At 45.4% G+C, this 576716-nt stretch overlaps 1 protein-coding gene across 2 annotated transcripts; it reads right to left on the reverse strand.

Annotated features, from left to right (window-relative positions):
- Positions 1–94264: 94264 nt before the first annotated feature.
- CXADR (CXADR Ig-like cell adhesion molecule) lies at positions 94265–425587 on the reverse strand. Of its 2 annotated transcripts, XM_069636406.1 has the most exons (8): positions 425328–425504; positions 304141–304310; positions 293168–293369; positions 260595–260747; positions 208376–208498; positions 199160–199298; positions 178147–178333; positions 94265–94452 (listed from the first exon to the last, which is right to left on the reverse strand). In XM_069636406.1, exons 1-8 carry the CDS (start codon positions 425380–425382, stop codon positions 94399–94401), a joined length of 1083 nt encoding a protein of 360 aa, XP_069492507.1. In that variant the 5' UTR covers positions 425383–425504; the 3' UTR covers positions 94265–94398. The 2 variants fall into 2 exon arrangements, with proteins under 2 accessions (XP_069492507.1, XP_069492505.1); XM_069636404.1 differs by lacking the exon at positions 94265–94452 and having other exon boundaries at positions 174562–178333; positions 425328–425587.
- Positions 425588–576716: the final 151129 nt, after the last annotated feature.

Consider the following 576716-nt stretch of genomic DNA (forward strand, 5'->3'; position numbering starts at 1 on the left):
TCCTTCTTTAGGAGAGAAGTGATGGGAAGAACAATTCCAGAGAAGACAGGGACAAACCTACGGTAAAAGTTAGCAAGACCTAAGAACCGCTGTTCGTCCTTCACAGAAGACGGAGTTAGCCATGTAAGTATAGCCATCACTTTGCGATGGTCCATCTCAATACCCTGATTGGACAATATATAACCTAAATAAATAGGGCACAGTGGTCCCTTCAAATAGACATTTTGCTGATTTCACGAACATTTCTTCCGAAGTCGAAGCAAGACTTCCCGAAGTTGAATCCGATATTCGTGTTGTGAAGATGAGAAAACCACAATATCATTGAGATAAATGATAACTGAGTGGAACAGCATTTCTGAAAAGATCAGGTCCATAAAGCGCTGAAAGATGGCTGGGGCATTGACCAAGACAAATGGCATAACTTGGTACTCATAATGACCAAAAGGAGTCCGAAAGGCGGTCTTCCATTAGTCTCCCGCCTTTTTACGCATGAGATGGTAAGTCCCACGTAGATCTAGCTTGGAAAAAACCACTGCCCCTTGTACAGCCTCCAGAATGTCTATGATGAGAGGCATGGGATATCAATCACAGATTGTAACCCTGTTGAGACCCCTGTAATCGATGCATAGTCTAAGCTTGTGGGTGTGCCTTTTTGGGAAGAAATACAATGAGGCTCCTGCAGGTGAAGGAGAGAGTCGGATAATGTGTTCTGAAGGTTGGAATCCAAATACTCCCCAAGTACTTGCTTTTATGGTAGAGATAGTGGGTACATACGACCAAACAGAACTAATGCCTCTGGGGTGAGATCAATCGCAGAATCCTCTGGGCGATGAGGTGGAAAGTCCTTAGGAATCTTGTCTTGAAACTTATCAGTGAACTCCTTGAGCTCAGCCAGAATACAGTGTATGCCAACCACATTAGTAGGTATAGGAGGACTGGCCTTCACGGGGTCCTTCAGTTAGTCTTCCAGGCACTGTTTCACACAATTCTCTGAATAAAACTGCAGAAGATTCTTGGCCCATTCAATAGTCGGGTTATGCCTCCTTTACCAGGGGATCCCTAAAATGACTGGGAAATGGGCAGCACGGATGATGTCAAAGTGTAATGACTCATGGTGTTGGAACACAGAAACTTCCAGAACCTCGGTGGTCTGTGTAATTGGACCTGAACTGAGAGGTCTCTCATTCACTCCTTTGACCACATGATCTTCCTTTCTGTCGAGCCTGGGGATCCTCTTCTTATCAGCCCAGACTGTGTCCACAAAATTACCTGCGGCTCCACAATCTATGAGAGCCAAAATGTCAATCTTCCTCTGTCCGACTGTGATTTAAATGCTTACGCCCATTAATTGGTTGTTCTCTTGTACAGAAGTAATGGAAAGTGTGTGAGAGGGACTGGAAATGTGACCCCGATAACTTGTCCATTCTAGGACCAAGGTCTGTAATTTTCCGCCCACTGGGGTGGAACTTCAGGACAGTCACGTAAAAGGTATGCATTGGATCCACAATGCATACACAACCCACTCTCCCTTCTCCGCTTTCTTTCTTCTGGGGTTAGAGGTCCTCGTGCTGATCGAATCTGCATCGGTTCATCCCTTGGTGGTCTGCCGAGTGGAGGAGCATAAGTCATGGTCTCCGGGTAAAAAGGGAAAGTCCCTCTGATCTTCTTTCTTTCGGCTCTTCTTTCAGTCAAGTGGTAGTCTATTTGGAGGACAAGGTAGAGCAAGTCGCCAAATGTATTGGGACAGTGAGTGCAGGCTAGTTCATCCTTGATCTCCTCTCGTAAAGCCAGTCTGAAAATGGTTTATTGGTTCGGCTCTGGTTATCCAGCTTCAGCAGCAGTGCATTTGAATGCTGTGATGTAAGACAATAGATCAGAAGCACCTTGTCTAATGTCCAACAGATCTTTGAAGGCAGAGTAGACCACTTCAGGTCTTTCGAAGGTTTGAGTAGATACAGAAATGACCCATAGTCCTGCAGGACGGGACTAGCAGAGGTGACCAGAGGAGTGGCCTTAGTCAGGGCATTGCCAATCATATTCTATACCATGAACCCTACTCAGGCGTGGCCCGAAGCATAGGTTCCAGAATGAAAGGTAAAGTGAACCACGCAAGCCTCAATTAACTCTTTTAGCTTCTTTGGAGATCTGTTGAATTTTCCAGAGGCCAACCCCATAGTAGGGAGATCGGAAGGATGGTGCTCTCTGGCCATAACCAAATGTCTCAGTACAGTGATTTCGATCTTCAGGTTCTGGACCTCAAGGTTGAGTCGTTGGACAGCAGCGACTAACTCCTGTACTTGTTCAGCAGTGCCCATGTCTTCTTCTGGGCATTGCAAACTGTCACAACTGTCAGAATAATCTCCTTGCTCCTCACCTGATCCTTTCTTGCTCGAAGAGGGGGATACTTTCTTCAATTCCTTCTTTCCTTTCTTCTTTCTGGAGGTCGTTCTTTCTTTAAAGAGATTATGGTCTGTCACAGAGGGAATCCACTATGTCAGACTGGTAATACAGGTGAACAAGAGGCCCCTTCTCCGGTACAGCCGTAATGGGGGAATAAGCCTTTGGAGGCAAAAAAAACCTGGAGTGTCATGGCTTAGATCCCAAATGGCACTCCAAGTCTGGTGCAGGTAGCAAGAACAATGCCAAACATCCAAAAGTATTCCAGGAAGGAACTGGCAACATGCCTACACTACAGCAGCAAAGGAAAAAGCTGAACACAAAAGAAGATTGAGGAAGTGAAAGGGGCCCCTAGGGGTCCCTCGTGATATGGAAACAAGGCAATAACCATAAACGAAAAGATGAGCCAGACACGAGGTTCAAATTCCCAATGCTAGGGTTTATTGCAAGCAAAAATAGTCCCAATTGGCCAATTCTGGTCTCACCCCCCGTGACGTGAGTTTCCTAGACCTCGCGGGACACAAGAGAGCGAATTACGTACATCAGTTACATATATACAAAATGCATATCATACAATCAGCCATGTCATGTTTAACACTCTCCTTTATTAAGTTTCTTTGAACTCGGGATGACGATGGACATTTCCGACGGGTATGACAATTATGACACTTTCGAGGTCTATTCTAGTAACAATGTGCAATTTAGAAAGTGCGGAGGCATCTTTTAGTTGTTGAACAGAACACGGTGGTTCTGTTCTTGGAAGCAAGCTGCACACGGGGGAAGAGCCACATTCCATGCTTTGCTATCTATGAGGTGCTATTCGTGTCCTGGGAGCCGACACGCTCTACAGGGTTTTGCGAAGGGGGGCCGTAGGAAGAGCATAATTCAAGCCTTTAGCTGTTTTATTCTAACCTATTCTACCATCGTACGAGACTGGCTGGCAGCTGTGAAGTGATTAAATGCCCTGCAGCTCTCCCTCAAGGCTACAGAGAGGGAGCGTGGGCATTCTTTTCTGGGCTACTCATGAGGAGTTTTCAATGAACTCCTCAGTCCCGCGACCTTGCCCTTTCATATTCAGACAACAATTTTAACAGTTGAGCAGAGTAAGCAGAATCCGCAAGAATTGCAAGCTGCAAAGCAGTTTTAGACAGAATGCAATGAGCAATGGTTAACAAGCAAAATGGCGATTCTTGCTACGTTTAAAATGGCCGCTTGTTGGTCAAGCATAACAGTCTATATTTCTATAATTCAGTGCATAAGACGGTTGGCCTACGGCCATCAAGTTACGTCTGTCATTCAAATGAAGGGTATTCACTTTTCCAGATTGACAAACCCTCCTTTTGGCCGTATGCCAAACGTCTTATTCATTCATTGTATCCTCCTCCGATGAGGATAAGTCTGGGGTATCTATGTCTGAATCTTTCATGCTATCATGAGCATCATGTTCATCATTAATGTCTATAGCCATGAATTGTTTTACTGTTTTTGTTTCATCAGTGTCTCTGTTATTCCGGCCATCCGTTTGTTTTCCTCTCGACACCATGTGCATACATCCCTTAGTACATCCATCAGTTATTTCAGTGCAAACTATTGGTAAGCATTGTATGCAACAGTAACATGTTATGAATATACCAAGTACCACCATTAGTATTGAAATTAGCTTCCATCCCCAAGACCGCAATAATCCCCAAAACCAGGATCCTATCCCCCAACCCCCTTCTTCAGTAGAGAGTGTGGAACTTAGGACATGTAATTTCCAGATTGCTTTAAATATCGTAGGGGAGTAATCATCTATATACACACAGCATGCAGTTTTTACGAGTTTGCAAACTCCCCCACGATCAACTAATATTATATCGAGAGCCATCCTGTTTTGGAGTGCCATTAGTCTTATTCCTTTTTCTTCTAACGTCATATTCAATAAAATATCCGTTGTTGAATCTATTGTATTTTTTAATATTCTAGACAGTTTTCTTATATTGTAGGAATTTTCTATTTGGGACAAGAATGGTATAAATGATTTGGCTATATCTATTGCTATCATTCCATCCTCGCTGCTGCTTTGAGTTTTACCTTTTGTTCGTCTGGCTACTTCTGCTGTTTCCAAGAGGAACACTCCTGGAAACAGTAGACCTAGGTAGCATGTACCTCCCCAGTTCCTAGGTAACCATGGATATGCTTTTTTCCCCACATATAAAGTAAACAGGGTCCCCTACATACACAGGTTCTATTTCGTGCTTTTAAAACCACTGTGTTCAGGCAGTCGCTAAACGTTCCTACTTTATAGGAACCCTTTTTCTGTAAACATAGGGGCGCAGTTTCGGGGTTGTGATCCACTGTATAGGCAGGGGGCACAGCATCTTTATTCTACTCATCCCTCATTCGAAATGTCATTACTGATGTTTCTTCTGCTGGCGGGGTTGGTCTATTCTGCCCATGTAATCTATCTAGTCTTGTTGTCTTTTGTGTATTCTTCCTCATGGGATCTGGTGAAAACACGCAAGCTTTGTGGAATATGGAACACCCCACAGGTCTCATGATCACTTCCTCAAATTCATTCATATTGGTCTCATCTAGCTGAGCCGTATTACTCGGTTACCAGTCAAATGGTCGAAAACATTTGGTCGACAGACAATTTGGTCGACACCATTTGGTCGAATGCCAAATGGTCGAATTTTTTTTTTTTTTTTTACCCATTTTTTGGTTTTTTTGGGGGGGTCCCCCCCCCCACCCTCTTTTTTTTCTTTTTTATTTTTTTCCCCACACGAAAACCCACAAAACACATATATATAATAAAAAAAAAAAATTCGACCATTTGGCATTCGACCAAATGGTGTCGACCAAATTGCAGTCGACTAGTTTGTCGTCGACCAGTTGACTGGACACCGTATTACTCTTGTTCCATTTCCCAAAGAACATTGCACTCAATGATACTTCACATGAATAAACCATACCAGCCTATCCCTTTCCCACCGTGCTGTGGTAAATGGGCACAAACCCAGCAATCTTTTTTCTTTAAAACCACATGGGTCATGTTCATGATGAGCAACAATGTATTGTTGCTGTATCCTTCTCTATGTCTTTCTTCCATTGGGGGCAAAGTACCAGTGATTACATAAACCGGGCTTTCAGTAGCTGCTTTTGGCAAAAGTGTTTCTAATGGGTGCACAGACTCCGGGAACCATAGTGTAATAGCTGTTATTGTTGGTACTACCATACTTAAGAAACACAGGACTAATGTCCAAATCAGTACCTTATTCCTTTTACCATGCTTTTTCCCTAAATTTACAGTCTCTAAATCTATCATCTTTTCAGCAGGGGTGCAGGAGGAGGCTGAAACCGTTCTTGATTTGTTCTTCATCATCCTTCTTCTTGCTGGCAAAGTTCGTCGCAAAAATGTCTCTCGTTCTTGATGCCAGAAAAGTTCAACGAAAATGTCACAGTTCAATTCTGTCAGCCCTTTCACAGCCTAGATCACCTATCCACTCCGAGCAAGATTAGTTGTGTTTTCTTTTTCTCCCACTGCTCAGACGATTTCTGAACAGTTCTTTATTGATAGAGTACTATGTGCATCCAGCTTGTCCTGCTCTAGCTTAGGACAAATGCACTCTATCAGCCTTAGCACTTATGTGCGTCCAGCTTGTCCTGCTCTGGCTCCTGACACATGTACTTTTATAAGCGCACCGAGGAGCCGTGAGTCTTGAATTGTCCGACTTGCACAACTCTCACACTTCTCTCCTCTACGCCCCTGTCTCCTACTCCGTCCGTGAGTGGAACCAAAGGCAAAAGAAAAGCACCAAAGATCTGTGGATTACTTTGCCTGTCGAGGCCGCAAATTATACCGTTTCACTCCTGGTATTGTATGATCCTTGAATAGTGCTGCTGCACTTCCAGTATCAGGCTCAATGTCAGCCTGCGGCACAATGATGGGTAGCGATGAGCGCCGTGGCAATAATGTAGTTTCTTTCTTTGACTTTGGTGCGTTTGCAGAAACTGGTGGGCGCCAAAGGGGCACACGCGTTGTTTCTGCTCGTGTTTGTAATGCAGGGTTTGTGTTGCTCGGCAGTGATGTTGTTTCTGCTGAGCAACGTTGGGGCACTTTTCGCCCTTTCACCTTACTGGCAGCCTCCTCAGGCTCTGTTTCGAGTTTCACTTCTCGCTTGGACTTTGTTTCAACTTTCTCTTCTCGCTCAGGCTGATGCTGTGGCAGTGGACTGGCAACAGTTTCTTTCGTTTCCGAGACCGTTTCCTTTCTCTGGTCGTCAGAAGTTGTCAGCAGTGCTGGGAATCTTTTGGCATGTGTCGCATGGATCCATGCCTTCTGTCCGTCCACTCGAATGGCCGTATGCGTCGCCAAAAGTACTTGGTAGGGGCCGCGCCACCTGGATGCTAATGCTGTCTTCCGCTCAAAGTTCTTTATTAAGACCCAGCTTCCAGGCTCCAGCGAGGGCCCCGGTCCGGTATATCGCACTGGTAACGCGCCCTGCACATGCTGATGAATTAAACGCAACTTCTGCATTAAAAGGCCACAGTACGTGCTTAACATAGGATGCTCGACCTCACATAATCTTTTGGGCTGCGGTGCGCACCACACATTTGCCGGTCTCCCCATTATAATTTCAAAGGGGGAGAGCCCACTTTTAGCCTGCACAGACGTGCGCATGCACAATAGCGCTAGGGGTAATGCATCCACCCAACTCAACTTGCTCCCAGCACAGGTTTTAGCTATCTTTGACTTAAGATACCATTATGTCTCTCAACAAGCCCAGCAGAACTGGGATGCCTGGAACTGTGGAATCATTTCTCTATCTGCAGACCGGCACAGATCTGTAGTACTACTGCGCCCACAAAGTGTGGCCCGTTATCTGACCACAGGACACGGGGCAGCCCGATCCGGGAGAAATACTCCTTCAACATTACTTTTGCCGTTGACATGGCAGTACAGTCTTTTAAAGGATATGCCTCCACCCACTTGCTGAATGCACAAATCACCACTAACACATATTTGTAGTTCTGGCACCTTTCCATTTCTATGAAATCAAAATGGATCACCTCAAATGGCATAGAGGGTGGGCCAAAACTACCTACTGGAGTCACGGTTCCCTTCCCTACATTGTGTTGCAGGCACGTAATACAATTCTGCACTAGCCTTTCTGCATTCTTTTTTATGTGCTCATTTTTCCATACTGTGGATAAATGCTGTACCATCTTCTTCGCGCAAATGTGGGTAGGTTTATGCGCCATTGTATCCATTGCGGTTACGTAACAATTTGGCAACATCCAGTTCTTGGTCTCTTTGTCCACCCAACATCCCTCCAAATCTAACTCAGCAGAGCCCTCAGCCCACCCCTGAATCTCTTCGGTCGTGGCCTCAGCCTGCATTTCTTTGACTGTGGCAACTCCATTCTCTATCATACAAGATACTTCCTCAGTCTGTACTGTCATCATTTTATTTCCCAAATCTGTGGCTGTTTGCTTCGCAATCCTGTCTGCAAATGCATTTCCCTCTCCCACTTTACATGTTACTTTTTTATGCGCCTCGCATTTCACTATAGCTAGGCGCTTTGGAAACGTGAGTGCAGACAACAATCGCACAATCAAAGGGCCATGCTGAATCCTGGCCCAATGTGATGCCAAGACACCACTCTCAGCCCAGAGTCGGCCAAAGTTATGAACCACGCCAGAGGCGTACTGGCTGTCAGTATAAATATTCACGTTCAAATTCTCAGAGAGTTCACAGGCTCGGGTCAGTGCTATTATTTCTGCGGCTTGTGCCGAATTGTAGGGGATTCTTCTGCTTTTTACAACACTCTCTAGGGTAGTAATTGCATATGCGGCCGTTGATGTGCCATCAGGTAATTTAAAACAAGAGCCGTCACAAAATAACTCCCCATCTGGCTCTTTCTGTGGGATGTCGCTCAAGTCAATTCTTCCCTTTGTTTCTTCTTCAGTGACCATTAAACAATCATGGGGTGGTGATTCGTTGTCACAAATTTCTGCTATGGGCAGTGGCATTAATTCTGCAGGATTCAATGCGCTACACCTCATAATTTGGATGTGGGGTGCAAACAAGATGAGCTCATATCTTGTTAGTCTAGCTGAGGTGAGGTGTTGCGTCTGTGTCCTATTTAATAGAACGTCTATAGCATGTGGCACCATCGGAATTAAAGTGTGCCCCAATACCATTCCTTCCGTTTGTTTCACTGACGCAGCAGCCGCTGCGACGGATCGCAAACATCGTGGTAGTGTGCGTGCTACAGGGTCCAGCACGGAATAATAATAGCCGCATGGCCCATTTCTTCCACCTTGTTCCTGTGTCAAAACCACCAGTGCACATCCTTCACTCTCACTCACAAATAGTCTAAAGATCTTTTTATAGTTAGGGGTGCCTAAAACTGGCGCAGCACACAATGCAGCTTTCAATTGCTCAAACGCTTTCTGACATTCCTCATCCTACTGTAAAGGCATCACTGCATCCTTTTTAGTTAACTTTATGATCGCCTTCACAATCAACGCAAAATTACTGATCCACTGCCGACAATAAGAGGCCATGCCTATTACAGCTCTCACTCCTTTTTGAGTTTTTGGAATAGGCATACTAGAAATACTTTCTATGCGTTCTGGTGTTAATCTTCTCCCTTCTTTCGAAAGTAGGTAACCCACATAAGACACCTCCTGATTATACTGGAATTTCTTCAAACTTGCCTTGTGACCATGGGTCGCTAAGTGTGTCAATGGTAATATAGTACTTTCTTTGCAGATCTCTTTTGTGTCAGCAACTAATAGCAAGTCATCTATGTACTGCAAGAGTATGCAACCTTCGGGTAATTCTAGCATGTTTAGCTGCTCTTTTAGCGCTCTGCTGTAAATGCTCGGGCTTTCTGTGTATCCTTGTGGAATGCGTGTGAATGATCGACCTCCTAGAGTGAACGCAAACAGATATCTACTGCTTTTATCCACTGAAATGCTAAAGAACGCGTTCTTCAGATCAACTACACTAAAGTATTCTGCAGTAGCCGGTATCATTGTTAGTATTGTTGTGACATCTGGGACCAAAGGGAATTGTGGGTCCACCACTTTGTTCAATGCGCGCAGATCAATTATGAAACGATAGGGTACTTCATTGCCTCCTTTCTTGTAAACTGGAAGAATTGGGCTGTTGCACGTGCTACCTGCAATTTCTTCAACCTCCCCCAATCTCATCAGGTCAGTAACAATACTTTTTAATCCCTTCTCACCTTCAACAGAAATTTTATACTGGGGAATTCGTGGTAATGTAACACCTTCTTTCAAAGTTATTTTTGCTGGATCTATTTTCAAGCATCCTACATCTTTATCATGCATTGCCCACAGACAGGTTGGTACTCTTCATAGCTCTTCTAGTAACGCTTTTGACATAAATTCCGTCACCGGTGCATCGTGAGGCCACATCGTGAGGAACACCCCATCTGCCGTACAATGTATAACTGCCCCCAATTTTCTCAACAAATTTAATCCTAGCAAGTTCTCCCCACAATTTTCTGTCAGAAGAAATGGACATTGTTCCGTAAATGGTCCTATTGTAATTGGGACAGCTTCGGACATGGGGTTAATTACTGGTGTACCTGCGAACCCTACAGAAACATTCTTTTGCCCCGACAGTGGGATCTCCGGAACCAAGAGGTGGTCTATCGAACACTTCTGTGCCCCTGTATCTACAAGGAAATGGTGCTCCTTATTCCCGACTCTCATTTCTACGCACTCATTTCTACGCAGGGTCCTCTCTGATTCACGGGAATAGACACTGGTTCCGACCCCTGCCGAGGGCTGTCCTATCGTGAAAATAACACATCGTCCGATGTGTAGTCACCACTGCTGCTATAATACGTGTTTGGCTGTGTATCAAATATATTCCCATTTCCCCCTCGGTGTCCTCCACTCTGATCATTTCTCTGTTGGCCCTGCCGGCCCTGATTTTGGTTCGAAACGCTTTGGTTCAGTGCCTGGTTCTGTTGCGCTTGGTTTTGACCATAGGATTGGTTTTGAGTACCTCCATTGGTATATCCCTGCTGCTGCTGCTGCACGCTATTTCTGCTTGGGCCATTTAACCCCTGATGTCCTCTATGAGGCCTTCTCTGACCAAACCCACCTGTGTTTTCTGTAGGTGCGGGCATTGCGCTCACCAGTGTCCTTCCTCCTTACAGTACGCACATTGATTTACTCCCAATGACACCCTGTGCATATTATTCAAATTTCCTCTGCCTTGTGCATTTCCTCTACCTCTATTGTATCCAATGACCTGCTGCAGTAACACTCCTACTATCGTTCGCATTGCTTCTTTTCTCATCTCCAATGGGTACCCATTACATATCTCACTTACTTCCTTCACTGACGTTCTTTTGTTCGACATCCATCGCATTGTTTCCCCCACCCAGACCTACAATCTTTGATTATCACCTATTTGTCCCGGTACCGGCAAATGCTTTGCACCACCTGAAAAAACTCTCGGCTACGATTTTTGCATATACAACCTCGACGCCTCCTTCCTACCTTTCTTAATACACTCACTACTATATTCAGGTGTAGCAAACATTTCAGCATATCTGTCTTCCATTTCATTTTTCAGTTCAATGAGTTTGTACACATGTTTTCTTACATCCTCATCTCTTTGCTCACTTCGTGCTAACTTATTCAAATCTAACAATCGCTGTGGCGGTAAATTCCCAAGTATCTTTTTCCATTCTCCCACCAAAATTTCCCCCATGCATTCCAACACTACCTGTCTCTCATTGCTTCTTCGGTTCCCATACAATGAGGCCAATGCTGCCGTCCCATTGTTTTCTTCTATGTACCTTTCTGCCTCTTGCCGTAATTCAATCTTTCTTTCTTTGCTGATCGCGCTTCGAGTTACCCGTCCAAATCCTGTTCCTTCAGCCCCAACTCTCACCTCCCCGGTCTCAATTTCGACTTCGGGAGGGGCGGATGATGCTGAATCTGTCTCTGGAGCGGGAGGTGCGGATGGGACAAGTGACACAGGTGGCATCTGTGAAGGGCCATCCTGGGTGCTGGGAAATTGTGTGTCTGCGGTCTGCGCTTGTGGGAGGGCTCGAGCTGTGGGTGGGGCTTGGGTTAATGCTTGCGTGAGGCGAAGTGCTTGGGCTACGGGAGGGGGTATGAGAGCTACTGGTTGGGCCTGTGCAGTCACTACTGGCGTGTTTGGTTTCAATTCTGGTTTTGGGCCTCGACCCGTATTAGTTAACAAATGTTCCATTAATGTGTCTGCTATGTGTAGCTCCCGCTGTGGGTATACTCCTATGTTCATTTGCTCATGTCTCCCTTCTCGTTTTAGACTTGCCGTCCACTCCTCCTGCTCCTTTTCTTCTGCTACCTCAAGCTTCGATTCGTGCCTACGCGCAAGCTTCTCTCTACTCCTAAGTCGGAGCATTGCTTCCCTCCCCCAATCTTTGACAGTCTCAAAAGCTGCGGGTCGCGCTTTTTTCCTAATCAGCACCCTTTCTAGGTTATCTATCCTCGCAATCTCAAAGCTACCATTAATCGGCCACTGATGGTCGGGTTGCTTTCTAGTTTGCCTATGCCAAATTTCACAAAATATTATCGCACCCACACCATATTTTGCATACATGTCATAAGCCGGCGTTCCCCCAGGCGGTGGACTTTGGCCATATTCCAAGGACTGTCTACCGCAGCTGAAAAGCCCCGCTAAAGTGGACAGTACTCCAGGCATGTTTTTTACCCTTCCCCTTTGGTTAGCTAACCTTTACCTGGACGTTTGAATTTGCTAAATCAACACTCTACCAAAAATCAGGTTTTTATTTGAATCGGGGAATGACTCTCCTGATAAAACAAGTCGCCTGTCCTAACGCAACCTCTCCCAACGTCGTGTCTGCACTTCTCTGGCTTCTGCCTCGTCTCGGGACCCTCGCCTCCTTTGCCCTCTGGCCCGGTACGTCGATCAGGGATCAGATGTGTGCAGATCTGCGGAAGGAATCTCTCTTCACTTCTACAGGGCTCCCCGTACACCTCTTGATCCCGGCTCGATCGTCCCGTCCTCGCCGTTCTTCTGCCTTTACTCCATTACAACGTATACGATGGGGCAAGTGGGGGAGGGTCCTATTCAGGCACCATCTTGAAAGGGGCCCCTAGGGGTCCCTCGTGATATGGAAACAAGGCAATAACCATACACAAAAAGATGCGCCAGACACGAGGTTCAAATTCCCAATGCTAGGGTTTATTGCAAGCAAAAATAGTCCCAATTGGCCAATTCTGGTCTCACGCCCCGTGACGTGAGTTTCCTAGACCTCGAGGGATGCAAGAGAACGAATTACGTACATCAGTTACATATATACAAAATGCATATCATACAATCAGCCATGTCATGTTTAACACCCTCCTTTATTAAGTTTCTTTGAACTCGGGATGACGATGGACATTTCCGACGGGTATGACAATTATGACACTTTCGATGTCTATTCTAGTAACAATGTGCAATTTAGAAAGTGCGGAGGCATCTTTTAGTTGTTGAACAGAACACGGTGGTTCTGTTCTTGGAAGCAAGCTGCACACGGGGGAAGAGCCACATTCCATGCTTTGCTATCTATGAGGTGCTATTCATGTCCTGGGAGCCGACACGCTCTACAGGGTTTTGCGAAGGGGGGCCATAGGAAGAGCATAATTCAAGCCTTTAGCTGTTTTATTCTAACATATTCTACCATCGTACAAGACTGGCTGGCAGCTGTGAAGTGATTAAATGCCCTGCAGCTCTCCCTCAAGGCTACAGAGGGGGAGCGTGGGCATTCCTTTCTGGGCTACTCATGAGGAGTTTTCAACGAACTCCTCAGTCCCGCAACCTTGCCCTTTCATATTCAGACAACAATGTTAACAGTTGAGCAGAGTAAGCAGAATCCACAGGAATTGCAAGCTGCAAAGCAGTTTTAGACAGAAAGCAATGAGCAATGGTTAACAAGCAAAATGGCGATTCTTCCTACATTTAAAATGGCCGCTTGTTGGTCAAGCATAACAGTCTATATTTCTATAATTCGGTGCATAAGACGGTTGGCCTACGGCCATCAAGTTACGTCTGTCATTCAAATTAAGGGTATCCACTTTTCCAGATTGACAGAAGGAATGGAGCCGGAGCGCAAGGGCTGCACTTCGGAGTGCCAGGATGATGAGAGAAACCACAGAAGAGGAGCGCAGTAGCACAGGAGAGATGGAGGCACAAGGATACACAGTGTAGGCTGGGAAGAGGCTCGAGAAGCTGAGGTGAAAACCTATCAATAGCGCCTTACCCATAGTAGAATGACTGGGGTTGCAACGCACAGAGGTGCCTTAGAAGGCGATGGAAATCCAGTCTGACAGTGGCCATCTTGGAAAAGACTAGAACGCTATTGCACGTTCAGGCAGAAAGTTGACAGCACGCTAATGGCGGAATGTCCATCTCTTCCAAAGGTGCCACAGGTAAAGAGCTGTGACATACACTAACTGGCATTATCCCCAGAAGAATCCTTGCTTCTCTAGACTTGGAGGATTTATATTTCCATGTCCCTGTGAGACTTTTCTACCATAGTTTCGTTCAGGTTTCCACTTTGAAGGGCCAGTCCCAACTCAAGGCTCTTCCTTTCAGCCAAACGTTTGTGCCAGGATTCTCCACCAATGTACTGGAATCTATAGGAGGTACCTTGCACACAGAGAGGATTCCCACTCACCAAATACTCAGAGTATGTGTATGGCTCTGTGAGTTCGGGTAGCTCCTGAATCAGTAGACATTCTCCCTGGTGCCCAGTTAGAGATTGGAGTACTTTTTTAAATGGTTCAGGGGAAGTCTTTCCTGCCCGGACAAAGATTGTTAAAGCTTCTGCCCTCCGTCCATAATGGAAAAATTCCTGTGCCAATCATAAGTCTCCATACTACAGGTACAATGAGAGACGATGCTGTGTGTTCACAGTTCTCTGGGAAAGAGTACGCCTGACAACCTGATAAGACATGTCTCTAATCACTGGTCCCAAGAATCCCAGGACTAATAATCAAGGTTCCTGATTCAGATAAGATGCACAGGAGTGCAAGTGGGTGGATGTGTTCACGCATGCTCCAGAAGGGGCTGCAGTTGCTAGACTATTGCCCAGATCTAGGAGTTACCACTAACATTGGCCAAGTGGGATGAGGTGACATCTAACAGGATTTTCGCACCTTGAAACACTTGTGTAAAGGCGCGTTATAAATTCCATATCATATAATTTACTCGCTTGGAGTCAGACAACTCAAAATAGTTGGTACCTTGGAGCTATAGTGAGCAGTCCAGAATGTATCTCCAATTCTAGAAGGCACTGTGGTGCTGGTGAGGGCAGGCAACCTGGTGTCCATATTTCATGTAAAACAAAAAGCAGAGTAGGACAAGGTCATTCCCACTGGCATTAAATTGCCTTGCATCTATTCAGTTGGGCAGAATTGCACCTGACACTAAATTAAGGTATAAAATATAGGGCTTGAAAGCATCTCATCAGACATCATGAGCAGAGTCTTGCCCTCTTCCAGAGAAATATCCTTGAACCGTAGTTCAAAAAATCTTTATGGCAAGTTTGGGGTTCCAAAAATAGACTTGTTTGCATCACGCCATGATGCCCACCTCTTCATATTTTGTTTGTGAAATCAGGACACTTATGCATGGAAGAAGGATTCTGTTGTTGGTTTGCTGTCTTTGTTTGAAATATTAAATATAAAATGTTGGAGGCAGGAATATTAGGGCGCCGGAATGGGAAAACAGAGCAGCCACTGGAGGGAGTTGTCTGTGGAGAAATTAAGTTAAATTCTCGCAGTTATTAGATACAGTGCTTTAACACTGACAGCAAGGGTTTTTCCAGGGTGACATAAATCATCCATGGCCACACCAGTCAGGGTCGTATTGGGCTGTTGGATATTCAGCCTGTGGCCGGGCCGAAATCATTTGAGGCGGGGGAGGCCCTGGGGGCCGGTTCCTGAAGCGCACACCTGGGCCAGTTTGATTTGATGCAACTTACATTACTTGAAGTAACGCAAGTTACATTGATTTCCGAAGTGTTACCTTTCTTTGATGATTGCAGCATGCCTCTGCCTGCATCAGAGAGGCCCGGGGCGGGCACAGCGCCCCTGAGCCAACTGCCATGACACCATGGCACCAGGCCAGCAGTGTTTCTATTTTACAAAAAACACTGGGAGCAGCCCGGCTGGGCGGGCCTGGGTCTGCCTCAGCCCGGCCCGCTCCCAGTGAATTCTAAGTATTTGGAAACTTGATGTTGACTTTCGGGCCTTCATTTTAATGTATTGGTTGTGGTTTTGAAAGGAGATGAGGGTGTAGTGAAACGCTCTTGGTGATGGAAGTGTAGATCAGCATGCCCATGTTAGTGATAGATGACCATGTCAAAAGGGGCCCAGCACGGTGTGAGGGGAAGCTCAGAAGTAAGGGATCACACGTACAAGGCGGCCTAGAAGAAGTAAGGTACGTGGATCTGTCCTGTATCTGGGGTACCAAGTGGGCATGTGGTAGGTAACGTGGGGGGCGAGAACCAACGGAGGGATAGCACAGGGGTTCATAACAACACTGGGTTGAGGTTGCATACATTTATTGCAGGAAGAGGTATTGTAGTGGGGTCTATGGTGTCGGGAGGAGAGAAACTATTGAGCTGATAGGCCGGTGGTCGGTTAGGGCGGGGGTGATATGATAAATCTTTGTGGGGTCATCAGTAAGGGTGTGTGCACGGGTTTTCATTTCTGCTGGGGGGAGAGGAAGGCAGAAAAAGGCACTGGGGTACTGGGCTTGAGCGGTGTGATGCAGCAATGGAGAAGATGATGGGGTAACAGTTGCGAGGGGGGGGACGCATGCACCGGGCTACCCTGCTTGGGGGGCACGAGGGATTGTATTGCTGGAAGTGGCGGTAAACTGCAAATGCCAGAATGTAAGGCGACATCATGAGATAGCCGTTGGGGAGGGAAGGGTCCAAAATGTGGTTTGTCCACACACAATGTGGAAGTTCTGCTGGGTGCCGGAGCGCGTTCTTGCAGAGGGGTTAGAGCGCAATAGGCAAGTTCTCCTGTGATATCTAGCACTTCCCGGCCGGTACCATAAAAAAAAAAAAAAAGATTGGGTGGGCTTTCGTTCCCCCCGGGTTGGCGCTGCATGTATTGGGTGGCTGTTTGCGGACAGGGGGCTAAGGGGGTGCTAGGAATAAGTGCTCAGCAGAACTCAGTGTGTGAGGATTTACAGATCACGCACACTCACATTATTCACAACAACCGCAGAGTTTGCGTCCGCATGTTGATGCTCCTCATCTATGGATTTAATAATGTTGCCATTTGGGGCCCCACCTCGCTGCACTTCAGTACCGGCAATTGCAACATAGGCTATCCCAATTGCTTCACAATAAATTGTGTAAACTGGCTTGGAATTCAATGTAATCTTGCACTGCAGTGGATCGTTAAGGCTTAGATTCCATTCACCTGGTGTCTGTTGCAAGTTATTAGTGAGAGAATCTGTGAGAGGACCCAGAATTCCAAAGGGGACTAAAACAAGACTTAGACTTCTCACGCATTGCCAGGGGGACATTGAGAACTATGACAAAGGGCGGTGGGTCAGTTGCAGATGTATCCGAGAAAGCCAGGAGATCCCTTGACATCTTGCTTGGACGTTTCGTATTCCAGCAAAGCAGAACGTGAGGGGAGAGTTCTCAACGTCTCAATTCAACTATTCCTGCATGTACATAGTTAATTGAAATGCAAACCATATCCGACTTGTATATTTGCAAAGTGATATGATTTAAAGTTGATAATCGGCAGGGGATATTTTCTCAAATCCTACTTTTTCTGAAAGACGGTTTCTGCGCCCATCTATTACTGCACCACAGTGAAGTCCAGGTATCAACCAAAACCAGTTTTGCTTAAATCATCATATATTTATTGATAGCCCATAAAGATGACACGTGTTTCGGCACCCTAAGTGTGCCTTTTTCAAATCTGGGCATTAAGGGTCACTTGATAAACTATCGTCGGAAATGCGTGCACTGATCTCGTGTTGTTAGAGAGAGTCCCATCAGACTCATAAGCGCTGCAAGCACTTAATCTGGTTTCCTGCTTCACGTGTCGGGTTCCAGACACGTGTTTCGGCACCCTAAGTGTGCCTTTTTCAAATCAGGGCATTAAGGGTCGCTTGATAAACTATATACAAGATATCAGAATTTAAATAAAATTAAAAAGCAATTTGTGTGATGTATAGATAAAACAGATTCCCAGGGGTTCCGAAAAGACCAAATGCATATCAATCATACTATCCAGCATATGACCAGAGCAGTTCAGCATTTTTGTTAATAACAAAAAACAAAATATATCACCCCTTTGTTTCCACAACATTATGATTCTGAGAAAACATTTGTAAATCCATCAAAACATAAAAACATAAACATACCATCATGCCGCCCAAACGTAGTGACGGGATATGAGCAATCACCGTGGGTGAGGAAGGGGAGGGAGGGAAACATCATTGGTAGAACAGGAAAAAAAAACAGAAAAGGACTAAAGATTAGTTTATATTTCACTGTGTTGTTAGAGAGAGTCCCATCAGACTCATAAGCGCTGCAAGCACTTCAACAAGAAAAAGAAAACAGTGGGAGAATATGTTAATTTCTCTTGCTTGATACCGTATTGAAATTTTAATTTTTATGTTAGAGTTTTATTTCTATCAGGATTCGGGTATCTGACAATCCTCCTGTTTTTTATAAGATGTTTAATTAATTGTTCATACTAAAGTGCCCGACCTGGAGATGTTGCATTTAAATCTTAACTAGGTTACGTTTTCTCCAGGTTTCAATTAGGAGCAAGAACTCCAGCATAATGATTAAACTTGGTCATTAAAAGAGACGTTTTCAACACCGAGCGGAAGACGACCTTGACAAAACCCAAACTAAACAACACCTCCAAACTTCACTGCAATCTAATAAACGCAAGATCCATGTCAAAACACTCAACAGAGATCTTCGACCTACTCGACGACAACGGCATTGACATCCTGTTCATCACAGAAATATGGCTGGACGAAAACTACAAAATCATACTCCAAAGCTGCCTTCCGACAGACTTCAAATGCCTGCAAATAAACAGAAAAAACAAAAAAGGAGGAGGCATCGCTATAGCATTCAAAGAACACCTGAAAATAAAAACTGACAAACCACTCAACATCCTCAACTGCGAAACCATAGTAATTCACCTAACAGCGAGCCCAAAAACCAACATCACATTCATCCTGGTATACAGATCACCAACATATGATGCAACATTCGTCGATAACTTCATAGAAGCCATCACCAACTTAGCCATCAACCACGAACACCTAATCATCCTGGGGGACTTCAACATCTGGTTTGAAGACAGCCACGCCAACTCCCAAAACTCACTAATTGAACAACTCAGCACCATGAAACTACGACAACTAGTCAAAGGAGCAACGCACTCGGCAGGTCACACCCTAGACGTAATTTTCGCCAAAGAAAAACTCATCACCACGGCACCTCCGATACAAATACTGTGGAGCGACCATCTCATCATCCCATTCGTGATCACTCTGCCTACCCAAGCCTACATCCAACATCTGAAACTCACAACCACCACCAAAAGAAACTGGAAACGTGTCAAAAAAAGCAACCTATTCGAACAACTGGAATTAACGAAACCCTCAACTACAGAACTGGAACTAGCTGAGCTAGACAGCAAAGCAGAAATACTGCACAAATGGATCGCAGATACAATAGACAAGATCACCCCGGAAAAACTGTCACCCCATCAAAAAAAAGAGCAATGGCAAAATGGTTCACCCCACTATTAAACGACATGAAAAAGGAAAACAGAAAGATGGAATTGGAATGGAGGAAAGAATACAACCCAGGGAAAAAAACACTACCAGAAACAAATCCATGCATACAATAATGAAATTCAAAGAGGCAAAGAAAAGACATTACGATGACAGAATCAACAATGCCACCAACACAAAAAGAAATGTTTAGCATCATTAAAGAAATGAGAAACCCACTAGGCTGTGATAACACCCCAACCCCCTCAGAAAAACTATGCAATGACCTGGCAGATCACTTAAAAAAAAAAATCAACGACATCCGTCAAACCATACAAAAGCGACCAACCAACCACAACATACAACCCAACGAACCCAACTCGGAACCACAACACAAACTCTGAAGCTTTCCTGAAATATCAGCAGTGGCATTCGCAATGCTGGTTAAACGAAGCAAGAAAGCGGGATCACCCATGGACCCATGTCCCCCAGACACCTATAAATCAATCCTCGTGCAAGGATCGCCAGCAGAACACTACAGAAACCTTCTAAATCTATCACTATCAACAGGGACTGTACCGAAGATCTTCAAATCAGCATACATCAAGCCACTCTTAAAAAAGTGGTGATGTAGATGACCTGTCCAACTACAGACCGATCTCTAACATCCCCTACCCAGCGAAACTTCTAGAAACCTACGTATATAAACTAACCCAAGAACACGTAGAAAAACACCACCTGCTGTACCAAGCTCAAATCGGTTTCAGACCAGCGCGATGAACGGAAACAGCACTACTATCCATCTGGGACGACCTCAAAACTAACGCAGACTCAAACACTACTTCAGCCCTTATTCTGCTCGACCTCTCTGCAGCCTTTGACACAGTTAGCCACGAGACCCTGACCAAAAGACTAGAAAACATAGGCATAACAGACAGCACTACGCTGGACCAAATCATTCCTAACAGACAGAACAGAAACCGTATGGATAAAACCTTTCAAATTCACTCCACGAGTTAACGACTGTGGAGTACCGCAAGGATCCCCACCATCTCCACTATATTTCAACATCTACCAGACTCCGGTCATCAGAATCTTTAAAAAATACAACATTACATGTTACAACAATGCAGATAACACTCAGATCTTATACAAAATCAAAGACACTGATGCCGACCATTTAACCCTTACCGACTGTCTAAAAGAAGTCTTCGACTGGATGGATGCCAACAACCTGAAAATCAACCCAGGAAAAACAGAAATCATGATCGTATCCAAAGACCAAGAGAACGAAACCACCATCCCAATGCCTACGGAAATGGGAAACGCACCAACACCATCGGAGGTAGTAACAAATCTGGGAGTCCTAATGGACAACAACCTAACCCTGGAGCCACAAATAAATGCAACAGTGAAGAAATGCTTTTTCCTCCTCCGGACGACAAGAAGAATTATACCTTTCCTCTCCTTCGCGCACAAAACACTCACTATCGTCGCCCTAATCATGTCTAAAATAGACTATGCAAACAGCCTCTACCTCGGAATACCTGAATACCTCCTGAAGAAAATGCAACAGATCCAAAATGCAGCAGCAAGACTACTCCTCAAACTATCCAGAAGAGATTGCATCACTCCAGCCCTAAAAACCCTACACTGGCTCCCAGTTAAACATCGCATCACCTTCAAAACAATGTGCATAACGCACAGGGCAATCAATGGACAAGGAGCAGAATTCCTACAAAAGAAAATAAGTCTACAAACCAACGAGAACCCTCCGACCGAGCAACGAAATCCGCCTGTAACTCAAACCATACCTCAAGAAAAAACTTGGAGGCACCTCCTTCTACCACTTAGCCGCAAAAACCTGGAACATCCCAAAGGAAATAAGAAACACTGAAGATCACCTAAAATTCAGGAAATCACTAAAAACCTGGCCCTACAACACCACAGACTAAACCTGAAAAACGAAACTGGTAAAAAGAATAACTAAACCGAAAAGACACAGACATCCCTGACCGGGGAATGTAAAGCCCACGGCAGCTGGACGGGTGACATCAGATAGACAGGAACACAGGCGGCACACATGGAGACTGAGTCAACTAACCCAGACAATCCCACCAACTGTTTCGCCCGCACCCTAATTTAATTACCGACAGGTACCACGTTGGTGTGGAATTATCGAGACATTGACAATCCCCCCACTACCTGAGAGGTTGTCATTAGCAGATGCACTGGCCACTAGAGTCTAAATGGAGGATAGGGGGAGCCATGAGAGAGCATGCTAGAGGTGGGGGCCAGAGGAGTAAGGAACCTGTAGGCCAGTCAGACCTCAGGACAGAGCCGCAACAGGGGAGACTAAGCAAGCCGAGCGCTTCAATTCTGGATAGAGATGCAAACTAACCAACCCGACTAATAACTTCCCTTCCTGCATACACCTCTCAAACTCCAAACCAAACACAACCAAAACCTACAGCACAACAAACCGCACAAACTTCACTACATTGCAACAACATAACAAAAACACACCTAGCCTTGCACAACAGTACACGACGACTACCGGCCGCAAACACCCCAGGCCCAGCCAACGGACCCACCGGGATGAGGCCGCCAACAGCACATCACTGCTCTCTTGCATTTTTCCTGCTTCCTCCCAATAACTCAACCCCCATCTCCATTTTCAGAGCCACCAGAGCGCCAAAGGACCACTACGGTGGTGATAGTGCGCGGTACAAATGTCCTTTAACATTAACATATTGATCCCTCTCTGCCCACTTTGTCCATTTTCATTTCCCCATCAGATCTTCATCGTCTCCTTTCTATCTCAGCTCAAAACGTGGGTATCTAATTTGATTCCCCCCTCTCCTTCAATCTGCACATCTCTTGAACTATCCACTTCTGTCATTGTCAACTATTTAACGTTCATAAAGTTTGTCAGTTTCTATCGTTTCATGCGATTAAATTACTTATCTCTACTCTTTTCCTTTCCCGCGGAGTTGCTAATTGCCCATGTCCGTTCTCCAACTCCTCCATTCTTATCCTCTGCTTTCTTTCTCCTTGTACCTCTCTCACACCCTCATAACCATCACAGTCCTGGTTTCCCTTTGAATCTCGCCTCCTCTTTCACTTCCTCTGCATTGTATTAAAGTGCATACATGGCCTTGCACCCCTTTATCTTTCCTCCCTCTACTCTCAAAACCAACAGCTGTTTGCAGTTCCTATCCCCCCCCCCCATGTGCTTCCTCCTGCTTTTGCTCTCCTGGCTGCCAAACATTGGAGTTCCCTCCCTCTGCAAATTCAGTCCTCTCCTTCTCGCTTCACTTTCCACTTTAGCTTAGAAAATGTCCTTCTGTCATTTAGCTGTTAATTGATGGCAACTGTATTTCAGAAATAAAGTATTTATTGATTGACTGTATAATCTCTACCATTCCAGTATTGTACAGTTTTTAACCTGTGCAGCCCTTTGGCAAACATGCTTTAGAAGTCAAAATACAAATTGAAGGTCCTGGAGATACAGATAATTCTACCAAAGCATTAACAAAATTGCAAAACCACTTCAGTCCTAGAAACAATACTGTGTTTGAAAGCCCAAATTCTTCCAGAAAACACAAGAGCCAAAAGAACCTGTTGAAAATGACATTGCAGCACTGAGAGGGTTAAGTCACGCTTGTGATTTTGGGGACCTTGCGTCTTCACTCGTTATAGATCAACTGGTCAGATGCATGAACAATCCTAAGATTCAGCAATGATTACTAGCTAAGGATCCCACACTGAAAGAGGCTTTCGCCAAAGCTTGTAGCATTATCCAAGCCACCATGTATATCTAACAAATGAAAGTGGATAAGCGGGACAATGCTACAGTCTGTGCTGGCTAACCTTTGGCAAGTGCTGAATACAAGTGCATTGACTGTGCCCAAAGTTGCAAATGTTTCAGGTGTGGCAGTCCCAAGCAATTTGCCAACCATCAGTTCTGCCCTACAAGGAATGCAAATTGCCTCAACATTTTGCATATCTCTGTAGAGGTTTACAGGTAGTATAACCCCCACAGAGAGAACAGTTAAGTCAATTGAAGAACCAGCTCAGATGGGGGCACAGGCAGAAGACAGATATTTGGAGTAACCTCGTTGGAGGAAAGGAGAAGGCATCAGATATTATCACAGTTGGCCAAAACATGCCTGGGGTTGCTTGTGGTTTTTGGCAGAAGAGGTGTGACCAAGCAGTTTGGGCTTCACCTTTTGGGGTCGAACCAAGCCTGATTTGCAATACACTTTCCCCTTTCTGTAATGGCTTGGCAGGCAAAGAACAATGGTCTGAAAGCTGCCCAGAGCAATGCCAGTGATTAAGATTAGTTCTAAACCTTTTTGTTTTGCAGAAAGGAGCTCATCACAAAGGTCGACAGTTGATCATTATCTCCAAGTCAACCTATTTAAATTATCTCCAAGTCAACCTATTTAAATTGTACCTGTGAGGCAACAGATTTAAAGGGAGGTCGGGCCATACAGCCTTAGCACATATTTTGTATCAGTAAAGATTGGAGGCATGCCTCTCCGTGTATTTTGCAATGGCTGTTTGGGTTGCAGTCGTTTGATTTTATTGTGATGCGTCTTTCAGGTCTCAAGAATGCAGGAGCTAATTGCACGTCATGTCTTCCTATTCGCAAAATGTTAGAGTGGTGGGTAAAGACTCTTGAATGTGATCATGTTGTGGCCAGTATGAGCATCCCTAACTTTTCATAAAAGCTTGGGGCAGGCAGAAGTGAAGGATGAGGTACGCAATTGTATCAAGGTGTGGACAGTCAGCGTGGGGCCAGACAAATCCACCCTTGCAAGGGATTGTTAGACTTTTTTTTAAAGCTTTCTTTATTGTTTTTACAATATTACAAGTTACAAACTTAACTTAATAATCCCTTAAATCCCACGATTCCCTCCCCCCTAGGCAAGGCATTACATGCAGGTTCTTTGCATTCCGCCTGTTCCAAGTGCTCCTTTGGGGCTGTTCTAAACCTTTTTGTTTTGCAGAAAGGAGCTCATCACAAAGGTCGACAGTTGATCATTATCTCCAAGTCAACCTATTCCTTGATGCTAAACCATGACCTTTTGGATCACCTGCCACCAGTTATCAATACTATGGCCTATGGTGAAGTGATATTTAACCTAGTAGGGATGTTCCAAGACATCTTGTACAAGGACAGAAGGTGCAAGGCATGGATGTATGCGGCTGGAAAGAGGTCCTCTGTATCAGGGTGGAAGGATCAGAGTATTCTCAGCATCCACAGTGAGGCATGTGTGGCAAATTCAGTGAGCATATTAGAAGTGGCAATTATTTGGACTCAACAAGATCCAGAGGTCTTTAAAGAGAACATTGGACAGCTAAGAGACTTTGACCATCACATCAATCTGAAGAATGGGCTACGTCCGTGGACAAAAATGTACGCTTCCCAGTCTTAACCTACAGTTCAGAAGCACTCTTGGCATTACATCATACCATCTGGCCCTAACTTGAGGGGCTTTTTTGGAGATAGGTTCTAAGCCTGCCTAATGCCACACCAGTTCAAGCCATAAGTGTAGAATTGGGTCTCAGTTCGATTGCTGTGGCTGTGGTGTGGAAGTCTTTGGCCTGTCTTAGAAAATGCATGAGCGCTGAAGGAGAAGGTGGCCTCGCAACATTGAGAAAGGCCTGCGAAAGTCATACAAAGCCGCCCGTAGAGGAATCGAGTAGGATTTGTATTCTGCATTTTCGAGAGTGTCAACGCTACCATAAACCTCCTGCTGGAAAATTCAACCCTAGTGAAAAAAAACTGGTGGATCTAGATTCGATCACTTCACTGGAAGCAAGGAGGAAATGTAAAGACTACGGAAGGCTCATCCCGGAAACTAGGACAAGAGGCCGACTACCAATATACTTGACCAAATTCCCCAGTGTTTATTTGCGACAATTTTTGCGCTTAGTCTGCTACCTATAAGAACAGTCACAGAAGCCGGGATCCCAATCGCAGAGAAAAAACCTCAAATGCACGCTGCGTGGCATAGGCAATGAAACCCCTTCACCACTTAGTGGTGCTTTGTCAAGCTTTAAGGGACCAGCGCACCCAATGGTTGGGAAAATACCTTATGGACTATAGACTTTGGGATGCTGAAGCCCTGTGTTACACATTAATGACAGGGGCAAAACTAACATTGAAATTGGCCCTACTTGCCTTTCTAAAATCCGTCTTTGAAATCATAGAGGCCCACAAAGTTTGACCAGCGCTCCAGGGGAACCTCCTGAAATAATGGGTGGTTACTTTAGCGAAATTGTGTGATGTGCAACCTACGAGGATTATCACTCTATGCCCCGCCCAGGAAGGTTGGCTTGCTTGTTCTTTCTACTATCTTCAACCGGTGGAATTATTCATCGAACTTTGTTTAGAATTCTTGTTTTGACTTTCTTTTCTTTTGCTGTGTGGATTTTACATATGTCCTAGTGATAGAAGTTTGGTTTCAAACTATATATCTATTAATAGAAAATAGAAAATAAAAATGTCTGCTCTGTCCCACACAGTATAAGGGACAGTTTGTGACAGGAACTGGACAGAATGCTACAGCGATGTGTTTTTTAAAGAGCTACAATTGTCTCGGTTACCAAAGCTAATGGGAAACTATGAATTTGTGTTGATTTGAGAGAGCTCAACTGGAACATTCAGGTAGACAGGCATCCCTTACGGAAACATTGGAGATGTTAACTATTATTGGGGGTATTCAATGTCATGGACTCATCTTCTGCATGCCATTAGGTTAACATGTCAGAGGAATGCCAACACTTACCATCATTCTGTACTCCATTGAGAGCATTGACATTTTGTTGCATGCTGTTTGGTCTGACCTTTAAAATAATTATGGAAAAGGATGATCACACTCTCAGATGCATCTTAGACCATCTGAGAGTGGCACGGCTGACCATACAACGAAGTAAATGTAAACTAGGAGTGAGTGAAATTGAGTATTTGAGCCATAGGTTAATGCTGGGGCTGAACATCCTGTGATATCCTGATTAATGTCATCAAATTGGCTCCTGTTTTCACGTACATGCTCCTTCATGGCGCTGGCTGAATAATATCACACATTTCTGAACGATTCTGCTATTAAGACTGCTCCTCACAGAGCTCTCCTAAAAAAGGGAGTTGAGTTTATTTTTCGGATCAGTGCAATGAGGAATTCCAATGCATCAAATCAGACATCGTCAACACTCCCACCTTGGGATGTTTCAGCCCTGACCTATGAGCCATACTCACTGTGGATGCCAGTGGTATTGGTCTATGCACCACTTTACCACTGTATTCAAAGTCCCTAGGGGAATGCATAGTACCTTTTGCCTGCAGGACTTTCAAAGGCACAGAAGCAAATTACTCACCGAGTGAAAGAAGCATTGGGTTGTTAACCATTTTAAATTGTACCTGTGAGGCAACAGATTTAAAGGGAGGTCGGACCATACAGCCTTAGCACATATTTTGTATCAGTAAAGATTGGAGGCATGCCTCTCCGTGTATTTTGCGATGGCTGTTTGGGTTGCAGTCGTTTGATTTTATTGTGATGCGTCTTTCAGGTCTCAAGAATGCAGGAGCTAATTGCACGTCATGTCTTCCTATTCGCAAAATGTTAGAGTGGTGGGTAAAGACTCTTGAATGTGATCATGTTGTGGCCAGTATGAGCATCCCTAACTTTTCATAAAAGCTTGGGGCAGGCAGAAGTGAAGGATGAGGTACGCAATTGTATCAAGGTGTGGACAGTCAGCGTGGGGCCAGACAAATCCACCCTTGCAAGGGATTGTTAGACTTTTTTTTAAAGCTTTCTTTATTGTTTTTACAATATTACAAGTTACAAACTTAACTTAATAATCCCTTAAATCCCACGATTCCCTCCCCCCTAGGCAAGGCATTACATGCAGGTTCTTTGCATTCCGCCTGTTCCAAGTGCTCCTTTGGGGCTGTTCCCTTTAATTCAAATGGAGTTTATAGTTCATGCTACATTTCTCTGATAAACCATACCAGCTCACACATATCTAGTACCTTTTCCGGTATCTTTTCTGTACCTTCCGTTAATTGCCACCTCTCCCCGGTGAGGCATTTCCCCGCTCACTTGGCCTTGTTTCCATGGTGAGTCCTCCTCGCCCACACCAGTCTAGGTAATACTGTCTGAAAGGTGGCCAGTAATCCAATGGTCGACTACTGAACAGCAGCGTTTTTACATATCAGGTTTCTCTCTGTTCACATGTGTTCATCAATTCCATCCATCAACCCACTGTTGGGATTGTTAGCCTTTGTATTATTGAGCAGTAGTTTAGGAGGAACATTGAAATCATACCTCTGGCTGCTCTCAGGGAGACCATTGTTCAGCTAGATCAAGTCCGGCATGAAAAGAAGGCTCCAACAGACATGTTGGTGGCTGGACACAGATGCCATCGTGATTGGTTACTGAGGGTGTGCCAAGTCAAAGATTACTAGAGATACATCGTCCACCGGGGCAAGCTTCCTGGACAAAGGTGGCAGTGGATGTTTGGGACCAATTCAAGGTATAGATTGGGGAAGCAAATTCATTTTTTCATTGTAACTGAGCTGTCATATATCTCACTCAAAGGAAGAGAGCCAGGGACATCTATGTGTCCCAGTTAGATAGGGTTGGCCAAATCCATTGCAGGAGATAGGTGCAGTATATTGGCGGTGATCCAAAAAAAACCTACAAGGTTGCCTACAAGTGTCACTTTGATGCACAACACAAGGTCAAACTACAACATTGTTAATGTTAATTTTAAAGGATATGTGTACCAGGCACTATGACCACCGGAGTGGTCCCCTGGCGATCTGGCAGATCTGAAACAAAGAGGGGGTAGGTTAGGCGTGTTAGTAGGAGAAAGTTTGGAGAAGAGCAGGGGAGCTGTGAAGTACTGTTGTCAGCTTCAGTTCGGTTAACACCGTTCACCGAGCATATTGGTGTGTTATTCGGTTCCAAGTCCATCCTGTGCTGTTTGGGGGTTGGTGTGGTGAAGTGCGTGCTGGTTGCTGTGGCTTTAAGAGGTGTGGTTGTGTTTGGTTAGAGTGTGAGAGGTGTGTGAGGAGTGGAGAGGTTTTTTAGTAGTTTTTGGGGTTGGTTAGTATCCTTGCTGTTAGGAGAGATGCATATTCCTATTGCGTCTCCTTTGTGATTTCAAGAAGGTTGTTTCCTTTCGGTGATTAAGTTTCAGGGTGATAAGGCTGTCTCATCTCTTTGTCATTATGTTAAGTTAGCTACTTTCGAGTTATCCATCTTTGTATTCGGCTGTCCCTTTTATCCCAGTTTGTCTTTGCTGTAACCTAGATTTTTGGATTGATTTACTTGCGAGCTACACCCGTACCCTACGTTCTTTCTGAGTGGGCAAGTTTGTTGGTAGTTGGTAGTGTTACATTTCTGTCCTCATAGGGTTGTCGCTTGTGTTCTATTCCACCTAGAGTTGTCTCTCTTGTTCTTGTAGGCGTTTCCCTTAGTCGGTCCTGCTTGTTGTCTGTGCCATCATATATTCTGTCAATCTGCTCTTTGTGTTTCCTGTTTGATTGTTTTAGTTGTTTCAGTTTGGTTTCGAGGTGTTGAAGAGCCAGGTTTTTAGAAGTTTTTTAAATTTTAGGTGGTCTTTGATGTTTCTTATTTCTTTCGGGAGGTTGTTCCAGGTTTTTGCGGCCAGGTGGGAGAAAGAGGAGCCACCTAGTTTTTTCTTCATGTATGGTTTTGGTTCCAGGTGAATTTCATTGCTTTATCTGAGGAGACTCGTTGGCTTGTAGATTGTTATTTTCTTTTGTAGGAATTCTTCTCCCTGTCCGCTGATTGTCCTGTGTGTTATGCACATTGTTTTGAACATGATAGAATATTAATTGGGAGCCAATGTAGTCTTTTTAGTGCTGGAGTGATGTGGTCTTTTCTGGATAGTTTGATAAGGAGTCTGGCTGCTGCATTTTGGATGCGTTGTAATTTCTTCACAAGGTATTCTGGCATCCCGAGGTAGAGGCTGCTTGTGTAGTCTATTCTTGACAGGATGAGGGCTACGATTGTCAGTGTTTTGTGGGTGAAGGAGAGGAAAATTAGGATTATTCTTGTTGTGTGAAGGAGGAAGAAGCATTTCTTAATTATTGCGTTTACTTGTGGTTCTAAGGTTAGGGCGTTGTGCATTAGGATTCCTAGGTTTTTTTACTACCTTGGATGGTGTGGGCGTGGTTGGCATTTCCATTGGCCAGCGAATGTAGATGTTGTTCTCTTGGATTTTGGATAAAAATCCTGTGTTGATTTTCCAGTTGTTGGCATTCACCCAATCAGATTTCTTTTGGACATTCTACTAGGGTTCAGTGATCGGCTGGAGTATCTTCGATTTTGTAGATGATTTGAGTGTTGTCTTCATCGTTGTAGCATGTAATGTATTTTTTGAAGATCCCGATTACTGGAGTCTGGTAGATGTCGCAGTATAGTGGTGATAGTGAGTATCCTTGAGGTACTCCACAGTTGTTAACTCATGGAGTGGATTTGAAGGGTTTTATCCATACAGTTTCTGTTCTGGCTGCTAGGAATGATTTAATCCAGAGTAGTGCCATGTCCGTTATACCGATATCTTCCAATATTTTGATTAGGGTGTCATAGCTTACTCTGTCGAAGGCTGCAGAGAGTTCGAGCAGAATCAGAGCTGAGGTTGTATTGGAGTCTGCATTTGTTTTTAGGTTGTCCCAGATGGATAGTAGTGCCGATTCTGTTCCTCTTGTGGGTCTGAAACCGACCTGTGCTTGATCTAGAAAGTGGGGTTTTTCCACATGTTCTTGGGTTAATTTGTATACGTACGTTTGTAGGAGTGTTGCCAGGTAGGGAATGTTTGAAATCGGTTTGTAGTTGGAGGTCTTCCACGTCGCCACTTGTGTTTTTTAAAAGTGGCTTAATATATGCCGATTTGAAGGGTTGTGTTACAGTCCCTGTTGTGAGTGACATATTTAAGAGGGTTCTGTAATATTCTGATGGCATTCCTTGTGCGAGGATTGATTTCTAGAGGTCGGGTGCGCAGGGGTCCATGGGTGATCCTGCTTTCTTGCTGTGTTTTACCAGCTTGACGAATGTCTACTGATATTTCCGGGAAGTGTTGGAGTTTGTGCTGTTGCTCCTCATGAGAGCCGTTTGATGGAGTGTTAGGGTTGGTTGGTCTGTTTTGTAGGATTTGTTGGATGTCGTCGATTTTGTTTTTTAAATGGTGTGCCAAGTTGTTGCATAGTTTCTGTGAGGGTATTGGAGTGTTGGCGCAACCTGGTTGGCTTCTCATTTGGTTTATGATGTTGAACATTTCTTTTTGTGTGTTGGTTGCATTTGTGATTCTGTCATCATAATGCCTTCTCTTTGCCTTTTGAATTTCCTTCTTATATGATCGCATTTGTTTCTGGAACTGGGTTTTCTTGTCTTGGTCGTATTATTTCCTCCATTCCGTTTCCAGCTTCTTCTTGTTCTTTTTCATGGTGCTTAGTGGTGGGGTGAACCATTTTGCCATTGCTTTTTTTCTTGATTGGGTAAATAGTTTTTCCGATTGTATCAGCAATCCGTTTGTGGAGCAGGTCCACTTTCCCATCTAGATCTGTCTTCTCCAGTTCTGCTGTTGAAGGTTTGGTCATATCCAGTTCCATTAGGTAGCTTGCTTTGACGGTTTTCCGGTCTTTTTGTGGTGGTTGGGATCTTGAGGGGCTGGATGCTGACTTGAGTTGGTAGTATGACCACAAATGGAACTTGATCATAGGATGGAAGGTGAGTAGGTTCTAGTCCTTAAACCCAGGCAGGATGAGTGTCAAGGGCCAAGGCTTTTGGGACCCAAGGGATTATGTGCTGTAATGAATGGAGTAGTGATTGTGGAGTGAGATGAACTGATCCGTGGTCATCTGGCCAAGTGCACGGCGGAAGGTGATCCACTCCTGGGTCAAGGGAATAATGGTGAGGGAACTGCAACCCATCTCCCCTGCCCACCAATCAGCATTCCCTATGGAGTGTTAGGTCAGTACTCAATGTGGCATTGGGTCCTAATGGTAATTAAGGGGAGTTGGTTACATCCAGCAACAGAATCAGAAGCAGTTCAAAGCTTGTAGTTTGACTGAGATGTTCGGAAGACAATGTTTGTAAATAATGACTGTGTATATTCTTAATGAGTGCTGGTTACCTTGGGAGGAATATGAGGGAGTTCACTTTGAGGGGAGGCGGGATGTATTGTGGGTGTGCTGTCTTTGTAAGAAGGTTAAATATTGAATGCTGGAGCTGGAATGTTGGGTATTGGAACAGCAGACCAGAGTAGCTATTGGGAGCATGTGGATGATTTGTGGAGAAATAAAGTTAAATTCTCACAGTTACTACATAGAGTGCACAAATAGATGCCTTCTTCATATGGCTGTCCCTGCTTCCGTTAACCTCTCACCCCTCCCCCTTCTATTGAAGGTTCTGAGGAATGGTCTGGTGGAAAAGGAGTGGCTAATGGGGATTTCCACTTGGTGGGAGAAGAAATGTTTCTTCCCCCCTTCTGCTTTCCATGCCCTGCCTTCCTATCTGTACATTGACAGTAGACCCCTTCTCACTCCAACAGCAGACTATCTCCAGTGTCGGCTCAGGCTCCATGTAGCTGCATGGAGTCGCAATGGAGGGGACTGCAGCAGATGGAGACCTATGCCTTCAAGGCACCAGACATATCTTTTAGTGAAATCCTAGCCACGTCACTGGGCCTCCTGCACCAAATAGTCTTCCAGACAGAACTTGGCTCCCTTGGCTTGGTGCCCTTTAAGGGTGTGAGGAATTCTCCATCTGCATGGGGAGAGTGCCCTCGCCTGGGCTTTTAAATAATGAAAATGAATGATGGGAGACCAACCTCTGAGAAATGTGTGTGGATATTCTGCACGCATTTCATATGCTTCTTGCACAAAACGCATAGACACATGTACTCCGGGAAGACAGCCTACAGACGCTGTCTTCCCATATCATATCCACCTGGAATGTGACAGCTCTGGTACATCAAAGCATTCCAGGAAGGGGGAAGGCACACCTTCCTCCAGCCATGAGGAGCCTACTTTAAATATCATCGGCTCTGTGGATCTGCATTCCATTTGTCTACTCCAGCTGGTGGCAGTGCATACTAACGAGATAGTTGAAGCAAGCCTGAAGGAGCTTGGTTGCCAGATAGACAACAGGAAAGGTGGGGGTAACACCCCTTTGGTATGCAATGTGTCAACTTGAAGCTAGTTACCACCTCTCTGTATGAAAGGCAGTGAATGGCCTGTCTGGGTCCACCAGTTACAGCAGGTGTCCCTGCAGAGCAGACCCCTTTCAGAAGGGAGAAGTATGTGATTTGCGAGAGACAAGAAGTCGGTTCTCGCCACATACTTCAAGGGAAACCCTGCGCTTTAATCAAGAGTCACACAGGGCTCAGTTAACCAGAGAGACACTTTGATCTACAACAGACAGGAAGATGGGTGGGACTTAGGTGTGTGTTGTCACCCCTCGTCTGTCCTGTTGCAGAGCACCTTGGTCCTGACCTTATGCATAACAGAAGATTGTTGATGGAGACCCATGATTGGTACATTAAGGTAGGCTTAGCCTGCACCAATCACTGGGGCCCATTTGGCTTTAAAAGAGGGCTGAACCCCTCACTTAGCAGATCATCCGACGACTTCGAAAAGAGTAAGGACTCATATGGACCTGTGCTGAATGCACAGTCTACCTTACATCTTCCACCAGTGAATTAAGGCTAGGTGTTCCAAGAGGGAAGCAAGATCCCTCCCCTAAACATCTCCCAGGCAACAGGGGGAGATACCGGACTCAGAGGACCCATCCAGCTGCTCCAGCACTGGTACGCAGCCAGCACACAGCATGTCCTGCTAGGTTCTACCAGCAAGCTTCCTAGGTGGGAAGCGACAGAGTCTCTGGACAAAAGGACAATGCCAGTGCCTGCAATCTCTCTCCCGAGCTTTGGCCCGTCCGCCTTGAAAAGACATGAGCCCTGCAAAGAAGCTAGGAGTGCTATACAAGCATCATCCAGCATCCATCTTTTAAGGACATTTTCGAGACAGTCGAGTCTTCAAACCTCATCCAGCTGTACCCCTGACTTGTCACGCCACAGTCACCAGAGCCATCCGGGACCCCTCGACCAGAATTCCAGATCCGCCAACCAGCACAGAGACAACGATTCTTGGCCTAGAGCCACCATGTCGGACAGCCTACAGACGTCCATCCAACCTCGCTTGCAAATCTGCCTGCCACCTGGTACTTGCAGCTGTCTCCCACCACTGTCTCAAGGGCTGCGAAGCGCCTTCGAAATGCCCCAATGTTGTCTAGCACCAAAGACTTCTTCAGCACCAGGTACATTGTGGTTCTGCCCCACTGATCCTTCCCCGAAGGCCTCTAGAGACAGTTACGTCCCTTTGCCCCCTTGGTGCTGGAACCAAATAACCTTGAGCAGTAAGACTGATTACTTTACCAGCTACCCTCCTGTCAGTATCCAGAGTGCATCCCTTTTAATTGTGAAACTGTCTGTCCTCTGTGTTCCTTTACAGGGTGGGTTGTATTTTGTAACGTGCTTGAACTGTTTATTGTAGTAATAATAAAGTAAATATTTGTATACAAGCTTAATTGGACAGTCCCTTTTTTTAATATGTTTTATTGGTTAAACAAATTAAACCTTTAACATTTTTCCATCTTCAATTACGTCATATCAAGTAATTTTCCATTGTTTATTGATGTGTAATGGTCACTCCTATGCCAGTTTTAAGCAAGGCAGTGCTGTGGACCCGCTTTGATTTTCTCGCTCTTTAGGTCCTTCTTCCTCCAGACCCAATTTTAGAGATTCCACAAATTTTAGGGCATCTAATGTTCTGCCAACCTTTTCAACTGTCAATAATCTCTCCTAGTATTACTCCTCCGTCACAGGGGAGATGTTGGTAATATAGCTTCCCATAGCTACCTGGCGTTTTGATGCCAGGTTCGGGCAGGCTAGCATCACATGTCTTATGGATTCTAGATGTTTTGTTTTTACAAAACCTACAATGCGCTTTTGACTTTTCCATTAACTTTCTTCTCCATTTGACCTCTCTAGAGTTCCAGATATTAAGTCTGCATCTCAGCAGCAGGTCTCTGTAGTGGCTTGATGGGAATTCCTTCAGGTACGGTGGGAGAATGTTTAAAGCTTTTCACTCCCATATGATGTTGTGGCACTGATTTCTTGTCAGTCTAATCACCTGAGTTTCCTCACACTCCCTTTCCTGGTTGGTTCTTTTAGCCTTCTTTGGATTGAATTTCAGGGTGTCTTCAGAGATGCCGATCTGTTCCAAGATGGCCTTACATTTCATTTTCCAATATTGGAATATCGTATCTCCATTTATTGACCCTGTCTGTGCTAGTATTTCGTACAGTTGAGGTGGTTTATCAAGGATACACTTTCTGTAAAGAGAAGGTTTTCCACCGCACAATTGATACCACGGATTGGAGCCTTAATTCCGTTCTCATGAGCTCAATTGGCAGCGAATTCGGGAGGCGTAATATCTTCCACCAAAAGTAAGACTCACACAGATTCCAGACTTCCCAGCGCAGCAGGCCTAACAGGGCCTCTGCTCCATAAGTAATTACAGCCACCACTTTTTGTTTATAAAAAGTTGTTATGGGCGTCAAGGAGAACTTTCCGAACCTTCGATGTATAACTAGACCTTGGTTAGTCAGGGTCGTTAGATTTTCCTGGATCAATGCGCAGTGTCCATCATCATTGCAGTATTTATTTATTCTTATCCCAAGATATAATGTTGTGTCCACCACCTCCAGTTTTTCCTTCTCTAGCGACCAATTGTGGCGTTTCCCTGCCGGTTTTTTTCCTCGATAGGACTTCACTATTAGTACCATGGACTTGATGTTTATTTTCATGTCATTTTCTATTAGGTACTTGTGAAAGGCCTCTATCCGTCGCTGAAGTCCTATGGGTTTTTGGTCGGCAAATACAGCATCATCAGCATACAACATCCACGCCACTTCAGTCCCATTTATCTTAGGGGGGGAAGGCACGGGTCTTGGCTTGCATGATCTTCATATCTGCAATGTATATGACAAATAGAAAGGGGGCTAAAGGGCATCCTGTTTAATTCCACGGGAGGTTCCGATCTTTCTGGATAGCCCCCCCATTAGCTGTAATTTGGATCTGTATCGTGGTGCCAGTGTACAAGGCTTGAATAACTTCTAAAAGGGCTACCGGGCAACCCCAGGTCTTCATTTTGAGCCACAGGCGCTCCCGGTTTATCCCGTCGAATGCCTGTTTGAGATCAATGAAGGCTAAGTAGGTAGTTTACTTTCCTTCCAGAGCCTTTGCCTTCATCAGATTGATCAGGAACAGAGTTAAGGCAGTTCTGACTCAGCTGTTGAAAGCTGTTTGTCTCTCGTCCAGGATTTTCGCCTGTGCCGCCCATTTTTTCAAGTCCCAAAACAGAATGGACGCAAATTGTTTGACAATTGAATCCAGCAACGCTATCGGCCTATAATTTCTGGGGTTACCTCAGTCCCCTTTTTTATAGATTGGCACGATATATATGCCTCTGTCCATGAAGAGGGAATTTGCCTTGCTTGTTTTATTTGTTGAAACAACGCATATATTAAGTCCGACCAATCTTCGCAGCCATCTTTAAGCATCTTCTTCAAGATGCCATCTGGGCCTGCTGCCCTGGAGGCACTAAGTTTTTAATCAACATTATGATGTTGTCTCTGTCAAATTCCAGAGCGCAGGGAGTTGCATCGGGGATCTTCTCTGTAGCCTTTTTCTTGCTTTTACCCCATCATACAATAGGGTATAATGGTTAAACCAATTTTCCTCTGAAACTTGGTTTACACCTATTGCAGATTAATTAAGGTCTCTGTTGTTAATTATGTCCCACGTGCTTCTTGCGTGGTTTGTTGACACTGCAGCTAGCATTTTCTCTGCATCTCTTTGTGCTCTCAGAAATCGAGTGGAGTATAATCAGTTTTTGTATATTTGCCGACACTTCCTCCGTAGTTCATATTTTTTGTCGGAGTTAGCCTTTTTTACGTGTCAGAGCAGCTCTGTATTGTTTCTTTCTGGCCACTAAAAGTTCATCATACGCATCTTTCTTTTCAATTGTTTTCACTCTCTTAGGATCGTACTTGACCTCGATGCCTTCAAGCAGCCATTTGTATTCGACCACGTCTTCATCATTCCCAATGGCCTTGTTATAGTCTTGCGCCAGCTTTGGTATTGCCCGTTTTTTAAGCCTCAATCGGTTTCTTCCCCAGGACAACTCTGTATCCATCAATCTTTTTCTCCCTGCAATTGATCTTATTTTCCAGGCGAGTTCCGTTTCCAGTAGACTATGGTCGCTGTGTGCTTGCTTCTTTATTGTGAATGAATTTATCCATGCGAGAGTATTACCTCCAACGAAGCAATAGTACAGACATGCTCCCGATTTTCCACAGTGCCATGTTTTGGCACCAGTCAGGACTCCTCTCGTCTGGCTGTTTAGCATCGTCATATCTCGGATTCGCAGGTCCTCAATCCATTTTTGTTCTTTCCTTACTAAATGTTCTATCTTTTTGATTTTACCCTCTGTGTCCAGCAGTTTAATGTTTAAGTCCCCGCTAAGGAGTATCAACTGGTCTTTTTCCTCTATCATTGATTTATCGATGGCTTTCATAATGGCTTTTAGGTAGCTCTCCAGCTTCAGCATATTTTCGCTCCAATAGGTGTTGATCAATAGCATCTTTACTGGCTCTTCTTTCTCCTCGGATTTGAATGATATTTTCAATATTTGCATGCAGGGGTTTGGGATATTGTGTTCCAGCACTTGTAGACGACTGTTCAATTTTTTTAGAATCATCAAGCCTGCAAAAGGTCTCCCTTTAGGCCCCTTTCAGCCCGGGTTTATATACACTTCATATCCCTCACACACTGGTGGTTCACAAAGCCAGGATTCCTGAATAGAGATGAGGTCATATTTGCGCAAGAAGCTACTGTCTTTAGAGAACAGATGTTTAAAGCCTCTGGTGTTCCATGAGGCACAGTAGACAGATCTATGGGACTCCTCATTGATCTATTATTTCTTCTTTGTGTTTAAAGTGCTAGCCAGCCATGTCCAGTCATTGGCTTCTTTTTCACTTCATTATGGATTGTTTTACCCTTACTCAGTTTCCCTGAATTATCCACAATAAAGCTCAGGGTTTTCAATTTCTCTGCATTTTTTATTGTGGATGAGTTTACCCTTTGGATTTTTGGGTTTTCTTTTGCGTTCTCTTTAGTCCTTTTTTGTATCATCCACTGAGATTGATCTGTTTTTTTCACTATACTCCTTGTCGGTGACTCTTTTCATGTTATATACTTTCCTCACCTCCTTGTATTCCTTTAGTTCCTTCTTTGTTTTTTTTATACTGCCAGGCTTCAGATTACCCTCCAGAGTTTCTAATCAGAAACCCTTTTTTTTTTAAGGATGTCACTGGCCGCCAGCAATTTCTGCTTGATCTTATTGGAGGTTAGATGTAATATAACTCGGTCCATCCACTTTTCTCTTGGAAATTCCACTATTTTTATGTCATCTGTTGATATCGTGTGTAGTACTGAAGTTTGATTACAGAGAGTAACCACATAGCTCCTATTTAACACCACCCTTCTTGGGCCTTTTGATGTTTTTAGTTTTAGATAGCAACCTTTAGATGGCCTAGAATTCTAGGACTTTGCAGAGGGGGGTATGACTCTGGTCATCTTCAGTACTAGCCCCTTCTTTTTTGTTACTTTTAGATATTGGGTGGAGCTTTCCTTGTTGTTTTCGTGCATTCTTATCTTTGATATCAAGCGCCTTCCTTTTTTGTTCCAGGGTTTTAAAATGAATGGAGTCTCTTTGATCCTCACAGAGTGGGCCTCTATGTGAAGAGTCTGCCCTTTTCTCTGGCTTTGTTAGTTTCTCTCTTTGGGGTTTCAGCATCTTTCGATCTTTTGGTTGCTCTCCCGGATCGACGGTTTCCCAGTTATCTATGGTTTGCCATTCAGATAAACTGATGCTATCCCATTCTTCCTCTTCCCTGTTTTTGTCCATTATTTCAATGAGGTCACTTAGGTCTGCGGATTGCTCTGGCTCTTCCCATTCTTCCTCATCTGTTACAGCAGTGTTTTTGGATTCCTTCTCCCTGTCATCCTCTAGAGTATCCAGCGCACTCATTATCACTTCTCTTCTGGGCTTCTTTGCACACTGTGTGCTTTCTCTTTTGGGCGGTGTTCTCAAATTCCTCAGGAAAGCTCTCAAACCATTAACTTTCCATTTTAGGACTACATTCTTTGATTTTTTTTATTTTCTAGTTTTTTCTTTGGCGCCCCCTTTCCCTTCTGGAGGCCCTGGCCATTGAAGGTGCCACCGACAAAAATGACAAAATTTGATTGATCCAGTTTGGGTGCAGGCTCTCCACTAACCATCCCCTTTTTCCCTGCAGAGACCAGGTGTACATCTTCAAGAGGTTGGCCTGTTTGTTTTGGGTGAGATTCTCGATCTGTCTAGGGCTTTATCAAGAGACTCCCACAGTACCAATCTTGTTTGGCCCAAGCAACTTCTGGGCTCTTTAAGGAGGGTGGAGCAATCTGTCTGGCCATTTCCTCTGAATCAAAACCATCTTGATCTCCCAAGCTCCCATGGTCCAGTCGAGCTTCAGATGAATGGGATATGCCAGGGTCCATGGCTAGCTGACTTGTAATCTCTGCTAGCGTTGGAATGGTGCAGGCATTATGGGGATCAAGGAGCTTCGAGGCAGGATCTGATTTGTCCTCCGTTTCCAGGGGCAGCAGTGGATTCTTTTCAATTGTCAGATCAGCCCCCACCGAGAGGCTCTTTCGCTTCTTAGTGCTAAAAGTTAAGCGTGTCTGTTTTAACATAGGTAGATCCTTTTGCAACATTCTTAGTGAATGGTCAGGGTTTCCCTCGCCTTCTGGGAGGGAGGTAAATCTTTGTCTTACCTGAAGGCGGGTTCTCAGATCCGCAGTTAACGTTTCCACAGGTGCCGACTTCATTTCGTCGTGCAGCTCCTCTTTAAGCTTCCCTCTTGGTTGAATTCAGCTGTCCACTTCCGGGAGGTAACTTGGCTGGCAAAGCCACAGCAAGCAGCCAAACAGCACAACAGCAGGTAGTCCCTCAATATCACACCCTTTGCGCCGCAGGGGTGCCTGGGGCAATGTTTTATAGGCACACTTCCTGCATAGGCGGGACCCAGAGGAGAGGGGGCGGGGCTACACAGCGCAACAGCGCTTCTCCTCGCTCCTTCGATTCCAGGAGGATTTCTTTCTGTTCTTCCTGATTCAAACAGCTGATAGGACAGCTAGGGGGTGTCGAAGCCACAGCACAACAGCAGGTAGTCCCTCAATATCAAGCCCTTTGCTCGCACGGGCTTAGCGCCAAAGGGTGCCCGGGGGAATGTTTTATAGGGACACTTCCTGCATAGGCGGGACCCGGAGCAAAGGGGACGGGGCTACTCAGCGCGACAGTGCTTCTCCTCGCTCCTTCGATTCTGGGAGCTCTCCTTTTCCGAGTAAATAGCTATCAGCCAGCGTGAGGAGCCCAGGGGCTTTATGCTGGGTGATGACTATTTACTCAGAAACTAAAGGAGGGTTGGGCAGTCCAGCTCTTCTCCCATTTCAGAGTACAGAGCCATCAGGCAGCCCGGACTGCACGGTTGCACCTGCTGCTTGCAGGTGTCCACACTTTGGTTTAGAAAAAAAGAAAAGGAATGCCTTTTCTTTTCTTCTAACCAAAGTGCTGACGCTTGCAGGCAGTGTGTGGAACAATGCAGCCGCTACACAGTCTGCCTCAGGTATCAGCATGGTTGGACTAGTCTGGGGTGGGCCCCGGCTCAGGAGCCTTTCCTGGATATTGCCGGGACTCGGCCCCGGCCCACTTAAAGCACTACATCCCTCCCATGATGCAGGCACCATCCTCAAAGTGGTGCAGGATCCTCCCCTGTGTGGCGTATAGCGGTTGTTGCCTTGCCGGCAGGTGTTGGTTCCCAGGAATCCACTTTCAGCGTGGTAGCACTGAGCACCTACGGTATGTATGGCATGGTTCTGTAGCATTGACATGACATCACTCTGTGGTTCTGCTTCTTCAATAGCGCCTCCTGCTGGTGACGTTTCCTAACCTCCTTGGACAAAGCGGGTGGAGCTACTGATGGGATGCGGTGGCTTGGGGTCTTCATAGGTGTGCAGGCCATGAGTGGATAGGTTATTTATTAAATGCAGCTAACCTGAAAATATAATAAACGGCCTTATGGGGACTGTGTCGAGAAAGATTTGACACTGCGAAGTAAAGACTGCCGGCGATTAATCAGACCATTGTTGCTCTCCCCGATATAATTACACGCGGCTGCCCTCAACTCAGCGAGTGCTCCACAGTCCGGTATGCACGGGCTCTTCAGATATAGTGAACTACCAATCCGTTGGTGTTGCGTTGGATTTCGATGTATGTATATGCGTACTAGAGCACAAAGGTAAAACCTCAACATAAATCGCAACCGCTTATTTGAGGACCCCTAGTTATGGATGTTACGCTTCGCATCGAAGCCGCAGCGCTTAAAGGGGTTATTTGAGACAAATCGCTCTTGAAACCCTGCATAGTACTGTGAACGTAAGCAGCGCTTTGTAACTGCGCCCATCTGCTGGGCTGCAGAGAGGAAACATGACTGAATTCTCAAATGAACCCACAGCAATTACCGCCCCGCGGCCTGGTAATTGATGAAAAGCGTACTCTTTCTAAATGATTCCCTGCGGTTCAAGAAGTGCGCTTTTATTCTCCAACTGTGCCCGTTTTGCAAACTGTTCTGATCTGATTATGTCTTTTAAAGCAATGCAGAGTTGCATTAGTTAGAAGGTTGCTATTGACGGATTAGGCGACACGCGCACTTGGTCTTCCAATACACGCCTCTTCATTGATAGCCAGGGGGCGAGTTTACTAGACGCAGTGTAATGATGAACACCGTTTCGGTCACAGCACAGATGTGAAAAAGTTTGATGAGTGGCAGATGCATGCAATTTAGGTTATCTGTTTATTAAGTTATTTTACAGTAAACAGTACAAACGCTCCCTCTTGTGGTAAACTGCAGAAACACAAATTGCTTGCTGCTCGGGGAAATTGAAAGTTTTGTAGCGTGTGTTTGAATCACTTCAAAACGTGTCGTGTATAAGGTCACACCGTCTGCAAATGGTCCTAGATAGGCAGACATTAATAAGGCATGTCAGTGCGATGACTGGCCTTCAGAAAGACTTATCACAATTACTTCAGAGAGCAGTCAAGTCAATTACATTGGATGACTGACAAACGGGTTTTAAAAAGCCACACAAGACGCACCACAAGTAATAATACAACATACAAAATCCAAAACTTTACAGTAAATTGCAATCGAAATGCCGTATTGTTTTTTCCATAATTTCTGATGCATCCATTTACTCCAATTTGACACCCACTGTTCAACGTTGTCAGACGTATGGTCTCCATAGACTAAGTATTTCTCTAGGCATGGCCAGATCCACCTTCAATGACCAGCGAAGTCTCCGCTACTGCAGCAGCCCATGGGCGGTCAACCGGTTGTATTGAGAGACCACACGAGTGGCCACGTCAAGCCTGCACCCCAGAAAATGGACTTAGACCTTTGGCTGGGGGATCTTGGCTGCGGAGCTCTGGCACCTTCAGGATCGCTGACGCCTTTCGCGGCTCTTCCATGCTCCCGCTCGAAATCTCGTGAGACTACACGGTGAGGTGTAGGTCCCTAACCTTAGACCTTCACATACTTGTTCATGCACTTTTAAAAATGTTGCCCGAATAATCAAACTTTATGTTGTGCACACATGCACGTTGCAATACTCTAAAACAAATATCCGGGTAAATCTGAAGGTCTAAGGTTAGGGACCTCGCGAGATTATGCAACCGCATAGTCTCACGAAATTTCGATCGGGAGCATGGAAGAGCCGCGAAAGGCGTGCGCGATCCTGAAGTCGCCGGAGCTCTGGAGCAGGCCAAGCCCCCGGCACTCCTCTTTCCCAGAAACCCAACACTGCCCCTGTGCCTGAGGGCAGCCCAGGACACTGTTGTGCAGCACCATATAAACTTCCTTGATATGGACATTCAAGGAACCTTGTTCTCAGTTAATTGCAAGTTATTTCCTTGAGAAATAAAGTTATCAGCTACAACTGGCTGATTCCTCATTTGTTATACCACATATTTGGTGACGAGAATCAAGACTAGAACCCGCGCATCATCATGCAAGGAGCGATACTGCCCCCACCCTTTCTGCAAACCCCAGGTAGGCCTGCAATTCTATGGCCACAATGGGATCCCCTGTTCACAACTTACCTGGAAGCACTAGGAGGTGCAGGGTACACAGCGGCTAGGTGCAGAGCTATGTTATTAAATGTGCTGTGTGTGGAAGGTCAAAGAGTGTTTGCAGGCCTTACGCCCGAAGCAGGGATGGATGAGAGCAACGTTTACTCCATCTGGAAAAGGCCATCGAGATTGAGAGGGCTGCGGAAGAAACTGCAGGGCGACGGAAAGAGTATGCCTGAAGCTCCAGCCAAGCAGTGGTCCAGGCGATCGCCTTTAGGAACAAGAGGAGAAATAAGCAACTGAAACAAGAGAAGGGAAGTGAGGACAGAAGGAACGATTAAAGTGTCACAGATCCACCAGCACCAAACACTTAGCCAATGACAGGTAATGTCCAGCGAGAGACGAGGAATACTCCGTGTGCAGGAAAATCGGACATGCAGGTAGCGAAATAAGAAAGTTACGAACATTAATGCTGAGCACAACGTGGAAGGGGAATACTCTTCTGAAGAAGGGAGATCCACAGTGCTAATGGTCAACAGCTCATTAGCCAGGAGGGAAAAGCTCCACTACGCAATCATCGTGAATAGCATGGAGGCGAGAGCCATGGCTGATTCAGGCTCCAATCGGACCATACTGCCTCTACGCACCTACAAAGAAATTATGGGCACTGTAACAGTCCTCAGCACACGCCACAAACCCACCGTATTCAGAGGAGCATCAGAAGACCTACTAGGGTATATCAATGGAACAGTAGAGTTCAAGGGAAGAGAGACCACCACAAGAGTATACTGCACACATGAAGGCCCAGCAGTCCTAGGGTGGGAATACCAAGTCAAGCTCAAGATCAAATTAGATCCCAGCACGGAAGATCAATATTAACAGTCAACACAGGAGGAGTGCCAGTATTGAAAGAAGACTTTCCCAAACTGTTTTCAGAAGGGCCAGGGAAAATCAAGAACTTTGTACACAAGATAATGCAGTCCCAGTTACGCATAAAGTACGGCCGATGCCAGCGACTGCCAGGGACTTACTTAGAACCAAGCTCAACATAATGGTGAAGGAGGGCACCATTGAGGAGGTGGAAGCCTCAGAGTGGCTGAGCCCTATCGCCAAGAAGCAAAACTCACAAGATTTGAGGGTTTGCATAGACCTGCACGGCCTAAACTTGGAGGTAATTTCAGATAGCTACCCCCTCCGCAGCATAAATGAACTAATCCTCATGATGAAGGAAGCCAGAGTGTTTTCCGAGCTGGTTATGAGAGATTCATATCAGATTCATCTTCACAAAGAGTCCAAACCACTCACAGCATTCATCACCCTGTTTGGCATGTACCAGTTCTCAAAGATGCCCTTCGGCTTGTCGTCCGCAGCCTTGGGGTTTCAGTGCATGATGGATTTACTACTGTGCGACATAGGAAATGTGTCCTACTTCCAGGACGATATACTGGTCTATGCTGCAGATGAGCAAACCCATGATGTCTCTCTTAAAATGGTCCCCGGCAAACTACAGGATTCCCGACTCAAGTTGAGATACGAAAAGCACATCCTGAAGGCAAAAGAGGTTGAATATCTGGGGTACAAGATTTCCTCCTGGGGTGTTAGCCCCAAACAAAACTTGGTGTAAGCCACTATCAAGGCTCCAGAGCCAACCAACAAGGAGGAAGTGAGGTCGTTTATAGGACTTGCAGAATATTATGGCCAAGTTCATCCCCAATTTTTCAGAAATCACAACGCCACTGAGAACTGTACTGAATAAAAGCAGAGTTCACTTGGTTGGAGGCTCAGAAGCAGGCAGTAGAGAACATAAAGGGACGGATAGTGGAAGCACTGTGGATACAGCCGTTCAATCCAGGGTGGGACACAGTCATCACCACAGAGGCCAGTGCGTGTGGTTTAGGTGCCATACTCGCCAAGAAGAAAGGAGATACTGAACACCTAATAGCATTCGCCTCTAAAGCACTGTCTGCGGCTGAGAAGAATTACTCCACAGTGGAGAAAGAAATGTTAGCCTGCGCATGGGCTGTTGAGCACTTCAGGACTTACGTATGGGGCACTAAATTCAAACTGGTCACGGACCATAAGCTCCCTCATTCATATGCTCAGTCCAGGGGGGGACAAAGTTGTCAACACCCCCCCCCCGGTTGGCACGCATTGCCAAAATCCAGGAATACACATTTGAAATAACCCACATAGCCGGTTGGAGAAATGCCCAGGCGGACTGCATGTCGAGGTTACCGGGAAACAGATGTCCACCAGGTTTCTGCAAGATGAATGCATAGTAGCGTTCATTCAAGACCTCAGGGATCCTGAATTTCTGCAGTTGAGTGAATGACACTGGAATGAAGAGGATGGTAAAAAAAAAAACACCATGGTGAGATTTAGAGAGTAGGTCAGGAGCAGATGGGCAGAAGAAAGGGCCATACCGGAAGGCATGAGGCCGTATTGGAAAGTGGTGGACGAAATCTCAGAGGTGGAAGGATTGCTCATCAAGGGGGACCAAGTTATACCACCAGTGGTAATGAGAAGAATCCTCCTTTGCAGGACCCAATCAGGGCATTTAGGAAACACCCTAACACAGCGACGCCTAAGGGAGGTGTACTGGTGGCCTGCCATGGACCAGGAAATACGCTCCATGATTGTCACTATTGAGACACTTGTGGCATCTCTCATACGCTTGAAGACCAGACCAGCCCCATGATTCCCACAGAGATCCCAGAAGCAGTGTGGCACAAAGTGGGGTTGGACTTCTTAGGACCATTGGAGGCAATGGCTCTGGAGCATCAGTATGGTATGGTGCTGGTAGATGGTAGACTACCTGTCAAAATGGGTAGAAGCCGAGTTCGTCCCAAACATTACTACAGCCACCGTCATAGAAGTCCTCACATCCATTTTTCTGAGGAAAGGCCTCACCAAAGACTTAGTCATGGACAATGGAGTACAACTATTTTCACGGGAAAGGAGTCATTCCTGCACAAACAAAGCAGAGGAAAGCTGTGCTGTACCATCCCCAGGCAAATGGTCTAGTGGAGAGGGCAAATAGGTTCATTAAAGGGGCCATCCCGTTGGCAACGGCTTCTGGTATGGATCCCCTCAAAACAGTCAAGGAGGCCATCACGGCCCACAGATTAACCCCCAACGGCATCACCCAGGTATTGATATGATATGGCATTTGTAACGTGCCTATACACCATTTATTGCCATTTCGAATGCTGAGGGGGAGGAGAGCAGCATCTACACTGGTACCACCGTGGTTGGCCAGAGTAAAGGATGACAAAGTAGACATGGCAAAAGCAGTGTGGAGGTGGAAAACAGCAAAACATGTATGAAGGGATGGAGTGATCAGAGAAGAATGACCCAAAGTCGTGAAGTCCAAGAAGGCAACCGGATCAAAAAAACACCTAACATGTAAAGACCAAACAGGTTCAAAGTTCAGTCAACCCATAAAAGTCATCCACAAAGGTACGAATCACATTCACACAGAGGATGGCTGCATGTGGAACATGGAGCATGTGGCAATGTTTGAGAAGCATCGCACAACATAAACAACCTAAGAGGAAAGCACCCCTTATAGAGATGCCACTAGAGAGCAAGAACTAGAAAAATCTGCGAGAGAAATCGCAGAAACAGACAGAAAGAGAGGCATTGGAAACATCCCAAGAAGAGAGTCAAGCACAGGACGCTGGTGGTAGGAAGGAAGATCGTCCGAGAAGAGAGCACAGAAGACCAGTGAAGTATGATGACTTTGTAATGGAATAAACTTTGCTGGGTTATCAAAGGGAGGTGTGGAGGGACCTCGCGAGATTACGCAACTGCATAGTCTCATGAGATTTCAAGCGGGAGCCTGGAAGAGGCAAAAGGCGCGAGCGAGGGATCCTGAAGGCACCAGAGCTCCAGAGCAGGTCGAGCTCCCGGCGCTCCACCTTACCAGAGACCCAAGACTGCCCCTGTGCCTGATGGCAGCCCAGGACACTGTTTTCCAGCACCATATAAACCTCCTTGCTTATAGACATTCAAGGAACCTTGTTCTCAGTTAACTGCAAGTTATTTCCTTGACAAATAAAGTTGTCAACTACAGCTGGCTGATTCCTCATTTATTATACCACAGTGAGCATCATCTAGCATTTCTTGGAAAGCTGTCAGGAAAAACTGCTTAACTGTTTTGTAAAAGGTATATATCCATTTCAAAATTTGAAATGCTGAGTGCTGGTAGAGTGCACACTACTACAGTTGTAGCGCGTTGTACGCTGGCTCCTGTGGGATGTGTTGACCCACTCCGCTATGCTGTGCGGCATCATCCTGCCAGTTATGGGGAAAGAAACAGCAACAATCGCGACAAAACCCTTGTGCACACCAAAAACCGTGTGCTTCAGCACACAAAAAGAGGGATGCACAAGCTGCCACCCATGGTGCATGTGCGGTGGAATAGGGCACACCCTGCAGAAATGTGCCATTGGGCTCCATAACCAGCAAACAGTAGAGGGAGAAAAGCAGCACTTTGCAAATGAAACCCAAAATTGCACAACAAATGACATTTGCTTTGTTGTCAAAAAACTCCAAAATACCTATAACAACACTTTTCAACATTCACAATCTTGCCTGGTACTAAAATCCATGTATCAAACGAAACATTGTGAAACATACAAAGTCTGAAAACCGACAACCTCCATGCCAAAATCTGGGTGCAGTACCTGGGGCGACCTGAATGACAGCTGTCCTAGGAGTACTAAGGCAGCTTTAAAATGAACTAAAACTCAAAAAAGTCTGCTGAATTAGCAAACAAACAGGATTGTTGCCAAAAAGGAATACAGATTTTAGTTGTGTTTTTGATTCCACAGATTTTAAGGCCAAGAAAGAAATGTATTTGTATGTGATGCAACAAATGTGGGTTTTGTTAGGTTTAAGTAATTAATTAGCTTGGCTGAAGTTGAAAAAAACTGGGAAAGCAGGTTTTTCCCCAGAAGGACGGCCTTCCTCTCAGCAGAAACTCACGGGGTGGTGTTAATTTCAGGTTGGGACAGAATCTGGTCTACTGAGAGCAAAGGAACAAGGACAAGCCTTTCAGCCCAGGAAGCGGAGGCGTGAAGGTAGTCGTAAACCCTCCTGGAAGGAGCTTCCCCAAGGAGGGGGATGCACCGGACTGCAGGGAGACAAAAAGAGGCAGAGCCAAGCGACCATCTGTTACTAAACATGAACAAAGAACACTTTTTAGAAGACTTATTACTTGCTATTCAAAATGATGAAAAATATAAAAATGACAGTGGTTAATTTAATTTCTGGCTGCATGTGTGAAGAGGCGGCAGAACTGTGTGACATGTTCTGGACAGAAATGGCAAGATATGGGGTTTTATGCAAAATGTATCACTGCAATAATTGTGAAAATGTACATGCATCTACCTATGTTAAACACGCACACTTGTGGAAATTTGCAGAATAATTGGAGATTGTGTTCATAGCGAAAAGGGCAAAATTCTGTAGAACGGGGAGACAAGATCCCACCACTGCGGGGTTTGGAGGAATAGCCACTTTGTAAAATATGGCATCTGTGTGTGTGATTTGTATAAGGGTAACCAATGAAGAAATGTACATTTAATATAAAATCAGATTTTGAGACCAGTGGATTGTAAAGCAAATCATGAAACGTGACATGATCCGGCCTTGAGCCAATCACTCAAACTGCAAGGCGGAGATGAAGTGTTGTCCAATCCCAGCTCACAGGGGCAAGCTTAGCTAACCCGGCACACACACACCCTTTGTGATGTCATTCTAGAGCATAAATAGAGACAGCAAACAACACATAGGGACTCACTCGTAGATCCAGCCACTTTCCTGATTCTGGCGAAGCACTCTGATGCAGCTTCCTACATCCAGCTTTAAGTATTATTCCAGATCCAGATGCCAAATCTCTTGCCAGCAATAGAGACTATAGATTTCCAGCAAGGCCCCAATCCTCAAATGTATTCTCCCCACTCAGTAAAGCGCTGTGTGGTGTGAGAAGGCCTTTTGAACCAGTATCCAGAAATTCTCTGGCTTGCCACCACTAGGCTTGCCTGAGGAACTCGCCATCCAGCTGATCCAAATACCTAAAGACTAGGAGAGCAGATCCTGTGCCATTCCGGTGACCTGCCTAGAGGATCCAGTCCCGTGCCTGATGTGCTGTCTTTCCTAGACCAGACCCAATCCTGACCAGAGCTGACGGTCCCATTTTAAAACTTAACTGGAGTATAAACAGGAAGAACTGTGTCCCTTAGCATATGTACTTTGCATAGTCGTATCCCCATTTCAAACCCATCCTATCTTTCATTCAGAACCAGTATTGTTAGATGCACTTTGCATAGTCTTATCCCTATCTCAGACCCATCCTATCTTTCCTTCAGAACAGGTATTGTTAAAACTATCTTTGCACTGACCCTTTTCTCATCTGGAGAAGTCGTGTTTCCTTATCAGGTGGGTCACCCTGATCCAGTGACTAACATTCCTGTGTGGTATTCACTTCTTCATAGTTATCCCCTAGTGTAAGCAAACCCAATTGTCATTTTTAAAAATGCATTTCTGTTTTCAATTATCGCGCCTATTTTACAAAAACGACCTTTACTAAAACCTCCATAACTCCCTCAGTTTTTGTGATAGAAACGAAATTTCAACTCCTACTTGTACCCAACATCCAGAGCTATCCACAGAAATCAGTGCGATTCTCCCGTTATCGCGAATATCACGCAATTAAGTTTGCCGCGAGTTTACAAATCTGAACGTTTTACACTTGTAAAATAGCGCTAAACTGCTTCGGACTTGGACCTTGAGATTTCCATTGTTTTCTGCTGACCAAATCATTGCTTGTGCTTGTGTGCAACTGTTCAACGTGGCTCCCATAGGAATTTATAACCATTTCAGTATTTTTTACCAGATTTGGCGTTTGCCCAGTCCATTCTAAAGATCTTAAAAGCCATTCTGACAGCTGGACAGTCAATTCCGTTTTCTCTTGTGTTTGAAAGGGGGAAGTGGGACTGATATTCTATTTGATTTGTGCCATTCGTGAATACCTTCTCTCTCCTCCTATCTCTTTACATTGCCTATTGGGGGATTTAGGGATGTTGCAGGGGGAACTGCTAACCACAGTGCCATCTGATCTGAACCAACACGAAAGTATTATTTTCTGTGCTGCATTTGTTTTGCTCATTACTTACTCCTTGTGTATTAAAGATATTAGTGTTCTGTCACCTCATTGGTGATTGTTTATCTATTAAAACATTGTGATTACATTTTAAATACAAAAATAAATATTTACCTTTGCAAGCCAGCCTGATTCCTGGTTCAGTGTGACAATGGGGGTGTTGGGGGTCCAGGAGAAGGGTGTGATACGAGTGGTATATCGTTCAGAATATTGAACTTTTAGACAAAAAAATAAATAAGGATTTCAGTTGTGCACTACATGCTGAGCTTTGACTTGGGTGTGTGCCGGATTAAAATCACTTACAGTCCAACTATGGTCACTATAACCCATTTCAAGTGTGGAGGAAGACAGCTGAGTATCAGTAGTTTGTCATTTGCACTAGCTTAGCCAGTGGACAGTGCTGAGGATGTTGCTTGTAGACCCAAGTACGAGGACCCCCTTGATTGGTCTATTGTTTGATTGACATTGTTGAATTGTTTAAACTCTGCATACTTTTTTGCATAAATTGGTCCAGCGTCCCTAGTGCACATTGACCTTTTCCTTTGCGCACCTTCCCGTGCATGAAGCCTGCCAGATCTTGCTGCAATTTACATAGCATGACACAAGCTCTGCTTGACAGAGCGGCTCCAGCTGACGGGGAGGTGGAAGTCCATGAGAGTTTGCCGGCTCTAATAGCTAAAGGAAAAATAATAAAATACTATCCATCTGGAGGCGCCGCCATGGCCCTACAGAAGCGGCACAATTAGGGACTGCCTCGTGGGCCATGGCGGCAGCTCATTCATTTAGTGGGACTTCTAAGGGGAGTAAGGGTGCGGGGGTGTAGCAAGGGGGGGGCTCCTGGTCCGTCCTTGCCTGCATCCGGTGGGGTGGGGGGTACCAGGTATATAGGTGAATCTCCCTCTTGCTTTCCCGCCATCATCGCCCTGTGCCTTTCCTGTACTGGAGCGATCCCACAAAGTTCCTGTCCCTCACCGGATTGCTGCAGCAACATTGCCTAGGATCTTTTGTTTGCATTTCCTGTCCCTCGCCAGGATCCTGCAGCACCATTGCCTGGGGTCATGCAGTGTTGTGTCTCCGGTAGCGTTGTGCTTATGGTCAGTGTCGTGGTCCCTGCACCGCTGCATAGCAAAAAGTGTGTGGTGTGGGGGCGGTTACTAGGGTTAGGGATCATTAGAAATTGTGTTCATTGATGTCAGGAAGAGGAGATCATGGTGATTGCATGCAAGGGAGGGGAAGAGTGGCAGGGGCGGTCCCTGGAGTTCAGGGACCATCAATAAAGGGGTGACTGTGCTATACCTACATCCTAGGGCGAGTAGACTTGGGGTGCCAGGCCGGTCGGGCTGCAGGGTGATTGAATTTTTGCGACGGTCCCTAACTGGGATCGTCACATTGGAAACCATGAAATGCATTAGCATGAAACTGGGGAGGCGAGACAAGAGGGTGCAAACCACAGGTTGGGCATGCAGGAGATTGGGGGGTACTTTTCCATGTTTTGTGTTTCGCGGGAGAATTAGGGAAAAAAAAAGTCAGCCGGTTTCTGGCTGTGTGCATGAGCCGCTTGGTATTTAGGTGCAGTAAAGCATTCAGGGCCCAAAAAAGCATTGGGGTATTAAGGACGGCATTAGCCGTGTTTTGCAGTTTGTGAGGAAATGGTTTGCTACAATGGAGAGCTCATTGTATGCATGGTTTCCAATGTTTTCATGCACTGAGATGCGTTCGGTATGCAGAAAGCAAAGGCATTTGTGAATGAGGATCACATACTGGACTGTTGTGCTCATTCTCTGGTTGATTGGTTTATCGTTCTCAGTTAATTGTGGGACCTGTGTGAAGCGGTGATGTAAAACAAACTCAGGGGGCGAAGTAGAACAGGGACAACACACTCATTCTGAATGCATTGACAAGGCCCATGCTGCTGAAGGCATGTCCCTTTACGCTCACACCAGAAAGAATACAACCCTCTAGGGAAAAAGGCCAAGAGATTGCTTGCAAGGATAACAAGGTTTAATTGTACAAAAGACAAGGGTGTGAGCAGAGGACTCGGCTGCTTGAGACCGTTCTGCCAGAATGAGCATGAAGAGTACATTATAAGAGTCCACAGCATCGCTAAGGACGTCATCCATAGGGTCTACATATGCACAGCTGATTGGTGAGACCATAAACAGTGTCCTGCTCCATAGGGGATGCCAGGCTACCATTGGCTACGATTGGTTCTTGTCTCCGTCGTCTGTCCGTTTCCTCGCCAGTCCGCTGGGCTCATCTCTCCAGGTAGTGAAGGTTAGGCTCTTCACATGTTGCTGTTCCAAGGCTACTATTGTAAGCTAATGCTACTACTTCATTATTGCATGCACCTGAGAGGCTTGTGGACTGGCACAAGGGGCAGGAATACAATCATGCTCACCTACACATTCTGTGCTCGGTCAATTTCGCACTCCTCACACCCAAGGCTTCTACCCCCGTCTGATCTATTATTTATGCCTCCCTGTACCTCATACTACAAAGGGTGTTTTTATGGGAAGAGGCGAAATGGTCATGCATGTTCAGATCTTTTATGACCATTGGTTTTATCACTGGTGGGCTGGGGTCACTCACTATCGTGGAATGCAGGGGTTCTTGGACTGAGTCAATGGTGGATGCAATTACTCGTGGTGGGCGTCAGAGGTCTGCTGTTGGCCTGGCTGTGATGAATGGGTGCCGCGAGGAGCCTGGTGCTGTCATGTCCTTGCAGGATGCATTCCTCTCTGAAATACTAAATAATTGCAAAAGTTAAGGGACAAGGGAAAGTTTGTGTGAGAACTTGCCTCCCAGGCTTATCCCTCCTTGGGCTTTTCCGTTATGAGCATTTGGGCCTTTTCAGGTTTCCCCGCCGGGCCTACATTTACCGTGCAGCCATGTAGGTCTGCCTGTGTCTTCAAAACTAAAAAATGCTTTCTCTTTATATGTGCGCACTAAGTGTATGCATCTATAATTCCAGCAACATTGTATCTGTGCTGGGTTTCTTAGCACGGTCCTTCCCCCCCTAACCCCCCCTGGCACATCGTACAGCGACCAGTGGGATTCGCCTCACTCTAAAGCACCTAGGGGGGTGGGGCAGACTAATTTCCACCCCAACACTGCTGGTGGGAAACATGTTTGAAAATGAATGAAATTGCCGGGCTACATGGGGTGATGTGTATCATGGAGTACCGGATGGGCAAGTTGGCAGTGAATAAGGTTGCATAGCAGGGGCAACGCACTTGTTTGGAAGCAAGATGGCACAGAGCAGCACACGTGCAAGGCCCGGGCTGTTGTAGAACCATGCTTTAAAATCGATTAGAATGCCAGGTTACATTGGGATATCTATGGGTAACATTGCTGCCATTGGTGGGGTAAGGGCAGTACAATAATGTAGTTGTATATAGCTGTGGAGAGAGGGAATTATAATAGTATCCTCTCCATTATTCTTATAGGTGGAATGGCTCGGCACACTTGGGCAGCGACAACCCAGAGGGTATGGCCCCAAAGAAAAGCAAAGCAGGAGCACCAGTGCGCACGAAAAGCGCAGAGCAGGAATAATTAGCAGTGAGGCTAGTTTTCTTGATAAGGCCAAATATAAGGGCATGCAATGGGTGCATGACATGCTTGACGCCACAGAGGTGGTGGAGGTGCCCAAGCAGCGGCCGCACACAAGAGTGCCTTGTGCGAGAGTGAGCGAGAAAGCCTAGGGTGCAACAGAAAACCCTGCGCACCAGCAGTGAGCCTCCAGCAAAGAGGAGGAAAAGGCCGGGATGAGCAGCTGCAGTCCCAGAATCTCCATAAGCCGGTCCATCAGGAGGGTCGTTGTCAGCTCCACCAGCTAGTGAAGCCCCGGTAGTGAGCCAACCTGTATTACTCCCAGTTAACGAACCAGGACAACTGGCATGAGCGCCAGGAATGGGACAGACTGGGTGAGTCGCCAGACCCCTATGTGGTGGAAGTGGTAGCCCCCAGTGTTGTGCTAGGCAGGATGGCCGTAAGTGCAATTCCTGCATAAAATGTTTGGTTGGAATGGGCCAAATTCCTTTGGGGATCCATGCAGGGTCTCTTTCTCGCCCCCCTAACCAAAGTTCAATGTTGCCCAACTTCAATTGGGGCAGCATGTTTGCAGGTCTGGGGAGTTTCTCAGAGCCAATCAGTGGGGCAGCCTATGGGGGGGGTTGTGCAGCCAGTAGTGGGGTCCAGTATCGAGGGGTCACGCGGTGTGCAGCAGGGGTGGGTTTCTGCAGGGGTGGGGGCTCTGTCCCTTCCCCCCACATTATGCTCACAGTCGCCTCCCGGTGTCAATACTGGTTGCGAGCAGGGAGGCCGGGGTGTCACCCACCCTGGTGTGGGCCAGCAAAGCGGGGTAATAATCAACGGTTACGCAGTCTCAGTCAGGGGGTGAGATGACTGTCTTTATCAGCTACTGCATCGGACAGTGTTGTCCCCGGGGGGTGAGGGGGTAGTTTATGCTGGCATTTAACTAATGAGGTGAAGGAAGAAATATGGAAAGGGGAATATGTGGATGTGTTTGATTTGATTCAGAGGGGGGCAAATCCCAAGAAGATGCAGGAGAGGAATGATGCATCTTTCAAGCCTAAGAAGATATGGGTTTATAAGAGTTTGTCCAATTGGATCACAGGTTTTGCAATATATTCCTGCGGCCTGACAGAAAAAAAAACTGAGCTGGGTGGCAGGCTATTTTATTACCTTAATACCATTGTGTCCGCTCATCGTAAGTACGGTCAGGCAGCTTGGCTCAAGTATGACACCCAATTTCGTCAGATTAAGGCCAATGTGCTTGAGATAAGATGGGATCAGAGGGATGTCAGCAGTTGGTTAGATGAGATCACCCCAACAGGAGTGCATAACAGAGCCCCTTATTACTTTCGTTCAGCAGAATCCAACAAATAGGGCTTTTGACCCAAAATCCACATGCTGGCAGTTCAACAAGTAGTTGCGTGCAAAAGGGGCTGCCTGTAGATTTAAGAACATATGCATATTTTTGGAGGGTCCTCACACACTGAAAGCAAGTGTTTCAAGAAACAAAAGGATAGAGATCAGAAGAAGTGATGGTCGTGTTAGTCTGGGGTGGCAAATTTGGCTGAGTTTGCCATGGCAAAGTCCCCTATCAATTTTCAGGCATTGGCATTCCGGTTGACTACTTACCCCTGTGCAGCAGATGCATGATTTTTGTATGATGGTTTTCAGGAGGGTTTTAGGATCCCTTCCTCTGCCATCAGTGATTTATCAATCCCGAAGAATCAGGAGTCACTGCAATTAGATCAAGGGACAGCCAGGAAAAAGATCTGGAAGGAACCTAGTCTGGGTAGGGGGGCAGGACCATTCAAGGCCCCCCGCTCACAGGTTTCATTTGTTCCACTTTAGGTTTGGTTCCCATAAAAAGGGGAGGGAGAGCTCACACTGATTCACAACCTATCGAACCTGAGGGGTGAATCAGTGAATGATGGAATTGATCAGAATTTGTGTGTGCAGTGCATTTTGAATCGCTCCACTTGGCAATCAGCAAGCTGGTGGCCATGGGGAAAGGCCGACATTCAATAGGCATTTAGGTTATTGCCAGTTCACCCTGCTGATTTTAGGCTCATGGGTTTCCAGTTTGATGGCAAACTATATTTCGTCAAATGTATGCTGATGGGGTGTTCTGTGTCATGCGCCTATTTTGAGAAGTTTAGCAGTTTACTTGAATGGTCCTTTGTCAACAGCGCAGCACCTGAAGGTGTAATTCACCATGTAGATGATTTTTTGTTTTTGGGAGGGCCAGGGAGTGTGTCTTGCGAGGAAGCTGTAGGAGCATTCATTGAGATGGTGACATCTTTGGGCGTACCACTAGCGATGGAAAAGACAGTAGGGCCAGCTACGTGTTTGACATTTCTAGGTATTGAATTGGATTTGGTTGCCAGTGAATCTAGGCTACCCAAAGACAAGGTTGCAGAGTTCTGGGGTTCTTTAGAGAGATGCATGAGAGTGAGGAAAGAGACCCTTAAACTGAGCTGGCCCACCAATACCTGTAACTCATTTGCATTAAGAGTGATCCCTAAGGGTAGGCCTTTTTCTCGCAGAATCGCTAGGACCATGTTGGGTTTACAGGAACACCAACACCATACCAGACTGACTAAAGGGGTGAAGGAAGACAGAAGGTTGTGGTTGACCTTTTTGGAAGACTTTAATGGGAATGTGATGTGGCCTACCCCACCTTGAGTTTTGGGGCTGTGTTTGGTTCACGGTGGTGCATGCAGTTCTGGCTGGCAGTCTGGTCAGAGTCTGGTTTAACCAGGAATGTTAAATTTTTTGAGCTGTTCCCAATACTGGTGGCAGTCTGGGTGTGGAGGGACAAGCTGGCGGCAAAAAGTATTGTTTTCTGGACAGACAGCATGTCAGTGGTTGAGGTAAATAACAAACGGCTAAATGTGAGATGGACCTGAGCTTACTGAAGAAGCTGATAATGTACTGTTTGCAATATAGGATCGTTGGATGTTTCGGAAGTGGTGTCCAATGGCGGATGAACGGAGGGCCGAGTTACCAGCAGATTTATCGAACATTGAGCCCAGTGCTCAGCGCATTAATATTCTCTGCTGTCCATCTAAACACTAAGAAGACACATGAAGCAGCTGTGTGGGCTTATTCCAGGTTTTGCACTGACAACAAATTGAGTGAGATGGGTATCTGGTATAATGTAGCTGCTTACCTGCAATGTTTGAAGGACCAGGGCCGGTCGCTGGCTTCCGCAAAGAAGCAGGACTCGGCCATCACTTTCTGCTCGAAGTTGCAGGGTGGTGCTGGCTTCGGGGCTCATTTCACGATAAAGAAGGCATTCCAGGGTCGGCAGGGCTGCTGGGGAATGAGGTCAGAGTAACCGATGATGCAAGATGTAAAAACTATTGGGTCCCCGTTGTAAGTGCTGTAAAAATTCTGCAATAAAATGTGGGCCGTTTACTTCCAAAAATTGGTGCGTTATCTTTGTTGGTGAATTACTGTATGTTCTGAAGCCAGGGGCATACTACGAGTAGGGCCTGTAGGGCCCCGCAAAGTGCTCTGATCAGCTCCTCCCTGTTAGAAGCTTTAACTAGCAAGCTAATAACACCCTCTTGAGCTGTGAAATAGTCTGCAGAGGGAGGTACTGGCAAATGAAGCACAGGTTTTACTCTTGGGTAATAAGCCTCAGGTGGTGCCCTGGGAGGCAGGGCGGCCCGCCTTGACCACTGCACAGCTGGCAGCCCTTGGGCTGCAATAATCATGCGGACACAGGTGTGAAATTATATGGCATTTATAACGTGCCTGTACACAAGTGTTTCTAGGCACAAGACAAGGGAGGGTAGACATAGGGAGGACAAGGCAGACAATCATACTAGGCCCTGTGTCATTCAGAACATGCAAGTGCAAGGAGAAGTGCAAGGGAGAGGAGAGGGAAGTGTGATCAGGGCAGCATAGCTCTGTGTGCAGTAAGTGCAACGCGGCTCTGGGTAAGTGCAAGGAGGCAGGGGCGTTATAGTGGTTAGATTTACTGCCCCTTAGTGCGAGCTAGGCCAGGAGGCAGAGCAAAGGAAGACTGGTCATGAAGAGCCTGGTACCCATTAAGACTCTGAGGGAACGAAGCAACCAGTCAGTACAGCAGACAGGTAAGTTAGCAAGGGAGCGAGAAGGCAGAGGAGAAAAGGAGGGTCTTGAGCTGTTGCTGGAACTTCAGGTGGTCTGGCTCAAATCTGATAAGTGCTGGGAGGCCGTTCCAGAGGGAGGCACCTGCAGAGGAGAGAGATCTACCCCCCACACTCTCTGCCTGGAGAAATATTTGACCCTCCGAGTTGGAGGTAGCTGAGCAAAGGGCTCTAGAAGAAAGATTTCAGAAGAGAGTTGGAGGTAGTACGGGTCCCAGCCCTGGCCCCAGAAAGCCTTGTGGACGATGCAGAGGGTCTTGAACTTGATCCTTGCAGCCACTGGGAGCTAGTGGAGAGATTTCAGAGCTGGAGAGATGTTCCCTGGGCTTGAGGCCAAGGATAATATAATAATAATTTGTTATTTATAATGCGCTTAATACCGAGAGGTTTCTAAGTGCAGACATAAGTCTTGCAGTCCTGTTCTGAATTAGTAGCAAAGGACAGAGAACCAGGGCTCTGGAGACAGTGAGCTTCTGGGGGAAAGTAAGACAAGATAGAATACCTCTGAGGAGGTGCAGCTGGAAGTGGTCTTTTTGGCAAGGTCTGTGATGTGACGAGAGAGTGGAGTCAACGATGACACCAAGGTTTATTGCCTCACAGGAAGGCGAGGCTAGAGAGCCCAAGGAGGGCAGCCAGAGTGAGAGGGAAAGTGGGAGCAGAGGTCCCAATGAGAAAGATCAACAATCTTTTCCTTAATGCCAGTAAGATGGAGGAGGCGCACCAATCCTGAATTGCAGACAGTCAGGAATGAGCGAGGGAGGAGAGGAGAGGAGGGAAGTTTGAAAGAGAGCCGAGCGTCATTTGCATACCACTGAAAGTTAGAGAAGGTGAAGATCAGGTGGGCCAGAGGGGCCAGATAGACATTGAAGAGCCCTGGTGAGACGATAGAGCCCTGGGGAACAACACATGTGGATAGAGTGGTGGTGGAGAGAAAGAACCCAAGTTGCAACTGGGATGGACGGTCCAGGAGGAAGGAGGTGAGCCACGCCAGGTCCTGATACTTGATGCCCAGGTTCACATGTATTCAGTTGGTCAGGGTGTTGTGATTGACCATGTTGAAAGCAGAGGAAAGGTCAAGGGGGATGAGGAGCTGGAGTCTAGGTTGCAGAGCAGGTTTTCACGGGTGTTCAGGGAAGCAGTTTCTGTAGCTCTGGCTGCTCTGAAGCCAGACAGACTGTCATGGAGGCAACCAACGGATTCAGTGTGGAGGGTAAGCTGGGAGATGGCCAGCTTTTCCAGGAGTTTGCCCAGGAAAGGAGTGATAGAAATTAGGCGATAGTTTGCTGGACAGGTAGGATCTGCAGAACGCTTTTTTAGGAGGGGGTGTACAAGGGAGTGCTTGAGGCCAGAGGGAAAATATCCAGTGGTGAAAGAGTGATTGCAGAAATCAGCCAAAGATGGAGTGAAGGTGGCAATGTGATCCTTGGATATGGACCCTCTTCTTGGAGAGGACAGAGTCTGCAACTTCCACAAACATGAAACTGCCCAGCCCTTTTATTAATGATCTTCACTTGATCATAGCAGTCCCCGTCGGTGACGTGCTGTGATCACTCGAGCCACCACCATGGGACTACACTCACCTTGGTGGTGATGTGTCTAGGCCACAACATCCCATACCAAGAGTATAAATCAAATGAATAACACAATTCATGCATTATTTTCACATAAACTCCCATTGGACTTGTTGGTCCTTTAGGGAATTACCATATACACAATTTACAGGGGGTCCACTGTGTGAGCACAGCTTATTAGCTTGTGAGTGATGGTAATAACTACCTGGCGGACACACACAGTTCTAGCAAACAATGATGACATGCTATCTTGCTAGACCCATTTTAAGCGTAGTACGTTTGCGGGATCACAGCTTCTTAAACAGGCCTCATTGCCATGCTAGGAGCTTAGGAACATATATACATTGGCTTCGCCTACACACATTCAGGACCTTGACACTTCGATCACTATTAGTCCTGAAGAGTAGGGAGCACCCCACTAGCTGGAAAAGATTCCCCCCGGGGGACACCAGGGCCACATCAGCAGTTTGGTCATGAGTATAGTCCCTCTTTATTAGTCCAGAAGTGGTGGAGTGCTCTCCACTGGCCGGCAAAGCCGCACCCTGCGACACAGGTAGGCCACATCAGTTTCTGTCTCACAAGCAAGTCAATGCTGAGTCTGGGATGATCTTGCAGGCCACCTTTTGGGAGCCGTTATAGGGTCTTAGGAGCCACTGTTCCCAAAACAGCTGGATGATGCTCCCAGCGGGGCTTGGGAGGGTTCTTACTTGCGGTGGTCAGTCAAGAATCTTGTCACCCCCTCCAACATGAGGACGGGTGATTCTCTTCTTGCGTCGCCCATCAGGTGTGGATAGGTTGATGGCAGTGGTCACGGTCATGCCATCTTTCCAGGCTCAACTTCTGCCTGACTACACAAGCACTCTCTATGGGGAGAGCCACGGTTAGGCCAACGCTGTTGCGCTTCGTTACCTCCCTGCAGATGGGAGTTCACTGGCGGTGTGATCTACGTCGCACCCTTATCTCCTCCACCAGGCAGGAGTTCACTGGGCTGGGCTCCAGGTCACACCCTTTTGTTTCGCTCCCCCCACGTGGAAGCTCGCTGTGGCTGCGGTCCAGGCACGCCAAGTGCAGACTCCCACCAGGCGGGAGTAATTTGTGGTGCTACGCAGGGCATGGGAGAGGCAGCCATCCAGGTAACACCAACTCCAGCCCCAGGGGTCAACACAATACACCCAATGCGATGGCTGCCCATTTGTCATCTCCCCCAGGTGGAAGCAGTCCAGGTCACACCAACTGCAGGCTCCCACAGGCAAGAGTAGTTTGTGGTAATGGGGGTACAGGAAAGGCAGCAGTCCAAGTCATGCCAACTCCTTGCTTCTCTCCTCACCCTGCGGCAGGGGCACACGGGCCTCACCACTCCAGTGTCTCACCCAGTCTGGAGCTTCCTTCTGTTAGTGGGCTGGCAGCGGCTATGTGCTCTCTTCCCCAGGCAGGAGATTGCTGTAACTCCTTATGGCGCAGTGCGCCACTTCCACTCTCCCTCAGGCAGGAGATTTATGTCACTGCAGCATGGTCCTTGCTGCTCCTCTCCGTTAGGATTGATTTTCTATACTCTGGCCTGCTGGACAGATGTATAGAAGGCCAACCTATACTGTGACGGGGACAATTCGGGGGAGCTGTGGTAGCAAGTCGAGTGGTCTAGGCTAAGTCTCAAGAGGTGGTGAGCTTATAAGGGGTACACAATGAGCCCACTGTGAAGCAGTCAAGGAACGTACTTAGACAAACAGGTATAACAATGCTTAATTTGTACCGCACACTGTCAGCACCAGAGTGGTACCCAAGTGCTCTGACCGATCTGAAAAGAGTGGGGTGTTTAGTAGAGTGTAGTGGGAATAATAAAGGGGGAGTTTTAGTGTCCTGTTGGCAGCTTCAGTTCGGTTTGCACCGATCGCCAAGCTTAATTGTGGTTTTCAGGTCGGTGCGACTTCCCCGTGTGCTGTTGTGCCTGGTTATGTGTTTGTCTGTTGTTGCAATGTGGTGAAGTACATGCGGATTGCTGTACAGAGAAGTGTTTGTGAGAGTTTCTGTATGAGATTTGTATGTGGAAAGTTGAGGTTTTAGAGTTGGGTTAGCGGGTTTGTTCTTACATCTTTAACTTTGTGTTTCTGCATTAAATATCTGTGATTATCCAGTGTGTGGTATTGTATTTGGTCTGCCTACTTGGCAGACATGTTGAGGAGTGGCAGTTTTCCTCTGTGTTACTCTAGTGGTATGTGTATGACTAATGCAGACGTGTTCCTCCACCCTAGGTTGGCGATGTTTGGGTTAGAGGGTTCTGGTCACTCGCTGCCCATTTCTGTGGGGGTCTTTACCTACATTTCCTCAAAGGACTAGCTGTATGTGGACATGGGTTGTTGTGGTGTCCCCCATGCTCTGGTTAGGGAAGATTAAGTTATGTTTCACGGGTTACTCATTAGGATTCTTGTTTCCCATTGGGTGTTCCTATGTATAGGCTGTTGGCATAGTGGACTCGACATGAGCGCCATAATGGTGAATGTTTCGTGGGTGAAAGTGGAATGGTAGGTTCCTTTTTAACACGGGAAGGAGGAAGAAACATTTTTAGATTATAGCGTTTACGTGTGGCTTAAGTGTTAGTTTGTTGTCCATCAAGACTCCCAGGTTTTTTTTACTATTGTTGATGGCCAAATAACAGTGAAAAATGACTACAAACAGGTAATACACACAACACTAAGATTAGATATAAATATGTATTTTGCCCTACACCAGTAATCGAATATCAAACGCCTGAAAGAAAGTTACAGATTAGTATTAGCACTACTAGTCCAGAGATTCAATCCTAATTTCAAAAGTCCATCCCTAAAATGTATGGGGCCTTGTCGCCAAAAGTTCCGTAAAGTTTCCACAGTTTGTGAAGCTGGGGTCCAGTGAAGAGTTCCAACATACAGGGGATGAGCTAAACTAGCTAACAAACATGTTCCCCACTTTCGGAGTGCTTGTGTGAATGAGCAGTGGCAAAGCCAAAGTGTTAGAAACATTTGATAAAAGTTAGCAAACATTTAAAGGGAGTTTAGGGGTGCAGGTAAGTATCGCTAGATCCACCCCCTGTCATACTCCGATTCTTCATGATACTTGGCAGGTCGGTTGAAGAGGATCCAACGTAACTTTTCCTGCTGTCAGCCTTAGCCCTTGATCCCCACGGGTTGCAGGTCTGAGCAGAAGTCCTGTCAGTGTCTGAGGCTGGTGCAAGGACTCTCAGTGGATGAATGCAGCAAACCTTGATGCAGGGCCCCTCTCAGGAAAGGAATGGATGCAGGTAAGCAGTTTTGGATGACAGCCACCAATGCACGGCGACGCAAAGGGATTCACTTGTTGCGGTCTGATTTTCCATCCTATCTCGGGTCCCCTTGATGCTAGGACCACAGAATTCCACAGAGGTAAGTCTTGTTGCACAAACGGAGGATCCCAAGGTCCAGGCCTCAACTCGGAACAGCAACATCTGAAGCAGGGTAGCCCAAATACAGAGCTGGTCAGCCACAGTGCAGTCCTGAGGCACTTCAGAAGGCTTTTCTTCATAGGACTGACTCTGAGCAGATGTCTAGAATGATAAGGTTACTCACCGTAGTGACCACCTTACTCCTAAGTCCATAGTCCCCTTTCCTCCATACTTCTGGGGCATTCCTCCGTCCTGTGGGACGGGACTGGAGCACTTTGTAAAAAGCATCATATTTTTCAAAAATGTGTCCTTCCTCTTTTTACGCGGGATACCGCACACTGACGTAACCCCGCCCTCCTTAGCTCCGCCTAATGCATCGCCCATCAGTCCTTTTCTAGTGCCTTTAAGCAATAACAGAGGAACCTTATTAGAGGGGACAGCAGGCGGGTGTATGGAGGAAAGGGGACTATGGACTAGGAGTAAGTGGTCACTACGGTGAGTAACCTTATTATACTCCTACATCCCGTCCCCTTTCCTCCATACTTATGGGAGATTCCCAAACACTCCTCACAGGAATTACAGGTGGATGGAAAACTCTTACTGGAAAAGGTTTTTAAGCACAGCCTGGCCAAACTGAGCATCAGACCTGGAGCTCAGATCCAAACAGTAGTGTCTACAAAAGGCCGTTGAAGAGGACCAGTTAGCCGCTTTCATGATGGTCTCTCAGGGGACATACTTTTGAAAAGCAACAGCAGCTGCCTTGCCCTGTACCAGACGTGCATGAACCCCTTTTGGAGGTTGAAGACCTTGGACAGCGTAAGACTCAATAATATATGCAGCGATACATCTGGAATAGTCACTTTGGAGGCCGGTTTACTCTGCGGATTACCGAAGGTCACCAAGAGCTGAGAAGAACTCCTAAATTCCGATGTTCTGTCCAGATAGACCTTAAGAGCTCTTCTAACATCCAGGCAATACAAAACCCTCTCAGTCTCTGAGGCTGGGTTTGGAAAGAAGACCGGCAAGGAGATTGACTGATTCAGATGAAAATCAGAGACCACTTTTTGAAGGAAAGGATTCGTCCTCAGGACAACCTTATCCTTATGAAAAACCAGAAAGGAATGCTCCACCGACAAGGCCTGGAGCTCACTCACACGTCTCGCTGAAGTCACAGCAACCAAGAAGGACACTTTCCATGAAAGGTGCTTAAGGTCTACAGTAGCCATTGGCTCAAAAGGCTTATGGCACAAGACCATAAGGACCACGTTCAGATCCCACATCAGATGCGGTTTGCAAACAGGATGGTAAAGACGCATGAGACCCACAAAGTGCCTTTTAACCACTGGGTTTGACAGTGAAAAAGAGCACTGATCCGTGGATAGGTATGCAGCAACAGCCAAAAGATAAATCCTGCATGTCAAGACATGGATGCCCCACTCTGATAGATGAGACAAAGGACAGCACTGTCAATCGTATCCCCCCTGGGGTCCAGCTGTCTGGCTAAGCACCAGTGGCAGAACCAAAGCCATTTGCTCCTGTATTGAGATCTCGTCGAGGGCTTCCTGGCCGCCTGAATAATATGCATGTTATCAGCAGACAAGTTAAGGTGTTCTAAAGATCTGAATGCAGGCACCATGCCGCCAAGCTGAATGATTGTGGGGAGGGGTCCCACAGCTGCCGATCTCTCTGGTGAAGCAGGTCGGGAACCAGCAGAAGCCTGATCGGTGCACACACCGACAGATGCTGAAGCTCTGAAAAACAAAACATGGCTGGCCACCACAGTGCTATGAGCAGAAGAGAACAGTTCACCGTGCTCATCAGTTTGCACAGCGTCCGATCAATCAGAGGCGGGAAAGCAAAGGCTCTCATATTGAGCCAGGGAATTTCCAGGGTATCCCCCAGAGAGGAGGCCCCCAGCCCGTTCCTGGAGGTATACAAGTTAAGCTTCCCTTTTGATGCCGTTGCAAAGAGGTCCACGTCTGGAGTGCCCCAACACCAGAAGATTTGCAAGAGGACCTTGAGTTCAGTTCCCACATGTAGCTGACCATTGTACGTCGGCTGAGGGCATCCGCAGTAACATTCAGCTGACCTGGGATGTGCACTGCCACCATCCAGATGCCATGCTGAACCGCCCCTCCCCATATCTGAATGGCAAGATCCACAAGAGGAGGGGACTTGGTACCCCCTTGCCTGTTGATATAAAACATGAATACCACATTGTGAGTGCAGATACAAACTACTTTCTTGACAATGACAGGCTGGAACGCTTTGAGCGCCAGGAAGATCGCCAGGAGCTCCAAGTGATTTACATGAAGGAGCTTGTCCTGCGGTGACCAGAGATCGGAAACCTGAAGAAAGTCCAACGTCGCACCCCATCCCAGCAGGGAAGAGTCTGTCGTGATTGTCACTAGCGGGCCGGGAACCTGAAAAGCTGCGCCCACCAACAGATTGCTGAGAGAAATGGAACAGGAATCATCTTGAGTCATGGTCCACTGGTTGGCGCCAAGAACTCCGAAGAGCCATCTGTGTTTGCCTCATCTTGAGACGAGGAAGAGCCAGCACACATGAGGCCCCAGAAGCCTCTGGAACCATCAGGCTGACATGCTCTCTGACTGTGCAAACAACAGACACGTGGCCAACTGATCCGCCATTCTGTCCCCGGTCAGATACACTATGCAGTCGATCGTGTTCCACCAAAAACCCAGGGAAATCAGGTTCTGAGAGACCGTCATGGAGGATTTCCACCAGTTCACCGACAGCCTAAGATGGAACAGGAGCTGGAGGAGAGACTGAAGGTCGCTCGAGGCTTCCAATTGACAAGGACTGCGCAGCAGCCAAATCATCCAAATACCGATACACATGGTTACCCTGTAGCTGAAGAAAAGCTGCGATAATGACATCTTCGTAAAGCCACGCGATGCCGAGCTAAGGCCAAGCGGGAGCACTCGGAACTGGAAATGTCCCCCCCCACGGAAAAACGTAGGTATTTCCAATGCGGACTCCAAATCAGAATATGCATATAAGCATCCCGAAGGTCCACCACGCTGAGCCGATCGCCCTTCTGTAAAGAGGAGTTTATCTGACAGGGCGTGATCATCTTGAATTTCTCTTGGTGTAGAGAGCTTGAACTGGGAAAGGTCTAGGATGGTGCGCAGGCCAGCCTGGTTGGGTTTGGGCACCATAAACAGCCGGGAGTAGAAGCCCTCCCCTCGCTCCCCTAGGGGAACGGGTTCCACCGCTCTGAGATCCAGCAACTTCTGTATCTCGGCTCTGAGGGAGGGCGACCCCAACTGCTGGAAGGGAAGATTGAGGGGTGGCGAAGGGGCAAGCGAAAGCCCACCGAGCGACTGACAAGACCCACCGGTCCTCGGTGATGGCCTGCCATGCCTCCCAGTGAGATGCAATGCGCCCTCCCACTGGGATATCCTGCGAGCGCAGAGAAACTTCATTTTGTTGGTTTATCGGTGGCACCGCCACCTGAACCTGAAGAGGAGCCTGCTGAGGAATGGGAGAAAAACCTGCCCCATTGTTGCCGTTGGCGGGAATTTCCTGATGGAGTATTGACCCTACGGGACTTCTGATCCAGACATCCCCTAAAACCAGAGGAAGCCTGAGGCTGCAAAGACGTTCTTTGAGCCCTGAAAGGCAGTTTCACCAAGACAGACAAGGACTTGGCGGTCTGGGTGCTGTCCTTAATCTTAGTTCGACATCTGTCATTGAGTGAAAAATCTCCTTGACATCAAAAGGCAGGTCCAGAACTTTATCCTGCACCTCTTTAAAGAACTTGGTAGTGTGCAGCCAAGCCTGGCGAGATGTGTCCATGCCAAGCATAAGGCCCCGGGGCTGAGGTGTCGACATGATGTGCCGTGGCCTCAGCATATCCTGCACCAGGACCCTGGCATCTGACAATCCCGCTTTAAAATCCTCTAGTTTATTAGCGTGAATAAACTCCTCAAACTCTGACAGACCTTTCCACATTTTCATATTCGCCCCACTAATACCAGTTCCGCGTTAGCTTGACGTAACTGCAGGGCTGAATTAGCAAAAATCTTTCTCCCCAAAGAGCCAAGAAGCTTGTCCTCTTTGGCTAGAACCTGCGTTGCCGCTGTAGAAGATGATGAAACGGGTCTAGATTGCAATATAGCAGCAGCCACCACCGTGGAGGAAGTGGGCGGACACGACGCTTCGGCCACTTCTTCCGAAGAATGGAGCCTATAACGAGCATCAATCTTTTTTATTTACGAACAGTCCAGAGTGTGGTTTCTCCCACACTTTACAGACCTCGGCTAAAACATCCTTTTGCAAGAACAAGCCGGTGCGCTCCAAAGGAGACAAGGTGAATGCCCCCGAAAGCACCCTTTCCTGCGGAACGGGTGCCTCGGCTACTGGAACATCCAGAAGACATGTCCAGCACCCAATCGTGAAAGGCTCTAACAGAGCGGGGCTGATCCTCACTTTCCTGATACCCCTGTTCGTCATCCGACACATCCGGATCAGGCTGCGCATCATCTGGCACTGCTGGAGATTTGTCCAATAGAGGCAAGGGAGGGAGGGCCAGTGGAGGCCCTGCCGGTAGAGGCGGCGCTGGCAGAATCACTGGTGCCACAACCGGGACCGACGGCGCAGGAGGGCATATCTCACTAAAGAAGCCTCATAAACACTCCTTCATGGGGTCGGGGCACATTAACTTTTGAAATTTGCCTAAAAAAGCGTCCTCCGCTGACGATTTAGGGGCGACTGGAGGAGGCCTCTCATGAGGGGAGTAACTCCATGGATGTAAGGGAGAGGGTTGTCAAGAGGGCTCTTCACTGTTATCAACATAGATCAAGGGCGCAGATGCCGCAAGAATCAAGACGTTGTGCGGCAGGGGCACCCAAGCCTTCCAGTCAAAAATTGGACGAAAGGGAGGCGCACAAGGAAAACGATGTTCACCTGAAATGCCACTCCCAACACCTGGCGCCGATGGCGTAGATGTAAGGGAGGTATCCAAAATGGCCACCATAGTCTTGGCGGGAGTAGCTGCCATTTTGTCAGCACCTGAGGAGAACTGCAACACGTGTGAAAGTGAGACAGGGGTCTCCACAGATGGGTCAGGGTTCTTCATCTTAGCCTTGACACAAGGAATCTTGGCCGAGCCGGTACTGCGTGGCCTAGAATGTTTTTGAGACATGCTATCGGCCAGAATAGCCTTCAACGGAAGGACCTTGGCAACGCCGGTAACAGAGGAATTCCGGTCAGAGACCTCACTCCGTGCCCCCTCAACAGAACTGGCATCACCGCTTGAGCGGGAACGATGAGGAGTACACCTCACTGACAAGACTTTAACAGGCCTCTCAGAACTGTCGGTCACCTAAGCCTCCAAACGAGGGACCTCGACCCAGAGTCCAGTAAAAGCCCCTTCACGAAGTGCCTCGAACTTTAGTTCAGTACAGACAGCCTCCAGAGGCCTCAGGGCAAACCCCAGTGTCTTTACGGGAAGCTCCAGTCAAGGAGACCTCGAAGCAAGCTCTGGTACCTGCCGGCTCAGTAGAACTGGGCCCACAAACAGCCCCCACAGGAGGGGCCTCGGATTGTAATCCGGTGTCAATAGGCCCCTTACGGAGGCCCTCAGAGAAAACTCTGGTACACTTTTTAGTCCTGGAAGGCACCTCAGGGAAAGCCCTAGTATCAGAGCTTTTAACGCTCCTCCCGGACAGAGAAGACCCCAGGAAGGAGTCCCCCCGGCCGGGGTGCCCTAAAAAGTAAAGAACTCACCAGGCATTTCTTCTTCTCGTCGATGAAAGTTTGAAAGTGCATAGGGGGAGTGCGCTGAAACACCTCCTCCCACCGTTCTAAACGACGTTGAAGCAACCGGACCGAAAGGGAATCGCAGTAAAAACGCGAGTCCCACCGGTGGTCCAGACCCAAACACTCTAAACAGAGAGGATGGGGATCCAACCCTAGCGAAGCGTCGCTCACAGGAAGAACAAATAGGAAAGTCTAACTGAAACGGCATAGACAGACTCCCACACGACCGCTAATCCAGAGCAGGAGAGGACGACACTGGAAGGAAACAAATCTTCCAAAGATGCAAGTGCGTCCAGTCCCGATCGAGCGGAGAAAAAGGACTGATGGGCGATGCACTGGGTGGCGCTAAGGAGGGCGGGGTTACGGCCGTGTCTGGTACTCCGCATAAAAAGAGAGGTAGGACATTTTTGAAAAATGTGATGCTTTTTACAAAGTGCTCGAGTCCCGTCCCACAGGACAGAGGAATGTCCCATAAGTATGGAGGAAAGGGGACGGGACAGAGGAGTATGTATGTACCCTCTACTCCAAGGGTTGCAGCTCCTTCGTCGGACTGCTCGGGATCTTCCACAGGACAGGGCTCTACTAGGGAAGCAGCAGAAGTTGCTCGCCAAGCCTTCTTCCGACGGGTCCATGGTCTCCTCGCAAGTCTTGGAGCTGGACAGGAGTCTTGGCTCCTTCATTTTCTTCCAGGATCTCTCTACAGTGGGTGCAGGGTCCTCTTTCTATCAAAAAAGCCAGGTAAGAGCAAAGCTCCCACTAGCCAATGACCGATATGCCCCACACACACCCCAGCAGTGGTTCTGTCAAGACCAGTGGTGGCAAAACGCATTCATTCCACCTAGACACACTGGAACCAGTATGTGGATTGTGACCAGACAATCCCAGCCCATTTTCTGGCAGCAACACAGCCCTCCAGCAGCCCGCCAAAAGCCTCTACTTTCCCTGGCACTGTAAGTCCATATAAGAATGTTCCCCAACCTCACAGGCCAGGAAGAAGGCTAAAAGACAAGATGGCCAAAGGACAATTGAAAAATCTCATGGCATTGCCATGTTCGACCACTAGCCATAGTTAGTAGCCAAACGCAGTAAACCTGGTAAGGCAAAAACGTAATGCACCAACAAATGGTAAAAGGTCCCTGCAGCCACCAGCTTGTCCATTTAGCACACCTAGAGTAACCAAAAATCATCTGAGTGTTAGTCTAGGGCAAACCAAAAAGTGCACCCCATTGTGATGCATTGTAAGATGCATTGCACAATGATAAAACGTTACCACAAGTAATAATACGTTACCCAAAGTAGTAATAAAGTATGCAGACTAAGGGAAACAATGTTTGCCAGTACTGACAGCCTGAAGGACATGTCAGTTTCCCCATAACAGATGAGCAAAGGCCAGTGTTGGGAAGCTCAAGGCTTCACTGCACTGGAAAAAGAACAGGTCGGATACAGAAATTAAAGCAAAATGTTTGGGGGTTGATAGAAATGGAAGGAAAGGTGCAGTAAAGAGGAATCTTTCCTAACACTCTCCCCCAGGCAAGAGTACCAAGTTAAGTTACTGCAGCAGCACATGCAACACCTCTCCCCCAAGCAGGAGTACCTTAATTTCATGCAGAGGGGATTGCCGTTCCTTTGTATTGTCTCCAAGTCAGGAGTTTATTAAATTGGTGCAGGAGCAGACATCGCATCACGTAACTTTTTCCCCAAGGTGGGAGTTGCAGGTGCCCAAATGACTGCGGTAGGTGCCACGCTACTTCTTGCCCCTAGGCGGGAGTTTCTTTTTTGTTTCTTCCTCTATGAATGATGTGGTGGGGGCCGCGCATCCTTCTTGCCCATCAGGCGCAGACCATGGCGAGTCAGAAAGGCCAGTGCCACAGGAGGGCCTCAGGGCCCGAGCACCGTGCTCCAGCAGTGGCACACAGACTGTGCCAACCATGACTGCCCCACCCGGAAGCATCATTTGTTTTCTCTAATTATTGTCCTGTGCATGGCTGACCTGGCTCACTCCATACAGGAGCCAACATGAGACTGGCAGCAGAGTCCGCAGACTCTCGTCGCCAATGTTATGGGGCCAGCCGATCCGGCCCCATCATGGTGATGGTGCCCTGAGAGGCAGGGCGGCACGCCTGGGCAATGGCACAGCAGTCGGCCTCTGGGCTGCAATAATCACTCAGACACAGGGATGGCGTGGCGGCAACTGCCGAGCAGGAAACTAGCCGGCCCTTTTGCTGTGATCACTCACACCACCATCATCATCATGTGACTACACTCACCCTGGTGGTGACGTGTCAAGGTCACAATTGACGTGGATTTTTTTTTTAACTCTGCATGCTTTTTTGCATAACCCGGTCCAGTGTCCTACCTTCTTTTCTCCTTTGCGCACTTAATGTTCATGAAGCCTGCCAGATCTTTCTACAATTTACTTCGCATTAAACAAGCTCTGAGACAGTTAACAGGGAGGTGGAAGCCCAGGAGGGCTAAAGGAAACATAATTACTATCCATCTAGTGCCCCACAAAGTGCTCTGACGAGCCCGTTCCTGTTACAAGCTTGAAAAAGTAATATTGAGTAGCAAGCTGATAACACGCTCTTAGAGCTGTGCAATAGTCTGGTGAGAGAGGTAGTGGCTAATGAAGAGGTACCTTTTTTTTTACTCTTGGGTAATTAGCCTCGGGTCAGAATGTAGAAATGACATAAGACTCACAGGCTAAGCATGACAATGAACACAAGATCTCCAGCTGCTTTTTGACAGGATTACTCGAGTTCACTCACCTCAGCACCTACCTCATTGTTGCCCCCAGAACTCCAATGCCTGCTTTGGACTGGACTAGGAAGGCTCTAAAAAACCCTTTTAACAGTATGTATATTGAAATTCGGGAAGAGACCATTATGTGCAAAGTGGAGAAGTTTCTCAAGTTACAGTTTGATAATCATTGGCAGATGAAGTAAATACAGCTAGCACACATTGTATCAGCATTACAACTAAATGAGCCCTCCGTGGACATGGTTGGGAATAATGGATCTGAACCAATTGAAGTTGTGTCTCTGCAGACTGAGGATAATGACATTCTTGTACGAGCTAAAATTGAGGATGAAATATATAACCAACCACAAAAAGGGCCAAAAATAAGACAAGAATGGGGCAATTGGAAAAAGCATAGAGACTGAAGAAGAATAAAAAGTCAAATACATTTAGAACTAATGGATCCGGTTCTCACATCATTGCCAATTAATAATGGGGGAGAATACATTCTTGCACAAAAGCCTCCTACTTGTAAAAACAAGCAGAAACATAATGAAACATCAAAGGGGAACCTACTAGCCCTTGAGAATCGGTTGAGTAAGATTGCCACGAATGAGGACCACCGAGGTTTTGATACGTGCCAGTTAAGTGACAATTGTGAGGACTACCAGGCATCTGATATGCAAAGGTTAGAACCTAGTGAACTCATCGCTACATCCTTATTGGAAAATGATTATACGCTGATCAAAAAGTCTTATCTGAAATGTTGATCATTTTGATGATTTGAGAAATAATTACTTGTCCTTAATTTCTAGGAATCTGGAATGGTTCTAAGAGCGATGACTTAAATGAGGGAGAAAGGCTTGTAGCAATACGTTTCTCATCAGACTGATCTTACCCTTTGTGTTATTTTAAATAGTTCTTTTATCTTGTAATTATTAGTTGCCGGCCCCCGCCTCCCTCCCAACAGCATTGCATATGATATCATCAAATGAGATTGATTCTATTTAATTTTTGGAAGATAGAGACTTTCCAGCACCTCAGGTCAAATTTACCTCTGACCCTGTAATGCACCCAACAGTATCTCATTATGCACAATTGATAAAAATGGGATACGAGATAACACCTGAATTTGGAAAAATAAAGTGCGATTCAGGGCAGGTGTCAGTTTATCATATAAAATTATTAACAACACAAATGGCAAGCGGGTGGAAAAAGTAAAGGCAGTCACCACTGACTAATTGTTTATTCCCTGGAGGGTTGTCTTTACCTGCTATATTACAAGATTTTTCTGCCATACGAGCATGAAGTCTATTGATTTTGACATTGTACACCCAGGGACACAGTCACCTTCTCGGACATTCAATGTGTTTGGAGTAACTCATGCATTCTGATATTTTCTTCATCCAGGAGTGTTGGCTCATTGCACATCTAACTGTCGATGGGTTTACCACTTTCAATAATGTTGTACACAGAGGCAGACCAGGGAAACCATTGGGGTGCAGCTTTTAGTGGGAGTCTGTACTTTAAATCTACATAGATCAAGTTGTTAAAGGAAAATCCTAATATTTGAATTGTAGAGATTCACCTTTCGTTCATAGATTATGACAAGACTACCAATTCCTTATATTTAGGATCGCCCTGGCGGAGTCGACAATGAAGCAATTATGCCCAACATACAGGAGGTTTTACTACTTAGAGTACCACTTTTTGGCAATTTGTCGATAATCATAGGGGGCGTTTTGAACGCTCGCTGTATTAGAGCGCGTCAACAAACCATGTGTTCTGCAGATAACCTCCGTAGATGGCCTGCTATTCAAATGAAACGAAGTTTTGGAAATGTCCAGGGGCAAAATGGACAGATGTGAAAAGCAACTAAAACGTACATGGCTAACGGAAGGGTAAATGGTTATTTTCCTGGAGACTAACACTTGGCATGTGGGCAAACCTTGTTCTACTATTGATTAATATTTTATGCAAGAGACAGATTTTGTGAACATCCATTCGAGATCATATATGGTATAAATAGCAATCATAGCTGAACTTTAAAGGTTTAAATGTGAGTTTTAATTTGCCAATTTCGAAAGATTCTAAACCAGCTCAGGTGTGGAAATCTTTTTAAAATGAATAATTTCGGGAGACCACCAGGGGACGCGGAGGAAGATGGCTGCTTGAGAGGAGAGCTCTGCTCACTGCCGACACAAAAAAAGTATAATTAAGGCCCCCAACAGGTGAAAGGGCGATGCCGGGAAGGTGTCTGATCTCGAGGAGCGCCATACCGCAGGGCCCGATGCGTTGAGGGAAGTGGGATAACCGCAGGACATGGCGCGTCCCAGGCTGAAGCAGGGAGGCGACCGCAGACTAGCTGCTTGCCAAATGTGGTGAATCGCAGGCACAACCCCCGACCAGGTGAGGTAAACTGGGAGCGAGTGGGTGCCCCGGAGAGGCGGGAGCGCACCAGGGGAACAGTGCTCCGCCCCACCCACAACAGGCAGCAGAGAACAAGTGAGGGGCACCAGCACCATTGGACTGCAAGTAAGGGGCAAAGAGGGAGTGAGGCTTGGCAGGGAAGGACACAGCCCCCCTCGGCCCCACTGCCCCAGCACAGCAGAATATACCGGGAAGGCGCCTGGCAAGGAGGAGATCTAAACCACTGATGCGGAGGCTCCTGAAAGAGTGGGACAGCGAGAGACATGGTGTGCCCTGTGCCACAATAGTGAGGTGGCCGAAAACCAGCTGCCAAGAGCAGGCCCATCCCCTGATAAAGAGAGGAAGGCCAGAGGCCAGCGAGGCACACCCCCTACATAAAACTGAAGTGTGATGGGAGTACCGGCACCGTTACATGGCATGCATGAATCAGAGCAGGAGAGAGTTCCTCCCGCCCCGCATAACGCAGCAGAGATCGGAGGAGGCCTGAGGAGTGCCCCGCTGGAGCTAGGAGAGGCAGAGACCCCCAACTCAAGTTAAACAGCAAGGTGGGCTGCCAGTCCCAACAAGGGATCCCCTGAAGGAGCGCAACCCAACAATATCACTGGTGAAGACCCGGATAAAGACACAGGCCTTTCCAGGGCCCAGGAGGTGAGAAGTAGCCCCAGGTGCAGCTTTCCCAGTAGCAAACCCTCAGCCTAGGGGAGGGAGGGGACCCATGAGCCTGCCAGGCCTGCAGCTGAGGGACACAGAGCTACACAGAGGTCCCACCCAAGAAGCCAAGATGGCCGGAGAGGTGGGAACCAAACAAGTATTAAGGGTCCTGGAAGGCCTATACCAGGATATCCACACAGTACTCACAGAACTGTGCGCCTTTAGGGCGGACGTCCAGAGCTCAATGACGGACATCAGAGAAAGAGTAACAAAGGTGGAAGACAGGGTCAAAGCCCTTGAGCACATGCAAAGGGTGGCAGACGTACTGGACGTGGAGGTTGATATGAGATTCAAGGAACTTGATCGCAGGGACATGAGACCAGGCACAAGGTGGATGATATGGAAAACTGGGAAAGGAGGAATACCCTGCGCATCTGGGGGCTCCCAGGAAAGGACACAAACACAAGATCTTGAAAAGTCCCTGCAGCAACTGCTGCACAAGCTATTCAGGGCCACGGAAGAGCAATTTAAAACTTGACAGGGTTCACAGAGGTGTAGGGTCTGGAGCGGGACCGCGCTCAGTGATGGCTAAATGCCACTATTATCGGGACAAGGAGGATATCCTCCAAAAGGCAAGGAAGAAGGGCACAATAGAATGGGAAGGAGCCCAGGTGACAATCTATACAGACCTATCGCTGTACACCCTAGACCATCGCAGGAAATGCAGGCCCTTAGCAAAATGGCTCCAAGAAAAAGGGGTGAGATATCGTTGGCGCTTTCGCTTTGCTCTGGCATTTGAGCTCAAGGGGGAAGATTATGTTTTGCACTGAGAAGAGGTGGCAGACTACCTCCTCAAGGAACTGCAAAGCGAAGAAACAGTTGGAAAGGCAGAGCCAACGTCAATTAATGGAACGTTTCAAGTATGCATTCGCCGAGCCCAAGGAACGCAGGAGAGCAGGAAGCTTGAGACGGACCAGAAAGCCAAGGGTCCAGCATTCACCGCCTCCAAAATGAATAGAAACAAGGGCAAGACAACACTTTTTCTTTCAAAAAAGGGGGCCTTAAACAAATATCTGTTCCCCTGCATGTTTAAGTACCCATCGGGGTAGAGGCGGCGAGGCCTGTCGCAAGCCTCCACATACCCTGGTGACCGGGAGAGATACAGGTGTCTCTACTGGGTTGGGCTATGTGCCCTGAATGTTTATGGTTTCGTTTGTGGTTTTCAGTTGTTGGCTAGGGAGGGCAAACAGGGAGGGGGGGCTACAGGGAAGTGGTGGAGGGAGGGAAACTAGCACACACAGGGGAGGGGCAGCGGGGTTCCAAGACAGGGCGAGAGTCCCAGGCATAAGAAAACACCCCAAAAAAGGGTATGGTTGAGCTCACGGTGGAAACCTTTAATCTTAAAGTACTTAACTCAACAAACAAAAGGTCATGGCATACAACATGTTCTGGAACCTCAGGCTGTCCATTCTGTTTCTACAGGAAACACATTTTAAGCAAGGGAAGGAACGGCCATTGAAGAAGGGTGTGGTGGGACAGATGTTCTGGGCCTCCAAAACAGAACATAAAAAAGAAGGGGTGGGAATCGTGCTGGCGAGATCTTTCCAGATGAAGGAGTTCCAGGTTAACAGGGGATTTAGTGAGATATTTCGGGCACTCAAGGGACAGGTGGACGGGGTCATGTTCACACTGGCCATGGTATATGCACCCAACTCTGGGCAACTCCCCTTCTTGAGAAATAGCTTGGCGCTGCTAGATGAGTGGGGGGGGGAGGGACAGATGCTGGTGGGGGGTGGGACTTCAACCTAGTAGCTGACCCAAGGATGGACTGGTGGTCAGCGAGAGCGGGAGCAGACAAACAAATGGGGAAAGAACAGGGATTTTGCCAGCCTCCTGGACGACCACTTCTGGATAGACGTTTGGAGGGCCTCCACAGCCAGGCCGGGGGCTACACCTTCTCACCCCCCGACTCGACCTACACTAGGATCAACCTCTTGCTGATCCCTAGGGAACAGGCAGTGGGCATGGTAACCCCCAAGGTGGAGACAGTCACATGGTCGGACAATCGGATGGTCACAGCGTTGTTAAGCTCACCTGGTATCCACAGGGATGCCACCCAGCCGGGCTACTCGCTGGTATGCCTCAGCTTTGTCCTGATGTGGTCTGCAGGGAAGGTTCTGCCTGAATATACAGGAGGACTGTGTTGAAGACTGACCGACTGGGGTAAGTATCCACCCTCCACCCCCGTATGATTTCAGTCCCTCTGGCGCCCTCTCCTCACCTTGTGGTAGAATTAGGCATGCTCTCCATCCTGCCTTCTTTGCAGGGGCGCGTTGTCTTTCATGGGCGAGTGTGGTCTAGTTACTTCACTGACGCGGCCCGTTTGATATTGTTGAAGTAGGTCTTATTGCTGTTCTTTAGTTTTGTTGCTATCCTGCATGCCTTCCTTTGTTTAAAATGTCTCTTTTCTCCCTTAGGTATGCAGAGCTTCAGAGTGGTGAACTGGCTTGGTTGAGCCGCGCTGGTAAATGATGGTGCATTAAGAGCGCTATGATGCGGTAAGTAAGCGCTATGTGCAGCGCTGCAAAGTCTTGCCTTTGCTAACCTGTGTTTTCCTTCCTTGTAGGTCGCAGTGGTCTTCAGCGCGAGTGGAATGACTGGAGTGGTGCTAGCCGAGAGACGCCCAGCCAGGTAAGCCTTTTGAGCAGTTCGTAATTTGTAAATGTCTCTACTGCTTTCTTTAATGTTACTTCTATCTTCCTCTTTCAGGTCGCTCTGTCCGGGAGGCATGCAGATTCGAGGAAGCTGTTCTCAGTAGCTGCGAGTGTTTAAAGATGAAGACTGCAGGTAAAATGCTGCTGCTAATGATGTTTTTGTTTCCTTGCAGGTTCTGCTTCTCCGAGGTTCGAGGGAATGGCTGGACACGGTGAGCGTCGCATTGCAAGCTGCAAAGTAACATGCAGTGTGTTGTCTTGCTCGGGTGTGGCTTAAATAGCCCGAACAAAAAAGTCCAGGTAAAGTAGTCCCAGGCTACCACACCCAAAACACTAGACCACATAGCTTGGTTCTTAGGAACCAAGCTATGTGGATGCCTCCATGTTGGCTGACAATACAATAAAGTAGTTCCCAAGCACATTGTTTTTCATGGTGTGTGAGCTTGGCATTAAAGGCGACAGGACTGGCCCCATGAGGGCTTTTGAAGAGGATGCCAGGCTCTAGAGGCCTGCGTCCTGACTCCACATGGCCAATGGGTTTGCCAGAGGGGGTTTTGGGCGAGGGTCGTGACAGCACTCCCCCCCCCCCCCCCCCAAGGCCCCTACCATGGTGTTCCTTCTGTTTGGCCCAGGTTTGGTTGGGAAGTTCTGATGGAATTTCCTGATTAGATGTGGTGCGTGGATATTCTCACTCGGCTCCCAGGATCTATCTTGTGGTCCAAATCCTTTCCAATCGATGAGATAATATAGCTCGGTCCTAGAGTATTTAGAGTCCAAGATATCTTTGACTTCGAATTCTGGTTCTCCGTCAACAAGTATGGGCTTAGGTGGTGTCCCAATCCGTGTCCTGGGTTGCATTGGTTTCAGGAGGGACACATGGAATACCGGGTGGATGTGTAGATTAGGAGGAAAATCCAGTTTCACGGATGCTGGGTTGATAATTGCCTTAATGGTATAGGGTCCAAAGAATCTGGGATGAAAGGTCTGGGTTCCCTTGATGGGTACAGATTTAGCGGCTAACCAAACTTTGTCTCCTACTTGATAATCAAGGGCCTTTTTCCAGTGTTGGTCGGCGAATCTCTTGTTTTTCTTTGGCATGAATAAGGTGTTCCTTTGCCCTTTTGAAAGCCTGAGTAATGGTTGTGTGTAGAGTCTTTACCGCTGGCATTTCCAGGCTGGCTGGAAGGTCTAGTTCAGAGGTATGTGGATGTCTGGCATAAAGGGTATAGAAGGGCGTCTGTCCTGTGCTTGAATGCAAAGAATTGTTATATGCATATTCGGCTATCCATAGTAGGTCTTTCCAATTCCTTTGTTCGTGGTGCAGCATGCACCGTAAATATTGCTCGAGTGTCTGATTGGTTCTCTCGGTTTGGCTGTCCGTTTGGGGATGGTGACTGGTAGATAGCCGAACATCGATCTGCACCATTGCACAACATTTTTTCTAGAAGTTTGAAACAAACTGGCTGCCTCGATCAGCGACCAGAACCGAAGGGAAGCCATGTAGCTTAACCACACCCTCCAGGAACACTTTTGCTAAAGTGGCTGCGTCTGGGAGGCCTTGAGAGGAATAAAATGGGCCATCTTTGAGAATAAGTCCACAACTACAAGGATGGCGTTGAACCCTTGTTTTAGAGGTAGATCAGTGATGAAGTCAAGGGAAAGAGTGTGCCATGGAACTGGAGGAATGTCCAATGGTTGTAGGAAACCAGATGGTTTTTGTTTCTGCGATTTATTTTGTGCGCAGACATCGCATAACTGAATATTCTGAATGATGTCCTTATGCCAGGTAGGCCACCAAAAGTTCTTTCACCTTAGCTAGGGTTTTGGCGATCCCAGGATGGCCTTCGATCAGTGAATCGTGATAGTTTGAAATAGTATGCTGTTGTAATTCCTTCTTGGGTACAAATTGGCGATCCCTAAAAAAGGGTAGATGGTCCTTGATGGTATATTGTTCTCCTCGAGTTTGCCATGGGAGGTAGGCATCAGGATTCATTGTCCGCTAGATTTCTTTTCATAGTTCTGCTTGTCTTAAGGCTGTCGTGATACCCAAGAGTTTGTCTTCAGGTATAATAGGTACTGGGTCTGGAGTTGTATATACTATTACATCTATGCCCATGCGGGATAAGGCATCCTCCTTTCCGTTTCTGACTCCTGGTCGAAATGTGATTACATAATCATATTCGGCGAAGAAAAGAGCCTACCGTAATTGGCACGAGGACTGGGCCTTGGCTGTTTTGAGATATTGCAGGTTTTGGTGGTCTGTGATGACTGAAATGGTGTGCCTGGCTCCCCAGAAGGTAGTGCCTCCAAGCTTTAAAGGTGGATTTGATAGCCAGGAGTTCCTTGTCCGTGATGGCATAATCAATCTCTGGAGGCGAGAACTTTTTCGACCAGAAGGCCACAGGATGTAGCTGGCCGTTTCCGGGTCTCTCTGTTTAATGACAGCCCCCATTGCGAGATTGGACGCATCAGTTTCAACGACATAAGGGAGGTCTGGACGAGGATGTCTCAGGATTGGAGCGGAGGTAAACCTTCATTTAAGTTCCTGAAAGGCTTCATCTGCTTCTTCGGTCCAAGCAAACTTTTTATTGTTTTTTCGTAATAGTACTGTGATTGGGTGCACATCCTGAGAGAAGTCTGGGATGAACCGGCGGTAGAAGTTAGCAAAGCCCAGCATGCTTTGTACCCCTTTCAGAGACGTCGGTGAAGGCCATTTCAGAAAGGCATCTACCTTGTGCACGTCCATTCTGATGCCTCCTGGAGTAAGGATAAAACCAAGAAATTCTACTTCGGTGACGTGAAAAAATCATTTTTCAAGCTTTGCAAACAAGCAATGTTGACAGTGCTCGGGGAGGACTAAATGAACATGCATGACATGATCTTGTTCCGAGGCCGAGTATACTAAGATGTCGTCTATGTACACTAAGGCGAACACATCAATTAACTCCCTTAAGATGTCATTCATGAAATACTGGAATGCTGCAGGAACGTTGCATAACCCGAAGGGCATGACTTGATATTCAAACAAGCCGGTTTTCCATTCATCTGCTTTTCTGACTCGGACCAGGTCGTATGCTCCTTGAAGGTCCAATTTGGTATAAATCTGGGCACCTTTAACTTAGTCTAGCATCTCAGGGATAAGTGGCAAGGGGTAGCGATTCTTCACGGTGATCTGGTTCAATGCGCGGTAGTCAATACAGGTTCTCAAGTCTCCTTCCTTTTTCGGTATGAAGAACAAAGGACTGGCTGTGGGGGACTTCGAAGGATAAATCTGTTTGCAAGGTACTGGTCTTAATAGGATTTCAAATGAAGGTTTTCTGGTTCTGTGAGCGTATATCCTACCGCAAGGGATTTGTGCACCAGGAACAAGGTCAATCTGACTGTCATAGGGCCTGTGCGGCGGCAATTTATTGGCTTGGTCCTTTCAAAAAACATCCTGGCAATCACGGTATCGTCTTGGCAAGGTATTAGTTGCTCCCAGGGTTGATACTGTCACTCCGGGAGTCATGGGTATACAGAGGTCGGGTTTCTCCTCTTGGTAATAGCAGGCAGGGGAGCAGTCACCGGGGAAGGTTCATTTTCGTGCCCGCCAGTCTATCAAAGGGTTGTGAGCAACCAACCATGGCATCCCTAGTATTAGCCTGAACTGAGGTGCCTTGATGAGATCGAATGAAATAGACTCCCGATGTCCGTCCTGGCTGTGCACTGGGTTACTGGTCCGGAAGAGATTTCTGTCCCATCCACATCCCATGTCCTTGTCCATAGTTGGCTTAGAACACAAAGGAAGCCCCATCTCTGCTGCCAGTTGTTGATCAATATAATTTCCAACTTCTCCGCTATCAATGTATGTGTCACAACCCTCACCCAAAACCCCCTCTGGAAAACCCATTGGCCAGGTGGACTCAGGACTCGGGCCTCTAGAGCCTGGCATCCTCTTCAAAAGGCCTCATGGGGCCAGTCCTGGTGCCAATGTCGCCAGGCTCATACACCATGAAAGACAATGTGCTTGGGAACTACTTTATTGTATGGTCAGCCAACATGGAGGCATCCACATAGCTTGGTTCCAAAGAACCAAGCTATGTGGTCTAGTGTTTTGGGTGTTGTAGCCTAGGGACTACTTTACCTGGACTATTTTGTTGGGGCTATTTAAACCACACCCGAGCAAGACAACACGCTTTGCGTTACTTTGCAGCTTGCAATGTGACGTTCACCGTGTCCAGCTATTCCCTCGGAGAAGCAGAACCTGCCATGAAACAAAAGGAACATCATCAGCAGCATCATCTTACCTGCAGTCTTCATCTTTAAACACTCGCAGCTACTGAGAACAGCTTCCTCGAATCTGCATGCCTCCCTGACAGAACGTCCTGAAAGAGGAAGATAGAGGAAACATTATAGAAAGCAGTAGAGACATTTACAAATTACAAACTGTTCAAAAGGCTTACCTGGCTGGTCGCCTCTCGGCTGGCACCACTCCGGACATTCCACTTGCGCTGAAACACTGCGACCTACAAGGAAGGAAAACGCAGGTTAGCAAAGGCAAGACTTCGCAGCGCTGCGCATTGCACTTACTTACCGCATCATAGCGCTCTTAATGCGCCATCATTTACCAGCGGGGCTCAACCAAGCCAGTTTGTCGCGCTGAAGCTCTGCATACCTAAGGGAGAAAAAGAGACATTTTTAAACAAGGAAAGGCATGCAGGATAGCAACAAAACTAAAGAACAGCAATAAGACCTACCTGAACAATATCAAACGGGCCGGCATCATTGAAGTAACTGGACCGCACTCGCCCAAGAAAGACAACGCGCCCCTGCAAAGAAAGCAGGACGGAGAGCACGCCTAATTCTACCACAAGGCAGAACCTTCCCCGCAGACCACATCAGGGCAAAGCTGAGAAGCATACCAGCCAGTAACCCGGCTGGGTGGCGTCCTGTGGATACCAGGTGAGCGTAACAGTATTCTTCAATGGCATGCATTCTTGAAGACTGTTGGTGGTTAATTATTGCAAAGTGCGAGGTCAGCAACTCTTCCTTCTCACTCGACAAACTGACCTCTACGTTTGTCGAGCTTGGTAGTCTTCCGATTCCTTAGCTTCATCCTTCTCTGTTGCCCCAACTGTTCTTCTTGGGGGTTTTACTGGACAGTCCTTCAGGAAATGTCCTGGTTTCCCACATTACAAACAAATCTGTTGTCTTCTTTTGTCCCGCTCTTGTTTTGCTAATGGAGGCAGTATCCCTCCAATCTGCATGGGTTCTACAGCATTTTCAGGTACACAGGGTGTGTTTTCCCTTGGTCGAACATACACGGTCTGAGGGTCCGTCTTAGACTGGTCTGCCTTTCGGTCCTGCAACCGGTGGTCTAGCTGCACGACCAGATTTATGAATTCTGCAGTCTTTGGGTGGATCAACCACCTGGGCTAAGACGTCCTTTAATTTGCCTCGTAAGCCTCGAAGGAATAACATGGTTCTTTTGTTTTCTGGCCACCTAGCTTTGGCAACCAGTCTGTTGAAGGTAGCAATGTACGTTAACAAGTCCTGATTCCCCTGTCGGAGGGACAAGAGTTCATCGTCTACTGCTTGTTCCTGGGTATGGCAAGCAAAAAGTTTTTCCATTTTTCTCTGGAACCCCCAAAGTCATGTCAGAGGATTGTCATGGGTTACCAACGGCACCGACCAATCTGCTGCACTAACACTCAGGTATGATAAGACAAAAGCTACCTGAGCTTGGTCGTTTGGAAATGCTCCAGGCCTACAAAGAAAATGAAGGTGGCACTGATTGATGAATGCCGCATACTTCTGTGGGTCGCCTGAGAACCTTTCTGGTGGTGCCAGGGGCACTGTTCCAGGTAACGTGGTCTGTACCGGAGTGGGTGGTATGGTTGGGTTTTGCATTGTTAGATTGCTTCCAGGTAGAGGCATCTGTCCTGCCTGTGATTGCAAATATTGCCTGCTAATCTCTTCAGTGTGTTCTTTGGTCACTATTAGGTCTCTCCGGAGGGCATTAGTCTCTTGTCGGGCAGAATGAACCTCAGCACGAAGCTCTCCTAGTAATTGGGCCAATTGGTCCATTTCTGATGTCTCCATGGGGCCTAGGTGGATTTTTTATGGTAGGCTTTGCGTTCTGTTATGCTCACCTGGTATCCACAGGACGCCACCCAGCCGGGTTACTCGCTGGTATGCCTCAGCTTTGCCCTGATGTGGTCTGCGGGGAAGGTTCCGCCTGAAAATACAGGAGGACTTTGTTCAAGACTGACCGACTGGAGTAAGTATCCTCCCTCCACCCCCGTATGATTTCAGTCCCTCTGGCGCCCTCTCCTCACCGTGTGGTAGAATTAGGCGTGCTCTCCGTCCTGCCTTCTTTGCAGAGGCACATTGTCTTTCATGGGCGAGTGCGGTCCAGTTACTTCACTGACGCCGGCCCGTTTGATATTGTTCAGGTAGGTCTTATTGCTGTTCTTTAGTTTTGTTGCTATCCTGCATGCCTTTCTTGGTTTAAAATGTCTTTTCTCCCTTAGGTATGCAGAGCTTCAACGCGGCGAACTGGCTTGGTTGAGCCCCGCTGGTAAATGATGGCGCATTAAGAGCGCTATGATGCGGTAAGTAAGCGCTATGCGCAGCGCTGCAAAGTCTTGCCTTTGCTAACCTGCGTTTTCGTTCCTTGTATGTTGCAGTGTTCTTCAGCGCGAGTGGAATGTCCGGAGTGGTGCCAGCCGAGAGGCGCCAAGCAAGGTAAGCCTTTTTAGCAGTTCGTAATTTGTAAATGTCTCTACTGCTTTCTTTAATGTTGCTTCCATCTTCCTCTTTCAGGTCGTTCTGTCCGGGAGGCGTGCAGATTCGAGGAAGCTGTTCTCAGTAGCTGCGAGTGTTTAAAGATGAAGACTGCAGGTAAGATGCTGCTGCTAATGATGTTCCTTTTGTTTCCTTGCAGATTCTGCCTCTCCGAGGTTCGAGGGAATAACTGGACACGGTGAGCGTCACATTTGCAAGCTGCAAAGTAACGCGAAGCTTGTAGTCTTGCTCGGGTGTGGTTTAAATAGCCCCAACAAAGTAGTCCCAGGCTACCACACCAAAAACAGAGCCTACGTGAGGGGCCTCTCCCCATTCAGTTATTTGCAGTTCAAGGGAGCGGTCAATGATACACAATGGGGAAACAACTTGCGCACAGATCTCACGTCTTTTGAATTGGCACTCATACAAAATAGAGACACAAAGGGCTGCATAGCATGCCTCTATAAGGTGCTGCTGAGGATGGAACCTCTCCAAGGCCTGATAGCCAGAGACAATGGAAAAAGACCTGCAAAGGGAAATAACAGACGACGTATGGCTAACCATGTGCAGAAGGGTTACACAATCCTCAGCATCCCTGCAGCATAGGATTCAGTAAATTAACATACACCGCTGGAACCAACCTCTCGCCCTATTGGCTAAAATGAATCCGGGCGCAAACTCACGGTGCTGGAGATGCCGGCACCCTGGCGCCGATTACTACTACATGTGGTGGGGATGTTCCCGCATACAGATCTACTAGGGGGAGGTCCTCTCATGGATCAAGGGGATTGATGGGATTTCAAGAGGACTACCACCATGGGGCATCCTGTTTGGGGTATGGGATACAAATGAAGGGGAAGACCAGGGAAATCACATAACCCATACTATGATGGTGGCAGCCAGGTGCTGTGTGGCACAATTTTGTCAACGAGACAAAGTCACCACAAAAGGCCAATGGCTAAGGAAAGTCAGGGAAATCTATGAAATGGAATACATGACGCATATTCGTAATGAGTCCAGGGTTAAAACTGGAGAAATGTGGTTACTTTTTTTGCAAAATATGAAAAGAAATGACCGACGGTGCAAACAGTAATGTTCGGAACCTGCTCAAACCTCAAATGGTTATAAGTTGTTAAATGTGCTGTGTGCTAGATGGGGGGGTATGGAGAGGGAGAGGGAAGAGGGGTAAACACATATAGGGGATAGTTAGGGGTGTTAATGAGCCATTTAAAACTCTTTATTTTTGCTAATACACTGTCCAATGTTATGTTACGAAATGCCAATAAAAATGTGATTTTCCCCAAAAAATAAATGAATAATTTCCTAAGCAACTTAATCAGCTTTTGAATTATTTGGATTTTCCCCCTGAAGCCATCATCCATTGTATAAGAAAACGTACTATATGGGACCCGAAGATGCCATGTTATATGTATGTGAGAAACCTAGATGCAAAGAATGGTATGTATACAATTGCAAATGAAAAACGTTTACTAAGGCAGTGCTTAAGACATTCAGAGACCGAAAGTCATGTATAAGGAAGAACAAGCTAAATTGTAAAAGGTCACTAAAATTAAAGATCGGAATTGGCAAAAAAAGATAGACTACCTATTAAACATCAATTGGCAGATGGTACCATTGTTTTAATCAGAAATGATAGGAAGGCATTTTGGGAAATGTATTATATACATAGGAAACCTGATTCGCAGGTTCTAGTTAATCCAACAGGTGAAATCACTTTGATCAACTTTATAACGCAGTTATATAGAAAAGTTACTGGTGATAAAGAAATACTGAAAGTCCACTGCCACAATTAGCGTCAGCCTGTCTATAGACGGTATAAGATCTATTATAATTAAGCTGAAAAACTTGTGTGATCCAAGTCCTGATGGATTATCAAATATAGCGCTTTAAGGGCCATCAATATGGGCCACGATATTGAAATATCTGTACAATAAAATTGAGGCTATGGAACGTCTTCCTGGCTTGTGGAAGGAATCACTTGATACCAGTGTACCTAGAACCAGAGAATTACACACAGCTTGCCCTATTAGATGTAAGATCTATTCCACTGCACTATTACAAGTACAATATTGGGCAAACGAGAATTCCATATTGAGTCCATTTAAGACAGGATTTAGTAGTGGGGCGACAATTACACAGTATACTAGTTTTGAATTTTATTCAAAAGAAGGGTTACAGAAAAAAGGTAACCTACCATTATATCGATTTTTACTGATTTCTCAGCTGCCTTTGATGGCGTTGTTCATGAGGTGCTGTGGAACAGACTTTCAGGATGGAATCTTTCTCCAGAGCTATTAAACAGCCTAATTCAATGGCATAGTGGGACAACTGTCCAGGTTAGATTAAATAGCCAGGGATTGCACGCTGCCAAAATCCCAACTCCGAGAAATTTAAAACAAGGTTGCATGCCCATACCCCTATTATTCAATCTGTATATTGCCGACCTTCTGTTAGCTCTTAGTAAAGTGAATAATTGTCCACCAAAGCTTGGCACTACTCATGTGCCATGGCTGGCCTATGCAGCTGTTGTTCTATTGGATCACACTCCCATAGGGCCTGCTAGGTCTCCAGTGATATTACATGGGTATATGAATTCTTTTAAGACCAAAATAATGCGTCTTGGTAGCCACGATCGATTATCAGAAGACGTGGAACCCAATATCGGCTACTATTGGGCAGGATCTGTGCAATTTGTCCGCGGGTAAAGTACCCGCGACGGAAATGTTTGCATGGGAAATGTACGAACATTTTGTATTGCCTACAGTTCCCATGCAAACATTTCCGTCGCAGGTAATTTACCTGCGGACAAATCACACAGATCCAAACAAATATCCACCTGGATGTCAATGCTATTTTAAATTATTTTAAGTCCCTTGTAAAGACTCACACATTTTGCAACCCTTAGCTAAAGGAGGCCCTGTGAAAGGTTGCTGATGGACCGTGCCATTCGCTCAAACCGGGTAGCTGGATTTACATCCGTGTGCACCAGAGGACGACTGAACTTCACCCAAACTGCAGAGGCCTGTGGCTAGTACTCCAGACTACCGAGACAACAGTCAAGTGCCAGGACATTCATCGTGGCTTCACGATGCCTCCTTCAGAAAAGGTCTGCCCCTGCTCCCATTTAAAGCACCAGGACTGCCAAAGGCTTTTTCAGAGATTTCTTCATTGACCATCCATGCTAAAGAGGCTGCTTCATCTGAACAAACCTCGACTGATTTTGCTTCTCTGAATCCTGTTGCATTGACTACCAGGTCTTGGTCAACTGTTGCATTGACTACCAGGTCTCGGTCAACTGTTTTGATAGTGATAGACTCCTAATACAGACTTCATCTTTAATCGATGTTCCTGCCTCATAGCTGGTGAGCACAAATGCTGCTAAAAGAAGCTGGACACCTGCAAGCCCCCTCTACTAAAGGGTGCTTATACTGCCTTCTTGCACAGGGACAATCTCGGACCTTTGCAGAGGATGGTGAAATTGGTATGCTTTTCATGGAAAATATTGATTGCACCCATCAGCAGAACAACACCAGCTAATATGCTCGTTGTGGAAGTGAGAGACCATACATCGAAGATGAAGCTGTACAGAACTCTGCTGCTCCACTTTTAGCTCCCTCTCTACAACATTGTCACAGGGATATTCCTGCTCACTATTGACATATTGATTTTGGTGCACATGTAAGGTTGCATCTTAAAAATGCAGGAAACTAGCGATTGTATCACTCATTACTACTTGCACAACATGATGCTTATTGGACACTTATATTGATCAAATTGCTTGTGGGAATGTACGCTGATCAACTTGTTAGCATTTGACAGAAACGGTCGATTACTGAATTGCACCTGAACTCTGGTGCTGTGCAGAACAGTCATTTAGCATGGCTTTCCTTCACCTCATCATTTTGCTTCCAGTCCTGACTGTAGGTTCTTTCAACACTTCTTGTTGTCCCCCAAAGAACTCTATTGTGAATCCACAGATAGGAAGTATGAATAGCTATCTGGCAGTATGCAGATATTCAGAATATATTCAACTGCAAGGTGTGTGCACACCTTACCCAGGATAGTAACTCCGGCTTTCCAATGGCCCCTGTTCCATTTGATTGGGGGGATATTTACAGAGTTTTGAGACTAGTCTCCAGTACATATGATCCTGAAGTTTGTGTAGGCCACAGATCCTTGCTTGGTGTTCCTGGTCTACCAAGTTTTTTTTATGCAATTAATGGCACATTGATTATGGGTGTTCGCAAATGCATATACTGTGGCTACTGAAAAGAAGATTACTATAAACAAAATGTTTATCTTTTACTAAAACAGGTGATGCCACTTATCATGGCACCTACTTGGTTGAGAGCCAGTGCAGAGTGTGGTGCACTGGGGTGATGCGTTTGGGTCTTAAGTCCAAGTAATAATCTGGTTGCCTTGTTTTTTTTAAAACTTTTTTTAGTCTATTGAGAAGATAGGCTGGAAGTTGAAGGGAAGCGCCCCCAATTCAGCACGATCCTCCCCGCAATGAGAGACAATAAAGGACTCTCCCGTAGTGGGAATAAGGCCAAGACAGAGTGCGGGTGAGCGTAAATGGGAGTTTATCCAAGAATAAGGCATGCAAAGAACTCTGCAACCTCCGAGAGCGCTCTGTCTGACAATAGCAAAGACAGGCGTATTTCTAATACAAAAAACGTCATCAACACCTAAACACTATAGGGGGCACAAGTTAATTGGGATTGGGTGTCGTCGACTAACTATAGGTGTTGCTGCAGCGTGGTTGGTCTTGGCAGGACGACGTCACTGGTCAGCCTCGTGGGTTGGGTTGGGCCTGGCAGGCCGGCTTGAGGTCATCCGTGCGGTGTTGGTATGCTGGGGCAGCCTGTGACAATGACGAATACCTTTCCTGTCTCATTTGCCCTAGGCCATGCACCTTGCAGTTATTCAGAAAATGACATTTACGTTCACTAATAAATCGCTCAGCAGCTTATCTTATAAAAATAAACGCAACACATGAGGAATGCACCTCGTGAGAGGTCTGGTGGTTGTCGGTTGGGGTGAGATTTACCTGTGTCCTATTGACCGGTATTTTAGGTCGCAGGACGGGGCTCTGGGGCCTGGGCCGAATGATACATGTCTGTCTGCTGTGTTAGAAGTTATTATATGGATGGGTCTCTGTGTCTTGTCCCAATGATGGGGATCGTCCTTGCACGGGGTCAGGGTTCTTGGGGGGTCTAGGGGGGTTTGGGGGATTTATGAGAGGGTGCTGGTAGATCAGTGGGTTCAAACGTGGGTTTATTACCGTGCTGTAAATAACACAGGTGGCGGGCTGTGGCCTTGGTTGCGGCGCCGGGGCCTCTGACTCTCTGAAGTAACGCCAGCTTGGCTGGGGGAGGTGAGGGAGCGCGGCACAAGTCTTAGCTTTTTTATCTGGCAGGCTTGGTAGGGTGGGAGAGGGAATGGCCTTGCATATCCACAAAGGTATTTTCCTCGTGCGTTGCTGATCAGTGAATGCAGAAGTTTTATACTGTTCTGCCTTATTTTGACGTTATTTAGACACACATATATATTTCAATTTCGTTACACATTTCTTTAAGACAGTCGGTTCCAGTACCTTTTCATTACCTAACATTACATTCACTACATTGTGTGCGTATTGTATGTACATTAGACGTTATACGAGGGATATCTAGGTTATGGCCTACAGAGATTGATGCTCGCCGCTTTGGGTGATTCAGAAAACATATATGAGTTCAAGTTTCTACATACTATGGAAAAAACACTTTTACAGATAGAGGTTACACGTTTGGTCAACATCTTTCTCCGTGGTTATAGCAGCACTAGTCCAGACCTGGAGGGATATCATATAACGTTACATTTTTATGGCTTATTCACATTTTAAACAGAGGTAGTTCATTAATACCAATACTTGAATTGTTTTCTACCTTCTTCAGATAGTGATGCTTCAGCTTTTTTCCTCGCTACCCCGGCCTTGCGGTCCGGGTCATACGGGGTGCAATATCACATTGTTACTAATATAATGTTGCCGTGTTGGCGTCTCGGGTTTAGCTCATCTCCGACTTTCTCATGGGAACGCGCTCGCAGCGGATCTGCCAGGGCTGCTGAGGCGGCAGAGATGCATGAAAGGCCCTCCAAAGGTGGGGGCCTCGTTACAGTGTGCTGAACTCACGCCATGTTTGCTAGACAAGATGGCGTCTAGGCCTAACTAAATGCAAGGAAAGGATACGTGTGGGCAATGTCGTCGGCGGGTGAATCCTCCTCCACCTGGGCCCGGGTGGCATGAGGGGGCGCCCACCGAGTCATGGTCCTCACCTGGGGAGAAAGCTGTAGGTGAGGAGGGCCTCGCGGCCAGTCCTCCCCTACAAAGTCCAAGGTAGAGCATGTTAGGATAGTTAATAAAGTCTTAATGGAACCTAATAAATAACTGCCAGGGTCTTGTGCGTTAAGGTCAGGGACCGCATGATATGTCAATTTGCTGAGTTGGAAGAAAATCCCTGTATGATGAATTTGATCCATGGTTATAGCACAAGTTCTCCGTCCTTGTGACTCAAATTTCTCACAGTAGTTGAAGGGGATGGACAAGGTCCAGTTACCTTCGATGATGGAATTGGTGAGTAGTTTAGATTTGCTAGCTGAGATCCAGTAGGCCACTGTGAGAAAATGGTATTGCGCTCCTTTTGGTAATTTTTAAGTTTGTATACAATTTAGGTGTTGTCTGCATAGTAGAAGCAAGATACGCCTGCATTGCTGATGAGTTCCAGGATGACGATCATATATGTTTTGAACAGTAGGGTCAAGAGGATGTAGCCTTCGAGTACGTGGTAAGTTGGGTTGCAAGAAGATTATCTGAACGGGGCCAGGAGTGTTGACTTCTCTTTTGTATCTAGGAGGACACCGTTTTACATACAATCCAATCAGCGACATCCTTCATACATTACATGGTGAAAGAAATGTGCTTTTCATTAACGTACCCATAGAGCTAAAATGGTCACTAAAAGAAAAACAACCCACCATTTGATGACAATCTGAAGTACAAAAATAAATACTTGGATTCGTGTAGCATCTGAAACAAGCACGTTATTCTTTGTTTTTTATTGACATAAATCAACGATAAAATGCAGTATTATTCACAGTAACAGCCTTCAATTAATACAACCTAGTTTTGATCAATTCATAGAACATTTATTATAGAGTACGTGTATGCAAATATCACTTCATTGCTCTATTTATGCTGAATAGCTAAACTTGCTGATCCAATTTAAAGTGGCGTAGAAGAATGCATTTGGCACCCTAATGGGCTTTAATATGTCTATGTAATTCGGCTTTTTTTATTGCTGGTGGTAAAAACACCAAGCACAGCATTCCAGATTGTTCCTCATTATTTACAAGAATCTACCTGTTTGTACTACCTGTGCCCGCTCAGTGCTTAATTTGTAATAAAATAAGTGCCAGTCCCAAATATTTTCTAGAACACCTGCGACAAAATGGGAAGGAGATGCCCCATCCACTGTTGACACCACCCACAGCTGCTCCAGACAGTGTCAACATATTTGAGGTTTAAGATGCAACTCCCATTGGTTCATTAAGGGCGTTTGATACACTGTGCGATTCACAGGTATCAATCCACGTAACACATTGTGTCTTGAAATACATGTTTGTGTTTCATCATCGTTAATATTATGCTCTGATCCCATCGGTGGCAGGTAGAACATGTTTCTCTATCCACAGACTACATGAGCAAACCCTCCTATGGTAAATTGATGCACACATGCAGGAAAAATAACTACTAAACTGATGAAGTTGCATGTCAAACACTGCAGCAAGATCTTTCTGTACAGGTGGCCACTCATGACAGGCACTTCTCTTTTATATGGGCCTTTTCACTGACCTTGCCCCTGTGTTGGGGATGCTGGCTGGTGACTGGCACGTTGTCAACCCACCGTGCCAATTACAGTACATGTCATGCAGGCTGAATGGTGCAGTGCAGGGGCATGGCCAGAGTCAGTGGCCAGCATTGTCACCTTCCAACTAAATAGCCCTGCCAACCTGGGTCATCAGGTTCATGAATTACAAAGAGCATGCCCATGAGGAGACCCTGGCCAGTGCACCCTTCGGCTGATTGTTATATTACTAGGACTAACTGACAGTTAAAATAATAAAGTTGCCAAAATACTACAGTATAATCAAGCTGGGATCAGAAATAAGTGCCAGAGCTCAGAAATGAGAGCTGTGGCTGTGCTCTGGCAAACCCCCCACAAATTACGCACTGACTCTGCCACACTGTGCATATTCTTTCTCACTCCTCTATCTCCCCCTATGCAGGGGTTGGAGGGTAAACTGGAATGTCACAGCCAGCATTTCTACCGCCAACATGAAAAAGGCATAAAGACCCAGAATGGTATAACCAGGAACAGTTTATACTGCAGATGAGGTAAACTGGCCTTAACTGCCAATTGGAAAAAAAAGGTTGGCAGAGGAACATTTCCTAACCAGTAAAATCAAGTTTTGTTCTTTAGTGCCCAAGGCTCCAGGCACCAAGAGAGGGTGGAAGTAAGCTTAAAAAAAGAGAATAGTATCCATTAAATACAATGCTTGGAGTCCTTCTAAAGCAAACCATGCAATGCTTCATAAGAGACTACTTAGCACAGAGGGGGTAGCATTATCAGGACACCCACTGATTTCAAGTAAACAGCAGCTCCTCTACAATCCATTCCTCATGGGAAGTCCATGACATGGAAGCGGGTCACTTTACATGGTACAGTGAACTGCAGCCCAGGGTATCAAAAGAAAAGAAAGAATAAAAGAAAAAGGGACAAAAGCCTGCTTCTCTAAGGCAGGAAAAAACCTCCTCTGGAGGGAGTGACACTGTGCACAGAGGCAGGGGGGGAGGGGGCAAATGGGGCCAAAAGGGCGGTGTAGGTGGACTCAGGCTATGGGTGTCTGAGGGCGCCTCTGCAAGAAACCAGATCCCAAAAATGGTCACCCCGATCCATTGTTTGAATGCAATACAAGCATTTATAAGTAACGCTATGTGCAAACTAGAGTACATCTTTTCGTTCTTGCTCCCTTACATGTTCTCATACTCTCTGGTGTTCTATATTTGATGCTGAAATACACTTTTGTAGAGTTTTTTTGCATGCGTAAAATATATAAGACAGAACCATCCATTTTAAGGCTATTTAGCACAATGCAGAGAGAATTAACTCACGATTGCGAGAAGGCAAATTTAGAAGCCATCTAGACCATGCCATGTAGCAATACAGACTCCATAACAGCCATCTGGTGCCCCTGTTTCTCTCCAACCTATGACCTTTTGGGGAGAAAAGAGCAATGTTTAATGGTTGCCAATGTGATTAATGGGTGTATCACAGAGGTTGCAGGTGGATGTGGGAGACCCACTGGCCTCAAGGGGGCAGCTATGCTTTTACTGGTAGGCAATGGCAGACAGAGGGTGAGCAACTGCAGAAAACATAAATGTAGGAATCCTGGAAACATGTGCTTGCAACTAAACAGTAGCCGAGAAGACCCGGTGGCTTCCTGAGCGAAGGATGCTGCATGTGTAGTGAATCAGAAAATATTAAGATTAGCAAGTCCTGACCAGTGGCAAGGAAAATGGCAACATATTGGGGGTGGGGGGGGGGGACATTCTGAACACAGCGCGCCAGTGAGAAATGTCTACTACCATAGCTCTACATGGTGTGCTTTAAGCTCTGTGGATAGCAGGAAAAGGCGAGGGTAACAGATTGCCATTAATCTGGTTTTATGCTAGCAGAAAAGGCAGTAATGGGTATGCAAAAGGCCAAATCCCAAACAACCTGCTGAATGCAGAGCAGCTTATACAAGGGAATAGGACAATGGAAGCACATTGGTTGTTGTATGGGCACGGATAAGAGCATAATTATAGTGGAACCTAAAGCCGGTATTGTGGGGCTTAGAATATAACCAGGGCGAGAACAATGGGAAATACGAGGACAGGTGATAAGGGTTACAAGGCCTACCATTTGGCAGAAACCTCAATATTTGTGAAATAATGGCCTCCTTGATCAGACAAAGTATACATCTATACAGTGTGGCACCCAGGCAAGATGAGTGAGCCTGTGGATGTATGCAAGGTATTGGTCATCCAAAGGAATGGAATCTGTGAGGCAGCAGTTACACAGAATGACAGCCTGTTTTGAGGTTTTGGGTGGTGGCAGAGTGGAGGAGTGTTTATGTTGCTGGTTCTAGACCTCAATAACGAACCATGAAAAAGCAAAGTAACGAAATGCAAGCAATCCATAATTCCTTGGAAATGCAAGTCTTCCTCGGTCAGCTTGATGGGTAACAAATCCTGTAGAGACATTCTCCACAATGAAGCTGCAGAGGCTCAGTCTTTTCTGGACAGAGGAAAAAAAAGGGAGATTGTGAGATGCTGGACTAGGAGTGTCTGGTTTCTCCAGAAACACAATTGAGCTGTGGCCCAATAACCGTACTTCAGTATAGCATTGTAAGTTTATCTTGGTCACAATGCTACGGTCATTGTATCACATCAAGGCAGGCTGAAGGAGTAGCCCCAAAGTACAAGAGTCTGCAGTTTTACCGGACCATCATCTCCATTATGTTCCGATCCTGACTCAGACAACCTTCCTTTGGCTCATTAGGTAACAGGAACAATTAAGGCTACAATGATTATTTCAGTGGTGGAGCGATTAGTCACACTTATGCATGACCTATTTTTACAATAACTTTCTTGTATACATGTTTGTGATTGTGGAGTATGCTCTCATTAATAAGAGGCAGGAATAAGAATAATGTCTTCTGGGGAAATGGAAAGCGCAACAAAGCAACCAAAATCCATGGGTTTTAAATAAACAGTTTAAAAAAGAGCCGAATGAAATCACTTCATTTTGACTTTAAAATCTTCATTCTTGAAAAGTTCATAGAAGAAAATGCTGAATAAGCCGTCTTCATGTTTAGACCACCGTTATGCCGTTGTTCTTGGAGGAGTTGGCGGGTAAACCATTATGCTACAAGGAAAGAAAAATAACAGATTAGTATTGCAAAAGTGTTCCACGATTTCACCTGTCATTTTGTGGTTACCTTTCAAATGTTTTTCAGCTGACCTCCAACCTCCATTCTAATGGGCATTTCATGGATACAGAGTACTGCATTCCATTTTAAGCAGCATTAAAACATTTCCAGTTTAAGATCACCTGTGAGCCATAAATAACGGCATGGTGGGAGTTCTTGAAAAGAGGAAATGACGCGGGAGGATGGAAAAACAGCCTGAAGGCACTGTTTGGCTATGGCCATACAAAATGCACACACGTGCACGTTACAGGCAATGCCTTTTTACACCATTAGCATTCCATCCTCATAAATAACACCACAAAAGTCTCCTTTCACAGCAGACCATGTACAGCGATATGGCTCCATTATTAAGCAGTCTTCTGAAGGGTGATGGCTTAACTGTAGATGTACATAGGCCCCTGGTATAATAAAACGTCTTAAAGTGTGCCTTCACTGATGGTACATGCTGCTTCCTCTCATTTAATGATACACTAATAGGCCTGGCATCCATGGAAGCCATAGTGCAGTGCTAGTCGTCATAGGCCACTGCCAATTGGTCAGCGCATCTCTCTGCATGACTTTCATTCTCGCATCCCTGGCAAATGATTAATGCATCTAGATAATTACTTCCTTAACCTCCAACTGCGAAACCGGTGTTTAACTCAATAAAACAATGCATGCAGAGTTCCGTCAGTGACTGATGTAGCAACTTCAGAACATCAGTGTTAATTGCTTGTGAACTGTGATTCCACACGTATGGATAACGCGGTTTGATTGTTGTATGCAAGTAAATGTTCTGTGCAGGGTTTACTGCCTAATTGAGCAGCGACACACGTCTAGATTTCAGTTTCTTTTCCTTCCTTTTTATACGTTCTAATGCACAGGTACATCTCATTTTGCCGCAAATCAAACCACTTGATTCCGAAGAGAGTAAATACGTCGCAAGTGATGACAGCTGGAAAGTGACTACCCTTGAGGCGGACCTGCATTTTTTCTAACCGACATCATTTTGCGTCCTGGGGTGATCATTTAGTTTCATGATGTGTATGGCCAAAACAAGCGAGGAAAAAACTGTTGGCTATAAAAATCCTGGACTGGCTCAAGGCAACAAATTGCATGAGTGGACTTGCCAGTCATTGCCATTATGAAAAAATGTTTGTTTTGATAATAGTGCTACTCAAAATCATTTAATCGAATTCGGCACAATTGGTTTCAAGTTGTTGATCTCTTTTTGTGTAAACCTTTCCACTTTTGTGCTAGAGGGTAATGCAGTACATTTTTACATTGGTAACCAGACCGTTTTCCCGTTCACAGGGTAACTCACTGAACCACTTTTCAAGGGAAATAAAGTCTTCCATTGTGATGTTGGCATACCCATAGATGTATTCTCCAAACACTTCTGTGGCATCAAATTTTGTTCCTCCTCTTTACATCCTTACCCCTGTTGCCTCTGGACGCCATCATCCAGCCTCTCCCACCGTAACTCCCACCGCCTCCTTTCCCATCAGTCCCAACCCATCTAATGGGGATTGCAACACAGGGTTCTTGCGATTACAAAAATATGTTTCTGGTTGGTAAACCATTTATAATTTTTGTCCCAGTGAACCACTTTTCAAGGGAAATATTCAGCTCCTATAAAATCCTTCATGCAATTGTCAAGCACATACTTTTTTACAAACTCATATGAAGCCTTTTGCGTTTGCCACTCAGCGCTCCTTAATGGCCCAATTCTTCTTTCCAGAATGGTTAAACATTTGTATTCATGTGCTTAGTTCTTTCAAGTTTCAGTATTAGGGTAATGCCACAGAATATTAGTCGAATCTGGCATTCGTACTGTTTTATTACAGTACACCTTTAAAAAACGACATTTCACACTATTGCCGAATCAAAATTCACATTAAGTACCAATTACTTGCAGGGAACATTTAACGAATTTGCTGAAATCAGCCAACAGATGTTATCCCTTAGTTTTCAACTGGGAACCAGGTTTCAGTTCAGTCAAGGATGGCATAAACAACTTAAAATCAGTGTTACCAGCTTATGAAACAATCATCAACCAGTATGTCTACCACTCTGCATGTAGACATCATATAGGAGGTTTGCTTCATAAGTGAGCATTACACTTTTACATATTTCTCGGATTCTTGTCTTGCTGAGTTCTTTGGCACTACACCAAATCAACCAAGTGGGTAGAGGAAATATTAAGAAGTCACTGCCACCCTCAGGGGTTGTTGGGTGGTTGTTACCAGAGTATCGAAGGTTGCTTCCATTCCTTACTGCTAAATTGATTGCCTGCGGTATTTATGAAGTGGTTGGCAAGGTCTCTGCACAGTTTTCAGGTAGGGGTCAGCACTGCTTAAAGATGCAGGATTATTTCATTTATGATTTGGTAGATTTCTTTATCTGGCTGAGGGGCCTTGCTGAATCATTTGGAGCAGTAAAATGTCTGTTTCAAGGATGTCTGCTTTGTAATGGCATATCTGTATTTGGTATGGTGCGTTGTCTTTCCGGTTATAGTGTCTCGTCCATGATTTTTCAGAATGTCCATTTACTTATTCAGTACCCCTCACTTTGTTTCTGCAAAAATGCAAGTGCTAAATTGGGGGCAAAGTATATAGAAGAGGGGTGGGGGTATCAGTCTTTTGCTGCGAAAAAAAGCAGTAAAATGAGCACACACAAAAAAACAGGAACTACTCAGATCAATTGTTTTAGTACTTTTTAGGATTCTGCACCTTTTAATCCCCCTTCCGACCCCATGTGTGGTTGATGCATTTTAGTTGTGGGAGGATGTTGATTGCCTCAGTTATCCTCATCTAAAGGTCGCTAGGATTTCTTTCTGGTAATGGCAGATCTGACAGGGGCTTTCTCCATTTCTTTAATTAGATTTCAGAGTTAGGATTTCAAGCTTAAGTGTCATCCGGCTTCTCCTGGTGGCGGTTGTATTTCGGATGTTTACAGATTGGTGAGTTAATTTTGAAAGGTATCATTAGGTGAACGCTCCATAACACCGGAAAGGGTGTTAGTGGTGATCAGTCCTTTTCAAGAGATTGCCTCAAGGGCATGGTCTGAAGTATGTGTCACTACTTTTACAATTTGTGGAAACCGGCCATGTAGGCGCTTTGATATCTGGGCACTGATTCAGTTTGTTCCTCAAACCAGACACTTTCTACAAGCGCATAACCAGAGGCCTTTCCCAGAAAACCCTCTTGGTATGATCACTGTGACCAGGGTATGGTCACTAGACAATTCTCTATTGGGTTTGGATGCACGCCATGTCCAGAAGGATCTGTTGGTATGTTTGCTGTCCCCCAGTCATGGGCACATGCCATGTCTAGCACATACAGCAGGTAAGGTCACTGTGTCCATGATATGGCTCAGTCATACCCCCGGCAAACGCACATTTGAGGATGGACACATTACAACACTATCATCACAAAAGCACAAACATTCACTATAAACTTTCCTAAATTATGTCATGGTTAACCTGGTTATATACATGTTTGAAATTAATGGATTTTTTGTATAGTTGAGGGGACGTCATGGTTCCAATGCAATCCCTAAAAACCTCTGAAATGTACCAGTTGTGGTTAGTAAAGCAATCATACCTTACCACTCATTCAAGGCTAATAATGTCGCACATCACAGAGAGCATACACATGTGTACAGGTCCCACACAACATGGGACTAGGAAGGGAAAATAGCCCCTAAGAATGCTTAGGTTTAGTTTTCCCTTTGTCAGGAGAGCTAACTCAAAATACAGTTTAAATAAACTATCAATGTTAAGAGACTATCTACCATACGAATAACCTCAATGCTGCCGGTTTACTACTTGAGATTGTAATGATGTGAAATGCCTTAATAAGGATTTCTACATCGAGATAGTAACTAGAGGCATTCTGGGGGTCACCCACTGGAGTCAAGAACCCAAAAAGAACGAGCTAACAAGCCCCAGACCACTGTATCAGAAGCATGTGACTTTGTCAAAGCCAGCCGTTGGGGATCCTGTGGTTCTCCCTCAACCAGGGAAGACCTTGGTCTGTGCCTTCCTCCCATAGACTGATGGGCCTAACTAGTCATATGCCCAGAAATGCCCTGCTGCTTTCTATGGACCTCAGACATGTCCCTGTATTCTCCTTTGGGTGGACCAATTATTGTAGGTACTTCTGCTCCTGCATCAAACACCACCGAGAGTTGGCACTTAGGACTCGACAGATCTCCAAGTTGTGGCCTGGGAACTTCATTGCCTGCATAAGCTGCTCACTACCTTTAAGAGGGGTCTATCTGGAACAACATTTTCACTGAAAAGTACTGAACCAGCTGACCCTTTACCAGGGTTTCTTTGTCACAGCGCCTTTCCTGCCACTTCTGGGGGTCGTCCATTTTAGAAAAAACAGTAATTGTTATGAAAGATCAGGTGTCCTGTCCAGTTGAAGCCTACTGGAACCGCATTCACTTTGGAAATGATAACTGCCTCCTTCCTTGCCAGACCCAAACTGGCACCTATTTCAGCTACTGCCCCTTAACCTCCTGAACCCAGACCAATGGAGTGGGCGATTTACCCCATTGACTAACTTACCTGAGGTGGTTGCTTGATGAATCTGAGCAAAGGGGCCAAGAGTGCACATACCACTCTTGCTGCCCCCCCCCGCCCCTCCTCCATCCTATATGGTTGCATAGGTGTGAAGTTCACTCCCTAAACACTACCCTTACCTGGTGGAGTTCATATTTAGGATTCAACCTTTGGTCACTGCTATGGTGTAGTAATAGTTTTGGAACTTACCTATTGGGGTGGGACAGGTCTTCGATTGCTGTGTTAACATTTGAGACTTCCTAAACCCCTTCCCAGGTACACACTTGCGAACTGAACTTGAAGAACACTAGAACTAATTTAGCTTGTTAGGGAAGGAATCAGTAAGTTAAAGTTAACTGCTATATATTACAGGGCCTGCTGTAGCAGCCCTGTAGTTATGGTCCAGTTGCTCAACTCATAGAAAGAACACTTTTTAGACAGCTTATAACTTCGCTCCCCCTGGATGGATCCTCACAAAACTTTGCAAAAAAAAGTATATGGTCCCCTCCGAATGAGCCTGCTAAGTTTGGTGGAGTTCAGTGAAGTGGCAGGCAAAGTTACAGACAGGGTGCCAACATTTGTGGTAAACCTCAGACGCAATGGAAAAAATGCTTGGTCCCGAAAGTGTGATTTATTAAATTTGTTGTAAATCCGTCCAGTAGTTTTTTTTTTAAAATGGCAAAAAAGTAGGTTAAAAAAATGTGTGATATCTGGGTTCAGTACGGGGACTCACTTCGCTATTCTGTCCACAGACACCCCCTGGAACAATCAGGGGGAGGCATGATGTCCGCAGACATCAAACGCACCCGCTGATTGGATGGTGAAAAGCGTGAGGTGTCATTTTTTTAAACCGTCACCATGTTGTATTTGCGGACCTTGCTGTGGTGGAAAAAGTCTGGAAAACACATTTGGGGTTATTTGGTGGTGAAAAGGGGCTGGAGATGCGGGGGGTGGACAAAAGATGATATGGAGTTATTTTTCTAGGTGCAAAAAAGTTGGTGCGGTGCTGCACCGTCCGGACAACACAGTAGTCTGCGGACAGCACTGTGAATGAACAGTTTGGAAAACACATTTGGGATTATTTGATGGCTGAAAGAGAGCGTGGAAATGGTAGGGGAGAGGAAGAGGATATGAACTTGTTTTTATAGGTAAAGAAGAGTTTGCAGATGCTGCCGTGTCCGAGATCAATATTGGTGTCCGCGGACATAATTTAATTGCAGGGAGGCCAGGGCAAGTTGTTATTTGAAGGAGTATTGTACATACTTGTTATATGTTTTAATTATATTGTGGCCAGATTCTTGGAAGCATGGCCATAGGTCATGCCCCCAAGCAAGAATCTGGCCACAAAGACTATAGTAATGTGTATAGTAATTATAGGTGCTGTAGGGGGGGAGTATACATGATTTGCAATATGGTGGAATGATCTAATTGAAGTGTATATATTTATGATTGTAGTACAATTGAGGATAGTGCTAATGGAATATGTAGGTGTTTAAACTTGGTATGGTTAATTGGTTGCATACAGTAATAAAAGCTGTAATCTCCGGTTCTTTTTCTGTGGAAACAAAATATGTGTTAAGCAGGATAGTTTGAAAGCTTTAATTGCATACTTTTTTATCCTCAAGCTGTACATTCTATGTACTATGTTTGGTACAACAATGTGTGCTACACTGCTGTTGTATTAACATGCAATAATCATTCGGGAAAAGAAATCCATAGAGAATAAAAAAACTATTATAATTATGTGAGTGTAAGTGATAGTATGTTTGAAGTGTGTTGTAATTAAGGGAAAGTTTAAAGTAGTTAAATTCCTGTTGGCGTATTCCAACTACATTAGATTTTACAAGACGTTTTGTAGTAAAAAGTACTTTGATGGCGTATTTGAAGTGTATTGCAATGAAGGGTATTTCTGAATTAGATACCTGTTGGCATATTCTGTTTATTGTTCTACAGTTTAGTGAGTAAATTTGGGTTTGAGGAATATTAAGTAGGCATTTGTTAGATTTCTGGTAACCTATGTTTTGGAGTAACCGAGGTGTCGTTACATTCAAACTAACCACTTATTTTTTGACATGCAGTATATTGCCCTGAAGAGGAGGTGGTATATCATGACTACTGTTGTGAAGGTCGTCTTGCCAAGAGATACTTGGCCTTGTGTAGAGCTAGTGAGTTTACAGTTATGTTTGGTACCATCTGCATTGTATCTTAGAAGCATTAGTATGACATATTGGCTATGTATGCTGGAACGATTGTCTGAATTGCAAAAAGGGCATAATATGCCGGGATTTGCATTCTGCAGAAACTGGTGAAATGGAATGGATTCACAATTTGGTGTGGATACATATACAAGTAGTTCATTAGGGATGTGATCTTGTGAAATATGGTTGCAGAGTGTGCATGTAGTTTTCCACGTGTATGCAATATGGAAGATTTCATTTATAGGGTGGTTCTTAGTTTCCAGTACTTGTAGTAAGTACATTAGGCATTTCTTGCTGCGTGTTTATGGTACATTATAACATTCCTGCGCAGTACTCCAATTCTTGCCTTATACCTGAGACACCAAGTGCTGTCAGGATTATTTGTAGCATTTCTATGAAAGGCGGCCATTTACAAACAAAATTGGTCTGAGACGTTTAAGTAAATATTCTGAACAATTGGTGGCAATTGGAAGAGAAGATGGTTTCATTTACATAACAATTTACTCCAGTTGTGTTGCTGAATTTAAATGGACCAGTGAGTAGTGCTTTTGCATCCTTTGAAGGGCCTCAATTTGTTTTTTGAGAAGAGATATTTGTCTCCGTCTTCTAATGGACGTGTAGTTGAATTTGTACTAGACAATTTTGTGCTTGTATTTTTAAATGGAGTAGCAGGTGGTTGTTTCTTTTAGCAGTATTGTTGGGAGATCCGTTATAGGTTCTGTTTGTATTAGTTTTGTTTTTGAAGGTTTGAGGTACAGAGTACATATCTAGATGGGGTGTACAGTGCACATAGAGTGTTGTATTCCAGGATGCAAGGTATGTAAGCATTGACTTTGTTTGCATCAATGATAACTAGGAATAGACCATTGAGTGCTCTGTAACTCATATCTTTATTAAAGATTGTGCTGCCAATGTCAATCAATGCGTAATATAGGGTTAGACCTTGCGATTTGTGAATAGGGACAGCATATGCAAGAGATACAGAGAATTGTTCTCTGTGTACATGCAGGTCTTTGAAACTTAGGAAACTTGCTATTGTGCGGTTTATTGTTTTTAACTTCTGCAAATTTGTCAAAGTGGATGTTGTAAAACTGAATTTGTCATGTGGATATATTTGGAAGCCAACAACTGTACCAATTGCTCCATTGACTAAACCTTGTTCTACGTCAAGGTTATGTTTTAGAATTACTCTGCAGTTTAGACAAAAAATTAATATTTTCTCCAATCCAGCTGTGTTGGAGATACATTTGTCTAAGCTAGTCGTGCTGTTCTTGACACATAGGTAGTGACATGCCATGCACTTCTAGATTTTCTGTGGAGCAGATATGCAGTATGGGTTGCACTTCTTTTAACATCATCTCATTTAATTGACTACAGCTTGCAAGAGTTGGCATTAAGGACATGCATCTTTTATTTTGTTGAGTTAATTGTTCCATCACATCGGGAGTAGATGTGTTTTTTGCCCATGGATTAGTCTACTATTTAAGCAGACCAGTTTGAATGCGGTTTAAAATGTTAGCATAAGTGAGGTTTGCAGACTGATGCATATTTTGAGTTAGTTCTCTGTAGTGAAAAATGTTGCCAGAGAGTTACATTTCCAATGCTGCCAGGTGTGTTGCAGCATTGTGTGTCCCCAAATGTTTGGGAAATAGGTTAACCTTTTACTGCTGTTAACTGTAGGTCTCCGAAAACAATAACGTCTTTTCCTCCAAACAGTTCACGTAGTCGGTCTTTGGGAGCTCTTGCATTCCAAGATGAATTAAAGCCAACATGAGGTTGGAAACCATGCTTACTTCTTCTATTAGGCGCTCTAATAGATGAAGTATGTGTCAGAATTCTGCGTACTTCAGTAGCAGCCTGTGCTGATACTTTGTAGTATTCTGATTTGTTTTGGTGTTCTACTTGAAGGAGCAGTAGTCGGTGTAAAGTTACACCCCCTAAGTTGTAGGCAGCTAAACCTGTGGTGGCTATTACAACAGCCAAAAGGTGTTTTTGTTAAATCTTGTAGAAGTTTGCTGATTATTTTTAATTAAGAAGGTTTTACCAGAACCAGGTTCACCAGCTGCATACAGAAGCAGAGGTTTATCATTTTTACAGCTACAAGTTTTAGTTTTAGGTTTAAAACCATGTGATAAAATGTGAGTTCATCATTTAACTGCGATTTTAGCTACCACTGACAAGTGTTCAGATTGTTTCAATTGATACATGGCATTTTCTACCCCAGTCATAGCTATTTCTGCTTCATTTAAAATGAGTAGTTCTCCAAGTGGTTCTTGGCTTCCTGCAAGGGAAAGTTGACTGTCCTCAGGAGTTTATCTAGTTGAGCTTCAATTTCTTCCTCTTGTTGGCATTCATTGTCCAACATTTGTTTGTATTGTTCGATTTTACATTGGTCATAGTGCTTTCAATGCAGCTTGAAATGGGTCATAGTGAACTAATAATTCTACTATTCTCCAAGATTTGAAAACTAGGGCCATGTAATAAAGTTCTTTTTGTTGCAAAGATTTAAATAACTTTATATGATTAATTAGGCTGTGTTTGGTAAGTTTCACTAGGTTTCCTTCACAAGTTGAGACTGAATATTTGCCAGTTGTCTCATCTGGTGGGACATTGTTTTAGTAGTAGTAGTTTTGGGCTATGTCGTACAGGCACATGTTTTCCAAAGCAGTACTTGTGTCTGGGTAGTATGTGTCAATTAAATACATTTTTTTTTTTTTAATATCTTGACGGCTGGGATATATTGTGACTATTGTTTTTATCTCTTGGTAGGATTTTAGTACTTTTTTTTTAGATGAAGCTGAACCAAGGTTTGGCCAGACACCGCTCAGATTTGGCATATAAGGCTGTACCTGTTAAACGGTCTGGAGCTCTGTAGTACCCGCATCCTCTATGGGAGAGCATTTTTAAATTGAAGCTGTACAATTTATGGGACAGTGTTTTGGCTGATTATATGTCAACACACAGGTCTTTTAGCTCCGTTTTCTCAGCTTTGGTGATATATGCTGTGACATATCTTGCAACTGCAGTGGAAGTGTCTGCAATGTATTGTATATCTATGTTTGCATTCCACAAGAGGGCAATGACTGCATTTTAATCATTGATGTACTTGGATGCTTCGTCCCTTTTAATGTTGAATGTGGTTTAGGGGATTTGCCTTTTACACGGTTTCTAACAGAAGACATCAAGCTATTTACTTTTCCATTTTAGCAAACTGGTCCAGGGGAGCCAAAGCGACATTTGGTATAGTATTTACCTTTGTTTTTATATCTACGTTGGCAGTATTTGCCCCACTTCTGTTTTTGGAAGCGTAAGGATTGTGTACGTATGTCACTATCTGTGGTTTCTGAAGGGATGTTGCAGGTAATGTATTTTTCAATAAACTGTAAAACAGTGGCATCAAGGCATGGCCACATTTGGGAGCATCTTTTAGCCACAAAAGCATGTGGATGTGTGGTGCTCCTCTGGATTTATATTCTTTTCTCCAAAAGAAGTGTTGCACTTCTTCGAGCGTAAGGGTAGATTTATTTTAGGTGAAGTGCAGCATGGCAATAAAGCCATGGTGAAATTACCTTGATACATTGACAGGGTCAAGAGAACAGTTCTCCTGGTGTTTATATATATATTCTATCTTTATTTTGGTTTGCAGTGCATAGGAAATCATGAGTCATCCCATGCATACTCTACACAATGTAAAGTAACAATCCAGGTGGGTGGGCCTAGGTTCCTTAGCATACAAAGTACATCAGCATGATGTTGGAACCAGTATTCTTTCGTACCACGCATGTTTGCCAAGCGATTTGCGATACTTAACTGCAAAACTTCATCTTTGTTTTATCTTTTGAAGGAGATGGGTAGCGCACGTTTAAAAAAAAAATAGAGCCTGGTTTTAATGTGTGTGCAATTCCATAACAGAGTTTCTAGCACACTTTCGAACGGGAGGTGAAAATGTATTCTACATTTATTTTGTCTGAATCTGGGGTCTTCAGCATACATTCGTAAAGAGATAGTCTGATGCACCAATTTGTGTGGACCTTTCATCATATATTCCTTTTATGCTCATTGGGGATCCTTTGGCTTGATGCATTTGATATGCTTTTAATGCATCTTCAATGGTGTCTTTGGAGTGTAGTGGTAGTGGGTGAATTGTATACTGGTAAACGTTGGCTGCAGTAACAGGATCTAGACTTTCAAACTGGCCAGTTGCTGGTGAATCTAGAATTTGGGTTGTTTTATATCTTTGTAGCATTCATCATTTTCTTTCAGATATTGTAGGGCAGATATTAAGTCGACAAGTTGTTAGCAAATTGTTTTGTCTTTTATTGGCAGACAAATCTAGTATAATCAAAGATTGATCTATTGACCGTTGTACTCCTACAGTTTTTACATTTTCTTTATGGCAAATATACTACTTTTGCCACAGATGCCCTTTAGTAACTCGGATGGAGGCAATGTAGCCGTTTTCGGTTGAAGGCATATTATAAGTTGAAATGGGTGTACTGTTTGAATTATAATGCTCTATAAGTTGCTGGAGAACCGTTGGAATATTTCTACATTTTTAGTGATAGCATGTGATGGAATTTGGTTGTCAAGCCTTGGATCGCAGTACCTGCAAACTGTTGAGGGGTCTGTTATTTTGTATTTATTTTCTTTTAGATATAAAGCTAATTGGAACCATTGGGATTCCACATTGTCCCCTATTTTGAAGACCATATCTACTATTTGTGTTCTTTTTATTAAATGTTCTGCAACAGACACATACTTGGTCTGGTATTTCACCAGATGCATTGTGAAACTTAGCTATTCCGTCTTTGCATGCGTTTGTTAGAAGGTTGGTGTAGTCAGCTTTTCGCTAATGTTTTCTGAAGTTACTGAATTTTCTAAGTCCACTTCAATGCCAAAGTATTTACCTTGGATGTGGTCTATTTCTCAAAGGAGTTCTTTGGCGGTTCCATGTAGGAGAATGTTATTTAAATGTTGCAGTTCTAGAGTAGGACTTTTTGCAAAGTATAGTTTATGCACAAGATTCCATATAGCAGAAGGGTGTGTTGCTAACATTTTGATGTGGTGGAAGGTGCTTTTGCAAGCAGTTCCTAAACTGCAGGCTAATTAATGTACTCGAGTCCAGTGTGGCTTTACTTTTGTCTTTTAGTTTCACATAGTGATTGAGGATTTGTCATAAAAATTTAAAGGATTGTTGGTTTACGTTACACATTGAGCTGCATGTCCATTTGTACACTGGATGTTGGTTTGGGAGAAAGGAACATTTGGTTGTAAGTTTGTTGGGGATGTTTTTTCTATAAGGGTTTCTTTTGCCATAATGGTGTCCCCTACCATTTCATACCCTCGTCCATTACAGTGTATGGCAATTGTTTTTTTCTGTTCCGGTTTATAACCCTCTAAAATAAAACATGGTTCTGTGCTGCTTGTGTGAATCCATTCACCCTAACAGAAGTTTGAAAAGTTATCTATATTGACATTGCACATGTTTAGAAGTACTTTTAGTAATTTATTAGTCTCATTCTATTTAAAAATCAATATAAACAATTTTCTCTTTAGTAGAAATGCGCTGTCAATTAGAGCTTTGAGGATTAGTCTCCTGCGGTAGTCTTAAAGGGTAGATCGGCATTTTCAGCCGTTTTTATAAGATTGTGAAGAACTCTTTTGTAAATATTCTTTTGGATTGCTTTACAGTGGCTACGTTAACATTGGTAGATATAATGTTCGGTTCATTAGTAGGTCTGCTTTTGTTTGGACATCTTTTTATACTTTACATTTTTGCAAGAGGGGCCTTAACTTTTTTAGTGATGGCTTGTTTTGTTGAGTGAGGTTACTAGCTCTTGTTTTAATGTTTTCTATACATTGTTTTAGAGGTGAATGACATGGCTTGCTGTTATTCTTATCTGCACTATTTTTTCTTTCTTCTCTACAGAGTTGCTTTTTAGTCATATTGTTGTGTCGGTTGGGGAAAAAGAAAGTTTGGGTTTGAAAGTTGTGGAATGTATATGCATTTATTTTGCGTGGGTGTGATTGTAGAGATGAATGGAGTGTTGTTTGATTGTGAAGTGGCGTAATAGGTGTGGTTAGGAATCTGTATTGACGAAGGGAGTGGTGGTGTGATTGAATAGGTAGTGACATTATGTTTTTTTGAGGAAAACTGTGGGTGTTCCAATGCTGTTTAGATGGGAATAGAAAGTGTGAATGGTGCAATATAAAGAGTAAATGAAATAAATGTTGATTCGAAAATAGGCTAATATATTGGAAGTATATTGTTACAATTAGATATTCATGGTACATTAATGTGTTTACTTTGTAGGATGTGAAAGATATTCTTTTTTTGTTAGCTGTCTTCGGCAATCTTCTTTCCTGTAATTGTAAAAGAAGGTTAGTGAGTATATGTGGTAATGGTGAAGTACCTTTAATAAGCAATGTTGTTATTTATGAAGGTGGGAGGAGGTCCGTTTCCCACCTTAAAAGGAACATGGCAAACATGGGTATGAGGAAAAGGTGGTGCATATCGAGGTTATTTTTGTGCTGCCGATTTTAAAAGATGTTTTTAAAGAATAAACTGTGGCCTAGTGGTAATGCAATAGTGGATTGTTGTTGCAGCAGTGTTTGGTGTCTTATAGTAGAGGTTGGGAAAGATGAGTACTTTATATGCAGGGTGAGGTGTTCTATACAGATACTTTGGTGGTATACAGATGTGCGAGTAGATTGAGAATGGTGGCAGTGTAAGGGATGTAATGAATGAGGTTGGAATGTTTGACATTTACATTGAATGAAACATGGAAAGTGCGAACCGTTTAAAAAGGTTTTTTTAGTAGCATTTTTATGAAAGTTAATAAATGCATATGTGCTCTGTGTGTAACATTTTTGTAAAACAAAATAAAAGCAGATGGAAAGGATTTGTAGACCATTTTTAAGTGGCACTTGGTGTGTGTAAGTTTAATATGTTGACACTACACGCATACTTGCCAACATGATCCATTCCAATCTGTAGGTGCTGTCAGGGGTTTTGACCCATGTTCAAGTTATTATGCTGCAACATTTGGGGCTGTGGGCTCAGAAAATCCAAGATGGCCGAAAAAGCCCACATTGCGCCAGAATCCAGGAAAACCGTGCAGTTTTTTCGCACACCAAAATGGTCGTCTGACCTACCACCCACCAGTGCGAGTGTGATGGGCCAGAAGCCCCATGAGTGAAACGTGGTGCCAAAGGAAAAACAGCAGTGCCCGTTAGCTCAAAAAGCGCTTTGAAATCACCTTTGTTTCTCTGAAATGCAAGCTAAAAATGCCTATTTTAAACATTGCAAGATATTCAAAAATCTCACTGAACACCAGCAGACATTTGGCAGAATGTAGTCTTGTGTGCATACAAAATCTGGAAAGATGAAGAGCCCAAAACCATGTTTATAACAAAACTGGCTGAACTGTGGATGTCAGCAGCTAAAGTGAAATTGGACTTAAAGCCACTAAAATCGAAATGTTTAAAATAAATGAGTGACCTACTTTGAGTGTCACATAGGTTGCAACTGTTTAAATGTCATAGTTTTGAACTTAGTATCAGCGTTCTAGCTGGATGTGTAGAAATTGTAAGTTTGATTTGAAGTGAAGAAAAACTGGGAACAAAAGTGACATTTGGCTGAAGCCTGGCTTGAAGAGATTGAATTCTGCCCGGCAACTACCCCGGACAGAAGTTGAAACTTGCTCAGCCACTGCATTCGTAGGCCTGGCTGCCTTCTGCTGTTCCCACCAAAACGAGATTGCACCTCTCTGATTGAATCAGGGGAGGAGCACCTGTGAGCAGGGAAACAGAACAATGAGCCTTCCTTGGCTCAGGCAAATGTTAAATTAGGGGGGGGGTCGTAAATGGCTTCCTCTTGGGAGAAACTGGATGGAGCAGTGCCTCTGTGAGCAACCAGAGTTGGAGGAAGTGGATAAACCAGAAATTCCACCATGTGCTTTGGGAAACCACACCCCTCTGGGCCAGAGCATAATTTAAAAAAGATGGACAATTAATAGTATGCACTTGTCAAAATTATATAATTAATATCATTATTCTTGTGATTTTTCTGTGCACATTTTAAGAGGTGTTCGGACTCTGTGGTATGTTCTGGGGGTAGTAGCGGTAAATAAGGTATTACTCCGAATGTCTGTATGTTAAAAATCTGACACTATCATCTGATGCCCATATTCCTTGTGCATGTTTGTGTAAAGTCTGGAAAAGTTTAGAGGTTGTGTTCTTGATGAAAAGGGCAGAATTCTGTCATAGGTGGACACGACATCTTACAAAGACATGGATCGGATGGTTTGGTGCTACAGAAAATATGTTAACTGGACATATAATATTAGAAAAATGGTACATAGATAAATATGTATTTGGATCAAAAATAGATGTGTGCAAATTGTCAAGGGGAGTGTTCTTTCTGTATGCCATAAAATTGATGCCCAGGCACCATTATTGGAATGGCGGTTGATGACTGACATTTCTCCATTGATCTAGGAAATGAACTGTTAGGACCAATCCCCAAGGACTGTTTTGACAGTGACAGTAATGACAATACAACACCAGACAGGATATTTACCCGGCATTGGGGGGGGGGGGGGGACTTCCTGGTGTACACTTCCTGCCCTTTTGGTAAGGAAGATGTGACTTGTGACTTCAGAAGAGATGAGGTGATTTTCAGGTCTATGAGGTCTGCCTTTCCCACTTGAAGCCTCCAGTCCAAATCAGCACTCTGACCGGGGACTTCTCCACCCAGCTGGAGGAGGCCGCTGAGATAGCAAAACCAGAAGTCTTCGCAGGCTTCAGGCAGATGGTGGAAGAGAGTCAACCTAGCTGATTCCTGCGTGACTCTGGAACAGAAGCAAAAGTTGAAACAAGATTTCTTGGATTTCCAAGATCTCTTTGCGGTAGACTCATGACTGTGGTCGCACCGACATCCACACAACAATCACCACGGACCCTGGCATGATGCCAGTGTTTGTGAAGCAATATCGCTTGCCTCTCGCATCCATCGAGTCCCTTACTGAAATAATTAAGAACCTTGAGTCCCGGGGAATAATCCGTCCAGTCCACAGCACCTTCAATAATCCAGTGCTAGGAATATTGAAGCCAACAAACTGGTCCATACTTCCCGATGGCCTCTGCCCTACATTGACCAAGGGCTGGCCCAGATTCAGGGGTCACAGGTATTCACTGCAATAGACCTGACCAATGGATCCTGGACCGTGCCTGTCAGTAGGGAGGACCAATACAAACTGGCTTTTACCTTTGGGGGCCAGCAGTACACATGGACCCGAACTCCCTTCGGATACCTCAACTCAGGCAATTAATTCAACATTTTCCTACATAAGGCCATGCCCAACCTGGGTGCGAGGGTAACCTGGCTTATGTAGATGATGTCCTCATCAAAAGTTCATCTGTGGAAGAACACATAGCGGAGATCCGTTATGTTCGGACACAGTTGAGGGCCGCCGGAGCAAAACTTTCCTTTCAGAAAGCACAGCGGTGTAGAACCTGTGTTAATTTCTTGGGGCATGAGATTACTCCTCTGGGTCTCTGGCCCCAGGAAAAGAAAGTGGAAGCACTCCAGAAACTGAAAGACCCCACAACTCTGAGGGAACTAAGGAGCCTCCTTGGACTGACTAATTACAGCAGAAAGTTCATTGAGGGCTACGCAGAGATCACCAGACCCCCGATTCATCTCTTGAAGGGGGTAGGGAGGCGTCAAGTGGGAATGGGGTCCAGAACAATCTGAGGCAGTAAGACAGCTCAAAAGAAGCCTCTCACAAGCGCCCTGCCTAGCTTACCCTGTCAGAAACAAGGAGTTTTTCTTGGAGAAAGGGTTCTCTAATACGTGCTTGACAGCAGTATTATACCAAGAGCATGACAAGGTCAATAAAGAAATCTCCTATGCAAGCAAAACTTTATCCTCTGTGGAGGAAAAATTCAATGACTGAGAAGGCACTCCGGGGAATGGTGTGGGCATTGAAGAATTACCGCCCGCTTATCCAGGGGGAACACATCATAGTGGAGACTCCACACCAGCCTCTGCAATATCTCCAAAGTGACAGAATCTGGGCCGGAAATGTGAGTAATCCCCGAATGACTTCCTGGATTCTGACAATGCAAGGCTTTCCTGTGGAGGTCAGATATGGCCAAAACAAGACGAGTCCCCTCGCGCAAGGTCTGGCTGACTTGCATGATTGTGCCACAGAAAACTGTCTCGAGGAGGAAAGTCTAAAAATCAAGGACAACATGGAGGCATACCTTAATTCCCCACACAAAGTCTTTGAAGAAGACAAGTGTGAGGGAATGCCCACTGTTTATGTGGATGGATGCTCTTACCATGTTGACAACAGGGAAAAAGAACTTGTGGCCTGCGTAGGGAATGCATGGGTGAATGAGTCCCCAGAACCCTCCGCTGGATAGAAAATTAGTCCCCGAAGTAGTCAGGTGGCAGAATTGACGGCTGTTTATCAAGCCATCCTCACTGCTGTCCAACATCATCTCCACGAACTGGTCATAATCACAGATTCAGATTATGTACGGAACGGGTTCATGGAGCACCTGGTTAATTGGAAAACCAGAGGCATGTTATGTACTAATAACAAACCCTTGAAACATGGGAGGTTAATTCAAGACATTGATGATCTGGTCACCGTGAATGGGATGACCATCTACTGGAAAAAGATCAAGGGTCATTCCAAAGTAGAGGGAGCAGACAAAACTGGAAATGACTTAGCTGATCAGCTGGCCAAAACCGGGGCCATCCAAGGGGATCTAATAGAGATTGAGTCCCTGTTGGGGGAAATCCAGGTCACTGCCATCACTAGGTCCCAGACAAATGCTCACAATGATCTTTCAACTACACAATGGAGTAAGGAGACCCCAGATGCTGATTTGATTAAGGCTCAGAAGGGGGATCCAATAATTGGTAAGTTTTACCAACACATTGAGGACCCTGAGAACTTTCCCCTGACGGATACCGATTACATGGGGAAAGAGGACCTTAGAGTGTTGATGAAATGTCCAAAAATGTTCCGAATCCAAGACGGTTTGTTGGTAAGGAAATCCCAAGATGGCCATGATCAGTGGGTGGTCCCTACCTCATTCCGAAGCCTTATGTTAAGTCACGCCCATGATGCGGCCACCGCCGGTCATAGGGGGTTTCATACAACACTTGAGATCTTAAGAGAGGTTGCTTACTGGCCACACATGGGGCAGGACCTCGACCAATACTTGAAAGGGTGTCTTGTGTGTGCACCATTTCAGCCAACATCCCTCACACACCGTCCGCCTCTCCAAAAGAGGGGGATGACACTGCCATGGTCAGATTTGCAAATCGACTTCATAGGCCCCGTGATTCGCTCCTCTAGGGGGAATAAGTACATGTTGACGGTGACATGCTTATTTACCAAATGGGTGGAATGTCTCTCGCCCCAAACTGCAAGGCAGAAACAGCAGCTGCCCTGATGATCAACCACATCTTTTTGCGTTTTGGTCTACCCCATAGGATTGAGTCAGACAGAGGTAGCCACTTCACCAGCGAAGTAATGACTAAGATGTGGGAGATGCTGGGGGTTAAAAGGAAGCTACATATTGCTTACCGGCCAGCCTCTTCTGGTGCAGTGGAGAGATACAACAGAGCCATTGTGAGCATCTTAAAAAAGTTTGTGGCAGATTCAGGGCCAAGTTGGGATATCCGATTACCGCTTGTCTTAATGGCCATCAGATCTACCCCTTCATCTGCAACTAAAATGTCACCATTTGAGCCGATGACTGGACGCAAGATGGTGCTTCCCCAGCATTTGCTCTACAGGACCCCAAGAGCAAACATTCATAAATGCCTCCACAACTCATGAGTATGTGGGGAATTTAAGGAAACACCTTCAACATGCTTTTGCCTATGCTCAGCAGAATCTAGAAAGATCAGCTGATAGCATGAAGACCCATTACGATTTGAAAACTACCATGAAAGAATACAATGTGGGAGACTGGGTCTATCTATACAATTTCCAGAGGAACCAGGTCAAACAGCGAACATTTCTGCCTACATGGAAGGGACCCTTTGAAATTGTAGACAAGATCTCCCCAGTCGCTTATAAAATATGCATCCCCAAAGGCAGTTTGGCGGAAGAGGAAGACAAGTGGGTCCATATAAATCAGCTAAAGTGTTGCCATCCCAGGCGCACACTGCAGCAACTGGAGGAGTCCTCTGCAATACCAGAGGGGGCCGCTCCAGAGTAATTCAGTTCCAACCCTAAAATAGCTCACATATAGTCTCTAAAATATTATGATTCTTGAATGAAAATGTCTCCTGATTATATCTTGTTTTTTAAAAAAAATAAGAATGTAAATGTCTATTGATTTATAAAATGTATATGCCGCCCCACTATATCAATAGTGGGGGAGAAATGTCTACGAATAGGTATTGCCACTTTGCTTTGTCATCCTAGGAGAAAGAAAACCTGGAGACTGACCACGGAAGACGACCTGGGGACCGGGAGCAAAAATCCGAGGGGCCCGGGGTACCGCCCAATACTCCCATCAGGACCGGCGAGGAGAACCGATCGATCCACCCTGATGGAGGAAAAGATGCTGAACTTTGTCATCTGTGGAATCGGAAGATGATGCAGACATTGCAGCGCGTGGATCAAAACATCCTTTGCACCAGACTCCCCCTCGAGTCGAAATCAAAGCGCAGTCGGGCGGGGGGGGGCTTGTCAGGGGTTTTGACCCATGTTTGAGTTATTATGCTGCAACATTTGGGGCTGTGGGCTCAGAAAATCCAAGATGGCCGAAAAAGCCCACATTGCGGCAGAATACAGGAAAACCGCGCAGTTTTTGCACACACCAAAATGGTCGCCTGACCTACCACTCACCAGTGCGAGCGTGATGGGCCAGAAGGGCCATGAGTGAAACGTGGTGCCAAAGGAAAAACAGCAGTGCCTGTTAGCTCAAAAAGATCTTTGAAATCACCTTTGTTTCTCTGAAATGCAAGCTAAAAATGCCTATTTTAAACATTGCAAGATATTCAAAAATCTCACTGAACACCATCAGACATTTGGCAGAATGTAGTCTTGTGTGCATACAAAACCTGGAAAGATGAAGAGCCCAAAACCATGTTTATAACAAAACTGGCTGAGCTGTGGATGTCAGCAGCGGAAGTGAAATTGGACTTAAAGCCACTAAAATCAAAATGTTTAAAATAAATGAGTGCCCTACTTTGAGTGCCACATAGGTTGCAACTGTTTAAATGTCATAGTTATGAACTTAGAATCAGCGTTCTAGCTGCATGTGTAGAAATTGTAAGTTGGATTTGAATGAAGAAAAACTGGGAACAAGTGACATTTGGCTGAAGAATGGCTTGAAGAGATTGAATTCTGCCCGGCAACTACCCCTGACAGGAGTTGAAACTTGCTCAGCTACTGCATTCGTAGGCCTGGCTGCCTTCTGCTGTTCCCACCAAAACAAGATTGCACCTCTCCGATTGAATCAGGGGAGGAGCACCTGGGAGCAGGGAAACAGAACAATGAGCCTTCCTTGGCTCAGGCAAATGTTAAATTAGGGGGGGGTCGTAAATGGCTTCCTCTTGGGAGAAACTGGGAGGAGCAGTGCCTCTGAGCACAACCTTTGGGAAACCACAACTCTCTGGGCCAGAGCATAATTTTAAAAAGATGGACAATTCATAGTATGCACTTGTCAAAATGATATAATTAATATTATTATTCTTGTGATTTTTCTGTGCACATTTTAAGAGGTGTTAGGACTCTGTGGTATGTTCTGGGGGTAGCAGCGGAAAATAAGGTATTACTCCGAATGTCTGTATGTTAAAAATCTGACACTATCATCTGATGCCCATATTCCTTGTGCATGTTTGTGTAAATTCTGGAAATGTTTAGAGGTTGTGTTCTTGATGAAAAGGGCAGAATTCTGTCATAGGTGGACACGACATCTTACAAAGACAGGGATCGGATGGTTTGGTGCTACAGAAAATATGTTAACTGGACAAATATTAGAAAAATGGTACATAGATAAATAAGTATTTGAATCAAAAATAGTTGTGTGCAAATTGACAAGGGGAGTGTTCTTTCTGTATGCCATAAAATTGATGCCCGATTACACTCCATTCCTTCCCCCAATCAAGGGAGAGAGGAGAGCTTTGCCAATGATAAGTTGTCAGGGGCAGGCTTAGTTATGCCCACGCACACACCCAATTTCAAAACACATAAAAAGAGACTTCTTTGGACAGGCAAGACAAATTTCCATTTTCTTGCAAAGCATTTTGCCGGACCAGACAATATCCAGAAGGACCATCTACAGAACTTAGAATCCAGACTTCAAAACATTTTCAGCAGGCCTCAAAATCTTTTGCAAATTACTCAACAGCCGGGCAAGCTGTTTGATTCTGGCCTAGAACCCTGTGCTAGTACCCAGAAAGCACTGCTGTATCCAGAATCCACTTGATCCAGACCAGCAGAACCAGAGACCCAGACCAGACCGCAGTGCCGCTAGCAGACCCAGACCAGATCACTGTGAGCAGAACCGGTACTAAAGACCATCCGTGGCGAGAGAACCGCAGCCAACCTGACCAGATCTTGACGGCCTTTTTCAAATTGATAGTGCGACTACTCAGCTAGAACTGTGCCAGAACCAATTTCTTAGTCTAAAATAATCTGATTCAAACCATTTTAACCTGTCCAGAACTGCATCATAGAACTGTGTCTTTCTTCTCCGATTTTAATTTAAACCTGTAAAAGTGTCATTTTGCCATTTTGAATCATTAATTTCTGAAAAACTACCTTCACAAAATCGTCCGTATCTTTGGCACCGCGGGTGCTAGGAACGAGATTTAACTTTCTACTCCTTATAGTTTTTCCGTAATCGCGCTTGATGCATTTGGAAAAATTGCCGCGAATTGAAAACTAGCTCAAACTTCTTCACTTGTAAAAAACCTGCTGTCTTTTGCATTGCATTGCTGAAATCAGTTTTCAACTTTTTCAACTTGATAATCCCAATGCATTCTGTTTGTATTCCTGAAAATTGTGTGCTCTCCTTCCATCTCCTTATATAGCATGGGGGGGGGGTGAATTGCCACCAGGGGAAAAGGGAACATATTATCTCTTGTGAAACCCTATCAGTTTATTTCTGTACAGCATTATTTCCATCATTGTTTTTCCTTGAAACCATAAAAGCATTCTCAGTTACCTTTTCCTTCCTATACCAACTCCTAAGTAATTAAATAAGCGTACAATTGTACCATTATCCATTGTTGATCACTGTCATATTTTTAAGTGTGATATCAAATATTAATTTATTATAAATGTGTGATATATATAGTTTAATTTTTCCAATAAATCTTTTAAATTGCAAAACACACCTACTTCTTGGCTCAGTGAGGACAGGGGGATTCAAAGAGGGTCGTTATGTAAGGGTTTATCATCCAGAGTATAACTTGTCATAAAAATATATAAATAAGGGCTTCCCTTGGGCGTCCCAGACGAGGCACTGACTTAGTGGGATTGCTGAATTGAAGTCACTTAACAGTGCTTATGTAGTCGTAGGTTTTGTTTGCATTCTGGGACTTGTAACTCCATTTTTCCCATTGTAAAACATGACATTCAAGTTCCAGATTGCAGAGACTGGACTGGACAAGCACCTACAGATTGGAATGTGTTGTGTTAGCAAGTATGCATGTACTGTCACATCATATACTTCCACATACCAAGTGCTACCTAAACATGTTTTACAAATGTTTTCTATCTGCTTATTCTTTCTTTTAGAAAAACGTTAGTGATATTATACATGCACATATGCATTTTTTTTACTTTAAAAAAAACACAGCATTGTAAGTTTTATGCAGCTTAATATGACCAGGTGCTGAATGCTGCAATGGATGGCATTTGCTTGAGTATTTAGAGAATATGCTTTTTTAGAATATTACAGGGTAAGGAACCCTATATATTTATAAAACTTTAAAAAAATATAAGCATTCCTTTACTATGTCCTGTTAGATGTTGAATCTGCAAATAGAAATCTTGGATAGTTTCACAGTAGTTTGATGCAAATGGCTGTGATTAACAGGAGACATGTACTCAGAGTTCAAGTGTACATCTGTAGTGTTGAACTGAGATTACAGGATTGGGTGTAGAGTTTGTGGATGGATGTGTGACTGTTTGAACGCAGCCAATGAGGGAGTGTTACAAACATGAAAGTGGAAAGGGCCGAAGGGCTGCCTGTCATGATGCCTACCCCCGGGCATCAGGACCAAGCCCATCAGCTCCGGAAGCAGGCATCCAGATACTTACTAAAACCCCGACAGCCCCGGCTGGGGGCTGTTTGGGTTCAAATCTGGCGCCTTAGACGCCAGGCTCATCATGGAAATCATTCCTGGCGCCATAGGCGCCAGGCTCATAGACTTTACTTACCTGATGCAGACTATTCTGCTAGTGAGTCCAAGCCAACATGAGGCCTGGATGGGACTATTTTTCTACAGGGACTATTTTTTACTCGGGCATGGTTCTAGGGAACTTCTTACCTGGAACTACTTTGGAGGCTATTTAAACCACGCCCGAACAACAGCACACGCTTTGCGTTATTCTGCATCCAGCAGCGTAACGCTCACCGTGCCTGCAGTCTGCATCCAGTCTTCTGTCATGCCCGCCTCGAGCCTGGAGCTCCTAAAATCAAGGGGAAAGAAAAGGACAAGATTAGAAAACAAACTATTTCGAATTCCTCACCTGATTTCGGATCCATCTCGCCTCCGGACCTGGAAAGAACATCATTTCAGTGCGCGTCGCATCTCCTGCTGCAGTGCCGCGCCATACTCAACAGTCCTCGCAGCATCTTCCGATTTGGCGCTCCCTCCATCATTTCTTCGCCGAACTCCGGCACCTGAGGGACAAAAGAAAATAACAAGGTGAGCCGAGAAAACCAACAAATAAAACACTTATCATAGACTTACGATTACCACCGGAGGCATTATTCTATAACTCTCCACATCTTCATGTGCCGCACCTGCAAAGAGAGAAAACACGTTAAACACCATCAACATTTACCGGATGGCGTCGGGTAATACAGACTCTTACCTGAGAGCCACCAACTGCCACGAGGGGTATCTTCTCACGATCTTAGTTTCAAGACAAGGAAGGAAGGGGGGGGGACAAGAGTGAATCATCGGACATATTGAACTCTATGAACTTGATTCTTACCGAACCTTGCCAGGAACCTCAGAGTCCATACTCTCCGGAACTCTCACATGCCTTCAAACCAGTGAAGTAACTGGCATCAACACGCCCCTGCAATCCACGCAGGATGTAGAGCTCATGATTTAAAAACATAAGGTGAGGTTCCTAAAAGGGGATATCGGAGGTGACAAGAGAGAATGAGAACAGTGGGAGGGGGCCATCACTCCTATCCACGCGGGTGGCTAAATCCCTTTCTCCACTTGCAGGAGAATACTTCTATGGATCAAGCAGACTAGTTTAGGTGGGCCAGTCCAGATAGTCATCTCGGCACTACGCATCACGTTGGTGGAGACAGCTGCTGTCTGGGTCCGATCGAAGCCCCTGTGGGAACCAGGTGAGCGTAACAGAATGCAAAGCCCATCTACAAATCCCCACCCGGGTGTCATGGAAACCTCAGAGACCGACCAACTAGCCTTATTGTTAGGTGAATTTAGGGCAGAAGTGCACTCTGCGCGCCAAGAAACTAATGCCCTCAGGAGAGAAGTGATTGTGTCAAAGGAGCGCACTGATGATCTTGCTAGACAATTGCTGCAAACCAAGCTGGGCAAACACCATTACCTGGACTCAGGAGGGGTGGGGGGGGGGGGTAATCCAACTCCTGTTTCATCGAGCAATCCTGTGCAAGTGGTTCGACCAGGGAGCATTCCTTTAGCTCCACCCAAAGGTTTTTCAAGGGGGCCCGAAAAGGTTTGCCGTGTTTATGAACCAATGGCGCTTGCACTTTTTATGCAGACCTCAAGCTTTTCCGAACGACCAAACCAAAGTAGCCTTTGTACTATCATACCTTAGTGGCAGCGCAGCGGATTGGTCAATTCCACTAGTCAACCAGGATGACCCTCTTCTTCGGGATTTCGAAGGGTTTCAATTGAGCATGGAGAGACTATTTGCCAGACATTCACAGGGACAGGCCCTGGATAACGAACTCTTATCCTTACGACAAGGTAACCAGGATCTACTAAACTATATCGCAAATTTCAAAAGGTTGGTGGTGGAAACTGGATGGCCAGAGGTAAAACGAACTACATTTCATCGTGGACTTTGGGGTGAACTCAAAGATGTTTTGGCCGAAGTTGTGAACCTACCTCAGGATTGCGCAGAATATATAGACTTAGTGGTCCAGTTAGACCACCGACTTCAGAATAGAAAGGCTGATCGAGCTAAGTTCGAGAATCGGGTATTGGTTAAACCCAATGTTACCCTCAAAGGAACAGATGCACAGGAACCGATGCAGATTGGGGGGGTCAAGGGACGCTTAACACAAAAGGAAAGAGAAAGGAGACGACAGATGCAATTATGTCTGTACTGTGGGGCCTCAGGACATTTTCTACGGGATTGCCCTATAAAACCATCTAAAAAAGTAGTCGGAGTTGCTGATAAAAATCAAACCGAGCCTGATTCGGGAAACGACCACGCCCGACAAGCATAGAGGTCCACTTGCCGAGCTTGAAGGATACTCAGACCTCGCACTTCATCATACCAATGGTCCTTGTGGATCCAAGGCAGCCATCACGTATGTATGCAGTAAGGGCATACATTCATAGCGGGGCCATAGGAAACTTTGTGGACCAGGAATTGGCTACTAGGATGAATCTACCTCTCTGCAAAAAGACCCTTTGGATGTCATCACCACAGTCGATGGAACTGAAATTGCCTCTGGGCCTGTGACTCATTCCACCGCAGAGATGACATTACTGGGTTAAGATGGGCATCGAGAGACTATTGTGTTTGATTTAATCAAAGCCCCGCAGTTCCAAATACTGGGGATACCTTGGTTGGAAACACATAATCCTTGTATTGATTGGCGAGAGAAGAGAATAACCTTCCCGGATTGTGCACATACTTGTTACCCGGAAAAACCCTTGAACCAAGGCCTGGCCACAGTTGCTACTCCAGTTGTGCAGTTACCTCAGGAATATCTAGAATTCCAGGATGTTTTCCAAAAAGAACAGGCCAACACCTTACCACCTCACAGATCTTACGATTGTCAAATCGATCTCATACCCGGTGCACAACCCCCATGTAGTAGGATCTATGCCCTTACGGAACCCGAAAACCTTCACGTGCGACAATACTTGGACCAATGCCTTGCTAATGGCTTCATTCTTCCATCCAAGTCCCCTGCATCTTCAGCTTTGTTCTTCGTGCCTAAAAAGGAAGGAGATCTCAGAATATGCATAGACTACTGCGCATTAAATCAGATCACGATACCCATTGCCCCTGATCCCTGAATTACTAGACCAAGTAAAGGACGCTTGCATCTACACTAAATTAGATCTCCGAGGGGCATATCATCTGGTGCGTGTAAAGAAAGGCGACGAATGGAAGACTGCCTTTCGCACTAAGTACGGGTTATTCGAATACCAGGTGATGCCCTTCGGGTTGTGCAATGCACCAGCAGCCTTCCAGTATTTTATGAACGATGTCCTTCATGAACTCATTGACGTCTGTGTTGTCGTATACCATAGACGATATTCTAGTGTAGTCCTCCTCAGAATCAGACCATGTGAAGCACGTTCGTGCAGTCCTTGAGAAACTACGCCAGCACAAGTTATATGCAAAATTGGAAAAATGCGTTTTTCATGCTACGGAAGTTGAATTCCTTAGATTTATCCTGACTCTAAAAGGAGTCCGAATGGACTCACGAAAGGCGGACGCAATTCGCAAGTGGCTATCACCCAGTTCAGTTAAAGGGGTACAAAGCATGCTCGGATTTGCTAACTTCTACTGCAGATTCATTCCGGATTTCTCACATGTTGTACACCCTATCACAGCACTTTTGCGAAAAAACAAACGCTTCTTGTGGGCCGAAGAAGCTGAAAAGGCCTTCCAAGAGCTGAAAGCGAAATTCACGTCTGCACCTGTCTTAAAGCATCCACGCCTGAACTTCCATACATAGTTGAAACTGATGCATCCAGTTTAGCCATGGGAGCTGTCCTGTCCCAGAAGGATCCTGAAACCGGACAACTTCACCCAGTAGCATTTTGGTCCAGAAAGTTCTCAGCACCCGAATTAAACTATGCGGTTACCGATAAAGAGTTATTAGCCATCAAATCTGCCTTCAAGGCTTGGCGGCATTATCTTCTCGGTGCCAGGCATACCATTACTGTAATTACCGACCACCGAAACCTGCAGCATTTAAAAACAGCCAAGGCCCAATCGTTGCGCCAACTTCGATGGGCATTGTTCTTTGTAGAGTTCGATTTCGTGATCACTTATCGACCAGGCTGTAAAAATGGCAAGGCAGATGCCGTATCCTGAATAGGGATGGGAGAAGCATATGCGAACCCGGAACCGGTGCCTATAATTTCAGAACAAAGAATTCTTGGCATAACTACTCTACAGACACTAGAGGATATTCAGGTAAAGATACAACTCTTCGATCCAACATTCCTGCAGGACTGGGTAAAGAAAGGCCTGGACTACTCAGTCATCAATGACTTACCCTATTATCAAGGGTGACTATTTCTACCACACAAGGAACTAGAAGAACTAGTCGTCTCCAATTATCATGACACCCTTATGGAAGGGCACCAAGGTATCACAAAAACTGAAGCTAAAATTAAGAGAATTCTGGTGGCCTACCTGGCAAAAAGACAGTCATTTGTGATGTCTTGTGGCATTTGCGCCCAAAACAAAAGTCAGAAGAAAAAACCAGCTGGCCTTTTACAACCTTTGGATATTCCACCTACACCATGGCACACCTTATCTTTAGACTTTATTAAAGATCTACCTCCATGTAATGGACTTAACACCATTCTAGTTATTGTGGATCTTTTTTCCAAGATGGCCCACTTTATTCCTTTAAAGGGATTACCTTCTGCTTCAATTCTGGCCAAGGAGTTCCTCGACAACATTGTTCGAATACACAGATTTCCTTCCATATTGGTCTCTGACCGAGGTAGTCCATTCATTTCAAATTTCTGGAAGAAATGTTGTCAATTGGTGCAAATCGACGTGAGGTTATCAACCAGTCACTATCCCCAGACCGATGGTCAGACGGAGAGGACCAACGAGACCCTTGAACTGTACCTACATCATGCTACATCAGACCGAAAGTAATTGGAAAGATATTTTATGGATTTCCGAGTATGCATACAATAACTCTGTACATTCAGGAACCGGACAAAGCCCCTTTTATACCATATATGGACATCACCCTCGAACCTCAGAACTAGATTCGCCTCAGCATTTAGAAATGCCTGCAGTTAGTCATTTGCACTCAACTATTACACAAGCCTTTAAAGAGGCAACAGAACATTTGAAACAAGCAAAACAGAAATATAAGAAAAATGCTGATCAACATAGAAGTGAAACTCCACAATACCAGATTGGGGATCAAGTTTGGCTGGCTACAAAACACATACCTCTAAAGGGAACTCAGACTTTTAACCCTAGATATTTGGGACCTTACACCATTAAGGCCATTATCAACCCGGTGGCCATCAAATTGGAATTACCCTCTAATATGCAAATTCATCCTGTCTTTCATGTTTCACATTTAAAACCAGTTCAACCAGGAACAAGATTAACCAAACCAACCGACCCCATCTTGATAGATGGAGAACCTGAATTCAAGGTAAAAAATATCCTGGACTCCAAGATGGTTAAATCAAAACTTTATTTAATCGATTGGAAGGGCTACAGACCACAAAAAAAAAATGGGAGCCTAGTGACCACGTTCATGCACCTCGGTTAGTGAAAAAATTCCATCGGGACTTCCCAGACAAACCAGGGCCAAGGGGAAGAACAACTTTAGGAGGGGCCTTGGTGGGCGGGGGGAGTGCTGTCATGATGCCTACCCCTGGGCATCAGGACCAAGCTCATCAGCTCTGGAAGCAGGCATCCAGATACTTACTAAAACCCCAACTGCCCCGGGGGCTGTTTGGGTTCAGTCCTGGCACCTTAGGCGCCAGGCTCATCATGGAAATCAGTCCTGGCGCCAGCTCAGACTTTACTTACCTGATGCAGACCATGCTGCTAGTGAGTCCAAGCCAACGTGAGGCCTGGATGGGACTATTTTTCTACAGGGACTATTTTTTACTCTGGCGTGGTTATAGGTAACTTCTTACCTGGAACTACTTTGGAGGCTATTTAAACCATGCCCGAACAACAGCATACGCTCGCGTTATTCTGCATCCAGCACCATAACGCTCACTGTGCCTGCAGTCTGCATCCAGTCTTCTGCGACGCCCGCCTCGAATCTGGAGCGCCTAAAACCAAGGGGAAAGAAAGGGACAAGATTAGAAAAAAACTATTTCGAATTCCTCACCTGATTTCGGATCCATCTTGCCTCCGGACCTGGAAAGAAAATTTCAGTGCACGTCGCATCTCCAGCTGCAGCGCCGCGCCATACTCACCAGTCCTCGCAGCATCTTTCGATTCAGCGCTGCCTCCATCATTTCTTCGCCGAACTCCAGCACCTGAGGGACAAAAGAAAACAAGATGAGCCGAGAAAACCAACAAATAAAACACTTATCATCATAGACTTACCCGATTACCACCGGAGGCATTATTCTATAACTCTCCACATCTTCATGTGCCGCACCTGCAAAGAGAGAAAACACGTTAAACACCGGCAACATTTACCGGACGGCATCGGGTAATACAGACTCTTACCTGAGCGCCACCAACTGCCACGAGGGGTATCGTCTCACGATCTTAGTTGCAAGACAAGGAAGGAAGGGGGTTACAAGAGTGAATCATCGGACATATTGAACTCTATAAACTTGATACTTACCGAACCTTGCCAGGAACCTCAGAGTCAATACTCTCCGGAACTCTCCCACGCCTTCAAACCAGTGAAGTAACTGGCATCAACGTGCCCCTGCAATCCACGCAGGATGGAGAGCTCATTTAAAAACTTAAGGTGAGGTTCCTAAAAGGGGATATCGGAGGTGACAAGAAGAGAGAACGAGAACAGTGGGAGGGGGCTATCACTCATATCCATGGGTGGCTAAGTCCCTTTCTCCACCTGCAGGAGAATACTTCTACGGATCAAGCAGACGAGATTAGGCGGGCCAGTCCAGACAGTCATCTCAGCACTATGCATCACTTTGGTGGAGACCGCAGCTGTCCGGGTCCGATCGACGCCCCTGTGGGAACCAGGTGAGCGTAACACTGCCCTGTGCTATGGGGTCCGCTGTCACCACGGTAGTCCATGGACAGCATGTGCCACATCAACCTCTTTAAAGGATGCCTGGCACGGAAAGGGAACTGTGGGGATTAGCCAATGAGGTGTTGTGGTTTACAGGAAGCGAGGGTAGCAGGTGTTTTGATTGTTTGTAGGGAAGACAGATGTAGCTATTGCTATGAAAATGCTCACTGTGTGGATGTTGGATGAAGAATCTTACAATTTGAAAGGGTACCCTAAATTCTGTGGCATCTCTGGTACAGTTGGATTGGAAGGGATGGAGGTTTGGTGGCAAACCATTTTTTGGGCTAAACTGGGTGAGTTTAGTATCATTTTGTAAGACTATGGCTCACTTTCTATGTCCAGATCTTATTGCTGTGCAATGTGTAGGAAAATAGTTTGGGCTATGTTACTTCATTATGTTTGCAGGTTGCATTAAAGAATATTTTCCGAGGCTTACTTGAACTATTTCCATGTGGAAAGATAATTTTTTTCACAAATACATCCGGAAGTATGGAGATACCCAAATGTGTTTTGTGCACAACTAGAAGGAAGACACCATGTAAATAAAGGTGTATGTGTTTTTTGAATGGCATAGGCATGGCATGTTTTGAAAATGAAAACTATCAAATTGGGTGGTTCAAACTATTTTTCGGAGTGATGGAGTGAATTTTACTGATTTTGGCAATCAGATTTTTCTTGTAGATATTCAAAATGCACTGAGAAAGTTTACGTGAAAACGATGTACAGTGCATATGGCATAAGAAAACATTTCTAAGTAGTTTTAGGAAAGAAAAAAAACCGAACCCCCCCCCCAAAAAAGGCTTTTAGATGTCACCATTGTACAATAAATTGTTTAAATTCAGTGCAAACTTCCCCACCCCCTTCAATTGGATGTTCGGTCTGCAGACACTGTAGTAGTCCATTGACACTGCACGTGCCATCCTGATCCTTTAAGGATGCTTGGCATGGAAAGGGGACTGTGGAGACCGTAGACTGTCATGGATATCCACAGACATCGGTGATCAGCCGATCAGATTTCCTGTCTGTGGTATACAGGAATAGAGGGCAGCAGGAGTTTTGTTTGGTGAGTGCACTGAAGATGGCTATGGCTACATTTTTGAGGAAGTAAAGTGTATGGAGTCTGGGAGTCTCTTGGATCAATTGGCTGAAGGTGTATTCTGAGCACTGGATTGTCTGAATCTTAGATTTGATGAATTTCAAATTTCATGGTATGGAGTTTGAGAAATGAAGTGGTTGGACTTCCTCCCATTTTGTGAGGATATGGTTCACTTAAATCATCCGTACATCATTGTAGTTCACTGTGTAAGCAACAGTTTGGGCTAGGTTACCGGAAAATATTTGCAGTTTGCAATGGAGGATACATTTGGGAAGTTGATTGAGCTATTCAAGAACAAATTATTTTTTCGAATTTCGATGCGTTCGAATTTATTTTGTCCAAAATTGAGAAAGCAAGGCGCAATGTGAACAAAACTGTATGTGCCTTTTTGCAGGATGTTGGCATGACATCTTTTTATAATGAAAAAAATGGAATGTGATATTGTCAAAAAAACTTGGAGATGTAGTGCATGTAACTGATGTAGGCAATCAGATTGTTCTTGAAAACTGTCAAAATGCATTGAGGCAGTTTCTCTAAACACAAAATATGGATTGGAGTATATTCTTTATAATTTGCATAAAAATGAAAACTTGGCAAAAATCTGAAGCACTTTCAGTGAAAGTTACAAAAATAATTAAGTTCTGTAGAATCTTTGTTAGTTTAGTTAAACAAAAGGGAAATAAAAAATATATAATGGTAAAAAAGAAAAAAAAGGTCCGTCACCATTTCTGTGTGAAAAAAATCCAAATGATTCAGTCCCCACCCCACACGGAATTTTCCTGTTGTCTGTGGACTACTGCACTATCTGCGGACTAGTTTTTTTTCTTCTGTTCTATCTTTTAACTGTGAAAGGTTGCTCCTAAAAATAGTTTTAATTTGTGTTTTTTTTATTTTGTATTTTTGGCTTTTTTTTCCAGGAGAGGCAAGGTAAGATGAGGGAGGAAAGGGGCACCAACCACAGATGGAGGAGCAGGTGGAAAGAGGAAGGTATTGGGCAGGCCTTAAATTTAAAGTGGGGGGCAGTGTTTCTCTTGCTCCTTGACCACGGCCTCTAGAGCACTACGAAACTGCTCCCCCCTGCAGATTGGTGTGTCGCAGTACATACATAGTACTGTGAACTTAGAAAGGTAGGGGTGAAGAGCATTCTGTATGGCCTGTGAGGTGGCCGCTGGGATCCTCTGCCCCACAGGAGTAATTTGAGTGGTGACGGGAGCCGTCGAGGAAGATGGCAGTTAATCTACTTCTCCCTGAAAAAGGTACTGCCTTTTTCAGAGCAGCCAGGTGGTTGGATCAGGTGTGGTGGCGCATGGAGGTGGTTGCGTACGAGTACAGCCCCAGTGTTTGATATGACTTAGTACAACTTTGCACTCAGTGCATCTAAACTTGGCTGGCCAAGCCTTTGGTTCAACCTCAACGGTGGTGAAAAACCACCCCAACCAGGCATTACTCAGGGTGCTGGAGGTAGGCACTTCCTCTGCCTCCTCGTCATCTTCCTCCTCTTCCTCTTCTACATGCTCGCACCTGTTCCTCATTCCAGGCACTCGTGGTGGGGGTGGCTGGGGACGAGGAATGGCAATGAGTGATGTCATTTACAGCAAGTTTGCAGTTCTTCCAAATACCTCTCCAAAGCAGGTGCTCTCGCCTAGACTGCCAGATTGAGAATGACAAAGTAATGGATGGGTCCCTTCAGAGTAGCTGTCCGCGCACAAACAAGTCGAAAATAGCCAGTGGAAAATTGTACAAAGTTGCCAGATCAACTAAGAATGGGTCTAGGAGCTCTGGAAGGGTAACTTTCAACTTGAAACACCATAGATTGGCATAAAATGCAGTTTTAAACTACGCTTAGCACGAATACCGCACACGGTCAGGCCGTCAAGCCACACAGAGGTGGTCACCTGACGACCTCCGGGAATGTCCACGCCGATGATGGCCATCTGCAGACAGCCATCGGGCGCAAGACACAAGTGCGTGAGTGGGCCTAGAACAGGCGTGCCGTTTCAGGACTAATTAAAACATGTCCGGACAGAGCGCGCTGTCCGTGGACACCCCCTCCACCATTTTGTGAACAGACACCCCAGACAGTCATGTGGTTTGCAGACTATTAATTAGGGTTTAAAAAAAAAAAATGATGACAGAATATACAAGATATTTATAGTATACAAAATAAAATTTATGGAAGGGATGGGGTATCTGAATGGGAATTTCTGCACAATAATGATTTTGGGGGTGACTGCTCAGGACAAGGGGGCAGGTGCAAGGAGGACAGTGATGAACAGTTTTAATAACTTATTTAAAAGTTCCTTAAAGTTTATCCAATTTTGCAGACATGATTTCCATAATGTACAGCTGGGGATAGGGCTTCTCTGATTCTTGGGATTCTCCATAATTAAATGGGGGTGTTTTTTCATGTAAACTATGTACTATAAGAAAAAAGAAATGATTTCAGTGATGTCTGTACAAATTACATTATTTGTTTATGGATGTATTGTTTACCATTAGACATGCTATCATCACTCACTTCTTCTGTTGGAAAGTTTCTTCCAACCACTCATTTGTTTGCCATTTCTGTGAAAATAAATAAATAGTGTGTTTTGCTTATAAGAAATCTCTACATAATGAATGGAAATAAAGAAAAAGAAATTGTACTTAATGTCTGGTGAGATTGTCTTTCAATAAGCGCTTGAGCGCTTGGTGTATGTGAGTCTATGAAGAGTTGTATTGAAGTGATAATACGAGCTACAGTGTTATGGTTTATGCTTGGTGCATTCCATTATATTGTGTTATAAATACAAATTAATTGTAAATTTTCAAGTAATCATTTGTACAAAAAGGTATATTTGTATGCAATAAATATAAGTAATGTTTTATGTATATCTGTTTGTTGGTTGATGGGTAGAACATTTTCTGTTGTCCCTTGTGCTTCTGGGCTTGGTGAAAGCTACCTTCTGTCCACAGACAACCACACTTGTCCATGGACTCTATAGCTTCTACATTAGGAGTGAGTATAATATAAAGAACTTAATTAAGGGTGCATCTGTAAAAAAGCTATGAAATTCAGTTAAAAAAAAAAATTCAAAAAAGGGACATTATTTTTAAAAGTAAAACCGAAAACCCTCAGAAATTCATCAGTTATGGTAAGCTAAACAACCATAATTCACGCCACCACCATGCACTGCTAGGACCAACACCCAGGACATTAAAAATGTCACTGATATCACATATGAAATTCATTTTGATGAAGTCCTTACAAGGGGTTGCATTTATAATGTTGGTAACAAGATGGCAGGGGTGATTGGGAGACCTACTATGAACTACTTAATGTATTGAAAAATGTACTCATGTAACCATATTATACTGGAATTTTAATACAGACATCTAATGATGCACATAGGGAATTGGCTGCAGTATACACCATAGAAGTACAATATTTTTAATCTGATATTTTTGGATAGTGAAAAAATGAATACTTTAGCAGAGTTCTCAGTAATGTTTAACATGGAATAAATAGCTAACTATTAAATTCTTAAACACTTGTGCTAGTACAAACAATGCATATGAAGACCCAGAATGCCTACAAATTAGAGGCACATACAGGGAAACTAAAGTAAGGAAGAAAAACAAGACCACCAGAAAATGAATCTTCATGTATACAAATGAATTGTGTTTGAGGTCTGCTTATTGCCAGTGTATGTACACCATGAGCTGAGACCAAACCCAAAAGAAAATACTTTAACATAGGAGAAGGTTAACATCTAGATATATAGCACCTTTTGAATCTTCACATTGTGACGATCAGTGAACAGAAACATCTGGACCTAGATATGTCTGAACAAAAACAAGTGGCCTAGATATGTGAGGTTATTAATTACATTTGTGATGTCATCGTTGATGTCCTGGGTGTTACTCTTAGCAGTGCACTGTGGTGAGGCGAGTAATGGTTACTTAGCTTACCATAACTGGTGAATTTCTGGGGGGTTTCAGTTTTACTTGCAACAATGTTCCTTTAACAATGACTTTTCACTGTATTTCTTTTTAGGTATTTATTAGTGAAACTTAACCATATCATATATATATATATATATATATATATATATATATATGGGATACATTACTCACCGTAATCGTATTTCTGATGCTTGTATCTGCTTAGATTCACATGCTGTGCATAGGCCGACATCTAGTGGAAGCTGCGGAGTATTACAGTTTGTTTTTCGAAAGTCGAAAATGGGCGTCGACACAGGCGTGCCAGTAATACTATCCCTAGTGTGACGTCCACTGTACCCAAGATCCCTCACGCGTGTAGGATCCTCAGATTGTATTTTTTCTGACATGAGGAAGCATGAGGAGTAGCGTGAGTACAGATAATCCAAGCAGATAGACAGAAAAGGTAAGACTACAAGCAATCATGCGCCTTCTCTCGGAGGGGAGGAAGGGTGGGTCGCATGTGAATCTAAGCAGATACAAGCATCAGAAATACGATTACGGTGAGTAATGTATCCCTTCTGAGGCTTGTGGAATCTGCTTAGATCACATGCTGTGCATAGATTAGCGAGCAGTACCAGAAGAAGGAGGTGGGATGTGAGAAGGGTCATGAGCAAACAGGTGTCTTAGAACCGCTTGTCCCACTTGTGTATCTGTCTTGGAATGAGTGTCAATGCAGTAATGCTGAGTAAAAGTGTGAATAGAGCTCCAAGTAGCCGCTTTGCAAATGGTGTCGAGGGGAACATTTGCAATGAAAGCCAGAGTGGCACCAATGCCTCTAGTAGAGTGGGCCCTTGGCGTAAAAGGCAGAGTCTTGTCAGAAAGAGAGTAACACAGCTGTATACAGTTGATAATCCACTTCGAGATAGCGCCCTTAGAGACGCGATCCCCCTCTCTGCCTGTAGCTACGGAGACAAACAGTTGATCTGTTTTCCTTAGCGGTCTGGTTTTATTTACATAGTATAGGACCGCCCTACGCACATCTAGGGTGTGTAGTTTCACCTCAGCCGAGCTTTGCGGGTTCTGGAAGAAAGCCGGAAGCTCGATGGACTGGTTTACATGGAACTTGGATATGAATTTAGGTGAGAACCTAGGGTGTGTGCGTAAAACCAGTTTGTCCTTGTGGATAGTAAAGAAAGGATCCTGCACTGACAGAGCCTGAATTTCACTGACCCTTCTTATGGAGGTAATGGCTACTAAGAAGGCCGTTTTATAAGTCAGGTGTTTGAGACTACTTTTATGCATGGGTTCGAATGGGGGTCCCATGAGCTTAGCTAGCACCACGTTGAGGTCCCATCCTGGCGGTGGGTTCGAAATAGGAGGGTGAAGTCTCTTTACTCCTTCCATGAAGGCTTTAACCACTGGTACTTTCCACCACGAGACCTTGTTATGGGATGTGGTGTAAGCCGAGAGGGCTGCCAGGTGTACTTTCAGCGAGTTAAAAACCAACCTTGCATCCAGCAGGTGGAGCATGTATGTCACAACGTTGGAAGGAGTGCAATCAACCGGGTTGATTTGTTTATTCTGGCACCAGATAACGAATCTTTTCCACTTATCAAAGTAACAGTGCCTTGTATTTGGTTTCCTGGACTCCTTTAGAATGTCCATACACCTCTGTGGTAATTTGAGATGTCCAAACTCTATGACTTCAGGAGCCATGCTGCTAGGTTCATAGAGTTGGGTTCCTGATGCACTGTTTGACCCTGTTGCTGGGACAGTAGGTTGTACCAGGCTGGGAGTCTGATGGGTTCGCACACCGCCATCCTGCGTAGGTGTGGAAACCATGGTTGTCTCGCCCACATGGGAGCAACTAGGATGAGCGTCATAGATTCCTTGTTCATCTTGTACACCACCTTCCTGATGAGAGGAGTTGGTGGAAAAGCGTACGCAAACATCCCTGACCAGTTCATCCACAGGGCATTCCCTTGGGAGTCCGGCTGGGGGAACCTGGATGCAAATCCTGGGCATTGTTTGTTTTCGCTTGTGGCGAATAGGTCTATAGTGGGGAAACCCCACAGAGAAGAGATCTTCTACTACGTCTCTGTGAAGGACCCATTCGTGTTCTTCCGGGAGGGAGTTTCTGCTTAGAGCATCCGCTAGGGAATTGAGCTCCCCTGGAACATGTTGCGATGACAGGAAGATGTTCCGTCTGAGTGCCCATATCCATATTTTCTGGGCAAGCTTGGACAGATTTGGCGAACGAGTCCCCCCTTGCTTGTTCAGATAGAACATGGCTGTCGTGCTGTCCGTCCTGATCTGCACCGACAAGTTCAGTAGATGGGGCTCGAACGCCCTTAGCGCTCGGAATACTGCCAGAAGCTCTAGCAGATTGATGTGGTTCTTGGCTACTGAGTGAGACCAGAGACCCTGAGCTGTGTGGTGGAGATGGTGAGCTCCCCACCCAGTCAGGCATGCATCTGTAGTCACCACGGCTTGTACTTCGGGATCGTAAAAGGGTTTCCCCTTTGCGAGATTCTCTCTTGTCCACCAGTGTAGGCTCTGTACGAGTGTTGGCGAAACGACCACTAGATCGTCCCAATGACCACTTGCCTGAGACCACTGTTTCGCCAACCATTCCTGCATGGGACGCATGCGCAGACGCGCGTGGGGGACCAGGTAAATGCATGACGCCATCATGCCCAGTAACCGCATAGCTTTGCGTACTGTTATCTGTTGACCTGACTGATAATGCGGAATTTGCAGAAGTATATTCCGAATTCTCTCTTCCGAAGGGAAGGTCAATCCTTTCTGAGTATCTAGGATAGCTCCTAGAAACTGTTTTGAGGTGCTTGGCACCAGACTTGACTTTTTCTCGTTGATGGAGAAGCCTAATTCGTGGAGGAGGTCGATAGTCCTCTGAATGTTTGACCTGCAAATTCCTGGGGTTTCCCCCGTTATGAGCCAGTCGTCCAGATAAGGGTACACCGGGATTGCTTCCCTGCGTAGGTGTGCAGCCGCCACCGCCAGTACCTTGGTGAATACCCTTGGTGCTGAAGCTATCCCGAAGGGCAGTACCTTGAATTGGTAGTGGCGACTGTCCACCTTGAAGCGCAAGTACTTTTTGTGCGCTGGGAGCATGGAAATATGAAAATAAGCATCTTTCATATCCAAGGTTGCCATGTAATCCCCCTTTTTTAGGAGGGGGATTACCTCTTGTAGCGTGGTCATACGGAATTTTTGGGGCTTGACATATTTGTTGGCAGGCCGTAAGTCCAATACTGGGCGCATTGTCAAATCTTTCTTTGGCACAAGGAAGTAAGTTGAATAGATACCCTTGTTTACCTGGTGTCCTGGGACGAGTTCTATCGCGTCCTTTTCTAGCAGAATGGCGATCTCCTCGAGAAGGATCCTTTGATGTTCTAGGGAGTGCACTCTTTGTCGTGGAGGATGATTCCGGGGACGCTGCAGTAGTTCTATACAATATCCTGCGGATACTGTTGACAGCACCCATCTGTCTGAGGTGATCCCTTCCCAAGCCTGGGTGAAGGTGGAAATGCGTCCCCCTACTGGGGTTGCGTGGCAAGGGACCCTGAACTGAGCGTCACTGTTTTGGTGGAGGCGTGCCCCCGCCCTTGTTGGGGCTGCCTCTGCCTCTTCCACGACCTCTCTTGTTACCCCTGCCGTAACTCTGGGTAGACTGCTGGTTGTTATTCCATTGTGTACCTTGTCCCTGGGCATAGTTGCCTCTTTGTGAATTTTGGCCGCGTGGGCGACGAAAATTATTGTTCCCCCTCTGGTTAGGGGGTTTGTTGGTAAGCTGGCCAAGGGATTTGAGAGTCTCATATTCATCTTTGGCATTTTTAAGTGCGTCTTCGACCGCTTTCCCAAACAATAGGTCGGGTTCCACTGGCTTGTCTATTAAAGAAGCCTGGGTTTCTGTCTTGAATCCCGACTGCCGTAACCACGCATGTCTCTTGATAACAGTACCTTCTGCTATCAATCTCCCTGCGTTGTCAGCGGCGTCGAAAGTTGCTTTTAAAATGCAACCAGACACGGCTCTCCCCTCTGCCGAGATCCGAGCCAGCTGGCCCTTTAGCGGTTCTGGAGCAGAGGCAATGAGCGCCGCGACTTCTTCCCATTGATGGCAATTGTAACTAGCCAACAGGGTGGTGGAATTCGCAATCCTTGCTTGGTAGGCGGACGTTGAGGCTACCTTTCTGCCAAACCCGTAAAGTTTTTTGCTCTCCTTGTCGGGAGGAGCTTCTGATGAAGATAAGGGCGTGCCAGCCCTCTTTCTAGTGTTGGTCACCACTAGGGAATCTGGTTTAAGATGTCCCTTTATATACAGAGGGTCAGACTGGGCTGCCCGGAAAATCTTTTCAATTCTGGGGTTGACAGCTCTGGTGAGGTTAGGATTCACCAGGGAAGGATCTATTCTTCGTTGGATGGATTTGAGGATAGGGATGGTCTGAGCGACCGGTCTTCTCTCTCCTACAAACTCCTCCGCGAAGTCCCTTTCCTCCTGTACACCGTGGGTGTCGATGTGGAAGTGTTCCGCTGCTCGAGCGAGAACCTCGTTAAGGAGGGGCTGGTTATCAACTGGAGAGTCAGTAACTGGGGCTTCGCTTTGTACTGGGGAATCTACTCTGTAAATTTCCTGCTCATCTTCTCCCTCCTCCAGGTCCTCATCCTCTGCATAGTAATCTGTCCCGGTTTGTTCTTCCATAAATGCAAACTCCTGGTCCTCTTCAGGGAAAACTTGTCCCTGATAACTGGGGAGTGGAGTAGAATATGGAGTGGAGTAAGGCTGAACCTTGAAGGGTTCAGGTCTTTTGACCCGGGGCTCTTTACTTAGCGGGATAGGATCGGAGGAGCCTGAGGGTGTGGCCCCTTGAGGGTTATATGAAAGAAAGTGTTCTGGGTTCTTATCATAAAAATCAGCCAAGGAAGACATCCTAGACATAACCCTGTCTATGTCCTCACTGGACCATTCCCTGGAACAGGGTATTACTTTAGCAGGTGATTTATTTTCAAGGGTAGACTTGTGTTTGCTTGTCTGCTTAGGCTTTACAGGGGTGGAAGGCTGTGCTTTCCGCTGTTTCCCCCCTTCTCCGTGCGTGGAAAAATGTTTTCCCTGTCCCTTGGGGGCCCCAGAGACTTTCGACGCCTGGCGTCGAGGGTCTGGAGAGGTATCTGTGTGCTTCGGGCGTGGGGCCTCACTGATGTTAACCGCGGTCTCGGTATCTTGGAGCGCGGCCTGGGGGTGGAAGTCGTCTTCGTCTCCCGACGATCGAACTTCCGTTAGTGTGTGTAGCGAGGCACTCTTGGCAAGAGTGGATGATTGCCTTGCGTCGTGAGGCGATCTCGATCGAGAGCGCCCAGAGGACACCGAGTCGGACCGTTCTTTTTGTGCCTCTTTCCGGGAAGTCGACGTCGTCGAGGTCCGGTTGGTCTTAGTGTGTTTAGTGTGTGTTAGGTGTGTAGCGCTTGCGTCGCCGGGGGTCTTCCCCATAGCCGCCCTGCCGGACGACCTTCCGAGGTCGGGGACCTGCGCTCGTCGGCTGTCTTTCGACGCCGTAATGCCCTCGCCGTCCGAAAGTACGGCGTCGCTGCCATCGCTGAAGGCGCCCTCCGCTGCCATGGCCTCCTGCCTGGCGTGGTGGGCCCAACGCTTTGTCGAACGGTCCTTAAGTGTCTTAGGTTTAAACCTACTACACGCTCTGCAGTTCGCTTCGGGGTGATCCCTCGGCAAGCAGAGATTGCACGTGGCGTGCCTGTCGACCCAAGGGTATTTGCGATTGCACTTGGGGCAGAATTGAAAAGGGGTACCCTCCATACGCACCTTAAGGCAGCGGGCTGCTAAGTGTAGGAATATATATAAATGTAACTATATATCAAGAGTGAAGAGTATGTACCACCCCCCACTCTCCCTACTTGTAAGGGCCGAGGCCAGCGGCCTACTAGGCCCGGGCCGAGGCCAGCGGCCTACCGAGGCCCAGATCCGTCGTGCAGCAGTCGACGGTCGATGACTTCTCCAGCCGTCGTCGAGGTTGAGGGTCGACGTTGGGGTGGGGAAGGGAATGAATAAGAATTAAAATTATAATAACAGCAAAAGTATGGCTAAGGCCAGGGAACTCCGCAAGATGCTTCCGACCAGTATGGCGGAAAAAAACAATCTGAGGATCCTACACGCGTGAGGGATCTTGGGTACAGTGGACGTCACACTAGGGATAGTATTACTGGCACGCCTGTGTCGACGCCCATTTTCGACTTTCGAAAAACAAACTGTAATACTCCGCAGCTTCCACTAGATGTCGGCCTATGCACAGCATGTGATCTAAGCAGATTCCACAAGCCTCAGAAATATATATATATATAATGCATTACTCACCGTAATCATATTTCTGATGCTTGCATCTGCTTAGATTCACATGCTGTGCAGATCCCAGACATCAAACATTTGTAAAGATTTGTTAAAAAAAAATAAAAAACATTAAGCGTCAAAAGCAGTCCACTTCCCATTTATTTTCCCATAGACTGGGTCAATTTTGACCAAAGCGCACAGCCCAAACTGCTGGACAGATTTGGACCAGGTCCGAAACATCTTGGGCAAGATGCGTTGACTCATGATCCATGCGTGGTTTGGGGTTATTCTGTGCAGTCGTTTTTTTAATATTTGATTGAGAAGGCTAGGTCAAAAAACATGGAAATGCTATTAGGCTAGATGCGGGGGTCAGGAAGGGGCCTAGAGGACACCAAGTGAAATTGGGGTTGGAGAGGTTCTAGAGACAGTTTGCAGCACAAAGCTTTACGTGGCCAAGGCTATGTCTGCGAATAGCCGACATCTGAAAGCAAACGGTCACAACAACAGCATGTGTTGTGGGGGGAAAGGGAGAAGAGAACATCTGGGGTGTGGGCGGAGTTGGCACAGTTGAGCGGGGCACTTGGCGAGGTGCTGGGGGCATGACATTTTTTCTGCCGTTTTGCTGATACTCGTGGCTATATACGAGTCTACAAAAGACTACAGATATGATATGATAGTTTATTTATATAGCGCCTATACACAATGTGTTTCAAAGCGCTTCAAGGAGGGAGGGGACATAGGAAAAATACAGTTACATTCAGCAAAAGTCCTTGAAACAATACAGAATGTGAAAATAACTATCATAATAGGCCTGTCGACATTTCTGCAAGTACATAGAACAAGTAAGGCAAGAGGTGATGGAAAGGAAGGAAAACAGAGCAAGCAGTAACATTACTAAGTCTGACGACAATTTACGCAGTGCAGGTGGTAACAAGAGGCGGGGAGGGAGGGGGGGGCAAGTGGACGGAGGGGGGAAGGAGAAGACACGCTACTGATCAAAAAGTCAGTGACAAATTGAAAAGTAGGGGAGGGGGGGAGAACAAAAAGGAGGGGGGACAGACAAGCTGCTATCAAGAGTCACGGAACAGATGATAGGAGTAAGTGCTAGGAGGCGGAAGTCTAAGGGGGGGAGAAAAGGAGGGGGGAGTAGGAGGGAAGTTGAAGAGGATGGAAATGAGGAGGGGGTGGAGCGCAGAGCAAGAGGGGGGGCAAGCAGGGTGAGGGCACACAGATACTCACGGGGGGCAAACAGAATCTCAGGGGGCAGGGGTCACACATACTCACGGGGGCAGGGGGGCACACAGATACTCACGGGGGGCAGGGGGGCACACAGATAGTCACGGGGGCAGGGGGCACACAGATAGTCACGGGGGCAGGGGGCACACAGATAGTCACAGGGGCAGGAGGGGGCACACAGATACTCACGGGGGGCAGGGGGGCACAGATACTCACGGGGGGCAGGGGGGCACAGATACTCACGGGGGGCAGGGGGCACATAGATACTCACGTGGGGCAAGGGGGCAGGAGGGGCACAGTTACTCACGGGGAAGGGGGGCACAGATACTCATGGGGCAGGGGGGCACAGATATTCACGGGGGCAGGGGGGCACACAGATACTCACGGGGGGCAGGGGGGCACACAGATACTCACGGGGGCAGGGGGGCACACAGATACTCACAGGGGGCAGGGGGGCACACAGATACTCACAGGGGGCAGGGGGGCACACACACTCACGCACGGAGGGGCCGGCGATCCGGCGTACCACGGTGGACAGCGGTAGACAGGGCCTTTGTTGTGGGCCTTCGGTAGTGTGGCCGGCTCCCGGCTCCCGCCTCCCGGTTGCTGCCATTGGCTAAAGGGGGCCAAGGCAACCAATGGGAGAGGGAGGCAGGAGCTGGCCCAGAAAAAAAAGCACAAAGACAAATATAGCATCGACAACGTGCAAACTGCCATCTTGGAAAGGCCTTCTGGCAGCAGGCACGAATAGGGCATAGCACATATGAATCCCAAGTGGGATGTGCCCTGAGCGCAACAAGCAGATGGAAGCAGTGTGCACGCACGGCCGAAAAGTGCATTTCCAGTCATTTTAGACTAGACCAGCCAATATCTGCAGGTATGAGTAGTTCTGTTCTCGCAACTATATATTTTGGGGTGTCAGTGTTTCATTTCTTTTTTAAAGTTCTATTTATAGGTCTAGTGGTGTCGGGGCGGGGGGGAATCAATTGCCATAGTCAGTGACCATGTAGGTATTTGGTACTCTTATTTTTGCTGTGTTTTCAGGCGTTAGTATAGGTGAGACTTGAGAAAAAGAGAAGAAATTAGTTTAACAAAATAAATATAAAAAGGATCAATCATTCTATTTTTAGATACCCCGTACAATGTATTTTAGGTTGTGTGTTCTTATGGTATTAGATTATGTGGCTGTGGAATGTTTACCTAGTTTACTGTTATGTATTATTCTCTGCTTGCTTTATTTTTAGCTACTTTATGTAACTACATCAGTAGTGTTGTAATGTATTGATACTTTAAGTTTTATTGTATTATAAAGCTTGACGTGAGGCCCCCTTTTAATCAAATTTTTGTAGCCGGGGTTATGATAAAAGTCAATGAAATCTAACCCTGGGTATAATTAAAAAGAAATCTTTTGTATTCTGAACTGCTGTTTTGATACACTGCATTTCCTTCATAGGTTAGGTGCACTCCATCAGGTTTATAGAAATTTGTCATGTAGTACTGTATGTTCGAAATCCATAATTGGTTGTGGCCTCATGAATGCCGAAACTGCTTTATTAACATTTCTCTGGGATTCCTCAATTTTACTATTAAATCTGGTGGTCCATCTCCATATTTTCCTCCGTGTCAGATTGGAAAATATGAAGCTGGTGTGAGGAAATAGTTCCATTAGTTTTGCCATGTCTTGTTTGATTATTAAAGTAAGGGGCACACCTCATACAATCCCCAAATTGCCTCCACAATGAATTAGTAGGATGTCTGGGTGCTCTGTACTTTTCAGACTGAAGAATTGTGGGGAAACTTGGAACCAACGCATTCCCCGGAATCCAAACCATTCAATTGTAAAATCTCTGAAACCTAGGTCCATGTTAATATTTAGTTTTTCACAAAAAGCCAGTAACCAAAACAGCCAACTGTCTCCCTCCAAGCAGCCACACAGTTTTCAAACCAGCCATGATATCTGCAGTCTTTCTCAGTTTCCAGGAAAATGATTGAATTTCTAGGAGTTTGTATAAGAAGGGTTTGTATGATGTGCGAGTTTTGTGGTTTCTAATTGGTTGATGGTGCTGTTGTAATTACTTGCAGGAGCCACTCGGTGCTCGGCGTCGATATCCGCAGCTAGATGCCACCCCTTGTGCTACTGCAGCTATATGGGGACAAAGGGCACGTTGTGTGTTTGTGGAAATGTGGTAGCCACAGCTATCCAAAAGTTTGGGTGGGGTAGCATTTTAGATGCATTGAGTGTTTTGGGAGATTGTAAGACACTAGGGGAGTGGAGGAGGACCATGAGAAGTGAGAGGAGGCTGGTATGAATGTTGAGGACACTTGTTTGGAGGAGTGCAAATACATTTTTAAATCCGTAGTTTTTGCGAATAGCGGTGGCAAACAGCAAACAGACATGAAGAGCTGTTGTATAATCGAGTCTATAAATAGCACGTGCGTAGGTGCATCAAACGCTTTTCGTCATTTAATTGGTTTTAGCCATAGGCGCAATTATATTTATAGCCACGTCTATAACCATACATTTTATGTGCAATAATCATATTGTTGTGTGGCTGATACAGCACAGAATTGAATTTGTTTATTTGATGCGATTAGGTGTTCTCTTATCTTATTTGAAGTTTTGAAGGCCAGCTTAGTTTGATTTTGGGTTTGCAAAAAATGTACGTGTAGCCGCTTATACAAAGCAAAGTCTGAAGTCGCGTCTTTTAGCCACGGCTATCAAAGATTCTGGCCGGAGGAAAAATAGATTTCAGCGAGTTTCATTGTTTGTTATTGGTTGTTGGTACTTTTCTATTTGTGTAGCGGTCTGTGATAGGTTGTGGGGAAAATGTGTCATCCATTTTCGTAGTTTTATTAGTATATAGTCCTCTTTTGGGTATTCATTTTGGAAAGTATAAAAGCGACAATTTTCTGAAGTTTTATCCTTTTGATTCCAGGACTTTTCCTGTGGACGTGGCTGATTAAGTGCTAATACATTTTCCAACTTTTGAAGGTTTAGCTGCAGTTGTGTGTGTGTTAGATTATATTTACCATTGGTATCAGTTGGTCATTATGATTTTTCTCAGCTGGTTTTATTGTGTGGCAAGTATTTTATATATGTTTAAGTTTTCGAAATATGGACTTATAAAATTACATTCGTGAATTAAATGACATTTACATGCAGAGATAAAGTTACTGTATTTATGTTAGTGGGGATGAAGGTTTGATTGTATTGTAATTTTAATCCACTTTCATGTATGCAGTGCTCTTAGGTCTTTTGAGTGGTTTGTGAGGTATGTGGTTTGTAAGTACATGTTAGTTTTTTTATTTTATTGCAGCTATATCGATCTGATCATCCCAGTGGACTCTTACTAGATGATGTACAGTTAACTCCCGTGAAAGGTCAAACTATGTTCAAAACATAGTGGTACTGTTGGAGATGGGAGCAGCACATCTGTAGAGTGTTCAGGAAAAGCCTCCTCTGACCGTTCTAGTATTTTGGAGGATTCTTTAAATGCAGTGGTGCAGATGTTTTAAGACTCTGGCTGTTGGTGGCAGCATCTTGAATGTGTGGTGGTTGATGTACAACCACTGCTCACAGCTCCAGTGATGAGGAAAGATGACATGTACATTAAAGATGGTGGTGTTGTTGCAGTGGTGATGAGGTGCTGCAGACAGACTATTGCGCATGGTGTAGAGTTTTGTTGCAGAATGTGCAAAGTACCTCATCTGCCGATTTCTGCAACAGTGCTCTTTGACTTTAAAGAAGTGCCAACTGTCAGCAGTGGTTTTCATCCTAGTTGTCTTTCCTTGGCATTGATGGATCCGGAACCAAAATGATGAATGTCATGACTGCCGTTACTACCATGGTTACAGTACTAGTGTTTCTACCGGTGTGATCGTTTTCTATCCATTGTTCTCCAATTTTAATTACCCAACACAATTCTCTATTTGATTCTCCAAGTTTACTTAACCTGCCCATCCCTTGTCCTGCACCCGCCCCCAATAATGTTTTTTAATTTCACCCAGTTCATATATCCGGGTTTATTGTAGTTGTATTTTCTTTTGTATATTCTTGGATGTTGGATTTATTCTTCGATCCCAATGATTACTATGTGCAAAGAGAACAGTGTTTTATGCACAAATGTATCTTATATAGTGCATGTGATGCACTTCAGTTAGGATATTTCTTTTCTTTTTTTAAATAGATGAATAACCGTGGCTACGGTGTAGTCCAATAGGCTGTTGGAGGCACTGGTACCCGCAACAACGACTGGGAGGTTTCCTAGATGCGATTTTGATTAACTATACCTGCGGCTATAGCTGTAATGTGCAAAATGTCCACTATTCATGTACCTTTTTTATTCTTTGTTTTGTATTTAATATTTTACACTAGGTTTATGAAAAGAAATTCTTATATCCGCAGCTACAAGACTTTGGGAGTCATTGAATTTTTCTGTAACCGTGGCTATACACATTTTTGAAATAAAAATTAAATTTGGAAATTTTCTTTAAGGTGTATTAAGTGTGGTGTTTGCAATCAGTTGCAACTTTTTTAAAAACGTTTTATACACTCATACATACAAGTGTACATATTTGAAAAAGGTAAATAAACATTTGTATTTATTAAATTTTATATAGCGCTGTACGCAGCAAAGCACTTTACATTACAACAATAAGAATACATTAGAAGCATGAGTACCAAACTTAAATCAAATAATCAAGAACAGTATGCTGAACAATTTGTTAAGAACTAAGAATGAGATAAAAAAATAGAGTAAGAGTAAGAAGGAAGTAATAAGGAGCCGTCAGGAGGGAGGATGAAGGAGGTAAGATTTTAAGGAGGAGTAAGAGGAAATGGAGCAGATAAGGAAAGGTAGAGAGTTCCAGTGTAGAGGAGTATCGGAAACGGGAAGGGGCGCAAGGCGATGGTGGAACAGTGAGGGGGAAGAGGTCAGCAGAACGGAGGGGACGAGAGGGGGTGTAGAAGGAGATGAGGGAGGAAAGGTAGGGAGGGGCAAGGTGATGAAGAGATTTGAAAATGAGGCAGAGGAAGTTGAATTTGAGTTGTGAATGAAAGGGAAGCTAACCAAGAGAAGAAAGCGAAGAGGAGATGCAGTTATGAGGAGAAAGTAAGCAAAGAGTACAGATGGCAGAATGATAGAGGGATTTGAGGGGGCAAGAAGAGAAGCAGGGAGGCCGGAGAGCAGAGCAGTAGAATAGACAGGAAAAGATAAAGGGTGAGATTAGTTCGGTAGCATGGAAGGTGAGGGAGGATCGGATTTTGCAAACATTGAAGAGGTGATAGCGACAGGATCGGGAGGTAAGAGAAATGTGGTGAGTAAATGAGAGGTTAGAGTCGAGGTGGAGGCCAAGATTGGCCAAATACAAATATAAATATGCCAATAAAGTTTGTTGAAAATAGTTTTATTTGGGGGGGGATGTGGCTGTAGGTCTTTCTTTTAGTTTGAACACATGACATCTTTAGCCCAATTATCTGAATTTCTACTGTCCATGATTTGTCGTAAAATTTTCAATGTCCTTTATCAATATTAATTAATAGTTTTAATTCTGTTAATGAATCCATGATTAGTATTGTGGTTATTGTTCGTGGTGCTTCTTGCTTGGTTCTTGAATTACTTCTGTTCGAAAATATTTGAATATTTTTAAGGAATTGAAGATATAATTCACTTTTAAAAATTTGTGTTGGTTGTATTCACATTTGATAGTAGGTAGATAATGTATACTAGTTTGGTGACCGATATTAGCTCCTTATGATGTTATTTTTAGTCTCATTATATATGAAGAATGTGGTGTATTTTGTTCTGGATCATTTTCTTCAGCATCTTTTTTCAAATATTCCTCTGTAGGATAATTGTCCTCTAGCCGTTGCATGTAGTGTTCCATTTTAGTGTGGTAGAAATAAATACTGCTCGTCACTTCAGATATTAGAATTAGCAATGGAGGAACAGTACATGAGGAAAGAAGGTGGAATGTTTGTATGTACTTTCTGATTGGTTGTTGATTGTGTGGTGGCTGGCTGGCAATAGGATGTAAAGTACCTCAGATGCTGTTGAATTCTTGAACTTATCAGAAATATATTTTGAGTGATGTTTATATGTGCCAACACAACTGTAGATTATATTGTGTCAAGGGTTTTTCTACATAGTACATATTTATTGCTTAAGAGTGAGCTGTAGTTGTAGGAGATTGTGGTATTTTTGGGGTATATTGTTTGATTAGATATTTGAAACATGCAGTCAATTTTAGAAGGAGGGTATTTTCATTGTTCAGAAGACTGGAGAGTTTGAGCATTTTGAGAATGGGATTTACAGTCAGGTTGAGGACATGGGTGAAGTGTTCTGAAAGCATTGCCTTATAAAGTGTTTTTGGTTCTATATTATTTTAGATGGAGTGTTTGAAATTAGAGGTTTATGCTGCAATTGTGGAGACATACTTTTGACGCACTACATGTTATTCTTTTCTGGAAAAAAAAAAGAATCTAAAGAAAGAGCATAGTGAAATGTTCCAAAATCTTTTTGTAATAAGAGGTCAAGAGTATTTCTTTCATTGAAAACATTGTTTGGTTATGTATGATATATTTTATTTGCATCAGAGCGTCACTAGGCAAGGGAGGGGATCAAGGGAGGAACAAAACAATGATCTTACTAGGCCTAGTGACATTGAGAACGCACAAGTGCAGGGGAGAGGTGGAAGTGCTGATCAACAGAGAAAAAACAACTGGTAGTGCAGCCAACAAGGTGGCAAGTGTAAGGTCTAAAGCGCATTGAAGGAGTGTCTGATAAGTGCAGGTAAGGGGACTGTAGGGTTACAGATACAGACCCAAGTGCGAGGGGTCCCTGGGGGCAGTGCGGATGTGTGGCTGGGTGGGTAGGGACCTCGGCCCGAAATCAGAGGGTAGCCAGGTGCATGGAGCCGAAGCAGACAGATCAGCAGCGGAGAGGAAGAGCAAAGGCAGATGCAAAGAGGAAGGTCTTGAGGTGCTTCCGGAACCAGAGATGATTCGCCTTAAGTTTGAGTGGCAGGGAGGCTGTTCCAGAGGGAGGCCCCAACCGAGGAAAGATCTACCTACCAACGTGGTACTTGGAGAAGCGACTGACCCTGAGGGAGGGGGAGGAACGAAGAGCTTGAGTGGGAAGGTACTTAAGGAGGGAGAGTTGAAGGTATTTTGGATCCAGGCCACAGAAAGCCTTGTGGACAATGCAGAGGGTCTTGAATTTAATTCTTGAAGCCACTGGGAGCCAATGAAGAGATTTCAGGGCTGTCGAGATATGATCGCAGGGCTTGAGGCAATGACAAGTCTCACAGTCCTGTTCTGACGAGTTGCAGAGGGCAGAGCGTAGAAGCAGGCAGATTTAGAAAGAGGCTGTTGCAGTAGTCTAGCCTAGAGAGAACCAGAGCCCGTAAACTTCTGGGGGAAGGAGAGGAAGAATACCTCTTAGGAGGTGCAGTTGGTAGTTTGACTTCGAGACATCAGAGATGTGAGGAGATAAGGAGTGTGGAGTCGAAGATGACCCTGAGGTTCTTAGCCTCAATGGTGGGAGCAGGAAGAGGGACAAGGGAGGCTGGTCAGAGTGACGGGGAAGGAGGGTGCAGTTGTGCTGATGAGGAGAATCTATGTCTTAATGGGATTAAGGCAGAGATCATTGACGGCACACCACTCCTGATAGAATATATCACTAAAACACCACAAAGGCTCTTTTAAGAGCCACCCAGAAAACTAAGTATATTGGAAAAAGAAAATATCTTTGATGCCTTTTTAAAAAGAAAATAGCCACAGTTACGACAGCAGCCAATACAACGCTGTGCAGTCAGGCAAATTATAGCCGCGGGTGGCAGTACGCCAATGAGACATGTATTTTTGGCAGGTGTAGCTGCATTTATGACGATCGCATTAGCGGCGGGTATAGCGATTATCATTTCTGTGCATGGACCATGTTGCAGTGATTTCACACTACACAATTTCACATGCGTTTCTGATTCTATGCCCTCATGTGTACCTTTATGTTTCAAATGAGACACCTTGTCAATATGTCTTTTTGAATCTGTAAAGATTTTACGGGTTGCCGCAACTACTGGTGGTTGACTTGATTCGCATCTATGAATGCTTCAATCTTACGCTGTACTTTGTGGCGGGCTTTGGTAGCCAGAGGTATGAACCCATTGGTTGAACCCAGTTATATTAGTCTGTATTTTGGTGCAGTGATCATATTATGGATGCTTCAAGACAGATTAGTACATATGTTTGTTTGGAAGTTTTTACCAGAAGGCTAGTGAGAGTTGATTGTGAAACCTTTGTAATGTGTTTTTCAGCACATTTGAAAAATGTACATGTAACCGCATCTATAGGTGGGTTTCAGTCATGTAACCGGGGTTATAGCTGTGGTTATTTAATTTGGCAAATTAGGGGGGGGAAATGTTTTTTATATATAGTGGATAAATGTTGTATATAGTATTTTTTGGGAGGATTGTGTTGGAGTTTATTGATAGATATGGGTTGTAATAAAAATTTGTTGGCCTTATACTTGTTTGCTTTCTACAGTCCCCTTTTTGTGCTATTGATTTATGAAAGATGAGTGACCTTTTGCTGAACTTGTCACATTCTGGTTCCCGAAGTGAGTGTGTACACATGTTCGGTGTTTGGCTATTGTAAAGATCTATTTATTAATTGGAGCAGCTGAAGGTGAGTGATAGTGTGTTTTCATATATTGTGTACATTTTGAATTGTTTATTTATAGGATAAGTGAAGTAAGTTTAGGTGTCTGATTTAGTCAAATTTATAAGTATTGTTTGGCAAGTAGGGTTGTCCATATTTTACTTCAGTGTCTTTAGGAGAGTGATGAAGCTGTATGATATGTTATGCTTATGTGTGACAAAAAATATATTTCCTAAGAAAAGTTGTTTCTCATCGACATTGGATGAGATATGAATGTGGGTGTATAGGAAGCTCTAGTGTGAACCAAAGAGTAGAACTCTACCCTTGACAGATATGTGGCTGTGTGTGTGATTTTAAGCTGTTTTTCTGTGACCCTATATTGTTGATTTTGTACTGTCTTCAAGTGTTTGAATGTGGCTTTCAAATTGAGAGGTTTTATGAGGCAGTACATCTGGTGAATGCGAACTTGCTAGTCTTTTAGAAATAAATTATATTTGGCAGTTTCACCAGTTGCTTGGAAATGGTGTGCTTTGGAAGGGCAGGATTCTATTTCGGTTTTGCGCAATGCATTGACATAGGGAGATTTAAATGAATGGGGGTGCATAGTGGGATGGGGAAACCGTATTATTGATGAGGTTTGGTAAAATAGCTTTCTGGGACCTCGATAGGGCACTTGGATATTAAAACCCTAGTGGAGTGGGTATGGGCAGTGGAGGGAGGACATATTGCTGATATCTTCTGTTGAGTAGTAGTGATTAGTTTATTGGTGAAATGTAGGATAGTGGGTCAGGCTCTTGGACCTATGATGGTTGAATAAGTAAACTGGTGAGGCGCTTGACTTTACATGTTATTTGATGAGGATGACTAAGAAGAACTGATTAAATGGGTGGTAGGTGGAGGATGGTTGTGACAGGGCAGTTAGGCGACTACCTGTAGGTTAATGTCTGTCTGGAGTTGGTGTTCAGTTCTTAAGGAGAAGCTTGTAATGTGTGAAAACTGGCGCTGGGTGGGGCAAGCAAGTGGCAGTGCATTATCTTGCCGCTCTTTTCAGTTATTACCTTTCTCATGAATTGAGGACAAACTAGACATGCATGAATGGTTGGTATATCAAAGCAAAGGTGTTAGAAATTATCTTGGAACACCTTTATGAATGTCAATGAAGAAATAATGCAAAGGCATATATTGTTTTAAAAGAACATTTCTCCTCTTTAGAAGTTGTTTGGGAATTGTAGTCTGAAGTTATGCTTAGAGTATGTGAGGCATTACTGAAGAAATGTACAATCTTATGCTATATAACAGTATCAGAGTAGATTTGTGGGGCTGCCAATGGACCTTGACCCTAGCCAGAGTGGGGATGGGCAGTGGAGGGAGGATATACATGCCGATATGTTTTGTTTAGTAGTAGTAGTACTTAGTTTGTAGGTGAAAGGCGGATAGTGGGTCATGACATTGGCTTATGAAGCTTAAATAGGTGGAAACAGGTGAGGTGGTTCATTGTGCACGTTTGTTATGAGGATGGCTAAAGAGGACTAATTAAGTGGGTGTTGGAAGAGGCAAGGCTGTGGCAAGGCCCAGTTATGTGACCAGGAGTATGCTTAATGGTGTGTGCGTGGAGGTGGCCTACAGTTCGAGGCTTTTATAAGGTGTGAAAACTGGAGCTGGGTGGAGGTACAAAGTGGCAGTGTGTTATTGAATCATCTTATATGCAAGCTTGAGTAGTAGTAGTAATTAGTTTGTAGGTGAAAGGTGGATAGTGGGTCAGGCCATTGGCTTATGATGCTTAAATAGGCGGAAACCAGTGTGGTGGTTCATTTTGCATGTTTTTTGATGTTGATGGCTAAGGAGGACTGTTTGAATGGGTGCTGGGAGAAGCAAGGGTGTGGCAGGCCTCAGTTATGTACTGGCAGTATACTGAATGGTGTGCGACCAGAGTTGGCCTACAGTTCAGGAGATCCTTCTATGGTATGAAAACTGAAGCTATGTGGCAAGTAAGTGGCAGTCCATTATCTTTGAGCTATGTTCTCTTATGTTGCTTATGAATTGAGGACAGCAGAGATTAATGAATAGTTGGTATATGAAAGTAAAGATGTGTTACATATTATTTTGCAACACCTTTATGAATGAAGAAAAGCTGGTAATATTTGGCATGTTTCCTGTAAACATTTGTCCCATTTAGAAGTTGTTTAGGAATTGTACTCTGAAGTTATGTATATACTATACAAGGGATTATGAAAGTCTTGGTGTTTTAGGGAAAATACTGCCGGTAAATGGATTTTGAGAAATTGTGAAGATGAATTCATAGCGACTAATAGGGTAGGGTAATTTGTATTTCAGCGTTTGTGCAGTAATATATAAAATGTGTCTGAACATTTGTATATAGGTATGAAGTTGCACATGACATGGTCTATGCATATATTTTGTATGCTTCATCATGAATTGCTAGGTTATGTAAGAAATGGGTACTGTGGTGTATAAAATGAGGTCACTTATTTAGGCCTATCATTCAAAAATGTACTGTTCCCAGCACAGATATTACAAGTTTGCAAACTTCATTCTTGGAAATTGTTTGGTTTTGAAGGGCAGTCATCTGTTTGGGTTTCATGGTATGTAATGGAATAGGTTGTTACCCAATGCACTGACATAGGGAGATGAAGAATGAATGTGGCGCATAGTGGGTTGGGGGAAACAGTATTGATGAGGTTTGCTAAGAGTTTTCTGGGGCTGCCCAGGGCACTTGCCATTGAAACCCTAGTGGAGTAGGGATGCGCAGTGAAAGGAGGACATACATGCTGATATCTTTTGGTTAGTAGTAGCCATTCGTTTGTACGTGAAATGTAGGATAGTTGGTCAAGCTGCTGGCCTGATGTTTGAATGGGTAGAAACCGGTGAGGCACTTGACTTTACATGTTCATGAGAATGAGTAAGAAGGACTGATTAAATGACACTTAATGGCGTATACTGACCATTTTGTTTTACAGTTGGTGAAATTGGGAAATGTCCATCTTATGTCTTTGAGGTCAATCTGTTTTATGTTGTTGGTCAGGGAACATACTGAACAGTTTCCAGATCTGAAATTACCTCTGACGGGGGGGGGGGGGGGGGGGCACAAGAGATTCCAAAGGGTAGTTTGGGAGATTTTTTTCTTTTGTTTCATCTTCGTAAGTATGCACCAGGCGGTCTTTCAGGTTTCTGTTCCGTGTAAATGCAAATCTAGGTTTCATGGGTTTGAAATCTTGTGTGGAGTGTATCCCAATGACGAAGAATAGTTTTTTTGGAGGGGATTGCTGATGGAAGTAAATGTGGTTACACATGTCATCTTGGTTTTGTCTTGTTCCTTGGGTGCTGGTGTGAGGCATCTCTGTCGGTATGTTTTGCTCTTCTGCGAGCTTGACGTATGATGTGACTCGGGTATCCACGTTCTTTAAGGCGTGTACTTAGATCATTACTTGTGGTTTTATAGTCTTCGTCTGTACTACAGTTTCTTCTCAGTCTGAGAAACTGGCCGAATGGAAGATTTGTCTTGAGGCCCGCTGGATGAAAGCTGCTATATTCTAGGAGAGTATTTTTGGAGGTAGGTTTCCTGTAGAGGGTAGTAGCCAGACAATTGTTGGAAGCTTTGTAGATGTGCAATCTAATTTACATTGGGAAATGCAAGAGAGATAAAATGCATCTGCGAACATTGCTCCTGCCTTAAAAATCTAGTCGATGACAAGCCCGTAGTGGCTCACTACAAATTGAAAAAACAGCCATAACGATCTTTCCTGGGTAGTGCTCCAATCTGTCAATAATCCATTACGTGGAGGCAACAGAGATCTCGCACTACGTAAACTGGAACAAAAATGGATCTACCGACTTGACTCTGCCAAGAATGGCCTGAATATATCAATTGAATGGAACTTGTTTTTCAACAAATGATCGAACACCCATTTCTCCCTCTCGACTGCTGCTTTAAACACATGTTTTTTAACCACCTATTAGTCAGCAAACATACAAACACAAACATGGGTTCTATCCACAAATTCCCATGATGAATTTATTCCTTCTCTACTCTGTCTTTTGTAACTTATCTTCATTTATTTACACTGAAATATCGCTCTATGTACTACCAACGAAAATGGTTGTTTCTTTCAACAAAATGTGCCTCTATTCCCTTCACCTTGGCTATTTGTGGCCTTTCCAAGGAGCAATGTATTTATATGTTTCTCTGTTTAATTTTTGAGCATTTTTGTATGTTTCCTCATTTTTTGCAAAATGGTTGTATTTTCAAAAAAAACATGTTTTGATGAAATGATAACTCCTTCAGTGTACATTAACATCTAAATGGCTTTTTACGAGACACACTGTTTGGCAGAAGGACAATCCACACGACATTCCATCTTGTGAAAATTAAGTGCATGTATCGAGCCATGATGCACTGACCATTCCCGATGATGCCGCCATTACAGAAATACTACCCATGTTCTATATAGCTATGCTATTAGTTTGCACATGCGCATCGGGTCTCGCTTTACTTAGAAACGATCTCATATATTCCAGACATCATGCATGCGCACCATTCAGACAACAACGCAAGCCATTGATACAGCTCGCTGAGAGGTAAGCACTAGGGCTCCCTGTTCTCTGCGCATTTGTTTGTCCTTATTTGGCTACCGGGACCACAGCCATCTCACTAAGTTACAACATGGCCCCTCACGGTCAAATTACTTTACGTGCACCAGAGAGCCATAAGTGCGACCAGCAATCTTCCAAACCAGCTGCATGCTTTAAGCCCATATAAATTCGGCATTCACCTATATCTCATGCAAATATCACAAGTGATCACTTTAACCATGTGAACTAGCAAATTTAGAAACCAACCTATTTCTTTCCTCGAGTTTTGTCATAAGACTGGACATGTCCCCTTTCTCTGCATGCATGTCCACTTCCACTCGGGCATTACTAAGTCACGCTTACCTCTGCAGCTAGCCATACGTACTCTATTACATACATCTTTGTCCCTTTTCAACAGGACTCCCACAGTCACTAGCCGTAGCCATTAAACACCGGCTCCCGCCACTTTTTTTTACTTGAACTCAAGATCGATCCTGCAAGGTAACACTATCCCTTGTTTTAACCCCCTTTCTCTATATCACATTTAATGTGCCAGTTCCCTTGAACCACAAAATTCTTTGGAATCTCTTCAGCAACCACAGAGATCGCCTGTCCACTTTGCAGACTACAAACACCATGCCAGGCACTCAACCGCCAGCACCTTCAACAACAAACAGTCATGACGCTTGAACTACCTTAGGTAGGCTGTTCTTCATGCAGTGTCCCCTTTTGTGCAATTTTACTTTGCCTTTTTCAATGAACCCCAGATCTAACACCCCATCCTATGTTTTTACCAATTACAGGCGCACGTCATTCTCCTTACGCTCCAATTTCCAATTTCCCCTCAGTCCTGACGACAGTGCGGTGCCATTACTAGTAGGTCACGACCACTCCAACCGCTGTCTTCTCCACCTATCCACCGCACCAGAAACACCTCAATTGTTTGTGTGTCGACCATGCTTGTGTACTGCCTTATTATTAGCAATACATAAAATCACAGTCACTTGAATTGTACTAACCCACTGAAACATGTACAAAGTATTGTGATCTATATACAATACCTTTTTGTGCCCAGGACGGCATGTCATTATTTTAAATACTCTTATCGGATGTTAATTGTAGAACTTAACTGTCTCCACTTTTTCTGGAAGAGCATACTGATATACGGTATCCAAAGCTCCACTGCATTTTTTAAGACAAACCACCTTAGCGTCATTGACAACGGTAGCCTTTGACTCCATGTTCCTCTTTACGATATATTTGCCTAAACCCTCCGGAGTCAGGCCCCCCCATCAAAAAAAGAGTGTTCTTTTGCCCTTACAGCATACTTCCTGAACAGTCAGCAGGCCAATCCCCACAGAGTGCATTTGGGTCTCCTAGGAGACTAAGCACAGGGCGTTTTCGGACACCTCCCTCACTTCCGGTCCCCACCAGACACCCTGGAGCTAAAGGCGGGCTTCACTCGTGAATCCCGCCAAAGTCAAAGCGAACAAAGGGCCCAAATCTGGTTTGGTCCCCAGAGTAAATCTCAAGAAGGCCCTTTCCACAAAGAAATGGCGAAAAAAGAAGATTGGCCATTTCGACAAAAATTGCACTCTTGGATGCTTTACTGCAGCTGCGAACGCAGCCTAACTTTAAATGCACACCACGGTAGTTAAAAGTAAACCAATGCCACCAGCCATTCAGTGCGAAAAGGGTAACAAAATTGTTACATGAGAAGCTAGTCAATGGGGATACTAACTAACCCTGCCTAGAACCCTATTGTAAGATAGATGTGTAACTTTCTAGACCCAGCACACACTAAGTAAAGTCAATTTCACTTACCTTCTCTGGGATAAACTGTTTCCCAGAGCAGTAATTTAAACCTTTGGGAAATCTGGAAGACTTCCCTGTGCCACTGCACTGAAGGTGCTGTGTGACAATGTAAACGATGATGCCTATGGAGTTTGTCAGGCTCCATAACAAAGTTCAAAAATCACATTAAAGTACTTGAGTGGGAGAAAGTGTCTCACTCTCTCCAGGTTAAAAAGAAAATCAAGTCCTCAAAATCCAGAAAAGTTGCTGGGGTCTCTAAGGTGGAGGGAATTAGCACATTTCTGAAAATTCTCCCCAACACTATAAAACGTGAATGGTTTGCGATTGTGTGGTCTCTGAAGTAGTTAAGGCCGTTCTTGTATGGTTCTACTTTCATTATTCAGACAGATCAACAAATCCTTGAGATGGTCAATGCAGATGAAGGGGGGGGGGGGTGGGGGGGGGGGGGGAATCAAAAATTGTTAAAATGGTCAGTCAGCATCGAAGTGTTTCATTTTACCATATAACACAGGTCAGGGTGTAATCACCAAAATGCTGATGCTCTCCAGAAAGGATGACCGACTGAATAGTAGATTCATCCAGAAGTGGATTAAATCCTTCTGTCCCTTAGTCTGAGGGGACGAGTGTTAGGGAGAAGAACAAGTTACTCTCTTACCTGGTAACATTCTTTCGATGGGATGGTCCGACGACGTATTCCATATCTATGACATAATCGCCACAGCTTTGCTGCTTCGGAAAATCTTCGGCGTCTGCGTCGATACGCCGCCCTCGAGGACCTCCTCCGAGGGCCGACGTCACTGGATGTTACAAGTAGGACGCACGACGCCCGTAGCCTCAGTTGTAGTTTTTTCCCCAGAACGTGTGGCACCAGTCTTCTGCCAGTCTGAGACACAAAGCCTTGCGTAAGATGCAATCGCATAAGAAATTCTGTAGCGGGAAAGGCAGGGAGGAAGCGATATGGAATAAGTCATCGGACCATCCCATCGAAAGAACGTTACCAGGTAAGAGAGTAACTTGTTTTTCAAGGGGATTGGGTCCGCCGACGTATTCCATATCTATGACAGACTCCCAAACCAGAACCAATGCAAGGAGGTGGGAAAAGAATTTAGAAAACAAATTTAGAATGCCCAATCAAATTGCGGAGTAAAGGACCGCCTTGCCAAAGGCCAGATCCTGCCCACAGATGGAATCGAGTAGTGACGTACAATAGTATGTATCGAAGCCCAAGTGGCTGCATCACAGATGTTACAAATAGGAACACCCCTCTGTAGGGCAGTAGAGGCAGCCATACCCCCTGGTAGAATGGGCCCACAAGCCGACCGGTGGGTCCTTACCCCGCCAAGCAGTAACACTCAAATAGCCAGAATAATCCAGCGAGACAGTCTGTTTCGTCACAGCCTGTCCCAAACACTTTCCAGCGTAACCAATGAAGAGTTGATTGTCCACTCTGACCGAGGAAATATCTGAAATATAAAAGCTTAACGCTCTCCTAGGATCAAGCCTATGGAGCCTCTCTTCTTCCTTAGCAGGATGTGGAGGAGGATAAAACACCAGAAGAACGACCTTCTGGCCTAAATGAAATTCCGACACCACCTTCGGAAGAAAGGAAGGACAAACTCTAAGGACAACCCTGTCCTTATGAAACACAGTGAAGGGTGGCTTAACTGAAAGTGCCTGTAACTCACTCACTCTGCGAGCGGAAGTGACCGCAACCAAAAATACAGTTTTAAGAGTTAACAGTCTCAAAGGGCATGAATGCAAAGGCTCAAACGGAGCACCCATCAGAAAGATAACAAGGTTCGAATCCCAATCGGGCACCTGGAAAGGTGACGGAGGGAACACATTAGTGAGCTCTTTCAGAAACTGAGAAATTAAAGGAATTTTAAAATAGGAACACTCTTCAGACGAGCGCTTAAACCTTTAATGGTACCCACTTGCAAGCCCCTGTGGGCCAAAGAAAGCAAAAAAAAACAGAACAATGGGAATGTCACATGCAAAAGGATTCACATTCCTAACCCTGCACCAGTCGCAGAACTTACACCAACGGTACAGGGACTTTGTTGCTGGCCGTCTGGCCGAGAGCAACACCTCCATCACGTCATCAGGGAGGTCCCAATCCTTATACCTCAACCTTTCAGAAACCAAGCGTGAAGGTTGAGGGATCTGACCTCTGGATGGAGAACCTAACCCCTCCCCCCTCCCATGAGAGCAGATCGTCTTGGTAGGGAAGACGATGTGGAGGGCAGATGGACAAGATGAGAAGGTCTGGGTGCCACATCCTCCGGTCCCACGCCAGAGCAATGAAGATCATCCGGGAACCGAACCTCCGTAACCTCTGCAGTACTTGCGGGATGACGGGGACTGGAGGAAATGCGTACAGCAGTGGGAATGACTACTCCACCACGAACGAGTCTCCTAAGGCTCCTTTTGGAGGAAATTCCTGCGAGCAGAACCTCTCGCACTTCCGGTTGACACTGGTAGCAAAGAGATCCACTTAAGAGGGGTCCCGCAAAGGGCGAAGATCTCCAGGAGACTCTCCTGAGCCAACTCCCACTCGTGGGAGATCACGCTCTGCCTGCTCAGAGCTTCCGCCGTCTCGTTTTCGCCTTCGGCCAGATGAACCGCTGAGATCAAAACTTCCTGCTGGATTGCCCAGAACCAGAGCTGCATCGCCTTCCTGCACAGAGGAAGTGACCCTGCCTCCCCCCCCCCCTTTTTGTTGAGGTAGTGCATGGCCACCGTGTTGTCCGTCAGGATCAGGACATTCCTCCCTCGCACAGTCGGCAGAAAAGTCTTCAGGACTAGCCCGACGGCCCTCAGCTCCAACAGATTGATATGGAGTCTGGACTTGACGGAGACCAACGACTGCTGACTGTCAACTCATTGGCATGAGCTCCCCATCCCGTGAGGGATGGGTCCGTCACGATCGTCACCTCCGGCCAGGGTAGCCAAAATGGAGCCCCCTTCATCAGATTGTCTTCGAGGGCCCACCACAGAAGGTCCTGGGCGACCGAGGACAGCACCTGAACAGGATCCGACAACCTGCCGGAGGACTGAGACCACTGGAGCTTCAGTGCCCATTGCAAAGATCTCATCCGCAACCTGGCCTCTGGCACCAGAAGAATGCACGATGCCCTGAGGCCGAGCAATCCCAAGAACTCGAACGCTGGGAGACTCTGGGCAAGCTGAAACTTGTGCACCATCTGCTGAATGTGATGAGCCCTCACCTGGGGAGGAAAACACTGCCCCAGGGACGTGTCGAGCACTGCTCCGATGTACTGGAGCCTCTGAGTTGGCATCAAATGGGACTTCTTTAAGTTGAGGGAGAAGCCCAGCTTGCGGGGGGAGTGGCAGGTGACTGACAGATGATCCAGGACTTGCTTGGGAGAGCGCGCCCTGATCAAACAATCGTCCAGGTAGGGGTAGACGTGAATCCCCCTTTTCCTGAGGTGCGCTGCCACCACTACCATGAGCTTGGTGAAGACCCTCGGGGCGGAGGTCGATCCGAACGGCAGGACCCGAAACTGAAAGTGCGAGTCGCCAACCGCGAACCTCAGGTAATTCTTGAAAATGAAAATAAGCGTCCCTGAGGTCGAGAGACACCAACCAGTCCTGAAGTTGAAGGGCCTGGAGGACGAGAGTAACCCATCTTGAACTTGTCCTTCCTGAGGAGTTTGTTCAAACGGCGCAAGTCCATGATGGGTCTCAACCCCCCCCGTCTTTCTTGGAAATCAAAAAATAAGGGGAATACCATCCCTTGTTCCTCTCCGCTACAGGCACCAGTTCTAAGGCGCCTTTCTCCAGCAGGGATTGAATTTCCTGTGCAAGGAGCGGATCCAAACTCTTCAAAGAGATTCCCTGGTGGATTGTCTTGAGGCCTCTGCCAGAAAGGAAGACAGTAGCCGTGGGTTATGATCTCCAGAACCCACACATCTGATGTAATGGCGCGCCACTCTACAAGATGCTGCGCCAGCCTTCCCCCAACCGGCGAACCATGGGACATGGCCTCATGACTGAGCTGAAGCAGCTGCGGCGTTGCCTGAGGGCAAAGAGGCAACAGCCCGAGCGGCCTTAGCACCTCGATACCTTGTTTTCCACCTCTGGCACTCCTACGGTGGCCCCTTTGACTGGCAGCTCCTCTCACCTTAAAGGATGAGTAATAACGGAAGGAACCTCCCCTCCATTGCTGTCCCCTAGCACAAAAAGACTGAGGTTGGCGAACTGCAGCTCCCAACGACTTCGCTGCAACTTTTGAGGTCTGCAACCTCTCAAGGCTCTCGTCAGCCTTGCTGCCAAAAAGATGTTCCCCGTCAAAGGGCATGTTGAGGAGCCGGGCCTGCACATCAGGAGAAAACCACGACTTCCGCAACCACACAAACCTGCATATTACGGTGCTCGCCGCCATGGAGCGGCTGACGCAATCTGCCATGTCCAAACACGACTGAACGGCCTCACACATGGCATCCTTGCCATCCTGAACCATGGCAAGGGAACCATCCCGTTAGTCCCCTTCGGGAATATGTTCAGACGCGAAGGAAACAGTTCCACAGTGTGCATGAAATGTGACAAGGCACATACGGAGTTGGCCACCTGAAGCGCCATACCCCCTGAAGAAAACACTTTCCTCGCCCAGCCGTCAAAATGCTTGTCGTCCCCATCAGGAGGGATGGTAGGATACAACGCCTGCTTTGCCAGGGCCGTAGCCGCCTGCACCACCAAACTCTCCGGAGTGGGGTGCTTGCTCAAGTAGCAGGGGTTGCTACTGGCTGGGCGGTATTTGGTGGCAAAGACTTGCCCACTGCCGGGAGACTCTCCGGAGCAGTCCAAGCCACCACCACCCTCTGTAGAGCCATATGGAACGGTAGTACCGGGTCAGTTGGTGGACCTTGGTCGAGGATATCCGTAAAGTGATCCTGAAAAAATCCCCTGGGGGAGCAGCCCACCCCAAGTACTCGGTGACCCTAGACATAAGCGCCGGTACGAGGAGTCGGCATGAGTGCCAGGCTCAGGCCTACAAAACTCCACCTCCGGAGAGGTGTCCAGCCCACTGCCATCGTGCAGGGACTGCCTCAGTTCCTCAATTTGGCTATGGCCCGAGGGAATCTCGTCTGGCACCGTATCAGGAACCATGCCATCATCAGAGTCCTCATCCACCTCTGAAATAAACTCAAGATGGCGGTACGAAGACACAGAATGTGGATCAAAGCCATGCTTGACCTTGGCCAGAGCCTTTCTAGGGGGTTCCACCCGAAACCCTGGGGTACCCCCATCGAAACAGTCTCGAAAGGCATCGAGTGAAATCGGCGTTGACGCTGAACACGGCGCCGACAGCGTCGACACAGGCCTTGAGGCCAGAGCCCCGAGCGTGTCCCTCTACAGCCTTGGCGCCGATGGCGTTGACCACTTCTTCAGAGGAGGGGCCTCGAAAGAGTCAGTCGTCGACGACCTCGGCGCCACCAGCGTTAATGCCTTCCTCGAAGACACCACAGGTGCACACGGTCTTGAGCGCGTCGAGGACCAGGACCGGGACCTGGAACGGGCATGACGAGAATGATTCCCCTTGTCCGAGTGGGACTTATCCCACGAATCGTGCCGACCACCCGAGCCAAAAGGCGTGCGAGCTGTGTCTCTCGACCGATCACGACCGACCCCACTCGGAGGCACGGACGGAGCAGTGCCCTGCGATTCGAGAATCGCTAACATTTTCTTCCCGAGGGAAGCCCATTCCTCTGGCGTCGCATGCTTGGTGGGATAAGCGAACCGCCGACGGGCAGAGTCCTCGGATGAGGAAGGGGAAGGCAACCAATGACTGTGCTTCTGGGAGTGCCTCGAAGAGGCAGAGCCGACTCCGGGACCGAGACCCACTGGACTTCTGACGACGATGCAGAGAGTCGACCCTCGAATCATCCGTCGAAAGCCCTGCAGACCTCGACTTCCGTGGCTTGGACACCTTACCTACCAACAACTTTTTCTTGCACTCCTGCAAGGCTTTGGACGTGAACGACTGGCAGTCGACAGTCATCTGTGTCTTGGGCCTCCCTGAGGCACCAGAGGCAGGCGTTGTGCGAGTCCGTCACCGACATCTTGGACCCACAGTCCCTGCACTTCTTAAAGCCCGGACGTAGGGTGGAAGACGAGGTAGACATCTTCACGAAGAATATACTTCACAATACGAACAGGTTCGAAGAACCGAGAAAGAACAAACTCCAAAGAGTCGAGGCGTGCCGAGATCTCCGAAGCGAACACGTTCGCGGAAAAAAACGAACTGATGCTACGGGCGTCGTGCACCTACTTATAACATTCAGTGACGTCGGCTGTCGGAGGAGGTCCTCGAGGGCGGCGTATCGACGTCATCGACACAGGACGTAGACGCCGAAGATTTTCCAAAGCAGCACAGCTGTGGTGATTATATGTCATAGATATGGAATATGTCGGAGGACCCAATCCCCTCGAATTCTCATTTCTGTGCCTATTCCCTTCAACCTTCGAGAACCCCAGCCCTTCTGCTGGACTTTAGGACTTTCATTTTAACACTGAAGTGAGTGAAAACTTTTTCTCACTCACAAATGTTTTTATCTGATTTGGATTATGCGTTTCCTCGGTTTTTGTAGTCTGACAAACTCCATAGTCATCTACTTTTCATATGGTGACAGTACCTTCAGTCCAGTGTCACAGAGGTCCTTTGGATTTCTCTTAACGTTGAAAATACCTTTTCTTGTGTGAACTACAGTTCCCAACAATGGTAAAGTGAAATTGACTACTTACCCTTTCTCTCTGAAGGTCCAGCGCACCCCATCTTATGTGGAGTGCTGGGGGGGTTACCTAGTAGCCCCTCATCCTACATTCTCATGTAACATTTGCAGTACCCATTGGTGATCTTTCACCAAAATGGCCCCAGTCTTCTTTTTTCGCCATTTTCTGTTTGTGAGGTCTTTTTTGGGTTTTACTCTGTGCGATGAACCAGGTTCGAGCCCTTTGGTTTTGCTTTTGGCGGGCTTCAGCTCTGAAGCCCGCCTCTGGCTCCAGTCTCCCCTGTCCTTTGTCTCTAGGAATGCCTGAATGCAACCAGTCCAGTTTGGCTGGCTGTCCTTTCAGGGCAGACACCCTACTGTGTGATTGACAGCCATGGCTGTGCCTGTATGGGAGAAACATGCTTAAAAGGAGAGAGTTGGATTGGATCATGCATTGGGGTGGTGGTGGGGTGGGGGGTTACAGGGCCTCCCTGTCCTTGTCCTGTAGTCCTTTTTCATTTTGTGTTCTGTATTGTTTTTTGCCCAGGAGTCCATGTGGGACTCCTGGCAATGCAGCCCTTCCTGTTTTTGGTTTGGTGTTCAGACCCATGGGATACCCTAATGGCACCCATGGGTGGGGGTGTAACCCTGTGTCCCTAGTGTAAGTTTCATTGGGCACCTTTGTGTGGCCCACAGAGCATGGGCTGGGCTGGTGGCAGCTCCATGCTGAATTTGACAGGTGCTCCGAGTGTCCTCCATTTTGTGATACCCAGGCCCTGCCATTGGAATCAGTTGATTCATGATCAGGAACAAGATGGCCCCTGTGGCCTCTTGCTTTCTATTGCATGTTACCTTGTTTTCCCAAAGTCCTGGGAAGCCCCGACTCTGACCCTTCCCCCCCCCTGACTGGCTCTTGGGTGGAAGTTCCATATATGGTGGTGTTCTGAAGTCCAGGCCAGACTGGCTGGAGCCTTCCTGGTGACTGTATGTTGTGGGTAAACCCTGTGGGTGGGACCTGGGTGAATGGAGTGTGTCACCAATATGCACTACTTGTTGTGGAAGTCTGGTTTCTGGTATGAGAGACAAAGACTGAGACAGCCCTGCCCAAAACTGGCATGAATGCAGTGTGTAGTGTTGAATGGCTGGGTACTTGTCCCAATCCACATTCCTTGTGAGTGTCTGAGAGGGAGGAGTATGGCCTGAATGTACTGTATGCCTGATTGGCTGACTGCATGAATGCCCTTCTGTATGATTGGCTGCTGAGTGTGACCCAGCAGTGTGGACAAGAGACAGAATAGTATGTCTGAGGACCTCTCACCACTGGAAACTATTCAGAAGCTGAGTTGACGCTTGAAGAGTAACAGGAACTGCTTATCCTCGATGCCCAGCTGGAAGAAGAACTGCTGCTGCATTTGCTTCGACCCGATCTGAAAGTTGTCGAGTTCGAGGACTGATCCGAGACAGGACCTGGTTAGGCGCTCTCTTTCTGTGCTCCGAGGGACCATCGAGCACCGCTAACCTTCGTCGAAGCTCCCTGAAAGTCAGACCCTCGAAAGGCTGCCGCCCGGAGACGGGGACCGCCAAGGAGAACAAAGTGAAGCACCAGACATTGACGCTGTCGAAGTCCATTGCTGTTGACCAGAGTTCAGAGTATCGCCGTAACCACTCGAGGCCCGTCGAAGCCGTGTTGCCCAGAAGAGGGGACCGCTTGACTTCGTGCCGCCGACGACCGCAGCACCCACTCCTTTGCCCAAGACTGTTGAATCGAAGGACTCCCTTGTCCGCACCGTCAAACGCTTTATCCTGCCTGAGCGAATCGAGGACACTGGCGGATTCTCCTCACCGCATCAGTTGGTTTCCCGCCACCCAAAGACCAGAGACTTTGACGACTCGACACCCTTGTCGGCCCACAGTTCTTCAGAAACTCTTTGCAGTCCTGAACTATCAATCGCCGAGGTGCCCTGCGCACACCTCATCCTCGCAGGACGTCGCCGACGAGCACCGCCTGGATCGACGCCATGGTCTTGGCACCCTCGAACTTTTCATCAACGCCAAGTTCACCTTCTTAGACGCCTCTCGACGATACGTGGCTCCTGCTTTAAAGGGAGTCACTCAAGAAGGATCCATCGACGCTTCTTCAAAGAACTCTACTCTACCAGGTACATTGGGGGTAGAAACATTATAGAAGGGAATAAGACTTTTAGAACAATATATGGACTGTGCTTGTGTTATATCATTATTTTACAGGTTGCCCAGGTGGCCGGGGGGGGGGGGGGGGGGGGTGATCTCCACACAGAACTGTGTCTAGAGGTAGGGGCCCGTGTTCTAACCAACTGCTTTGCTCCTATGTCTATTGTTGGTTGCCTTGATTAAGTGATCTGTGTGACATTTGACCAGAGTATAGCTGATGCACTTTGAGATCTGATAATGGTGGTACCACTTTAGAACTGTATATATTTACCATTGTTGATTTTCTGAGCACAAAGTGAGTTATTTTGATAGTGTACATAACCTTGAATATTAATTATATAAAGACTGTTAAACTAATACAGTATGTGGCCATTCCTTTGTGGGGGCTTGAGGACTACACTGTACTTAAGAACCAGCTTGCATCATCGCCTGAGAAGCTAGGCCTCGATTGCTCGTCCATTGCTACCGTAATAGAGACTCTTGGCTGGGGTCCTCTGTGCCTCTCCTCTAACATATAGAGAGCAGAAGTACAGACACCCTCCAGTCTTTACACAGCCATGGCTGTGCCTGTATGGGAGAAACCTGCTTAAAAAAGGAGAGGGTATTGGGACTAGAGTCAGTCGACCACTGGGAGAAATACCAGATGAAGAAACCATGAACGAAGCTTGCTGCACCCTCCTGGACCTTTAAACTGCTCGGTGAAGCCCTGCTGCTGTGCTGAAACTTTTTCAATTTGACAGAGAAGCTTCGGAAGGGACAACTTCTTCCCTTGGGTTAGTGGGACCGACTAACCCCGAGACAAACTCCACTGGACCATCTTCCCCTGACTGGCTGTACTTCATCCCTGCTGCAAGAACCGACTGGCAGGGGTTGAGAAGTCCGTAGCAGAGTGCAACGTCTAAAAATCCAGCAAGAAGCTCCAGGGATCTCCTAAAGACCCTCCAGAAGCAGGACAAACCGAGCCAGAGTCCCTTCACTAGACTGCAGGACCCAAGGAGCCAAGGAAGGCCAACCGGTATCAGAGATCTGCAACAGTGCCGTTTACCAAGTGCTGAAACCGCACAGTGCTGCTGAACTGAAAAGAGACCATAGTTGCCGACAACCTCACAACTACCACAGCAGGAGCCCTCCAGACGTCCTCTCTCTTGTCCCCACGACTGAGGCTCAGGAACATAGGGTCTGCACCGCTGTAACAGAATCCAGCTGGACCACTTCTTCAAACCAGAGGTATTGTTTAGACCTGGGGTACTTCTCTAATTGTCTTTGAGCTGTGCTTTTCTCAGTCCAGACTTGCAGTGGCTTACCTTTAGAGTTGCTCCGAACTCTGTTTCTCACAAGCATAATAGCTTGTGACCCTACAAGTTATTTTCTTAAACTCTCCAACTGTGTGCAACACTTTGATTCTAAGAAGTGCCTCCGCTCCATAGACTGTCCTCCAATTAATTTTGGCTGTCCGTTCTCCCTGCAGACTCTTCTAGCCCATTGACTTTGATATTGTTTGTCCCTCAGAGGTGGCAACTTGTTTTAGACTGTTACTGCTGGGAAAGGCTTGTGTAGATTTCATTGCAAGTTTTAAGTGTCCTTGCATATACTGAGAACCTGTTTAACATTTTCCTCCCTTAAACCTTTCCTTTCTGCAACATCAGAATCTTCAAAGCATAACTAGTGCGATACATAAATGCCATTACTGTCCTTGTGAATCAAGTCACCACAGGGTGCAGGAATTGTGCAAGAAGCATACCCACAGATTATCCACCAACTTAGTCTGATTCTGGAAAGTGATTTTAAGTGTATTTACATTGCTACAAGAATTTCCTTTTTAAAAGAACGGTTCTTTAAAACTTGATGTTAAGTAACTTTTTATAACTGAAACCTTGAGTGAAGTGAATTTACGAATTTCATTGCTACAGATCTACAGCTCACGTTTACCCCTCTTGAGATAGGCCTATCTGTTCAGTCACACGACCAATTTGTGTAGTACAGACCTATACCAAAAGGTGGGTTCGCGAATACCAAGCAGATAAGTGTTGTCTAGTCACAGTGTTACTACATCAATTCTTACCAAACAACCACGACCAAGGAAAAGGAGACTGGGTCCACTGCTGCTACATTAAGGAATCCAGCTGCATCGCATCTTCAGCCCTCCTCAGGTACTGTGAGACTCTGGTACTTTCCTCAAGCTATTTTGTCGCTCCATGTTGCTTTATGACCATTTTTCACCAACAAAAGCATTCTACTTACTTGAAATGCAGCATTGTGTGGGATTTTACCTTTTCTGATACTTGGTCTTACCTGAATCCCCTCCTAACTTACTTTGAAGAACTAACTAGTTAAGGTTGGACTACTAGAGCTGAAGGCCATTGCCAAGTGTAACAAGTCTTTTAGTGTTGAACTGCTAATGCTCCTGCTGAATAACCCTTTTTATTCCTACAACAGTACATTCTGAGTGGCTTTGACAAGTGATATTACCACGGTGCTCATGATCTGTATTATTTCCTACTATTAGTTTACTCACCTAAAGTATTGCTTACGTTTTCTATTGAGTTGCTTTGTTAATTAGTACTTACTCACCTGAATACAACTTTACCTTGTTTATATAAAATAAATGTATATTTTACTATAACAAGTGTGCAAGAGTTTCTTTGGGCTTATGTATTTACAGAGTTCCTTATACTAAGCCTGGCTGCTCTGCCATTCTACCAACCCTTTGGGGCAGTACAGACTTCGACTAAGAGTGGGGCCTGTATACCAAGAGATAGTTTTATAGCATCTCGCCTGTTGGTAGACTTTAGCAAAACTCTTCTAAAAATGTCGAATCTAAACGATGGGAATGGGTTCTTTTGCACTGGTAACATCCATTTCCAAGGTCTGCTGCATTTTAGACAGTGCTCATCATTTGGAGGTATTCTTAAGTGTTACCCTTGTGTAGCTTTTATTTAGATATGGAGTGGTTTTCTTTAACACTCTACTACTAGAGTTTGAGGTGTACTGGAATGCTTTTTGTGCATCATACGTTCACTTACAATCTTTTTTGCAAAATCATACCACTGATGTTTTTCAGATTCTTGATTTTTTTCAGTTTGGGTTCCTTTTAAGCACAGGCTATTCCAAGTCATGCTGCAGCAAACTATTCCATATGCTAGTCTCAGAGACCCTGGGGGTGGGCTACGCTTTCTGGAATTCGGATATGTACCTCTAGGCTGCTCACACTCCAACCTGCCTGCCTCTTCCTTCCAACCCTGGATTTGGACTTTAGACCTCTGGCTCACCCAAGTGGCGTGCACTTACCTGCGACAGGGAGCCAGTTGCATATTATTCAGCTAATCCGGATAGTGTAGACTGATTGCTGTCTAGCGAGCCATTTGACACATCACAGCCAATCAGCATAGTGAGAGGATGGGGACTATATGCTTTTTCTGTTCTGGACACAAATTGGTTTAGCGTACAGACTACTCTTGTTTTTAGATTGAGATGTTTAAATGCAACCTTGGAATAATTTAAAATACAAAAAAAAAACATGAACCAGCCACTCAACATTGTGATAGAAATATGATCCCGGGGTTAAGTCCTCAGGCTTCCCAGGCACTGTCTTGGGCAGTGCAGGGAAAATTTGGCAAACGTGTGAAGCCACAAAAATGTATACACTACCCCCTCTATTTGAAACCACACCTGATCTCTGCACTCATCATAGCCACTCTGCTCAGCGGACACTTGGTGGTTTAACATTCAATTACAGCATACAACTGAATCTATAGTGGGCCTCTGATGGGAGTCAGTTAACGATTAACTTCTATTACTCATCAACAAAAAAGAACCATTCAAATTCAAAGCCCTCTGCATCGCCCGCAAAGCCTTACACAGAAAAGGAGCCACATTCCTCCAGGCCAAGATCAGCCAATACTAGCCAAGAAGGGACCAAAGATCAAGCAACGACATACAAATCGAGACAAAACATTTTTACAGAAAAAGGAAATTTGCATTCATAGCATTCTCACGCCCAATTGCTAAACTTTGGAACACCATGCCCAAAGAAACTAGAACCACAGACGACCACATCACCTTCAGGAAACTACTCAAAACCTGGTTATTCAACAGACAATGACAAGTGCAAAAGGCAAATAGACAGCAGAAACACTGCGGACCAAAAGAAACACCCTAAGAGACACAGTCACAGTTAACAGTGGAAATACACAAGAGGACCAGAACACTGCACCACCCGCCCTCCCTCCCTCGCTCCTTGTCCCCCACTACACCCCCCATCCATGCCCAACAACTAGAGTGACAAATTAAGAGAAGGCCGCCGAGACAGATTTAGGGATATCTGCCACATGCAATTTATGCACCAAGGAAAACCTGAACACGCAAAGCATTAAAACCTAAACATCAGCCTAACTTGCCCTCCCGCACAACTAGGGACACCCGGTCGAGCACCACTTCCTCTATTTTACCACCACATGCGCACCCATTCAGCAGCCAACCACACAACAGGCCCACACCTGATCCGCAAAGAGTAAGCTGAAACACTAGGTACAACCAACCCTCTGCCACCTAACCCACAGGGGAAGTCAGGCACCATGCCGGGAAAGGAGGCAAGATTGGCTGACTACAACCAGGAAAGTTGGTAGATCCCATTGAGCAGCAACTAAACACTCACGCCAGAGGCATCGTCAAACCAACTGACTTACTAACCCATTCCCCCCTTAATGCTCCAACATAATCAACGCCACTACACATGACCCAGTGGTAGCAACACTACACAAACACAGAATGAATCTGTTCACACCCTAACATACCTCTGAGACACTGAAAACACTAAAGGGAACACCCATGCACATAGTGCATAAATCCATCGACTCTACTATGATGCACACCAACATTATATATTCAACACCTAGCAGCCATCCACGACTCTGGACCCCTTATGGATACAACTAACCAGTGGAACAACCACAAACCCCACCATAACATCACATGACAACCACTAGCACACATCTGCGGCACCAAGTCCAACCAAAATGGTTACAACACAGAGGGCCCCTCAAACTAACTCCTGCATGCAAGGCAACGCTCAGACGCAAGTTACTCCTGGTTCGGAACCTTTCCCTTCATTCTATCCCCACTAACACACCCAACCCTCTTCTCTTTCAGAGCCACGTGAATGCCTGAGACTGCCCTTGGGTGGTATCCGTGCACAGTATAAACATAACATTAGCAGGTGCTAAATCATCCAATCCAGGAGCTAAATCGCTCACCCAGCACCTGAAAAAGTCAAACCCTACAGTAAAGGAAAATAAAAGCAGTATAGTCACCTGCAGATTTCTGCTAAGCTACACTATCTTTAGTCATAGATCCTTCAGCATTTGATCCGAGGGAGATGTTAATCCTGCAATCTTAATTGACACTGAAAAGGCAATCAAAAATTGGGTTAAAGGCAAATCTATCATCCGCAAAGATGATATTCAAAGTGTTTTACATTGGTTACATAATGGAGAACAGTGTGCGTTTATATATACACACACCAGTGGCATTGGTCCTGACTCGGCCGAGCAATTTCTATTGAGTTCACAATTTAAAGCGCAGCCTAAGCCGAAGGGAATATATTCATAAAAAACCCTTGGCTTGGAAGGTTTGGTCTAAACTGGCGACATCCGATAGTGGTAAAAAACTGAATGTCGTAAATGTAAGTAGTCCAATAGGTCCTTAGAGTCGCGTCTCACCAAGTCAGGGGTTTAGCCAAGTACAAGACCCCCTGCTGAATAGTATGAAGTATAGGTGACCTGGAAGGAGACTGCGCCTGATTCTTGCACACAAGACTTATTTTTTTATTTTTTATTTTTTATTTTTCATTTTTCAGAAAAAATTGCCCTTAACGTTGATGACACGTGTTTCGGTCCTCCAAGGACCTTTTTCAAATCAGGGCTATTGATTAGTCTTAATCATAATAAAGTCATAAAAAGACAAAAAATAAACACAAACAATCACAAAGGAAAATATGTGCATGTATCCAAAAAATAAAAACACGGTTTGAGTATTGAAGTTAGATCAGCATAGAAAAATAAACATTTTTAGGTGAGATGCATACACACAAAAGTACATAGATGTAAAAATAATAAAAATAAAAAGCCAGACAATAAATGGATGGGGAAAAAGGGTAGGAGAGAAGGGGTGAGATTCAAAGAAAGATAAGTACAAAATCTCCATTAGTTATTGTACACAATAAATTAATAAATCAAGCTATTTGTAATGGTCATTGTATGTCTCAGAAAAAAAGTGGAAACATGTTACCTTATGGTCATGTAAGAGGCCCCTGTCACATAATGTGAAAGATGAGCTTCCATAGGTCATTGGGATAAATCCCTGAAAAAGCAAAAATAAAAAAATTATAATATAATGAATAAACTCTTATCTTACCCTAATATAAAGCTCAAAAAATGAAAAATGCACTGGGTATTGGGTTACCAAATAGTGTGTGTTCTTGAATATTGAGGATTATTAGTTGAAAACAAAATTACACGTGACAAAATTAGCTTCGCACTCCTAATAACTAATGGTACGCTTTCGCGTGTGAAAATATACGTGGATAGACGTATTTCACGTATGAGTACTTGCAAAGTAATCCCGCGTGAGAAAATATGATACAATGACAGGATCCTAGTGCCTTAAATATTAACCGCGTGAGAATGTCAACCCGTAAAATCGTAATGCTGGCTTGCCACGTATACTGAACTCGAAGCGCACAAACGCGTGCGCGATAATCCATGTTGAAGCGTAAAAGTACATCTATACAGTTATAATCCGCACATTCGCGTGCGCGTGAAAAAATTGCTCTTATCTCATCTGACCGCGTGAAATTGTGATCGCGTGAAATCGTAATTATGGATAGAAACGTATTCTATACTAGATGCGCACGATCGCGTGCGCCTATTACATGATAAAGCGTTAGCGTAGTTTTATACAGGGTGAGTATGCACATTCGCGTGCGCGTGAAATTCCAGAATCTTAGCGTGAAAACGTGGTAGTCGATTCACACGCGTTCGCGTACGCGAAAATCGCATGAGAATGTGGATGCGTGAAAATTCAGACGCTCTCTTACCTGCTGTTCAGATTAAGCGCGTACAATCGCAAAGTTGCTACAAGTCTCAAGGGGGCGCCATTATGCGTCCTCCCTGTTGTTTTATATGTTGCTAAGGGAACAATTCTCATAGAATGTCCTTCCTTCATGTTTAGTCGTATGTTCACTGGTGGCCATATTGTAATGGAGTGAAAATGCCATAAAGGTATATGTTGAGTGGCAAATTGTGAAGTAATATGTATTCAGATAAAGTCTGCACGTCATGAACTTTTGATATTATCAAAAAAGGCAGAATTGCAGAGAAAAAACATGTGTAAGTGTATGAATGGAATAATGTCTTAATAAGAAAGGCAATAATATGGAATAATGTACATAGACTGGTAAGAATGTTACTCTTCATTATAGTTACCACACAGTTGTAACTATAAAAAGGACACCATTTCATTATCAGAATTAAGTCCAAGTACTGTTGAATTGAATTTGCAAATCATTTTCGCCTCAGTTTGTCTGAGTCTCTTTTCTCTGTCACCTCCACGTCTTCCAAGGGTAACTTTTTGAAGGCCAATGAACTTAATGTCAGCTTTGTTATCCAATTGATGTTTCTCTTGCCAATGACAGGCACGAGGCAGTCTAGGGTCCTGGCTTCCAATTTTGGCAAGATGTTCACGTACTCTAGTCCTGAGTTCCCTGATGGTGCTTCCAATGTATATTAATTTGCACACACATACAATCGCATAAACCACATATTTTGTCCTACAGTTTATAGATTGCTTGATTTTTATAGTCTTATTATTGCTGCCCTTGAAACAATCAGTTTTTTCATGTGCATATTTGCAAATGGTGCAAGTTCCACATTTCCTGAAGCCATGGGTAGATTGTAGCCAATTCGATGTTCCCTCTGGTAGGTCTGGTAAGTCTGAAGGGCTTAGTTTGTTTTTTAGTGTCTGCTCTCTTAAAGATGATTCTTGGTTTGTTGTCAATAAAATTAGAAATATGGTCATCCAATTTCAAGAGATTCCAGTGTTTGGCCAATATTTTTCTCACATGTTTGCGGTCGTTACCAAATTTAGTGATGAATCCTATGGTGGATGGCTCCGCAGATCTGTTCTTACTAGCTAGAGTCTGTTCCTGAGTTAGTTGTAGACTTTTATCCAATGCCTTAGCGACACAATTGTTTGAATATCCTCTTGCCAGAAATCTTGATTGTAGAAGCCTACATTCTTTCTCAAAGTATTCTTTGGTCTGACAGTTTCTTCTTGCTCTTATAAATTCACCTGCTGGTATGTTGAGAATCGCTGTTCGATGATGGCAACTAGTAGCATGTAAGGTGGCATTGACCTCCGTAGGTTTACCAGTCAAGAATCACAAGAAAATGTAAACAAAAGGCTTACAAGAGCAACCTCAAGAGAAGTGAACAGAGTGAAATAGGGCCAAACTTAATTCTCAATTTATCATCTAGACCGATTTCAACTGAAGAAAGTATGCTTCTTAACAAAGGACTTTCTTTTGCGCCATCTACAATTCATAATGAGACAGATTTACATATCGATCTTTTCAAGTTTGTTCGAAAATTGAAACTAAAAAAGTTTTTTGCCACTAAGGCACCAGGCATGTACACACATCAACCTAAAGCCATTCATAGTGACCTAAGCATTAAAGAGATTGAAGAGATTTACTTACTAAGATCAATCGCAGAACCTATGGATTACGACATCACTAATGTATTAAGAGACTTCAATGTGCAACCTGATTCCTTATCAATGAAGGAGCTGAAACCCACATCTAAATTTGTACCTCAATTAGCAACTGACAATGTCATTGACACCTTTTACAAGGCAGTATCTCAAGATCTGTATAAAATGGATTTTAGAAATCCTCAATCCAAAACTAAACCCAATCTCACCCTCAGGGAACAAGAAGCTTTACATCAATTGGAAACCGACCGCTCAATAATCATCAAAGAAGCGGACAAAGGAGGGAACATTGTTATTATGGACCGAGATAATTATTTGAAAATGGCCAGCAATCATCTCAACACCCCAGGTTGTTATGAGAAATTACCATTTAACCCTACAAATGAGTTCACACAAAAAGTGGAACTCTACATTTCGGAATGGTATCGAAAAGGTCTTATTTCGGACAATGAAAAGAGCTTTCTTACTATCAAGAACCCAACCATACCTATAATATATTTCTTACCGAAAATCCACAAGCAATATTATTTAATACCAGAGGGCCGTCCGATTGTCAGTGGGATAGGTTGGGCAACAGAGAATATCTCACAGTATTTGGACAATATTCTGAGACCCAGGGCAACTCAACTAAAGGCATACCTTAAGGACACTACAGATGTCATCACTAAGCTACAATCTTGGAACTGGGAACATGATTGTCTTTTAGCAACCATGGATGTGAAAGCACTATATACCTAATTTCAACATACATGGGCTCTGAAAACTATTGATTATACCTTCAGGGAGGAGTCAGCCTCGATGTACCATCAAATTGTCATGATCAAGGAAATGTTAGAGCTTTCCCTACAATGCAACATTTTCAATTTCAACAATGTCTTTTATAGACAAACAAGAGGGGTTGCTATGGGCACCAAATATGCCCCTGCCCTAGCAAACCTCTTCATGGGACTGTTTGAGGATTCAGTCATATACAAGGATAAAGTGTATCAGAAGGATCCTATGTATTGGTTAAGATATATTGATGATGTGTTGATACTATGGAAAGGCACAGAAGTAGAATTCACGGCATTTTTAAACAGAATCAATGTTAATGAAATGGGTATACAATTCACGGGTGCCTGCGATGCGAATAGTATTGATTTTTTGGACCTCACAATATATATTGAACAGAACCAGATAAAAACGCGCACATTTCGTAAACCTACGGAGGTCAATGCCACCTTACATGCTACTAGTTGCCATCATCGAACAACGATTCTCAACATACCAGCAGGTGAATTTATAAGAGCAAGAAGAAACTGTCAGACCAAAGAATACTTTGAGAAAGAATGTAGGCTTCTACAATCAAGATTTCTGGCAAGAGGATATTCAAACAATTGTGTCGCTAAGGCATTGGATAAAAGTCTACAACTAACTCAGGAACAGACTCTAGCTAGTAAGAACAGATCTGCGGAGCCATCCACCATAGGATTCATCACTAAATTTGGTAACGACCACAAACATGTGAGAAAAATATTGGCCAAACACTGGAATCTCTTGAAATTGGATGACCAGATTTCTAATTTTATTGACAACAAACCAAGAATCATCTTTAAGAGAGCAGACACTAAAAAACAAACTAAGCCCTTCAGACTTACCAGACCTACCAGAGGGAACATCGAATTGGCTACAATCTACCCATGGCTTCAGGAAATGTGGAACTTGCACCATTTGCAAATATGCACATGAAAAAACTGATTGTTTCAAGGGCAGCAATAATAAGACTATAAAAATCAAGCAATCTATAAACTGTAGGACAAAATATGTGGTTTATGCGATTGTATGTGTGTGCAAATTAATATACATTGGAAGCACCATCAGGGAACTCAGGACTAGAGTACGTGAACATCTTGCCAAAATTGGAAGCCAGGACCCTAGACTGCCTCTTGCCTGTCATTGGCAAGAGAAACATCAATTGGATAACAAAGCTGACATTAAGTTCATTGGCCTTCAAAAAGTTACCCTTGGAAGACGTGGAGGTGACAGAGAAAAGAGACTCAGACAAACTGAGGCGAAAATGATTTGCAAATTCAATTCAACAGTACTTGGACTTAATTCTGATAATGAAATGGTGTCCTTTTTATAGTTACAACTGTGTGGTAACTATAATGAAGAGTAACATTCTTACCAGTCTATGTACATTATTCCATATTATTGCCTTTCTTATTAAGACATTATTCCATTCATACACTTACACATGTTTTTTCTCTGCAATTCTGCCTTTTTTGATAATAATATCAAAAGTTCATGACGTGCAGACTTTATCTGAATACATATTACTTCACAATTTGCCACTCAACATATACCTTTATGGCATTTTCACTCCATTACAATATGGCCACCAGTGAACATACGACTAAACATGAAGGAAGGACATTCTATGAGAATTGTTCCCTTAGCAACATATAAAACAACAGGGAGGACGCATAATGGCGCCCCCTTGAGACTTGTAGCAACTTTGCGATTGTACGCGCTTAATCTGAACAGCAGGTAAGAGAGCGTCTGAATTTTCACGCATCCACATTCTCATGCGATTTTCGCGTACGCGAACGCGTGTGAATCGACTACCACGTTTTCACGCTAAGATTCTGGAATTTCACGCGCACGCGAATGTGCATACTCACCCTGTATAAAACTACTCTAACGCTTTATCATGTAATAGGCGCACGCGATCGTGCGCATCCAGTATAGAATACGTTTCTATCCATAATTACGATTTCACGCGATCACAATTTCACGCGGTCAGATGAGATAAGAGCAATTTTTTCATGCGCACGCGAATGTGCATATTATAACTGTATAGATGTACTTTTACGCTTCAACATGGATTATCGCGCACGCGTTTGTGCGCTTCGAGTTCAGTATACGTGGCAAGCCAGCATTACGATTTTACGGGTTGACATTCTCACGCGGTTAATATTTAAGGCACTAGGATCCTGTCATTGTATCATATTTTCTCACGCGGGATTACTTTGCAAGTACTCATACGTGAAATACGTCTATCCACGTATATTTTCACACGCGAAAGCGTACCATTAGTTATTAGGAGTGCGAAGCTAATTTTTTCACGTGTAATTTTGTTTTCAACTAATAATCCTCAATATTCAAGAACACACGCTATTTGGTAACCCAATACCCAGTGCATTTTTCATTTTTTGAGCTTTATATTAGGGTAAGATAAGAGTTTATTCATTATATTATAATTTTTTTATTTTTGCTTTTTCAGGGATTTATCCCAATGACATATGGAAGCTCATCTTTCACATTATGTGACAGGGGCCTCTTACATGACCATAAGGTAACATGTTTCCACTTTTTTTCTGAGACATACAATGACCATTACAAATAGCTTGATTTATTAATTTATTGTGTACAATAACTAATGGAGATTTTGTACTTATCTTTCTTTGAATCTCACCCCTTCTCTCCTACCCTTTTTCCCCATCCATTTATTGTCTGGCTTTTTATTTTTATTATTTTTACATCTATGTACTTTTGTGTGTATGCATCTCACCTAAAAATGTTTATTTTTCTATGCTGATCTAACTTCAATACTCAAACCGTGTTTTTATTTTTTGGATACATGCACATATTTTCCTTTGTGATTGTTTATGTGTTTATTTTTTGTCTTTTTATGACTTTATTATGATTAAGACTAATCAATAGCCCCGATTTGAAAAAGGTCCTTGGAGGACCGAAACACGTGTCATCAACGTTAAGGGCAATTTTTTCTGAAAAATAAAAAATAAAAAAATAAGTCTTGTGTGCAAGAATCAGGCGCAGTCTCCTTCCAGGTCACCTATACTTCATACTAAGCCGAAGGGAAGGTTGTTCTGTACAATTAAAAGAAAACTCTAAAAAGACTTCACATACAAGCGTCTTTTGAAGGTATGACATGCATGATGCTATTTGTGAGAACCCTGAAGATAAATATTAAAATACATACTGCAAATCAGTAGTTTCAAACTAAGGTAACTAATGTTTTAAATGCATGTAGACTCTTCCCCAGCTCCGGAGCACCGTAAAATTTCTGAATGAATACCGTCTGCCTACAGAAATATGTGGCTGGGTGAACAATGATTGGCAGTTTAAATTTTACAGGTGGTCATGATGAGGAAAACCAAAAGTATTCTAATCAGAGAAAATAAAAGTGAAATAATTAAGTGTGTGAAGTTTTAATTATAGGAAGAACCCCATTGGAATCAAACACAGCAACCGCAGCCAGAGTTTGCGGACCAACTATAAAAAGGTGGAACCACGAACCTTTCACAGGTTCAATACAAATCGAGAGAAAAAGTGAGTTGTATGACATTTTAAAAGTATGCACATGGTTTAGCAATGAAGACAGATTATTAACACATGATTTGTCAAAATCGGTGTCTAGGGGGAAGATGTGGAGAGATTAATTGAAAAAAAGGCTGGGAAAACAGTAAAAGTGCAGTTTATTAGTGGCAACCATTTGAAAGACAAATGAGACTCCAAACCAAAAAATAAAAGCCAAAGACAGAAATGAACATTTTATTTTAAAAAGTACAGAATTTTCTTACAAAACTTCAGAAATCCTTCGAACTGCACTTACAAATCTCATATACTATGCCAATTCAACAAAACACAGATTAAGTTATGCTTTTTGTACAAGTACTGGGAATTGTTTCACACAACTTCAAACTGGCTTCATTCCCTGTAACCATTCCCGACTTGGTGGATTTATATTAACATGCACTAGTGATAACTCACAGGTCGAAATTATTTGGACCGAAAGGCCTCGGACAACTGGTTACAAGAATCAAGTCAAAACGGAATGTATACATTTGCAGCAGAAACACCACAAAAATCCCCCTCCCCCTCCTCCTCCTCCTCCTCCTCCTCCTCCTCCTTCCCGAACAAGAGATTGAAAATCCACCAAGGGTTGCTTGACAAACAAACCCCAAATGCTGCAATGTCAAATGAACATTGAACAACAATTGAATATTTTGGATAGTGTTGGGACAGAATAGAAAGAGCAAATACTTTACTATAATAGAGTTTGACATGGACTTATTTAATAATACATTTCATATTATAAACTACAGTATTACATCATAATGAAACCGTCCTGCATATCCAAATTAAGGTTTTTCTCTGAATCAAGACAAATTGAATCAAACAAACAAATTGATTTGGTCAAGAAATGCCATCCTTCAGGGTACAGTGTTTAATCTCAGCTCTGTTTGCTGAATTCTTCATACAAAAGTTCAAATGTCAAACTCCTGATAAATCAACTGCATTTTCACACTCCGTTAACTTGTTTTTATGAAGTTAGAAGACTAGCGACGAATGTCAAGTGATCAACAATTTACTGCGATTCCACAGATGACAGTTTCAGCAGAACCACTCGTAGGATCTAAAATGCTCAAACCTACCTAAATAAGTCGAGTTTTATTACAAACTTGAGTGAGACATTGCCAGCAAGTAAATGTCCGAGTTAGGAGAGAGTAAGAAACTGCAGCTTTTTAAAATTTTTACTTATTCTTAGATGGAGGCATTGAAGAGTGTAAAGGAATGCCGACAGAATACTTTACATAATGCTGTAAATGCCCTCTGACAAATCAAGAATCAACTGGGCTTCCCTTCATTTTTCTTAGAAGTTATTACAGTAAGAGTGTGGTGCATATACCAAGAAAATAAGATTCAAAAAGGCAAATCAAGGCAAATGCACAAGCATCATTAACAGCGGCTTAGAAACTTTCACACACAAAAGCTCCAGTTCGACATTAAATATCTTTTAAAAAAGGCGCACATCAGAAAGGTCTAAAGCTAAACCTATGTACATGGTAAAGGAGGAAACGTAGGTACACTTGTTCAGTACAAAGAACCAACTTCTATCTGAGATCATTTAGAGGTATTACATCAGTTTTCAGTGCCTTCTCAGGCACATGCAAGGATTGGAGAAAGGGAACCAGCCTAGTTATAAATGATACCTGTTGAAAAGCATCCACTTGTAAAGATCAACTGAACACTACACCCTAGAAGACTGGCCAAAAAGAAAAAAAAAGAAAAAAAAGTGCTACAGAGCAAAGGTAGCCCATTTTAGTCTTGCGATAAACAAGGGTACAATTATACTACAGCCTGTGCTTACTCTGTCCAACATGAAACTTAGGCCATGAAACTAGAAATAGCCCTTATGCAGAACGTGGTGTAAAGTATAATTACCCTTCATTATTTGTACAGCAAAAAAAAAGTACAGAAAATCGAGCATCATAAGGCACCATATTAACATGAAAACTGCTTCATTTGATTTTCTGGCTGGATGGAAATCATGCCAGTGTTTAACTTTAATGTAATTCACAAACATACTTGCAGTGCAATGTATGTGTTCTCTAAATCAAAATAAAACAATCTTAAATATAAGACCTAATTCAGTGCGTAATTAAAGGCATATCTGGGCAAATGTAACTATTCAGCAACTGTGCTGCGCAAAGTGAAAAAATAAACCCACTGCTCATTTTAACATGTAACATGTACTACTTGGTGACATCGTCGACTACCATTTATTTCTTTAAAAATGCAGCCATTACTCTCGAGATCTTATGTGGCAACTGCTATAATCAATCTTGAAAGTCACACTAGTAACTGCAATGTTCCATTACTTGGGCCACCCCTTGTATGGGCGAGATGGGAGAGGCAGGACACATGAAAGTTCACATGAAGAGTATTGTTTATAAACTAAACAAAACCCAACCATTATAAAAAGAACATGCACACAATTCAGAACCTGCGTCAGCTTGTAAAATAAAACAAAGTTAAATTAACACGAATGATGTAAAAAAAAAAATAAAAAGAAGTACAGCCTGAAAAGATTTATAACAAAGGGCAGGCAACTTGCGCATTTACAATAACTTGTCAGTATGAGCAATTTGAATTGCAAACCACCTGATCTACCTGAGGCAAGCTCTATTAAAGATAGGGGAATTAGGCCAAGTCGTGTTGGAAGAGAGATTAATGCGAACCTATACCAAACAGAGCTACATGCCTTTTAAGTTCGCAGAAGTCAAAACCCATCCATAGTACCAAAAATATCATAGTACAAAGATACTTCAGCATTGGATCAGTTGGGTAATTTGTAGTGTTAACTCAGTGTGTAGGAGACAACAGGCTGAATGTGTATCCCCTCTCTACATTTATTTTTTAAGTTGTCAAAAACTGAAGTAAGAATCTTTCCTGATGCTGGGCGTAAAAACAGGACAAATCGCTGCATTTTCATCCAGTTAGATGAAAAAGGTGGCATGCAGAGGAATGCTCTGTGCAATTAGGGACTGCGAGCGACTTGTTGCAGTTTTAAAATCAAGATTAAGGTTACTAGTGCACTCCGCAAGCTTGCGGTAGAAACATGAATGTGTCACAAATTAAAGTGCACTAAAATTAGAATGTCACAGTTGGAATGGGGATTAGGACATTTATAAAGTCCTATAGAACACAAAACACATGAATACACATATTGTTAACCACTTCATTAAAGTGAAATCATCATAGCAATTCGTCTTAATGAACTCAATGGTAGTTCTGCAAGATTTCACTGAATTGATTGTATACAGTAAACTTCCAATATTAAAAAATCAATTAAGAATTTTTAATTCATTGTGTAGGTCTATGACTGACACTGGAATCTAGAATTTGGATTTTCTTTGAACATTTTGACTGATCAAAACTGTTTTTGCTGCAAATTTCAATGTCCCATGTAATGTGAAATGTTTGATTTTTCTCATTCTAATATCAATGTCTGTGCACACTTGCCATTAGATATGCTACATTGAGATGAACGGAAGGCTTAGTGTCTACGTGCTTCCCAAAACATAAGTTCAGTTTCTTGACAAAGGTTTAACTAAAAAAAAGTCCAAACATGAAAAAAACACATTCAAAACTTGTGCACTTCCAGAACTTACTTTGAAGAACGTGGTTCCTTTGATCCCAGTTGAACACAAAATAGAAAAGGGTTATAAATTAAAATGAAAAAATCTAAACTATTGATCCATCTTTGCTTTGTGCAGGAATCATAACTGGAATAGCTCCCATTCTACTTAGAGTTGGAGCAGATACCTTGGCTGTTGAGTAGTTTGGTGCATTACTTGGTGGCCGTTCAAACTCGTCACTTGGTATGTGGCTATACTGAGCCTTGGCATAGCCATCCATGTTCGAAGGAGACAGTGACCCAAGCGAAGAATGGTTGCTTCCAATGAAACTACGAGCTGTTGAGGTGCGGCTTTTTGGTGGAGCAACATCTTCCCTGTAAAACACAATTGCAATAAAAGCTTTACTCATATACAAAGACATTTTGATTGCATTAAAGTGATGCACAGTAAATATGAATATTTTTCCAATTACTTTAATAAAACAAAACATGCACCATAAATACTTGAACAATCCATGTTTTGGTGAACACCAGAATGAGCCCAGAGGAAGACCGATGACAAGGTAACAGTGCCAAAAAAGGAAAACAAGTAACCAGTCGTTTAAAAACCTTAGGTGGCAGAGGAATCCACTCTGTGCAGACAGACGCACCAAGAGAAGAAACAGAATGAACATGCAAGCAATGATACAGGGACACACTTCATCAAGCAGACAAAAAGGAGTTCAAGATCCTTATGCTTCCCCCATCCCCCAGTTACTTTTCATCAACCAGCAAAGACTCTCAAGCTTCCAGGTCTCACTCGTAGAATTAAGCAGAAGAGCCTAAATGTGAAACAAAAGCTAGACCGCAAATTGCTGGTAGAGACATGAAGCATGGAGATGAGGATTACCAGGGAAAGAAAACCCACCTACCATAAGTAAAATCAAATTTATTATTGTGGCCAGTGTATCAGATTTATGCATAAGATATAAATGACAAATAAGAGGAGACCAGCGTTTCCCATAGCAAACGGGATGCCTGAGCACATGCATAGACTGCCCAGCATAACAGGCAGCCTGGTTCCCCATCCTTCATTTTTGTCTTCCAAGTTGGATCAATAGTAGGGGGCAGAGAGAAGTGTACAGGGATCTTAGAAGTTGCAGTGGTTAGAGGGGCTAAAGCACCACACGTGCAAAAGTCAATATTGTAACAGGCGGGTGGGATGGTGGGCAAAGATGGGAGGATTCTGCGCTCACCAAGCACTAGCCACATTGCCAAAAGCCTTTTTGAAGCAATGCATTTCCGGGCTACGTACTAAAATGCTCATCCAAATCAGAAGTACTGTGAACAGTAAATGACTGTTAGGCAGAATTGCAAGCAGTGCCCACTGGGAACACCACACAATTAGGACTACAGGTGTAAGCAAAAACCAACCTTTGGTATAAGTCTGTACCACACTATTTTTGGTAGCGAGCTGAACAGCCAGGCTTCTCACAAGAGGGAATGTGAGCAGTAAATTAAGTTACACAAAAGTATCACAATCACAGTGGTTCAAGTAGACACTTACACTCAAAGTTTCTTGGTAAAAAATACCAATACATTTATTTAAACGATAATTTAGAAAACATTCACTAGTAGAAAACAACTTAATATGAAACACCAATATACTACAGTAACAAAGTCCAAGTTGTAGGGACAGTTTGCGCTCCCCTGAAAAAGGAGCCAAAAGGTACTTCAGTTACTTTCAATGGGAATAAAAAGACATGTTTGTACAATGGATTAGAAAACACTTCTGTTAGGCAATGCAAAGGTTCAGTGTACCAGGAGGGTCAGATCAATTCAATAGGCCAAGCCAAAGTCAATAGTCTAGTGTTCTTAGATAGGACAGATCAGTTCTGTTAACCAACTGAGAAGTCTTTGTAAAAGTTCTCAGAAGTAGTTTAGACAAAAAAGGATATGCTGGGTCATAAGCCGATTAGTCCTGCAAGTTGGGAAAGTTTCACAAACTTTCACCGCGAGAGTTAGGATCTCTCAACCGGATGGCACAGTACCTTAATGTGAAGCAAAAAATGCAGCTGAAGACGTTGGTTCCTGGCAGTTCCTGCAGATCTCGCTGTTCCTGGGCCTCAGTCGTGGGGACAAGAGGGAGGACGTCGGGGAACTCCTGTACTGCATAGGATCGTCGAAACAAACAAAATTGAGTCACTTCAGTTCAAGTAGCCGTTGCTTGAAGACACAAACTGGTTTCCTTCTCCCTGGTTAAACCGTAACCAGTATTGAGAATGGTATCCAGGTGTTTTCTGAGCTGATTGGTCCCACCAACTCAAAGGAAGAAGCCGTTGTTTAAGGAGCTTCTCTGTCGAATGGAGTTCTGGCAACTTGGATTTGCAGCAGGGCTTCACCGGGCAAACCAACGTTCCAGTGGTTGCAGCAGCCGTCCTCTTCCAGCTCGTTTTTGGCTCTTTTGTTCCAGTGATCGACTGCCTTCCATTCCTGGAGACTCGCCTTTTAAACTCCTATTAATTCCAGCCTGGCTGTCATTCACCCAGCAGGGTGGCTGTCTCTGCCAGCCAGCCAGCCAGCATGCATTTGGGTCTCCTGAAAGACTGAACACAGGGAGTTTCGGGCACCTCCCTCACTTCCTGCCCACCCCAGACACTCAAACGCCAGGGGCGGACTTCAGTCCTGAAGCCCGCCAAAGGCTCACGAACAAAGGGACCAAACCTAGTTTGGCGCGTAGAGTTGAACACCAGAATGACCTTTCCACAAAGAAACAGGGGAAAAACAATGACCACAGTATGTTTTTTTACAGAGGGGCCTGGGGTGCCATATTGAAAAAAATGGCGGCCCCGATTTTTAGCTACCGATGTTCGCAGTCGGGAAAAATCATGGTAGTTCGTTATAAAACCACTGCCACCAGCCATTTCAATAGGAAAGGGTAGCTTTTGACAGCTACAAGAGTGTTTAGACCTAGGGGATACTAAGTAACCCCTCCAGCACTGTATAGGAAGATAGGGCATGCTGGGTATATGAATTTAAAAAGACTAGTAAAGTCAATTTAACTTTACATTCTCTGGGGAACAGTAGTTCATCCCAGAGAAGGTATTTCAAACCTTGGGAAGTCCAAAGGACATCCCTGTGCTACAACAATGAAAAGATGATGCCTATGGAGTTATCTAAAACTTCATAAGAAAGAACACAAGAGTAAAAAAAACACATCAAAATACAAGAGTGGAAAAAAAAAAAAGGCTCACACTATCCAGGCAAGAAAATCAAGTCCGCAAAATCCTGCAAAATTGCTGGGGGTCTCTAAGGTGAAGGGAATACGCTAATTTCTGACAATTCTCCCTAACAAAGACGTTGTACTAAACAGTACATTTAAGAAAGCCACACAAAATTACTAAGGGGCTGACACCCACCAGTTTATGCCTGAGTTACAAAACCTCCCAACCACTAAAAGCCTACTTAAAGCATGAAAATAAGCACACTGAAAGCAAGCGTCCCCAAACAGCACGATCCTCCCCGCAATGAGTGACAATGAAGGACTCTCCCAAAATGGGAATAAGGCCAAGACAGAGTGCGGGTGAACGTAAATGGGAGTTTATCAATCAGAATTGGGCATGCAAAGAACTCTGCAAACTCCGAGAGCGCTCTGTCTGACAATAGCAAAGACAGGCGTATATATTTACAAAAAACGTCATCGAAACCTACATACTATAGGGGGCACAAGTTCATTGGGATTGGGTGGCGACGACTAACTATAGGTGCTGCTGCGGTGTGGTTGGTCTTGGCTGGAGGACGTCACTGGTCACCCTCGTGGGTTGGGCTGGGCCTGGCAGGTCGGCTTGAGTTCATCCGGGCGGTGTTGGTGTCCCGAGGCGGCCTGTGGCAGAGATGAATGCCTTTTCTGACTTACTTGCCCTCTGCCGTGCACACTGCAGTCATTCAGTCATTTACAGTTTTATTCTCTTTAGTAAATCTTTTAATAGGTTAATGCAACACAGGAGGAATGCACCTTGTGAGGGATCTGGAGATAATATATCGTGGCTTGGTTACTTGTGATCTGTTGACCGGGACCATAGGTCGAGGGGCTAAGCTTCGGGGACTGGGGCGGGTGGTACAGGTCTTTCTGTCTTGTTAGAAGTGATTATGGATGTTTCGCTGTGTGTTGTCAAAGTGTTGGGTGTCCGGATTGCACAGGGCCATAAGTCTGAGACAGTCCGGTGGGTTGTGGGGTTTATGAGGGGGCGCTTGAGTTTAAACTGAGGTTTACTGCTGTGCTGTAAATAATGCAGGTGGCTGGCCGCGGCCTTGGGTGCTGGTGTGGGGCTACAAGTCTTTGAAGCGGCTCCAGTCGGGTCGGGGGAGGCGTGATAACACAGAGCGGGGCTCCGTTCTCCTGTCTTGGCAGCCTTCTGATGGAGGGAGGGGGATACATCGAGACCTTGTACACTTTCACAAAGGTATCTCCCTCGTGTGTTGCGGAATATAAGTAAAGACATCGCAAACATTTGAATACTTTCTATAATACTTATTTAAAATCACTTCGAAACATGCATTTAATCTTTGCTGGGTGCATTTCGATTATACCCAGTTTGAGCATCATATTTGTACATTAGACTCTAGCAGCTACAGTGTTTCAGTTACATGCATATACATTCGTAGTAAATGAGGTAGTGGTTAGATAAGTGGAGTACATAGAAAACGACCCGCCACTGTACGTGACGGTGGTGGCATATGAGGGGCTCAGACGTTCACACATGATACGTGCACTCTCGCGCATTCTTTTCATGGGTTCATAGTATAGTTGTATCCGCTTTCTCGTGTACTCTAGCAGCATTAGCTTTAGTTATGGCGCGAAACCACGTGAGGTAGGCTGCCCAGTGATACACACAACGAACAGACCCCTGGAGTGTTCCTTTATCATTGGCATCCACCTGCAATGGTGCGAACTCGCCATAGCTTATATCATGGGAGCATACTCTCTCATTTTAATACATTCTACAGGCATTTGTATTTTGTGGAAGAAAGAAATAATGCAAGAGGTCTTGACATTAATATATACATATATATATATAAAGACTGTCTGCCATCAGAGGACCATTTTACTGTTCTTTCTCATTGTTCAGGCCTGCTGGCCGGGTCATGCTGATAGTGCGGGTACACTGCGGGAGGTGAACTGTTACAATGTTAGCGTATTGCGCTAGCTCATGTCCGTCTTGTTCGTGGGAACGTGCTCGCAGCGGATCTGCCAGGGTGCTGCGGCAACAGGGATGTTCTCCAAGGGTGGGGGCCGCGCTACAGTGCGCTGAGCTCACACCATCCTTACCGGGCAAAGAATGGTTTTTGGGCCTAGCTAAATTTGTGTTGTAATCAATACATGTGGGCATTCGATACGTGTGGGCAATGTCTCCAGTGGATGAGCCCTCCACCACCTGGGCCCGGGTGGCATGAGGGAACGCCCAATGGGCCATAGCCCTCACCTGGGGAAGAAACGCAGGCGAGAGGGGTCTCCTGGACCAGCCCTTCCCTACAACACCAATGACAGCCTGCAGCTCAGTACATTGGGTGTGGTGGATATTTGCATCTGAAAAATCAGAGAAATTTTCCAGAATACAAGGATGGGTATTCTACAGATTGCCACCTGGCGAGGGTATAGAAGCCCTAGCTTTTTACATTTTTATTAAATGAATAAAGTTATATGGGTAAAGTTAGGAAAGGTCTCTTAGCAACTTTCCCTCCATATTCTATGGACCCCCAAACCTTTTGCTTTTCACACTAATCCGACTTTTTACAGTAAAGTGAAGCCTTCCGCTTCATTCGGCTTTTGCTCACAATATTATTGTTAGGGTGGATTTTAACTTCTTATGCACAATTTCCTCCACATGCGAGGGCCCCAGCACCTTTTGCTGGACTACTGGATTTTTGGTATATTCCCATGAGCGAGTGGCATCTTTTTAAAACGTATCCCAATTATAGGGTAAAAGAATAGATTTGTTTATAACTTTTTCTTTGAGTTATATTTCCCTCCAGGTTGTATGGCATCTGTCTTGACTTTTGCATCAAACACTCTGCAGTGTTGCTGGGAGCCCATTGGGCTTCCCTTTATATTTTCTGTAATAAGGGGGATCTTTTATCCTTCCGATCTTGAATATTGACAGATCAGCACACCCCAACCTTATGTGGAGTTTTGAGGGGTTACACTGTAATCCCTTTCTCACTACTCCTGTAACTTTTTTGGTTACAGTGAGAAGCTAATTTCAATGGCTGGTGACAGATTTCATTCTACCAACTTGTGTAAATGTTGCTCCCTGGTTGTCCTCACAGCTGCAGTAATGCACAGACGTTTCTCAATTGACCCAAAATGGAGACTGTTCTTTTTTTGCCAATTCAAGATGGTGGACTCCTCCTTATATCCAGACGCAGGATTCCACACCTTGAAGTCTCCTCAGCAGAGTGCAAATGAGAAATCAACTGGACGGTAATTGTTCTTCACTGGTGTCTTGAAAAGGGCACCAAAATCACAGAACCCTGAAGAATCCTTTGTCTGAATGCATACATCTTATAACAAATGGCGCCCGTAACGCGGGGCTTCACTAATGCTGACTGATAACATGGAACAGAGGGTTTAGTTTGCAAAGTTTTGCAGCTGGCTTGTTGATCCACTTATCGATTTTGCTGAAGTCGAAGTTTGAACATTGTGTGCAGCTGTGTTTTTTGTTGGTTTGTGGGAATAGATTTTTTATGTTTTGTCTTTCTTGGGGATGTTATGAATTAGAGTATGCTTCGTGCACAATGTTGTTCACCGTAGGAAGGGGAACGCAATTGTCTGACTTTGAATTTGGAATTGATCCAGCGCAGTATTTCATGGCTGCCAATTTTTTGGGGGGAATGAATGTACATTTATTTAGCCGAGCTAGAGAAACAGTTTTTTTCTTGAAGACGCTTGTGGTATTTTGTTTGTTTGGAACTCGCAGAGATTGGAAAACTTGGAGACTGGGAAACTGACACTTTTTGGGGAAATCTGACCTTTGTTTTATATTCACATTTTTGGCAATTTGACGACTATCTGCATGTTTAGAGAAGTCTTGGAACTTTTTTTTTTTTTAAACTCACTTGGGTGTCGTGAGGTTTGTTTGGAGAGAAATCCCGGGGGTGAATATTAAAACTGCAGAATGAGATCATTTTTTAATGGCTTGAAAGCAATAAGAAATCGGCTTAGAAATCAGCTTGAGGCCTGGGAGGAAGTTTCGTCGGCACCAACCATATTAAAAGTGAATAGTGAAGTAGCTGGAACAGAGATTACACCATATATTAGTGATTTGCGAGCAATATTATATCGTCTCCGACAAGATTGGGAAGATGTCCCAGTAGCAGACCCATTGACATTTTTGTCAACAGAAGTGATGGGTGGGAACAGAGTTCCTAGAGAAATGAATATTGTTTGTGGGGAGAAAGTTACCTCAGGATAAGGATAAAAATAGTGTGACCCAGAAAGCAGTTTGTTCCACTCATAGGGCAGCAATAAATGAAGAGATTGCAGCAACAGCAGAGCAACAAATGCAACAGATTGAACGAGGGGTTTGTCAGGAAATGGAGGACATGGAGAGTGCATTTTCGACGGACATGAGTACATAGAGGGGTTGCCTATGAAGATTTGCATTGTGAAACTATTATTGGCGAGACCTTTGCATGGAAGCAGTTATGTGCATGGAGGCACTTATGTGAAAATCTTTGATTTGAATAGTAATGGTATTTGTAAGGACATTGTTGGCAGGATTAGTAACACCAGTATTTTGCCTATGTTATTGAGTGAGAACTTTGTCTAATGACATTGAAACTTGGATAGCATTGAAGGAGAACATGAATAGAATGAATCGTGCCAAAGTTGGAGGTTTTGAGACACAGGTTTGCATAGAGAGAAAGGGTGTTTATTTTTTTATAGCAATGCAGCAGAAACATTGCGCGGGACTAGCCGACTTATTTGAGAAGGAATGTTGTTTGAATCTGAATTGTATTGCACATGTGGGAAGCAGTGTTCATTTGAATGAAATCGATGTGTTTTTTCAACATGAAGTGATTCAGCATCATCGTGAATACTTAATGTTGAAAGGGGAATGTGTGGCTAGAAGACATGGAAATGAGAAAGCAATGTAGGACATGGAGTGCAATTGTATGAGAGGAATGCAGTTGTGAAATTGTTTAATGTGCAATTTTTGAAATTGCAATTTCTGGAGTATGTGAAATTGGCGGTTTTTTGCTTTGAAAAAGACAGGGATGGAGGAATGCATCATGAGGCATGAGAGACAGGCATGATTAGACAGATGCACTGATAGACTGATACACTAGAACATACACAGAGAAACTAGCATTGAGGAATTTGAGAGACATGGGGAGTTTAGAACTAGCTATGTGCAACAGTGCACAATGGAGAAATGCTATTTTGTTTTTGTCTTTGAATACATCTGAAACTGATTTGAAAACTGATGCTTGCACTTTTGTTCTCTTTGCATGAAATCTGGAGAAGACACCTTGACCAGACCGATGACTGGCCAGATTGCGTCGCACGAAATGACCAGACCATGATTGTGCAGCATGACGACTGAAAGCAGCATGACCAGAATGATAGACTGACCAGACCAGATTGACCAGACCTTGATGAAACTATGTGACTTTGCATGGCTGTTTTGAAGCAGCACCGAAGAGGGACTGGCCTTTGTCACCTTGTGATGCGACACCATCTGACTTTTGCTATGCTTTGCAGCAGCACTTCTGGGGAATACCGACCGATTTGAGGCCTTATAGGGTGTGGCTTTAACGCTGTGCTCTGAGAATCTACCCAAAATACGTGCTTGCTGTTTGATTTCTGGCATGACAACTATAGCCATGGAAAGGGAAGATCGTGACCAACTTGAAACCGACACCTTGCAGCATTCTGCGCCAAGCGAGAATGAGCAGTGAAAGATGTTCAGCAAAAGGAGAAATTAGTTTCTGAGCTGCTTTGTAATCTGCAGCGAGAAGAGAATCCATTTGGAATGCCTTACCTTGTGAACCAGACAAGTTTGGGCCGGAGGAGAAAAGAGAAATGGGAATGGGAATGAGCAAGAAGACACGCTCTGAAAGTATTTGAATTCATGATGCTAACAACGTTTGAAAAGCAGTGAAGCTTTGTCTCTTGAGTGAAAGAGAGAACATTGATCTGACACCATGGTGCTTTGAAATTTGCACTTGCATTCAACGTTGGCTGGTCCCTCATTTGAAGAGCAGGGACTGGCATGGCATGAACTGGAATACTGGCAACAGCATGACCTAGCAAGGAAGGAGAGAACTGGAAGCTGGAGTTTGGCCTATGGAGAAGGGCCACTGTGCATGGAATTGCCACTGGAGAGTTCCCATCTGCATTGTTTTGCAAACACTCGCCTTTGTTCCCAACATGAATGGAGAAATGGGAATGGAGGCCTAGGGAAAAGTGAGCGTATGAGCTGTATCAATCTGCATCAACTTGAAAGCTCTGACACGCGGTTTTCCCGGTGGTACCATTGAAAAGTGAAGGACCAGTGCGACCCCGTGGGGACAAGCAGGGGGCATATGGTACCGACACAATTGATGCTTGCTCCTGCCATTTTGGAGCTCTGTGCAAAATCTCATTAGCTTGCTGCCATTTAATAAGCAGGCCAGCCTGAACTGGCCTGAAAACCTTTGCTGAACACACAGATATGCTCATTGTGACACATTTGTGAACACTCGCTCGTTGACACGCTTTGTTGACATTCCTTGGCTGAAACTTTTGCATTAGAACTGGATTTGTACTGACCTGGAATACATTCTGTTGGAATACAACTGATTTGATCACAGACTGGCATGCAGTGAGAACGTGGAAATAACTTGGACTGGAATGTAAATGAATTGGCCTGTAAGACCAATACACTGCTATGCATACTCTGGAAATCCATACATCTGAAATGGTCTTTGACACCTGTGAAAGTGACACTGATATTTTGTGCTTGACACATTGAAAATGAAAACACCCGATATCCACAGTAGATATGCAGTGCATTTTCGTTTTTGAATAATCTGCTTTTAGACACTTGGCTTTTGACTTGACTTTCTGCTAATAGAAACTTGAATATGCTATTCTGAATTTTGACATATTTGCAACTATGAATTTGAAATTTTAGGATTGCCACCGATGGAGTGAAATGCTTGCATTTTTAAGGGTTTTTTGCATTTTGAAAAATAATGTTTTCCCTTTGCAATTTTGCCTGGTTTTAGCATGCCACATTGCTATGTCATGTTTTGACAAATAGTAATGATTATGTAATAAGAGGAGAGATTGTAGAACCTGATAGAATGGAGAGGCCTGATGTGTTGTCATTATAGAACCATTACCCATCATTACCCCTTTAGGAATCTAGTTATCTGTTTAGTTATCCATCATACATTCTGATTAGTACCAACTAATCAGATTACACTATCCACATTATTCTGCCACATATATGTAGCCATTTGCATTTGCTTATAGAATGAGGCCTGTTAAGTGCCATTTGGAGACAGATTGTTATATTTGTAGAGACACATGTAGAGATCTGTTATGTAGATCTGTTATGTAGATTTGTTATGTATTATGCATGTATGTAGAGAGACACGTATGCATTGCACTTAGAATATGCTTTGAGCATATGGATAGCGCTTGGGTTTGCGAGAGAGTAAACGCTAGAAAGCATGTAGCTGGCATTCTAAAGCCATTACTGAATGGAGACACACAGAAGCGCCCCTTGGTTCTGTGCAAAGTTGTTATGGTACAGTGTGAAGAAGGAATTCGTAAACAGTTCGGTTGATGAGGTTGCCTTCGGCTTAGTAGAGACACACAAAAGAGGCCTAATCAGCCTTGGGCTGGTGTTCGCAGGGAAAGAAAAGGTGGGGGCCAGGCAGCGCCACAGGCAGGGAGAGCTTTGCACGAGAAGGAGAGCAGGATTTCATGGTTTGTGAATGGAGGAATAGATGGTAAAATGGTGTATTGCAGACAGAAGAAGGCCATGCTAGTAGGTGTGATGACCAATGTCAAATTGACAAAGAACACAACCAGAACACGGACTGAAAGTACATGTAAACACAGACTTTCAGGCATTGCTCATATTCAGAAATGCTGACAGAACAGAAAGAGGCATTTTAGCTTCGAGATCGAATGTAACCTTAGGGATTTGTATACGTCATTGCACTTGCATTGCAGAGGTGAGGAGATTGGAGTTTTTAGATGTAGATGGAGTTCGGAGAGACGTCTGGTTGGCATGAGATCGAGAGGCGTTTGGTGGGGGATTGATGCAGCCTTGGCAGACCAGCTTGGCAGAGATCGTTGAGTTTGGCAGAGGCTTGAGACAGTTCGAGTGACCAGACTTGGCTGAGCTGGCGAGGGGAGAGATGGGACACATTCGAGATGAGACTATGGGAAGCTGAAATGGGAAGTATGGTTCATGGCCTAAACTGATTGATTAGGGCAGACACCCACAAAGAGCTTTAGGTTTCAGAAAAGGGAAATCAGACCGGTATTGTCTTAGAAGTATGGTGTGGAATGGAGAGGAATGCTGAATGTTGGCACTTGCCATATGTATATTGCATTAGACATAGATCCAGTGAAACAGGCTTGCATTAGAAGCCTTTAAGGCTGATAAGTTATTACACTGCATGGTAGATTTGCACCAAAAGTATAAAGGTGCAAATTCGATATTTGCATTACATTATTGTTTGCATCATGCCTTGCTGTGCATGAGTAAATATATTCTATTGTTATAATTGAATCAATTCATATGTTTTCTTTGTGTCTTATGTTATTGTGTCCATAGGAGTAAGATAGGAGTAACAGTGCACGTAGGCCCTGAGATACGAAAGCGGGGGGAAGGAGGGGGACTAGTGATCCACCCCCCCTAGGAGATTGTCTAAGATTATCTAAGACTGATGCATGGTCGCCCACTCGGGACTACACCACAGTAGGACAAGTTTGGGAATAACAGCAAGACCCATTCCGGTGTCCCTTCTTTAGTCTGCCAGACCAAGAATCCGGTGACCGGTATGCTGCATCATGGGTACATCGTGCTGCAACTTCACTTCTAAGCCATTGTGAGACTCTTGGTAGAACTTATCTGGAGTTGCTTTGCTGCTCCTCGGTTACTGAAGTGCAGATTTGTGTATTTGGGAGTTGGCCCATACAAACACGTTCTAAAGTCCAACCTGAGGGCTTCATAAAACCATACATCTGAGACAGTAAGCTCCATTCGTAGTAGAAGGTTATACCACCCGAGAATGGGAAGGCATGGACATAGCAGCCAGGCTCATCTTAGGAGGGAGAGAGGGCTGCAGTTTGGTACAAAGAAATGTTACCATACGTATGGTCCAAAGAAACACTCAAACACTATGTATTGTAAAAATAAAGGTTTTATTTGAATAGAAATAGACGAAGATAATTCCTGGGTATGCAAGTACTAGAACAAACTCAATTACAAAATTTAACTCAATACCTATTGCAAAGGATTTCAATCAGGCGACGCACACCTTCGTCTCAGCCCAGTATGCAGCAAGCAATTGAAATGCTTAGGTTAGATTCAATATTGAGATGATACACCACTCATATCACACCCCCTTTTAAATTATGCTGGGTCACAATGGACCATGAACCATGCTGGTTGATAAAATATATTTATTTTAAAATTCTAAAGAAATCATAACATTTTTAATATGGGGCAGCAATCACCAATGGGGTGATGAGGATAGGAATGTAAGCAATGTACTTAGTTTAACCTTCCATCGACATCTAAAAAATATCAGGGAATAGGAACACTTTTTGATTTTAGGTAAGATAGCACTGAGTAAGACTTTCACCCTGCAAGGTTCCCTCAACCCACAAATAATCAATTTTAAATGGATAAACAGAATCAGCCGGTAATTAGGAATGACAAACAATAGAAATCCGACTTTCCCTCCCTAAACAAGAGAAAAAACGGATTTAAACCCTGGCAATGCTAAAAATGACTCGGAAATGGATGAATAAATGAATGAATGCGTCTAAAACGCTTGAAACAAAAACAATTCTTTAATGGAGCAACACTGGAAAGATACTAGCAATCACAAGCAATGGATTGAGCAAAAGCATACAATTCAAAATTGAATGGAAGATTGAAAAGTTTATAATAAAAATGACACGTGAAAAACACTTTTGCAAATCCCGCCTGAACTTTCCAAAACGGTTTTTAATAAAAAGGTGAAATATTGTAAATCGGGATGCGGTTTTTGGGTTGGGCGTAGATATGGATCATAGGTACATTATGGGATTGAAATTAGGTCTCTAGCTGAGTGATGTCCCTCGGCAGCCTCCGTCGAGCACCAACGTCATCAATTGTATAAAGGCCTTAAGCGCGCCCATTGGCTTCAGTTCTGTTTTTTTGTGCATCAGAGCCTATGACTATGGTTAAAGGCGTGCCTCTTGACCCCAGCCTCAAAAGAAATCGGAGTGTAAAGTACAAACTGTACTGTGGGGTAGGATGGGTCGATGAGGAATACGTGGGAGGAACATCCAATCGAAAGAATGTTACCGTGGGTAAGTAACTTGTTCTTCGAATGGATTGTGTCCTCCCACGTATTCCTCATCTTAGATAGACTCCCAAAGCAGTTTTCTATTGGAGCGAGGGTACAAATATCTTTTTAGTCATGTACTGAACGTAGTACAGATTTGTCAAATAGAGTAGTGGAGTCCAAAGCATAATGTTTTATGAAAATATGCATGGATGACCATGTGGCCGCTGCGCAAATCTCTTGTACAGGAACACCCCTTTTAAGTGCTGTTGAAGTTGCCATGCCCCTAGTTGAATGAGCTCTTAAACCCTCAGGGGAATCTTTTCAGGCTAGCCTATAAAACACTCTTATGGCTAAGATTATCCACCTTGATAATGTTTGCTTAGTTACAGGTAGTCCTAATTTACGGCCAGTGTATCCCAAAAACAGTTGGTCACACTGACATATTTTTGACAATCTTGAGATATAAAAGCTAGAGCCCTTCTAGGATCCAACCTATGTAGTCTTTCCTCTTCCTTACTTGTGTGAGGGTAGAAAGTAGGTAGTATTTTCTGTGACAGGTGAAAGTCAAACTATTTTTGGCAAAAAAGAAGGCTTGACTCTAAGGACAACTTTATCTTTATAAAAGATGGTGTGAGGAGGACCACTAGAAAGTTCCTGCAACTCACTTACTCCGCGGGCTGATGTCAAAGCAATTAGAAGTATAGTTTTCAGAGTAAGAAGCCTTAATGGGCAAGAATGTAAAGGCTCAAAAGGTGCACATGTCAAATTTCAGTACCAAATTTAAATCCCACACAGTAACTTGAAAAGGAATTGGTGGAAAAACATTGTTTAAACCTTTTAGAAATTGTATTATTAAAAAGGTATCTTAAAATAAGATTTTTCTTCTGACGAGCGCTTGAAGATGACAGCGCTGCTACGTATCCTTTTATCCTACTAACCTGGAGCCCCAGATTAGCCAAGTGTAACAGAAAAGATAATACTATTGGAATAGCACATTGAAAAGGGTCCATATTCTTATCCCTGCACCAGATACTGAATTTGTTCCAATGACACTGGTACAGAGATTTTGTTGCTGGCCTTCTGGCCGAAAGCAAGATCTCCATATCATCATCCGGAAGGTCCCAATCCTTGGATCTCAACCTCTCAGAAGCCATGCATGAAGGTTGAGTATGTTGACCTTTGGATGGAGAACGTGACCTCCCTCTTGCGAGAGAAGATCCTCTTTTTGGAACAAGTATTGGAGGGCAGATGGACATGTCGAGAAGGTACGGGTACCACGTTCTCCTGGCCCAATCCGGGGCAATTAGGATCATGGTTTTCCCAAACTTCCTCAACCTCCTGATTACTTCAGGGATCACAGGGCCTGGAGGAAACGCATATAGCAGCGGAAACTCCCAGTCCACTACGAATGCGTCTCCTAGAGCTCCTCTCAGGGGAAATTCCCTTGAACAGTACAGTTCGCACTTCCTGTTGGTACCAGTCGTGAACAGATCCACTTGAGGGGTTGCCCAAAGGGTGTCGATCTCTTGAAGGACTTCCTGAGCTAGTTCCCACTCGTGGGAGACTGTGCTCTGCCTGCTCAGAGCGTCCGCCGCTCTGTTTTGCTCTCCTGCTAGGTGAATGGCAGACAGAGATCCCTTCTTGTATTGCCAAGAACCAGAGCTGCATTGCCTCTGCACAGTGGTAGCCTCTTGTTGAGGTAGTACATGGCCACTGTGTTGTCCGTCATCAGGACATGCTTTCCCCGTACAGCTTGCAGGAAGGCCTTCAGTGCTAGTCTGATTTCCCTCAGCTCCAATAGGTTGATATGTACTTTGGACTCTGATGGAGACCAACGACCACTGATCGTCAACTCGTTGGTGTGAGCTCCCCATCCCGTAAGGGAGGCATCCATCACTACTGTTATTTCCGGCCATGGTTGCCAAAGAGATTCCCCTCTGAGGATGTGCTGCCTGCAAGTCCACCATTGTAGATCCTGTGCCACCCTGGTTGGAACTTCTAAAAGATCTGACATTTCCCCTGAGAATTGTGCCCATTGAGTCCCGAGAGTCCATTGAAGAGATCTCATTCTCAATCTGGCCTCTGGCACCAGAAAAATTCAGGATGCCATGAGACCGAGCAACCTGAGAAAGTCAAAGGCCGGTAGATAGAGGGCATTCTGGAATTTTGTTACACTCTGCAGAATGTGGTGAGGTTTCTTTCGGAAGGCGAGGCTTTGCCCGAACAAGTATCCAAGACTGCTCCTATAAACTGGAGCTTCTGTGATGGTATCCGGTTTGACTTTTAAATTCAGAGAAAACCCTAGTTTGTGAAGGAAGTGGCAAGTCTTGGATAAATGTTCCTGGGCTTGTTCTGGGGCACGTGCCCTGATCATCCAGTCGTCCAAATAGGGGTAGACATGAATCCCCCCCCCTCTTCTGAGACTCACTGCCACTACTGCCATCAACTTGGTGAAAACTCTTAGGGCGGAGGTCAACCCAAATGGCAGAATTCGAAACTGATAGTGAGAATTGCCAATCGTGAACCTCAGGTACTTTCTGTGCTCGAGATGGATTGGCACATGAAAGTAAGCATCCTGAAGGTCCAATGACACCAACCAATCCGGAAGTTGAAGTGCCTGAAGGATCTGAGAAAGAGTAACCATCTTGGACTTGTCCTTCCTGAGGAGCTTGGTAAAACCTCTTAAGTCCAAGATGGATCTCAGTCCTCCGTCCTTTTGGGGAATCAAAGAATATGGGGAGTACCATCCTTTGTTCCTCTCCGCTACAGATATTGGTTCTATAACACCTTTTTCTAGCAGGGTTATACCTTCCTGCTGTAGGAGCGGGTCTGGAAACGTCAAAGAGTGCCTCCCTGGTGGATTGCTTTGAGGTTGCATTAGAAAAGGAAGACCGTAACCTTGGGCTATTATTTCTCTCGCCATTCTAGCAGATGCTGGGACAGCCTGCCTCCTACAGGAGTCTTGTGATGCAAATCCTCAAAGTGGTTTTGTGGCCTTTGCTGCAGCTGCTGATGGTAAAGAAGCTGCAGCTGGGGCTGGCTTAACATGTTTACCTCGTCCACCACGAGTGGTTCTTCTCTGGCCTCTGACTGGCAATTCCTCTCACCTTTCCATATGAGGAGTAATAACGATGGGATCGTCCCCTCCAAGATTGTCCTGATGCACAAAAAGGCTGAGGTTTCCCAATAGCAGCTCCTAAAGATTTGGCAGCCGCTTTTGAGGTCTGCAACCTCTCAAGGCTCTCAGCCTTGTTGCCAAAAAGGTGAGACCCGTCAGAAGGCATGTTCAAAAGACGGTTTTGCACGTCTAGTGCAAAACGCGACTTTCGCAACCACACAAATCTGTGCATCACTGTGCTAGTGGCCATGCATGGCCTCCTTTCCATCTCCAATGATGGTTAGGAATCCTTCCCTTTCTGGTATGTGCTGCGCCGCCATTGCAATGCATGCACAGAGTGTACGAAAATTTAGAGTTGGCTGATTTTAATGCCATATTCCCAACTGAAAATACCTTGCGTGCCCAATCATCCACACGCTTGTTGTCCCTATCCGGAGGGATGGAAGGGTACGCCACCTTATTTGAAGTTGTGGCTGCATGGACTACCAGACTCTCGAGAGTGGGGTGTTTGGACAGATAGTCTGGTCACTACTGGAAGGGTGGTATTTCGACGTGAGGAACTTAATCACAGGAGGAATTTAGTCCGGGTCTCCCAATTTTTGGCCACCCTATTTTGTAAGGCTACATGCAAGGGTAAAATCGGATCTTCGGTGGGGCCATGATCCAAGTCAGGACATCCTGGAGGAACTGATTTGGTGGTTTAGCCCATTCTAAATAATCCACCACCTTGGTCATCAGTTGTCTGTATGAATTGGCATGTTCCCCTGGTTCTGTCCTGCCAAATTCGGTCTCAGGTGATGTGTCAACTCCACTTGCGTTATGCAAATTTTCCACTAAATCCCTCATTATGCTTTCCTCAGAAATTAGACATTCTGGAACATTAGGGGTGCCATAATCTAGGCCAAAAGGAACATCCTCCTCTTCAGACCTTTCTTGATCTTCAAAAATTGAAGTCAAGGATTTAAAATATTCTTTCTTTGGCAGAGGTTTATACATTTATTCTGGAGAAGCTGTTACAGTGGAGGCTGAAGGCATCTTTGCAGATTTTTCTTTTGCTGCTATTTTGTCAGTTCCTGGCTGAACTGGAGCCTTTGAAACCTTTGCCACCGAAGGCTTCAGGGTCGACAAAGGCGTCATTGAAATAGTCATTGACTGAGCTGGCTTCGAGGGCATCGAGACGCTCTTCGAACGCTCGTCCTTCGAGGTGTCTGACGGCGTCGATGACCTTGAGCGATCTTCATCAGTCGGGGTCCTGGAAGGTTCCCTATCTTTACTCCTTCAATCACCCGTGCTCGAGGACACACCAGTGTCAGAACGGTAACGCTCTCCGCAGGCTTCGAGGAAGGCACGGACCAAGGCTTAACCTTTTCAAAAACCTCCATTTTAACCCTAAATGCTTCCCATTCTTCGGAGGAAGAATGTTTTGTGGGGAATTTCATTTTCTTGGGGTTTTGGTCAGAAGACAAGGTGGAAGGGGACTGGTGGCGTCTCTTTAGACGTTTTTCAATGAAGAGTGGTGGGAACCACTTCGGGACCTAGAACTATGTTTTCACCTTTCGCGTCGAAGAGATTTCGACTTATGGGTTCTCAACTCGACGCTTGAGGCTTTTTGGTCTGGTTTTTGACCTACCTGTAGCTTTCCCTTCCTCTCTCGCAAGGCCTTGCCCATCATTGCCTGACACTTCGTACAGGCCTCCATGTCGTGGTTTTCACCGAGGCACCACAGAAATTCTCGGTGCGGATCCGTGATCGACATTTTGGAACCGCAGGTTTTACAATTTCTTGAACCCCTAACGTGGGGTAGTCTGGGTCGACGAGGACATCTCGAATATCTTCTTCACAACAACTGTCACAGAACTATCGAGGCACGCCGAGTCTCCGAAGCAACACGTACTGTGAAAAAATGGCACGGAGGCCAATGAGTGCCACGCATGCTACTTGTATACCCGATGTCACCCTCGATGGAGGCCTTGGAGGGACCTCAACATGTACGCACGCCGCCCTCTGCAGAGAAATGTATTCGTTCTTACGTTACGTTTCATGACACAATCCATTCGAAGCTGCTTTTTTCCTGCAGAATTGTTTCCAGCTCGGCCTTTCACAAGTTTAACAGCATTTGGCCCAAAAATTCTTCTTTCTACAAACTCGCTAACAACATTGTGCAAGATTTTCGGGCCATCTACAGAAGTGCCTCAGCTCCCTAGACATTGTTCACATTGACTGGCTGTCCTAGCTCCCTGCAGACTCTTCTGACCCATTGACTTTGGTTTTAACTGTCCCTCATAGGTGGTGCATAAGTTTAACTTGTATTGCTTGGAAAGGTCTAATCTAGACTTCGTTGGGAGATTGAAAAGTATTCACATTCTCTGAGAACCTGTTAACCTTTTTCCTTCACTAATCTTTTCCTTTTTCACAACCTCAGTATTGCATTAAGTGTAAAAAGTGACAATGTCCAGTTTCCGTGTGTGTGTGTGTGTGTGTCATCCCAAAATGTTATCCATTTGCTGAACTTAAATCTGAGGAAGGGTTGAAGTGATTTTTTTATTGTTGCATATTGCCTTTTCTAAAGCAGGCTTATTTAAAACTGACCATTAAATAATTATTTTACTAGAAAACCTTGAGTATCAGTGTTATTTGGATACTTGTAATTGTGAATCTCAGTGTTACATCTCTACAGCTCACATTTACCCCTTTTGTGACAAGTCTGGCTACTCATTCACTATACCAACTTGTGTAGTACCGACCTATACTGATGGGGGCTTCCCATTACCAAGAGGACAAGGCTGGTGTAGTCTCCCAAAGGATTACTACATACAATGTTGCCCAACACCGGGAATCGTGGATGCGGGCAGCGTTATGCACTCTCCTAATTCAGGACCCACGGGAGCTAGGCCTGCGAAATCTGGCGGGAGAATGCACTAGACCAGAAGCAAGCTATTTTCCTCAAGTCTCTGGTTTGCACTCAAGACGGCACAGTGCTGTGGGTTACCCTGAGGTAGAGCTGCACAGTTCGCTGGATGGCCCAGAACATTTCTGAAGGGCTCCTTTGGTGGGTAAGCAGGGGGCACCGAGAGTAGTAGTTCCCAATACTCCAAAGGGGTGAAGCTCCTTGGAAGGCCTTCTTGATCGAAGAAGAAAGCAGGGGTCTGACGGGACAGCAGAGGGCGAAGGATGCCAAAACCTTGCAAAGCATCTCCAGCGGTTTTAAAAGTCTGTTTCTCTTGGCTCCTTCTGTAGTTCGTGAGAACACAGTTGATAGACCTGGTATGGCTGCAGAGACCCTTCTCTTATCCAAGATTAGCTTTGTGCCAAAATCGAGGACTCCCAATAGAAGATCTGCTCTCGTGCAGGAATCCCAGACGTGGACCAATCACGGCCCACGGTGGTCTCAGTCATTTAAGCACTCTAGATATCCTTGTTAGGGAGAATTCCTACAAATCTGCCAATTCTCTTCACCTTGGAGACCTCCAGCAACTTTGCTGGATTTTAAGGACTTTTCCCCACTCTTGTATTTTTCTCTGTGTTTTACTCAGGTGTTCTTTGATTGTGGAGTTTCTCCGTAGGCATCATCTTTTCATTTGTGTCACACATGGAAGCCTTCTAGGCTGTCCCAATGTTTAAATACCTTCTATGGGATAAAGTGAAATAGACTACTAGTCTTTTCAAATTCCTAGACCCAGAACACTCTATTTTACAATAGAGTGCTGGAGGGGTTACCTAGTATCCACCCCCCACCCCCCATGTCTAGAAACTCATGTAGCAGTCAAATGCTACCCTTTCCTCTCGAAATGGCTGGTGGCAGTTTTACAACGAACTACCATGTGTAGTACAGACCTATATCAAAGGTTGGGTTGCCTATTGCCAAGAGGACAAGGCTGGTTTAGTCTCCCACTGGGTTACTACATACAATCTTGCCTAACAGCCACCTTTAGTGGCCATTTGTGGTAAACGCGAAAGAGCATAAGTAAAAAAAAAAGTATACCTTTTAAACAAAGTAATAAAAAAAATACAGTAAAAGGGTTACTACTGCCACAAGCCGGTCTTAAGCGCACACAAAAAGTGACCGCAAACCCAAAAGATCACAAAAGGTTATGGGGATTCAAAGTATCCCAGATGTAAATACCAAAATACAAGCATTCCAAAAAATATACAAAGTTTCTCAATACTGACAGTCTGAGGGACTAGTCAGTTCCCCATAACAATGAGCAAAAACTAAGGAAGTGAAGCCAAAGGCTTTACTTTCCTTCAAAAAAGTCATGACTGGTTCAAAAATAAGCAAAAGGAATAGAGGGAAATGTGCAAGAGATAAAATCTTCCTAAAACGTCAAAGATTAAAAATTGTCTTCTTGTGTTCAGAATGCACCACAATTGTGGACAAATCCATACATCATTGAAGCTGCAAGAAAACCAGTGATGAAAGATTCAGAAAACCCCAAGTAGGCAATATTTCTGTTTACTGGATTATTCAAAGATTTATATGATGCTCACACCATCATTCTGTTGGTATCCACAAGCCACAAAGATGAAAATAAAATTACCTGATCTCATGTTGTACTTCCTTTTCGTATTTCTTCTCCTTCTGTTTCCTACAGCAGCAAAAGACGATAACTGCCAGCAACACCACACCAAGTAGGGTTCCTATAACAGCTCCTGCAATTGTGCCAGCAACATTGGTAGCTAGCAGAGACATAAGAATAAAGCACTATTAAATAGTATGCTCAGGTGACTTAATTAGCATCCCAAATGAACCAGCAATTGCAAAGACCTTTGAGAATGATTATTTCTTAATTCAGATAAAGTTATTGCAAAATACTTAACAAGTTCAATTTGTCTACATTTGATTGTTAGGCAAGATTGTATGCAGTACCCTTTGGGTCCACTACAATAACTGAGCTCCTGGCAATAGGGACCCAACCTTTGATACAAGTATGAACTACACAGGTTGGTAGTGTGGTCGAGCAGCCAGGATCATCTCAAGAGGGGTCAATGTGAGCAGTAATGTGACACAGTTTCACAAATACAGTTATCCAAATTACTCTCAAGGTTTCTTGATAAAACAATTATTAATCTATTTCACAGTCAGTTTTACAAGCCTTCTTTAGAAAGGGAGCAAAACATGTAACACAAATATATTCCAAACATTTTCAGTTTCTCTAAATCAGATGACACCCATTGGGGATGGCACACAGACAATTCCTACACCCTCAGGTGACTTGAACAGCTAGGACACTGTGGGCATTGATTTATCACTGGGACATTTAGAGCAAAACTGAATTAGGTGTAAAAGATAGGGTAGAGGAATAAAGCAAAGTTCAACAATTCATGAACAGGCAAGTACTGTTAGACACCTTCCAAAGCACAAAGACAGAGGTACAAAGTAGTCTCTCAGGGAGCCAGGACATCCAATGTTAATTGCATAATGTCAAGGGGAGCTGAAAATCTTTGCAGGTGGGTAAACAAGTCTTGCACAATGTTTTTAGAAATGTTTGTAGAAAATAGAACACTTGAAGGGCCACAAGCTGGGAGGCTTGTGAGGGGCAAAGCTTTAGCAACTCTGCAAGGTAACCAAGGAAGGTCTCAACTGAGAGCAAGTAAGGCTACACAACAAGAGGTAAGCTCTTAGACTTTACAGTACGTCTGGTTAGAAGAAATGGTTCCAGCTGGCTTCTGTTCCTGTACAGCTCTGCAGATCCTGTCCCTGAACCTCAGTCGAGGGGGAGGGATCCAATGGGGGGCAAAAGGGAGGACTTCTGGGGACACCTGCTCTGTAATGGTAAGGTCAGCGGCAACAATGGGCAAACTTCAATTCAGCGGTTCTTCTGTGTTTCAGCTCCTCACGTCAGACAGCAAGAGCAACACTGCAGTTCTGGGATCCCACTTTCGACTTTGCTGGAGCCCACATGTGAGGACTCTGTTCAGGTGGCTCAGGTTTGGTCATTCCTGCACCATGGAAGTCCGGAGGATCTTCCTAACGTTCGCTCAGACTTCAAAGCAACGCACACAATCGGATCTTCGGTCCCAGCAGCAACAGCAGTGGAAATGCAACCTGCTTCGAGAGGGTGTCCAGAGAGGCTTACTTTGGAGTTGATTGGTCCCATCAACTCAAAAAGGGAGATGTCATCCTTGCAGGGCTTCTCTAGTCGAGGCAAATTCGGAGCTTCAGCACAGCAGCACAGCAGCACAGCAGCAGGGCTTCACCGGGCAAACCAACAGTCCAGGAGATGCAGCAGGCATCTCTTCCAAGTTCTTCTTCGGATTTCTTCGTCCAGTGGTCTACTCTGCATTCCAAGCCAAAAAGCCTCACCTTTTATGCAAGTTTCCCCCATTCATTCCAGCCTAGCTGTCAATCACACAGCAGGATGGCTGTCCTTGCCGGACAGCCAGCTAGCCAATCACCTAGGAGTGTATTCCTGTCTCCTAGGAGATGAAGCAAAGGTAGTTTTGGGCACCTCCCTCACTTTTTTTAGATGGATTTTGTCATCAGTAGAAAGCCACTTATGTTGGCGTCTAATAGAGGAGATGTGTTCTTTTTTATTTATGCCAAGTGCAGCTCTAGGTGCATTGTTTTGTAGAATTTGGAGCCTTTGGGTGATAGCTTTGTTGGCCCCACTGTAAAGGGTGTTGCAGTAGTCGAGACAGGATAGTATTAAGGCACTCGCCAGGATCATACAGCTAGCGTTGAAAAGGAAGGGTTTACCTGCTCTTATTAGTTTACAGGTATAGGCTGTCGTTGATGCTAGTGAATTAACTTGTTTAGAGAATGACAGTGAAATCAAGGTAAAAACCAAGCGTTTTTACTTCCCTAGAGACCAGTCTATGCTGGATGCAGCGTAGTCTGGGCCTAATTTATTGATATTGGCCTGTGTGCACAAGATGATCAGCTCGGTCTTGTCATTCAGGCATAGACCATGCAATGCCATCCATGCCTGACTGATAAGATACACCCTATTCACCAACTCCCTATCCTTGCCATGATCCCCAGAAAGCAGGAGGAGAATCTGATTTGAACCGACTGGCTCGTCAGCTGTGCTTCAAATGCTTGAAGCGCTTTGAATACTGCTAGGAGTTCCAGCAGGTTGATGTGGTTCTGCAGTGAGACAAGTCCACAGACTGTGTGGTGAAGGTAGTGTGCCGCTCACCCAGAGAGTGATACATCTGTTTTAACGATCGCTTGCGCTTCCGCGTTATGGAAGGGTTTTCCCTTTAACAGGTTCTCCTTTGTCCACCAGCGTAGGTTTTGTACAAGAGAGAGGGGCGCCCGCTACCTTTGTTAAACTATTTTTTAAGGAACCTGGGATTGGTAACCCTAGGTCTCCTGGGGGCAACCAGACGTGGTCTCCCTCTCACTGTGCTTAGAGAGGCATCAGCTTCACCTCACTGATGATCCCCAACAAGGGTGAAACACGTGTATGGGGTTGCTGGTGGTACTCTCGTTCAGATTGGAATTGCCATTGTATTTCGGTGCTGGACTGCCCCCGGGCAGGACAAAGACTGATATGCAAATGGATATTTCCCATCTGTGAAAGGCACAGTGGGTAAAAGCAGTGGCTGCGAACTCTCAAGTGGTTAATAACCACTGAACAGGTTATCATGTCTGTTCTTGCGAGAGAGGGGCGCCCGCTACCTTTGTTAAACAAGGTTTTGTACAAGTATTAGCGAAACAACCACTAGATCATCCCACTGACCGCTTGCCCGAGACCATTGTTTAACCAACCACTCCTTCACCGGGCGCAAAAGTGCGTGTGGGACCAGGTAAATGCACAACGCCATCATGCCTAGTAACCGCATTGCTTTGCCTACGCGTATCTGGCGACCAGCTTGATAGAGGTATTTGCCATAGCAGGTTTTGAACTCTTTCCATAGAAGGAAAGACTAAACATGCTTCTGTGTTAAAGACAGCTCCTAGGAACTGTTTTGTTGTGTTCAACACAAGGCTTGAATTCTTCTTGCTTATTGAGAAGCCCAATTGGAAGAGAAGGTTTATGGTTCTTTGCGCGTTTTGCTTGCAAATATGGGGCGATTCCTCTGTGATCAGCCAGTTGTCCAGGTAGGGATACACTGGGATTGCCTCCCTGCGCGGATGCGCTGCCACCACCGCCAGTACCTTGGTGAATACCCTTGGAGCGGATGCTATTTCGAAGGGCAGCCCCTTGAATTGGTACAGCTGGTTTGCCATCTTGAAACGCAAGAGTTTTCTGTGCGCTGGAACTTTGAAATATGAAAATGGCATCTTTCATATCCAGTGTTGCCATGCAGTCTCCGCGCTTTAGCAGGGGGATTACCTCTTGTAGCATTTTCATGCAGAATTTTTGTGGCTTTAAAGTGTTTACAGGGTGCAAGTCTAACACTGGGCGCATAGATACATATTTTTTGACACAAGAAAGTAGGCTGAATATATACCCTTGTTTACCTCGTTCGTCGGTACGATTTCTATGGCTTCCTTGCGTAGCAGCGCGCCGACTTCAAGGAGTTCCCTCATTGACCTTTGACGCAGGGGATGGTATTTGGATGCATTCCTCACAACCTCCTGCTACTGTCGATAACACCCACCTGTCTGTCGTGATTCCCTCCTACACGTGGGTGAAGTGCGAGATGCGCCCTCCAACTGGAGAGGCATGGGAGGGGACCTGTACTTGGCTGTTATGGCTTAGGAGGTGTACCTCCACCTCTAGATGTGGAAGACCTCCCCCGACCATGAGCGGTGCTGGCCTCTTTGCTATCCCTGTGAGGCTTGGCCCTGGTTGTTATTCCCGGAAGAACCCTGGCCCTGTCCGTAGCCAGAGCCTCTCGGTTGTGTCCACGAAAATTGCTTCTGCCTCTCTGGCCTGGTGGTTTGTTCGTCAGCTGGCCTAGAGATTTTAGGGCTTCATATTCTTCCTTGGCAGACTTTAATGCGTCCTTTGTCTTTGCTGAATAAGACTGTAGGTTCCACTAGCATATTAAGTAGTGTAGCCTGGGTCTCGAGTTTAAAACAGTATTGGCGTAGCCCACGTGGCACTTGATTATTGTCCCTTCGGCAATATTGCTGCCCACTTTGTCTGCGGCTGTCACATCTTGGGGTAACTGGCGGCTTTGGTACAGATGGAAACGGCGCCCTCCATTGCCGTTTCCATCACGTCCTGTAAAGCGCAGAGTGCTGGTCTAGTCTTTTTGCGGCGCGTTCCGATGCTGGTGATCTTTCGCGACTTCCGACGCGTTGCAACGTCCTACTTTCCAGTTAGTCTGCGCTGCCCCTTGCTTCCCGTTGTATTTTGCAGCATTCAGCTGTATTTTTCCTCTTGCATTTTGCCTCTGTCTTCACACCGCTGTTAATCTGTTCTTTCCTCGTCTTTCCACCCTTCGCTGAACCCTTTCCCGCTTTCCTTCCTACCCTCTTCGTCCGCCTTTGTGAGCTCCCTCTTCTCCTGTACGCCTCCCACTTCCTTGTTTTTCCTCCTATATTTTTCCTTCTGACTCCCAGTGTACCGGACCGGCTTGCCTTTTTGAACCTGCTTTGCTTATCCCCATTTTACTGCTGCCTCCTGGTTACTTGACCCTGCCTGCTTGCATTTTTCCTGCACGGAGTTACTTGTACTTCCTGTGTATTCTCCTGCAATCTACCTTTTATGAGGTTCTCTTTCGTGGCCAGAACCACCTCCACTCCTCATTCCGCAACCGGACCCACCATTACAGCTATCCTCGGATTTATTCAAGTTCAACAGGGATCCAGCCACTCGACCAATGTTAAAGGACCATCTTGGGTTTTTTTGTGCCACTGGCTTTTTCCCCACATTTAGGCGGCCGCGGAGGATAGTCATAGCTTACCTTCTAGGTGACACTGTGGCGTCCTTCCACGGTCACCCTTATCTGCATAAAACAAAAGGAGATCCCAACCCAAAAGAAATCCGAAGTCGACACTTCGTTGGAAACACAGGTGAGGTGGGGGAAAGAGATTCTTCCAAAGGGGAGGAAGACATTACGGACCCATCTGACAGCAGCATCTATATTGTTCTTCAGAATGCAGCTTGATGTTGACTTGCCGTCCGCTGCTACCAGTGCTAGTTGTGACTTTAGATGCTCGGGAGCAGATGTGATCAGGGTAGTTAACTCGTCCCATCAGTGGCAATTATAACTCGCCAATAGCATCAAATAATTGGCTATCCTTGTTTGGAAAGCTGCCAAAGTTGCTACCTTTCTGCCAATTGTTGAGTTTTTTTGCTTTCCTTATCTGGTGTCCCTGCCCTTTTACGGGTTGTGGTAACCACAAGGGAATCTGGCCCTTGATGTAGAGTGGGCCGGATGGCGCTGGGCGGAAAAGTTTCTCATCTGCAGGTTGACTGCCCTTGTCTGGTTTGGTGTCTCCAGCGAAGGTTGAATCCTTCTTTGGACAGATTGTAGAATCGGGATGAATTGGGTGGCAGCCTTTTTGTCCCCCAATATATCTTCTACAAGTCCTTGTCTCGCTGAGTTTCTTGGGTTTATATACCAAAGTGCTCAGCTGCCTTGACTAGCATGTCGTTATGGATAGGCTGATAGTCCACTGGCAAATCTGCCACTGGCGAAAACTGCTGAATTGATGAGGCAAGGTTATACAACTCATCGTTATAATGACCAGTCTCTTGATAGGTCCACATTATCGTCCGTGTCTGTGCGATCATCATACAGATCACTTTTTATTGGTTGGGCTGGACTTGGAATAGGGAGAGTATGAGGTCTAGCTTTCTTAACTGTGGGCAAGGAGGTGGAAGTCTCATCTGTAGGTGTGCTTTTGAAAATACTGGTAAGCCTGTGGTTTTGTTTCCGAAGACATTGGCCATAAAGATCATCCTAGTCATGACCCGGTCTGTCTTCTGCAGTCCATGTGACTGAACTGTGAAGGACACCAGTGTACATGAAAGGTAGAGTCCTGTCCTAGGGGTGTAGGATGGGTCTGGGGTGTAGACTGGGCAGGAGTCGGAGGCTGGCCTTTGTTCTTTAAGGCTTCTGCCAAGGAACCTTCCTCCTGTGGGACAGTGTGTTTCTCACTAAGAGTAGGGGTAGTCTTGTCCTTACTAGGTCTATATTTATGATCGGGGCTCTTGGAGCAGTATTTCTTGGAGTTTTCTGATTTTAGCAGGCTCTCTGGGACATGTTTTTTCACTGGGTGTGATAAACTAGTGTTTTTGGAATTTACAGCCGTTTTCAACATGTGATGTCGACTTTCGACCGTGGAGCAGACCGCAGCCTTGTCTCGCAACATTCGGTCAATGTTTTGGGTACGGCGTCTTGCTGGTCTTTAGACTTGTGGGGCCCGTCAGGAGGGGGGGGGGGGGGGAGGTGGGGGGAGGGGGCTGGGGCGCTAAAATCGGGCCTCGGTTGCCCAGAGAACAGGGATTCTGTAGATCTCCCCCCTTGATGACGCTGTGTGTGGGTGTTGGGTCGAGGATGTCGATTCCTTGTTGTGTGTTTAGTGCCGGGGGGGGTTGTGGTAGTGCTTTCGCTGCCGGGTGTCGTCCCCGTAACAGAGCCGCCACCTGTCTCTTGGGGTCGGTGATCTGAACCCAATGGTTCCCCGGCGCCTTCACGGTCTGTGAAGACAGTAACACTGCCATCCCTGGAGGCTCTCCCCACATCCATGGTGGCTTCGGCCTACATGGCGTGATGGGCCCAGCTTTTAGTTCTCCGGTCTCGAAGAGTTTTTGGTTAGATCACGCACTAGCCACAAGTTGCACACCCGGTGCTAGACTATCCACAGGAATTTTTTATTGCATTTGGGGCAGAATTTAAAAGGGGAATTCTCCATGTTTAAGGGGAATGGCAGCCTGGCGAGAATGGAAAAAGAGGGGGAAATGCATTCTACAATAACCACCCCCTGGAACGAGGCCTGGTGCGGCCATCCAAGGCCAAAAGGGTCAGCCGAGTCTGGAATTCGTCCGACGGACGTCTTTTCCAACGCGTCGATTAATTAGTTGAAGTCTGTTTGGAAAAGGACAGAGTATACTAGTCTTAATTTCTCATAAGTAAATGGTGTTAGCCGAAATGAACTCCGCGATAAGCGTCCGATCACGATGGCGGAAAAAAACAATCCGAGGTACCTAGACACATGAAGGACCATGGGTACAGTGGACATCATACTAGGGATAGTATTACTGGCACGCCCGTCAACGTCCCTTTGAGTTACGAAAACAATACTCTGCAGCTTCCACTAGATGTTGATCTATGCATAGCATGTGATCAAAGCAGATTCCAAAAGCCTCAGAAATATATATACACACACTATAAGTGTTTATTTGGATACCTGTATTAACTGATTTCATTGTACAGATCTACAGCTCACATTACCCCTCTTAAGATCAGCCTGGCTGCTTAGTCACACCACCAACTTGTGTAGTAAAGAACTATAAAAAGATGGGTTACTGAATACCAGGAAGTCTTGTAAAGTCCCACATCAGTTGGACTCTACAAATGTACCCAACACAGCCTGCGGTACAAAAATTGCACACTAGTTGGTAAAACACATCCACTGCCACCAACCATAACTAGGATTGTCTTTGTGATTAAAAATTCACTAGGTATCCCTTTGGCACACCACATAAGGTGGTGTGTGCCAATCTCTCAGGCTATAAAGTTTCAGGAGAGACCAAGTACAAGAACTGTAGTTTACTTGAAGATAAGAAAAATCATCTCAAAATGAGCACCCCCAGTGTCTCGCGAGGATAGCTCAGGGGCAACGTGCTCGCCTTGGAAGCAAGACGGCACAAAGCAACACAGGTTCGATCCGCAGGTCAGAGCTTAGAAACCTCTGGGTATTAATAACATATCATGTCAGTAACAGTGCCCATAAGGAGCTTTGTGCTGCAATAGCAAAACACAGATACATTTAAGAGCTATCAAGCAGACAGACTCCATAGTACATGTAGAATACAAAGAATAGAGTCCCAAAATATATTGCACACAAGAATGAATGCATGGAAAAAAGGCTCCACTCATTCAGGATTTAAAGAAAAAGGTCCAGAAGTCCAGCAAAAAGTGCTGGGGGTCTCAGGAGAGGGGATGAAGCATAAAAATAATAAATCCCCCTAACAGATCCTGTGTCAAGTTTCTAAATGTGTGGGAGTGTTCACCTCCCGGTTCCTCGCTGATTCAGAGAACTCCTAACCCATTAAACCATTGCTATCTACTCATTCTTCAAATCCCTTATATAGATTTGGAAACTGAGCAGGTGATTAGGTTTTTTTAATAAGAAAATTCAGGGCATTGGGCGAGGCACTAGATCTCCCAACAGATTCCATGAATGCCTCCCTTTGGTGTAACCAGAATACTATTCAATAGGCTACATAATGTTGAAGTACTGGGATTAATAAAAGGCAAATTGTATGTCAATATCTGGGCCCTGCACATCAAAAAACATTAATAAAAGGAAGTTCTTTCCCAGAAGTAGTGTCCATAACCTAACTCAAATTATGAGTTTCACTAGCAGCAACAGCAGAAATACTACAGACTAGCCCCTGTCCATTGCTGGTCACCGAGAAGAGACGCTGCTCCACGGGCATCGAAAATTGCATTCTACCCAGCAGGTACCCATCCTGTTGATGTCAGACACCTCTACCCACATGACAACTTGTGTATGGGCATGATATAAATTAAATATAATTTCTTATGTTTAGCAGAGGTTGTAAGTAGACCTGTTTCATACTGTAAGAAACTCCTCAGTAAAGAAAACATTTCAATATTTAGCTAAGCATCCCATATCATTCTTTCAGTTAGCCCCTTTCCTAGATTTGAAGAATACTTACGATGGGCAACGTAGAGAACAAGAAGGCAGGAATCTGTGCCAACCCGGTTGTCGGATGTACATTTAAAAGTCCCAGAGTATTCCTCCGACGCATTTTTCACAAAAAATACTCCAGGTTCTATAACTGAACAAAGACAACAGAAGATGTATTAATTAGTAGGATATGATTGGGTGATATGACATTGCATGCATAATGCACAGAGACCCTCTTCCCCATTGCTGGTATGCATTTTAAAATGTTACTGCAAGAAAACAGTACAAAGCCAGTATACAAATAAAAAGCACCTTTTGAAACAAATCATCAATTAAAATAGGCAGGTGTATAGACTATTGTTATCGCATTAAAGAACAAGTCATCTTTAAAACACTGGCAATAACAAAAATGCATCCAGAACACGGCCCCCGTGTACTTGTCTCAGAGAATTACTAAACCAGTCACAGCCAGACCCACCAGAAACGCATGCACCGAGTCAGTCCCCAAAACACTTATGTGCTGCCGGCTCCAGCTTCCCGCTCATTGCCGCTATGCATTGGAACTCGCTACCTCACCGGTAAAGACTCTCACCTAGCCTTCCGTAAACCAATCAAAACAATGCTATTTGACTAAACTAACAACCCCCAGTCCGCCGCGCAGCTCCCTTGTGTGCCATGTGCAAATAGATCAGCTGCAAGCAACTTCCATAAGGCAACCTTTTTATATTTAACTTGCTCACTGCAACCTCGAGCGATGTATGTACCTCCCATGTAACCAAGACACCTTTGTATGTATCAGCCATGTAACAGTAGGTAAGATTTTCATAGTAATGATAAATCTTCCTGACCTGCGCCAACCCCAGAACATTTCGCTTTACTGTGGATTATTTTCCTTATACCTCTGAGTGGGTACCCTTTTCCACACTCTCAGAAACCTTTACACTTTTTATGGGTGTTATTTTTTAGACTCTCCATCGCGTCTTTTTAAAGTAATCCTCTGAAAGCTTTTTGGCAATAAGTGCCTGTTGGGTTGCCTTAGGGGCTCCCCTTTTAACTTTCTCTGGCTAACCTTGAGAGAACTACAGTTCCCAAGGTTAGAAAGGATCTTGGGATCCCTTTACATTTTATTTGGTGAAAACAGCACACCCCTTATGTGGAGTGCTAGGGAGATGCAATGTATCCCCATCCCCACTAAAACTAACAATTCTGTTACAGGGACAAGTTTACCTTCAATGGCTGGTGGCAGTGATAGAGTGGCAGGCTGTGTTCACAGCTGCAGTAAATGCACCCAAGGGTGTTCATTTTACAAAAATGGCCCAGTCTTGTTTTTTTGCCATTAGTGTTTTCCTTTCCCTGACATAGGGCGGAAAATTCCTTTGTGCGATTTTTATCTTCGGTGGGAGTCCTCTGTACTCCCCACCAAGTCTCCAGTCAGTCTGTGAAGGCAGGAAACTAGGAAGTAGTCCGAAACTCCACAGCCCTTCTTGCCTGAATGGGGGACAAATCCCAGTGGGGGCTGGTGGTCCTGATTGGACAACCAGACCGGCCCTTGTAAAATGCAGGGAGAGCATGCAGAAGTTGTGCTGAAATTCCCGTTAAATATTCCGAACCTGGAAGCTGAAGACAAGTCGACCACTGGAACCAAAACTAAAGGACAATTTCCAGAGACCAGAGAGCGTGTTGTGTAACCTGAGCCTGCTGTAGCCCTGCCTTCCAATCGACCTAGGGACTCCTAAAACAACGACCCAGAGCGTGGTGAGACCCACTAGACTCAAGACCACCTGTATTTTGAGCCATCCCACACCGGGCTGCAATACCCGAATACCGTGGGACCTCGAGCTATTGTGTGGTGCACGGTCTTCCGAATCTCGCTGAAACTTTGTCGGCATCCTGGTGGAACTTACGCATCAAGCCTGAAAAGTCCTCACCAGAGTGCTGGACCTTTGTAACGACAAGCATCCGAATAGCGATAGTCTTATGTGCTCCTGAAAAAGGCACCAAATCCACAGAGCCGCATCCAGCTGCAAGGAAAACCTTGCCTACAGCCTTTCCCGTTGATCTCTGCTGCAAAGTCCCATTTTCAGTCACCATGACAAGGAATCAACTGACTGGGTTTTTGGCTGCAGACCTGAAGTTCTCCTGCTGCAAAATCTTCTGTGCTGAGGTACTGTGCCAGCTTGGGTATTTACATACCATAAGTCTCTTGTGATTCCTTTGTAGCTGTGAGGTGTTTTCTGAGATTGGGAGGCCTCTCGTCCAGTTCTTACAGTCCCAACGCTGGAATCCTCCTAGGGAGTCTTATGTGAAGCCCTTGGGCCCTCGACAAACTTTAAAATAAAATACTCATCCATTTTGAACAGTCTTCCTTAGGAACGCTGACTTTGCTACTTAAGAACCTATCCTGATATTGCCTGCTGGACACTAGACCCTAGTGCCCCCCCACCCCCCTTCCGCCACTAAGAAAACTCATGCTCAAAGATTAAAGGGAAAGACTTTAAGGATTGGGCCTTTTGCCTAGAAAAGAGAATAAGTGTTTAAAGTTACTTACTTGTAAAAGAGTTGGTAACTGAGTGAACAGTTACTAAAGTTATTACTTACCTTGAACGTATATTGCACTATTCTGAAAAGTATATGCAACATCTTTCTTTCCTTAGAAACTGCTTCGTCATTGTAACAGAAAGTAGATGTAAAGGTATATTACTCACCTGCAATTTGGTTGTGCCTCTTCCCAAACGTAATGCTGTTGGTTTCACTTTATTATTCCTGTTAGGATAATTGTAGGAGTGTGCCCCAACTGGGTCTCGCTTCCCCTGACTTGCTGTTGGCCTGTCCAGAATAAGTCTGCATTAGGATTTACCTACCTAGAGTCATTCATAAAGGAGTAACATTGGGTTTTGCTTTCCCTGGTCCATTTTAGAAAAGAGTCTTAGGTTTATACCTGCCCCAAGTTGCTGATAGCTCCTTGATAAAGTATATGGGTTTTACTTAACTCTAGTTAGCTGTGTGCCATCCCAAAATAAGTTCCAATAGTTCCTGTTTATCTCAATCTGTGTTTGACTGATCTCAAAAGCACCTGCAATTGAATATTATATCCTTCGGTTTTACTAACCTGGTACAACTTATCACAAAAGTAGTTATAGGTTTTTACCCTACCTAGTTTAAGTGTTCCACTATTCGCAAAACGTATACTGACAAGTTGACAGATTTTGTGATTTGCTGAGCGTCACAGTACAACTGGTAGGGTTTACTATGTTTGCATTACTGAATGGAATCTAAAACTAACCATTGTTTGTACCCCAAGAATAGGTGTGACCTATACTGAAAGTGTATGAAAAGGAGCGACTTCCCTAGAACTACTGTTAGGTGTTCTAAATAAGGTTATATGCTTTGGGCGGTGTACCTTCAAGCATAGTGTTGTATTTTTATACTTGTGGATAGATTAACAAGTTACTTACCAACTGTAACATTCTTTCAACTGGATGTTCCTCCCACGTATGTATTACTTCTCTTTGATAAATTCAATTCCAGCTTTCTGACCTCGGAAAAGGTTTTCCAGGTAGAGGGCGCTGCGTGTCGATGTCCCTCGAGTTGGTTTCCCTCGAAGGTCTCCATATCGGTGCTGACGTCACCATAGGTATAAATAGTCTTGCGCAGTCCGGGGAAGGATGGGAGAGGCGATAAGTAATACGTGGGAGGAACTTCCAATTGAAAGAAGGTTACAGTCTTTGATAGACTCCCAAAGCAGTCATGTGTACAGGAGGCAGGAGTAAAATTTTGAAAAGTAAGAGTGCACAGAGTGCAAAACAGCTTTCCCAAATGTAGTCTCCTGGTTAGTGGAGAAATCTAGCCTGTAGAATTTGGTGAAAGTATGTGCAGACGACAATGTGGCAGACGCACAGATGTCTTATTGGAACTCCTCTTTGGAGAGCGGATGAGGCTGCGAAACCCCTGGTTGAATGAGTCCTGAGGTGTTGAGGGTCATTTCCTACCAATTTATAGCACTCTATGATAGTTAGAATTATCCATCTTGAAATGGCCTGTTTCGTGATGGATAACCATAGTTTATGTCCTGCATACTCCACAAACAGCTGGTCTGCTTGCCTAATCCTTGCAAGTCTGGATGTAAATACTCAAGGCACGCTTTGGATCCAGCCTGTGTAATCTCTTCCTCTTTACCTGGATGAGGAGGGTGGTAAAATGAAGGCAAGGTTATTTTTGAGTGATTTGGCATTCTGAGACAAACTTTTGGGAGGTAATTAGGCTTCACTTGAAGAACTAATTTATCTTTGTGAAAAATAGTATGTGGAGGTTAACAAGATACAGCTTGTAGTTCGCTCACTCTTCTGGCAGAAGTAAAAGCCACTAGGAAAACTGTTTTCAGAGTGAGAAACCTTAATGGACAGGAATGAAGAGGTTCAAAAGGAGTGCCCATTAGAAATGTTTAGATTTAAATCCGACAGGGGAACCTGAAAGGGAGTTTGGGGGGGGGGGGGGGATATTGGTCAACCCTTTCAGAAATTGAAGGACTATAGACATTTTGAAATATGAAGGTTCCTCAGCCGTGCGTTTAAAAATTGAGAGAGCGGCGAGGTAACCCTTGAAGTCCTGAATTTGCCAAGTATAGCAGGAAAGATAACACCATTGGTGTACTGGATGAAAAAGGGTCAATATCCTTATCTCTATACCAGCTGCAGAATTTATTCCAACGGCAGCAGTATAAAGATTAGTTGCTGGTCTTCTAGCCGAAAGCAACACCTCCATTTCGTCATCCGGGATGTCCCAATCTTTGTATCTCAACCTTTCGGAAACCAAACGTTAAGGTTGAGAGTTCTGATATCCAGATGGAGAACCTGACCCTCTTGTGAGAGAAGATCCTCTTTGAGGAAGACGAATCAGAGGACAGATGGACAGGTCTAGAAGATCTGGATACCACGTTCTCCTGGCCCAATCCGGGGCAAATAGAATCATGGGTTTCTGGAATCTTCTCAGCCTCCTTATTATGTGAGGAATGACCGGGACTGGAGGAAACTCGCACAGAAGTGGAAACTCCCAGTCCACCAAGAACGCATCTCCTACAGCTCCTCTCGGGGGAAATTCCCTTGAGCAGTATCATTCGCATTTCTTGTCGACACTCGTTGCAAACAGATCCACCTGAGGGGTTCCCCAAAGGGTGAAGCTCTTGGACTTCCTGAGCTAGTTCCCACTCTTGGGAGACAGAGGTCTGCTTGCTCAGACCGTCCGCCGCCGTGTTACTCTCTCCGGCTAGGTGAAATGCTGATCGAGAGATTCCTTCCTGAAATGCCCAGAACCAGAGCTGCATTGCCTCTCTGCACAGTGGCAGTGACCCTACTCCTTTTGTTGAAGTAGTGCATGGCCACTGTGTTGTCCGTCATTATCAGAACATTTTTTCCCAGTACTGATGGCAGAAAAGTTTTCAAAGCTAGCCTGATTGCTCTTAGCTCCAATAGGTTGATGTGTAGTCAGCACTCCGACGGAGACCAGCGACCGCTGAAGGTTAAGTCGTAGTATGGGCTCCTCACCGCGTGAGTGAGGCATCTGTTACTGTTATGTCCAGCCATGGTTGCCAAAAGACATGCATTACTTACCGTAAAAGAATTTCTGATGATTGCATCTGCTATGGTCCGACATCCAGTGGTAACAGCGGAGTATTGCATCTCGTCTTTCGGGGGACCGAAAGGGGACGTTGGCATAGGCGTGTCTGAAACACTATCCCTATCATGACGTGCGTCGTACCCAAAATCCCTCATGCGCCTAGGTCCCTCCGATTGTATTCTTTCTGCCATGAGGGAGCCCAAGGCTATAGTGAGTGAGTGAGTACATGAAGAGAGAAAGTAGTAAGAGACTATGTTCCTTCCACCCCGAGCGGGGAGGGCGCATAGATACAATCTGCAGAAATGCTTTTACGGTAAGTAATGCATCTCTTCTGATGCTTGTTAATCTGCTTAGAATCACATGCTGTGCATAGACTAGCAAGCAGTACCCGGAGTTGGAGGTGGGTTGTGAGAAGGAGCAGTAGAAAAAAAGATGTCTCACTACTGCTTGTCCCACCTGAGAATCAGACCTAGAATTAGTGTCTAGGCAATAGTGTTTTGTAAAGGTGTGTACAGAACTCCAGGTTGCCGCTTTGCAAATGGACTCAAGGGGAACATTTGCAATGAATGCTATGGATGCCCCAGTGCCTCGAGTAGAATGTGCTCTAGGCTTGAAGGGCAGTTCTCTCTTTGCAAGAGTGTAACATAGTGTAATGCATTTGACAATCCACCTTGATATTGCCGATTTAGAGACAGGGTCCCCTTCTCTACCAGCTGCCACTGAAACAAAGAATTGTTTAGTTTTCCTCAATCGTTTGGTTCTATCCATGTAGAACATGACTGCCCTGCGCACATCTAGTGTGTGAAGGCTTCTATCGGCCATGTTAGTAGGTCTCTGGAAGAACGTGGGTATTTAGATTGACTGATTCACATAGAACTTCTAAATAAATTTCAGCGCAAATCTGGGATGAGTGCGCAGAACTACCTTATCTTTGTGGACTGTAACAAAGGGGACCAAGACCGAGAGGGCCTGTAGTTCGCCAACTCTTCTGGTAGAAGTGATAGCTACTAGAAAGGCTGTCTTGTAAGTCAGGTCTCTCAGACTAGCTTTATGCATAGGCTCAAAAGGGGGGTCCCATGAGCCTAGTTAAAACCACATTTAGATCCCACCCAGGGGCTGGGTGAGTTATGGGGGGGGATACATTCTTTTAACCCCTTCCATAAAGGCTTTAATCACAGGTACTTTCCACCACAACACCTTTTGCTGTGACGTGGTGTAGGCTGGCAACGCCGCTAGGTGAACCTTTAAGGAATTGAAGACTAACCCAGAGTCCAACAGATGGGTTAGATATAACACAATGTGTGAAGGCGAGCAATCGGCAGGATTGACGCCTTTGGAACTGCACCAGATGACAAAACATTTCCATTTGCTGGCATAGCAATAACGTGCGTTAGGCTTTCTTGCCTCCCTCAGTATGTCCATGCATCTTTGAGGGAGTTGCAGATGTCCAAACTCTATGACCTCAGGAGCCAGGCTGCTAAGTTCAGAGTTTGTGGGCATGGGTGCAGAGTCTCCCCACTCTCCTGAGACATGTTGTACAGGCAGGGCAGCTTGACTGGTGGGGAGAGGGACATTTCCATCAGGTGCGCGAACCAGGGTAGGCGGGCCCACATGGAAGCCACCAGAATCATGGTGACTGGTTCCTGGTGCATCTTGTGTACTATCTTGTTCAGAAGGGTAGTCGGTGGGGGCGGGGGTGGCGGGGGAAGCGTAAACAAATTTCCACGACCAAGTTATCCAGAGACCGTTCCCCTTGGATCGGTTCTGGGGGTACCTGGAGGCGTAATCTGGGCATTTGGCGTTCTCCTGAGTAGCGAACAGGTCGATCTCTGGAAACCCCCATTCTGCGAAGACATTGGATACAATGTCTTCGTGCAGACACCATTTGTATTCTTCTGGCAGAGGAAAATCTCTGCCGAGTACGTCTGCCAGAAGATTGAGTTCTCCTGGAACATGTTGGGATATCAGAAACATCTTGTGTTTGAGAGCCCATATCCAGAAGTTTTGGGACAGCTTGGATAGTCCTGGAGAGTGAGTGCCCCCCTGTTTGTTCAGGTAATACATTGCTGTCGGTTAGGACCAGCACTGTCTTCCCTTGCAGTTGCTCCTGAAAGGCTTTCAATGCTTTGAACACTGCCAGTAGCTCCAGTAGGTTTATATGGTTGGACGCTATCTGAGGGGACCACACTCCGTGCGCTGTCTGTTGAAGCAGGTGAGCCCCCCCCCCCCCCACCCTGTGAGAGATGAGTCTGTCGTGAGAGTGGCTTCCACTGCAGGGGTGGTGAAGGTTTTCCCCTTCAAGAGGTTCTCCCTCGACCACCACTGCAGAGAGAACGAGGGCTGGCGAGACAACTAACAGATCTTACCATTGTACGCTGGCCTGACACTACTGGCTGTTGAGCCACTCTTGCATGGGACGCATGCGCAGCCGCGTGTGGGGGACCAAGTATATGCATGACGCCATCATTCCTATCAAACGCATAGCTTTGCGTACCGACTGGCTACATACTGAGGGACTTGAGAGAGCATGTTCTGAACCCTCTCGCTGGAAGGGAAGACTAGACAGTCTTCCGTACGAATTAGAGCCCCCAGGAACTGTTTTACTTGGCTGGGGACTAAGCTGGATTTCTCTTCGTTGATAGAAAATCCCAGGCTGAACAGTAGGTCTACTGTCTTTTGGGTGTTCGAAAAACACACGTCGAACGAGTCCCCCGTGATGAGCCAATCGTCGAGGTAAGGGTAAACTGGAACTGAATGTCTGCGCAGGTGTGCTGCTGCCACTGCCAGAACCTTGGTAAACACCCTTGGCGCCGGGGGAGTACCTTGAACTGGTAGTGTTTGTCCTGAATCACAAACCTTAGGAACTTTCATATTTCAATGCTGCCAGCGCACAGAAAGTATGCATCTTTCATATCCAATGTCATGAAGTCCCCTTGTTTTATCAATGGGATCACCTCTTGCAGTGTTACCATGCAAAACTTCTGGGGCTTTATGAACTTGTTCGCTGGGCGCAGGTCTAGAACAGGATGCATGGTGAGATCCCTTTTGGGGACAAGTATATTGAATAGATATCCTATTCTATGGCGTCCTTTCCCAGCAGCGCCTCGACCTCTTGGACTAGGATCTGCAGATGTTCCGGCAGTCTGAACTGTGGGGGTCGGGCGAATTCCACGCAGTAACCGTGGGCGACCGTCTTTAATACCCACTGGTCTGAAGTTATCCCCTCCCATGCCTTGAGGAAAGATGTTAATCGCCCCCCGACCGGGGAGACTTGGGAGGGGACCTGAACTTGGTGGTCATTTCTGACCAGAGGTTGACGCACCTCTGGAATTGGAGCCTCTGCCTCTATTCTTTCTGCGCTTCTGACCCCTCTGGGGGTAGTAAGTGGGGCTTGCAGTCGGTTGACTGGAGTTGAAGTTGCCGAAATTATTTTGAGCGGCGCGGTCTTGTCCTCGAAAGGACCGCCGAGAATTGCTGCCCCTCTGAAGAGGGTTTTTGGGAAATCTGGTGCAGCGACTTAATAGTCTTGTGCTCCTTCTTGGCTGTCTCCAACGCATCGTCTACCGCCTTCCCGAAGAGGTTGGCCCCTATGGGTTTGTTGATGATGGATGCCTGGGTCTCAGGCCTGAAGCTCGACGTGCGCAGCCACGCGTGTCTCTTTAGGAGAGTACCCTGTGCGAGAGACCTGCCTGCTGTCTCTGCAGAGTCCAGGGTATACTTTACAACATTTTGATTGGCAAGTTTGCCCTCCGAGACAATGGCGAGAAGCTTGGCTCTGGTTGGTTCAGGAACCTCCTGAAGGCCTTCCTGGAGAAGGTTCAATTGGGCGTCGACGTAGCTTGCCAGTAACGTTGTGTTATTGGCAATCCGGACGGTATAAGCCGCCGCCGACATGACCCGTTTGCCTAAGGCATACAACCTTTTGGACTCCTTGTCCGGGGGCGACTCTCCCATGGCAAGGGGAACCCCTGCTCTTGCGAGTTTTGGTCACCACCAGCGAGTCTGGGATTGCGTGCCCATTGATATAAAGCGGGTCGGTGGGGGAGGGGCGGAAAAGTTTTGACACTTGGGTTCACAGCCCTAGTCTGAGCGGGTGTGAGTAAGGAAGGGGCCAGCCGTCTCTTTACAGAGCTCGCGAGGGATCGACTGGCTTGCCGGAGGCTTGTCAATGTTTTCCGCGAGGCTTCAAGCGTGGCAATTTTAAAAAATTCTGCTGCTTTTTTCAACATGTTGTTGAAAGCCATTCGATCATCCACCGGGGGAGCTTGTTGAACCAGTGTGGATGGGGGAGAGTCGAGGCAAACAATATCAGAATTGTGATCATCCTGCTGGGTGTCCTCCCAGTTGTCTGTTGCGGCTTGATCTTTCCCATAATTGTCCAGAAAAGAAGTCTCTTCTTCTGTATAGATTTATCCATACGTGTCTTTCTGGACGTCTTCTTGATAATCAACATAGTGTTGAACATCTAGGTGTTGGGCAACTTGTGTTTGAGGGTTAGGGTCTAACCGAGCTTTTTTCAGGAGAGGTTGATCAGAAACCCTGAAAAACTGCTCCAGCCGATCCATATACCCCTCAAATTGCTCCGTGGTCCAATGGATGACCCAAATGGACCCAGCTGAGCAGGAACCGTGTCCTCCGCCCTAAGGCGTTGAGAGGATCTCCTCAGGGTGCTTGAGAGGGGTACCTGGCTTTCTTTGTAAGAGTCTTCGGGATCCAAATCCGTGGAAAACCTTTCGGCGGATTGGCCCATAACTGTGGGCAAACTCGGTACTAGGCCCACCGCCGTAACAATCCTATTGATGCTCTTACGGAGAGTCACCGCCTCCGATGATGGGTTCCTGGGTAGAGGCCTACTCGTAGTTTTCGGGCCTGCACAGGCCTTGGACACCTTGAAACTCGTCAAAGTTTCTTGTTCAGAAACTTTGGCGTGTGTAGTTTGGGGAGTAGCGCCCTTGTTATTTTTAAGCCCAGTCGTCATGCGCTACTGCGGATGCGGGGAAGGCTTCGGATCAGATCGATCTGATGGCGCTTTCGCTTTCTTCGTCGAAGTCGTCGAGGAGGGGGCTTGGGTTGTGTGCTTTGTGCAGTGCGATTGTACGCCCCTGTCACCGGTGTGGTCCCTGTAGCAAGACTGGAGTCGAGCCTGGAAGGGTCGGGGACGGGCGTGGCGGCTCTAGAATAGTCCGCCTCAAGGTCTATAACGTCCGCATTGGATGTTTGGTCATCTGATGTACCCCTGTCACTCTCGGCTGGTGTCGCAGCAAGGGAGGGAGGCTCCACGCGTGACATTCCGTACGCGGCCCACCACTTCAACCGGCGCTCCTTAAGGGTTTTAGGTTTAGTTTATACGCCCAACACCGCTTTAGTGCTCTAGGGGGAGACCAGCGTTACACGTCGTGTGCACGTCTTTCCACGGATATCTGACCCTTCACACAGGGCAGAATCTTAATGGAGTCCTTTCCATAGCAGAAGGGAAGGGTGACCAGACCAAAAAGGAAAGATCGCAGTATGGCAAACCCTGAGCCCACTCTCCCTACTGTGTAGGCCAGCCAGAAGGCCCGACCACGTGGAGGTCCGAACGCCAGAACTTAGGTGCTGGAACCCACAGCCGTAGACGATTCCCCCGTAGTCTTCGTCGAAGATGCTCTTGATAGGCTAAGTGACTAAACGGGGATTAAACCGACAATTCGGTAAGATAAACAATGTCTCATGAAGAGCTCCGCTATAGGGCGACCAGTTATCTGGGCGGAAAAAAACAATCTGAAGGACCTCGCTACGTGAGGGATTTTGGGTACTACACATGTCACGATAGGGATAGTCTTTCAGACACGCCTATGCCGACATCCCCTTTCGGTCCCCCGAAAGACGAGATGCAATACTCCATGGTTACCACTGGATGTCGGACCATATGCACAGCATGTGATTCTAAGCAGATTAACAAGCATCAGAACTGTTCTTTCAAGAGGTTCTCCAGACAGACCCACCACTGGAGGTCTTGTGCTACTCTGTTCGGGATTTGTAGGAGATCTGACATCCTTGATAATTGAGACCACTGGGTCCTTGGCAGCCACTGGAGAGATCTCATTCTCAGACGAGCCTCTGTCACTAGAAAAATGCAGGAAGCCATGAGCCCGAGCAACCACAAATAAAAAAACAAATAAATAAAAAAAGGCCAGTAGACGCTTGGCATTTTGAAATCTGGCCACCATCTGTAGAATATCCTGAGCCCTCACCTCTGGTGGTGAGGCTTTTCCGAGGGATGTGTCCAGGACTGCTTCAATGAACTGGAGTTTGTGATGGTATATGTGACTTCTTTAAGTTGAGGGAGAAGCCCAGCTTGTGGAGGAAGTGGCGAACATAATCTAGATGGATCTGAGCTTTTTATGGGGACACTGCTCTGATCAACCAGTCGTCCAGGTAGGGGTAGACAGGAATCCTTCCCCTCAGACTTGCTGCCACGACTGCCATTAACTTGAAGATCCTCAGGGCAGAGGTCAGACCAAATGGCAGAACCCGAAATTGATAGTGAGAGCTACCAAAGGCGAACCTCAGGTACTTTGTGCTTAAGATGGATAGGCACATGAAAGTAAGCATCCTGAAGGTCCAGAGATGCAAGCCAATCCTGAAACTGGAGGGCCTGAAGGATCTGAGAAAGGGTTACCATCTTCAACTTGTCCTTCTTGAGGAATTTGTTCAATTCTCTCAAGTCCAAGATGGGTCTCAATCCTCAGTCCTTTTTCGGTATTAGGAAATATAGGGAGTACCAACACTTGCTCCTCTCCGCTACGTGTACCGGTTCTATGGCACCCTTCTCTAGCAGGTCTAAAATCTCCTGCATAAGAAGCGGGTCTGGAAACTTCAAAGAGTTGCTCCCCGGTGGATGACTGAGGAGTGTGTAGGAAAGGCAGGCAGTAACCTTGGCCAATCGTCTCCAATGCCCAAGCATCTGACGCAATAGCCTGCCATTCTGTCAGATGTGGAGTTAACCTGCCTCCTACTGGCAGTGTGTGGAGAGACCCCAGAGGGGTTTTGGAGCGGCTGATGCAGATACTGAGGGTAAGGCAGCACCTGCCGGGACGGACTTGGGAACTTTGACCCGTTCACCACAGGTAAATCTTCTCTGGCCCCTTTGGCTGGTTGCCCTCTGCCTTTTCCAAATGCTGAGTAAAAACTAAAGGGCTTTGTTAGGGAGAATTATCACAAATGTGCCAATTCCTCCCACCTTAGAGCCCTCCAGCTCTTTTGCTAAACTTTGATTTGAAAGGTTCAGAGTCCCAATAGAGTGCTGGAGGGGTCACTTGGTATCCCTGTGTCTAGATACTCATGTAGCAGTCAAATGCTACCCTTTCCTCTTGGAATGGCTGGTGGCAGTGGTTTTACAACGAACTACCATGATTTTTCGTGACCGTGAACTATTCGTAGCTCCGGTAGCATTAAATCGAGAGACTCATTTTTTTCAAGATGGTGTCCGAGCCCCCTCTGTGAAAACAGGTCCCTGTCTTTTTGCCATTTCCTTGTGGAAAGGTCCTTCTAGAATGTCTCTGTGCGCCAAACCAGGTTTGGTGTCTCGGTTCTTTTGCCTTTGCCGGGCTTCAGGCGTTAAGTGTCTGGGGTGGGCAGGAAGTGAGGGAGGGGCCCGAAACCTGCTGTGCTTAGTCTTCTCCTAGGAGACCTACATGCACTCTGTGGTGATTGGTGTTAGGGAGAATTCTCAGAAATGTGCCAATTCCCTTTAGGAGACCCCCAGCAACTTTGCTGGATTTTGGGGACTTTTTTCCCTGGAGAGTCAGCTTTTTTTCCCTCACTCATGTATTTTGATGTGCGTTTTACACTTGTGTTTTCTTATGAAGTTTTAGATAACTCCATAGGCATCGTTTTATTGTTGCATCAGCCAGCACCTTTAGCGCAGTGGCACAGGGATGTCCTTTTGACTGCCCAAGGTTTAAATACCTTCTCTGGGATGAACCACTGTTCCCCAGAGAATGCAACGTTAAATTGACTTTACTAGTCTTTAAATTCATAGACCCAGCACACACAATCTTCCTAGAGTGCTGGAGGGGTTACTTAGTATCCCCTATGTCTAAACACTCTTGTATCTGCCAAAAGCTACCCTTTCCCATTCAAATGGCTGGTGGCAGTGGTTTTATAATGAACTACCATGATTTTTCCCAACCACGAACACAGATAGCTAAAAATCGGGGCTGCCATGTTTTTCAATATGGTGCCCAAGACCCCTCTGTGAAAAGAGACTCTGGTCATCTGTTTTCGCTGTTTTTGTGGAAAGGTCCTTCTGGTGTTTAACTCTGCACCCCGAACCAGGTTTGGTCCCTTTGTTTGTGAGCCTTTGGCAGGCTTCAGGACTGCAGTCCGCCCCTGGCGTCTGAGTGGGGTGGGCAGGAAGTGAGGAGGTGCCTGAAACTCCCTGTGCTTGGTCTCCTAGGAGTCCCAAATGCATTCTGATGCGATTGTCTGGCAAGGACAGCCATCCTGCTGGGTGAGTGACAGATAGGCTGGAATGAATGAGAGAAATCTGTTTAAAAGACAAGTCTCCAGGACTGGAAGGCAGAGTCAACCACTGGAACTAAAGAACCCGAAGACGAGCTGGAAGAGGATGGCTGCAACCACCACTGGACCGTTGGTTTGCTGGTGAAGCCCTGCTGCAACCCCGAATTGCCAGATCTCCATTCAACAGAAGCTCCTTCAAGGACGGCTTCTTCCTTTGAGTTGGTGGGACCAATCTACTCAGCAAATGCCTGGATACCATTCTCGGAGCTGGTTAATGTTTAACCAGAGAGGGGAAACCAGCTTGTGTTTGGAAGCCACAGCTACTTGAGCTGAAGTGACGCGATTTTGTTTGCTCGAACGACGATCCTGAGCAGTGCAGGAGTCCCGACGTCCTCCCTCTTGTCCCCACGGCTGAGGCTCAGGAACAGAGACCTGCAGGAACCAACATCTTAAGCTACATCTTTTTGCTTCACTATAAAGGTACTGTGCCATCCGGTTGAGAGATCCTAACTCTCGCAGTGAAAGTTACTGAAACTTTCCCAACTTGCAGGCCTAATCAGCTTGTGACCCAGCATATCTTTCACTTTCAACTACTTCTAAAAACTTTTACAAAGACTTCTCGTTTTGTACCAGAACTGTGCCGTTCTATCCAAGAACACTAGATTTACTTTGACCTGGCCTATTGAATTGAAAGGACCCTCCTGGTACATTGAACCAGTACATTATTTAAGTGTTTTCTAACCTTTTGTACAAACCTAGGCCTTTTTATCGCAATTTAAAATAAGTGCCATTTGGCTCCTTTTTTCAGTGGCGCTCCAACTGTCCCTACAACTTACGGTTTTGTACTGTAGTATATTGGTGTTTCATATCGAGTTGATTTCGAATAGTGAATGTTTTGTAAATGATTGTGTAAATAAATGTATAAGTATTTTTTACCAAGAAACCTTGAGTGCAAGTGTCTACTTGAACCACTGATTGTGATACATCTGTGTAACAACTTCTACTGCTCACATTCCCTCTTGGGATAAGCCGGGCTGATCTGCTCGCTACCAAAAAGGTTTGGTACCTAATACCAAAGGTTTGTTCTTGCTTACACCTGTAGTCCTAATTGTGTGTGGTGTTCCAGAGGGTACTGCATGCAATTCAGCCTAACAATTGGCTGGCTGACTGTCCAGCAAGGACAGCCACCCTGCTGGGTGGGTAAGAGCTAGGCTGGAATTAAAGGGAGAGAAATGAATAAAAGGAGAGACTCTTGGCTTGGAAGGCAGAGTCGACCACTTGAACAAAAGCACTGGAACAAAAGAACCAAAGACTAGCTTTAAGAGGACGGCTGCAGCAACTCCTGGACCGTTGGTTTTCCCGGTGAAGCCCTGCTGCAGGTCCGAAAAGCCAAGTTCACCTCGAGAGAGAAGCCCCTGCACCTTTGAGTTGGTGGGACCTGTGGGATATTGTCCCACTCGACGGCATTGCCCTACACCACTAAGCTGCATTTGCAGCAAGAAACAGCAACCTGGCTGTGCTGGCTCCTGTGCTCACCGGGAGCTCAAAACTGCATTTTGGCAGCAACAAAAAGATGGCTGCACCATCCTGCCTAGCACACTTCAGGCAAGATGGAACAAGGGGACACAGAAAAAGTATGCCAGTGTGTTCTGAAACAAAGAAATGGAATGAAGTGAAAAGACAGCATTGCTTTGCGAAAAACCCAAAATTGCCCTTTAAAAATGCTGCTTTGACACCAATTCCATCTTTTCATTCTGCAACTGAAACCACTGATTAAAAAGGCCCAGTCATGCACAGGATATTTCACTGTGCTTCACCAAAACCAGGCATAATCCCTGAATGACAGGCCCAGTCAAACCAACTCAAATTAATAAGCAACTTCACTTTCACTCACACGGGAACACACGTTTATTTCTTTCCAAAAGTATCCAGGCTCAACAGTTCAAAGAGACTAACTCTGAGCCAGGTCAGGGTCAATGTATCTATGCCTTAGATAAAACTCCTGTATTCAAGGAAATGACTACACTGCGCTTCCCTACAGATGAAGACTGGGACAGGCCCTTTCTGGGACCATGCATGTGACCCATGATGGCGGCGGGAGGAAAAGAGCAAGAAGTGTGCCAACTTGGTTAAAACTTACATCCGATGATGTCAAAGAACAGATTTTCAAGCTGGCAAAAAGGGCCTGACCCTCATCTCAAATGGGTGCAATTCTGAGGGATTCCCATGGTGTTGCTCAGGTTCGCTTTGTTACTGGCAACAAAATCTTAATACTTAAATCCAAAAGGTCTTGCCCCAGACCTTCCTGAAGATTTGTATTACTTGATCTTGAGGAGAACCATCTCCGGTTCAGGAAGCACCTCAAAACCTTCCTCTTTGCTTCTGCTTTCCCTCTCCCCTGCTAAATTCTCGACTGAATCTGCACCTAATCTGCAACTGGGCCACTCTCGCCGACCTCGGTCCTGGGCCCAGCCACTCTCCTCTTGCACTGCCTCCCTGGCAACCCCTGCACTGAGGGACGGTTTCTGCATCCCTACAGCCTCCCTACAGCCCCAGCACTTGTCTGCACTTACCTTGCAACCAGCTGGCCCTATTTATTTACTTTATTCTACTTACTTGTACTGCACTTCCCCCCCCCCCCCTCTCCTTGCACTTTTCCCCTCCCCCTGCACTTGCGCGGTCTGAATGACACCTGGCCTAGTAGGATCGTTGTCTGTCTTCCCCTTGTTCCCCCCTCCCTGCCTCGTCGCGCCTTAAAACACGTGTATAGGCGTGTTACAAATGCCATATCATCATATCAAGAAGGCTGTTGCTGTTCGCAAACATCTTGAGAGAATCTGCAAGGATAAAGATGCTAAATTCCGTCTCATTCTGATCGAAAGCAGAAAGCAGAATTCACAGGCTGGCTTGCTATTATACGACCAGGAGATTGCTTCCCCCAACCGCTTCAGCTCTGGGGTAGCATAAAACCGGTTTTGAATAAACTTATTTGAACTACACTAAAAATGTTTTAAAAAGAAAATTTAAAAAAATGGAAATGGCTACAGCAGCAAAGAATGTGGGCATCTCAGGGAGTTAACAAACCAAATTGAAAAGGAAGACATGCTAGCAGTTTTCAACACGTGTAAAATGGGCTTTGCTGAATGAAGAAAAAAAAATGGATGAATGAAAGCCTGCTTACTTAGCAATGTAAAGGGATTATGTTAAGACATTAAGGAGTTTAACACATGGGCTGAATGTGTAAGCTCTTGGTTACAGCTGAAAAAGAAAAAAAAAATGGTGCAGTGACAAAGGACTGCCTTTTGTTTCCAAAGACTTTCATGAATAAACTCTCTGCAGCAAGAATTAGTAAAACTAAAAAGATCGTAGTTTCAAATATAATTTTATGGGCTTACTTTTATGACATGGTAGAACTCAATGCCATGTGGGGAACAGAAGTTACAAAATATGACAGATCACAAGAAAAGCATCTATGTTGCAAAAGGGAATTTTTGTACATACAACCCTCATGATAATCCACACCCATGTATAAAGTTCTAGAATGTTGCGTAATATAAATCCCATTGAAAAGCGCAAAAAACTGGTAGAAGGGCGAAACAAAGTCACACAGACTGGAAGATTGGACCGATATGTGCTGCACATTCTATGTAACCTGTGTATATAATTTGCTGAGATTTCAATTATATAAATGTATGTTTTTGGCAAAATCGGATTTTAAGTAAAGTAAATGTGGGAGTTTTTGGATATTGTAAAACACACCTCATAAACCTGACACCATTCCCTTGGGGTTGCAACCAGTTGAGAGCAAGGCAGAGATTAGCACCACTGTCCAATCCAAGTAGTTTAGGGGCGTGCTTATTTAACTCTGCCCAGCCTATACTTTGATGTCACTAGGCATTATAAATAAGGATACCTGACAAGACACTTCCTGATTTCCTGTGCTGCGTTCCTGTACCAGTCATCTTCCAGATCCAGACTCCAATTACAAGGCCAAAACATTGCTGATCCTGCTCCAGGATCCACTGCAAAATCCAAGAATTGCTTGTCCCATTCCCAGTAGGGCCTCAAATCTGAAAACCACTTCAATTCCCAAATAAACAAAAGCTGTGGTGTTTTGGGGAAGCATCCCGATCCCACTCACTGCATGCTGCTGCCACTCTGAGCTTGCTGCAATCCTGCCATCCAGCTAACCTGTAGTTTCCAGTGACCAGAATTGCCAGTCAGAAGTGCTACCCAGTAACCAGAACTATCCTTTGGTATCCAGTCCCTGCCCAGCTGATCCTGTCCCGCTGATTTTGTCCGGCTATCCTTCGTTAGACCAGATCCGTGTGGTGACCAGAATCCCCAAACTAAAAGTGGACGGTGAGTATCAATTGCTACCCCACCTAAACACACAGCCTATCTTGTCTTTGTCCTCATCCCACTCTAAATCATCCTATCCTTACCCTGATAACTTGTAATGCTGTCAGAATCATTCCTGCAACCCTGCTCTTGACTCCTAGGGCTAGCGCCATCTCTTTAGTAGGTTTGCCTTGTGTAAACCAACCCTAAGCCCTTAGCCCCATTTCGAGTTATCGGACTGGTTTCGCCAGGGCGGATGCTGGCGAGCTGCGGTTGAACTCCTGAATTAACCCTGGAGCTTACTGTGTCCCTCTTTGGTGGCCTAGCCTGAATACCCTAGTGTAGAGTAACACTGTTCTTGTCAAAACGGATTTCCTTTCCTATTTCACTGCTCCATTTTACTCAAAATGCCTTTCTAGATCTTGCATAACTCATTCAATTTACCAGCTAGAGACTTAATTTCACGCCCCTATTGTCTCTGTGATCTATAGCTATCCCCCAACATCTAAACTGCACTCTGAATCAGTATATTTCACCCGTTTATATTAAAAACGGTTGGGATAATTTCAGGTGGGAATTGCAAAGTTTCCAATGTGTCATTTGCTGCAATCTGTTTTAAATCTTCCACTCACTTTTCGAACTGTAGGCTCTTGCTAATCCATTGCTTGTGATTGTTAGTACCTTTACATTGTTGCTTTAGTGAAGAACTATTTGTTTAAAGGTTTTTGCACACATTCATTATTTTATTAATCAATTTCGGAGTGTCATTTTTAGCACTGACAAGGTTTAAAATCTGTTTTTTTCTCTTGTTTGGGGAGGGAAGTTCGGATTTCAATTCTCTGTCCCCATTTGTCATTCCTGATTACCTGCTGCTTCTGTTCACCTATTTAGAATGGATTTGTGGGTTGAGGGAACATTGCAGGGGGAAATTCTAACGCAAGTGCCATCTTACCTAAAATCAAAAATCCCTGGTGTTTTGTGGATGTGTCAATAGAAGGTTAAACTAAGTGCATTGCTTACATTCCTATTATCACCCCATTGGTGATTGCTGTCCCATATTAAAAAGTGTATGATTGTTTGAATTTTAAAATAAATTCAACATTTTATCAACCAGCCTGGTTCATGGTCCATTGTGACCCGGGGTATTTGAAAAGGGTGTGTGATATGAGTGGTGTACCATCTCAATATTCAATCGAACATAAAAACATAAGCATTTCAATCGTGCGCTGCATACTAGGTGGAGACCAAGGTGTGCGTCGCCTGATTGAAATCCTTAACAGACCAATCAACTCAACAGTAAGCCACCCGGATACCCATCTCAGTCGGAACTGGTTGCATTTTCCTCAGAGTGCTGCAAGAAAACGAATAACCAGGGAGAGGGACACCAGATTGTGTGCGTTATTTACAGCCACCAGAATTGACGTTTGCCAGTAGGAAGCTTCAAGTGCAGTGCAGGCGTCACCTGACGTCCTCCCTCATCCCTACGACTGAGGCCCAGGAACAGCGAGATCTGCAGGAACTGCCAGGAACAGAAGTCATCACCTGCCTCTTTTTCTTCATCGAAAGGTACTGTAAAACAAGACGGAGTTTACTTACCTCTCACTGCGAACATGCTTGGAACTTTTGCAACTCACAGGCCTAATCAGCTTGTGACACATGTGATTCTTCTTTCTACAAACTACTCCTAAGAACTTGTGCAGAGACTTTTCCGTTTAAATACCAGAACTGCTTTATCCTATCCAAGACTTCAGCCCATTGACTTTGGCCTAGCCTATTGAATTGACTTCTGGTGAAGTCAAAATATCTACACCGTCTAAGAATAATTGTAACCTTTCATGTTCTAATAACCTTGGCCTTACTCCTCTTGAAAGTATTCTGAAATAGTATTGAAGTATATTTGTGTTTTATTATACACTGTCAGATAGCACAGCAGGTAGAGCGCTCGCGTTGACATCCGTGCAGCCTGCAGGTGCCAATCCCGGCAGGGCCAAACTCAGCCTTTCATCCTTACGAGGTTGATAAATGAGCACCACACACCGTCGGTAATAAGCAGCGCTGAGATGCCCGAGGGTTTGCAGCGCTATTTAAATGTGAATTATTAATATTAGTGAGTTATATAATTGAACTGATAAACACATGAACTGTTCTAGAAGAAACCTTGTGTAAGAGTTTATTTGAACATCTGTGATTGTAGACCTCTGTGTAACATAATTACTGCTCATATTTCCCCTCTTGAGATTAACCTGGCTGCTCAGCCCCGCTACCAAAACTGTAGTACAGACTTATACCAAAGGTTGGTTTGCTTACACCTGCAGTCATAGTTGAGTGTAGTGGTCCCAATGGGTACTACATTCAAACATTGCCTAACAGGCTTTCCCCTCCAGGACGTACTTGTGGGGCGGTGTGCAGCTCAAAGGGATTTGGCCGCCGCTTTGGAGGTTTGCAATTTCTCCGAACTCATCAGATTTTTTGCCAAATAGAGAGGTACCGTCAAAGGGCATATTCAGAAGTCTGGCTTGTTTGTACATCAGGAACAAAACCAGACTCCTGTAACCACGCAAATCTGTGGATTGTGGTACTGGCCGCCATGGCTCTTCTGATGCGGTCAGCACAGTAGAGACCTGTTAGAGGGACTCCCACATCACATCCTTGATATTCAAGAATGCATCTCGGTCCTCCCCTTCAGGGAGGCTGTCAGCCGTGGTTGAAGAGCACTCCCTAAGGGTGTGGCTGAATCTCACCAGCGTGCAAGTGGTGTTAGCTGACAGTACCATGCTGCATGCTGAAAATATCTTTTTAGCCATGGCATCAAATTTCTTGTCATACCGATCCTGTGGTATTATTGGGTACACCGATTGCCTGCCTGATAAAGTCGCAGCCTGAACAACTAAGCTCTCTGGCGTCGGGTGCTTTGACAAGTACCAAGGGTCTGCAACCGACATTCTGTATTTAGCAGAGAGCTTTTTGTTTACTGCAGGGATAACCTCTGGTGTTTCCCAATTTGTAGCTATTTTTCTCTGTAATGCTGCATGAAAAGTAACTATAAGGTCTTCTTGAGATCCCTTATTTAAGCGGTCTGTTAAGTCATCCTGGTGAAAAGAGGGTGCAGGTGTTTACCATCCCATGAACTCCATAATTCTAGCCATGAGAGATCTAGAAGACACCTCTGCGTGCTCACCAGGGTCTGGCTTGCCGAAGTCTGCCTCTGGAGAGGTATATGATATGGCATTTATAACGCGCCTATACACAAGTGTTTCAAGGCGCGACAAGGCAAGGGAGGGGGAACAAAGGGAGGACAGACAATCCTATTATGCCAGGTGTCAGTCATATCACGCAAGTGCATGGGATGGGGGGGGGGGGGAGAAACTGCGGTGGGGGGCAGTGCAGTACATGGCATAGAACAATAGGCAACTGTCAGCAGGTGGCAAGTGCTGCTAGTGGAACTGTAGCGATACAGAAACAGTCCAAGAGCGGTGGTTGCCAGGTAGAGTGCGGGCGAGCGCGCATACATGCGGGCGGGCGCGCGGGGATGCGGGCGGACATGTGGGCGGGCGAGCGCACGCGTATACGGGCGGGCGAGCGCACGCGTATACATGCGGGCGAGCGCACGCGTATACATGCGGGGCAGCCTTTCCGGACAGCCAGCCAATCATGCCAGAGTGCATTTGGGTCTCCTAGGAGATCAAGCACAGGGAGTTTCGGGTACCTCTTCCACCTCCTGCCACCCCAGACACTCGGGCGCCAGAGGCAGTCTTCAGTCCTGAAGCCAGACAAAGGCGATGAAACAAGGGGACCAAACCTGTTTTGGCGCACAGGGAAAAACTCTAGAAGAAATTTTCCAAAAAAATGGCAAAAAAAAGACAACCAGAATCTGTTGAAACAAAGGAGGCTCAGACGCCATCTTGAAAAACATGTCTCCCGTGATGTAGCGCTACTGGTGTTAGAGGTCTGGAAAAATCGTAGTTCATTGTAAACCACTGCCACTAGCCATTTCGAGAGGAAAGGGTAGCATTTGACTGCTACATGAGTGTATAGACACAGGGGATACTAGGCAACCCCTCCAGCACTATTGTAAGATAGGGTGTGCCCAGTCTAGGAATTTGTAAAGACTAGTAAAGTCAATTTCACTTTACTTTCTCTGGGAAACAGTAGTTTATCCCAGAGAAGGTATTTAAACCTTGGGAAAGCCTGAAAAGGTTTCCCTGTGTCACTGCATTGAGGGTGCAGTGTGACACTTGAAAAGTTGATGCCTATGGAGTGGTCTAAAACTCCATAATCAAAGAACACAAGAGTAACACATCAAAATACACAAGAGAGTCAGAAAAAAAGGGCTTCACTCTCTCCAGGTAAAAAGAAAAATCAAGTCCTCAAAATCCAGCAAAGTTGCTGGGGGTCTCTAAGGTGAAGGGAATTACCACATTTTTGAGAATTCTTCCCAACAGATGCCTTGGAAGCCTCAGGTGCAGATGGTGCGGTCGGGGCAAGAGGTTTCGATGGCTTCATCGGGTCAACAACGGCGTCGATGACGCAGTCTAGTGCGAAGGGCCCTTGTTTCTACTCGAATGTGACGCTCGAGGGTTTTTATTCGCCGACTCATTCTTTTTCGGGTCTTTCACACAGGTTATCACCTCTAGGCATCTCGAAGGGGGACAAGGCCGCGTTCTCGAACACCCTTAGCATTTTTTTGTGAAATTCCTCCCACTTAGCTGGAGAGCTGCGTTTTGTGGGCCTTTCTGGTGAATTGGAAGAAGAGGAAGGTGATCTATAGCGCCTCTTCTTGGTATGTCGCAATCTGGATGAGTGGTGAGAACCACTAAGATCGAGCTGGAATGTTTTCTCCGATGACTAGGAGACAAATGTCTTGACCTGGCCGAGGACTATTTCGAAGGGGTAGAAGATTTAACGGTCTTACCTTTTTCCAGCTTCCCCCTACGCTCCCCCAAGGCTTTCGCCCTCATGGACATACATTCCTCACACTCCGAGCATGGGTGCTCTGGGCACCACAGGCAGATCCTGTAAGGATCGGTTAACGACATCTTTTTTCTACAATCACGTCCTTTTTTTTAAAACTGGATCGTGGCGTCGAAGCAGACAAAGATGCCATCGTAGATTTGAAGATTTTTTCTAGAAAATCGAAGTTTTGAGAAGATTTACGGAGGAACCGGGCATTGTGTCTCCGAGGCTTACGAAGCACGGAAAAACGGAACTGATCAACGGACGATGCGCAAGACTATTTATACCTATGGTGACATCGGCGCCGATATGGAGGCCTTAGAGGGACGTTGATGCGCAGCGCCCTCTACTGAGAAAAACATTTACGAGGCCAGCAAGCTGGAAGGAATACGTGGGAGGACACAATATATTATATAGGATACATTACTCACCGTAATCATATTTCTGATGCTTGTATCTGCTTAGATTCATATGCTGTGCATAGGCCGACATCTAGTGGAAGCTGCAGAGTATTTCAGTTTTCAAAACGGGACGTTGACAGGGTATGCCAGTAATACTATGCCTAGTGTGACGTCCACTGTACCCATGATCCCTCATGCGTCGAGGTTCCTCAGATTGTAATTTTTCTGACATGAGGTAGCGCGAGTACAGTTGTATCCAACAGATACCAGAGGAACATGAGTGTCGTCTACACGAAGAGGTCATAGAACACCTTCTCGCAATAGGTTCCCCCCCCCTCCCAACTATAGACCTATTTGCCACAAGCGAAAATTGTCAATGCCCAGATTTCACATCCAGGTTCCCCCAGCCAGGCTCCAAGTGGAATGCCCTATGGATGAACTTGTCAGAGGTTTGCTTATCCTTGCCCCCCTTCCCTCCCCACCCCCGACTCCTCATGAGGAAGGTGGTGAACAAGTTGTACAAGGACCCGATGACGCTTATCCTAGTTGCTCCTATGTGGGCAAGACAACCGCGGTATCCACATCTGCGCAAACTGGCCATGTGCGATCCCATCAAGCTCCTGTGCCAGCGCAAGGGACAAACAGTGCACCCACAGCCACACTCAATGAACTTGGCAGCATGGCTCCTGAGGTCGGAGTTCGGACATCTCAATCTACCACAGAGATGCATGGATATCTTGAGAGAATCAAGGCAACCAAACACTAGGTACTGTTACTATGATAAATGGAAACGATTCATAATTTGGTGCCAGACTAAGCAAATCAATCCCATTGATTGTACTCCATCTAACATTCAAACCTATATGCTCCACTTAGTAGGTGCAGGGTTAGTGTTCAACTCCTTAAAGGTACACCTGGCGGCCTTGTCAACCTACACTACTTCCCATAATAGGGTCTCATGGTGGAAGGTACCGGTCATCAAAGCATTTGTGGAAGGGGTCCAAACTCTAACCCACCCGGTTGGGACCTTAATGTGGTACTCGCTAAGCTCATGGGACCACCATTCGAGCCTCTGCACAAGTCTAGTCACAAACACCCGACTTATAAAACTACCTTCGTAGCCACCACTTCCATAAGGGTCAGTGAAATCCAAGCTCCGTTAGTGCAGGATCCTTTCTTTACTATACTTAAGGACAAACTGGTTTTACGCACTCACCCTAGGTCATCTCCTAAATTACTCTCCAAATTTCATGTAACCCAGTCTATTGAGCTACCGGCTTTCTTCCAGGAACCCAAAGGCTCTGCTGAGGTAAAACTCCACACACTACATGTGAGGAGAGCGGTCCTATACTACGTAGACAAGATCAGACCGCTAAGAAAGACAGATCAACTGTTTGTCTCCATAGCGCCAGGCAGAGAAGGTGACTGCATCTCTAAGAATGCCATCTCTAGGTGGATATTCAGATGTATCCAACTGTCATTCTCTAGCTGAGAAGACACTGCCTTTTCTGCCAAGAGGCACTGGAGCCACTCTGGCTTTCATTGCAAATGTCCCCTTAGACAGTATATTTAAAGCAGCTACATGGAGCTCAATACATATTCTCACTCAGCACTACTGCATTGACACTCATTCCAAGACAGATACACAAGTGGGACAAGGAGTTCTAAGACATTTATTCACTCAAGAACCTTCTCACATCCCACCTCCTTCAACTGCTCGCTAATCTATGAACAGCATGTGATGTAAGCAGATTTGACAGGCCTCAGAAGGAAGGGATACATTACTCACCGTAATCGTATTTCTGATGCTTGTATCTGCTTAGATTCACATGTGATCCACCCTTCCTCCCCTCGGAGAGAAGGCACACAGATGCTTATGAGCTTGTCTGATCCGTATCTGCTTAGCTACAACTGTACTCATGCTACCTCATGTCAGAAAAATAATCAGAGGGACCTCGACGCGTGAGAGATCAGGTGTACAGTGGACGTCACACCAGGGATAGTATTACTGGCACGCCCAATCGACGTCCCTTTGAGTTTCGAAAACAACTAATTTGCAGCTTCCACTAGATGTCGGCCTATGCACAGCATGTGATCTAAGCAGATTCCACAAGCCTCAGATATATATTACTTATTCCCCCTCCCCCAAGATATATCTGGTCCTACTTGTATTTAAATAAAACATTTATTCTTACAATACATACGTGTTTGTGTTTCTTTGGACCATTTGTATTACACTGTCATTTGTACTGATTCTACAGTCCTCTCTCCCCTCCTAAGATAAGTCTGGCTGCTCTGTCTACGCTACCTTTAACTCAGGTGGAACAGCCTTATGCTAAGAGTGAAGTCTTGTACTGCTTCAGTTGAATGGTTTTACTAAACCCTTAATTGAACTTCAGAAAAACTCGCCCAACAACTAGGAAATGCAAAAGATCAGATATTTTCTGGTTGCCCTATTGGTTGACAGATGTCTTTACAAGGAGTACCTGAAGGGTTCACTGGCAATATAACTTTGTGTTGGGCTGTCTAGGAGTCCTTACCGCACTCTAATCAGGAGGCCCAAAATGTATCTGTAATATTTGCATCAGCAGGTCTTAAATGTGAATCTGTGGTCAACTGCCGAGTTCTTTTTGTAACTTTGTGCGGTGAGGACCCTGAGATAGTTTGAATAATGCAATGACCGGGTAACAGGAGGGCCTGCTCAAGTATTGTGGGAGGACTTGAGAGCTAAAGACTATTATGAGTCATTTTCCACCGGCCATTCCCAAACCCTCTGGGCACATCGCACCGCCTACCACAGGGGTCCTGCTCAATCCACCAACCAGGCTCCTGTATCCTAGTTCCTGCCAAGCATAGACCTCACAACTTCAAGTTCTTCAAGCAGAGGAGCCCTACCTCTGGATGATGCACCATAGCACACTTTATACAGGGAGACCAGGTCAAGGCCCATGAAGAAGGCTTCTTTGCCGAAACGTCACAGGACCTTCTAACTCTTGGACACACCACCTTTGCCCCGAACCAACACTAGATCTACATCTAGACGTAGACCAGAGACTAGGTTACCTCCCAACACGCAGTGCACCCTAAAACCACCAACAAGGATGTACTCTGATATTATGTGGTGGTTGCCCTATAAAACATGTAAACTATTTGAATGTGATGTGTATAGAGGCCAACCTCAGAGGCATTCATGGCTAAACAATTGTTGCATTTCTGTATGTATATTGCAATGTGAATGCTCCCTCACCAGTAATTTGAACCAACTTGTGATCTGTTTCTTTGCTTTTTCTCATTTCTTTTCCTTGTTTTGTTTAAATAAGTCAGCTAAATACTATGCTGGCTGTGCCAAAAAAACTATAAAACACCCTACGGAATCAAACCCGTTTATGATTGGTTTTGGCTAAATAAATAAGCTAAACCTCATGTGTTTCTTTCGATCTATTTTCAATTGTTGCTAGAGAGCAAAATAATACAGCTCTTTTGATACCAAGCATGTCAAATGTTGGAATCTTTGCAGAAAATATGAATGTAAAGTATCTTAACTGTGTGGTAGGACGCCACCCTCCTGTTCAAATTGAATGCAATGACCATCAGGGATCGCTTGGCCGCTAAAAGTTTGAATTGTGCAATAAACCATTTTGGAATCTCAATTTCATCCAGCCACCAAGATTGCTCAGCGAATAAGGGTTTCTCCACCTTAAGTTTGTCAATCGCAGAGACTCGTTGTGAAGCAACTAAAGAGAACCTCACACAAAGAAGACAATGGAGACTCTGCTGTGCCATTGTCACTAACCCGTAACAGACTGCAAAGTAATGCTGCCCTCTGTACGAATCATGACTTCACTCCAATAGATGGAACCATCCTAGTTTGGCCAAAAGCCAGTGCGACTAGCTGGCTTGCTTACTGTGACAAGGGTTTCCCAGACCATGCTCTTGCAAAAGGTTCTGAGAAGCCAATTGCTAGGGAGAATTCCCATTTCCGTGCTTATTCCCTTCAACCTTAGCAACCCCCAGCTCTTTTTGCTGGTCTTTAGGGTTTTTAATTTCTACCCTGAAGTGAGCAAGACCTTTTTCTCACGCTCATGTATTTTTGATCTGATTTGGACTCAGTTTTCTTTGTTCTTCATAGGCATCTACTTTTTGTATGGAGACACACAGCACCTTCAGTGCAGTGTGACAAAGACATTCTTTAGATTTCTCTTAAGGTTCCTTAAGGTTCCAATATCTTTTCTTGGGTGAACTACAGTTCCCAAGAAATAGTAAAGTGAAATTGACTTTACTCTTGTTTGGGAAGTCTTTCTTTGGTTTTACTCTGCGCGCCAAACCAGGTTTAACCCTTTTGTCAGTACTGAAACCCGCCTCTGGCTCCAGTGCGTCTGGCAGGGCAGGAAGCAAGGGGGTTGTTAGGCAAGATTGTATGCACTACAACAACCCTGAACTCCTGGCAATATGAAGCCAACCTTTGGTATAAGCTTGTACTACACAGGTTGGTAGCATGTTGAGCAGCCAGGCTCCTCTTAAGGGGGCCAATGTGAGCTGTAGGGGAGTTAAGTTTCAACAGCAACAAGTATTCAATAAACCACTTTCACACAAGGTTTCTTAAATTGTTTATTCATCAGTCAGAGTAAGCCTTCTTCAGAAGGGAGCAATATAACTAAATTATACTTCACAAAATACACACTTAATATCTCTAAATCAGGGAGTACCCTTTCAGGATGGCCCACAGACACAAACTACACCCTAAGGTGACTTCAGTAGCTAGGGTGCTGGGGACATTAATATATGTTGTATTTAGGATAATTTAGGAGTATGACAAAAAGGAAAAGGTTATTAGAACATACACGAGACCACAAATATTCTTTAAGCAGGCAATGACTGACTCCCCCCAATAAGAGTCATTCAGTGGAACAGGCTAAGCCAAAGTCAATGGGCAAAAGTCTATATGAGCTGAAGCACTTTTTCACAGGTAAGTAAAAACAGTCTTTGCACACTGTTTTTAGAAGTCTTTGAAAAAGAATAATCAATGTAGGGCCACAAGCTGTTAGACTTGTGAGTAGTAGAAGATGCAAACAACTCTAGAGCAAGAGTTAACTTCAGACTTTTACAGTACCTTTGTATTGAAGACAAAAGTGCAAGTAGATTACTTCTGTTCCCGAGCAGCTTCTGCAGATCTCACTGTTCCTGGGCCTCAATCGTGGGGACAAGAGGGAGGACTTCTGCACTGGGTCGGTCACCGCTCGCAACCGGCAAACTTCAAACCAGTGGCTGTTCAGTGTTTCAGCTCCATGAGTTTACCGCAAATAACACTGCGTTTCCTGGCTGTCGAGATGGGCTTTCCTGGCTTCTGGTGTCCTGCACTCTGTTGAGGGCTCAGGCTCAGTAAATCCTGCTTCCGGGGAGTCACGAGGATCTTAGGAGCTCTTGACCAGTTTAAAAGCAACGCACAATCTGGTGGTTCCTCTCTGTGGCATTTCGGTTTCCAGCAGCAACTCTGGAAAGTCAACCAGCTCCGAGAGAATGTCCATGTGGCTTACTTTGGAGTAGATTGGTCCCACTGTTATGTATTATATATATATAAAATGTCCAAGAAGTTCAGTATATTTAACATAGGTTTATTGAATAAAGAAGAAGTCCCCCACAGCTAACCCGAATAGATCGTCCTCATTCCGTTGTCTTCTCTCTGTGTGACCCCAGCTCAGGGTTCCAGAACCACACGGAATGAACTCCCCCCACAATGGAACATGTACACGAGATGTAATTCACATTATAACATCTCCTTCCCCACAATATTCATGAAGAAGTGCTGTGATAACTATATACAAACTACTTAAAGGTAATACTAATTATATAACCACAAACCAAAGCTTAATAAAGGATACATGGTGGAAAGCTCCAACAATATGAACGACGACATGAAATGAGCAAGGTCGTTCACGGTTGCCTGTAAGATCTCAATGATAAATAAAATCTTTCTTCCTGTTCTGCACAATTCTTCTGGGTCTCACGAGAACTTATCTTCAGATATCCCTTCACATCTCCTCTGGTTGTTACACTTTTCATACAGTTCAACATTAAAAGTAGACATATTGTCCTCATTAACACCTCTTGATGGAAAGTATGCATTTTTCCTTGCTCTTGGTGAAGAGTACACACCAGTACTGTCTGTACACTGGTCTTTTCCTCTCGTCAGTACTACATCACACGACCACTTGTTGCTGTCTTCTAAAATCACTGATTTCTTTGAACATTCCACCACTTTCTGTGAAAACCGGAATTTGGACTCTCCCTTCAAAACCCTCTTAGGTTCCTTACCTCTGATCCAATCTCCAACTTTAATTTTGCTTTCTTTAACCGGTCTCTGACTGTCATAATATTTCTTATACTCTTCTTGTCTCCTCTTAACCCTTCTTAAGATCTCTTCCATATCAATATTTTTACTTCTCTTTAAGGTTAACCAAGCAGGTCTAAGTCTATTGGTGGCAAGCCTTCCTCATTAACGTAAAAGGTTCTATTTCAGTCACCGAATGTGGAGTGACTTTGTACGTATTCAACGCCTCCTTGAGTGTTTCTTTCCATGGTAAACCATTTGCAATGGCTAATTGAATAACATCTTTTATGAAGCAGTTCATTCTCACCACTAGACCATTACTCATGGGATGGTATAGGGCCGTCGTGCTGCTTTTGATGGCACGTTCTTTGAGAAAACCTTGCACTTCTTTTGAAATAAATTGGGCACCATTATCCGATATCACTTCTTGTGGTTCCCCGTCCCTATTAAATATTTCTTCCAAGAATTTTTTTATCTTCGTGGCAGAAACCGACTCTTCAACAATACCGCACTCTACCCACTTGGATGTATAGTCAACCAACACGATGAAGTAGATCTTTTGTGGTTCTAAGACTTCATATGGGCCAGCAATATCTATAGCCAATTTTGTCCACACTGAATCAGGAACAGTTATCGGTTGGAGTGGTGTGACCCTGGTAATCTTCCCTGTCGCTCACTGCACACGCAGAACAATCTTTGACCATTACTTCCAGGTCATTCCACATGTTGGGCCAGCAATATGCTGCTCTCACTCTCCTCTTTGTCAAACTTCTCCCAATGTGTCCTTCATGAGCAATCTCCATAATCTTCTCTCTCAAGGGTACCGGTGGAACAATGCGATCTCCCCTGTAGATGCATACATCACCACAAGAGATTTCATTTTTTATCTTCTCCCAAGATCTTATATTCTCAGTCATATCCTTCCATCCACACTCCACTGCTCTCCTCAATTGTCCTTGTTGCAAATCTAGCTTTGTAGCTCCATCCCACTCCTCTTTACAAAAGCTGGGATGTATCTGTGCTATCACATAATCGGTCTCTTCATCATGTTCCCCGGGATCTTCTTCCTCAGAGGAGCATGGCAGACAAGACAAACAATATGCTACAATATTCATTCTTCCTAGGGTATACTTAATGGTCACATATTGCATGATAATCAGAATCCATCTTCTAATACGCGGGATGTTAAATGTGGATTTTTGGGATTTAAATTATGTACCAGAGGTTTGTGGTCTGTCTTGAGTTCAACAGGAATCCCCCATATAAGTCCCTTGAAATGTTCTAAAATTCATTTGACAGCTAAAGCTTCTTTCTCAACAGTAGAATAGTTATTTTCCACTCCTTTCAATGTCCTAGAAGCAAAAGCAATTGGAACCACATTTCCATTTTGTACTTGTTCCAACACTACTCCTAATCCTGTACTGCTGGCATCCACAGATATCATGGTTTTTGCACTGCGATCGAACATTTTAAGGGCGGGTGCTTTGTTAAACATTTTGATTGTCTCAAGCTCATCTTTGCATCCCCTAGACCATTCAAATGTTGTACCTTTAATCATCAGGCCTCTCATCTGATTTGTTCTGTCAGCATAATGGTCCAAAATTTCAAATAGTATTCTGTGAGACCCAACAAACTCATAAAATGATCTTTGTTGGTGGGTTCAGGAAGCTTGAGGATGGTGTTCACCAGAGTCTTTCGGCTTGATCCCCCTCAGCATCAATACAATGACCTAGGTATGTCACCTCCTTCTTTATCTTGCATTTTTCAATTTTAAGAGTGAGACCTTTCTGTTGTATAACCTGCAACACCCCTCATAACTTGGCATTGTGATCCACTTCAGACATGGTAGAAACCAAAATGTCATCTTGAAAATAGTGTACACCTCGTAGACCATCAAAAAGATGCTGAATCAGTCTTTGAAAAACAGCAGCTGCCGAAGCCAGCCCAAACGGCATTCTCTTATATCTGAACGCACCCAGAGGCGTTATAAAAGACGTGAGATGTCTGGACTCTTCATCTAACACCACTTGATGTGGAGGACTGTCAGGAACCCACGGCCTGCATCACGCCCACATGGTAAGAATAAAGGTAGGGTGGTTACTGGATTGTGGGAACGTTTGAGTCGCTGCCACCTTTGTCCCCAATGCAGATGTACTTGGTGTAGGGGTACAGGGTGTGCAGGACGCAGAAAACCAGGAAGACCGCTTCCCAGCAGCCCCCGCCCTGAAACTACAGCTCCAGCAGCCCAGGAACGCCCAGGACAACGCCCGACAATGCGCATGCGCGAAGAAACTACCGCGCATGCGCGATCCCAGAAAGCTCGTCCGTGCTCGACTCTGCTGCCGAGAGGACGCATCTCACGGAGCTCCGGTGAAACTTCTCGCGGGGCCGCCCTCACCACTGGACACACCTTCAGGCCCCGCGATGTCAAAGATAAGTACATTGCCTGCTTTTTAAGTTAACCGGAGGGAAGTGTGCACTGGAAAGAGACTCCGCTTACCAGTGACTTTTGAGAAAACTTACACACTGCGGGGGAGATACGCGAAAGCTCGCGAACTAACTAACCCACTAACTTTGCATGTGACATGCATTCGCCAGTTGCGGGTGCAAACGTAGCAGTATGCTCGCCTGTTGCGGGCCATTCTATGCAGTATTCGCAGTAGCGAGCATTTGTGAAAGGCCACAAGGCGTGAAAGGGCAAAGCTAATTTACTCCCTTTTTGTCAGGAGTGAGCCGCTATCGACAACGACCAGATCGTTTCGCAACGCACAGTCTGCGGAGCCGGCGGGCGGAAAAAGCGCGCTGGAAGACTCAGAACACTAGAGCTAAGTGCATTATGTGACCAAAGCATTGTATCTGAACATATGTTTACTTGTGGTGTATTTAACAAGGGGCAGACGTGATTTGTAGATAGAAGCCAGCCCGATAGAATATTGTGTTTTACAGAAAAAGCCAAGACTGGGCAAACTTGTGAATGTGGAGAACAAGTGCTGGGTTCCAGTCTGAGGGTAAAGCATGCATGTGGTAAGAATACATGACTGAATGAATGCCCAAGGAGTTACAAAGGCAACTACCAAGGAGAAGGTAGTCCAGACTCAGAAGGTCAGAGTCTGGGAACAACTTGACCCTAAAACCCTCTCCCTATCCATAACATCTCCCTAAACCTCAATCCGGTTATCCTACCATCCCGAAACCTATCCAATCCGTGGACCCTAACCTTCTTTCCCCGTGGGGGTTGCGGTGACCTGTGTTTTAACTAATCCAGGCGCCAAGACCGTCAAGGGGAGGTAGGAGTTCTTGCTACTTCCGCGTTGGGACGGACTTCGCCTTGACAAGGACAAATCTAACAGTGAAAAATTTAGCAGGTTCCATAGTGGTGAGCATCTCTCCAATGTTGGGTAGGGGATGGCGAACTATCCATATGTTATTAAGATCTCTTAAATCAACGCATATCCCAATTGATCCGTCCGGTTTCCTCACAATCACAATGGGAGAAAGCCATTCAGAGCTCTCTATAGGCTCAATGTCGTCTTGTGTGCATAATTTATCCAATTCCTTTTTTAGTGCTTCTCGGGTGCCAATAGGAATGTTCCTTACTTTGTGCACTACAGGCTTTGCTCCTCAAGTATTATGCGGTGTTTAAACCCCTTAAGGAGACCAATGCTATCGTTAAAAACCTTGGGGAAACTTTTGGCCAAATTGGTAGCAGAATCAGAACTATTGTCCGTTACACACAATATGGTTATGTTCACACCTGGATGTATTTTGATTTTTAAAGATGCTTATTCCCACCAACCAACTATTGAGAAACCATCTTGGCCCACATATAACTTGCAATATGTCTTTCTTCCGTCAAAATCAAGGTGTACCCAGGTATACCCTACAACATTGATTGGGGTCTTACCATATCCGGTTGCTTTAACCTTGGTAATGTGTAAATTCTTCATCTTCTTCAACATATGGTAGGTATGCACATACGTCTCCATATCTACCATTGTGTGTGGGGACCCGGTATCGACCATGTCTTGTAGGGCAACACTATCAATGGTCATAGATACCCACGGGCCAACAACAACTCCCGTAGGTGTAAAAGCTAAAATCTGTTTTTCCTCTTCAAATTCGCTTGGGATTGCTACCAAATCACTTGAACAACCAGCTTCCTCAATGGCCCTTATGCCCGTAGATGTACCTCTTCCAATTTGACTATAATTTCTTGTTACATTGTAGCGTGCATTAACTCTGCCTCTTCCTCTGGCATTGCGGCAAACCTTGCCAAAATGGCCGACTTGTCCACATTTGTAACATTCTGCTAATATTGCTGGGCAATCCTTCTCTGGGTTTGCATGTTTGTACCAGCCACATTTAGATCATCTGTTTTGTGATCTGTGGAATGTCTCCTTGTTTTGTCTGGGATGTATGCCAAAATCCGATTTGACAATTCTCTTCACCATAGCAACCAAAGCTTCTTCATCTTTACACAATCCCCATCACTCACATCTTGAACTGCTTTGATATCAACACATTCGGGCTTATTCTGAACCTCCCTCATGCATTTTACTCCTAGCTCAACTGACATGGCAATGTCAAGTATTTGTTCAAACGTCGGATTTTTTGCTTGCCATAGTCGTTGAATCCGAGAATCGGCCACATGTAGTACCAGTTGGTCTCTTAAATACTCATCTGCCACACCTGTAAACTCGCACGTAGAAATGAGACCTCAATGCTGCAATATACGTATCCACTGAATCATTCTTGTATTGTTTTCTTGAAAATAATCTATATCGTTCAAGAACTATATTTGTTTTGTCACCGAAACCCTCACACAGAACACATCATTAACACAGTCAGAGCCAAAGATAATTTGGTGAAGTCCATGGAGTTCTGGGGGAAGCTTCCGCTTTCGGTGGCTGGTAGAGCAGGCCTTCTCAAAATGGTAGCACTCCCCCGTCTATTACACAACTTCACTAATGTCCCCTTTAACGTCCCCACCTCCTTCTTCAGAGACATTAATAAAATATGTAGAGGGTTCCTCTGGCAGGGCGGCAGACAGAGTGGCTCTGGACATACTACAAAGACCCTATGAGAGGGGAGGAATGAAAGTTCCCAACTTCGAACTGTACAACCTCGCAAGCCAACTAAGACACGTGATGCGCTGGATGGCGGACGAGACCACAACCGACACTAGACTCCTCCAACCGGCTTTACCCAACCTGCTACTCAGAGGCCTATTATGGATCAAGGAGGGAGCCCTGCTACATATCCCATACCTAGCTTAGTTGGGCACCCAGCTGTGGAAGAGGGCCTGTAAAGCAGTCGGGTCCGAGGACCCGTATTCCCCACAAATCCCCATAGCAGCTGTCATGGCCCACCAACCATGGGGCCGAAAGGAAACACGTGCCAGGTGGGAACCATGGGGTGTAGCCACCTTAGGAGACCTGGTCCAAGACCAGGAGATCCTGACGTTTTCATACCTCTGTAAATCAGGGGCGCTGCCAACGGGTCAATTCTTGCTTCATGGAGCAGTAATACAAGCTTTGAGGAGCAGATGGCCCACAGATGCTAACCCATACACCGTCAATGAGATCATAGAGACAATGTTGAACACAGCTGAAGGAGGCCATGAAATTTCACGACTCTACGAGGCATTATTGCTGGGCACAACTAACAAGGAGCTTAAAAGTAGGACAAAATGGGAAAGGGAACTGGCCCTAGAATTTGAAGACAGAATGGGAGAAAGTATCCCACCATCATAAAAAAATATCTAGAAACGCCCGTCTACAACTAATCCAATTTTACATCATCAACAGAGCTTACCCAACACCCGAAGTCATTTCAAATTTCAAAGGTGCTGCAATCCAGCTATGCTCCAAATGCAATGAGCCAAAGGCGGGAATGTCACATGTTTTGGATTCGCCCAGCTATTTGCAGTTTCTGGACAGAGATACAAGAAAGGATGGCGAATGCAGACATCGAACTGGAAGTCCACAGCCCAGCTGCCTACATATTGGGCAGATACAAGCGCAACCATAAGAACAAGCCCCTAAATAGACTCAGACTTGGCATATATCACAGCCAAAAGGCGCATAGCTATGGACTGGAAGAACCCCAGAGGCCCAAGCAAAGCGCACTGGTGGGCAGACCTCAAGAGGTGGATAACTGCCGAGACCGGAGCATGGGAATCCGCCATACACGAACAGAGGCTAGACTCCAGCGAAGCGTTGCACCGCTGGGTGGCGCTGACAGTGCCGTTGCTTCACCCGAAAACAGCAGAGGACTCCTCTGACGGGTCGGACAGTGGTTTTGTGAGGGAGGGAACTGGGAGGGGGGTATTAAAAGGTAAGAACTACGGATGTATACAACATAAGCAGTATATGAGGTGGTTTATTTATGGTATATTGTTAAAACCAATAAAGAGTTTAAAAAAAATATATATATTTGTTTTGTTTCCAAAATGTTTCCCCAATTTCAACAACGCAGTTTCATATTTCCTGGAACTATCGAGTCTCCGGATTCTTCTTCTGTATCACCAGGATCGGGCAAAGTTCTAAATATTCTCAGTGCCTCTGTTCCTACACAATTGAGTGCAGCCTCCTTCAAGTCATCATTATACTTCGCCCCTCCAATTGCTCTCAAATAAACTTGGAAATTATCTAACCACTGTTCCCATGAACAGACAGGGTTTCCAGGCTGCACCAAGAATTTCACCAGAGCTACAATGTTTTGCATGTCGAGATTGCGATGTTGCAGTGTTTGCTACACTCCAATGTTTCTCACAATATGATTTGAGACTTCAATGGTTAAACCCCCCTCTTTCTGTGGGTCTGTACTTGTGATAGGATGTGTGCCTTTAACAATGCTTGTAATGCTATTGCATTATATGTCCATCCCTTTTCGTTATTATATCTTGAGTTTTATTTATAATTTACTTGTATTGCTCACTTTGTCAGAGCGTGTGTCCACTTCAACAGCCATTAATGTTCCGTGCCTTTAAATGTCTATTCAGCAATTACACTAACTGTGTTGGCTGCGTCAATTTACAATGTTCATTGCCACACTTATTTTTGTTGGGAAGTTGTCACATACAATGTGTAAAACTGACGTTTTAGCCTTTCATATGCATGGATTACATACGCGTCACTGCAAATTATATTTGTATTGACAGAACAGCTGTTCACACTACGCGCAGCTCGTAGCGTAGGTATGTAGCCATGGTGATCTTCATCAGATTAAAATGGCCACACGCATTAGACGTCGCTGGGTGCCTTACTTAATATATTTCTGTAGTGCTATTGAGTGCACGTCATCTACGTAACCACGTACCGGGTGCTTTGCTTTAATGTCTTTGCCACTGGTCTCGGAAGCTCGCGCATCCTTTGAATGATGCACCGCGATACACAGAGGTGTGGCACTTTTTACACTTCGCAGGCATAGAAACACACGATAATGTATCTTAAATCGTCAGCATTGTATTCCTCTTACTTCCGGTGGTTCCAGCTGTCTTTCGCAATTTCCTCAATCCTGCGAACTGATGATCGCATTAGCACACATCCAGGGACTTCTTTTCATGACAGCTCCTCGTCGCCACTTGTTATGTATTGGATATATAAAATGTCCAAGAAGTTCAGTATAATTAACAGGTTTATTGAATAAAGAAGTCCCCCACAGCTAACCAGAGTAGATCGTCCTCATTCCGTTGTCTTCTCTCTGCGTGACCCCAGCTCAGGGTTCCAGAACCACACGGAAAGAACACCCCACAATGGAACATGTACACGAGATGTAATTCACATTATAACACCCACCAACTCAAGGGGGGGTGGGGGGGAATTAGTCCTGACAGGGGCTTCTCTGTCAATACGAATTTGGGGTTTCAGCACAGCAGCAGGGCTTCACCAGGCAAACCAACGGTCCAGGAGTTGCTGCAGGCGTCCTCTTCAAGTTCTTTGGTTCCTTCGTCGAGTGCTTGACTCTGCCTTCCAAGCAAAAAGCCTCGCCTTTTATTCAGTTCTCTCCCATTCATTTCAGCCTAGCTGTAAATCACCCAACGGGGCAGCTGTCCTTGCCGGACAGTCAGCCAGCCAATCACCAATGAGTGCATTTGGGTCTCCTAGGAGACTAAGTACAGGGCGTTTCGGGCACCTCCCTCACTTCCGGCCCACCCCAGACACCCTGGAGCCACAAGCGCGCTTCACTCGTGAATTCTGCCAAAGGCAAAGCGAACAAAGGGACCAAACCTGGTTTGGCGTGCAGAGTAAATCTCAAGAAGGACCTTTCCACAAAGAAATGGTGGAAAAAAAAAAGTGACATTTTGACAAAAATGGCACCCTTGGGTGCTTTACTCCGGCTTTGGATGCAGCCCGTGGTAAATGAACACCACAGTAGTTAAAAGTAAACCACTGCCACCAGCCAATCAGTGAGGAAAGTAACAAAAAAATGTTACATGAGAAGCTAGACAAAGGGGATACGAAGTAAACCCTCCAGCACCCTATTTTAAGATTGTGTGTGCTGGGTCTAGAAAGTAAAAAATGTAAGTAAAGTCAATTTCACTTTACTGCTGTGGAAAATAGTTTACCCCAGAGAAGGTAGGTAAACCTTTGGGAAACCTGGAAGACTTCCCTGTGTCACTGCACTGAAGGTGCTGTGTGACACAATGTAAAAGTTGATGCCTATGGAATATGTCAGACTCCACAACCAAAAGAAAGTGTTCAAAAAATCACATTATGAGAGAGTGGGAAAGAGTCCCACTCTCCAGGTTAAAAAGATCAAGTCCTCAAAATCAAGCAAAGTTGCTGGGGGTCTCTAAGGTCGAGTGAATTAGCACATGTCTGAGAAGTCTCCCTAACAGAGGTGCCCGAAACTCCCCGTCCTTAGTCTCCTTGGTTACCTGAATGTACCCAGTCCTGATTGGCTGCCTGGCTTTGTGGAACAGCCACCCTGCTGTGGGAGTGACAGCTAGGCTGTGCATGAATGGGAGAAAACTACTCCCATTCATGCACAGCATGCAAAGGAGAGGCTTCTTGAACTGAAGACAGTCGACCACTGGACAACACATCTGACAAAGGAATGGTCAGAAAAGATTTCAATTTCATGTGCAATTTTCCCTCCAGTTGTGTACCCTCTACCCCAACTTTTTGCTGATGTTTAACACCATAGTCTGACTTTACCAGAGGATCCCAGCCTTCTGCTGCACTCCTCTGGGCTTTTCGCTCACTTTTTATGGGGAAACTGACATGCCCTTAAGACAGTCAGTACTGGGAGACTTTGTTTCCATTAGTCCTTTCCAATGTTGCAACTTTTCTGCAACATGTAACGAGTGTACAATTTACCTTTCAGTACAGTACACTTGGGTCTATTAGTCATTTCCAAAGGCCCTAGATACTCTGGAAGGATTATTTAGGAGAAGTGCAGATGTGCCTTGGACAGGGCTGGTGGCAACCATTTCATATATTTTTCAACCCTTCCCTGCCAGGTAAACTGCGTTTGGCACAAATCGGTGGCCTGGCTCCAAAATGGTCATGCCAGGAGGTTCTTTGTCCTGTCCTTTGGCCATCTTGCCCCTTCCCCAGGTCGAGCCGACTCGGTTCAGTCCTCATTTGGGCATGCATTCTCCCGCGAAACGCCAAGCTTTCGCGGGCTTCTGCATGGCTTGTGTGTGCCGCCAGGATGTGGGCTGGAACTTCTAGTTCCAATACATATCCTGGGTGCGAGAGAGAGTTGAGTACTGTGAATGCCTGGGACCACTGTGGTCCGTGATTGGTCCACGTATGGTATGCCTGTATGTGAGCAGATCTCCCATTGGGTCCTCATCGTTTTGGCGCGAAGGAGATTCTGGATAAGAGAAGGCACCAAACACCAATACCATGTTGATCTCTGGAGTTCTGACTGAACTAAGGATAGGATTCTCAAGTATACTAAAACTAAGACGCCAAGTCATTGCACTGCAATGCAGGAGTCCTCCCTCTTGTCCCCATGACGGAGGCCCAGGAACTGCAACATTGCAACCAGAACAGAAACCAGCTGGATCCTCTTCTTCTAACCTAAGGTACCAAGAGGTTGTGAAAAAGGGAAAGGTTAACGAAGGAAAAATGGTTAACCACTTCTCAGAGAATGTGAGCACGTTTCAATCCTCCAATGAAGTCTAGATAAAACATTTCCCTGCAATACTTGTTAAAAACCAATGTACCACCGTTAGGGAAAATTCATTTCTGTGTTATCTCCCTTCCACCTTAGAGAACACCCCCCCCCCCAGCACTTTTGCTGGATTTAGGACCTTAAATTTTTATCTTGGAGTGAGACTTTTTTTCACACTCAAGTATTCTGATTTGGACCTGGTTTCTTGTGGTGTCTGACAAAATCCAAAGGCATCCTCTTTTGTATTGTGAGACACAGCACCCTCAGTGCAGTGTCACAGAGAAGTCCTTTGGATTTCTCTTCAGGTTTAAATGAACAAGTTACTCTTACCTGGTAACGTTCTTTCAATGGGATGGTCCGACGAAGTATTCCATATCTATGACAGTAATCACCACAGCTGTGCTGCTTCGGAAAATCTTTCGGCGTCTGCGTCTATGACCGATACGCCGTCCTCGAGGACCTCCTCTGACGGCAGACGTCACCAGATGTTATAAGTAGGACGCACGACGCCCGTAGCCTCAGTTGTAGTTTTTTCCCAGAACGTTTGGCACCAATCTTCTGCCAGTATGACCACATAAAGCCTTGCGGAAACGTAAGCTGCAATCGCATAAGAAATTCTGTAGCGGGGTAGGCAGAGAGGGAGCGATCTGGAATAAGTCGGACAATCCCATCAAAAGAACGTTACCAGGTAAGAGAGTAACTTGTTCTTCGAGGGGATTGGGTCCTCCGACATATTCCAGATCTATGACAGACTCCCAAAGCAGTACCAAGGTAAGGAGTAGGGAAAAGAATTTAGAATATACACATTTAGAATGCCCAATCAAATTGCAGAGTAAAGGACCACCTTGCCAAAGGCCAGATCCTGCCCCCGGATAGAATTGAGGAGTAGTGACGTACAAAAGTATGGAACGAAGCCCCGGTGGCTGCATCACAGATGTTACGAATGGGAACACCCCTCTGCAGGGCAGTAGAGGCAGCCATACCCCTGGTAGAATGGGCCCATAAGCCTACCGGAGGGTCCTTACCCGCCAAGCGATAACATTCGGAAATTGCCAAGATGATCCATCGAGACAAAGTCTGCTTAGTAACAGCTTGTCCCAAACGCCTTCCAGCGTAACCAATAAAGAGTTGATCGTCCACTCTGACCCGAGACATGCAGGAAATTTGGAAGCTTAAAGCTCCCCGAGTATCCAGCCTATGAAGCCTCTCCTCTTCCTTACCAGGATGTGGAGGAGGATAAAATGCTGGAACAACAACCTGGCTTAAATGAAATTCTGACACCACCTTCGGAAGAAAGGAAGGACTAACTCTAAGGACAACCCTGTCCTTATGAAACAGTGAAGGGTGGCTTAACTGAAAGTGCCTGTAACTCACTCACTCTGCGAGCGGAAGTGACCGCAACTAAAAACACAGTTTTAAGTGTTAACAGTCTGAAAGGACAAGAATGCAAAGGCTCCCATTAGAAACTTGAGACCAAGGATCAGATTCCAACCGGACACCTGGAAAGGTGACGGAGGGAACACATTAATGAGACCTTTCAGAAACTGAGAAATCAAAGGAAAAATAAGAACACTCCTCAGGCGAGCGGTTAAATATAGACCGCGCCGTCAGGTAACCTTTAATGGTAACCGCTTGTAGGCCCTTGTGGGCCAAAGAAAGCAAAAAAATACAGAACGTCAGGAATGTGACATGAAAAAGGATCCACATTCTGAACCCTGCACCAGTCGCAGAACTTCCTCCCAACGGCAACGGAACAGGGACTTTGTTGCCAGCCGTCTGGCCAAAAGCAACACCTCCACCACGTCTTCAGGGAGGTCCCAATCCTTATACCTCAACCTTTCAGAAGCCAAGCGTGAAGGTTGAGGGATCTGACCTCTGGATGGAGAACCCAACCCCCCCCCCACCCCCGTCCCGTGAGAGCAGATCGTCACGGTAGGGAAGACGACGTGAAGGGCAGATGGACAAGTCCAGAAGGTCCGGGTACCACGTCCTCCGGGCCCATGCCGGAGCAATGAGGATCATCAGGGAACCAAACCTCCGTAACCTCCTCATCACTTGCGGAATGACGGGGACTGGAGGAAACGCGTACAGCAGCGGGAAGGACCACTCCACCACGAACACGTCTCCTAAGGCTCTTCTTGGAGGAAATTCCTGCAAGCAGAACCTTTCACACTTCCGGTTGACACTGGAGGCGAAGAGATCCACTTGAGGGGTCCTCCAAAGGGCGAAGATCTCCAGGAGAATCTCTTGAGCTAGCTTCCACTCGTGAGAGATCGTGCTCTGCCCGCTCAGAGCGTCCTCGTCTTGTTTTCGTCTCCGGCCAGATGAACTGCCAAGATCGAAATTTCCTGCTGGATGGCCCAGAACCAGAGCTGCATCGCCTCCCTGCACACAGCAAGTGACCCTACCCCCCCCCCCTTTTTGTTGAGGTAGTGCATGGCCACAGTGTTGTTCATCAGAATCAGGACATTCTTTCCTCGCACAGTCGGCAGAAAAGCCTTCAGGGCAAACCTGACGGCCCTCAGCTCCAACAGATTGATATTGAGTCTGGACTCCGACAGAGACCAACGACCGCCGACTATCAACTCGTTGGCATGAGCTGAGCTCCCGATCCCGTGAGAGATGCGTCAGTCACGATAGTCACCTCCGGCCAGGGTAGCCAAAAAGGAGCTCCCTTCATCAGATTGCCTTCGACGGCCCACCACAAAAGGTCCTGGGCAACCGAGGACAGCACCTGAACAGGGTCCGACATCCTGTCGGAGGACTGAGACCACTGGAGCTTGAGTGCCCATTGCAAAGATCTCATCCGCAACCTGGCCTCTGGCACCAGAAGAATGCAGGATGCCATGAGGCCGATCAATATCAAGAACTCGAAGGCAGGGAGACTCTGGGCATGTTGGAACTTGTGCACCATCTGCTGAATGTGGTGAGCCCTCACCTGGGGGAGGAACACTGCCCCAGGGACATGTCGAGCACTGCTCCGATGTACTGGAGCCGCTGAGTTGGCGTCAAATGGGACTTCAAGTTGAGGGAGAAGCCCAGCTTGTGGAGGGAGTGGCAGGTGACTGACAGATGAGAGCGCGCCCTGATTAACCAATTGTCCAGGTAAGGGTAGACGTGAATCCCCCTTTCCTGAGATACGCTGCCACCACCACCATGAGCTTGGTGAAAACCCTCGAGGCGGAGGTCAATCTGAACGGCAGGATCCGAAACTGAAAATGTGAGTCGCCAACCGCGAACCTCAGGTACTTCTTGTGCTTGGGATGGATCGGCACATGAAAATAAGCGTCTTTGAGGTCGAGAGACAACAACCAGTCCTGAAGTTGAAGGGCCTGGAGGACTTGTGAGCGAGATCTTGAACTTGTCCTTCCTGAGGAGTTTGTTCAAACTGCGCAAGTCCATGATGGGTCTCAATCCCCCCCCCCCCCCCGTCTTTCTTTGAAATCAAAAAATAAGGGGGATACCAACCCTTGTTCCTCTCCACTACAGGCACCAGTTCAGGACTCTTCAAAGAGAGATTCCCTGGGCAGTGTTCCTCCCCCAGGTGAGGGCTCACCACATTCAGTGAGGCCTCTGCCGGAAAGGAAGACTGTAGCCGTGGGCTATGATCTCCAGAACCCACACATCTGAAGTAATGGCACGCCATTCTACAAGATGCTGCGCCAGCCTTCCCCCAACCGGCGAAGCATGGGCCTCATGACTGAGCAGAAGCAGCTGCGGCATTGCATCTCGAGTACCTTGTTTTCCACCTCTGGCACTCCTACGGTTGCCCCTTTGACTTGCAGCTCCTCTCGCTTTACTAAAGGATGAGTAATAACGAAAAGGCATCTCCCCTCCACTGCTGTCCCCTAGGACGAAAAGGCGGAGGTTGGCAGACTGCAGCACCCAATGACTTTGCTGCAGCTTTGGAGGTCTGCAACCTCTCAAGGCTCTCGTCAGCCTCGATGCCAAAAAGATGTTCACCATCAAAGGGCATGTTGAGGAGCCTGGCTTGCACATGAGGAGCAAACCCCGACTTCCTCAACCACGCAAACCTGCATATCACGGTGCTTGCCACCATGGACTGGCTGACAGTCTGCCATGTCCAAACCCGACTAAACAGACTCGCACATGGCATCCTTGCCATCCAGAATAATAGCAAGAAAACCATCCCGTTCGTCCCCTTCGGGAATATGTTCAGTCGCTAATGAAATACAGTTCCACAGAGTGTGCATGAAACGTGACAAGGCACATACGGAATTGGCCGCCTGAAGAGCCATACCCCCTGAAGAAAACACTTTCTTCGCCAAGCCATCAAAAAGCTTGTCGTCCCCATCAGGAGGGATGGTAGGATACGGCGCCTGCTTTAATAGGGACGTAGCCGCCTGCACCACCAAACTTTCCGGAGTGGGGTGCGTGGTCAAGTAGCAGGGGTCACTACTGGCTGGGTGGCATTTTCACGGCAAAGACTTGCACACTGCCAGGAGACTCTCTGGAGCAGTCCAAGCCGCTGCCACCCTTCTTTGCAGAGCCATATGGAATGGCAGTACCAGGTCAGCGGGTGGACCTTGGGCGAGGATATCCGTCAGGTCATCCTGCACAAAATCAACTGGGGGTGCCAACCACCCCAAGTAGTCCATGACCCTCGACATAAGGCGCCGGTGCGATGACTCGGCATGGGTGCCAGGCTCAGGTCTACAGAACTCCACCTCTGGAGGTGTGTCCAGACCACTGGCGTCATGCAGTGACTGACGCAAGTCCTCAATCTGGCTATGACCAGGAAGAATCTCATCTGGCACCGTGTCCGGAACCAACCCATCTTCAGAACCCTCTTCCACCTCGGAAATATACTCCATAAGCTGGAAAGGGGGCAAAGAATACGGGAGAAGGAAAAGTTTTGCCTTGGCCAGAGCCTTTCTAGGGGGTTCCCCCGTGCCACGGGGTACCTCCGACATCACAGCCTCGAAAGACTTAGAGTGAAATGGCGTCGACATCGAGTGAATTGGTGTAGACGTCGAGCACGGCGCCAACAACATTGACGGCTTCCACATAGGCATCGAGGGTGGAGTCCCGAGCGTGTCCTTCAACAGCCTGGACGCCGATGACATCGTCGACTTAGTCCGTGGTGGAGGATCGAGAGAGTCCGATGACATCGGTGCCACCGGCGTTGACCTCTTCTTCGAAGACTTCACAGGTGCACACGGGCACGAGCGCGTCGAGGACCGGGACCTGGAACGGGCATGACTGGAACGATTTCCCTTGTCCGAGCCGGACCTCTCCCGGGAATCATGCCGACCACCCGAGCCCGAAGGAGTACGAGCGGTGTCTCCAGTACGGTCATGACTGACCCCACTCAGAAGTGCAGAAGGACCAGAGGCCTGCGATTCAAGTATCGCCAACATTTTCTTCCTGAAGGAAGCCCATTCCTCCGGAGAGGAATGCTTGGTGGGATAAGAAACCCGCTGACGGGCGGAGTCCTCAGTCGAGGACGGGGAAGGCGAGCGATGACGGCGCTTCCGGGAGTGCCTCGAAGAGGCAGAGGAGTGGCGGGACCCATTCTGGGACCAAGACCCCCTAGACTTACGACTACGATGCAGAGAGTCACCCCTCAAATCGTCCGTCGAAAGCCCAGTGGACCTCGCCTTCCAGGGCTTGGACACCTTACCGACCGACAGCTTCTTCTTACGTTCCTGCAAGGCCTTGGACATAAGCGACTTGCAGTCGACACAATCATCCGTGTCGTGGGCCTCCGTAGGGCACCAGAGGCAGGCGTTGTGCGAGTCCAACACTGACATCTTGGACCCGCAGTCCCCACACTTCTTGAAGCCCGGACGCGGGGTGGAAGAAGAGGAAGACATCCCGACAATACTTCACAAACTAACAGGTTCGAAGAACTGAAAGAACAGAAACTCCATCAAGGCGCGCCGAGATCTCCAAAGCGAACACGTTCGCGGAAAAACCGGAACTGAGGCTACGGGCGTCGTGCGTCCTACTTATAACATCTGGTGACGTCCGCCTTTGGAGGAGGCCCTTGAGGACGGCATATCGGCATCATTGATGCAGGACACAGACGCCGAAATATTTTCTGAAGCAGCACAGCTGTGGTGATTACTGTCATAGATATGGAATACGTCGGAGGATCCAATCCCCTCGATACCTTCTCTTGCATAAACCAAGAGTAGTAAAGTGAAATTGACTTCACTTACCTTGTTCCCTTTGTAGACCCAGCACATGCCATCTAATGTGGAGTGATGGTGGGTTACTTAGTATCCCCTTTGTCTTCCTTCTCATGTAACATTTGATATGTTACCCTTACTACGTTTATGGCTGGTGGCAGTGGTTTAATTTTCCTACCATTGTGCGTTTTCACTGCAGGCTGAATCCTCAGCTGCAGTATTGTAACTTTCACATCTTCAAAGCAAGGACCAAATCACATTTTCATTAACAACTTTAGTTATCTTTATCACACCAAAACAGTTTTAGCATGGTTACATGGGGTGAACCACCCGAGTTGCAGACTCCTCCAAAGCCTTAGGTGCGAATGCGCCTTTAGACAACCTGTCTGTAGCCGTGTACTTTTTTTATGGGGACGCCTTTGTGAAAGGAAAACCCAGTCGCATGCCGAGAAGACTGTTGCGGGGAGGGCCCCCGACAATGAGGTTTGGCAGGCACTGAAGTATTTGGCGGGCCTGTTGGCGTCCGGCACCTTAGACATGTCCGTCAAGGAGGCCTTAGGGTTTGTGTGTTTTGCCTTGGGTGGTGCGTGTGTGCCCCTGTTGCCAGGGTGTGAACTCCCCATAAAAGAAGCAGTGGTCTGATAGAGCCGGGACAGGCATCTGGGAACCAGAGGGTTACGCCAAAAGTTCTATGGCTTCCAGGTCAGAGATATGGCGACCGCTAGAGTCCTCGTCATCAGAGGAGACAGCCAGTGCTCCAGATAAGATTGAGGTGGGAGTATTTTACACATGATTTTTCAAATTAGAGAGTAAATGCAATTTCAAGAGTAAAAATGAGTTTTCTCCTCTGCAAGAGAGTAAAACGTATCCAACATACACCCAATGCATACGTAAATCAGACCCATAAAATCAGACCCAAAGACCAAGAGAGTTGTAGATCAAAGTTGTCTGGCTTGTCTTTAACCATTTTATTAAACTTGTGGAAAATATTCTGCCATAAAATAACTTGTAAGTACGTGCTACATACACACCTTAATTTTCAAAATTCTGGCCCCTAGAAAGGCTGTTAAAAACTACTATAGATAGAGACCAATGTATATCTTGCAGAGGGAGTGTGAGTAAGCAAGTGTTGGCATAGGATTTACTTACAGGAACTTGCACACAATCTCAGCAACAGTCACAACCTGCTAAGCTACCTTCCCGGCTGTCTGCTGCAGGAAATTAATGTGGATCCCCACATTATGTACAAAACCAAAAACATGATTCTGGCAATTACAGTTGGGAGGAAATGCAGACAAGTGCATAAGTTGCAGACTGGTCCCAGATCCCTGCTTCAACACTGAAGTGTGTGATCCTGGGCAACTAATTTTGCCACTGTGCCTTTTAACAAAAACAAATGTTTATAACAAGTGATTTATTGCCAACTAGCTACTACTCAAAAAAGCCTGACTGACCCCTTTTCCACTATTTGCACTATACCATTAATAGTGACCATTTATATAACGCACATGACAAAGGGCCCAATTCATTGAGCGTTTTCCAATGGGCTGTTGCCATTATAAAAGGTTTCTGTGAATTAGGCCCAAAGTGTATACGTCTCGTGGCTTACTCCTTGCTGCTTCAATATAAATTCACATGAACTCCGAGTAGTAATAACTCGCCTGCACCCTCCCCCATCTTCTACTTCCATCATGGGTGAGCAGTCTTGATTGTCCGATAGGTTTCTTCCAAGATAGTCAAGAATCTGCATCTCCGGCATGAAACACATCACAGCCAATTTAGCCCGTAATCGCTAATCACATCAGGGGGATTAAAGAGTGGTGGAAGGGGGAAAAAAAAAAGGAACCACTGGTACTCTTGGCTGCATCCAAAAACGAGGGAGTGGGGTGGCCAGACAGATGGGGCGGGTAGGCAAGGGGGGAGTGTGGGACGGGACCAGGATCACAAACCTTGCCTGAACTGTGAAGCAGGGATTTTAATCCACTCTGCAAATTTGACCACATAGCTTCCAAGGTTTACTTGGTACAAATAGTTTGGATTTCAAGGCCAACAGTAATGTCTTATAGAGTTTACTTACAAAAAACACTCATTGCATAATAACGCCACATGACAACATGTAAATCCTTACAGCTGAGTGTTAAGCCAAAAGAATATCATTGTGGCTTTAATGTTCACGTCCTGAATGGTACACTATAAATCCCAGAATGCAAGATAATCTCAGCCTGAAAGATCTAGTTAACCCCACAGTACTTTCAGTGATTTAAGACTCGTAATAAAAGATGTTATATAATAAACTCAGATATGGAGATTCTTTGCAACAAACCTCCAGCTCATTGTTATTCATGATGTTGTAAAAGTTTTGATTAGTGATTTAAAGCAACTTTATTTTTTTTGCGTGTCAATCTAGCAGACATCATAGATATATAAAGCGTCCGTTTAATGTGTTAATATAAACACATAATTAAATGGGCGCTTTGGGTTGCTCACTTTATCATGCATATGAAAGGCTCTGCCACTGATAAGAAATGTTTGCTGGTGCAGACCCAAGACACCTTTTGCACTCTAGTGCCATCTAGTGGAGGAAAGTAGGCTTTTTAATGAAAATAAAGCGTAAACAGTACGCAGAAGAAAATTAAATGCTCCGTAATGGCCATAATTGCACGCATGAAATGGCCCTATACGCAGCTAATCTGGAGGGCTGGAGACAGCACCAATTGGGAAACTTTCGGCCTGCATCGCGTAGGCCGCCCACCCCTCTGTCTGCCTGTCCTTTAACATCGTGGGATGAAAGTTTGCAGTACTTAAAGGAATGCTCATCATGGTCATGAGGTAAGCACCTATTGTATCTGCAATGGGCATTTTGCATGGCAAGATAGAAAAAATTAAATGGTGTCCTCTCCATATCAGAGATAGAAGGCGGCACCCGGAAAGAGGGGGAAAAGGTAGTGCATTCTGAAAAAGAAACAAAGGGCCCCACTCGCCCTACTGCAAGGGCCTGACCAGTCGCCAAACAGCAGTGGATGTCTTCGGGGTACAAGCCCACGAAGGAGTCGAAAAGAAAGTAGCAAAGACTAGACCATTGGTCGTGGGACTAAGTAAGTAATGAGCAGTATCAACTCTTGCAAGCTCTGCATAAGGCGACCAACTAGTTGGGCAGAAAAATCAATCTAAGGGACCTCGACAAGTGAGGGATTTTGGGTACACAACACGTCATGTTAGGGATAGTGTTACAATCATGCCCATGTAAATGTCCCCTTTCAATCTTTGAAAGAAAGATGCAATACTCTTTATCACTAGATAAGATTAACGAGCATCAGTAATTTATTTAAATATACACAAGCAAAGCTAAAATGCAGACAAGTAGCAATAACATTCAATGTGAAATGTAACAAATTAATATAAGAAACAATGCAGGAGTGTAACTTTATATGCTTCACATATACATCACAAAGTGACGTCAATTCGGGTCAGTATCAGCATTATATACACCACCCTTTGTTAAATTTAGATGGAGGGAATTTTCAGAATTCAGTAAAAATACAACTAGCAACTGTTACTAACAAGTACACGTTCTCGAAGTGATATATGTAGTCTGTTTCCTAGCAATAAAAATGTCACAATTAAAACCTATGGAGGAACAATCTGATCAATAAGATGGACCTTTGGGGCTGCCAAAGACAAGTGGACAGTTCCAGTTCTGATTAACATCTTGAGATAAAATCAGAACCAGTCCGTGGTTCTCGAAGAAACAGGAGCTCAAGGGGTAGCCTACCTGATAGTGGACAAGCTGCAAGGCCTGCACAGGAGTTGAGGTCAACTCTCAATTGAAGAAAAGTGCACTTCCCAAGCCTGGAAGCAACGAAAATGCCACAAGGTAATTCCAACCCAAGCCACACAGTACCTTAAAAGTGCACCTAGAAGTAAGGCAGCTAAAATGTCTTCCTGCTCCTTCGTCGAGGGGACGAAAGAAGGAAGGACGGGGTTCCTCTGGCGGTCTTCTGCACCAGTACCCTGGAGAAGGTGTTGGCAGCAATTGATTCAGCTCACTCCAGCTGCATTGTGGTTTTAGCGCCTTTTTCATGGTGCCAGAAATGCCAAGAAGAAACTAACATCGGTTGGATTCTCTTTGATTACTCGGTCCTGAACTCTGGCGATGGACTACTGATGAAGAATTTCCGCCTCTGGAGGTCCACACGGATGCCGGTAAAGTTTCAGCCAGATTCGATCTTTGGAAAACAATGCACTAGATAGTGGTCCAGGTACCCCAGGTATTGGGATTCTGCAGCTCAGGAAAGAAAGTCAGGGGATGGCCCTAAAGGATGAGGCTAGTTGGTCCCACCAGCCTAACGGAGGAAGTCGTCCTTTGGTGGGTCTTCCTCATTGATGTGAAGACTAGGACATCACAGCTGCAGGGCTCCACTGGTGCCTTCGCGGTCCTGGAAGGTGCGACTTACTAGTATTGTGAACTGTAGTTCTCACAAGGTGTGTTTAAACATAAGGAGAAGTCCAGGGGACTTTTCATTGACACTGCACATAGGGTGATGGGTGTCACAAAGCAAAAATAAAATAAAAATCCCAGTCAGAGAAAGTGAGTGGCAAAATGTTCCACTCACTCAGGAGTTTAAAATCAAAACATTCCAGAGTCCAGAAAAATTGCTGCTGGTCTCAGGTCAAACGGAATTAGCACAGAAAATGAAAATTTGCCCCAACATTAGTTATGTCTTAAGTCAAGTTTTGTTCACTGGATATATTATACACACATTTGGAGAGTAGAATAGGTAATGTTAGCCAGCATGTCACATGCCACAATACCAGCCTGTAGCCATCCCCGAAGGTCCACCTCCAGAAACATGTAAGTGGTTGACTGCATTCTTGTGAGATGCCAGACAGACTTGGATTACTAAAATCTTATGCATGTATAAAATACTACAGACCTAAAAAGGCAGAACATTATCTGGTGCACAAATGCATGCTTACTAGCCAATTTGCACACCTAAATTCATTGCTCATTAGCTCTAAACTTTAAGTGAACTCCCAGAGATGGATACTGGGTGGTGCATTGGTGGTTTTTTCCACGCATATTTAACCCTACCATAATGTTGAAGGTGAGTGTATGCCCAATATTACTTACAAGTAACAGTCTTTCTGTAGCTTGTACCTGCTTAGAATCACATGTTTAACCTCTTGTGGTTGGCGCAGAGTATTCCATATTGTTTTTTCAAAATCCTAATGGGCATCGACAGGGAATATCTGCAACACTATCCCTACTCTATGGGTACCCATGACCCTTGCAGGTTCACAAGCTCCAGAAAGTATACTTCTATTTAGTAGTGTGTTGTCCTTAATAATAGTGTTATTTTGTACATCGTCTTAATAGTCAACCACACACAGCATAAAGCCTACCTCCTACAGGTTCCAAGCCTTACTGCTCCACCACAGAGCTAGGTTAAAACTATGTAAACACGGTCTGGTTTACTAAAATTGCCTACTGAACAGACACTGTCTAGAGTAGGTTCTGAAAACCCCTCAACACTGACATACAGAAATCTACACATTTGAAATAACCAATCACTGTTGGTAACAATTTAGCCACAATTGCGTTGGCTTTGTACAGGCTGCTTGTTAACTGGTCCATTTAATTAGTTCGGTGTTTGTACCAAAATATTTATGTGCAGTGAAAATCTATTTCAAATTTTGCTGACAATTGGAAGAGATAGTGAGCAGGGGTGAGGGGAATACCTTATGGTCGACAGAACTGTCAAATTAGCTCACAAAAAAAGCAATACAATTTAGGAACTGAAAAGTGCAAATATTGATCAGTACCTTTTCCTGTGAGGGGAAGTTTCTTGGTGCCAGTCAGTTTTTCCCATCTGTACTGCAATGGAGGTGTGCCTTCTTTCGCTTCACACTTTAGTTTAAGGTCACTGCCAATCTCCTGAGTTCCATCAACATAGCACTTCATCTTTCCAGGTCTTTCTATGAAAAAAGAAATTTACATGGAAACGGATTAGACACATGTATATAAATTTGAAGCCGTTTATATATATATTACACTGATACCTGCAAAACAAGAGTGAATAAGCATCCTAGTCACCGAGTCTGTGCTTTGCTTTCAGATACCAATAGCCAACTTTGTAAGCAATTGTCCACTTTAACAGTATGCCTAGTATTAATATTAATTGAAGCTGCATCAAATTAAAAAAGTGTACATATAACTAGGTTTCCAAAGAGCATGTTCTCACTCAGACGGCAGCACCTGCTTGTGCCCCACCATCTAGAGACCTGACCCTTGCCATTGATTGGCTGCGGGCAACTCCAACCCGGATACTGGCTAAAAGGAGGACACCTGCAATCGTTCATATCAGAACAAAGACCCTTAAGAAGTAGAGCAGCCCACTAAAGACTAAGACTTGTCATTTGAAGATCAACATCCCTTTTCTTCACTAGTCCGGCAAAGCCAGGTCTCTACAGATCTCCAGAAGTCCTTCATCAGTCCTTTGACACCCGGACCGGTGGAACAAACAGTCCCAACTCGAAGATCCGATTGCTTCCCTGGTTGGAACAGTGCCAGAACCATACTATGGGCTAGTCAGACTTCCTTCTGGTCTCTGGCCATTACACCCTCAAGAGTGCAATGTCCAGAGTTTAGCTTATGGACAAGAAGCATTTACCTAAAGGTGCTGTTCTATGGACTATAAAGGCCTCAGGGCAGTTTTTCTAAAACTGTACCCGAGGCAATACACAAACTCCACTCTTATTAGAGTGCTGTACCACCAGAGAAAGTTGGGTAGCGATAACAGCAGCCAGGCTGAGAGGGTTGTAGATCTGTACAAAAATTGTAGCATACATATGGTCCAAAGAAACCATATGTTTCTTATGTACACTTATGTATTGTAAAAATACAATACAGTAAAAACTAGTTTATTTTATATGCATGTGGGCAATTAAATCTTTGCAAAGTTAAGTAGTATATCGTAACTCCTAAACACAATTATACAAATCAAAACGATACTATAGGGTGTGCAACTCAAAACAGAACCTTATTTAGGAGTGTGCAGTTCCAAGGCGAGTAAAACCTAGTGATAAACATTTAGAATGGCAACATGCTATTTAAGGGGAGTAAAAACCAAATTAGAATTTTAGAAAGACAACTTAATTCAATGGAGGTAGACCTAATGGTAATACCCTGCTATGTTATCACTTACAAGATTACTACAGTTATACCAACATGGTTACAAATATACACACACCCTGAAATATATGCAACCATTCTTCTTGCAGAATGGATACAGTTACACAGATGATTTTCAGAACACAGTTCAAAGATGACATGCACTACTTACTGTAAAATCATTTCTGATGGTTGTATCTGCTTAGATTCACATGCTGTGCATAGTCCGACATCCAGTGGTAACCACAGAGTATTGCATCTGGTCTTTCAAGTATCGAAAGGGGTCATCGACATGGGCGTGCCTGTAACACTATCCCTACGTGATGTATAGTGTATCCAAGAACCCTCACGCGTCGAGGTCCCTGTGATTGTATTTTTCGGCCAAGAGGGAGCCTTATGACTATCGTGAGTGAGTACAGAAAAGAGAGCGAGACAGTAGTAAGACATCTGTGCTCCTTCAATCCGAGCGGGGAGGAAGGGTGGGCGCATGTGAAACTAAGCAGATACAACCATCAGAAATGCTTTTACGGTAAGTAATGCATGTCTTCTCATGTTTGTCAATCTGCTTAGAATCACATGCTGCGCATAGACGAGCGAGCATTAACCGGAGTTGGAGGTGGGTTGTGAGAAGTAACAGTAGTAAAAAGGGGTCTTAGTACTGTCGGTCCCACCCGAGAATCAGACCTAGAATGAGTGTCTAGGCAGAAAATCCATCCAGTAGTTTGGGCTGTAGGCGTAAACAGTTTTTTTCTCCATTCAGTCTATGGGAAAACAATTTTTGGGACCCCCCCCCCCCCCCCCCCTCACCAAACTTTGCACAAAAATTCAGAGTGGGCCATATACTGTTTTTGAAAGTTTGGTGTGGATTCGTCCAGGGGGAGCGAAGTTATAAGCCGCCCAAAAAGTGCTCTTCCTGTGGGAATAGCAACTTAACCATAACTACACAGCCACTACCGTGGCTGTGAAATATATCACACACACAGATAGACAATCTTTAAAAAGCAGCAAATGACAATGCATTACTTACCGTAAAAGCATTTCTGATGGTTGTATCTGCTAAGATTCACATGCTGTGCATAGTCCGACATCCAGTGGTCACTGCAGAGTATTGCATTTTGTTTTTCGTAGTCGAAAAGGGGACGTCGACAAAGCGTATCTGTAACACTATCCCTATAGTATCGTGCCTTGTACCCACAATCCGTCACGCGTTGAGGTCCCTCTGTTTGCATTTTCTCTGCCCCGAGGGATCCTATTAGACGTGAGTAAAGAAAAGAGAGATAAAGAAGGTCTATGTTCCTTCCATCCGAGCGGGGAAGGGTGGGCGCATGTGAATCTAAGCAGATGCAACCATCAGAAATGCTTTTACGGTAAGTAATGCATGGTCTTCTGATGTTTGTTAATCTGCTTAGAATCACATGCTGTGCATAGACTAGTGAGCAGTACCCGGAGTTGGAGGTGGGTTGTGAGAAGAAACAGTAGAAAAAAGGTGTCTTAATACTGCTCGTCCCACCTGGGAATCAGATCTAGAGTGGGCATCTAGACAGTAGTGTTTTGTAAAGGTGTGTACAGAACTCCAGGTTGCCACTTTGCAGATGGACTCTATAGGGACATTTGCAATGAATGCCATGGAAACCCAGTGCCTCGAGTAGAATATGCTCTTCGCAAGTGTGACAGTGATGCATTGGACAATCAATCTTGATATAGTGGATTTTGAAACTGCATCTCCTCTTCCTGCTGCCACCGAGACAAAGAACTGATTAGTCTTTCTCAGAGGTCTAGTTCTTTCCATAGAAAACATGACGGCTCTGCGCACATCCAGTGTATGCAGGCTCCTTTCTCCCAAATTTGAAGGGTTTTGAAAGAACGTTGGTAGTTCTATTGATTGGTTGACATGGAATCAAGAAATACATTTTGGTGCAAACCTAGGATGTGTGCGTAGAACCACCTTATCCTTGTGAACTGTTACAAAGGGGTCTAGTATAGAGAACGCTTGTAGTTCACTCTCTCCTAATGGAAGTAATAGCTATTAAGAAAGCAGTTTTAAGAGGGAGGTTCTTAAGGGATGCTTTGTGCATGGGTTCAAAGGGTGAGCCCATAAGTCTGGTAAGTACCACATTTAGGTCCCATCCAGGAGCTGGGTTAGCTATAGGAGGGTGTATCCTCTTTACTCTATCCATGAAGGCTTTAATACCTGGGACTTTCCACCATGACACTGTGTTGAGAAGTGGTGAATGCGGAAAGTACAGCTAGATGAACTTTAATAGAATTAAAGACCAATCTTGAGTCTAATAAGTGAGTCAGGTAAAGAACAATCTGTGTGGGAGAGCAGTCAATGGGGTTGATGCTCTTACCTTTACACCAGATGACGAACCTCTTCCACTTGCTAGAATAGCAGTAACGAGTGTTATGTTTTCTAGCCTCCCTAAGGATGTCCATGCATCTTTGATGGAGCTGTAAATGTCCAAATTCTATGGACCACAGGAGCCAGGCTGCTAGGTTCATGGTCTGCGGGCATGGGTGTATCGTCTTGCCCCTGTCCTGTGACAGCATTTTGTACGGACAGGGTAGTTTCACCGGTGGAGATAGAGACATCTCCATCAGGTGAGCGATCCATTGCTGTCAGGTCCACATAGGGCCACTAGTATCATGGTGACTGGTTCCTGGTGCATCTTGTGCACTATTTTGTTGAGAAGGGGAGTCGGGGGGGAGAAAGCATGAACCAATTTCCCTGACCATGTTATCCAGAGACCGCTCCCCTTGGATCAGTTCTGGGGTACCTGGAGGCGTAATCTTGGCATTGGGAGTTCTCCAGAGTTGCGAACAGATCTATTTCTGGGAATCCCCATTGTGTGAAAACATCAAAGACGATGTCTTCTCGTAACCGCCATTTGAACTCTGCGGGCAGAGGGAAGTCTCTACTGAGTTTTGTCTGCTAGCAGATTGAGTTCCCCTGGTACATGTTGTGACAACAGGAACATGTGTTTGAGAGCCCACTTCCAGATGTTCTGGGACAGCTTGGACATTCCTGGAGAGTGCATGCCCGTTGCTTGTTCAGGTAGTACATGGCTGTGGTGCCGTCCATGAGGACCATCACTGTCTTCCATTGCAGGTGTGCCTGGAAAGCCTTTAGTGCTTTGAAGACTGCTAGCAGTTCCAGCAAGTTTAAGTGTTTGGATGCTACACTCGGAGTCCAAACTCCATGTGCAGTCCGATGGGATAGACGAGCCCCCCGCCCATCCTGTGAGGGATGAGTCTGTGGTTAGAGTGGCTTCCACTGCGGGGGTGGCAAATGGTTTCCCTAATACAAGGTATTCCTTCGACCACCACTGTAGCGAGAGAACCAAGGCCTGCGAGACCACCACTAGATCGTCCCATTGTCCGCTGGCCTGACACCACTGGCTGTTGAGCCACTCTTGCATTGGGCGCATGCGCAGGCGCGCGTGAGGTACCAAATATATACATGACGCCATCATTCCTAGCAAACGCATTGCTTTGCGTACCGTCACCTCTCGACCGGCCACATATTGAAGGGATCTGAAACAGCATATTTTGGACCCTCTCGGAGGGGAAGACGAGGCCGTCCTTTGTTCGAATTAGAGCCCCTAGGAATTGTTTTATCTGGCTGGGGTCTAGGCTGGACTTCTTCTCGTTGATGGAGAAGCCCAGTTGGAACAAAAGGTCTACAGTCTTTTGGATATTTGAGAAGCATGTCTCGTAAGAATCCCCTGTTATGAGCCAATCGTCGAGGTAAGGGTATACTGGGATGGACAACCTGCACAGGTGGGCCGCTGCCACTGCCAGTAGTTTCATGAATACCCTCAGCGGTGATGCTATGCCGAAGGGTAGCACTCTGAACTGGTAGTGTTTGCCCTCTATCATGAACCAGAGTTATTTTCTGTGCGCTGGCAACATTAAAATATGAAAGCATGCATCTTTCATGTCCAGTGTTGTCATGTAATCTCCCTGTAAAAGCAGGGAGGGATTACTTCCTGTAAGGTCACCATGCAAAATTTGAGGTTTGACAAATTTGTTCACTGGGCGCAGATCTAATACAGGGCGCTTGGTTAAGTCCTTTTTGGGTACAAGGAAGTACACTGACTAAATACCTTTGGTTACTTGTGATAGAGGCACAACCTCTATGGCTCCTTTTAGTAGCAGCAGTTCCACTTCTTGAAGAAGGATGGCGAGGTGCTCCAGTGATAGGCGTCGTCCTCTTGGGGGGTCTCTACGTGGAGGACCGACTGAATTCTATGCAGTAACCGCGGGCTATAGTTGACAATACCCAGCGGTCTGATGTTCTTCCCTACCATGCTGGTAGGAAAGATGTTAACCGGCCCCCGACCGGCAATGCATGGGAGGGGACCCGAACCTTTGGGTCATTTGGTGTTGGTAGCCGGGGAACCTCTGGGAGTCGGGCCCCGACCTCTACCCTTGCCATGGCGTTGTCCTCTTTGCATGTATTGGCCACTGGTTCCCCGAGTAGAGGACCAGTTGCCTGCAGTGTACTGCTGTTGTTGACGTTGGCCTCAAAAAAAGCATTTGTTGCCGAATCCTCGCTTATTGGGCGGCCTTGAGATCTGGTCTAAAGTCTTTAGGGTGTCGAAATCCTTCTTCGCGGTCTACAGTGCGTCGTCCACCGCTTTCCCAAAGAGGTTAGAATCCTCTATTGGTTTGTTAATGAGTGATGCCTGGGTTTCTGGGGCTTAAAAACAGAGTTGCAGAGCCAGATATGACACTTCATAAGTATCCCCTGGACTAAAGAACGGCCAGCCGTTTCTGCAGCATCAAGTGTGTTTTTAATGATGCTCTGGTTAACCAGAGTTCCTTCTGTTAGTGGTTAACAAGCGGGTTCTTAAAGGCTCAGGGACTTCGAGGTCTTGGTGTAACTTTCCTCATTGGGAATCAGCATAACTTGCCAGTAAGGTATTATTGGCAATTCTGGTGGAAAAAGCTGCCGAGGCTGTAATTCTCTTACCCAGGGCATAGAGTTTTTTCTTCCTTGTCTGGGGGTGCTTTGCTAGTTGATAGCGGAACCCCTGCCCTTTTCCTTGTGGTAGTTACCACAAAGGAATCTGGTATTGACTGACCCTGAATGTAGAATGGGCCGAAGGAGAGGGAGTAAATGGTTTTCAATTCTAGGGTTGACCCCTCAAACCAACACAGGTGTAGACAGCGATGGGATGATTTGTCTCTTAACTGAGGCGAGGGGGGGAATGGTCTGGCTAGTGGGAGGTTTTTCCTTAATGATTTTTTCAACAAAATCGGGAGTCATTTCCCCAGTCTCAATTTCAAAGTGGGCTGCTGCTTTCCGTAGTAGCGCGTTGGTAGTTGGTCATCTATAGGTGACGGGTTCCTGAACGGTGTGGTTTAGGGAGAGGAAAGGTTCAGGATCACAGGGTCTGTAGACGCTGTTGGGGACTGCCAAGGCTGTGAGCCACCTGCATCTGGGTCTTCTTCGAAGCCCCCCCCCCCCACCTATGTCGGGGTTTTCCTCAAAACCTTCGAGGTTCTGTTGGTCTTCACTATTTAAGAACTCCTCATCCTCTTGGAAGTGAGAGTCTTCTTCAGTGAGGTCATACGTATTAGTCTCAATTTGAAGGGGGTCAAATAGTCTGGGATAGTTAGCCCTGGGGTCCTCCTGAAGTACCTCCCTTGGCCTCTTGGGTGTTTTATGTTCAGGGGTGGACATACATCTATCCAGCTTGTCCATACATGATTGCAATCTCTCAAATGTCCAATGTGGTAACCCAGAATGGTCTGGAGGTGAAAAAGGAGGCTCCTCTGCCTGTAGCCATCTAGATCTGTCCCATAACGTCAAGGATAAAGTTCCTTCGTCTTCTGAGAAACTTTCTCGTAGGCTAGGGCCTTCCTTCGACGGCGGGATCGGTCCCCGACCTTGTGATCAGGTTTCGGCGTATCACTCGTCGTCCGTCTCTGGCTGTCAGTGGAAACTATACGAGCCAACCTCTCGACTATTAATTTCTCCATCAAGGGTTCGTCTGGTGTCGTGCTGGGTGCTGCTGAGTCTCTCAAAGCTGAGTCTCTCCACAGCGGTCGCACTCTTACGAGGCATGTTGCCTGGCGTTTTGGTGGTAGTGCCCTTGTCTGCTGGTAGCCCAGTGGCTAGTCGCGTCTGTGGTGGCAGGGAGGGCTTGCAACCCTTACGGTCGGTGGAGGACGCCAGTGGGCCCGGCCTCTCCGTTGGCGCTAGGGCTTTCTTCGTCTTTGACAAAGAAGTGCCGTGGGTTGTGCGCTTATGTTTACGTTTTCTGTGTTCGTCAGTGTCGCTGGGGTGTTCACCCCCATAAGTAGGGCGTGAGCCGAACTTGTCGGGGCTGGGGACAGGCGCTGAGAAGCAGGTATGCTCCTTAGAGAGGTCTACAACCTCCGAAACGGAGGTTGGTTATCACTGTCTTCGTCACACTCGGCAGCAGCGGGTGAGGAATTAACTGTAGACATAGCATAGGCTGCCCACCTCTTGACCCTGCGGTCCTTTAAAGTGTTTTGGCGAAGAAGTTTACAGGCCACACAGCCGTCCTCGTTGTGGTAGAGGGTTAAGCAACGGTTGCACCGCTTGTGCTCATCTTTCCATGTGAATTTGCCCTTACAGCATGGGCAAAATCTAAACTGAGTCCTCTCCATAGCTGAGAATACATTTAAAAGTGATGACGACCCCGAAGGAAAGGGGGTGAAAGAGAAGAACAAGTTACTTTCTTACCTGGTAACGTTCTTTCGATGGGATGTTCCGACGACGTATTCCATATCTATGACAGGTAATCACCACAGCTGTGCTGCTTCGGAATTTTTTTTGGCGTCTGCGTCCTGTGTCGATGACGTCAATGCGCCGTCGTCGAGGACCTCCTCCGACGTCATCCGATGTGATAAGTAGGACGCACATAGCCTCAGTTGTAGTTTTTTCCCCCCAGAACGTGTGACATTAGTCAACTGCCAATCAGACACAAAGCCTTGCGGAACGTAAGCTGCAATCGCTAAAGAAATTCTGCAGCGGGGAAGGTAGGGAGGGTGCGATATGGAATACGTCGTCGGACCATCCCATCGAAAGAACGTTACCAGGTAAGAAAGTAACTTGTTCTTCGAGGAGATTGGGTCCTCTATGACAGACTCCCAAAGCAGTACCAGAGCAAGGAGGAGGGAAAGAATTTAGAATCAAAATTTAGAATTGCCAATCAAATAGCAGAGCAAAGGACCGCCTTGCCAAAGGCCAGATCCTGTCCCCGGATGTAATCGAGGGAATAGTGACGTACAAATGTATGTACAGAAGCCCAGGTGGTTGCATCACAGATGTTGCGAATAGGAACACCCCTCTGCAGGGCAGTAGATGTAGCCATACCCCTGGTAGAATGGGCCCGCAAGCCAGCCGGTGGGTCCTTACCCCGCCAAGCGGTAACACTCAGCGATGGCCAAAATAATCCAGCGAGACAAAGTGTTTCGTCACAGCTTGTCCCAAATGCTTTCCAGCGTAACCAATAAAGAGTTGATTGTCCACTCTGACCCGGGACATGCGTGAAACATAAAAGCTTTAAGCTCTCCTAGGATCAAGCCTATGGAGCCTCTCCTCTTCCTTACCAGGATGCGGAGGAGGATAGAATGCCGGAAGAACAACCTTCTGGGCCAAACGAAATTCCGTCACTACCTTCGGAAGAAAAGAAGGACGAACTCCAAGGACAACCCTGTCCTTATGGAAAACAGTGAAGGGTGGCTTAACTGAAAGTGCCTGTAACTCACTCTGCGAGCGGAAGTAGCCGCAACTAAAAACAGTTTTCAGAGTCAACAGCCTCAAAGGGCAAGAATGTAAATGCTCAAACGGAGCACCTATAAGAAACTTAAGAACAAGGTTTAAATCCCAACCGGCCACCAGGAAAGGCGACGGAGGGAACACATTAGTGAGCCCTTTCAGAAACTGCGAAATTAAAGGGATTTTAAAGTAGGAACACTTCACACGAGCACTTAAAGATGGACAGCGCCGACAGGTAAACTTTAATGGTACCCACTTGCAAGCCCGTGGGCCAAAGAAAGTAAAATGGACAGAGCCATCTGGATGTCACATGCAAAAGGATCCACATTCTGAACTCTGCACCAGTCGCAGAATTTACGGCAACGGTACAGAGACTTTGTTGCTGGCCGTCGGGCCGAGAGCAACACCTCCATCACGTATTCAGGGAGGTCCCAATCCTTATACCTCAACCTTTCAGAATCCAAGCGTGAAGGTTGAGGGATCTGACCTCTGGATGGAGAACCTGACCGCCCCCCCCTCCCGTGAGAGCAGATCGTCTCGGTAGGGAAGACGACGTGGAGGGCAGATGGACAAGTCGAGAAGGTCCGGGTACCACGTCCTCCGAGCCCACGCCGGAGCAATGAGGATCATCCGGAAATCGAACTTCTGTAACCTCCGCAGCACTTGCGGGATGACGGGGACTGGAGGAAACCCGTACAGCAGCAGGAATGACCACTCCACCACAAACGCGTCTCCTAAGGCTCCTTTTGGAGGAAATTCCCACGAGCAGGACCTCTCGCACTTCTGGTTGACACTGGAGGCGAAGAGATCCACTTGAGGGGTCCCCCAAAGGGCGAAGATCTCCAGGAGAATCTCCTGAGCCAACTCCCACTCGTGAGAGATCGTACTCTGCCTGCTCAGAGCGTCCGCCGTCACGTTTTCGTCTCCAGCCAGATTAACTGCCGAGATCGAAACTTCCTGCTGGATGGCCCAGAACTTGAGCTGCATCGTCTCCCTGCACAGAGGAAGTGACCCTGCCCCCCCCCCCTTTTTGATGAGGTAGTGCATGGCCACTGTGTTGTCCGTCAGGATCAGGACATTTTTTCCTCGCAGTCGGCAGAAAAGCCTTCAGGGCTAGCCTGACGGCCCTCAGCTCCAACAGATTGATATGGAGTCTGGACTCCGACAGAGACCAACGACCGCTGACTGTCAGCTCGTTGGCATGAGCTCCCCATCCCGTGAGGGATGCATCCGTCACAATCGTCACCTGCGGCCAGCGAAGCCAAAATGGAGCCCCTTTCATCAAGTTGCCTTCGACGGCCCACCACAGAAGGTCCTGGGCGACCGAGGGCGGCACCTGAACCTGGTCCGACATCCTGCCGGAGGACTGCGACCATTGCATCTTGAGTGCCCACTGCAAAGATCTCATCCGCAGGCGAGCCTCTGGCACCAGACGAATGCAGGATGCCATGAGGCCGAGCAACCTCAAGAACCCGAACGCTGGGAGCGTCTGGGCATGTTGAAACTTGTGCACCATCTGCTGGATGTGAAGAGCCCTCACCTGGGGAGGAAAACACTGCCCCAGGGAAGTGTCGAGCACTGCTCCGATGTACTGGAGCCGCTGTGTTGGCGTCAAATGGGACTTCTTTAAATTGAGGGAGAAGCCCAGCCTGTGAAGGGAGTGGCAGGTGACTGATAGATGATCCAGGACTTGGAGAGCTCCCCCCGATCAACCAATCATCCAGGTAGGGGTAGACGTGAATCCTCCCTTGCCTGAGATGCGCTGCCACCACCACCATGAGCTTAGTGAAAACCCTCGGGGCGGAGGTCAATCCGAACGGCAGGTACTTCTTGTGCTTGGGATGGATCGGCACATGGAAGTAAGCATCCTTGAGGTCGAGAGACACCAACCAGTCCTGAAGCTGAAGGGCCTGGAGGACGAGAGAGGGGAACCATCTTGAACTTGTCCTACCTGAGGAGTTTGTTCAAACCGCGCAAGTCCATGATGGGTCTTTCTTTGAAATCAAAAAATAAGGGGAATACCATCCCTTGTTCCTCTCCGCTACAGGCACCAGTTCTATGGCGCCTTTGTCCAGCAGGGCTTGAATTTCCTGCGCAAGGAGCGGATCCGGACTCTGCAAAGGGAGGTTCCCCGGTGGATTGTCGTGAGGCCTCTGCCGAAAGGGAAGACAGTAGCCGTGGCTTATGATCTCCAGAACCTACACATCTGAAGTAATGGCACGCCACTCTACAAGATGCTGCGCCAGCCTTCCCCTAACCGGCGAACCATGGGACATGTCCTCATGACTGAGTGGTAGCGGCTGCGGCGTTACCTGAGGGCAAAGAGGCAACTGCCCGAGCGGCCTTGGCACCACAGGTACCCTGTCGTCCACCTCTGGTACCCCTGCGTTGGCCTCTGACTGCCAGCTCCTCTCGCTTTACTGAAGGAAGAGTAATAGCGAAAGGAACCACCCCTCCATTGCTGTCCCCTAGGACGAAAAGGCGGAGGTTGGCGAACTGCAGCACCCAACGACTTCGCTGCAGCTTTGGAGGTCTGCAACCTCTGAAGGCTCTCGTCAGCCTTGCTGCCAAAAAGGTGTTCACCGTCAAAGGGCATGTTGAGGAGCCAGGACTGCACATCTGGAGCAAACACCGACTTCCGCAACCACGCAAACCTGCGTATCACGGTGCTCGCCGCCATGGACCTGCTGACGCATTCAGCCATGTCCAAACCCGACTGAACGGACTCTCACATGGCATCCTTACCATCCTGGACCATAGCAAGAAAACCATCCAGTTCGTCCCCTTCGGGAATATGTTCAGCCGCTAACGCAACACAGTTCCACAGAGTGTGTGTGAAACGAGACAAGGCACAAATGGAGTTGGCCGCCTGAAGCGTAATACCACCTGAAGAAAACACTTTCTTCGCCCACCCATCAAAACGTTTGTCGTCCCTATCAGGAGGGATGGTAGGGTACGACACCTGCTTTTCCGGGGCTGTCTGCACCACCAAACTCTCCGGAGTGGGGTGCCTGGTCAAGTAGCAGGGGTCGCTACTGGCTGGACGGTATTTTCGTGACAAGGACCTGCCCACCGCCGGGAGACTCTCCACAGCAGTCCAAGCCGCCGCCACCCTCTGTAGAGCCATATGAAACGGCAGTACAGGGTCAGTTGGGGGACCAACATCAAGGATGTCCGTGAGATCATCCTGCACAAACTCCCCTGGGGGAGCAGACCATCCCAAGTACTCAGAGACCCTAGCCATAAGGCGCCGGTACAAGGAATCGGCATGACAGCCAGGCTCAGGCCTACAAAACTCTACCTCCGGAGAGGTGTCCAGTCCACTGGCATCATGCAGGGACTGCCTCAAATTGACTATGGCCCGAGACCATCTCATCTGGAACCAGACTAGGAACCAGGCCATCAGAATCCTCATCCAGCTCCGAAATATATTCCAGGTGGTGAAAAGAAGGCAGCCGAGAGTGCTTGCTCTTAACCAGAGCCTTCCTAGAGGGTTCCCCCATGCCACGGGGTACCTCCGACACCCCAGCCTCAAAAGGCGCCGAGTGAAACGGCGCCGGCGTCGAGAGAACAGGCATCGGCGCCGAGAGAATCGGTGTCGACGTTAGATGCAGCGCCGTCAGCATCGACGGTGTCGACACAGTCCTCGAAGCCAGAGCTCCGAGCGTGTCTTTCGACGACCTGAGCGTCGACGGCTTCCTCGGAGCCGGAGCCTCGAGAAAGCCTGTCGACGCCCTCGATGCCTCCGGCGTCGATGTCTTCCTCGAAGACATCACAGGTGCACACGGTCTTTAACACGTCGAGGACCGGGACCTGGAACAGGTACGTCGAGAACGAGTCCGCTTGTCCGAACGGGACCTTTCCCGTGACTCGTGCCGACCACTCTTGCGAGCGGTGTCTCTCGACCACTCACGGCCGACCGCACTCGTGGGCGCGGACGGCTTAGTACCCTGCGACTCGAGAATCGCCAGCATTTTCTTCCCGAAGGAAGCCCATTCCTCCGGCATCGCACGGCTGGTGGGGTAAGCGACGTGCCGGGCAGAGTCCACAGAAGAGGTCCTGGAAGACGACCGCTGTCGGCGCTTCCGAGAATGCCTCGAAGAGGCCGAGGAGTGGCGAGACCGACTCCTAGAAGGAGACCCACGAGACTTCCGACGACGACGCGGAGAGTCACCTCTCGAATCATCTGTCGAAATCCCCGCAGACTTCGACTTCCGGGGCTTGGACACCCGACCTACCGACAACTTCTTACGTTCCCGTAAGGCTTTGGACGTGAGCGACTGGCAGTCAATAGTCATCCGTGTCGTGGGCCTCCCTGAGGCACCAGAGGCAGGCGTTGTGCGAGTCCGTCACCGACATCTTGGACCCATACTCCCCGCACTTCTTGAAGCCCGACGCGGGGTCGAAGACGAAGTAGAAGACATCTTCACACAAAGGATTTTCTCACAAAAACGAACAGGTTCGAAGAACCGAGAAGAACAGAACTCCAAAGAGTCGAGGCGTAACCGAGATTCACGAAGTAACACGTTCGTGGAAAAAACGGAACTGAGGCTACGGGCGTCGTGCGTCCTAGACATCACATCGGATGACATCCGAGGAGGTCCTCGACGACGGCGCATCGACGCAGGACGCAGAAAAAAGTTTCCGAAGCAGCACAGCCGTGGCGATTACCTGTCAGATATGGAATACGTTGGAGGACCCAATCCCCTCGAAAGGCATTCTTAGAAGTAGAAAGAAATGTCCCACGACCCCCACTCTCCCTACTGTCTTAGGCCGGGCCACGTGTTTGGCAGCGCCGAAGGATCTCCTCCGTCTAATTCACCGCCGAAGTTCTTATTCGGCGGTGAAACAGCTTCACCGTCGCAGGAGGGATCTAATGTAATGTATAATAAATAACGACCAAAGGGTTGAGTAAAAGTTTTGCAATTTCTCTCGAACGAGCTCCGCGTTAAGGCGACCAATATCTGGGCGGAAAAAACAATCTGAGGGACCGACGCGTGAGGGATTGTGGGTACAATGCACATCACTATAGGGACAGTGTTACAGACACGCCTTGTCGACGTCCCCTTTTGGACTACGAAAAACAAAATGCAATACTCTGCAGTGACCACTGGAGGTCGGACTATGCACAGCATGTGATTCTAAGCAGATTAACATCAGAAATTACCATTAGTCCCAAAGTTAGAATTCAATTCAAAAACAGCAATAAAGTAGGCCAGTAAACTTTTCTTATGCTAAACATAATCCAGCACACCGAGTGACGTCATTTGAGGTTAGTATTAGCACTTATTAGTGATCACCAATACAATAGAGTTTCAATGTTAGATCAAACATACTTTGTACGTTCTGAAACAGTTAGATTCTCTCAGAGGGCTGCAGGCAGTCTTATCCCAGCAGAAATGGGATTCAACAAATAAAACCTGTAAGGGAACAAGCACTGCCGAAGCGAATCTGTTCAGAAGGGGGTCTGCAAGGACAGCTAAAATCAATAAGCCAGTTCAAAGTTCTGAGTCACTCTTCTTAGAACAATTAGTTCAATTAGTAGTTCAGTAGCAAAATCACAGAAGCTCAAGAGGAGTCACCTTGAAGCACAAACTGGGAGGCCAGTGCAGGTGAGTTGAGGTCAACTCAAAAGCGTTTAAAATAGTACCCCAAGCTAGAAAGCACCACAATTGGCAAAAGGTAGATTTAACCAAAGCCCAACAGCACCTGTGAATTGAAGAATTGGTTCCAGCTGAATGTGTTCCTGTTGCAGTGTAGCAGACTTGTGTTCCTTGGTCGTAGTGACGAAATTGAGGTTTGGCGGGCTTCTGTGGCAGCACTCGAGAGAGGGACTCTGCAGCAATGGATTCTCCATGATTCAGCTGCCTTTAGTGGTTTTGATGCCTTTTTCGCAGAGAAAAGAAGATCGAACAGCTCCGGTTGGAAGTTACTTGATCCCTCGGTCCTGGACTCTGGAGAGGGGACTCTGAATGAAGATTTCCTGCTTCTGTAGGGTCCTCTGGAAGCCCACAAAGTTTTGGCCGGATGTGCACTTCTGAAGACAATGCACTCGATGGTCAGAGGTCCATGGGCATGGGAATTCTGCAGTCTTGGAAAGTCACAGCAAGTCAGGGGTTGCGCCAGAATTAAGCTGGTCTTAAGGCTGGTTGGTCCCACCAGCCAAAGGGAGGAAGTCGTAATCGAAATGAAAACGCGTCAGCACAGCTTCACCAGGCACTTCGCAGTCCAGGAGGGTGCTGCTGGCGTCTCTTCACATCTACGTCAGATTTTGTACTCCAGTGGTTGGCTGCAGCCAGTCCCCCCCAAAATAAATAAATAAATAAAAAATATATATAAAAAAAAAAAAAAACGCATTTTAAGCAAGTTCCCATTCATTTTCAGCCCTAGGGCTGTCAATCACGCAGCATGGTGGCTCACCTACCAGCCAGCCAGCCAGCCAATTAGAACAGGCACACCTAGAGACAAAGGACGGACGTTTCGGGACCCTCCCTCACTTCTTGTCTTTCTAGACACACCAGATTCAAGCAGAGTAAAAGCCCAGAAGGAACTAACTGACAGGAAATGGTGAAAAAAGAAGACGGGGCCATTTTGGGAAAATAGTCACTCTTGGGTGCTGTCCTGCAGTTGAGGAATCGGCCTGCAGATACATGGCACAAGGTAGTAAAAAAGAAACCACTGCCATCAGCCATTCAAGTTAGTTAATGTAACAAAATGTTACATGAGAAGTGGGATAAGGAGTTACCATGTAACCCCACAGCACTCCACATAGGGTGGGGTGGGCTGGACCCACAAAGAAAAAAAGACCAAAGTCATCTTGCTCTTTTTGGGAACAGTAGTTCACATGAGAAAACGTACTTAAACATTGAGAAGTCCAAGGGACTCCTCAGTGGCACTGCACAAAAGGGGGTGTGTCAATGCAAAAAGCATATGCCTGTGGATAACCACAAAGTCCTAGTCAGAAAAACATGGAGTGGAGGGAAAAAGTCCCACTCGCTCAGGAATTCAAAAGCCCAGAGTCCAGCAAAAGAGCTGGGGGTCCCTAAGGTTATAAGGAATTGGCACAGAAATGAAAATTCTCCCCAACACTTCAGACACTCTGAGCCTGGCCAGGAAACAAAAAGGTTTCCCACCGAAGAGTTAACTTCAACCAGGGCCACCCCCACCTAGGACGGCAGGAGATCCAAGAAAGGATAAGCACACTACGAAAATAGAAAAAAAGCTACCATGCTAGGAGAATGGTGACCCTTCTGTGCATTACCGTGGCTGGTTTGACAGGCTGCCTGTAATATTAACTAAAAAGTCATTAAAGTTTATCCACTGCCATCAGCCATAAGAGTTAGCTTGCCACAGTATCAGAAATGTTTCTAAGTCAGTGAGAAAGGGGATTCCATGCATATCGCCAGCACTCCACATAAGGTGGAGTGTGCTGATCCCACATCTAAAATGTAAACAGGATGTAAATCCATCTCTACCCTTGGCAACAGTAGTTCATCCAAGGTAAACCAAGTGGAAAAAGGGGAAGCCAAAGGGCAATCCAGCAACACTGCACAGAACGTGCTGTGTGCTGCAATGATGCCTAAAAAGTCATAGGAAAGGATATCTTCAAAAATACACTATGGAGACACATAAAAAGGTCAACCATAGAAAGTTAAATAGTGCGTTCAAAAATAGTATTGCCTTAAAAGATGGGCAATAATGCAAAACATACATTAAACATTTTAAATGAAAGCAAACGAGGCTCAAAGCGTTTACATGGGAGCATTCATTTTGACATTTCAGGCAGCCTCCTCAGCTCTGCCCTGGCGGCACTAAACAAGCAGCAAACGCCCCTACTGGCTCAAAGTGAAAGCACCTGCAGGCAAAAATACAATGCGGCTGTATTTAAAAATGCTGCAGTTTTCTTTCTAAGTTTCTCGGGCTCCTCTGGCTCGGAGGAGCGCAAGAAACGAAAACCACAGCGTTTTAAACTACATTGTATTTAGGTTTGCGGTAGCTTCAGCTTGGAGCCCCGGGGACTCCAAGCTGAAGCCACCACAAACATACGTTTTAAAAGCTGCAGTTTTCTTTCTAATGCTCATAAAAAAAAAAAATTAAAAAAAGTAATAAGCACTTACCTAGATGCAGCTTTCCTGCCTGCATTCTCTGGTCGCCAGCACCAATGAAGCAAAAGCCACCCAGTGGTAGCTTTGGTTTATTACAGCTGGCTGTCATTTGCTTCATTAGTGCCGCAAGGGCAGCACAGGAGGCTCATCCATGTCACAAAATGGATGCCTCCTAGTGCTTGAAATTTTTGAGTTTGAGCTTCATTTGCTCAAAACTTTACATAGGGACTTTGTTTAAAAAAAATAAATATATATTTTTGATTATGGGCCGTCTTTTTAGCCAATAACATTTTGAGCACACTATTCCTTTAATAAAAAAAACAGCACAAGGGGGTGGGGTGATTCACATTCACTCAGGAACACAAAGTGTTAGGAAGAATTCTCAGCAATGTGCTAATTCCCCTATACCTTAGAGACCCCCAGCAACGTTGCTGGATTTTGAGGACTTTTTTAACCTGGAGAGTGCGAGACCCTTCTCCACACTGAACCCTGTGTTTCATTTTGGTTGTGAAGTCCGACAAACTCCATAGGCATAATCTTTTACATTGTGTCACACAGCACCCTCAGTGCAGTGAGACAGCGAAGTCTTTCAGATTTTCCAAAGGTTTAAATACCTTCTCTTGCATACACTACTGTTTCCAAGAGCAGTGAAGTGAAATTGACTTAACTTACATTTAACTTTCTAGAACCGGCACCCACTATCTTACAATAGGGTGCTGGAGGGGTTACTTAGTATCCCTTTTTGCCTAGCTTCTCATGTTACAATTTTGGGGCCAATTCATAGAATTCAGCGCAGAAGTAGCGCACGTGCCTAGCACAGAGAGGGAGCGTGCACCAGGCGCAGTGCAAAACAGGATTTAGGCGCACTGCATATTCATGGATTTCCCTAGCCATTTGCAGCCGTGGCGCAGCGAACATCCAGCAGCGCCAGTTATGCCCACAAGAATGCCCCTTGCGCCAGTAAAATCCTCAGAAATTCCCAATACGGCACAATGGACCCCCTACACCCTGGTCCATGCTCCGCAGGCAGCCCATCACCCCTTACCATGCCCTGCAGGCAGCCCACACCACAGGGGACCCCCTACACCCGTCAGCATGCCCCACAGGCAGCCCACATGGCACCATGCACCTGCAAGCCCAGACTCATGTCACCCCCCCACCAGTGACAAGCACATGCCAGCAGCTCTTCGACTCATGGACCCCCACCAGTGACAGGCACCTGCCAGCAGGCCCCAAATCATGTCCTCCCAACCAACACATTGTCACAACATACATGCATGCATGCATGCAGCAAATGTCCCACCCAAATGTCCCACCCACACTCATCCATCCATCCATCCATTGTGCCCACTTCCCAGTACAGGCCCAATGGCATGTCATTCTCAGAAGCACACATGCATGCACCCAAAGACATGCCCCACATGGCCACACAGCAGCGACACATGACAGGCAATGACGACTGACACATGCACCAAACAAATGAGCAGACACCACAAATATCTGAACAGATAATGTATTAAACAGAAATCTTCCAAACTAAAAGCAACCATGACAACAAAAATAAATTAATGTGAAATGAACTGAAATGCAAATTCCCAAAAAATACGTGATTCAAAATAATCCTCAAAGTGGTCCATGTCCAGAGCTCAGAAATCAAAATCCAAAAGGGCAAATAAAATAAAACCTTCCTTCATGGGTGTTAAAAAAAAATAGAAGAAACCCATCTACAGTATCAGAACTATTGACACATTGAGGGTCCATGATCCGAAAACAAAAATAAAATTTACCAAAAACCCTACAAAAACACAACTATATACAAAAAGTGGAGCAATGTCCATGGACTCCAAAAAAAAAAAAAAAAAAAGAATAAAAATGAAAGGAAACCTGACAATAAATGACCATTTACAATGGCGGCGGGCTAGTCCTACGGCTCACCGTTCTTCCCAAGTGTCTTGGCCAGGGCATCATCGAACTCAGTCTATGGCCCGGAGGCGGGAGTGCGCTCTATCCTCGAGGGCTCGCAGGGACGCTGCAATGCTCTCCGCCAACTCCCTGCAAGTCTCCGAGGAACTCTGCCCACCTCAAGGCTCGCCGCACAGAGCTCTCCACCCTGATCATGGTGAGCCGTGCTCTCTGCTCGCCGCCGCTCTGCACCTATCCGCTGGCGCAACCATTGCCACACGGAACACACTTTGTCCAGTGTCCTCATGCCCTTCGGCCGATGCCTGCCCCTTTGATGTAGTCGGCCCGAGTCCTGACGACTCCCACGTCGAGCCTGCTGCCGCCTTGATGCCATCTGCCGGTGACACCACGAATGCATCTGGGGAGATGGCAACACCCAGGGCAGTGGTGCATGTGCCCTGCTTGATGGTGCCTGCACAACCTCTGTTGCCAGGGGTCCAGTTGCTTGGGTGACCACCTCTGCTGGACCTCCGACTCCCGACTGTGGCAGGGATGGAATCTCCACCAGCCTGGTCGTGGTGTCTTGGGTAGGTCCACAGGGGACCCTGGTGGCATGTGAGCCTGAGGACGGCATGGAGTATGACTGGGGCATAGTGTGTAAAGAGGAGAGGAGGGTCCCAAGAGCGTCCAGCACATGGTGGAAACCCCGCCCCCACCCCAACAATGAGCACTAGCCTGTTCATGTTGGCACACCTGTTCGTGATGACGTGCATGCATCCTGGCACAACCATGCACATCATTAATCATGCGTGTGTGCAACGCAATACCGACTAGGACGGGCTCAACCCTGTCACTGATCGCCACGTCCGCAGGTAGAGGAGTGTCAGTTGATGTGGAACTCCCCCCCCCCCCCCCTCCCCTACCCTCCGCCCCTCCCCTGACCACCTGCAGACGTGCCTGGGACAGGGCATCCCTGCCGGTGCATGGCGATGCAGTCTCAGTATCAGGGACAGGACCCTCCGCGGCGACCTGTGCTGCCTCCTGACCCTGGACTGCACCAGTGGAATCACCCCCACCAGGCCCCATGTGTGGGTCTAATGCAGCCGCCTCCTCACCCACCACGAACCTGGAGGCCTCTGCACCATCTTCCGCTCTGTATAGCCCCTACGGGGGCTCACCTGCCCCTACAGAGGAGACCACTTCCGACCTTGGCCTCTTGGGCATCCCCTCAGCAGCTCCGGCCATGGACGCGGCACCAGCCCCCTTGCTCCCAGAAGATGACATGTCCTGGGAGGGTGACCAGGCCATTCGTCTGCACCTGGTGGAGGCATCCCCGCCACTCTGCTCCACAGCGCCATCTCCGCCCTCTTCCTCAGTCGCCGCTGTAGATCGGGAGAGATTGAACACAAGCATCAGGGAACTGAATAGTCTGCTAGACACAAAGCAATTGCACATGAGTGGCACTGTCAAACGCCACTTCCATCATCATCACCCTCCACAACACATAGGTCAGTGCCAACGAGTTATACACAAACAAGCATGGCACGTGCAGGAGACATTGCATCCATGTCCAAGGCGCTGTTGGTACATCGATGGGGGGCTGAACAGACATGCTGATCACATGAGCGCACACACCCCATCGGACAGTCATGCATCTGGTCAGGTCTACCTCCGTCACAGTGGATTCATGGACAACTAGGCCGCATCAGTCAATTCACGCATTGTGGTGGTCATGTGTTGTGCATCCATTCCGTTTCCCAGTCACAAACACTATTCAGACATGCACGTGTAACACCATGCATGACCATGGCATCAGCATCCATGTGTCTCACCCCAAACATGGCCAAGTCCAGACACAGGCATGCAAACATGCGTGTGTCGTCACATGCTGGTGCACATCATGCATTGCAACAGAGACCATTGATGTAGAACAGGCTTGAGTGTACTCACATGCAGCACAGTCATGGCCCTGCACACAGACATACATACATGGGGCATGCTAGACCTGAGGCCAAGGTGCACACTCCTGCCACACCTCAACATTCAGTATGCTGGACAAGAACACATGGACACTTGCCACTTGACTCCAAGTGGGTCTGCAACTCGTGGACCTGGTGGTGAAGCGCTGCGCATGTGCGCTCCAGGACCCGCATCTGGATGTTGGTCAACTGGTCCCGGCGCCCCACTTCTCCACGAGCTGCAATGTGGCGCCGGACCTTGCTGTGGGTCCTCGACCTGAAGTCCTCCCAGCACTTCAGGACGCATTGGTAGTCACAGGATGCCACCCCCTCCGCATTGATGGCATCCACAATGTCCAACCAGATTCTCCTCTGTCCTTCCTTGTCTAGGCGCAATTTTGAGAGGAGGGCATCATAATGCCTCAGGACTTGCTCCACCAGGATGCCAACTTCATTTGCAGTGAAGCGTAGAGCCCTCTGTCTGCCGGGGGGTTGCCACTTGCCCCGGATGGTGTTTGGTCCGACATGGCAACCCCCGAGGCAGGTGTGGGTGGGCAACTGGCTGTGGAGCAATGGTACACCAGTCAGGAGTCTTCTAGGTCAGCAGAGGTGGTCTCAGGAACAGGATCCCTGGCAATGGCTTCTGTGCAGGCACCAAATAGCGGGGCACGTTGGCAGCAGCAGATAGCTCGTATGAGGCTGCTTGGAGGTCTGGGGGCAGGTAAATGGCCTTCTGGGCAGGAGCGTGGTCTTCCGTATGTCCATGCCCCTGACCCCCCCTAGGTATAACAGCCCCCTGGCAGCAGTGATGCTAGAGCCCTTCACACTGGCCCCAAAGGCCTTAAAACTCCATCAGAAACATACATGGAGTCAGTCCTGGCGCCTTTGGCGCCAGGCTCATTATCATGAATAAAGCAATACCAGTTTTGGACCTTAATCCAACATGGAGGCCAATTACACAGCTCAGTTCTTTAGAACCAAGCTATGCGATCTAGTGTTTTGGGTGTGGCTGGGCCTGGAACTACTTGGCCTGGAACTACTTTACCTGGGCTATTTAAACCACACCCAAACAGCAGAATATGCTTCACGTTATTCTGCACTCCTGCAGCCTAATGCTCACCGTGTCCAGCTCCTGCTCAGCTGCTTCTCCGGCGGCCCGATCCTGAAGCCCTAGATCCGGATTCCATTAACAACCTGGAAGAATAAGAACAGCATTAGCGAGCAAGAACACTTACCTGTGAAGCAACCGGCCTTGAATCCATCCTGCGCTTCGCTTACCTTGCCCATCTCCGGAGTTCGCTGCAAATGTAAAGAAACAAGGACAGCATTAATAACAATTCTTACCTAGGTAAGCAGCGAGTCCTGGCAGCACCCTGCACCTCTTACCTCGCCCATCTCCGGGTTCACCGCAACCTGCAAAGGAGAAGGAACAAGGTCAGCACTAAAAAAGCACTTACCTGGGCAAGCAGCGCTTCGATCGCACATCACTCCGGAACATCACCGCAACCTGTACAAAGAGAACAGAACACAGGTTAGCAATTAACACCAATAAACAGCGCAGCGTTCCGCGCATCAATAACTCACTGCGGTCTTCACCATCGGTGCGGCAACTCCGAGATCGCAACGCCGAGAAGACAGAAAACAGGGAAAGAAAGCAACAGAATAAAGATGGTAAAGACATTATAACTCACCTGGAAGACAGCAAGCAGAGTCGGAGTCACAGCCTGTCTGGACCCGCAATAAGGGCACACGGACCAGTGAATCAACTAGGTGCAGGGAAGGCACGCAACAACCACGCACCCCTGCACAGAGACGCAGGACGGAGAGTTCAACGCACAAAAACCTAAGGTGAGCAATAACCCCAAGGGAGGGGTTTTGGACCAGAGGGAGGTGGGAGTCCACCCATCACAGAACCAGTATCTTTTTCAAGTAAGTTTTTATTGGCATTTTTCATAACATTAGCAATAACAATAAAAAAATAAAAAAACAAGACAACCCCTTCTTCCGCAGTATCTTAACCCTCCATTCTCCCGTTATAGGCGCTACCCAGCGTCTGGCACATAACCAAGCAGAGAGGGGTCCGGGATAGTGCTTCGACCTGCATCCAGTATCGTGTGGCGCCCCCGTGGATACCAGGTGAGCGTAACAGTGTGTTGTCGCATGGCCAGCTTAATGTAGAGCGAATCCGCATGTGAAAAAACTGCACTTCAGTGTGTAATTCGAGGAAAGGCCCTTGGCGCATAAGTTACGTGACACGCATAGGCGTTGCTTTCGGCACGGGTCGTAGGACGCCATTTTGCTGCATGTGCTTGTTGTGGAGAGTGCACGATTCTTCTTGTGGATTCACATGCGATTACTTCACAACGGTTGCTGTGCATTCTTGTTTACTGTCTTTCTTGTTTTGGCGGGGGAGTTGGAATGACCTCAAACGCGGAGCTAAAAACAAGCTGGCTTCCAATTATGCCTCAACTCTGGTGACTGGCAGTGGGACACCACCAGAAGACTATGAACTCACATAACATGAGGCAATCACTGTAGGGTTCATCGCAAAGGATCAGATCCAAGGTGTCCACGCGTGTGTGTCCAGACCATGTGTATGTTGCTTGGGTGATGTGTTGCGATGAGTGTCAGGTCAGGCTATATAGTCATAACTGCCATGTGTGACCCATGCACTGCCGCCAAGCCATCCCCCGCACTTGGGTTTGGGGTTCACTGTATCCCTACCAACCACTGCAAAAACTTTGCATACGATGACTGTACTTGTCCTTACACTGCCATGACACGACATTGTAATTACGGTTTTTATCATTTTATGGACTGTTGAGGATCTACACATGTACTGCACTAGCTCACTTCTGATCCCTGTTTCAACCTTCAACATGCCCATTCACTTGTGTCATGTCAAAGTGACCTACCATTGATGTATCAATGTGCTTCCCATCACTATATTTTAACACTGGCGTTGTTGCAGCGTGTGACATGTGTGCTATGTCACACTCTTTTGCATGTTCTATTTGAGGACATGCATTTTACATTGATGAGGGAACAGTAGTGATTCACTCGCATCTGGGTTGGCTCGTCAGTTCTGCCATGGCTATGCTACGTGCCATCTGTGTGCTGACATCTGTCATGTTTGTGGACGGTCCATTCCAGTCACAGGCTTCTGTGTGATGCAGGTGCTATGCACCATGCAGCACATGTCTTGCTTTTCCATTTTAGACTAATCAGTCTGCTTTCAGGGTCCCCTTCCACTCCATTGGCACTGCGTGCATGGCTGAGTTTGTGTCATGTGTGACATGTCTGATTAATGTATTGATGTCAACATTGTAATGCCTATGTGTGTGGGCAATGCTGCTCACGTGTGTGTTCATGACTTTATTTTGTGGCGGTGATGAGGCACTGGAAGCAGTGGAGGAGATGGCGCAGGAGTACTCTGAGCCCCAACCAGGCACCAGTGGAGGACGTGGGGTGGTGGCACATGAGAATCCATTGGTCCTACAGACCATCCTGTCCATGGGTGTCTGAGTACACCTCTGAGGAGCTCCATGTCTCAGGTTCTGAATCGGATAGACGTATCCCACAGGTGAGTGTTTCTGGCAGGGATGCTGTTCTGTCCAACACACCTACACCGGGGCTAGACCCGTCAATAGCCTATTCAGCATTGGAATATCCCCCTGTGGCGGTTACGGCTGCATGGTCACGCTCCACACCATTAGCTCCTGTTCCTGGGGCAGCAGGTCAAAGGAGAAATGCAGTCCTGCATCCACAGGAAGCATCAGCGCAGCAAGGTGCACGTCTCCTTGGGCCCAACAGGTGTGGTGTCCGGCAACGCGGTGGCCGTACGCCACCGGGTAATACTGTGTGGGAGAATTCCATTTATGCAATTGCATAGCAACCGGGGGCATCATGTGAGATGATGGCTCAGGCCGTGGAAAGGGTGGCCACTTCCATTCTCCCCCCCCGAAAGGTAGGTGGAGCTCAAGCAGTAGGCAACGCAGTCCACGTGCCGCTCACACAGGCAGGACCTGTTGGCCGCCAACACGGACCGACTGGCTGAACTGGGGGCTCTGCGCATAGCCATATCTTTAGAGGCACAGGCCCACAGGGATTCCCCGAGGGAAGATACCAGAAACAAACCTTTCAGACACGCATGCTTGCTGCCATGGAGGAGCAGGTCAGGGCTATGCGTGGTCAGCTTCCCGTACCACACACACCTTCTCATTTTGCACCAGTGGATGACAGCAACTGCACTTCTCCCACTATCGGCTAGCCGTTCAGGCCATGAGCCCATTGAGGGATTTTATTTTTCTGAACATCCATGCATGTGGGTGTTGAGGTGCAACCTGCATCTCCTCCCTCCTGGGTGTGGTGCCCCCCCCACTACCCCTCCACCGACAGTCAACCATGGCCATTGTGTTTGAGTTTGAGGCCCAGGCACATGTGCCACTCCTGCTTCCCCTTTCCATGGGCTTGCAAGCACCATGTGACAGTAACACACAGAGGCATTGGGCTTTCATCAGTTGTGTGGCCAGTCTGAAGTCCAAACTGTGTATACACCCCTAGTGGGGATTTATGCATGGCTGATATGTATATTGGTGTTAATATTGCTCGTTATGCATATTTACATGTTGCTTCATGTGTTACCTTGCCTGTCTCCATTGCAGATGCAGTGCATGCTGTATGCAGTACCCTGCCACATTTAGCTACCAACACACTGAAGATGGGAGAGGTCCATGTGGTGGCTTTGTCAGATTGTGACACTTGGGACATTGCGATTGGTCACTGTCTGATGTTGCCACTGTTGGGTACTGTAGTCATGATTTGTAATAACACCCCCCCTTTCCCTCCTCCCCACAGCTCTTTTGCTGGACTTTATGGCTTTTAATTTCTACCCTGGAGTTTGATATGATTTGGACTCTGTTTCATTGTTTTGAGAGTCTAGCAAACTCCATAGGCATCCACCCTTTGTATGGCGCCAGAACCTTCAGTGCAGTGTCTCTCATAAGGTTTAAATAACCTTTCTTGGGTGAACTACAGTTCCCAAGAACAGTAAAGTGAAATTGACTTTACTTACCTTTCTCCTAAGTAGGTCCAGCACACCCCATCTTATGTGGAGTGCTGGGGGGGGGGGGGGTTACTTAGAAGCCCCTTTTCCTACTCTCTTGTAACATTTTTTTCAATTTTCCTACAATTGTGCTTTTCTACCGCAGGCTGAATCCTCCGCTGCAGTATAGTAACCATTTCTGGTTAGTGAGGTCTTTCTTGGGTTTTACTCTGCGCGCCAAAAAACGTTTCACGCTTTTGTTCAATTTGCCTTTGGTTGGCTTTAGTACTGAAACCCACCTCTGGCTCCAGTGGGTTCGTCTGCCAGGGCAGGAAGCGTGCCAGGTATCCAAAGCCCAGTCCTTAGTCTCCTTGGTTACCTGAATGCACCCAGTCCCAATTGGCTGGCAGTTCTTGTAGGACAGCAACCCTGCTGGCTGTGCATGAATCAGAGAAATCTGCATAAAAGGCAAAGCTTCTTGAACTGAAGACAGTTGACCACTGGACGAAACATCTGAAGGAATCGTGAAGAGAAGCTTGCTGCATATTCCTGGACCAGAGAACTGCCCAGTGAAGCCCTGCTGCTGTGCTGATGGGATCAACTAACCAAAAGACGAACATAGCTGGAAGACCTTCCCCAACTGGCTGTACTTCTTTGCAGCTGATGAAGCAGAGTGCCAGGGGTCGAGAAATCTGTAGTCGAGTGCAACATCTTTAAGCTGGACCGAACCTCCAGGAAGATCCTGAGGACCCACCAGAAGTAGGAGGACCCTCCCGAAGTAGGAGAACCCAAGCTCGAGTCACCTCACCACAGTGCTGGAATCAAGGAGTGAAGGAAGCCCATCCACTGTTCAAGATCCGCAGGGGTGCCATTTGCTGAAACCGCAAAGTGCTGCTGAACTGAAAAGAACCTGTAGCTACTGCTGACCTCCGAACTGCTGTGCAGAAATCCTCCCGACGTCCTCCCTCTTGTCCGCACAACTGAGGCACAGAAACACAGGATCTGCAAGTCTGCAACCAGGATAGAAGCAAACTGCCCAAAGGTACTGTTCTGACTAAGAGGTACTTACCTCCGTCTGTAGCTTGCTTGTCTTGAGTCGGATTTGCAGTACCTGCCTTGCTAGGGTTATTCTAGCTAACTTTTTCACACAAGTTCAAAAGCTTGTGGCCCAATAGTGATTTTCTACAACAAACTCGCCAACTATGTGCAAGACTTCTGCGCCATCTAAGAAGTGACTCAGCTCCATAGACTTTGTTCAAATTGACTTGGCTGTCCTGGCTCCCTGCAGACTCTAACCCATTGACTTTGATTTTAACTGTCCCTCATAGGTGATGAAGGGCTTTTGAACCAATATTGCTGGGAAGGGCTTCTGAACCAATATTGCTGGGAAGGGCTTCTGGACCAATATTGCTGGGAAGGGCTTCTGGACCAATATTGCTGGGAAGGGCTTCTGGACCAATATTGCTGGGAAGGGCTTCTGGACCAATATTGCTGGGAAGGGCTTCTGGACCAATATTGCTGGGAAGGGCTTCTGGACCAATATTGCTGGGAAGGGCTTCTGGACCAATATTGCTGGGAAGGGCTTCTGGACCAATATTGCTGGGAAGGGCTTCTGGACCAATATTGCTGGGAAGGGCTTCTGGACCAATATTGCTGGGAAGGGCTTCTGGACCAATATTGCTGGGAAGGGCTTCTGGACCAATATTGCTGGGAAGGGCTTCTGGACCAATATTGCTGGGAAGGGCTTCTGGACCAATATTGCTGGGAAGGGCTTCTGGACCAATATTGCTGGGAAGGGCTTCTGGACCAATATTGCTGGGAAGGGCTTCTGGACCAATATTGCTGGGAAGGGGGCTTCTGGACCAATATTGCTGGGAAGGGGGCTTCTGGACCAATATTGCTGGGAAGGGGGCTTCTGGACCAATATTGCTGGGAAGGGGGCTTCTGGACCAATATTGCTGGGAAGGGGGCTTCTGGACCAATATTGCTGGGAAGGGGGCTTCTGGACCAATATTGCTGGGAAGGGCTTCTGGACCAATATTGCTGGGAAGGGCTTCTGGACCAATATTGCTGGGAAGGGCTTCTGGACCAATATTGCTGGGAAGGGCTTCTGGACCAATATTGCTGGGAAGGGCTTCTGGACCAATATTGCTGGGAAGGGCTTCTGGACCAATATTGCTGGGAAGGGCTTCTGGACCAATATTGCTGGGAAGGGCTTCTGGACCAATATTGCTGGGAAGGGCTTCTGGACCAATATTGCTGGGAAGGGCTTCTGGACCAATATTGCTGGGAAGGGCTTCTGGACCAATATTGCTGGGAAGGGCTTCTGGACCAATATTGCTGGGAAGGGCTTCTGGACCAATATTGCTGGGAAGGGCTTCTGGACCAATATTGCTGGGAAGGGCTTCTGGACCAATATTGCTGGGAAGGGCTTCTGGACCAATATTGCTGGGAAGGGCTTCTGGACCAATATTGCTGGGAAGGGCTTCTGGACCAATATTGCTGGGAAGGGCTTCTGGACCAATATTGCTGGGAAGGGCTTCTGAACCAATATTGCTGGGAAGGGCTTCTGAACCAATATTGCTGGGAAGGGCTTCTGAACCAATATTGCTGGGAAGGGCTTCTGAACCAATATTGCTGGGAAGGGCTTCTGAACCAATATTGCTGGGAAGGGCTTCTGAACCAATATTGCTGGGAAGGGCTTCTGACTTCACTGGGGGATTTTGAAAAAAAGTGCTCACATGCTCTGAGAACCGGTTAACCTTTTTACTTCCATTACCCTTTCCTCTTTCACATCTCAGAAAGATAAAGTATATAAGTGACATATAAATGCCAATACTGTCCAAGTAATTTAGTCACTCCAGGGGGTAGGAAGTGTATATGAAGCGTCTCTAAAGAGAGTCTACTTGCTTTGCCTCGATTCTGAGAAAGTATTTTGAAGTGTATTTTAATTGTTGCATTGTCTTTTAAAGAATGCTCATTTAAAACTGACCGTTCAATCAATAAATAATTATTTTACTAGAAAACCTTGAGTGTGTTATTTGGATACTTGTATGTGTGGATTTTGATGCTAAAGCTCACATTTACCCCTCTTGAGATAAGTCTGGCTGATCAGTCACTCGACCAACTTGTGTAGTACAGCCCTATACCAACAGGTGGGTTACCCAATACAGAGCGGACAAGACTGGTGTAGTCTCCCACAGGGGAGACAGCGCCTAGTTGGCTTTGAGCGCTCTATAAATGAATAAATAAATCTTGCCCAACATCCATCAGTTACAGAAACCTCTGGATCCACCAGGCAGATGTGGAGTCTTGATGGTGAAATGTGTACAGCCCCTATAAAAAAGATCTCTGAACTAGAACAAAGGCAGCCTCTCAGGGGTGATGCGCATAACTGACACTATTTTTTTCCAGAGAGGAAGACCTGATCAACCGATCGTCGAGGTAGGTGTAAACTTGGATCCTTGGAGCTGAAGAGGCACTGCCACCAACACACTGGGGGATGCATTCAAGTCACACGGGGAGGTAATCGAGGTATGTGAAGGACCAGGGTATATTGGCCATTCATGATGGTGCCAGTCCTTCAAGAAACAGATTCTTGCTTAATGTACGAGCAGAAAACCTGAGAGGAATTAACCAGTGGACTGTAGAGCTGGAAAAAAAAATGTTCATAGGAACCCCAAATGGTGGTGTTACCAAGTACCACTACACTTTAGGTTGGTGCCCTTGTCTTGTGGGGAGGGGCAAAAAGCAACAACAAAAAAAAAAACTATGGTGGCCATGGGATAGCGTGCTCTCTAAGACAATTCCAACTTAAAGGAAAGATGCGTCGGTAGACTACTAGCTTCTCCTGGGTTCAGGGCCACCAAAAGTCAAAGAGTTTAAACAGCTTTCAGATATCTGCTGTTTGCCAAGCTTTCGACTCAGAGTGGTGTGATAAGGGGATCCCTATCCCCCACATACACACCCTCCCTCACCCCCCATGTCAGGAACCTCCCAGTGTAGAATGGTCCTTTAATGGCAAGTTTATCAGGGCTCATGCGCAGAGCCTGTTTTACCTAGCTCCACAGCCATCATGGCCTCAGGTTGTGTATAGGCATCACCGGACACTCTTTGAAGGGCACAGATGTAAGCTCTAGCCTCAGAGAGATCTTCCCAGACAGCTCAGCTCAAATGCCAGACAGTCCTAAGCTGCACTGTAGTACAAAATACAAGCTTCATCAATGCCTCCTTCCTTGCAAGCATGGTCCCCACTTCACTGAAGGAATAGTTTATCCCCCCCTCCTAAAAAGCCATTGCTGGAGCCGACTACACCCACCAACTATCGCCCCATAACAGTAAATTTTCTGCTTAAGATTCTAGACAGTGCTGCAATTCATACAAATCCAGCACTTTCGAGAATCTAACAAAATTCTAGGTCTGTGCCAATGGGGTTTCAGACTGGGTTACAATACGGAATCAACTAGACTGCTTCAGAGATTAAGGTAGGCCAGCCGTGCTACTCCTAGACCCCTCTGCTGCCTATGATTTAGTGGACCATACAATTCTTTGCTGTCACCTAACCTCTACAGCCAACTTCAGCAGAAGCCACTGCCTGGGTAACCTCATTCCTAAGTGATAGGTCAATCAGAGTCTTCTAGAAGTCATTTCCTACACAAATTATGCCGATGACAAATTCTGCTACCTCTCACCAGCAACTACTTGAAAGACTCCAGCGCTCTGAACACAACCTACCCATCATCCAGGCTTGGATGGCAAACAATGGCCTCTGCCTAAATGACAAAACATTGGTCCCCAATATCTGAACTTTGGCATAGACAATCTGCAGATACCGGTATCCACCTAAGTGAAGACTCTAGGTATCTACCTGGACTCCTTGCTCACTAGGATATGCCAGGTAAAAGCCATTACAACATCAGCTGCCTATTTAATTCTATTAGACCATTCCTAGCCCCTGCCAACTCCCTCACAATTGAAAGAGTCATTGTCGGAGCAAGACTGGATTATAGCAACGCCCTATTTGCAGGCACTTCTGCATATAACATTTACAAACTACAAGTGATCCAAAATAACACCACACAGGCGGCTCAACATTCCCAAAAGAGCACATAACCGAAGCAAGAAGAAATGCCCATTGGCTCCCAATCAAGGAAAGGATCATTTTCAAAACACAATCATGCACAGATGCCCCTCCAAAACTGCTCCCCCTGCTGGTCTTTGTAAAAGCTCAGTCCATCAGACCTACCAGGAGGGCTTATGCACACAACTTGTCCTGCCCAAAGCGAACCAAAAGTAGCAGCACCAGCAACGGGTCATCGGAAACGCACTCCCACTGCATCCGAGTGTGGGGTGTGCAACAATCTTACTGGGCATTCAGAAAAGCCCTTAAAATGGTCTCTTTAACTAAGGACAATCACTGAGTGTACTTGCTGGTCTGTTTCTGCCTAACCTGATTACTTGTACTTTTCTCCTGCGTCCCTTATGTAAGGGAAACTGGTTGCAACAGTGCCTTGAGGCCTCAGGGAATACATAAAATCCGAGAACCCTGGACCCCAAGAACCAGGCTGCTGTGTCAAGTCAATCTCATGTTTCAACAAACATCTCCCAAGTCGAGATAAACCCTTGCGTTATCTGAAAATACACTTTTTCTCAATTAATCTTCCTTAAAGTAAACTTCCTGAAGGGTTCTGGAAGTGGATGGTGGAAAACTATTTCTCAGCGGTTTGCCGAGGTGGGAAGGGCTGACTTTTTAGTGCATCACACAGAGCAAAAATATACCAAATCCCGAGACATGCCATATGCATTGCATGCAGGATTATGAAAGAAAAGGGCTTGTCATAAGAACGGCAGCACCTGAACCTCAAAGCATGGATATAAATGGGAGGGAAATCCAGCAAAACAATTTAGGTGCAACAATGTGGTCCCATGCAGTCTACAAAGAGAAAGGACTGGCGGCTGAGGCCAGGAGCATATATAAAAAGGGAAGCGCCACAAAGAGGGGTGGCAGCACAGGCACTAAAAAAAGAAAAAAAAAAACACACAAAAAACCTTTACATCAACCAACGCTGCTCCATATAATACTCCAGTTCTGTCCCAATTTGGTGTAATGTCCCAAAAGTATGGAGGAAATGGGATGGAATTAAACACTTACCAAGTTACTGCAATAAGATGGGGGGCAGCTTTTTTTTTTAAAAAAAACCTATATTGTACCACTATAACACGAGAGACTCATAGGGTGAGGAACCACGAGGGAGAGGGTGGGGGAAGGGAGAATTGCATATGCGATTTGGTGAACTGAATAGTAACGCGAGTGGTTCAGGTTAAGATACAATCCACATTGTCATTAGGAAAAACTGCTTACGGATAAGTAATGTGGGCAAACGAGTAACCAGGTTTTGAGAACTACAGTACAAAGTATTAACCTGCAACAGATTAGTTGAAGTAATCTCAATATCTTTACCGGACACTGTTAGCAAGAGCTTCTTGTTGTCAGTTCCAGGATGTTTCATTACTCTGCATTGATACGATCCAGAATCAGCTAACTTTAAACCAGTAATATTTAGTGATGCATCTCCTCTTCTGGGGTCATCCGAGGTAAAATGGACTCGATTGCTCATCTCTGGATATTTATTGTAGATTGCACCTCCGGAATACAAGATTATCTGAAATTATTGAAAATGAGGAAAGCCCTTTAGCTTCTTTCAGTTATGTACTGATACATCATACAAGTTTGTCATCAAAACGGGCGTTTAACTTAAGTTACAAAATGGGAATGGAAACGTAACAGTGGTATTATTAATCATTGATCAACCAGAATAGTACAGGCCAGAGGGGCGAAATAGAAAAATGCATTTTTAAAGTTCTTAAAATTGAAGTGCAAAACAGAATATAGGGCACACAAACCTTATCAAATGTTGACCAAGGCCCCTTCTGGGCATACAATGCTATGCTGTAAATATCTAAGCTAGGCAGTTTGTACACAAGTAGCTCAAAGTGAAGCAGATTATGATGGCAGTGCAAAATAGTTTATGTAGCTACTAAATCAGGATTTGGAATACAGCTGGACAGAAGGTCCAGGTCTATTCTGTTTTGCACTTCAAAATATTTCCTTAAGAAAAGGATGCTGTTCGAGTTGGAAAAATTTTTTTTGTGCAACTTTCCATCCATAGTCTCCAATAGAATTCCTTTCTTTTTGGTAAATTCTTGACCTCTGCCTCACTTTTTGAAGAGAAGTAAAGCCTTTAGCTTGCGTTTTGCTCCCTTTGTATAGGGGAAACTGATCATTCAGTCTATTGGTACTGAGAAACAAATCTTGTATTTTTTATGTTGCACAAAGCATCTTACAATGCAGAGCAATGGGGATACTTTTATCACCCTAGCTTTTCACACAGTGTATTTTTGGTTTCTTTTACATGTGCCTACAGACAAGCTACCAGCAGCAGTTACATTTTTACAGTTTTGGCTTTATTTTTGGTGTGCACATTTGAGTTTACCGCGTATGGCTACTAAACGTGGCTAGCGCCCTTAAACAGCAGTGCCACAAGATTTGCACTTGTTCTTTGACCATATTGTACTTGGGCATTCTTTCTGCCCGCTCTGGTCATGCACTTGTGAGCCTTTGTGTGTGGCGCCCAGAAAGGGTACTGTGACTGTCTAGTCCCAATCCACAGTCCTGGTGCCAGAAGGGCAACTTCTGAGGCAGATGTGAAACTGGTAGTTGTACCAGATTGGACAGCTCCTGGTTGTTGTGGTGCAGATCCATGCCATTGGTGGGCTTGGACTTCCTTCTAACTCTCATTATGGATAACAGGAGGTCCTCGCAGCTATTCTTTAGAGCTACGTTGGAACCAATAATCCCTCAAAGAGCAGACCACTGAAGATCACAACCAAAAACAGAGCCAGCGTTGTAGGAAAGATTTATTTTTGTAACCCACAAACCCAAGGGTATCACAGCGTTTTGTACTGGAGCTGATAGAATACATGACATGGAAACAGCAAAAGGCATGGAATTACATTTGTTACTCATATTTATCAAAGAGTCAGATCTTGACACGTTTTTTGAAGTGAGCGGGTGCTCGTTACAGATGCGAGTGGGTAGGGAGTTCGAGCGTGGGGGCTGTGACGCAGACGCTGCCTTATCTTTTGCACTTAAAGCGTGTGGCAGTCAGGAGCGTGCTGGCGCTCGACCCAAGTGTTTGTACTGGGCCAATTTTGGTGATGCAACTGTTAAGGTAGGAGGCAGGCTTCTTGGTAGATGCACCTGTGAGCGACAGCCAGTGTTTTGAAAGCAACGCATGCTTTGATGGGGAGCCAGTGTGATTTGTCTCTAATGGCTGAGGTGTGGTAAGAGCGTTTTAATCCAAGGGACGTACAAAGTGTTTTATTCTTGAGTAGCTGGAGCTAATTTGTGGAAGTTGTGCCAACGAAAAGAGCATTGCAATAATCCAATTTGGAGAGAATCAAAGCACGGGCCAAAGTGAGGCAGCAGTTTGGAGAGAGGAATTGCCTGCTTAGTGACAGGAGTCTTGCAGTGTCGGCCATCGTAGAGGCTAGGGCATTAATCAGTCTTGTCAAGTCAGTTTCAAGGTGGCTTCCCAGTGTTTATGTTTTTGATGTTGGGGATGTCAGATTCATTGATGTAGATGGAGTAGAAAGAGGAATCAAGGTGTTTGAGCCAGTAAGGTGAGCCAATGAGGAGCTAGTTTTTTTTTCATCATTTAGGCTTAAGTTTTGAGTGGCCATCCAGTTTTGCATAGTGCTGTAGACCGCATGGACAGTAGCAGTGTCACTAGTGTGGTCACCTGTGATGGGAATGACGAGTTGGGTGTCATCAGAAAGGTTAGCGTAAATTATCTTCCTAGCGTCAAGCAGGTCAAAAAGGGGGTTTGTGTATGTATTCTAGAGCATAAGCGGTACAATCCTTCAGGGACACCCAGGGGAGCAGGAATGGGTCAGCTGCAGATTCCCTGATGAATACTTGTGTGGTACGATCACTAAAAAAGGATTTGATCCAGGAACAGGTCTCGAGTGAGCAATGGAAATACAGGATAAGGAATAGACAAAATATGTCATAATCGACTAGGTCGAATGCGGCAGAGAAGTCTAATAGCAATATGATTCCCAGATTGCCGAAGTCGCAGATGGAGTCTATTTGGATTTTTAGATCCATCTAATCAGTTTGCGTGCTGTGTTTGAGGCGGAAGCCAGATTGCCCGTTGCCAAGTAGTTGGTTTTGCTCGAGGAAATTTTGGTTTTGGCTATAGGCAAAGCGGTCTAGGATTTTGAGCAGGGACTGTAGGGATAGCTCTGTAGTTGGTAGGGATAGCAGGATCAAGGGAGGCATTTTGTTTATCAGGGGTGCTATCCAGGCAGATTTGATGTTGGTGTGCACCACATTCGATGTAAACTGGGCATTGGCAAAATCTGATGTCTGTTGGCACAGAGCTTAGCTTAACAATGTGGGCCGGGTAGGAGCCACCTTTGCCGTTGGATGGTTTGTGTTTTAATGGTGTTGAAATCTTGCTCTTGTGTAACTAAGATCAAATGAAGATCTTTCAAACAAGCAAGCTAGATTCTGTAGGAACAACTGACATGTTGGTCTGGGAAACAGATCTTTCATCAAGTGTAGTTGATGGGACTAGGTTCTGGCAAGGGATTTCACCCATGACCAGACAGCCAAAGTTGCTTTCCATCAGTCGTTCAAAGACCGATGTCGTTCGGAAGGCGCTAGAGGGCCATCCAAGATGGCTGCTTAAGTCTCAGCTCCCGTGTAGCCCCGCATCAATCCTGCCTGATCCTGCGGTTCCTGGCTCTGCTGTGCCCCGGAACCCCTGTTTCTGAAGCGCTAGCCTCCTTACCAATACTTTCACGAAATCTGGAGGAAAATCGGCGCTCCCTGCCCGAAAATCGGCCCAAGCGGCCCGACCGCCGAACTACGCAGGGTCGCCCCACTCGACTCCACGCTCCCAGGGCCGGCCAGTCTATCTACATCGAGCACCTCCCACGCTGTCTACGGAGAGTGTGCCCAGAGAGAGGGAGAAGATCAGCAGCGGGCTGAAGCGGGCCGAAGAACGTCCCCCCCCGGCCGGTGACGAACCATCGGGTGAGCCTGACATTCCTCGCTCCCCCATGTGCAGCGGAGACAACAGCCAGCGGACTAGACGGCCTCATCGCCCGCCCCCATCGGCTCCGGCAGCCGGCTTCCCAGCCGTGGGCCATGGAGCGTAGCCGCACCCCCCCCTGCTGAAGAAGGCAGTGAAGAACCAGAGGGAGCAGCTGCGACTCAAGGGCATCTGAGCCCAGCCTCCTCCTCCGAGCCCGTCCGGCGGTCGGTGCCCGATTATGAGATTATGAGAAGCATTGTAAGAGTGTGCCCAGTGCAAATCGAATACAGTTGGCGGCGTCCCAGGGCTGCCGGGAGGTAAGGAGGGGTGGAGAAACTGCAACTCTCCCCAGTTGCTACCCCGAGGGGTGGGGACCCGCTCCCCCAGCTAAACTTTCACAACAGTCCCCGCCAGTCAAGGATTGTCGCTCGGAGCCCGTGAGGTACCCTGTACTACTACATAGGGGTAAGGGCATTAGACTACCCCTCGCCTCCCTCCTCCTGTGCTAGATCTACTCAACAGTAAACATCCTGGTCACCTATCAAAGGCACCCCATGACTCTCGGCCCCCCATCCTAAGAAGCCCTTGGGCGGGCATCCCGCGTCACACATCAGTCCTGCAACAAAGCCATTCGTGGAATCTGCGCCACCGCAGGAGGGCTCCATATACGACGAGAACAGACCCCCCCACAACCCTCTCGTGTATTGCCGCCGATTCTTCTTTTATGCCCAAAGGTAGTCCCCAAGAGAGGTGAAAGGACACTGCAAGACCTCCCGCATTCCAATTTAAGCTGCTTCGATCCCGCAGCCGTGATGGGAAGTACGATAAATCACAGAGGAAGCTGAACTTCGAAAGTGGCACAACCCCAAGGGCTCTACCCCCCCCCCACCTCCAAGAAGACCAAGCTTCCTCGTCTGTTTGCCCCCAACAGGAAGCAATCGAGGAGAACCCCTTTGAAATAAAAGAAATCCTTCTGGACCTGAAAGCTGGCATCGGCAGTTTGAGTAAGAAAATGGACGGCATAGCGTCCAAGGTCAATCTACAACATCGCATGGACTCCCATGCCGAACGCATGAACGAGATGGAGCAAAGGGTGTCGGATCTCGACGATAGCTCGGCAACTCTAACCAACAGAGTCGCTCAGCTGGAAACACAGATGAAACTAACCACTGCCAAGTGTGAGGACCTAGAGGGCCGATCGAGGCGGAACAACATGCGGATAGTCGGAGTGAGAGAACACACGCAGGAGAAAATGGAAGACTTTGTGGAATCTCTATGCTCCACTCTATTTGGCCGGGAGACCCTGTCCCAACTATTTATTATTGAGAGAGCCCACAGGATTCCCGCGACGAGACCAGCACCAGGCGCTCCTCCCAGGCCAATAATTGCGAGGGTGTTGAATTACAGGGATCGCGACACCCTGCTCTGCCTCGCCAGGGAAAAGGGCGAGTTATGCTACGACGGGGACACAATCCACCTCTATCCCGACTTTTTCCCAGCAGTACAGCTACAAAGGAAAACATTTGCTAGTGTCAAGCAGAGACTCCGGAACAACCAACTGCTGTATTCAATGCTCTATCCAGCACACTTGAGAATCCAGCACGAGGGGAGGGTCCAGTTCTTCCAAACCCCAGACGAAGCAAATCTGTTCCTCGATCACCTAGGTCTCCCAGATCAGAACCAGGCTCGCCCTAGACCTCAGAGACAGGAACCCTCCTTAAAAGGCACTTCAAAGCTACGCACAAAAGGCGGCACAGCAGCGCAGAGTAAACCAGTTCATTTACAGCAGTATGAGTCAGGACAAGGCCACTTGGGAGCCCCCACAGCACAGCTACTGTTCAAGTTACTGTTTGCCTACGTGGAGTCGGTACATTTGAGGTGTGATTTAACGCCTCTGCATGGTGACTCCAATGGCCTTTTTGGTTTTGGGTTGGGTAATGCAGAAACTCCCGGCGGGCCAGTTTGAGGTTGCCCGCCCAGGGGAGAGTCACGCCTCGGGCCTGTTGAGGTTAGCCCGCTGTTCGAGCCCCTCGATATTAAGGGGAAAGTTAAGCGCCACCGGATCGCGTCTGTCCGGCTCCTCGCCGGCTCCCTGCCCGCTGCCGAACCCGTCGCTAATTTTCTAACATGGAATATAAGAGGCAGCAACATTCCGGCTAAATCCAGAAAAATTCTGCAATACCTAAGGCGCCACGAAGTGGACGTAGCATTGATTCAAGAGACTCATTTTGCTCAAGGGAAGGACCACCAGTGGGCCAAAAGCTGGGGCTGCCACAGATACTTTTCATCTTACTCCACATACTCGAGAGGAGTCGCTATCCTTCTACACAGGCGGCTCAGCTTCCGGCTACTACACACGGCAAGAGACGAAGGCAGAGCACTATTGGAGAGCGGCATTATCGCAGGTCAGAAAGTGACATTTGTTCATTCGTATGCCCCGAATATAGATGGCCCCGACAACTTTGGCTGGGTGCTAACGCAGCTCTCGGCGCTCAACCCGGCAACAATCGTCTGGGGCGGAGACATGAACACGGCGTTAGATCCTGTAAGGGACAGATCGTCGACCACTCAACATCCACCCTCCAAGGCCAGTCTCCAGATAAAAGAAATTTGTAGAGCATTTGACTTACAAGACTTGTGGAGAGTCTCCAATGGGGACAAGCGCGAATACACCTTTCACTCGACAGTCCACAATACAAGCTCCAGGATCGACTATTTCTTCACCTCAACAAACACCCCCCCTATCATGCGGCCAGGGCTCCATCCACCCGAGAACACTCTCAGACCACTCACCAATCCTTCTTAAACTCAAACCTGCCAACCCCGCTCCACCGCTACAGCGTTGGCGCTTTAAGCAGGGATCACTAAGGGACGAGGTCTTTGCCTCCGAGCTAAGAGGAGATCGACGTGTTCCTGGAGGCCAACCTGGGGTCTGTCCCCTCAGCAGGCACAATCTGGGAATCCTTAAAATGCTTCATCAGAGTCGTCTGCCTCGCCAAAGAAAATGGCACTCAAACTTATTAGAAGCGAGCTTTCAACCAGCGAACAAAAACTGAAGCAACTCAAGATCCAGAATCCGAACAAAACCAACCCGCAGTCAGCAGCCGCCATAAAAAAGTAACTACAGAAATTCAACGCAACAGCGGAATGTGAGGTTAAGTTTCTATACCGCACCAGCCAAGTCCGTCAATATGGTGGGGGCCAGAAACCAGGAGCTCTACTGGCAAACCTAATCAGAGCTGACAACAAGCAGTCCCAAATAGAAAGGATCAGAACCAGGCAAGGAGAGGAAGTCCACACGGATGAAAAGATAGCAGAAGAATTTAGGCTCTTTTATCAAGATCTCTACAGCGCCAGGCTCCCGAAAGACTCGAACCTCCCGCTGAAATACTTAGAAGACACCCAACTCTATTGGGTCGAGCACCAACTAAGCGAACCTCTGAACGAACTAATTTCACAAGAAGAGATCCGTGCAGCTATAAAAACCCTACCATCCTACAAGGCACCAGGCCCTGACGGCCTAACGGGTGAATTCTATAAAGCCTTTGCAGAAACCCTGGCCCCCCTGTTGGCAGCTGTATACGAGGAAGCATTGGAGCGTGGGTCCCTTCCTCACTCCTCCCGCGAAGCCAATGTCATTCTACTACACAAATCAGGAAAACCTCTGGAAGAAAGCGCCTCGTACCGCCCAATCTCATTGCTTAATCTAGACAATAAAATCCTCGCCAAAATCTTAGTGAACAGGTTGATGCCCCTGATGCCTGCCCTGGTACTAGCTGACCAAGCGGGCTTTATACGAGGCCACAATACAACCTTCGGCATCCGAAGAATGTTTGGAATAATCGAGGCTCTTGACCCAGCAGACCAAGCAATTGCATTCCTGTTAGACGCAGAAAAGGCGTTCGATTCGGTGGAGTGGCCGTTTATGTTCATGGTTCTCTCCAGGATGGGGGTGGGGGCTCGCTTCATCAAGCTAGTCTCCCTCCTATACACCAATCCACAAGCTAATATCGTAGTGGGCTCGGCAAAGTCATCCCTAATAAACCTACAGCGCGGCACAAGACAAGGTTGTCCTCTTTCGGCACTAATATTCGCTCTGGTAATGGAGCCACTAGCCTCCAATCTGCGGGAACTTTGTCAACAGAGGGGTCTCATAATCGGCTCACACAAGCTTATAGTATCCCTATACGCCGATTACGTGGCCCTATATATACACGTGACCCAGAGGTTAATCTGAACCCAGTCATGCAGGAAGTCATCAAATTTGGGGCGGCCTCCGGATTGAAAATTAATCATTCAAAATCAGTCGTCTTCCCACTGACCCGAGACACAAAACTGTTTGCCGACGACTTCCAACTCACGTGGAGGACCTCCGGGGTTCAATATCTGGGGATCCAACTGTCACTGGACCATCAAGCGGTGTCCGGGGATAACTATGAAGAGGTGCTCAAAACCCTGCACGACAAGGTCTCTCGCTGGAAGACACTCCCACTGACACTCTGGGGCAGAACCTCATTAGTCAAAATGGTAGTATTGCCAAAACTGCTGTACCTCTTCAACAATATACTGCTGTTACTACCACAAACATTCTTGAAAAGGCTCAAAAGCTTGGTTCTTGAGTTACTCTGGGCGGGCAAACCAGCTAGAGTGGCGTATACGACACGGACACTCCCCGTGTCCAGTGGCGGCCTGGCCCTCCCTGACCTTGAAAAATATTTTTGGGCAGCCCAGGCACAATACCTCAGCCACTGGTATGCAAAGCAAACAATCCGTCCTCATGTACAGGTGGAACGAGCCCTGGCGACTCCCAACTTCCTAACTGCAGTGGTCTTCGCCCAGCTCCCCGTGCCCATCCGCACGATGAACGGGATGCTCAAAACTTACAAGGTCTGGAGGACAGTGGCGAAGAAGTTGGGGGTGCACACAAGGTACTCTCCCCTCTTGCCAGTCAAATTTATCCCTGGGATCCCTCTGACATCAGAAAAAGTGTTTCACCAGTGGGTTGATAAACTGCACATAAGATCCCTAGGGGACCTATTCACAGAAGAAGGTTTCATGACACCAGACCAAGCCAAACAGAAAGGGGGCAACACTGCGCTTGATGTGTTCCTCTACTTCCGAACTCGCTACACCCTGCAGACCCACCTGCCAGACTTCCCGCGTCAACCACCTACGTGGCAATTGTTGCACGATGTCATTCAAGCGCAGGGAGACGGCAGGTTGGTGTCGCAAATATACAAAACTGACCACTGGAACGAAAAACAGATGGGAAAAAGCGCAAAACACAAATATACCAGAAGCAGATTGGAGCTACATATTGAATCAAACTCAGAAAATTGCACTTAATTCCCGGCTCAAACTTATTAATTTCAATTTTCTTCACCAAACATACTACACACCGGAAAAAGCTGCCAAACACCATCCCGACATCCAGTCGGGGTGCAAGAGATGCGGAACCATAGCCGCGAGCTTTATACACATGGCATGGGAATGCCCCGAGGTAGCCCTCTTCTGGAACAGGGTGCTAGACACTGCTGGGGATGACCAGGCTGCTAACAGCCCCTTCGAGGAAACTGGCCGGAGTCCTACTAACACTAGCCCGCAGGAGAGTCGCCCTGGCATGGGGCCGCGGCCCCCCGCCATCCTACACAGCCTCGCGAAAGGATCTACTCTACTACCAGGATGTTGAGGCAGACTTCATTAAACTCCTTCCTCAGCACGCGCGCCCGCCCGACATCTGGGGCCTGCTGATAACTTTTCTGATAAATGAAGATGAAACCTCGTCAACAGACACTTCGGAGTCAGGTAACGCACCCTGATACAGGCCGAAGTCAGACCAATAATCCCCGGAGCGAGGACCCGGTGGGGAGAACTGTTGCTAATCAGCATATCTGCGGGGGGGCGAGGGATGGAGGGGATCTAAGTTAACGGCGCAAAGTTGATAATCCACCCTAATGTGGGTGTGTATTTGTTCGGTGTGTTAAATACCAAAAATAAAGGTTTTAAAAAAAAAAAAGACCGATGTCGCTCGTACAAAAGCGCATAGCCCCAAGTCATGCATTTGTTATATGATCCCAAAGAAAGGTCTGAACTTCAAGACAAAATGCCCAGGAGAACTAAGTCATGCCATAAGACCTAGCAAGGTTTTAGTGGCATTTGCCGCAACAAGACATACGGAAGAAACAAAAAACAAAAAAAATGTAAACGCAAGCGATCATTTTTATTTTATCGGAAAACAATTCAAAAGTAAGTTGCCAAACAGTGAAGACAAAGAAACAGTATAAACACAGACAAAGCTTTTATTTTTTTTATTTTTTAAAGAGTTGTCTAAAAATAATAAGTGCATTAGCCAGTAACAACATAAGAGGAAACAAAACGCACTGAGGAAGGTGAGGCTGTGGGGTGTTTTAAGGATTTTCTTTTTGCACCTTTCCCTGCACAGATTTCTATGGAATGCCATTCTTTTTGCATTATTTTTGATCCCGTTCTGACTTATTAAAGCAAAGTAAGGACTTCAGCTTCACTTCAATTGCATTGGTGCTCATTTGTTATGGGGAAACTGACTAGTCCTTCGGACTATCAGTACCTAGGAACTTAGTTTCTCTTTTGAATGCTTGTATTTTTATATTGCACACAGCACCTTTGCAATGCAATGGGGCAACTTCTGTGTCTCTCCAACCTCCTTGCTTTTTATGAATTCTCTATTGTGGGTTGGTTTAGAGAGGTAAATAGTGCGCCAGGACCCCGACTATCATTAACACTTGATAATGTTCACTGTCAGATTATGTCTGGCAAAAGAGGACTCCCACTGCCTCTTTAAGTACAAAATCAACTGATGCAGCAGGGAGATTCACTCTGAACAAGGCACAGGGATTAAACCCAGTGACTTTCTTTAGAAGGACTGAGAAGAATGAACATTTGTTACGATTTGAGAAAGGCCTTCTTCGCAGCCGGACATATAGATGTCCGGCTGCGAAGGCGGCCAATGGCCAAAATACATGTTGCTTTAACGGACATCACTTATTTAAACCTATTAAAAATGTAGTTTGACATTGGCGCAAACTGTGTTGTGGTATCAGTTGATTTCCTTTCTTTTTACTCCAGTAAAAACAGTCTCAGGTCCAGTGAACCTGTTTATCTGTTTATTAGGGTTTTTGTAATTAATGCTATATTTACGGCCTCATCCTTGGTTGTCTGTGTTTTAAGCCTTAATTTTCTGGTGCCGTCTCCAGTACCAGTGAAACCCTACAGGGGTAAACAAATGCTCTTAAAAATAAGATCAGAAACACTGCAGCACAGTATAGAAATAGGAGTCATTGTCAATACTTACTGGTTGATCACTTTGTAAACTATCCTTTGGTACCAAAGACCATTCAATAGTCAGTGGGCCTGTGTCGTCGGAAATTAATTCAAACTCGCATGGCAAACGAATACCTTCTCCTTGAGCTTTTTCAAACGAGTCTCTCTCTGGAGTAATTATTTTAAGGGATCTGGTCAAACCTGCAAGAATTAAAAGAAAAAAAAATTAATAAATATAGGTCTAACAATAGCATGTTGAAAGGTTAGTAACCAAACTAAAGCATGTGTGTCAACTCTGCACTTACTCCAATGAGCTGCTTTTAAGTAAACCTGTAGTAAGGTCGTGGCTATGGCTTGCATGTGCTTACAGCCCAGCAATTAATTAGTAGCCTCTTTTAATCGCCCATTTCTCAATGGGATATAGGACTGCTATAGCTTGGGATTTTCCCCCTCCCATTACTCAAATGTGCCGAGATGTTCTGGGGGGAGGGGGAGGTCTGCAACATGCAGCTCTCCAAATGTTTGGTACTACAACCCCCATGAGCCTTTACCATTAACTAGTATGACTACAGCTGGTGTGAGTTGTAGTTCAAACCATTTAGAGCCAAAAGGTTACAGAAAGCCCCGATGCTCTAAGCAGCACAACATGTAAAAGGAGGAACAACCATGCTTCCATTTTGCCAGAGTCAGAAAAATGGATATCCAAATGTCCATTCAACATGTAAAGAGTGCATGACATTTTATTTTACCTACAAAATCTTGAATGGGTAATTGTCAACCGTGGAATTGGCTTGGTACCTGTACCAAGTATATTAAATGTCACAGTCTTCCACAATCTCGAGCACATTCTGGGGCGAATACGCCAGACAGCTATAAACCATAAGACAAACTGCAAACGCAGCAGTGCAGTGAAAAAGTTGCCCACCACAGAACTGCAATCACTTCTCCAATAAGCTAGGACGTGAAAGGGAAATCTCCACCCAATATTCTTACAGGCTAATGGATGAGACTACAGCACCTCCTGACTGAACAAAAAGCAGGCAGCATCCACAGAAAGTAAAGCTTATTCCATGGTTTACCTGCTTGGATCCACATTAAATGGCAAACTGCTGCAAAACCTTCAATGCCACTGCCAAACAGAAAACAACCAGGCTGCGATTGTAGGGTCCAGATCCCCAAACTCTCCCCACACCCCCTGCCCTCCGACCCCCCAGCCATCCGAAGGTGGTCAATCTGCTGGATCACCAGACCATCTTCATCTGAAGATTTAACAGTAGCTCCCAGGAAAATTTAATTTTCCACTTTTCAGTCTGTTAGGTGAAGCCAATTTAGGCCAGCGTTTCCTGCCTAAAGATTATTTTCCTCGTGTGACTGGATGCTGGATTCCTTCTGAGCAGCTCTATATAGTTATCAAAGCAAGACTAGATCACTTTCTCCCACAATTGCATACCAATTGGTATGTTGCAGAATGTAAATGTGGGTACATTTAATTACACCTCTCACATATACATGTACACATGGGCTAACAAGTAAGAAGTTGCTTCTTCTCCCCATGACTGCTCACTGGGAAATTGTTCCATATTCTAACAACCCATGAAAGAATCACCACAAAGACCAGCACTGTCTAGAACCTACGCAGTACTGCACCCGACAGACCAAGGATGCATTGATCACAAATACAGCCCAGCAACTGCCAAGAGAAGAGTGTCCACCTCCTCCATTACTGACCTATGCCGATCAATACTGTTCAAATTACTCACCAAGACTCAAAGCTTTCATGGAAGGGGGTTAAAAAAAAAAAAAAAGATCTGCGATGGGAGCATGGGCCAGCAGGTTGGGGTCTAAATATGGCTTAGACTATTCCGCATTGCAATTTTGAATGGATTGTGTCCTCCAATGTATTCCTCATCTTTGATATCTTAATTTCCAGCTTTAGCTGCTTCGGAGAAAAATTCTCTTGTCAGCACAGGGTACTGTGCGTCAAGATGGTCGCCTCAATGTCCCTCAAGGGCTTCCATCTCGGCCGATTCGTCCCGTAGGATCTGACATCGACGAACGAACTTGTCAAGAACTGACTTGAGGCCCGAAAGCTCCTCCTCGGAGGAGATATCCGAGTCCGGTAGGACCATCGCGCCCCCCCGCCCCATTCTTCTCGCCCAGGGCCTTCACGCGGGTCTTATCGATGGCCGTGAAAGAAGATTCCCTCCGGCTGAGCAGGGAAACTCTTGCCTTTGGGGCAGTCTCCGCTGGGGCCGCCTCTGCGGTCTTCTCCAGGGACACTACCACTCCCTCAATCGAAGCCTTAGCGTGGTGAATCTTGGCCTTCACGACCTTAGGCGCGTCTGAGGCCTTCACCGTGGGGGGAGGGCCACCGCCTCGCTCCCCCTTGGCTTTCTCTGTCAGAACCGATTAGGCCATCTCCACAAGCTTACCCGGGTTGTCCGACTTACTTTTCGTCGAGCCAGAGCGTTGGCTCATGGTTGACGGAGTTGGTGATGCCGCGCCTGGCCCGGCAGCCGAGGAGTCCGTACCAACGGCGCTCCCAGTGCCCACGCACTCACGGTAGTTTGCCTTAAGTTGGGTCGCCGGAGCTGCCTTAAAGGTCTTAGAAGACCGCTCAGATTTTCTTGGGCTATTCAACTCCAGCCAGTGAGTCGCTTGCGACAGTCCTTCATGGTACGGGGGGACATGTCCTTGCAGAATGCCGAGGATTCCCAGCCTGACGCTGGTGAATATTCATGAGCATGTGAATCCATGCCAGCCCCATGCTGGAGAAGGGTACTTTTTAAAAATGCGGCCCCTAGCTCAGTCTTTCCCACTTGGTGCTTGAATGTTTCCTTATCTGGTTTTCAAAACACGTGACCCTTCAGGTTCTCTTCTCAGTTCTGTTCTCCACGTTCCTTGGTTCCAGGCCACCCCACAGCCCCCTCCAAAGCCCTCCATCAGACTTGCATTGTCTATTCGAGTTTCTCCATTTCCCATAACCTTGTGGCCTTCCCCCCATCCTCGAATCACTGCATTACCCCCCCACCCCCAGAGCATTTGCTTCCCTTCCGTGGCTCGGCAGCTAATTCACTTCTCATGCAGCTGTCAGGAATTTGGTCTCTTCGCTAGATTCTGGTTTCTGCGCCGGATACGGTGCCCCAGGCCCACCACAGTTTCAATGTGGGCATGCCTCCATGTGAGACTGTTTCTTTGGACTCTTGCTGGAGAGGACTCAAGCCTTCCAGTATTTTGCAAGTGTCTCGTTCCCATTCCATGCTACAGCTAGTTCAACCGTCTAGCGTAGCTCTGCCCCGGGGTGTCTTCTCGTCAGCATCTTACCTCTACATAGGATTCTCTCCTCTCAATTCGAACTTACTAGAGGTTTGATGCAAGTCATGACAATTCAAAAGGGGTGCGTCGTCCTTGGACTGTGGCGTGCATGCACGATCCTGCATTATCTGAAGCCAAAGCGATTGAAAACATTTCAGTATTCAGTGGCTTCAAAACAAAGTAACAGTCTTTTAATTCCCATTGAGACAAATCTGGACAATTTGTCCCTTCTCCCCAGAGGGTAGTTAAACCCCTCCCCCCTGAGGATAGGGAGGAGAAATCACATCAACTGGATTATATCTGCGGACGACATAGTCCTACTCGACTTGACCCAGATTGGTTTACAAAGAAAGTGGAATGCCTTAAAGAACTACTAATAGACTGGAAATAAATGTAGCTAAATCTGAAATCCCGATACTGAAAAATGTAAAATGAGTGCAAAGCAAAAACGAAAGGAGCAGATGGGCATTGGGAACAGACTTCTTGAAAAAAGTAACATGTAGCGGATATCTGGGTACCTACAGGAACTCAAACAAACGAACCGATGACAAAAAAGAAATGCTAGTAATTGTAAACAACTAACAGCCCAAGGTGTAGTTATTCAGAAAATGTAGGGCAAGTTCTATTACAAACCAGTCATACATTTCTACAACGGCAGGTGGCCCCTGTTCTAGTCTACGGGCTGAAAGCATGTTTGGTTGTGCAAGTGAGATTTGGTCCACATGCGAAAGCACCTTCTGGAAAAACAATTTACAGCTGCCACAAGGATTTCCAACAGCATGCATATTGTACGAAGTGAGTCTGGTCACACTGAATACAAGAATCATGTGGAATACTTTAACGATACAGCAAGACCACTGAAGAGGCGGATTTGCCTCAATTTGAAGTAATGGCCAACCGGATGAATCAGAAGAAGGAGTCTTTACTACAGAAGTGGAGACAAAAACAAAGACATTCTAAAACTGAACACAGGAAAATACCCTTATAAATAAGCCGAAAGCTATATAAAAAAATAAAAATTGTATTCCAACAAGATCAGAAAGAAACAGAAGAGAACGAAACAAAATGCACAACAAATTGTCCCATGGAAGCCAATAGTCTAAACTGCATACCTAAATATATGGAAATATTCCTGGGCAGCGACTAAGAAAAATCTATTTGAATTTCAGGTTGAACCTTTTCCCCAATGAAAGAAATCAAAAGACTAAGACACGCAGTCGAAGTGGACGATCTAAAATGCCGATTTTGTCATTGCCAAGATGAAGCTTTAAAAAACACTTGGTCCTCCAAAGTACAGAATTGAGAGACCTAAGAACGAACTATCTAGGTCAAGAGCTGGGAATAGGGCTTGACCTCTAGCAGCAAAGAGTGGTGGTCAAGAATGCACAGCAATGACTGTAAAAATCAAATAGCTCTCTCGTATCTTTAACAGCTGCTCAAGAAGCTGCTGGAAGCTGAAAGAACTCTTGTAGGAACAAAGAATGGAAAAGAAAAAATGCCGGGAACAGAATTAGCCAAATGATAGATGTAGTGATGTGCTGATTTTTTATGTATGTTTTTTTTATGCTAGTTCTTAGTTTGTTTTTTAAAAAAGTTTATTACAAACTAAAATAAATAAAATAAAAATAAATAAAATAAAAATAAATAAAAATAATTAAAAATAACGAACTCACAATAAAACATGCGGGTCCAACATACATGACATGCCTATATGGAAATTGGAAAGACTTGCTTCTGTTTGGAATCCAACAGACATTTCTCCCATCTCTTTGGCTTCAGGTAATGCTGGATCTCACCTGAACTCCACAGTCAAAGGAGGACACACCTTTTTTGTTTGTGATGTGTGTAAAAGCAAAATAAACTTTTGAATCAGAGATAAACTCCTATGCAGACAGGAGAGTGGCCATTACGCAGAGGCAAGCCTCTGACAAGACGCTGGTGGTGTGGAGGATGCTGGAAGGCTGGCATCCTGACCGACGGGGACACCGAAGGTTGGGAAAGAGACTGAGAAGCAACTCTCATCTAGTGGTGCTGCCACTATGGATGAGGCATGGTTATGCCCGGAGGCAGAGCGAGAGGCCTTCCAACACTGGAGTCATGCTGCTAACCTGAAGTAATGGTCCTTCCTGGTCTTTGATGGAAAACCGCTGCAAATCTCGCATCCCTCCTCATTGTGGTCCCGATTTCGGCAATCCAGGCACTTGAGGTGCCAACCCTCAACGTAGATGTTCTGCAGGCCACACTTGCCACACAGCTTGAAGAGCCTCCTCATCCCCTCCACATTTTTGGAGGTGCGAACTAGGCCCGAGTGTAGGCCTTTCAATAACTTTGAAGAGAAGATCTACAATCTGAAAGGTTATCTACCCTGACAACGGGTCCCTGCTGCTGGTAATCCAGCAGCGGTTGAAGATGGAATGTCAGGCAAACAGACTAATTTACTCAAACATGACTCGATGAGAAATATGAGAGGACTCCCAACACTGAACGTGCAGCAAAAATCTGAAGATGACCACTGGGGGGTGGAGATCAGTAGTCAGCATGAGCCAAAGGACAGTGATTGGTTATATAGTAAAATACTGTTTTCAGTAAGAGATATGAATGCTTTAATCACTTGGAAGAACCACATTCTATTCCTCCAGATACTAGATTGGAGACACATGCCTGAACACAAGAGGCAAGGTAGTAGAGAACATAGGCTCAGGTAATTAGAGAACATAGGCTCAGGTAATTGGAGTCTAGACTTGTAACATAAGTAAACCCAGTGAAAACAGCAGGACAATCCTGATGAAGTATTATATCAGTTTTTGCGATTTATTGATCTGAAATTGAATAAGAGTATTGCACAATCATCAGGGTTGGTTTGGGTAATATTTTGCTTTAAGTCATCATTGTGAGCAATAATGCCTTTTAGTCTTTACAATTCGATGCACTTTTTTAGGTTTGGTGGGGGGCGTTGTATGCATTTCCTATCATCCAACATAGTTTGCATATTTGCACAACATTATTATGTGCTTTTGACCAATGTGACATTTAGGAGAACGTTTTAACAAGCACTTTGCCCATCGATCAGTATGGAATACATTACTCACCGTAATCGTATTTCTGCTGCTTGTATCTGCATGCTATGCATAGGCCGACATCTAGTGGCAGCTGCGGAGTATTACAGTTTTTCGAAACTCGAAAATGGGCGTCGAAATAGGGCGTGCCAGTAATACTATCCACGCGTGTGGGTTCCTCAGATTGTTTTTTCCGCCATCGTGAGCGGTTGCTAAATATAAGCAGAATCCATTTCGGCAGACGCCGTTGAAATTTATTAAGTTACTGCGTCTTCCTGTCCCTTTGCCGTCGCCATGATTCGATGCAGTAAAGATCGAAGACGACATTGAAGCAGACTGTCGGACGAAGACTTCGACGACGCCACACTGCCTTGGAAGGCCCAGCCTTGGAAGGCCCTTTTGGCCTCGGCCTTCCAGTAGTGAGCGTAGGGGGTGGACATAAACATGTATATTCCCACCTTTTACCATATTAGCCCAGCTGCCTACATACGTTATGGAGCGTGCTCCTTTTAAGTTCGGACCCTCTTGTAATAGGAAGTTCACGTGGGTCGACAAGCACAGGGTCTGCAACCTCTGCTTAAATAAATAGAGACCAGGACGAGGTGCATTGTCGGGCGTGTAAACTACTCCGACCGAAAACCCTCAAGGACAGGAGAACAAAACATTGGGCCCATCACGCCATGCAGGCCGAGGCCACCATAGACGTCGAAGAGGCTTCCAACAACGCCGTCCCTTTGGACGGTGAGGGTGACTGGGAACACCAGGGTACCCCAGTGCCAGCCCCCGACCCTAGTAGACATAACAGGACTGGGGAAGACACCTGGCGGCAAGGTCGCACACCGAGAGTCAACAGTGAAGGGCAGATGATCCTTTGTCCTCTGGGCGCTCTGAGCGACCGCTGCATGACAAGCCCATCAAAACCAAAGTCACCCGACTCGATACTCCATCTGGCCATGCGACGTTGAAAGACGCTGCGCAAGTCCTTATCCACCTCTTCCACCCTGAGCTCCAAAACATCATCTTCTAAGCGCAGGGACCATAAGGAGAGAGACCGAGCCAGTTCCTCTAGAGAAAGGGACTCACTTGACAAGGAGAGGATTAAAAAACCTTCTGGCCAACATAAAGGTATGCCCTTTCAGGATACTACAGGACAGTCTGAAGAGACATCAGCCTGACCCTATAAATCTTGAGGAAGAAGGGGAACATACCCCATCTACCCCCACAGGGGTAATAACCAGTTCGGCTTATGGTCTGCAGGCGACATTGACAGAGTCATGACTCGCATGACTTGCCTAGCAAATTTCTTTGATAAACATCCTCAAATTCTCCAGAACTTGAACACCACGCCTCCCACTACACAGGAGTCTAGTTCCAACATAACTACAACCTCTCAGTCACAGGCATCGGGTGTACCCTATACAAAGAGATCTCTCCCCACCATCAGATTGGCGGTTGAACCACCACACAAGACTCCTCGTGTCTCCTATGATCTTTATGATCAGGATGTAGGGGATGAGGAATACTTGGAGAGTGAACCCCCCTTATAGGAACATCGAGGGTTACGATGATGGGGAAGAGGACGACCAAGAGGACTCTGAGTCTGTAGTTTTTGCAATTGACTCCAGTACCCGCAAGAGCCGGTCCTACCAGACTCCCCCTGTTGATAACCAGCCACTATTTAATGATATACTAATAAGGGCAGCAGAGCATTTCGGCATCGAAACACAGGACAAAGATTTTGCTGAAAAAATTTTAGCCGATAAAAAAACGGCAACCCAGTTCATCCCCTTGCTAAAATCGGTCCCAAGAAGGATCCAACCTTCTCTAGAACAACCTAACGATACCAGGGCAGTAAACCCTAGGATCAAAAAGCTCTTCAGACCTGCACCTTCCGACCCCCTCTATATAAGGGGGCATCTTCGACCTGACTCTCTGGTTGTTACCACCACCAGCAAAAGAGCTGGTACCCTCTTGTCCTCCTCACTAGCAGAGTCCACGCCAGATCCACTGAAAGCAAAACTCTCCCTTCTGGCTGCGGAAGGCAGAGCTACATCAGGCGTCCCTCTTAAAGAATAACTGACGCAGCTGACAATGCGGGACGCGTTATTGCTGAAGCCACAATTTTAAAACGACATGCCTGGCTTAGAAAATCAGGGTTTAAACGAGACTCAAGCTACCGTAACTAAATATGCCAGTGGAGCAAAACATTATTTGGGAAGGCAGTTGAAGGATGAATATGAGACCCTCAAATCACTTGGTCAACTGACTAATAGACAGCCACAAAGAGGAACAGGAGGCAACCAAAACCAAGGTTCCTCTTGGAATACAAATCAACAAGCCACCCAGGGTTACCCCAGGGGTCAGCGCAGGGCCCGCGGAAGTGGGAGAGGTTCACCCACCAGAGGTAGAGGAACACCCTCTAAGCAATAACGCACCGCTACAGGTTCCCTCCAATGCCGCCCCAGTTGGGAGACGAATATCGTTTTACACCCACGCATGGGAGGCTATAACAACCAAATAGTGTCATCAACGGTGAATGGGGGTTAATGTATAGAGCTTCAAGGAAGACCATCAAACCTCCCCCCACGCCAAAAGAAAATCACAGGAAGAACTAATCCTGCTAGAAGGTGAAAGCTCTACTCCTCAAGGACGCCACTGAGCTTGTGCCACACAAAGAGGTAAACAAGGGTATTATTTATTCAACGTACTTCCTTGTTACAAAGAAAGATCCGACCATGCGCCCTGTACTAGACCTACGCCCTTCAAACAAATTTGTAAAACCACAAACATTTTGCATGACAACGCTTCAAGAAGTAATCCCTCTATTAAAAAGGGGAGATTACATGGCAACATTGGACATGAAAGATGCCTATTTTCATATCTCAATGCTCCCAGCGCACAGAAGATTCTTGAGATTCAAAGTAGCAGACCAACACTATCAGTTAAAAGTATATAGCCTCGGCTCCAAGGGTGTTCACCAAGGTACTGGCGGTGGTGGGAGCGCACCTACGCAGGGAGTCAATCCCAGTGTACCCTTACCTGGACGACTAGCTGATCATGGGAGAAAACTACCAGCTTTGCAAGAGAAACACGCAAAGGACAATAGACCTTCTCTTCCAATTGGGCTCCTCAATAAACGAGAAAAAGTCAAGTCTAATACCAAGCACATCAAAACAGTTCCTAGGAGCTGTATTAGATACAAAGACAGGCTTAGCCTACCCGTCCATGGAAAGAGTGCAAAATATGCTTCAGCAAATACCCCAGTATCAAGCCGGTCTCCGGATAAGCATACGCAAAGCACTGCGCCTGCTGGGTATGACGGCATCATGCATTTACCTAGTTGCATGCGACCAATGCAGGAATGGTTGGCGAAACAATGGTCTCAGGCAAGTGCTCAGTGGGACAATCTAGTGGTTGTTTCGCCAACACGGGTTCAGAACATACGCTGGTGGTCAAAGGAAAATCTAATAGAGGGCAACCCCTTCCACGAACCGGAAGCACAAGCGGTCGTCACGACGGACGCATCCCTTTCCGGGTGGGGGGCCCACTATCTTCACCACACAGCACACGGCCTGTGGTCACAAGTGACTGCACAGAAACACAAATGTTCTGGAATTATTGGCAGTCCTCAAAGCCCTACAAGCCTTCGAGGAACATCTAACGAACATGTTGGTACAAGTCCTAACAGACAGCACAACCACAATGTTCTATGACAACAAACAAGGAGGTACACACTCCAAATCTGTCTAAACTGGCACAGAAATTATGGAAGTGGGCACTCAGACGAGGGATGACCCTGTCCTCCCAACATGTTCCAAGGATACTAAACACACTAGCGGACACTCTAAGCAGAAACCCTCCACCAGAAGAGCACGAATGGAAACTACACACAGACGTCGTAGACTACATCTTCTCTCTTTGGTGTTACTCCTCTTTAGACTTGTTTGCTACAAAAGAAAAGCAGCAATGCCCAGACCTCATGTCCAGATTTCCCCCGCCACAACGCCCTATGGATGAACTGGTCAGGGATATTTGCTTACACTTTGCCCCCACTCGTCCCCTCCCCGACTCCATTAATCAGCAGGATAGTGAACAGAATCCACAGGGAACAGATGACACTCATCCTGGTTGCTCCTATGTGGGCGAGACAACCGTGGTATCCACATCTGCGCAAGTTGGCGATGTGCGATCCCATCAAACTCCCATAACCAGGTCGACCCACAACCTCACTTTGAACTTGGCAGCGTGGCTCCTGAAGTCAGAGTTCAGACACCTTAATCTTCCACAACGGTGTATGAACATCTTAAAAGAAGCGAGGAAACCAAACACCAGACATTGCCATTTCCGCAAGTGGAAGAGATCCATCATTTGGTGCCATTCTTAACAGATCAACTCCATAGAGTGTATGCCATCACACATTCTTACTTACATGCTCCACCTGTTGGATTCAGGGTTGGTCTTTAATTCTCTTAAAGTCCACATAGCAGCTTTATCAGCATACACCACCTCTCAAAGTAAAATCTCATGGTGGAAAGTGCCCCTCATGAAAGCTTTCATGGAAGGAGTGAAAAGAATACGTCCTCCAGTCTCTAACCCCTGAGCCCCCCCGTCTGATTGGGATCTAAACATAGTACTAGCAAAACTCATGGGACCCACCCTTCGAGCCTTTGCAACAGGCTTTGGAGCACAAGCTACATTTTTTTGCGGATTATAATAAACAGATTAAACATGTTATTACAGTCATCTGGCCCATTGAGTGTTAGTAGATCTATTCCTCGTACACCAGGATGGGACAGCGTTGGCACGGTTGCACAGTACATGTGCATTTTATGAAATAGCCATACGAGTTTGAACTTCTTGACATGTAATCAATGTCGACTACACCCGAAGGTTCTTGTGCTGTTGGTTTTTTCAGCAATACATACTGTTCAGCAAGGTGGCCGTGTAGATAATTAGGCATCATTTTGATTGTCCGAGGCCCACTAGGGCTGAATTATGTTCAATGGCAATCATGAAGTGATAATTAGTTTTTATTGCTGTTCCTCTTTTGTGGCAGTTCATTTCTTGGACGGGTCATGGTGTATTAACACAAATTTTTATTTCTAGGTTATTGATTGTATAAAGCAACATTTGTTCTAAGGCTGGTTATTTCAGAAAGATCAGTTTCGGCAACACATGGGTGGTGTTTAAAGTTCAGTCCTGGAACTAGTGTTGTTCTTTAAGTCCATGTTGGTTATTTTATATATGGATACTTTTTTAAAAATAAATTCGTAATTTTGCACCATAAAGGGATACTTTTCTGTTAATCAGTATTTGTGGGATGAGATTTTGGTCCTTTGAATACTGGCCACAGGTGAACTGAGTGTGGGGCCTCACACCCTCAGGAGAAGTAGAAGTGAACTTTATGAAACAGGGACATCCTGGCAGGAAAGAAAACCAGGAGTGGGAAGGTAAGTGAACCTGAAGTTCATCTACATTCACAGTACATCCGGAAAACACCATCAACACATTCGTACATGCCCATAGGTGCGGACCAACACAAGGGTGGTGAATGGAGCAGGCCCGCACCAACATACATATGAACGGAACATACACACAACTAAAAGGAGCGTTATACATTCCCCTGGCTGGCAATGGGAACCTTAAGGGGGTTGACCAAATGGGCCTGGAGCCTCCACAAGCTTAAACATTATGAGCCTGGGGAAGGTATGGCGAGCATAACTGGGTATCCCTCACTTGAAGGACAGAGTACAGTCCCATGTAACTGACCTCTTTCGAGATGTGGATGTTTAATGCAACAAAAAGAAAAGCCAACACCAAAAGGCACTAGGGAGGAAAAATAAATCTCAAACTTTGTATATAATACAATCTGTGAGTAAAAGGGAAATCGCAATATGAATTGCCCTCAATGTTCTCTACTCTTCCGTCTCAAGTATTTCCAAGAATCCCCTAGATTCAAGTTCCACAAATATTTTATAGGCGACAGGTCCGTCTTCTCAGTTGTGAGCTCTGTTTTTTTAGATTGTAGGTTTTGGAAGCCGATTTTTGGCATAGGTTCTCAGAAACGGGGAACTGCAAACATATCTTGCTGTACAACTCCTTAACTTGCAATTTACGTGAATGCCTCTGTATGGATTCAGCTGTCACTTTTGCTACAGAGCAAGTTTTTGTATTCTGCATAGCCTAGGAACAGCTGCAAGAGAGTAGGGTGAAGCCCTGGCCTAAAAATTTAGCCACGTTAAGTCCTTTTGTAAGACTACACTAGCTGTGAAACGTATAAAGTCTCTCCTTTGAATGGGGGAAGAGCACACACTGCTAGAGAGAGGTCCACAAACTAAGTGCGAGGTAAGGGGCTGGAAGGCTACAAGGGTGATGGCCCAGCCTGCCTAGTGCAGGGGGTGGAGCGGCCCAGAAGGGCAAGTGCCCTCTGGATCCCATGGCACATTTGTACGCCCATGTGAATATAGCTGCAGCTATGTAATAAAACTGGTGTCTGAGAAGAAAACTAGTTCTGTTCCAGTGGTTTTATTTTTATCCTTGCAGTCATTTTCTGAGAATAGGCAGGAATACAAACAAGTATTTTCCCACACAGTTCATGTCCATCTTGTCAGATAAAAATAAATAAAAGGTTTTCCTGTGATATATCATAAATCAAAAAGTCAATTCTCTCAATGGTCATAGATGAAGGGACAGTTCTTTAATCCCACTATGTGGTACCCACGAGATTCCACTCTGGTTTCGCCTTCGAGGATTCTTTACTCATTTTATAAGGTCCTCCTGGCTTACTTGATTATCTTATTTCCAGTCCTCTGTTTGTAGTGGTATGCGTATCCCCCTAATAGATATGTCTCTGGGTCTTAGTGTGCGGCTTCGGGCAGTTTGGCTTGTTTCAATACTCGGGTTTACAAGACGCCTGTACCCAATCTTGTTATGAAAGTCAGTCTCCCGCTCAGGGCCTGGTTGTCCCTCATAGGGATCTAGCCCCTTCATTCTCAATCTCCTGTTCTGGTCTGTGTTCAACCCACACGCCCCTCTACTGTGAGCACCCTGCGTATCGTCTCCATAGGTGGTCCAGCAAGGTGGTTTTGACAAAGTCGCTGGCATTCTCCCCAGCTCCTGGGCATCCTCTTCCTGAGTGCAAGTGGTAGTGTTTCTTCGCTTGATGCTATGTTACACACTCTGGTTACGCGTAGTTTGAATGGGGGTGGGGGGGGACTCCGCTCTCACGCCATGTTTTGCGTTGTATCCAGGGCTCCAGAGCTACCACATGCTCAGCATGGACATGCCTTTCCTCTGGGCCGGCTACACTTGACCTAGCAGACTATGCTCTCTTTTGGGCTTCTCTCCAGACCTCCTAGGTCCTTCTCCGCACCACAGCCAGCTCTGCCTCCAAATGACATCCCTACATTTGAGGCTCTCATCTGCATATCACTTCTGCTCCTCCTCCATTCAAGAGGGAAAAGTCCTTTTAATCGTGTTACCAGATTTTAAAAAAGAGGTGCGTTTAACTCAAGCCTGTTGAGAGGCCACCATTGCCTCAAGAACTACATTCTCTACATTATTTCGAGTTCCACGGCTCCCAGTCATGTCCACTTATGCTACTATGTTTCAGTTGTAGGAAGTTTCTTACCGGGCAGGCAGTCAAGCCCTTCCTCCCCCTGCCCCCCCCCCCCCGTCTCATGGGAGTCACCCGAGGGAGGTCCCACTTTCCCAAATCCATAGCGAGTTTTTAGTTTAGCAGGCACATCTCACTAGCCTCAAAGGGGGTCATTGCCCCTCGACTCTGCGCCCAACCCCCCCGTTCCCCCTCACTGCCCCCCCCCCCCCCCCCGAGGTATGGGCCAGCTCTTTTGTCCTAGATCTAAAGTGCAATATAAAAAAGCTCAGTCTGGAAAAACCACAACAATCAAAATTGAAAAATATAAGGTCCTGTCTAAGGAACCTAAATGCAGCATACAGTATTCACAACACTTATCTAGAGCCCTTCCATGTGATCAACAAATAAGAGGCAGTGGACTAAGGGATATGTAGACTAAGAGTAAAATCAAACTATGTAATGCAGAGGGTATTCGAATATGTGGAAAGAAGGGTAGACACAAGCTATGCAGTATTACCTAGATGAAAACACTGGTGTCCCACACAAACACATTGCATTTAGTACACCGTTAGCCTCATTACAAGTTTGGTGGTACGTGAAGAAAGTGGAGATAATTCTGTTAACACCGCTTTTCCTGCACATCCAAATGAAGATTTACCGCAGATTCACCTACAAACAGCGGATTTACTGCGTGGTAATTCCACCGGTGGTAAAACCACCACAAATCCTATAGACTGCAAAAATGTTATTGAGTTTGGCTGTATTTTGCCAGATTTACCATTGAATACTGCCAAACTCGTAATGAGGCCCGATGTAAAGTGTGAAGTGCTCTGTTTGGGCCGTACCAGTACTACATTGATGTGCCGGGCTGCATTGCCTTTCAGAACAGTGCCTTTTACTAGGGCAAAATTTCAGATTGAGCACACAAAGGAGGAAATGGCTGCATATTTCTGCCTAGGGAAGGTAGACAAAAATATGGTGTGCTCAATTTACCAGTTTGTAGATCTGATCTGGTCCCTGGTCCAGTACACCAGGCAAACAAAGTAAACCAGAAGCACCCTTTGCCTTGGCCACCATAGGCCAACTAGAGGAATAAGACTTGCATGATAAATCTAGTAATAGTGTCACCGATTCTCTGGAGGGAAGTTTCTCTGATGTGGCCAGGGAAAGGAAGAAGCTACCCGACTAACCCTGGGGTGGCCATCTACGGAAGGACCACGTAGGTAGACAAACACCAGAGCAACAGAAGAATAGTAGGTCAGAATGTCTTGCAGTCACAATTCCCAATGACACAAATGTCTCTGCATCATACATGGATGGCTCGTTGTGGTACAGATGAAGAAATCCCAGCTTACGGCATTCAAAACCCCTTCAGTACTGAGTAAGTGGGATAGAGTAATGAAAATGGCCAGAAGCCGTAAGCGAACGCCACATTCTGGTCTTTGGAAAGCATTACAACGTCCGCAGAAGTTTAAAGTTGACACAGCTGAGAGAACACCAGAACAAAGAGAGGAAGAAGCTGGCTCCGTCGGTGACTTGTTCCAATGCTAGGCAGAACGCCAAGGAAAAGCAGACTGTGTCAAGTAGAGCTGAGGCAGACACGAACAGCATGCAGGAGAGGTGAACCGAAGGAAGCTTACTGCTTGAGGGCCCGAAGCAGTTAGCTGTGCACAGCAAAGGAGAGCCAAGCAAAGCTTACCGGCTCATGGGAACCACAGTCAGCGAACCGAAGATGATGAAGGGAAGACACAAGGAACACTATAGCGGCCTAGTAAGCCTAAAGAAAGGGGTTAATGGACCTCATGTAGGTGACTGCCATGTCAACACCATTGAAGTTGATGCAGATTTAACCAATATTGAAAAAGAGTCGGTGACCCAATGTTTCAAAACAAGAATTGGTGGGAGTGCAAACAGTGCTGAAAAGGGTTCAGGCCCCCATACCTGAAGGAAGAAGTGAAAGCAGAAACAAGGCGGAGTTGGTGACCAAATATTTAGAAAAGATTGTTTTGTGGAGGACAAAAAGTAGTTGGAGAATGGAACAGCTCTGGCAGGTTACTGAACCAGGCAAATAGTGAGTGTGGGGCCTCACACCCTCAGGAGAAGTAGAAGTGAACTTTATGAAACAGGGACATCCTGGCAGGAAAGAAAACCAGGAGTGGGAAGGGAAGTGAACCTGAAGTTGGGAAAAGTGTCAAACCAAAACATAAAAAAGCAAGAATTATACCTCTTTCTGAAATCATTGAGAAAGGAGTAAACACACTAGCAGGAGAGTACACCAGGGACATGAAGAGGAGCAATCCGTGAAGAAGGGTAGAGCGACACTCCTAGAAAGTTGTGGAAGGCAGAGTGTGAAGAACTGTAACCATGAAGAGGAATTGTGTGAAGTTAAAGGGATGGGTAATCCCCCTTGAAATTGTGAAGTACAACCTTGAGAATGACACTGGAAACGTGATAATGTGACTATCGGAAGGAATCAAGGGGAAGGGTGATCCCTTTTCGTGGTAGAACTCTTTCTTTGCTACAACTTAGCTTTATATTTTGGAACTCTGAAAGAAGGCTACGAATGCATAGTCCATAGAAATCCCCTTATGCACATTATATTAAGTTTCTAGTGTAAGGGTCAGATTAGGGTTTTTGGACACAGGGCGCTTGTTTAACATCCTGACTCAGACTTCCCTTCATTTTGTTGAGGCAGGGAAACCCTCTTAGGTTAGGGATAGCCAAGATTCCCGCAACCATGATTTATTTTTTATCTAAGCATTTGGCTTATATTACACCTTTTACTCACAATCTTCAAAATTCTTATGCATGCAGGCATCGCTGACAATAGATTCACAATTAAACAGTGTCCAATTACTTTGTTTGTTCTATTAGGATAAAACATTTCTTTAAAATTATCAGCGCTATGGTTAATGAGTATCTCTCCCTGTACCAATTTTATCCACCATTCTTCTGCAGAGAGCGACGGTTGATCTTGTAGAAACTTTCCCAGAATATTAATTCTTAGATTAGTTTATCCAGGACAGAACAGCAATGGGTTGTCAGTCTACAGTCTTGGCTCAGTTTGAGTGGGCCAGCCCTTGCACTTATGATTTGTTGCAGCGGATACAATTTTAATTGAAATCGCAAAAACTGGGTGCGATAGTGACCGTTTAGGAATTTCTGAAGGTATTTGGGCAAAGCATTGAGTGCTCTTGCTTCCAGCGGGGCTTGTTTAAACAATTCAAATGATTCTCTGCTCTTGTGTCTCGATCCAGTCTTTTCTCCAGATTTTGTTTTACCCACAGAGGGTTGATTACCAGGATCTTGTTCGATGCCTGTAGACTCTAATATCGCTTCACATAGGTCTTTCCATTCTTTCAGTAGAGGTTCTGAGCCTGCGATAACCGCTCATTATTTTGAAACCCCTCACTGGATTTGGCGATATGATTTTTCTAAACAAGGAAAGAGATTATCAAGCTACCATAGCATAAATTGAAGTTAGGCCCAGTTCCATTCGAATCACTTGTATTGGTGCGCTTCTTGGTATATTGAGGACGGTCTTCCAAAAGATGCCTTCTGATACCGGCTATCAGGCCTCCAGATAAGGTGCATACAAAGCCTTTTTACGCATTAAAATCTTGCAAATACAACAGCTTTATTATTTTCCTGTGTACATTTACACACAAGTTTAGAGCAGAGGGCAGTGCAAAGGTCGGGTTACTTGACAGAAACCAGAAGGCTTCTGGATGCAATTGCAAGCCATGGATAAACGCCTCTGAACAGATATATTTATCTGAAACCTTTCGAAAAAAGAAACTGCACACTGCGATAAACTGAATGGTTTCTTTCCATTCCGCTTCTGCTGTGTTGCTTGCAGCAAACGGAAGCACTATGCATATTTTCCTAGCATTTCAGGATTGTAAAAGATGGAAAACTTGCAATTGAGAATTCATATTTTGTAACAAATTATGCTTTTTCCAGTGAAAGCAAACCATTATTGCGCATTGTCTTTTTCAGAGTTCCTGTGCTGTGTGCATAATCATGCAGAGGCAAATCATTTTTACACTACATTTATAGTAATGTACCCCATTGACTGCAAGGTTGTAGTCATTTTTATAATTGGAGTGTAAATTAAAGTGGCAGCAGAGTTTTTGTTCAAGGGTGAGTGATTGTCATTACACCAGTCACAGGTGTTCTAACCTCTCAAATCTCCAAGACTACAATTAAAACATCCAAAATCTGACTCTGCAAGAAGTGCAAACGCTGTTCAAAAACAGACAAATGAAAGTTACATTTGTAATTGAAATAGAAACTCAGCAAAAACTGTCCCTGTGATAATCTAGATGGGTATTAGCGCTTCATACATGGTTCGTCCAACGTCTAGGCACTGATTATTATACCTCAGTCAATACTCAGTTAACCAAACTCTGAAGGATGTTGGCCAATAAGATAGCTCAGCCAGTTGAGCACTCGTTGCTGCGATCTGTGCGTGGTCTGTAGGTTGCAGATTTGAATCTCAGCAAGGCAAACTCAGCCTTTCATCCTTTCCAGGTCGATAAAGGAGTACCGTCTTCTGTTTGGTGAGAATTGCGATAAATATGTTCCATGTGCAGCGCTTTGCCGAAAGTACTATATAAATAACCATTTGACCATGAGATTAGATATAGAATTTAACATGGAGTCCTTGCCTCTCTGCACTGTTGTATCGTAACATTGGCATACCATTCGGTAGTAATAGCTCCGGGAAACAAGGACTTTCATTAACCATCAAAAGACTATTCTGCCATCGAACCTCAAAACAATACAATTCATGCTTGCTTTACTATGTAATTGGCTAGGTTTTTGTGTTTTCAACATTTAAATATATACAGGAGAGATCAAATGGCCAGACCTTAGAGAAATAATGAAAGGTGTTTTCTGTCACAATGCAGAAGGCTGCCACATAATGATTTCCACACAGTTTTTGCACACGTCGCTGTAGGTCACATACATTTTACTCTTGCAAAGGAGAAAAGTCGTACTCTTAAAATCACATTTACTCTCAAAGTTTAAAAATGGGGAGTAATATAGTCGCTCCTAAAAATCTTATCTGGAGCACTGCCGGACATACATTTGCTGGTAGTGCAAAAAAGGATTCAGCTCCATATGTCAGGATCACCTTTATCCGATAAAGAGAGTTTAATGGAGTCAAACAGAAAGGACAGTATCTGTTTAGAATCACCCTGGCTTGTGATGCCAGGATTGCCTTATTCCTCAACATTAGTTCTCTCAGTACGTCCCTCATGCTTGCGTTGAGACACATCCTCAAGTAAACCAAAGTAGTTACTTTAGATAGCTCTTGGTTATTTAGAAACCACAAGTACTTGTGTGACTTGGTAGCACGTGCTGGACCAATTACCATAACCTGCGACTTTTCTGGTTTGATCTTCAAGCCGTTTGAATGAACATGCCCTTGTAGAGCATTAATTGTCTTTGAAGTACAATAGGCACCTGATCTACTAGAACTAAATCATCTGCATACAGCAAACAGTTTACGTTCCAACCATGGATTTTGGGATGGGGGTGGGGCGAGGTGGCAAAAAGACTGCACAATCTCCAGTGTCTTCTGGAAAATCTATGTAAACCGGCTGGAGCTAGGGGACATCCCTGCTTTAAGCCCTTTTTCCAATCGGTATGGGTTCCGAGAGAAAACAGTTTTCAGTTGGTTTTACTTGTAGCAGAGTATAAATCACCTATGGTCCTCTTCCATCTTTTGGCCAATTGCAGGATTCCAATTTGAACCATAATCTTGCACGGTCTATGGTGTCCAAGGGCTGTGCAGTATTTATGAATGCCAAATAGAGCTTCTTTTGCTGTCCCAGGCTACTTTGAGTTTTTAGAATGTTAATCACAGCTACATTCAATGAAGTTCAAACTCCTTTTACAAATCCTGTTTGTAACATGTCGAAGGGGTTCGTTTCGGCGGACCATTTGTTCAGTTCTTTTAGAATTAGGGCAGCACAATGTTTTCACTCTACATCCGGGAGTGCTATTGATCTGGGTTTTTTTGGGGTCACCGCTGTTCCCTTTTTTAAAAAAAATTGCTACCACCACAGTTTTCCAAGATAATGGCACTCTTAGTCTTCTTTAGGTTTTCAAATAGTTTGTTCAGAAATGTCATCCACAGGTCCGGGTTTTTAAGATTGCATTGGTCATTCCGTCTGGACCTAGGGCAGGAGAGCTACCAAGTTTTTGAATTCGATCCAAGATGTCCTCCTTGTTGGTCTAGAAAGCCCATGGATCTTTATTTTCAATATCTTTACTCGGTTTATCGTTCAAGAATAGAGCGGAAGTGTACTATCCAGGCTTCCGTAGATACTGCATTGATCGTCAACCCCAGTCATGGCTTATGGTGCCATATTTCTTATGTATTCTTTTCAAAGATGTTTTTGAGAATGTGTTCTGCATCTTGCTAAAACATTAGATTCTCATCCAGATCCAGTTACGGTATTCTTGTTTCAACTAGAGTGCAGCTTTGATTGTTTTGTGCAAGTTGTTACCTCTCAACTTTCTCAGAGCTGCTTTTAATAGGCGCTTCTTTCCAGCCACTTCCTTATCATAGGAAGGAGGATTGTTGAAGGTGTATTTAGCTCCCGATTTCCTGCAAGTCTCAATATGGTATAATCTGGGCTTTTTACTGCAAGATATTTCTACTTGAGCTTTGGCTTTCTCGGTTAATTATTCACTGAAAAATAAGTTCATTGCATCCTACCTTTAATGACTAATACGACTCATATTGAGCAAGTGAGTTTCAAGATGTTATGATAACTTTGGGTTGTTTGGATTATAATGATTTTATCTCAGTTCCCATATTGTACCGGCATGAAAAAGGAGAGAAAAAGAATTTGAAAAAAAAGGAAAGATTAATCTATTATAACATACCAAAATATCCTGGGGCTACGGCAAATGAGTTAAGGGTCAAATGTTCTTTATGCTGTGATACAAGCTGTTGGAGCAGACCTTTCCAAATTTACTATGGGCATCTTATGGATCTCATTTGGGATGAAATGTCTGTAGAGGTCAAAAACCAGTCAGATTAGGAGTCCAATCGGTCTTCACTGGCCCTACATTTTTGTCATCAAGATGGTGACTTCAAGCAGGAACTGCGTATGGCGATCTCCATGCTTAGTGGAATTAGTCTTAGCTGTAGGTGGTTCCAACCCCATCGTCACTCAAACGGTAGTCTCTTATTTTATATGCAGATTGAGGAAGAAAAGGCCCTCCTTCAGCTGCTGGGTCATGAGCTATACCTTAAACACTCTTTCAGAACCCACTTGCATGGATGGCCCAGGTGAGTCAGTCTACTCAGCAACTCATTCACCATCATTCTTTTTGTGAACGGTTTCTGCACTCCAGTTCACCCAACTAATCTTCAGGGCCCGTATATCATTATCATTCATCATTTTAAGTCCTAAGGATGCACTGACAGCTAATATTACTGATATTATGCACATTTATTTCTTTACAGACAGGACCTTTTTATTATTTGTATTTTTGTATTTATTTTATTTGTATAGCGCACCAGGCCCGGTTGGGCACATATCTTCAAGCAGTAATTACAAGAGTTACAGTAATGGTTACAATCAGGCTTTTGCATGAACGGCAGGTAAGTACAAGAACAGTGCAGATTGGTGAACAGAGTAGCACTGAGTAACAGAGTAGGGCATTGCGAATGAACAGAGCAACAGAGGTCAGGCATAGAGAAAATAGTGGCGATCGGATGGTCTAAGAGGACAATCTGTCAGGTGAGGTAGCTAGCCACAGCTTCGCTTTGTGTTTGAATAAGCTCAGTGAAGGTAGATTTCTAATGGCAAGTGGCATAGTGTTCCAAAGTTTGGCAGCCAGGACTGGGAAGCTAACCGGCTGTTTGAAGCTTGTACCTGGGGATCTTGAGGCATTGAGAATGAGCAGATCTAAGTGACCGAGATAGGGTGTACTGGGTGAATCGCGAGGCTAGGTAGATAGGGGCCTGATTATTTACACATTTGTAGGCAAGGGCCAGCGATTTCAAAGATATCCTTTGGGCGACAAAGCCAGTGTAGGTTCTTCCTAGTTTCAGAGACGTGTGCTGATCTAGGAATGTTGAGGGCCGCTCTGATAGCATTGTTTTGGGTGATCAGGAGTTTAAGGTTGCATTGGTTAGTACCTTGGTAAAGTATGTTACATAATACATACTTGTATAATACAGACATTCATCTACTCACCATACTCTCTCTGAATCAGGTTGCTATGTTGAATATCAGTTTTGCTTAAACTCAAAATCGCAGAGCCTCTCCCAAAAAACCGACAGAAATTTCAAAAATTCTATTCCTGTTAGATGCAGCAAGAGGGGCTTAAGGAGGGAGACTATGCACAATCCTGCTGCTGTCTCACCAGGCGCTGCAATTAGAGTCGCAGTACTAAATTGTGGAAGCCAACAAACTGCAGACTGCAATTTCAGTTTACCAAAAAGGTACAGAACTGAATGCAAATAATTCAATATAGTAACCAGTCAGAAAACAAACCTCAGTGAACACAACTGAAAGGAACAAATGAGCTGTTCCTTACTTCATCAAGATAGTACTTTGGGCCTGAGAATCCCTAAACTTCTAAACAATGTTCAGTCGTACCTCGCCAGTCAACATCATTGATCTCATTTGTATAGATTATATCTAATCCCCCAACCTGCTCACTATCCTACAAACCCTTACCTTCACACCCCTGCAACTCGCAAGAAAAACCAAAGCAAAACAGCAGTTATCACCAAATATGGAACGTGCACGATCAGTTGGGCCGATGACTTATTGACTCGTCGCTCAACACAGCAGAGCCTGGCAGGTCCTGCCAATTACTAGACCACAAAGCCAAAATAGTTTTACCTCTGCTTTAAGCCAAGGCTTTGCCCATTCACATTTCCCAGGGTCATCAAATATGCCTGACTTTCAAACACTTTTACATGGCGGTTCATGGTCCTATGCAACCGGCTTTAGCTAAGTATAATTCATCTTGTTGGTTTACAAGGGAAGCCTTTTTTCCAGTATAGCTTACAGCCGACATTACAAACCTTTATTTCACTTTTTTCCCCCCCTTCGGTAGTATTCTTAATCAGGGGGGAACACTTTTAAAAAACACAAGAAGATAGCAAGTAAAGTTACTTGCCCCCTGCGTTCAACATGTAGACAGAATACCATTTCTTATTCACCAAGAGTCAATTATCACTCACCAATGGCTAAAGACAATTCCGAGGCCTGCATTTTTCAATAAGAGAATCTATTGTGAGATACCGATTTCAAGAAATAACTGAATATTTAAACAACGCAAGTCAGTGGGCACCATTTACGGTGAGATAGGTCTATTTAGTTAGCCTGTCTGTAGAGGGGTAGGTCAAATCTTGGAGTGCATACAAGAATGCACGGGATATTGTGCCATGGACCTAGGCGGACTAACCTGCGGTGATGGTTGCAAACCCTAGATCTAGCTAATGAGCTCGAAAAATAATGTGTATGCTGTTCAGTTTGTTGCCGATAATGAGCACATCAAAACAAGACCACGCTGCTTTAGAGTAAAAACGACTACTTCAGCGGCCTAAGCCTAAACCCTACTATACCAATGCATTTTGGACATGTCAATCATCAGGGCTAATGCTATGCATAGATTATTTGAAGGTTACCATCCGGTCACAAAAACAATTGTGAATAGCAAAGCTACAGAAGTGTATCAATGTCATAGATTGAAGAGATACAGACCAATACACACACCATAGTGACATGCGTACATTACAGTGCCGGTAAAGCACCCAGTCACCACCATAATGTGATTTACAGTTAAACACCCAACATACATCACTTACAGTTCTTGAACAATAGGTTCCTATGGTTCATAAAACTGACAATCATTCGCACACTCCCTCCCTTCCTCCGTCCCCCTTACCCCTTGGCCCAATGCTGGGTTTAGCAGAGCATAGGCAAGACGATCCTCAGAATGTCCACGTGCCAAAGGGGCTATTTTGACACAGAATCCAAACTTATTGATGTGAGCTTGCAACGACTGCAACCAAACTACCAGGCCGATTTCTCGAAATGATAGTAAAAACAGGCAATTAAGACCGTGCCAATCAATCCCTCTAAACAGGCCATCCTGCTGTATCTAGATGTACTTAGATCAAGAGTCTTTTTGAAATAGGTCACTGGCCAACGGACAATCTAAGGAATTATGTGCGTGGGAAAGTTTGACAGCAGCTAGAGGCCAACACGTTCTACATTTTATAATGAAAAGCAACTACAGCAAGTTGAATTTGTGCAAGCAAGTAATCCACCCATTCTGTAAACGAAGGATTTTTTCTGCTCAAGGTCACACTTTTCCAGTCTGAAGCGACAACAGAAAGTCCATCTATTACCAGAACAAGCATGCTCGGAATGGAAGTCACGCGTTACCTTGTCAAGCACTGCATTAACATCAAGGAATTTGCTATATCAATACGAAGGTTTGAAAAAGGTTGACAACATGGCAAACTGAATCAAGCAATGGTGAATCATTGCCACACATTATTGCTGCAACTGTGGGCGTACTGTCACAAATCTTTACCATCACAAGCCTAGGTTTTCCTTCTTTTTAGGGACCTAATGTTTTTTGTGATTAGGTTGAGAGTAGCACAGAATATCACTAGAAAGTTTCAATTAATACTGGTTTAACAAATTAATTTTAAAAAATGCACATTAAATCACAAACTGTGGTTTTTGTACAGAGCTTATACATTGAATAACATAAGCCCCAAGGCTGCTTTTAAGCCATAGAGGACAAATGCAACCAATTAATTCAGGATCAATAGGCCACTGCAGGAGGATGGGCATCATTAAACGATAAGTGGCCTAAGAGCTTATCAATAACGAAAAACGCTTAAAACGATGTCGCAATTCAAATCATATTAACTACATCACAAGAAGGAGTTGCAAACAGAGCCAAACAGCGTTTGATTGTTGCATGTCTTTTTTAAAACGTCTGAGCTCAAATTATGTGAAGTATGCGGTGGGTCCTCTGCAAGCCAAACGCACGCAATTTCTGCTGTGGAGGGTGTACAACAGTGTAATAAATAATGATGGTAAATCAATTTCTGCTGGTATGTTGCCCAATGTCATGTCAAAGGCTAAGAGACATTGGCAGGCTAGTGCTCCACGTTACTTCCCAGATATGACCGATTAAAAAGGCACACATAGCGTCGCTCTTCTACGGACGCCAAGAAGCTAAGCAAGGTATACTTCCTATTTGGTACACTACGTATTTGGCAGTACTAAAAAAAATAAAAAAATAAAAAAAAAAGTTGTCAAAGTGTTTGCGTTTAGTAACTCTGAAGCCTGGGAAGGGCAAAACACGTTGTTGCTGTACCGATTCTTCCTGGGCCCAAAATATCTTTAATGGTTGCAACATGGACAAAGGACCTGGCCGAAGGATGTGGCTGCTGGCATAGCCGGTAGGACCCAGTTTGTTACGAAGGAGGGGGAAATGGATTCTGACCCGTAGGTTGAAGCCCCATGCCCATCCCCTTTTTTAATAATTGGTGCAACAACCACCAAAGGGCCACGGCCAGTGGGCCCTGAAGATCTAGTCCAGAAAAACAATTGAAATTTTATTTAGACAGAATTGAGATGATCCGATTCAATGCAACAAAACTCTTCAAATTCCGCGGGTGTGGGAAGTCAGGACCAGCTTAACTCGGCACTCCTGTTGATGTCCTCTTTAAGGTCATTTTGTATGTCATTGTGAATCTGTTTCAGCTGCATGGCTCCTGGTAAGTGCACTGTGCCTGTCTGTCATTTAGGCCACCATGCCCGTCGCCTTCCATTTTCCGCTCCAGGATTAGCCAAGTCCCCTCCCACCCTGTCTCGCCTCCCTCCTCCTGCTCCGTACACTGCTGAATGGGCCGCACAGAGGACACACGTGACCGGAACAGCTCTAAGGACTTCTCCAGGGCAGCAGTGCCCTGGAAGCCAGCCGACTAAGTGCCAGAGGGAGCCTCCCATCCCAGTTTACCCAGTTTCGCCCATGAACGCCAGACATAATGTCCTATAGTAACAACTTGAGTAAGAAGGTACGGGCGGTGCGCACAGCCATTAATGTGCTCAATTAAAACCCTGCCACTTCAATACTATCATCAAATCAGAACATTTTGTAGCCTTCCCACTCCGCTCCTAAAATAGCATGATAGATGTTCTCTGGGGAAGGAAATGTGTTGCACTTATTTAGATTTTGTGGGTGGGCAATTGTGTTGCACCTATAAGAATAGCCTGCCCATTACGCTTAGAAGATTCATGGTTTGCCAATGTAACACTTCGAAGATATTGCAGTAATATTTCAATATCAGAAGATTTGTGAGGGCTAGCACATGGTATTGTACTTGAACATTTGTAAAGAGTTAAAACTTGTATTGCACATTTAGAACTGTGACAATTAGCACATCTATCACACAGAGGAATGGTGAGGGTTAGTCGGATCTCAGGGTGGACAAGATTTTGCACTTGGATGGATTTGTGGGTGGGCAATTATTTTGCATCTTACAACATTTCCTGTCCATTGCGCTCAAAGATATATGATGGTAGCCTTTTTCACTTGAAGTTCTAGGAGTCAGCCATTGTAACACAAGATATATGCAGGTATCTGACTGTACCCCATTATAGAATTTAGAAGGTATATAGAAGGGTGGTCAGACTATTGCGCCAAGACAACCTATAATCCTATGAACATAAGACAGTTTGGTAGCCTGTCTATCACGTATAGAAAATGTACCAAGATAGGCTGTCCTATTAATGCCTACTGTACACACCAAGCAGATGATTCACAATAAGTTATATATTCCTAAATTCTTTGGGCATGGTGACAAGCAGTATAACACACAGTGAACACACATTTAAGTGACTGCTAAATCTTGTATGCAAAGTGTACTAGCTACATTTTACCGAGTGTGTGTGCCTTTACCCTGCTAAGTGGAAAAGCGAAGAGAAGCCCATCTGTCCCTATTAATGCCTCTGCTCTGTATAGAGCAAGAACCAACATCACTACATGATCCTGCACAAAAAAAAACTGCACAAACAAGAAATACTGTATGTTATAAATGAAAAGAACCAAAGAAGGAGAAAAGAAATGGAAGGGAGAAATAAAGGGAAGAAAGAAGGAGAATAAATCAAATGGCACCAAGCAAGATACAGTCCGATTGTTATTACAACTTAAGTTCCCAGAAATGTATAAAATTAGTCTAAATGTCCTTTGGCCTCCTTTGTCTCCAAGTCCCATATCAGTTGGTTTCCATTTGGCATAGTTCAAGTTCACAATTGCCTCCTGTGCAATTTTGCTAGACTGTGTGTTGCAAAGAAACCTAGACCCTCTGTTTTGCCATTATGTAATGTATAGCCATGCGGTAGGAGGGAATCAAGAATCTTAATAGCTATCATGTGTTGCAAAATGCAGAGCTTAGGTTTACGTATTGGTGCTCCCGACGTACCAAAGCTTACAGGAGCAGATCGGAACATACCACGCATTCTCTATTGCAAGCACATTTATTTCAACTTTGTGGCGCAGCACTGGATGCATGTAGCTTGTTATTTTTACTCCAAAGCAGCGCACCGGTTATTCTAGACTGTCATACACAGCCCAGCTCTGATCTTGGGGCCTGCAGCACTTGGGGACACTCGCTCCTAGACTTGTCGTGCACCATTATAACACACACAGGCACTCCAACTTAAGATTTCTTGCACCGCAATCCACTGTGCAATGACGGGGGCAAGCCGTCATCAGCTTCCAGCAGCTGAAGCTCCTCCACTCTTCGGCGGGACGACACGCTTGCCACACCTCAAGCTCTCTAGTCACAGTCCACAAAGGACACGGCCACAGCTTAGCAACCTCTGCTGTGGCCCACAGCACCACGTGCACTTATTGAATCAGACTCAGGCACTCATGCAAACCGTGACTGCACTCAAGTCCACCGTGCAACCCTACGTTTGAAAACAGCACCACTGTAGTCCATCAGTGTGACCACTATGAGGTCCTTTCTCATCACCACGCCGAGAACACCCACCTCTGTCAGCCTAAATACTCACCATAGACTACAGAGGGATTACACTAATTTTGCGCCATATGGTCACCGTACCTTTCTTCATCTTCTGACATGTATGACCGCGCTTTGCGCACAAGATGAAGACCCCATCCTGTGCAACTGGATTTTCCCACTTCGATATCTGAGCCACCGTGCTCTTCAGATTTGGTAAACACTGGCATCCGCCTCTCAAGTATTCATTACTCTTTCTCTGCCATCCTATGTCGACCACCTATATCCTGACACGTTCTTTGTCCGTTTAATTTCAACAGACTGCATAGGATATTCCTCCTCCCAAGACACTCCTGTCCTGATGAAGGCCTACACCATTAAAGTTCACCCAGCCCCACACAAAATGGCCGAAACACTGTCGTGTTGACATGTTGTATATGTTTGTTATTCAACTTTTTATAAAATGCCCTCACCTAAATGGGCCACGCATTGGTTGATGATTCTACTAAATTCTCTAGCCTCCTTCCCAAGGAGCCCATAGAGAATGAACACACTTAAAAATTAGATCATCTCGAATACTAACCACTTGATTGTCCCAAATCAGGTACTATGCTCTGTACGTCCTCAATGTTGAATGTTCTATGCTTTGTGAAAACAGTGTATTACCACACCAACTGCACTTAAAATAAAACTTTATTGCAGTAAACAGATTTTGTGATAATTCTGTGTCCACCCACGCATGGGGTGACCCACCCAGGGATGTAATAGTGGTCGCTCTACAGCAGATAGATCTTCCTGACCTTACTAATTTTTTTGTTCAATATTACTGCAAACTTACAGGCCATACATTTTGTGCATTAATGAAAACCTGGAGGTCGCACATTCAACCATTTATCTGAGCCTCCCGATTTCTATAGAGGCATAAAACTACAGACCAAAGTCTTTCAGAGAGGTGGGTTTTCTGAAATAGATGTCGACTCTTCGCCAAGAACTGGGAACAAACTCGTCCAATTGCATCACATGCCAGTGATAATGTAAAATTCGACAATTCAAGTTGGACTGAGCCCCAAAAGTAAGGATTAGTCTTATTTGATCCATTTTTTTCCTTCGGAATTTGCATGGTTCTTTTTTGACAGTAACAAAGAATCCCGATCCAAACTGCATGCTTTCATGTAGGCTCTTTCTAATATGGCCTTTGGATATCCGTCCGATTACAAAAGTCCTGTGGTGATCTGCATTCTCTGTCAAATGAATCCAACTTGAAACAGTTTTGTCGTATCCTCACAAATTCCCCATATGTTATGCTCCAGTTTAACATGGAAGGAGGATTACTTCTGGCATACAGATGCATATTAGAGCTGGTTGGTTTGAGATATATTTCAGTCACTATTTCCCCTTGTTCGGAGGACATCCAAAAAGATTATAGATTCTCTGCGTTTCCGTGAAAAGTTGAGCGCATGGACATTGAGAACTTGTAAAAAGTTCTGCCATTCTTTTTCCATCTCCATTCCATAGAATGAAGAGGTCATCAAAGCACAGCCATAAGACTATCTTCCCTGTGTCTTCATTGTTTTCGTCTGTCCATTCAATGAATTTCTCACACCAACCCATTGTAAGGTTGGCTTAAGTTGTGTCCATTGCTGTGCCTAGCAACTGAACGAAATTGTTGTTCAAGAGAAAAATATTAGTTAAGGAAATGCGATTAATTTCCATGATCATTTCTCCACAGGACAAGAAATTAAGTGATCTACTTTCCCAAAAATATTTATATGCTCGTTTTCAATCCGAGTGGTGGATGGATGTATATAGTGAAACATCTAATGTTGCTAGCATGAAATTTGTTTCCCACACTAGGCCATTGATTTTGCTGAGAAAATCCTTGTGTCTTGGCGGTATGACGGAAGAGTCAACACCAAAGGAAGCAAGGTTTCATGCAGATATTTTTAAAGATGTTCGGGCAAAGCTCGATTTAGAGTCACTATTGTCTGCCCGGGGTTTCGTCATGCTTTTATGCAATTTGGGAAAGAAATAGATTGTGGGCATGGTAGGACACTTGATGTGCAGATAACTACAAACATCCTCATCAAGGATGCCTTTGTTTAACCATTGGGAAAGTAGAGTGCTTACCTTGGCACCAATTCTGGTGACGTATCGGATAGGACATGCATTACTCATTGCGATAGCATTTCTAATGATTGTATCTGCTTAGGTCTGACATCCAGTGGTAACCGCGGAGTATTGCAGCTCGTCTTTCGGGGACCGAAAGGGAACGTCGGCATAGGTGGGTCTGTAACACTATCCCCATCGTGACATGTACTTTACCTAACATCCCTCACGCGCCGAGGTCCCCCCGATTGTATTTTTTCTGCCATGAGGGAGCCCAAGGCTATTGTGAGCGAGTACATAAAGAGAAAAAGTAATAAGAGTTATGTTCCATCCACCCGAGTGGGCGCATGTGAATCTAAGCAGATACAATCATCCGAAATGCTATTACGGTGAGTAATGCATGTCTTCTGATGCTTGTTAATCTGCTTAGAATCACATGCTGTGCATAAACTAGCGAACAGTACCAGAGTTGGAGGTGGGTTGTGAGAAGTAACAGTAGTGAAAAGATGTCTTAATACTGCTTGTCCCACCTGAGCATCAGATCGAGAATGAGTGTTTAGGCAATAGTGTTTTGTAAAGATGTACACAGAACTCCAGGTTGCCGGTTTGCAAATGGACTCAAGGGGAACATTTGCAATGAATGCAATGGAAGCCCCAGTGCCCCGAGTAGAGTGTGCTCTAGGCTTTGAAGGGCAGTTCTCTCTTAGCAAGAGTATAACAGTGTGATGCATTTGACAATCCACCTTGAGATAGCAGATTTAGAGACAGGATCCCCTGCTCTACCAGCTGCCACTGAAACGAAAAACTGGTTTGTTTTCCTCAGTGGTTTTGTTCTTTCCAGGTAAAGCATGACTGCCATGCGCACATCTAGTGTGTGTAGGCTTCTTTCGGCTATGCTAGTGGGATTCTGGAAGAAAGTTGGTAGATTGATTGGTTCACATGGACCTCCATGATGAATTTAGGCGCAAATCTGGGATGAGTGTGCTGAACCACCTTATCCCTGTGGACCATAACAAAACGGTCTAAAACTGAAAGGTTCTGTAGTTCGCTAACCCCTCTAAAGGAAGTGATAGCCACTAGGAAGGCCGCCTTATAAGTAAGGTCTTTTAGACTTGCTTTATGTATTGGCTCAAAGGGAGACCCACGAGTCTGGTCAAAACCACATTTTGATCCCATCCGGGAACTGGGTTAGAAACGGGGGAATGAATTCTCTTAACCCCTTCCATAAAAGCCTTAACAGGTTTTTCCGCCACAACAGTTTCTGTTGTGACGTCTAGGCTGATGCAACTAGATGAACCTTTAGGGAATCAAAAACCAATCCTGAGTCTAACAAATGAGTTAGGTACAACACAATGTGGGTAGGCGAGCAGTCAATGGGACTCGCGCTCTTGGTTTTACACCAGATGACAAAGTGTTTCCACTTACTGGAATAGCAATAACGATTGTTAGGTTTTCTAGCCTCCCCGAATATGTCCATGCATCTCTGAGGGAGTTGAAGGTGTCCAAACTCTGACCTCAGGAGCCAGGCCGCAAAGTTCAGAGTTGGCGGGCATGCATGTAGTGTCCCCCCTCCGTTCCGAGACAACATGTTGTACGGGCAGGGTAGTCTCACAGGGGGGGGATGGGGGGGGGGGGGGGGGGAAGAGAAGGACATTTGGGTTGGCGGGCCCACATGGGGGCCACCAGAATCATGTTAACTGGGTTCCTTGTTTCTTGTTGAGTTGGGGGGGGTGGCAAGCGTAGACATTTTCCTGACCGTATTATCCAGAGTCTGTTCCCCTTGGAGCAGTTCTGGGGGTACCTTGAGGCATAGTCTTGGCATCAGGCATTCTCCTGAGTTGCAAACAGGTCAATTGCAGGGAAGCCCCATTCTGCGAAGACGTTGGAGACTATGTCTTTGTGCAGATGCCATTTGCATTCTACGGGCAGTGGGAAATATCTGCCGAGCACGTCTGCTAGAAGATTGAGTTCTCCTGGAATGTGTTGGGACAGTAGGAACATCTTGTGAGCTCACATCCAAATGTTCTGGGACAGTTTGGATAGCCCTGGAGAGTGCATGCCCCGCCCTTGTTTGTTTAGGTAATACATGGCTGTGGTGCTGTCAGGACCAGGACTGTCTTTCCCTGAAGATGTTTTTGAAAGGCCTTAAGTGCTTTGAACACCGCTAGCAGCTCTAACAAATTTATATGGTTGGATGCTACTTGTGGGGACCACACTCCATGTGCTGTCTGCTGAAGCAGGTGACCCCCCCGCCCCTTCCCCCCCTCCACCCCACCCCATGGGAGATGAGTCTGTCATGAGAGTGGCTTCTACTGCGGGGGTGGTGAAGAATTTCCCCTTCAAGGGGTTTTCCCCTCGACCACCACTGCAGAGAGAGACAAGGGCTGGCGAGACAACTACCAGATCTTCCCATTGTCCAGTGGCTGTTGAGCCACTCTTGCATGTGCAGCCGCGCATGGGGAACTAAGTAAATGCATGACGCCATCATACCTAGCAAGTGCATGGCCTTGCATACCGTTAGTTCCCGACTGGCTACATATTGAGGGATCTGAGAAAGCATGTTCTGAACCCTCTCGGAGGGGAAGACTAGGCAGTCTTTTGTCCAGATTACAGCCCCTAGAAATTGCTCGACTTGACTGGGGTCTAAGCTGGATTTCTTCTCGTTGATGGAGAAACCCAGATTGAACAGGTCTATTGTCTTCTGAGTATTCAGTAGGCATGTTTCGTATGAGTCCTCTGTTATGAGCCAGTGGTTGAGGTGTGCTGCCGCTACGACCAGGACCTTTGTAAACACCCTTGGCATCGAGGCACTGCCAAAGGGGCGTGCTTGTCCTCGATCACGAACGCTGTGGCAACATTGAAATATGAAATTATGCATCTTTCATGTCCAGTGTTGCCATCTAATCCCCCTGTCGGGGGGAAATTCCGCCGGGGTCGGCCGGGCCGTCCGTAGACCTCCGGGCAGGGAGGCCCCAACTCCTCCCGTATATCCCAAAAGAGAGAGTATGAGACACACGCAAGAAGCAAGGTGACTCTGCTGTTTATTAGACAAAACGGCAGGGATGGGTCAAGGATCGTACGCGTCCGTCCTGACACACACACAATCGTGGGGCTCGCAGGCCCTTTTTACCTTAGTATGACGCGCTACTTGCGTCATCTTACAAAGTTTAGCAAAAACCTATTTCCACTCTGGATTGGTAACTCGAGTGGTAGGGTTAGTATAGCATACATATAGAGAACGGTATTAGTGGTTGAGGGTTAGTCAGGTGATATACTTGGGCTGTCCCTTCAATTTGATACATGAAAATTGGTACATGAAGACCTCTGAGGATTGGTCAATGTTAATGGCGTCAATGATAAGAGCCCCATGTTCTGATTGGTCCACTCGCGAGCCTCCCAGTCTGGGACTATCGCTGTTCCCAGCTCGCGGTGCACCTGTCATTTGCAACAATGTTTTTACTATGGGTAGGTGTAAACAATGTGAGGATTTATTCATATGTTGGGAGGTCGACTACTCCCACTGCTGCAGATGTCCAATGAGTCTTTTAATTGTATCTGCCTGTGTCTTGAAACGTGGGATTCAGGAGTCTCCTTCCTCCTGGGCTTGGCATCCTGTCAGGTTTGGCTTTATCACGTGAGGTGAGACCGTGTTTGAGGCCGAATTCAGCACAATTAATATTGTTTTTCCCACTGTGTGCCTGGTTTATCTTGCAGGTGCGACCTTGGTGTTGGCTTGCAGCGTGCAAGATTGCAACATCGTGCCCTTGGCGGTGTGCTTTCGCCGGGCTCATTCTGCAGGATCAGCAACCGGGCTCAAGCTCATTCAATGTTCATGGAAACTTTTGCTTGCGGCCTACTTGGGCCTGGTGCATAGGTGGAACCGTTTGATGCAGAGCTCTTTAGGTTACTGTATCATATTGCTCTATCCTCAGTATCGTGTCTCCGTTATATTCTTTATTATGGTACATGGTTCTTAGAAGAAGCGTGAGCAAGCCTTTTTAGATAAGTTCATTATGCGTCTTACGTTTCTGCATTTTGAGAGCCTATGTGGAAAATAATAAAGATGCACGTCCGTGGGTATGTCTGTCGCCTATGTCATAGCACTGAGTATGTTCTTCGTGTGGATTGGTGTGGAAGTGTCCGGTGTGCATGTGTGCACAGGTGTGCTGACCGTTGGCTAGGTCGTCATGGCATCTCTAACGACGTGTAGGTTTAGTCGAGTTGATCCATGCCGCAGGTGTCGGCATGGGCAGGGCGGGCTGCTGGGCAGGTAGGTGGGCACATCCGTATGTTCCTGTACCAGGGTATTTGGTCGTCTGGTAGATAGGCAAACTCCTCTCATGGCAGGTGCCTAGGCCGTGATCCTCTAGGCTAAGCGCGAGAGGGGAAGGGCGGGAGCTTGTTCTTCCATTCTCCCACTTCACCCCTGCTTCAACAGTGCAATTACTTCCTGCAGAGTTACCATAAAAAACATTTGAGTTTTGAAAATGTGCTCATTTGTTCACTGGCACAAGTCTAGTACAGGGCGCATGGTGAGGTCCTTTTTGGGTACAAGGAAGTACACTGAATAAATACCCTTCTTTACCTGACGAATTAGGGACATCTCCTTTTCCAGCAGTGCTTCCACCTCTTTTTGGTGGTGGTTAGGGCGGAGGGCCGGGGGGGGGGGGGGGGGGGTAGAGGGTGGCCAATCGGGCGAATTCCACACAGTACCCGTGGGAAACCGTTTTTAGAACCCACTGTTCTGATTTAATCCCCTCCCATGCCGAAAGGAAAGATGTTAAGCGCCCCCCCAACCGGCGTGACATGAGACAGGACCTGAATCTGTAGGTCATTTGACCAGAGGCTGTGGCTCCCCTGGAGTTGGGGCCTCTACCTCTACCCTTCCTGCACCGCTGATCCCTAGGCGGATAGTTGGTGGGGGTGCTGGATGCTTGCCCAGAGTTCCCGTCGTTTCCCGTATTTTACATATTTTGTGAGGAATGGGAATAGCCTCTAATGGACTGGCGGGAACCGCTTCCCCTCTGGGGGAGGCTTCTGAGTGATTTGTTGAAGAGAAGAGTCTCATGCTCTTTGTTGGCAGTCTCTAGTGCATAGTCGACTGCTTTACCAAAGAGGTTTGATTCCTCAATGGGTTTATTTTTAAGGGCTGCTTGGGTTTCCGGCTTAAAGCCAGAGTTTCAGAGCCAAGCGTGCCATTTGAGCAGGGCGCCCTGAGCTAGGGACCTTCCTGCCATCTCTGCAGTATCCAGGGTGTTTATTACATTTGTGTTAACCTGCCTGACCTCGACCACGATAGGGAGTAATTTTGTTCTTGCATGTTCAGGCACTTTCTGGAGACCTTCTTGCACTAGGTTCCATTGCGCATCGGCATAACTAGCAAGCAACTTGTTTGCAATGCGATTGGCAAAAGCAGCTGCCTTGGAAATTCGCTTATCCAAGGCGTACAGTCTTTTCGACTCCTTATCGGGAGGTGCCTCTCTTGCAGCAAGGGGTACTCCTGCCCGTTTCCGGGTGGTGGTAACCACTAGGGGGAATCTGGGGTGGCATGGCTTTTAATATATTGAGGGTCGTTAGGTGAAGGCCAAAATAATTTCTCCACCCTTGGATTCACTGCCTTGGTTTGGGCTGATGTGAGCAGGGAAGGAGCCAATCTCCTTTTAATGGAATTTAGGAGAGGAATGGCTTGGCTGAGTGAGGCGGGGGTTCTCACAATGTCCTCACAAAATCTTGTTCCGATATAGCTTCCTGGGTGGCCATCTCAAAGTAATTGGCTGCCTTACTTAGGATGGCATTGAAAGCCATTGGATAGTCTACTGGTGAAGTGGAAGGAGGGGAATCCACACATAGGACATCTGTGTCCTGATCGGGATTAGGGAGCGCCCATGGCTCCGTCTCAACGTGATGAGTGTCCTCGCAGTTTACCGTGGCATCCGCCTGGTCATCTTCAGTGTAGTCCTGTAGGAAGGTAGTATCCCTTCCTCATCGTAAATGTCTCGATAAGTGTCCATCTGGATTTAATCTTCAGGGTGGATGAAGTGAAAATGTTCTTGATAAGGTCCTATATTTCCAGGAAATAAAGTTGACACAGAAGGGGTTTTTTCGCCCCCGAGATCTCTTGGGGGTAAGGTGCTCTGAAAACGAGACAAACCTTTCCAAACGGTACATACACCCTTTACATTTTTCCCTGGTCCATTTAGACAAACCAGAAGGGTCAATGGGTGGAAAATTCTCATTTTCCTCCCTCTGGCACTGAAATGTATTACTATTAGCGCTAGAGAAAAGGTTCATGACTGTCTTAGTAGACCTCGCGATCATCGGGGTGCTGTGTCTTTCATGTCCGCGGCACTCTCCTTGCGCTTCGACTCTTTAGGCTTCAGCCCCACTGCTGAAGTAATTCTCGCGATGCTTTCGGCGATGGCTCGCGAAGCGGTCCATGACGGATGGCTAGGAAGCCTAGCGATAGATTTTTCTCCTACCGGGGACTTGGGGGGCGTTTGAGTGTCAACTGAGCGCACTTTGCCGGCCAAATGTGTTTTTGAGGTAGCGTCCTTTATTTTCTAGGCCGAGTCGCAAGATGCTGCTGCAGATGCAGGTAAAGCTGTTGATTTTCAAGATCAGAGGAATCCGTCGAAACAGGGATTGGGGTTGTGCACTTGGTGTGGGGTTTTGTACACCCCCGTCGCCGAATGTTGCCCCCATAGCGTGACTTGCGTCAGGCCTAGTGGGGTGGAGACGGGCGTGACAGTCCTAGAAGGGTCTGTCGTAATGTCGATGGCATACTCACTCAAGTAGAACTACCCACTTCAACACAGATTTGAACATACTAGGCTCTGAAGGAGCGAAAGCTGCAATAACATGGTAAATTCTACTGAACGGACATTATCAGAGGTAATCAACTTGTTCTTTGAATGGACTGGGTCCTCCCACGTATTCCTCATCTTTGATAGACTCCCAAAAAAGTCTTTAGGTGGAGTAAGAACTTTGCCATTGATGGTTTCCATGAACAAAATGGAGGACAGCTTTTCCAAAGCTTGCATCCTGAAGGTAGAATCAAGGCAGTAATGCTTAGTAAAAGTGTTTATTGTAGACCAATTAGCAGCCTCACAATTTTTTTTATAGGACCTCCTCTTTGCAGAGCGGGAGCAGCCATGCACCTAGTGGAATGGGCTCTCAGTGGAGGATCCTTGCTCGCTAGCCTGCAACATTCAGAAATAGCTAGAATATTACAACTGGATAAGGTCTGCTTTGTTACAGCCTACCCAAGTCTAGGACCCGTATAACCTATGAATATTACATCTTGACAACCTTGAAATGTAGATACATTGAGCCGCCTCCTCCTTGCCAGGATGAGGTGGAGGGTAGAAAGTGGGTAACAATTTTGTCCTAAATGAAAGTCTGAAATGACCTTAAGTAGAAATGAAGGCTTGACCTTCAGGACACCTGAAATACCGTAAACTGATTTAGAGGATAGTGTCTGCAACTAACTCACTCTACGGGCTGATGAATGGAATGGTTCAAACAGTGCACACAAGGAAATTAACACTAGATTAAAGGTGCCAAACGGTAACCTGAAAGGGAGATGGAGGGAACACATTAGTGAGTCCCTTCAGAAAATGCAGCACCAAAAGGTGTGACATGCATTACTCACCGTAATAATGGCCCCAACATGGAGCCCCAGATTGGCTAAGTACAGCAGAAAGGATAACACCTCAGGTGATTAGCAAAGGGTCCACATTCTTGTCCCCGCACCAGCTGCAGAATTTGTTCCAATGGCAGCAGTACAAAGACTTTGTTGCTGGCCTTCTGGCCGAAAGCAAAAGGTCCATTATGTCATCCGGGAGGTCCCAATCCTTGTACCTCAGCCTCTCAGAAACCGTGTGTGAAGGCTGACTGTCTTGACCTCTGGATGGAGAACTCGTGAGAGAGGGTCCTCTCTTTGTGGAAGATGTATTGGAGGGCAGATGGACGTCCAGAAGGTCCGGGTACCACGTCCTCCTGGCCCAATCCGGGCAATTAGGATAATGGAGTTCCCGAACCTTCTTAGCCTACTGATCACGTACATGCATACAGAAGTGGAAACTCTCAATCCACTACGAATGCATCTCAGAGCTCCTTTTGGAGGAAATTCCCTGGAGCAAAACAGTTTGCACTTCCGATTGACACTGGTCGCGATCCACTTGAGGGGTTCTGCAAAGGGTGAAGATCTTTTGAAGGAGTTCCCGAGCTAGTTACTCGTGGGAGACTTGTCTGCCTGCTTGGAGCGTCCGCCGCTGTGTTCTGCTCTCCAGCTAGGTGAACTGCTGATAGAGATTCCTTCACGAATTGCCCAGAAACACAGCTGCATTGCCTCTCTGCATAGCGGTAGTGACCCTACACCTCTTTTGTTGAGGCAGTACATGGCCAGTGTGTTGCCCGTCATTATCATGACATTCTTTCCCGTACAGAGGGCAGAAAAGCCTTCAGCGCTGGTCCGATTGCTCTCTGCTCCAAATCTGTACTTTGGCCTCCGATGGAGACCAATGACAGCCGATTGTCAGATCGTTGGCGTGGGCTCCCCACCCCGTGAGTGAGGCATCTGTCACTACCGTCATCTCCTGCCATGGTTGCCAAAAAGGTTCTTTCTTCAGAATATTGTGCTCGCAGGCCCACCACAGGAGATCCTGTGTGACCCTGAAGTAGATGCCCGAGAACATACCATTTTGTCCTGAGAGCCCATTGAAGGGATCTCATTCTCACGCGGGCCTGTGGCACCAGAAAAATGCAGGATACCATGAGGCCGAGCAACCTCAAAAAGTCGCAGGCTGGGAGACGCTCGGAACTCTGAAACTTGGAGACTATCTGCAGAATGTCTTCAGCCCTCATCTCGGGGGGCAAGCGCTTTCCCAAAGTATACAGCCCTGATGAACTGGAGCTTTTGAGCTGGTGTCATGTGGGACTTCTTGTAATTGAGGGAGAAGCCCAGTATGTTGAGGGAACGGCAGGTTACGCCGAGATGATCCAGGACCTGTTCAGGAGAACCTGCCCTTATCAGCCAATCGTCCAGGCAGGGGACGAAGCAAATCCCCCCTCTCCAGAGACTCGCTGCCACCACCGCCATCAGTTTGGTGAATACCCTCGGGCAGAGGTCAGCCCAAACAACAGAACTCGAAACTGATAATTAGAACCACCAACAGCAAACCTCAGGTACTTTCTGTGCTTAAGATGGATTGGCATATGAAAATAAGCATCCTGAAGGTCGAATGACACCATCCAATCCTGGAGCTGGAAAGCCTGAAGGATCTGAGAAAGTGTGACTTGAATTTGACCTCACTGAGGAACTTTCAAGTATCTCAAGTCAAAGATGGGTCTCAGTGTTCCATCCTTCTGGGGGGGAGGGGGGGGGGGAAAGGAGGGAGGGTGTAAGATTAGGAAATATGGAGAATAGCATCCTTTGTTCCTCGCTGCTTAAGGCACTGGCTTTATAGCACCTTTCTCTAGCAGGGTCAAAATTGAGTGCACAAGTAACAGATCTGGAACCCTCAAAGAATGGCCCCTGCGGTGGATGGTTCAGAGGTCTCTGAATGAAGGGGTGGCAGTAACCTTGGGCTATGGTTTGTCACACCATTCTTTGAGGCTGAGACAGTCTGCCTCCCACTGGGGAGTCGGTACTCAAGACCTCAGAGGTTTTGAGGTGGCTGAAGCAGTGGCTGTTGGTAAAGATGCCGCTGATTGAGCAGGCTTTGCACCTCTTCCTTGTCCACCACGAGGGACTCTTCTTTGGCCTCTTTCACCAGCCATTTCTCTCGCTCATCCAATCGATTAGTAGCGATAGGATCTACCCCTCCAAGATGTTCCACTGGAGGGAAAAGGCTGAGGCTGCCTAATAGCAGCACCAAACGGCTTGACTGCCGTCTTCGAAGACTGCAGCTTCAAGGGTTTGGTCAGCCTTGCTGCCAAAATCATGAGACCCATCAAAAGGCATGTTAAGCAGTCTAGACCGCAAGTCAGGTACAAATCCAGATTTCCTTAACCACGTAAATCTGCGAATGATGGTGCTTGCCACCATGGCTTTGCTGACGCCATCAGCAGAATCCAAACATGACTAAAGAGACTCACACATGGCTTCCTTGCCATCCTCAACAAAGGCTAAGAAACCGTCTCTCCCTTTGGGAATGTGCTCCGTCGCCATAGAAATGCAGTCCCATAGACTGTATGCAAAGTTTGCCAGGCACATGTGGAGTTGGCGGATTTAAGAGCCATGCTACCAGAAGAAAATACTTTTCACCAGCTATCTACTCTACCCTTTTATCATTCCTATTAAGTGGGACGGTCGGATAAGCTGTCTGTTTCAAGTTAGGGTGTTTCGACAAGTAGCTGGGGTCACTAATTGGATGGTATTTCCATGTCAGGTTCTTATTTACTGCCGGACTCTACTCCGGTGCTTCCCAATTGGCACCTACTCTCTTCTGAACAGCAATATGAAAGGGTAAAATAGGATCCTTTGAGGACCCTTATACAGGCTATCATTAGGTCACCCTGATCGAAAAAGAGGGCAGGTCTGCTCCATCCCAGGTAATCCACTACCTTGGTCATCAACTGCTTGTATGAGGAATCTGCATGCTCGTCTGACTCAGGCTTTCCAAATTCCAATTCTGGTGAAGTGTCCACTGCACTGGCTGTCTGCAAATTTTCATGCAGGTCTTTCAGTCTTGATTCCTCGGATATGAAACCATCAGGGACATTTGGTGTGCCATACTGCAAACCAAAAGGACATCACATTCAGACAGCTTGTTGCCCTCGTAAATAGAGGTCAGAGATTTAAAGAAATCCTTTCTTGGGAGAGGAGTGTTTTCTGCATCTCGGGTAAAGGCGTTTAAGGCTTCGATAATTTCAAGCAAGATGCCCGTGGAGCCATCGATTTCTTAGATGAAGACGTTTATGTCGATGGCCCCAGAGGCTTTGATGGTGCAGCTGGCGTCAACGACCTCGACTTGCCTTTCGACTTTGACTCTAAGGATCCCCCGATTTCTCTTCGGCTCTCGATGGTAATGCGGCCTTGCCCCCGACTCAAGGGCACACAGATTTGGCTCCAGCCCTTTCCTTACCGGCTTTAGAAGGTGTGGTAGGAGCATGGCCTGCCTGCTTCGAGGGTTTCTGGCTCTCGAATATTTTAAGCATTTCTTGCCTGAAGGTTTCCCATTTGGCTGGAGTGGAGGCCTTAGTGGGACAGTATATAGTCCTCTCAGGAGAGGAGTTGGTTGATGACGTCCAAGTGGGCGATTTATGAGGAGGCGGCGCAGTGGTGGTGGGAGTCACTCCTTGACCTGTATGTTTTTGCCTTCTTTCACCGAGGAGAGTCACCTCGCGTTTGGTCAGAAGGATTTTTCGACATATAGCCGACTAGGATTTCTATGCAAATCTACCTACTGTTAATTTCCTCCTTCAGAGCTTTTCCAGTCACCGATTGACACTTCTGCTCCACATTGAGATACCACAAGCATACTCTATGCGGATATTGGAGTTATCAAAGATGAGGCATACGTGGGAGGACAAAATCCACTCAAAATGCACAGTGGCGGCGTGAATTACCGTTGCTTAGTTTACCAGAACTGATGAATAGCTGGGTGTTTTTGATTTTACTTGTAACCATAATGTTCCTTTAACAACCTTTCAGTGATTTTCATGGGCTTTTGCCAGTGCACCGCAAGTTCCTGCAACTTACGAATATCATACTTAGCCTAATACAGCAAAATGTTTGTCCAATTTAGAAACTCGCATTAAAACACTGCCATTCCCCAACTTCAAGCATCATTTAACACTTCTATACGCCATTTGCAACTTTTTCCACTGTGTGTTAAATCGACGTTAGTGAACGTCTGACGTAATCGTGGACTTTCCGAACAGTAGCACATGACCATGTGGCATGACGGGTTCGCGAACGCATCTGCACTTCATGAATGGGTCTGTTCTTTGTGAACGGTTTGGAACTGCAGTTTTCAGCTCATCTAGGAACTTTGAAGTTCAGAATTTACCCTTGCACAGCTCTCATTTTCAATTCAGCACACAGCACATCAAGAATATTAACAAAACTGCTATCCATCTTAAAAATGGCATCAGCTATTGCCATCCCGCCTCCCAAAGAGCTGCCATCACCACCACCAACGGCGGCTGGAGGACCTACACACCGAAAGAAGCACAATACTTCAAAAGATTATCAAGAAGACCAGGAAGATTATGTAGAGAAAGTGCCTACCTCTAGCAACCAGAGAGAATCATGGTGTGGCAGTTCTGTAACACGGTTGGGAATGTACCAAAGGCTAAAGCTACCAAAGTGAAACGCACTGAGTGCAACATTGTAATCCGTCAAGGACTACCGGGGCAGTACACCTACAGGCCACTCCAAATCCAACCAGTGCAATTCTCCCGAGAAAGGCTGTTCCTTTCTTTTTAGGAAGTAGTAGGCCGTCTTCCTCAACCAATACTGTAACCACAGAGACTACTTTGTGGGACACAAAATCCCACCAGCTAGCTTGCAAGCAATAAAATAGGCTGTTGATCCACATCTTTCAAAGACAACAGTACTCTGTATATACTGCAACACACTACTCTGCAGGGGAATAGGGGGGGGCAATTTCAAGGGGCTTTTGAAGATGCAATCAAGGCGCATGAGAAACACGGCCTTGGATGTAACACGTGCAACATTTTCCCCTGTCCACCTGCCCCCCTCCATATATTTGTGGTTGGTGCCCCTTCCCTCCCCACCTTACTTTCTAGCCTCCCCTACCAATAGAGAGAAAAAAAACAAGCTCTTTTAGTAACCACCTTCCACAGTTAAGAAAAAAAGTGAACAAAAAAATAAGCATAGACATCTACTTTACATTTTTCAGTAAAGTATTTAGATTCAATAACATTCTCCAATGTTCCCATTAGCATTTTCTACTATGCTAATGGACAATTGTATACTACAGAAAAAGACAAAAGAACTGAATACAATTTTGAGTCTGAAATTCTTCTCTAGTCCAATATTTAAGGCCGCGTCTATGTTTGTCTGGCTATAAAAATCCACACAGTTAACCCACGTCTACCAATTTTTGCATGGATTCCTCATTTGTCTGAGGCAAGTCTATGCTATGTTTGGATACACAAAATTCACTCCGTAGACACCTTCATTTACGGAAGCTCACCCAGATTCACTACAGTAGGTACTAGAAGGTGGCAACAAAGTGTCTGAACCATAATGTTCGATGTTTCGGTTATTCCTTTGAAATGTACTACTACTGTATACAGTTTAAAGTGTTTATTAAAGCATTTTTAAAGGGAATTTTAAAAAGTGTTCACGCCACTCCAAATATGGGAAATGGCAAGGTTACAGTTTACTTAAGTTCATTCACAAGAAGAGAGCACAATCAATCTTTCTTGGACATATTCTCAAATGTGCTGAAGCCATTGAGTGACTAAAACGCACAAAAAACGATCACTTGGAAAAGCTCCATCTGATGCAAAGTGAGTATCAATATCAAGAGCTTCTGAAATACAACAAACAGCAGCACGACTTGCCAACAAGAGCAACTTTCTCCAGGGCGAATGAGGTGCCAGAGCAAACTGAAGCAAGACTTGCCGACATGAGGACAAACATTCCCCAGGACACATGAAACACCACACGGACAACGCTGGGTACCTCAGCTAGTATACAATAAACACCTTAATCCATCGCCCTTGCTGACGATCCACAGCCTCGCATTCCCCAGTCTAGTCCATGCCTTATTAGAAAACCTGGATTGCACATGCACACCATCACACAAGGCAACCCTTCTACTCTTTTTACTGTTATCTTTGTAACACTCCCTCATTGCTTGCTTTAAACCACACATATCCACCAATTACTTTTAAAAAGCTCTACATATAGCCTATCAACATATTAAGCTTCCACTCACCAACGCCATTTAACGTTATGCAAAACATTTGCATCTGCATTTCCCATACTTTCAAGCAAGGGCTGTTTTAGGCAGGCATGGTGGGGAGGCGAAAGTAATTTAAAAAAGTATTTTATTTATTGTTTTATTAGTTGTTCCTTTGCATTACATGTGGATTTGTCAGATATATCGGTTGGTGGTCTCGTCTTGGTTGTTTTGAGGCGGCTGGAGTTTAACCCCTTCAGTGCCAAGGGCGAGGTATCTCGTCCTTGGAATTGCATATGTAGTGCCAAGGACGAGATAGCTCGTCCTTTCTGGCAGCTTGTTTTGTGTGATCGCTGCAAAGCAGGGAAGGGGCAAAATAAAAAAAATTAAAAATGAAAAGCACAACAAAAAAAAAAGGGAATTTTGGGTGGGAGTGGGGGGCCACTAGCCACCAGGGATATTTTACAGAAAAGGAGGGTCGTCCTCTCCCCCTAAGGGTAAATGGGGCACCCCTTGTAGCCCTCCCTGGGGGCTGATATCTGCTCCTAGGAAGGGGCATCTGCCCCCATGGAGGGCAGACTGAGATTCCCCCCTGCATTTGGTGTGGGGGGGGGTAGAGGATCACCCCCCCCCCATTACATTAGAAAATGACCTGGCGGTTTAGGGTGCCCCTCAGCCCGCCCTAAAGTGTAGTGTACCATTTTCCTTTTTTTTTCTTTTACGAAACTTGCCTTGATGCAGAGGGGCACATTGGTGTGCCAATCTGGCCCCAGGGTGCCCAAACCTTACTGCCCCACCCACCGGGGGGCCCAACCCACACATTTTTGGTGGCCCTCTCCCGCACACCCCAAATGGAGGGGGGTGTACCTCACACAGCAGTTTGTAGGAGGCCCAGGGAGGCCTGCATGAGGTGCCCCCGCCACCCATTTGGGGTGAGGGGGGAGAGGGAAAGGATGGAAGGTGCACACACTAAGATTTAGAGTAATTGCTTACATATACCAATTTAACAACAATTAAGGATTTTTAGGGTGCGGGGGAGGAAAAGCAGCCCTGGCACAGGGATACTGAAAATACAAAAGGGAAAAAGAGGGTCCAAAACGGAACCCTCCCGTCCCCTGCACACCTTCGGGTTGCGTCAGTGTGACGCCTTGAAGTTCAGTTTCATATATATATATATATATATTCAAAAAAATATATTTTAATAGTAACGCAAATTTGAGTAAATGCAGTAATGACATCCAGTATAAAGAGAAAAAGATTCTTTATTCCAAACGCAAAGTCCAGGGGGGGGGGGAATTCAATTCATTTGATAGTGGCTGACGCGTTTCGAGAAATTCATTCTCTTCATCAAGAGCCCAGAACAATGAATCAATCACTGAAAATAGAGAAATATATACAATCAGATATTTTAGAGCTCTCCAGTTATTTGCATCATACATTCGGAGTTAATGTTGAGTTAATAGTGTGTTCCCAGAGAAATCTGATCAACAAAATCTTCAAACTTTTTTGATAGGAAAACAAAGTTGAGGTAACTACAATAGGTCAACATGAGCAGAAGTTATGATTCAATTGTATCCAGAGTCACAAACAATCGAAACGAGGGATGGCCGCTGGACTTTGCGTTTTGAATAAAGAATCTTTTTCTCTTTTTACTGAATGTCATTACTGCATTTACTCAAATTTGCGTTACTGTTAAAATTATTTTTTGAATATATATCTAATTGACTATTGTATGAAACTGAACTTCAAGGCGTCACATTGACCCAACCCAAAGGTGTGCAGGGGACGGGAGGGTTCCGTTTTGGACCCTCTTTTCTCTTCTTGTGAGGGGCGAGAGGGCCATCAAAAATTGTGTGACAGGCCCCCCCAGTGGGTGGGGCAGTAAGGGTTGGGCACCCCGGGGCCAGATTGGCACATCAATGTGCCTCTCTGCACCAAGGGGAGTTGTGTTACCAAAGGAAAAAAGTGAAAATGGTGGAACGCTTTTTAGGGAGGGCTGTGGGGCACCCCAAAGGGTCAGGGAATTTTCTAATGGGATGAGGCGTTGACCCCCCCCCGCCCCTGCCGCCCAGCCACAATGGAGTGGGTGCCACGTCATGCAGCCCTCCCTGGGACCAGATATCTGCTCCTAGGAACGGATACCTGAGCCCAGAGAGGAGTGCAGGACACCCCCCCCCCTCATCTGCCCCCAGGGAGGGCTACATTTTGCTGGTGTGACCGTAAGTAACATGTTTTTTGTTTTGTTTACAGCTTTTCCTACCTGAGCAGCTGCAACGTTATGAGAGTACTGTTTTTTTATTATTCTATGGTCAGAGCCCACTGTCAGTGGGGTGGGTGAGACTGGGGCTGGATTGTTGGTGGTGTGGGTGAAAATGGCCTGTCTGGGCAGATCACCTCCAACTGTCCTCGAGTTGCGGCTGGGCTGCGTTACAGCTTTTCCCTTCGGGAAGTTATTGGCACACTGCTGAGACTCCTTGGTGGGGAGAAGCTGTAACGCAGGGCAGCCAGGGCTCCAGCAAAGTCGGCGGTAATATCCCTGGCCTTGGGCACCCTTCTCCAATGTGGGTCTTTGCCGGGGGTTCTGGGTTATAAATTCTGGGCCGATTTGCACAAGTCAGACCTCTGGATTCTCACGGGTGTCCTCTTTTGGGAAATGCATGGGGTTCCCCGTTTCCCTTGCTGGCTTCTACACCATAAGCCCAAATCTGTAGGTTGCCCACATGGAAAAAATAAATAAATGGGTAGTGGCGAAAGGCTTGGGGTTACCCTTTTCATGTTGCGACCCCGGTAGGTGCACCCACACGTGAGGTACCGTTTTCATCGGGACACACGTGGGGACGCGGGAAGGTAGGCCATGTGTTGGTGGTGTGTTTTGGTGGGTGGCCAGAGCGAAATGTCTGAGAATGGTCTTCATTTCCAGCCAATTTCAGAGACATTTCCCTGTCTCCACTCACTGAAACATGTCACTAACAACAGATGTCATACCTTCTTGCGTTCCCACGGGTGTACCGACAAAAAACAGTACCTCACATGTGTGGGTTTACCAATCTAGCCGCAAAGTGAAAAGGCTAACCCACTGATAACCACGAAAGGGTTTGGGGAGAGAACCTACAGATTTGGGCATATGGTGTCCAAGTCACCAAGAAAAACTGGGAACCCCATGCATTTCTGAAAAGAGGACACCAGTAGGAATCCACAGCGGTCCAACTTGCGCAAAGCGGACCAGAATGTTTTACCCAGAACCCCCGACAAATTGAAAAAAGTGAGGTTTTTTTCGGCACATTTCAGACTTTGCCGGGGCTTCTAGGTAATACATTCTGGGCCGATTTGCGAAAATCATACCTCTGCGGATTCCCACGGGTGACTCTTTTTGGAACTGCATGGGGTTCCCCGTTTTCCTTAGTGGCTTGGATACCGGAGGCCCATATCTGTATGATGTGCCCATCTGCAGAGAATGAAATTCAGGTGTGAAAACAGACTTGGGGTTACTTGTGTTTTAGGCTTTCCCTTGGTGCCCAGGTAGGTGCACCCACACATGTGAGGTACCGTTTTTCATCGGGACACCTGTGGGAACGCAGGAAGGTATAACATATGTTGTGTTTGTGTGGTTTTCATAACATTTTGACCCATTTGCTGGTGCCCTCTGTCACACAACCCTTTCATTTCCCAAATGTGACCTACATTTAGTCGCTGCTTTAGGCACCATACACTTTTGTAACCTGCACAAGTCACCTACCCTTGAAAAGGTCTGCCTGTGCTCTTTCAAAAAATCTATGCTTGCCGTTCCTCACCACATTGGTTTTCCCGATTTACACATGCTAAGTGCGTCTGTTCAGGACGTGACCATAAACCTCCTGTGTACCATGGCTCAGTGTTTGGCTTGTGGTATTGCTTGTTTTGTAAAACACTAAAAGAAAAATGTGTGCTTTCCTAACTAAGAGTCGGGGGAATGTAGTGGAGCATTGCTTTTCTCAAATTTCATAGAAGTCATTGCCATACCAAGCCAACCATGTCCAACACCTTTTTTTCGGTCATGTTCCTGCTCCCCCCCCCCCAATCTATGGCATTTTCCCCTACCTAGTTGTTGCCTGACCTACGCAAATCACCCCTTCCTAAACTTGGAATTTTGTCTACTTTTCAGAAATGTACGCCTTTGTGTTAGGCAGAATCCTGTGCAGTGCCCTTAGGGACCACTATACACAATGTTAAAGTGGTAGCAGTAGCGGAGCAGCCAGGCTTATCTGAAGAGTATATGAGCAATAGCAGAGATTACACAAAGGGACCACAATTACTGTGACTCAGGTTTCAGGTAGAAAAATATAAGTACATTTATTTTTAAACCATTTGTACAAACACAACACTTCTATTAATTCAAAACCACACATAAAATATACTACAATAAACCAATTCACTTGGTACACTAACTCAAGGTAAGTATCCTGTGTTTTAACGGACCGGTGGTGTGAAACAAAAGACGTTACCGTGAATACACTTGCGATCACTTTTTGACAGTTCGGTCTTACTAACGAAACAAACGCGTATCCGCAGCAAGAATTGTTACCGGGGCAAAAACACACTTAGCGCCTGGGTTAACCAGAGAGAGTTGGGGGCAAATATCATAGGCAATACTTTTGTCAAGGCAGACAGAATCAGAGAACACTCAGACAGAAATTCAAGAGTCAATAGGCCGGAGCCAGTGTCAAGTGGGACTGGGTTTCTGTTGTCGAGGATCACACAGTGACAGTTTGAGATTCAACGTTAACAGGAGTACTTATATACTGTCAACAGAGGAAGCAAAAGTTATAAGAAGGAGGGAAGACAAGGGCAAGCCTTGGAGATGAAGAAAAGGGATTCAACCCAATTCCTCAAGCAGAACACAGTACCTTATTCAATGGAGACGCTGGTGCCCTGGCAGTTGTTCCTGTTTGTTTCCTGCAGACCCACAGTTCCTGGAGCTTCGATGTGAGGGGTCTGCACCACACAGGGATGAAGCCTGTAGCAGTGCCTATGAATAAAAAGGTGCGCTCCTTAAAAACAGGAGTCTCTCTTCAGATGGCCATCAGGACCACTACAGCAGTGTGCAGCCATTTCGACCAAGAAGAGGATACTCTGGCTGAAGTATGGAAGATGAGCTGGTTATCAACACCAAGCTCAAAGGACGAAGACTCTGGACTGGATCTTCTCTGGTCGTAGAAGGGTAGATAGCTCAGGACTGCAGCAGGGCTTCCCTGGGACAGGGTAGTTGCTGCAGCCATCTTCTCTGCTTCTCTTCGATTCCTTGTAGTTCCAGTGGCAACTCTGACTTCTAGTCCAAGAGAGCTAACTTTTATGCGAAAATCCCCCATTCACACAGCCTAGCTGTCAATCACGCAGCATGGGGGTTGTCCAGCCCAGACAACCACCTCAGCCAATCATGGTAAAGTGCGACTTGGGTTTCCTAGGATACCCTGTGCATGGGGTGACTACACCCCTCCCTCACATTCAGCCCACCTAGACACTCAGGCGCCTGGAGGAGGGCTTCTGAGCAGAAGCCTGCCAAAAGACAGTGAACAAAGGCGGCAAACCTGGTTTGCCGTGCAAAGTAAAACACAAGAAGGACTTTAACAAAAAGAAATGGCGAATAAACCCAACCTGAGCCAAAACAAAAAGTATTTGGTCAAGCAGGTTTAAGTTCGAGGCGAATATAATAGCCCAAAACAATACCTCGTTTATATAGTATAATCACGGTAGAAAAGTTAGGGTAGATACCACTGCCACCAGCGAAGTCTAAATGTTAAGAGCTAAACAATGCTCTAGGAGGTACAGATAAAAAGGGATACGGAGTTACCCTTTCCAGTACTCCATATAAAATGGGGTGTACCGGATCTGTGGTTAAATGACGAAGTAAAAGTTAATGGCAACCTTATCCTTTTCTGGGGGGACAGTAGTCAGCCTCAGAAATGGAGTCATGGGAAGTCTAAAAGACAACCCTGTGTCACTGCACTGAAGATGCAGTGTAACACAAAAGAAGGGGGCTAATGAAGTGGTGTGCTCCAGAGCCCACAATCACAAAAACAGGTAAAAGACACATGGGTAAGAGTGGGGGGGGGGGGGGGGGCTCACACGCTTACCAAGTGAAAAAAATAAATTCCAGAAGTCCAGCAAAGCTGCTGGGGGACTCACTAGGTGAGGGAAATGAACCATAAATGAGAATTCTCCCTAATATTCTGTCCTCCAATTTGGCTTTCATACCCTTTTCTTCCATTCCGTCCATGCATGTCCAATTGGCAGAAATGGCCAAAATCGCCTACATCTCACAAAACAGTTGATAACCACATTAAAATATTTTTTTTCCGTTTCCACTCAACCCGTTCTTGAAAGCCAGAAAATTGGGGAATTCAGCACAGAAAACCATTTGTTCCTAGCTCTCAAGGAAAAAAACCACAGGCTTCTTTGTACATCATTCTATTGCCATTTTTTGAAAAAACCCAAAATGTTCGCCCTTTTTGCTTATTTTCTCTCACCCCCCTACATCAACCTAGTATTCCTGGGTGGCGTTACGACCGCCTACATGTGGGGGAAAAAAAAGGAGCCAAATTTGGCAGAGATATCTCATGTAACAAAAAAGTTACAAGACATTGAATGGCCACATACCGAAATCACCAAGGCCCTGGCACTGGGGGGAAAAACCCATGGCACTTGGTTAAAGAGTATTTTATTTTCTCTTGCTGATTTTGTTTTCCTGTTGTGTTTTCGGTATTGTGGTATTGCCAGTAACCTTTGTGCTGGTATGCTCGTCTTGGTTCCTCCTGTGTAATTACTTGTGTGAGCACAGGTGAAAGACGAAGTTGCGCATATTCTAAAAACAAAATGTTTATATGTAAATTGTGACTCTGTGTACCTATTGTGGCTCAAGGGTTAGAAGCTATTTGGCATATAACAATTGAAGGGCGCCTTTTGTGTGAACACAGTTAACGAAGCAGTGCATTAACCCTTTTTTTTGGCCTAAGAGCTAGAATTTGGAGGGCATATAGTCACAGAGGGAGGCAATTTTACAAAGCATTGTGCCTCCGACCACCCACGTGAGTGTATTAGTAACATAAAATCAAACTACAACCCAACTGCAGTGAAAGAATAGAGGGTCGTGGGTAATTGAATACATGGGGAGTACTATTAACATGACAACAAGTTTAACCTAAAATATGGCATGCCTACATCGAATCATATGGTTGAAAACATGCAAATAGAATTATACATAGTGCTCCTATAAATTCACATATGCATGGTGCAGTGAGAACTCAGAACTCAAATAAAAGGGGCAGTACAGATAAGCAACTGCTCATGGGAGCCCAGGAGACAATTGCCAAGGGATACCAAGGTGGGAGGCCACAAGCTAACTGCTGGGGCACTGAAGTCCCAAGAGTGGGGTACATCTTAACCGTAATTTCCCTTTAACCAAGTTTCTGTCAATTGACTTTAAGTGAAATTGCTTCATAAATGTTACATCACTTTATGCAAGTTATTGAGAATTCCTCTCAACATATTAAACTATGAACCTCCCTTAACAAACATTTCTTTGCAACGCATACATGTGCATGGTTATCAGCAGCGCATGCAAGTCATTGTTTAATTGCCTAGGGTAGGAGGCTGAACCATGACCCCGACCCCGCCCCCACCTCCCCATCAAGCCACCACAGTTATTCACTGAACCTACCCAGCATCCACTGTACCCTCACAATGTAACCAGTGGCCAGTGCTAATGGCGAGTCTCCAGAATCCATGGGGCATGGGCTTCAGCCATGCTGCATAGCCCCCATAGGCAAATCAGAGTAGACGTGTGTCCTTGCATCAAACTATCACTATTTTTTGTGCTTACTTGGACACTTGAGGAGAAAAAAAAAAGAAAAGCACAAAACAGTCACAAAATCATGCTTTCAGGTTCTGGTGCTGCATGTGCAGGTTTGTTGTAATTCAATACTGCACTTCAAGCTGCAGCCTCAAGCAAAATATCTGTTCCCATTCAAACTTAAGGCTTCTGCCATGCTTCATGCCCCAATAATCAAATTAGTAATTGTAGCGGGGTAGAACTGGTTGACCATTGTGCTTCATCTAGTACTTTAAACAGATTACCCTGCTGCTAGTGATGGGGTTCTTTTGTGAAGGTACCCTTCCTTCTTCAAGTGTTAGTTTTGGAATAGGAGAGTGAGCCCCAGTTAACCTTAGCGCTGGATTATTCACCAAGAATCTATTGTCGTAATAAAGCAGTCTTGAAAACCATTGTTGGTGCTATATTTGTTAAGTCAGCCGACACTTGTTTCGACTCTAGAGTCTCAATGCGTGTAGATTGTGGGCCAGTCCTTGCTGTGAGGTTGTGGAAATGAGTCGTCATGCAATCCCAATCTCTTGTCCCAGGTCGCAAATAAGGTGGTTAATTATTTGAAGGGGTGGCCTGGTGACCACTTGATTCAGCATCCTCGTTAATTATCTGCCAATTACCATGGTCTTGGGAGTGAATGCAGCAGTAGTCACGAGGATCTGTTGATCCTGCGCAGCACTTCTGCCTATGGCTACAGCTCGGATTTTAGCCACAGGCAAAACATTTTCTCCATGCAAACCTATCCATAATTTGAAAAACGTTACCACATACCAAAGTCACTAATCACTGTCCGAGTCATGGCCGCAGTCTATGACTCGTACAATCTGGCCACTGGCTATAATCATTCACCAAAAGTATATCCCCATTTTTTTTTAAAATGGTCATATGTAGGGACAAAAAATAAACTGACATATTTACAAAACCATGCTTTCAGGTCCTTGCCAAACCCATCCATGTTTTATTTTTTTTTAAAGTGTCAAAATGTACGTACATAAAACAGTCATAACTAACTCCCACTTGACAAAATCCATTCAGATTGTGTACAAACAACTTTTGCACACATTCGTCAAACGGCAACCAAGTCATAAGCCATCCAATCCCCCCTTTCTAATGTTGCCCCCCTTCACAAAATCCCAAACTTGCAAAAACATTAAAATCTGGGTCTTAAATTTTTTTTGCAAACTTTTTTGCAGATTTGTAAAATGCAACCAAGTGTAAAACTCTTTCAATAATTTTGGGACCTCCCCTCTTTTGTTCCCTCTTGGCAAAGGTCAGATCCCAAATGATCTAACAAATTCCATGCAGTTTCAGTGGTGCCAAAGTTATAAGCCATCAAAAAACTGCTTTTCACCATCCCTGTAATGCAAAAATACGTATTGACGCCCCAGAACATCAAACATTTGCAAAAATTACATGGCTGTCCCGAACTGTTTGCAACCCCTGTTTTTGGGGATTTTTATGGCCATATCCCATCCCGATCACCCCTCACTCCTCACGTCCCAGAGATTGCACTGGTCAAACTAATGAAACAATGTTGTGTTTAATATGTTTTTACCACGGACAACGGCGGCTGTCTGTGAATCAAACATCGCGACCAATTCAAAATATTTGACGCAGCTCATGTTTTTTTGCCATCCAATCAGCAGATGCGCCCGAGGTTCGTGGACATCACGCCGGGTCCAGATTGGTCCAGGAGGGTGTCCGCAGACTGAACCCAGATATCACTTATGTTTCTTACCTACTTTGTCCATTTAGTAAGACTGGGTTTACACCAAATTTACAAAAAAGGACATTCAAGACCAAGCCCCCACTCGCGCTGCAATTTGGTGAAAATCCAAACCTGAAGCAAAAATGTTCTCCCATTGAGTCTAAGGAAATCCCCTTCTAACTCCCCCTTCCCCCTGTGGAAAAAACCTCAAACTTCATGGAATCAATTTGAGGGAGACACACTTCTTTGTAAAGTTTGGTGAGGATTTGTCCGGGCGGCAAAGTTATAAGCCACCCAAAAAGTGCTCTTCCTATGGATTGAGCAACTTAACCATAACTACAGCAGGCCGTGTAATTATGCTATTGGGCTTTGCAACTGGAGTACACAAGTTAAGGCAGTCCTGCGTTTCCCAATGAACTTATTTCAAGTTTTTTTTTGTGTCAAGTTAACTCACCTTAACAGCACATCAAATAAAGTTTTCAGATTCCCGTCTCTCTCCTTACTGTGGGTAACTGCTGGGCCTCCAGCGTCTTGCGCTCACGTTCAAACCATTTTTGAAAGTCGCAGGCTCAGCGGCCATCTTCGGCTCTACCCCTCTCCTCAGGCATCGGGGCGCGGGGGCCTTACTTATTTCTGTGCCAATTCCCCCTCAACCTTGAAGACCCCCAGCTCTTTTGCTGGACTTTCGGACTTTAATTTTAGCCCTGGAGTCAGCGAGACCTTTTTCCTCATTCGCTCATGTGTTTTGACCAGATTTGGATTATGAGTTTCCTCTGTTTTTGGAGTCTGGCAAATTCCATAGGCTTCTACTTTTTGTATCGTGACACAGCACCTTCAGTGCAGCGTCACTGATAAGTCCTTTGGATTTCTCTTAAGGACTAAATACAGTTTCCAAGAATAAAGTGAAATTGACTTTACTTACCTTTTTCTCTTTATAGGTCCAGCAGCATACCCCATCTTATGTGGAATGCTGAGGGTTACCTAGTAGCCCCTTATCCCACCTACTCATGTAAAAAAAAATGTTACCCTCACTACTTTAAATTGCTGGTGGCAGTGGTCACGAACCAGTCCTTAAAATGCCATCTTCCCCGAATGGATGTACTTTGCTACTGCAAGAACAGTGCCAGGGGTAGAGAAATCTAGTCGAATGCAGGATCTGAAATCCAGCTAGCAATGCCATTACTGTCCTTCTGAATGAAGTCACCTCAGGGTGTAGGAATTGTGTAAGAACCATATCCAAAGATTATCAACTAACTTAGTCTGATTCTGAAAAGTGATTTCAAAGTGTATTTACATTGTTACGAAAAAAAAAAATCCTTTTTAAATAACACTTTTAACCATTTATAACTGAAACCTTGAGTGTAAATGTTACTTGGATACTTGTATTTACGGATTTCACAAAGCTCACATTTACCCTTCTTGAGATAGGCCTGGCTGCTCAGTCACTACCAACTTGTGTAGTACAGATCTATACCAAAAGGTAGGTTACCCAATACCCAGCAGATAAGTGTTGTGTAGTCTCACACAGGGTTACTACATCAATTCTTACCCAACAACGCTCTGTGGACTTTGCTACGTCTCAGTGTGTGTGTGGTTGCTCCTCCTCCTCAGTCATCAGTCTACTCTTCTCAGTTATATGGAGGTCTCTCCTGAAAGAGATTGATCGCCATTCTTGCTTTCAGATGTCGATTTCAGTTTTGGGTCTAGCCCAATCTCTGGCTTCAATTGTGTTCTGCATATCTGATAGGCCCATGTATGCCACCATGGGAAAAGGCGGTGAGGGAAGCGACAGTCTCTCCCGATGAGGTCCGACTTGCCTCGATCCCTACGAAGGGTCTTGCTGAGTCTGCTCACCTTCCTACCCTTGACAAAGGGTGGGGGGGGGGGAGGGTAGTGAAACAGAAGGTTGCAAGTCCAAAAACCACCTCATTACTCCTGATTTAGTATCCCTATCATCCAGGTCAACGGTGCGTGGACCGTAAATAACCAGAACTTTCAAGTGCTCTACATCTACAAAAATCAAAGACACCCAAGCCGATCATTCAACCCTAATCGAGTGTCTAAAAGAAGTCTTCAACTGGATGAAGGCCAACAACCTGAAAAATCAACCCAGGAAACACAGAAATCATGATTATATCCGAAGACCAAGAGAATGAAACAGCAACCCTGTGGCTAACGGAAGTGGGAACAGCACCATCACCATCTAAGGTAGTAAAAAATCTGGGAATCCTGATGGACAACACCCTAACCTTAGAACCACAAATAAATGCAACAGTCATTAAATGTTTTTTCCTCCTCCACACAGCAAGAAGAATCCTACCTTTCCTCTCCTTCACGCACAAAACTCACTATCATCGCCCTCATCATGTCAAGAATAGACTATCCAAACAGCCTCTACCTCGGAATACCAGAACACCACCTGAAGAAACTACAAATGATTCAAAATACAGCAGCCAAACTACTCAAACTATCAATCAGAGAACACATAACCCGTGCCCTAAAAATACTACACTGGCTCCCAGTAAAACATTGCATCACCTTCAAAACAAGGTGCATAACTGCGGACAAGGAGCAGAATTCCTACAAAAGAAAGTCTACAAGCCAACAAGACTCCTAAGGTCAAGCAACGAAATCCACCTGGAAACAAAACCATACCTCAAGAAAAAAAAAACTCGGAGGCACCTCCTTCTACCACTTAGCCGCAAAAACCTGGAACATCCCATCCCAAAAGAAATAAGAACCACCAAAAATGTATGAAATTACTTAAAACCTGGCTCTTCAAGACCACAAACTCAAAATGAAAACCGAAACAGAAAGGGATGACTAAATTGGAGTTGACACGGACAGCTCCCAGAACCAATTGGGAAGCTCCCATGGCACCTGGACGGGTGACACCGGGCAGAATGGAACACAGGTGACCCCCATGGACACGGAGTCAACAACCCCACCCTAATCCCACCCAACACCCGCTCTCGCCCCTTAGTTGCCACCAGGTACCACAGTGTTGTGGAATTGTCGGGATATTGGCAATCACCACACAAGCTGAGCTGTGGACATTGGCAAGTGCACGGGTCGTAAGAGGGAAGGGGAGACAGGTAGGGCTGTGAGGGAGGCTGGTGGAGGAGGGGGCCAGATGTGAAAGGGACCGTGAAGGCCGGACGGGCCCAGATCAGGACAGAGGAGCAGGGGTGCTTCCGAACCCCATCTGGGGAAATTACACAAGCCCAGCGCCCCAATTCAGGATAAGAGATGCCAACTAACGAATTGCACTACCAATTTCCCCCTCTGTATGCACCTCTTAAACTCCAAACCTACAGCACAACAAACCGCACAAGCTTCACTACATTGCAACAAAACAAAAACACAGACTCTCACAACAGTACACGACTACAGGCCGCAAACACCCCAGGCCCAGCCAATGGACCCACCAGGCCGCGGCCGCCAACAGCAGATAACTGCCTTCTTGTACTGTTACAGCTTCCTCCCACGAACCCCCTCCCCTCCCCGTCCCTTCCTCTTTCAGAGCCGCCAGAGCACCAGGGGACCACTCCAGTGGTGATCGTGCGGTACAAATGTCCTTTAACATGATGTCTCTGATGCACGATAGCTCCTTTTCTGGCACAGGCATAGTATTGCTCCCTTGGAAAGAGCTGCTTGCTGGTCTACAACACAGATTCCATTGTATTAAAGAGAGCACTGCCCCACAACCCCACCTTCGATGCATCTGCTTGTAATAGAAACTCTGGCATTTTTAAGGACGGGTTTGTGACAAAATACTTCAGTCCATCAAAACTCGTTTGATGCTTTTTATCCCAGAGTAATTTCTAGGGGTTGGGCGTTCTTTAGCTTATCAGTTAAGTGAGTTGCTAGGGTGGAATAATTCTGGATAAGTCTCATATAGCCGGTTAACTCAAGAAAGGCACAAAGATCTCTTTTGGTCTTTGTGTAGGACCGCCTTTACTTGCTCTGCCTGTGGTTGAATTCGGCCATTCCTGATGAAAAATCTCAGGCACTTCTCTGCAGATTGCGCCAGATGACTATTTGCCCTTAACCCAGCTCTCCTTATGGCATGGGCTATGGAGTACAGGTGATGACCGCGCTCAGGCCAACTGTCGCTATGAACCACTACGCCACTGTTCGAATGGATTTCTAAACTCTGACCTGGTGGATGGATGTTTAGGAGGCTACCCTCGTTAGCTGAACAGGGGACACTTCTTGGAAGATAGCCAGACCAATTCATGGTAGCTAGGAGAGCTGTCAAGACTAAGTCTCAGGGGGTCATGAGAGTGATCGGTGGTCTCTAATGAGCACACACAGTGAAATGCAATAGTTAAACACACTGTCAAATATAATTAATTCACTGGAGTCAGTGTGAGAAAGTTAATTTAAGACCTGTAAAGGAACAGGGTGAATAACCTCTAGTACAGACAACATTCAAAGACAGCAACCCTAATTTTTGGAATCCAGCCCTAAAATGAATGGAGCCTAGTGCTCAATGTTTGATATGTGCCCAAGAGTACCTCGTCATGCATAAAGTACACCAACTATTTCTTAGGATGCAGGAAAAAGTTAAGGGATGAATACTGAAGGGGTGAAACTAGTAGTCAGGAGAGTATCTGCTTACTAAGGCCTCTGGAAGTCTGGGAACAATTTTTTTCGCTGTAGCAGATTCTACCAAGCCAAAGAGAAGGCCAAAATAACCTTCAATGTGTAAACGCATTTGGATGAACAAAGGGCCACCGGTAGGTGACTTCTACTACGCACCGCCCTTCTGTCGGTTTTGGTCAAGAGTTAGCAGGTCACGAGGTGGTCATCAGAGGCTCCATTTGCCATACTTGGTGCGGCTTCCAGGTGCACAGGCACTGTAGGTACCAACACAGGTCCGGTATGGGATAGTTCATCTGATTCAAGATTAGCAGGTCCTAAGAAAACACTTCTGCATCGGGGGCACAGGAAAACCGCCTTCAGCGACTGTCACTGTGGCACGGTGATGCAGGGGGCACCCAACTCTCACAGTACGAAAAAGTGCTGGGACAGCATTATGCAGTAGAAGGGTGCTTTGTTGGGACATGCTGGATTCTTCCCCCGCCCCCAACCCCCTCTGCATGCCTGAAGGAAGACCTTGGCGCAGGGGGAAGACCAAGAGCCGGAGTAGCCAAAGGAACAGACAAACGACTGAGGCACGGCCATGTTGGCACTAGCCACAGTCATGAGCCAAATGCGTTAGGGTTCGGAAAAGTTAAAATACAAGAAAAAGCTACCGCAAATGTGTTGGAGGGCGTCTTGGGCCATAAAACACAACAGCCCCATTGCGTGGTACTGCAAGTTACTGTCTGCAATGATATAACGTTACCAACAAGTGTCAAAGTCAAAAGACTAAGAAACAATGTTTCTTGGTACCGACAGCCTGAAGGATGTGTCAGTTTCCCCATAACAATTAGCAAAAGCCAGTGTAGAGAAGCAGAAGACTTCACTGTACTGCATTGACTTGGTCAGATTCCGAAATGAAAAGCAAAATGTTTAGGGTCCGTAGAAATGGAGGGAAAGTTGCTAAGAGAGCAATCTTTCCTAATTATCATACAAGTTTGCCCCACAAAATGCAGTAGAGTATGGTTTTAACACTTTAGAACCTTGAATTGGTATAGGCCTTGTGGTGTTGAAAAGGCTGTTTCTACACCCACCCCAAGTCTGCTGGATTTAAGGGGCCAGTAACCCTTGGTACAGCCAGCGTTGATATAAACTTGGCCGAACCCAACTTTTCGATCAGATCGTCAATCTTTGGCATATGATAGTTGTAAAATATTGAGATAGAGATTCATTTCCAGAAGTCTATATAACACCACCAGGACTGGCCAGGCTTTGCTATTAAAATAGGGGACCACCAAGGACTCTCATAGGGTCAATGATACCCGCCTTGAGCATTTTTTGCTCCGATTCCCCATTTCCCCCCATCCTTCCTCTGGCTTTCGTGATCCTACAGGTTTTTAAATGAATGGTCTTCCCTGCCTGGTTCGGATGTATTGGAAGAAATCAGCCACCCTGCCTGAATGTTCTGAAAATGCCTCGGGAAACAGACCGCAGGTTGCTAAAGTCTGTTGGGAAGGTGACAAATCTGGGGAAACTAACAATTCTATGATCAGTCAATGAGGAGGGCGGCCATAGTAACAGTGGTATCCACGCTATGGTACATCTTCCACTTCTTGATCAGGTTTGACATTATAGACCTACGAATTCTGAAATCTAAAACTCTGCATTTTGTGGGGTGGTAGAGACAATTCAAGAGGCTTTCTCTCCCCTACCAGACTTCATAGGGACCGTACCATTTAGAAATTATTGCATTCTCCTAAGTGGGAAGAAGAACTACAACCAACTGTCAAAATGAGAAGGATCGGGTTACAGCATGTTTATCGTAGACCGCTCGCTTATGTTCTTGAGCATATCCCAGATTTTTTTAAAATATATTTTCTTTCATCACTGTAATATGGTGTTCAAAGTTTCTCTGCAGTTTGGGAAATGGGAAGAAGCAGAGATCCCCTGCTACCAAAGTCTCTTTGGGCATGTTTAACACAACAGCATGTCTCCCATATAGTAGTTCAAATGGGGGATATCCTAGGGAATCTTTTGGGTTTTTTCCGGACTGCGAAACAATGCCCAGGATATCATGACATTCCAGTTTTTCCCGTTTCCACCAGTTTTCCGCAACATTCTTTTCGATGTCTGGTTGAAACGTTCTACAAAACCATCTGTCTGGTGGTGGTGGAAACTTGATAATAAGCAATTATTTTACTTCTTGCATTAATCAAAACATGAAGGTAGTGCCTTGATCTGCAAGGATCTCTTTCAGAAATCCTACTCTCGACAAGGACAATAGGCGTTGATGCGTGGTGCTCTGCAGAGCAAAGGCTTCGGAATAACGAGTGGATTAATCCATGATCAGCAGGATAAGGCTGTTTCTCAATTTAGAAGTCTACTATTCTCGTGAGCGGAATGTCGACAATGGGTGGGGATGCAATGGGGCCATCTGAACTAGAGTTGGCACAGTATTGACAGATCTCACGGCTCAGAACAAAACATCGGCAAAAACTCCCAGCCAGTGGAAGTTGGGACATTTCTGACTTCAGATGTGAAGGAGCTAGCTCCCAAAAATGTGCCCATATGTTCGGTGAACAACTATAAGCTCACTTTCAATTATCGCTGGTGCGTCTCTTTGCTACCCAGCACTGTGCTCTGGCCCCACGAGGTGCTAAGGCAGGGCAACAGCTTCCTCCAGACTGTCATTTCCTTCACCCTGCCACTTGAAGCTCTACTTTCTGTTGCCTCCTCGAGCAGGTTATTTGTACTTGTTAGGACAAGTATAAAGTTCAACGAGAGGGTGCAGGGGGGTGGGGGGGGTGGGGAGTGAGTGTACTCCGTGTCCGTCTTTTGCTAGATTTGCTTTCCCTAGTGGAATATATCTGGTCACCCTTGCAAACCGAATTACACATTACCTGCACCTTACTCTCAGTCTTAATGTGTTGTTGGAGTAAACACTACAACATAAAAGTGAGGAGTCACTCCCCTGGATAAAGAAGTGACCCAGACTCTGTAAAAGGCAGGCGCTCGACCATCTGTACCATGCTCGAAAATTACCTCTTTCCACAAACAAATTCCTACATCTGCATCCAGCCCTACAGAAAAAAGTGCTTACATGCAACGTATACAACAGGTTAAATACCCCTTCCCTACCAACCCCCCTCCCAAAAAAAAAAGCAAGAGGAGCCTGCAACCCTGCATCTCCAAAAACTTGCTTCAATCCGAGGTAGCAGCCTCGCAGTGCCAGAAGGAACTCTAATGAAATTACTATCTGATTTTTCGAATAAGCAGAATTCTCGGTAGCAATAATTTAAACTAAGGAATATTGGTGTCTACAACTATCCCCCGTGAAACCCCAATCTTAATCATTAAGAAATACGGTCAGATGTGTATAGATTTGTATGAGCAACAAAGGCAGTGGTGCTCCATAATTTCCAATCGTTTTAAACCCAACAACCATATTGTCATGTATAGCACCCACAGCTACATGGTACACAGTAGTCCATCTGTGCTCGGCTTTCTTCTCAGCAGCAACATGTTTTTGTCTTATCACTTAGATCGCCAGATAACACTGGGGTATACAGAAGGCCCAACATGAATTTATTACTGCAAAAAGATTTAGATCTTACATTACCAGGGGGATCGACATTATTGCAATATGTCAATGACAAACTGTTCACCTCCATAGTAAACAAGACACATTGTTAGAGGGAGGTCAGGTCTATGACAAACTGGAAACCTGCAAAGCTGCTTTTTATATTTCGGCAGTCAGAAATCTGCTGGAACGGTCCAAACATTTTGAAAACTGTATGCAAGTTCTAAAAACCACAGGTTTTCAAATAAGAAACGTGCATGTTCTACAGAAATAAAAAAAAATCTGCCCCACGTATTTGGATTGTTTCTACACACTGGTGTTATCGGCCCCAGCACCAAATTTCAGCCGTTAGGATTTTCGAACAGCCGAAATGTGGCCAAATCACACATTTGGTCATTTTTTTTCTGTCATTTTGGGTGATTCTGGTTATGCAGCTATAGCAAAACCACCCCAAGTAATGGGAAATATAATTATGCCCGAGCCCTTCATCTGGTCAGATGAGGCAGTGAAAGACATTTCAGATCTACAAAACAAACTGCACCTGCATGAGGCAACCAGATTGGAAAAGCTTTCATCCTACGTGGATAGGAGAAGGGTGGTTATGCACAAGCAGTGCCAACACAAGTCAGGGTTCAAAACTGAGGGGAGCTGGGCGAGCATTTACCTCCTGCTTGTAGCCTAGAATAGCCCGGTTAGCTTGATCCAAACAGTCGGCAGGAGCTACTTTTGGCTCCCCAGCCCAACTGATGCCAAACAGTTGTGCATTTGGGACAATCTTTAAATAGACATTAGGACACAGATATACACTTTTTTAAAGCATACGGTTCATAAAATGTACATAATTATATATTTGCATCTTATTTGGAATTTAGATGTATGGAATGCAATATACTAGCTCCCCCTTCCCCAGTGGTTGCTCCGGGTCCCTAGTTAATGTTGGATGCCGAGGGGCCGCTTTTAGCTCTTGCTTATCCAATCTTAATTTTGAAACCTGCAAGTACCACTCAATTGCATATTATAGTGCAGCACTGGCATCCGTGGCGGCAAGACTACTGCCTTGCCTCGGGTCAGTAACAGCAGTTGTATACACAGTTCAGAAAATATACTGTTGATATCGCACCTTGCAGTGTCACTCGTGGAGACAGCCCCACCAAACGTAACACCCATCTAACCATATATAAACAATATTGCTGAGCAACCATAACGCTTACATGTTCCGTATTATATGCAGCATCTTAGATCGATCATCCCTAGGGCTTTAAGAGAAAATGTATTGCATTTTAAATCAAACCGATTTCACAAACAGATTTGCAGGAAACAGTCATTACAAAAATGCAGCAGCATTGTGTGTAGATGGGAATGCTCTGAAAAATAAAAGGCAAATTAAAATCTGCTTATAAAGCAGGGTGCAACATTTGCACTCATCACTAGCCATTGGCAAGTGCGGGTACGAAAGGTGTTCTGGGTGTATGTACAGATGCGTGGTGGCAAGTTGCTTTATATGGCTGGCCAGTAGCCTGCAACTTAAATGCTTGCGCCCATTATACAGCAAGCATCACCTTTGAGGTTATGGGACGTAAACTATAGATGGAATCAATGCCGCTCAGCAGAATTGAAATCACGTTAACGCAAGTGTCCACCATAGCAGAAGGCAAACTAGTTAATGTTAATACAGACTCTCGCTATGCCTGTAGGATAGCGCATGGTAGCCTTTGGAAGGTTAGGGAATAAACAGCAACAGATATTCCCCCACCCCGAATTAAAAATGCAGAACATGTAAATACACTCTCAAATCAATAAGACTCCCAAAAGAAGTTGTGAAATGAGCTGGAATCAGACCACTTCAAGATGACATTAGCAAAAGGAGAGCACTCGCTGAACAAACAGTACAACGGAGCACCCTTTCCCTAGAAATCTTGAGAAAGAGACAAAGCCTCATCGGCAAGTGCTGTCAGAACAACCTACAATATTATACATTGAAGCAATGGTTAGTCACAAGCATAATGCTCAAGGAATGGCAGGATGTTCCATTTATGCTTGGAGGTCTATCTAGTAATCCCAAAAGCAGTCTGAACATTTTGCACAAATGCTGAATGGTGTAGCACACGACCAAAGAGGGAATGGCAATAAGATTGAAGAAGGGCATGGGCCAGGTTTTTTTTTTCTCCACAAAGTGCAGAAGAATACGTAGGTGCGCGATAGGTCAGCGACAAATGATAGCAAATATCCACTGAAGAGCATGGCCCCTTGCACAGCTCTTATATTTTTTTTTCAAATTCAGTGGCACACCTGGAGTATATGCTGTTACAGTCGACATCTTCTCTAAATTAACAGCAGCATACCTCATCATCAGGGCAAGCACACAAGCAGTCCTGAAAGGAATACTAAAAGGTTTCTTCCAAAGGTTTGGGGAACACCCACTTCATAGGAAAGCTGATACAGTAGCGACAAAAAAGTACTAAAAATAGACATCAGAAGCTCCATTCACTTTTCGGTCAGGTCAGAAGAGATGCTGGCACGCCAGAATGGGATCCTCAAGGGAAAAATATCTAGGGGCAATGCCAACTGCAACAGGGCAAAGTCCAAATGAAAAACTCACTGGTAAGACAGATAAGCACTCCACTGGTCCCTTTGACTTGGGGCATAGCACAGTTGAAGAATAATGCAGTGACAGGCTATTGTAAAATCCTAATAAAAACACATCAGTTCAATTTTCCAGGAGGATTTACCCAAAAGGTGAACCACTACTTTGTCCCACCTTTCAACTGGGGGACTGGCTGTTTATTCGGAAGTTCAACATAAATAAGAGTGCTTGAGCAGATGCGGGTCTGGGTCCCATAAATTGCTACTGACCATGGCAACTGCCATCCACTGCAGAGATAAATCAACCAGGACACACACGGCACTCCACCACTCTGCCTTATATTCCAACATATGGCAATGTCAATTCTGTTAGGTCTGTTGATTAGTGGTTTGCTGATACTCGTACCGAACCAGGATTCCACAAGGAAAATCCTTCCAAATCTTCAGGGAAAATAAGCATGGGGAAGAGAGAGATAGAGCAACTGGTAACCACGGTTTAGGTTAAGAACTGGCTGCAATGGAGAACATATACGATGACGTGTAGCACTTACTTGTGGGCGTGCGGCATAGACCATAGCCTTGGATTTATTCCCGAGTGCCCAAAAAACAAACACGCCATGAGTGTATGGGGATTTGCCCTCATGTGCACACCAATGCCTGAGGGACTTACCAGCCAAAGCTTCACCGGAATCAAAATGGGCGAAGACACCCCTAAAATGAGACATAGCCCATACATTAGTAACAAAGAAAATGCCAAGACTAACATAAAAAGTAGTAGAATATGGTGTTAACTAGGTTAATTTTCAGGAAATAACACAAATGTATATGTAACAAATCAATTTACGGGGCACCAGTGGTCCAGAGATGAATATCAGAAGGGATCCAAAAATGAAAACAGCAAATTATAAACCTCCATGTCCAATTTTGGTAACGTGGACGGAATAGCAGGCTTATCTCTGAAAGGTCGTGAATCATTGGTTAGTTGCAACATATCAAAAATACAATTATCCAGTGATAAAAGGACTGTCCAGTCAAGGTTGTATACAAATATCTAATTTATTATCACAAAGACAGTTCTACAGCACACTACAAAATACAAGCCACCCTGTAAAGGAATGCAGAGGATAGACTTTCAAAGAAGGGAAAGGGATGCACTCTGGATACTGACTGGAGGGTAGCCTGTCTAGTACATAAATGCAATAGTTCAAAGATACTTGGTTTCAACACAAAGGGAGCAATGGGTCATAAAATGTCACTAGGGCCCTCCGGAGAAGGACCAGGAGACTGAACAACATTGTACCTTGTGCTGTAGGAGATCTTGGTGCTCGACAGAGTTCAAGACTGGAGACAGCTGTGGATATCAGGCTATAGGCAGTCCTACACGACCCTTGCGTTGGGTCACCAACCTTGGCTCAAGATATTATATTTGCAGTTATTGTATTCTCATTTTCCCTTTGGTGCAGCCTAACCAACCAACAGGAAAGATTAGATTCCACAATGAACAGATGTTGCCCCTTGTAGTTCACAGTATATAGAGTTAATATATGTTAATTCCCATAATGATGAGACAAGTGGAGGTAAGAGAGCAAAGACGGGCTAAGGTGTACGTTAAAAAACGGTGCCAAAATAAAAAGGGAAATGTGAGAAGGGAAACCAAAAAAAAAAAAAAAAAAACACAAAAATGAAAGGTGTACTTCAAAAGCACCAAATTGGAGACGGTGGAAGCCAGTAGAATTTTACTTTAGATTCATGGACGTACAGGAGCCAGGGACAGAGCAGAAGTCACAGCCATAGTTGGGGCAACGTCTCAGTCACCCCACCTCCCAAAGCATGGCTGCAGTTGACTGCTTAGCAAGCACCCAAGTCCGCAAAAGGCTGTGAGCAGGATTTAAGGTGCTGTTCAAGGCGCAGGTACACTCCCTTACATGCCCCGCGTTAGGTCATAAAGGGGAGGATAGCTGTTAGAGAACAGACACATTAGTCATGCGAATACTGCGTCTGCAATTGGGTACTACTAGGTTTAAACGGAAAGACCCTCTATGAGGAGTGCGTCATGAGTGGGACAAGCAGAATTATACCAGGCTCAGAAGGTCCTATAAAGCCATGCCCCCAATGTGTACTATTAGTAAGTTAATGGTTAATGGAGCAGACCCCCCCAAAAACAAAAAAACAAACAAAAAAGTATACAGACTTGTGTATGAAACCCATTCTGTAAAACTGTTTAAAAGTGTGTGCTCGGAGGGGGCGTGGCTAGCAGCCATGTGAGCTCACTTGGGGCTCCTGCCGATTCGGCATCGAGAAGCTCTGTAAAGAAACTTTATTAAGCCAGCGCAGTAAACACCTGGGTGGCTGTGAGCTGGGAATGAAGCTCTGAAACACCTAAAATAAGTTACTGTGCCGCAGAAGCGCAGCGGCAAACGAAAGGAAATGAAGATGGCAGCGGAGGATTGAGGGATGCAGAGAAATTGGAGAGCTGAAAACACGCTGCCGGGGCGAGAAGCTGTGTCACCAGCAAAGTGGGTGCAGCGACCGCCCGGAAGATCCAACTGAGGCAAAGAAACGTGTTGCGGCAGGAAGGGGTCTTCGGGAGCTGTTGCAGTAAGAAGACTGGCGGATCGAAGAACGCACACAACGCTGTAGACCTGCGACCTAAGGTGCGGTGTGGACGGGCCACAACAACAACATCGCAGAGAGTACTGTGGGACAGTGCGGCAGACACATAGGTGCGCCTGAAGCAATCCAACGTGCACCTTGGCCAGCAGGAAGTTGATCGCATATATAGGGCTACCACCAGATATGAAGGGACAAGCTGGAGAGCAGTGCAGAAAGTTGAGTCTTTTTTTTGCAAGACCACCTTCGGTAAGAAAGGTTTCACTTCGAGAATAATTTAGTCTTTATGGAAAACTGTATGCGGCGGCTTCCAGGACAGGGCCTGCAACTAGCTTACCTGCAGGTTGATGTTATTGCAATATTTTTAATGTCCGCTATCTTAATCCACATGAGTGTAGAGGTTCAAAAGGAATGCATGGGGAGGACACGGGAGGTAAAGATAACCTTACCTTGTTGGTCAAATGTGTAGCTCCCCGGGATGTAGCTATGGGGTGGATATGCAGCCATGAGTTATGGCCGAGGAGCAAGGGAATTCTGCACCGGCCATGCCAAGGCAGAGATCACTGGCCTTAATTGTTGGCCTTGGTAGGGGGCCAGCTTCACCTGCTGGCTCCCATGAGGAATAATATTGCCAAAGGGCAACCAATCCGCAGCACGCAGAGTGCTCAAAGGGAGGCAGGGACTGGGTCGATGAGGCCAGCTCAACGGCGGCAGCAATTTTTCTTTTTGTTAAATGGTGCGACACTCTGGATCAAGTGGAAGGGGCCCAGTAGGGCTTACTTCCAATGCAGAGAGATGATTACAACAGCAGTGCCATCTTGCTGAGTGGTGCAACTTAATTTTATGGAGCATTGGGAGACCTACACCCCGCAAAAATAAAAAACGTACACAATTACTGCCATGGCACCATTTATAGTCACAAATTTGTGTAGCTCTAATAAAGAACACGCCCAGCTCAATGAACATGCGATGATGTGATTATTATGCAATTGTTTAATGGCTGTAAGTGCTGGGTCGGTTACAAGCGTCATTTTAAAATTAAATAAATCCAACAGAGAAATGGTGGAAAATCTTATGAGAAAACTACTGAATTCATTGGTGGGGGGCTTTAAAGTATTCCAATTAGACCAGCATAGCAAATCGATCACACAGTTAAGCAGCACTTGAGTAGGAAACTCTTTTTTAAAGTGGTTCAGCTAGCTGATCCTGTCAGCGATGCCAACTAAAGAAGAAGAAAAAAAAAAGTTGATTTTGCCACAAGAAGGTATGTAAACAAACACCAAAGGAAAAACTCCATGGCGTTGTTGACGTGTGCCTTCAAAGTACTTCTTAACCCAGCAAAAGTGAAAAACGCCCAGCCATACTAATATAGTGGGCAGATTATTTAACGCAGAAATGGCACAGCCCACGAACACCAGTGTCAAGGCCCGTTAAATCTGGCAAGCAAAAGATGTAACATTAATAAATTGTGGACTTCACCACACAGCTCAGAAACTGATTACAGTAATATAAATACTACTCCTTCACACATCCAGGGGCAGTTACAACAAACACGCCCCAACACAAACGTCTGACTGGCGACCAATAATTAACTTTAGATTGTTACACAATCTAAGTCACAATGCTGAGGCGCACGAAAAATTGGAGCAAATGAATCCGCTATCCTGGACTTCAGGCGTCCTCCGATGGTCAGAAGTCCTGGTTGAAAGACACAATGACAGCAAAGCCTCTACTTTCGAAACCTTTTTGGTTACAAGCCATTGTAGTTAACGAGGTTCCAGAAAATAAGGCCTGGTGCATTCAATTACAATAAACAATTGCTGCATGCGCTTCAATGACATACAGTGTACTTCAAAAATCGGGATGGGTCAATTGCGTTTTAGAGTAACATCGCAGTTAAAGTGTAACATGAGTGGCGTGTCTGCTCACTGAAAACCAACAAGCATTGGCAAAGCCCACAGTTGTGGCTTCTGTTCAAGTGTGGGTTAAGTGTTTGGGGGCGTGGCCACGATATAGGACGTGCTTCCGTGGTGCTCCTGCCGATCCTTCATGATCCAGGTAAGATGATGTGATCCGAGCCGGCCACAATACTTAATTTTGGAACTATGGAGGAATGACTAATTAAGGAACACTGATCGCATTTCCGCAAAGGACTGCAGCATAGTTCAGGAATTCTATGCCGTGGAAGTGAGGCAGAGTCCCATCGGCAAAGAAACAAGATGGAGGCCGAGCACGAAGGATTGAGCCGACGGGCTCCAACAACAAAAGCAGAGTGGCCGTGACATGGGGAAGACTGGAGTAGATCTCGACCGGCTGGAAAGGCAGGAGCGGAAAGAGGCGAAAATCTGCACTGACTAGCACAGAAGCCCCTGTGTTATGATGTAGAGTGTTGTGTATTGTAATTCCATTAGGAATGTTCTTGTCTGGTTCTGGAACTTGCTCTCAGAACCAGACAAGAAGATGCCTGTTTGAAGGAAGCCGGCTGTTGGGGACTTCCTCTCAATTAACTATGTAATCTGACCAAGATATACCCTTTTGGGGTGGGGCCAAGCCTGATTTGCATATGGTCTTTCCCTTCTGTAATGGTTTGGCAGGTGAAGAACGGTGGTCTGGAGGGTTGCCCAGAACATTGCCAGTGGTTAAGATTAATTCTAAACCTTCCAGCCATCACCTCTTTCTTTTTGCTATGTCACCCCTGAAAATGTTAGATTGTGGTGCCAAGACAATCTCGGTGGATGCGAGCAACATGGGACTGGGAGGTGTTCTGGAACAAAATTCTAAATGGTTTTGTGGTCCCAATTGCTTTTGCTTCTAGGACTTTAAGGGGGGGTAGAAAAAAAACTATTCAACTATTGAGAAGGAGGCATTGGCTGTCAAATAGATTTTATAACATTTCAAAGCACTGGTATGGGGTATCCCAATTGAACTTAAGACGGACCACAAGCAACATACACGTGTTAAACCTAAAGAACCCTCATTTGACGTCCCCACGCATAAGGAGATGGATTTTAATTATTATGCAATAATGTAATTATTAAGTACACTCCAGGGAGAACAAACATAGTTGCGGATTGTTTCTCTCGTATGCCATGTGACAATGACAGAAAAGACCACTGTAGTGGAAAAGATGTGATAGAAGTTAAAGCCGTGGATAGCACTATTGCGCAAATACATCCCAGTTTTGGGAGAGATGAATGGACTGAAGCTATGGGACTAGATCCGGAACAAAACTATTTAAGGAAAGCAGTAGAAAGTGGCTGGAAAGATGTCAAGGCAGACATTCGATCATGGGAGAAGATAAAAGATGAAATTTCATGTGATGAAGCATGCGTTTATAGAGGAGATCGTATAGTTCCTCTCGCAACATTAAGAAAGAGAATCATGGATATTGCTCATGAGGGGTATGTGGGGGGGGGGGTTAGATGAAGAGAAGGGTCAGGGAAACATATTGGTGGCCCAACATGTCGGGCGAATTAGAGACACTAGTCAAAGTGTTCCGCCTGTGCGGTGAGTGATAAAGGGAAGTTAACCAAAATTGCACCGCTACAACCAATAACTGTGCCAGATCGGTTTAGACAAAGATTGACATTGCTGGTCCATATGAGATTCTTGAACCAGTGAAAATATACCTTATTGTGTTGGTTGATTATACTTCTAAATGGGTGGAGTGTGGAATCGTAGAAGAGTCTGTGTCTGCCACGAAAGTTACGTTTTTGGAGGAAGTTTTCAGTAGAGAGGGTGAACCACAGGAGTTATCTGACAACGGAGCTCAGGTTATGTCACAAGAAGTACAAAGTTTTCTTAAAGAACAAGCTATTAAACATAACACGACAGCCTTATATCCTCTCATGGGTAACTGCCTAGTGGCAAGAATGAATCAATTCATAAAGGGAGTAATTCAATTGGCTGTAGCAAATAGTTTGCTGTGGAAAGAAACGCTCAAGGAAGCGTTGAACACATACCAGGTCACTCCACATTCAGTGACGGAGGTGGAACCTTTCACTTTGATGAGGGGGAAGGATTGCCACCAACTGACTTAGACCTGCTTGGATGACTATAAGGAAGAGCAAGAATGTTGACATGGATGAAGTTATAAAGAAAGTCAAGAGGAAACAAGGTCAGTACAAAAAGTATTATGATGAACAAAAGCATGACAAAGAAAGTAAAATTGGGAGTGGAGACTGGATTAGAGTAAGAGAACCCAAGAGTTATGAAAGGAGAATCTAAGTTCCGATCTCCCCAGAGAGTGGTCAACTGTTCCAAGAAATCCGTAATTCTGGAAGATGGCAACAAGTGGTCATGCAATGTTGTTATATTGGTGGAGAAAAATCAGATGAGAAATGGTGCTGATCAGTCCTTCACGCCAGGAATATGGAGAGAAGAATCTAGTCAAGCAAAAGATATTGGTGATAATATTACCTCTAAAAACAATGGAGGAACAGTGGAGATGTTTGTGGAGGAATTTGCTGATGGGAAGAGGTGTAAAAATCCATATGAAAAACGCGAATTCTCTTCGAGAGCTAGGAGAGTCGTGCATAATTTTAAGGATTGTATCTACTACTGAGATTGGTAACATCTGTACATAGTCACAAGGTTGAATTGCATCATCATGGGTATTACCATGGAGCCACAACATATATCCTTTGACTATTATTTAGATTGGAGTAGAGTGGGGGTTATAAAAATACAATGTTTTGTATATGTATAGTTCTTGCACATAGTTATTCTTCAAGTTAACATTTTGGTCAAAGTGTATGTTCATTATTCTTGTATATAGTTCTGGTGTATATATTTTTCCCCATAAATAATGTGGAGGAGGAGATGTTATGATGTAGAGTGTTGTGTATTGTAATTCCATTAGGAATGTTCTTCTTGTCTGGTTCTGGAACCTGCTCTCAGAACCAGACAAGATGCCACCTGTTTGAAGGAAGCCGGCTGTTGGGGACTTCCTCTCAAACTACGTACCCTGATCAAGATATGTTGGTCATTATTTCCTGATCATCATAACACCCTGCCATGGCGAGAAAGCGGACTGGAGGCTGACAACAAAGAAGAGCAGACGCGGCAGGTCCGGAGTGGCAAGACCATCGCACCGGAGCTCCCGGCACCGAAGGTTCTACGTGGAACACAGAAATAGATGGAGCCCAGTCATTTTGTTGTTTCAACTTGCACGGAGAAAGCAAATGTGAGACCACATAAGCTGACATTTAGCGAACCTGGATACAGTGTTACAAGAGAAGGGATAGGAATTGTCTCATTGTGACACAACTGATCTCAGAGACAACAAAGCAGACATGAACTGGTGGGCATAGTGCATAGCACAGCCACGCTACAGCACAGGCGGTGTCAGGCAGTAGGTGCATACCAGAGATATCACCCGGGCAGGGTGGATCGGTTCATTTGTGGCCACACTGTCGGTCTGGTGCAGTATTGCCATACAGTGTGCTACTGAGCATGTGTGCCCGGCAAATTTGCAGCAATAGCTGAGTGCATACTCAGTGGACAGTGAGCTACTGGCAATTCAATGCCCTGCTCGGGCCACAACATTGTGCAATCAAATATGCAAGTCAACTGCAGGGAGAAGAGGGTACCAGCGGACCCGGGAATGAAGTTGAGGGGCCGTGGTTCGATGTATTGGAGGCCAGCCAACACACAAATACACGAGGCATCTTGAACCCTTGTGCACAAAGCCCAGCCTGATACGGGACAACTAGTAGTAGGTTAACTCTGAGAACCCCTTACTGGTGACACGGTGGGGACTGGCTGGAGGCTAGCGGAGGGGGCAACTGGCTGAGGAGCGCGATGGGAGTGGTATGAACTGCTGAGTGATGCCCCGACAGTCGAGTGCCTCGTCAGGCTGCAGCACTGCAACCCCGGGGGCAAACATGAAGGCAGCGTCGACCGACACAGAGGAGTACTATTAGGGCCATAAGTGGAGCAACCCGTTAAATTACGGCTGCTGGCACACCGGATAACTAGTAGCACCATGAACAAAAGAGAATGAGTGACTGCCCAGCAGCACAAGGGACAGCCCCGAGTCATTGCTAGAAGTACACCTCTACTTACTCAATACAACAAAGACCAGAACTGGGGGCTCTGAACGTGGCACAGCCCCATTACACTGCAGGTGATACCAGTCGGCGAGTGCCACCTGGGGGTAAGGGACAGCCTGGGCAGGGTGAAGCAGCACATTGGTGAACAGTGCTGGTGGTCTGATACTGCCTAGAAGAGCAGCGGCAGTGTTGCTCAAGGCGCGACAAGGCAACAAAAGGAGGCAAATCTGTGACTTCAACTGAGTCTACACTTAGCAAACAAAAAGTAGGTGATAGTTATTGCACTGCAAGTAGCCATAAAAATAGCACAAACAATCAAGTGAACTGCCGGAGGAGAGAAGAGGTGCACCAATGAATACAAGGGTATGTCCCCATCTAAAGGGAAAAGAAAGGAAACAATCATGGACTCAATACAGCCAGATCTCGCGAATCAACGCAGGGGAATGCCGCAACACAAAATGAAACGAGAGCACTGGATGCTCGCAACAAAGATGATCAAGTGTTGGCGGCGATAGCAGCTCTGCAGTCATCCATCGAGATAAAAGTTGCAGAGGTCAAGGTTGACATGCAGCTGAATCTGGCGGAGAGGGTAACGGCAGCAGAGACCGGCCTAAAGGAAACCAGCGAGACTACGAAAGACCTGGAAGACTGAAAGGGGCTGGAGGGCTCAAACCCCACAGGATTTGTGGAGACCTTGCTACTACATGAGGTCGGTGCTGGTAACTTTTCACAGGGATTTGCGGTGGAGAGGGCCCATAGATCCTTGCAGAAACTACCTACGCCGGGATTGCACCCTCGTCTGATCCCAAAAATTTGAAACTTTCAGTACAAGGAAGTTATACTAAAATACTCACAAGGAGGAGAGAAACGAGACAACTCAAATTACCATGTATCCAGATTACACGCCTGCAGTCCAAAAGCCAGAAATGTATTTGTGCCGATTAAAGCCAGACACCAACAAACATCAAATACATGCTTATGTATCCGTCTAGGCTTAAGGATCTACAAAGGCTGTGCTATTTTCCTTGAAACTCCAGCGACGATTGCTATGTGGCTAGAGCATAACAATTTGGATAGAGGAGAAGAAACCGTTGCATGAGCTGCAATCTGCGTGTAGGGGGGTGGTGTGTTAAAGATTTCAATCAGGCAGCGCACACCTTACGTCTCAGCCCAGTATGCAGCGCACAACAGAAATGCTTAGGTTTAGATTAGATTCAATAATGAGATGATACCCCACTCATATCACACCCCCTTCTCAAATACCCTGGGTCACAATGGACCTTGAACCATGCTGGTTGATAAAATGTAATATTTATTTATTTTAAAATTCAAAAGAATCATACAGTCTTTAATATGGGGCAGCTATCACCAATGGGGTGATGAGAACAATATGAATTTAAGCAATGCACTTAGTTTAACCTTCCATTGACACAACTACAAAACACCAGGGACTAGGAGCACTTTTTTGATTTAAGGTAAGTTAACACTCGAGTTCGAATTTCCCCCTGCAATGGTCCCCTGAAACGAAAATGACGCTCTGAAATGGATGAATAAATTAATGAATGTGTATAACTCTTGAAACGAAACGAAACCAATTCTTTACTGGAGCAACACTGGAAATATACTAGCAATCACAAGCAATGGATTGAGCAAAAGCATACAATTTTGAATAAAAAAGGGAAGATTAAAAACAGTTGATAATCAAAATGACAAGTAAATTTAATAAACTTTTGCAATTCCTGCCTGAATTTACTTGTACATCGGTTTTTGTGTTGTGGTTTAGCTATGGATCATAGGTACAATCTGGAAGTGAAATGGGAGATTAGTGGGATTTGATATTGTATGGTAGGCCTTGCTGGAACAGGATCAGAAATGCTTGGGTTTTGTAATGGACCGTGGAATAGGATCAGCAATGCTTGGCCTTGTTGTTGGGATCTGGAGTCTTGAAGACGAAACAGAACAGGAACGTAGGCAATCAGGAAGAGTGCATGTGTCCAGGGTCTTGTCAAGGAACCCCCATTTATAATGCAAAATGACATCAAGGTAGAGGCTTGGCATGGTTAACTACGCCCACCCCTAAACTACTTGGATTGGGCAGGGGAGCTAGTCTCCGCCTAGCTCTCAGTTGGTTGGATTTATAAGGGGATGATGTCAGGTTTATGAGGCGAGGTATACAATATCCCAACACTCCCACATTTACTTTTCTAAAAATCTGAGTATGCCAAAAACATGCATTAATTCACTTGTAATCTCTTGGAAAATTATACACACAGGTTACATATTACAGGTTACATATTATGTGCATCACATTTCAGTCCAATCCTCAGGTCTGCGCGACCTTGTTTCGCCTTCGATACATTTTGATGATTTTACACCTTAAAGATTTGTCCTAAAATTCCACAATTTTATACACAGATGCGAATTGTGCCCAGGGATATTTGTACAACATTCTAGGTTTGCCACATTAATACTTGCCTTGAAATCTTATTTCGTAATTTCTGTTCCCCATGCAGCAATGAGTTCTACCAAGTCTTAAAAGATATCCCACAAAATTAGATTTAAAACTGCAAACTTTTATAATTTTTGCTAATTCTTGCTACAGAAATAAAAGTCTTTAAAGTTTCTTTATAATATAATCTTTGGCACCAAAAGGCAGCCCCTTTGCTACTAGATCCTGTTTTTTTTTTCTCTTCAACGTCAACTGCAAGCAGCTGTCATTTCCTCCCAGGCAAGGGGGTTGCCAGTCTTAATTGAAGGTTTTATTGACCCTTGTTACGCTGAGCTGGTCGCTGCGGAGGTGTTGGGGCATGGTTGCAGCCCTCCCCGGGGTCCGGTTGCTCGGGTCCGACTTTGCCCTCTGCGCTTATGTGGCGACTAGTGGTAGTAGGTGAGGCTGCTCGGGACTGCTCCTGCGTGGAGAATAGGGGGTGTTATTATGCCAGCTTGTGCGTCTGATCTCCTTCCAGGCCCCTTCTCCCAAACCGTGGTACCGGTGGGATGCGCGGTCCCTGGAAAGCTCACCTGTTGATTAGTTTTGGCGAGCACTCCATCATGCTGCTTCTGGCAGGGGCACTTGTATGATCTGGACTGAGTTCCTTCACTGGTCTCTTGCACGTGGTAGTCTGGTCCTGCTGCGACTAAGCCACTATACTTCAGGTAAGTGGTCCTGTTTGCCCTTGTCTTTCCTCGTCTGTTTTTGTTGTATTGTAAAGTGTGTTGTCTTGTATTGCTGTCCGTTCCACTTTTGTTGTTTGCTCTTTTGCTTTCTTCCCTTGCAGGTGATGTTGCCGGCACGGCAGAAGCTGCGGAGCTTGAGGGGGCAGCCGGAGGGAATGAGGAACGGAGCTTCAGCAGTACAGTAGTTGGTAAATTGTGAACTAGGGGGCACGCAGGGTTCAAATGTGGCGCAGCCCTAGGACGGATGTTTTAACTTTGTCTTTCTTCTTCTTCACAGGATCTAAGTTTGTGGATGTGGAGTGCTGCGTCGGGATCAAGATCACTGGATGTCAGGCGATGAGTCTGCAGATGAAGCGATGAAGCACTGGTTTCCTGGAGTTGAGTATGCAGGAGAACACCTGGTTTCAAAGGTAAGTAAACTGATCAAAGCAGCGGTGAGCGTCACATTGCACGCAAGTGCACAGTAACGCGAAGCACCAGCCTTAAGGATGGAGCAGCTTATATAGCGGAGCTTCTGAAGCCACGCCCACCAGGTTCAGCCTGCCTGCCACACCCTGAGTCAGCACATGAAGACCAGGCCTAGGGAGCCACACCCGATGAGTCAGCACATGAGGATGTTCTCTGGAATAAAGGCTTTCAGCTCCTGGAAAGTTCTTGTAAAGTAAAAGCACGCCTGCACTGAAGTAAAGTAAAAGCACGCCTGCACTGAAGTAAAGTAAAAGCACGCCTGCACTGAAGTAAAGTAAAAGCACGCCTGCACTGAAGTAAAGTAAAAGCACGCCTGCACTGAAGTAAAGTAAAAGCACGCCTGCACTGAAATAAAGTAAAAGCACGCCTGCACTGAAATAAAGTAAAAGCACGCCTGCTCTCTATATGAGCCCAGCCAGGGCCCCTGTGTTTATGGGTCCCAAAGGGACATAAGTGAGTCAAGTGACGCATTGCCCCATCATTAGATGCAGTGTTTTTTGTGTTCTGGGGCCTGTGGCCATGACCCTTCACATTTGACAGGCGAATGACGAGCTTGTGAACTTTCATCGTCCTGTCCCATACAAAGTTTTCCAAGCTGGCACTTCGCACCTACATGTCCTGGATTTATGGTATATCTCTTTTCCTTGGAGGAGTTTCATGGCTGGCAACTGGAATAACAGGTTTTCTGAGAGCTTGCAACTCCAGCCTGTGTTTCAAACGGTTTAATTTCTTACTGTGGGTCTTGAATTAAACAAACCTATGACAGAAGATATCCTATGTGTGTATTATCACCACTAACATAATCCCTTTACATTTCTAAGTAAGCAGGCTTTCACCAACAGATTTTAAAAACAGGCAATTTTTTCCCCTTCAGTCAGTAAAGCCCGTTTTTCCACATATGTTCAAAACTGCTAGCATTTCTTTCTTTAATTTGGTTTGCAGCTCATCAGAATGCCAAAGTCTTTGCAGCTGTAGTCATTTCCTTGCATGCAGGAATTTTATCTAAAGTATAGATATATTTATCCTTGACTTGGCTCAGAGAGTAAAAAGTCACTGAACTGCTGCGCCTGGATACATTTTGGCAAGACATAAATGCGTGTTCCTGTAGTGAAAATAAAAGTTGCTTATTGATTTTTCAAATCTTCTTTGACAGGACCCGTCATTCGTAGTTATGCCTGGCTGGTTTTTCTGAGGCCCACTGAATTATCCTGGGCCGTTTCCATCACAGTAGTTTCAGAATGCGCAGATGGAAATACCATAAAAGCATTTTGAAAGGGTGAAAAAAGGTTTCCTTTTGAAGGGAATTTTTTGGCTTTTGCAGCAATGAAGTGCTGACTGTTCACTTGATGATATAGATATAGATATATCTTATAACACACTGGCATACTTTCAGTGTGTCCCCTGGTTCAATTTCTCCTGAAGCGTGGTAGGCAGGATGGTGCAGCCATCTTTTGTTGCTGCCAAAACACAGTTTTGAAGTACTGGCGTGCAAAGGAGCCAGTGCAGCCATGTTGCTGTTTCTTGCGCAACTGCAATTTAGTGATGTAAGGCAATGCTGTTAAGAGGGCCAATATATCCCACAGGTGGGAGGGAGGACATTCGAACATTAAAATTGGTTATTATGGTTTGGTGAAATGGAACAGGCACTAATGAAACAGGTGAGACGGGGGTGGCGTCTGGCCACTTACCTTGGGCTCATAGGTCTAACCCACGCAAAGGTTGGTGTTGGTCCTTTGCCGACACAGTTGCACACAAAGGCCTTCATGGGTTATGGCGGGGCGGGGGGCGTCGAAGCTCTGCACGAAGGGAGCGGCAGCTGGGAGTTCCGTTTGTTGTTTGGACTGTTTTATGTTCTTCACATAGACAGGTAACTGAAGGAGAATTGTTATTTGGGATGGCAGATGGATGGGGGTGGTCGGCGACACTAAGGCAGGAAGAAGGGGCGGATGTGTGGATATTGTGCGGTTGGGTGGAAAATGCAGGGAAGCAAAAGGTAGCAGCCCTATATCACCATGGCAGCCAACATCAAGGTATTAACGTGGAATATACGGGGGATGGGTACATACTTGCACAGGAACAGCGTCAAATCCTTCCTTAGCAGAAAAAAGGTGTCCATTGCATCGTTTTAAGAAACGGATCTCATGGAGGGCGAAATAGCAAAGGTGAAAGAGCGCTTAGGGGGTGGAGGGGGAACAGGGGTATGGAGTGGCACGCACCAAATACGCCCGCAGGGTTTTTATATGGATAAACACTGCTGTGCCCTTCCAGTTGCTGGGGATGGAGGCTGGTGCAGATGGGAGGCATCCGATACTACGGGGGTCACATAGAACAAGTAGAAGAAATCAGTTCCTACTTACCCAACAGAATCCAATCTCACCTTAGTTATGCTATGTGCTAACACCATACCAAGAATGTTCCTTTATCGTGGTGGGTCGGGGGTGGACTTCAAAGTGTTAGGGATCTTGACATGAATAGGTCTCTCCCACCTGTGAATCGATCAGGGTTGGCTCCTGTGGCACTGAATGTGATGCTATGGAATTTGTATCTCGTGGATGTATGGAGGGAACTACACCCTACCAATAGGTACTACTATTTCTCTTCGCCCCATTGCCTGTATACTAGGATAGATTACCCATTTGTGGGTAGGACCCATCTAGCGGAAATAGAATCGGCACAATACCTAGGCAGGTCAATCTCGGACCACTCACCACTCCTGATGGATTGGAAGCTGCTGGGTTCTAGGCCAATCATACTGTTGTGGCGTATGCCCACAGACGCCTTGATGGAACAAATCTTCAGAGACTGACTCAAAACAAAACTAGAGGAATACTTGGAGCGAAACGTAGGTAGTGTGAAGGATTGGAGCACGGTGTGGGAGGCAGGGAAAGCAGTGGTGAGGTGGTGGGGGGGTCATTGCCAGTGCGGGTGGAATGCGCAAGACACCAAGGGTGGAACTGGAGAAAAGGGAGGAGGACATTGGGCGGATGGAAGCTCAAACTCTGGGGAACCGGGATGAGGAGTTAAGCCTGGCTGAAGCTAGAAGAGGCTGCCAGGATGCCTGGGAGAGGCAAAATTTGATTACACGGTTAGAACTGCTATGGCGCACGTGGAGGGGGATAAGCCAAATAGATTGTCGTGGCTGTGCAAGAGACCACCAGAGACACTTAGCCACGGAACTTACAGATGAAGGCAATATACACAAGTCACAACAGGCAATTAACGATAACTTTATCAAATTCTATTCCCACCTATATAGGCATGAACACTTGGTACACCAAGATGACATATTAAGCACTCTAGACGAAATAGCATTGCCTAGGTTGGGTATAACACAAAGCGACACGTTGGAACAAATCGGCTGAAGAAATAGGCAAGGCAATTAAAAACGCTGGCCACTAGCAAGACTCCTGGGAGTGATGGACTCTCCCTAGAGTGTCAGTTGTGACCCCAGTGCTGCATGAGGTGTCCAAAGAGGCCTATGAAAAAGAAGTGCTTCCAACAAGTATGAGAGAAACCCTACCCATTACAATCCCCAAGCCAGGCAAGGCCACTGATAGATGCGATTCATATCTGCCACTGGCGATGTTAAATTATGACAAAGATATTAACGACTATTAGCTAAGCGGCTCTCCAGGGTGATTGGTGAACTGATACACAGCGATCAAAATGGTTTCAAACCGGGCCGCAGCACAGCCATGAATCTGCACCAACTACAACACGTTATAGCACAAACGACTGACTCACAGGCGCAGTATGCAATAATTTCACGGGGCGCAATAAAAGCGTTTCATTTGTTGTACTGGCTGCTTGCAGTATTGTGATTTTGGGTTCGGTGAACAGTTCATTAAATGGATAAAGATACTACACTGCACCGGTGGCGAGGGTTAAATCTGGGAGGTTAGTGTCGTCAGCCTGGAAATACAAAGGGGCACCAGGCAGGGGTGCACGCTGTCGCCCATGCTATATGTGCTGGGGCCAATAGCAATCTCTTAGAAAGATGCAGGTATATGGGGAGGAGGAGTTGGCCATCTGGTATCTCTCTACGCGGCCGATGTATTCTACCTGGAGGGACCCACACCGCAACGGGCCATTGATACTGGAGGTGCTAGACAACTATGCAAAGGTATCTGGAATCTGCTTCAGTAGTCCTGTACATTCCCACTGGCAGGTCTGAGAGGGAAGAATACGGACTACCGAGAGTGGTGCTCTAGTGGCAGCTGGAATCATTTAGATACTTGGGGGTGAATATAGGGCACACCAGAGAAAATGCATGAGGGTAACATGGCAGCTGTGGTGAAGGGTTTAAGAAAGTCCATAACATTCTGGTCCAAGTTACTGTTGTCTCTGATCGGTAGGGTTGCCATTACGAAAATGATAATCTTGTCAAGATTCGTGTATTACTTCAACAATGTCCATTACCAGCCCTCCAGATACGCTGCGTATAGGGCCATTTTACGCATGCAATTATGGCCATTACGGAGCATTTAATTCTCTTCTGCGTACTTTATTTTCATTAAAAAGCCTACTTTCCTCCACTAGAGTGCAAATGGTGTCTTGGATCTGCACCAGCAAACATTTCTTTCATCAGTGGCAGAGCCTTTCATATGTTAAAGTGAGCAACCCAAAGCGCCCATTTAATTATGTGTTTATATTAACACATCATTAAATGGGCGCTTTATGATGTCTGCTAGATTGACATGCAAAAAAAATAAAGTTGCTTTAAGTCACTAATCAAAATATTTTCAGCATCATGAATAACAATGAACTGGAGGTTTGTTGCAAAGAATCTCCATATCCGGGTTTATTATAGAACATCTTTTATTACAAGTCTTAAATCACTGAAAGTATTGTGGGGTTAACTAGATCTTTCAGGTTGAGATACCATTCAGGACGTGAACATTAAAGCCACAATGATATTCTTTTGGTTTAACACGTAGCTGTAAGGATTTACATGTTGCCATGTGGCGTTATTATGCAATTGTGTTTTTTGTAAGTAAACTCTATAAGACCTCATTACTGTTGGCCTTGAAATCCAAACTATTTGTACAAAGTAAACCTTGGAAGCTATAAGGTCAAATTTGCAGAGTGGATTAAAATCCCTGCTTCACAGTTCAGGCTAGGTTTGTGATCCTGGTCCCGTCCCACACTCCCCCCCCCCCCCCCCTTGCCTACCCGCCCCATCTGTCTGGCCACCCCACTCCCTCCTTTTTGGATGCAGCCAGAGTACCAGTAGTTCCTTTTTGTTCCACTTCCATCACTCTTTAATCCCCCTGATGTGATTAGCGATTACGGGCTAAATTGGCCGTGATGTGTGTCATGCCAGAGATGCAGATTCTTGACTATCTTGGAAGAAACCTATCGGGCAATCAAGACTGCTCACCTATGATGGAAGTAGAAGATGGGGGAAGGTACAGGCGAGTTATTGATACTAGAGGAGTTCATGTGGATTTATATTAAAAACGCACACTTTGGGCCCAATTCACAGAAACCTTTTATAATGGCAACAGCCCATTGGAAAACACTTAATGAATTAGGACCCTTGTCGTGTGCATTATATAAAGGTCACTACTATTAATGGTATACTTCAAATAGTGGAAAAGGGGTCAGTCAGGCTTTTTTGAGTGGTAACTAGTTGGCAATAAATCACCTGTTATAGACATTTCTGTTTTTGCTAAAAAGGCACAGTGGCAAAATTAGTTGCCCAGGATCACACACTTCAGTGTTGAAGCAGAGATTTGGGACAGTCTGCAATTTATGCACTTGTCTGCATTTCTTCCCAACTGTTGTTGCCAGAATCATGTTTTTGGTTTTGTAAACAATGTGGGGAGCCACATTAATTTCCTGCAGCAGACAGCAGGGAAGGTAGCTTAGCAGGTTGTGACTGTTGCTGAGATTATGTGTGCAAGTTCCTGTAAGTAAATCATATGCTAACACTTGCTTACTCACACTCCCTCTGCAAGCAATACATTGGCCTCCATCTATAGTAGTTGTTAACAGAGTTTCTAGGGTCCGGAATTTTGAAAATGAAGTTGTGTATGTAGCACGTACTTACAAGTTATTTTATGGCATATTTTATGGCAGAATATTTCCACAAGTGTAATAAAATGGTTAAAGGCAAGCTGGACAACTTTGATCTACAACTCTTTTGGTCTACGGGTCTGATTTTACGGATGCATTGGGTGTATGTTGGATACGTTTTACTCTCTTGCAGAGGAGAAAACTAATTTTTACTGTCTTGAAATTGCATTTACTCTCCAATTTGAAAAATCATGCGTAAAATACTCCCACCTCAAAATCTTATCTGGAGCACTGTCCATTACTATATTAAGGCCCCCTTCTGCTTACTAGAAGTACTGCTACGGGAATCCCTATGGGGTGCGGTCTAACATAAACCAGCAATAACAACACTTTGCTTACCTTATAGCGAGGGGTGAGGTGGCGGACGAACGCAATTGCCGTATCTGGAAAGATTTGGCAGCGCAACCTAGCTTTGTAGCTAAATGGCTCTCAGAGGAGTCTCCCTCGGAAACAGTGCTGCTACAGAGACTGGTGGCTCTGGCACACCTGAAGGAAATACTATAGTTACCACTGAGTTGCTTTAGTGACACACCCATGATTGAGACACTGGGGCGACATGTGTTGCATAGGGTCCTGACGCTGTTGAAGCTTGAGCGCCCCTACTCACCTGAGATTCCAATTGCAGCAGATGTCTTTAAGGACAGACTAGACCTGGTGGTGGTGACACACTGGGAGAGATGGGGTATCTACCACTGGGGCGATATGTATGTGGAAGGTGTCTTTAAGGAGTTTGGATCTTTACTTGAGAAGGAAGGGCTGCCTGAAGGGCAGTTTGTGCGGTACCAGCGGATTTGGAGGGTGGCAAGAGGGAGATGGGCGGAATGGTCTGGGGAACCGGTAATCAACCCTTTAAGAACCGCAATATGCACAACCTGAGCGATGGCTGTAAACCGGTGTCCAGATTATACTGTCTACTGATGGATGGGCCCGCCCAACCCCAAGAGTAGTGCTGAAAGAATGTTGGGAGGTGGACTTAGGGGGCGACATATACCACACCTATATGACACAATACAGCCAAATTCAACTGCAACACAGCCATCGTGCCCCTGGTGCGGCGCGGTGGAAGCAGGGCTAAAACACATGTTCTGGGGATTCAGGCACATACAATGGTTCTGGGCGCGCGAATAGAGCAGGCCTGCAGAAGAGCTGGGATTGCACAATATGACGTGAAAGAATGTCTGCTGGGTGCATACCCTAGAGATGGCAAGTTCAAGCAAGCATGTGGTAAAATGTATGGACATGGCATGCATACTGGTCAAAAGACCCATAGCAATGGCTTGGAAATCAGCCAGGGGCCCACAATACACACGCTGGCACAAGGAATTTGAGCGTTGGGCAGAAGCATAGACCCTAATGTGGAGTGGGGTGGTTGCTAGATCAGAGACGAGTGCAAGTATTACTTATGAAGCTTGGAAAACGCTGGTTTGGGACACGTCCCAGCCCACAGACAAACCCCCTTGAATGTCCATATGCTAATAGGACAGCTGAAATCTGATGTAAATAAAGGACAATATGTCAACAGTGCTACTCCAAGTGCGGAGCACCGACATGAGACAACGGGTGTCACATGGTACCCCTGCCCATCTGCAAAGAACAATGAAATGTTAGGTAAAATGTTGCCTGATAAGTGAAGAAAATGTGTGTTCGTTATTGTGTTAATGTTTATAACATATGAAAACTATACTGCAGCAAATGAAAAGTTTGATACTACATGTTTAAATGCCTATATACAAATGCCAATAAAACATTTTTAAAAAGTGGATCTCAGAGACAGCAGGAGACTACGTGGCCAAACCGGATCGGAATAATTACATTGGATACTTTGTGTGGGTTACAACAGGCATGGAAGCTGTGCGCGGACCGGGCCTTCTGAAAAAGGGGAACTGACAGACAAAAGAGGAATGACGGATTCCCAAACACATCGGAAGCACGGAATGTGAACACCACCAGGCGAGATAAGTGCAGGAAGAGTGTCACACGAGGTGGGAAGACACTGCACGCAATCAGGGACAAAAGGCTACTGGGCTGCTATAACCCACACGTAAATGGCGAGGGCAAGTACCACACCAATTAACGCTGCAGAGGCGGCCCAGGAAAAACATGTCAGCCTGGCCCGGTTAGGAGGCGACTGCAGTAGTAAAACAGAGGAGCGGAATGATGCCCTAGAGCCAGCCAGCACAGCACTGTAGCAATAAGACAGGAGGAAGAGCGGGTAAAGGATTGGCTGGCAGAGTACCGGAACTGACGATTTTGGCCGGTATGGGGCAGCGGAAGCAAGACACTGGACGCCCGAGACAGCCATATACCACAACTGGACTAACCACAGTTACAGTCTCCAAGCAATAAGTCATGAATGCACACAGTCCCTAAGGTGTGCAACAACAAAAGAGTCACATCACTGCCCAGAGAGCTCCCAGCATCTGAAAGAAACCTGCAGCAACTAGTATCAGGTGATTTGTACTACAGACAGGACAGTGCCTTTGGGGATTTGAGACTGAACAGGGGCCCCTAGGAAGAGCCGTATATCCCAGAAAGGGGCATAGAAGGAAAGCACAGTGTGTGGAACACTGGCTCCCCTGAAGCAGGGTAGACCCGGTCTGTGAGGGGTGCATATTTACATCTGCCAGAAACAAGACTCGGGAGGGTGAACCGACAGTAGCACCAAGCTTGGTGTAGTGGTATTCGCTGTGGCATCTCCGAATTAGCAGCAAGTACTAGGACAGAACTAAAGGGGACCTCGAGGAAAATGAGTAGTAGTGCATGTTAGAGGATTGGGCAGACCAGAATAGCACCAACAGACACTGAAGGCACCCACTGAAGTGTCGGCAGACATGGAGGTGATGAAATGGATGCTGGGGCTATAAAATAACAGATTGGACCCTGCCACAAGTTGAACTCCAAGGGGATGCCGGAGGAGGAAGCAGACTTAAGGACAAGCACAAGCCCCAGGAAAACCTAGGTAAACAGCGGTCTGTAAGGAAGAAGTAGAGAAACGGCCCAACACAGTACCACAACAGACGTAACGGCACCACGCAGATCCTAGTAGGAAAGAGCTCTGCAGCGCAGGTGGGGGCAACAGTGACATCCAAGGCAAACGAGAGCAAAGCAAAACAGTCAATGATTGATGCATTTGCCAAAACTGCACAAATGGCGGACAGTGCGAGAGCAACAAAGCAAGAAGCACGTGGAGAGGAGGTTCCCGGGCAAAGTGACCAACAGATTCTAGAAGCCATAACTGAGCTGAAATCGGCATTGGAATTTAAAATTGATGCAATCAGTATTGATGTGAACATGTCTGGGCATTAACAGAACACACAGGAGTGCTAGAGAAGGAGGTGAAAACCAACACAAGAAGTAGCAACGAAAACTCCCAGGAAGTCTCCATACTGCAGCAACAGGTGCTAAATCCGGAAAACAGCAAAGGAGGCAGAAGGTTGAGCACGAAGGAACAACGTATGGATTGTTGGGCTTGAGGAAGGTTCAAACCCGACAGACTTCATTGAAAACATGCTGTTGCAGGAGCCGCGACGCTCACCCAAGGGTTCACAGTTGAGAGGCGCATAGGGCCCAGATGAAAACCACCACCCGTAGCCCCGGTCCCCGGCCGATAACTGCCAAGATACTAAATTATAAGGCCTGGGAGGGAATCCTGGAACACTTTCAGAAAGGAGCAATGATCTGCCGAGCATCGGCGATCATCACAGCATACCCAGATTATACTTTCCTGGTGCAAAAACAAAGGATGAACTATGTGACAGTCAAGAGGAGATTACGCGCTGCTAACCTTAAATACATGTTGTATCCGGCAAAGATGATGGTCCTATATAAAGCTCGTGTTTTCTTTTTCGAGATCCTGAAGATGTGAACATGGACACAATGAACATGCCGACGAAGAGGACCAGGCAGAAGTGATAAGTGACTGAGTTGGTTAAATAATGTACTCAAGCCGCACAGTGGCAATTAAGACATTGGCATTCAAGTGGGAAGCGTTCTTATAGTTACCCAAATGCAGGAATCACCAGACCCGCTCTGACAAAAGTGCCACCAGGAATCACACCATCACCCACATTAGTTTAGATTCGTTGAGAAACTAGTAGTTCAGTATCCTCCTGCTGCAATCCGAACACCAGCCTCAGAGCCGGGATAGGAGCGAGATGCAGGGATGCCTGAGCCTTAGGTTGTTTGGAGCTGGGAACAGTTGGGATAGTTAGAGGGCAGTTGGCCTACAGACACACACTGGGGAAGAAGGGTGAATGTGACGAGGGGGAAATGAGAGTGTGAACAGAATGGGTGAATCCAAAATAGCAACCAGGAATGTTCGAGGCGCGGAAATATGGGGGGGGGGGGGGGGGGGGGGGGTTCGACCTTGGGCTCAACATACTCCACATATGCTAGAGGGGTGTTAATATGGGTGGCGCCAACCGTCCCATTCAAGATCCATCAAACCTTCCTAGACAGACGGTAATACTCCAGGGAATGGTGGAAAATAAAACATGTGTTATCAATATGTCAATATGTATGCCCCGAATCAGGACACAGCAGCCTATTTTAGATCTCTATATCCCAAGATAAGCCCATAGATTGTGCACTGATATAGGGGGTGAGGACGGGAGATTTTAATACGCTGGACCCGGTGAGAAATCGACTGGATGATAAATTTGCTTATCCAACCCCCTCAGCCAAAGCCCCAAATACGTTATTGCGTACATTCAAGTTGTCAGACGTATGGAGAACAATGTACCCACGGGACCGAGTATACTCTCACTACACCGCTCAAACTAATCTGTATACAAGGCTAGACTATTTTTGTGGGGGGAGGAAACGCTGGGAGAATTTATACAGGCTGAATATGAAGCACTGGTCCTCTCGGACCATGCCCCGCTCGTTATGTGGCAGATTCTCTACCCCCACCCACCAACAAGCCAGAAGCCCGACATTGAGACAGATACATGGTTCCATGAACATTTGAGGGAGGAGGTGAAAGATTATTTTTGAGCACAACACAGGCAGCATAAACTCCTCTGCTGGTACACTGTGGGAGGCCTTCAAAGCAGTGGTGAGAGGAGCAGCTATAGCAAAGTTGAAAGGGATGCAAGTTGTGATTTTCCAGGATTTGCAAAAAGCAGAAAGCAGAATGGAAAGACAGGAGACAGGTCCCTAACAGAGGCCAAGGAGGTGCCCCGCCTACAACAGGAATGTAGGGAACACTGGGACAGGTTAGGCAAATTAAGCTACAGGAAATATGTTGCAAGACAACACGCAGAAGGGAATAAGCTGGGGCGATTGGCCTCACTCTTATGCAACCAGGCTAGCAAACGGGAGACAATTAGAGCAGTTAGGGGTAATGATGGGGAGTTTCGCGAGACCCAAGAGGAGGTTAACAAGTTTATGACTATTATAAACACCTGTACATGGAAACCTCAGATAGTGATGTCAGATACACATGAAGCATTGACCAAGATCTGTCTCCCCAAACTAAATTCGGAGGAGAGGGACAGCCTAGAGCTACCCATCACGATAGAAGAACTAGAGAATGTGATCAATGAACTACCGACCGGTAACGTCCCAGGAGCAGATGGGCCTCCTGGTGAATTTTATAAAGCATACAAGACAGAAATCCTTGCCCCACTACTAGAAATGCTAAAGGAGGCGTTTGACACGGGCAATTTGCCCGGGTCCCGGAGAGAGTCGGTAATTGTCCCCCTTCTTAAACCAAATAAGCCAGATACTGACTGTGGCTCGTACAGACCATTCTTGTTGTTGAACCAGGATGGGCAGATCCTCACGGCAGTCATGGCACATAGACTCAAACTGGTTACAGCTAAGCTTACACATACAGATCAGACAGAATATGTGCCACACAGAAATATTACCAATAACCCGAGAAGATTGCACCACATAATAGATTACAACCAAGGGGGAAAACACAGGAAGTTGCAGTAGCATCACTTGAAGCAGTGAAAGTGTTCGACTCAGTCAGATGGTAAGGATCAAAACAGGCACAAGTATCTCAGAACAGTGGCAGTAGAGTAAGGGCACGGGGCAGTGATGCCTGTAGTCCCCGATGCTCTTCATCCTGGCGTTAGAGCCACTAGCAGTCTATTTAAGGGAAGAATACAGAGAGGCAGACATCGGAACACTGGGGAGGCAGGCATTTGATCTTGTATGCTGATAACATGCTTCATTTTGGATGTGATGGAGTGATATGGGGCACTGTCAGGCAGAACTATTAACCAGCAGAAGTTGTGTCAGTTCCCGGGGGTGGGCAGGGGGGGGGGGGGGGGTAGGGGGGGGGGGGGCTGACACAAACGCGAAATGCCGGTGTTGCCACATAAATGGGAAATAGATGCATTTCGGTACTAGGAGTAGACATCTACCACGTCCCCAAGATAAAAACACATACAGAAAATGGCAAGGTCTGTGAGCAAAATTGAAAATAGCAAGTCTTTCTGGGCTAGATTGCCGTTGTCAATGATGGGACACGCAGCATTACTGAAGATGGTGGTGCTACCAAGACTCCTTCACTATTTTGCAAATATCCTGTTTGCAATACCGAAGGTTTTTCCAGGAAACTGCATAGTATATGCGGGAGCTTCTTATGGCATACTTCAAGGAGCAGAGTGGCATTGTGGAAGCTCCAGAATCCATACGAAAGAGGGGGTATTTAAGTGCCCAATTTTGAGGTAGAGAGCCAGCTGCAATTTGTGGCCAAATGGCTGTCACATGGCCAAACGGCAGAAACAAGGTTACTAATAACTGAAAGTACTCCATTCTTTTTGAACGTAGGGATATGGCTAGCTGATCCAAACGCAACCCGCTCGCACTGGCTGTTGCTCCTGGGGAGAGGAATGTGGCGCACGGCCTGTGGTCTGTTGGAGAACTCAACACTGTATTCCCCCAAGATCCCACTCGTTGCACTGAAGGGGTGGCCGAACAAATTAGGTTAAACGCGAGGAAGTTCTGGGAACCTAAGGGAGTAGCGACAGTGGGAGATGTGCTGAAGGAGGGGTTGCCCAAGGATTTTGAGGAACTGATAAGAGACACAGGGGTGCACCGGGGACAACACCTCACATACACCTGCCTCCAGAGGAGTCTTAGGCACAGATGGCCTGAGACCGAGACAAAACTATAGAGACATATTATGATGTGGCGGAAGGAGGACATGAAGTCTTGCGGATATATGAACTAATAATGTCTAAGATAGGAGGGCAATTAGGACAGACAAGGCAGAATTGGGAAGGGGATTTACAGGAACCAATGTCGGACAGGAGGTGGAGCAGAGCTATGGTGTATCGTAAAAAGGTGTTAAGGAATGCACGACTATAACAGATACAATTATATGTGACCCAAAGGGCATATCGGACCACGAGCAAAATGGCAAATTTAGCCAGGCAACAACAAAGCATGCCCGAAATGAGAAACGCAGATCTAGTGCATATGTTTTGATTTGTGCATGTATAGAAATTAGTAGATTCTGGGGAGAAGTGCCCAAAGCATTAGCAAAAGGTAAGTATCACCCTAGATTTTGGATCCCCATGGCTTGTCTGCTAGGGGGCTTCCCAAGGCCCAAAAGGGCTAGACATGCGAGTAAGCTTAAGGACCTGGCATATATACTGGCGCAACGCAGAATAGCAACGGGGTGGAAAGCACAGATGAGGCCAGCTGTACAGACGCGGTGGAGGGACTAAAATGGGCAAGGGCAGAACACGGAACTGGGAGGGAGCGGGGGAGTGGAGAATTGGAGACCATTTTATATTTATATAAGCCCGCAAACAGCCCAGGGGGCATCGAGGCACTGTTACATGAAAAACTTAGTTACATAGGGCGCTGGAGACGATAGATTAGTTGCATAAATGCAGAGTGCATTTTGCAGAACAGTATATGTACATTTGTACATTTGTAGACAGTATGTGGCAACTGAGTGCGAAGGAGTTGGAGTAAGGTCTTCACTGCTTTGTGGAAGGTCGTGTGAGTTTTCTCCCGAGTGCTGAGGGGAGGGTGTGCCAATGCTGGGCTGCGAGGTAGGAGAAGCTGGTTCCCCCTACTCCGACTCTTGATTCTGGGCACCGTTAGCATGTTGGTATAAGAAGTCTTGGTAGGTCTGGTGGACGTGGGTCAGTGTACTTTTGATTCAGTTAAGGAGGGGCAGTTTGGAGGACACATTTCTGGGTGTGAGGGTCTTGAAGAGGATGCGCTCTTTAATGGGTAACCAGTGTGCCAGTTTCCTGGCTGCAGTGCTGCATGTAGCGTGCTATTTTGAATAACCTACAGCTCTGTTTTTAGCTGATGTGCCCAGAAATAGGGCATTGCAGTAATCGAGTCTTGACCCTTTAATGGCTCTGGCTATGGTCCGGTAGTTTTCCTTGGAAGAGAATGGTCCGACTGCATTTAGGAGGAGGTGTTGTCCGTGTAGGAGATATATAGAGGGAGCAGTTGTGTTGGGCTACCCAATCCAAGGTGCCATCTAGAGAATGTGTGGGTTTGGTGATGGTGTTGGAAAACCCTAGAGTCAAGAGGGCAGTGTTGATTTAGCAGCATGATCCTTGGGGGTCGTTGATGCCTACGTTCAGGTCTCCTAGAATAATGGCTTGGGTAGATTTATTTCAAATTGTCAGATGAAGTGGGTGAGGGCAGACTGGAAATCTCCTAAGGGTCTAGGGGGGCGTAAACGAGTTAATTCGAGATTGTTGTGGGAGAGGTCAAGTTTGATGGTAATGGTTATTGTCCATAGTTTCCTCTGATTTTCTAATGGGTAGGCTGTCTCGAGCTATGATGGCGACTCCAAATCCTTTGGAGGGTCTGTCCTGTCTCACAATGGTGTACCCTGTAGGGAGAGGGCAAGGCGTGAGGCTTCATGTAGCCACGTTTCACTTATGAGGAGATGAGGTCGTGGGCGTTGATGGACCGAGCATTGATGAGGCTGCAGTTCAAGGGCATATTCCAGGCACAGAGGACGGTGGCTATGGCAAGGCATTACTGGATATGGTAGCAGGCACAGGCATGGGCACATCACAGGCAGGTATACAAAATGTATAAATAGCATCATTTGTTATGGCAGTAGACCGGTCATCATTGGCTATGACAGTAGGCAGGGTCACATTATAGGCAGGTATACAAAATGTATAAATAGCATTTGTTATGGCAGTAGACCGGGCATCATTGGCTATGACAGTAGGCAGGGTCACATCATAGGCAGGTATACAAAATGTATAAATAGCATCATTTGTTATGGCAGTAGACCGGGCATCATTGGCTATGACAGTAGGCAGGGTCACATTATAGGCAGGTATACAAAATGTATAAATAGCATTTGTTATGGCAGTAGACCGGGCATCATTGGCTATGACAGTAGGCAGGGTCACATCATAGGCAGGTATACAAAATGTATAAATAGCATCATTTGTTATGGCAGTAGACCGGGCATCATTGGCTATGGCAGTAGGCAGGGTCACAACCTAGGCAGGTATGCATAATGTGGAGTTGGCCTTTTCTGTAGTAGGCGATAGGTTAACGTCTGCAACGTGATTAAGTACGATGGTATTTGCATCATGGCATTTGGCAGATGGTGAGGGCAAACACAGCACAGGCACATCAGTAGTGTCAGAGGTATACGTGGTGCTGGTTATTGAACTTGCCGTATCATCATTGTTCGAAGTGGGGATGGACTTGTTGGGTCTTGAGGTTTGTGTGTTCTTGGTACAGTGTGAAGCGAACGTTAAGGTGGTCTGAGGGGGAGCCGGAGACAATGTTCTGTTGTAGTTATGTGCTTAGATTTTGGTGGGTGAAGTGTTCCGGTTCGCTTGTTGCGCGGGCCGTATGCACAGTAGCTATCGTGCTGCTGCAGGGCTACGCACTTGGTTGGGGATCGAGGCGAGGGCTGTACTTGTCACAGCTTGTAGGTAAGCATGCCGTAAAGGAGGGGGGGGAGAAAGAGGTGTGCACTGATGGTTGGAGCAGGGATGGGGGGGGGGGGGGGGGGGGGTTCTGCTAGATAGGTGCGTGTTACGGAGGGGGTGGATGCCACAGTGGTGGGATGTGGCTGGGTGCAGGTGTGGGCACCGAGGTGAGCATTTCGGTGGCACAAGGAGGGGGAGACAGCTGTTGAAGAGTAGCTTACAGAATTTTGAGTGAGGGTGGGGTGGGAAAGGGGCAGCATGCAGTGCTCAACATTGATAGTGGGAGGACCTGGTTGAGGCTTACCTGCAATATGGCTGAGGCCATCAGCTGCAATCAATGAGCTGCTGTAGAAACAAAGGCCTTTCCCTCGGGCCTTCACCAAATGGCTTCGTCTACCTGTGAACTCCCTCTCCCTTTAAGTCGCGAGGGGAGGCGCGGGCAGGCTGGAGAGGCCAATCGGACCTCGGGCCTGCTGCGATCATCATTTCGGGGGCATTTATGTTGTTGCTTGTTACCAGGGTAACCTCGGTGGCTATCTTATGGGCTGCAGTCATCGTGTTCCAAATGGAATGAAATCAGCTGGAGCTGCCATGGGGAACAAAGGCCTTTCCCCCTCAGGCCTTCACTGCAATTGATAGAGGACTTGACCACCTCTGAACAGGGGGACAAGACATGGAGGAAACTCATACAAGAGGCTATTGGGAATAGGGGGAGCAATGCGGAATAAAGGAGGGGGATGATATATTGGGTGCAATGTAGGCATGGGGGCAGACTGACAAAATTTGATGGGAAATGTTGTAAAAAGTCTGCAAGTTGCCATCGGTATGTAAAAAAACAATAAAAATAGTATTTTTTTTTTAAATGTACGGGTCAAGTGTTTGCCAGGCACTGCCATATTGGTCATACCTGGCCATAAAATGCAAACAGCTGAAATGGTGAGAGTCAGATGTCAGGGTCTAGGAAATATAAACAGAAGTCAAAAAATGTTTGCTTTGCCAATGCTCGTGTTTAACAGGAGTCCAGTGCAAGGAAAAGATGAAAGACAGACTGCTTATAAATCAAGTGGTTGAAGGCATACCTTGAGACATTTGTATTACCCAAGGTGCTCATTCACAATTGGAATGAATCCATCGAGTCTGGCTTAGAAATAACACTAACATGCCCTATACAGCACAGTCTAATCGATATAGAAAGGCACAAAAATAAAAAATAAAAAACTCAATTATACATTGTTAACAATAACCTTTTTCCGCCACAGTTCGTAGTTGATTCATAAAGGTAATGTCGGCCAAGATGGTACAAATATTCCAATGGAGGAGTATGGGTCTTATATCATTCTTTTCAAGACTCAATTCTTCACATAGCATGAGGAAATGTGAAACCATTAATTGCCACAGAGTGGTCATAATCCTGTACTGGCCTCATACCAAGACTTCACAAAGGAGGCAACCTTCAGAATGTTCAGTCTGAACTCAAGATATAACGTTTTTGCAAATGAAGGCAATATTACATACAAGTATTGTTCATGCCCAGTTTGGTTTATTCTCCAAATAAAATAACCTGTTTTCAAGCGTAACCTTGAGCACGAGTCCTCCAGCTTCCTGCTGGACACCATCAATGCCGACCATTACTATTGGGGCGACTCAATAGTGCATAGACTTTCCCACAAACTGATTAAGTTTGATCTTTTAAACTGCTCTTCACATGGGCCACCCACAGAACACTTGCCACCTTAAAGTGATAAGGCATGCTGCAAAGTCTCTGTATTTTATGAGAGCGGGTGTTCCTCACAGCCATGCCCAATAGGGGTCAGGTCTTAAAGGAACCTCATGCGGCATTGTGCGAAGGTCAACCTCCATCTGAAGCAGGGCATTGGGAGACCCCATGGGCAGAGCCAACACATTTTTAAAAAAGTTGTAGTTCCTTTAGTTTGAAGAGTGTGGGGATTAGTGCCCTTTATAGGGCTGAGGCCTTTGCCTTGTAAAATTTTTAGAGTGGGGAAGATTGAACCCTTCCCATGCTTTACAAAGAATTTTCTAATGCCGCCACGTTCTCTCGATAATAAACACTTCATTTAAAACGTGCCTGTACACAAGCGTTTCATAAGCGCTATGATCTGGGAACCTCTAGACAGCCAACCAGCACACAGAAACAACATTGAGTCAGTTAAGTACAAACCGAAAATGTGCGTTATTGTTTAGAGCTCAGGTAGGTTACATTTGAGTAAAGGCGTTAGGCATCCTTCTATATCAGGCTCCCATCACCAAGTACCCACCAACGGTCATCTCCAGAATGCTCCGTACTCAACATTCTACATTCCCTCTGCGCCAAATTTAGGAGTGTCTTAGCAGCAAGCCGACAGCTATCTTTTTTATATATATGAAATAGGGCGAGGATGCATCCCTGCCTTACTCCCCTGCCAGCCCCCAAGCGGGATGTGAAATCACGTGCCAAACCAGACAACTGCTTTGTTATCTTAGTAAAGGGCCTGAATCGCTAGGAGTAGGTGGCTGGGTACATTCCTCCTCACTAGCACTTGCCAGACTAAGTCTTGAGGCAATGCATCGAATGTAGTCTTCAAATCGCCTAAAACACAATACAATTTAATCTTCCTCAGGGTTATGTACTTTTGCACAAGGAGGAAGACGTGAAACTCTTGGGCCTACTTCTGTAGGTGCCTTAATACCCTAACAAACATTTTCCCTGCAGCATCCAAAAGAGAAACAGGTCTGTAGTTCTCAGGATGGTCCAGATCCCCTTTTTAAAAATAAAAAAAATTTATGATTTCTGCACTTTGTCATGACTTGGGGAAAGGATTTCCTCGGATAGCAGCATTGCTCAATTGACACTACAATCAAGGTGCCCAGACAGCCCGCTCCTCTCTATATACAATATATATATCTTCTGAGACAATGCAGGGGGCGTGGCCTGGAGTTCATGCTGGAAGGCTATGTTTGAGCCGAGGTCCGGCACTTATCCGATAAATGATCCTGTAACATGGCGTTCACCGCCTTTTCTTCTCCCTTTCTTTGAGGCACACTAATGGTGACCTCTCTTGACAAGATCTGGGTTGTGCCAAGTTGCCTGCTTTTCGCTGAGACACATCAAGAGGCGACCAAGATCCGGACCTGCATGACGCACAACCAAAAATAAAATGGCGGCTGATTTAATCTTGGACATTGTTGCCTGGTTTGTGCCCAAGCTCTTAGCTGCGTTTGGTGTAGTGTATCAGTGCCGACTAGTTCAGTTTGGACTAATTGAGTGCAACCAGTGATGCATGTACTGCTCTGCTCTTTTCTGCAACTTGCAGCATGCAGACCGGGGTGGGTGGGTGGAGGGGGTTGTCTGATGGATCTCACGACACTGCAGAACTGCACAACAGGATCTTGCCTGGACCAACACTCGAGCCGACTCCAAGGTGCCTGTCTCAGCCCCAGGGTCCACTAAGTCTGCGTGCCCACATAACATTCCATCCAATGAACCCACACAAGCTCAAGATAGGTGAGACACCCTTATTGCAGCAGCAACTGAGGGGCAACATTACTGAGCTCCAGTACGTGCCTAGACTGGTCCCCCTAGGAAATCACTGTCTGCACACCAGGTACTATCTCCTGGAAGAGCCCCAGGGACACAGATAACTGCCCCCCCGATATGGTTCAGCAATATGGTTTGAAATAGTGAAGGTAAAACAGTTCCAAGTGTAGCATATTCTTGAAAACCAGGCAAGGTCCAGCTAGTGCACAAACCCAAGTCAAGCTCACAATGAAGTGGTTAAGTCTGGGTGCTCACAGATAGATTTATACACCACCGGTGGCAACATTATGCCCCCAACGAAGAATAAACAGAAAGCCACCATCAAGGACTTCTTTACTAATCTTGAGCAGACACAGACACCAACCTCATCGGGGAGTGGAACGTGTTCAACAGAAAGAGAAGCCCACGCCGCACCACAAGAAGACAAGTCCTAGCAGCGATCGCAGCATTGAGATCTTCTTTAGAGCACACAAAAAAAAAATAATCGATGAGGTTAAAATAGATGTGCAACTCTACACCAAGATGTGAGGTCCTTGGCAGAGCGAGTCACGAACACCGAAGAACTCTTGAAAGATATTGCTGTCGGCACTGAAGATCTGGCCACCCAGCTGAAAACCCTCGAGCCCAAGAACTGTTTTAGAACATAGAGCTGAAGACGCAGAGGGCCGCTCTCGCAGAAATAATGTCTAAATCCTGGGCATACCAGAAAATACGGAAAGCAGACCCAACGACCTACATAGAGAACCTGTTCTTACAAGAGGTCGGCGCAGGAGGTCTGCTCAGGCAAGATGTCCCCGAGATTTGTTGGAGAGCTCGCTGGTCACTGCAAAAGCCGCCTCCACCCGGATCACACCCACACCCTATAATAGCCAGAATATTGAACTTAAGAGACAGAGGTGCTTCTGAAAGTCTCTAAAGACAGCAGAGTAATACAACGTGGTGGCTCGAATGTAACCATATACCCAGACTACACACCCTTGCTAAAGCAGCAACGTAACAGATTCATCTCAGAGGCCAGGCTGCGTAAAAAGGGGATCAAATACATGGTCACGTACCCAGGAAGAATAAAGGTGATATATGAAGCAAAGTCGCGCTTCAACAGCCCAGAAGATGTGATGACGTGGATGGAGCACAACGTGGACACATATGACGTACCTACGCAATGTCCAGATAGACCTGAAGCATCCAGTACAACAGCAAATGATCTGCAGCGTCGGCCCACGTCGCGACACAGCCCCTGAATAGAACGTGCCGTGGTTCAGTAAAAACTACGCTCACTTTGAGGACGCCGCGTAATTCACTCAGAACTAGGCAAGCAGCCATGAAGTGGCCTATAGAGATGTGAACTAGTTGCCGTGGAAACTTGCTACGATTCCAGAGCCGGTGACAGAGCCCTGCTGAGCTCTAATGGACATCAGCCCAATCCTACTAGACAGTCGATATTTTGCATCTACCAGGCCGGTGTCTGTTGAAGGACGCAAGCACTCGAATGGACCAAACTGTTGGGCACAGTTGGTAACCCATTTTCCGGGGTTGTTTGTTTAGGTTTGGTCTGTTCTACCCAACCAATGCAAATTGTTCTGCCCACCACTTGATTTATTGCAGGAAACTAGGGGACACACGCTATTGCCTACTACATAATGAAACAAATGAAGGAACGTGTGTTGTGCATATGGCAGGCGCAGAGCTACTAATTTTGTCGCACTCAGATAGGACTGGAGATATTGTGCTCCGAAGCCCTATTGTAGAAGAAAAATGTGTAAACCATGGCACAGATTAGGGCAGTGACCTGGAATTTAAGGGGCCTTGGTACATACATATGTAGGAAGAGAATCAAATAATACCTTCAGTGCTAAAAGATTTCAATAGCTTTATTACAGGAAACCCACTTGACGACTAAGGAACAGGAGAAAGTAGTGAAATATAATAATTTAGCATTTATATAGCGCGTCGAACCCTCAGGTATCTGACCGCTGCTTATTATTACCCACGGTGTGTGGTGCTCATTTATCGACCTCGAGGGATGAAAGGCTGAATTTGGGATTCGAAGCTGCGTCAGCATGCTCTACACAGATGTCAAAGTGAGCACTCTACTCGCTGTGCGATCGGACCGGCATGAAATGCTGGGGAGGCACGGTATATGGATCCCCATATTCTAGATATGCCAGGGCGGTCCTCAATATGGGTAGATGGTTCACTCCCATTTCAGCTACTGAGATCCGAAAAGGATATAGAAGGTAGATATCTTACCCTCGGGACATTATTAGGCAATGAAGAGCTGGCCATAGTAAACTCTTATTTTCCAAACCATGTTATACCTACAAACATCCATGCATTATGCGCACGTATGACTCCCCACAGAGACACCATCATCGGGGGGCTTTAATTGTGTTTATGACCCGGCATAGGACCCGTCTATACCATTACGGTGCGGGCCTCCCCCGGCCACAGTGGCACTCAAGACTCTACTTGATCTGGCCCCGGTCACACCCAGATGCAGAGAAAATTCCTTTTACTGCTCCCCACACGGCCTACATACAAGGTTAGATTACATTTTTGTAGGCACTGACCACTTGTGAATTCACAAGTGCTGAAAAATGGGTTGTGTCATATCAGATCACTCCCCGCTCATTGTCGCTTGGAACCGAGAGCTGCCGCGTACCCCTGTCCCGATATGGTGCATGCCCACAGATGCACTGTAGGATCAAGCCTTCCGAGAACTCCGTAATAAATTAGACCTCTTCCTGAAGGAAATCATTGGCAGCATTAAAGGTTGGGGAATAGTTTCGGAAACCTTAAAAAGGTGGTCACTAGAGGCGAGATTATTGCTGGGGCTGGCATCCGCAATCAACAGAGCGGAGCTGGAGGTCTTAAAAGCCAGAGTTAAAAAAACTAAAGTCACTACAGCCTCACACACCATCTGCTGGGCGGGCTTTCAAAGAGGCTCATTCCAACTGCTGGGTCACTTGGGAAAGGTTGTCGAGGTATGATTACTCACCAGTACAGCACGCACACACGTAGAAGGGGACAAATCTGGTAAACTGCTTGCGCTGTAAAGAGCACCCCAAAGCCCCAATTACACTTTCGCGAAACAAATACAGGGAGCCCTGGACAGCGCAGACCTCGATTAACCATATATTCGCCACCTATTATGCCAAACTATATAGCCATAACACCCATGCACCGCCCGATAACATAGCAGAGGTCTTCACACAAAACCTACCAATCCACGCTATCCCTGAAGCTTATGAAGGTCTTCGAAGAGACCTTTGAAACAGGCCAACTCCCGAGCACGATGCACGAGACATGGATAGTCCCCATCCTTAAGCCTGGGAGACCAGCAGATGTATGCGACTCATACAGACCCTTAGCCATGCTAAATTGTGACAAACTATTAACTACGATGCTAGCCTCTCGGCTTTGTCTGTACATAGCAGCGCTAATACATCCAGACCAAACAGGGTTATGTGCCTGGTCATAGCACCACTTTAAATTTACGCAGATTACAACACATAATTGAACAGACAAATGGGTGCCCGGTGCAATACGTGGTAGCATCAGTAGATGCAGTCAAAGCTTTTCATTCAGTGTATTGGGAGTGGATAGAGGCTGCACTTAAGGGATTTGGAACTTTTTTTATGAGCTGGGTCAAAATACTGTACTCCCCCTCCTCCCCCCAATCGCTAGGGTCAGAACAGGGCAATACATACATATGGGACAGTGAGACATACAAAGGGGAACCAGATAGGTGTGCCCACTGTCCCCTGATGCTTCACATACTTGCGTTAGAACCCATATCAGCATACCTCAGATAGGTGTACCATGAGGCAGGAATACGCATAGGGGACACCACACACTTACTCTCGTTGTATGCCGATGATGTACTGCTACATCTATGCCAACCGCGCCATAACCTACCCATATTGCTAGTAATACTAGTCGGCTTCGCAAGATTATCAGGGATCACCTTCAACAGACAAATCATGCTTATTCCCCCTCGAGGGCTAAATGACATTAAGCTGACTTCTGAGCTAGACTGGGGCAGAGACTTGACTCCTTTAGGTACTTAGGCATATGAGTTGCGCATACCCTAGAACGTACACATGCCTTAAAACACACAGAGCGGTAGAAGGTGTTAAGATCGTGTTTTGGTACAGACCGCCTTCCACGCTTATGGGAAGGGTGGCTATCACGAAAATGTTCTCATTACCCCGACTTCCTTTATGGATTCACACAAATGCCACCTTCTACAGTAATGCCCCTTTCTTTCGAGAACTAGAGCGCATATTGAGAACCTTTTTCTGGGGCCCGAGGAGGCACAGACTCAAACCCCATTCTGTTGCGCCCCTTTGAGCAGGTTGGAGACCAACTAGCACGGCTAGAATATTACTACCCATCGGCTCACCTTAGCTTTGTTACCAAATGGCCATTGGACAAAGCTACTACTGAACATAGTTATACCCTGATAAACCCTATACTATTAAGGGAAGCACTATTGCACCCGGGGAGCATGCTTGTATTTTATCCAATACTGCTGGTGGTGGGTAGACCGGTCTGGTTGAGGACACAACGAATACTGAAGCTTAAACACCCCTATTCTCGTCATGCCCCCATCCTGGTTAGTACACAGTGGGAACCAGAGAAGTTGAAGGCAGCGCGATGGGAGGAATCTGGCATTGCAACTTGGGGGAAGACATGTATTAAAATGTTACCTATACAGAACTTCGGACCTCATACAGAAGGAGGATCTCCCAAGAGGGCAGTTCCTAAGTTACATGAGGCTAAACAAATTTGCTAAGAGTACCTGACCATATTGGCCTGCAGAACAGCAGAATGTGCTGCTGGGTGTGCAGTCATTTTTTCGAAAACACAATGTCGAAAGACAATGTTGAGAAAAAAAGTCGAATTCTTTTTTTTTTTAATTATATATTTATTTTGGGGTCCGGGAATTAAAAAAAAAAATAGAAGGGGGGTTGGGGGGAACCCCCCATTTTAAAAAAAACGTATTGAAAAAGAAATTCGAAAAAATGACTATGAACCGCGCTGCTGGCACCCTATGATCTGGAAAGTGACTGGAGGTTGGTGTCCAGACTGCACAAGGCCCTAATTGATAACACAAACACTTACGAAGCTTAAGACATAGTGGGAGACAGACTTGGGGGCAGATATTATGGACAAGCAGTGGATGTGGGCGCTCAGTTATGTGAAAAATGTTTTGTGCAATGCGAGATTTCGACTGATTCAAGTCAATGTGCTCCATCGTACATATAACACCCAGGCCAGGGTCGCCAAGTTTAAATATGATTCTCCATCCGTCTGCCCCTGGTACGGTCGAGAGAATGCTCACCTAATGCACATGCTTTGGGAATGCGAGTCGATACAAAGGTTGTGGGCTCAAATTAAACTTGTGCGAATGCAGGGATTAGTAGATAAAAGTGGACCCGACTGAAATGCATACTAGGCGTGTACTCTAGAACTAGCAAGCACAAACCCATCTCTAAGCTCATGGACTTAGCCTGTATATTAGTTAAGAGGTGCATAACTCTGACTCGGAAATCAAGTAGAGGCCCACAGTTTGAAATATGGCTTTAAAAAAAAAAATATGCAGCGCTGGTGTGTAGCTTGGGGAAACACCATAAATGTACATGGCGACATTAGGCTCAATTTTGAAGCATGGAAGGCACTAGTCAATTCTGCCCCTATCCCTCAGATGACAAACCACCATGAGCCATCTTAAAAAGACCTGACAGAACTTCTACAAGTTGTTTTCTTTTGAATAAGCTGTACAACCCCATTGCTGTCCAAATTTGCTGTCAGATATACATTTGCTCCCCTAAAGTGACAAGCTGTGCTATCTTTTGGGAACAAAGTGAACGCTTGTAATATTATGCTTGCTCAAATGGTTGGAATATTATCCTTGCTAAAATGGTTGGGTAGCAGTTTGGTTTTCCTTTTCTCCTCTTCTTCCCCACCCAGTTTTGAACCTTCGCCCATCCTTCCTATTTTTCTTACTTTACAAAGTTGTTGGTCTATTGGATTAGACTGTATGATGTGCGTGTACAACTTTAACACCGTGCATCCACTGTACCAGATGAATACCAATAAACATTTATTTCTAAAAAATAATGGCTTACAGGACTTCTAACGGACCCATGTTAAACCCTCCCTCCTTTGCCGACTCAGAGTTAGTCAATTCAATGGCGGGTTAACAGAACATCCTGTAGTCGGTCATAGTGGAGTGAAAAAAATGCTCAAGCCATCTATTGGGGTTAATGCTACACTACAGACCGTTAAGGCCACTGCATTCATTCCCTGCAACCAACTTCCAAAAAGTACCAACCACTGTGTCATTCAGCTCTGACATATTGCCAAAGGCATACCTTTGAGACATTTGTATTACCCATGGTGCTCATTCACAATTGCAATTAATCCATCGATTCTGGCTTAGAGGTAACACTGACATGCCCTATACAGCACAAAGCTTGTTGGTGCTGCATGATGTAGCTAGCTCAAAGGGATAACTGCAGGGTGTGTTTTAGGCAGATGGGCAGGCAGAGACCATAGCCATTAGCATACAAAAATCGTTAAGTAAACAAAAAAAGGCACAGGCTGTACCAACATCTTCACCACTATCCTATCAGTGCACCAATTCAATCATTTCAGACGATATGTGGTGCCCAAGTGCCACCTAACAGCCAAAACTAATAAAAGCGTAGCATAAAGGAGTCAGAATTCACATGTCCTCGCATTTAGGGTCTACAAAATCTCACTGACACCTACCTACCTATTGGGGGGCGAGGGAGACACCCTCCCGATAATCACCAAGGCAGGTAAACAAAATAATAATTCATTGTTGGAGTTAAATTAAAGATGGGTGCCTTAGTCGAATGCCAATTACATCACTAGCTTTCTACAACAGTGTGTGATTGGCAGAAGCAGCATTAACCCAAAATCCAATTAAAATGATTTAATGTGGATTAAAGAAAACTTACCATGTGCGGCAAGGTTCAAAGCTCACTGAAAAGAACATGCATATTCCAAGCTCATAGATTCAAAGAGGGGGCACATTTGGCAAAGTGGTGGATGGTGGTTAAAGTACGTCAAACGCCAGGGTTGCACTAAAGCACTTGTTGAAAGACGAGGCAATGATAACAACTGAAAAATGCATCAAGTGTACATGGAACCATAAAGAATCAGATAAAATGACAATTCTAAGATAAGACTTGGCAGCTTCTTGTGACCACGTGCATCTACTGCGTGCTCCTAGCTGGCTTTTGCCTGCAATCAGGATTCCACGCTAAATAGAAATAACATATTTGCCTATGACAACTCTTGGACTATGGCTGTCTGAACCATGACGTCCCAGAAATATGGAAGACCCTTTTCTTGAATCTAGGCTATGGGCCGGGCTATATGGGCCTATACCAAGGGTGGTTTGACAGGCTAAAAATGTTCGTGTTTTGCACGGATGCTAGCATATACATTTTCAGGATACTTCCAGTATGTGCAAATCCAGTTTATACCTAGGGGGCTTACTTATAGCATAATGCACTTTTATGTTACAGACCCAGTGTACCATTACACACATTTTACTCCCATTCGACTGTTGATTATAAAAAGGAAATACCAGCCTCTCGTAGCAAGATTCGGATCCCAGAGGTTTTCCTGGTTAGTCACCAAACTTTTTGAATAATCCTTTCATTCCTTTAACATTGTGAACTTTTTGGTGGAAGAAACTGAACTTCTCCTTTCAGAGCAAATTATGGGCCAATGCTACAATATACAGGACACTGCCCTGCACACAGTCTTGCCCTGACATTTTGAGAGCCTTTTTAATCACATCAATTCATATATCTGTGCCCATCCAGTCAGCCTGACATTTCACACACTCATTTCACCAATGTCTAAACCCAGCCTTACAAAAAGTGCTGTATTGTTGCTCATTTTGTCTCGGATACAAATAACCACGGGTAAGATTAAAAAAAAAAAAAAAAACCCTTATAAAATTGTTAATCAAATAAGGTTTGCTAATGAACATTTTAATGAGCAAACTCTGCTAATATATTTTTTACCGATTTATCCCATGATCGCTGCAGAACTAGGAAGGAGGGATCCACTTCTCAATCAATACCTTGTTGGACGCATGTCCGCACTCAAGGAAACGGTCACCCCGTTTACGTTAAAATTTCAAGATTGTGCATTTAATGGCTTTTCAAATAAAGTTTAACCAAGCACGGTCTTTAGGTCCATATTGCTAGAACGAAAACATAATCGTGTGAAAAGTAGTCCGCAAAAAGTTGCAATGCAAACTTGGCCAATAATAAGGTTGCTAATGTTTTTATTTTATTAAGAAAAAGTACAAGGCCGTAAATCCTAACAATGTGCCAAACTAATAAAAACCACCACATTCACCCTAACTGCATTCTAGCCCTTACCCCAGCTCGAATTGCAACCATTATGCTATGCTGAACCTGTAACCAAAAATCAACCCTTCAGATCACAAAAACAGTTTGATTATCATTCAAAACAAAAAATAAATAGAAAATTAACAGTGAACTAAAATCCAAACACATCAACAGCAGGACACATTCCATAACCCTTGTCCTGACCCAAATCCCAACCACAACCTGTTCCTTATGGCAACTTAAAACTTACTGTTAAGGATTTTAACCGGGAGACACACACCAGGACTCTGGATACTGGCCTAGGGTGCAGTGCACAATAAAACACTTTCATTTTATTTTACTAAGGATTCAGATTGAGATGGCACCCAACCCGTCTCACACCACCTTTTATAATACCCCGGGTCACAATGGACCATGAACCAGGCCAGTGGGTGGCAATACAATATTTTAATTTCAAATGAAATCACACAAATTTTATATTGGGCTGTAATCAACAGTGGGGTGAGAACACTGTAAAATGATAGAATACACTTAGTTTGACCCAATATACCATACACGAAACAAGTGACAGAGCAAGATTGCTTTTCGGATAGATTGCAGGAGCAACCCAGTTAAGATTTCCCCCTGCAATACTCCCTCAGACCTTTGCAATTGCACAAAATATGCAATTGCACAAAATAGCAGACGGAATTAGTAAATATTTGTTTTGCATTTGTGGTTGAATAAATTAGGTAAATAGGTATCGCACTATCACAGATGTAGGAACACTAGCAGACTACAAGCAATGTCCTAACAACGGGCATACCATTCAGAAAATCAACTTGAAAGTGAACAATACAGTGCAGCCAAATCACACACATAGAAATTGCATTTTCTAATTTATACATGTTCAAATGTCAAAACGGTTTGAAAAAACGGGTGAAAGACAAAATCGGAATGCAGTTTTTATGCTGATTGACAGATGCACATGGGATAATGTGAAAGTGACAGAGTGACTCTAAATTACTGACAGGATGAGATTCTCAATGAGAAAGGAAATTCGGTTTTAAAAGTGAAAGCAGTGGATGGCCGTACAGGCCCAATATGCCACTTATTGGTACCAGAGTTCCCTCAGTCGTCCCCATGTCAAGCTGGAAACCCTGGCGGCGACGGCAGTAATATTATGACCCTGATATTCCATTTTATCTATGTGCCAGACTCCCCTCTTGATCCTGCGGCGACCACACCGCTTGCTTGGGGCCGTCCTCTGCACACAACTTCGGAATCCTGTCCCTACTATAAATGGCTCCCCATCTGGGCGTTCCCCGGGTTAGAACCTACACATTACACAGCCTTGGCTAGACACTGGGGTGCCCTGGGTTATCAGGCATTTGCCGATCTATTTCCCCGATGGGAAGTTCATTGAACTAAAGACATGGAAGCCGGGTCACTCTGGGTCTGCACTTGAGATGCTGCATATTATAGGCTTTGCGCTGCTTTCCGCGCTAGGTGGCCCAGATTTCCCGATGAACCTCCGGATACCCCAGAGGTTGCCAACATTGCTAACTTGAGTGGCACCCGCGGTGTCGTCTCTTCTCTATATAAAGATGCTAGTGACAGCGACACCCTCCCTGCCGTCCAAAGCACGCACTGAGCGGGCGGATGAGCTGAGCCTCGATGTCTCTGATCATTTATGGAAAAAGATGTGTTCACACACCAATAGGGTATCCCTTAATTCCTGTCACTGAGTAATGCAGTTCAAATTACTTAATAGGTTATACTACACCCCTCTCAAAATCTCAAGGTTTGCTCGTACAGTCACACATGCTTGCGCCCGCTGTAAAGCTGAGGGCACAGACCACCTACACATGTTCTGGACGTGCTGCATGCTGGGAGAGTTCTGGGATGAGATTCTAAGGGCTCTCACTAATATGACTGGTATAGTGATCAACTAGGCGGATTGCTAAATTTTTTAAATATCAGCTGCATGGTAGCCAAGAAGTGTGTATGCCAATGCTGGAAGAGCCCCTCCCCTCTGACCTTTCAGAAATGGCTCAACTTACTGACATGGTCCCGGACTTGTGAAGATGAATACACTGCCATGCTCCCTGTTCACTCCCGGCACAAGAATTTATGGTCTGCCTTTAATAGTTACCTTATCAACCTAGCTGACAATACATCAGAGTGACTCTCCCCCGATCCCACGGGGATGATCTTGAATCTTATGTTATTGCGCAATAGACCGTTTCCCCCTCTCCTCGATGCCTCCTTCCTTTTGCTGGTGTATTACATCCTATGAGTGTACATTATGCCCCATGTGTCTATGCTGTGAACTTCTGCCAACAAAAATAAAAAAATGAAGTGAAAGCAGTGGACAAAGAAAATCTGTTTGGAAAGGAAAGGACCAGTTTCACTCAAACTAGATTTTAGTGGCTAAAAAAGAGAAACGGCACCCGTTAATAGAAAGTTGTAACCCCTTCCCGCTGTGTGCCTCTTTTAGGGAGAATTAATTTAATCAAAATACTACTGAGGACTTAGACAAGGACAGAAATGAGTGGAAGAATGGCGCTAGAGATCAAGGGCAGGATGCACAGAAGATTCTGGCAGTTTTAAGGATTTCTGCTAAGGCAGTTATGGTATTTCTATGTAATTGGACATAATACAAGGTAACACAGCAAAGGATGCAGTTTGTGGTTGCTGGGGAACAGAAATACAACAAGCACTTGAATGGGGTATTTTGGACACCAAGCCAATATCTGGTCACAGCTGCGTGCTCTCCTAGAAGAAAACAGCTGGGCAAAGGTCTGGTCACGGCACAGCAGCTGGATAGAGCAGGTAATAATGGATAAATCCAATGAGGATTCAGCCACCTTTCCTCTTTCTCCCAGACTTATTAGGATTTTAGTCAGGTTTTTCCAGATCAATGGTCCTGCCTGGATAGGGTCAGCTATGTTGTGGACTGGCAGTGGAATCTGGAATCTTGCAGGATGAATATGGAATATCTAGATACGCAGGTGCTGGAAAATTCAGGAGAGAGTGTCTTTTGTCTCTGTGAGCCTCTACCTTTTTATAAGGCGGGTGACATCACGGGATATACTATGGGGCAGGCTTTGGCTGGACATGTCTCTAACAACTGGATAGGTCAGCAATTTTTGGTGGGAAATATTTCACTTAGAATTCTACAATTTTATATATGTGTACCTATTATCACAGAGCATGTTTGCATTACATTTCGAAGTTATACCATGTACAATTTCCCCATGAATTACCTTTTTCTGCAGTTTGCGTCCCATACATGCTGGGGAAAGCCACAATATCTTGTTTTAATGCCACACAAACTACATTTAAACTATTAAACTTTTGCATTCCTGCGTTTGCCAGTTGCAGAAATAAAAAAGCCTTAAAGTTTATTAATTCAGAACAGTTTTTTTGCCCCAAATGGGTCAGCATTGCCTTCCAAAATAAGGGCATTTTTTTCCCAACCCACAGCCAACTGTCAGGCACTAGCCCTGTGTTGTCATGATTTGTCTTTGAAGCACCTCAGTTTGAGTGGAGGGGAGGTGCTGCAAAAAAAGTCACACCTATGTGTCCCAGAAATCCATTGTACCCAGCTGGAGCACTGCCAAAAAGTCTAAAGAGGGTGTGAGATGCTTCCCCCTTGCCTATTCATATGCCTCAGATGCTGGTACAGTTGGGGGTGAGGTAGATCCTGTAGTCAGTCCTTTGAAGCCAGGGGCTAAAAAACATGCCCTGCTGGTTTCACAGTAACATTTATTTTTCTCTTTCCTGAACCAGAAAGCAAGACTGTTGGAATTAAACATCCTAGACAAGTTTTAAAACAAACCACCCCGCCTCCATCACATTTCTATCGTCTCGGGAGGATAGCTCAGCGGCAACGTGCCCGCCTTGGAAGCAAGCAAGAAAGCAAGGAGCAACACAGGTTCGATCCCCGGGTCTGCGCTTAGAAAGCTCTGGCCATTAAGCGAGTTATAAATAACCTATCATACCATATGCAAGGAAAGGGTCTCATTCAATTTAAACAGCTATTTTCTTGTTTTTAAAAACACCATTTTACACAGTTAATTTTCCTTGGCTGCCACTTTACAATGCGGAACATTTCCATGGCCATAGTCAATTTCTACTAGACAGGAATCTGTTCAAAGCAAGGGTCCAATGAAACTGACCTGAGCAAAGACATCTTCTTATGAAGGGTTTATCTGTGTCATTTTGTTGCGAAAAAGGAAAGCGTTTTGCGTATAGATTGAAGTGAAGCTCTGTTATTTCACAGATCTTGCCTGATACAGCCCGTCATTCAATGAGAAATGCCCCCTTTTTTGCTCTCGAACTCTAACCACAAGTGTAAACCAGTAAATGACAAGATCAATAAAATCTCGACACAACTCTCGCAACCAGGGTCTGCAACCTTTGGTTCTCTAAATGTTTCAGACCACAAATAATAAATAAAAGCTCCCATCAGGCCTACCCATTATAGTGAACAGTGAAGGTAATCGTCCAAACAGCTGGAGAGCCACAGGTTGAAGATCCTGTCCTAGCAGCACTGTGTTTGTGGCTACTGCGGCAGCGCACGCACATTCCTTGAACATTAACATCAAAAATATAAAACGTGCTTTGGGGCATGCAATCCGGTTACTTCAAAGAGAACAAACCAGATCTTATTTATTTTGGCAATAATATCAAATTCCAATACAAAACTGAGAGACTCAACAAATAATGCAGGCATCTATAAAAAGGACAACCGATTTTACCATTAAACTACTGACCAATTAGCCTGATAGATACATCTAGTAAAATAATCAGGGCAGCTATCCACGTTTCAAACAGGGTTTAGGAAGCACACGGGGACAATGTTAAACTGTCTTATATATGAGTTTTGTCAACAAACAGCTTTATCAAAGTATTAAGACACGTTATATATTGTGGCCCTGGACGTGGCTGCGGCTTTGACAAGGTGATGAGGAGGAAGCTGTGGAGTAAACTGTAAGGATGGAACATACCACTTGGTGATTAAACATGCTCGTAATGTTTCAAACTGACAATACCCTGCTGGTTAGATTAGACACTTCTGGCACCTTGTCAAAGACAATTATGGTAAGTAAACTTAGGTTTGAAACAGGGGTGCATTCTTGCCCCCCCCCCAATCTATTTAAAGGATAGTTCCGGGACTTTTTTTTTTTATTGTCCCTACGGTTCGGCCATGTGTTTTTAAGCATAAATCGGTAGATCGTAGAAAACTTTCCTATGGACCTTACCCGACTTTTCGTCCATTAACGCACTCGAAATCAGCCGCCATTTTCTGATAATCCTATCATTTCCCCCCCATCGACCTGGCTCACCTGCTTTTGCGGCACTAAATCAAATCCCCCGCCCCTGAGCCTGACATCAGCAGACGCGTACCGCCCATTTCCCAACGCCAAAGCACGTTTCGTGTCAACAATCGCTGCGCCTCAGCTAATGAAGTGTCGCCATGGAAATGGCAGGACGCCTCTTTCCGCAATAAGTATAAACACACCGTTTCACAACACACAGCAGCAGATTTTCGATTCCATTCCTCTCTCTGTGTTACTTTGAGTATTCTGTGACTCGTTTCTGTGCTCTGGTCAGCTACCTTCGCCGCTTCTAGGCCTTGTGAACACCTGTACCATCTCTGTAAATTATTTTACTTTCTTTACCACACAATGGCTACAATAATGCCGTATATGTACGAGCCCGAGTACACCGAGGAAGAACTACTGGAAAGGCAAGCACGCGAAAACTATGGGGATTCGGACGGCAGTTGGGAGGACCAGTCAACGGATGAAGAGCCTGGACCATGTCACATGGACGGCGTCTCCACCTGGTGCACGTGCAATCGGTGCGAGCTAATGCCAACTGAGGAGAACTGCTGCTGCCGTGAAAATTCCGGGTGCTTGGCCTACATTTCGGAAGGCGAGCCAAGTCCGCAATGCATCACCGAGCTGCCAGAGTTCAGGGAAGCCTGCCTCTCACGGACCGTGTTGAGGATGATGATGGTGCTTATGCACGAACTTCGCGGCACTGTTCGTCCGCGTAATCCGAGTAACGAGTAAGTATACTCTGGTTTTGATGTCAGTGATGCCACTACTATTTCATGGTCGTCTCCCACATATAAAATTACATCTACATATCATTCGAATGCATGTAAATTGGTTCCATATTGTGCATTTTCTAGATAGAATTTTTTTCAAAGCAGAATGACATTTTTTACCTGAATCGACACTGATAAGAAAGTTTTGTCATTTTAATACAGTTTGCATCTTTCTTTTTCACAGGTGGTACAGGCTGGTGGCCTAACGTTGCTTCACTTGGTGGCTTCACGGGAGGCTCGGACACCGCGTTCGGAGAGTAATACCTGCCTGTGCGGTACTTGCCATTAGACAACATTTCCCCAGCGACAGTGGACAATACCGCGGATTTTCCCTGGATGTGCTGCAACCGGAACTTTACAATGTGTAATGTTTATTATTTATGTTCAATTGAAATTAAGATCTAAAATAAAACCCAACATATATTTTAACAATGGTTGTTTTGATTTTTTAAATGAATCTAGTGTGTCTCCATTGAATAGTCTTCCTGTGCCTTGTCTTGTCACACCACATGTCTCCGGCCAGCATCCTCCCTCACGCTGGCCGCCCACCTTCAATCCACATAACCGTTGAACCCATATGCAGCAGACATACATATGTTATTTTGCGGGTTGGCATCAAGCCTCCCGGCCATGCCTCCTCCCCCAAAAATACTTACCACACCACTTTGTTCAAGCGTTGGCAATAAAAGGCCGTTGGATTTTATTGATACAAAACATGGTTATAGGTAAATAATCCATATGGTTGATCATAATAAATCATCCTTTTGGGCACCGGGTACAGAGATGACCCCCTCTGGCCCGTGCCGCCTTGCCACCACAGGCCAGCCTGCTGCTAACTGCCTAGGCATCCAGGGTCTCCAGGGTGAACTGCACCCATATATTCTCCTGGGAGGGTGAGGTATTTATAAACTCACCCCCCTGCCTACCATGTACTAGATCCTGCAGCCTGCATCTTACATGCAGTTAGATGGCCTCTCCTTGGTGAGGCCCTGCGGCAAACGAGTCTTGTCTGCACTACCACCGCCCCAATCCACCCCCCGCCCCATCAAAGGCAGTTCGCACCGGGGTACTTTTGCTGGCAAGTGGAGCTGTCAGGGAGCGATAAAGGCCAAGAGGTGCCAAAGACAATGTACACTTCAAAGTGGTCTATAGAGCATGGGTTGTTGTTCCCATGTCTACCTCCAGACCCCATGTCTCCTGCCAAGCATCCCCCCTCACGCTGGACGCCCCCCTGCAAACCGCATAATGCCACGACATATACACGTAATTCATTCACAAACACACCCCTGTTTCGAATTCTTTATAACCCACTTCATATTTCTAATGAGAACTTCTTTGCGCTTTGCTAGTCAACCCGTGAAGGTGCTGGTTGTCTGCTCTTCGTCTCTGTGAACTTCCGTGACCACTTCGAGGAAACTCGTTAGTTTGCAACCTGTGAACTGCTCCCTGTTCGACGACAAGAAACTACTCTGATCCCTGCATCTAACTGTTTGTTCGTCAAGGTAAGGCCATGTACCATAATCATTTTGCGTCCAATTTTTTAATTTTTATCTATTTGCTAGTAGTCATCAAATTGCATCCATGTGTTCTTTTCGTTCAAGACAGTACATGCAAGGAACTAGTCACATGTTCTGAGTTTAGTCAAATTATTTTTCTATTTTTTTAAAGTTATTCAAATACTTATCCGCATGTGAATAACGTGTATAGTTCCAAGAACCAAAACGAACCTTGCATTGAACCTTTTATGTGTCATTTAATTTTTTAACACATTGGTATTCATAGAGAATTCTTGATCTTTACTTTTCAGAACTTTCCACAATGCCTGCCTGTTCCATTGGCGGTTGCCCTTCGAAGACCCATAATAAATCTGAAGGTACTATAATGCATGTTTTCCCTAAGACAATAGATCAGGTAAGAGAATGGGTCCGATATTGCGGATATCCACCGTCTGAGCTTGAAAGTAGAGTCCTAGAAGTATTTGCGGACAAGAGGGGTGATCGATACCGCATCTGCAGCAGGCACTTTAGCTCAGACATGTACTCCACATCATTGCTAATAAAGAAGAACACACCGCGAGCGAGGCGAAAATTGCTCCCAACCGCTATTCCCACTCTATTCGTCCACATCCCTCCACTGGTGAGTCAAGTTTACGGATTCAGCTCTCGGCCTTGCGGTAGTGTGTAGCATTAGCTAACAATAATTTCCCCATTTATGTATCCACTCAATACGAAGGCGGAAGATTCTCCATCCGTGTCGTTATTGCAGTCATCAGCCACTTCAAGCGCCTATCGGGTAATCTTACTTAGCTATTCTGCCACTGACTTGTTTTAGGCATGTAAATCAATAGTTTTAATTTATCGTGTAATTATTTTACCTAATGGTACACCCTAGTACTCGTCCTCTAGTCTTTGTTTTCAGTTATAATTATTGTTATCCAAAATAATGCAAGTACTGTCTTTCAGGGAGATGCTGAGGAGTCCAACGCATTGACGACAACCGTTGATGTCACTCAGATGCTCGAGGTACGTTTCCGGACAGTTCCATCGATGTAGATCATCAGATCTTGCATTCTTGTAGCGCGATTGTTACACACAATGTTTCTTTGGTTTTTAGCCATTGGTATGTCCTTCTGTCGTCGCCCTCCTATGTGTCTTCTTTTTTCAATATTGTGTTCATTACTAATGAAAGTCCTATGTTTCAGGGAGTCGATGGAGCATTAGTCCAAGAAGAAGGGGGAGCATGCAGTTACGGGTCGGCGCAACAGCTTGCAGAAGTGTGCACCACAGTTACATCGTCCCTTGATGTTCTTATGCATTTCGAGGTATGGATACTGACAGTTCGATCAAGCGAAATCATATGACGTGATTACATTCCCGTATACTTCCTTCTTTATTAACGCAAGTACTATGTTTCAGGGAGATGACGGAGCTTCTTCTACAAGAACATCACCCCTAGTAGTTGATGCAGATCTCTGGGTGGTGACACTTCCAACGATCGAGCAAATGGAATCATATTTAGATATCCATTATTTATTTTAGACAACTGATCATTTGTGCAGGTCTATTTAGATGAGCCTTTGACGCCTGCACAAAGTTTATGTTCTTTTTAACAAAATAGAAAACCATACTAATGCAATTACTGTGTTTCAGGGAGTTACTGAAGCATCATCTTCAATAATATCATCAATGGAAGTCTATGAGGAGCCCGAGGTATGGATCTTGACAGTTCCATCTAAGTAGATCAACAATGCGTGAATAATTGTCGTTTGAATGTTCTACACAAAGCGTTCATTCGCGTTTTGCTATTGAGATGTACGTGGGTATTGGTCCCCAAGTACATTTTGTGTTTTCAATATTATTATACATATTAATGAAAGTTCTATGTTTCAGGGAGTCGATGGAGCGTCAGTGCGTGATGGATGTGCTTATGAAAATATAGTCGTTGCAGCGCAAGAGGAAGTGGAGACATGCATACACGAGTCGGAGGAACAGCGTCCTGATGTTGAAGTTCGAGGCAAGAAAGTTTCAAAGAAAAGAAAGCAAAAGAAGGTTAGTGTCCTGGTCACTATATTATGTTGTTTTTCACTGTTAATAGTTCAATACTGTAAGTTGTGTTTAAACTGAACATCCCTTTTCCAATCTGTCCTCTAGTTGCGAGTGGGTGTACGAACTAGATCTACACAGACAGTGAAGCGAACGAGAGATGTTGCTTGTCAAACCTTTTGGCAGGGACTTGAGACTGGAGATGCATCGTGCCAATGGGAAGAATATGAAGTGATTGACAACGGAGCTATGCCACCACCAGCCATTGATAGTGAATGTCCTCCTGGTAGTTCGGATGCAGTCGGAGATCAATTCACAGAATCCACACCCGCAAAAACTAAGACCACGAGAAAGTTGAAGAAATTGTTTTATTCACCCATCGCAAGGAACAGATGTTGCTATGGAAGAGAATGAAGTGGACGACAATGAAACACCATCAATATCACTGAACATAGCGGAAGACGATATCAGAGATTCTACCTTTCATGTGAGTGACATGTCCTCAACGTTACAGGCCGAACCAGCTGGGATGCAGAGTGACAGTATAAGGAAAGAGGCCAAATTCATTGTATTCGATAGTTGTTTGATTGATATTATTCGGATGAAATGTGGGCATTCGGTTGGTGGAGAAGTATGTGGGGAGCCATTGATTAATGTGACTCGTGCAATTCGAGGCACTAACCTTAAAATACATGCCACCTGTACAAAATATCATCCTTTTTCATGGTCTGCACAACCCATGCTGGGGCAACTGCCAGCAGGCAATCTACTTTGTGCAGCAGCTGCACTTTTTAGTGGTTCAAGTTTTAAAAAGTTAGAGTCTTTCTTTCAGTTTGTGGGAATCCATTTCATTGCGAAAACTCAGTTCTACAAATACCAAACCGATTATCTATTTCCAGCCGTTAGCAAAGCTTGGAGAATGGAAAAAATGTCTATTGATAGTACATTCGCGGGCAAACGGTTCAGGCTAGCCGGTGATGGACAGTGCGACAGCCCAGGATTTTCAGCCAAGTACTGCACCTACCACTTTCAGGACATGGAAAGTAAGAAAATTGTGAGTTCGGTGGTCATGCAGGTGTCACAAAGTACATCCTCAGTGGCCATGGAGAAAGTTGGCTTTGTAGCATCATTGCAAGAACTACAATCGCGGGGAATGGTGATCGACCTGATAGCCACGGACAGACACGTTTCAATTGCCTAGACAATGAGAGAAGAGTACAAAAATATAAATCACCAATTTGACGTATGGCATCTTGCAAAAACAATCAAAAAAATGTCGGCTGCAGGTAAAAAAAAAAGATATGCAAGGTATTTCACAGTGGTCCAAGTCAATCAGCAACCATCTTTGGTGGAGCTCAAAAACATGTGGAGGGTCGTTGGAAATTCTACTGGAAAAATGGCGGTCATTAATGCTACACTGTAGCAACGTTCACCGCTGGACCACAAACCAACATTTCCACAATTGTGAACATGGCCATTTGTCCACAGAGGAGGCACGGAAGAAGAAGTGGTTGATTCCTTCACCACCCACTCAGAAAGCCATTGAAAAGATTGTATTTGATAAAACTATAACAAGAGATTTGAGGGGACTCACGGAATTCTGCCACACAGGAGATTGAGGTGTTCCAATATATGTGCCTAAAGTACAGGCCAAAACGATAGCATTTTGGCATGGAGGGCATGATAAATCGGACTCTTCTAGCGGTCTTGACACATAACCATAATGTTGGCCGTCAACAAAGTAGGACGACCGGAACTTTAGGGACGCTTCGCTACAATAAGGCCTTCACTAAAAGAAGTAAACAATGGGTGATCAAACCAGTGTTTGAGGATATGCAATATGAGTTTATTGAGAGACTTATTGTTGATGTCCTAGATAGGCACATACATGGAGTTGTGAACGAACCTGTGCAGGGGACAACTGCATTGCCACCCAACATTGCCTCTGTTCCATGTCCACCTAAAGCAGAGCTCATTGAGAAATACACATCACGGTTTAAATGATTGTAATTTGATTGTCTGTTCTCTCGAGTCTCCTCACGTTGCAGGCCCATTGAATAGGTTTATCTATGTATTGTGTATATAAAAGTGATTGCTCAGTGTACATGCAATGTGTCTATCCAACCTTGTTCATTTGTGCATTAAATTAAACCAAACAGTAATATAAATCATTTTTCAAAAAATATAGAATGTCTCCGTATTTATGGTTCTCTGGGGCTGCAAATGCACGCAGACAAAATGCAAAGATGGAGTGTAAATTTCAAGTCCTGTGAGATGGCCTTACACTGAATGTAGCTAACTAGGAATGTGTGCTCGTTCAAAGTGAAGGTCAGCTGCATTGATTTTTTGCTCGGGTGCCGGAATGGCCCACGACTCAGTATAAGGTTCTATTGTTATTTGACATTGACAGGCCGGGACCATCCCGAAAGACTTCTTTTTGGGGGTGTGGTGCAATAACGTAAGCGATAATGAATATAATTTCAGAAACGAAAGCCATTTAATGTTCGTTCATTAGAAGAAATAACGTCGGCATAGAAGGAGTGGTATTTCGGGGCTGCCCTACGCACAGACAATGGAAAATGCAAATATAATGTAAGTAACTCTTTAGATGAGTTTATACCGCAATTTAATTACTATACAGTAGCTTTAAAGACGGGTTAAGTTGTACTTGTTCGTTCTGTGTGGCATATTGTTTTGTACCGCGCACTATCTTGAGGAGAACCATCTCCTTTTACGGAAGCACCTCAAAACCTTCCTCTTTGCTTCTGCTTTCTCTCTCCCTCTCCCCTACTACAACTTGTCCACTGTCTGCGACCTCGGTCCTGGGCCCTTCCACTCTCCACCTGCACTGCCTCCCTGTCAACCCCTGCACTGGGGGACTGTCTCAGTATCCTACAGCCCCCCTTGACGTATAATACCCAGTTGCACTGTCCTAGCTATGAAATAATTTCCCGACCTAATATATAAAATGAATAATTTTAATAAAGATCTGATGGTGAGACTAATTTCATTTTTTATGTTTTTAAAACAGGTACATCCTTCATTATTGTATGTGTCACGATTACCAGACACCGGCAGATGGCTTTTATAACCGCCAGTTGCTTCTCCGCGTGAACAACGTTACCACCCTGACCATTTTATGGGACGATCGACAAGTACAAGTATGCCCTTACGCGGTACTAACGGCTAGATGCAACATACAGACCGTTGTGGTGGCCTAGTGCCTCGTTGTTGGAACAGCCATGCGATTATCAGTGCGACCGAAGAGCTTATTTTATCGTAATCCAACACCCTGTGTACTGCACACGAACATCGCTTGCCTCAAGACGAACTATTTTGGATCGACAGCAAAGAAAAATGCAAATCGCTGAATATTCGCTAAACATTTGATGTCCAATAAATGTACTTTGCCAAATGTACAATCTTGCCGTTTGATTTTAAACCACAGTTTCATATTCCGAATTGTGGCGCTGTATTGTGAGATGATCTAAGACCCTGTGTACAGCAAAGGAACATCGCGTGCCTCAAAACGAACTTTTTGGAACGTGAGCAAATAAAAATGCAAATCGCTGAATATTCTCTAAACATTTGATGTCAAATAAATGTACTTTACCAAATTTACAATCTTGCGGTTTGATTTAAAAGTACAGTTTCATATTCAGAATTGTGGCGCGCTGTGTTGTGAGCTGATCTGTGTTTGTTTCCGGGTTCTGTATGGAGTCGCGTAGAAGACGCCTTGGCGCGTTTGCCTACGCAGCACAGTCACGTCACGGATAGAGGCGGGGAATATGAATGTTTTGATAAAGTCTGTTTCAGGGGCAGGGATTTGATTTAGTGCCGCAAAAGCAGGTGAGCCAGGTCGATGGGGGGAAATGATAGGATTATCAGAAAATGGCGGCTGATTTCGAGTGCGTTAATGGACGAAAAGTCGGGTAAGGTCCATAGGAAAGTTTTCTACGATCTACCGATTTATGCTTAAAAACACATGGCCGAACCGTAGGGACAATTAAAAAAAAGAGTCCCGGAACTATCCTTTAACCTTTATATGGCAGACACGGAAGCAGCATTGGTAAAACCAGACCTATACCCTCCCAAAAATTGGTACGACCCAAATTGGGTGGCCATCGTATGCGGAATACATTATTTTTAATTAGACAGGTCCCTATCTGCCTACAAAGACGCCCCCATCATTTCAATAATTATGCAGAAACCGTTTGGAAATGAATTCTGGAAAATCAAAAATAATCTTTCACAGGGAATCTGAACAAGCATAAAATCATATGGTCAATTAATAACACAAAAATGAAGATGGATAATCTGATATTTATTTGGAACACGCCCAAACCAATGGTCCATAAACGGAGGCAAACACAAAACGACACAGCCCAATAATGACAGGACAAACAAATAATCAGGATCTTGGATTCATCATCACCAACAAAAATATTGTAACAGAATGAACTTAAAATGCAGATCGGTCAGTACGAACTGAAAATAAGTTTAGCGAAGTATTGCCTTGTCACATTACTTCCCCTAATCGAATTTGTGAAATTAAAGGTTATCCGAAGCATGACATATGGCTTGGAGTTATTAAATGACACTGGCTGGAAATGGTTACATGTTCAGGAAGGTTTGCTATGGTGGGCAATGATTTATCAACCTTCCCATCTCAGACTTTAATCCGGTCTGTATTCTTGGGAGATTCTCAGTCTCAAGAAATTGGATCTTACCCAACACACTCCGTCAGATAACGTACAGATGGGAGGAGGGGACGCCACTGATGGAATTCACTGAACACCGTCATTGGTTGTTGCTAAGTATAAATGTTGAGGAATCAGTGCAGGCAGAAAATCCTTCACAGAAGATAAAGAAATTGAAGGAAGCAGATAAACAACCGTGAAACATTAGCAAACTTCAAACTCTACAATACATATAGGAGGGCTCTTCCTAGTTTACAATCTACCATGGCTTAGGTTAACACAACCTGGAGATCATGGCTTTAAAGATTCTGTCTCAATGTGCTGCACATAATGAAAGCACTTAGTCCCAGACTAAAAATGCCACCAGAGGAGGGTACATAACAACTGAGGAAACATACTATCTACTACATAAGAGAAAAAATAACAAACGCATTTCGAGATATGTGTTCACTGCGCTAGTGCAGTCTGTTCTGAGGCATTATGGTGGAGAGACAACTGGCTTCATCTTTAGCGCCAGTCATTTTTTAAACAACATTTTTAGTATTCTGAAAGAAGTGCCATTGAAGAAATAGGTATAGATCTACTGTGATCTAGGGTTTCACAAAGAAGTGCCATTGAAGAAATAGGTATAGATCTACTGTGATCTAGGGTTTCACATGATTTGTGACTTGCATAAGTTATACTGCTTAACCTAGCACTTTTGCATGTTGCACTTTAGAGAAGTAATGTACCAACTAATATTTTTAGGTAATGTGCTCTTAACAAGGATAGGATTATCGCTTTGCACTTGGTCAATTGAATTTATTCATACTTTAGGTGGAATGTATTTATAGCCAATAGTTGTATAATGAAACCACTTATGATGTGTTCAAATTGTAATCATGAATAAAAATACATTTTGTGGCCACTTCTGGTGAATTTTTGCTACTTTTTGCTTGGCTACGGCACCCCCGGCCCTGGAGTTTTTGTCCCCCCCCCCTACGATTTTTTGTTGGCAACACTTTCACTGGCTACCACTTAATGTGGCCTGAGCAACAGGTACTACCTTCTGAATTTAAGACCTACGAGTTTTAAACGTAGACCGCTATTCCCAAAGAACGCTGATGTTTTGCATAGTGCACAACTTTTAAAAGTGTGGTTACTCTTTTTTTTTTTTTTTTTTTTTTAACAGTAACCCCCTGTGCTTTCAAGAACCCCATTTATAAATAAAGTGACAGTTTTAAGAGCCGGCCTTCAATAAAACAAAACATATAGGCATAGGTTGCTGTCACCTCTCAAGTGACCCTCAAGTCAAGGGTGCAATCATCATTTGCCACTGCAATGCAGTTGCATGGATTCATACATAGCTTCCATGTCTGCCCACAACCTTATAATGCATTTCAATTGACAGTTCCACCTTGGCAGATAGTATTTACGTCAGATGTCTAATAAAAACGCGTCAGAATAACACTACCAGCGCGGAAAAAAAATGTGCCGTGTGCCTCGCGATCGGCTCCAACAGGCGTATTTAGGATTAATGCGTGTTGACGAGCGCAGCAAATAAACGTGCAACATTGCATGGCGGTACTGTCGAGGGTATGTAACCATGACTGCGGGCAATACTGCAGCCGTGTGTGCTGGAAACGATCGAGGCAGCCTATGCAGCCGTTCATTTGGAAAGACCAGCGATCGATCCCAACTCTTCCCACGTCCACGGGTGGGGAGACGTAAGAGACTTTGTAACTAGAAACCGAAGGCGAAACCTCGAGGAGATAAGCAATGCTCAGGGCAACACGCTCGCCCTTCAAAGCAAACACAGGAAGGGAAAACAGGCACTGTACCAGCTGCCTGCCCAACCCGAGGACACCTGTAGGGGCGAGCAACAAGCAGCACCACAACAACAACTAGACAGGGGGCAGCGGAACCCCGGGAACCAGGCTCAGATACGACGATTGGGGAGGACGTCTGCAATGGTTCAAAAGGGAGCTGGGGCGAGGGGGGGGGGGATAAGGTATTTAATGTTATAGGTGAGAAGTGGTCGTTGGTTTTAAATGTGCGGGGGCGGGGTGGGGTGGTTTATGCTCTGGACAAGTAGAGGACCTTTCTCGGCAGCGTCAGTGGGGATGGGGACGTGTACAAAAAAAAGAACGGAACAGCCTAAAAGGGGGTACTTTAACCTGGGAAGTAACGGTATGAGGGGGTACTACAGGTAAAGTGGAGGAAACTCTCTACTTCGTCAGCGAACACTCGTCGGGTGGGGCCGTGCAGGTCTATACTGCACTCCACGCCAGCGCCTCCCTCTTGGGTCGCTTTGTCCGTCGCTCCTCGCGGACTTTCCCTGTCCCCCCACCAATCCCCGCCCAGACTCACCGACACACAGAAAGAGCAGTGCCGTGCAGGGCAGCGGGACAGCCCCAATCCTCATCTTTCTGACGGTGTAGAAACACGGGCAGGCAGGCAGCGGGTTCCGGGCACTGACTCCAGCGTTTACTCGAACTCTCACAACAAGATGCCCAGCGGCGGCTCAGCAGCAGCAGGTGAAGGCGCGTCACTTCCGGTCGGACACCGAGGGATGCGAGTGAGCAGGAGCAGCCCGGCTCCCACACACGCCCTGGCGGCCCATGTTGCCTCAGGCGCACTTCCCGCACCGACCAATAAGCTCATCCATCTTAAACGCACGTGCGAATTTTAACGAAATCTTTGCAGCGCACCTAGCAGGAAAAGGGATTTAAGTGGACAAAATCAAACAATGGAAAGAACCTCATTCGAAAACTGTTTCTCCTTAAACGGAACCTTCCTTTGGGTAGAATGATATCGCCCCGTATTTGTGTTGGCCTCTGAAGAGAAGACTCCGTGTACAGTACCTCTTCAAATGGTCATTATACTGAGGCACTTTACTGGGAATGGGAAGACCGTATTTGTATTTATTTTATTTGTAGTGTAAGGGAGGCAGTGGTGAGTGGTGAACCAGGAATTAAGGTGGAGGCAAGGTTTTTGTTTGCGCAATTTGAGAGGGGCAATGGTGTTGAGAGCTTTTAACATGGCGCAGTTGTAGGTATCTACTAGAACTGTGGGGTCCAAGCAAGTGGAAGAAGCAGTGTTCAGTAGAGGGAGGATAAGTGGGAGTAGTTTCTCAGCCGTAATATCCTTCTTGTTGCGTGTGTAGGTTGGAGGGGCAAGGTTGGGTTTATCTGTAAGTGGACTGGAGTTAATGGAGAATAGTATTTTGTGATGATCAGACCATGCGCATGGAAACACAGAGGTTAAACACAGAGGTTACGTTAAGCGCACAGTTCATGTCTAAGACCCAGTCAAGAGAGCAACCTTTGATATGGGTAGGCTCTCTAATATGTTGGGTGATGCCGAAGTCGGCCAGAACACTTGCTAAATCAATGGCTTTGGTGTCATTGGCGTCCTAGTAACCTACTTTGAGGTCGCCAAGTATAATGATTTGAGAGTTGGCTAAGATAGATGAGATATCCTCCATGAATGAAGAGGTGGGGCCAGGGGGCCTGTAGATGAGATGCATTGTGGCGGTATGATTAGGTGAGAGCATTAGTTTACTAGAGAGTAGTTCTGCTGATGGCAGCCACAGGCTGTTGACAGCTCTGAGATTAAGCGAGCTCTTAAATATGAAGGCTAATCCTCCCCCCTTAGTTTAATTAGTGTCCCTGTCACACCTGATAATGGAGTAGTTGTCGGGGATGGCCATGGTCAAGGCAGGGCCAGAGGCCGCATTCAGCCAAGTTTCCATGATTGCAAGAAAGTCAAGGTTTTCCCTGACTGAAAGGGGCCCTTAGGGGTCCCTCGCGATATGGAAACAAGGCAATAACCATACACGAAAGGATGCGCCAGACACGAGGTTCAAATTCCCAATGCTAGGGTTTATTGCAAGCAAAATAGTCCCAATTGGGCAACTGTGGTCTCACGCCCCGCGACGTGTATTCTCTAGACCTCGAGGGACGCAAGAGAGCGAATTACGTACATCAGTTACATATATACAAAATGCATATCATACAATCAGCTATGTCATGTTTAACACCCCCCTTTTATTAAGTTTCTTTGAACTCGGGATGATGATGGACATTTCCGACGAGTATGACAATTATGACACTTTCAATGTCTATTCTAGTAACAATGTGCAATTTAGAAAGTGCGGAGGCATCTTCTAGTTGTTGAACAGAACACGGTGCTTCTGTTCTTGGAAGCAAGCTGAACACGGGGGAAGAGCCACATTCCAAACTTTGCTATCTATGAGGTGCTATTTGTGTCCTGGGAGCCGACACGCTCTAAAGGGTTTTGTGAGGGCGGGGCCGTAAGAAGAGCATAATTCAAGCCTTTAGCTGCTTTATTCTAACATATTCTACCACAGTACGAGACTGGCTGGCAGCTGTGAAATGATTAAATGCCCTGCAGCTCTCCCTCAAGGCTACAGAGAGGGTGCGTGGGCATTCCTTTCTGGGCTACTCATGAGGAGTTTCAACGAACTCCTCAGTCCCGCGACCTTGCCCTTTCATATTCAGACAACAATGTTAACAGTTGAGCAGAGTAAGCAGAATTTGCAAGAATTGCAAGCTGCAAAGCAGTTTTAGATAGAAAGCAATGAGCAATGGTTAACAAGCAAAATGGCGATTCTTGCTACGTTTAAAATGGCTGCTTGTTCGTCAAGCATAGCAGTCTGTATTTCTATAATTCTGTGCATAAGACTGTTTGCCTTCGGCCATCAAGATACGTCTATCATTCAAATGAAGGGTATTCACTTTTCCAGATTGACATGACGATGAAATCCGCAATATCTAAGGCATGCGCGGAGACGGAACGTGTATTGATGAGCGCGCCTTTGAGTTTTGAGTCAATGTTGGTATTGTGAGCCAGAAGGGCTGAGTCGATTTTGGGAGCAGTTGGGGCAGTGACTTTTTTATAGCTATAATTGGAAATTTTGTCGATAGTGGAATAGTTCAGGTGATAGGACCAGTGATAACATCTGGAGGCTAATCTTTGGTTTCTAACTGAGGTGGCACAAGGTTGACTGGACGGGTTTGGTGATATCAGTTTGGTGCAGTGAGGCAGTGAGAGACTTTTGGCAGTGGTGTGTGCCTGAGATAGAGTGGAGTGAGAACTCGCAACAGGATTCAATATGCCTGTGTCGGACATGGTATGGTGTCTGAGGGGTGTAGCTATGTTGTTGAGTGTTGTAGATTGGTGGGGTGGTAAGTGGCGCAGGCGCAAGCCGAGCCTGGAGTTTCTAATGCGAGTAGGGCATGGTTGATTCGGGGTAGGTTTCTTGAAGGGGTATTTGCATCACACCCCCCCCCACATTGGCGTGTCAGACTCTTTTGACTAGGGTGAATGAAATGGGGCACTGACATATACAGGGTTGTCATGAAGTACGAGCGCGCACACACACATAATGTTCATAGTTTAGGATAATGGGGTGACCATGCATCCCGAAATTAATGGTAACTAGCAGGGTAGTCACTAGACAATATTGCGCCAAGCGCTAAACACCATATTTTGCCCAACCTTGCTCCCCTAGTTATACCCTCGCTTCATCCCAGTCACCAAAATACTTTTCATTGTAATGTAAATACTGCCGTATAGATTTATACTTTAATAAGTAAACGGCATTATTAAAAACAGTCAACCTTACTAATAACTGAAAACAACATGTGTGCTAATTACACGTTTATTCCTTCTGTAAACAATCCATACATACAAAGTAAAAACAAATTCTACCTTACTAAAAAATCCTATTTTTATGCTATATGTGCTTAGGCATGGGGCACCGGGCCATTAAGAAAGGCACGAGACGTTCTTGCTTGCAAGGGGCGGGTCTGTCCCCACGAGGGGAAGACCTCCCCATTTATTAACCTGGTGACGTGCCTGTAACCTGACCTGGTGCTGGCACGCACCGTAACATCCCCTCCAACCTCCCCTTCAACACGAACCTATAAAACAGCAAACATTACAGAACAACAACAATCTCAGTATACTTGCCGGTCCAAGGCACTCACTCCATCACATACTCTCTGAGTCTCTCTGGGGGCCGGTAGCTTCAGTGCTGGGGGTTTCGGGACACTCCTCAATCACCATCACTTGGGGCAGACTCTGTTTCCGGCAAGCCTCCACCCTCAGCAGTCTCTTGGGGTTTTCCACTGTTAGCCTCTGCAAGAGCGTCGGCTCTCAGTGTCTCCTGAATGCAGTGAAACCAGCTGCAGTTGTGGGTGAGTGATTCCCTTCCTCGAGTCTCTGTAATCAGGGTTCCTTGACGCGCCGTGACCCTCCAGGGAACTGGGTCATGGGGCAAACACAACTTGTGCATCAGCTTTCTCACCCTGGCCAGCACCTGCTCTCTGACGGCCACCTGTTGGTCCGCCAAGACGCGGCGTGCCGATTCACTGGCGTTAGATTGTTCATGCGGAGCAAGTGCTGAGTTTGAAGGACTGTGCCAAAATCCATGCTCAGGTCCCTCCACAGGGGTCCAGCCTGTACAGGGTATGCAGTGGCTGGTCCCTTGGCCAACAGCCTTGCCACTTGGCACCAGGTGCACACAGCAATTGGTCGTCCACCTTCTTCGGCTCTGGGAACCAAACTTCTTCATGTAGGCGCGCCACTGTCTTGGTCACCATTTGGTGGCCAGCATGTGCCAATTTGATCACTTCCTTTTGGAGCGAGGTAGCTATCACCAGCGGTGTTCCCCTGAGCAATACAGCTCCAGACCCAACATGAGCTCCTTCGTCACATTCCACAGGCCGCATAGAAATGCCTGGGCCACTGGCGTGCAGTGACGTGCTACGCCGAGGAAGTCTTTCCACTGTCCTGACCTCAGCGTTTCATAATATCCTGGATACCCAAATCTTGGCTTGTGGCCTCGGCAATGTCAGCCACCGACATGCACCTGAAAGCAGCCGCTCCTGTCACCATAGCCTCTGTGTCATCCACGGCCTCCTCGTCCACGATAGCTTGCATCCTCGGGTGGTGTGACAAATAGTCCGCCAGATTGTCCAATCCTTCGCTGAAGAACAGTGTCACATCATATTCCTGCCATTGGAGGAGCCAGCGATCGAGTCTGATTGGCGGTCTGGGTGCAGAGCCTCCCAAGATAGGGACCAGGGGCTTGTGGTCATTGACCACTGTGACAAGGTGCCCGTAAATGTAGAAGTGGAAGTGCATGCACCTCCAGAGTATTGCCAGTGACTCCTCGATCTGCGAGTACCATCGTTGAGTTGGGGTAAGCGCCTTGCTTGCAAAGGCCACTGACTTCCTTTCACCCGACTGAGATACCCGCAGGAGCACTACCCCCAGGCCCACTAGACTCCCGTCCATCATCATTTCCGATTCTTTGGTCGGGTCATAGTACGCCATCATGGCATCAGGGGTGAGCGTCTCCTTGTTGGAATTGAACGCCTCCTGTTCTTCCTTGCCCCAGCACCAATCTTGGTCTTTCTTGGTCAGGACACGTTAGGGTTTAGTGAGGATGGCGAGGTTCGTGATAAACCTCCCACAAAAATTCACCATACCCAGGTAGCTGTGGACTTCAAAGGCAATGCAGGTGCCAGGGCCTCTTTGATGTCCTCAACCTTCTAGGGATCAGGCGACAGCCCCCATCATGAAATACAAATCCAAGAAAATCCACCTTGGATTCCATGAATTTACACTCTCTCCGGTTGAGGGTCAGACCTTGCTGTGACAACCTTTCCAGCACCGATATTAGTCTGGTCATGTGCTCCTTGGGGGATTTTGAGTAGACAAGCACGTCATCGTTCACATTGAGGACACCTGAGAGCCCTGCCAGCACCCCTCGGACTGTGTGCTGGAACACTTTCACTGCCGACGACACCCCGAAGCTCAGCCTCCTTTATCTGAACAGCCCGATGTGGGATGAGAATGTCATGATGTCTCTGAAGTCCATGTACAGGGTAATCTGGTGATAGCCATCTTTGAGGTCCAGTGTTGAAAAAAGTTAAGCTCCTCGTAGGTCAGTCAAGATGTCGTCCTGCATGGGCATGGGAAGACTCTCTTCTGATGGCCAAATTTGGTAACCTGATGTCGATGCAGATGCGCACTTACTCCGGGCATTTCGTCTTTGCTGCCACACGATCGGCCACACCCAGGGTGTGGGTCCCTCAACCCTCTCCATCAGACCTGCTCCCTCAAGCTTGAGGATCTCCTCCACCTTCTTCCGCAGATTAAGTGGTGTGCGCCTGTAGCACAGTGCAACCGGCTAAATGGCTGGGTCGACATGTAGCCTGACCTCATGTCCCTTCAGGCACCCTATGCCCTTGAACAGGCAGGGACGCCGGTCCAGCATGCCCCCGATGTCCTGGTAGTAAATTTGGAACGCAAACTGTACGAGCCCCAGATCCTCTGCCGTCGCGCAGCAGAGTAATGTTTCCTTCGCTGCCGGTGTTATATAGAACATGGCGTAGAGTCCAACATCTTTGTGGTGCAAATTTGCAGTAAAGCACCAATCCAGCGACAGAGGGGTCACCCCACCATAAGTGAAAATCCAAATTTTGGGATGTTGTAGCACCAGTGGAGGGCTGAGCTTCCTGAACTCTGCGGCAGCCATCACATTGGCGGAGGCTCCGGTGTCTTCCAGGGTGGACATTTTAGCGTTCAGTATGGTGATTGAGCATCGAGGTTTCCTGTGCTGCTGCCTGGAGTCTAGGCAGATTACTGAAACAAAGAACGCCTCCTCAATGTCACCTGCTCCCTCCATTCTTGAAAGGAGAGGACCACTAGGCTCTAGGTCTTCATCTAGTGCTGCAACTTGCTGAAATCAGGGCCATGGCGGTATAGGGGGTGGACGAGACACCTGTGTAGATGGGCAGGGGGCTCTACACATCCTGGCATAGTGGGTGAATTTGCCACAACACCCGCACGTGGCTCTAGCGGGTGGGCAGGCCTGGTCCTGATGTTCCAGTACCCCACAGGCATCACTCCATTTCTGCTGCTCCTCTGGGGGCTTTGACAGTTTCTGTCTGTTCTGCTTCCCGTACCTTCCGAGAACATGGAGACCCCTTTGACGCTATCGCCTGTACCATCTCCGCCCTGACACCTTTGAACGCCTCCTCCATTTGCACTGCCCGGGACGCAGATAGCTCCTGAGTATTTCCCAGCTACACTATTCTGAGCAGTGGTATATCGGGCTCCTTCGGTATCTGGCAGCGCGGGGCACCGACGAGCAGTGCTGAATGATTTGGGCCCTTATCTCATCTGTCTCATCAGCCAACCGGCAGGCCATTGCCAGCCAGCATAATCGTGCGTGATATGCCTCCATAGATTCAGTTTTCTCCTTGTGCACTTGTTGCAGGTGGAATCTCTCTTAATCTCTGTTGACTGGCGGGCAGAAGTATTCCTGTAGCATTTCCTTGGCTGCACCATATGAGTCATCTCAGGGCCTCAGAGTCTTGAAAATTTGGTGTACCTCACTGCCCGCATAGAACAGGAGCACGGCCTTCATAGCCATATCATCAGTCTCTTTGGTGGGGGCAAAGTATATCTCTAACCTTTCTACCCACATGGCAAGATGAATGTAGAAGATCAGGAACACAGGCGCTGGACAGTCAGGAAAGAGTCTGTCTAGAGTTTTGTCAGCCACCATTTTTATAGAGCATGGTGACATCATAGAATTATAGGCAGGGCAGGATTAGCTAAGCATGCCTCTAAACAACTGGATTGGTCAGGGGAGATAGTTACTGCCTTCCTCTGAGCTGGTTGGGTTTCAAGGACATGATGTCAGATTTATGATGTGAGTTTTACAATGTCCAGAACCTCCCACAGTTACTGTACCTAAAATCCAGCTTTTGCCATAAATGACACATTTGTACAGTTGGGGCATCTTAACAAATTACATAAGCAGGTTACATATTTTATACAGAACATGCCAGTCCAACTCTACAATTTGTAAGAGATTGTTTTGCCCTTTTAATAATTTTTTGTAATTTTTAGTGTGAAATATTAGGCCTAAAATGCTATAACTTTACACGTGTGTATGGATTATCATCAGGCATGTCGGTATTGAATTTTACATTGGCATCATGTACACTTTCCTTGGAATACCCCATTATCTGCCATTTCTGTTCCCTATATGGCAGTGAGGGCTACAACGTCTTAAATTAAAACCCACAAAATTACATTACAACTGTTAACTTTTTACATTCCTGAGAATTTCTTTTGCAAAAATAACCGTCATCAAAGTTTCTTAATAAAATAGTCTTTTGAAACAAATGGGCATCCTTTGTCCTTCACTGGGACCATTTTGTTCTCTTCAGCTACCTCCAACTGTCACTTCAGCCCAGTGTGGGGAGGGGTTTTCCCAGTTTGATTGACGGTTTATGGCCGCTTCCCCTTCACAGGTTAGTGTCCTGGAACGTCCATTGTAAGAGGCCTCAGCCCAGAAAAAAATGTCTGCCAAGGTAGCAATTATCACTTGTGTGTTCTAACATCTACTGTGAAGGGCCTTCTGTTTCAGACAAACCCCAAGCAGAAACCTGTTTGGGCTGATTTCCCCCTCTGTAACCAATGCAATTTAATTCCATATTTTATTTATTTTTGTTATAAATCAGAATAAAGCCTTGAATAAGATCTCCAATATATGTTTCACAGCACAAAGCCCCTTCAACATTGCTAGATAAGGGCAGGGCCTTATCCAAAATACACCTTTAAACAAGTATTTTTCTTAGTTTGCAAAAGTTCATTTTAAACGTGTGGTGACTACATTTTCCTTGAAAATTCGATTTTTCTCTTCCACCTGAATTCCGACATTGTTTTGTAGCCATAGTTAGCTTCTTGTATGCAGCAATGGGTTAAAACAAAGATGCACTGAAATTGACATAGGCCCAGAAAGTCAGGGCCTTTTTGACGCATTGATCCTTGCCATTTTGTAGCCAAAAAGTAAAGCATTTCCCGTGAAGCTGAATTAATGCTTCTTTTGATTTCTTCAGATCTGAACAACAGCCTGTCATTCAGGAATACTGATCCTGTCTGCTTAGAGCACAATGCGAATGTGGAGAGGCATGGCAAGGTCTCACTGATAAAAGTATTGTGATGAGCAACAGAGGAAAAAGAGCATCAAAGCGGCATCATTTTTAAATGTAAATATTTCCCTTTTTCAATGGGAACTTTGGGCTTGCAGCAAAGCAGTGCTGCTTTTTCACTCCCCTTCCTTTGTACATGTAAGAACACCCTCGCAGGCTTTCTCAGGTGCCCCCTTGTTCCATCCTGCCCAATATTTGCTTGCAAGATGGTGCAGCCATCTTTTTGTCATTGAAAAACGCAGTTGTGGGGTGAGGCAGTGGTGCTCACAGGAGCCAGCACAGCCATTTTGCTGCTTCTGCTGAAATGCAGCTTGGTTATGGAAGGGAGTACAGCTGAGTGGGTAAATATATCCCACAGTATAAAGTGGACAAAGAAAAATTGCAATATTGACAGAAGAGATCTTATGCATAGGGAATTTAATATCCCGAGAAGGCAGAAAACTGACCCCTGAAAGAGAAGCGATTATGAAACCAGTCAAACCAAGAACAGTGAGGGAAATGCAACAATTTTGCGGTCTTTGCAACTACTGCAGGACAGTGGCCTTTGACTATAGTACATACATCAGACCCCTGTTAAAAGGACTCAAAGAAGCTCAGAAAGATGACAGTGGCATAGCCTGGACAGGTGAAATGACATAGCGTTCGACAAACTAAAAGGAGAAATATGCACAGCACCCGTTCTAGGGATTCCTGATTACAGTGCAGAATTCTTCCTCTTCCCACATTCAAACAGAGTGGTAATGACAGCAGTGCTCACACATAAGACTGACTTGGGATACAAACCACTAGCATATTACAGCAGGATTTTAGATCAGGTCATGGGAGGCCATTATCCTTGTGAACAATCATTGGCCACAGCAGTTTTTGCAATTGAGAAGTCTGCCAGTATCACAATGGGCTGTTCACTCACATTATATATGGAGCATGCCCTGTTCGCAGTTCTTTTAAAGCCCAAGAGCACATTGACCACACAGAGAGCATCTGGGTATTGTGGGATGTTTTTACCCATGCATACAAGCCCTACCATAAAACTGTGCAGTACTGGCATGGACAACATCATGATGGCGAGAACTCCCCAGAGAGGGCACAGGGAAAACATGAAGAATAGGCTGCCACCCATTTTTGCCTATGTTGTGAGCACAGGAGGGCACTGCCTAAAACCACCATTGGGCTACACACACAGTAGCCTGAAACCATTGGGAATGGCAATGCTGATTGCCAAAAAAAGCAACTCAGAACTGTGGGGAATACATTTTCTTAATCCCAAAAATGGTTGCATTACCAGTACTCACCACTATCAGAAAGCCGGCGTTTTAAAACTACCAGACGTTTGTGTAAAACTGCACAAATGAAACAAAACTAGACCAAGGAAAGACTTGCTAAGAGGTGGAAGAATGTAAAACCATATTCTGAAATGACTTGAAGGAAGTAATTATTTAATGTATAAGTACAAATTGTCAGTTTGATTTGAATGTAGAAAACTGGGAACAAAAAGTGACATTTAGCTGAAACCTGGCTTAGTGAAACTGGATTCTGCCTGACAACTACCCCCGACAGGAGAAACCTGTTCAGCCACTCTTCCCAGGCCTAGCTGCATCCTGCTGCCCCTTGCCAAAAGGAGTTGTCACCTCTCTGATTAGATTAGGGGTGGAACACCTGGGAACTGGAGGGAACAGAACAATGCAACTCCCTTGACTCAGGCAAATGTTAAATTGGGGGCGTCGTAAAGTGGCTTCCTCTTAGGGGAAACTGGGAGGGGCAGTGCCTCTGCTAGCAGCTGAGCTTGGGGGAAGTGGATACATGTCATGTGCCGCTTTACCTGGCGCCTTTGGCCCCGTAGGCTACGACATAGCCGATGATTGCCCTTCCTCTTCCTGGTTTGGGTGTGGGTCTAGTCTTTCTTTCCCGGTTCCCTCTTAACCCCTCCCCTCCCCCCTCTCTGTGCATTGCAACTCACTGTGCTCCTCTCTGTGAGTTATACGTTCGTTTCTGGGCTCTTCCCCGTTTTCTCCCTCTCCGCTTTCCCCCCGGCTCCCTCCTTTTTTTCCTTGCCTCCTAGTTCTTTTGCCTTCTGTCCTGGCGGGTTTCCTGCTCCGCCGCTTCTCTCGCTGCAGCCGAGGTCTCCTCCGGGTTTCCCTCTGCTCGTGTCTTCCATCGGGCTGCCCCCGGCTGCTGCTCCCGGGTGTGCTCCTACCTTTCACGGAGTTCCACGTGATCCTCATCTGCTATAGAAGCTTTCCGGACCATTGTGGGTAGGAATCGCCAACCTCCTCTGTTGCATTCTGGGACCCGTAGTTCGAGTACCTACCTTTCCGGATCTGCTACCATCAAGAGGTTTTTTTCTGCATTGGGCTTTTTTCCTCTTGAGAACCGGACTTCTTCGGAAGGAAGCCCCTCCTGCTTGCCAACTACAAAAGGGCATCAGGGTGGCTTCCGGCCGAGGAAGACCATTCCTCTTCAACCGGAGACATCCAAAGCCAAAGAAAGAAAGGTGAAGAAAGGACAGCTCCATAACTGCAGGTGAGGAGGAGGAGGAGGAGGGAAAGGGCAAGACAAGCAGAGTTTCGGAACAGTATACTTGCACAGTCCCCAAAAGCAGACCTGTTTATCCGCCTAGTATTGAGAAATAGCAACGCCCCAACAAAAACATTGTGATGGCTACAGCCGAACAGTTGCAGGAAGTTGTCAATGCCGTACAGGCTTTGACCCAAGAAGGGCAGACTCTAAAGAATGAGAACGCTACTCTTAGACAAACCATTGATGCCCGGGAACAATTGCGGTCCGAATTACCTCCACTACCCCTTACTTCCGGTAAATACGATGGATCACCTCGCAAGTTCAAAGACTTCATGGAAGCTTGCATAATACATTTTACTTTCCGTCCTCGGTCCTTTGTTTCCGATAAGGCACGCATAGGGTTTCTGATCTCTAACCTTACGGGCAATGCGTTGGCCTGGGCTGCGCCTTTAGTTACTAGCGGCAGTCCCCTGCTACAGGATTATGGCGCCTTTACCGCCCAGCTCAAGGCTGCATTTGAACAACAGGAATCAGCCCAGGTAGCCAGTGAAGAGCTGCTGGACATCCGGCAAGGCACTTCTGAACTGCTGACTTACATATCCCACTTTAAACGGGTAGCAGCGGAGACTGGATGGCCAGACACTGCCCAATATGCCATATTCCGCAGAGGACTTAGGGAGGAACTCAAAGACGAACTGGCACGGTCACCTAGACCAGCAACTCTTTCCGACTTGATTTCCACTGTACTTCAGATTGACTTCCGTTTGAATGAAAGACGGTCTGAGCGGCGCAAGAACCGCTGCATTTCTGTCAGATTGGATTCCCCTATTCCCAGTTCCTCCTCACCTTCTTCACCTGCCACGGTACATGAAGAACCAATGCAGATCGGTATCATGAGAGGTACTTTAAGCTTGGAGGAAAGAAAGAGAAGAAAGGATCTTAACCTTTGTATGTATTGTGGCTCGGCCAAACACTTATTACGGGACTGCCCTCTTGTACCCCCACGGCGCCAGGGAAACGACCAACCTCGGAATTAGAAGGGGCCGATTTCCAAGGTACATCAAGAGGTCCCTACGTTACCTTAGCCATTACCACTACTTTGCCTTCTGATGATAACCGACTCATGGTAATGGGTATCCAGCTTCAAACCAAGAATGGAAGACTAGAAGTACTTGCACTAGTGGACTGCAGGGCCGCTGGCTGTTTTATGGACATATTCTGGGCCAAACGGAAGGGCATCGAGACGCAAGTGAAGGAAGAGAATCAGAAGGTGGAGGGAGTTGATGGCAAGCCACTTTGTTCCGGTCTGATAACTCATTCCACGGTTCCCTTGACTATGTCGGTCACGCACCACGAAGAGACCATCCAATTCGACCTAATAAAGGCAGCACATTTTCCAGTCATACTGGGCATAACTTGGCTCCGGAAACATAATCTGGTCATAGATTGGATGAAGAACCAGATGGCCTTTTCTTCTGACTACTGTAATCAAACTTGCCTCCTGAAGAATAACTTCGCCAAAATAGACATGGTCCCAGCAGAATCTATGGCTATTACAGCTGCAGAAATCATTCCTATTCCAGCCTTCTTGACAGACCTTAAGGGGGTGTTCGACTGCGAAGGTCCTCAAGCACTACCCCCACACAGGCCAGAGGATTGCTCTATTGATTTAGTTCCGGATGCGATTGTACCATTCGGTAGGATGTTCTCCTTGTCCCTCAAAGAAAAGGAAGTGCTGCGGAAGTACCTAGATGAGAACCTTCAGAACGGTCTGATCCAACCCTCCCGTTCTCCTGCTGGGGCTTCACTATTCTTCGTCCCAAAGAAAGATTCTCAAGAGCTCCGCCCCTGCATAGACTATCGTGGTCTCAATAGTGTCACTGTTTGAGACCGGTACCCCATGCCCCTGATAAAGGATGTATTGGAAGCCATACAGGGGGCAACAATATTTTCTAAACTGGATCTCCGACAAGCCTACCATCTCTTAAGGGTCCGAGCGGGAGACGAATGGAAGACGGCTTTCCGGACCCCATTCAGCCTCTTTGAGTATCGTGTCATGCCATTTGGCCTGGTCAATGCCCCTGCGGCATTTCAAAGGTTCATGGACCGTATTTTTTCAGACCTCCTTTTTCTCAACACCATTGTTTATTTAGACGATATCCTTGTCTACTTGACATCGCAGTCTGAACACCAAATTCATCTACGTCAGGTCATTCTAAGGCTCCAAGAACACAAGCTGTTAATAAACCTTAACAAATGCCTTTTTCAAGTATCCACTATTCCCTACTTAGGATTTATCTTGTCCCGAGAAGGAGTCCGGATGGATCCCAAAAAGGTCACCGCCATCCTAGATTGGCCAACACCAAATTCAGTAAAAGATGTTCAAAGATTCTTGGGTTTGAGCAACTTTTATCGGAAGTTCATCTCTGGATTCTCCAAGACAGTATTACCCATAACGGCCCTTCTCAAAAAGGGGACCCATCCTTTCAAGTGGACTGAGGAGGCCAATCAAGCTTTAAACCAACTCAAGATCGCCTTCTGCTCGGCACCCGTTCTACATCAACCCGACCAAACCCTACCGTTCATCGTTGAGACGGATGCCTCAGCGGCTGCCTTAGGGGCAGTCCTTTTACAGGAACATGAGGGTTTAGAACATCCCATAGCCTACCTTTCGAAGACTTTGACACCCAGCCAGACGAATTATTCAGTCCTTGAAAAGGAGTTATTGGCGATGAAGACAGCGTGTGAAGAATGGTGTCACTTACTCCAAGGCTCGGCTCATCCCTTCATCATAAGAACGGACCATAAGAACTTAAGGGTATTGCAACAAATGGAGTGTGTGATTTCCAGGCAGGCCAGATGGGCACATTTTTTTTCCCAGTACGAGTTCAGCATAACGTACCTACCTGGAACTAAAAACGTCCTAGCAGATGCCCTTTCACGTCAACCTATGCCAGGCAGGGTTTTTTATAGCAGGCCGGAGTATATGTTCCATCCAAAAAGGATCATCAATGCGGTATCCTCTTTTCTCCAAAAGGTGAGAAGGGCCACGATTTCCTATTCTCCCTTACCTCTAGATGTGGCTCACAGAGAAGGTCTGTGCTTTCGTAACCAAAGGTTGTTTCTGCCTGATCCTGAGACCAGACGCCAGGCACTTGAATGGTGTCATGACAGTCCGGTAGCAGGACACAGAGGGGTCACTAATACCATTGAGATACTGCAACGGCAGTTTTGGTGGCCTGGGTTACGGAGAGACACTCAAAGCTATGTGCAGACCTGTCCCACATGTTGCATGTCAAAATATGATACCAGAAGGCCCTTGGGTTTGTTACATCACGACCCTATCCCTGAAAGACCTTGGTGTACCATAACCACAGATTTCATAGTTGAACTACCGCAATCAGAAGGATGCACATGTATTATGGTTACAGTTGACACTTTTACCAAGATGGCACATTTCACTCCCCTACCTGGGGTGCCTACTGCTACCGAGATGGCTGCGGTGTTTATCCGAGACATATTCCGTCTACATGGTCTTCCAATTAAGATCATATCTGACCGAGGAAGTCAGTATACTTCTCAATTTTGGAAGACTCTCTGTGCCAAGTTAGGTGTACAAAGAGCTTTATCGTCAGGTTTCCACCCACAAACCAACGGACAGACCGAGAGACTGAACGCCTCACTGGAGCAATACCTCCGGTGTTTTATAAATCATCAGCAAAATAATTGGGTGGCACTACTTCCCTTGGCAGAGTTTTCGTACAACAATAGTAAACACAGTTCTACATCTCTCAGTCCATTCTTTTGTTCCAACGGAATCCACCCTCAAGCTATATTACCGGGCGATCTGCAGGCTACATCCATTCCTTCGGTTGATAACTTGCTCACAAACATCGCGGAAGCCCACAAGATAGCCAAAAGGAGTCTGTTAGACACCCGCCAACGTTACTGCGATCAAGCCAACCCTCATCGACTGCCGTCCCCCTCCTGGCAGGAAGGAACCAAGGTATGGCTCTCTACAAGATACTTACCGCGTTGGTTGAAAAGATCAAAACTTTCTCCTCGCTATGTGGGCCTATTCACCATCTCCAAACGGATCAACCCAGTAGCCTATAAACTACACCTACCTGATCACATGAAACAGATCCATCCGGTGTTCCACTCCTCTCTGCTCAAGGAATATCGATCAGATCCCTTTGAGAGGTCTTCCCCTACCATAAGACCCCCCTTAGGAGTCGACCCAGAGGAATACGAGGTAGCTTCCATACAGGATTCCAGGTACCGGAAGGGAAGACTGGAATATCTCGTTCACTGGAAGGGATATCCTCATACGGAGGATTCCTGGGAGCCGAGATCACATGTCCATGCTCCCTTGTTGGTGCGCCGATTCCATCGATCCCACCCTGGGAAACCGGGTGGCATCTCTTCGGGGGGGGTCATACTGTCATGCGCCGCTTTACCTGGCGCCTTTGGCCCCGTAGGCTAAGACATAGCCGATGATTGCCCTCCCTCTTCCTGGTTTGGGTGTGGGTCTAGTCTTTATTTCCCGGTTCCCTCTTAACCCCTCCCCTCCCCCCTCTCTGTGCGTTGCAACTCACTGTGCTCCTCTCCGTGAGTTATACGTTTGTTTCTGGGCTCTTCCCCGTTTTCTCCCTCTCCGCTTTCCCCCCGGCTCCCTCCTTTTTTTTCCTTGCCTTGTAGTTCTTTTGCCTTCTGTCCTGGCGGGTTTCCTGCTCTGCCGCTTCTCTCGCTGCAGCCGAGGTCTCCTCCGGGTTTCCCTCGGCTCGTGTCTTCCATCGGGCTGCCCCCGGCTGCTGCTCCCGGGTGTGCTCCTACCTTTCACGGAGTTCCACGTGATCCTCATCTGCTATAGAAGCTTTCCGGACCATTACCCACACGGGTAGGAATCGCCGACCTCCTCTGTTGCATTCTGGGACCCGTAGTTCGAGTACCTACCTTTCCGGATCTGCTACCATCAAGAGGTTTTTTTCTGCATTGGGCTTTTTTCCTCTTGAGAACCGGACTTCTTCGGAAGGAAGCCCCTCCTGCTTGCCAACTACAAAAGGGCATCAGAGTGGCTTCCGACCGAGGAAGACCATTCCTCTTCGACCGGAGACATCCAAAGCCAAAGAAAGAAAGGCGAAGAAAGGACAGCTTCATAACTTCAGGTGAGGAGGAGGAGGGAAAGGGCAAGACAAGCAGAGTTTCGGAACAGTATACTTGCACAGTCCCCGAAAGCAGACCTGTTTATCCGCCTAGTATTGAGAATAAACCAGTTATTCCACCCTGTGATGTGGGAAGCCACACCCCTTTTTGACCAGAGTATAATTTTAAAAAGATAGATAACTCATAGTGCGGACTTGTCAGAATTATATAAGTAATATCATTATTTTTGTGATTTTTCTGTGAACATTTTGAGAGGCTTTAGGACCTGTGGTGTATTCTGGGGGGTTGCTAGCGGAAAATAGGGTCTCACTCCAAATGTCTGCATGTTAAAAATCTGACACTTCATCAATTAATGTCCATACTCCTTGCGCACATGTGTGTAATTTTGGGTAAATGTCCGATAATGCAAAACCAGTTAAAAAGCGCAAAATGTTGTCATTTTTGAATGCAAGCCCCCAGGAAGATCAGAGGTGGACAAGCATGGACCATAAGGAATATATAATGAGTACATGTAATTTCAACAAATTGTATATCTGGGAAAGATGTATTTGAATCAAATATAGATTTGTGGGCAAACTGACCAGGGGAGGATCCTCTGACCCATAAACAGACCTCATCATGATGACAATCCATTTCCTTCCCCCAATCATGGGAGAGGGGAGAATTGGGCCAATGACAATTAGAGAGGGGCAGGCTTAGCTAGGCCCAGGCACACACCCATTTCCAAAACACATAAAAAGAGACTGCTGGGACAGGTAGAGACATTCAATTCCATTTGCTGCGGAGCATGCTGACCGACGACTTCACATCCAGAGATCCAACACTTAGACTTCCAAGCTAAACAGAGACTACAGAACTTTGAACCAAGAAGGCCCACTGCAAGCAAAAGTATTTGTCAGCAGGCCTCAAAATCATTTGCAAACTATTCCACAGCGGGCGAGCTGTCTGAATTCTTTTGCCAAGAACTCTTGCCAGTACCCAGAAAGCAGTGTTACATCCAGAATCCACTTGATCCGGACCGGAAAGCAGAGCAGTATCCAGAACCAGAGGCCGCTGAATCCAGAGAGGCTAGACCAGCAGAGCAGAGCTGACCCAGATCGCTGTGAGCAGAACCGGTGCCTGATTGACCCGCCGAGCAGACAGAACCGCAGCCGGACGTGTTGACCAGATCCGTGGCGAGGCCTAGTTCAAATTTATATTGTGAGTACCTAGCAGAACTGTGCAGAACCAATCTCTTAGTTAAAATAATCTAATCCAAACTATTTTAACCTAAGTAGAACAGCCTCCTAGAAATCGTGTCATCTGTCATTTGTAAAGCTGCACAACTGTCACCTGTCAATTCTGAAGCTGCAAGCTGTCACCTGTCATTTTGAGTTTTACTTTAAATCCGAAAAACTACTTTTATTTAATCGTCCGTATCTCTGGAACCGTTTGGGCTATGAACGAGATTTCCAACAAGCCTAGAACCGACTTCCTACTCACTATACCTTTTCCGCAATCACGATTCACACACTCGCGAAATTTACCGCGATTTGCGATTTTGGCTCAATTTCTTCACTTGTCAAAATAGCAGCTCCATTCTTTCTTTTGTTAAAATCCGTTTGCAACTTGGTAATAACTCATAGAGCATTGCTAAAGTGAGCCTGAACTAATACCAACACGCATCTCCCACTCACCCTGAATCTCTAGAGGGAATTAAAATCAGTTGGCACATTTTCCCATCCATTGCCATCACATTTAAAAGCATTTTGGGCCTGTGTTTCAAACTCCTACCTGTTTCCTCTAAGCTTGCTGGGGGGGGGAACTGAATTTCGTATTGTATTTGGTTGCATTCCTGAGAACTGTGTGCTCCTCTTTCCATCTCCTTCCATTTCGTACATTGCATGGGGGAGGGGGGTGAATTGCCAGAGAAAAAGTGATTATCTTATCTTTTACTAAAATCATATCAAGTATTTCTGTACTGCATTTTATTTCTCATTGCTTTTCCCTTGAAATCATAAAAGTATTTTTGCTACTTTATCCATCCTATACCAACTCCTCATTGATTGTAAAGAAGTGTGCTAGTGCCAGATTACCCATTGTTGATCAACATCATATGTCTAAGTGTACTGTCAGATATTAATTTATTATAAAGTGTGATATATATATATATTGTTTAAATTCTCAAATAAACCTTTTAATTTGCAAAACAAACCTACTTCTTGGCTCAGTGGGGTCAGGGGGATTCTAAGAGGGGGGTGTTATACAAGGGTGGTCATCCAGAGTACTGAACCAGACATAAAAATACATTAATAAGGGTTTTCCTCAGCATCCCAGACTAGGCATTGACTTGGCTGCAGTGTTGATTGAATATCGCTTACAGTATGATATGATTATCTCAAACCCAGCAATCAAAATTTTCATATGCAGAATAGTAAACCCAGCAACATTCATAGCAGAACCAGCTGAGGAAGGAAACAATGTGCATGATTGCACCAAGTACACTGAACAATATGATGATTTACCATATGTTACTGAAAATGCCCTAGGATGGGCTGGGGGGAGTAGTCTTCATTGATGGTTCCTTGTCGATCAACCACAGCATGGGTGAAAGGCACACAGGGAGCGCACTGGTAAAAGTAAAAATTAATGGTAACTTTGAGACAGTGGCTAGTGCGAAATTGCCTTTACATTTTTCACCGAAGCGGCAGAATTAGTGGTGTTTATTGTGGCACTTGAAACGCATGAGGATGAGGAAGTAACAGTGTATTCCAACTCCGCCTACGGGATGTTAATAGTACATGCATGACTGTCATGTTGGAAAAGGCAGGGCTTCCTATGCGCAGATGGCACGCCAGTGCAACATGCGCCATTATTGGACAAGCTCATAGATGCACTACAGCTACCATCGGCCATCGCTCTGGTGAAGTGCATAGCCCACACTAAAGGTGTAGATTTCATTTCCCACAGCAACAAAGCCTCCGACATAGAGGCCAAAAAAGCAGCGTATTTTCCTGAAATATCTGAATTTGACACTGCATCCAACTAATACGCACAAGAGCATGGTAATGAAAGATTTCTTTAATACCTTGCCCATAGCACAGATATCTGAACTACAGGGAAGAGCTCCACCAGAAGAACATGATTTTTGGAAGTGTAGGGGGTGCTCATTGTCCCCCACAGATGCAATGTGGCGGCTGGACAGCACCGGCAAACCAGTTATGTCCCTTGGATTACTTAAAGTATCATTAGACCAGTTACACTACCCAGCACACACAACATAAGAGTCTTGCAGCGCTGATTTCAGAGAAAAGGTTTGTGCCCAACTTAACCAAGCATTTTGCTGCCTTTATCATGTATTGCATAGTCTGTCAAAGGTTCATGGCAGGACATACACTGCGAACAGTGAAAGGAGTAATACCCCGCCCTAATGGACCCCTTTAGCATTTGCATATCTATTATGTAGATATGCCCCAAAATTGTAATGGCTACAGTTATATGCTAGTAGTCATATGTCCTTTTTGCCACTGGATCGATGCCGATCAATGCAAACATCGAGACGGCACATGTGCTGCAAAATTCTTCATATGCGAGGTATCCCGAGGTGGGGAGTGTGCGAAGTACTTCAGTCTGACAATAAACCAAATTTTGTAAATAAGGTTTTTGAGCACATCTCAATCCCATGGGGATTAAGTATACATGATCTTCTGCTAATCACCTGCAGGCAAACAGACTTTGTGAGCACCTCAACAGTCTTCTCAAGGAACAAATTGCTAAGCTAAAAATGACAATGAAAAATGGATGGCTCCATTGCCTACTATAAGGGGTCAGAAATGGGAGGCGGATACAAAGTTGTAGTGTTCTCATTGTCAGACATTTTCATCAAACAGAAATGGGTTGGATGAACACCTTTCTAATATTGCCCAAAAGAAGAGTTTCCCTGCCTACGAAACTAAAACTAAAGGTCAGTCTGTGTCATGTCGTTAGAAACTTAGAAACCATCTTTGTGTCCAAAACATTCTAATCTGACCCTTACACTAGAAACAAACTACTAAGGGTGCGAGGAAATGTCTCTGACTTATGTTTTGTAAAAAGTGTTCATAATCAAAATACAAAGATAAATCCAACTAAAAGTGTTTTCAAGGAGAACCACTTGGATCCAGAGGGTTGTTCCCTTCCCCTGGATGTTTAGGTATGATGGCAAAAAAGTTTCTTTTGAACCACAGTTTCTCCTCCTTTAAGAAGAGTTCTCATCCCTCCTCTTCTTCGTCTCAGTACTTGAGGCTCTATGGGAGCGGAAGTTCATAGATGTTATTGGATTTCTAAAATTAAGTTGTTCAAAAGCTTTATATAGAGAAACATCAGAAACAGGAGATATTATATGTGTTTTTTTGAGTGTTTTAGGCATAAATGGGATTTGGACTTGATTGAAAGTATTTAGCAAAACAGAAAAGGTGATGGCTGGAAGGTTTTGAATTAATCATAACCACGGACAAAGCTCTTGGCAACCCTCCAGACCATTGTTTGTCAGCCTGCCAAGCCATTACAGAAGGGGAAAACCCATATGCAAATCAGGTGTGGTCCTACCCCAAAAGGGGCAGTCCAACCCGAACTGCAATGTCAAATCTCTTCTGCACGAGACCACAAGCATCCCCAGAAATGTTTCAGCCTTGTTGGGCGTCATCAGTAAGGAGTAGCTTGGGTCACTAGACCCGGTAGACTCGGGACCCATGTCTGGGCATACCCGTCCCACTCGGGGTGACTTTAGCAAAACAGAAAAGGTGATGGCTGGAAGGTTTTGAATTAATCACAACTACGGGCAAAGCTCTGGGCAACCCTCCAGACCATTGTTTTTCAGCCTGTCAAGCCATTACAGAAGGGGAAAAACCATATGCAAATCAGGCGTGGTCCTACCCCAAAAGGGGCAGTCCAGCCCGAACTGCAAGGTCACATCCGTTCTGCACGAGAGTGAAAACTAGTTCTCAGCAGAATCAACAAAAGCCTATTATGACATACCAGATGAGCACACTTTATTCAACATGACAGAAATGGTTCTTTCAGCCATGCTTCTCCCCGGTCTAAAGGCAGCAGCAAATGGAAAATGGCTGCAAATTACGAGATGGGAGCTGTTCCAAACTATTCACACAATAGTGAAGGGCTTTCAATTTTGTTGTCCCCGAGAGCCTCGAAATTATGTGGGATGTTGGGTATTCTGCAAACCTGATGGGGAGTGCTGCTATATGACCTGGTGTGTGGATGAGCTCATAAACAATTCAGGTGACCCGAGGCAGGTGACTAAGATATGTACCCCCAAAGTGCCTTGCTGGGGGCTGGGCCCTGCAGGAGAGCTGGTAGAGGACTCAACCAGAGGGGGGAATTTCGAGAGACAGATGAATACATCATTCATAATGTCCGTCCCTCCCCCACTGCCAAACCATAGAATCAAGAGGAATGTGTCATTTATGGCATCAGCCCCTTCCCTGCCTAAATGCTGCAAGCACAAGAGACGCTGCTCACTAAGACAACCCTACCAACCTTATCCTGGAACTATCAAGGAAGAGATGAATCTGCAATGAAGAAACGTAGATTTAGAAATAAAGAATGTTACCTGCATCCTATAGACACTAGTAACATATCAAAATCAATGTATATGCTGCAAGGCAAGGCAAACAACACACATAAATAGCTTGCTCTAGCTTGCTTAATGTAGAAATGCAGCGGTAACGAAAGGCCATATCCAATCAAATGAACGCAAAACCACATTAGAGTGAATGGAGAACCTGAAGATGCCTTGAAGCTGCAGGGATATTCAATTGGCTGAATTCGTTGAAATACAGACTCAAGCAGGCCGGACTGTGGCTACGCGGCTCCCTTCCCAGGTTACTGCAGAAAAGGGAGGTTTGGTTAGCTCTAAAGAAGAACAGAAGATGATAATTCCCAAGGGCAAGGCACATTTGTCTTAGATTAAGAAAAGAACAAAATAACTTTTGAGTGCCAGGTGCCGGCTAATTAAAAGATTAGTATTGCATGAAGACTAGCTTGACCAAGTGCCTAGAGGCCAAGGATATTAATAGCACCCATGTTAATAGGAGATAAAATCCCATTAAAAGCTGAGCAGAATAATTCAAAACATGGTCTCCTCACACGTGACTCACCATTAGAGAACAGTGACCATTCATTAGCGCCAGACTCAAATATGTACCTGTCTCAACTCCCCAAAAGTTCACAGAATGAAAGGTGCCAGGCAAGGCCAAGTTCAAAGCTAGATGTTCTGGCTTGAGGCCTAGGAAGTCAGGGATGGTGTCTTATACAAATGGAAAAGCAGCTCCTAGATGTCACTAATGTTCCCTCTAATTATTTTGCTCTATGTGCGGAACCGGTTGGCTGTTGTGCGCATATTATTTTCCATGTGTGCAACGGACTAATGAGGTAAGCCACTTTGTGAGCCACCGTCGTAAAAGAGAGTTTGGAAGGCAATTCCATCTTCCCAGCTACGGCAATTCTTTAAACATCTTGCAACACTTTTTCCAAACACATAGGCTAAAATAAAAGATGTGATATGTGATTATACCAGTCCAAGATTTCAATTTCTGCCACAGTACCTTGCAAACATACTTCTACACAGAGAAAAATGTTGGCCTCATTACGAGTCTGGTGGTAAGTGGTAACGTTGGTGGTAACACCATTATCGCCAACTTTATCACTATGCCAATTTGCGATTTTTGGGCCTGGAGTGGAGGATTTGCCTCCAGAAAAATCCTGGAGGTAAATCCTTCAACTCAACGCCAAAATTGTCAGAATTTATGATGCGGTTATTCCACCAAAAAAGCCACAATGAGTCCAATGGACTCAATATGGACTCAATATGAATGGGGAATTACACCGCCACCACCAGTTGTAATCTGGCGGAAATCCTTCTGGGCCAAGTGGCAGTAACAGTAATTTGATTTTGGTGGTATTCTGGCAGATTTACACCAGGATACCTCCCCAAGTCGTAATGAGGCCCACATGTTTTATGCCACTGGAAAATCACTCACTTGTATTGTAAAACACAAATATCTCTTGTCATAACTACTGATGTGGCTTTCAAGAAACTAAGAGAGAATACATTTGCTGATGGATTAATGGCAATTAAAAGCAATGTGTCAAAAACATGCTGAAAGGAGTTCAAGGGCCACTTTAATTAAGTAATTCAAGGGCCAGGAGAACATGCTTCTAATAATTTGTGTAAGGGTGATAATTGCACCAGAATAACTGCACCTTAGAATATGATGATCCAAAATTCCTGTGCCTCTGCTTACTATGCACATTATGTTTTACTGTGGGTAGTGATAACACTAGCCTTAGAGACATATGCACCATGCATGTTTACTCTCTTAAAAATGATTATGTGCCTAAAAAAAATGAGAAATAAGTAACATATCATTGCTTCAACCCACAAAGCTCCACTGATATTTTTTCAAATTAGTGACCAGCAGAGCAGTGGCATAGGAAGGAAGGAAATCTAATAATATTAATGCCCGATCTTAGAAGGAATTTTATGGGGAACGAACATATTTTAATAAGCAGAAAGTATCCCTGTTGGCAAAGCTAATTACTTTTTACTCCTTCAAAAATCATTTGACTCCAAGTAGGGTGCAACATCAGATGAGAGCCCTGCTTGTACCCCTGACCTAGGGAGTGAAATGGCAGGGCATATAATAAAGTGTATAATTGTGCCCACCCTTCCACACCACAGCCTAGATAAAATTAAACAAAAGCGTTACTGAGGTTTATTATGGAACCCTGTTGTAGAAAATCACACATATATTACTTTTAAGTTAATTGCATCAATTCATCAGAGATACAACTGATTGAGTGCCTTCTTCTGTAACTATGGAGCCCTCTTCTGTAATTATTTGTGATCAGTTAAATAAGATGCAATGAGATGCTAGAGACTGCACACACTGAACATATGGTTCTATTGAAAAACCCTCAGCAGTTTAGCATAGAAAGAAAAAGAAGGTGCTGTTGTCTAGATGGGAATTAGAATTTCCTAACCTTTAGCAAACATGCAAAACACATTTCCTTCAGTGTACTGCCGAAACGTCTGACTTGATCTTTGAAAGTTGCTGCTTTGTACATCACCCACAAGGAGTGATGCTTCCACCCATACACTTCCCCGGCACCTGTACCTGCCTCCAATACTAGTTCATAGAGCACTGTAAAAAGTGAGGGATTGTAGCAGTAAACACTAACTGGGATATTTGCACACCCACAATACTTTGCAAACAAGGCATATTTAAATGCCTTAACATATGATGTGCATTTTAAGAATGTCATGACTCTGCATGTATATGACTCTTTTGCAGTGCATACAAGATTGTTTGCAACATACCCCATCTTTATATCATTGTGTAGGATTACACAAGTGCTCAGTGAAACTGTTTTTGTATAGAAGCACGTTACCATATAATGTGTGAAGGTATATGCCGAAAGGAACTCTGAACACTTGAAAATGGTGCAGATTGTGTGAACAGCATTTTCCTGTCTGAATATCCAGTGCCCTGATACTATGGACAAGTTATCCCAGGCATAGTCCATACCCATTATCCCTTTTAGGCTAAGTAAATGATATTGCAATGTTGCTCTCTACTTATAGGGTAATGTGGGTAATGCTAAAGTAGGAGACGCTGAGCATCACATTTGTCTGAGTTTTATAGTGCATTAACTTACAAGGGTGGCTGCTTCAAAGCACTTGCGTGACATATGTACAAAGAAGAGTTAGTATGGGATTTGGTTACACATCCAAGTAGCCTGCTTACTTACAGTCAGTATTCAATATTTGAGCTGTTTTTTTGATTATATAGTGTGGGCAACGCTTTTAGTAAGGCACAATGAGTAACAGAAATTCTGGCGCGTGTACGTTATTCTTGCTACAACAAACATAAAACAAGTGGACGTAGGTACAATCTGCTAACCTTTCGCAGAGCCAAGAGAGGTAGAGTCAATGTCCGGTAGTATCTTAATGTACTCAGGGGCAGAAGTTAGAGTCATACGGTAAAAGTGTTATAGAGTCAGTTTAGGAATCATTGGTGGGAAAGGAAAATTTTTGGTTAACGTGTGCAGGCATATCTTGGTTAGATTCTTCTGTTCATAGGCCCCATTTTTTCATATTCGTTTTTAACCTCTTGTGTTGTATTTTTCTGTTAGGGATTTTGGGTGCATAGTAGCGTAATGCAAATTAGCAGAATATCAAGACTAGTTGCTTATTTTAAGAGAAAGAACATTTCAAGTAATTGCTGGGGATTGTGCCTTATTAATTCTTTTTGAATAGGTGAGAATTGTCTGTGTGCGCTGCTAAAAACCCTCTGAGCAGCACCCAGAAGGAAGGAGGGAAGGAAGCTGGGAAAGCAAGGGTTTGGCACAACTCCTCCACCTGATGTCTCAGGTCATACTCTGGGGCAGCATATGGAGCTACTGGTTGACCCAGTAAACTGTACACTGCATCCTCCATCTTGCCCTCCAGAGTACGCACCTCTGGGACCAGTTCATTAAAGAGTGGTGGTCTATGGGTCCGTTCTCGGAGTCGTAGCTGCAGAAGTAATAGTGGCAGTGATTTGGCTCCATGCATGACCTGTTTCAGTCTGACCAAGTTCAGGCTGTTTAGCTTAATCCCCTTCCTTTGCAAAGCCAGCTGAAGAATTTGCCCGCTCCTGGCCAGATATTTGGAGAGACACTCACCCTGTTGTAGGCGGGTAGCATAGTACTTCACCATCAGTTCTGCACCATATTCGGTGGCTCCAAACACTCCATCCAGTGTGTACATGATATCCTTCGGTGTGGGGTCTGGATGTCTGGCACGGAGCTCCTGGATGAGTCTCAATGCAGAACCGTGCAGACTCTCAATGACGTGACGTCTCTTCTTCCGGTCTGTAGATCTCCAGTTGTGTATAACCCGGTTGGTCGGGTCTGCCCAAAGTTGGTATTCCTCTTCACCCCTCACAGGTTGGTTTCTCCCCCGAGAAGGGTCTCAGACGGACATAGGGGCCATGCTCAGATGGTGTCGCGATGACCTCGTTTAACATGTACTTGAAAACATCCGCCATGGAGGAAGTGTTCAGTTCGGCACCTCTATCCTCTGGTGTAGCACTGACACGCGCTCTAGGCCCTGGTAAAATAGGGTTGCTTACGGGCATAGCCATGACAGCATCTATACTGGGTGCTGCAGGATGATGGCGCCCAGCGCTGGCTGGGCAAAGCAGGATTTGGGCTAAACATAGGTGGTGTGATTGATGCACTAGGCTGCACCCCTGACCAAGTGTTTAATGCCCAGAGAGGATAGGACACTATTGGGTCTCCCCATGGATGGTAAGGGGAAATGTTTCAGGATCCACTTCCTTGGGACCATAGCAGACAATGCTACTGGTTCCTGCTAGGCCAGAGGCTTTACCCAGGCCTTTAACCTGCCCAGTGAGGGACTCTAGAGACTCTTGTCAACCTGAGCACCTGGTGTAGAGTTGTGCTCCAAGGGACGTCACCTATGATAAAGCTATGGTTGGGCTTAATCCCCTCACCCTCCTCCTAGCTGGCTACCTGAGGATGGTCCATGAGGATGGTACCTGTCTGTCAGATAAGGTGGTAAATTCGGTAAAATCAAAACACAGTGATCATAATACTATATACAAATTCCTATCCAAAACGTGCACAAAAAAACTGATTGGAAAAAAACTGAAACTTACGCTAGAAAACTATACACTACCCCATGAAGGGAAAAATGTAGGTATAGGCTTAGTAGGCAGGATAGAGAGGGTATAGGCACACCAAAGTTGATCTCAGCATTGTCTACAATAAATGTAGCAGGGTGATCTTCCGACGCACCTTATTGGGAGACAGGTGTAGGCGGGCACACAATATACAGTTTAACCCTTCACTTATAAATTGGCCCGCCTCTTACCTGTCTCCAAACCCGCTCTCCTGGATTCAAGATCACCCTGGTGTACCTCGCTAGGAAGAGGGTAGGGGTTGGGAAGATCAAGGGGTTAGGGAGGCAGGTTCCCCAAATACCCCTATGGAGAAAACACAAGGTTAGAGTAACTGAAGCACAAACAGAGAGGTGGACAGAAGGAATGTATGTGTACGTTTTTTTTAGTTGGTAAAAGCTTACTTATATACTTTTCCGGTACACCAGAAGGGTTTTGTGATATTTTTGTTTTAAAAGGGGCAGCACACAAGACACTATATACAACTTAAGTTACTCCTAAGCAGTTGCGTTACTAAAAAAATAAACCTCAAAAATATAAAAGTGTCTTTAAAAATATACACAGAGTCTATACATTGCACTGTATTAAGAACTATTTATAATGACCTTACTTGCAAGAAAACCTGGCCATGGTTGTCTCAATGTTCTTGCTGCTGCTCCTGGGTTCTTCTTTCTTCCTGCAATCTTTGGTGGTGGCTCTTCTGGCAGTGGGAGGCAGGCAGCGGCAACAGCAGCAACAGTGTGTGGGGCCCCAAAGTCTTTATATGGGCTGGGCTGCTTATGTCAGATGCAGCCAGCACTCTGCGGCAATGTGGGGGACCTACACTACTCCCTCCACCTGGGCCATGTCTGCCAGGTGTGGCCCAGGGAATTTTGGTAGGCCACCTGTAAGGGGGTGGCCCTTTATTCAACTTCAGCCCCCAGGAGTGCTAAAAACACAATGTGCGCTGCCCAGCTACATGGAGTGCCAGTAATTTAGTATATGCCCAGGGCCCTAGCAATCAGTGGTCACCAGGAAGGGCAGCAAAACAGTATTCATGGAAGGGGAGCGCCAGCATGGAGGCCCGAGCTGCAGCGGTCACTGGCGCTGAGCAGAGCACCTCTAACCCTGTTTAAGGTTTTTTCTGCTATCCCAGTTACTCTGCTGGCGCCGGCAACATTTTTTTTAATTTCAGAGTAATGGGACTCTCAAGTGCGCACGCACAAGGGCCCCTTACTCTAGCTTTTCTCTTTGGTCACTGGTGCGATTCTCGTGCCGGGGATCCGATGTTCTTTTCATTTTTTTTATATGTCAGGAACCCTGGTGCAGCTTCACGCACCAGGAATCCTTCCTTCAATAAACTCTTAGGTCTAAGGCAATCTGGGTTTCGGCCCCGACACGGAACTGAAACGGCCCTTATCGACCTCAAAACCCAGATCGAAGATTTAAGAGACAAGGGTAAACTTTCTCTACTACCTCTTCTCGATCTATCTGCGGCTTTTGATCTCGTCAATCATCAAATTCTGTGTCGACACCTTAAACTAGCTGCTCATTTTTCTGATAAAGCCACAGCCTGGATCAGTTCATTCCTGAATAACAGATCGATGCGTGTCTTTTCTCCCCTATCAGCAGCATCACCCGCACCGTCACATGCGGGGTACCTCAAGGTTCTTGTGTCTCTCCCACGTTGTACAACGTGTTCACAAAACCTTATTTGATATTTTGGACTATCTGGGTGTCACATACACTAATTATGCTGACGACACCCAGATACTCATTCCAAACTCAGGAGACTACGCTACCGACTCCCTCTCTGAGAATGCCATCTAACTAGTCATCCAAGCATGGATGGCGCAACACGGTCTCTGTCTTAATGATGAGAAGACAGAGCTCCTCATTCTCGGCTCTCCTCCCAAACTATCCAAACTGGGCCCTGAGTTCAACTCCTTCATCATTGATGGTAACACTATCAAGGCCTCTAAGGACACTAAAACGTTAGGGATTTACATTGACTCTACTTTATCCCTGGCCAGACAAACAAATGCAGTATCCTCTGCAGCGGCTTACACTTGTAAGCTCATTACAGCTAGCCGCCCCTTCCTATCACCAGCCAACTGTGTCACACTTGCCAGGACTCTTGTGCTGTAATAAATTGACTATTGTAATGCCCTCTATTTGGGCACTAACAAATGTAAGCTTAACAAGTTACAAATCATCCAAACTAATGCCATTAGAGCAGCTCTCAACATCCCTAGGAACCAACACATCTCAGACACCAGACGTAATCTACGCTGGCTCTCCGTCCCTCAACGAATTACACTGAAAACACTTGCCCTCACTCACAAATACTTATCCAACCAAGCACCCTCCTACCTAGCCAACAGATTCACCCTCCTCAACACCAACAGACCCCACAGAACTGCTCAGACTAACCGTCTGTCCATGCCACGTTTCAACCTTCAGAGATCTGGCGGAACCAGCTTCCCAGTAATGGCGGCGAAACTCTGGAATTCACTCCCCAACTTGCTAAGATCTGAACCTTCCTTCCACAGATTCAATTACATGGCCAAAGCCTGGCTAATCACCCAACACCCTGCATCTACAAGCCTACCATCCCCTATGCACTAGTCACCCCTCATTCTTGTACATAGGTTGACTCTCTGCTCACCCGTAACTGCATTATGTATACATGTCTATTACTGTAACTGGAATTTTAACTTGTAATTTATACTGTTATTGTAATGCTCCGTCTGCCTTTATCATGTTGTAACTAAAATACGCGCCCGGATGCCTGTTACGCTCACCTGGTTCCCACGGGGGCGTCGATCAGAACTGGACTGCTAAGATCTCCACCAACATTATACGTAGTGCAGAGACGGCTGATTGGACCGGCCCTCCTAGCTTCGTCTGCTTGATTCGTAAAAGTAGTTTCCTAAAAGCAGGAGGAGGGAATTAGCCACCCAGTGGATGCAAGGAAACACTTGTTTAATTCGTTCCATCTAAACACCTCCAATATTCCCCTTTTGTTGTCTCACCTTATTCTTTGTAATGATGAGCTCTCCATCCTGCACCGAGCGCAGGGGCGCGTAGAATCCCAGTTGCTTCACTGGTTTTAAGATTTTGGGCGAGTTCCAGATGTGTTGGACTCCGTGGTAAATGGCAAGGAGCCGTAAGTATAATGTCTATAGGGTTCAACTGTCTTTTATTCACTTGTGTTTTCCCCTTTGTTTTGCAGCTTGATCCGGGAAGAGTTCACCTGAAGTGCTGCAGGTTGCGCGTAGGTAAGAGTCTGTATTACACAGCGTTGTCTGGTAAAAGTAAGTAGATGCTATGTTATGTTATTTTGCATTTATATAGCGCCTTATATACCATTGGTATGGTCTGAAGGCGCTGGTAGGTTGAACGCCCTTGGGAACCGAAGTTCAGGTCAGTAGAGAGAGTAGAGGGAGTCCAAAAGTGCGTGTGCGCACCAGGTATGTGTGCAGCTGGTGCGGAAGTCGAGTGGTAGCTGCTTCTTAGCTGTAGGTGTGGTGGTTGAGAGGTCAGGAGTATGTGTTTGCTCTGGTCGGTTTTACCCAGAACGAGTGTGGCTGCGTTAGGCCTGAGGAGAATGCCTGGCTTGGGGTGTGCAACCAGCAATGATTACTTAGAGTGATGTGGAGTAAGCGGGAGATGTAGATATGAGAACAGTTATACCGAATGGTGTCATAGTATCTCTGTGTTCTAGATGAGTGTTGGTGTAAGGGGGAGAGTAAGCGTGGGTGTGGTATGATGTATGTTTTCAAGTGTTTCCATCATTCCAAAACATATTAGGTATCGTCCGTTGCACATATTCGTCCGTTCCTCATACTCGTCCGCTTCACAGATTCATCAGTCATTATCATTGTCTAGTTCACACCCTCGTCCAGTCCGCACGCTCGTCCAATCCACACACTCGTCCAGTCCGCACACTCGTCCAGTCCGCACACTCTTGTAGTTTATACTCGTCTAGTCTGGATACCGGCTCCAGATAGGGCACTCGTTCAGTCCACAATGGTCGTCCGGTCCATCCACTCATCGGAAAAGCCCACTACTCGTCTGCTCTGTCTGTTCATCCATTCCATACACTCATATGCTCTATGTTTTTTGTCCGCTCCATGGATTCATCTGTTAGGCACACTCGTCCGCACCACACATTTAAACGCTTCACCCAATCGTCCGTTCCATATATACATCCGCATCTGACACTCGTTCGTTCCATATACACATCCGTTCCATACGCTCATCCACGCTACACATTTACTTTTTCGCTCTCCTTATTCATCCGCTCTCCACAATCATTCGCTTCGCACTAATCTGCTCTTCACACTCGTCCCTTCTCCACGCTCCTCAGCTCTCTTCTGGTCCCCACGCTCGACTGCTCTCCGCACTCAACCGCTCTCTGCACTCAACCGCTCTTCACACTCATCCGCTCTCCACACTCATCCGCTCTCCACACTCATCCGCTCTCCACACTCATCCGCCATCCGCTCTCCACAGTCGTCCGCCATCCGCTCTCCACACTCATCCGCTCTCCACACTCATCCGCTCTCCACACTCATCGGCCATCCGCTCTCCACTCTCCGCTCTCCATTCTCATCCGCCATCCGCTCTCTTTTCTCATCCGCCATCTGCTCTCTTTTCTCATCCGCCATCCGCTCTCCACACTCACCTGCTCTCCACACTCATCCGCTCCCCACACTCATCCGCTCTCCATTCTCAACCGCCATCCGCTCTCCACACTCATCCGCTCTCCACACTCGTCCACCCTCCGCACTCAGCCGCTCTCCGCACTCGGCCGCTCTCCGCACTCTCGTCCACTCTCCACTCTCATCCGCTCTCCACTCTCATCCGCTCTCCACTCTCATTCGCTCTCTACACTCATCCGCTCTCTACACTCATCCGCTCTCTGCACTCATCCGCTCTCTACACTCATCCGCTCTCTACACTCATCCGCTCTCCACACTCATCCGCTCTCTACACTCACCCGCTCTCTGCACTCGTCAGCTCTCTGCACTCGTCCGCTCTCTGCACTCATCTGCTCTCTACACTCATCTGCTCTCTACACTCATCCGCTCTCCACTTTCATCCGCTCTCCACTCTCATCCGCTCTCCACTCTCATCCGCTCTCCACTCTCATCCGCTCTCTACTCTCATCAGCTCTCTACTCTTACCGATCGTCACATTCATCCGCTCTCCACAACTCATCCGCTCTCCACAACTCATCCGCACTCCACACTCATCCGCGCTCCACACTCATCCGCTCTCCACAACTCATCCGCGCTCCACACTCACCCGCTCTCCACAACTCATCCGCTCTCTGCAACTCATCTGCACTCCACACTCATCCGCACTCCACACTCATCCGCACTCCACACTCATCTGCTCTCCACACTCATCCGCTCTCCACACTCATCTGCTCTCCACACTCATCCGCTCTCCATACTCATCCGCTGTCCACCCTCATCCGCTCTCCACCCTCATCCGCTCTCCACCCTCATCCGCTTTCCACAACTCATCCGCTTTCCACAGCCCATGTGCTCTCCAGTCTTAACCGCACACTTCCGTTTAGTGTATTTGTCTGTTCTGTACACTTCATCCATTCTGTTTCATTTATGTCAATCACTGTATTCCCTTCTCATTCATTATGTCCCTTTCATCGGTTCAGATCTCCAAGTTTCTCAATGATTTATTCCTATTTTCTGTTTCACTGTTTTGATCTACTTTACTTGTTTAGGCCTGTTTTGTGTTTCTAGTTTACATTCGAGTTTATTTAGCTGTCATTTCTCGCTTCATGTAGTTTGATGGGTCGGTATTATTGCGATGATGCTAGATTGGTTTTATGGGAAGAGCCAGGTTTTCAGTAGTTTGCGGAAGGACGTTATGTCCCCAGTTAGGCGGATGTGGGGTGGGAGTGAGTTCCACAGGGTTGGTGCTAGGGCAGAGAATGATGATCCACCTAGCATGACTGAGTTTGTCTTGGGAATTACTAGGAGGCCGGCTGAGCTAGATCTTAGTGTGCGAGTGGGATGATAAGGTATTAGTTTGTCTTGAAGATATTGCGGTCCAGTTTTATGCAGTGCTCGATGGGAGAGGCATAAGGTTTTGAAAGCTACCCTACGGGCTACTGGAAGCCAGTGCAGTGTTTTAAGGGCTGGCGATATGTGGTCTCTTGGATTGAGCACAAATAGCATTTTGGCCGCCGTGTTTTGTGCTCTTTGGAGTTTATTCAGTTGGTAGGCATGGATTCCGGGGTATAGGGGGTTTCCGTAGTCCAGTCTGGATATAACGATTGATTGGACAGCGGAGACTCTGTTGGGAAATGAGAGGTATGGAAAGACGCGCCTAAGGTTTTTAAGGTGGTAGTGGCAGGACTTTGAGACATTGTTGACTTGGCGCAAGAGTGTTAGGTCGGAGTCTAGGGTGCATCCGAGATTTTTTACTGTTTTGGAGGGTGTAGGTGAGCTGCCCATGGCGGGTGGCCAGGGTAGAGGGCGCGGAAGAAGGTCGGAGTTGTCGCAAACCATGATTTCTGTTTTGGAGGGGTTTAACAAGAGGTGGCTTTGGGTCATCCAGCGCTCTATGTTTACAAGGCAGGATGCCAGGTCGGGTTGGGAGTTGGTTTTCGAGTTCAGGAATTTTAGAATTAGTTGAGTGTCGTCGGCGTAGTTGTAACATAGGATGTTGTGTGAACGGATTATTGGTGGGAGGGTAGTCAGGTAGAGCTTGAACAGGAGGGCGGTAGACATGCTCCTTGAGGGACTCCCGTGTCGACTGTTCGAGCTTGGGAGGTAAAGCTGGAGAGTGTTGTTATTTGGTGCCTGTCTTTGAGGAATGAAGCTATCCATTTAAGAGCGGTTCCACGAATTCCTAGGGAGTGGAGGCGGTCTAGGAGGATTGAGTGATTGATTGTGTCAAAGGCAACGGATAGGTCGAGAAGGATTAGAGCGGCGCATCCTGCAGAGTCTGCTGTCATTTTAAGGTCATCCCAGATCGAGGTTATGGTTGTTTCGGTTCCATGCCGAGTTCTGAAACCTGATTGGGTGGGTTCAAGGAGATTGTTGGCTTCGACAAAGGTGTTTAGTTGGGAGTAGGCGGTTCGGTCAATGAGTTTGGCAAGGAATCTGGTGTTTGAGATTGGGCGGTAGTGTTTGGGCTCGAGAGGGTCAAGTGAGGGTTTTTTAATTAGAGGTTTGACGTGTACCATTTTGAATGCTTCGGGAAAAATACCGGAGGAAAGGGAGGCATTTATGATAGATCTTGTGTGTTCTCCAGCGCTGGTAGAAGCAAAGATTTCTTTAAGGGTTGTGGCTGGACAGGGGTCCATAAGGGATCCAGATGGTTTGCGGGCTGATAGAAGTTTGAGAAATTGTTCTGGTGATATTGGACTAAAGGATTCAAACGTTGGTTGAGTAGAGGTTGCATTTGACGGGCTGGCCGGTATGGGAGGGGGATTGTTAATTGGTTGTATGAGAGCCAGTTTGGTGTTTAGAGTTTTTGTCCTTTCAATGGCTGTGGTGTGAAAGTGGAGGGAGAGTGAGTCACACAGTGATTGCGACGGGGTCGGGACGGTTGTATTACAAGTTGGGTTGGTGAATTCGGAGATGATTTTGTGGAGTTCTTTGCTTGGGATTTTGCAGTTTAGGATTCGGGTGTTGTAGTGGGCTTTTTTAGCTTTCCGGATTTCAGCCTTGTAACGGTACAAGTGTCGGGCCAAGGTGGTCCTGCTCTCGAGGGTTTTCTCTTTTTGCCAATTGCGTTCTAGGTATTTGTAGTGTCGTTTACTGGTCTTCAGCTCAGGAGTGAACCATCTGGGGAACGGGGCACGGTGGGTTGATGGTTTGCATGGAGGGGTGCATCGCATCAGAGATGTGTTGAGCCATGAGTCAAAGGCCTCAGGTTTTAGTTGGTTTTAGGGTGGCAGGTAGGTGGTGGAGACTGGAGGAGTGCCTCGGCCAGGTCCGGGGTGATTATTAGTTTTTTCCAGCATTTTCGTAGGTTAGGAGATTCAGATGCGGGTACGGGTAGGGGGCCGGGCACGGGGAATGAAGAGAATGAAGAGGTCGGACCAGATGATAGGAGTGGGGGGCTTTAACCGAATCTGGTTGTTGGAGCTAAAGATGGCGTCGAGAGTGTGTCCTTTAAAATGAGTCGGTCCGTTTATGTGGGGTTGGAGATTAATTGCATCTAGGCCGTCAATCAGGGCGTGTGTCATAGGATTGGTGGGGATGTCGAGCCATATGTTGAAGTCTCCGAGAAGGGTGAGGTTGGGATGGTTTATTTGGAGGGTGGCAATAGAGTCGCAAAGGTTGTTTGCGAAATGTCTATCGTAGCCAGGGGACCTGTAGATTATTAGGAAGGTGTGTGACAGCGACGGGGAGAGGGATAGTTTAACGAGGAGGGATTCGCAGGATGGAATGGAGGGTTGGTTGTCCATGATTGAGGCGTGGAAGAGAGATTTGAAGACAAATGCTACCCCCCCTCCTCTGGACGGACGGTTCAGTGGGATGAGGCAGTAGTTGGGCGGAAAGGCTTCATTTGCGATTGGGCTGAAGTCATCAGAGAACCAGGTTTCGGTGATGAAAACTAGGTCTGGTTTGATGGAGGTGAGGAGGTCAAAGATGCAGTGTCTGTTTTTTGATACAGAGCAGGCGTTAAATAGGATACAGTTCACATCGACAGGGAAGGTTGGTTTTGGTGCTGGAGCGGGATTGGGCGGAGGGGGAGAGAGTGGAGGGAGAGGGGTAGGGTTGGTGATGCTAGGGAAAAGAGGGCGCGCCGGGAGTTTTGCTGGCTTACGGCGGGGTTGGGTGGATGTGTGTTGTGGGATGATTGGGTTTGGGGAGGGGGATTTGAGGACGGAGGGAGGGCAGTTGGGAGTTTCAGTTGCGGTTGAGGAGAAATCGAGGGAGAGGAGTTTCAGGAAGGGAGAGGCCACGGGGGAGGGGGGAGAAAGTGGGAGAGAGGTGGTGGGTCGGGACAAGGGAGGCGAGGAGAGCAGAGAGGTTGAGGGGGACTAGGAACGCTTCCTCTTTAGTTTCTTTGCTGCGATTGGTGTGAGAGAGTGTGTAGGGGGGTCAGAAGGGGAGACGGAGGCAGCTTCGGTTCTCGCTAGGGCTAGGCGCGCAGTTTTTAGGGAGGGGAAAGGGTGCAGTCGGGGGGAAGGTGGCAGGGGTATGATGGCAAGGCGGGGGGTGGGTGACTGCAGGGTGGGGTGTGGTAATGGGGGGAGCGGGCATGGGCAGTGCTGGCGGGTCAGCAGTGGGGTTCAGGAGATGAGCGGTCTTGGGGTGGGTGGCACGCCATCGTGCCCCCCTGGCTTGGTGTTTGTGAGGGTGCTGGCAGGGATTGCGGAGGATGGTGGGTTTTCATGGGAGGGGGAGAAAGGGGGGCAGATCGGAGAGTGGATGGGGTCCATGGGAGTCATTTCTGACGGGCACTGGTGGAGTTGGTGCGCTCATGGTTTGTGTGAGCTTTGGGTTGATTTAGGAGGGATTTCTGATTGTGGTTCTAGGGTCGGTGACTCACACTTATAGGGACACTTCTGGGCTCAACTAGTCAAGGACTAATTGGTGCTTCTAAGCAGTTGGGTATACTTCTAAGTGCAACTTGGTACGGTTCTAAATGCAATTGGGTACACTTTCTAAATGCAGTTGGGTATACTACTGAGTTGAGCAACTTTTCAGAGAGGCTAATGGGCGCAACTTCAAATGTAGTTGGGTATACTTCTAAATGCAGGTGGGAACAGTCCTAAATTCAACTTTCTCTGAGAGGCTATTGGGTGCAATTTTTAAATGCAATTGGGTACACTTCTAAATGTTGGTGGGAACAATTCTAAATTCAACTTTCTCAGAGAGGGTGCAGGGTACAGTTCTAGAATGCAGGTGGGAACAGTTCTTAATTCGACTTCCTCAGCGAGGCAATTGGGCGCAGCTTCTAACTAAAATTGAATATTTCTAATGCAGGTGGGAACAATTCTGAATTTATCTTTCACAGAGAGGCTATTGGGTGCAACTTTCAAGTGCAGCTGGGTGCACTTCTAAAACGCTGTTGGGAACAATTCTGAATTCAACTTTCACAGAGAGGCTATTGGGTGCAACTTTCAAGTGCAGCTGGGTACACTTCTAAAATGCTGTTCGGTACATTTCTAAATGCATGTGGGAACAGTTCTAAATTCAACTTTCAGAGAAACTAATGGGTGCAGCTTCTAAATGGAATTGGGTACACTTCTAAAATGCTGTTGGATACACTTCTAATTGCAAGAGGGAACAATTCTAATTTCAACTTTCTCAGAGAGGGTGCAGGGTACAGTTCTAGATGCGAGTGGGAGCAGTTCTTAGATTCCACTTTCTCAGAGAGGCTATTGGGCGTAGCTTCTAAATAAGATTGGGTATACTTCTAATGCAGGTGGGAACAATTCTAAAATCAACTTTCACAGAGAGGCTATTGGGTGCAAACTTTCAGGTGCAGCTGGGTACACTTCTAAATGCAGGTGGGAACAGTTGTAAATTCAGCTTTCACAGAGAGGCTATTGGGTGCAGCTTCTAAATGCAATTGGGTACACTTCTAAATGCTGTTGGGTACACTTCTACATGCAAGAGGGAACAAATCTAATTCAACTTTCACAGAGAGGCTATCCGGCGCAACTTCCAACTGCAATTGGGTACACTTCTAAATGAAGGTGGGAACATTTCTAATGCAGGTGGTAACAGATCTAAGTTCAACTTTCACAGAGAGGCTATCCGGCGCAGCCTCCAAATGCAACTGAGTACACTTCTAAATGCAATTGGATACACTTCTAAATGCGGGTGGGAACATTTCTAATGCAGGTGGGAACAGATCTAAATTCAACTTTCGTAGAGAGGCTATTGGGCGCAGCTTCTAAATGCAATTGGGTACACTTCTAAATGGAGGTGGGAACAATTCTAATGCAGGTGGGGACAATTCTAAATTCAACTTTCTCAGGGAGGCTATTGGGGGTGCTTCAGAATGTGAGTGGGTACAATTCTATTTCAACTTTCTCAGAGAGGCTATCCGGCGCATCTTCCAACTGCAATTGGGTACACTTCTAAATGCAGGTGGGCATAGTTCTAATGCGGGTGGTAACAGATATAAATTCAACTTCCACAGAAAGGCTATCCGGCGCAGCCTCCAAATGCAACTGAGTACACTTCTAAATGCAATTGGGTACACTTCTAAATGCGGGTGGGAACATTTCTAATGCAGGTGGGAACAGATCTAAATTCAACTTTCGCAGAGAGGCTATTGGGCGCAGCTTCTAAATGCAATTGGGTACACTTCTAAATGCAGGTGGGGACAATTCTAATGCAGGTGGGCACAATTCTAAATTCAACTTTCACAGAGAGGCTAATTGGGCGCAGCTTCTAGAAGCAATTGGGTACCATTCTAAAGCAGGTGGGGACAATTCTAAATTCAACTTTCTCAGGGAGGCTATTGGGGATGCTTCAGAATGTGAGTGGGAACAATTGTAATTCAACCTTCTCAGAGAGGCTATTGGGTGCAACATTCAGGTGCAACTGGGTACACTTCTAAATGCAAGAGGGAACAGTTCTAAGTTCAGCTTTCACAGAGAGGCTATTGGGTGCAGCTTCTAAGTGCAATTGGGTACACTTCTAAATGGAGGTCGGAACAGGTTTAATGCGGGTGGTAACAGATCTAAATTCAACTTTCACAGAGAGGCTATCCGGCGCAGCTTCCAAATGCAACTGAGTACACTTCTAAATGCAGGTGGGAACATTTCTAATGCAGGTGGGAAAAGATCTAAATTCAACTTTTGCCGAGAGGCTATTGGGCGCAGCTTCTAAATGCAATTGGGTATGAATCTAAAGCAGGTGGGGACAATTCTAATTCAACTTTCTCAGAGAGGCTATCCGGCGCAACTTTCAGGTGCAATTGGGTACACTTCTAAATGCAGGTCTGGACAATTCTAATGCAGGTGGGGACAATTCTAAATTCAACTTTCACAGAGAGGCTGTTGGGTACACTTCAGATGAGAGTGGGAACAATTCTAATGTATCTTTCTCAGAGGGGCTAGTAGGCGTACTTCTAAATGCGAATTGGAACAGTTCTAGATTCAATTTTCATAGCAAGGTTATTAGAGATTCCATCTAAGTGTGGCGTGTGCTAGCAATCATTAGTTGACGTTATACTGTGGGCCATTGAAATGTAGGTTAGAGTGGCAGGAGCTTTTGCTCTACCCCCCACCCAGGCCAACACTTACGGTTTTGTCGGTGTCACGTGGCTTCCTTGGCTTCCCCTGCAGACACCTGCTGACACTTCCTGGAGCCGCCTCTGTTGGAGGCGCCCTTGGCCTTGGGGCCCTTAGCCGCTGGGGGCTGCCGGGCAGAGGGCTGCCTTGGACGGAGCAGTGATGAAGGGAGGGATGGGCTGGTCGGGGGCGGGAGCTGGACTAGGGTGGGGTGGTGTGGCGGGCTGCGAGGCGGGCGGGCGAGGGATGCCGGAAGATGGAGGCAGGGAAACACGGGGCAACGCGGGGACTGGGGGGGAGAAAAAATAAAATAAATAAGGACACGGGAATGGGGTCACGGATGGGGGCGCACTCACCTGCTCCTCAGATGGAAAAGAGGAGTAGGTGCAGTGGCGCGGGTCGCTAGACCCAAAGAAGCAAAGCTAGGTGACCAATCAGGGGTGGGGGGCGGGCTGGGAGGCGGGCGGGCGAGGGATGCCGGAAGGGCGAGGCAGGGAAACACGGGGCAACGCGGGGCCTGGGGGGGAGAAAAAAACAAAAAAAAACCAAAGACACGCATAATGGGGTCGCGGATGGGGGCGCACTCACCTGCTCCTCAGATGGAAAAGAGGAGTAGGTGCAGTGGCGCGGGTCGCTAGACCCAAGGAAGCAAAGCTAGGTGACCAATGAGGGGTGGGGGGCGGGCTGGGAGGCGGGCGGGCGAGGGATGCCGGAAGGGGGAGGCAGGGAAACATGGGGCAACGCGGGGGCTGGGGGAGGAGAAAAAAAAAAAACAAAGACACGCGGAATGGGGTCGCAGATGGGGGCGCACTCACCTGCTCCTCAGATGGAAAAGAGGAGTAGGTGCAGTGGCGCGGGTCACTAGACCCAAAGAAGCAAAGCTAGGTGACCAATCAGGGGTGGGGGGCGGGCTGGGAGGCGGGCGGGCGAGGGATGCCGGAAGGGGGAGGCAGGGAAACACGGAGCAATGCAGGGCCTGGGGGGGAAAAAAAAAAACAAAGACACGCAGAATGGGGTCGCGGATGGGGGCGCACTCACCTGCTCCTCAGATGGAAAAGAGCATGTCTTTAACCAGCGTCCTTTCCTCCCACAGGTGCGGCGTTAAAGATATGGAATGCCGATGAAAGATGTCAAGGAGCGGTAACTCTGGTGAGTATAATATGGTTGTTTTGATTGTCTTTGGCCCCCGGCTCACCTTGTTCTCTTTGGCCCTTCCAGGTGGCACGGATGCAGTGACGAAATGATGGCAGCAGTGCTGGACCGTGGAGATGCTAACTGGGAGGTATGGCGCAGCGCTACTGCTAGCGATGCAATGCTTTTATTTCTAAAGTCTTTTTCCCAGTTCGGAAGTGCGGCGAATTCAGGAACAGATGAAGATTAAAAGGTAAGTTCTTGTTCTTATCTTCCTTTCTTCTAGGATGATGTCCAGGCTCGAGGCGGGCATGGCAGAAGACTGGATGCTGTAGGCACGGTGAGCGTCACGCTGCAGAAGTGCAGAATAATGCGATGCATGGGCTGCTGTTCGGGCGTGGTTTAAATAGCCTGCAAAGTAGTCCCAGGTAAGAAGTTCCCAGAACCACACCCGAGTGAAAAATAGTCCCTGTAATAAAATAGTCCCATTCAGGCCTCACGTTGGCTTTGATTCATTTGCAGCATGGTCTGCAGGAGGTAAGTAATGTTTATGAGCCTGGCGCCTATGGCGCCAGGACCGATGTCTATTATGAGCCTGGTGCCTAAGGTGCCAGGACTGAACCCAGATAGCCCCCAGTCGGGGCTGCTGGGGTCTCAATAAATGTCTGGATGCATGCTCCCGAGGCTGCTGGGCTGGGTCGGATGCCCAGGGGTAGGCATCATGACAATGCCCTCGGGCCTGGATGCGCTCTATAAATAAAATAAATACAAATACAAATCCCCAACCGGGGGTTACACCTATCGGAAATGGTCCAAAATGTCGCACTCACAATTGCGACGGCCGAAATGCCTGACTTTTCTTTTTTTCAAAACACCCCCTTTACACCACATATCTATGTGTGGGCATATGGGATATTATAGTAATATGGGGGGACCGTGGGGGATCTCCACCCGCATATCTATGTGGTGTAAGGGGGGTCACAATTATATGTGGTCGCAGTGATCTCATCCCACCTATCTATATATATATATATTGAAATGGAAAGAGGAAAATGGCGAACCGCACTCCCGCGGGCCAGGCGTTAATAGCCCCCTCCAAAGATCCGGACAAAACATACAAAGACACTGTATGAAAAATATAGGTGTCTTTAATGTTTAACAAATAAAAAAATGCATTGTAAAGAATAATGCACAACACACAAGCAGCACCATAGAGACGAACAAAAGCAGGTCGCCGTGGTACACAGCCTGCAAACAACGCGTCAGTACAAATACACATGAAAACAACAGTCCTTTGACTATGTCTGTGACATCAATGGGTTATGACTATATGATGAAACAAAGGCGGCCATGTTGGAAGGGGGTCAAAATGCATGGAGGCAAGTAATGCAGATGGTAAAGGTACTGGAACAAAACCCTATAAAATGGAAGAAGGGGGAACAGGGGGAACAGGGAAGACAGGGCTGCAGGCTAAATGCACAGTGCATAATTAGTCTGTATACATGTTAAAAAGTAGCATCAAATTATGAAAAACTAATCACTTTACAAAATAAAATATGCAATCCCAACATCAGACCAGATTAACAAGGGGATTTGAAGATGTAAATACATAATCAATAGATCAAGTGAATATGACATTGAAGGTCGCAAATAATTCATCAATTACAATGTACATGAACATAAAACAGCCCAATATCCCATATTAATAATTCATTGGTATAAACATAACAGTCATCCAGTATTAAAACCATCAAAGCATATGAAAATATAACCAGGCCATATATGTGTCAAAGTGTGTTTGTTTGTGGGTTTGTGGCTTGGCGAAGCGTCGGCATATGGGAGGCGAGGGCATATGAGAGGTGAGAGGCAGAGAGTTATGCAAGATAAAGGCGAGGCATATGGGAGGCGAAGGTGAAGGTAGGTAGCATTCCAGAATTTTCCAAATTGTTGCTATATAAAGAGGTGAGACAGACATTTCTGTAACTCTCTTATGATTAGTGCTAAAGCAAGGTTGTCCAACATACAGCCCGCGGACCACAATGCGGTCCTCCGAGCTATTTCATGTGGTCCGCTGAACAGTCACAGTGGTCACAGTATTTCCATTGGCTGTTTCTCAGCCATTGGAAATCACATACATAGGGCCTCATTACACGGAAGACGGTGATCCAGGGTGCTATTAGCACCCTGGACCAATGCCGGTAAATTACCGGCACCGCCTTGGCGGAAAGGGGATTTACACCCCATTCCAAGGTTGGTGGGGCGGTAAATCCCCCTTCCGCCATTGCCCTTCCTCATTCCCATTTCTGCCCCATAGGGCTCTATGGGAATGGGGAAGGCGCTAATTACGGCACCGCAATTTTGCGGTGCCGTAATTAGCTCCGAGGTCCCTTAGCGGGTTGGTTTTTAACGCCTGCAAAAAGCAGGCTTTAAAGCACCAACCCGCTAAGGGACCTCGTAGTAAGGCGGTAATGGTTAACGGTCACCGTTACCATTAACGGTGGCCGTTAACCATTACCGCCTTCCGTGTAATGAGGCCCATAATGTTTATGGGTGGAATGAAGGTATACCGCGCCAGCGGCGCCAGCTTCGCACTTCTGTTCCAGCCAGCTTCCAGCCTGGCTGTGAATCACCAGTCCAGCCCAGCATCACGCCTCTGACCAAGGCCTGGTAAGTTTATCTTTCTTTGGTTTTTTTGCAGGCCATGGCCCGGTTCATTTATTTATTTGTTCGATGTTTGTCGCGTCTGTGGAACCGATTAATTTATTTATTTATGCAATGTTGGATCCGACTGGTGTTTGGAAGGGGGCACCAGAGGCAGTTACAGGCCCGGTGCATTTTTTTGGCATGTTTGTTAGCATTTATGAGGTAACAAGTGCTCAGAGTATGGGATGTCCTGTGAGTGCGCTGCGTTCCTTATTTTGCCAACCTCTGAAGCCTTAAACTAGATGCATGCAGGCCAACCTTGCACCATACCAGCAGATGAACTTAACTGGTCTGCTGTTAAATCTCAATTGCCAGTTTAATGGTATCCATAACACTACTGAATAATTGCTCATTTTACTATAGCCAATATGATAGCTCAGTGGGTTGAGCGCAAATTACTGCGATGTGTGTGTGAGCTGTGTGCTCGAATCCCAGCAAGGCCATCTCAGCCTTTCATCCTTCTTAAATCGATAAATCAGTACCAACACAGGTTGGGGGATATTGTATGCATATTTCGTCTATAAAAAGAGCTTTAGTGTAAGTGCTATACAATAACATATAATCATTTGGCCTTGGACGTCTGTTTGCATTCACAGTAATTTGACAATATGGATCTATACACACAGATATTAATGATACATATGGTGATCCATTCTTGTATGAAATGTGTTCAATGTTTGTCGGGTCTGTGGACCGGAGTAATTTTATTTCTGGGCCGTGGCAGAGGATTGTTACTGCCTGTGACCAGTCACCTATGGTAGCAGACATACAGGCTGCAATGGATCTAGTTGCAGCTCACCCCCCTCATGAACCCCCATAGTTGGTGAATCTAGTGGTGTCATCAGGAATCAAATTTAGGAGGGGCACAGAGGGGGCCAAAGGCAAAAGTAGGGGACATGGTCAACATAGACACAGAATATTTACTTGGCAACACTGGTCAAAACTATTATCTGCATAGTAAAGTACCTAATGAGCAGTGCCATGGAAGTGGTTCGATGTGGAATTGATATATACTTTGGGAAAGAAGCATTGTGAAAGAAATTGGGCCTCCCCACTTATGTAATGACATTATGTGTACTGGTTAATTGCCTTGCCTTTAATTTGCAGCACTACAAAGCTGGAAGACTCTAGCCACAGGCACGAAGTAACAAATAAAACGTGATGTTGTTCTCCTCAACAGGCATAACTTGTTGGCCACCTCCAACTCTATCAGCTCGCAGCAGCAACAACTTTTCCGGTTTACCTGATATTATCGCTGACCTCCCTCTCTGCCCTCCACCAGGTAAGAGCACTATCCTGTTTCATCTCCCTCTGGCTGCCTGCCACGTGAGAATAAGAGCATTCCTTTGCATTAATTCGTATTTAAGTAGCATCACAAGGGTGCCACAGCCTGTGTCCACACCCACCCCCACTGACTTGCATATCACATGCCAATCACTGCTTCTCTACAGGCATTGTTATAGATTTGTGGGACCATACTATGAGTGAGTCGTTTTTTAATCATGCCATACAGAGTAGCCCAATGTTCTGCCTATATTAAAACCACAACATTATTATTTATTACTTAGTAATACAAGTAAGTTTGAATTGTTTTTAATGTAATGGGCCTGTGACAATGTAGCTTTCATATGAATAAAACCTACCCAACTCTCAATAGATGGCAAATCAGAAGAAAAGAAAAATGAATGTCGTGTTTTCAAGGATAGTTGGGCCAAGGATTTCTTTGTGTTTGAACAAAAGGGGAACATCCTGTGTCTGATTTGCCACGAAAAAGTAGCTGTCTGCAAGGAATACAATGTTAAGTGTCATTATACTACAAAACATGCCACTGAATTTGACAACCTGATTGGCCAGATTAGGATTGATTAGGATTGATCGGGTGAGCTTGCTGAAACAGACCCTGATCGGGCAACAATTGTTCTTCAAAGCTGGCAGACAGAACTCTGAGGCAGCAATCAAGATAAGTTATTTGATATGCGAGGCCATAGCGAGGAGAGGTAAACCATTGTCTGATGGAGAATTTGTCAAAGATTGCTTGGGAAAATTGACATATGTGGCATTCCCTGACAAACAAGCGGAGATGGGAGCAGACCATGATGATGTTATCTACTTTTGCCAAGTTTGTTGGCTTAGCAGGGCAGCCACACTATCCAGATTCTGGTCACTGCTTAATGAAATTAAAACGTTCATGACGAACAAAGGGAAAGATGTCAGCTTCTTGGATGATGCTAGCTGGTTGAATGACTTGGCATTCCTTGATGAAATAACAACATATCTTTCAGACCTGAATATAAAACTGCAAGGGAAGGATCAGTTTGTGAACAGGCTGTATGAGCACATCCAATCCTTTGTTCATAAGCTGGAATTGTTTCAGAAACAGCTGAATGATATAAATGCTATTCATTTCACAGTACTGATGACTAGATCTGCTCACAGCATCAACCATGGCAAGTATTCTGCACTGATTGGGAATCTTTTGAATGAATTCAAAAACCCATTTTCAGATTTCAGGGAGCACAGTGATGAGCTGAAGATGTCTGCAGATCCATTTGGTACTAATGTCACCAATGCTCCTGACATGTTTCAAATGGAATTAATTGACATGCAAACTAATGGTGACCTGAAGAGAGCCGTTTCTGAACATACCCTGCATACATTTTATAGTAAATACATTACATGGGACACTTTCCCAAATCTGTCTAATCATGCACTTCAGTTCACAGCACTTTGTGGCAGCACCTACTGCTGTGAACAGCTTTTCTCAAGATTGAAGAGCATAAAAACAAAATCAAGATCGCTTTTGATGGATGGACACCTATCTGGAGTACTCTGCATTGCCACATCAAGTGTGCCAGCTGATATTGAGAATTTGTGCAAGCAAAAACAATGCCAAGTGTCACACTGAAAACATGTGCAGTGGTAGTAGAATTATTGGACTTCTTCTTAACTGTGCTGAATGCTTTACAAGTTGCAACTTTACAAGTTACTAATCATGCAATAAAAAAAAGTCCTTCATACTTTTAGCTTGTGCTTGCATTGCATTTCTTCAATTGGGTTCACCTTTGGGTGATCAATTTTCCACAATTTATCTTTTGAATGGGATTATGCTTCTTTCATTACCACAGAAGTAATGCATGTGTATTACAGAGATAAGCTGCCATATGTTTTGGGAACACTGCACAGGCAGCATCAATCATTACCAACGAAGTAATGATTGAGTATTACAGAGATAAGATGGCATATGTATTGGGCACACTGCACATGCTCAGGCCGCATCAATCATGCTTTGTACAGGACAATGCTGGCCGAAATTGGGAACAACCAGCATAGACATGTTGCTACAGACGCATATTTTGGGCACAACCAGCATGGCAATGTGTTACATCAGTGACAGTGCTGTTTTATACTGTGGACACATTGATCATTAAAATGTGTTGTGTTCTACAATGTTCTTGTCTGCTGTTGGTGACATGGAATGTACATGTTCCCCTTTAGAACTGATTGTAAACTTATGGCTTTTTGGCCACTTTTCCTGCTGTAAAATGCACCATTTCAGCCCCATATTTGGAAAAACATCTTGGGGGGACCCCCAAACCCTCACTAGATTGTTATAGCTCCCTCGCTACGCTCGGTCACCCCCACTGTTTCAGAAAAATATCAACACATACACACTGGTGGAAGAAATCACAAGAAACTAACCTTTGATCACTGTCCCTGACACCAAAAGCTATCTTTGGGACTGCATGGCTATCACTGCCTCTGATGCTATTGTGTCAAAGGCCACACACCATCGATTTTGAATATATGGCTTTGGGTGAGGGTGTTGACTTTTGGCTTGCCAGCCCACCGGGTGACAAAAAGTTAATGCTTCAGCACCCCATTCAAAAAGGTTGGACAAGCCTGTGCTAAAGGAATTCCACTTCACTTTTGACTGAAAGTTCGGTCACCGATTATGCTGCTTCGCAAACTCGACCGACCTAGGCTGTGTAATGGCACAAGGCTCTGCATTAAAAAATTGCGACCCAATGTAATTGAAGCGACAGTGTTAACTGGGAATGGAAAAGGAGAAGATATATTCATCCTCCACATTCCTCTCATTCCATTAGACATACCGTCCAGTTTCTGGCACCTACAGTTTCCAGTCAGGCTGGAATTTGGTATGAAGATCAACAAGGCACAGGGCCAGTAAATCAAGTGCACTAGTATCAATGTGGAATCTCCATGTTTCTTCCATATGTTGTGTGTTCTAGAGCGGGATCCCGTATCAGTTGTATATCTTTGCTCGAACTGTAAAAACAATAAATGTTGTTTATAAACAAACCTTACAATGAACATGTACTTTGGTAATATTCAATTTTAGGTCCATGGTTGTTGGCACTGTCGCATCATGCCACTCATCATGCTGCTCAGGAATCTCCATGTTGTTCTCACATACAGTTATACGTTTCAGGATGAATTTTTAAAAATATCCAAATATTGTGTTGTGCATCTTTAGGAGAAAACATTTTTAAAATATTAATTAACCAAAAAATGTAGTACATTTTTCTTTTCACCTTTCCTATGCAGCCTTGCCAAAAAGCATGAAGCTATCTTAAGGTGTTTCTAACAAATAGTACCTATGAGAAAATTAAATCCTGTGCAACGAGAGGAAATCAGCACCATGAGTAGATGCAAAGACACGAACATTGCTCATAAAATAAGTGGCAGAAGGCACACTTGATTAAGACTTTTTCATTACACCAGGAGATAGTTTAAAGCTACAATTAAGCCATTGGGCCTCATTACAAGTTGACAGTTACGGAATTAACGTGCAGGTATAAACGTATACCAGCATGTTTCCACACCGGCCAACTACAAGTTTGCGGTGAGATGGAGGAATCATCTCCAGCTATGAGCTGGAGATAATATCGACAGTATTACAGGCTCTAGTAATACTGGCGTCTGTAATACCAGAAAAGTGCAAGTGTAGAATGGGGACTAAGGCTGCATACCGGCACTCGTAATCCGGCGGTAATTCTGCCAGACCGATTACCGGTAACGGTAATGCCATTTGCCAATATTCTGGCGGATTTACTGCCAGGATACCAGCAAGGCTGTAATGAGCCCCATTACCTTTCAGAGCCCTGCTTAGAAATAAGATTAGGGCAGTTAGTGGATGTTAGTGGTTAGTTAATCTTGGTGGCCTTGGCAGGTCAGTGGGTGGGTACCATATCCAAACAACGCACACAGGCTGTGTGCCCATTTTCATGTCCACTCTATCTTATATTTTCACTTCCCATTCTGACAGTTATGGCACCACCCAAAAGCTAAAATAATAACGACAGGTCACCTGTATCTCTAAGCAGAATCAACCAATTGCACAGTAGCTTCTTGTCGTAGAGGCGAAGCAATAAGATCACAACTCAGCAGCCATATGCAGTCTTTGTTGGGCGTACCTCCTGGCTAGAGTCATATTTATAGACCTGCCTTTGCACAGGCGCTTAGTTGTAGAAACATTCCCTGCTGCTGATTAATTAATTCAAGGCTCTGAAAGCCTTATGGAGAAAGCTGAGATCTGAATTTTGAAACTTTTTAAGGTTCCCTAGCATGAGTACCAACTTTTGAATTTCAAGATGGGTGCGGAAATTCCCCCACACTGAATATGAACAAGGAGCTGAGTAAACAGAGGGAGCTGGACCCCCATCTCTCCATCCCTCCACAGATTGAAACAATGCATTTTACAGTACATTTTTCAGAAGGAATTGGAAATACACCCATAGTATCTACAGACACCACTCAACATATATTTCAGCAACAGCCATTCAACCTACTGCTCTATTTTGCAGCTTTCTATCTTGCACTTGTCCCTCAACAAAGAATGAATTCACCGTGGATCCCTAAACATGCTAAAAGGTACTATATTACAATGCAGTTAATGCACATGATTTAAACGCCTGTAGTATTTTATCTCCAGCAACAAGTAGTAAAAGAGTGGGCACCATGCATATTTTGGAAACAAGTACAAACAATGCATTATTTGGTGCACACCAGTTGACCCCATTGCCACAACTAGAAATAAATATAATGCTAGACAACAAGCTGGCCCTGAAGCAGTCCGGCAACGAACCCAGAATAGCTGCAGTGGGGGGCTGGAAGCTCTGTAACTGATGAAGATCCTCAGGGGGGTGTACTTTCCTTCCAAATGTGCCAAAAGATAAATAAACGAACACGCTTCTACCGGAATTAGGCAAAAAGGCAGGGAGGCATCCCAACTGGTTCTCTCCCAGCCGGAAAGGAAAGTTTCAAAGCGTTAATACAAGATCAATTTCAATTATACCCATCCTGTCCCCTGACCTTTGGCAGTGGGGAATATTTTATCTTTTGTTCCTCCCTGTGGGTGGATACCTATAGGAACCAGGGGGGGAAGGTCAAGGAAGCAGGGAAACAGACCTCCAAAACAGTGAAAAGTGATGTTAATGGACAGTTTCCCAGGTTGAAGTAGTCCATCAGACTGCATCAGGAGCAGTCCACAATGTAGATCAAATGCAGAAAACTGTTTGCAAGCAATCCAAACCAATCCAAACATATAGCTTAATCCAAACCAATCCTTGCCAGCAGCCCAAGTTCAGCAGTATCCAGGGGCAATCCAAAAGCAGGTCCATGCACAATGTCCAGTTCAAAAACCAGTTGAATCCAAAAAGATAGCAGAAGAAGGGAAGAAGTAAGACCAAGGGAACACTGAGGTTGAAAAGCCAAATAAACACGAGCAGGAGCACAGGAAAACAGATCCTAGGGTGGTGAGCAAAGCAGAACCGAGGTCAGCTGTGAAGTACCGGTCCAGTTGATTAGTGGGCTTCTTTTCACAGCGTCTGCCAACGGCACACATGTCCAACTCACAGGGGATTGCGGGAAGTGTGGTTCCTGCTGCGCACTGTGAGAGCTCCGGGTCTCTAGTTGAGCCTCCAGTCTGGGACACAGAGCCACTGGTGGGTAGGGATCACGGCGTGGTGGAGGCAATGCTTCATGACAGAGCACCCTGTGGGCACTCCAGATGCAAATGATGTAACCAGTGTATCACCAAAGGAGCATGCACTTGCGTGTAGGGTTCCCAAGTCCATTCCTGAGGTCTGTAGCCCTTCCAATCAATCAGATAAAACAGGTGCCCATTCTGGACACAGGAATCAAGGATATTGTTGACATTGTATTCCTCCACACGCCATAACTTTAGAGGAGGGGGCGCAAAGGAAGACGGGTGGACTTCTGACACAGTTTCATTCAAGAGATATGAAAGAAAGGATGAACTGATCATGTAGCTGGAGGTTTCAGCAGTTATGCCACCGGATTAAGGACATGGAGGATGGATAAAGCCCGACGTACCGGGGCAGTAAGGTAGGTTTACCTGGAATTCTTACATGATGTGTCAAAAGCCAGACCAGGTCACCCTGACGTAATTGCAGAGAATTGCTTCTGTACTTCTCGGCCTGTGCAACAGGGCATAAACACGGCCATTTTGGTAAAATAATCGACTACAACAAAGATGGAATCATAACCATGCACAGAAGGCAATTCCACTATGAAATCTATAGAAATGGCACTCCATGGTTGTTGAAGAATAGGTATTGGTCGAATGAGGGTGTCTGTTTCCCTTTCGTCTCTTTACATTGGGTTAGACTGAGCAAGTCTGGACGTATTGTCGAACGCCTATCATACTAGGATACCAGCACCACTGAACAAGCATGTCATAGGTCTTGAGACCTCCGGAGTGTGCAGATATTTTGGCATTGTGGCACCAGCTGAGAGCTCTTTCTTGTACTTTAATGGCAGGGATATACAATTGTCTTTGTGAAACAGGAAGCCCTTCATGTATTGTGAAGGGGACAGAATCGGTTTCGCCAGTGTGTCTCCCAGTCTTTTGGGGACTGCACCAAGTCAGGTGGCGTAGTACATAAAAAGATCACCCGATCCATGGGTACAATTGATTGTGGAGGTATAGGTTCCCCCTTTTTTCCATACTGACATGAGTGCATGTCCGATTTTCCATGTGTTGTTACTGGGTGAAACATAAGGACAAGGTCGTAATGGAAAAGAATTGGTGTCATCGGCACTGCATTGGTACAGTCCGAGGAAACAATAGTGGTCAGGTTCCAATGGTCTGTGTGAACAGTGATCCCATGCTTGGCCCCTGAGAGGTGATCATGGCATTCCAAAAAGGCTTTTCCACCTCCTATGGGACTGCCCTAGGGCGGCGCACTATTGGAAGGGGGTCCTGATGCATGTCCGAGCAATAACAGGCCTGAACATCCCGTGGAACCCAGGAATAATGTTGCTGGGTGACCCATGGGAGGCGGATTTGCCGATGTCAGGAAACGCTGCTCGCCTTTGCACTCATCTATTATTGGTGGCGAAAATTGCCCTCGCTCGTCTCTGGAAGCACGAGGGCCCCTCTATCCCGCTATGGTGGGCCAAGTGTTGGGACATTGTTACTGTGGAAAAAATCACTGCAATTCGCCTGGGCAACCTCAATCCCTTCCAGAACATTTGGGCCCCATTCATGGACTACGCAGACCGTTACCCGGCCCTTACACTAAAGACGCCTACCGTCCGCTGGCTGAACTGAACTTCGCATGGACGCGGACTAGTCCAGTATTAAGACATTTCCCCCTCTCGCCATTTTCCCGGCCAAACACTGCTATGAATGAACTGCATACTAAATTCCCTCTCCTATTATCCATTCCTTCCTCTGTAATGAACTATTTCACCACAATCATGCGCTAACTCTGATGTCTACTGTTTAATTTGTTTCTTTCTTGTTGTCACTGATTAATACTTGAATAAAATGTTATTTTGAAAAAAAAAAGCTAGCAATTGTTCTCCAGTGACTGTATAGTTTTTGTCAGCCACCATTAATCTGCAGGAATAAAAGGCCACCAAATGCAGCAGGTGGGTGTTGGGGTAAATCTGGGGAAAAAACATAACCTATGCTGTGGCGGATGCATCAGTCTCGACAACAAATAGTTCCTTGGGATTTGGGTGTTGGAGCACCGTGGCCATCTTGAACACTTGCATTTTGTGCCTCTGAGTTCTTTTGAAACGCTTGTTCTTTCAGAGGCAAAAGAGTCAAGGGTGCCAATATACTGGAAAAAGGAGTGGATAGACCAGGAGCAGAAATTGGCAAACCTCATGAAAGAGTGCAATTCCTTGAGGTTTGCAGGGTGAGGCCATTCCAGTAGAGCCTTGCCCTTTGATTGGCTCATCTGTATATCATTGGAGGAAATACAAATAAAATGTTCCCGTACCCTCTGTAGAACGGTCTTCACATGCGGGACATGCTCTAGATACGACTTGGAGTAGACCAGGATATCGTCCAAGTATACAATGACAAACCACTACAGGAGATCATGGAGGTTTTGTCTATAAACTACTTTATGGTTGCTGGGGCATTGCAGAGGCCAAAGGGCATTACCCTATATTCGAACAACCCATACCTGATCTTGAACGCCGTCTTTTATTCATCCCCTGGATGGATTCTCACAAAGTTGTAGGCACCCCTCAGGTCCAGCTTCATAAAAGATTTAAAAAAAATAGCAGAGCCTAACTGGTTCAACAGCACTGAGATCAATTGAAACATGTACTGGTTACTGACAGTTATCACGTTCAAGGCTCTATAGTCAATACAGGGACGGAGGTCCAATTCCCTTTTAGCAATGAAAAATAAGGGAGATGCGACTGGGGACCTGGAGTAATGGATGAAGCCGTTCTTTAGTGCTGTCCTTAAGTACTCCTGTAGAACCTGGTCTTCAGCAGGAGTCAATGAGGACACATGACCAGAGGGCACCTTTACCCCCTAAACTAGGTTGATGGGACAATAATAGGGCCGGTGAATAAGTCTGAAAATTCATAGTATCCATGGGGTAGTTCTGGTGGAGTGGCATCGACCGAGTGAAAATGTTTAACCAACACTTGGCTAGGAGCACTCAGCTGTTCTTCTGAACAATCAATGCCAGGGAAACCTGCTGGTATGGAACACACTTCTCCGGATTCCCATTCTATCTGAGGTTTATGCTTCCGGAGCCAAGGCAGTCCTAATATGACGCCAAAATTGGGATTGCATATCAAATAAAATGCGAGGGACTAACAAGGACCATCTTCTGTTTCCAATGTCAATAATACTAATTGCTCAGTCACAGCACCAGAGCTAAGGGCGCTCTCATCCACAACACTGATAAGTTCAGGGAATGCTTTTTTCCAGTAGGGGATCTGATGTTTTTTAGTTGCCTGTTGCCCCTAGGCCACTATCATACGAGTGGAAAAAGGAGTTAACCTGTTCCCCCAATAGGGTAGGCTTTATACAAACATGGATAGTACCTCTGGAAATGCCATTGGGAGCCCCTGAACCCTCGCCCTCATTCTGTTGGCCTTGATTACAAACAAGTCTTGGCATTTCCTGACTTCTTAAGGGCTCGTTTTGGGCAGAGACATATGAAATCGCCTGATTGACTGCAATAGAGGCACAGGTTCACTACTCATCACCTTTTTTGTTCTGCTTGGGTAAGCAAGGCATGAAAATCTGCCTATTTGCATTGGCCCGACTGGGTTCGAGCTCCTTGTTGAAGAAACAGAAGGTGCACCCAAGCCGGGATATTGAGTTTTCCGACACCTCCTGGGCATGTTGCATCTCTTTGTAGAAACAAGTCCACAGGCTCAGGGTATGAACTAGGGACCACCAATGTGCTGTGACACGGACCCATGGCAGCCCCCCCCCAGAAGAAGTCCCATCACACAGAAAAAAAAAGGAGAAACCAGGTGGGCGCAGCTGTGAGTTATTTGTATATCGCTGTGAAGCAGAGACCAAAGTGAAAGTTATACTGCTTAAAAAAAAGTAACCAAAGTTGCCCATCCTGCAATAGGGTGCAGAGTGGCAGCTTTTGGCTATTTATCAGTGGCCATAAATGTAGGTAGGAGTGGTACTTAATAGCACTAAGTACTGTGCGAATGCCCCCCTAGATGCTCAAACCAGAAAAAATACAACCCACTTTGGAAAAAGGCCCAATACACCTCTTGCAAAGATAACAAGTTTTATTTCCACAAAAATTGATGCGCCAACAAAGAATTCTGTAGCCGCTGAACTTTCTGGTAAAATCTGCATGAGCAGATGTTATGCTCACCTGGTTCCTGCAGGGGCGTTGAACGGAATTGAACAGCAGTGGTCTCCACCAGCGTGACTCGTAGGGTGGAGATGGCTGACTGGACTGGCTCTCCTAGTTTTGTCTGCTTCACCCATAAGAGTAGTTTCCTGAAAACAATAGAAGGGAGTTAGTCACCCGTGGATTGCGAGGATACCTGCACCCAATTCGTTCCCACTGAACACCTCCGATATTCCCTTTATGACCTCACCTTAGTGCTTGAAATGATGAGCTCTCCATCCTGCGCTGATTGCAGGGGCGCGTAGAATGCCAGTTACTCCACTGGATCGAAGGAATAGGGTGAGTTCCAGATGAAATAGGGCTCTGGGGAATGTGACGTGGAGCCGTAATTATACAGTCTTTAGAGTTCCAATGTCTGCTATTCACTCATTTCCTTTTTCCTTTATTTATCTTGCAGCTTGGTCCAAAAGGAATTCTCCTGATTGGCAGCAGGTCGCGCTAAGGTAAGAGTCTGTATTACCCAGCACTGTCCGGTACAAAATAATGATGCTAAATGTCTTTAACCAAGTGCTTTTGTCCTTTTACTGGTGCGGTGTAAGAAATGCTGGATGCCGAAGAATTATACCTCAGGCGGCAAATTAAGTAAGTGCAGACGGTAACCAAGATTGTCTATGTTTGCTCTCGGCTCACCTTGTTTTTTCTTGTCTTCCTCTAGGTGCCGAGAATGCAGCTACAAAGAGATGTAAGCTGCGCCGGATCGTGTAGATGCTGTGAAGACTGGTAAGTATGGCACGGTGCAGCTGCTAGCGGTGCAACGCGTTTATTTTTTCAAAGTCTTTTTTCCTTGTGCAGGAATGCGGTGGATTCAGGAGCCGATGAAGATTAGAAGGTAGGTTCTTGCTCTAACCTCTTCTTCTTCTTCTTCCCTTTCTTCCCAGGATGCGGTCCGGATTCGGAGCGGGTGTGGCAGGTAACAGGGTGTTGGCTGTAGGCACGGTGAGCGTTACGCTGCTAAATGCAGAATAACGCGAAGCGTGTTCTGCTCTTCGGGCGTGGTTTTAATAGCTTCCAAAGTAGTCCCAGGTAAATAGTTTCAAGCACCACACCCAAGTAAAAAATAGTCCCTGAAGAAAAGTAGTCCTTCCCTGGCCTCACAAAGGCCAATGCTTGAGTTCCTTGTGGCATGGTCTGCATGAGGTAAGTTTGACTGTATGAGCCTGGTGCCTACGGCGCCAGGACTGATCCCATATATGAGCCTGGCGACTACGGTGCCAGGACTGAATCCATAGAGCCCCTAACCGGGGCTTTTTAGGTTCCAATAAGGGGCTGGATGTCTGCCCTCTGGACTGATGGACTTGATCCGGAAGTCCGGTGGTAGGCATCATGACAGCACCCCCCCCTAGGCCCCTCCTAAGGTTGTCCTTCTCTCAGGTCCGGGTTTATCTGGGAAATTCTGATGGAATATCTTCACCAACCGGGGTGCATGAACGTGATCGCTAGGCTCCCTAGACCTTTCTTGTGGCCCGTAACACTTCCAGTCGACTAAGTAAAAAAGTCTTGATTTGACCATTTTAGAGTCCAGAATATCTTTAACTTCAAATTCGGATTCCCCGTCTATTAAGATGGGGCCTGGTGGTATGGCTAGTTGTGTTCCAGGTTGTACTGGTTTCAGGAGTGAAACATGAAAGACGGGGTGAATACGCATAGTTGGAGGTAAGTTCAACTTAACGGCCACTGGGTTGATAATGGCTTTAATAGTATAAGGTCCCAAGTATCTAGGGTTAAAGGTCCGAGTTCCCTTTAAAGGTATGTGTTTCGTAGCCAACCAAACTTGGTCTCCAATCTGATAATGCGGGGCTTCACTTCTATGTTGATCTGCGGTTTTCTTGTAGCTTTCTTTAGCTTGTCTCAAATGTTCTGTTGCTCTTTCAAAGGCTTGTGTAATAGCAGCGTGTAGATGATTTACTGCGGGCATTTCTAAGTGTTGAGGTGAGTCAAGTTCGGAGGTCCGAGGGTGATGCCCATATATGATATAAAAGGGACTTTGTCCGGTTCCTGAATGCAAAGAGTTGTTACATGCATATTCAGCTATCCATAAGATTTCCTTCCAGTTGTTTTCGGTTTGATGTAACATACAACATAGGTATTGTTCAAGAGTTTGGTTGGTCCTCTCTGTCTGACCATCGGTCTGGGGATGATGGCTGGTTGACAGCCTCACGTCAATTTGAGCCAATTGACAGCATTTTCTCCAGAACTGTGAAATAAACTGGCTACCTCGATCGGAGACCAATACAGAAGGAAATCCATGTATTCGAACTATATTTTCAAGAAATTCCTTGGCCAAGGTAGAGGCTGTAGGTAGCCCTTTCAGAGGAATAAAATGAGCCATCTTGGAAAAAAGGTCCACTATGACGAGGATGGTGTTAAATCCGTTACACGGAGGGAGATCAGTGATAAAGTCTAAAGATAAGGTGTGCCATGGTGTGGGTGGAATGTCCAAAGGTTGTAACAGGCCAGCTGGTTTCTTCTTCAAGGTCTTGTTTTGGGCGCAAATACCACAGGACATCACAAATGTTTTCACGTCTTTTCGCCAGGTTGGCCACCAAAATTGTCTTTTAATCTTGGCTTCTGTCTTTGCGATTCCAGGGTGTCCTTCAATTAGAGCATCATGGTAATTGGAAATAACTAATTCTTGTAATTCTTTGTTTGGTAGAAATAGACGACCTTGATAATACGGCAGATGATCGTTAACTGAATAATGCTGGCCTTTGTTTGACCAGTCCTGTAAGGCTGCCTGATCGAAAAGTTGTTGGACCTTTAAATGGATGTCTTCCAAGGTTTGTAGAGTTGTTATGCCCAGGATTCTTTTCTCTGAAATTATAGGCACTGGTTCAGGGTTGGAATATGCTTCTCCCATTCCAATACGAGATTAGGCATCTGCTTTACCATTTTTACAACCTGGTCGATAAGTAATCACAAAGTCAAATCCCGCAAAGAATAAGGCCCATCTAACTTGACATAAAGAGTGGGCTCTGGCTGTCTTTAAATATTGCAAATTTCTGTGATCGGTGATTACAGTGATGGTATGCCTAGCACCGAGAAGATAATGCCGCCAGGCCTTGAATGCAGACTTGATAGCCAATAGTTTTTTTTTTCGGTAACTGCATAGTTTAATTTGGGTGCCGAACATTTTCTTGACCAGAATGCTACTGGATGAAGTTGGCCAGTTTCAGGATCTCTCTGGGAAAGAACAGCCCCTATGGCTAAACTGGACGCATCTGTTTTAACAACGTATGGAAGCTCGGGACGTGGGTGCCCTAAGACAGGTGCAGACTTGAATTTTTGTTTTAGATCCTGGAAGGCCCTTTCTGCTTCTTCTGTCCATGAAAAGCGTTTGTTCTTTCGCAAGAGTGCTGTGATGGGATGTACAATATGTGAGAAGGCAGGGATAAATCTGTGGTAGAAATTAGCAAATCCAAGCATGCTTTGTACTTCTTTAACCGAGGTGGGTGAAGGCCACTTAAGGATGGCGTCCACTTTTCAAGAGTCCATTCGAACTCCATTTGGGGTCAGGATAAATCCAAGGAATTCCACTTCTGTACAGTGAAAAGTGCATTTTTCCAATTTCGTATATAGCTTATGCTGGCATAGTTTTTCAAGGACTGCACGAATGTGCTTAACATGGTCTGATTCAGAGGAAGAGTAAACTAGGATGTCATCTATATAAACAACGACACAGACGTCAATGAGTTCTCGAAGGACATTGTTCATAAAATACTGGAAGGCTGCCGGTGCATTGCACAGCCGGAAAGGCATCACTTGATACTCGTACAATCCGTACTTGGTGCGAAAAGCAGTCTTCCATTCATCACCTTTTCTTACACGTACCAGGTGATATGCCCCTCGGAGGTCTAACTTAGTATAGATACGAGCATCCTTTACTTGGTCCAGTAGTTCCCGGATAAGAGGCAGCGGGTATCGTTTTTTTACCGTAATTTGGTTTAAAGCGCGATAATCTATACACGTTCTAAGGTCAATCTTCTTTTTTTGGCACGAAGAATAATGCTGAGGCTGCTGGGGACTTAGATGGGCGAATAAAACCATTGGCAAGATATTGATCAAAATATTGTCGAAGGTGAAGGTTTTCGGGTTCCGTAAGGGCGTAAATTCTACTGCATGGAACTTGGACACCGGGTATGAGATCGATCTGACAATCGTATGATCTGTGAGGTGGTAGCGTATTTGCTTGATCCTTCTGAAAAACATCCTGAAAGTCTAAATATTCCTGAGGTAACTGAGTAGTTGAATTCGTGACTGAGGCCAGGCTTTTGTTCAAAGTTTTTTTTGGATAACAAGTGTGCTCACAATCCGGGAAGGTCATTCTCTTTTCTCGCCATTCAATACAAGGATTATGTGTTTCCAACCATGGCATTCCCAGAATTATTTGGAACTGTGGAGCCTTGATTAAGTCAAACACAATACTTTCTCGATGCCCATCTTGACCCAACAGCGTCATCTCTGAGGTGGAATGAGTTACTGGTCCAGAGGCAATTTCAGTTCCATCGACAGTTGTGATGACCTCTGTTGCGATCTTTTTGCAAAGAGGTAGGTTCATCCTTGAGGCCAATTTCGTGGTCCATATAGTTTCCTATGGCTCCGCTATCAATGTATGCTTTTACTGTGTGCATACGAGATGGCTGCCTAGGATCAATAAGGACCATTGGTATGATGAGATGCGAGGTCTGAGCGCCCTTCTTAATGCTCGGCAAGCAGACCTCTACGCTTGTCGGGCGTAGTCGTTTCCCGAGTCAGACTCCATGAGGCTTTTGTCAGCAGCTCCTACCACCTTCTTGAGTGATTTTACTGGGCAATCCCGTAGGAAGTGTCCCGAAGATCCACAGTACAGGCACAGTTGTAACTGCCGTGTCCTTTCTCTTTCCTTTTGAGTCAGAGGTCCCTTAACCCCCCGATCTGCATTGGTTCTGATGCATCTGTTCCCTTGGGGGTAACATTATCCTTGGGCTTAACAAATACCTGATTTTTGAATTTAGCTCGATCAGTCTTTCCATTCTGAAGTCTGTGATCTAACTGGACCACCAGATCTATATATTCAGAGCACTCCTGAGGTGGATTCACCACTTGTGCTAAAACGTCTTTGAGCTCACCTCGAAGTCCTCGATGAAATAACGTGATCCGCTTTGCCTCTGGCCATCCGGTTTCCACCACCAACCTATTGAAAGTTGCGATGTAGGTCACAGATCCTGATTACCCTGACGTAGGGACAAAAGTTCGTTATCCAGGGCTTGTCCTTGTGAGTGTCGGGCAAACAGTCTTTCAATGCTTAATTGAAAACCCTGGAAATCCCGAAGAAGAGGGTCATCCTGATTGACTAGTGGAATTGACCAATCTGCTGCACTACCGCTGAGATAAGTTAAAACAAAGGCTACCTTTGCTTGGTCATTCGGAAAGGCTCCAGGTCTACATAGAGAATGCAAGCGGCACTGGTTCATAAACACAGCAAACCTTTTTGGGTCCCCTGCAAAGCATTCAGGTGGTGCTAAGGGAATATTTCCTGGTAAAAGTACTTGCACAGGGTTACTTGTTTGAGCGTGAGTTGGGGTACCCTCGAGTCCAGGTAGGGGTGTTTGCCCAGCTTGGTTTTGCAATAGTTGCCTAGCAAGATCGTCAGTGCGTTCCTTAGACACAATCAGCTCTCTCCGCAGACCATTGGTTTCTTGGCGGGCGGAATGCACTTCTGCCCTGAGTTCTCCCAGTAACTGGGCTAGTTGGTCAGTTTCTGAGGTCTCCATAACGCCCAGGTGGGAATTTGTATTAAGGCTTTGCGTTCTGTTACGCTCACCTGGTTCCCGCAGGGGCGTTGAACGGAACTGAACAGCAGTGGTCTCCACCAGCGTGACTCATAGGGCGGAGATGGCTGACTGGACTGGCCCTCCTAGTTTTGTCTGCTTGACCCGTAAGAGTAGTTTCCTGAAAACAATAGAAGGTAGTTAGTCACCCCTGGATTGCGGGGATACCTGCACCCAATTCGTTCCCACTGAACACCTCCGATATTCCCTTTATGTCCTCACCTTAGTGCTTGAAATGATGAGCTCTCCATCCTGCGCTGATTGCAGGGGCGCGTAGAATGCCAGTTACTCCACTGGATCGAAGGAATAGGGTGAGTTCCAGATGAAATAGGGCTCTGGGGAATGTGGCGTGGAGCCGTAATTATATAGTCTTTAGAGTTCCAATGTCTGCTATTCACTCATTCCCTTTTCCTTTATTTATCTTGCAGCTTGGTCCAAAAGGAATTCTCCTGATTGGCAGCAGGTCGCGCTAAGGTAAGTGTCTGTATTACCCAGCACTGTCCGGTAGAAAATAATGATGCTAAATGTCTCTAACCAAGTGCTTTTGTCCTTTTACAGGTGAGGCGTAAGAAGATGCTGGATGCCGAAGAATTATACCTCGGGCGGCAAATCAAGTAAGTGCCTGATGGTAACCAAGATTGTCTATGTTTGCTCTCGGCTCACTTTGTTTTTTCTTGTCTTCCTCTAGGTGCCGAGAATGCAGCTACGAAGAGATGTAAGCTGCGCTGGATCGTGTAGATGCTGTGAAGACTGGTAAGTATGGCGCGGCCCAGCAGTTAGCGGTGCAACGCGTTTATTTTTTCAAAGTCTTTTTTCCTTGTGCAGGAATGCAGTGGATTCAGGAGCCGATGAAGATTAGAAGGTAGGTTCTTGCTCCAACCTCTTCTTCTTCTTCCTTTCTTCCCAGGTTGCGGTCCGGATTCGGAGCAGGCGTGGCAGGTAACAGGATGCTGGCTGTAGGCACGGTGAGCGTTACGCTGCTGAATTCAGAATAACGCAAAGCGTGTTCTGCTCTTCGGGTGTGGTTTAAATAGCTTCCAAAGTAGTCCCAGGTAAATAGTTCCAAGCACCACACCCAAGTAAAAAATAGTCCCTGAAGAAAAGTAGTCCTTCCCTGGCCTCACAAAGGCCAATGCTTGAGTTCCTTGCGGCATGGTCTATATGAGGTAAGTTTGACTGTATGAGCCTGGTGCCTAAGGCGCCAGGACTGATCCCATATATGAGCCTGGCACCTACGGCGCCAGGACTGAATCCATAGAGCCCCTAACCGGGGCTTTGTGGGTTCCAATAAGGGGCTGGATGTCTGCCCTCTGGACTGATGGACTTGATCCGGAAGTCCAGGGTTAGGCATCATGACAGCAGAACTGTATGAAGCTATGAAGCATCATCAGTGACATCATTACATACAGTGAAAACCTGCCTGGCTGGTTGGTGATACCCTATACATGAATGACCTGATCCATAGGGGATTCCAGGACATTGGTCCCAATCCCCATCCGTCCATCTTCTTCCACATGGGCGATGTTGCATTTGACATCCATTCCAAGCTGAATAATTGACAATTAGTGGCAAACTAAATAACACATCTCTATCTATGTAGCAGTGCACCTGGTATGAACATACAGAGGTCTGGGGAAAAGCTGAGGTCACACTACTTCACACATTTCACTTGCGCCCAGGGTGGACGGCACCTCTCCAAGGTCTTCCACCCTTGTTCTGGGCTATCATTTCATCCCTCCCTGCACCTCGCAGCACAAATCACGTGACCCAAGAGTGAAGGCAAGAGGGCCCTGCTTTCTGATCTTTCTTGATCGATCGGGAGTCAAACAGTTTTACAATTAGTGGTCTGGGGCTGGCTGGTACCTTGGAATTCAGGGGTCTTAGGACTAAGGCTATAGGTGCTATGACTTAGACTAGGGACTGGTGGGGGTCGGAGGCCTGTGCCATTCCTTCTCGTGGGATTGTATCATACAGAGGCACACAGCCCTCCTCCTGTGGCCTTGCAGGGCACATTCTTCACCGAGCATGGTGGTTGTCAACTGTTAGAACAATGAGGGGTTTATGGATCTCTGGGACTCTGGCCTTTCTCATCAGTGCCTGGGACGCAACCTAGTTGTTTCCCTCATGTTTGCGTCTGCGATGCTGGCTGCTGCGCTGCATTTAGGCCTTATGTTTCAATATGGCTGCTAATATGAGCCTTTACGGGCACCCCCCTCTCTCCGGTCTCTTACATTGCCTTCCACGGTTTTTGCCTAACTGTGAATCGCTTCGAGGTGTGGGAGGAGCATGTCCCCTTCCCAACTTTACATATGATTCTGTACCAGTTTAAAATCTAAGTTCAGTTGGCAAACACTGTGCACATCCGGTTGACATTGCTTTGTATGACTTTGAACAGTTGGGCTAGTGATCTGAGGTGCAAGGAAGCCAGCACCAGATCATAGGACATAGGCTGAGCCTGCAGAGATTGGGAAGCAGAGAAGGAAAGGTCTGACCCACCTCAAGAGACGAGCCCTGCTCCGGCTACAAGTCTGAAGGAGGGATGATGACATCAGCAGGACGAGACATTGAACATGTGTGCAATAATCTAAATGATGATGTGTTGTTGATGGCGACGCATGAAGCTAGAGGAGTTCAGAACGGTTTATAGTGATAATGTCGAAAAAAAATGTCGATTTACAAAAATGTCGAAAAAAATAATGTCGACAAAATAATGTCGAAAACCTATACATATAATGAAGAGTCAATTTTGAGAAAAAAAAATGTCAAAATAAAATGTAATTTAGCACTATCAATAAATACATAAACAAGAAGAGTCCCCCCGAACTCCCCTCACCCAACACCCCCCTGCTACCCCCCCACCACCCTCTCACCCCTCATATTCAACACATTTTAATTATATACATTTATTTATTTAAAAAAATTCGAAAAAATGTAGTCAACATTATTGCTTTTCGACATTATTTTTTTCGACATTTCTTTTTCGACATTTTGACTGTCGACATTATTGCATTCGACATTATCACTGACCACCGTTCAGAACAGCTTCCAGGCTGGCATGCTGTACAGAGCGGTGAGTGCCACAGCAGGAAGTGTACAAACATGGAAATTACAGATGCCAGAGGAAGAAGGCAACCACCGTAATACGGAAGGTATCCATAACACAAAGTGAAAGAGAGGTGAAGTAGTTGCAAACTTTTGTTGCCAAAATGATGACTCTATGGACAAACGAGGTCAAATGATTAATAATGGTGATATGTCCTCCGAAACAGTGGCTGAGGCTGGAAAGGAATTATACACCTTGTGTGGCATTACTTCAAGTCTTCAGAAATGTGATCCTGAGATTTTGTATCGACTACAAGGGTGTGATATGTTAGTCCCTAAATAAGTAGGATGGGACTTTGATTGGTAAAGGAGTGTAAATAAATGTGCTTCTATAACTGAGAGTTATGTACAAAGTTGTAAATCTATGGTAGCAAAGTTTAGCGTAGTCACGGCCTTCCAGGATAAATGTTGACAATGAGGTGTGCTGTGGGTGGATGTGTCAGGTTTGAAGCTCACCTGAGGCCTGCTATGTGAAGGGCAGTCAGCCAAGGTGCTGGACCGACGTCTTTGCCGGAAGCGGGCCTCCTGAAGACAAGGCGACTCTCTCTGGACGCAACCATGCCTGAAAAGCCGAGCCACATACCTTGTGACTTTCGGAGTGAACCTCGAGGTGAGAGGAAAATCCCATTGAAGGGGAAAAAACCTCTTGTACATGCAGAGTTTGCAGACGCTAGATGGCAGAAGGCGGGAGTAGCACAGAAATGGGCAGAGCTTCCAGAAGCTGGACGCAGGAAACTGGAGACTGAAGTAGCATAGCAGCAGGATGAAGAGGACGAGGAGCAAAGGGGAGAAGGAAGGCACATAAGAAACAAAGTCACGAAGGCCAGGGGGAGGCAGGCCGGGACTAGGGAAACAGAAGGAGGCAATGGGGAACAAGAACACAGGAAGCATACCGCTAGAGAACACAATACCTTAGCGTTGCGACACTGGGTCCAAAGAGTGTCCAGGACTGAAATAGCAGGCAAAGCTATTGCATCTTGAAAGAGGCATGTACACGAACACGTAGCCCATCGCAGGCGCCATCTTGGACGAGGAACCAGTGTCGTGCCTGATCCGTGCAGGCCGCTTCCACCATTGCCACAGCGACCAGACACGAGCACAGGCATTTGTGACAGGATGTTGCATTACAATCCCCCAGCATCCTGCAGTGTGTTAGTTGTACAAGGTTAGAGTAGGTTAAAGCTGCAGGACAGTTGTGTAACAAAGTTGTAGACACCCAGCAATAGAATGACCAAAGTGAGGTTAAGCTTTCTTTTACAGACAGACGTTTACATTATGATATACATTTAAAGGGCCTTGTAAATTATATAATTATTCATCACTGATAAAGGCACATGTAGGAGCAGTGAAGCATTTTTGAGTCAATAGTGATAAATAGCTGCTGTTAGGTTTATGAATGTTAAGGAAGGTAGCAACAGTTTTTGTTAGTGGTATTTGTGTGGGATATGGGTGTGTGGTGCAATGCCTGGGTATCAGTTGTATTTCTCACCGTAACAAGGTGATCGTCAAATGTTCTTATTATCACATTGATTACTAAATAGTAATTTGTGGGGTCACGCTGGAACCATTTATGGGTATGTGGGAGTTGTTGTTTTCAGTGGTGTGGAGTTGCTCTGACCAGTCCATGATTTGTCATATTGAAATGTGCATGGCAAGCTAGGTGAGGTACATTAGTGATGCATGCCCCTGTGGTTATGTAGAGCAGATATCAAAAACATGAATAGCAATAATAGGGGTACATGGTCAGTGCATATCAGGATCATTCCTTATGGTTTATATAGGTGTGAATTAATTTTCAATTAAGTGATGTTTGCATGTGTCTGTGTTGTGGTGTTGTCTTGTATTAGAGTGTGTCATTGTGACCTATACTTCTGTGTATATCGACTAGTTAGCAGTTGAGTATGGAGCGAGTACCCGCATAGAAAACCAGGCGAGGTTGCACATGGATGTCTGCCATGGTGGTTGTAATGTGGCTACCGTTGGTAGTTTTAGATTACGTGGTGAGGGGTGGAGGGGTTAGTCAGGATTTATGTGTGGTGTTGGTTTGTGTGTGTTGAACTGTGCGCAGTTAAGTATGGAGTTGAATCCTTTTTTAAAAAAAATATTTTATTGATTTTATTGAACCAAACAACAACAAAACCAAAAACGCAGTGCATATATCAACAGTTCAATTATACATTTCTTAATTTCAACCACTGCTCCCCCCATCCCACCCCCCTTTATGAGCCTATTTATTCCACACAGTCTGTATATGCCGCCCGTGGTGGAGTCTCACTTTCCGTGGATTCCGTCAGGTCTTGCATTGTTCCAAACAATTCCGCTATTAACGATTTCCATGCCATCAGGGTTCCCCCTTCCTCCTCTCCCCCTACAGTGCTTGCCTCTTGCCATACCATGGTTTCCGCCTCTGCCCATTTCTGCAACTCCTTCCACCACACCTCCACCCGTGGCCTGTGGCATGTCTTCCATCCCATGGCAATTCTCCTTTTTTCGAGCACATATGCTAGGTCTTTAAGTTTACCAGCATGCTTAAGTTTCTGCGATCTGGGGATCCCCCCAGCAAACAGGCCCAGGCTGTATCTATGATGATCTTGACCCCCTTTTCCGCTAGTTTCTGCGCCACCTCCCCCCAGAAACACTCAATTACTGGGCATGACCAAAACATGTGTACAATGTCAGCCTTTTCTTTGTCACATTTGGGACATGCTTGTCGTCCAGCGTTTCCAAACCTATATATCCTCAGAGGTGTCATATACGCCCTATGCGTAATATCCAGTTGTATCTGTTTCAGTCTCGCATTTCTTGACACCTTCTTGTGGTATCCCAGGGCAAGCTCCACATCCCATCCTCTATAGGGGCTCCTACTTCCGCTTCCCAGTCTAGTCTCAATTGCGATAAATCCTTCCCAACCTTAGACATCACCATCTCATATAGTCTAGAGATCTCATGGAGTTGAATCCTTCATGGCAACCCACGTGAGGTTGCACAAGGATGCATGCTCTTTTGGTTGTTGTGTGGGTACAGGTGGTAGTTCCAGGTTACATGGCAGGGTTAGGATGTATGGGGTGTGTATAAGCCTGTGAGTGCATGTTGACCAGTTGTTAGTTGAGTAAGGAGTTGGATCCTACTTGGCAAACCGGGTGTGGTTGCACAAGGATGCATGCCCTGGTGGCTGTAGTGCGCACGGGTACAGTTTACTAAATGAAAAATCCTCTAATGGGTTATTATCCAGGGGCTCATTATTAACCTCTCCTGAAAGGTTCATTTTAATGTGTGCTTGGATGGTGGTTGAGAAAAATCCACCCACATCGCTCCCTCTGCCCCCAAATTTCCACGTCACTGGTGCCAGCCCCCAGTAAATACTTTACATTTCCAGCACTGGAAATGTCCTTATGTGCTGCATACCAGAAGACTGTCTCCTTTCTGCTCCCACCTCACACCAAAACATCCAAACGTACTCGCACGCAGGCTCACGCGCTGGCTGGACAGCATGACGTGTGCAAAAAGCGGAATGTGAAAAGAGGACAAGTAGAAGATGTCCTTCAGGGGCCCTGGACATTGATGCTCTCCAGGTATCTGGCGGGCCTTAAAACAGCCTCATATCCTATGACAGATACTATCCAGAGCCTCGCAATGGCCAGATATCTTATCTGCCACATTCCTGTGCTCCAATGCAACGGCGGCCTTTAATTGCATTCCAGATGCCTCTTCATAGTACTTTACAGGGTTTCTGGCAGGCAAATCGGAACTGATTACTATTGATTTGCAGTGAACCTTTTCTTTTTATTATTTTTATTTATTTGTGCTCACTGCGCAATACGGCTGTTGTTCGTCTTCAAACAAAGCGCGCAGTGGCACGAGGCTTTTTAAGCAACGTTCCTTACCGGATTCATCCCGCTTTTTGCAATGTCATAATAACGGTTATTTTTAACTGAGACGTCTCTTCCCGGATTCCAGCCCTGCAAAGCAGTGGTGTCTGTAGAGATCATTATTAGGAGGTCCAGCCAGGGGGGCACAAACAGGACTAGGGCAAGGTGGGAACACACATAAATAAATAAGGATGAACAGGCCAAACTGTTTGAAATAAACATTTTCTGAAGCTGTTTGTGCTTTTTACAAATTTGACATTTTAAAAGTTCAGAGTAGGTTTAAGACAAAGAAAGGTTTCCATTAAGTGAACGAACCCACTAAAAAAGTAACGCTTGCAAAAAGGCCCCCAAAAATACTTTCAAAGGCATTTTGTCTCACACGTGTTTTACTGTTTGAATTTCTTTGATCACATTTCTTCATCCTTTGATTCTGTATCTTAAACTAAATGAATAATCTGCAATCACCCCCACTCGTACGCCTCTTCAGGTACCTTTAAGGTGCAACCCACAGCACCCTGAGTTTGCCACACTTACACATTGCAACTCCAACATGACAGTTCAAAAGTCTTCCTTAAAGTGCGCACTGAGTGCTTTAAAGAGATAAACATGCGTCACATCTAGACAGAATTTTGGAGATTAGCTTGCGTCGCATTGAGACAAAATTGGGAAGATTAGTTTGCGTGACATCGAGATAGAATTGTGCAGATTAGTTTATGTCACCTCTAGACAGAATCATGGAGATTAGCTTGTGTCACACCTAGACAGAATTGTGGAGATTTTCTTGCGTAACATCGAGGTAGAACTGTGAAGGTTAGTTTACGTCACATCGAGGTAGAACTGTGAAGATTAGCCTGCATCACATCGAGATAGAACAGTGAAGATTAGCTTGCATCACATCTAGATAGAACTGTGAATACTAACTTGCGTCACATGCAGACAAAACTGGAAAGAATAGCTTGCGGCACATCGAGATAGAACTGTGAAGATTAGCTTGCGTCACATCTAGATAGAATTGTGAAAATTAGCCTTGCGTCACATCTGGACAGAACTGGGAAGATAACCATGCGTTTCATCGAGATAGTGATGCCCCTAACCAACCCTACTCAAATATCTCACCCCTCTGCATGCACCTCTCAAACTCTGACCAAACACAACCATACCTCTAAAAACACAACAAACCGCACACATCTCACTACACTGCAACAACAAAACAGACCACACATAGCCCTGCACAAAAGCACATGACGGCCACCGACGGAAAAGCACACCTAAGCTCAACGAACTGTGTTAACCGAAACTGAAGCTGCTAACAGCACATCACAGCTCTCTTGCTCTCTCTCCCACTCTGTCCTATTAATTAACCCTATCTTCTCTCCTTTCAGATCTGTCAGAGCGCCAGGGGACCACTCTGGTGGTGATAGTGCGCGATATAAATATCCTTTAACATAACAATAATGCCCCATCTTACCCTTCCTCGTTGTTTCAAGATTAACAAAAATAATAACATCACAATTTTATGTAACACTTTATAGCAGATACCTCTCTTGTCTAAGAGCTGTAATACATGTTATCACTACCCAACTTAATGATATTGATGGTAATGTGATGTATTGTAAAGTGGCCTTGTATAGCACATCTCGAAATGTGTTGTGGCTTTGTGGTGTGGCATTTCTGTGAAAATAGGAGCGAGTGGTTAAAAGCAAGAAGCAAAGCGTGAAACATGTGGTTTTGATGAGTTTGGCCATAAGTAAATGTCCTGAGTGCCGGTATGGTTATGTTATGTTATCTGAATTTGTAGAGCACAAATTTGAACTGGGTGTATCTTGGCGCTGAAGGGAAACCGATCCCCCGGAAGGAAACAGTCATGGGAGGAAAAGACACAACAGAGTTTGAGATACCTAATTAAATAAAAAAGTTTTTAATGCCTTTCTAAGTGCAAGATGGTCAGCAATAGTGCGTGGAGAAACACAGAGTGAGTACCATAGTGGTGAGGCTGCAACTGAGAAGGCCCTACCGCTGATTGTAACCCTTGAATATTCAGGGACAATAGGCAACAGTAAGTCTGCTGAAGTTCCTAGAGGGAAGTTCCTAGAACGTACTTAACAAACATCTCACAGAGGTTAAGCGCACCTGACCCATAAAAGGGCCGATGAACAATACAGAGAGACTCCAACTTAATTCTGGCCTCAAATAGGAGCCAATTGGCTCGAAATGCAGGCGATACATGAGCAAATTTAGTCAGACGTGCAGCAGAATTCTGCAGTACTTCGAGGTGCTGGATCAAAAATGTAGGTTGAGAAAGCAGTGTCGAGTTACAATAGTCTGTTGTCCCAGAGATGGTAGCACACACTAGTAGACTACGCAAATTCGCTGGAATATATGGACACATTTTTTTCAAGGTTTTCAATTTAAGATGACCAAAGCTACACCTGGCGCTGAGCTGTGGTAGCGCAGAAAGAGAAGAAGAAATCTTAACTCCCAGATTCTTAACTACTGAACCTGGTGTGGGTAAAGGGCCAAGTGATGAGGGCCAATATTCATAGGTCCACATTGAATTGACAGTTGTTGACTGCCCATGGACCATGACCTTGGTTTTCTCATCATTTAGCCTAAGCCAATTGCCATTCATTCAACTGCCTATGTCATCTAGGCAGTTTCTCAATCGTAGGGCCAGTAGATCTTGTTCACGGTGAATTTTCAGGATCAGCTGTGTGCCATCCACATAGGCATAGAAATGGCACCCATGCAAATGTAGAACATAGGTATTAAAAAGTAACAGTGAAATGGCTTACCCTTGAGGAACTACGCAAGCTAGAGAAGAAGGGGCAGAAGAAAAAGGGGGGATAGAGACTACTTGCATCCGTTGAGCAAGAAAGGCTTTAAACTAGCAGAGAACAAACCCTCAAAACCAATATCTTCTAGGCGGCGGCACATAATAATATGGTCAATCGTGTTGAATGCCTCTGAGGGATAAAGCAAGATCTGCAGTCCAGCTCCACCCTGGTCCAAGATCAGGGTCAGATCATCGATAACAGAGACAAGCACTGATGCAGTGCCCATTGCTGGTCTAAAGCCGTATCGAAATGGATCAAGAATGTTAGAATGCTCAAGGAAGTCTCTTAGTTGAGGGGTGACTATTGCTTCCAGTACCTTCATTAGAAACATCAGGAGGGAGATTGGCTGGAGGTTTGCAGGATCCGCTGGGTCTAATGTAGGTTCCTTCATGATAGGGGAAACTACAGCCCGTTTGAGGGCTGATGGATTAGAACCGGTCTTCAACAAGTAATTCAGAGCTGAAGTCAAAACTGGCACTAACACGGCACCCAGTTTTTTAATCAATTTAAGCGGGATAAGATCCAGTGGAGAGGATGATCTAAGGAGAGGATGGTTCTACATGGTTTGTGGCATTGAAATATGGGTATGTTTCCAGAGAGAAAAAACACAAAATCTATTAGATGGCAGTAGTGGGAGAGATTTATCAGGCCATGAGATGAGCTCTGAGCCACTTGGTCCCCCAAAATTCCTTTGGTTGGGGTGGTGTTAGCAGGCGTATATTTTTAACGCCACCCTGAAAAAAGTAAAAGTGTAACATTTGAGTTGAAGTATAGACTCAATTATCTGGTGTAGAAATAAACATTTAACTTCCATTGCTCACCTTTTGCTAATTACATACATATTTCCATACAGATCTTGCCATATCATGACTCCTGCTTCATGCGAAGCAGTCTTCCCATTGAAAGTGTTCACTCAAGTGTGGAGTACTAATTAGGTTGCCCTTGTATTGAGGAGCTACAGAGTAACTTTTAGGTCTGTGCAGGCTGTTATTGATTATGGCAGCTTAATTGGTGGGGATCAGGTGATTCTCTGTATCTATATCCTGGTCTTGTCTTGGTTATCTCTGGTTTCTTTACATGAGCGTGAGCAACTCCACCGAGAGGACACAACCTTTCCAAGAACATTGGGCTACTAAACATCAAATGGACAACAAGGAAGGAATTATGTTTATTGGAATCAAACACATCTGGCAAGATGTCAGACTCGGCAATCACAGTGAGGTGTAAACGCCCCCCGTCCCACTCATAACGACTGAAGCATTCACTGCTTTGCCTACCTGCTGATTAATGCCCAGAACAAGCAGACAATCCTTGATATGTAGCGAAGAATGGGAGTGGAGCCCCTCAAGCCTTTTCATTCATGAAAGTTTGCAGTCTATGGAGGGGGCCTGAACCTTTTGTTGGTGATGGGGGCGGGGATATCTGTATGGTGGGGGAAACCATTAGCCCCCACATAGTTGGCTCCACTGGCAAACATATCAAGTTGGTGACAAATTCACGCGGTAGTACACCTTTTATTTATAGCACACACTTTAAGTCTTAATGGGACAATGTGAAAGTAGAAACACATGGGCTCTCTCAAAGCACATTTTTATTCGGCCTGCAGTTGGTGTATCAACGTATGGTGGAGTTGAGTAGTAACCGTGCCACTTGTAAACAAGTTTTCCTGGAATCCCTGATTTATTCCAATTCGTGGAAAAGACCCCCTGGCGTATCTTGGGTGGGATGGCATTTGACAGAACGTCAATCTACAACACTTCTGCTGGACATTGGAGCCAGAACTCCATGTGGTCTTATAAATTGTCCCCATTCCAGGAAAGAAATATCTTTGTTGCAATGCAGGTAGCTAATTTCTCTCACCAGTAGAGTATTAAGACTAAACAACAGAATTAGGGAGATAATTGAGGAGAAATTGAATTAAGCTCGTTTTCCTGGTGTTGTCACTTAGTTTGGTGCATGATTGTTTGGTCCAGAGGAAAAACATCATAGCCAATCAACCCCCCTGAATTCTTCTATAAAAATCCCAACTCTAAGCCCCAGAGCGTGACCTTATGGGGATACTGAGACATCTTTGTGAGATCTTTCCTGTTGAAAAAGTTATTGTAATAGCTAAAAGAGCTTCAAGAATAGGAAGGGCCTGTAACCTGATCTGGTCGCCTCAAACAGTGTGACCCCCATCCAGCTACATTGGAACTCACAAGACCACTAAGCACTCGATGAGGCTTTTGGAACATCTTAATTTAGGCACTGTGCAGTCAAGGCACCAATTCACCAAAATACCATGCACCCTCAGCATGAGTGTCTCTCCCTGGCACCTCATCCCTTTTGAGGAGACTTGAGAAAGCACCCCTGGTGTTTCATCATGTTGGCTGGTGTACACTTCCTGCTCATGCAATATCCACAAAGTTCTGGTGATTTGGAGAGTATGGGGAAAGGAATTAGCAACCCTTGTCGGACGTGGTAGATGTCAACCCTGCTTGCACGTAGGGAGCACTGTAGCAAACAGTAGGTTCCAGACAGAGTGGAAACTGAAGAAAGTAAACAGAGATCTTAGTCAACCATGTTTGCTGACTGTCCCTGGTGCTGCTTTTGCAACCTCCCACACAAAGGCAGTAAGGGCAATACCAGGGGTACTATTGTGTTTGTCAGCGGTAGCACCTACAACCCGTGGTGATCCCCCATAGCTGTTATGTGAGCTATCAACTAAGACAGGCACTAAGCTGTCATTAATTGTTGCTGGCGCTAGGGCAAGAACTATGCACTACACTAGCACTTGGTGGGATTTAACCCCACAAAAACCAAGCCCTAAAATCCATCAGTAGACTTGAATGTGTGTGTGTGTCTGTGAACTGCTCAAAAAGCATTTTCTAGGATAGTGTAACATCGATGAGTTCTTCCTGCGCTAGGTGGTCCTGAGGTGAGACATAGAAATTCCTATGAATCCCAGGTAGATCCTTGTCTCAGCACTTGCAGTGTGTGCCCATGGGTATTGAACCTAGTATGGGTAGTGAGCCTATTGATGCTTATGACACCCACTGTGGGTAAAGGAGGAAGTAGGGTTGTCTTGAAATTATTATTTCTGGGGCAGGTGTGGACATTTGAAGAAAATAATTAAAAAAATAAGAGTGTGGCAAGGAAGACGGGACTGAGTAAGACAAGAATGAAGGGCAATTCTGTAGTTAGGGGCGAACAATGGTAATATGACAACATGTGCCTGATAGAATGGGAAGGAGGAATAGTGCCTTTTGTCTCCATGAGGGCCCCTTCATTCCTCCTTTAGAATACTTAGTACCTGTGCAAGGTAGGTGAAGGTGTTTCCCAATATAGTGGCAATCTAATTAAGGCAAAAAGGAGTGCAGCTCCATCAAAGTAGGTCATGGGAGGGATATAAGGGGGTGCAAATGCAAACTCTGCATTCCTCATTGAGCCACCATTCTGGGAAGGTGGTTTAGGAATGTGGTGTAAGTATGCCGAGAGGACAGCATTTACCCTTCCACATCAGACTATGTGTGTGAAGTAGTGAATGAGAATGACCATCTGTATGGAACAAAGGCCAATCAATGAGAAGAGAAGATGACCAAACCAGCGTGGCAGGAATTTCCAGAGAGGTTATGCAGAGTTACAACAAAACCACAAGACATTAAAGAGGATGTGGAAAAGCAGAAAAGCAGACTAGTGAAACGATCCCTGATATTTCATTTAGAACCAAATAGAGAGAGACAGCCCCGTACAAGCATTATGAGGAGTGAGAAAATTGAGACTGCAGTTAGCAACAAGTAGAACCACTGTTGCAATCTCAATGCATCTCCATCACATTTCCAGGAGGATAAAATTATCGCCTCCAGCAATTAATCCCTACAACCTGTCCCAGTCACCGAAACAAATCTCACCCGTCCGTTGCCTTTATGGTCCCATGCTAGAAAATATAATAGGTCAGAAAGAGGGACATATAAGCTTGGGAACACATGGCCTCTAATTTAGGATCTAAACATGTAGCTGAAATGAAAACATTTAGAAATATGTGACCATGCTCCAATAGATGTTTGATTTGGGCCATGGCAGATCAGAACAACAACTCCTAGAGCTAAAAGAAGCTCCTTCACTACATCGTCTCCACTTGCCAGCAGATCATTATGTGTTCCAGAAGGGATTTACAGCACTCTTTCCCAAACTCCCTCCAACAGCTAATTCCACTGTGCCTACAACCAACTCAAACCCATTTCACATTAACTTCAAACTTGTCCATAGCCTACCCCAGCCACCACCCTGCTAAAACTCCCAACCATCATTCAGCCACTACATCGACTGGATTTACTTGACCTGACCATTACCAAGGATGCCAAGAACTCTCACAATCCATGATCTTCATTCAACTCTCAAAGAGAAGATAGGTCCAACACTATGCTGCAAGGTTTGAGGGCCACCAAAGATTATGTGCATATCTCTTTATGCAAATTCGGCCTCTGTCTGAGTGTATGCCTCAGACACTCCACAAGCAGACACACAACACAAATCCATGGAGATGCTCTTACCCTCCTCCTCGATGTAGGCCCAGCGGCCCAATCTTCTCTGATGATTTCAGCACACATCATGCTCATCAGCTCCGCAGCGAGGCTAAACCTGTTCAAAATTATGCTCTGGATTCCATGAGCCTCATGAGAACAAAAGGAGCAGCAGAACAAAAGTTGAGAGAGGAAACCACAGAAAGCAGAAAATAGAATAATAGAGGCCCTGAAAGTCATTTCCTACCACTTTCCAAAACACCAAACCTATTGGCATTGTTGGTGGTGGTAGAGGGATTGGGGTGTAGGGTGTGTGGGGGTGGAGAGAGTGGGGGTTGTGTGAGTGGGTGGGAGTTGAGAGGGCAGCGGTAGGGTGGGTCGGGGTAGAGAGAGCGGGGGTATTGTGGGTGGGTGGGGTTGGAGAGAGCAGGGGTAGGTTTGGGGGTGTAGAGGCAGCAATGGTAGGGTGGGTGGGGGTTAACAGAGCAGGGTTAGTGTGGGTTGGAGGTAGAGAGAGTGGGCGTAGGTGGGGGTAGAGAGAGTGGGGGTAGGGTGGGTGAGGTTGGGTAGAGAGAGCAGGTGTAGAGTGGGCAGGTGGGGCTAGAGAAAATGGTCTAGGGTGGGTGGGGTATAGAGAGCAAGGATAAAGTGGTTGGGGATAGAGATACCAGGGCTTCATAGGGAGACCAGAGGTTGATAGAGAGATCAGGGGTAGGGCGGGTGGGTGCAGATAGACAGAGCAGGGTAAGGATGAGTGAGTGTGGTAAGAGAGAGCGGAGATAGAATGAATGGGGTAGAGAGAACCAGGGTAGGGTGGGAGGAGGTAGAGAAAGTGGGGGTAGGGTGGTGGTAAAGAGAGTGGAGGTAGCGTAATGTGGAGAGAGTGCGGGTGGGTGGTTGGGGATAGGTTGGGTGGGTAGGGGTTGAGAGAAAGGGGGTTGGGTGGAGGTAGAGAGAGTGGGGTTTTTGTAGAGAGTGTGGGGGTGGATTGGAGTAGAAACAGGGGTAAAGAGGATGGGGTAGTGGTGGTGGGTGTTGTTAGAGAGACTGTGGGTAGGGTGGGTGTATAGACATTGTGGATAGGGGGTCCCTCTGGCGCAGTTCCTGCTCCCCTCTCACGATAGCGCTGAGACCTGGAAGCAAAGGAAACTGCCTCCAGTGAGCCAGGACTTGGAGGGTGGGGTGGGGAGGGGTATCTATACAGCAGGGGAAGTGCGAATCACCCTCCATGCCTGGGTTTAGAAGTTGCAGATGCCCTTGTCGAAATGTCCCATAGCAGCAAACAGCTGTTGCATGGGAACATTATCGAAATACCTATAAATTGCGCGTGCTGCTGCCATCCCATCTCAAAAATTGCCAGTTAGTATGCTTACCTAGCAATTATGTCAGTAGCTTGCTATTTATTATGTTATGTGAGATGCTATGCATAGTGCCTGGTGGTCTTACGGTGCCCGACCTTCTCCGAAATATGTTGGCAATATCTGTAGTATGATGTGTGTACATCAACATATGACAAAACCTGCCAAGTGATGGTGAGCTGGACATATCGTAAAACGGGGCAAATTGTGAACACCTGGGCATGCGAGGTCAATGCATAGCGGTAAAGAAAACATGTTCACTATGCAAAAGGCAAGCCTGTTGGCTTTGTTAATGCTTGTTGTTTACCCATGCACAGACATGTTTTTCACGCAAATAGCACACATGCAGAATATTGGAACCGGAAACAGAGAACATTAAATCATTGTATTCATCCTCTAAAAGGCAACCTATCAGTCTTCTTTCTAATGTTTTTTTTTATGGAACGCTTCGCGAATTTGGTGTCATCCTTGCGCTCTTCTTCTTTCTAATCTTAATCTGATCCAACCTTTACTCTCCAATTTTTCCGATTTATGGCTTCTTTGCCTAAAACGTGAAGCACAGCAACATACACAATGGGCAAACTGTGTTTTCGCTACTTCTGCAATTGCTTTTTTTATTTTCCTGTGTCCCAGTACGTGGAATAGCGTGGCCATGTGATTCGATGTCACCAGGCCACTTGCTTTTGAGCCACGGTATTGATCAAATCAATGTATTCAGGGCGCCATAGGCCTGCAGGTTAAAATTGGATAACATTTACTAGAACATGATTTTCCGAAGAAATCCGCGGTTTCTACGGGTGATGTTCTGATGATACACAGTCACTCTTTTGAGCTTCCTAAAAAAGCATACAATGAGCCCATTCACCTGCCACAAGATCGAGATGTTAATGCTTAATCGTCCTTTCCTCTTTTTGGCTGCTGTACTGGCATCTTCCACTTTGCCGACACTGTCTCCCCCAAACACTCTCACGCTCCATAGATTCTCTGGCCCCTTTCCAGCACCAAACCAAAATGCACGTGTCGCCCTCTCTCAGACCCAGCCCTCCATTCTAATCTGCTAGACCGATGTTTCTGAAGCAAAAAGCTATGCCAAAGTGTCGGGAGGCCATCCAAAAAGGCGGAGCACTGCAGTTATGCATTTGCCTGCCTCGCGAGAGAGAGAGAGAGAGAGAAAGAGAGAGAGAGAGAGAGAGAGAGAGAGATTGATTTCCAATATGTAGACGTAGCCGCAGTCTCAACATGTTGGTTTCGATATGTTAAATCTAACAGCGTCTCATAGAAACAAGCTATGTAGCTTCTCTCTCAATAGCAGGCAGTATGTTGGGCAAAAGGCACACAAACCGCACCCACAGCCGGTGCCCATAAAGCATTTAGAATCTGGCTACAGTGCAGGGACCGATTGCAATGCGATTAATAGTGGTCGAGCAGGCTAGGCTTCTTGTGTGAGGTTGGGGCGTGGCTGGCTGGAGTCTGTCACTCGCAGGTCGGTTTTGTTTTGCTGTGGCTGCAGGGACCTTGTGGTTCCTACAGGTTGTGAGAGGAATGTTCCCCGGGAATAAACTGAAAAGCCGGAAGGCGCAGGAAGGATCAAGTTGGTTGGGTCTGATCTAGCCTCAGGCAGACAGTAGATAGTTGTGAAATACAGTGAAACAATAGACCATTGATCATGCTCGCCTTACTAATGTGCGGCGCTTCCCAACTGGCAGGTTGCAAGTATAACAAACGCATTCTGCGTATTGATCTAAAGTCCAACCACATTTTAATTATCACCATATAATAATGTCCCAGGAATAAAATAAGTAAGCTTAAAAGGAAGTAGTACAATTAACTAACTTGGATTTACACTAATGTGAAGAGTAACAATGAGGAAGAAAGGAAAAATGATATATATTATTTCAATTGGTTTTATTCTAAATAAGGAACTGAAGAAAGGAAAAATAATTATATATATTATTTCACTTGGTTTTATTCTACATAAGGATATACTGTACAAATATATGTATTTTGCTTCATAAATGTGTTTTTGGTTTCTCATTTATCCAGCAGTATGGGGGAGCACTCTGCCCTCCGGCTCAACCCGGCATCCTTTCTTATGCATTTTCTTATTTCAATTTGTGAAGATATCCTTTATAATTGGGCTAAAACCCCTTTAGGTACAGGCATCCTTCAAAGACTGCAACAACCTGCCTACTGGCTCTAAACCATATTGCTCCAGGCCAGAATTGTTATTTTATAAAATATTGAAGTTAGTGTGACAGAATGACTACTGCTCTGCCATTCCCTGCTAGCACATGGCTTCCACTCAGATGTTACATCTCTAGCTTTATGATATTCAATATTCTGATGCATTACAGTTTTTATTCTGTGTTCTTGTGGGTATTATGGATGCAATTGTTCGATTTTATAATTCTGTTATTAACGATCTATTACAGCTTTTATTAAGTGTTTTATGGCAACAAATCCGTAATAAACTTGATGATTGATTAATGCTTTGCAGGAGTACAGGCATGAGTAGTGGCTAAACCGCCTATTCCGCTCCACACTACTACTAAACCAGCAGTGATCCAAATCACACCGGTGAAACAGGAATAGCACAACAGGTAGAACTCCAGTGTCCCTCTTTTGGTAACCTAGACAGAGGGCAAGCACTAGTCTTCAGGAGAGGTGTTAGGTGACATAGACACAACACAAACAATAGTATGGCTGTCCCAAAATAAAACATTGGCCAATCAAGGTTATATAATAATAATAATGATAATAATAATAATAATAATAATAATAATAATAATAATGATAATAATAATGCTTTGGCATTTATATAGCGCAACAAACCCTCAGGTATCTGAGCGCTGCTTATTATTACCCATGGTGTGTGGTAAAGATGGGAACTTTAATTAAACTAACACAAATGTACACAACTAATAAAAACACTACTGGCTCCTTCTGTAAGGGGAACACAGATAAAGGTGACTTTAAAGTAAAGGGCACTTTGGGGTGGAAGACAGTTGTGCTCAGTCAAAGGTTTCAGCAGCAAAATGCCATGTTGATGAAGATGCCTTTCAAAAGTTAGAGAAGGGGGCCTAAACTGCTCTGGGGTCCTTTAAGGACAAGGGGCCAGGGCTACTTCAAATGCCCAATGTCCATTGGGTTTAACAGCATTAAAACAGGCTTTTCTGCATTAAACCAGGAGTGGGGGCGCTTTCGGCACTGAGCCTGGGTTAAGTTGACACATGTGAGCGATGGGATCTAATGATGCATTATGGTTTGGCAGCAGTGGCAGTTTGTGTGTCGATGATGCTGGGGACAGCAGACAATGTCAGGTCCACAGTGCTGGAGCAGTGCAGAGAAGCAGAAACTGGCCTTCATCCTTGAGCAAGCTAGAGTGGCTCAACACAGTGTTGGGGAACTGCAACGGCTTGGAGCTCGAAGTAGCTGGTGACCGGGTGGTAGTGTTGAGTTGTAGATGCTAGCAGACTCAGCGGTCCTCAGATGCAGAGCTTCGGTGTCAGTGTCAAGTGAAACTCAGAAAGGCAATGTGGACAGTGTTGAAGGTATCTAAATCAGTGTTGAGGTGGTTCAGAGATGGAGGGAGAGCAAGGGGTCACTTCCTTGGTTCTGTGGTTGCTGTGCAGGGTTTTCGTGGCAAGGTGAGTCATTTATTCTGCCCATCCCAACCTGCAAGGTGTGTGGAGGATATTAGAAGGGGTTCTGTCACCTCGAGTGGCTGGGATCTGGGGACCAGTGCCTCAATTGCAATAGGCCTTGTTCAAACAGCAATCCTACTGCAAATATGCCCTTTGCATGGGTGGGGAGAAGAGCGCCCTCTTCCTTGGAGCTTTCTGTCTTTATCACTATGACAGAGGACTTTGGAAAATTCTATATCTCCAACAGAATTTCAGGTGAATCCTTCTTGTCTTGAAGTCCAAAGATGAATCAACTAACAGGAGCACTCCCTTTATAAAGGGAAATGCTACAGTGGGTTGGCTCAAAGCAGGCCTTTGTCTGCAGGACGTGGGGAGGGATCAGGATGTTTTGGGAGCCCCAGCAGAATTGTTGATGGTGGATCCCCTGTCTGGCCCAAACCTCTCTTCTAGGCTACTATATCTCCACCCTTTCTTCTGTATGCCTACTTCAAAAGACCTCCAGTAATCAGCACCTCAGTGTCAGAGAGCCATTGTCATATCAGGACTGTCTTTGAAGCACCGGATCCCTGTTGATCTCCATGGGAGGGTTCCTTTCTTTTGGAGGAAGTTGTTGACCTTCCTCATCAGGATCAAAAGAGAAGATTTCTGGGGAGAGTTCCACATGATTGTTTTGGGTACACCCAGGCCACAGAGGGAATACACACCTGTCCTGTCAAATGGCCCACCTCACCAGGATGACACTAATGTGACATCCAAATGCTTGTGGCTTTAAAACTGTATAATCTATGTAGCCACCATGCCATTAACAAACGTGGCTTATACTTAGGTATTAATGTGCCACCAGGCTGTTCAGATGCACAATTATAAAAATTTGGACCAGAGGTGCAGATGATTAAAAAAACACCTTTGTCTGTCTGTTGGAACTTTGTTTTCCAGCAGCTGAGTAGGAATGTACACATGATCTTTGAACATGCCCTGTTGCTGCTGCAGGGCAACTGCTGGGAGATGTCAGTAGCACAGCAAGGTACACAGCACACTATGCTTTTTTGCAGGCAATATTTCTCAAAGTGAGTCTGATTAGCAGAGCTCACTTTCAGAGACAGAATCACATGCACAGGTGTATTTGCAACAAGGCTGACTAAGCCCAGGTCTAGAGGGGCAGATTGCCAGAGGAGCAGCATTTTATTGCAGTTTATTTTCAATTAACTGGTTGTCCATTTTTAAATATAGAGCAAATTATGTTTTACTGGGTCTGGCTGATCCACAGCACTGTGAGTAATTGGGGCTGTTAGAAGTCATTCCACTCTGACAGCTAAAGTCATTGATCGCCAAACTTGTATATATGCTTGATATTTATAAAAGCTTTATTGTAGCGTGACCTTCGTTTAAAAAACAAAAAAAGGATATGCGTACCAAACCCAGCATGCTTTAGGTATTTATGAATTCAGCCATACAACTCTCACAGACATATCTGACAGATATAAAGCTCTTTAGACATTCTTTTCTTTTCAAAATGTTATTTAATATGCAAAACCGCCAAAACCTCATTGGCTTTATTGGTGCCACTTCACATTATCTTTGGTGTTCTTTCTAATCAATACACACATACACTGTGTTAAGCAATCACTTTTATATTCAAATACATGACCAAATGTTTTGAACCATTGCAAAAATAAGGGTTTTCCTTCAGAAAAGTAAAGATGAAAACTAATGCATCATTTAACAATATTATTAGCATGCCTATGCTTAAGTCAAGCACAGCGGTCTCACAGGTGGCACTAAATGATGTTCAGAAGCAATCACTAAATTCCCTCCCTGGCCCCACATTTCAGAGGTTTGTGGCCACCCAAAAGGTGCAAACATGAAATAGATCATAGAGAAGTTAAAGTGGCGAAGAGTAAATCTCAATGCACAAGTGCATCAAGAAACCTGTGAATGGACTCACAAAGCCATAGAAGGGTGAGAACAAAAACTGTGTGCCAAAGATACATACTGTTTCACAGCTGTAAAGGTGTCCCGTAAAGATATCCATTCATCCATCTTTACGGAAGCTGCTCAGTTCTAGGCAGGCAAATGGCAACCCTGCTGGATTTATCATGTGTCTTTGATGACATTATGCTGCACAATCAGTACTACCGGGAGCACCAACTGTAAAGTATGTCACACAATGCATAACAGTGATGTTTATAAGTCATCTGTACATTCATTATATTTTAAATACAAGGTAGGATTTTTACTGTGAAACTGTACCTCAAACGACAGCAGGACATTTATATTTATACCCACACATCTCAAAATGTTCCTTTGTATTGTACAGTCCAAGAGTTAACAAACATTTTAAATTACCTTAAACACTAGCTGGCAGTACCTATAGCCTAAACCACACCCACAAAGGTAAAATTGTGCTGGAACGCCCGATCCATGCTCAATTTCACTCTCGGAGTGCTGGGTATTTTGAACAATTGCACAAACAGCAATGATGTAAACAGTATGCACCACTTAATTTTTCATAAAAGGTGCCTGCATTGCACAGATACGATTGAAGGTACACCGGCTGCAGCAGGTAACTTCCCCTATTTCCATTTTGCCTCCTGCTAACATCAGAGCTGTAACAATGAGAAGGGGGTTGAGTTATTTTTATTCAACATTTTTATAAGATGTGCCTGTACCACTTGCATATATTTCAACTTGGAAACTATACCATTTGACAAGACCGGATGAAGACCAAATGTAGACATTTAGTTATGTTGCATTAATATTCAAGACCAGGCTAGGTGCTTCTCAAAGAGTGACGGCAGGCAATTTGTGAGAGAAACCAGATATTAGCATTGAAACCAAAATTCTTCGTTCCAAACTTTTCTTACTTGTATTCAGTTGGCAGGCAGCTTATGTTCTTATCGCTTCCTCTAAAAGATAGTTTTTTTGGATTGAACCGAAAGTAGACAATTAGACATAACAATTATCTTTAGTGCACTTAACTGTAGAACACACTGCCTTCTCAAAATCTTGGGCAGCAGAGATCTGAAAACACTCTTTCAACTAACATAACATAGCCGATTACAGGCTTGAATTAATAGAGAGGAAGAAAGAACTTTCTAATCCCTGCAACCTTACAAACATCCTTATAACATCATCGAGCCAAAATGGGGGACACAATGGGGGTGGAGGGGCGTAGTTTGGATAGTACAGACAGTTTGTTGAAGGGCTAGAATCTGACATAGGTAGAGTAACGTGGGGTGAGGGCATGTACTTTTTTTGGGTTTAGGGCAGCAGAAATCTTAAATAGACCACTGCTCAGATGCTCCACAGCCAAAAATGGGTGAGCACCACATTTCTAACGGTTTGACACATCCTCAAGGTGAGAACTTTGACTGATGCCATGTACCTTGGAGTCTCCGGTTATATGTCCATATGGGCTGTCTGCGGCAATATGAACCTATGCCAAAGCTTTGGATTCTTCTCAATTGAGGCCCACATCTTTTGTAGAGTAAATACAGCCCAAGACTGATGAACTGCAAAAAATGTGCCAAAATATCTAAGGCAAGATGTGACTATCAAACAAAAGCGACAGCATTTCACTCTCAACTGCCACGCATCAAAATGCTGTTTTGCAGAGAAACAAAGAGTACAAACACAAAATGAGCTCTGTATTCGTATGACAAAGCCCCAAAACCAGAGGCCTACCTTTCACTATATTATAAACAATGAAAGGTACTTTTCACAAAAAGAAAGCTGCCATGAAAAAAAGAAATGGACACATTCTTCAGCCTGGAAAGAAAGGAACATATGGGAAATCAAACTCAAGTTGCCAGAAGTACATTTAAAGCTACTGATTAAGGAAGCTGGTGGCTTGTCAAAGCTGTTTTAAAAGAATCTGGTAGAGTGAGGATGGAGAACAAATATGTGTGGTTTTTCAAGACATTGATTTCATGGTGCAAGAGGAAACTGTATATGATAGGAGGTCAAATATTAAGGCAGGCCTCATGTGTAAAGGAATTGCAACATTCAAAAATACTAGTTTTCTGTGCATGAAGTGATGCTGTGATTCGCCAAAAGACCTTCCCCCTACCAATCACTGCCTTCCTCCTTTATCTGAAAATCGTTTTGAAGCTCTCAGAGCCAAAAGAAGGGACAGACCTTGTGCCGGACTAAGGTTTTATCAGAGTAAATAATGATCTTGATCTTTGTGCTCTAACGGAAACTTGGGCTTCTAGCTCTGCTGGTGCCTCCCTCAATTTAGCCATACCTAATGGCTATACTCTGCCTCATCATGACCGACTTGTAGGGATAGGCGGCGGAGTTGCCTTCATCCTTAAAGACTCCCTCTCTATCTGGGTAGTCCAAAGTCAATGCATTGAAGGCATTGAGTCCTTGCATATCAAAATTGGTATCTACAGTGAACTTTCTGCTTATCTATTGCCTGCCCTCCCTGATGACCAACTTCGCCACTCTATCTTCTACCACTGTTAAAGCCCAATATCCGATTCATTCTCCTCAGAGATTTCAGTTACTGGCTTGGACACTCAGACGACCTCTTAGCTGCAAATTTAGAGTTGGCCCTCTCAGACTTGGGTTTCGCTCAACAAATCCATGTCCCTATACACCAATTGGACCATACCCTGGATTGGGTCTCAGGTGCTAATGTTACCTGTTATGATATTCACGCCAACCCATGCCCCTGGTCGGACTATGCTTTTGTCCACTTCTCTGTCTCGGTCCCCTTTCCTCTTAAAACAAAAAAACAAATGCCAGAATTCATTAAGATTCGTAATTTTAAAACTTTACCCAGGATAAAATTGAACCTCTACTGTACCCAGCGATTAATTTCACTGAGCCTACCTCCATACAAGCTATGTCCAGTATCCTAACCAACAACCTCGGTAGCATCGCTTCCTGCCTGGCTCCCTCTAAATCCCAAAAATCCATAGGCTCCAAAAGAAGTAAACTTTGGTTTCCAAAGGAATTACAAAAATATAAATCCCTAACCACAAAGCTATTTCACTCTAGGAAAGCTAACCCTAACACCTTTTCCTTGGATGCTTATAAATCAGCTGCCAAGTCATAAAAATGGATTTAGTGGAAGCAAAAAAACCTACCATAACCTCTGAATCCTAAATGCCAAGTCGGACACAAAGGAACATTTTAGGATCCTAAAGGAATCAGAGACTATTCCCCAGCCGCACGGATTGTCTCCCCCCTCTGAAGCCAATTGGTGCTAACAAGTACAGAATGGAATGTACAATAAATTCTTAGGCATTAGAGCTGACATCGTCCAAAAACAGTCTACCACCTCAGATGCCAGTACCGATAAACCTTTTGTCAGAAATCCACTGGTTCCGGAATTTGATTTCCACCCAATTTCTGAGGATGATCTGAGGATCACTGTAGAACAACTCAAGGCAACGAAATGTTAGGGTGACCCTTCCCTGATTATTATATCCTGTCCCCCACTCCTCATAAAAGCAATCTGCAAATTTGTGAATGGATCATTATTAGTGGGAAGCATTCCTGGCGATCTAAAACAAGCCTGGGTCACCCGCATTTTGAAGAAGCCAGTGCTGGCCGCAGATAACCCACTCAACTACAGACCAATAACCAATACCCCTTTTCTAAGAAAGATTTTGGACCGAGTTGCCAACTCGCAAATCGCACTTCACTTGAATCAGTATCCTATCCTCAATGTCTATCAGTCAGGTTTTAGACAGGGCTCCGGCACTGAGGCCTGCCTGCTGGACCTTAAGTCAAGACTCTTAGGAGGTATGGATAAATGGCTATCCTCCCTCCTAGTTTCTTTGGACCTGGCTGCAGTCTTCGACTTGGTCGACCATACCATCATGGTGTCCAGAGTGGTGGAGGTAGCTAACTTCTCGCCTGGATTAAGTCTGGATTAAGTCTTTCTTGGTCAACAGAGAGAGCAGAGTTTGCCTTGGGGAAGCCGAAGCCTCTCCAATCTCAGTGCTCTTTGGGGTTCCCCAGGGAGCCAGTACGTCTCCCTGTCTCTATAACATCTACACAGCCCCCTTCTTCAATATGCTGGAGCATGAAGGAATCACTTTCTCAAATTATGCTGACGACACACAGTGTGTCGTCCCACTCTCGGGAGTGCATTCCCAGGATGCACAAGAGCTCAAAAGAATTTTCACACTAATAGAAAACTGGATGATGCGCAACAACTTGGCATTAGACAAAAGTAAAACAGAACTGATGATAGTGGGGAACCCCAAGTACCATGCCAAACTTGATCCTGCCTACAAATCCTTTAGGTTAGGAACAGTTGAAATTTCTCCCCAAACAAAACTTAAAATTCTGGGTGTGGTATTAGACCAGACACTTAACATGAGAGCTCATGTGAGTAACACTGCTTCAGCTTCCATCTACTATGTGAAACTGCTAGCCCATTTAAGACACTACATTTCGCAAACCAATGCTGAATCCATCACCATACCTATTGTTGGGGCAAAGATTACTGCAGTAGTCTTTTGGTTGGTTTCTGCAAAGCTGACTCCAACAGACTCCAGGTAGTCCAGAACGGAGCCGTAAGAGTAGTCGCAGACTTAGCCCGCCGGGACCACGTTTCCGACGCTGGGCGTGCTTTACATTGGCTCCCTGTCGAGGCCCGAGCCAAATTCCGACTACTAACAATTGTCTTTAAATGCAGACTTGGTTTAATGGCCACATATCTGCAAGACCTTATCATAGAGAAGGCCAGCAGTAGGCCATTAAGATCATGCAACCAGAGCCTCTTAGTGCTCCCGCGATGCAAACTTGAGAACTGGGTCTTCTTCATTGTCGCACCTAAATTCTGGAACTCCCTACTGCAGACCCTCAGACAACACGCCTCCCTGACGGCTTTTAAGAAAGACCTTAAAACGTGGCTTTTCTATTTACTGCTGGTATGACACCAACTACAGGCTCTCTCTAACCCGCAGGGACGGTGTCCCTTCTGTTTTCTGTAGTTTATGTCTTGTCTGCACCCTTACGCCTTAGGGTCCATGGCTGTGCGATACAAATTGTTTAAAGTGAAGTAAAGTAAACAAACAAAGACCTGGCTAATAGTTGTGAACTTTGAATAATCCTCTGAATTGTGTGGTCCCTCCCTGGGGTGACTGACAGATGACATGCAACAGAAGACCATCACATGAGTCAGGGCGTGGGGTGGTCTTCCTCTGTTCAGCAAGATAAGAACACATCTTCAGGCCTTTGACATTATAAGAATGTTAATGGATTTTTAGTGTCCAGGGTCAACAAAGGAACAGATGGTCGAGTCTACATATGAAGTTTCTTTTGCTATAGGTTATATGAAGGATCATATTCTGTTAATGCTCCCCTGGAACCTTAACTCTCACTGAAATGATGCAAAGATCACTGAACAGCTACGAACAGATCTACCTAATTATACAACTTGAATTAGATACCTGTAAATAAAAGCTTGTGACAGTGACATTTGTCCTGTTTGAGTAAATGACAAAAATCTGCCATTTGCACATGTAAAATCGTGCCAAGGCCAGACACATTTCATTAAGTCTGGCATGATCAGACCCATTCAGATATATATATTTTATGATGCTTATTTGTAAATTGAAAACAATTGTTATGTTTTACTTTTTAAGTTATAACTGAAGTGGTCAAAAATGAAATTTCAAAGGGGTAGAGTTTTCACTCCGGGCAATTGGTGCCTAGTAACTAAAGGAACCAATAATTGCAATGGGGTGGACAATAGATGTCCAATTAGAATCACTAACCAATAAACTGACACCTCATAATTTAAACATTTTTCTGGGTCCGTTTTAGATTTTAAAAGGGGAGAGCTGTCTAAAATCATCTGAGTGGGAACTGCTAGAAAGAATTCTGGAGAACCTACATTGCCTGGGAGGTGGACGAAACCAGGGAGTGAGACAGAGGCTGGGATCCATACAAGGAGAGGCAGATAAAAAGATGCTGGAGATTATCCATGACTGATGTTGGAGTCTGACCCGGTCCCTGGCCTTTACTGTTAAATGATCCATGACGTGATGTCCTTTCAGTAGCACAAACCCCAGAGCTGGTCAATGTAAGTAAACTTGTCCAACAGAACAAAGTATTTTGGGGACCTGTTTGAATTAATACTTTCCCCTTGTTTATTGGGTGAGGTATGGAGCTAGACCCCTAGTATTTTCTTACCAAGTAATAATTGAATTAATTCACCTATAGCCGAATGACGCAGGGTGATTTTGTTGTAGTTCGAAATCAACAACAATGCTTCCAGCGTGGATAAAAATATAGTCTGTTAGGAGTACACAATTACTTTATTTTCTTTTTTCCAACCACCAAATTCCCTACAGTGGAGGCGTGCATAAAAAACAAAATTCCCTACTGCTCCCCATTCCCCAGACCCTGCCTTAAAGCATAGGGTGTTCCATAGTAAACTTAATATTTGGTTTTGTGCGCGGCAGAAAAGTGTCTTGAAAAATTAAATAGAGTGAAGTCCCTGATTTAAAAGCACACTCTCTATAGAGAGTGGGAAAGTCACTCCTGGTGGAAGGGAGATTCCTCATTGCATAGTTTGAAGGGAAAAAGGGTTCCATCTATATCAAAGGTGTTTTGTTATTAAAAGTGTGTTATGTTGCAACACTGCTAATATTGCCTAGTGTGCAGCGAGATCAAAATTAAGGGGCTGATTCATGGAATTATGTGCACCGAAAAACAGGCTTTGTGCGCCTTTCTGCCCACAAATCCCTGTTTCACAAATGGGGATTTGCGAGCAGAATGGCGCACAAAGCCCGTTTTTCGGCGCACATAATTCCATGAATCCGCCCCAAAGAGCGCTGCATGTGTGACATTTACTTTACCAATAGAAAAGTATTGAATGTTATTTAAATCAAACTTAATATACAGTTTATTGCCAAGTGTATGATCCAGTCATGTTTCAAGGTGCTGCTTAATTCTTTACATTAAGTGCATTGTGAGTGGCCTCATCATTTCAAGTGCTTATTCGACCTGTGTGTCCTTTTACATGAGAGCAGGATTGAAAATATAAACGTGGAGATTTGAATATTTGTCATTTCTATTATCAAAAAATGAATAGTGTTCTACTTATTTGCATTGAAGCTTTGTTTTGTGCCATGGAGTAAGGGGCGTGTCATGTAATTTTGTGCAAATATTAATGTTCTTATTTCTTAATAAATATATGTTCTTTCTACACACTGGCCTGAGTCTTGGCTCATCTATTGCTAAAAGATGAGGCACAGAAGTGGTGTTATATGGTGCACAGACCGGGCTAGATTGAATTATATCCACAGGTAGATGGGTGTGGCGCTTTGATTGGGGGACAAACTCTCTGCAGTGAATTGTTGCCATATAAATATCCCCCACACCTTTCGCCACCCATCAGCCGCCTTCTACGTTAGGCAGTGGGCTGATCAATCCCTTTCAGTATAACTGCACGGAATCTGCTTTAATTCCAAGGAACTATAATTCAAACCATCTTTCAGGCATTGAAAAGCTGTTTGGCAGGCAGAGGTCCAATGGCCTTTCTGCGGTATCTGCATAGCCACAGACATAATGTTGGGTTGCCTGTCAGAGGTAACCTCCAGGGCGGAGCGAGAAGTGAGAGAATTCCCCTTGCTCTCATAAAACCACTCAACCACAGGTAGTGGAATTCAGGGGACCTCGGGCCCCCCACCTGACGTACAAGAAACCTGGCAAGAGTGAAAGAAGCACAATGATTCCTTCATCTCTACACACCCCAGGAGCCAGTAAGAATGATCTGAGAAATTGTCAGATGTCCCAGTCACCTCTAAGTGATCATCCAGAATTGTGCCTGCTCCTAGCTTGGGATAGACCAAGACTCTTGCCCAGTACGTCCCCCACTGCCTGCTTCCACAGACCTGCCAGAGCGAGACAATCTCTCTGTTCCTGGCAAAAGTCAACCAGACTATGGCATCCTGCTGAGGACAACTCTCTCAGTTCTTGCAGGCCCTCAGGTATACAGCTACCTGTTACACCTACTCAGGTTCTGGTTTTACACCAGTAGGTTCGTCCTGTGTTACCACAGTATACACATCACTGGCCACTGGCCCTCTATATCAGGAGCAGGCATCTCACTAAGGGGTCTTCAGATCTAGACTGGGATGAAGAGGTGAGACCGGTCTCTTGCACTCTGCAGCAGAAAAAGTCTCAGGGCCTAGGGTCTCAAGCACTTCTTCCCTTGCTGCTTGCAGATCTCTCACTCTAGTTACTGCTGCAACTATGTCTGGATCAGGAAGGGCATTACCTAACAAACACCCTAATGGAGTTGAGTCTTCGACTGCAATGCCATGCCTGGAGGTTTTCCCCCTGCGTTTAAACTTAACCATTGCCAGGGTGCACTGTCAACATCCATGGAAACCAAAACTGTGTGCCTAAAGCAAATTGATGCCAAAAAACCTGTGATCTGCACTGCTCCTTTTAGGTGTGGCTCAGATGGCTCAATGTGGGGAGAATCCAAGTCCAATGGAGACAGTTTCAAGTTTAAGTGAGAGAGGCGCTACACACATACATCATTTTAGTTATGATTTCTGCCTTTTACTCGCTAGCATGACAACAGTGCACCTGCGGGATGCAGGTAATCACTTAAGAGATAACACTTGACATATTGGTCTTTGAGTACATTGCAACAAAAGACTAGGTTTTTACCAATATCAAGGAGATGTGCAATGCGCCCGTTATAAACAGAACTTCATTTCTAAAAGTGTGAAAAGGCTTCAATCTGTCAAATACATAATCTTGTTAACCAGAGAACACCAACATTTTTTTTTACATAACTTTTAAAATGATATTCTGTTGGTAGATGGCAAGTGTTCTGAATGGCTAGCCCATGTATTTTCTGCTGTACATCAAATGAAGGAAAATGAATCCTCATTCATTCAGAGTCTTTTAATGTAATTTTTTATTTCTCCAACAACTGTCTGATTATTGTACAGTGCTTATAATAATAATATTGTTGATTTAAATACTATCATGCAGTATGCTTTATCGTAAAGTGTGATCCTGTTGTGTTGGTTTGAATAACATTGATATTTGATGAAGCCTTTAATTGGGCTGACTTCAAGTTGACCTTGGTTTCAACTTGGAGCAAAATAGACCTCCCTTCTTTGGGAGTCTTCCAGAGGAGAATGTTCGATTCTCTAACTTTAATACTACTAACACAAATAATACTAAAATACATTAATAATTAATAAAAGTCTAAGGGCCTCATTACACGGTAGGTGGTAAGGGTTTACCGGTACCGGTAAGGGCACCGGTACCGGTAAGGGCACCGGTACCGGTAAACCCTTACCGACTTACTACGAGGTCCTTTTGCGGGACCCGACCTTAACGGCTGGTTTTACCAGCCGTTAAGGAACGGGCCTGCTAAGGGACCTTGGTGCTAATTACGGTACCACAATTTGCGGTACCGTAATTAGCGCCTTCCCCATTCCCATTGAGCCCTATGGGGGCAAAAATGGGAATGGGGAAGTGCCTTGGTGAATGGGGAATTACCGCCCCCGCTCACCTTGGAGTAGGACGGTAATTCCGCCATCCACCAAGGCGGACACAGTAAAATACCAGCAGCAACCATGGCGCTAATAGCGCCATGGTTACCGCCTACTGTGTAAGGAGGCCCTAACACTATAACGTACCAGGAAAATAAAATGTGCAGTATATGTAGAGATTAACATGTGCTGGTAAAAATCTGGTCGGATTTACAAGCCAGCTTCAAGAATTTAATTGCAGATAACATGACAGGTTGACACATCCATCATCATAAGACCCAACATGTGCATTGGTATGATATGATATGATAGTTTATTTATATAGCACCTATACACAATGTGTTTCAAAGCGCTTAAAGGCAAGGGAGGGAACAAGGGAAAATACAACGACATTCTTACAGGCCATGAACAGTAAGAATGTGAAATTACCTATCGTACTCGGCCTGACGACATTTCAGATAGTGCAAGAGCTAAGACATAGATAAGGAAGGGAGGGGAAGATTGGGAAAGAAATGGAAACAGACAGGCGACTGCCGTACTAGGCCTGACGACATTTCTGGTAGAGCCGGAGGAAAACAAAAGGTGAGGGTGAGGGTTGCAGAAAGGGAGGGGAGGAACAAAACAAGCGACTATCGTAATAGGCCTGACAACATTTCAGATAGTGCTGGAGGGAGGGGGGGCAGTAAGGGGATGCGGGAGCGACAGACGAGGTTGCTATCATACTAAGTCAGGGACAATTCTGATAGAGTAAGTGCATAGAAGCAATGAGAATAAAAGTACCTGTCACCCTATTCAAATCAATCACTCCCTAAACCCATTATATTTGTTCTGTTTATTTTAACCATTTGTAGAAATGCTGGACCTTAGCCGCCAGGCTGGGTAAGATTTAAATATTACCTTTTACAAAGAGAAGCTAATTATGCTCATAATTCTGTACCCATATGACTTAGAAAAAAATGAAGCATGTGCTTCCAACCTAAATGTCTCTTCTTTGTTTTGGCACCTACTAATATAAGTATTTAATACAGTGAGAATAATTCATAACTTTAGGAAGCAATATGCCAAATAGTTATCTCACATATCGAAGCATGTGTCTGAAAGTGCAGATTCCAATAATCTTGGTTTCATTGAGTTTGCATGTTGCTACCCTAAAATATACTAGAAAAACTATGTTGAATGTACACTGTTTAGGAGTATTTATTATTTGATCACAAGTATATAAATTCTAATAATCCAATGAAGGGGGGTAAGTGGGTATTCAATAGCACTGCCTAACTATGGCATGTGGGAGAACCTGGTTACTCATGTAGTGTGACATAATTATAAAGTAAAAAGGCTCCTGGCTAGGCCCCAGTCTGCCCAGGTGTGCTTAAAACTATACAAGCAAATGATCAGCGTGACAAAGACCCACACACATTCATCAAGTTGTCCAGACCAAAGAGATGATATTGCTCCTGGTGGGATTTTATGGCAAAAACCTGTGTTTTGCCCCAATATTTATTAGTACATAAAAATGATCTTGACAATTACATTTGTATGATAGGACACACGTTGATTAGACAAGCTTTGTACATAATACATCAACTTCCTTAGTGATCCAGTGCAATTTGCTGGGTTGAAATGCAGAGAAAACATATATTGACCCTTATAGAGAAAGGGTGTGGCAAACAAATAACATATGTGTTACATACAGAAAGAACAGTACCCAATTGATAGTGTAGACAATGCATACTATATATACAAATGGGTAGTCAACACTACTGTGTTTCGGCCAGTGATGCGCTCTTTAGTGAGGCTGACATGTTATAGGCTTCAAATAAGGAATAAGGACCTTGGCTAAATAGCCAGTGGTGCAGGCTGCACTCCCAAGGACCACTTGGCCAATTTTTGTTCTTTGGTGAAAGTAACACTATATTCAGCGTTGTAATTCAGCTTTTACGCACAATATTGATTTATTAGGCCTCAATCAGTATTGTAGCAATATTTCAAAGTAATTGCAGATACATCCACAGTTTGCCTTATGCATTTCGGACTCTGCCGTCCTTCGTCAGGGCGTATATCTAATTTACCAACATTCAATGATCCATAATCATAATCGGGTAACCCATGAAGGTCAGCTGCGTAATGTCCACACACATAGTCGATTATACCAAAATATACATAGTTCATCAGCGTATCATAATTGCGTAAGCACATCGCTATTTCCATAAGCAAAACCCAATTCACTGGCAAATATATTGCCACATCATGATCATTACCCCAATTCCCCAATCATTGCATTAATCAAACAATACATATGATATTCAGAAATATAGAAGGATAAAAATAAATGTGCGCATTTCCAACCATAGTGTTTAGCAGTCCCATTATAAACCAAGTGATATGGGGTACATACGTAGTTGCATCATGGTCCAGAGAAGGGTCATGTAAGAAAAAAGAGATTGAAACAAGCCCGAAAAAAGTTAAGCTTATTGTCTACTTTAAATGACTGTGATCAGTCTATTGTGTACTAAAATAACCATGCCGTGCATTCTTTACCATTGACAACTGACCTGCTATGTCTTGTCTGCTCTGTATTCTGAAAGAATCACAGAACGCCCATATTACTAATGCCTTACTCTTCAAATATCATAAAATAACGAAATCAACATTCCCTTCCAGCTTACCTTTTTTGTAACTCGTACATTCAAATTATCCCATGCGTTCAAATGTGTCTAAGCATGTCCTGCTCTCAGGATTGCAACAAAAGTACGCTCGAAAACCTGTAATGAAAATAGTGCTTTAATTCAACCCCTTTGTCCTGTCTATAAAGTTAGCAGTCCAGTACCTTGAGGGGGCGTGGCTAACTAGCCATGGAGTAGGACGTGCCCTGGTGATGCTGCTCCTGCCGATCCGATGGTGATCCGAAGAACTATGCATGAAATTACCTAAATGCTCTATAAATGCCAGTAAAGACGTCGGAAGGTGAACCCCACAACAACTGAAGAAAACGAGCTCATCGGGTGAAGCATGCTGGAGATATAGACCTTTGAGTTCGTGGCTCTGTGGGCACGAATGCACGCAAAATGGTGGACAACAAAGGGGTCACAGCCCCGACCACGTGTGTTTGAAGCAGCGTTTGCCCTACAAGCACATTATTGTGTCAAGTTGCAAGTAACTGTAAGCCCGGGAGTGGAGGAGCGAGCAGTGAAGTAGATACAGTAGGTGCATGCATAGGCTTTCCGAACGTTCCATCGGAAAGGACCTACTGCACGACGCTGATGAAGCCGGGTGGCGCGAGGCAGGGATTATATGGAGCGGCTGACTGGACACATCCCCGCTTGGAACATATGAGCACGAGACTAGTTAATACAAATTTAACCACCAGACAAAACACTGTAGGGGAGGCAGCGAGAGCACTGCAAGAACTTGTAGCTACAAAAGTAGCGGACTCTCATATCTGAACGGTGTGCACAGGACGGCCTCAGGGCAGACAGGGGCATGCAATGGTATATAAGTCGCGCTAGAAGTGAGGACTACTAGGTTTCTTGCATAAACAAAAGTTGGGGCTGGATTACGGCTGTTCGCCACTAAAGCCGGCAGTAAATAACTGCGAAAGTGGACACCTTGTAGCAATGTCCACGAGAAGATACATGATTAAGTCACTGGGCTAGTGCTGATGCTTCATTAATTAAAAGGGCACACAGAACTAGGAGTTACATGAACTCTGAGGCGCTAAGGATAAGCAAATGGCCCTGTAAAGTGAATGTGCTGGACATTGGGTGTTACTATTGGAGAGTACGGTATACAGGGCTGAGCCACGTTATTGATGACACAGGAGTGACCTTGGCGAATGCAGACAGTAGCGTGCAGAGCACAATGAGCCCAAGAGACGGATGGTCCTGCTGTAGGTCGGAAGCAGTCTACAAGAAACAGTAAGAACAATTGGAAACGTGGGAAGACATAACCCACCCGAAGGCATAGCTTAACAAACACAAACATATATAGGGGCTCTTCAAGGAGAATGCCCCAGGCCTGGAGTGACTCACTGGGGTCACAGCAAGTCAGAAAAGCAGAAATCTAAAGGTCTGCAAGGGGGGGTCCTGGCTGACCTGCAGGAGACGGAAGGGGAACTGGAAAAGGCATTGAGGGGAGGTAGTAACACTAAGGAAGACATGGAATTGATACTCAGGCTGCAGCGGAAATGCGCGGATTACTGGGAAAGACTGTGTAACCTCAACTATAAAAAATATAGAGCGACAGCATGCGGGAGGGGATAAACCAGGAAGGCTCTTGGCGTGGTTATATAAGAGCGAAACCCCAGACCCACGATTAGAACAATAACGAGGGAAGACGGTATGTAGCTGACACCCAAGAGGGAGTTAATCAGGAGTTTGCAGACTATTATAGGATACTATATGGAGATGATGGGGAGAGTAGTCGCGCAATGATAATAGAAACACTGGAGGATATAGGACTGCCAAAGATAAGTGCAGAGGAAAGAGAGCAGTTGGATGCACTGATTACTTTGGAGGAGCTAGAAGAGGTGGTGAGACAGTTGCCCACTAGTAAGACTCCGGGGGCTGACGGACTCCCAAGTGAATTTTATAAAGTATATAAAGAAGAGGTGCTTCCCCCACTGTTAGAAATGCTGAATGAATCGTTTGAGTTGGGAAGATTGCCAGAGTCACTTAGAGAAGCGATTATAATACCGCTTCCCAAACCTAACAAGTCTGGGCATAGCTGCGGTTCCTATAGATCTTTGTTGATGTTGAATCAAAACAGCAAGATACTGACGGCTGTTTTGGCAAATAGACTGAAGAGGGTAATTGGTAAACTAATACACCCCGATCAGACGGGTTATGTCCCGAATAGGAATATATCCAACAACCATAGACGATTCCAACGAGTTATTGAGTTTGGGAGCAAGAATGAGGGCGAAACGGCAATTGTGTCTTTGGACGCAATAAAGCCTTTGACTCGGTCAAGTGACCATGGCTGCTGGTGGCACTGGCGGGCTACGGGATGGGGCCTGGATATATACAGTGGGCGAAAATGCTACATAGTGAACCGCTGGCCAGAGTTAAAACGGGAGCAGTGATATCGGAAAGATGGCAGCTTCACAGAGGTACCAGGCAAGGATGTCCGTGGTCTCCACTGCTCTATATATTGGCTCTAGAACCCCTAGCAATATATTTGAGACAACAATATGACATCATAGGCATTGCGGTGGGAGGGGAACGAGATCTGATCTCCCTATATACGGATGACATGCTGCTGTACTTGCGGCACCCGGAAGAAAATCTCCAATACATTTTAGAAGTGATGGAGAGATAGGCGGGATTGTCTGGTATTGCGGTGAACCCTCAGAAATCTAGCATGTTCCCGTTGGGTGGATATAAGGGGATTCTAATGGAACAGTTACAAGTGTTACAGATACCATGGGTGGTTAGTACATTTCGTTATTTAGGGATGGATGTATACCACACAGTGGAAGAGGAGCATAGGCACACCACAGGGGTAGCCATTAAAAAAATCAAAAAATTCCATGAGATTTTGGGTGAAGTTGCCCTTAGCAATGATGGGAAGTGGAGCAATGCTAAAGGTGGTGGTCCTACCTAGGCTCCTGCACTATTTTGGGAATGTACCACACCTGATACCCAAGAAGTTCTTCATTAAACTGAACAGTATGTGCAGGGATTTCCTGTGGCATGGCACGCGAAACAGAGTGGCACTATGGAAGCTACAGAACTTTCATGAGAAAGGGGGGATAAAACTGCCTAATTATGAGGTCTATTATGTAGCGAGCCAACTGCAGGATGTTGCCAAATGGCTCTCAGATGAAGTGACCTCCGAATCCAGGTTGTTTGGACAAGATTGTGCCCCATTTTACTTTAAGGAGATGATGTGGTTGCCCAAGACAGAAATGGAAGGGCGTCCCAAGATGATGATACTTGGATGGAAGATGTGGCACAGGGCATGCTAGATGATGGAGAACCCATCCACATGTTGCCCGCAGGTACCACTAGTGGCACTAACAGGGGGAGAAAAGCAGCTAAGGATGATAATCAGAAACCACTGGGAACCGGTTGGGTTAACAACAATGGGTGATATCTGGCGAGAGGGATCTATCATAGATTTTGAGGTGCTGGGGGAGGAAACTGGGCTACACACTGGCCAGTATATTACGTATCATAGAATGGTGCAGAGAATTAAGCGAACATGGCCCGAAGTTGTACTGGAGGAAGAACCAGATGCTACCATAGATATAATATACGATATAACGGAAGGGGGACATGAGATATCTAGAATATACGAGATGATGATGTCTAAGGTTGGGAATGAGGTAACACAATTGAGACAAGACTGGGAAGCGGAAGTAGGAGCCCCGATGGAGGATGGGATGTGGGAACGAGTTCAGGAGTACCATAAGAAGGTGTCGAGGAATGCGAGATTAAAGCAAATACAACAGTATATTACGCATAGGGCGTATATGACACCCCAGAGGATATCTAGGTTTGAAAACGGAGGACAGCAAGCATGTCCTAAATGTGATGAGGAGAAGGTGGGTATGTTTTGGTCATGCCCGGTTATTGAGCACTTCTGGAGCGAATTGGCACAAAAACTAGCGTAGAAGGGGGTCAAGATTGTGGTGGATACAGTGTGGGCCTGTCTGTTGGGGGAGGGGTTCTCTAGATCGCAGAAACTCAAGCATGTGAGTAAACTGAAAGATCTGGCATATGTGCTTGCAAAGAGGAGAATTGCTATGGGGTGGAAGACATGCCACAGACCACGAGTGGAGGTGTGGTGGAAAGACTTGCAGAAATGGGCAGACGCAGAAACCATGGTATGTCAAGAAGCGAACAGCGCGGGGGGGGGGGGAGACAGGGACCCTGATGGCCTGGAAATTATTAATAGCGGAGTTGTATGGGTCAATACAAGACCCGGCAGAACCCATGGAAGGGGAGACCCTACCACAAGATGCAGGACCGGAATGTGGAAAGCAATAGGCTCGGAATGGGGGGTGGGATAAGGGAAGCCGTGATCAGAATTAAGCAATGTATAATTAGACTGTTGATATATGCACTGCATGTTTGGTTTGTATTGTTTGTTTGAAGAAACTAATACAATTGTTTTAAAAAAATAAAGAAAATCAGTGCAGTACCAAAGTATATCCTACTGTATTCTGTCGGAGTCCGCTTCGCTCACCTCTTCCTGCAACTTCTGCGAATGGACCCAGTGCCGTGAAAGCGTGCGTGTTCCCGCATCTCAAATATTTGTTTACTGTTGTCATGGGGATCACGTATTCAGAGTGGGCTGCCATCTTGGAATGGTGCGTATGACATTCAGAAAACATTCCTGATTATTGCAACTACCTCCAGTCTTCACTTGCTGTTTCACCCCTTTCTCCCCATCTAACTCGTTGTTACATGTGAGCTTCGGTAAACTGCTCATATTGGTAAAACTACTGTGCTGCCTGATGGTTATATCGGGAATCACAATGTTTGTGAGGTAACGCATTGCTACGGATTACTGTCGTGGTAAAAGTTAAAACCTGTTCTAGAGCTAAGCTCATATATATATAGCAGAAAATTCAAGTAATATGGCAACATCAGTTTTTCGTTAGTGTCTTATAAAAAATTGGGTGATGTATTGCGTTGGAGTGTGAAAAAATTGAAAAAATGGCAAATGGTTCATCACAAGGTAATAGTCACAATGTATGTCTCAATTTGTCAATTCACATATCAGATGGAAAGTGAAAGAATAATGATTATTACATCTTGTGCTCCCAAACTGACATGAACTTCAGTAGTGCTTACCCATGAACCTAGAATTAGCTGCATCCAAATATCAAAGTAACGTGTTCTAACGCTGAACACACACAAGTATATTCTATTGTTGATATAAAGTATGCAAACCAAAACGATGACTTAAAAACCTTCAACCTGACATAGTTTGGTGTTCCGAAGTCGGTGTGTGCATCTCATATTAGTAGACAATATAACAATATGAGAAACCTGTACACTATTTACACAAAACTGCTTAAATCAAGTTCTTCATTCATTCCACCTGGGACTAATGAATTTAGCCTGTGTATCCAATAAGCTTCTTGTTGAGCTCTAATTTTCTCCGAGTTTTTGCTGTAGCCTTTGGTTTGTATCACTTCGAGTACTACAAATCTTAGTGTCTCCCTTTTCTTTAAAATGTCTGGCCACTGCTGAGGCTTGATTGTTGTTCCTGATGCACGATTTGTGCTCATTGATGCAAAGTCTTATTTTTCTTGGCGTCTCTCCTACATACTATAGTCCACAAGGGCATTTTATTGCATATATTACATTTTCTGAAAGACAAGTAGCATGGTACTTCAATTTGATTCTTTCTCCTGTCCTTGGGTGAGTCACAACGTTCCCCTTAATTACATTGTTGTAGTTCCTGCAACTCATACATGGGTAGGTTCCTGAATGCTTGTCTGGTGTTCTTTTGGTGGTTGTCCATTCTTTGGTCTTTACTAACATGGAACGTAAATTCTTGCTTCTTTGGTAAGCGAATACCAGTGGAGTGGGAAACAATTCTTTCATTTTGTTGTCACATGTTAGTATGTTCCATCTATGCATGATTCTTGCTTTGATTCGCTTGCTTTGTATTGAATACTTGGATTTGGGCTTGCTCTCGTAGTCTTTTTTTCTAAAAGTTGATTATGATCTTGGGCTGCCATTTTGGTGGCTGCTGCTGCTAAGTCCATTTCAGTATAGCCCCTTGTTTTGAGCTTGGCCTGTAACTTATTCAGTTGTGCCTCACATTCTTCTGGATCACTCACAATTCGTTTTATCCTCAGCAATTGTCCATATGGGAGATTACGTACAATACTCATTGGGTGAAAACTCATCCGATGTAGAAGATTATTCTGATTAGTATCTTTAGTGTACAGTGTTGTCATGATGTTTGATCGTCTGATTATAGTTTGGACATCTAGGTAATGAATATTAGGATCTCCAATTTCTATTGTAAATTGGATTCTTGTGTCTGTGTTGTTAAGATAAGTCAGAAATAGTTCCAGTTGGCCTTTACTCCCCCTCCATATACCAAAGACATCGTCAATATAATGATCCCATTTGCGTAGATGTTGATTCCATTGTTGGTTCCCAAGGATGTGCGTAGTTTCAAAATCATACATAACACTGTTTGCATATACCAGTGCCATGGAGGTACCCTTGGCCATTCCTGATCTTTGGACATAGTAGGTCTTGTTGTATTCAAAGCATGAATTGATGGCAATGAACTTCAATAATATCAGGGGAAACTCTTTGTTTGCCCCTATCGATCCTGTTGGCAAAATAATTTGTTCAACTGCTTGTTGTCCTAGATGGTGTGGGATGCTCGTATATAAGCTATTAACATCTATTGTAAATAGTATGTCATTTTCTGTTAACTGGATGTCTTAGAGAACCTGCAAAAAGTGCATTGTGTCTTTCACATATGTGAACGTTTGCTGTATTAGAGGTTGAAGAAAATAGTCTATGTATGTTTCCAGAGGTTGTAGGATACCGTTGGTTGCTGCTACAATCAGTCTCCCTGGGGGATTGATCAAACCTTTGTGTATTTTGGGCAGCATGTATAGATGTGGCATCTCAGGATATGGGGTCAACAAAAAGGTCTTGTGTTGGTGTTAATCCATTCATTCTCTAATGCTGCATCTAGTATTGTTTCTAGTTCTTTTCTGATCTTCATTGTGGGATCTTGGGAAAGTTGTGTATAAGTAGTTTCTACAGATAGTTGTCTTATACATTCCTGATGGTACTGTTCTGTATCTTGTATAACTCCACCTTTGTCGGCTGGGCGTATCGTTACTGAATCATCCGCAAAGAGATTACGTATCTGTGAGAGTTCGCCTCTGTTAAGATTGTACTTCTTCGGAGCCTTAAATGACATTGCATCCAAATCTCTCATAACCATTTTATGGAAAATGTCAATAGCTGGAACATTAATCGGTGGACAGAAAGTACTTTTAGGTTTGAACTCTTTATATTCACCAGGTTCTTCATTAGTGTCCATTGTTTCAGGTAAGTCAGCAAAATAAGTTCTTAATTTCTACTTGCGCACCAATTTGTAGACCTCAATCTGTGTGCTAAATGTGTTGGTACTGTGTGTCGGTACAAATTTCAAACCGTTTTCGAGTGTCTTAATTTCATTATGAGTCCAGATCCTTTTTGACAAATTCACTACTAACTCCGATTCATCTGTAACTGTGTCAGCATCCCTTGAGTTCTTCTTCCTCCCTCTTCTTGTCCTCTTCCTCTTTGTTGTGCTCCTAAAAAAGGAGCTAATGTTGAAGTAGAGGGTTGCGTAGATCTTAAACTGGACTCTGTAGCACTTGTTGCACCTGTAGGTCGGTTCTCTCCAGATTGGCAATTGCCTGATTCTGCGTTATCAGATTCTAAGCTGCTATTATCTGTTGAGCGTTTGTTGGATTTCGGGCCTTGTTGCTGGTATTTATCTTCCCAGGTGTACACTTCGTTGTTCAAGGAGTCATAGGTGTCTCTTTTAAATTGTCTGATTTTGTACGCTTTCAAATCTTGTTGATACCCCTCTAATTTGCCATTAATATCTAAGAGTACTTCTGCAAGTGTTTCGGCATTTGTGATTTCTGAAATGTCCTTCGATAATGTTTCAATTTCTTTCTCCATTTGTTCAATATTACATTAAAGTTCTTTGACAGTCAGTAATATCAAATCCAAGGAACACTTGTTCAAAATCTGTTCCCACTTTTATACAAAGTCCTTGCTTTCCTTGCAAAGGGTGGGTCGGAGAGGGATCCTGAGCCTTCATCAGGACAGAAAAGGTGGTGGAGTTCAGGGTGTCCTATGGTACTTTGCCTGAAAATACACAAGATGTGTGATTTTAAAATGTGTGTGGACTTAGAGATTATTTATTTTAATTTTAAAGGCATATGAATGCTGCTCAGTTATAGCAAAAATTGACCTCATACAGAGGGAGGGGTCACTGGTATTACTGTGTGCTTTGCTTTGCTACGGTCTGAATTGGTTACGGTATTCCTATACTGGATCTGGGAGAACCTGGCCATGGGTGTCGTAATGCTACTTCACCCATGAATCTATAATTGAACAGAAAAACACAATGGATCCCGCGATAAATAAATGTTGCTGGGCCCTACTGGGCAATCTGCTTAAGGAAAGTTTCAAAAACAATGTGTACCTTCATACTTGAACTTGAAGGTAGGGGATTTGCTTGATCCGCTGGTATCAAGATCTTAATGCTGCATGGTGCGGACCATCGCTTCTGCGAATCGGATGGTCCTAGCCCCTTAAAAAGGCTGAAACAGGGACACAAGACGGCAGTGATAATATATCCTCATTGCAGCATGTGGAAAAACACTAGTCATGTAAAGTCGTGCAAAATCATGAATTAAAAGTGGGATCTATTGCGAGTAAGTCCAGATATAGATTCTGTGCTTAGATGGCCATTAGATTGAGGAAGCTATCATTAATACTGGCCAAAGCCTTGTCCCACGAAGGGAACAGTCTAGTCGCGTGACGTAGAAATAATAATGATGATCAATGAGGACGAGCATACTGCTCCAGAGGGCTATAATGAATGGACTTGCTAGTCATAACCAACGGCTGTCTCACCTCGTTAATCTGCTGGATGCCATATGATTCCAGATTCGGTAGCTGCGCAGCTTCCATATCGCTGCTTCCTAAATGCAGGTGCCCGCAGCAGTCTACCGTTACCTTGGTGACTGCTTTGTTTTGTAAGGCCGGTGGCCATTTTGCGGGGCGTCTTGTTGCCAAAGCAACATGACGCGTTTCAGACAGTGTCCGGTGTGTGCGCATGCTCAGATAGCATGTGGGTGAGACAGCTCACTAGAGCTGTTTCATGTGGGGAGGCACAGGCTCTAAGCTCAAACATAGAGACTGGGCCAATGTTAGAAAAATTCTATTTTCGGAGCCTAGCATATTAGACCCAGGTTAGTAGTGAAAAAACCTGTGCGGCCCAGTTGGGCTCGTTTGGAAAAAATATGCTGTCCCTTTGCACTAATGGTATAGGTAACACTCCAAAAATGGTGATTACTCATTTGTGTAAACCAGAAATATTGTTGGACCCTTCTTTGTAATCATAATCAATGGAATCATATTTAAATGGAAAGCTTGAGATTAGCAGGTGACAAAAGTCGACTGGAGGAGTGTCTTGTCGACACCAGTGTGTCCGTGTGGCATTGGACCTACATGTATAGTTGTGATAACTTGAATGAACACATGGCTTATTGAATGTCTTTATACAATCCATACGTGAATAGCATGTACAGAGTGGCTTGTTGTTGTACCCAGTGACCTTTGGTGTAGTTGACAAATAATGCATGATCTGGACAGAACGTCACCAGCATTCATTGCATAATGATAGGATAACATGAATTAAAAACATGGCTTGTGGAATGCCGTTATACAATCAACATAAAAATCGAATGGCCAGCGAGGCTTGCTATTAGACCCAGAGAATTCTGGTGTAGTTAACAATTGGTCCATACTCTGAACAAAAATTCACCAGCATTCATTGCATAAAGGTAAGATCTCTCTTGAAGGTGACCCCCTTAGTCCCTCTTCGTGAACTAGAGCCCTTTTCATGTTCTATGTTACATAGGACCCATGGCTTGTGAAAAGTCATTGAATGAACATCATAGTGTGGCTTGCTGTTAGATACAGCGAACCTATGGTGTGATTAGTAATTAGTGCATGATCTGGACACTATTGGTAAGATGATAGGGTCTAGTATGATAGTAACCCCGTCCCATTGGTATTCATCTTAGGTTATATCATCTCAGATCCTTGATGAGTTAATATATGAGAGAGGATGTTCCGAGGGGGAGAAAAGGGGGGGCTGCCCTGGATTCTTGGATGATACTTGGTGATTGATTCAATGTACATTGGCAGCGTTGTGGAAAAGATCTTGCATTCACGATTGCCAGAAGTGTTTCCATTCCACTGTGTTTAAACCAGCATTCACTGTGTTCAGGCTGTGTACTCATCTCTGTTGCAACTGAGTGAGAGCATTGTTGATGTCTTCTCCTCTTGTTTGTGGAGTCACCTGTTGGGAGTATGAACCATTTGATGTCTTTGTTTGAGTATTCCATTTTAGAATAGTGCTCTACTAGGGGTTTATCTGGTACACTGTTCTTGATGCATGATCTATGTTCTGAAATTCTCTGCTTGATGGGTCTGATAGTTTTTCCCACATATAGAAGGCCACACAGGCATTCTATGATGTATATCACATTCTTACTGTTACAATTGGTGTGGGTCTTCAATTCCCAGTGTGTGTCATTGTGGTCAAAGATTTTCTTTGCATCTGTGAAATCACATGCAATGCAATGACCGCATTTGTAATATCCTTTGACCTGCGGCAGATCCCACAATGTGTTTGGTTCCTTCACAGGATCTGTTTATGTATGGACCAGTCCCTTAAGTTCTGATTTTTCTTGAACGCGAAAACCGGTTTCTTCTCAAGGCTTCCTTCATGTTTAATAAGATGCCAATGTCTGTTAACAGCGCTTTTGATCAAGTTGCTGAGTGGACTGTATGTGGTGCAGAGACCGAATAACCTGTACCAACTATAACGACTCCATCAGGGGCGGGCTTTAATTTGCTAGTGTGACATCCAGACTAGTTTGATGCAATCTTGAAATTGCATATATTTCAACTGCACGAGGAAGCGAGCTGTTAAGAAGAGCATACAGTGATTACAGATATTTGAAGATTATCATGTGGGGTGAGAGATGGGGACAACCTTTTATCTGCAAAAACTGTGTAGCTAGCTCGAAATTACCTTTTTTCTCTTTGCACCAGTGAACACATTTTGAAGACGTTCATGTTACTTTTAGAGACAGTGGTTGAACAAAATATGTCCTTCTGTGAGAGCGAGGAGCAGCAATTCAAAGAGACTCCACAATTCTCTGGGCCCTGAATTTGGATTAGATCTTGAATCTACTCCACCCCAGCACATGTTTTTTCATGCTGACTTTGGATGATAGGGTGGCAGGAAGCTGATTCTGTGGTAGAGGGTACGCGCTTTAGCGCTATTTGCGTTGCACATGTGTGTCTGTCAGCCACTGTTGTGGTGTTTTGTAGCAGCCACATTGCCACATACCTCATCACATCCCTAAAACAGGGAGACGTATTGCCATTAACCCTTCCCATCCACTGTTGGTAGGATACTCAAGGTGATGTTTGTACCTTCTGCCCCCGCCCCCACCCCAAGCCCCAATGGAGACATTCTCTGAAATAAGGCTACGTCAAGGCTAGGTCAATGGTACAAAATGTGATGATGTATGCAACTGACTAACCTGCATGAATCCATATGATTTGGCTAAATTTGGTCTCGCTGACACCCTGCCATGGGGCTGTTCCATTTTAAAAGCTGCTATCAAAATACTCCTGTTATTTTGTGTCACCCTCTGCATAAAGAAAGAATACATATTTTCAAACTCTGTTATAGAATCATTCTTTTTCTTTATCTTAAGTTGTACAGTTCAATATAAAATGGACGCTCAAGAGTTAACATCAAAAAAGGGGGGGGGTCATTGACCTGTAGTACAGAAATATTTACATCACACGGAACCAAAAGGTTTTCGGTAAAACAACCACTTTGTGTGGGCAAGACAAAATCAAATTCAAATTTCATTTGTCATGAAGTTCACATGAAAATAGCAAACATATAGACAATGGGACATTTATAACATCACTTAAACATTTCAACAAAAACAAGTCATTTTCTCTGTGTAAAGCAGCATAAATATACTGCAGTTGGGGATAGTGCATCTTCACCACGGTGTTTCAGCCGTTTCTAGACAAATGAAATTTGAATTTGATTTTTGACTTTTGAGGCAATTACCAAAATAACACCAATGTTAGGGGCTTACTCCAGGTGGTCTATGAGCTTGGCTTTGCCCTACACGTTACTTTTGCCACTCACTGGTGGGAACACACATTCTCCTTAATGGCGAATATAGTGTCCAAGAAATCCATTGTGGGTAAGCCTGTTTCCAAGTCTAAGGCGATGGTTGGATGGATATTCTGAAAAGTTAATGCCAGTTCCATTAGGTCGTCAAGAGCTACCTGTCAGATCCAAAATGGGTCATTGATGTCACACCACCAGATTTTAATCTTAATTATCTAAAGTGTACAACTGAGGCTGTATCTTTGTTTAAAATAGTTAATGAAGATGTTAGTTCAATGAGGCACGGCATTAAAACCCATGGCCGTGCCCATGTATTGTAAGTATTATTGTTTGTTGAATGTAAAACAGTTATTATGCTACAATATTATCTGAATCAGTGTAACCAAATACAAATTAAATACCCTTTAGGTGATGTTGTAAAAGCATGGCGTCTATCACTGAAACACCTCTGGAAATACTGCAACATGCCCAAAACACAGAAGTGAAGCTTCCCGGTGGGCTGAGGAAAATAGATTTCATAACAATGGCCTGGAGGCATCTTCAGTAGCTGCCAGAAGCTCAGAGGTTCACAATCAAAAGAATGGTCACCCCAGTACTCATTCTCCATGAACCATCAGTACACCTTCTCGCACCTCATAGTTATGTATATGCATGTATATATTTTGGGTAAATTACTTTGACGCCTGTGGGGAATGAACTACGTTTCCCCTAATTCAAGGCAAATAGTCATGTCATCATCACCATGGCATCCGGACTGATCCGAAGAGCTCCCAGGCTATACAATGCAATGGACCCAGAAATAAGGAGGTGCGCTGCAGACCCCCAGGCGCTTCTGAATGAATTCTGTTTTTCTAGTTGAGTTCTGGTTAAGGTATCATTTTCCTCTTTGTTCGTCCCTGCTTCTACATATCGGGGTTCTTCCCATCTAGATAGTGTTATAAGAAGGAATTTTTATTGCGGGGAACCCTTTTTTCTTTACTAGTGGAACATATCCCAAAATGTGCAGCCCGAAAAATTGGCAAGAAAGAAACACACAACGAGGGGCTGCATAGTGAATATAATTAGTTCTAACAACACAAAACATTCTCTATATACACTTGCACATATAACAAAGTTTTTGCTTGAGACAGGAAAATATATTATTGTCATAAACAAAAAAACATAAACAATACAATGGTCCCTAAACTAATTTGGTTCTCTAGGAAAACCGGATCGAGACATAGAGGACAGAAAACAAACACATTGGGCCTCATTACGACCCAGGCGTTAAGGGTTAACACCGTCGTTAACCCTTAACGTCTATTCTGATTTTAACGGCTGCTTTTAGCAGCCGTTAAAATCCATGGCGCTAACCTGCCATGATGCTAATTACGCCACCGTAGTTTACGGTGGCGTAATTAGCGCCTTCCCCACTCCCATTATGCCCTATGGGGCAAAAATGGGAATGGGGAAGGGAAAATGGGAAATGGGGATTTACCGCCCCACTCACCTTGGAATGGGGCGGTAAATCCGCCATCCACCATGGTGTAAACACAGTTTACACCATGGTGGTAAAGTTGGAGCAATTAGCACCTGGGTTGTAATGACCCCCATTGACTACACCTATATGTTCATGGTAATTTAAAACCTATGTTTTGAGAAAATAATGCCAAATAAATTGCATTCAAAAATCTCTTGAGGTCAAAGTTCTCATAAACATATGTCAAAATTCTGATACATAGAAGCCAAGTCTCCATTGCAGTGGAATTTCTGATAAACATATACCGAAATTCTGATAGACCGAGGTCGTATCTGTGGCAGTGAGAATTCAAATGAACAAATGCCAAACCTTCAATAAACAGATGCCAAGAATATAGTGCATAGAGACTTCTAACGTGCATATGCCAAGTGAATTTTGCAATAAAAAGTTTGTTCTGATAAACATATGCCAACGTTGCAGGGGGTGGGGTTATAAAGTACAACCAACGCATAAATATAGATCACATAAAGAAGTGTCAGTCTGAAAACCCTGGAGTTGGGCTTATTGTTCCCCCTTGCGGAAAATTGACGTTTTGGCGGCAATTGCATACTTATTTCAACTGAATCAGAATGATTTCTAGTTGTTCATGATGGTCGCCTTCTGCAGGGCGAAAAAGACTGCCCCTGTAACAGAAAAAAACCAAGAGAGGAAAGAATAAATAGTGTACCCTCTTGGAGAAACTGTGTGTTTTCTTTCTGGACATTTTAAGGCAACTAGTAATGGAAGCATGCAGTAAATGCAATAAAGAAGAAAGACTGTGTGGGAATACGTCATTTAAGTGGGCTTGTAGGAGGTCAGGGTGAAAAATGCTACCTCTGGCCTTCTGTGGTTGGCGCGCATACATCATCACATTTTGGACCATTGACCTAGCCTTGATCTAGATGAGAAGAACCCCTGTGTACTAGTACTTTCCTCCTTTGTTTCTTGTTCACGATTGCCTGGGTCTGCTACTAGTCACCATTGGCAAACCGAACTTTTGATGTGGATTCTACATATCGTATCTCCCATTACCGGATTCCTGGCTCATGTTATATTGGACATGCCTCTGAATTGCCTTTTTGTATTGTTTGCAAGGTATACAAACTATTTCCTATGATGCTGATTGTGTGCGTGAATTGGAACTTGTTTGGTATTGGTTATCATTAGATCGATATCCTCAGCTCTGGAATATGCAGTGCTGTATTTGTTTCTTTGGCCTTCTTGAGACACTGTACATTGTTCTATGAGGGATCATCTGCCCTGGGTCTGATTCTTTAGGTGCGCCCTCATTCCACCAGGAGTAGTGCCTTTACAGAGTTTGTTTGTGACCTTTTAGTGCGGGTAAATCCGGTTTTCTCTTCCACCGAGTGGGCTTTCCCTGTTTATGGGCTCTGTTGACCTTTCCCCTCCGAGAACATAGGACCAGCTCTTCGAGGTGGGTTGTTGTAAGAAGGGGAAGGGGGCATAATGGGAGGATAGGATATTTTGTCTAACCATTGTCCTGTTCTCCTATACAGCTTGCTAGCTAGCCAGTTGGCCCGCTTTTCCATTTCATCTAATTCCCTAGCCAATGGTGTATATCTCATTTTCATTTGGCTGGGTAATTTGGGGCAATGTCTCACTGTACTCCTGAAGCATACTGACAGAGGCACAAAAGGAGTGGCTGGTGCAGATGGAGGTGGTGGTGCAAGGAGCGTTGAAGGTTTAGGTGGAGGGAGGAGAGAAAAAGCGGTTGGAGGTGGTGAACATCAAGGAGGATGGGAGAGAGCAAAAGAGGGTGAAGATACTGAGGTGAACTTCAAGGAGGAGAGATCAGAAGAAGCTGGAGCAGGAGGTGAATGTCAAGGAGGAGGGGTGAGAGCAGAAGAGGTTGGAGGAGTTGAACACCGGGAACAATTCACCAAGATGCTAGGGGTAGCGAAAGTGACACCACACACCTGATGTCATCACAGGACGTGCCATCACTTGACCTTTGCCCCTAATGAAATAACAGAAAGTGATTTCATATGATTGTAGGCGGTAGTGGCATCACACATGTGAAAACTAAATCAAATATGAGTGTAAGATTGATAAAATAACTAGCAGTGCAGCTGGGTCCTTCCCGACAGTGCTCCTTAGGAACAGGAGAAAGAGGGTGGATTTTAGGATGGGAGACATGACAGAGAAAGGCTTAGTCTAACCCCTAAACCCCAGAGCAGGCTTAGGTGAGCCTTTCAGGGGCAGCCAATCCCAGACCCTCAATAATTGTAGGGCACAGGTACAAACCCTCACAAAGAGCCCCTGCCCATTGGAGGGAAGGTAGGACTCTAAAGGTCCACAAGCTCGGTTTGGTGGTGTGGGAGTTGGGGAAATGTGCCAGAGAGGGGACTTTGGTGCAGAATGGCAAACTCAGAGAGTACACATAGGAGGTTGGCTGGAGGGAGAAGATTGAAAGTTAAAAGGGGGATATTGTTAGACTGCAGGGATGTTGAAGTGGTTAGAGAGGTGGTTGGAGATAGTTTGTAGGAAGGTCGGGAAACATCAGGACGAGCTTGGTGAAGTGTGTCAGGAGAAAGTTGATGAAGTGCATCAGGATAGGGTTAGTGATACTGAGGAGGTAGTCAGGGAACATCAGGAGGAGGCCGGTGATAGCAATGGAGAGGTTGTTTGAGAACATCAAGAGAATGTTGTTGACTATAAGGATCTGGCTGGAGGAAGTCAGGAGGAGGAAGAGCAGGAGGAGGAGGTGTATTTGAACCAGGAGTTTGGAGAGAGTACGGAGGAGGTTGGAGAACATTCGGAGCTAGCAGAAGAGTCATATGAAGAGGTTAGAAAACATCAGGAGGAGTCGAGAAGAAAACATATAGACACACAGAAGAGGCATGCGTAGGAGGGCCTGATTGAACCCAGGCAGGTGTTAGTGGCAGTAGGAGGAACACTCATATGGTAGGGAGCCGACATGATGATCAGAGAGGCAAATGAAGGGACTGAGACCAACACCCTGGGAGGAAGGGATAATAAAGTCTGGGGAGAAGTGGAAAACCTCCTAGGTGGCTCGGCCTAACAAAAGAAGAACAGCTTCTTAAGGAATTTATCATGCATTAGGGAGAGAGAACTTCGTTAAGACAGTATGATTTATTTTCTTGTTTTGCGAATGCAATTTTTCAATTTGTTAGCATTGTAATTAGAAGACATAATGTTAGTCAATTCAACATCAATTTAACAACATTCTATGGTTGAGAAACTGAGTGGGCTCTGCTGGGCTTCAAAGATGGGCTGCATAATGAAATCCATTAGAGGTAGCAAGCCTTTAACTTACTAAGTGATCTCCATCATTTTGTGAAATGTAGAAATATACATGGAAATTAAAGTGTATGACATAAGACATAAAAAGTCACACTTAAGCAAACGGCATACATGAACCACACACACTCTCACTCACACCCACACACACACACGCACACACTCTGTCTCTCTCTCTCTCTCTCTCTCTCTCTCTCTCTTTCTCTTTGACATTTAGATGCTATAGCAAGAGCTATTGTTGAATATGTGTATTTCCTTATGTCAAGGAATAGAGCCCACAATCATACAGGAACATCTCGTAGTGGTTTCTTCCACTGAACAAGCAGTTCTAATTTTGAAAAGGTGAATAAGACCTCACACGCTTATACTGTCAAAGGTATTAATTTCAGGTCAAAATTGTTTTTCACTGACAGAAAAATCAATGTATAGCATCTAGGCATGCCAGCAAGCCAGGGCTGCCAAGAGGATTGCCAGGAGGAGAAGGTGCTACCCCTGCTTACCCCTGCTTAACCCAAAATGAGATCCATGGGTGAACACTAAGGCGGAGAAAGAGCAGGAGGGGCAGAAGGGGATGAATGTCATGGAGGAGAAAGTGAAGCAGTGGATAGGAAGAGAGAGTGCGAGAGGGAGAAATGGCTGAAAAGTAATGGAGAAGTGGAAAGGAACAAGGAATGGCGGGAATCACTGGGGGGTGTAGAGAAAGTGAAAGAAAGGAAGAAGTTACAAGCCTAACTGTTGTCTTGGAAATGTGGGTTCAGGAATAAGCTTGTAGCAGATCACCAAGGAGGTTAGATAACATTCAGCTTGAGGAACAGTGCCAATACACAGAGATAGGGCCACAGGACAAAGTGAGCTCAGGAATCTCAAAGAGAATAGTAAGAAAGTCAAATGTGGGTGCAAGAGGGTTCATGAACTTGAGACAGGGATGTAAGCTAGATCTCCACCCAGCACCTACACACCATCCATGCCAACCTCACCCCTGCAATACACTGTGGAATTATCTGCAAAAGAGCCTGGTATCAGGTAATAATGTCCCCATACATAATGTCCCCATACATAATGTCGCTGGGAAAAGGCATTGGTGACATTATATATGATGACATTATGTATGGGGTCGGGTTGCGGGAAAATCCCCTGCTCCCATTGTTTAAAAAAAATGGGCGTTGCGGGGTTGTCATCCACATGTTTAATGTAATAATGTCCCCGCAAAAAACAGTGACTTTTCTGTCTGGGGATATTTTTTGTGGGGACATTATTACATAGAATCAAGAGCCTGGAGCTTCAATGTGCATACCTGAAGCTCCTGAGTGGTGTTGCCCTACCTACAGGGAAAAGCCGACAACTGACCAGAACATCACTCATTCAAGCACTGCGGTGCATAACGACTGTGAGGGACACTGGAGAGAGACCCAGAGGGACCTTTGGAAAAAACATTTAAAACAAGATGACTTTGTTTGACATTCTGACCCCTTTTGAGTTGCTCAGCATTTTATATAGTCCTGAATAAATCTGTTGACCCTCATCCATGAGTTGAATCCTCTGTGGAGTCCGCTTTGATTTGTGACATGATCCAGTAAAGTTTCAGTCTTGACCAGTGACTTCTGAGACCTTTGTTTCACCCAGAGACTTTGTTATTGGGAACCCAGGGTAAATCCATCCTGATGGTAAGTGAGACATTTTAGTGATGCCCTGGAGAAACCATCCCTTTGAGTATTCCCACAGGCTAGTTCAACAGAGCTCCAGGGACCAGGGCGTATTTTGTTTTGCTATTTGTGGTACTTTAATAACACCTTCCCCATTCCCATTGAGCCCTATGGGGGCAAAAATGGGAATGGGGAAGGGCCAATGGTGAATGGGGAATTACCGCCCCGCCAACCTTGGAATGGGGCGGTAATTCCGCCATTCACCATTTCGGAGTTGATAAAATATCAGCGGCAACCAATGGCGCTACTAGCGCCATGGGTACCGCCTGGGTCGTAATGACCCCCATTGTATATTCCCCTGATACAAACAGCTTGCAGTGAAAATGCATCATGCTATGCACATAGGCCCATTGAGAAACCAATCTCTGTCAGGGGCTATGATTTTGTTCCCCTCTGCCTGTTTACACAGACTACTGTTGTATTGTCCATTTGGATCAGGACATGGATGCCCCATATCTGGTTCTTAAGGGTGTGCAAAGCCAGAACAACCGCTGACAGTTCACTCCAACTTGATGATTTTGTGACCTCTGCTGTGGACCACCTGGACTTCATTGACTTGGTATCCGTGGTTGTTCTTCAACCCATTCTGCTGGCTTTTGTTGTTATCACCAGATGGGTCTGATGAGCGTGGGAGAAATCCTCCTTAAAGTTCCCTAGAGCCAACCACCACCTAATTGGGCTCAGAGTGTCTGCCAAACATGTATCATCTGCTTTAAATTCCTGCATGAGAGATTCCATAAACTGTGCAGGTCGGAGAAAATAGAGCATGGCCCAATGCGTTATAAAAGCACGTAAAGGCATGTGGCCCTACGACTCTCAACCAGGTCCTTGCAGGTGATGACAGGGTATTTAGAAGGGTCTGGCAAATCCTCTGTAATTGGATTGGCACGCTCTCATTGCTGATTACTTACAAAAGCTGTCTCGATGAAGGTTAAGTCCTGCAAAGGTGAGAGAGGAGAATTCTGCCAGTTACTAATGAATACATGCTGCATCACTGCTTTGCAGACCAGATCCATATGAGACATTGCTGGATGGAGTCCTAATAACCTAGTTGTTGAGATAGGGGTGCAGCCCCTTAAGTGGGATGCAAGTAGGATTTATTGGAGTGTTGGATAGACAGATTCATATTGCTTCTTAAAGATCTTGTGTGTCAACACTGCCTTCCTGCGTTCTAAACCTGTGTGCCTGTGTTTCGTGTGCACAAGATTTCTTGCAACAACAGCTGCTGTCGTGGTCAGGGCTGAATATCAAATGCAAGACCTAACATTAGATGGACTTTAGAAAGCCTGGTCTCCAGTATGGTTAAACACTCTGTGCCCTCCTTTGTTAATATAAAGGTCTTGGAAGTACATCAATAGAGACTGTGCTGAATAGGATGCATTGGTGCCTACCTTTAGTGACAGATGAGCTACTGCATCATTCTTTCGAAGTGCTGAGTACACGTTCCAGCATATAATATGTATCAGCAAAGCCTTCTTTGTGAACATGGACGGGTGTCCTTTCAGGCTTCCTAGAAGAGAGTTTGATGTTCTGCTCCTGATCCAGGATGGGATATGGCTTGGCCATTGATCTGAGATCTGTCCTGTTCTCTCACTTTGCCTAGGACTTTCCTCTTCACAGCTGATAACAAGGGAATGCCTTGGTAATCTCAGCCAATTGACTATTCAAAGTTTCCAAGCCAGGCCCGGGGTCTTGGGGGGCAGATTATCCAATGCCTGACGTGATATAACAGTTTCATCAGGGAGTCTTTGGGGAAAGATTGTTACTGGACAGTTAGGAGAGAGAGACCACACTCGTACTCATTTTGGCGGGTTTACAATTATCTGATTTATGCAGTGGTCGAAAAGGGCGGGAGCAGTGCTCCTCTACTTTTTTAAATTACGTTTTACTGTTCCTATACTTGTATTTTAAAAATAAACAGTACCGGAATGGCATAGTTTTAAGTTAATAGTGTAGGGAGCAGTTGAAACTTGCACTTCAGTACAAGGCATTGAATGTTCCCCTAAACAGCAGGCTTATTTGTTTGGGTGTTTGTATTGTGTGCGGGAGGGGGCGTGGCAAGGGGCGTTTGTGGCGAACGGTGCAGGTCAGGAGGAAACATAGTTCCACTACTTCTTTTCATGCACTTCGACTGCTGGATTTTTGGAGGTAAAGTAGAGGGTTTACATCCAGCTTTCTGAGAGGTAAAACCTCCACTTCACCTCCAAACTCGGAGTTTAGTGGTGCAGTAAAGTGGCAGCAAAATGGTGGTAGTGGAATTGCTGCCACTTTAGAACCGGTTTTACCAGCAAAGCCAAACTGGTAATGAGGCCCCATATGTTGTCCTTGGGCTAGTACTATGACTATGTAGCTAACCGAATTCTAGCTGCGCTACAATTGCTTGTTCATTGTTTTGCTTGTGTAATTTTAAGGATGGGATAAGGGAGGCATTGTAAGGTTGGTCTGCTTGTGATGGTTATGTGCGAGGCATGGGTAGCATTTTAAGGTGGAACTTGAATGGGGTTAAGAATGGAAGAGTGGGAGTTCAAGGATGACAGTTGGTGGATCTACACAGAGCTCAGCTGACTCAACCCTGGATCTACACTTATTTTACAAGCAATCTTATTAAGCAATGCACTTAAATAAAGTCAGATCTGCAGCATGGTAGTGGCGAGTGATGATTTGAGGATTAACCACGCGCTGATAAAACTGCCAGAAGCTGAAGGCTTATCTGCAATGATACAAGAGTCCGTGCAATTGATCACACCGGTTGCAGAGCAAGCCAAAAAAAAACGTGGCAAAACAACAACAGAGAGCTTTCAAACGGTACTTGACCAGTTACACCAACAAAATGCACCTGGCTGCCGCAAACACATTTATCAGACACTTCCTGTTTGTTTTGTAAACTGTTGTTTGAATGCGATGTTCATTTACAGTTACCCTTTCTCTATGAACCCAGTAATAAAGTGTAGCACTTTAATCCTGACTCATTTGCTAGTCGAGTTTCCTGCATCAAATGCATTTAGAAAACTTACTGACGCGGCTAGAAATGTTGCAGATTAACCCACACTCAGCATCGTTCTTTGCACTCAAACAGCACACGAAAGGCCATAGGAATGATGTCAGTGAAGATAAGCAACGTTTATTTTTACAAACAAAATTATGAATTCGACAGAACGTTACACCGCATGAGCGATGCCTTTGTTCCCGTGTCATTCTGAGTCAGTGTTGTTATTGGAGGGTAAGACAATGGCGCTTTGTTTGGATGAACAGCGGTGCTTTTAGTCGTGCGTGACCTGGCAGTTCATAATGAGAAACCTAGATTGAGTGTTCTCATTAGGCAAACGGAAACACTACTTCTTCGTTATAGCGGCAACACGAATACATCATGTTTAGATAAGTAGGGTGCTTCTCGGGAAAGTTTTGATTTAGCACCTATTGGGATTATGGGTCAGAAGGCGTCTTAGATTGTTAAACTGAAGCAACGTTTAGCTCTCGGGAAAGAGCGTCATGGTAATTCAGGACTCAGTTCTGTGCTAAGAAAAACAAGCATTGACAATGCAATATTTTTACTTGTTGAAAAACGACAGCTGGTAATAACCATTTTTTTTTAAAAAAAGGAGTGGCTGTGAGGCGCATTCATGCGACTTCCGGTTCCTGTCACGTGGGCTGACGAGCGGTGCAGAGGCGGACTCAGGCAGGGCGGAGCGGTGTCTGGGTGGAGGGTGCCGGGCACGGGGAGGCAGTGTGGCCTAACTGGGCGGGTGCAGGGGGTTTGTATGCATGGAGGAGGTGGCGAGGATGTCAAAGGGGAGTGGGAAGGCTGAGGCGAAGAGAGGGAGGACGGCGACTGTGCAATCTTCATTTGTGAAGGGGGGAAGAAAGGGGATGAGGTGCGGCACCGAAGCAGGTCTGCACACAGAGATGATGGTGGGGGGGCTGGACCGGTGCAGCGCTGGGCCGGGGGCCCAGGAAATTAGCGCATTGGAGGGGCAAGGGATCTCAGGGAGCGGTGTGTCTGGGGTGGTACAGATGCAGGGTGACTGTGTGTGGAAGGTGGTGTTGAAGCCGGTTAGTCGTGAGAGGACATTTCAGGGGGAGAGTCCGTTTGTGATTGCTGGGTGGGTGAAGGCAGCTGTGAGGGATGTCACTCGGGTGCTAGTGGTGGCTGGGGGCCAATTGTTGGTGGACGGGACGGATGCTGATAGTAAGGCTAAGATTCTCGAAGTGCATTACCTGGGTAAGCTTGCAGTGCGAGTGTTTGACCAGAGTGGTGTGTCGTGTAAGGGGGTGCTGTATGGGTAAGGCAGGTGTCTGTGGATCTGTCTGTGGTGGAGGAGCAGCTGGCGGATGTGGGGGTGGTGGAGGCTTGGAGGTTGGGGAGGAGGGATGAGTATGGGAAGGTGGTGTCTATGACTGTGGCGATGCGGTTTGCGAGGGCGGAGTGTCCGGAAGAGGTGGTGTTGGGTTACCAGAGGTTCCGTGTGAAAGTTTATGTGGTGTTGCCTTTGAGGTGTTATAAGTGTCGGCAGTTTGGACATGTGGCGAGAGTGTGCAGGAATGTGAGGCATTGTGGGAGGTGTGGTGGGGAACACGATATCAAGGAATGGAAGTGTGTGAATTGTGGGGGGGGCATTCTACTGCGTTTAGGGGGTGTGAGAGTCACAGGGTGGCGAGAGAGGTGGTACAGGTGAGGACGGCGGAAGGTTTGACTTATGCGGAGGCTGTGGCAAAGGTGAAACCGGTGCGGGTGATGAGTGAGGTGTGTGGGAGTGAGCGGGTGGTGGGTGAGGCTGTGGGAAAGATGAACGTGGTGGGGACGGTGAAAGGCATGGATGTGGTGGTTCTCCCGAAAACTGAGTTTATGTACTTTGTGGTGAGTGTGCTAGAACTGGTTCAAGGGAATTTGTCTGTCAGTGTGTCGGATCTAACGAAAGGTGTGGTGGAAGCGAGGACGAGGTTTTTGAGTGTTGTGGATGTGCTGGAAGAGGATGTGTTCAGGATGGTTGCTAAAGTGCGGAAGCAGAGTAGGGTGTTGGCTTGAGGATTTTGCAGTGGAACGCGAGGAGTTTTTTGAGGAATGGGCAGGAGTTGAAAGCGGTGGTGTGTGGGGAATTGAGTGTTGATGTGGTTTGTATTCAGGAGACGTGGTTGAGGGGTGATCTGAGGTTTGTGATTCCGGGTTTTGAGTTGTTTCGTAAGGATAGGCTGGTGGGGCGGGGGCGGTGTTACTTTGGAAGTTCGGAAGGGGTTGGTTTCGAGGGAGATAGTAGTGGATGGAGCGGTGGAGGCAATCGGGGCGGGGATTCGGATAGGGGGGTCGGAATTGTTGGTGTTGAATTATTATAATCCGTGTGAGGTGGTGGAGGTGGGCTTGTTGTCTGGGGTGATTGGGGGACATGTGGGCCGCTGCGTTTTGTGTGGTGATTTCAACAGTGGCAATAGGTTGTGGGGTTGTGAATAGACAGATGCAAATGGGGAACTGTTGGAGGGCATGGCGGATGAGTTGTGTCTGTTTCTGCTGAATGATGGCTCGGGCACACGGTTGGATGTGAGGACGGGGAAGTTGTCGTGTTTGGATCTGACCTGGGTGTCTGCTTCGATTCCGGGGGAATGTGAGTGGGAGGTGCGTGTGGATGGAGATATGGGGAGGGATCATTCGGGCATTTTGGTGACTGTGAGGGGTAAGGTAGGGGACAGATCCCGGATAGTTGGGAGTCGGTTGAATTTTAGGAAGGCTAATTGGGAGTTATATAAGTAGTTCTGTCGAGAACTGATTGTTCCTCGAGGTAGGGAAGGGGGGTGGATGTATGGAATGAGCATCTGGTGCAGGGATTGAGAGCTGCGTCAGTGGCGGCAGTTCCGGAGATAGTGAAGGGAAGAGGTGGGAAGGTTGAGGTTCCTTGGTGGTCGGTGGAATGTGCGAGGGCTGTGGCGGCACGTAAGAAGGCTAGGGCCCGGGCGGTGAGAACTGGTATGTTGGTGGATTTGGTGGCTTATAAGAAGACTAAGGCGATGGTGCAGAGGGTAATTAGAGGGAGGAAGCGTGGCTATTGGAGGAGCTATTGTGGGTCCCTGGGGAGCGATTCTGGTGTGGGTGAGGTTTGGAAGCAGTTCAAGCAGATGTCCGGGTTGATGAGGCCGCAGGGTGATATGTCTGTCTTGATGAAAGGGGTGGAGGTGGTCAGTGAGGATGGGGAAGAGGCAAATTTGTTGGGGGAGTATATTGCGGGGTTGCACAGTGAGGCTGTGAGGCTTGGTATGGGTGTGGTTGAGCAGGGGGTGCATGAGTTGTTGACGGATGTTGGGCCTTGGGAGGAGCAATATGAGGCTCTGTTTTCTATGGTATAGTTGGAAGGGGTGATTCGGAAGGGGAAGTGGTCTAGTCCAGGGGTGGATGGGGTCATGTATGTGTTTTTGGAGAAGTTGCTGGAGTAATGTAAGTTGGAGGTGTTGGCACTGTTCAATGAGATCTGGGTGAGTGGTGTTTTGCCTGGGTTGTGGAAGAGAGCGATTGTGGTGGTGATTCTGAAGGGTGGCAAGGTCCCTACGGAGTGTAGGTCGTATAGGCCGATTGCGTTGACTGTTGTGCTATGTAAGGTTATGGAATGGATGGTGGTTGAGCGGTTGGGGTTTTAATTGGAGTCGAATGGGTGTTTGAGTGATTTTCAGAGTGGGTTCAGGAGGAATCGGTCGGTGGCTGATCCGTTAGTGAGGTTGGTGACTGGTGTAGAGGAGGCGTAGTGTGATGAGGAGCTGGTGGGGCGTACTTTTTGGATTTGGAGAAGGCATATGACATGGTGTGGAGGAATGGGTTGTTGGTGAGACTGTTGGGGATGGGTGTAAGGGGGAGGATGTTTCAGTGTATTAGAGCGTTTTTGGCTGATAGGACCTTTCAGGTGAGAGTGAGGGGGGTGTTGTCTGGGGATTGGAAAATGGTGAATGGGTTGATTCGGGCTTTGGCGGGTGACGGGTGTCAGGTGGATTTCTTCGCGGATGATGGTGTGGTAGGGGTAAGAGGGCGGAGTTTGTTGTTGGTGCAGAGTCAGCTGCAAGCTGAGATAGTGCGTATGGAGGAGTGGTGTGGGAAGTGGGGCTTTTCATTGTCTGTGGATAAGAGTATGAGTATGGTTTTTTCGAGGAAAAGTGTGCAGCAGGAGTTGGACTTGGTTTTGAAAGATGTGAGGGTGAAGAGCGTGGAGGAGTTTCGGTATTTGGGGGTGATTTTGGATAGGAAGTTGAACTGGAATTTGCAGGTGGATGGTGTGGTGGATAAGTGTAAACGTAGGTTGAATTTGTTGTGGGCTGTGTCTGGGAAAGAGTGGGGTGCGCAGCAGAAGTGTTTACGAATGTTGTATAAGGAATTGATTTTGAGTGTGTTGGATTTTGGATGTCCGGTAGCAGTGGGTTTCACGGCGAGTCAGAAGCTGCGGTTGGATAAGGTGCAGGCGAGGGCATTGAGGGTGTGCTTGGGTGTGATGAGGTCCTCTCCAGTGAATGCGGTTCAGGTGCTTGTGGGGGAGATGCCGTTGGGGTTGAGGAGGGATGTGTTGAATATGAGGTGGTGGGTGAAGTGCAGTGCGAAGAGTGTGGCTCACCCAGTACGTGAATGTTTGCAGTATAATTGGAGGTTTGATTATTATAGGGACCGTGGAGGAAGAAGGGGGGCACTTTGGGGTTTCACATGTGGGAGAAGGGGGTGCAGTGGGGTGTGAGCGAGTTGATGGTTGTGAAGGATACGGATTTGGTGAGATTGCCGATGTGGATGCTGAGGCCTCGAAGGTATGTTTGGAGTTGGCGAGTGTGGTGTCGAAGAAGCGGGGTTTGCGGGGTGAGATTAAGGCTTTGGGTCAGGCATATGTGGAAGGGAGGGAGGGATATAAGGTGTTCACGGATGGTTCGAAGGATCCTGTGTCTGGGAGAGTGGGTATGGCGTTTCATATGGAAGGCATTGGGGAGTATAAGGTGGGGTGTCTGACGAATGACGTGTCGATTTGTACGGCTGAGTTGGTGGAGACTGCGTTGGCGATTGACAGGGTGTGCGAGTTGGGGTTTGAGAAGGTGGTGGTGTTTTCAGATTCATTGAGTGGGTTGCAGGAGATTGTGGCAGGGGATGGTTATAGGAAGGATGTGATTTTGGACATCAGGAGTAAGATTGATCGGTGTGTGCGTGGGGGGATGGATTTGGAGTTGGCGTGGGTCCCCAGTCACAGTGGCATTTTGGGTAATGAGTTGGTGGATCTGGCGGCGGGTACGGGTATGAGGAGGGGAGAGGTTGATGTGAGGTTGCCTTTGAGTGTGGATGAGGTGAAGGCTGTGGTGGTGAGGCGGTTTATGGATGAGTGGCAGGAGAGGTGGGTGAGTGGGGTGAAGGGCAGGTGGATGTTTGATGTCCGTGGGAAAGTGTCGGTGAAGGTGGATGCGGGGAGTCTGGAATGGATGTTGGGGGAGGAGGTTATGCTGAATCGGTTGAGGATAGGGCATGTGGGGCTGAATAACTGTCTGTTTCGAGTGGGGAAGCATGAGTCAAGGGACTGTGCGGTGTGTGGTGTGCCTGAGACTGTGGGACATTTTCTGCTTATGTGTGAGAGGCATGTTGAGGAGAGAGAGTTGATGAGGGTTTTGGTTGTCTGCGCTGGGTGTGGCTGAGCTGAGTGGGAAGGCTTTGATGGGAGGTGGCGGGATGAGAGGCAGGGAGAGGAGCAGTGTGTTGCTGGATTTTGTGAGGCAGACGGGGCGGTGGGAGGAGTTGTAAGAATATGAGAGAAGTGTGTTGATTGGTGGGATAGGTGCACATCATCCTTTTCGGATGGAGAAGCGCCTGCGTGGGTCCGCTCATGCATTCGATAATAATAATAATAAGAAGAAGAACAACCACTTTTGTGCTCACACAAAACAAATGCAGTTGTCTCGGGAGGATAGCTCGGCGGAAACACGCTCGCCTTGGAAGCAAGACGACGCAGCGCAACACAGGTTCAATCCCCGGGTCCGTGCTTAGAAACCTCCCAATTACAATTTCAAAAATCCTTAAATTCTTCAGACATTTCAGGGAATAAAACACTTACTTAAAACAAAAACAATGAATACTAAGTGAGCTTACCATACGCAACCGTCAGATAGTTGTGATACAACATGCAATCTTCTATAATTGGGTTGAAAACTGAAGAATTCGGAAACCGCTGAACGGCAGATGGGCTTTGGTGTGACAAAGGGAGATAATGTCAAGCTTGCGCATCATTGCCCCGCATCCCAACTGGTGACTATCTCAGGTCGAACATGGCATATGCAAGCACAATACACAGGGCATCCGCAGCCTCCACTTGTTCACGGTCATGGCTGTACTCAAGTAAAAAATACGGTCGAAAGCACAAATTGGTATACACGAAGCCCCTCATGGTGTCCCAATTCTGAATTGACCTTTCACAATCATGATAGTGCTTGCTGCATAACCATGCGCTGCCTACCGATCCACACGCTGGCATAGGCAGCACCCAGCACCATCTAAGCACCACTCTGTAGGGGCACACCTGCACTCTCTTTCATTGCTCAGTGACAGACATCGTGAACCCAGGCACAGCGGGATTAGCATGGCTATGGGCATGCAATGGGTGCCAACAGCACCTGTAGACTGTATGTCCCTCCACATGTCATTCCTCTGTGTCCCTCGTCATATGGCATTCTTCCCGATCTGTACTTGAATCAGTACTCAAATGCAATAGTTTGGCTTTAAGGTGTCGCAAGCGACAACTAATAGCCCAAACTAATATATGAAGTCTGTTCTTCAGCACAGAACGCTGATGTATTACATTATGATCTGTAGCTTGTAAACATAACTTTTTTAGGTTAAGCAGCATGCTAGAAGCCCCTTGTTTTATCACTTGTCTCTTGGTTACTGTTGTGATACATTAGACCCCAACTAACCGCATTTAAGCAGCGCGGAAAAGGGTAAAAAATGATCAGATGCAAGAATAACATATGCCCAGGTACTTTTGCCCCAGTAGCGAAAATCATAAGCTGGCCCCCATGAATAAACGCACAGTAAGTGACCATATATTTTAAAGAGAAATATACAAATGTAGTTCAATTGACCTTCTTCTTAGAAGAAAGTACACAAGACAAAAAAGCATTGGACTTTTAAAAAAAAGTAATGAACACCAGAAAAATAACAGAGAGGAAATCTTCCAATAAACATGCTGGCAAAGTATAAAAGGTGCTAACCTTTTAAGCCCAGAAATCTGTAGTGAAATATTCCATGGAAAACAAAATCCCAATACGAAACAAGTGCTTGTGGTCTTGTGGGTATGCGTTTGCACTGGGAACATGACAACCTGAGTAAAATCCTGGTATCCAAATTCTTGAGCAAGCTTGTCAACGTAAAAAAAACAACTACGTTAGGCAAAAAACTTACAATTGAGGCATTATTTCCCCATCTTCACTGTGAGACTACAAGTATCAGAATGCAATTCTGCGAAAGGCAAAAATGGTCTGTGAGGGCAACACTTTCAAGGACTGACAGTAGCACGTTTTAAAAAAAATAATAATTTGGCTGTCCATTCGGTCGCCCAACCATGCAGAAAAAGGGACTGACCCTGCCTAGCTTCAAAGCAGGACTGACCCTGTTTAGCTCCAAAGCATGGAAAGGGCCGGCCCGTTTCTCTAAGTGGTCTTGTAGGTTTGGTGCATTTATCAGGCAACGTGGCCTGAGGAGGATGGCCCCTTCCTCTCTTTGAAACTAAGCAGGGAATGTCCTGGTTACTGCATGGATGGGAGACCTGGATGGCAATTGTGTTACTGACCATGGTCGTGGCCAGTGATTTTTCACCACCTTGCCACTAGAGCTCTACACATATCTTTTGTTTAAAATGTGGAAAAAAATAGTTTCCTCACCAAGTACCCCCTCATATGTGCAAGCTACGCCCACTCCCCAGATAACCTCCACACCTCCCCTGCCCTCTCCCTTCCCTCCACAAAACATGCTGTTTCCGTGATGCAGTTTGCTTTGAGATGTTGGTTCCTGGCTACCTGCATTGACTACAGTAACCAGAATTCCCTGAGGCCATATTGGTACTAACTAGTAATACCTGAAGAGACTGCCTCCCTGATGAGTGCAAGAGGCTTGAAAGCGCTTGGAGGAGATCACCTGCATTGTGGATGGTTACTGACCTGAGAACCAGAGAGCGCCCCTTCCCCCCGCTAGTTTGAAAACATGTTTGGGAGTTCCAGACGGTTGTAGTTCAAAGGATAAAAAAAAAGGGTCGAATGACAAAAGGGTTGAGTCAAATCGACTGAAAAAAAGGATCGTCATTTTTATTTTTTTTTAAATTTCTTTTTTAGGGCCCCCAGCTCCCCCCCCCCAAACCCCTGGTTTTGGGGTAAAAAAAAACCCTTTTAAAGCTACACTAGAGCAAACAAAAAAACATGACTTTTTTTTTTGATCCTTTGGTTTTCGGTCGAATGCTCTCGACCCTTTTGTATTCAACCCTTTTGCTTTTGACCATTTAACACGACACCGTTCCAGACTTCAGAGGGGCAGCACCAGGGTGACATAAATGCCCCACTATGGAGAGCCACACTGCTGGTTACCCCCCAAGCCCCTCCCTGTGGGATTTACACTGTGTAATTGGGAGTGTTTGTTCCTGGCTACCTGCATTGACTTCAGCAACCAGAATTCCCTGAGGCCACAATTGGTACTAACAAGTAACTCCTGAACAGACTGCCTCCTTGATGAGTGCACGAGGGATGAAAATGCTTGGAGGAGAAGATCACTTGAACTGTGGAAGGGAACTGAGCTGGGAACCAGAGTGCGCCCCTCGCCTTCCCTAGTTTGAGAAAATGTTTGGGAGTTCTGGACTCCACAGGGGCAGCAGCAGGGTGACATATGCCCCACTCTGGAGAGCCACACTGCTGGTTTTCCCCACCCCCACTCCTGGATTTACACTGTGTAATTTGGAGAATTGGTTCCTGGCTACCTGCATTGACTACAGCAACCAGAATTCCATGAGGCCATATTGGTACTAACAAGTACCACCTGAACAGACTGTATCCCTGATGAGTGCAAGGGGCATGAAAGTGCTTGGAGGAGAAGATCACCTGGACTGTGGAAGGTTACAGGGCTGGGAACAAGAGTGTGTCCCTCGCCCCCCCTTAGTTTGAAAAAATGTTTGGCCGTTCTGGTCTCCAGAGGTGCAGCACTGAGGTGACATATGCCCCACTCTGGAGAGCCACACTGCTGGTTTTCTCCCCTGCTACTCCTGTGGGATTTACACTGTGTAATTGGGAGAGTTGGTTCCTGGCTACCTGTATTGACTATAGCAAACAGAATTCCCTGAGGCCATATTTGGTACTAACAAGTAACATCTGAACAGACTGCCTCCCCGCTGAGTGCAAGAAGCATGAAATCACTTGGTGGAGAAGATGACCTGGACTGTGGAAGGTTACTGGGCTGGGAACGAGAGGGCGCCCCTCACCCCCCACTTAGTTTGAAAACATTTTTGGCCGTTCTGGTCTCCAGAGGTGCAGCACTGGGGTGACATATGCTCTACTCTGGAGAGCCACACTGCTGGTTTCCCCACTCGCCCCACTGTGGGATTTACACTCTGTAATTGGGAGAGTTGGTTCCTAGCTCCCTGCATTGATTACAGCAACCCGAATTCCCTGATGCCATATTTGGTGCTAACAAGTCACACCTGAACAGACTAACACCCTGATGAGTGGAAGAGGCATGAAAGCGCTTGGAGAAGATCACCTGGACTGTGTAAGGTTACTGAACTGGGAACCAGAGTGCGCCTCTCGCCCCTCGCCCCTTCTAGTTTGAGAGAAATATATATATTACTTGGCCTGCGGTAGCGGCCCTTTAGTTTTGGTTAAGTTTCTCAACCCATACGAAGAGTTATTTTTGGGCGGCTTATACCTTCGCCCCCCTCGAACGAATCCACACAAAACTTTGCAAAAAAAAGTACATGGCCCTGTCAAATTGATCCTGTGAAGTTTGGTGAGGTTTCATCAAGGAGGGGGCAAAATTATAGGGGGGTCCCAAAATGTGTGGGATTTCCCACAGATGCAATGGAAACAAATTTTGCTCAGGTCTACAGCCCAAACCGCTGGATGGATTTTCATCAAATTTGCGGCAGGAGCGGCGGCTTGGTCCCGAAAGCGTGCTTTTGTGAATTGTAAATCCTTCCAGTATTTTATTTTTTAAATGACCAAACAGTAGGTACAAAAAAATTAGTAATATCTGGGTTTGGTCCACGGACTCACTTCTCTTTTTAGTCCACGGACAGGCTTCCGATTGGCCCTTAGGGCGACGTGAGGTCTGCGGACATAGAACCTGCCTGATGATTGGATGGTGAAAAGCGTGAAGTGTGTCTGATTTTTGGACCGCCCGCCATGTTGGATCTGTGGACAGCGCCCAGTGTGCGCAACCATCGCAGAAAAAGCATATTGAAAAGCTCAATATTGCACTTGTCAAACTTATCAAACAATCTTTGGGGAGGTGAGGGGTGATGAAGCTGGGATGCAATTTGGCCTTAAAAAGCCAAAAAACGGCACGTTTCTTCTGCAATGTCTGCGAATAGTCCGGGTCAGTCCTGTGATGTCAGCGAACATCTTAGATATTTGGGGGCATCTATGCATATTTGTGCATTACAGGGTTGGTGAAAAGCAGTTTTTGGATGACTTATAACTTTGGTGCCACTCAATGAAACTGCATGACATTTTGTAATTTCATTCTAGATTCCAAAGGGTTTTGGAAAGTTTGGTGCTGTTTTGTCAAGGGGGAACAAAATTAGAGGGAGGATCCCAAAATATTGTAAAGGCTTGTAAATGTGGTGCCTTTTGACAAATCTGCACAAAGGTTTTCAAACGATTTTAGATCTAGATATAAATGTTTTCCCAAAGTTTGGTGGGATTTTGTCAAGCAGGGGCAACATTAGGCTGGGGTCTAAAAATATTGTAAATGGTTATACATGTGGTGCCATTTGACAAATCTGCACACACATTTGCAAAAAGATTTTTGATCTAGATATAAATGTTTTTGCATAGTTTGGTGGTATTTTGTCATAGGGGTCTAAATTAGAGGGCGGTCTCAACATTTTTAGATGGCTTCTAATTTTGTTGCCATTTGACGAATATGGACAAAGGTTTTAAGAAAGATTAGAGACCCAACTGTGAATGTTTGTGCAAAGTCTGAATGGATTTTGTCTAGTGGGGGCTAAGTGCTATGACTATTGTATGCCCGTGCATAGTGACACTTTTGAAAAAATAAAACTTGGATGAATTTTCAGCAAACTCGTGTAAGGAGTATTGGCAAGGGCCTGAAAGCATGGTTTTGCAAATGTGTCAGTATTTTATTTTTTGACAAGTGTCATAATGTAGGTACAAAACATAGTGATGTACCTTTGGTGACTGAGGTATAGCCTGTGGCCCTGGGCAGTGGGCAGATTGTCCGGGTCATGGCATAAGGTCATGACCTGAACAATCTGGCTACTGGCCATGACCAAGAGGGATGACCAATGGGGATAAAGTGGCCATCTCCACCAGGGACCGGCTATTTGGTAAGGTTTTTGAAATCGGGATAGGTTTGAAAGGGAAAGAAAAATGTGCTTGTGGTAATATGGTCATAGGGTTCTCTCTCGGCCTTCTGCAGGCTGCCATGGAAAGGGAAGAGGGCCTCTGTATAGGGCCCCGCCTTCCCTTTCCATGATGGCCATCTTGGAAAAGGATTTTCCTTTTGCTGGGACGCCACGCGCGTCCCGTTGTAGGAGGAAAAATCCTTTTTTTTAGCACCCGGGTTACTGCTTTGGCAACCCGGGGTGCTAATATCCTTCATCCCCCATTGCAGGGGCTGGAACGGGGGATAATGGTCCGGAGCCTTAGTTATCCAACCTTGCTTCGCTTGGGCTGGTAACTTGGGCTGGCGGGTCATTATCCCCTGTTCCAGTCTCTGGAACGGGGGATGAGTGCAACATTATTCCCATAGCATAACACAAAATTCTAATGGAAATGTTGGAAAATCTTATTGAGTCTCTGTACTTTAATGAGAAATGTAGTTCTATTTTGAACTGTGAAAGGTGGTTCCTAAAGGAACCTTTTTTGTTGTTGTATGATATCATCAATGACATTTGTGATGTCATCTTTGATGTCCTGGGTGTTAGTCTTAGCAGTGTGCAGTGGTGGCAAAAGTTATTGTTGCTTAGCTTACCATAACTGGCGAATTTCAGAGATTTTTCAGTTTTCCTTGTAACCATAACGTCACTTTAGAAAAGTGTTTTCATTACACATTTCTTTCAGTGAATATATATATATATATATATATATATTTTATTGTGTTTAATCAATAAATAATTTTTACAATGAAATTGTCGACATAGTTATTCTTTAGGTTCTTTCTTTGAACAACTTGGGTTTCTTCTGTCTTGGTTAAAATATCAGTTTGATTCCTTATCTCATACAATTGTCATCACCTTACAGAGAAAGCGTCTAGGTGGGCACTTCTTGTATATCCATCAACGTAGACATTATTTTTTGTAAGATTTTAAACGTGGCTAGTAGCCAAGAAGGTTTGTCACTGTTCATCATCTGGGACCAGCAGAGGTCTTCGTTTGTTACTTGTTACCAGAGAGTTTGACAGAAGATGTTTCAAATACTGCAACCTGATTTTAGTTGTTCCTGGACAGGTTAGAAGAAGATGTTGTATAGATTCTTTTTCGTTTTCTCTTAAACAGAGCCTACAATTGTTTGTCAGTGAAAGACCTCTGATTGCACGAATTTCATTAGATGAAGTTCTGTAGTTCATTAAGTTTTTTTATGTTCGAAGGTAAATGGGCTGTCAGTCTGTTTCTGTTTCATCAGTGTTCTCATATAACATGTAATTAGTGATGTCATCAGTGATGGGATCTTTGATGTCATCATTGTGGTCATAGGCTGTGCAATAGGGGGCATGAAGTTAAGATGGCTTTAGCTGAATTTCAGGGGGTTTAGTTGCATTACGTTCTCACTTTAACGTCCCTGTAACTAAAGTTTTTCCTTGAATTTCAAGGGTTTTATTATTCCATACATAATTCACATTAATAATTCACACAATTCAGCTAATCAAAACACTGTATTATGTCGAAAAAGTAAAATAAAAAGCAACTGAAGAACTGCATACCTCCCAAATAAACCTGTTGTCACAAAAAAGTTTGCATATGTACTTAACTTGTTAAAGTATTTACATGTATATGTACTGTTCATGAATAGTTATTAAAATCTTACAGTAACTGCAATATATATAAAAATAAATATTCACTAGACTATTGCCCATATATATGTAGATGTAAATATATATTTTATTATTCTTTTTTTATAGCTGCATCTACTAAGGATACATGCGTGGCTATGCTACATGACTGGAGGGGCAGGGGTAACCTGCGTGTCCGAAATGAGTCAGTAGAATGTCTGCATCCTTTGACGTGGCTACGCATCTTTGCGCCTAATACGCTAGCCAATGGTTTCACACGTTGCGGTACGTGCCCACACCTTATACGCACCAACAAATGAACCAATCACACTATGCGAAGTATAGGACCCGATTACGCCATGCTGTTTAACATAACCTGTGCGCACGAATAAACCAATGAGATGTACAACTCCTGTGATGCGGCTACACCTCTCCTCAAAAATTATTGTGCAATAGCCAAAAGTAAACAAACTTGTCTTTTTACACATATCATTACTGTCACAACATCAATTCAAATCCACACCAATTTGTAGAATAAGATAGAAAGATAACAAAGAAAACGAAGAGAGAAAAAAAGTAAAAACAAAAAAACAAAAGAAAATAAACAGGGATAACATCAAATGCTGCAGAAAGAAACATTTAGATAAAAAAAGAGAACCTCAGATCTGATAAAAAGAAAAATCATTAACCAAGAAATGGAGACAAATAAAATCTTCCAGGGTTTTCAGATATCAGAAAGAGCCGTAACTCTTATTCCGGTTAAATTCAATTCCTTAAGTAACCAGACCACCTCAGTTGTAAGAAACACTTTGTTTCCCGACGAAAGTCTTTGCCAGAACATGGGTGAAACAAGAGTTAATTATCATGTATAAATCTCAAGAATCTCTGGGCTCTCTGATTTAGAGTACCTTTACAGTTGGAAAGAAGATGGTAGACTGACTGTATCTCCATATCTGGACACTTATCACATATGTTAGTTGGATATTTCTCTTTATCTCTAGTGTGCAGGATTTCCAAAGTTGGTAGAATGTTGAATCTGAATCTTAAGAACTCTGACCGAGCTTGTGGATCTAGGAATTTCTTTAGATACATAGTAAGGAAGGATCTAGGTTTATCTGTTAGAGTAATAGACGCAGAAAGTTTATCCGCTCTCGTTTGGCCAATTGTCCTTATCCAATCCATGCGTTCCATTCTTTCCTTTACTTTTAATGGGTTTTGTAGTAGGATGTCAATAGAGCTATCCAAATCAAGTAGTATCTCATTACATTTGGATCGCAACTGATTAAGGAATATATTATTCAAATTAAACATGGATATTTCTACCTCCTCATATAAAGATAATTTGGGGGATCCAAAATCATCCTGTACAACAAGACTCTTTTCCACTTGATCCATCTAAGCAGGGAGGTAAGGCCCAATTCAAATCTTATACATGCATTAGGTAAACAATTAGGAAGGGCCAGAGTCCTTCTCCAAATATTACCTTCAACTCTATCCCAGTCAATACCAAAAGCCTGAGAATTAGATTCCAAACCAAAGACAAGAATCGGGATCACTTTTACGATATAAAATGTAAGGATGGGGAGTACCGAGAACTTACTAAATTGTGAGTATATGCTTTTTATTTGGGAACCCAAATTCAGAACTTTTTGATCAATGATTGAGAGAAGATGGACTTTAGTTGGAAAAGCTGGGATTTGAGTACCCAGATAAGTAACTTCTTTGGAGGTAGGAATTGGTAAGTCATCCAAATGCCAATAGTAAGATTTTAATTTTCTTAGCAGATGTTTAAAGATGGATTTATTTAGGGCTAACCAAGCCAGAGCCTCTCAACCATTGAAACAAATCAGATAAATAGAGAATGAAAATATAAGGAGCAATCATCCCTGACGGACTTCTCTTTCAATATCAATAGATTTGGTTAGGGACCCACATTTTGACACTCTCACTCTCAGAGAAGATATTTCATGTAATTCTATCAAAATCGATAGAAGACTGTCTTGGAGACCCCAATCTTTCAGATTATTCCACAGCAGGTTCCTATTAACAGTGTTGAAAGCCTGGGAAAGATCAACCCAGGCTCCGAATAGAGGAGGCCCATCCTTGACCAAGCTCTCTGCAGAGAGGCAGCTAAGAACAAGAATGTTCAGTGAGGTAGATAGTTTCCTTCTGAAAAATGTCTGCTGTTTAGGTATTATTCCCTTACCCTCAGCCCGATTCTCTAAATCAGCAAAGTTTAAGCCAGCAAAGATTTTACCATCAGCATCTCAGAGTGAAATGGGTCTATAATTAGAAGATGCCAACCGATCCCCTTTTTTATAAATAGGAATTATTACAGATTTCTGCCATGACTCAGGAATTCTTTTAGAGGAAATAATATTGTCAAAGAGCATTTTTAATACTTTCGCCAATAGAGGCGGATTCAGCTTTAGGACTGAATTACTAAGTCCAGTAGGTGCCACAGCTCTATAGCTAGATGATTTCATTATCAGGGTTTCAATGTCTTCAGTAGTGTAGTTCAAAATCCAGTTGGTATTGACTACTATCTTAGGTACTTGACAGTCTGAGGATCCATAGATCTTGGAAAAGTAATCTATCCAGGTCTGTTCCTGAATTAGGGAGTCTTGTTGCTGATTACTAGAGACATTCATAGACCCGACAATAGACAAAACATTTCTTGAATTCCTCAGACATATGGTTTTAAGCATCTCTTCCCCCTCTCTCCGTTTTATCATATATCTGTGAGACCTCATCCATTTTCTATGAGCGATTCTTAAGGCTCTCATCCTCTCTTCATATTCCTTCAGATCTTTGAGATTTTCTTTCAAAAACGAGATCTGATTTCTCTTATACCTTTTCCTTTCCTGAATAGACGCATCAAAAAATGCTTATGCTTCCTAGACTGTTTGAGAGGCCTAGGTTTAGGAGGGTTTAAATCCCACAAAAATTTTGTAAAGCCACTAGGTTCACAATTAATGGCTAGCTGTTTAGCGGAAAGATCTTTAACAACAGTGTCCAAAGTGTATGTGAGTGTTTGCCCCCCCTGTCAAATCTCACCACACAATTTTCAGCATTATTCACAGACCGATATTGTTTATAAGAGGGAATCTGGAGATTTTGGCATGGGCTGAGTGTCGCCTCCAGAATAGAATGATCATTTAAGTTTCCCTCAGTTACAGCAAAATGATTACAAATCTCAGAAATCGCTTTAGAGGTGAACATATAATCAATAGTTGCAAATGATTATCCTCTTTGCCACGTCGGGGCCCGGGGATATCACCCTCTATGGTACCATTAAACGCCCTAAGTTCCCATTGCAACATAAAATTATACCATACCTGCCCATTGTTGTTTTCATTTTTGCATCGAGATGGGGATAGTTTGGTTGTGGTGCATTGGGAGTTAAAATCTCCCATAATAATTAAGTCGCCTGATGGATATTGAGAGGAAAACTACACCAAAATATCTGATAGACTTTGTAGGAAATCTGTAAGCTTGACTGCCAAAGGGTTCCAGTGTAAATTTACTGCAATCCAGTGTGTACCAGTCATGTTTATTCTACTTTGAAGTCTAATCATCAAGATACCCGCAATCTCATTTGATTATAGATTTGATATTGGGAAGATGACCTTCTTACAGGCAATTAAAAGGCCTCCCCTTGGGCGACCCTTTCCACAACTAACAGCCTTCTGCTGATATATAGTAAAACCATCCAATCCCAAGCACTCAGAAATCAAGGTTTCCTGGAACACTATTAGGTTGAAATTCTGAAAGATATAGGATTTTCTTGTGCCCTCACAAAAAGAGTTATACCCTCTTGTGTTCCAGGATAAAAGTCTTACCACATTGCCAACTAAAGTTTCTTATCGGGAATACCCAATTTAAGAAAAACTTGAGAAATAATTTCAGGGACCATTTCCCATACATTGGGCAAGGATTCATGTAATCTTTCAGTATTCTGTTGCAGTCGACATTGAGCTTGATTTGAATAATTTCTCGAATGTTTATCTAATTGTGGACGGACTCTTGATATCAAGAAACCTCTCCTCGACCATTTTTCTTTTGCCCCCATAATAGTTTCCCGGGCCAATTTGGAGTTCATTGCCAATTACACTATCTTGGTATTATCACGAACTGGAAAACCTAACCGATCTAAGTCAGAAGAGGAAAGATATTTTAAAGTAAGAACACTTGAGCGATTTATGGGTCCTTTAAAGGTCTTATCATCATTCTCTCTTGATAGAAAGACGTTGCAACTTGAGTTTTTCTCCTGGCCCTTCTTATTAGAATACATCGGGCCATTGTCCTTAGAACTTGAGAGGGATATTGTGGGTGAGATTTGTTTTTGAGCTCTTCCTTCTTTTGGTTAGAGCTTTGACCCTCCTGATTTGTACTGGCAATCCCTTTTACTAAATCAATACTCGTTATATGGCCTGCATCTAATTGCAACAGAACATTTTTTCCCCTGATCCTCCTGGACCAGAGCCCCAAGAGGAGCAGCTGTAGGCTTTGCTTTCAGAAAGATAGGTACAATTTTTCTGGCCAGAGACCTTATTTTCGGTTTTTGTTTGTGAAGCAGAAAGATTGGAGCTATCTTCCTTGGGGGCTGAGGTGGCTCAGTTTGGCTCCCCCCTGTGACTTTTATTGCTTCAGGAATATTACCATTAGAGTCAGAACTCCCAGCTTTTTCTTTTGATTTCTTTTTCTTACTGTTGCCCCAACTATGGTTAAGACCTTTGATCTTCTCCTTCTGAATTTGTTCAGCATTAAGCGCTTTTCAATTTTTTATAAGATGATTAGTACTATTAGATCGATTTTTATTTGTTTTGTTCGTATAATTTGTTCTGGTATTTCCTGTAATGGCAATTCCTTTTGAGATCTGCTGAGTTTCTTCCTCAGCTTCCTAGTTTTAGTATTAGCTTTCCTAGGCTGTTTCCGACTTTGAGCCTTTGGGTGTGGTACAACATTTTCAATGTCATTTTCATCTATGATTATAGGTACCTCCTCTTGCTCTGCAATTTGAGCTAGCCGTATAAATTCCTCCATCACAGAGACAGAAAGGGGTGTATCAACCATAACAATGTCCTGCAAATTGGGCAACAGAGTTTGTATGCACTGTTGAGACTTATTTTGTACGATATTGAGAACACGATCACCCACTTTCGAGTTGGGACGTGAAAGTTCTTCTTTTGCCCCGTCCCATTGGTTCGTAAGCAAGGCCAGCTTCTCCATTAAGATGTGCAACGAATTGTCAGAATTCGCTCTTATTTCCATCTTTAGATCGTTTATTGCTGATGGTAGAGCCACCATTGACAGCTCATTTGTTTCCAGATCCTTTGTTATTTCTGGAAGGATACCCAAATGCTGCTGAACTTCTAGTTTCAAATTTTCAAAAACTGTAACGAGGGAACCTAACACAAAATTTAGGGCCACAATCGTAGGTGACCCCAAAACCTGTGTTCCCATAGCAGCAGGGGGATACAACATTGGTGATACATCAGAGTTACCCTGAGGGGATTTAGGTAACAAGTCTTTAGTGGACTCCAAATCATCCCACAGAGCCGAGATGACATTTAGTTCATAAGATGAGTTCGCCTCTGACGGAATAATCCCCTGCTCATTTTCATTGATGGGAATGTATGTATTGCCTCTGGTCCAGTCAGGAGGAATAACTACAGGGAGAGGTCTTCCCTACTCCTTATGTTGTTGGACCTTAGAAGATACAACAACATCACCTCTTACACCCACTGGAAAATGATCGCTAATGGCAGTTTTCATTGTTGTAGCAGAGAGTGTGTAATTAAGATTTGAGGTGAAAGTATCTCTTAAAAGTTGGTTAACTGGGGTGGATTTGCTAACAGATTTTAATGGTGCAGAAGCCATTTCACCCAGCCCAGAGCTGGTCAGTTTTGTGAGTCTTTTGGAAAAATGCTCTGCAGAGGATAAAATCTTCCTCCCCCGATTTATAGGGGCAGAAGGAGGAGCTCCCCACCCTGTTCAGATTTTCATCATGTGCCATTGATGCATTTATGTCCATAGAACAAACCGCCTCTCCAGAGGATGCCATTCTCAGATTATATGGTGTGGACATAATTCCATGGAACAATGTAGATTATTCTGAAACACAGTTTTGTTAATGAAATATCAGTTTATGCTATAAACAGGTTCCAGTAATTCAGGCAGAGATAGCAACAGGATTAGATCAAAAAATCAGGAGGGCGAGCAAAACTTAACAGTCACAGGCACCCACAAAAAACTCAGACAGTGATTTCCAATAGTACTTTTGAAAGGAATAGGATTGCGGTAAGCGAGTAAAAGGCACAGGGGCCCGCAGTCCTCGCACTACCGCACCTTCTTTTCCTTTCTTGTTCATCAGACAAAGACAGCAACAGAGGATTAGATCTAAGATTCAGGAGGGCGAGCAGAACTAAACAGTCACAGGCGCCCACAAAAACTGACTTCAATATGTCTATTCAGCCCCCCGAGAGGGCTTTCCGAAATTATCCAGGTTTTGAGACACTCTCACTGTTTAATATCAAAATGGGGAAAAATTGAAAGACTTGAAATGAAGAGAGAGGGGAAAGTCACGCACCAAATACCTTCCGGCTACTGCAGGGCCGTCAGACCCTTTCCCCGCCAAACGCCGTTTGACTGCTTGGACTGCTAAGACTGCAGCACCACTCTGCAGCTCCACTCCGTGGCCCGCTCCGCAGCATTATGAGGTATTTGTAAAGCTGCTCCACCTCTCAACAGGGACACAATAGACAGACCGTAATTCAGCAACAAGCACTGCTAAGACTGCAGCACCGCTCTGAAAAATGCATCAGCCAATAATAATACACGCTGTGGCTCAGCACCTACATGTGACTTGTACGCATATCAATGAATCATCCAATCAAATGTTGCGCTGCATCTATGCAGCTATGCCCATGCCGTTCAACAACATCCGCGCATGCAAGACTGTCCAGTCAGGTGGCGTGGGAGTTTGTAGCCGCGAATAATCACCACACCCACAAAAACATAACATTACATTAATCATTGATTTCTGTACTTGCTAGTGAAAGGTTTTCTGAGTAAGTACAAGTACTTTTGGCACTTTAACCCTTAATCTCCTCATCCTTTTTACCCAGTTTCACCAAAATCCAATTTCTGTTTGTCTTGTGATTTGTTTAGTTTGTCTCTTTTTTTACTTTTTCTTTTCTTACTTTTTCATTTTTTGCAGCATTGTCTTTTTCATGTTGTCCTTTTTATTCTTTCATATTTTCCTCCCCAGTTGGACATTGCAACATGTCTGACCATGAGAGTAGGAGCAGTGAGGATGACGTTATAATTTGGGTGGACAATCCTTCACCACCAAGGAAGAAGCACACAGGCATGATGAAACCTGCAGACGGTTGGCACTTCTTTAAAGTGAAGGAACACCACTACAGGAAAGAGGTACTGTGCACCTTCTGCAATAAGATTCTACGCCGTGGGCCTTCCAATATTCAGTCTGAAAGTCTGGGAACATCAATAATGATTAACCATCTGGTGAGAGTCCACTGGGACGATGTCGATGATGAATATCGTAAAGCCCATGAGCATCACAAAAGAAAAATGCAAGAGACCCATTCTTTGAATAGACAAAGATGAGCACCACCTTCAGAACCTCCATTCACCAGTACAGCAACAACGCCAAGTGCAAATGAAACGTCTACATTAGCAGTGGTTCCACTACACTGACTCATCTGTTGCCGACACCCGGCCTTTCCAAGATGCACGTCATGTGTAAAGGATGCTGCAAATGGGTAGTCAAGGGAGATGCCACAATTGAGCAATGACTAGAGTTAATCGCTCAACATCAGATTACCTGACTTGCTAAGTATTTTTGTTTTTAAGTGGCATTTCTTTCCCCCTTTAAAAAAAACCAAAACTAACAAATATATATTGTATTTTATTTTTATTCCCTTTGTTCAATGTGTTATCCTTATGTATTTTCCTCCCTTATTCCACCCACCACTTTCCATCCCCAAAACGGTCCTTTTAAGGGTCACCTTTTGTGTTACAAAAATAGATAAAATGAAACACAGACTGCTAAAATATATTACAATATCTATTGTAATTTATTTTATGCAGTTTCAGTACTCAGAATTGTCAATTGTTGCATATAGGTGTGACTATCAGAGCCGTGAGTAAAAGCTCCCCAGTTGTTGCTCACGTGAGCTGTGTAGAAAAAATCCTGTTATTGATTGGTTGGTACTGTAACGGCGGCTAAGGATAATATTATTAAAAAAATAAACAATCCTTTGTATGCGCATATATACATTGCACATATATATTTATCCAAAGTCTTACCAAATACCTATGTCCTTTCATCTTTCTTCCATATAGGAAGTCTGAAAATAATAAATATGTAGTTAATATTAATGGTAAAGGCCATTTATACTATGCACTATGACCAATGCATTGGTACTATGGTGTTCATCATAACAAAAGAAATACAAAATTGTTTATGTTTGTTTTTCCTCATAATGATACTAAAGGAATACTGATTGTATTCCAAGTATACAACCATTACCAAGTTGTGCTCAGTAATCATGCTACAGAGGAAACAAACGTCTCAATGTTTTGTTATTTAAAATACTTAACATTTAAGTTATTACAAACTACTTTTTGCATCAGCAAACTCGAAAAAATAATTGCCTACAACATCCATAGTTCGAACACCAATAAATGCATTTCACTACGATGCAGATATTACAATACTACACTAAGATTGCTTTCTGCTACATGATGACTAATTTACAGCTTACTTTAGGCAATCTTCACCAGGAAACCAAGAGATAAAACAAATAAATAAATGAAGGCATGCCAAAACTGTAACATTATTTTGAGTATTAATCTTTTTAGCATCCATGTCACATCTGGCAATCAGTCTTCTACATATCAGTGCCCCAAGCATCCATGTTGCATCACTGTTGCACCCTTGTGAAATACACACACATGCACATGTACACGGTGCAGATACATGCAGCTGGAACCGACATCCATGTGTGACACCACAACCATGCCAACTTACATACACAGTCATTCAAGCATGTGTGCTCACACATCTGCATTTGGCACGCAAGCTTACACACACATGCACCATCCATGTGTCTCACACATGAGAGGACTCACATGTGTAAGCCTCACGGCCCTGTACATACACATCCATACATGGCCCTACAAACCACATGTGCAAACTGCACACTACTGGCACACCACCACACGCACAGCTTACAATGAGTATGCATGTACACTTACCGCTCGACTCCAGACAGGTCTGCCTCTCAAGGACCTGGACGTGGATCGCTGGGGATATGCGTTCCAGGACCCTCATTTGATGTTCCAACAGGTGGCCCTGGCACCCCTTAGCATCCGCTGCCTTCAAGAGGCGCCGGGCTTTGTTGAGGGTCCTGGACCTGAAGTCCTCCCAGCGCTTCTTGACATGTTGGAATTTTTGGACTGCCACCCCCTCCGCGTTGATGGCAGTCACGATGTCCGTCCAGATCCTGGTCCGTCCTTCCTTGTCGGCGCGCAAACTTCTGAAGAGGGCATCATACTGTCCCAGGACTTGCTCCACCAGGACACCAGAGGCAGGCGTGGGTGGGCAACTGGGTCCTGGGGCTGGGCTGTGGAACGATGGTATCCCAGTCGGGAGTCTTCAGTTCCAGCAGGGGTGGACACAGCAACTGGACCCTTGCAGATGGCTGATGTGCAGGCACCAAATAGCAGGGCACGTGGGCAGCAGGCAGGCAGGCAGCAGCAGATGGCAGGTGGGAGCGTGCTCGGGGATCTTGGGGGCAGGAAAATGGCCTTCAGGGCAGGAGCGTGGTCTTCTGTTTGTTTTTGCGTGGCCAGCTTGATACGGAGTGATTTGGCACGTGAAAATCTTGTACGTCAGCGTGTAATTCGAGGAAAGGGCCTTAGCGCGTAAGCGCGTCAGCACAGGCACGCAATTCCATTGGACCAAAGGCCCTTAGCGCGTAGGTGCGCAAGTTACATCACGTGCACTGGCGTTTCCCTCATAGCACATGATGACAGAGCACACGTGGAAAAACTGCACGTCCGAGTGTCATCGCGTGTAATTGGATGAAAGTGCCTGCGCACACGTGTCTCTGACGTGTACGTGTGGGCCGGTTTAAAAGCTGCGTGTAGGACGCCATTTCCTTGTATGTGCTTTTCGTGGAGAGTGAGTGGGTGAAATCTGTACTTCATGTCGGTTCTAGTTCGTACTCCCTGTTACCTCTGACAGCTCTTTTCTGATTTTTTGTTGGGCCTGTTTCCTCAAACAGAGTTCACTTCTCCTTTTGTCCTGTCTCCTCAGACAGCGTACAATTCTACTTTTGGTGGGGGTCTTGCCAAAGCGCACACGCGCATATTTTTCACGTTCTTTTTCCAGGCAGACGGTGAGTTCCGCACGTACTTAGCAACTGTGCTTGCCCAGTGTGTCGCGTTCCCCTTCAGAGGTCATTGTAGGCTGCGTGTATTACGCATACGCTTATTTTTGTGTTTCTGGGTGCCACAGCGTAGTGCGAGTTCATTTTTTCACGCACGTGGTCTACGAGGGGTTGCGTGCATGTTTATTTTTGATTTTGGGCTGCCTGTGCGTTGCATGACCCGTCATCTTCCCCCAGGGATCACAGACAGCCTTGTTAGAGCACTAGGGTATGAATTCCATCTGGTATCCTACCCCTTTGACCCCCAATTGCCCAGGACAATAGTTTACTACAACTCCCATACGCACAACAACATCAGTGCCATGGCTGGGAGGCGACCAAGTGATAAGGGAGGCAAAGGTGGCCGACCCTCAAAAGGTGGGTGTGGTGGGCGCGGTAGGGGACGTGGCTGGGATTTGCAGGGTGCCCCTATGTCCCCATGTGTGGAGGAACAATTAGGGACACCCATGCCCCCCCCCCATGGTTGAGGGAAACGTGGCTGACACCATCCAAGCTCAGCCCCTGTTGGACCAGCCCATTGTGGCACCTGACCTGGCACAGGATGACTCCCTGGCTGACTTCCAGGTCATCAAGTCTTGGCCACGTGTGGCGGTGCAAGTTGTTGTCACCAATCCATGTGGATCTGGGGCAGCTATGTCATCTGCTGCCCCAAGTATGCAGGGTGGGGAGGCTGCAGGGGCAGCTACAGCTCCATCCGCCCCAGCTCTGACTCTCCCAGCCAGGACAGTGTCAGTCCCAGTCCATCAAACTGACGTTCCCCCTGCCAACATTACCCTGCAACCAATGCCTGCATCAAGACCTATGGTCATTGTGCATTCCCACACTCCTACTACCCAGTCCACCGGTGATTCTACCCCTACTGACCAGAGCGGCGTAAGCCACTCTGGCTCTGCTCCACCTTTAAAGAAGAGGAAGAAGGGTGCTCTGGCACGACAGGCTGAGACCCCAGACACGGCTACACACTCCGCTACCTCAAGGAAGCCTTGCTTCAATGAGACGGAACTTGATGCACTTGTGGGCTATGTGTCGGCACATAGCCACGAAATGGTGGTGACTGCAGGGTGCAAGACCACACCTGGTCAATGTAAGGCACACTGGCAGACCATCGCCGACCGCATAAGTGCCCTTGGATTTGTAGGCGCTCAGCTGATGATTGCTACAAGCGGTGGAATGACCTGAAACGCAGAGCAAAGAACAAACTGGCCTCAAATCATGCCTCTACTCTGGTGACTGGCGGTGGGTCTCCACAAGAGGACAACAAACTCACTGAACATGAGTCTGTTGCTGGGGCCTTTGTCACAGAGGAACAGATCCAAGGTGTGGGAGGACTACCTGATGATGAAGCATTGTCCGGTGAGTGCCCATGCATGTGTGTGTAATACATGTGTATGTTGTTTGGGTGACGGGTTCTGACTGAGTGCCAGGTGAGGGTGTGTGTGCCTGAGTGGTATGGGTCACCCATGTGCTTCATCCAAAACATTCAGCGGCTTTGGATTTGGGTGTGACAGTATTCTTTCTGCCCACATTAGTAATTTGGATCAACATTACAGCAGTTGCCCTTGAAGTGGCATCTTGCAACAACATTGTTTGTATTTTTCAGTGTTCGTTCAGGCTGATTGTTTCAATTCTCCCACTTTGGCTACACATTCCTCAGCGCTATTGTCACATTTGTGACATGCTTCTGTCATTGATGAACCCCACATTGGACCACATGTGTTACCTTGTTGGGTGAATGATTTGACCATTCAGGCTGATTGAGTATTGGCCTGATCACATGAATTTTTGGGGCCTGTTTGAATGTGGAACATGATAGTTGTTTCCTGTCATGTTGAAGTGACAAACCATTGATGTGTACATTGGCCTGCAATTACTGTATTTTTGTACACTGGATGTGTTGCAGTGTGTGGCACATGCCTATTTTGTCACACTATGTAGCATTTTTCATCTCATCATGTTCATCTCACATGGATGGCTGACAGTATTCATTCACTGACATGTGTAATTTACCATGGCTATGGTACATGACATCTGTGTGATGGCATGTGTCATGTATGTGTATTGGACATGCCTCTCACAGGCAGTGATGGCAGTGCTACCCAGCATGCAGCAAATGTGTTGCTCTTCCATGTAGGTGTCATCAGTGTCTGCCTTTTGGGTCCCCTTCAAACTCAGTGACAGTGCATGCATGGGAGGGTTATAGTCATGTGGGACATGTGTGAATCGAGTAAATCATGAACTGGTTATGTAGCTTGTCAGGCCTATTTGCGTGCTATGGTGCTAATGCCTGTTGCCATTTTTTGTCTTTCATGTTTTTGCAGGGGATGATGCACTTGATGCTGTTGAGGTTGAGGAGATGGTGCAGACCCAGGAGGAATCTCAGGCACGACCGGGCACCAGTGGGGGACGTGGTGTGGTGGTGGGTGAGAACCCAATCTTGCTGCAGAACTTTCTATCGAGGGGTGCCTCTGGGTGCACCTCCCCAGACCTCTATTCAGGTGCTGATTCGGATGATGAGACCTATGTGCCGTCGCAGGTAAGTGTTTTTGGCAGGGATTCTGTTCTGTCCAACCCACCTGTACCAGGGGTAGAACCCTCTATGGGGATGTCAGTGTTGGTAAGTCCGCCTTTGGCGGTTACGGATGCAGGGGCACACTCCACAACATCTGATCCTGTTCCTGGGCCAGCAGATCAGAGGGGGAATGCAGTCCTGCAGCCTCAGGCAGTGCCGGCACAGCAAGGCGCAGATCGCCTTGCCCCAAACAGGTGTGGTGCCCGCCGACGCGGTGGTCTGTATGCCACAAGGCAATACCGCATGGGAACAATCCATTTAAGGTATGGCAACCCAACAGGCAGCATTAGTTGAGATGATGGCTCAAGCAATGGAGAGGGTGGCCACTTCCATTGTCCCCCCTGAAAGGCAGATGGAGCTACTACAGCAGGCAACAGACTCCATTTGCCAATCACACAGGGAGGACATGTTGGCGTCCAACAGGGACCGATGGGCGGCACTGGAGACTATACGCCAATCGATATCAATAGAGTCCCAGGGCCACAGGGAAGCCCTGAGGGTAGAACTCCATTACCTCAGCGAGACACTTGTTGACCTTGCGGCTTCCACTAACTTGAGGACAGAACAGCAGCTGGAGCGGCTCACATGTTCGCTCTCAGCTGAGATGCAGGCAACTCGGGAGGAGATCCGTGCATCACGTCAGGTGCTGCATGGGGATCTCTGTACTATAATCCTCCAAAACGAGACCTTCCACACCCGCATGCTTGCTGCCATGGAGGACCATACCAGGGCTTTGCGTGGGCTGCCTCCCATTGCACCACCACCTCTTGTGGCAGCAATACCTCCTGTGGCAGCAGCAGAGGGTGATGATAGCGACAGCAGCAGTTCTCCCACATTGGCATAGCTGTGCAAGCCATGAGCCCATGGAGGTGTTTCTTTTCCCAAAATCCACACAGGTGCACACTGTCCTCGGACCTCCTGGGCCCCACATGGCCATTTTTTATTTTTTATTATTTTCCAACAGTGTGTTGCCTTGTGTGGCTCCCGTGGGCATCCACTGTATTCCGGCTGGGCACATGCAGGCTTGTCCTGAGTTTGGGTTAGATGCTTGGGTTCATGAGACACACACCCCTCCTGCTTCCCGTTTCCATGGGCTTGCAAAGGGTGTGCCCAAGTGACATTGACTTACAAGGTGACATAGGACTCCCATGAGCTGTGTGGGCAGTCTGTAGTCAATACTGTGTATACATTCCTAGTGGATATTGTTGTTGAATTGCACACTGCATGGTGTATTGCTATGTGCTTGTGCATCCATGTCTTTCGCCTAATTTGCAGGTTAATTCCTCATGTATTCACAAGGCCGTCTACTTTGGAGATGGAGTTCATGTTGTAAGCAGTGCACTTGGACATTTGTGTGGCAGCAGCACTGTACAGTTGGAAGTGGCTGATGTGCTGGCATGATCAGGTTGTAAGACTGCCACTACTTTAACTTAGTACTGTCATGTTTATGCTATGTTTGAGGTTGTGTAGCTGCATTGTATTGTTGGTAAGTATTTGGCCATGTGTGTTGTTAGTTCTACATTACTGGGAGCAAATTGTGTGTGGGCAGTTTCCACTGAGGACACTGTACTTTGACACTTGTGTGATGTTTTGGGGATTGCTTTGTTTGCTCTCACATAGCATGACATGCCATGGTGTGTTGGGTGGCATTGCTGGGGAGGGGTTGGGTGACATGGCACTGTTGTCATGTTGTATTTTGCAAGGGGGTAATGATTTTTGCAGCATAGAAGTGTGTCTTTTGATGACACAGCATTGGTGGTGTTTGTCTAGGTAGGGCACACAATGTAACACTTCAAGGTGACCAATCTCAGGCTGGTATGGTTGTGACAGTTAAGTGTCCCTTATGTCATCATCATTGATTGTCAGCTGGCATGTGCCAGGGCTGTGTCCACTCTACAGGGGTGTGGTTTTAGGTGAAGTAATTATCTACCAGCTGTGTACGGGCTGCCTCACCCCGTGCCCTTTCCCCTCCCATGCGCAGCGGGCGTGCTTGTGGTTGGGGATGTGGGGGCACCACCATGTCCACGGGCAGGCCCTGGCGTGTTGCAACGTTGTGCAGGACACATGCTGCCACTATGATCCTGCACACTACTGAGGGAGCGTATAAGAACTGCCCGCCAGAATGGCCAAGGGAGCGAAAGCGTGACTTGCGCTCCACTATGCCCCGGGTTGCAATGTGAGCTGTGTTGTATCTTACCTTGGGTGGCGTGGTGGGGTTCCGAATTGGCGTCATCATGTGGGTGCTCAGAGGGTAGGCACTGTCCCCTGGGGAGGTGGTGATGGGTATCTTTAGAGGGGTTGTGACATTGCTCAGTATCTGACATGCATGCATGTGCTGTGGCATTTATACTCACCGAGCAGCCATATATCGCCATGCCGCCCAGTTTCTAGGTCCCGGTTTAGGGTTGACATTCTGTAGATAAAACTGTCGTGGGTGGACCCTGGATAGTTGGCATATACTGAGGTGATGATTCCCTTGGCATCACATACTAGCTGGACGTTGATGGAATGCCAGTGCTTGGGGTTTCTGTAGATGTGCTCTGATTCCCTCCGGGGACGTAGAGCCACATGGGTGCAGTCAATGGCACCTAACACTTTGGGGAAGTGTGCCACCCCGTAAAAATCCTGGATGACAGCCTGCCTTTCTGCAGGTGTTCTGGGCAGGTATATGTGCCTGCGGACTGATGGGCGTGCAGTCATGATGGCCAAGACCTGGTGTAGGCAGCGTGACTGCGTGGCCTGAGACACCCCCCCCCCACTATAGCAGTTGTCCGTTGAAATGATCCAGTGGCCAAGAAGTGCAGTACATTGAGGACCTTCTGCAGGGGGCTGAGTGCTTGGGAGCACAGGGTGGATGATGTGAGGTCATCCTCCCACTCACTGACCAGGTCGAGTATTATGTGAGGTGGAAACCTGTACCTCCCATACACTTGGTCATCAGGCATCCCAAAAAGGCTGGTTCTGGGTATAAAAATTCTGGGCCTGACTATCCTCCTCCTCCTGTGGTATCCCACGACCACTGCTGCTACTAACAGAATTTTCATCCTGGCGTCTGTGCTTGTTTGTTGTTTGCGCGCACTTTTATGCTGCGCGGGTCCATGTACGCCTGCTTCCTGCTGGCGTACGTTTTTCCGGGTTAGCGCATCTTTTTTGGCACACGTGTTAGCCCCGTTCGATTCCATGAATACGCGTTTTGAACGTGCGTGTGGGCGTTCCGCGCACTTGCCTCCTGTACTTCCCCCGTGATGCCCACATTTTTACAAGTTGTTCCCCATTCCGCGTGTCACGCCCCCTATTCCTCCTACTTTTGTTGTGTGCGCCGCGCTATGTGTGACTTCGCTGTGCGCGTAGCGCACGCTGTTTGGAGACGTGTGCACCAGAGTGCGCCACTCAGAATTTTGGCCCACATCCTGGAATTTCTTCACGCACGGACTTGAATCGCTGTGCACGGGTTTCGCGGCAATTTTTGCACTGGCACTGCGATTCGCACGCTTTTGCACGCTTTTGCACGCTTGCGCTGAAAATTTCAGCGCACATTAATTCCATGAATCAGCCTGCAAATCTATACAATATTTTGCTTCTCTGACAGTAGCATTGTAGAGTTAAACTTGTTACACTCTGTAAGTGTGCACATCAAAGCAACACAAAAATGTTTCTTTCCTTAAGAGTCAACATGACATCAGACAGACTGCAATCTACATGAAACATGCTAGAAATCAATCTTCCCTTTAAGACTGTTTCACATTTTCCACAAGAACACCTATACATATTCTATTAATCGTTTCTACATACTCTAAGTCTCCAGATTGCCTCATAGTAGTGGTATATTCCTGGAATTCAAAACAATTCCAAAGGTTAAAATTTAAAAAGATTTTGCTTTTCCTGCTTACAAAAAAACAGGTTTGTATTGCACACATGAGCAGTAAACCATGTGAGAACCTATCTTTAATTGTATTATAAACTTAATTTTGTTCTATATTAAGTTTACTAACAATTTCATCACAATTCACATCTGCAACTTTACTTTGTTCCATTGCAATTTCTACTTCCTCCATAGCAGGCTCAACATCAGTTTGAATAATTGGCTCACCGGAACATTTTGACTTCCTGCTGCAGATTCTTGACTGCCCTCAGGAGTCTCTTTTGCCAATTCAGCTGCCAAACGTTCTTCATGATGTAGTTCTTTCTCCTGTAAGTAATACTGCTCAAATTTTGGAGATGTAATTAAGCATTTGTTTAGCAAAAGATGATTTTTGAAAAGTTCAAAACTTCCAAGTAAAGCACTCTCTGCACACCATGGGAAGAACAACTGCAAAATACAAAAATACAATAATTCCTTTTTCTCTGCTCTTTGTCAAGACAGTTTCATGTGGTTAATGGGACTTGCTTTTTCATGTCTCACTAGACAACCACTACATCCATGTACTTTAAACTGTCCTCTGTCACTTTTCGCTTCAATATTTCAATATGAGTAGCGTTGTGTTACTTCATATAAACGAAGATCCTCCAACAATTCGGATTGATTTGGATAATATGTATTAGTCAAGTTGGTTTTCAAAATCTCTGTACTGTAAGGTGCTGATTGAGCTAACTGCTCAATTTCAGTCAAAGGCTTCAATACCTGATCTCTAGTACTACCTGGTGCAAGACTTAACCAAACTACATTAACGCTACATCCATATAGAGGCAAACTAGTTAGCCGATCTGCAGCTTCATAGCTGCCACACTTTCTATGTGAAAGCATCTTCAACCAAAGCTTACAAGTTTCTGACTGAGTCTTTTATCTGATGATAAATCTGCCCATACCTCAGCTGCATTGCTCTTTTCTGCTTTTGTCATGTATGCTGTAACATAACGAGCAACAGCTGTTGAATTATCAGCAATAAATTGTACATCAGTATTTGCATTCCATAGCTGAGCAATGACAGCATTGTAATCATTAGTAAGTTGGCATTTCTTATTTGTTTTTAAATGGTAGGTATTTCTCTCAGACTTACCAGTAACATGGTGTCGAACAGATGACATTAAACTATTTACTCCAGCAACTAGTGTGACAAGCCTTGGAAAGCCAAATCTTTTTTTAAATTTTTTTTATTTGTTTTGATCTTATTAGACCTTTACAAAAAAGAAAGCACATATAAAACAATTTATCATATTACAATTAAAATATATGACATAATACATTTCAAGCCCTCTCGAAGTAACGAAAGACAAACATTTATTTTAGGAGCTTAATTATGGATCCTCTGATACATGCTCTGTTTTTGTCCATCAAGTCCTAGTCAAGATTTCCTGTATTTTCCAGGTCCCATTTTCTAAAAAGGGAAGAAGAGGAAGCCAGCCAGTTTGTTTCTTAGCCCCCACGTTCTCATCCGTTTCTTTACAATTGCTGTCCTCATTTCCAATAATCTCCCTGGAAAGCAGACCAATCTTTGTTAGGACCTGTCCTGCTGCTATTGTTAATGCAGTATTATACCCTGAAATTAAGAGATTCCAAAACATTTCTGAACACAAACATTCAACTCTGGTAACTGAGTGTAGTACTTGTCATTAGGTTTATATTTTCTTTGACAGTACTTTCCACATGAATGCCTTTGAAACCTTTCCACCTTATTCTGTAGATCAGCATTCATGTGCTGAGCTTGAATAGAACAAGTAACATATTTTTCTATGAACTCCATCACACAGCCATCACTTTCCTTATGAAACTGAGGAGCATCTTTAATCCACAACAGCATTTTTATATGTGGAGCCCCACATGTCTGGTACTCTTTCCTCCAAAATAAATGCTATACAGGGCCCAGTGGACCATTTTCTTTATTACATATAAAGTGTAACTTGGCTAAAAATCTTTGATGAAAAAACCGCGATACACGTACACAGTCCATAGAACACAATTCTCCTGGTGTCCTGTGTTCTATGTTGTCTTTCTCTGCATTACTTTCCTGAATCCACTCTGCAAGATCATCCAAACCATACTCAGCGCAACTTAAAGTCACAAACCAGGTTGGAGATCCCAAGTTTCTGATCATGCACCACACCTCGGATTGTCACCTATACCAATATGCTTTAGTTCCTCTCATTATAGCAAGAATATTCATAATTTTGCCCTCTAAAACTGCATTTCTTTCTTTCACCTGTTGCAGCATCTCACATGCAGAAAGATTTTTAAATCTAGTTCCGGTCTGAAGTGTATGAGCAACAGCATAACATAATGTTGAAAATTCACTTTCATACAATGAGTGAAAAATATATTCAACATTGGTGTGGAATCGTGAATCTTCTGAATATATTCTTGCAGAACGATATTCTGAAGCAGAGATTTGCACCTTCCAATCATCCAATTTCCCTCCAGTATCAGTTGGAAAAAGCACAGGGAAACAACATGCTTCTAATGTCTTTTCCCAGATACTAATTAGTGCACCTTTCGTTGCTTTCATTTGATTCAATTCTAAACGGTCACCCATGACTTCATGTGAGTGTAAAGGGTGAATAGTGTAATGTTCATACAAACTCTTCCCTTCTGCAACAGATCCATGCTGAAACTTACTTTCACTGCTCTTGTTTGTTGACTCAACATCAAGCATAGACAAGTCTGATACTGTCAGACTGCTTTTCTATAAATCATTGTGCTCCAATAAAAACGCCAAAGCTGCTGTCAAATCCTCTTATCTTCAGGGGCAACTTCATTTATTAAAACACACAAAGAATCTGCAATGTCACACTTCACTCCTAGAGTATTAACATGTTCTTCCAAATTCAGGCGTAAACACACAACTTTGCCTCTCACACCTTGCACTGATGACTTCTTAGGCAGATTGGACATTTTTGTTTTCAGTCTAACAATAACTTGAAACGGATGAACAGTTTGCAATGCAATCAGTTCAAACATGTTCAATTTTTGAAGCACAAGAGGGATACCAGGCACTACCATATCGTTTAAAACACTTCTTGGCGGAATACGTGTTTCATTATAAAATCCAACACAGGGTCTACAAACAAAATGTGCCTCACTTGTGTTAACTCGTCCTTCTACAAACAAATACAGATAAAGTTCTTTCCAAACATCTTCTACAGTGTGTTTAATGTGTTCTCAACGTGCACTAGTTGCACTTGAAACTTATAAAAATTGCATCGACAAGGTACACACACAATGTTTGGTCTTTCAATAGAAGACAACTCAAACATTGCAATACTTCTTTTATACTGTTGAAAAATCTCATCGTTTGAAGGCATAGGACCATCATTTCCACTTCCTGGAAGTGTTTCATCTAAGTACACATAATCTTTTAAATACATCATATTTATCATTTGCATTATAGAAAATAAACTTTCTACACTTGCAGTCAAAATTATTTGATTTAAAACTGCAAGAGACATACTTGATATTTTGCACTCATACAGTTAACTAGACGGTATCTCATTTTGGTATGATGTGCACCCACATCCGTATATGATGAAACTGACTCTGACATCTACTTTTTTCAAGACAAGCTAGAGAGTTACTCAAAAGTCCTGTTTTTTCATGAACTTCGCAGTCATCTATTCTTTGTAGCATCTTGATTTGTCTTTGAACATTATCATTTTTTACATTACTTGCAAAAATCTCTTTAGAACTTTACAAGAAAACTTCTCAATATTGCACAATAAATTGCATAATCCATACCTCACAATCCTACTTTCATTTCATTTTTGACTGACTTACAGTTTCCATTTCCGTACTATTATACTGTATGATTTCTTTTTTTTTAGAAATCCACCATTTTGGTCTTCATAGCCACGTCCACTCTCATCAAATACTAGTGGAACATTCTTTTCTTGAATGTAACTCTCCTCATTAAAAAATCTTTCAGTGTGAGAAGTGTGTTTCCACTCTCCACCAAAATTGTCACACAAGATGCCACATGTAAGCAATGGTGTAGTGACCTTAAGCAATTTCTTAAGTTTATTTAATACGAAAATGAACAATTTTATTTTCATATCAAAAGCATTCTTAATGATTACTTCTACTTTTTTCTTTTGCAAAAAACATTTTACCACATATCTAGATTTTGGTTTCATGCTTCTTCAAGTATTGGTAAAAACTCGGGCGGGATACATTCTTTTGTACCACATTCACTATCTTTTTTAAAAAAAAAAATCTTTCTTTTTTACTAGCTGGTAACACATTTGAAACATTTTTTTCTTTTTTTTACTTTCAATAAAAACATCATTTCAAGAAAAACTTTGTGTTGGCATATCTCTTATTTCAAATTCAACATTTCTAAAACTATCCTCAACACTAGAAATTGTTGCACTATCTACAAGATTTGTATCTACAGATTTGAAAACAATACTTTAAAACAAATGATACTGTCTAACGCTGTTTTTCTTTTCTTGATGGCATCTTACAAAAAAAGCTGTATATATAAAAAGAAAATTTGAAATGATTAAGTTCACACATTGTTTTCTTGATATTTTGAAGATAAAATATAGGTTTCAAGCCCAGACTAACAGGTGGAAATGCATTTTAAGGGTCCACCAACCCAGGATTTCTATGGCCAACTGAGCCAAGACACCCACTCAAAGTTGCAGAACAGGAAAGCCTGTGTCTGCCCATCAGCACACGTAAAATAGTTATTCACACCCTGGGAATTTTCCTGCGTGTACATAGTTTTCTTTTTCTTAATTCCTGACAAGATATGTACTAAAGTGAGTACACCTCCCATCAGAAAATATACCACCATGATTTAAATCAAAATGACACTTGTTCCCTTTTCAGATGACAGCAAACATAAAACAACTGTTCCAAATTGGCCACTATAATTAAAAAAGGAACCTTTAAAATAAAATGACTACTGCTACTTTACAAAACATATCAGCATGTCCACCCTCTCTCCACTACCCATCCCCAACATCAGTACAGTTTCAATGGCTAAGTCCCCTTGTAGCACCATAAAATGCCTCACAAACCCCTACTTAACAGCTAAGCGACAACTCCAAATACACAGCATGAAGTATTTTAGTGTTCACATACTAAAGCCTACCACAACCTTGCTTCTCCCAGCACCCATTTAATTACTCCTCCTTAGCCATCCTCAATAAAAAAACATGCACAGTTAACTACTTCTCCTTATTCCACCCATTTCAGTATAACACAATAGCCTAATGCACTATCCTGCCTTTCCCCTACAAACTAATAACTACTACTGCTAATCAACAAAAAGATATAATCTATGTCATCCCTTCACTGTCAATCCTCTCTCTACTAAAGTTTCAATGGCCATATGCCGTGACCAGCCCCAGAAAAATTTCTTAAAAAACCTAATCAATAATACTGTTTCCCCCAGCCCACTATGCAACCCCATTAATTTGACATCTTATGCACCACATTACCCATTTTTTACATACCATAATAATTTGACATCCACACCAAATTCAGAAAAAAATGGTGTTATATATCGAAACCCAATACATGCCATAACAGACAAAACATGATTTAGAAAAAACATTAGATAACCTGACACAACATATGCTGGAAAATCAGCCATTTGGTCTACCTGCAATGCCACATTTTGCACATTAAACCACCAGAATAACCTCCAGCACTAATAAGGTGGACATGACTGCCACAAGTTCTGAAAGGAAGCAAATATGCATCCACGTCACCCACTGTGGACCTGACAAGCCTACCTGCACCCCAGAGAAGACTCAGAGTACAAAACAACCTGGTGGAACCTGTTTGAACCTGTATTTTGTGCCGCTGTCCCTACTGATTAAAGGCATAATAACGTTCATTAAACACA

The sequence above is a fragment of the Ambystoma mexicanum genome, chromosome 7p, assembly GCF_040938575.1.
Source record: "Ambystoma mexicanum isolate Mex_15411 chromosome 7p, UKY_AmexF1_1, whole genome shotgun sequence".
NCBI classification, from domain to species: domain Eukaryota; kingdom Metazoa; phylum Chordata; class Amphibia; order Caudata; family Ambystomatidae; genus Ambystoma; species Ambystoma mexicanum.

What these genes read in the sequence shown, in the direction of transcription:
- CXADR (XM_069636404.1), bottom strand. Translation starts at nt 425,382, where the DNA reads ATGAGGATTGGGGCTGTCCCGCTGCCCTGCACGGCACTGCTCTTTCTG. An exon ending in GTTTACAAAGTGATCAACCA is followed by an intron (nt 293,370 to 304,140) that starts GTAAGTATTGAC and finishes CAATAATTTCAG; the next exon opens with ATAATCTTGTATTCCGGAGG. An exon ending in ACTTCCCCTCACAGGAAAAG is followed by an intron (nt 208,499 to 260,594) that starts GTACTGATCAAT and finishes GTCTTTGTTCAG; the next exon opens with TTATAGAACCTGGAGTATTT.